Source organism: Saimiri boliviensis, chromosome 2 (assembly GCF_048565385.1).
Source record: "Saimiri boliviensis isolate mSaiBol1 chromosome 2, mSaiBol1.pri, whole genome shotgun sequence".
Lineage (NCBI taxonomy): Eukaryota > Metazoa > Chordata > Mammalia > Primates > Cebidae > Saimiri > Saimiri boliviensis.
In genome coordinates, this window is record NC_133450.1 from 77306515 (window position 1) to 77883230 (window position 576716).

The 576716-nt window shown below is 39.3% G+C and overlaps 4 protein-coding genes, 1 long non-coding RNA gene and 3 pseudogenes across 21 annotated transcripts in view; 4 read left to right on the top strand and 4 right to left on the bottom strand.

Moving 5' to 3' along the window:
- The first annotated feature begins 2128 nt into the window (after positions 1-2128).
- Positions 2129-140867, top strand: SHC4 (SHC adaptor protein 4). Its single transcript, XM_003928879.4, has 12 exons — positions 2129-3629; positions 42570-42640; positions 74115-74178; positions 81205-81324; positions 93331-93384; positions 97613-97664; positions 107986-108109; positions 109689-109860; positions 114300-114360; positions 122611-122784; positions 132732-132985; positions 138509-140867. The coding sequence occupies exons 1-12, from the start codon at positions 3045-3047 to the stop codon at positions 138662-138664; spliced, it is 1887 nt and encodes a 628-aa protein (XP_003928928.3). The 5' UTR covers positions 2129-3044; the 3' UTR covers positions 138665-140867.
- Positions 79874-80713, bottom strand: LOC101033478 (small ribosomal subunit protein eS1-like; annotated as a pseudogene).
- Positions 85988-87611, bottom strand: EID1 (EP300 interacting inhibitor of differentiation 1). The gene has a single exon (XM_003928880.4). It carries the CDS (start codon positions 87514-87516, stop codon positions 86941-86943), a length of 576 nt encoding a protein of 191 aa, XP_003928929.1. The 5' UTR covers positions 87517-87611; the 3' UTR covers positions 85988-86940.
- LOC101033787 (adenosine 5'-monophosphoramidase HINT1 pseudogene) lies at positions 119658-120220 on the top strand (annotated as a pseudogene).
- Positions 140868-141126: 259 nt separating the features above from the next.
- CEP152 (centrosomal protein 152) lies at positions 141127-245000 on the top strand. 15 transcript variants are annotated; one of them, XM_074393640.1, is made up of 32 exons: positions 141127-141284; positions 159532-159625; positions 168081-168184; positions 168403-168472; positions 168554-168832; positions 169940-170090; positions 172877-173017; positions 175299-175438; positions 177301-177501; positions 182570-182717; positions 184661-184752; positions 185549-185712; positions 196803-197007; positions 200813-200938; positions 201572-201681; positions 202436-202564; positions 202698-202830; positions 205365-205550; positions 206812-207093; positions 209354-209485; positions 213756-214406; positions 217446-217566; positions 221193-221360; positions 224940-225036; positions 225580-225683; positions 228115-228268; positions 228508-228611; positions 231681-233446; positions 233625-233671; positions 233756-233880; positions 237254-237323; positions 240622-245000. In XM_074393640.1, exons 1-28 carry the CDS (start codon positions 141271-141273, stop codon positions 232718-232720), a joined length of 5340 nt encoding a protein of 1779 aa, XP_074249741.1. In that variant the 5' UTR covers positions 141127-141270; the 3' UTR covers positions 232721-233446; positions 233625-233671; positions 233756-233880; positions 237254-237323; positions 240622-245000. The 15 variants fall into 15 exon arrangements, with proteins under 15 accessions (XP_074249741.1, XP_074249740.1, XP_074249738.1 ...); XM_074393639.1 differs by having other exon boundaries at positions 231681-233671; XM_074393637.1 differs by having other exon boundaries at positions 231681-233880.
- Positions 245001-302764: 57764 nt separating this feature from the next.
- LOC101037384 (kinesin-like protein KIF2A pseudogene) lies at positions 302765-312394 on the bottom strand (annotated as a pseudogene).
- A 39271-nt stretch (positions 312395-351665) lies between these two features.
- FBN1 (fibrillin 1) overlaps positions 351666-576716 on the top strand; it is a 239620-nt gene continuing 14569 nt past the window's right edge. Inside the window, exons 1-60 of one of the 3 annotated variants that reach the window (XM_074393650.1) lie at positions 351666-351817; positions 352441-352785; positions 390172-390254; positions 392081-392179; positions 400847-400942; positions 404675-404770; positions 462385-462582; positions 465797-465922; positions 473102-473227; positions 479020-479178; positions 483434-483613; positions 484829-484969; positions 486759-486878; positions 490224-490349; positions 491697-491819; positions 495231-495353; positions 496417-496569; positions 500987-501040; positions 502579-502704; positions 503753-503878; positions 504380-504499; positions 504705-504845; positions 505719-505769; positions 507319-507444; positions 509409-509636; positions 510971-511096; positions 511402-511530; positions 512362-512487; positions 512595-512720; positions 514222-514344; positions 515473-515598; positions 517764-517889; positions 524663-524785; positions 524931-525053; positions 526596-526721; positions 528546-528668; positions 530345-530467; positions 530772-530936; positions 532988-533056; positions 533153-533278; positions 534809-534931; positions 535540-535698; positions 538482-538553; positions 542004-542129; positions 545594-545716; positions 549390-549515; positions 551478-551594; positions 553176-553304; positions 553948-554067; positions 557078-557203; positions 561329-561478; positions 561855-561920; positions 562166-562282; positions 564363-564482; positions 566068-566190; positions 568224-568355; positions 571064-571189; positions 571762-571968; positions 573895-574020; positions 574252-574374. In XM_074393650.1, the coding sequence (XP_074249751.1) occupies positions 352622-352785; positions 390172-390254; positions 392081-392179; positions 400847-400942; positions 404675-404770; positions 462385-462582; positions 465797-465922; positions 473102-473227; positions 479020-479178; positions 483434-483613; positions 484829-484969; positions 486759-486878; positions 490224-490349; positions 491697-491819; positions 495231-495353; positions 496417-496569; positions 500987-501040; positions 502579-502704; positions 503753-503878; positions 504380-504499; positions 504705-504845; positions 505719-505769; positions 507319-507444; positions 509409-509636; positions 510971-511096; positions 511402-511530; positions 512362-512487; positions 512595-512720; positions 514222-514344; positions 515473-515598; positions 517764-517889; positions 524663-524785; positions 524931-525053; positions 526596-526721; positions 528546-528668; positions 530345-530467; positions 530772-530936; positions 532988-533056; positions 533153-533278; positions 534809-534931; positions 535540-535698; positions 538482-538553; positions 542004-542129; positions 545594-545716; positions 549390-549515; positions 551478-551594; positions 553176-553304; positions 553948-554067; positions 557078-557203; positions 561329-561478; positions 561855-561920; positions 562166-562282; positions 564363-564482; positions 566068-566190; positions 568224-568355; positions 571064-571189; positions 571762-571968; positions 573895-574020; positions 574252-574374 (7456 nt within the window). In that variant the 5' untranslated portion in view covers positions 351666-351817; positions 352441-352621. Of the gene's footprint in view, positions 351818-352440; positions 352786-354319; positions 357795-390171; positions 390255-392080; positions 392180-400846; positions 400943-404674; positions 404771-462384; positions 462583-465796; positions 465923-473101; positions 473228-479019; positions 479179-483433; positions 483614-484828; positions 484970-486758; positions 486879-490223; positions 490350-491696; positions 491820-495230; positions 495354-496416; positions 496570-500986; positions 501041-502578; positions 502705-503752; positions 503879-504379; positions 504500-504704; positions 504846-505718; positions 505770-507318; positions 507445-509408; positions 509637-510970; positions 511097-511401; positions 511531-512361; positions 512488-512594; positions 512721-514221; positions 514345-515472; positions 515599-517763; positions 517890-524662; positions 524786-524930; positions 525054-526595; positions 526722-528545; positions 528669-530344; positions 530468-530771; positions 530937-532987; positions 533057-533152; positions 533279-534808; positions 534932-535539; positions 535699-538481; positions 538554-542003; positions 542130-545593; positions 545717-549389; positions 549516-551477; positions 551595-553175; positions 553305-553947; positions 554068-557077; positions 557204-561328; positions 561479-561854; positions 561921-562165; positions 562283-564362; positions 564483-566067; positions 566191-568223; positions 568356-571063; positions 571190-571591; positions 571654-571761; positions 571969-573894; positions 574021-574251; positions 574375-576716 lie in introns of those variants that run through there. The other 2 variants (XM_074393651.1, XM_074393652.1) reach the window with 2 other exon arrangements.
- Positions 557954-576563, bottom strand: LOC141583602 (uncharacterized). The gene is made up of 3 exons (XR_012516267.1): positions 576098-576563; positions 573198-573346; positions 557954-558488 (listed from the first exon to the last, which is right to left on the bottom strand). It is a non-coding gene; the product is annotated as an uncharacterized LOC141583602 (long non-coding RNA).

Below are 576716 nucleotides of genomic sequence, written 5' to 3' on the forward strand. Positions count from 1 at the left end.
CCACAATTCGTTATAATAATTGGACCAGAATGCAGGTAAACTGTCAAGTGTTCCACAAATAGTAGCTCTTATTAATATTATTTTAATCATTACTAATTGAAGAGAATGTTCTAATGTCCTGGAAAAAGCAAACCATCTGCCTTGCCCACTCATCTACCTGGAATGAAAAGCAGCTCAATCAATGAGCCTTCTCTTGGGCTGCTAGGACTGAAACAGAAACCAGCTGGGCAGGCTCAGCCTAGAGGCTATTCCCCACTTCTCAGTTGCAGATCTGATTTCTTTCACCTGCATAAAAGTCTGTGACAGAGCTGCCTAAGAGAGCCAAGGTCTCTGGGGCTCCCAAGGACAGAGAAGAAGCCCACAATGGCCACGACTGCTTTCTTACCTTACCTAGTCCCATTTCCCAACCCCCAACCCTCCCAGGACTTACACCTTCTGAGGAATGTAGGCTGGTCTGAGCTCCTGGAGTCTAACCAACATGGTGCCTACCTAGATGAGCTGGTGCCCCTGGACAGCTCATCCTGCAGTCATGAGACCTCTGTAACGATTCCTATCAGCCAGGCCGGCCCCTGCCCTTCCCAGCCTTCTCCACGCCCACCTGACTTAAAAAAAAATGTTTTTTTTTTGGACAGTGTTGGCTTTCTTGGCATCTCCCACTTTGTGTTAATTTTTCTTTTTAATTCCTAGAATGATGTAAACTCTGTGCTGTGAGGGGTAAGAATATGAGCTTCATGGGGAGGCAGCTCTGGTTCCAATGGTGTTTTTTTCATACTGCCCAAATGATCTTAGTGAGATGGGCACTATATGGAGCATTGGGCCAGGACTTTACAGGGATGAGGATTATTCATAAGCCCTCAGAATGCCCTCATTAGATGGCTGCTGCCAACATATGAGGACATTCAGGCACAGAGAGGTAAAATAACTTTCTAAAGGCAGCATATGATGAAGTCATCACAACACAGCTGAAGCAAGGCGAGGACCCAGGAGAAGGCAAGAGAAATGAGAGGAAGAAAGCAGGTGAGGAATGGGGAGGAGTGAGAGATACAGAATCTTGCCTAGAGCCTGCCTCCTCAGCCCCAGAGAAGTGGGGTCCAACTGATTTAGCTACTTCCTTCAGTTTTGCCATGAAGAGATGTGGGGAGGGAAGAGGAGGTCAGAAAGGGCTGAAGGGAAGATTTATGAAGATGCAGCAAGGCCTTCCCAGGGAAAGAAACGTCCAAACAGGCTTGGCAGACAGGATGTGATAGTTGTGTTATTATGCCTGGGGGAGCAGGGAGCTTGGGAGGAAGATACTCTTTTCACTGGTCACTCTCAACCATTTAATTTAGAATCTGTGTTTGAATCACAAGGGAGCTCTGACTCCCAAAGTCATGAATACCCATGAGCCTAATGCAGCCTTGAGGTCAATAAGATAATGAAGGTGGCACCCTTGATTCCTTTGGTTGCTAGTTTGTCTTAATTTTTTAATTAATGAACAATTTCAGATGTCAGAGCCTTGAGCCACGGAGTAGTGCCATCTTTAGCTGAGAGTTCTTTTCCTATGTGTGATTTCCACCCCACCCTGACACCCCCACACCTCCAGTGTTTCAGCAGTTTCCTCTTCATTCCTGAAGAACCTGCATTTCCTCTTCCCAGCTCTGGTTTTGGCTTCCTGTGTGCTAAGCCTTTGCAGTTGTCATCATGTCTTCAGGATGCATTTGATAGGTACAGGAAGTTGCACCAGACGGAAGATGGAACCAACAATCAATAAAAAAAGAACTATGTTTCTAAGAAAAATGCATCATGGCTTCCCACAGGAGTTGTGAACCATATGTCCTAAAATCACTGGAACAATGGGTCTAATTTTTAGCTCTTCTGCTCTGCTCTCCCGGCCATCTCAGCAAGAAAGAAAATAGATCTTTTAACCTGCTGCTCCCCGGCTAATGATCTGTAGTAAAGATTGCCTTTCCTTTTAACTCATTCATCAGACACCACAAAATAAAATACGTCCCTCCTCTCCCACTAGCTTGATTTCTCTGGGCTACTAGTTTAGTATATTTATGGTGTATGAGTCATCAAGCTGCCTCCTGATTGGATAAAAACCAAGCACCTCTGAGACCGTCAGTCAATTACAGCTATTCTCAGCTTCATTCACAGATTTATTAGCTTGCACACACACACAGAAATTCAGTCGGCAAAGTTCATTCATAAAAATTTCAACACGCCGCCCATCATCCTGCACATCTCAGCTTTCGGCTGCAAATGGGCTTCTGAAAAAAAGCTCCGAGAGGAGTCCAGGAGGGAGGGAAGCTCTGAGCGAGGGTGGGCAGGCAGGGAGGGGATCTGAAGAACAGGACCCATCACAAGTCAGTGAAACAATGCGGAGGAGCAGCGCCCGTCAGTAGTACGCCTGGCTAGTGGCCCAGAACGGGATGCAAGACCAGATCTTCCAAGAGAGGGCAGCCTTTGGAATCAACGAACCCAGACAGAAGGGCCTGTGGCTCATAGACACTTTTTTTTTTTTTTTTTCCTTTTTAAATGAACAATCACTGGAACAAATAAAGGGTTAATAGGCCAGTCATTTGCCCCGCCCTGTGGGAGCCGAAGGGAGCAGGTTTGAAAGTTCCTGTGTGTAGAAGAGGAGGCTGGGGTGAGGGTGGGAGTGAGGGTGCCAAATATTTCTGCTCCGCTCCTGCAAGGCCAGTGATGCGGCGGCCCCCCCGGGCGGGTGCTGGGCTGGGCTCTGTGCCTCAGAGTTGGCCGTGAGCGACCCCCGCTGCCAGGAGCCCGAGTCTAGGCTCTCCGAACGAGGATTCCAAGGCGAGAACACTGGTGCCTCTGCCTGGGCCAGGGAGGGACTGAAATCAGAGCAGAGGAGGCGTTTCCCCCCTGGGCTGTCACCCTTAAGGGGCCGGGAGCCGACGTGGGCGAGCGCGAGAGCAGAGTTGGAGAGGTAGCTGCTGCGAGTTGCATCCGGCTTTGAGGCATTTGATGTCTGCACCGTTTATCTACCAGAAGACGACGCGATTTATGCAACAGTATCCTGTTTCAGCACTGCCAAGGCTATGCGAGAAAGCGGCCAGGACAGCCTGGCAGGACTCGTGCTGTATGTAGGACTCTTCGGGCACCCCGGGATGCTGCACAGGGCCAAGTACAGCCGCTTTCGGAACGAGTCAATCACGTCCTTGGACGAAGGTAGCCCCGGAGGCTCGGTCGGGAACAAGGGCTCCCCGCAGCCTCCCCACCCCACCCTGGCACCTCACCTGCCGGCTGAAGATGCCACCTTGCCGTCGCAGGAGAGCCCCACCCCACTGTGCACCTTGATCCCCCGCATGGCGAGCATGAAGCTGGCCAACCCGGCCACTTTGCTGAGTCTGAAAAACTTTTGCCTGGGCACCAAAGAGGTGCCTCGACTGAAGCTCCAGGAAAGCCGGGACCCAGGTTCCAGCAGCCCGTCATCCCCAGAAACCAGTCTAAGTGGGTCCGGGACTGCACCTCCACTGCAGCCGGACCTGGTGGGCCACAGGGCAACCGCCTTAACCCCTGATTCGTGTCCACTTCCTCGCCCTAGGGAGCCACCCCTTAGGAGCAGGCAGGACAGGCACTTTCTACAGCACCTGTTGGGGATGGGCATGAACTACTGTGTGAGGGTAAGTCCATTTTCCTCTCTGCATTCTTTCTAAGAATTTCTGTGGAAGGGGGCATCTCCTCTGCTCTCTGCAAGGGGCCTAACCTTAACCTGCCTGCTGGGTTCTGTGGTTTGGACAGGACATTATACAACTGGACCAAGGAGGAGGGGAGCTGGGTTTACAAATGGCCCTACAACTATCCGATTTGTACTGGAGTCAGGCAGCCTTTGGTTCAAGGACATGAACTGGTGCTAACTTGTAGGACGTGAACTTGCAGGTACTTGGCAGGTGTAGAGGCAAGTTTTGATAGAGTCAGCTGATGGCACCACTTCGTCCCCACTGGACCCAGTATTCTGGCCAAAAAGAGTCAAGGACTTCCATTCTGATCAGCGATTGAGACCTGGTAGGTTATACTGGCCTTTGTATTTTGGATGAATACACAAAGATTTCTGTGCCAGAGAAACACATGGTGTGTAAGGGACTTGAATTATTCTTTAAAAATTTATTTCAGAATTTAACAAACACTTCTCAAAACATGTCTGAGCCTCTAACCTTGCACTAGTAGCTAGTCTTAGCTCTCTGGTGGACATTTATTGCCTTTACTGCCTGTGCTGCAGCAATTAGGCCTCATCCATGGGCTATGTGCAAAATCAAGGTCCTTACTGGTCTTGTATTTGTCCTTGCTCAGTCAAGATTTGGGCAAATGAAGATTTGGCCTGTCCCCTTTTGGTGCTCACATTTCAATGAGAGACATCAATGAATACATGTGAAATACTAAGAGAATAATACTTAGCAATAGATACTAATATGAGAATGCTAAGGGAATTCAGAAAAAGGGGAAGATTATGTGGTCTGGGCTTCATTCACATGGGCCACCCTTGGGAAAAGATGAATCTTGGAAGAAATATCAGATCTAGGTTGGCAGAAAGCAGGAGATTCCTGGTAGGCCAAGAATAGAAGCAAAGTCACTGTGGTGGTTGCAAGGGAGCATCATACAGCTGGGCCTCATTGAAGAGGAAGGGGAATGCTGGATAGCAGTGGGTGACTGAGGGAGGAGTTGGCAGGTAGCACTCAAACAAGTATGAGTTGAATAAAGACAAGTAGAGATCACAGCTTGGGAGAAGGGAGTCGTCAACCAAAGCTCTCAAATGGCAAATTATGAGATTGAAAATACTCTGATTGGTATATGAGAATCCTCCTGGGTTTGTAGGACGTGACTTGCCGAAAGTAATTTTTAAAAGGCCAGACGGTTGATTTATTTGACATGGATTAAAGCAGGAAGAAATTAGAGACTTGGAGGCCAGTAAGAAAGGTACTCTGAGAGTTTAGGTATGAGGGGTGAGAACATGGATTAAGATGGAGAGGTGAGAAAGGAGGTGAATTGTAAGGCATTCTGTGAAAGAAGAATGAGAGAAGTCTCAACAACCCTGGGAGATAAATCAGATCATTTCATATCATAATACAAATAATAGAATAGTGAACATGTATTGAGCAGTGGGTAGATTGATTAGTGTGTTCCTGTTGTTATCAGAGTCATGAAAGATTATTGATGGAGGCTGTAAAGAGTGGAAAAAAACTTTCAAGTTGAAGTCTCAGAATGACATCAGTGATGCCAATGACTGAAACAGTAAATTAGGAAGTGGAAGTTTTAAGTTTGTTTTTGACATATTAAACTTAATGTAATGAACTCTAAATACTGATAGGTAGGCAGACAGTCCTATAAGACTAGCACTCAGGTGAGATGTCTGATCTGAAGGCATAAATTAGAGAGCTGACCCAATAACTGTATTATAAACAGACAGTTAGGATCTCAAGGAAGCCCAAATAATAAACATCAGAATAGTTACAGAGCGGACTTGGGCAGTCCTGGCAAATGGATAACTAAAACCTCTAAAGAAGATAAATGTCTGGAACATGCAGCTCCTGCCTCCTCCACAGTGGATGGTGCATAATGAAAATATTTTCATGTATCTAGTCAAAGTTCATGGGCATATTCTCATTTGTCAAGATTAGGTGTGTCCCAGGCCCTCAAGGGAAAATGAGTGACTCTCCAACCCTGGGCTCTCTGCACCGGCCTTACCATCACCTGCACATCCTCCAGCCTCCGCCTCACCTTTCCTTTTCTCTTGTGCCTCCTGCAACCTCCCCATACCTACACACCTGTACAATTTTAAATGTGAAAAGAGTTGCTGTGTGATCTCCAGTTTCCCTAGGGAGTGCCTCCTCTGGCGTTTTAGATTTTTAATGAGGGCACCATCTGTCTTTTCATGGTGTTAATCACTGACCCCAGAAAAAGTGCCGACCCCATGACCCAAATGAACCTCACAAGATTGCCAATATCCGTGACATCTAATACAAGCTAATGACATCTCTTATGAGGTCAAAATACATGAAAGAGCTTACTTTATTAATTTTTACAGAATCCTAACTTTGAAAGCTGGAAGAGACTCAGAAGTTATCAAGGTCAATTCCTTTATGGCGAAACCAAACCCAGATAAGTAGTTTTTAAAAGGCCAGGCAAGTGAGTTAAAAGCAGAGTGAGATCTGGAGCCCAAACCTCCTGTGTGCCTTTCTTATTTATCTTCACCACAGGTTTCCATCCTGTTCCTCAGAATTCTTTTGAGATGGGAACCAATTGTTAAAAATAAAATGCCAAGCTATTAATTTAAGTAAAAGATACCATACCAAATGGACCAAAGTTGTGAGCCCTGTATTGTCATCCGTAGGGAAGAGCACAAAAGAAAATTTAAATCAAACCTTGCCTGGTAATAATGGATTCAGAGGAGAGAACTGAGAAAGAGATGATCTTAATGGCTAGTTGACACAGGTCTGGTGGATTTAGGGCAAATTTTACAGGAAAAAAACCACCCCATATTCTATCTTCTTACCCATATCACGTGACTGCTCCCTTCTTGCCCCAACTTATTTGCTAATCCATTCATCCATTTATTCAACAAGTATGTATTATGAATCAATTATGCAGCAGGAACTGTTCTAGGCATTGGGCATCCATGAACAAAACGAATCAGTTCTAAGCATCAGTAAACAGGAGACCACATCTGAACCATTGTGAAATATTCTAGTGAATAGAGATAGGTTCAACTGAATACATGAAAAAATATACGATTTCAGATGGTAATAAGTGCTATGGAGAGCAATAAAGTGGGGTAAGTGAAAAAGGCAGGAGCTTGGGTGGGAATGGAAGGCCTTTCTTCTGGGTGAAAAAAAATGGGATTGTTATAGCTACTCTTTATTTTGTTTTCTTGCATCTTTTCTCTTTACAATAGGGACTATATTTTCCATCTGTGCTATGCTAGAATTGACGGTGGGTTTAACATTCTGTTTTTAAAAAATGCCTCTTTATTTGGTCTTATGGTGTAGAATCAATTACACAGCTGAAAATACTTGATGGATCCTGAGCACCTGTTTTTGAGTAACTTTCATTTAAGCTCAGACTTTGGACCCCCTGAAGGTTTCTCAGGGAAGGGGGCCTAGCAAACCATTCTTTGAAAGATAGCGAGACAGGAATAGGACAGGGAGATCCCACTCTCGGCAGAGTAGTGAGGTACACAAAGCACATTAAATGGTGTCAAATGTGACTTCATTCTCCCCATAAGACTAAGTTTCCTTTCTTTAGAGGCCTTTCCAAGTGCATTCATCCATCAGCAGACATTCAGTTAAGGGTCTCCCAGGTGCCCAGCATAGTGTGGAATGTGGAAAATCTACAACGTGACACCGTTCTCCTCTTTAAAATGAGGAATTGGCCTGTATGGTCTTGAAAGCCCCTCCCAGCACCAGCATTTAATGACTCCAGGGTTCCTTTCTCACCCGGGAGGTGTTTAAAATGTTAGTTTCCTTTCCAACTCTCAACTTGGCTCAAAGACTTAATCAAGCAGAGGCAAAGAAACCAACCCTGATGAGCTTTGGCAGTTAACTGCAGTGGCCCTCACCACAACCCCCACAGGTAGGCTGTGTTCTCCAGGTGAGGATGCTGAGAGCCCAAGTGTTTTTGATCCACAGGATACTTCACAACTAGTAAGCGGCAGACTGAGGACTCCTATCCATGTGTGTCTCACTCCAATGCTCCTCCTCTTCCCAACTTCTCACTTGCCTCCAAGTAAGACAGGCAGTCTCTGAAGTATGGGAATGGAGTAGCGTATGAAAGACCACACAGGGCAGGGCAGCCTCATCGTAGGACCAGCCCATGGAACTTGCCTTGTCATATGCATTTGCATGATTCCAGTCTCTTCACTTCAGTCCAGACAACTGTTTCCCAGATGGTATTCGTTTCCTAGGGCTGCTGAAAGAAGTACCACAGACTGAGTGGCTTACTACTGTAGAAATCAATTCTCTCACAATTCTTGAGGCTAGACATCTGAAATTGAGATATCACCCAAGTCACGCTGTCTCTAAAAGCCCTAGGGGAGGAATCCTAGAGCTTTTCCTGGTCCCTTCTAGCTTTTGGTGGTTGCCAGCAATTCTTGGTGCTGCTTGGCTTGTAGATGCAGCACTCACTCCAATCTCTGCTTCTGTCTTCAGATGCATTCTCTCTGTGTGTCCATTGCCAAAGCTCCCTCTTTTTTATAAAAGCATCAGTCACTGGATTAGGGCTCACTCTTACCTAGTATCATCTCATCTTCACTTGATTACATTTGCAAAGATCCTATTTCTAAAGGTCACACTCACAAGTTCTGAGGGTTCACTTGGACATATCTTTTTTGGTGGACATAATTCAACCCATGACAGCCCCCAAGAACATTTATTGCAATGTGTTTGCTCACAAAGAACTTGGGTATCAAGCTCATCATCTTTGTGTGCAAATATGAATTGGTGTTGAGTTTCTTTACTTCCTTTGTAAAGTATACTCTTACCATCCATCTTCTCCTGTCTAAGGTATCTTAACACTGAGCCAGTAAACTAGTATTTTCAATCATCTATTGTCTAGACTAGATGTCTACCTCAAGTACCTTTTCCATAGGAGAGTACAGGTCTAGGAGTTTGAAAACTTGTATTAAAGGAGTTTGGAAGCTCCTTTATTAAAGGAACGTATTAATGACACTAAGCTGTGTGACCTTGAGTGAGTCACTTAACCTCTCTGGGCCTCATTTTCTCATATTTAAAAGAAATTTCTGCCAGGCACAGTGGCTCACGCCTGTCATATCAGTACTTAGGGAGGCCGAGGCAGGTGGATCATTTGAGGTCAGGAGATCCAGACCAGCCTGGCCAACATAGTGAAACCCCATCTAAATTTTGTAAAAGTACAAAAATCAGCCAGGCATGGTTGCATGCACCTGAAGTCCCAGCTATTTGGGAGGTTGAGCTGGGAGGATCATTTGAACCCGGGAAGTGGAGGTTGCAGTGAGCTGAGATCATGCCACTATACTCCATCTGGGTGACAGAGTGAGACTGTCTCAAAAAAAGAAAGAAAAAAAAGAAGAAGTTAGAACAAAATGCTGCTTAAAATCCTGAGACTCCAGGTCTTCTTTCCTACCTGTCTGAAACCCCTTACTACTAGGGTCTCTTTTGGTTAGAAAGAGTTTCATTGAGGAAATAATGTTTATCCACTTTATGTTAGCAGAGAAGGGCAAGAATGTCCTTAAGGGATGCATTAACTTTTATTTTAGTACTCTCTTACTAACACTGAGCTGGCTTCACCAGTAACGCAGAAAGGCGGGTGTTACATAGTCATGGGTGGAGGCAGTAAGTTTTAGAGAGATGGAGGGTGGTAGAACAGCATCCAAGAGTAGGATTCCAGGGAGGGGTGAAGCGTGGGCTAGTTCGGGGGCAGGCCAGGGTGAAAAGAGGTGAGTGATAGTGGATGGGATTATGGGAACATGACATTGCTCACGTGTCTGGCCAGCTACGTCTGACTGGGCTTGGTGTCCAACAGGAGGACTGCAGGAACAACAGAAATGAAGCCATCTCTATTTCCTCTAGACAAAAGAACCAAGAGAAAAAGGCCTTGCCACCCATAATCTGGTAACTCTAACTTTGAAAGAAGGAGATTTGTAACTCCAGGAGACTCCTGGAGAGACAATCCTATGGTTTACATAATGAAGCCAGACCTGGGTGGTTCAGGCACCCACAGCGAAGGGACATGGTTTTCTGCCCCTGTAAATTTCCCTCTTTTCTAAGTTATTGGTGGTTGAGAGGGAGGTAGCATGTATTGGAGGAAAAAATTCAAGCTAAAACTGATGACCCAGCATGCAGGGTATTCTATTTTCCGTCCTATTTCTTTCTTGGAGTAGATGTGGAAGTAGATTCTGCTAAATCTTAGGGAAAGCCTGGCAAGTTTGACCTGTTCCTCATTCTTCTCTCTAGATCTTCACATATCCCTTGATTCATCCAGTGCTTCCCTACCCCTTAACTGCAAGGAAGACCTTAGAGATCAGGGAGTCCACACAGTTCATTCTGCAGTTGAGGAAACTAAGGCTCAGACATGTGAAGTGACTTGCCCCAAACCACGCATCTGCCAGTGGTGGAGCCCAGACAAGAGCCCCCAGTTCTGTGTACAGCTCTCTTTATTCTACCCCACCTTGCTTTGCCTTCCCCCACTTGTTGAACCAAATGTGCTACACCAAATGCCTCTACCTGATTAAAATGCTGGGTGTGCTTTTTAGAAAAATAATTACAGAAACTTTTTTTCTAATGGGAAAATTGTCTTAAAATAGCAGTGAGAAGAAAAAAGGGAGCGTGGAAGAGTGGTGAGGAGACCAAAGAACACTGGCTTGGCCAGTGTCAGCCTTTTGATTAAGGAGTTCCTCATGGGTGGCAGTGTGTCCATGCTGGACTAGGACATGTTAGCACATGCACAGACTGGCCCCCATTTCATTCATTTTCTACAACCCCAATGACCTTCAGGTCATTTCCCCAATATGGGTTCCTCTCATTTCCATGTTTATATTACTCTGAAACCAATACAGTGTTATCCTATGGAGGGACCTAACCAACCCTGGATCCCAGTATGGTAGTTCCATCACCAGGAGAGTGATCTAAATAAATGATGCACACAGGCTGCCCCACATCCCCCTCCTACCCTGCTTCACTCACTTACATCATCTGTCTGCACCTGACGGTGGCTAGGTTTGCACACTGCCCATGGCATCGGAATGTGAAGACATTTCTAACCCCTTTGTCTTTCATTTTCCATTTCAGAATATGTGGGAAAGAAGCTGATAATGTCCTCTTCCTGGGTAAACATACTGGGATGTCTTTCTTTTATGCAAGGGGACAAAGAGTACCGGGAGCTGCGTGAGACCCAAGAGAGAGATCCTGCCTTCTCAACTCAGGGAGCGCTTTCTTATTCTAACAATGTTGCAAAGAGTTTTTGAGGGTAGTAGAACTCTAGGATTAGTACAGACTGCTCCTATTTCATGAAGAGATTGCAGGTGAAAAGTTAATTTGTACATCAGTTCTTTGGGACATGAAATTTCCCAGAGAAATAAAAACTAAAACTTGATAAGCCTTCTCCTATGGTTAGGGAGAGGAAAAAATAACAAACTGTATGTAAAAAGCTTACCACAGAGCCTGTCTCATAGTAGGTCCCAAGTGGAGGGAGGAGGATGGCCTTTCAATAGTCTAGGGGTGCTCTGGGCCAAAAACTCAGGATAGACTAAACTTGGTTTTGGCATTTCCCCACATTCTTTTGGCATACTTTCTCCTGGCCGGCGGCGCCACCCTGGCAGAACTTTCTTCCCTGAATCTTGCCTGGTGCTGCTCACCAGGGAAGACCTGCCTTCTCTAAGGCTGCCTGTCTGCGAGTCAGCCCCCCTGCTCTTCCAGGGCAGCATGGCGGAAAGCCTCTGCATTTTGGACAGATGTTTATTTACTTCACTGACTCTTTATTATAGTTTTTGCCAAAAGTTTGGTGAGGGCCACATATATCAGTTAAAAATGCTTGTTAAAAAATGCAGATTCCCAGTCCCCATCTTGGACTTACTGGACCAGAATATCTGAGGCCAGGGCCTAGAAACTTGCATTTTTGGCAAACTCCCTATGTGATTCTGCAGCAGAGAAGATTTGGGAACCTCTGCTGAGTCCAGTCAGCACAACGGTTCTCAAATGGGGAGTATTTTGCCACTCAAGGGACGTGTGGTAATGTCTGGAGACATTTCAGATTGTCGTATCTGGGAGGGGAGGTGAGTGCTCCTGGCCTTGAGTGGCTAGAGGGCAGGATGCAGCTAAACAGCCTGCAAGGCCCAGGGCAGTTCCCACAACATAGCATGTCAGAAGTGCTGAGGCCGAGAAACCTTGAGCCAGTGGGATGAAGTGCATGATCCCAGGACGGATATTAGGAGGTAATATTAAATAGAAAAATAAACAACTGCTCTGTGGTTCCTGTAATTCTTTTTTTAAAAATATATATTTTATTGTATTTTAGGTTTTGGGGTACACGTGAAGAACATGCAGGATTGTTGCATAGGTACATACATGGCAATGGGGTTTCCTGCCTTTCTCCGCTTCACATATATCTGGCATTTCTCCCCATGTTATCCCTCCCCAACTCCCCACCCTCTGCTGTCCCTCCCCTAGTTCTTACCTTCCAGCTGCTTCTAAATTTTCTCATTTTCTTTTTCCCACTCCCACCTTTTTTTTTAGATGGAGTCTCACTCTGTCGCCCAGGCTGGAGTGTAGTGGCACAATCTCAGCTCACTGCAACCTCTGCTTCCCAGGTTCAAGCAATTCTCTTGCCTTAGCCTCCTGAGTAGCTGGGACTACAGCCACGCACCACCATGTGCAGCTAATGTTTGTATTTTTAATAGAGGCAGGGTTTCACCATGTTGGCCAGGATGGTCTCAATTTCTTGACCTCGTGATCTTCTGCCTTGGCCTCCCAAAGTGCTGGGATTACAGGCATGAGCCACTGCACCCGGCCCCCTTCTTTCCCCTCTTTTAAATCCACAGCTTCTCTAAAAATGATAGTTCACACCACTTTCCACCCAAACAATATTCCTGGGGCTTCTATATCAGGATCTCAAGTCATGGGATGAGGGTGGGCCATGTGAGCCATATGTTGCTGTGAGCCACTTGTACATCAAGGATGTCCACATTAGGACAGATTCTGCCTTAATGCAGGGGTAGTTGGGGCTAACTGGCATTGACCAGCTAGCTTAGTTTCTTTTTTAGTGGAGGGGGTCGGAAATATGAGATTTTATTATCATTTGTTTAGAAATATAGGAACACATCATCACATTCCCATTAACATAATAGCTATGATTTGTTGAGCTCTGTGTATGTTGCAGGAAGCTTGCAACAATTACCTCACAGTGACCCTGTGGAATGGGTAGATGGAGAGGAAACCGACACCAAGAGAGGCTCATTATCTGGCCTTGATGCTTATAAGTAGCAAGTGTCAGTACTGAAATGGGAGTCCAACATGTAAACTCCACTATTGTAGTTTGCTTTACACAGCGTTGTTGTTGTTTTTAAAACTTATTTTAAGTTCATAGGTAAACTTGTGTCTTGGGGGTTTGTTGTACAGATTATTTCATCACCTGGGTATTAGGCCTGGTACCCATTAGTTATTTTTCCTAATCCTCTTCTCTCTTCCACCCTCCACCCTCTGATAGGCCCCAGTGTGTGTTGTTCCCCTCTATATGTCCATAGGTATTCATCATTTGGCTCCCACTCATAAGTGAGAACATGCAATATTTGGTTTTCGGTTCCTGCGTCAGTTTGCTAAGGACAGTGGCCTCCAGCTCCATCCAAAGGACATGATCGTATTCTTTTTCATGGCTGCATAGTATTCATTGATATGTATGTACCACATTTGCTTTATCCAGTCTGTCACTGATGGTCATTTAAGTTGATTCCATGTCTTTGCTATTGTGAATAGTGTCGTAGTGAACACACACATGCATGTGTCTTTATAATATAATAATTCATATTCCTTTGATTATATACCTAGTAATAGGATTGCTGGGTTGAATGGTATTTCTGTCTTTAGATCTTTGAGGAATTGCCACACTGTCTTCCCCAGGGGTTGAACTAATTCACACTCCCACTAAGAGTATATAAGCATTCCTTTTTCTCTACAATCTCACCAGCATCTGTTTTTTTTTTTTTTTGACATTTTAATAACCGTTCTGACTGGTGTGAGATGGTATGTGGTTTTGATTTGAATTGCTCTAATGATCAGTGATGCTGAGCTTTTTTCATATAATAGTTGGCCACATAGATGCCTTCTTTTGAGAAGTGTCTGTTCATGTCCTTTACCCACTTTTTAATGGGGTTGTTTTTTTCTTGTAAATGTGTTTAAGTTCTTTATAGATGGGGAGTATTAGATCTTTGTTGGATGCATAATTTGCAAAAATTTTCTCCCATTCTGTAGGTTGTCTGTTTGCTCTGTTGATAGTTGCTTTTGCTGTGAAGACAGCTTTGTATCTTAATCATGGCATCCTACCATTACTTGTACCTTTAGTTCCACAGGGAAATGCATTAAGACTTTTAACAACAAAGTTACAAATAAATTTTAACAGCAGAAGCTGTCTTGAGATTGAAAACTTCCTCTAGTTAGAGGGGATGACATTCCAGAAGGCAAGAGACCTGAAAAACTCATGTACTTTAAAGATAACCCCAGAAATTGGATTTTTACCCTTAATATCATCAGAGAATAATTTATTATATATATGAATCATTTATTGGGAAGTGGTGAAATGCATAATTCAAACTTAATTTTTTTTAACCTAATGCCAATCCTGGCTCCTTGAAAGGCCATCATTCCTCCCATGTCCCTCTCAGCTTGGTTCCTTTAACCCTGGGCTCAGAACTCATCTGATACATTAGACTACAAAGTTCTGTTTCATGGTTAGTTAAGCTATCCAAGGTCACAGGGCTCAGCAGCAGCAGAGCAGACTAAATTCACATCTGCTTACTCCCAGGCCAGTGCTCTTTCCACTACATTATGTGAATGAGACAAAATTCTTGCATGAGGAGGTATAGTAGGAAAGCAAAGCAAAGGTGTCCACACAAATTACTGTAATATAGAGAAGGCTGTAATAAATGACACCAAAATGATACCAATGAAGGATTATGGGAGTTCAAAGAAGAAAGGGCACATCTTCAATTTGAGATGTTTAGAGACAGTTTCACTGCAGAAGAGGCATCTTACCTGAGTTTTAAGAAATGGGTACAGTTTCCATAGGCTGAGATGGAACGAGAACACCCAAGGCAAAGTGAAGACATGGAGGTGGGAAAGTAGGGATGTATTTAGAGAGCAGTGAGTGATTTGACTTGGTTGAACAGTGCAAGAGGTATATGTAGGAAATCAGAGAGAAAATAAGATGGATTCATACAACAAGGTTGTACAGTACCTGAAAAGTAGGGTTTTCAACAGAAAGCCACTAGATATTTTTTTAAATGGTGGAATGACAAATGCAGAGATATGCTTTAGGAAGATTACATGGGCTGCAATCCTCAAGAGGAAGTAAGAGGAGGGAGTCTGGTGAAAGGCAACCAGAAGAGAAGCAGAGTGATAACAAAGGCAGTGGCACTAGGAAGAGAGGGGAAAGAAGGGACACCTAAGGGAGGAAGAAGCCACCAGCTTCTCACCCCTTCAGAAATGGGTCACAGGCAAGAAAGTGAGGGGGCAGGAAGGATGGGGTTGGGGATGAGTCCCATTGTGCACGTGATGTGTTCAAGGTGACCCCAAAGCATCCAGGTGGAAATTCCCCAGCAAAAAAAATGGAATGGGATGGGATGGGATGGAATGGACAAGGCTGCCACAAGGAGAAGGTAGAGCAGGATTTAGGATTTAGGCATTCTATGGAAAGGTAGGAAGGGAGTGGGCAGAATAAGGAGCAGGATGGAGAGAGGCTAGGTAACCTAGGGAGAGGGTGGAGAGAGTTTCCAGGAGAGAGAGGTTGGTCAAAACCATGTCAAAACCTGTGGAGGGCTCAAGGAAGATGAGAACTGAGAAAGATGCACAGGGCTCGGTCTTTTATCTTCCTTCTCCTACCCTCCTCCAGGATATTAACTCCAGCCATCGCGACCCAAGCACACCATTGGATATCCCATACCTCCACCATCAACTCTGCCCACTCAGTGAATGGTGCCTCCCTGTTGTCCAAGTCAGAAGTCTGGGGACCATTCTAGACCACTCACTCTGTCTTGTCGCACGCAGCCTCCTCTTATCACAAACTGTAAATCCACCTTTATGACGTTCCTCACACACTCCCGTTTTCCTCCATCCCACTGCAGTTGCTAAGTGGGGGGCTCTAGTATGCAACATTTTAAAACTTATTTGATCACCTTCTTATGGAGCTAATATTCTGTGAAACAGGTTGGGAAACTCTGCTATCGTAGCTTTCATTTGGAACTGGGAGGTTAATAATCATAAGGTAGAAAGTGATATATGCAATAGAAAGTATATAATATATATAATAAATATGTGTAAAATAATTATAATTATACAATATAAAATGATATATAATTATACAATATTAAATAAACATATTATATGATATATTTAATATATAAATTATATATTATATGTTTGTTATGTGGTAATACATATATTCATATTAGTTATTAATAACGAAATATTTTAATATATTAATATTTTATTAATAATAAAGAAAAATATTTTTATTAATATTATATATAATATATAACCAATGTTATATATTATATATAATGTAATGTTAGATAATATACTAATATAACATTAAGTGTTATTAATATTAATATATTAGCTTATATGTTATTTCATATTTTGCATATTTTATATCATATATTAAAGCTATAATATATAATTTACATAATATATCATCTAAATTATAAATTATATATATAATTTATATTTATATAAATGTTATATTTAATATATATTTATATATAATTTATAATTTAAAACTTATAAAACTAGATATAAAATTTATAATTTAAAATTATTATAATATAATTTTTATATTATAATAATTTATATTTATAATTATATCTATTACTGTATAATTATATATTAATTTATAATTATATAATTATAAAATTGTATTACTTGATATATAATTTTATAAATATATGTATAATTTATAATTCATATACATTATAAAATTTTATATTATATAATTAATTATATAATATAAATTTTTATATTATAAAATTTTTAAATAAATTTTTATATTATATAATTTTTATTATATATTTATAAAATTTTTATTATAAATTTTTATATTATATAATTTATATTTTAATTATATCTATTAATGTATGCTTATCTATTAATTATATATATTATATATTATAATATATAATTACATATAGTTATGAACTTATATTACTTTATACATATAATTTTTTAAAGGTGTTCTAGGTGAGGGAACGTAGATAAGTAACTGTAAGTTATCCATAAGGGAGGGCACCAATCTTAGTCGGGCTAGAGTAAAGCCTGCTTGGTAAAGAATGGTGGGCAATAATGCTGAGATTTGAGCCAGTTATAACAAGTCTTAAGTATCCCCCTGAGAAGTTTAGGTGTCCAAGCAGAGGCGTGAGGATTTGCCCTGGTGAACAAAGTACCTGGAGGTTAGGAAGCCCATTATGAGGGAATTACAGCAATAGTCAAGGTGAGAAGTGTGTGTATCAGGGTCTTGACAGAGGCAATGACGTAAAAAGATAGAAATGTTGTGGAAGATAATTTGATAAAGAAGGAAAGGGGAGAGGGTAGGATTCAGTTCAGCCTGCCCAAGGTTTTGAGGTATGTGGTACAGGATAGGAGGTGGGGAGATGCCAGTGGAAGACACAGGACTACAGAAGGCAAGCAGTGTTGAGAGGGAACGGATGAGGTTCCATTCCCAACATGCTGAGTTCAGGGTGGCAGAGTCATCTAGATGAGAGGGAGGTGACCAGCAGGCAGGCAGAGTTAGGGAGACCATGTGGCCTGGTGTGTGTTTTGTGGGTCAAGCCAAGCAGTTGAGTGTACTTATCTGACAACCATCCTGTTAAGGCAGAGAGATTTTAGGTGGTGAATGCCATGTTTCTTAATATTATATCGTAGAAGGCATCTTCTCCGATACTGTTGAGACTTGTCATTACAGAATGAAAATAAAAATGTTACATATATACTTTTGACCCTTAAATTAAACTTACATAAATGTGGTATTGTGTTGTAGGGTCAAGGCTCTTTCTCTGAATTTTATAGATACAATGATTCATATCCCTTTTCATCCTTCTTGCATAAATTCTGCCTCATCCACATTCCTCATTTTAGTTTCTTTAAAGTGAGATGAACTCTTAGAGACATCTTCAAAAGAATCTGAAACTACAGAAGCAACTCCATTTTTTAAATGTCTTTTAAAGTAGTCTTATCTACTTATAATTTAATACTATTTTTAAAAGCATCTTGCGTTTCTCTTTCCAAAGCTATTGACTTATTTTCATAGAATGACTACCTTTTTAAAAAATCCAAATCCACTCTCATATATTCTCTCTCTCTCTCTCTCTCTGTGTGTGTGTGTGTGTATGTGTGTGCGTCTGTGTGTGTGTGTGTGTGTGTGAGTGTGTGTGTGTGATTTTTCTTTTTTGAGGCAAGGTCTCGCTCTGTTGCCAAGTCTGGGATACAGTGGTGCAATCTTGGCTCACTGCAGCCTCAACCTCCTGTGCTCAAGGCCATCCTTCCACCTAAGCCTCCCAAGTAGCTGGAACTCCAGGCACCCACCACCAGGCTTGGCTGATTTTTAAAATTTTTGTAGAGACTGGGCCTTGCTATGTTGCCTAGGTTGATCTCAAACTCCAGAGCTCAAGTGATTCTCCTGCCTTGGCCTCCCAAAGTGTTGGGATTACAGGCATGAGCCACCGCGCCCAGCCCAGTGTGTTTAACATCTACTTAAATTATGTGATTTCAGTAGGAATTACAATTGTGAAATACAGGCTCCATATACAGCAATTACAGTTGCACAAACACAGCATAATTCTTGGTAAGCCCGCAATTCAAATAGTCACAGCCAAAAGTTGTCAACTGGAGATCAGTCTGCAGAATTTTATGGTATTGAATTTTGTCAACAATTTAGCCACATGATTTGTTGATATGTCTCACAATGGGTTTCCTATTCTTGTCATCACATATACATGCTCTGTTGTATAGCTTTAATCAATGAGCCCATTTTACATTCAGCTGTTTTTCTACTAAACTTGACAAGAACAGCCTGCCCTTCAAGAACAGGGAGCATTTAACAATGCTGTTGTACTTACTCTCAAAATGGTTTCTCAGGGAAAATGATATATAGGGAGTGTCCCAGGGCAACCTAGAAATGAAAAACACAGCTAGGAATACAACAGATATCTTGACTACCCATGCAGAATCCTGTCCAAGACCATGTGTATTTATGAGATGAAACTGAATCAGCAAGTAGAAGGGTATCTCTGGGGATGCAGGTTTAAATTTAGAAACTCATCGATGGCCTTTCCCTTTATAAAGAAAGCCAAAACATGTGTGGTTTGAGTTTCTCCCACTGTTGTCAACATTTTCATCAGCTGAAATCTACGTGAGGATGCCTTGATTTTTGTTTTTCTTGATAACAACATGAATCTTCTAGAGGGCCCTTTGCATCTCCATAGTATTCTGTAAACATTAAACAAATTATAATAAAGGGTGTTACACAAGCAGGTGTATGCTTTTGCTCAAGAGCTTCTGTTTGTCATTTGGAAAAAAAATACATACCTTTCTCAGGTGTGATGACTAACTATCAGAAATACTCTAGCAAAAACCAAGATACTTTACCCAACAAAGTGGATATATTTTAAGCTCTTATTTACCCAATGCTTCTAGGGACTCAAAGGCCTCCAGGATCCTGGTGAATGAGATTGTTCTCTCACTTGTATTTTTAAAATAGAGAAGTCAGGACAAGGAAAAAAGGATGACAAGCAATAAGGAATGACTTTTTGAGGGGTAATTGCCACTATTAATAGCTTGTTTTGTATTCTTTCAGACTTTTTTCCTAATGTTGCATATTTGTATATATACACAAATATGATTGTTGACACAGATGAAAATTATAGTGTGCATTCTGGTCAGCAATGTGTGTGTGTGCTTTTTCTTTTTCTCTCTGTGGATCAGGGCATCCTTGCATGTCAGCACCTACTGATCCCTCAGTGGCAGGGGAGTATCTTGGAGAAGGGGTAAAACTTCTAGCCCTTGCTCTATTGAAACGCAACACCCAGAGGTGTTGGAGGACTCTGGCCAGAAGCTGGTATGTTTTCATGATGACTTTCTTTTGGCTTCTGAAATTATGTTAAATATAGTCATTTTGGCCACATTGAAGACATACTTGGAAATAGTTTTTGATTTAAATATATATATATATTGGAAATACTGACAGTTTGAAATAAAACACTAAAACTTTTCAGAGTAGTTCTAACTGAAGCCTCATCCCCTAGATTCCCCTAGCATACATATCGTATGTAGCACATAGCAGTTCACCCAGCCTAACTACATAGTGCTGGACTCTCGGGACCTGTCTAAGTTATTTCAAGTGTCTCTTTTCAACTCTTTCAAATGCAGAGGTGAGTTTTAAAATATGTTAATCCATCTGAAATAGATATCTGCTGTTCATGTAAAAAAACACAGAAACTCTTATTCAACACTAAATCTTGATTTTTTTTTTTTTTGAGACGGAGTTTCACCCTTGTTACCCAGGCTGGAGTGCAATGGCACGATCTCGGCTCACCGCAACCTCCGCCTCCTGGGCTCAGGCAATGCTCCTGCCTTAGCCTCCTGAGTAGCTGGAATTACAGGCACGCGCCACCATGCCCAGCTAATTTTTTGTATGTTTAGTAGAGACGGGGTTTCACCATGTTGACCAGGATGGTCTTGACCTCTTGACCTCGTAATCCACCCGCCTCGGCCTCCCAAAGTGCTGGGATTACAGGCTTGAGCCACCGCGCCCGGCTAAATCTTGATTTTTAAAAAATCTTTTATGACAAGCAACAATGAGTTGCAAAGTTCTGTGAAATAAAGGCTGAGACTACAAGCCGTATCACTGTGCCTGGTCCAACAATGGGAATGTTTTGGGGAGAGAATGTTCCAAATGCATTGCCCAGAGAGCAAGAAAGGTGATAAGCAAGGAGTGGGGAGCAGCCATCCAGTGAAAATCTCCACGTGAAACAAGTGAAAGAGATTCTGGCCGAAATGTGTGATAAATCTCCAAATTTCCCTTCAGAAAATATAAGAATCCAATTTTACAACTAGGCTATCACTTAAGAAAAGAAGGAGGAAGAGAAGGGGGAGAGGAAAGCGGGAGGAGATGGAGAGGAGGGAGAAGGAAGAAGGATGAGGAAGGACGTGGGCATTGCTATGGGAGGTCCCTCAGCCCTGGCAGGGAGTGAGTATTGATTCTGGAGGCCTCCAGGAAGCATAATGTGCATAGTCATGGGTAATATATTTATTTATGATTTATACCCTGCTGACTTCCAAAAAGGTTTGAGGTGGCTCACCTGCTAGTGAGTTAATGCTTCCTACACACACTGAGCAACTCTAAGCAAGTGAAAGAGCAGAAACTCTGTGAGTCATCACCCAACTGTTCAAGTGATAAGAGGGAGAAGGAAGCTGTTTCTTCTGAATAAGATTCCCACAGACATTGTCAGCACTCACCAGGAATAATCTTGACACAGTAAAGCTCATTTAGTTGACATCACCAGGCAGTCATTGACTTTTTCAGATAATTGAAGCTTCTCCCTTTAGATGTCAGGTTTGAGTTTCTCCCACTGTTGTCAACGTTTTTATCAGCTGAAATCTAAGTGAGATGCCTTGATTTTTGTTTTGTTTTACTGTTCTAAAAACATAATATTTTACATGGAAACCTCTGTATCATGAAGATTATATGCTTCTTTCTCTTCATAGACAGATGATACTGTTTGAAAAAAAATTGAAAGGTAAATGTCAGGGTTTTTTCTAGATCTGTGGTTTATTTTTATAACAGTTTTATTGAGCTATAATTCACATACTGTAAAATATACTCTTTAAGTGTACAATTGATTTATTTTCATATAGTCAGAAAATTGTGAAACCATCACCATTACCTAGTTTAAAAACATTTTCAGCATTCCAAAAAGAAATGCTGTAAAACATCAGCAGTCACTCCCTCTTCTTCCCCTCCAACCCCTGGCAGCCACTCATCTATTTCCTGTCTCTGTGGATTTGCCTTTTCTGGCTATTTCGTATAAATGGAATAATATAATATGTGGTCCTTTGTGTCTGGTTCCCATCACTGAGCACAGTGTTTTCAAGATTCATCATGTTGTAGCATGTGTCAGTTCTTCCTTTCTTTTTATTCCAGAATAATAGTCCATTGTATGGCTATACTGCATTTTGTTTATCCATTCACCAGTTACTGGACCTTTGGGTTGCTCCTACTTTTGGGCTATTATGAATAGTGCTGTAATGAACATTCATGGGTAAGTTTTTGTGCAGACATGTGTTTTCAACTCTCTTGGGTGTATACCCAGAAGTAGATACTGATTGAAATTCAATCTCTCTTTTTTTTTTTTTTTTCTGTTGGAAATGGAGCCTTCATTTTAACAGTCATGGAATGCAATGGTTGATTGCCCCTGAAGTCAGGGTTCCCAAATGGTTGAGCTTTTTGAACTTACCTGTCTCTATTTTTATACTTTTTCAGATTCACTTTGTTCAATCAGCAATCACTTTTTGCTTTTCAGAGTATGTTTCTGGGAGGGCCCAACATTTCAGTTTGCACTCTTGAGCTTTGGTGAGGACAACCTGTTGCAACTGTTACTGAAACCAAGGGTAAATGGGCTCTGAATGAAAGACTGGATGCTCCCCTAAGAGAAAAACATAAGGATAAACATTAGTGTTGACTTAGTAGTATTTTTAGATGTTTTTGGGTGCTTATTTTTGTATTCTTAGCCATGCTTAAGGACATTTGAAGTTGTTAGGTATAGTACTTTCAGTTAGATGGTATTGTATAAAGACTCTAACTTTCAGATAATGGGGATTAAAACGTCACCTTTGCTGACATATAAGAAAGTCTCTTTAAGAGCTGCTGAACTGATTCTAGTAAGAAACCTTTTCACAGAGCTTTCTTGTTAGGAAGCGGGTTGCAGAGGAACCCTGACTCCTAAGCTGCTGTCTGCAAAGCACAGTTTAAAAGTTCCCCTTATCACTTCAGATTAGATCATTACAAAACTCAAATAACCAGAGTTTAAACAAGATAGAAGTTTCCCTTTTTGTTCATGTTAGGTAAGTTGCCCAGAGCTTCAGTCATCAATAACCCAGGATCCTTCCAGCTTTCTGTTTGGCCATCCTTAACACATGGCTTCCATCTCTGGGCTCACTCAAGATTGCAACAAGGCTGCTGGAGCACCCAGCATCATACCCATTTTCCAAGCAGCAGGAAGAAGGAATGGCAAATACAAATGATGTACCTCCTGGCTGAGTCAGTCCCCTTTTAAATAGTTTTCCTTGAAGTCCTACCTGATAACATCCTCTAACATCTCCTTGGGATCCTGGCTTCCAGGGAAGCTGAGAAATGGCAGCTTTTAAGCTGGGCACTTTGGGGGTCTGTTGGTAAGGAAGAAAGAGGGGAAGGAAAATGAGCAAAAGATGTAAGTAGGGCACCTAGAGTCTCTGCCCTGGCTGCCTAGGCTCTCATGGTTTAAGATGGATGCAACAGAGGTGGACACCACATGGTATTGTACACAGAGCTGGACAGAAGCTTTGCAAGAGCGCATCCCTTTACCACTTGAAAGTTTCAAGGCTTAAATTGTTGAAAAATAGACATTTTTCCAATGAAGACATAAAAATGGCCAACAGCTATATAAAAAGGTGCTCAATAATACTAATCGTCAGGGAAATGCAAATCAAAACCATATGAGATATCATCTCAGACCTGTTAAGAGGGCTATTATTAACCGGGTGTGGTGGCTTACGCCTGAAATCCCAGCACTTAGGGAGGCTAAGGTAGGTGGATCACCTGAGGTCAGAGATTCGAGACCAGCCTGGCCAACATTGTGAAACCCCATCTCTACTAAAAATACAAAAATTAGCCAGGCGTGGTGGTGCATGTCTGTAGTTCCAGATACTCAGGAGGCTGAGGCAGGGGAATGCCTTGAACCTGGGAGGCAGAGGTTGCAGTGAGCCAAGATCACACCACTGCACTCCAGCCTGGGTGACAGAGAAAGACTCTGTCTCAAAAAAAAAAAAAAAAAAAAAAAAAAAACGGTGGGGGGCTATTATCAAAAAGACAAAAGACAGTAAGTGAAGCTGTGGAGAACAGGGAACTTTTGTACACTGTTGGTGGGAATGTAAATTGGCACAATCATTATGGAAAATAATACGGAGGTTCTTCAAAAAATTCAAAGTAGAACTGTCGTATGACCCAGCAATAGGATTGCTGGGTATATACCCAAAGAAAATGAAATCAGCATTTTATAGAGCTATCTGCACTCTCATGTTCATTGTAGCATTATTCACAATAGTCAAGATATAGAGACAATCAAAGTGTCCACTGATGGATGAATGGATAAATTGTGGTATATGTATGTAATGAAATATTATTCAGCCTTAAAAATGAAAGTAATCTTGTCATTTGTGACAACACGGATGAACTTAGAGAACGTTATTCTAAGTGAAATAAGCCAGATATACAAAGAAAAGTACTACATGATTTCACTTACATGTAGAATCTTTTAAAGGTGGAATATATAGAGGCAGAGAGTAGAACAGTGGTTACAAGGGCCAGAGATGGGGAGAGAATGGTGAGGTGCAGATCAAGGGGCATGAAGGTGCAGTTATGTAGGATGAATAGGTCTAGAGATCTAACATGCAGCGTGAGGACTGTTAGTAACATTGGATTGTAGACTGAAAATTTGCCAAGGGAGCAGATTTTGGGTGCTTTTACCCACACACATAAAGATTATTGAGAAGATTGTTTTTGGTAATGGTTGAATTGTCTAACTCAGTTCTTCAGTGAGGCTTTCTAGAGGATATGGGATTGCAGAAGAATGTTCAAGGAAGTGGTGCTATCAGTAGATGCTCTTTAGGTATTATGGGAATGGCTGGCTTAGAGCCAACATGGTGTGACCTACTCTAGGTTTCCACTGGTGTGCTCATGAATGTCATTGGTCAGGGGACTTCAGGTCAGTGGTTGAAGGTTTGGTGTGTAGTAACTGACTGGGCAAGGAAAGAAGCTGCCTAACTTCTATGAAAATCTCAACCCTGAACTAGACTTCTTATCAGCTATAACCAAGTAACTGCTATAACCACCTAACTTCTCCACCCCTAGACTCTTACTTCAGCATTCCTTTTTGATTGCTTACATCAATCTATGTATCCTCCTAGAAAGTTGTTACTTAATGCAATAACCAGAGAAAATAATTGATTATAATGAGACTTGCAAGCAATGTAAAAAATAATTGATTAATAATAACCAATAATTAATAATAATCCACTCATGCTAGTGGACTTTAAAGGAAAATAGAGATCTTCCTCATGCCCTTTCTTTCTCCTTAGCTAAAACTGCTGAGGTTTTTGGAAAAGAATCCAAGCAATAAAATAAACAACTTGAATCTAAGATCTATTTGCACTGCATCCTGAAGGTGATAAGTTATAGAAGGGCATTGAGTCTGATTCAAAAATCTATGTTTGATTTTAATAGGCACTTGATGTTTGTAAGTGAGTGAACAGCTTAGAAAATTTTATGCTTGTTTAGAGCTCTGTGCTGCTGAGTGATCTCGTTCAAGTCTCTTATGTGCTTTGAAAATAAAGGGATTGGGACAAATAGTGTCTTCCATCACACAGTTTTTATGAGTCTAGGGTTTTTGTTTTTTAAAAAAATACTAACAGGTCACCTAGTTCTAGCTCTGATGATGATGGCCCTGTGATGTAATCCTGAAGCAAACCCACAGTTACTGAAGTCACAGGATCCTTCTGCTGTCCATCTCATAGCATTGCCATTTACATAAAATTAGGCTCAATCCTGATTATTTATAAGAATATTAGTCAAATACTGCATGTCCTCATTTATAGATGAGAACGAAATAAGATATACACATGGGCATAGAGTTGGGACGATAGACACTGGAGATGCAGAAGGGTGGGAGGGTGTGGAGGAGGGGAAGGATGAACAATTCCCTAATGAATACAATGTAAACTGTTTGAGTGATAGTTACACTAAATGCCCAGACTTCACCACTACCCAGTATATCATGAAACAAAACTGCACTTGTACCCCTTAAATTAACATCGAAAGAAGATTCCCCAAAAGGTATCCAGACATATGAAAATGGCAACTGTATCTTCAACTTTATAAGTTTCTTGATTTGAGTGCTTGAGAGGATCTGATTCATGATTAAAATAATTTATTTGAATCAGGTCTTACTCATTTCACGGGTAATCTTCACTCCTGCCTCCCTGGGGACTGTGATCTCACCATCATTTCTCTTCCCTCCTGTTGCTGTCAACCTTTCTATCACACAAACATGCTCAGATTTGTTCCATTCTTAAAATAACAGCCTCCCCTAAGCTTATCTTTCCCCTCTTGTTAAAATATAAACTTCTCAAAATAAAAACTGAAGCACTGTGCTCACAGGTTCGCTACCTCATCTCCATACCAAATTTTACATCGCTTGCTACCTGGCTCCTACTTTGACTACTCCACTGATACTATTCCACAAAAGCCAACAGTTAAAACCAACAGTTGCCAAGCTCCCATGAACATTTTCCAGTTCCTTAGCCTACTGACCTTCTCCACTGCCCTGAATTCAGTCAACAACTTCTTCCTCCATGAGGCTCAATGTGCCCTTGACTGCTGCTATATCATACTCTCTGGTTCTGTTTGTACATCTCTGACTTTTGCTCTGTGTCTTTAGTGGACTGTTCTCTGCCTGCCCTTTATGCTGAGTGACATCAGGTAAACCATTTAATGTTTTATCTACAAAAAGCAGAGGAGTTGGAATGGATCATCTCTAAAATCCCTTCAAGCCCTAGTGGGCTTTTAGTCACATTATCGGGCGTCAGAATTTATTCCTCAAGCTACAGACAACTCTTGTGTTTCATGTGAAAAAAAGTATGAGAAATGATGAACATTTGAGCTGCATTTCTGCAAAGCCATATTGTTGACTGCTGCTTTTTCAAAGAAGTCATAAAAGCTGAAAACTAGTACAGCGTAACTCAGCAGTTTATCACCATGTGGGAGAGTGATTAATATGAGTCATGGTTTCAGTAAAATGAACGTTGACCATTCGTGTAGGATATCAGTGTGGTGACACAGAGGGAGGGTGATGTCAGTGAGGTTCTTTGCCCACATGGTCTCCAGACATGACCACACACTGGACATGTAAAGTCCTAGAGGGCTGGGAAGATTAAAACCACCATCGTACTGATGCTGCTACTAGGGACATCAACTTTGACCAGATATGGCAACTGATGACAAAAATTCTGACCTTTGAAACTGCCGAGTCAAAGGGAAAATGGACTAGAAGAAAGAATTTGATGGAGCTGCTGTTTGTCTACCTTGTGGCAGTACTTGCAGATGCTCTCATTTGTGAAAACACAGAGTTCCTCCAATAAATATTTAATTAAATCAAAACTCAAGGTCCTGGGTACTCAAAGCTGAGTCATATTTGTGTGATTTTAGGGTGTAGGATATGATTATTTAATTTTCTTGAGGTGCTCACAATTGAGAATGAAGGTCACAATACCCCAAAAATGTTCCATTGTAAGTGGATTATGTGTTGGCAGGAGAGACCTATAAACACAGTGTCATTATTAGGTCAGATCATATTCTCAACTTAACTAGACAAGAATACAAAATATATTTGGTAGGCTATTCACTAAGCCATTCTGCAAAGGCATTGCCTTGGTGATAGCAGCAACCATATTAAAACCATAACCAACTTGATGGTGGACATGTTGGGCTGCTGAAATAATCAACAAGGCCCTGTGCCATTTTCTTGAGCAGACACCCAGAGCACCTTGTTAGCGTCTGTTTCTGGGCTTATCCCTCTGCTGCCCCATGATGGGGTACACAGAACTGCTGCCTCTTGGCATCTCTGCCTAGGAGCCTTGGAACACCAGATGGGCTTCCAGTGGCAGGCCTAGTCATTAGATTAGCTTTCTCTGCACAGTTATTACCCTGGCTTTTTGCCTAACCTTTCAGAGCAAAGGACATCCAGCAAGACTCTCCTGGGAAGCAGATTAACTTCTGTGAGTCACTGCTCTTCCATCTCATTTATGATTCATGACCTGGGCTATATTTTTAGCTGTTATTTATTTGGGTCTGAGGGATGGGTGGAAGTGTAGTTGGGAAACTCATGAAAGAATAAGAAGAAATTGGCATCACGTCTGAGCCAGGGTGGCCTGAAACTTGGTTACAGTCCTCAGACATTCAGCATAGGGTATTGAGAGCCTACTATGTGTCACATATTGCGCTGGACTCAGAACAAAAGGGAAAATGAGAACCAGCTTCTGCCCTCCAAGAGCTCATTGAATTGTGTAGGCAGATGGTTAATTGGATGATTAATGTAATGTAGCCCCTGCTGATATCTCAGCCATATGCCTGGACATTAGTCATATTGAAGTATTTGGTATTTTTGGACCACCCCTTATTTTTGCCCTTACCTCCTGCACATGCTGTACCCATTGTCTGGAAATTCCTCCCTTACCACCTCTCATTGCCTGCTCTTCATAACTCACCCCAGCATCCCTTCCTCAGACCATTCTTTCCTGGTTCCCGGAGGCTGGCCTGGAGCCCCTCTGACATATTCCCACAGCCCCTTGCATCCCAGTGCTCATCACACTCCTATAAAGCACTGTTGATTAAGGTCCCTTCACAGTAATTAAGGCTTGTTTATCAGCTCCCCAAACTAAGGCAGGTAGAACTGAAAACAATCAGGAACAGCAGTATAGTCATCCCACTATAGTGACTACATATGCTGAGAACTTTGTATGTGCCCATCACTGTGCTTAGCACCACACATGCATGACCTGATTGGATCCTCACAATAACCCTATGGAACAGATATTATTGTTCTTGTGTTATAGATGAGGAAACCGAGGCTTGGAGAATTAAAGCTATTTGTCCAAGGTTTCACAGCCAGTACATGCAAGGCTGAGGTTCAGACTGAGGCCTTTCTGACTCCGAAAGCCCATGCTCCTAAACTCTATGCCATATTCCTTCTTCCCTTTCATGGTTATTGTATCAGCCAGGATAGGGCAGGTCATTCTATGCTAACAAGTAATTCCAGCATCTCAGTGGCTTAGACTTCTTGCGCATACCATGGTCCGTAGCACATTGGCTGGGGGTATCTGCTCTGTCATTCTCACTCAGCAACTTAGGCTAAGGGTGGCTGTCTGCGTCTCGCCAGCTGCAAGAGAAAAGAGATGTGACAAATCACTCCCACAGTGATATTGGCCAAATCAGGAGCTGTACCCAACTTCAAAAAGGCAGGAGAAGTGCAGTGCTACTGTGTGCTGGGAAGGTGAACAATTGGAAATATTTGTGGAACGGCACTAATGACTCCCACAATATAAAAGCAAGGAGTGAGGGAAATAGAAAAATAAAAATAATAGAGGATAAAGTGTTCAGAGGAATAAGGGCCTTCCAGGGAATAAGAAAAAGCTTGCTTTTTTAAAACATAGGTCTCTGGTTAAACGGCTTCTGGGATCAATTATTCAGTTGTTCTTCCTGTAAGTTGCATTGTTAAGGCGTCTTCTTTTCTGAATGAATTAATAGTTTGACACAACCTGGGATTTCGCTGCATCTATCAGGAGAGAGTAGTCGATTGCTATTACAAAAGCATTTTAATCTGAGTAGGGTCAGCTTTTGCAAGCCAGTATTCCAATTCTCATTTTCATTATGGAGAACCAGGCCCACCAGGTTAAAGACTTTCTCCAACAACAGGGAATAGCATTTCTGGTTTCCTAGGATTAAGCCTACATGGTGACAGAGATATTCAAAATTATTTAGGAGGCCTGGCTTCAGTGCCAACTCTTGCTCCTCCCTGCAGAAGACTTGGGTTAAAACTATTGGTTGCAACTTTTAGATCTCAATAACAACATTGAAGTTGAATATAAAATATAAGCCTTCAAGGAATTTCTGCAAAGAATATATTTGGAATATTTTGGTCAAAGAAATTTCATCTTTGTACAACGCAATTCCTGTTTTCAGAGAACGCAGAATGGCTGAAACGCTATAAAACTAAGCACAGTACTTACTGTCTTAGGTGTTGGATGCAGCAATCTTTTGTCAAGTCACTATAAGTTATTATATAATGTAAAACATTTTCTACATACAGCGGGTGTCTGGCCTTACCGCTCCTCTTTCTCTTCATAATATAGACAGATCTATATGTATATCATTTATATTTATATCTACCTATCCATGTATCAATGTGTGTGTGTGACTGTTATCTTTTATATATAATATATCCAGGGTATGAGTCCCCCCTAGATGGTAAACTTTTTTAGGTCAGGGTCAGAGAGATGAAATGTAACAGCAGCTTTAAACATCAAAAGATCTGGGTTCTTCTCCATTAATCAGCCCTGTGGCTCTTGCGCACAGGACTGAATCTCTGAGAATAAGTTTTTCCATCTGTAAAAAGGCTTCAGGGCCACGTGTGATGGCTCAGACCTGTAATTTCAGGTCTTTTGGATGCCAAGGTGGGAGGATCACTTGCAGCTGGAAGTTCAAGATCACTGGGCAATGTAGTGAGACCCCATCTCTACAAAAAATTAAATATAAAAAGGAGATCATCTACCTATTCAGGTCTCATTGCAGTTTCATTATGAGGCTCAAATGATATAATACTCTTGAAATTAAACAGAATATACATCTCTATTTGTGCAGAAGCACATGATCAATCACATAGCACAACTTTTCTGGCCATGTCCAGCAGCAGAAAGAGCCACTTGTGGCTCCCAACACATCGGGGCAAAGTTATTGCTAGAAGAAGTCATAGCTCTCCAATGCTATCAGTGTGCTTTTTGTGCTTTTTGCCACAGGGATGACCTCTAGATGGGTGACTTTGTCTGTACTCAAGTCTGTAGGCAGAGATGAAACCTCTCTTAGTTCAAAGAAATTCCCATGTATAAGGGATTTTCAATGGGAGTAGGACTATTGGAATGAGACACTGCATAGCTGCCTCATGGGATGCAGATGGTTGTCATACTTTCCTTGCCCACAGATGACCAGTACTTTTTTCAGAGAAATTGAAAAACTTCTCTGGACAATTGTAGGCAGCTCATTTCCCAGAGTGTTGGTCTATTCTCACATTGTTATAAAGAACTACCAGAGACTGGGTCATTATAAAGAAAAGAGATTTAATTGACTAAGTTCTGCAGGCTGTACAGGAGGCATGGCTAGGGAGGTCTCAGGAAACTTAACAATCATGGCGGAAGGCAAAGGTGAAGCAAGCACAATCTTCATGGCTCAGCTTCCTTTAGGGGGACTGGGAATAGAATCTTGGGGATGGAGACAATGGGGACCCTCCCCATCAGCTGGGGTGGAGTCCATTTAGCAGGGGAAGACATCAAATGAGAGGGACCGGGGCAAGTGAAAGGCCTTGCTCACTGCACAGCCCTGCCTTTTGACTTGGGCAGGAACCCTTGAGAAGGGAGATCTTCCTTTTCAAAGAGCAAATGGAACACACAACTTGCTTTTAGAAAGTTCCATTGTTGTAAGAACTAATGACTTAGAGGGTTGAAATTTCCTGGTTGCTGAATCCCCACTTGTGAATGACTGAATAAATCCAGGTTTTCAGGATTTTAAACTTGGAGCAGAAGGAGTAGCTTTCAGCAACAATAGATGTTTGTATTTTAAAAATGTATATTTAATTCAATCAACCAAAATATGTTTTCAGGGTCTATTATAATCTAGGTGTCAGGAATACAACACTCCTTGTTCTCTGCTACTAATCTTCTAGTAGAGGAGACAGATAGCAAGCCAACAAATACATAATATTTTCAGAAGTAAGTGCTCTGTAGAAAAGCAAATGTAAGAGGACAGAGAATGGTGAAGAAGGGAAGGTGTTAGCAGCTCTATGCTCCTTGATGCTGTAGATTATATATAATACAATATTATTATAGCATTCAAAGGTGCTATAAGATTTTTCCTAAGAAAAGTCACTCTTTGCCAAGACCACTTGCACCTCTTCCTTAAATGTGTGTTCCAAGCAGCCCATCTCTCTGTCTGTCTCACTGAGATTTTTCTAAAATTCCTCCCTATTCCAGGGCAGGAGATCCTCTACCCGCATTGCGCACCTGCTCAGATTTTCACTTGATTGGTATTATACTAAAAGGGGAAGGATTTTCCATTCCCTTCTTATATGACCTACATTCCAACTCAAACCTGGCACAAGGAGGGACTTTGCCTAGCTTAACTTTAGGATTATTTTAATTGGCAATATACCCCTTTAAGAAGAAACACAGTACAGATGATCCAGTTAGGATGAAGGTTATTTTGAGACTTCCTGAACATCATTTCGTGGCTAGGTCATTCAAATAAATCATTTAATTGCACTGTAAGAGGTGCTGGGCATAATGATGACTAAGACTCACTCCCTGCCCTTGAGAAGCCCATAGTCCAGCGGGAAGCATAGACATTGGAACAGATAAATTGCAGCACCACTGGGTGAGTGCAACCTAGGGGTGTGGCCAAGATGCTCTGGGAGCCCAAAGGAAGAGCAATGAACTCCGTCTCAAGGCTGGAGAATATTTCAAATGACTGTAGTAACTGCTGATGCCTCATTCACTTATTCATTATTCATCCATTCATACATATTTCCTGAATAGTTTATATCAAGGATCACATACTGCCTGCAGATATTGCTTGCTTGGACCTTTTGTTGTTGTTGCTTCTTGGTAATTGCTTTATTAGGATATAATTCACATACCATATAATTCACCCATTTAAAGTATGCAATTAAATTTTTTTTAGTATATTCACAGAGTTGTACAACTATGACCAATTACAGAACATTGTTATCAACCCCCAAAGAAACCTTGTACCTTTTAGAGGTCACACTCCATTCCCTAAAAACCACGTAGCCCTACTTTCTAGCTCTACAAATTTGTCTATTCTGGACATTTCACATAGATAGAATAAAATCAGTCTTTTGTGACTGTCTTTTTTCACTTAGAATAGTATTTTCAAAGTTCATTCATGCTGTAGCATGTAACAATACTTCATTGCTTTTTAATGCCCAATACTATTCCATTGCATGATATACCACCTTTTATTTGTCCATTCATGGACATTTGGGTGATTTCTACTTTTTGGCTCTTATGAATAATGCTGCTGAACATTTAAGTGCAAGTTTTTATGTGGACATATGCTTTCAATTTTATTGGATATCTATCTAGGAGTGGAATTGCTGGGTCATACAGATAATTCTATGTTTAACTGTTTGTGGTACTGCCAAGCCGTTTCTCCTAGTGGCTTTACCATTTGATATTCCCACCAGCAATGTATGATGGTTCTAATTTCTCCACATCTTTACCAACATTTATTTTCAGTTTGTTGGTTTGTGTTTTAGCCATCCCAGAGGATGTGAAGTGGTACCTCACTGTGGTTTTGATTTGCATTTCCCAATGGTAAATTATATTGAACATCTTTTCATGTGCTTATTGTCCATTTGTATGTATTTCTTAGAGAAATGTCTGTTCAGATCTTTTGCCCATTTTTAAATTGGGTTACTTGTCTTTTTATCATTGGGTTGTAAGAGTTCTTTATATATTCTAGATGCAAGTTTCTTAGGAGATATATAATTTGCAAATATTTTCTCCCATTTTGTGAGTGGTCTTTTCACTTTCTTCACAGTGTCATTTGAAGTACAAAAGAATTTAATTTTTATGAAGTCCAACCTATATATTTCTTTCTTTTGGTTGCTGGTGCTTTTGGCACAGTATCTAAGAAACTGTTGCCTATTCTGAGCTCCTGTAATTTATGCCTGTTTTCTTTAAAGAGTTTTACAGTTTTAGCTATTATATTTAGGTTTTGTAATCATTCTGAGTTTATGTTTTGCATATGGTATGAGATAGAGGTCCAACTTTTATATCCAATTTCTTCGGTGCCATTGGGTGAAAACAATGTCATTTTTCTATTGAATTGTTTTGGCACCTTTGTCAAAACTCAATTGACAGTAAATTCAGGGGTTTACTATTGGACTTGGTTCTATTCTACTGATCTATATGTCTATCATTATGCTAGTACCACATTGTCTTGATTGTGTAGCTGAGCAGTAGTTTTGAAATTGGGACATGCAAATTCTCTAACTTTGTTCTTTTTCATGATTGTGCTGATTATTTTGGGTCCTTTGAAATTACACATGAATTTTAGGATCAGTTTGTTAGTTTCTACAAAGAAGCCATCTGGGATTTTGATAGGAATTGTGTTGAAGGTTTAGATCAGCTGTTGGGAGCATTACCACCTTAATGTTATTAAGTCTTCTGATCCATGAACATGGGATGTTTTTTCCATTTATTTCACTTTTCTTAAATTTCTTTCAGCAATTTTTTTTAGTTTTCAAAGTGTAAGTTTATCCTATTAAATTTATTTATAAGTATTTTATTCTTTTTGATCACATATTGCAAATGAAATTGTTTTCTTAATTACATTTTGGATTTTTCATTGTGACTTGCTGGAATTAAAAGTAAGGAAAACTTACAAATAAAGTCTGATTTTTGACCTCCTTTTAAAAAAAAATCATAGGATCTGGTTTCCCAAATGGTAATGAAGGACTGGAATTACTGGTTTTGGCCCTGTTCTTTTTGTAGGACATGTGGTTCCAAGTTTACCCTAATCTAGCTACTTTCTTACATCTGGTTTACTTTACTCATTAATATCTTTATTATGAAGTACTGAGTTTTTGGCCTTCATGATTGTTCTTTAGGGAAATCTAAGTTAGATGAGATTAAATTTGAAAGAACAGTTAATATATTATCTAAATCTTTAATGTGATTGTTTTTACATATATAGCCCATTCTTTTTTTTCAAAGTTACCTCAAACCCATATCTTACTTGTCCATCTCAAGAATATTGTTGAGCCAGGCTTTTACACAGAGAATACAAAGAAGAAACAGACACCATTTCTGCTATAAAAGATATACAGACACATTGATTGAGAGGTAGTTCCATATTAGCAACAGAAGTTTTATTAAAGGTCTGCTAGAAGTTCATATAGAGTATAGAGGAGGGCCCAAAGAAGGTCAAGGCTGCAGGTAGGGATGGGGAAGAAGACTAGAGATCTCATAAAAGAAGTGACTTTTGGCCAGGCATGGTGGCTCACACCTGTAATCCCAACCATTTGGGAGGCCAAGGCAGGCAGATCACCTGAGGTCAGGAGTTCAAGACCAGCCTGACCAACATGGCAAAACCCCATTTCTCCTAAAAATGCAAAATTTAGCCGAGTGTGGTGGCAGGCGCATGTAATCCCAGCTAGTCAGGAGACTGAGGCAGGAGAATTACCTGGGCCTGGGAGGTGGAGGTTGCAGTGTGCCAAGATCACACCACTCCAGCCTGGGCAACAGAGTAAGCTTGTCTCAAAAAAAAAAAAAAAAAAAAAAGAGAAAGAAAGAAAGAAGGACTAGGTGTTGATCAGATGGACATGGATAAGAAGGACATTTCAAGAGGAAGAAGCAGAGGAAGGGCTTGTTCTAAATTTTGAAGTGTGATGAGTTCAGGTAAATTACTGTTAGTATGAAATGAGAGGGCAAAAGTGGGGAGAAAAGGCTGAAAAGTTCAGCAGGAGCCAAATCATGAGAGGCCCTGTCCATCCTACTAAGAAAGCTGGATCTTTTCCTAAAGACGGGGGTTTTCTCCAAAGTGTGATTCCTGGACAACTGGTAGTAGAAGGACCTGAGTGCTTATTAAAATGCAGTTTCATAGTCTTACTGGAGAAGAATATCTCAGAGCACAGGAATTTTATTTCTAAAATCTGACTTGTAAGTTTCCCTGGTGATTCTGAAGTTCTCTAAAGTTTGGGAAGCTGTGTTTTAAGGATGGGGGTCCTGTGAGTGTTTTAAGTGAGTATAATTGGGGGATAGGATGGAATGGTAACATGCCATGTATGTGTTTTACTAATGTGCTAGCTGCACTGGAAAAGACAGATTTAAAAGGTGGGACACCAGGAACCCCATCTTAGGGAGGGCTATATTCTAAAGTCAACAGTAGAGTAAAACTCAAAATACAGAATACACTGGGTCATCCTTGAAATCTCCAACACCCATGCATCGGGACCATCAAGTGTCAGAATCAACATCTTGTTCCTGTTTGCATTTACGGAGAGATATTCTTTCTCTGGGGCAGCGTACGTCTCCAAAAAATGCAAACAGAAACACAAGACATTATTTAACTCTCCATAAATTCAAATGTTCTTTCTCTGGGGCAGATAGTTACCCTACTCTCTGGCAAGTAGGATTGAAAGACTGAGGAGATGAACAAAGGGACTGATCTCTTGCTTTCTGCCTGCCAAATGGATACAGTTGAATTCATATGCATTGCCCATGAATATGATGTGAGACCACTGTATTGCAATTGAGAGACAGAATGTGCCTAAATTTGGATAGGAAATGCTGGGGGCAGTGTGCAGCATTCAGGGGAGAAGATAGGGAAGTTATGACAATGATAGGGAGATTGAAAGGATGGGGCTTGCCTCCTGATTGGTTGATGGATTTGAAAGAAAGTAAGAGTTGACTTTTCTAGTTTATGTAGTTAGGTAGCTAATGATACTATTGGTTGAGATCAGAAATGTAAGTAGAGGAATAATTTGGGTGTGTTGAATTTGAGATGCAATTAGCATATTCATATGCTGATACCTGTCTGAAGGTGGGAGAAAACCTGAGCTAAAAATGTGTGTGCCATGAGCATGAGGTAGTAATGGAAAGCAAAGGAGTGTACATGCTAGAGACTGATTTTTTTAGACTAGAGTAGAACCTGGGAATTAGAATTTTTAAAACTTCCCAAATTATTCTAATATGTAGTCAGCGTTGAGAACCACTGATACAGGGAAGAGAAGAAACTATTGTTATTTTAAAAAACGAACTAGTGAAGGAGACTGAGAAGGAATAGCTAAGAAAGATAAGGCACTGGATAAAATGTTCTCAGGAAAGCTAAAGAAGGGAGGTTCAGAGGAAAATTAAGGGGTTGAGTAAAGGTCAACAGCAGTAGGTGACCCCGTTAGGTGAGTAGGAAAACCAAAACCGTACACCAAAGGAACTTTGAGTAAGTAGTTGGTGTGCTCAGGCAGTTTCACTAGAGTGTTGAGGCCAGAAACTTTACTATTGTGAGTTGAGGCATGAGTGAAGGGAAGGAAGTGGAGACAGTGTTTCAGGCTGATGAAGGGAATGTCCTTGTCTCTTACTCCCCATTTTTTTTTTTTAATGGGAAAGACTAAAAGGATTTAAAGGTGGCAGAAATATCCTGCTGTGTCCTCCTGCCATTTTGGTGGCCTCTACCATTGTTGAACATTTATTCTATGAAGGTGAGACCCTCCTTACATCATAGTGGATTATATGCTGTTCTTCAGTGTTTGTTTTTAATTAATTAAACATTTATTTTTATTTAGAGACAGGGTCTTGCTGCATCCCCCAGGCTGGAGTGCAGTGGCATGATCTTAGCTGACTGCAGTGTCAGACTCCTGGGCTCAAACGATCCTCCTGCCTCAGCCTCCCAAGTAGCTGGGAAGTGTTTCTCTTCCTCAGCACTCTTATTATAAACTTATCAAGTGCAGGGCCTGTGCCTTAAACTTCTCTTGAACGATGTTCTCCTATACTCCTGGCCAAGAGGCAGGTATATTCTGAGAAAGGGAATAAAAAGAGATTTTACCCTACTTAATAAAACTGTGGTTCTTATAGAGGAAGTGGTGAGCTTTGCTTAGTTTTTTTTTCAAATCTCAGCTAATACTACATACTTATTTTAAAAAAGAAGTATGTTTACACTTATTTGTGTAAACAGTGCAAAAGTATAAAGTAAAAACCTATCTCTCTCCCACTTCCAGAGGTAGCTGCTGTTAGTTTCTTATTATCCTGCAGATCTTCTTTCTGAGGGCATAAGAATATATATATTTTTTTCTGTAGATAGTGTGCTTGCAGTCAGTCATCATTCTGTAAGAGTTAGGATGAGAATTCCCTTAAGTAGCTATCATTGCTTTTCTCTGAAAACCCCAGTCATTTCTTCTCTGCAGAGCAAAGCCCAACACACATAGGACCATAAATAGGTTGTTCACTTGCTCCCTGGGAGCAAGTGGTTGAAGCTCAGACAGTACAAAAATATTATGACTGCCTTGGGGCACGAAGGGAGGAAGCGAGCTGGGAGTTAGGTAAGCCTGTGTCGGGGGGCTGAATCGGCAGGTTGTCTGAGCACTGCTGAGTTGCGTTGCTTTCCCACCGTTGCTGTGTGGCTCTACATAAAGGTCTTCAGTGTCCTCTCCTCACCACAGGGTGGGGAATTAGGGAGTGTCCTCTGTCTCATGTGCCACCTCCTGCAGTTCCCAGAGCAGTTTGGATTCACATCCGCTGTTACCATTGTGGTCCCCTGTCTCGTCACTGTGTCACTGTGTTCCCGGGTAGACCAAAGGGCAGGTGAGTGGGAGGCAGCAGGAAAAGTCCTCTTTTCACTTTTTCTGTTATACAGGGTCCCAGCAGTGGACTGCAGACTCTAGAATAAACCCTGATTCAGTAGCAGTGAATAAATGAAACAGAGCCAGGCACTTCTCTTTAATAGGCTTCAATTTCCTCATCTCTTAAATAAAGTTAGTAACAATGACTAACCTCATAAAAAGAAAAGAAAAGTTATCTCTTTATAGTTGTCCTATGTGAATGGGGCCAGGATTCTTAAGAACAGAGACCATGTCTTATACAGATCTGCATTTAATAGACGAATGAGAAGTATTGTCATCTCCAGTTCATAGCTAACAAACTAAACTTCTCCTCTCTCGCCTTGATATCCAGCCACTATCTGCTTATGCAGTCGTCAGGCACCTACACAAAGAAGTGGACGGAGTATTTTTATGCACTACCCCCTACATGTTCCCCCACAGCGATGGTTTTTAAGTGAAATGGATTGTGTGAGTCAATGGGAAGGCCCACTCCATTCTTGTCTTTGGAGTAATTGTGGCAAAAATCAGTTGTGGCTTTCTCAACACAGATGCCCACAGTGGAAGGGGACTTGTCCTCATTGTCAATCATCTCAGGCCATGACTCATGTTTTTCCAGAAACTTCCGTTGTATCATAGTGAGGCTGGCAGGGATCACCTGTGCCATAGCTGATGGACAAGTGTATGAATCACAACAGAGGTTCACACAAAGGGAAGAAGATCCTGAAGCAATGCTTGCCTTAGTAGGAAGCAGATAATGTGGTTATAGCCATGAAGTATGATTAAGAATGAAGCATTAGAGGAGTTCCACTCACCCCCAAGACACTAAAAATTCCTCTCCTCATTGATAACCAAAAGGAATGGCAATTTATTTCATTGGACTGAGAATAGCCTTCACTTTGACACTCTCCTCAAGTGGGTCTCAAACTTGATCAGCCTTGGGTGTCCCTGTCCCAGTTGTCTCTGTTTGTCCTTTTGTCCCCTTCCTGTTCAGACATGTAACCTGCTCTCCTTTCCTTTTAAAGTTCCCGCTGTCAACTCTATCATCCAGGCTGTTCCCACCCACAGCGTATAGCCCGCCTGAGAAGTAGGGTACATTCTTGCCAGCTTCCCACTTCACTACAAAACCTCCTCCATCTAGGTTGTTTGTTGCCCCTCTCTAAAATGAAGAATAGCAAAAATAGCAAACATGAAGTACATTGCCGAGAATCCAGAAACCTTGCCAAGGCATCCTTCCGGCCTGTAGCACCTGAGTTTGAGTCCTTGGTGCTCCGGTACTCCTCATTTGTCCCCCAGGGTGGAGAGACCAGCCAAGCCTTCACCTCCCTCAGTCCCTCAGCTCCCCCAAGCCCCCACTCATTGTAAAGGTACAGCAGAGTTGAACAAAAGATGCTTTATTCATTCTTTCAACAAGTGTTTATTGCGTGTCCACCAGACTCCAGGAATTGTTGGAGGGACTATGGTGGTGGTTGTGGTCTTTACTCTTACGGTTCTTACAGCCAAAGGAATAAAAAGAGGTACTAGACAAGCAAACTAACAAGTCAACCAATCAGTGCTGAATAGAGGCTGAGATGAAGGGTAGCTGGAGGGGACCTCTGAGGCATGTCATTTGAATTGAAACCTGAAGGATGAGAAGGGGTCTGTCCTGCAGAACAGTGTAAGGAGAGCCAGGCGGAGGAAATGGCAAGGCAGGAAGGAGCTGGGGTGTATTTGTGGAGCAGAAAGGAGGCCCATATGGCAGCAGAATGTGTAAGGAGACAGTGATACTGATGAAGCTGAAGGGCCAGAAACCCCAGGGTCTAGGGATTTAGATTAATGAGTTTGTTTTGATCATAGACGCCAGGGGTTTCATATGGTGGAAGAACATGATCTGATACGCATTTGTGAAGAACCACTGTGGCGGAGGGTGAAAAATGTAGGTGCTTGGTCACCTTTTCAAAAAGTGTGCAGCGATAGGCCAGTTGGTATCACTTTGTCTTCAATTGGTGATTTACAGCTGAAGGGAAAGATGATAGCCACTTCTGCACCAACAAGGTTTCCTGAAGGTATTGGGGGGATCCAGACCTGCTCCCCAGCCTGTGTGGGGAATCCACTCTTTCCAGGGCCAAGAGTGCAGGAAATAGGGGAGTAAGAACTAGGTTCTGGGGTGGAAGAGGGCACTGGAAGGCACCGCAAGCCAAAGCAGTCAGTGAGTACATGTGGACAATCTTTTCACACCGCCTGGACGTGGAGCTTGGATGCTCGGAATCTCCTTTCTTTAAGATTCTGGGATGGGCTTTCTAACCTGCTTCCTAAATCTAGCTTTCTTCTCCTAATAAACCCTATGGTTGAAGAGAAATCTCTAGACACCACATCCTTAAGGTACCCAGGGCTTGGGAAGTTAAATGTAGTGGGGATGGAGTAAAATATCCAAAATGTTGCTTGTATCAATACTTGAGATTCCAAGAGGAGTGTGACTGAGTGTGACTAACAGGAGTCTGGATGAGACTGGCTGGGTGACTGTCGTGGCCAGCATGCTTTTCCTAGCACCAGGCTCCAGGCAGCACTTTGGCATGGAGGGGCTGTATCTGCACAGTCTGCTCAGAAATACTATTATATAGCAGGGCGTGGTGGCTCACACCTGTAATCCCAACACTTTGGGAGGCTGAGGTGGGTGGATTGCTTGAGGTGAGAAGTTCAAGACCAGCCTGGCCAACATGGTGTAACCCCATCCCTACTAAAAATAGAAAAATTAGCCAGGTGCAGTGGCATGCACCTGTAATCTCAGCTACTCAGGAGGCTGAGGCAGGAGAATTGCTTGAACTTGGGAGGCGGAGGTTGCAGTGAGTCAAGATCATGCCACTGCAGTCCAGCCTGGTCAACAGAGTGAGACTCCATCTCAGAAAAAAAAAAAAGATAAGAATAAAAGAAATACTATTATACAAGAAGTATCTGGGCAGGTGCCCTGTCCCCACCAGCTCTTGCTAACTTTTGACAGTGTTTTTGCCATTCCCAAGCACAGAGAGACTGGAAAGTCTTCAAAGGAAAGCTAAACAGGAAGCATATTATTTCCAAGGAGCCAACAGAACCACTTTCAAATTGGAATTCTTGGCTCTGGCACCATTTTTAAGGCAATTCTTAAAGAAGCACTCTCCCTCATCACCGGAGGCTCTGCTGGAAGGACTGAGTCTTATGGCCTCTTTTGGCAAAGCTGCAGAGGCTACTGAGTCTGTATCCCTAGGCTGAATTCCTCTCAGCACCCCAGAATCCAGTTTTCAGCTACCAGCTTGTTATTTCCTGGATACCCCACTAGTGCCTTAAGTCAACGGCTCCCAAACCAATTCATCATCTTCCCTTCTGCCTTTCCTGTTTCTGGTGATGGCATCGCTGTTCCCTCTGCTACCCTGGCTGGAAACTTCGGAGTGAGTCATCCTTGACTCATCCTTCTCTCTAATTCTCCATAGCAAATCAACTGCCGAGTGCTATGGTGTCTATTTCCATGATGTCACTTGAATCTATCCTGTCCTTCCTATTGCCACCATCCCTCCTGAGTGTGGGCTGTCATTACTTCCCTCTCCACAGGAGCATTCTAACTTATTCCCTGACTATTAACCCACCCTCACACTGCCGCTGACTTAAGCCTCCTCTGCCGCAGATCACATCGCATCATGCTGTTGCCAGCAGCCTGCTGTGGGTCCTCACTGCTCCACAGTAAACATAAACCATCTTTCCGCTTTCTAAATCACAATTCCTTTTGCAATACACGGTGTTCAAGCTAACCATACTAATCACTGATACGGCACATGACTTTTGTCCTTTCAGGAACTCCCTTAATATTTAAATCATCTGCAAATGATGATAAGATCTTCTGTTACTAAGTTCAGTATCCTATGCATTTATATACTTGTTCTATCTGCTTAGAAGATTTGACATTCCTGTATTATCTCACATTTATTTTTGCTTCCTCTAATATTCAGGCCTTTGTATATACCAACCATTGTTCTGAAAGCTTTATTTACATGTAGGAAATAAATAAACATGATTTAACTCTCCTAACAATACCGATTGTATCTCCATTTTACCAATGACAAAACTGTGATGCACAGAAGTTAACTTGCTGAAGTTCCATAACTAAGAAGGAGCAGAGCCAGGATGCAAATTCACATGATCGGGCCCCAGAACCCACGCTGTTAACCCCTGAACCCACATTTGTCTTTGTTACTTGTATTCCCTATATTACGGTTTGATTCGACTGGTGTTTTATAATTGAATTGAAGCTTTAGGCATGTGTCCATTAATAGTCAGAAATATCAATGGTAGGTGGAGTGTGCAAATGTAACTTGACAGCAGAAGCTGATTTTCGGTGCTTCTTGGGAAGTCACTGTGAAGCTGAGAGACAGCTTCATGGAATTTTTGTCCTACTTCTTTTTTTTTCTTCTTGTTCTAGTACATGGGCTGTATTGAAGTGCTGCAATCAATGAGGTCTCTGGATTTTGGAATGAGAACCCAAGTTACAAGGTAAGAAGCCAAAATTGGGAGTGGCTTTGAGGACTATAGTTTAAAGTCACAATAATTTCTCCCATAGGAATTTCATGCAAACTTTCAAAGTCATTATACAATTTTATTCATATAATGAGGATAGAAGTTTCACCCAGTGACCTTCAATGAGTGGCTTTATCTCATTGTGTGAAAGACTTCTCAACTGTGTGGCAGTGCATCTGTGTTTTGTGTGAGGACTAATAAGATGATAAAGTCTACAGAAATAGCTGGATTCTCAGGTACAAAAAGTATTTAAAATTATGCCTGGCAGGAAGCCATTACAGAAATCAGACCTGTCAAGCAGATGGCAGAAAATAAGACCAAGCAAGAACTTTGAACATCAGAAAGCCCAAGCTTTCCCCAAGCTCTTCCTGACATGAGAACCTGCTTACTCCTTGTCTGGGTCTCCCTTCTCTGTGTACCGTGAGCTGGATGGAACAGTGGAACCAGGGAAGCTTTACCCAGGGTGATCCAGGGAGCTAAGGGGAAGAAATCAGAATCCTTGTTACGTGAAGCTCAAGCTAGAAGCAGAAATAGAAGGCACGGTTCATTAAAGCCAAGGCCAAAGCAAGGATGGAAAGGAGTGAGTGCGGACTGGCAACCAGGAAAACTGTGAGGTGAGGGAGATGAGGTGAGAGGACTGGATCGATATGAAGGGTTCAGAATGAAGACTCGGGCATCTGTTGTATGTGGTGCCAAAGTGTGTCTCAGGGGCATGCCTCAGTACATCTGTGCTTGTAAGCCTCCTGTTCTGAAGGTGAATGTTTTCATGTAGAGAATAACTCTCTCTAATGCTCATCCCTTGAAATTCTGGGCCTACAAAAGTGTCCTGTGGTCTAAAAAATTTAGGAAAAGGAGCCACATCACTCTTTAGGAGAATATAGTATACAATAGTATATTGAAGACCTGAGTCTGGTGCAGTGGCTCATGCCTGTAATCCCAGCAACTCAGGAGGCTGAGGTGGGAGGATTACTTGAGGCCAGGAGTTTGAGACCATCCTGGGCAACATAGTAAGACCCCATCTATACATGAGTTAAAAAAAAAAAAAAAAGCCAGGCATGGTAGCACATGCCAGTAGCCCCAGCTACTCAGGAGGCTGAGGCTGGAGGATTACTTGAGCCTGGGAGTTCAAGGCTTCAGTGAGCTGTGATTGTGCCACTGCGCTCCTATATGGTGACAGCAAGACCCTAACTTAAAAAAAAAAAAAAAAAAAAAGACTGAGAAGTTCTGTGCTGTAGTTGAAAAAAACTTTACCTCAAGATTTTCCTTCTCTGTATGTATGTATGTATGTACGTATGTATTTATTTATTTATTTGAGATGGAGTCTTGATGTGTCACCCAGGCTGGAGTGCAGTGGCGCATTCTCGGCTCTCTGCAAACTCCGAATCCCTGAATCAAGTAATTCTCCTGCCTCAATCTCCCAAGTAGCTGGGATTACAGGCATGCACCACCATGCCCAGCTAATTTTTGCATTTTTAGTAGAGACGTGGTTTCGCCATGTTGGCCAGGATAGTCTCAATCTCCTGACCTTGTGATCTGCCCATCTAGGTCTCCCAAAGTCCTGGGATTACAGGAGTGAGCCACCATGCTCGGCCTATTTATTTATTTATTTTGAGACAGAGTCTTGCTCTGTTGCCCAGGCTGGAGTACAGTGGCATGATCTCAGCTCACTGCAAACTCCACCTTCCAGGTTGAAGTGATTCTCCTGTCTCAGCCTCCTGAGTAGCTGGGATTACAGGTGCCCGCCACAACACCTGGCTAATTTTCTATTTTTAGTAGAGATGGGGTTTCATTATGTTGGCCAGGCTGGTCTCAAACTCCTAACCGAGGTGATCCACCCACCTTGGCCTCCCAAAGTTCTGGAATTACAGGTGTGAGCCACCATACCTCGCCTTACCTCAGGGTCTTCTAAATTTATTGGCCCTAGGATTCTTTTCTTATTTAACAAATATGCATCCCAGGGTTCCATGAAATGTGCCTTAGGAAATGCTGATTTGGACTCTGCCTTATGACGTACTCAAATCTGTCTTTCCAAACCTCTCTCAACCTATCCTTGGCATTTCCTCTGGAGTCAAACATATGAAACATAATCCTGTTTTTTTTTTTTTTTTTTTTTTAACTCTTGGTACCTACCTCAGTCGCTGGCACATGGCAGAGGCTCAGTGGATATTTATTGAATAAATTCATGGTTCCACCTGATTACACTTCCAGTATTTGCAAACAGCTAAATTTCTTCTCTCCTTTAAATCTTTTCTTTCACATTCTCAGTGCCTTCAATTACTCTCCAAGTGACATGGTATCTATTTTCCAACCTGTTAGCCCTACTTTGGATGGACATATTTCAGGCTTTACTTCATTTTGATGATTCTTAATCTTGAGACAACCTTTCTTCCAATCCTAAGCAGGCTGCAGATGTAAGAAAGAGGGCTGATACCCCAGGTATGTACAGGAAAAATGAATTCCTACTGTCCTAATCTGAGAGCTATGGTCTGAATATGTCCCCACAAAATTTATATATTGAAACTTAATTCCTAGTGAAAGTATTAAGAAACAAGGCCCTTATGAGGTGATTAATTCATGGGCCAGAGCCCTCACAAGTGGCATTGGTGAGCTTATAAAAGAGGTACAAGGGAACTGTTTGCCCCTTCTACCATGTGAGGATGCAGCAAGAAACACCCATCTAGGAAGCAGTGTGAGCCTCCACCAGACATGAGATCTACTGGGGTCTGAACCTTGGCCTTCTCAGCCTCCAGAAATGTAAGAAACACATTTCTATTATTTATAAGTTACTCGGCCTGGGGTATTTTGTTATAGCAGTAGGAAGGGACTAAGACATTGAGGATGACTAAATTTCTGTTCATTCACCCATTCATTCATTGATTCATTCTGTTTCACTCTAATGTTATGGAGTGCCCATAAAGTACCTGAAACTGTTCAAATATTAAGGATCAAACAGTGAATAAGACAAAGCCTCTACCCTCATGGAATTTACATTGTAGTTGGGGAAACAGACTTTAGGAAAGGGAACAAATAAATAAGCAATATGCTTTCAGGTAGGAAGAAATACTTATTTGCTAAAACAGTAAGGCGGGGAAAGAGGATAGAGATTTAGGGAGTGTGTTTTTAAATTTATTTTAATTTCTAGTTATAAGATATTGCATGTTTACTTAGACCAGTTGGAAAGTACAGAAAAGTATAAAAGAGAAAATTACTCAGAATATCACCTAGAGAGTGTGTCTATTAACATTCTGTGTTTGAAATCCCTTTCCAATATATTTTTCTATACATGAGCTTACAAAGAATTTTACACAAAATCTGAACACTATTATATACTAAGTCTCACATATTGAGTAATTTCTTGTGGCTAAAAATTCTAAAGCATTTTTTTATCATGGTAAAATATACATAACAAGATTTACCATTTTAGTCATTTATAACTGCATAGTTCAGTGGCATTAAGCACATTCACATTGTTGTGCAACTATCATCACCATCCATTTGCAGAACTTTTTCATCTTCCCAAACTGAAACTCTGTACCCATTAAACAATAACTTCTGACCAGGCATGGTGGCTCATGCCTGTAATCCCAGCACTTTGGGAGGCCCAAGCGGGGGATCACTTGAGGTCGGGGGTTTGAGACTAGCCATACCAACACGGTGAAACCCTGTCTCTACTAAAAAAATATAAAATTAGCCAGGTGTGGTGGTACATGCCTGTAATCCCAGCTACTTACGAGGCTGAGGCAGGAGAATTGCATGAACCCAGGAGGTGGAGGTTGTTGCATTGAGTCGAGATTGCGCCATTGCACTCCAGCCTGGGCAACAAGAGCAAAACTCCAGCTGAAAAAAAAAAAAAATAACTTCCCATTCCCTCTTCCTCCCCAGCCCCTGCAACCACCATTCTACTTTCTGTCTCTATGAATTTGACTGGTCTAAGTACCTCATAAAAGTTGAAACATACAGTATTTGTCATTTTCTGTCTGACTTATTTCCTTGAACACAATGTCTTCAAGACTGATTCATTTTGTAGCTTGTCAGAATTTCATTCTTTTTTTTTTTTTTTTTTTTTTTTTGAGACGGAGTTTCGCTCTTGTTACCCAGGCTGGAGTGCAATGGCACGATCTCGGCTCACAGCAACCTCCGCCTCCTGGGTTCAGGCAATTCTCCTGCCTCAGCCTCCTGAGTAGCTGGGATTACAGGCGTGCGCCAGCATGCCCAGCTAATTTTTTGTATTTTTAGTAGAGACGGGGTTTCACCATGTTGACCAGGATGGTCTCAATCTCTTGACCTCGTGATCCAGGGGCCTCGGCCTCCCAAAGTGCTGAGATTACAGGCTTGAGCCACCGCGCCCGGCTGAATTTTATTCTTTTTTAAGGCTCAATACTACGCTATTGTATGTCTGCACTACATTTTGCGTATGCATCTATCAGTCAATAGGCATATGGGTTGTTTTTCTAAAAAAAATTTTTATTTGAGACCAGCTTGGCCAATATACTGAAACCCCATCTCTACTAAAAATACAAAAATTAGCTGGGCTTGGTGATAGGCACCTGTAGTCCCAGCTACTCCAGAGGCTAAGGCAGGAGAATCACTTGAATCCAGGAGATGGAGGTTGCAGTGAGCTGAGATCGCACCACTGCGCTCCAGCCTTGGCAGTAAGAGTGAGATTCTGTCTCAAAAAAATATATATATTTAATGACTGCCTAATATTCTCCTTTCTCCTCCTTCCCCTCCTCACCCTCTGCCTCTGCCTTCTCATCCTTCTCCCTCTCCTCCCCCTCCCCTTCCTCCTCTTCTACCCCCTCCTCCTCTCCCTCCTCCCCCTACCCTTCTCCTCCTCCTTCTTCCCCTCCTCCTTCTCCTGCTCCTCCTCCTCCTTCTTCTTCTTTCTCTTCTTCTTCTTGTTCATCGTCTTTTTCTTCTTCTTCTTCTTCTATATATAGAGACAGGGTCTTGTTATGTTGGCCAGGCTGGTCTTGAAATTCTGGGCTCAAGGGATTCTCCCACCTCAGCCTCCCAAAGTGCTAGGATTACAGGTGTGATCCACTGTGCCTCACCTCTTCTATTTTTCATCATTATAAGTAATGCTGTGATTAACATCATATATATAGATGTTTGTATATATGTTATGTGTGTGTATATATGTATGTATGTATGTGTGTGTGTGTGTGTGTGTGTGTGTGTATCTTGATTATATTTCCAAAGGACAAATTCTAGAATTAAGATCACTACTTCAAGCAATATAAGTGTTTTCAAGGCTTTTGATATGTATTGCTGGATAACTCTGCAGACTGTACTAATTGATAACCCCTTTTCCCAGCCATGTATCTATTTTTATCTACTTAAAAAACTTTGTAAACTTCTATATTTCCCTATTATTTTGTAAATAGTAAAAGGTGAACTTTCTTATTTTGCCTCTGCTATGAGGATTCAGTTTATGTCTAACGTACACACCCAGGTGAAGATGTCTGGTATGGTGTCTAGATACTGTTTCTTGTGGATGTGTCTATACATGATTCAGGCATGGCTGATTGTGTTCTGAGCAGAGTTATGGAAGCTTTTATTTTTAGATTTGGTGGTCAGGAAGTCCTCTTTAAGGAGCGAACATTTGAGCTAAGGCCTGAATAAAGTAAGGGACCCAATCATGAAAGTATCTGAGAGAAGAGAGCTGAAGGCAGAGGGAAAATAGCCATGGACATCATGGGTCCATTGTGGCAACATTTGGGCAGGGAGTGTGTGAAAATGTCAGAGAAGTCGGGATGGTGGCTCACACCTGTAGTCCCAGCACTTTGAGAGGCCAAGGGGAGAGAATCGCTTCAGCCTAGGAGTTCGAGACCAGCCTGAGCAACACAGTGAAATCCCCTGTCTACCAAAAATTAAAAAATTAGCTGCACATACTAGCTCAAGCCTGTAGTTCCAGATGCTCGGTAGGACAAGGTGGGAGGATCACTTGAACTTGGAAGGTCAGAGCTGCAATGAGTTGTGATCATACCACTGCACTCCAGCCTGGGTCACAGAGCAAGGCCCCATCTTAAAAAAAAAATTAAAATTAATTTTTAAAAGACTGTGATAGGATATGCACCTTCTCCCAAGAGTGGATGCGAAAACATTCAATAGTTGCCAACTCAGGAGAGGGAAAGGTTGACTGGAGGGAAGGATCAAGTTTTAAAATGTCCTGTGGTGTCAAGTGGTCCTACTTGAAGTCAGGAGATTCCAGCCACCAGTAGACTGAGGACCTATTCCAGGGTGGGTCTTGAAAGCAGTGAGGCTGATTTCCAAGTGCCAGGGCCAAATATCAATCCCTTGATTCAGAATCCTGTCCCTGTCATAGCTTCTTGAGCCATTTCCCTGGGGCTTTTTGAATTCGAAATGCTGTGACTTGTAATTACATGGGACCTGGGACCCCCTGACTCAAAAGGTAGAAGAAGAAACCCCATCAAGCAGAGCAGATTTAAAAAAAGAGAAGGTGGGCTGGGCATAGTGGCACACACCTGTAATCCCAGCACTTTGGGAGGCTGAGGTGGGCAGGTCACGAGGTCAATAGATTGAGACCATCCTGGCCAAAATGGAGAGACATCATCTCTACTAAAGATACAAAAATTAGCTGGCATGGTGATGCGTGCCTGTAGTTCCAGCCACTCGGGAGGCTGAGGCAGGAGAATCGCTTTAACCTTGGAAGCAGAGGTTGCAGTGAGCTGAGATCATGCCATTGTATTCCAGCCTGGTGACAGAGTGAGACTCTGTCTCAAGAAAAAAAAAAAAAAAAAGAGAGGGAGAAGATATAAAATGGATTATCTCTCACTTTAAAGAATTAGCAAAAAGCGAGGCTGGTAGTGGCTCACGCCTATAATCCCAGCACTTTGGGAGGCCGAGGCAGGCAGATCACCTGAGGTTGGGAGTTTGAAACCAACCTGACCAACATGGAGAAACCCCATCTCTACTAAAAATACAAAATTAGCTGGGCATGGTGGTACATGTCTGTAATCCCAGCTATTTGGGAGGCTGAGGTAGGAGAATCGCTTAAACCTGGGTGGCAGAGGTTGCAGTGAGCTGAGATTGCACCATTGCACTCCAGCCTGGGCAACAAGAGCGAAACTCCATTAAAAAAAAAAAAAAGAATTGGCAAAAATCAAAATTTGCTGAACAGGACAATTATCATTGCAGGATTCACCTGAATTCCTTTAAATGGTGAATTCCTTGTTGGCGTTTCAAATAAGGTTTGGTATAGAAAGAAATAAGTGACTTTCACATTTTTTTCTCAGGGGCTCCCATATTACTGAAAGAGAGGGAGATCTCTGAAACTCTTCTTTGAAACTCTAGGTCTTAAACTAAATCGGAATATGAGCTAAATGAAAAAATTTTATGAATGTAAGAAAATGGAAACAATTCAACACTAATGTTTAATGACAATATCTAAGATAATTGGTAAAAAAAAACAACTTCAGTAGTGGTTGAACATCAAAAACACATTGCAGTTAAAAGAAGAACGGATAATGACAAAAAAGGAAAAATTAAAAGAGAAGGAAGAAGAGTACTTGGGAAGCTGGGTAGGAAATAGAGGTTGTTGAGAAAGTGGTTCACATGGCCTTGAGAAACACACGTTATTGAATGAGCGAGTTTAAAGTCAAGGTGAGAGGATGTCCTACAGATACTGCCCTCAAATAAAATATTCCCATCCAGTTAACATATGGAGGAGTTGGGCAGGAGGGAGATGGATGGGATCTTTTGTTGTGATTTTCCAAAAAAAATTTCCATGGACCAAGTTAGGATTTCACCAGAAAAAACTGTATTTTGTGTGATCACAGCCATCTCTACATATTGACATGTCACCAAACATAAAATAATTCAGGTGTGAATGCTAACGAACTAGTATAAGTATTTACCACTACAAAGGCAAACAATTGGAGGCTGATGTCTCACCCACTATAAACATCTCACCATCTCTAGATTCCAAATAATCAGGAGACAGCAACATGAAAATCCTGGTAATAAAGGAGGAGCCATGATTAAGAGTCAGCCTTTGAAACAGAGAAGAAAGATGGAGCAGAATTCTTGTCTTTATGAGGGACCTTTCTGCCAAACATTTGAGGGCTGAATCCATGGACTTAGAATACAGAAAGTACTCAAATAAGAGCAGAGAAAAATAAAAGGGCAGGAAGCCATTGACTTTCTCAGCCATTCCCTGGATCTCACCTTTTTCAAAGCTCTCATCTTGCTTCCCTACCTTGACTACAGATTCAGTCCCTGGGGGAGCCACTTGAGTGGCTTTTACTGTTGTTCCTCCACTAATTCTCACCAGGCGTTCATCCCCTTGACTGATTCTGGACCAGATCTCAATTTTTATTAATAGAATATTCATGCAAAAAGGCAAAGGAGAAGGTTTTTACTGATAGTAAAGAGAAACAAGATCATTAGGGAAACAAAGGTTCCTAGCCACTCAAAATGTCTTCAAAATGTCCAGAACTGTATCAAAAGGAAACAAGAGAAGAGAGAAAGTGAAGATCATGCTAAGGATGATATTGCTACTTAGTCTCTCCTATAAAAAGATTCTCCTGGCTGGGTGTGGTGGCTCACACCTGTAAGGCCGAGTTGGGAGGCACTTTGGAAGGCCGAGTTCGGCAGATGACTTGAGGTCAGCAGTTCAAGACCAGCCTGGCCAACATAGTGAAACCTGGTCTCTACTAAAAATACAAAAAGTAGCCGAGAGTGCTGGTGAGTGCCTGTAGCCACAGCTACTCAAGAGGCTGAGGTGGGAGAATCGCTTGATCCCGGGAGGTGGACGTTGCAGTGAGCTGAGATCACACCACTGCACTCCAGCCTGGCGACAGAGTGAGACGCCATCTCAAAAAAAAATAGTTCTGCTTATGTTTTTAAAAACAAAGTTAAAGGAAATAACAACAACCAAACACGTGACCTAAATCAGGAAACTCACACACACACAAGAAATCAGGTCACTAAAACCTAAAGCTCAGCTTCCCTCCCTTGAGTAAGCATCCACATCAAGCAAAGAAGAAAAAAATATTCCTTCTCCTCTAAGGATGACTACTTCTTTGTGTCTAGGTGGGAGCCTGCCTCAAACACTGAAGGAGGAATAGACACATCAGGGTAAAGTAAGTGGAGCTGGTGGGACAGGGCTTGCCTTTCAACCCTGAAGAACAAAACTTTACATTTTGATCCCCAAGGAAATTGCAGAGGGAACATTAAGTTCATCACCACAGTACATAATTCACCCTGAAGGGCAGAGCACACCATTGGCAGGAGGGACCTCCAGATCACTGTTTTACTACTCTGTACTCTTCTGGTATTTAGTTCCTTACATGTGTAACTTGTATTCAGTTATAAAATCAGCCAGGCTCCCAGCACAGGATCTGTCAAAGGCAGGCTTAAGGGGCAACTAAGAAGCAGTGGCTTAGCCTCCTTTGTGTGATTGCCACCCCTGAGGGTCTGTGAAGGAAAATGGGGAACTGTTAAAGAATGGGTGGCAAGTGCTCCCTTTTGAGATCCCCGCTTTGGATTTTTTTTCTCTAGCTAATCTCTACCTGTTTCTTGTGGTGTATGCATCTCCTTCCAATGCTGCTGCAGACAGTAAGGAGGTTGTTTGGGTGATTTGGTACTAGCTAAAGCAGCAAGGAAACAGAGATCATCATTCAGAAGATATTGTAACTGGACTAATTTCCTGTGTATAATGTTATTGCTCCTGAGCAGTGATTCTGCAAATTTCATTCACTATCTTGAACATTTTGATTACTGTGTTTCAACAGGACATTAAAAGGAGTGACAAATGCCTTTAATGACAAATGCATACTTCTTTGTGTGTGTGTGTGTGTGTGTGTGTGTGTGAGAGAGAGAGAGAGAGAGAGAGAGAGAGAGAGGGAGAGCGAGCCAACATCAGCTGCAAAGCAGATTCAAGGTGTAGCTGAAGAATGCATGTGGTTTTCAAGAAATATGAACACTAGAAGGAAAGGCATATGAGGTAGCTAAATTAAGATTTGTTTGTTTGAAAACAGGCTGGCGTTTATCTACATTTTCTGAGGACTGTAGGAACAGGATTAGTTACAGCAATGCATGGATAAATGTGAGTATCTCTGCTAAACCTTCGAGTAGTTGAACAGCATATGCTATGTGGATTCTGGGTTGACCTGTTGCAGTTAGGAGTAGGATTGCAGCCACATGTCATGTGGAATAAAGACTACCAGAGAGGGCGATAAAAAGCCAAGTCTCTTAACTTAGTAAGCAAGGGAACACTCCCCAGTGAAGAAGTTTACTGAGAAAAGTGCTAAGGAGAAAAAAATCAGGAGTTTTAAAGTTCTAGTTTATGGTGATTATGCTAAGGATTGAAAACAAGCACTGTAGTAGCTAAGGCAGAACATCCATTGTTGGTTAAAACAGTTTGCATTGTTCATTGGTCAAGAAAGGGTGTTTAGACCCCCGTAATGGTCTGGTGTCCCAGGGTCAAGGTTCATGGTTTTTATCGGTTGATCACAACAATTAACCATGCAAAAAACATAACATCCTAAGTTGATCTCCTCTCAGCAAGCACTGGTGTCAATGGAAGGATGATTTCCTTTCACACACGCACAGATGTTAGGAAGCCTTTGCTGGATGTCTGGTGTTGTATATGTGAGTGTGCACACAGTGATCACCTCTTCTAGTTTCAGGTTTCACTGCTCTCCAATTTTGCCCAACTAAGATCTCACTTGTCAGATATTTGAGATGATTGAATTAGCCAACTAAATTCCTTTTGGAAGTCTTCAGAGATCTAGTGATTTTAAAAACAATCATTTCCAATCAGTTGAGAAGAGTTCTGATAACATGACAAAGTCAAATCCAGACAGAGAGGGTATGAAAGTCAACTGTACCTTTTTGCTCTGTCATTAGCACAATGTCTTTCACATAGCAGGCACATAGTCACTATTTGTTTGAATAAACAGGTGTAAGGTCAAGAAATATAGCTGCTAAGGCAATCCATGGAAGGGAGAAATATTTTCAAATCATATGTTTGATAAGGGATTAATATCCATAATATGTAAATAACTCCTATTACTCAACAAGAAAATAAAGAACCCTATTGAAAAAAATGGGCAGAGGACTTGAACAGATGTTTCTCTGAAGAAGATATACAATTATAAACACCTCCACCCCCATGCCACCTCCACTGAAATAGGCACTGGTATCCACAGCTGAGAGACCCACAGACAGTTTACATTACAGGACTCTGTGCAGACAACCCCAGGACCACCCCAGAGCCAGGTGGACTCCTGCGTGGCTAGACCCAGAAGAAAGACAACAATCATTACAGTTCAGCTTACAGGAAGCCACATCTATAGGAAAAGAAGGAGAGTACTACATCAAGGGAACACCCTGTGGGACAAAAGAATCTGAACAACAGCCTTTAGCCTTAGATCTTCCTTCTGACAGAGCCTACCCAAGTAAGTAGGAACTAGAAAACCAACCCTTGTAACATAGCAAAACGAGGCTCTTCAGCACCCCCCAAAAATCACACTAGTTCACCAGCAATGAATCCAAACCAAGAAGAAATCCATGATTTACCTGAAAAAAAAATTCAGGACATTAGTTATTAAGCTAATCAGGGAGGGAGGGACCAGAGAAGGGCAAAACCCAATGCAAGAAAATCCAAAAAATGATACAAGAAGTGAAGGGAAAAATATTCAAGGAAATAGATAGCTTAAAGAAAAAAAATTAAAAAATTCGGGAAACTTTGGACATACTTTTAGAAATGTGAAATGCTGTGGAATATGTCAACAATAGAATTGAACAAGTAGAAGAAAGAAACTCAGAGCTCGAAGACAAGAAAAAAGAGTAAGAAAATATGAACAAAGGCTCCAGGAAGTCTGGGATTATGTTAAATGACCAAACCTAAGAATAATCAGTGTTCCTGAGGAAGAAGAGAATTCCAAAAGCTTGGAAGACATATTTGGGGTAATAATCAAGGAAAACTTTCCTGGTCTTGCTGGAGACCTAGACATCTAAATACAAGAAGAGCAAAGAGCACCTGGGAAATTCATCACAAAAAGATCTTTGCCTAGGCACATTGTCATCAGGTTATCCAAAGTTAACACAAAGGAAAGAATCTTAAGAGCTGTGAGACAGAAGCAAATTAGATAATCTGGTCCTGAATGAATATTGGGTCAAAAACAAAATCAAGATGGAAATTAAAATTTTTTTTGAACTGAACACCAGTAATGACACAACCTATCAAAACCTCTGGGATACAGCTAAGTTGGTGCTAAGAGGAAAGGTCATATCCCTAAATGTGTACATTAAAAAGACTGAAAGAGCACAAACTGACACTCTAAGGTCACATCTCAAGGAACTAGAGGAACAAGAACAAACCAAACCCAAACCCAGCAGAAGAAAGGAAATAACCAAGATCAGAGCAGAACTAAATGAAATTGAAACAAACAAAAATGATACAAAAGACAAATGAAACAAGAAGCTGGTTCTTTGAAAAGATAGATAAAATTGATAGACCATTAGCAAGATTAGAAGAGAGAAAATCCAAATAACATCACTAAGAAATGAAACAGGAGTTAATTACAGCTGATACCGCTGAAATAGAAAAGATCATTCAAGGCCACTATGAACATCTTTATGCCCATAAACTAGAAAACCTAGAATAGATGAATAAATTCTTGGAAAAATACAACCCTCCTAGCTTAAATCAGGAAGAATTAGATACCCCAAATCAATTAATAACAAGCAGCAAGATTGAAATGGTAACTTAAAAATTGCCAACAGAAAAAACGTCCAGGACCAGATGGATTCACAGCAGAATTCTACCAGACATTCAAAGAAGAATTGGAACCAATCCTTTTGACATTATTCCATAAGATAGAGAAAGAAGCAAACCTCCTTAATTCATTCAATGAAGCCAGCATCACCCTACCAAAAGCAGAAAAGAAAAGGACATAACCCAAAAAGAAAACTATAGACCAATATCCCTGATGAATATAGATGCTAAAATCCTTAACAAAATAATAGCTAACCAAATCCAACAACATATCAAAAAGATAATCCATCAGGATCAAGTGGGTTTCATACCAGGGATGCAGGATTGTTTAACATGTGCAAGTCAATAAATGTGGCATACCACATAAACAGAATTAAAAACAAAAATCACACGATCACCTCAATAGATGCAGAAAAAGCATTTGACAAAATGCTTTATAATTAAAACTCTCAGCAAAATCGACCTACAAAGGACATACCTTAATGTAATAAAAGCCATCTATGACAAAACCACAGTCAACATAATACTGAATGGGGAAAGCTGGAAGCATTCCCTCTGAGAACTGTAACACGGATGCCCCCTCTCACCACTCCTCTTCAACATAGTACTGGAAGTCCTAGCCAGAGCAATCAGACAAGGGAAAGAAATAAATGGCATCCAAATCAGTAAAAAGGAAGTCAAACTGTCACTGTTTGCTAATGATATGATTGTTTACCTTGAAAATCCTAAAGACTCCTTCAGAAAGCTCCTAGAACTGATAAAAAAAAAATTCAGCAATGTTTCTGGATACACAGATCAGTAGCTCTTCTGTACACAAACAGTGACCAAGCAGAGAATAAATCAAGAAGTCAACCCTTTTACAATAGCTGCAAAAAAAAAAAAGAAAAGAAAAAGAAAAAGAAAAAAACCTTAAGAATATACCTAACAAAGGAGTCAAAAGACTTCTACAAGGAAAGCTACAAAACAATGCTGAAAGAAATCATAGTCAATGTGAACAAATGGAAACACATCCCATGCTCCTGGATAGGTAGAATCAATATTGTGAAAATGACCATACTGCCAAAAGCAATCTACAAATTTAATACAATCCCCATCAAAATACCACCATAATTTTTCACAGAATTAGAAAAATACAATTCTAAAATTCATATGGAACAAAAACAGAGCCTGCATAGCAAAAGCAAGGCTAAGCAAAAAGAACAAATCTGGAGGCATCACCTTACTTGATTTCAAACTATACTATAGGGTGATAGTTACCCTATAACAGTGTGGTGCTAGTACAAAAATAGGCACATAGACCAATGGAACAGAATAAACCCAGAAATAAACCCAAATACTTGCAGCCAATTGATCTTTGACAAAGCAAACAAAAACATAAAGAGGGGAAAGGACACCCTATTCAACAAATGGTGCTGGGATAATTGGCTAGACACGTGTAGGAGAATGAAAGTGGATTCTCATCTCTCACCTCATATAAAAATCAACTCAACATGGATTAAGGACTTAAACCTAAGACCCGAACCTATAAAAATTCTAGAAGATAACATTAGAAAATATCTTCTAGACATTGGCTTAGGCAAGGATTTCATGACTAAGAGCCCAAAAGCAAATCCAATAAAAACACAGATAAGTAGCTGGGACCTAATTAAAGAGCTTTTCCACAGCAAAAGGAACAGTCAGCAGAGTAAACAGACAACCCCAGTGTAGGAGAAAATCTTCATAATCTATATATCTGACAAAGGAATAATATCCAGAATCTACAATGAACTCAAACAGATCAGTAAGAAAAAAAGCAAACCATCCCATCGAAAAGTGTGCTAAGGACATGAATAGACAATTCGCAAAAGAAGATATACAAATGGCCAACAAACAGGAAAAATTTTCAGCATCACTAATGTTAAGGGAAATGCAAACCAGAACCACAATGCAATACCACCTCACTCCTTCAGGAATGGCCATAATCAAAAAAATCAAAAAAACAGATGTTGGCGTGGATGTGGTGAACAGGGAACATGTCTACACCGCTGGTGGAAATATAAACTAGTACAGCCACTATGAAAAACAGTGTGGAGATTCCTTAAACAACTAAAAGTAGAAGTATCATTTGATCCAGCAATCTCACTACTGGATATCTACCCAGAGTAAAGAAAACCATCATTTGAAAAAGATACTTGCACGCACATGTTTATAGCAGCATAATGCACAATTCACAACTGCAAAATCATGGAACCAACCCAAATACCCATCAATCAACGAGTGGATAAAGAAACTGTGGTATATATGTGATGGAATACTATGCAGTCATTAAAAAATGAATTAACACCATTTGCAGTGACCTGGAGGAGACTGGAGACTTATTCTAAGTGAAGTAACTCAGGAATGGAAAACCAAACATAGTATGTTCTCACTGATATGTGGGAGCTAAGCTATGAGGACACAAAGGCATAAGAAAGATGCAATGGACTTTGAGGACTTGGGGGAAAGAGCGAGAGGGGACAAGGGATAGAAGACTACAAATATGATATAGTGTATACTGCTCGGGTGATGGGTGCACCAAAATCTCACAAATCACCACTAAACACCTTACTCATGTAACCAAATACCACCTGTATCTCAATAACTTATGGAAAAAAAATAGCCTTAAAAAAAAAACAAAAATTAGTCGGGCATGGTGGAGCATGCCTGTAATCTCAGCTACTGGAAAGGCTGAGGGAAGAATCGCTTGAACCCAGGAGGCGGAGGCTGCAGTGAGCTGAGCTAGCGCCACTGCACTCCAGCCTGGGAGACCGAGCGCAACTCTGTCTCAAAAAAAAAAGAAAAAAAATGACACATCGCCATGACCATTATCATTGGTAAGGCCAATCCTCCGGGCCACATCTAATTCTTAATTTTTTTTTCTTTGCATTTCTTTTATGATTATGAAAAGTAAATCTGGCTTATTGTGGAAATTAAGTAGAACAAGATATTTAAAAAGCCAAATCACTGGAGATAACCAATAGTAACAGTTTGATGTATGGTTTTTCTAGTCACAGGTTTAAAAACTAAAGTGAGGTCCTATGGTGCATATTAATTTGTAACATGTTTTTGTCACTTGTGGGCACTTTTTCTACATCATTGAGTGTGAGCACTAATTGCTTAGGTCTGAACTTTAAGGTGGAAGGAATCATTTTAAGTTCATCTGCTTGCCCTAGGCATATTTACTTCTGGGTTTTAAGTAACAGAAAGTGATTGCCTAGTTAAGAAAGAAGGAGAATTCTTTGAAAGGATATTGGGGCAGCTCTGGAACCTGAGGAGCAGTAGACAGTCAAACTTATCAAGGACAGGGGCCAAGTCTCTTGAGGCCTTGGCAGCAGGAGTGTAGGGATGCCCCCATCTCTGGTTCTCTCTCAGTTCCGAATACTGATTCCCAGGAAATATGGCAATTAGGCCTGGACCAGTCATGTTCAACCAGGAAAGCACTGTATTGTGGCAATATGGTAGTTCCATGATAATCCTGTATATAGAAGGGGAGTGGGTAGGAAAAAGGGGATGAGATGGGGAAGCAGGAGCGGGGAAGAGTGGTGGGAAGTAGGGGAAGGACAAGGACAGGAAAAATCAGGTGGAAAAAGAAACTTGTAAAATGAAACGAGTAGATACAGTAAAAAATAGATTTCCACCTCAAAAGGAAAAGAAGACATTAGATCAATTTCTTTGGACTATTTAAATTATCCCTAAATATGCTCTACTAAAATCTAATATTTGCAAAATTGTTAATCAAATGTTTGATGTTATTATAGCAGAGTTAATTGTAGAACATAATTCAGCTGAGCTGTATTTTTATGTGGTGGTTAAACATTTCTAAACTTTGAGAGTCCATGTATAGGTACTGTATATATTTAGGCCCCTTTTATAGGACTTAGGGCATTGTTTTAGTGTTTTAGATATTTATAGAAGTATATAAAATAGTCTTAGTTTTTGCTCCATGACAAGCTGTTGGCAGTTTCTATATTTTATTTGCTGCGGAGTCTTTGGTCAGGAATGAAACTCCCAATTATAGCATCTTTTCCATGGAAAATATGATCTGCATTGTGAAGTGGTTTCTAAAAATATGTTGTGGCTAAACGGAGGGCCTGCTAATTTGTCCACATAAATCTATAGAAACATACAGATGTGCACATTGTTATTACACAAACAGCTCCTCAATCAGGCAATATACACACATTCACTAGCCTAAACAAGAATAGTTGTATATCTGTCCATGTTGAAGTATAGATGTTTATGGATGGCTTCAAGTGTTTGAAGAGAAACAAATTAATTCAGAGATTAAAACACATGAATGTTTAAGTCTGTGCATGTGTATTTTTAGCTCTGATTGCTGAATGAAATAGCTTTCTCCAGTGATTTCGTCCCAGGCCTTCTTTACCATTCAGAGTCAGATGAGAATATGTTCTAGTATCTCTGTTTTGTGGCCCCTATTTGCTTTCTTTAAGCCTGGCTTTCTAATTTTGCTTTTGATAGATACAGTGGCTAGCCTCCAATCTTCATCATTTTACAATGCAAGTAAGAATAGGCCTTTGCACCATTGTTCTGGGAAGCACAGAAGCTGCAGTTGAATGGCAGCCTCCTGAGAAAGCTCAGTGTGCCCTGGAGGGTGTCTGCCCTGGAAAGGATTGGGTTCTTTAAGGTCTTGTTTCAGTGGAGCAAACACAAGAGCTCCATCATCCATCATCTTTGGGCTTGAAGGTTTTCTTCAGAAGCCCAGTCCCTGGAGCTGGAAGGATTCAGAGCCACAGTTTCTGGGACATAGTTGGGTTGATAATTATTTGTTGAATAATGGAGAGGTTTCTAGGCTTCTCAGGCCTGGATCACAGATTTTGAAATGACCCCGGAGGTCTTGAAGTTTTCATGGTCACTGCTGGTTAGAGAAAAGCAGAAAAGACTAGAGAATCTAAAACAGGATCCAACGTGCTGAACCAGGCCAAATTCCAGAATGAGGAGCTCTTGGACAATTAGATCAGGTCCCTGGTTCAACAGCAGAGTGTTTGGCTTATGGGTGCCGTGTGTGTGTGTGTGTGTGTGTGTGTGTGTGTGTGTGTGTGTAGTGTTTAGAGAAAGGATCTCATGCTATAACCCAGGCTGGAGTACAGTGGCATGATCTAATCTCCTTATAGTCTCAAACTCCTGGGCTCAAGTGATCCTCCTGCCTTGGCCTCCCAAGTAGCTAGGACAGCAGTTATGCACTACCACATCTGGCTAATTAAAAAAATTATTTTGTGGAGACGAGGTCTTGCTATAGCGCCCAGGCTGGTCTCATATTCCTGGCCTTAAGCAATCCTCCCACCTCAGCCTCCCGAAGTGCTGAGATTATAGGTGTGTACCACTGTGCCCAGCCAGGCATATTTTTGAACAAAGGAATAAAAATAAATTCCGTAAAGATGCTCATTTGGATCAGACAGCCTTGAGGTCCACGAGTTGATTCGGATGAAGAGAAGGATTTCTCAATCGCGTGGAAGTGGATGAACCTTAGCCTCTTTCTAGTTAAAGAAATCAAACATGGTTTCAACTATTGGCAGGCTGTCGACATAACAGTTTATTAGTAGTTTATAGCTACTCTTAACAACTTTATCATCATAAAATTTAACATTTATAAAATAGATATTACTATTAACCCTGTTTTGTCCATAATAATATTGAGACTTAGAGAAATTTAAAAATTTACTGAGGTAATCTAGCAAGTCACTAGGTGGTAGAACTGGAAGCCAGATCTGTCTGCCTCTTGTCATTATGAGGCAACCAAAGTAGAATAATTTTAAGGAACAAATCTTGGAGAAGTGCTGAAAGCCAGACATGACGGAATAAGGAAATGTTTAATCCTCATGTTGGGATTTGGCCTGGGTTTAAAATGCCATATTCCCTGTTTGTGAGTTGTCTCTGAAGGGCTTCATAAAGACACGCATAAATCTGTAGGAGAAGATACTTCAGTATCCTTTTGTGGTTTCTAAGGAGAAAAAATGAGTTAGATAGTAGTTCTTAAACTTGAATATGCAAAGGCTTGTTGAAGCAGAGAATGTTAGCTGGGCTTGGTGGCATGCACCTGTAGTACTTCCACCTCAGCTACTTGGGAGGCTGAGGTGGGAGGATCACTTGAGCTCAGGAGTTTGAGGCTGTAGTGTGTGATGATCACCCACTTGTGAATAGCCACTGCACTCCAATCTGGGCAACACAATGAGACCCTCTATCTGAAACAAACAAACAAACAAACACAAATATTGGACCCCAACCCCAGAGTTTTTTATTCAATAATTTGCATGTCTAATGAGTTCCAGGTGATGCTAATGCTGCTGGTTCAGGGACTGCACTTGGAGACCTGCATGTGCAAGGGAAATCTATCCAGAGATTTGAAAATGAGGTCTCTGTATCATTTGGACTACAGATTACATGGAAGCTCCTTATTTCTGAGCAGGTGATTCCCCAGAAAATCCCCTGAAGTATCTGCAAGTTTTAAGTGTTATTTCTGTTTTTGCTTTTAAGAAAGGAAAATGGGAATATCAGGGTATATGAGAGCAGTGAGTTGTAACTCTGCTACATCCTAAATAGCTAGAAAAAAATGATGTAATTCCTTCTGGGAAGAGTGAGCTAGATGGGAAGCACCCAAACTCATCACAAAGTCATCTCATCTAGAGAAAGTCTTTTCATTGATAAAAAAGAGAGCTTTGTGGCCAAAGTAAATGCAGGACAATTGTTGCATCTCTCTACCTGTCAGGCAGATTTGTTCCATTTCCTGTTGGTATTCTCAGGAGGGAAGCTGAAAAATGCCTAATAGAGTAAGTGCACAGCTCTGTTCCCTTTAATTATATGTGATTGAGTTGTAGTTTCTGAGAGCTGCACTTACGCTAGGAAATGTGTACTGTAGTGTATGTCTGAACAATTAAAAAGTGGGTGTTTTTGATCCAGATTATCTGTGTCTCTTATGCGAAATTCTCTGAAAATGATTTTTTTCACTGCTGCCTGTGACAAAACAGATTCTTAAAAGATATCATCTAGTTGAGTGTATGCAAGTGTAAGGGGACATAACTCTGGCAGCAGCTGGTTAGCAGGGCTCAGGCTGGATATTGAAACAGGTTCTGAGATGGAGAGTTGAGTGCAAAAGATTTGCTGGGAAGGCTCTTGAAATCAACAGTCAAGGGAGTGAGGGAAGCAGGGGCTGGCAGAGGGAGAGGCTGAAAAGCGATGAAGTCACAGCAGACTCCACGGGCAGTTCTGGAGCTGTGATAGCCCTTCAGAGTTGCTCCATATTGAGGTACAGGAACTGGGCCTTGGAACCCCGTATTGACCGGTCAGGTCACCGGATGCCTACTGTTGCTGGGGAGGGGATGTAACATGGGAAAGGCAACTTTCCCAAGAGAGCACAGTTTCTGCGGAAGGAATTCAGCTATGCTCCATGAGAAGTGAGCACTCCAGCAAGTGGGGGAATGAGTACCTCTGTCCTGAAGGGGGATTTGATTTATATAGGGAGACAAGGGTTACACTTTGTTTTGATGACATAGAGCTATCTAACATTCATACATCGAATACACTGTATTTCCGAGGCAGCCTCCTAGGTGCCATGTGGTATCCAAAGAAAGCCAGACATGCATTCTGCCTTTATAGAAACTTGTGCCATTCATTACCATTACACATGATAGACATAATTTGATGTACTATATAACATATTAACTATAGCATTCCAGTTGTAACACACAGAATATTTTGCTGGGTACTAGGTATTGTACAAATTAGGTTAGACCCAGTTCTTTTTTTTTTTTTTTTTTTTTTTTTTAAGACAGGGTCTCACTTTATTGCCCAGGCTGGAGTGCAGTGGCACAATCTCAGCTAATTGCAGCCTTGACCTCCTGGGTTCAAGCAATCCTCCCACCTCCCCAAGTTGTTGGGTCTATAGGTGCAAGCAAACACACCCGGCTAACTTTTGTATTTTTTGTAGAGACAAGATTTTGCCCTGTTGCACAGGCTTCTCTTGAACTCCTGAGCTCAGGCAATCCACCTACTTCGGCCTCCCAAAGTGCTGGGATTACAGGCATGAGCCACTGGGCCTGGCCTAGACCCAGTTCTTAAAGTAGACAACCATTATAAGGATAAAGCAATAATAATGGCTAGCATTTACTGAGGTATTGTTCAAAGCATTATTCTTATTTGTACTTTTGATATTTAAGGAATTTGGCTTTAAAAACTTGTTCAAGGTGACAGAGATTATAAGAGACAGCTAAATTTTGAATTCTAGCTGTCTAACTGCAGAGTCTACTTAACTAGCTTTTCCTCACTTTCTATTATCATAAGGAAATAGTTATAGATAAATTAAAGCCATCAAATTTTAAGAGTTACTATAATTTTGCACTTTTGTTTATTTCTTCATTGCCTGCCCAAACACTTTGCACTGTACCATGCACATAGTATCACTTAAGGAAGATTAGATGATAATTAAAAGGGAAATAATTTGTTTCCCTCTGCCTCTACTGAGTGCCGTTAGAGGAAAAGAATGGAAAAACAATAATTTACAGTGTAAAAAGAGTTCCAAAATTCTTTCAATGACATAGGGAAAGACCCCTTTCTTATAATACCCAACTTCCTGTACCAAGAAACCAAACAAGACAAAGTTCAAAATAGGTATAAATAATCCTTGCAAAGGACTGCACTCTGATAAGCTGTGGACCATGCACAAGCTAATAGCTGACCACGACCCCAAAGCCTCTTACATTTGTTTCTGGTTTGCTTTACAGCAAGAGTCAGAGAACAACAGCCTGCAGGCCAAATCCCATCTGCTACCTGATTTTGATTTTGCCACCTTGTCAGCCAAGAATGGTTTTGACGTTTTTAAATGGTTGGAAAAAACACCCCAAAAGAATATTTTGTGACACATGAAAATTATATGGAATTCAAATTTCAGTGTCCATAAGCGTTACTGGCACACCAGCACACTCATTTGTTTATGTATTGCCTATGGCTGTTTTTCTAGTGAGAACAGCAGAATTGAGTAGCTGTAACAGAAACTGTATAACCTGCAAAGCCCAAAATATTTCCTACCTGGCCCTCTTCAGAAAAAGTTTGCCAACTGATGCTAGTGTGCTTCTCAACCCTAGTCGTGTTGAAAGTATTTGGGAGAGCTCTTAAAATCTCTGATCCCTAAGCCCCATCCTGTACCAATTAAGTCAGAATCTCTGGAGCTGAGACCCAGTCTTCAGTACTTGGTAAAATTCTTGATGGTATAGTCCAATGCACAGCCAAGGCTGAGAACTACTGCCCAGAGTGTTGAATACATTTGAGGGGCAAATGGATTATTAGAACTTGCTGCCTTCAGATAAGAGAGAGAATGCAGGCCACTCTCTCACCACTTGGGTGTGCAAAGGGTGATGCGAGCAAAGACATTCAGGACCTCCATGTGCTCTCTGGCAAAAGCCGTTCTTTCTCTTTTCTTTCATTCTTTCTTTTTCTTTTTTTTTTCTTGAGACGAAATCTCACTCTGTCGCTCAGGCTGGAGTGCAGTGACGCAATCTCAGCTTGCTGCAACCTCTGCCTCCGGGATTCAAGCAATTCTTCCACCTTAGCCTAGTAGCTAGGACTACAGGCACCTACCACAGCTCCCAACTACTTTTTGTATTTTTAGTAGAGACGGGGTTTCACCATGTTGGCCAGGTTGGCGTTGAACTCCTGACCTCAGGTTATCTGCTCACTTCGGACTTCCAAAGTGTTGGAATTACAGGCGTGAGCCACCATGCCCAGCCATGAAGCCCTGCTTCTTGAGGAAATGAGGATGGGGGAGGCAGAGGGGAGAGGAGAGGTTTATGCCAAATGGCTATCCCAGAATATAGAGTGACTACATTGAAAACAAAATTCCTCAGAATGAAGTATCATCAAACACACGTAAGGCAGTGTAACCTTCCCTATCTTAGCCTCTAGGATTAGGTGACCTAATTCCTTAACATGAACAATCTGGTCTATGCTATAGAGCACAGAAGCAGTTACTCTGTGCAGTGAGTCTAATAGAAGGTTTAATCAGATGTGTGGTTCATGAACTCTGTATCAGAATCACTTGTTTAACTGTAGATTCCTAGGCCTCACCCCAGAATCAAAACCTCTAGGAACAGTCCTAGAAATCTGTGTTTTAACCAGCACCCAGTTGATTCTTAAGAACTTCACAGTTTTATCACCACTTATCTAAATGGTGTACTCTCTACGGATGTGCAGGCTGAAGTTTTCCTACCGTTATTTGTCACGGTGGATTAACCAGCTAGGCCAGTTGTTCATTCCTTCCAGATGTCAACACACATTAAAAAAATGGACTTCCCAAATAAAATCTATAACATATGCCAAATGGCCTTTAAAAAAAAACAGAGTTATTTAAGAAAAAAACATGGTATAAGTAATATATTCATTACACCAATTACTGTTTTGTGCAATCTGTATGACAAACTGTTCTACTATTTACTTATTTATTTATTTAGATAGAGTGTTGCTCTGTCTCCCAGGCTGGAGTACAGTGGCACAATCTCAGCTCACAGCAACCTCTTCCTCCCTTTGTGCAATCCTCCTGCCTCAGCCTCCTGAGTACCTGGGATTACGGGTGCACACCACCACACCTAGCTAATTTTTGTATTTTTACTAGAGACTGGGTTTTGACACGTTGGCCAGGCCAGTCTTGAACTCGTGACCTCAAGTGATCTGCCTATCACCTGGCCAAACTGTTTTAAATATGTTTAAAATTCCAAGTATTTGCTGAAGAATTTTTGGAAGTAGGTATACATCATTTAGAGTGAACTTGAGTGAATAAAGTGAGTGACTAAATAAGATCTGTTTTTCGTTTTTTTTAAATGAGCTTTGGCTCTTAAGTGACCACATTATGCATCAATGCACTCTTTAACTCCAAAAGACACACCTTCATAATATTTTGAATATTTTGTCGAAAACAGAATTGTTTTAAAGAAGCCCAGTTTATCCTATAAGGAAGAAGAACAATCTTTTGAATTTACAAATTGCCATGTATTTTATATGAAACCAACTCTATTTATTATTGTCATTTCCTTAACCACTTATAAGGCCTATAAGCCATCAGTTTGTGGGTGTGGGTGTTTGAATTTTGAGATACATGATTGTATTACAGGAAATCACTGTGGGGACAGGAGAAAACCAGCACTTTAATACCGTGACCTCGTGAGATTTATAAGGGAGATGTGAATCTCCAGACAAGAGAGTCTTTCACCTCATTCCAGTGTGATTATTGGGTTTGCATTTGCATGAGAGCTAAAGGGCAGAATCACGAAGTTGACAGAAAACCCATTTCCTCTGGTTACTGAACTGGGTTGGATATCAAATGTTCTTTAGAATCAGATTTTAAATGTAATTCAGGTGAACAGAGTGGTTCACCTGAATTACATTTAAAATCTGATTCTAAAGTCAGTGTGGGGATAAACGCTGTGGGCAGTACTGAAAGGTTTTATTTGACCATCCTGGGACTTGAGGTGCCGGTTTCTAAAGTAAAAGGATGCACTTTATGAGCTGAGTCCACCCTCCTAGAGTGCACGGGTGATGCCCCTTGATAATAGCACAAAGAAAGTTTGAAGCTTTCCATTTCCAACTGGTCTATGGGCATTGACTGCATTCATTGTGTGCTTATCACCACAGAGGCAGGCTCCTGTTCTAAAGTGTCCTGTCTGAGGGTTTTCACAAATTCCTGGATGTCTTTAATTTCACTAAGCTGGGCAAAATTGAACACATAGATCACTGAGCCTTGCTATCCTGCAGGCAAAGATTTAAAAAAAGATGGTACTGGTTTCCCTAGAACAATCGGAACAGCGTAATACCACACAGATGTGCAGTCTGAATTACTCAAAGTCTCTGCATTCACAATAAGAAGGCAATCCGAGACATTCAGGATGCAACATGTCCCTTAGACTTTGTTAACTGATTTCTTTAAGGACTTACATTGGAGATGAAAGTAAAAAATGTCCTTTGGGAAATGCAGGTGAATTTGTTTTGACTGAGTAGTGTTGACTTTTTATTTTGGAAAGGTTCTTGCTGTGATTAAAATTTTATTCTCATTCCTATTTGAAGAGACAAAACTGACAAAATTTTTTCTCATTCCGATTGCAGGGACAATACTCCTTCACTGTGGATGTGACTGTAGGGGGGTGTGTGTGTGTGTGTGTGTGTGTGTGAGACGGTGGGGGATGTGGGGATCAGTGTGTGTGTGTGACGGTGGGGGATGTGGGGATCATTGTCTTTAATCATTCCAGCTAGGCCCCTTTGCCTGGTTTCATGTTGCACATTTTCTGGCTTTCCTATTGACTGAAGAGCTGCATCTTGATATTCACCAGAAAAAAATCTGCCCCACAGCCTCTCCTCCCATTAAATGCTCCCATTTGTCTTGGATTGCGATTCCAAACTTAAAAAAAAAAAAAAGTGTGTGTTTGTGTGTGTGTGTGTGTGTGTGTGTGTGTGTGTGTTGCGTGTTAGGTGACATTGCTTCCAGAGGAGCTTAACCGTTTAAGGGTTAAAGACACAGAAGAATTATAACTTAAGTGCTGTAGTGGCCAGGAGTTGGTGAAGAAAGGTGGCTTTGTTTGATGATTAGTTTGGATTCTGTTAAGACAGACAAAATATCTTTTTTTGGTCTTATGGCGTAGGCAGGGTTTTATATGCTTAAAAGCAAATCTTCAACGGCATTCTCATTCTCTTACATCAGCCCACTTCTCCCCTTCCCTCTCATGTGGCGAAACAATAAACAAAGTGGTCACTGTTGGTGCTCTGGGGCGTTTCTCTTTCTTTCCAATACAGGCTCCCAAGATGGAAATCTTTAGCCATTGAAACTCCAAAAATTCTGCTCCTCTAAGAGCAGACGCTTGCTGAGTGTTTGCTGGCTGGAGAAAGTCTCACAGCCACTTGGCTCCAAAAGGGTTCTGCAGGAGCACAGCTGCTTGGGCTGCAAGAATGGTGGGGCACCCTCAGCCCCAGGAGAAACCGCTCTCAACTCTGTTTTCTTTTTCTTTTTCCTCAGCATTTGTAAAGTTGGCCCAAGGGTGCGGCTGAGACTCCAGAAAACCACTGAAAGCGCTATTTGTTCTTGAAAATGTTACAGTTAATGTCTTGGTCCCAGTAGTAGGGGAAGAAAAGGTCTTTGTGAACAAGCAACAAAATGCAGGCATCTCTCTGCCTTACTTGCTGGGATTTCAGGAGGTTTGTTAACGCTGCTATCAGCAAGGCAAGCGGATTTTGAGAGGTTAAGTTAAAGCGATAATTCTTAACCTGGGATCTGTGATTTAGATTCTAAGAGGTCCGCAGAGTGTTTTGGGGAGCTTTGAGGTGAGGAGCGGACCTTCTCAAATGGAACAGAAAAGTTTGTACAGGCCGGGTATAGTGGCTCACATCTGTTATCCCAGCACTTTGGGAGGCCAAGGCAAAGTGGGCAGATCACCTGAGGTCAGGAGTTCAAGACCCACTTGGCCAATGTGGCGAAATCCCTATCTCTACTAAAAATACAAAAATTAGCCGGGCTTGGTGGCAGGCACCTGGGATCCCAGCTACTTGGGAGGCTGAGGCAGGAGAATCGCTTGAACCCTGAAGCCGGAGGTTGCAGTGAGCCAAGATTGTGCCATTGCACTCCAGCCTGGGTGACAGAGCGAGACTCCGTCTCAAAAAAGAAAAGAAGAAAGAAAAATCTGTACAAATAGATCTTTTATTGGAGAGAGGCATGGCTCATCTTAAAGTCTCCAATTAAAAAAAAAAATTAGCAACTACTACTGAGTCTTGCTCTGTTGCCCAGACTGCAGTACAGTGATGTGATCCTAGCTCACTGCAGCCTTGAACTCCCAGACTTAAGCCATCCTCCTGCCTCGGGCTCCTAGGTAGCTATGGCTACAGGTGTGCACTGCTATGCCTGGCAATTTAAAAACAAAATTCTTTTGTAGAGGCAAGTTCTCACTATGTTGTCCATCTGGTCTCAAAGTCCTGGCCTCAAGGGTTCTTCCTTGGCCTCCCAAAGTGGTGGGATTACAGGTGTGAGCCACTGTGCCTGGGTAATAATTACTGTTTAAAGCAACTTCCTCAGCAAAGTTTTCCCCTTTTTTTCTTTTGAGCAGAGTTTGGTACATCAACAGATTTTGGGGACTCTGTAAAACCTCACATGCCTCAAATGTACAGTTGAGTGAGTGTGTGAGTGCACACTCATGTGTGTTTGCCCACGTGGGCAGAGCCTGGCTCTGGATGCTCATTTCTTCCAGGAGGTGGCAGCCAGCGCATAGGCAGCAGAGGGCTAGGGAAGGGCAGAGGCATCCCGAGTAAACCTTTTCCAGAGTTGGCACCTAGCACTTTGTCCTTTTGCCTGGGTAGTTTACGTCAGCCACGCTGTTGTTTACTACTGACCAAAGAGCAGCCCTTCACTATGTTAGGGGAGTGAGCAAGGAAAGGACAGTCAGTATACTACTTCCCCTAGTCTCTAGAGCCTAGGACTCCCTCCTTTTTATCCATCTGGCAATATGGTTCCTCCCTGGTGCTTGTGAGTTTTGAAGTTAGAACTAGATATGCATTCTGTCTCTCCCATCAATTGCCTTATTTGGACACAGTTATTTAAATTCTTTGACCTTTAGTTTCCTCATTTGTAAAATAAGAGTAAAGTCCCTACCTTGGAATGTTCTTGTTCCTACTCATGAAATGATGTACGTAAGGTGCTCACCTCTGGCCCTGACCACAGAGAGTGCTCAGTGAATAGGGACTGGCCTGGAGCTGTGGCTCATGCCTCTAATCCTGGCACTTTGGGAGGCTGAGGTGGGAGTCTCACTTGAGCCCAGGAGTTCAAGACCAACCCAGCAACATAGGGAGACACTGTCTCTGCAAACAATAAAAAAGGAAAAGAAAAAATTAGCCAATTTTGGTGGTGCTTGCCGGTTGTAGTGGTCCTAGCTACATGGGAGGTTGAGGTAAGAGGATTGCTTGAGCTTACAGAGGTTGAGGCTGCAGTGAGCTATGATCGTACCACTGCACTCCAGCTTCGGCAACAGAGTGAGACCCCATCTCTACAAAAACAAAAAAATTAAATAAATAAACATAAATAGGGGCTGTTCTTTCATTGAAACTCAGGCTCCCTGTGACTGCAAGGTGTACCATTCTAAAAGGCTTTGCTAAACCTGTTCAAGATTTTTTTTATCTTTATGAAACTTTTGGGACTAGAAACAGGTAAGTCAACTAAAAAAACTGAAAAAGCAAACCTGAATTTAGTTTGCTTTTTCAAACAAAGATGGAGGAGTTAAAAGCTAAGCTGGAATGAGAGCAGAGAGAGAAGAACATCTGTTAGTATCTGTAGCATGAACATTTTCCCACTTCCCTATAGGTGTTACCTGTCCGTTGGGACATCTTTTTTTTTTTTTTTTTTTTTTTTTTTTTTTTTTTTTTTTTTTGAGATGGAGTTTCGCTCTTGTTACCCAGGCTGGAGTGCAATGGCGTGATCTCGGCTCACCGCAACCTCCGCCTCCTGGGCTCAGGCAATTCTCCTGACTCAGCCTCCTGAGTAGCTGGGATTACAGGCACGCGCCACCATGCCCAGCTAATTTTCTGTATTTTTAGTAGAGACGGGGTTTCACCATGTTGACCAGGATGGTCTCGATCTCTTGACCTCGTGATCCACCCGCCTCGGCCTCCCAAAGTGCTGGGATTACAGGCTTGAGCCACCGCGCCTGGCCTGTTGGGACATCTTTGATGTGCCTTCACATCTCAACACTTCTGCCTGACACTAGCAAAACTCCTGTTGAAGGAACTTAACTTTGCATTATTTTCAATATTTTAAAAGATTATTTATCCAATTAAGTGCACAATGAAAGTAAAACATAACATTGTTTACCTTGTAACAATGTAGAATCAGAAACAAAATAGCACCCCTCATAAAGAAAACCACCTAAAACCAAGCCAGAGTGTATAAGCTCTTTCTATATTACTATTTACAGATGATAATTTTATATAGCTGCTACCAATGTGAACGTACTGTTGCAACTTCTACTTTTTCATACTAATTAATATAGACTTCTTCATATTTCTGTACAGGTTTCTCCCCACCTTGTCAAAGGTTGTAATAAATTATTTAAACAAATTTTTTTTAGAGACAGGGTCTCACTCTGTCACCCAGGCTGGAGTGCGGTGGTACTGCAGGTTGAACTCCTGGGCTCAGCCAGTTCTCCCAAGTAGGTGGGACTACGAGCGTGTGCCACTACGCCCAGCTCATGCTCTGATAAATTTTGCCATTTGTCAACTTTTACCAAATTAACTCTGTAAATATTGTATTAATACTAAGGCCCCTGGCAATGAATAAATAAACCTAAAGCAGAATATTTCCCTCCCATCTTTTCCAACACTGGAAAAGAGTGAAGTGTCTTGTTTTTATTTTCAATTTTAAAATTATAACAAATGTGAATATTTTCCCATCTTAAAAAAGCAAATGATTTCTCTCTCCTTTTGTGTGAACTATCAGATCCAGGGGTCAACAAACTATGGCCCATGGGCCAAATCTGGTCACCACCGGTTTCTAGAAATAAAATTTTATTGAAACACAGCCACGTTCACTTGTCTATATATTGTCTAAGGCTGCTCTTTGCACTACAATGGCAGAGTTGAGTACTTGCAAAAGAGCAAAGTCTGAAGTATTTACCGTCTGGTACTTCACAGAAACAGTTTTCAGACTCTTATCTCTTAGTTCATATTCACTCTTGTTCTACCATATGTTATGCTCCAGTAATATCAAAGTACTTGTAATTCCCCTCATGTCATGATACTTTGTGTTTTGGTGTCTTCACCTATGTTCTTCCCTCTGTCTGGAATTTCCAGTGTCCTCTCTGCCAGGAAGCTTTAGCCTTTCAAAACCTCTTTGAGAGGCATTCATGCTATAAAGCATTCCCTTTAACTTAAATTCACTGCATTACTTGTTAGAAGATACAGATAATTGGTGTGAGAATCAAGAAAACAAATGTGTGGGAAAACAGTGTGAAAATTCAAGATGCTATATAAAACTAACAACTTCTAATAAGAAGTTATTATATTTGGCATAAAATTATTGTTATTATATTTTTATTATTGTTATTATATTTGGCGGCATCAATATCCACCTTTGTTTTTACTTCAATTTCACATCATGTATAGTCAACTTTTTAGACCAAAACACCCAAATCACTCTCATGAAGTAAAGGACCTGCCTTATCTCATCTTTATTAAATACTGTCAATAGAGTGGGGTGCCTGGAATAGCTATTTTGGCAGTATCAGTGCCAATTTGAATTAATTATATGAGTCTTACCAATTATTGAGTAATCATTAAAATGACTCAAAATGTAAATCAATCGACAAGCCAGAGAGCCCAGCCCTCTGTATTATCCTTCTATTTGACTCCCGAGAACAAAGCATAGGCTCCTAGAGAAACAATAAATATGAAATCCTGAGAATATATGCTAACCAAAGATCCATTCTATCCTTTGATTGCAGATAATTATGCAAAAATCAGACAAAATAATACCTTGAAGGAGAGTTTGATTTATATAGAAAAAATGATCTGAGCTAAAACGTGCATTATAAGTGCAAAATAATGCCTAGAATCTTTGAGAATTCTACTTACCTTTCAAAAGTTCTTCTAGAAGGACATTGCTCTGCACTACAACATATCATAGCTCTAGTTTTAAAAATGGGTCTGCCTTCCTCTCTCTGACCTCTCCCCACTTCCTTTGGGAATCTAAACCATAGAAAATGTTATCGTGAAATACAATATATCTAAAAACAATCATACAATGTTGCATGCATATGTGTGTTGGTGTGTGTGAGAGAATATACTTTATTAATTTAAACAATGATCTCTGGGGCATCCAGAAGAGATTTCCATTTGCCTTGTGAAAAGTTTAATATATGTGTTGAAAGCCACAAGGCTAAGGTTCAAGTTACACAGAGTGAAAGCTTGGGCAGTTATGAATGCTCAGAGTCCCAGAGACAAAAGCTTTTAGTTGTAACTGCATTTATGGAAAGGAGGGCGCCGATTCCTTCACCACTTCCATTAAGGAGCAACTACTTATTTTAGCTGTGCCTTTCTCTCAGGAAGTGCAATATATAGGAAGGGCAGAAAAGTAAGCAAAGGAGGAAATTTGATATTGATTTCTTCTGTGAAATTACATGAAAGCTCAATGGCTTGTAGCAGCAACCTAGTCAATAAAACTCCATTTGAGACCACCTTGAAATTCAACATTCTCCTGATCCTTTTAAACTTCCTCTAGTGTCAGGTTCTTTCTGTATTTAATTGTTTTTAGTTCTGAGATACAATGAAGCTTTTTATTCATAACATTGCAGAGATGATTTTGCTAAAGGTAAAACTGCGAAGTATTTCCAGACAACAAAGCCCTGCCCCTCCTTTTTGGCTAAAAATCAACAACACAAAAAACAAAATCTGAAAATCCACGGAAAAACAGAGGTGAAAAAAAGTGAAGAGTAGTAGAGCTACTTGTTGGCAGGCAATTGTTCAGTATTAGGGTGCTGCTAGGTCTTCCTGCAGAAGGAGTAAGTACAGCATTTCCTCCCGGGAGTCTGAGGATATCATTTGTGTCAGACTCAGTGTTATATATGTCTACTTTTTGGCCGTGATAATTTCTAACATTTCTTAAACACTTACTGTGTGAGGTAGTGTGCTGTCTTTATTGATATGGTTTCTGTTCTTTAGGGAAGCAATAAGTCGCCTGTGTGAAGCTGTCCCCGGGGCAAATGGAGCCATTAAAAAGCGAAAGGTAAATGTTGATGTGGTCTTCTTGTTTATGTCTCCCTCACTATGACAGAGATAGTATGAAAATCGCTGTTACTTCATCCCACCATATAACCCAAGGTCCCACCTGGCCTTTGTCATGTGACATGATATCAGAGCTGTACTTAAAGTTGCTCTTGACCCTCAACTCTTTTTGAGTTGCCTGACATTGTGATGTGGTGATATCTGGAGCTTCAGAGAGGAGAAAGCCCCTGGGCTTTAGCTCAGAAATATAGGGATACCAGACTTGGCTCTGACTGACCATTGAGTGTGGGATCTCATCTTGCTGAGACTCTGTTCTTATTTCCTGTGAAGTTACGGAGTTAAATGAAAGGACCAGTTTAGTACCTTCCGATTTCCACGTTTTATAATGTATGTGTTCTGCATTTTAACATTTAAGACTTTTTAGGCTTCCTGGCCTATTTTCGAGTATAAATGTGAATAGTGGTAAAGGTGAGGTAATAACGCGTGGGTAGAGTAGCTTTCTCTGTGGGAAGAAAGCAAAAGTTTTTATGTTAGACAGACTCGGATTGAAGCCCTGCCTCAGACACCTGCAAATGGTGGACTCTCGGACAAGTCACTTAACCTCTTGGATCCTTGGTTTTCTCATCTGTAAAATGGGAGAAAATAGCACTTACTTTATAAGATTATGTAGGAAATAAATGAAGTGATATCTACATACTACCTACCACAGTGTCTAGCATCTATTAAGCTTTCTATGCTAATGGGAGCTAGTATTATTGCTATTAAGCTATGAGCCCTAGTATATTTTGTTGGTTTGAAAAGTCCAAAGGGACAATGCAAAGCTCTTAAAACAACTATATAAATCATATAGAATTGCAAACTGTTGAAGAGAAGGGTTTTTTAAAGAGATCTTCTGGTATAACCTTTTCATTTTGCCAGCTACTAAACTGAGTAAGAGATAAGAGATGGTATTTGCCTGAGTCACTAGGATGATTAAGGTCAGAGCCAGCTGTAGAAGCCAGGTCTTCAGATTCCCAGCATAGGGCTCTATTTCTATACTGTTCTGCCCCATTTTTGGTTATCATTCTTCACTGTATTACATAGGACTGAACCCAGTATCACCCAGAGTGACTCAGAGGAACCACATGACATGAAACGTTCTGACAAATGGCCGTTAAATTCTATTAAGGACTCTCTATGACTAGTCTCTTTGACAGAACCCATGGTTTCAAAGTAATCTCTAGCCTCTTCCTGCTTCTCACAATTTCTGATGAGGATGCTTCAACTGGATGATTCCAACTAACAGGCAATATTTTCTCATTTAAGGAGCAGGGATTCCCCACCCCAAAATAAAACAGAGGAAACCTGGCTATCATCTATCCAGAAAGTACACTTGAAGAGAAAAACAGAAAAGCAGCTAGTTTCCTTCAACAGCTAGCATGTATTGAGTACTTAATATGTACCAGGGACTCTTTCCAGCATTTTACGCTTTTTAATTTTCTTTTCTCTCCACTTTATTATGGTAAAATATACATATCATAAAATTTACCATCTTAACATTTTTTTTTTTTTTTTTTTTTTTTTTAGAGACGGTTTTACTCTATCACCCAGGCTGGAGTACAGTGGCACAATCTCAGCTCACTGCAACCTCTGCCTCCCGGGTTCAAGCAGTTCTCATGCTTCAGCCTCCTGAGTAGCTGGAATTGCAATCACGTGCCACCATGCCTGGCTGATTTTTGTATTTTTAGTAGAGATGGGGTTTTGCCATGTTGGCCAGGCTGGTCTCTAACTCCTGGCCTTAAGTGATCTGACCACTTTGCCCTCCCAAAGTGCTGGGATTATAGGCGTGAGCCACTGCTCCCAGCCTCATCTTAATCTTCTTTTTTTTTTTTTTTTTTTTTTTTGAGACAGAGTCTTGCTCTGTCAGCAGGCTGGAGTGCAGTGGTGCGATCTTGGCTCACTGCAACCTCTACCTCCAGGGTTCAAGCAATTCTCCTGCCTCAGCCTCCTGAGTAGCTGGGACTAAAGGCATGCACCACCACGCCCAGCTAATTTTTGTATTTTTAGTAGAGACGGGGTTTCACCATGTTGGCCAGGATGGTTTCACCATGTTGGCCAGGATGGTTTCACCATGTTGGCCAGAATGGTTTCAATCTCTTGACCTCATGATCTGCCTGCCTCAGCCTCCCAAAGTTCTGGGATGATAGGTGTGAACCACTGTTCCCGGCCTCAACTTAACCATTTTTAAGTGTACAGTTCAGTGGAATTAAGTACGTTCATATTTTTGTGAAGCCATCACCATTTGCCATCTTTAGAACTCTTTGTCTTGCAAAAGTAAAACTCTACACGTTAAACATAACTCCCCGGTCCCCTATTTTCTCAGCCTCTGGCAACCACAATTCTATTTTCTGTCTAGATACCTAGAGTACTCAAAATCATAGATACAGAAATGACTGGCTTAATTCACTTAGCATAATGTCCTCAAGGTTCATCCATGTTATAACAGATGTCAGAATTTACTTCCTTTTTACAGCTGAATAACTTTGCATTGTATGTATACACTCATTTTGCTTATCCATCCATCTGTGGATGAACACTGGGTTGCTTCCACAGCTTAGCTATTATGAATATGCTGCTATGAACATGAGTTACAAATATCTTTTAGAGACCTTCCTTTCAATTCTTTCGGTTATATACCCAGAAGTAGAATTGCTGGATCATGTGGTTATTCGATTTTTAATTTTTTGAGGAACTGCCATACTGTTTTCTACAGCAGCTGCACTATTTTACATCCCCACCAATAATGCACAAGGGTTCTAATTTCTCCATACTCTCACCAAGCCTCTTTGCATTTTCCATTTCTTTATGATTTCATCTTGGTAGGTATTCTAGGAATTTTTCCATGTCATCTAGGTTCTCCAATTTGTCGACATACAGTTGTTCACAGTACTCTCTCATGATCCTTTTTATTTCTGTAGAATTGATAGTAATGTCCTCACTTTCATTTCTGATTTTAGTAATTTGAGTCTTTTCTCTTTTCTCTTTAGCCTTAGTTCATCTAGCTAAAGGTTTGTCAGTTTTGTTGATCTTTTTGAAGAACCAACTTTTGGTTTAATTAATTTTGTCTATTTTTCTATTCTTTATCTCTTTTGTCTCTGTTCTTAATCTTTATGATTTCTTTCCTTCTGCTAGTTTTTGGTTTTGTTTTTTTCTAGTTCCTTAAGTTACAATGTTAGGTTTTTGACTTGAGCTCTTTCTGCTTTTTTAATAAAAGTGTTTATATCTATGATTTTTCCTCTTAGCACTCACTGTTTTCACTGCGTCCCATAAGTTTTGATATGCTGTGTTTTTTATATTTGTTAATCATCACAGAAAACCTAGCCACAGGTCTTACTATTTACCCCATTTTACAGATGAGGAAACTCAGGCCCAGAGAGCTTAAGTAACTTGCTCAGTGACCCAGTAAGTGTGTAGAGGAGCTGGGTCAAGCCCAGGCAGTCTGGTTCCAGCATCTACACGCTTAATCACGATGTTTGCTTCTCTGCCAAGCATCTGCCCTAGGGTGAGGGAGCCAAAAACGATTTAGGGCCAATTGAATATAATCAGATCTTTGTTTGATTCCTGTAGGTCTGTCAGATACTGCATCATTAGCAGTTTGGAGTGCTAATGGATAAATGATTTATCCATTTATGTGATCTCCCATGAGTTTTGAAGTCTAAAGGTTAAGGAATAACTGAAAGAATTGGGGGTTCCTGAGAGACTGTGCAATATAGAGTACAAAGAGCTAGGGTGTTATATCAATACCAATACATTGACCCAGATACAGTAAATTAATATTTCCCTATCTTAATACTTTTCTCGTTTGTAAAATGTGGATAAGCACCTCTGCCAGGCCTGCCTCTACTCTTTAGTAAAAGTTGGTCAGTATCCCATCCCCAGCCTCCCTTTTCTTTTCCCTTCTCCTCTCAGTACCATAGTGAACTCTCCCAAGGCCAGGGTCTGCGGTTTCTCCACCATCTGTTTCTTGAAGGAGAAATCCTGTAGCAAAATTGCCAACATTCATTTTAAAAGTAGTAACTATAACCACTGCAGTTAGCACTTCAGTGCACACTGTGCATTTCCATATACTTTATTATTAATGCTAAGTTTGATTCTCCTAAGGCCTCCCATGGCTAGAGGTAGAAGAACAGAAGTGACTTAGCATTATTGCTCCTGTTTTGTAAATGAAGACATTGAGGGTGGTCTGGGGTTGTCTAAGGTCCCTTGACAAGTTAGGATCACACCTGGGACTTGAATCCCAGTTGCCTCACTGCCCATCCTGTATGCTTTCCACTCCTTTCTCTTCCATTAGTCTTTATTAGGACATTCTAATAAAGGCATGAAAGACTTTGTCTCCTATACAATAGATACATTTTGGGCATTTCTCATGAGATTAAGGTTATGGTGAGAACAAAATTAAGATGATTAACATAAAAGTTCTTTGCAGATAACAAAATGATTTTTTGACTATGAGATAGTATTATAATTTAATTTGTATTTCATAATAATATTTTTAAAACTAGCATGGAAAAGAAACTCTAGAGAAGCAAATGAGCGATTTGCTGTTAAATAAAATCACTGTGAGAAACAAAAAAATCCCTGAATTGTGTGGCTCACCTTGCCCAGAACTGTGTAAGAAGCAAAGAAAGTAGACCAAGAGTCAGCTTTATGATGTGGTGATAGCTGTGAGGTTTAGGGCTAAGCATTCCTCATATTTGCACTACATTTTAGAATGTACTTAGAATTAAAAATAAAACTATACATTAAATTTCAACAGTGTGTGCTTAACAGTTTGGTATGGTTCCAGAACGAATCAAATGAGAGTAATATAAAAGCAAAACTAGGAAAGAAACAAATTGTGTTTTCATTGATTGCCACAAAGTATTGATCCATATGCTGAGGAATCACTGATTTCCATCAACTGGCCCACTTTCCAGCAGAGGATTTCAAGACTTAATCCAAACATCCATCAAAGTATTTAAATCTCTCAGATTATTTCTTAGAATTTTTAATGTTAGAAAGGGCAAACATTGTTTAATAATAACAGCTCTCACGTACCCAGTCACATACGGTGCTAAATGTTCTCCAGTTATTATTTAATCTTCACAACAGCCCTTTTGAGGTGGCTACTGTTTTTACCCCCACTTTTTATATAAAAAGAAATTGAGGCTTATGAATGTTATTTGTCCAAGGTAATCAGTTGGTAACTGGCATTTCTGCCTGAGGAAATCTGCCAGGCCAACCTCTCACCCCTCTGTTGGTATCTCTTTCCCAACTTATCACCCCAATGCTTTTCTTTATAATTTCTGGGTACCCCCTACTCTCATGATTCTTCACCACACCCCCAGACCTCCTCTCCTTAAGAAATGCCTTGTCCAGAATTTTTGCTTTTATCAAAACATGTCCCTTTCCTCAGGATCTTTCTGTAAATTTCTATTAGTAAATTAAATCATCTTTATTAATGAATAAATGTGGAATGGGCTACCCCCTTCCTAGTAATATTTGTTCATTTTAATATTTGGGACCTTCTGAAAACAATGATTTCACCTAAAAGAGTGGCCAGTGGTAGAACTGCAGGCATCATGATTATCTGAAGGTTACAATTAGCCTGGAAGATAATACTTTTTTTTTTTTTTTTCACAAATAACTTTTTATTTGCCACTACTGTAAGTCTGAACTTTAAACAGATTCTTGGACTGGTGGTTCATATCCATCAGCTCGTTCAACTTTAGCACCTGTCTCATCTCCAGCGGCTTTTCCAGAACTACTGCCTTCACCATGAAGCTCCATGAGTTTTCCCAATTCAAACTTGGGCTTCTTCAGCATTTTTACTTTTCTAACGAAGACATCATGGAGAGGATAAATAGATTGGCAAGCCTTTTCTATGTCTTTCCAATGCTGTCTGGAATCAATTTATTGACCACTTCTTTCAAGTCATTTGTCTGCACCTCTCGGGTCATGATTTCCATCATCTTCTTCCGGATTTGGCGGACCTGTTGGTGCTGAGCATAAGAGGTCTTCCGTATCTGATTGTTGCGTTTTTTAGTAAAACCAACACAGAACAGACGAAGCAAGTAACCATCGGTAGTCTTGACATCAACATGAGCTTCAATCATTGTCTGCCATTTTTTGACCATGGAACACATTTTGTCACGGGTAAGATCCATGCCATGGAAGTTAGTCAGGCAGGCTTTTGCCCTGAACATCTTCAGTAATGAGCTTGAATATCCTAAATGCAACTTCATCATTCTGCAAATCAGCAAGACTAACTTCAAATACTCGGCCCTTGAGGCCATAGGATGCAATTTTGGTTCCTTGGGTCCTGGTGACTAGCGTCTTTCCAATATTTCTTATGTTGAACATAGCGGGTGCTTTCACATCATACCAATCTTTCTTAGAAAATGGATCAACCACTTTCTTCTTGGCTCCCTTTTTGCCGCCTTTCGTAAGGCGCTTGTTCTTGCCAACCGCCATGGTGCTGCTCAGAGAGCCAAAAGGGAGAAGATAATACTTTTTAACTCTGGCAAGGGAAAGATGAAGGAGGAACAGGCATGGCTTCAAAGAAGGAATCAGGTGCTTAATTAGAAAGTGTTCATCAGTGCCTTCTGTGGCCTTAGATTCAGTGGACTGTCAAATTTTTCTTTTTTTAGACTTGTAGTATTGCAAAGGACTCAAGAGTTCAGCTGGTCTAAACTCTCACAGGAATTTGTTTACATTAAAGCAAGAGCCCACTCCCAGCACTTGGGGTGAAAAGAAACTATGAGAAAGTTCTGAGGGCCTAAATTTCACTACTTAATAAAGAATTTGCTGCATTCTAATTATTTAAAAATTTAATTTAAAAAAACATTCCTTTTTATTTGATTTATGTAAAGTAAAATAGAGTGGAAGAGTTTGGACTTTGACTCATTTTTAACATTTAAAAAACATTCATTCTGTAACATTTCATTCTGTAACAAACTTCCTAACAGTGGTTTTGTTTTTGTTTTTGTTTTTTTTTTAATTTTTAAAGCCTCCAGTTAAGTTCCTATCAACGGTTCTTGGCAAAAGTAATCTTCAGTTTTCAGGAATGAATATAAAACTGACCATCTCAACATGCAGTCTCACACTGATGAATCTTGACAACCAACAGGTAAGATCACGAATCTCATTTATAGTTTAATGTATCATCTATTTTTCCAGAGAAGCCTGGGTATAATAAGGAGAACAAAGTTAAATACAGAGTATGCCTACAATTTAATAGAGCACAAGTGAAAAAAATCTGCCAAAGATTTATGCATAACAATCATTAGAACAGCAGCATTACTAACCCATCACTGGGGCACGTAACCACCTACATACGTACGCCTACCTAACTGGCTTTGAATGAAGAACTAAGGTGCAAAGAACATAGAAAATGTCATTTAGCAACTCACATCCTTGAATTGGTCATTGATATCTCCACCAACCCTCCCCTAATGGAAAGCAATTAATCCCAGTATCACAACTAACAGGCTGTGTGTTGGGCTAGGGTGCAGATGAGGGACCAAGGGGAAAGGTGATGTTGGGGTTAATGTTCTAGTAAACTGAAATTTAAGCAGAATATGTTTTCTTCCAATTCTTGTGGCTGAGCAGCTTTCTAAAATGTTATTATATAAAAGATAATATTTTCTTCCTTATTAATTTATGATACTGTGGTGTGCCTAATTTTTCATTGTGAACCTCATTTCTCACACAACAGTGTTGCTGAAGCAAATGTAGGAGATACATAGGCACTGGGCTAAATATGTACCTAAATCAGAACATTTTGTTTGGCTTGCTTTTAGTTTTTTAGACTAAATGCCTTCTATCAGGTTATATATGTATGTTAGCATCTAATTTTTCTCTGTCTAATATGTTGTGATTCAAGTTTCTTTACATGTAAGGTTTTACTGTATGGAGTGCTGTTGATCAAAGTTTAATGTGTACTTGGCAATAAGATGCTAAAAAGATTTAAGGTTACATATAGGTTGAAATGCTGGCTTTGCCACTTACTAACAAATGACCCTACCACTTGGCTTCAGTTTATCTCTTCAGCAAAATGAGGATTATGGTACTTATTTATAAGGTCTGAGATGCTGGATTTAACAGTAAGTATCTCATAGGGCTTTTCAGAAGATTAAATTAGATAATAGATGTAAATTATATAGCATGTGCCAGTCACATGATACCTATTATTATTTACTCAAATATTCTGAGAATTTTTCATATACTCAGTACTTAATAGGAAAATATTGTAAGATTATAAAATTATCAGTAACATAACAGGTTTTGAGGGCTGCTTTTTTTTCTAAATTAAAAAACAATAAAATATACTGTTTATGCAGCAGTATATAACACCTTAAAGGAAAATACTTAATATGAAACAGTTACAAATAAATTCTCATCCAGTTGGGTCCTGATTGATCTTCCAAGAGTGGTGATACCATTAGTATAATGAGAGCATAACATTTTGGGCTGCACTTGGAAGATGCAACACATGTGGGTGGTGAAACATTCATTCAGTCATTCTGACATTTTTGACTTAAAGACTTATGTAGATGCAAAATTTATTCTTAGTTTTCATTCACATGGACAGTACATGAAAGCTCAATGCTTTTAATTATGCGATCTAACTAAGTAGAGGAGCCCTTGAATTATCTCAGAATTTTATAAGGGAGGAATTGAGTAGGAAAAGCCAAAGCCATCAGAATGACAGCCTTTTGGGCAGAATCTAATCATCATTTTTTTAAATGATCCTGTGGGGTACCAGAAATGAATGAGGAATTTATGAAGAACGGAATTGTGGTGGAAGTGGTGGAGCAGAGTTTACTCTCAGCCTCTTTCCCCTTCAGTATCCCTTCTTTAAGGCTAAGTATTACTACCCACCCATAATCTTTCAGGCAAAACAGAGGTGAGGATAACGGGCGGTTTTCATTACCAATAGCAATAGTACTATGATGTGCCTTTGAGAATAATCCGTATCTTTTCTGCACTGGTGGCATGGAATGGGGTTGTATTCAGCCCACTGCCGGAATAGGGACCAAAGTTAAGATCTCATTTATCTCAGATCTAAGGGGTGATTTTTAATAACTATTTTGACCTTTTCTGCAGGCCTAGGAGAAATAGCAGGGGAGCATGGGGGAAAGATGTGCCACTGTAGAGGCCTCAACTCAAGAAGCTTTATGTCCCATGAGAAAGGCAACTAAAATGTTTAAGAAATGAAGGCAGCAAAGATGAGAGACCTTGTGGATACAGCACAAGAAAAGGATTAATTAAATCCTTAACGCTACCCCTGGAAGTTCTAAAATAAATACAAAGAAATACTAATGCCTTCCCCACCCCCACTTAACTTCTAAGATATACTTTGGACTGAAAACAAACAGGTTCAAGTCTATGGATATATTCATAGATGACAGCATTTATGGATCAGATAGTTCACACTCATCTTTGGTCACTAAGAACATCAAGAATATAACCATTCACTCCCAGAAAATATTTATAAACCTCCAGAGGTAGAAAATATTAAACATGCAATGCTTGCAATTTAAAAATATTACCGTATTTCAGGATGGGAAAATACAATTTTGCAAGGGTTTTATTTCCTTGTTTTAAAATTCAAGCGACATACTTTACTGACATACTTTAATACAGTATTTTGGGGTCTCAAGCAAAAATATCAGTCTCAGCAGCTCAAACTCCCATTAGTTCTTTACTCATTTCTATAACTCTAACAGGTACTGAATTCAGAAGGGTAATAGAGTTAAGGTAAAACAGGCAGAAAATTGAGACATCTTTTAGAATCTATAAGGAGAGACAAGTTCAAATATTTAGAAGCCAGGTAGGTAATGCAAACCGTGCACGCACAAAAAAAGAAAATGCTGCAGGCCCAAGGATAGATGTCAAAATGCTACCTGGCCTCTGTGTTGGGAAGACAACACCAGGGGACTTGGCAAACAGTCCCTTCCTTGTCTAAAGGTGAATCAGATTTTTTTTTTTTTTGCTATGTAGGTCTGGTGGTCAAAGGCTCCCAGATGTTTTACTTTAAAAACAAGTAAGAGGCCAGGTGTGGTGGCTCATGCCTGTAATCCCAGCTATGCGGGAGGCTGAGCAAGAGAACTGCTTGAACTTGGGAGGTGGAGGTTGCAATAAGCTGAGACTGAGCCACTGCACTCCAGCCTGGGCAACAAAGCAAGACTCCATCTCAAAATAAAATGGTAAAAATCTAGATTTTTAGGTGGTATCTCTGTACTGAGATGGTGGTCTCTTAAAATTTTAAGCATGAACCAAACAAAATAGATGGGTGGCCTGAATAGATATTCAACATGGGATATCTAATTTAACTGAACATTTGTAATACATAGGGATAAATCTGGAAAACTCTCCCTAATCACACTGCGTACTCAAAAGCTTCTTTAAATTCCTATCTTGCAAAACCAGCTAGAATTTCCGCAGAACTCCTGTCTCTACTTCCCTTAAATGACTGACACACACACACACTCTCTCTCTCCATTTAGTCCTCACAATTTGTAAGATACATCCAATTGCCTCTATTTCATTTTAGGATCTGAGCCACAGAGATTAATTTCCCAGTTACTGAGCTAAATATATAGTAGAACCCAAATTTTAAAGTAGTCTGGTTTGTCTGTGGCAACTGCATGTAAAAGAAATACAAATGATTTTATACCCCTAAAAGGGGTGTTAAAATGTTCGTTTTCTATTCTCAATAAATACAAATAAGTATTTACAATTTTCATTGTCTCTCAGCTATCTATTTTTGAGAGAGAAAAACAACCGAGTCAATTGCAGAGCCCAGGTTTTTCTTCCAAAGATTAGCCTTCGGATGCAACACGGAGTGTTTCCTACCCCACCTCTTGCGCCCTACTCAGTCCCAGAGACAAACAGAATCACAACCTTCTAGTTAGTAGACCTCAGATTTTTTTTCAAGGGTTTATCTTTCCCAGTAAAGGTAAATTTTGCTGGTAAAGATAAAGATCTGGAGGTAAATACAACCAGCCAGTTTATTGTGCACTAGCATACCCCCACCCACGCTAATTTACATCATGCATGCAATTAATTATCTGGCTACACTCATCTGACTGCTGCTACAGGCTGAGAAAGCAGTGGAAGAGATAGTAGGATTAAGAAGTTTAAGCATCAACATTTTACTTCCACGATCTCTCCCTCCCAACTTAGCTAGTGTCTGAGCAATTTTGATCATCTTTGTCACAGTCCTATCTTTTAACATATCTCTCTCCCCAAAAGATAGATGACTGTAAAATAAATTAGGCTCTGAGTTGTCCTGTTGCATTGGATATACGTTCTTTCTGCTACAATAAAGCAGAAGCATCTGGAAGCTTTTTACTGATCATAAAACCTGCTGATAAACTCATTTTGCTAAGCATAGCCTTCTGATGTAATTACTCTCCTAAAACTTCAGCATCTTAGTAAGGTAACCACAGCAACATACTCATTGATAGGGCAGGTTTTCCTAGACCAGCAAATTCTTATAGGTAAAAACTTAATTTACAAAGTTTAATTTCCAGAAATGAATTTGTCAATTAGATATCTTAAGCTAGATCATTTTCGCTTAATACTGATTAAGTTTAAATCAAGTGGTTGCAATAATACATACAATAAAAAGTAGTATACAGAGAAAGTATGTATACAATACAATTAGCCAAACAAAATACACAGAACAAGAAATTTTATTATCTCCAATGCTGGTGCATAACAAGTAACAAGCTTAAGAGGAGGAGACAGAGGGAAATTTCAGATACCAAGGTAATTTCTGGACAGGTTTAAAACCTCCAAGAGTTGATAGAATAACTGTTCATAAAGTCTTTTTAGATATAGGGCTTTTTACTTGATAACTTTTATTAACAGTTCTTACAGTATGAAGTTCAACTAAAGTCTTTCACCCGTCAAGTTAAAACAGCAAGCAAAACAAAATTTCTCTAGTATATAACAGCGTTAGAAATGCTTTTTCTTTGTACATTCACACACAATGTCTAGATTTGAAACTTTTAAATTAAGGATGTCTTAATTTTTGACTTTTAAAAATGGTCATGACAATGGATTTTCTTGATTTATAGATCACAGTGGCTTTATAAATGATCAAGATACGTGTACAAAGAAAATTTCAGATGCTTTTGGAAACACATCTTAAGACATATAGCACATGTGATATAAATTTGAGTTTACTCATCCTTTTGGGATAATGAAGACTACTCCATTTATCTTACATTGAAAATTTAGCCTTTGATAACTACGGCTTGAGTAGATCACAAAATAGAATTTTCCAAGTTTAAGCTTTCAGTCCAAATAACTCAAAGATATGTGTCCTAGTTGGATACATTTTTTTTCCTCATATAATTAGTATCAGTGGGCTCTTCTCTTGGGTTTGTCTTGGTCATGACTTATTCTGGCAAAACCATCTTTACAGCAAAACAAATATGAAAGATATTTTCCCCAATGCAAGGAAAACAATCTGGATCAATAACAAAGTCAAAGCCACTGGTGTTTTAGGACATTGTTGAGAACAGACTTCAACAGTCTCAACATCTTTTTTTCTTTAATGATTCTCTTCTTTTTTCACAACTGTGCAGTCACTATCCTATTGTCTTCTATTCTGAAAAACTTTTTTGAAGGTCAAGTTTTTCAATGGCACAGAACTATTTGGAATGAACCCAAAAGAGCGGAAAGTTGGGTCCCTCCTCAAGTAGTTTCCTCCTCTTTTAACAGCATATAACTACTCTCTATCAATAATCTCATCACAGCCGAGTTCTTCGGTCAGACGATTGACAACCATCAGTGAAAAAAGCTCTTCGATGAAAGCTAACTGATCAAACGGGGTCTTCTCATAATGCATCTGAAACCCGCCATCCAGGGCTGCTTCTCTTGCTCTGGTTGTTCTCAGAAACATCTTGTTGGCTTCTTCGAGAGCGGCTGATACTCGGTAGCCGGCACCACTAAGCTGCTCCTCTTCTGGATAGTCGTAGTCGTCCTCCCAGTCATCAAATTCCTCGCCCTCGTCCTCGCTCTCGAAGTCTGCGCCCGCCACCTGGCCTGGCTGCTCCCCAGCGTTGGGCCCGTTAGCAAGGCTCCGCTTCCCCTGTGGCGCCGCCATTGGCTGGGCCTCCTCCTCCTCCATTGGGCCTTCCTCTTCTAGCTGTGGCGGGGCCCCGTTGCGGGAGGGACGCAAGGATAGCTCCCGGCTCCCGCTGCCTACCTCCATCTGCGGAAGGTCACCTTCGCCAGGCATCACATCCATCTGCAGGTCACTGCTCTCTTCATACAGCTCGGACAGCTCGGCCATTTCCGACATTGTGCAAACCGCTCAACCTCTCGGAAAAAGCCTTCAGCGAGATAGAAACTGCGCGGCCGTGCGCTTGTGCGCGTGCGCAAAGGCTACGAGCTTGCGTAACCACGCGCGCAGGCGTAGTCGTCAGGTACCGCCTCCTGCTTGGCGCGCCGCTGCGATTGGAATAGCTCAATGTTTTTACCCGGGTGTTGGCGTCGCTTTTTGAGCTGGGTTTCCTTCGATTAGAGCTTCGAAACTAGGGATCCTGCTTACAAAAGCATTACGGTTTCTGTGTTGCTTAACTATACTGCTGCTTGTGATGCTGCATACTGGAAAATAACCTAACGTGGCTTTCGTAACACTTAATGCTCCTCCCCTCCCTTCTTCCCCCTCCCTTCTTCCTCCTCCCTTGGGCTATAAATTTGTGTGATGATGACTTCTAAATCTACATCTCCGAATCAGACAACATCCATAACCACAGATCAGCATGTTAAGAACTAACTCATTCTGTTGTTTTAGTGTGGTAAATTCACAAACAACAGATACATTGTACTTTAAGTTAGTGTGAAGAAATACTTGGTCCCATTTCTTTTCTCCTGAAAGATATCTTTCCACTGTTAACAATGCGGTGTGTATTCTTTAAATTCTTTTTATTTGCGTTTACATGTATCTTTATGTATTCATAGAAAAAATACTATTTTGTATGTTTTTTAAAAACACATTTTACCTATCTTCAACTTAAAAGCTGAATCTTTTAAGTTGTGTATACCTCTATGAATTATAGGTCTGTGTATACTAACATGATTCAAGCACTTTTCATTCATTCTGCTCTTTATTTCTATTATTATTACATTGTAGTATATAATGAAATAATTATACAGCTCCCCATAACGTAGAATCAGTGAGAGCCCTGAGCTGCTTTTCCTGCAACTGGACAGTCCCATCTGGGAGTAATGAGAGACAGTGACACCCGAGGTGTGTTGCTTATGTCCAGTCTATTCGGTAATCTCGTTTTGGTTGCTGCTACTGCAGAAAACCCTGCCTCACAAAGATAGAATGTTGGAAATGGAAGCTGGCTTTTCAGTACTTTTGTGGCAATCTCGGGATATTCCTCCTTTACTTTAATGAGAACGTATAGAATGAGGCCAGCATCATTCCTGATACCAAAAAAAAAAAAAAAAAAAAAAAAAAAAAAAAAAAAAAAAGCAAAAGAGAACGTATAGAGAGTTGAAGTCTCAAACATACTTTTAAGGCCTCTCATTTTCAGTATCAAGCAGTTGATCCTTTTCTACCATGGACAAAGTGGATTCACCTGGATTATTCACAAAAGGGTCACAGATCCATTCCATCTTTTGTGAATGGGAAGTGTGATGGTTAATACTGAGATTCAACTTGATTGGATTGAAGGATACAGGTATTGATCCTTGGTGTGTCTGTAAGGGTGTTTCCAAAGGAAATTAACATTTGAGTCAGTGGGCTGGGAAAGGCAGACCCACCCTCAAGCTGGGTGGGCACAATCTAATCAGCTGCCAGCTCGGTTAGAATATAAGCAGGCAGAAAAATGTGAAAAGAGAGACTGGCCGAGCCTCCCAGCCTACATCTTTCTCCCGTGCTGGATGCTTCCTGCCCTCACACCTCAGACTCCAAGTTCTTTAGTTTTGGAACTCAGACTGGCTCTCCTCACTCCTCAGCCTACGGATGGCCTATTGTGGGACCTTATGATAGTGTGAGCTAATACTTAATGAACTCTTCTTTTTATATATGTATATATCTAATCTATTAGTTCTGTCCCCTTAAAGAGCCCTGACTAATACAGGAAGTAATGTTCAAACTCTTTTGAAAGCTGAGATAGGTAATCATGCACCAGCTGGGAGAACGAAGGTCCTGGCTCAGTCTCTTTCAAAATCTGCTAATGTTTGAGACAGCAGAAATCCCAGTGTTCATTTGTCATCCACATGTTTTCAGTTTGGCTTCGAATGCAGCCACTTTATCTGCCAACTTGAACACAGTTGTCGTTCTTCCCTGAAGTGACAGAGTTCATTGAGCAGGCTATGTCATACAAGTCAGCAAGTTTTGTGACCCATTTGATGTCATGAAATGTGCTGTTAGTGGGACATATTTCTTCTGTTTTTCTCAAAAGAAGTCTCTGAAGCAGCTCTCTTAACTCAAAAACTGCGGCCAGTGATGTACCTTTAGAAAGCCATCTCACTTCTGTGTATAAGAGAAGACACATGTGCTCCGCATCCATCTCCTTACAGAGCTGTGCAAACAGATGTGAGTTAAGGGCATGTATAATGTGGTTGATAATTTTAATCACATACTGCAAAACCTTGTGAAGTTCAGGTGGCATTTTCCGGCTAGCCAGCATTTCCCTATGGTGATACAGTGCATAGACTCACATTCAGAAGCGGCCTCTTTGACCGGAGTAGTGAAACCAGAATGCCGTCCAGTCATGGCAGCTGCTCTACCTGTGCATATACCAACACAAAACGACTTGATTCCATTTCATGATACGTAATCATTCAAAGACTTGAATAGTTCTGCAGCTGTGGTGCTGGTTGGCAACAAAAGTGCATATAACATATCCTCATTCACATCTTGAAAAATATATCACACACGAAAAACCATGTTGCTTTGTTATCAGCATCGGTAGACTCATCAACCTGGATTGCATACCATGGTGACTCATTAATCCTCTCTAACAATTGTGCCTCATTATCCTGTAATATTTTATCAATTTGTCGAGTTGCGGTGCTAGCCAAAAGATAAACACTTGCTACCTTTTGAACTGCAGCCTATCCTAAAAGTTCATGACAAATGTCCTTAGCAGCAGGCAAGATCAACTCTTCACCAATAGCAAAGGGCTTCTTAGCTTTAGCAATGTGGTTAGCCACTAAGAATGACACTCTCAGTGTAGACAAATTGATGAAGTGGTGGCCTTCAGTAATTTCTTCTGTTCTTTGTTTTCACATTTTTTTCTTTTGAAAACCCCAAAGACTTATTATTAATGCAGGGTGCTTGGTCTCCATGTGACAAAGCAGTTTCATGGCTTTGCTGCATAGCCGCTTGTCACATATTATACAAAGTGAGCTTGGAGAATGTGAATCACCTGTTGCAATGGACCGGTATTGTAAGTAGGACTTCTGGTATTTTCTTTTAAATGCAGCTTTCTTTTTGTTGGCAATCTTAAAGTATTCTGCTGCCTCATCACTGGATCTTTCCCCATTTTCAGAGAAGCTCTCCTTTCTACTCATTTTGGCTAGGGTGAGTTTATGGGCTTACCAAAACTGTGACTGAGAAAGTGCAAGTGCAGGAAAGGGCATGGATGGAAGTGGTAAATAAAATAATGGTCAGGCCAGACACAAACTACAATAAATGTCAGATTCTGACTTAAAGCCTGCCCCCAGCTGCAGCTGTGCAACTGAAGTACATCAACTCACTTGCCACTATATAGTCTGCCACCAGATGCAGCTTAAGTGTCACTTGCTACTCACTGATAAAGTTTTGATATGAGTCTGCCAGCAATTGATTAATTATGGTCTCTGCGCCATCAAACCTCTCTGCTAATGTTAATCTATATTTGCAGCCACTCCCCAGCGCTGGCATCACCACCTCAGCTCTACCTCAGATCATCAAGCATTAGATTCAAATAAGCAGGCAACCTAGATCCCTCGTATACATAGTTCATGATAGGGTTCTTGCTCCTATGAGAGTCTAATGTCGCTGCTGATCTGACAGGAGGCAGAACTTAGACAGTAATGTCAGCAATGGGAAGCAGCAGTAAATACAGATGAAGTGTCTCTTACTTGCCTGCTGCTCACCTTGTGCTTTGCAGCCTGGTTCCTAAGAGGCCACAAACCAGTACTGGTCTGTGGCTCGGTGGTAGGGAGCTCTGGCTCTAGTTCACCTAACCATGGACACATAATTTCTGGCCGAACGCTGCTTGATGTCATATTTATCAAAAACTGAAAGTTCTTAAAAACATGAGTCTGTTCATAGACTTTTAATTCTTAATGAAATTTCTATAGTTTTATAATGTATCTTGCTGTTTGATCAGGAATATTTTGTCTTTGTTCCTTAAAAAATTGCCCTAACTCTTCTTGCACGTTTATTCTTTCATATGAATTTAGGAGCATCTTGAATATGATATTATAATAGGTCTTATTATCTGATAAGGGAATTCTTATCCGTTTGTTCTTTTAAAAATTGCTTTAGCTCTTCTTGCACATTTATTCTTCCATATGAATTTTAAAAGCAGCTTAAAAAGTTCTATAAATGCTATTGTTAGCATTTTTACTGAAATTGCCTGGAATTTAGAAATTAATCTGGGGGAGGATTGACACCTTTTTAATACCATATTCTCATCCATAAAAGTGATATATATCTTCTTGTTCAGGTCTTATTTATACTCTTCAGTGAAGTTTTCCAAAAAGTATTACATGATTCTTATTACTTTTTATACTGAAGTACTCTTACAAGTATAGCTTTCTCCCCCAAATACAGTGTCTGGTTGGCTATTGTTGATATATGGCAATGACATTGATCTTTATATGTTGACTTTGTTTTTACTGAAATATAAATGTAGACAAATGTACATATAATAAGTCCATAATACTTATCACAAAATGAACAGTTTTATAACCAATACTCAGATGAACAAACTCTAGCATCCCAGAAAACCATTTGCCCCTTCTTCCTGTGCTCTAGAAATAACCACGATTCTGATTTCAAATACAGTAATTTTGCCTGGTTTTGAACTTCATATAAATTAAACCATGCAGCATATATTCTTTGTGTTAGGCTTCTTTGGCTTAACAAGCAAGTTGTTGCTGTATAGTATGCCACCATTTGAATATTACAGTAGTTATCATTGGAATTGTTTCCTTAGGGCTGTTATGAACAGGGCAGTTATTATCTTTTTTTTGAGGAGAATATTTTTTGTTGCACATATTTACATAATTCTGTTAGATATACATCTAGAAATAGAATTGCTTGGTCATCTTATTAATCAGCTTTGGTAGATTCTGTCACACGATTCTGAAAACAGGATTAGTCAATAGCTGCATAGTTGGTGTCTTAATCAGCCTTCAAAATAGCATGACAAATACATGTCTGCAAATGGTCATTACACGGTGGTGTCCAAACAAGCAATCCTAGACCCTCAAATAAAAGACAATCTTCTTAGCTAATTAATGCAGTTTACTTGGCTAGTCTTGCTTCATATTAGAAGTCTAATGTTAGTGCGTTAATCAGTATACATTTAGTAGTGAATGACTGAAATCAAATTCAATCTAACTTATGCAAAAATAAACAAAAATATAAAGGAACAGGGTGAAATGTATTGGTTGAAGTGTTGGAACATATGTTACCAACAGACTTTTTTTTCTGTTTTTAGTTCTCAGTTCTGATTTTCATCAGAAACAAAGCTTCATATTCCAGCAGACCTTTCTCACATGGCAGCAGATTATGGTCCCCAGAAGCTTTGGCCTTACATAGTTGTTAATGGCAGAGAGAGATGCTTTCACTCCTATTACTCATTTCAGTTCTTCCCAAAAGACATTGATAGGCTCTGCTGTATCCAGAGAGATGTTATTTTCTGATTGGCTAGCCCTAGATAATGTTCCACCTGGGTGGTCAAGGGCAGTGAGATGGGCATGTCAAAATCACTGGAATCCCACAGTTTAAATGAGATTATTATAGGGTGTAAGTGGGGTAGTTTCCAAAAGGATGCTGATTAGGCAAAGACAAAAGAAACGAATGTATGTCTATTACTGTTAGACTGTATATAACTAGAAATAATGATTGATTTATATTAGCATCCATGTTTATGTTTTTCAGATTATTGCTAATCATCATATGCAGTCTATTTCATTTGCCTCTGGAGGAGATCCTGTAAGTATGGATTCACAAAAGTTCTTTTTATAAGAGTTAAAAGAACTTCTTGGCATTTGGGGCTAGATGATAAAATAAAAGTACTTTTACATAAACTATATTAGCCACTACAGTGCTTTTCCTAACATACTATTACAGTCTGTGAATAGCTACATGTAGCAGATAATAAAAAATTTGCTTTGGGCAAAATATTTCCTATCACTAAATTTTAAAATATTTGGATTAGTAGATGAGCAAACAGTCTTCCATTGTGTTATAAGCCATGGAGTTATCATCTAATAAGCTTCTTGTGGATAATATCTAGGTCATGAAAAGCAAGTATGTCATACATGTGTCCCTCAATCCTTCCTTAGAATTCTTCTCAATGCAGAGTTTCTAGCACACTCTACTAATCAACTGGACTTGTATATCGACTAAGGCAAATAAATCTAATCTGGAATGAGTCACCATGTTTGCAGAAACTCATAGGGGAACGGTGAACTGGGAAGAAAGAACTTGTAGTTCTTCTCTGCCAAGAAGAGGTCGTGTGGTACTCATTTCCCAGAAATTGTATAAGATTTCTCCAAGCCTAATTTGCAGACTGGAATATCATTCCTTGACTCCCTACTGCACCATTTCTGAACCAGAGAAAAAGGAGGGGGCCTTTGAAGTTAGGGAGCCTGCAACTGAGCAAGAAGCAATTCTGCTTAAATTGAGGGAGCAGAAGAATACTTTTGCCACTCTGTGACATTATGGGTCTTTTTAATGTACTCTTTCTTCTTCTAACCTTCTGTATGTTTTGATGAAAGGTTAGAAGAAGACAGAGTATGACTTTCATAATGGCTAAACATCAGTAATGTCAAGAAAACAAGGGGAACATATGCAGACCTTGTTCTTACTCAGAATGTATTACCTTTTCTGCAAAGCATTTTTTTTTTAAAAAGATTATATCTTCAGGAATGAACCAACAAAATTCAGTATAACAATTGATTTTTTTCTATCTACCACACTGAGTTCCCACTTCTAATTGAGGAATAAAATTTAGAGTTATAAATGATAGAACAATAACCTAGAAACTGAAGAAAGATATAGAGGATGCTAAAAACTAAATCTTGCAGCTAATACCATGATAGTTTTAAAATTTTTGCTAAATATTTAATGGGGGAGAAATAATTGTATATTCTAAAAGGAAGTAAAGTTCTGAAGTTACTCTGTAATCATTGCTTCATTTACGGGCATCTAAATTATTTAAGCAAGTTCTTCCACTTGTATATCAGTGTAACTTACCTGTATATAAAATATATGGCTAAATGCTATTTAAATTAGCCAGTTCTTAAAAACACTTCAATAAGTACTTGTCTTCACATTGGCTACCAATGACTCAAAGTATTTAAGCATGTCAAACTAAGACAACCTGCCTTCAGAACTTCTCTGAAGCATATCGCAGAAAAGCAGCCTTTACAGGATTTCAAATCCTTGTTTTTTAATTAATGGACACTCAATTTCTGCATTAGGCATTTCTACTTCCTCATCTTATAGCCTTGGGCATAATTATTTTCAAATAACTATTATCTATGCATTAGTTCCTTGATACTACCATTTAAAAGTACATCAAATATTAAGAGTTTTACCTTTTCCCCCAAGAAATTCCACAGATGCCCAATTGTGAATTCCCATTAGCAAACAAGAGACATACAATGTTTCTGGTGCTTAGCAGCTGCTATTTGAGCCCAAGAGCCTATCTGGACTCTTTTTCATCAAGCCTTGTAATCTGGCCTCAATAGCATACCAAGGATGGTGTCTGGCAGAGAGGGTCAACTGAATCCAGGCTGAAAAATGCCAGCACTGCCTTCTCTTCCTGGCTCAGTCATCCATGAAGGAACTCAAATACTTATTTATTTATTTATTTATTTGCTGGAGTGCAGTGTACGATCTCAGCTCACTACAACCTCTGCCAAATACTCTTCCTAAGAGATTTAAAGTAGTATTTATACAAGTAGTGTGAAAAATAATTTTTGGTGTTCACCCTAAATTTCCCAAGGGTTGCGATCGTGTTAGAATTGGTGTGCAAACTCTCATTTACTCAAGGCATGCCCTGAATGATTTCTATTATTGTTCTCCAGAATCTTAATTTTTTCATACTGTCTTCATTTGCCTTTAGTTCTTTAAACTGACCAAAGCGCTGTTCCTACTGAAAACAAACAGTAAATAATTTGTGGCCACTGTGGGAAAGTTTGTACCTGCTGCATTGAGAGCACTCCTGTGCTCTCTGAATTTGGCGAGAAAACCTGTTGAATCAAATTTAAAATAGAAATCTGGTGGTGGTGCTGTGGCTTAGTTGGTTAAAGTATCTGTCTAATAAAATAGAAATCTGGAGCCACCCTAAACATTGGCATTAGAAATCATCTCTGTGAAGTTTTACCATCAGGTCAGGGAGCCAGTATGATGTGATGCCAGGCTTTGGAGTCAAGTAGACTTGACTTATTTAAACTCCCTAAACTCCAGAGTCCTCATATGTAAATGGACGATAATCCCTATTGCTTGACAATGTTGTGGGAATTAAATGAAATGATGCATATTTGGTGTTAGCATAGTGCCTGGCACACAGTCACAGAAGTAACTACTACCACTATTACTAACACATGCCCATATTTGTTTTAGGATACTAACTGAGATAATTTACAGCTTCACGGCAAACTGGGTACAAGGGTAGGAAGATGACTTAAAAGTCCCTGTGGTCCAGCATAGTAATCTTTCTACAAGATTTCCTCTAAAATTCCAAAAATGATGAATATCCTTCTCATCTCCTGGCCTTTGCTTACCCTCATTTTTACTCTCTTTTCAAAAACAGTTAACTTGTTTTTTATCTGTCAGCCTTCAAAACAGTTGTTGGTAATGCCTCTACAGCTATATATACTTTCTCTAATTAAAAAATGCATTGTATGTAAAAAGTTATATCTATTTACACATATTTTCCCTTGCTATTTGTGCTTTACTTTTAGCATTCTGTAAATTCTCTCGAATGTTTACAGCTATAGAATTTTAGAACTGTACCAATGATGGAGACTGTTTTGAAGATGAGGAAACTCAGGTCTGAAGAGGTCTCACGGCCTCCTTCCCGTAACTGGACCTACCAGACAGCATGGTTGGCATCAGACCACCTCTTTACTTGAATAAGAGTGGCAGTGTCCCCAGCGATTGTGGCTTTTCTTCCAAATTCATATAAAAGAAAGCCCATAGATATGGCCTTATTTATTTAGAAGATATTTCAGAACTTTCTTCTTTTTGCATTAGGGAAATTTACTTAGGTGTATGTGTGTTTTTTTTAATAACCCAAGACAAGTTATGCTGACTCTGAGATCCGCTTCCTGTGTGATTCATTGTGAGTTATTAAGTGATTGTCCTTGAGGGTATTACAAATATGGGCTTTTATTTCCTGCCAGTTGATTGCATCTTCCCTCTAGAGAGTCATACTTCTAATCTGCAAATGGCATTGTCTATATTTTTTTCCTGAGAACTTAGATAACAAAAAGCATCTTTAATTATTCAAACCTTATCATTCATCAGCTTACTGTTTTCAATAAAAGCTGGAATTACCAAGTGGCATTTTGTTTGTTTGTTTTTACAAAATCAGCAGTGCATCTCTTTTGAACTTACTTTTTCAAGGGTTGTCTTTTTTAAAAAATGGTTTTTCTCTTCTGTATATTGATCAAATTAATTCCTTGTATTTTCACTTTATTGTTCCTTAAGTTAAATTGCACTGCACACAAGCAAGCTAACAACCGCAAAATCCAACATGTCTCTTTAGTCAACTTACTTTCTGATCTATGTGATACACGTTTGGACAACAGGAATCATGATGCCACATCTTAGTTTATGTCACCTTTGTGATTGCATAATCCCTGATAGTTCAACTTTCCATCCAGGACAGCCTCATAGCCCCTAGCCATTTTTAAAGAATTTGTGTCCTAACATATTCTGTATCTGCTTTTATTCTTAATGACAGTCTGCCTCTAAATTTTTAATTTTCAAATTATTTTCCCAAGGGACAGAGAACATGGACTCCATAATTGTTAAACTAGATAGTGTGTATTTGTTTATGTTCCCTTTTACAATGCTTTCCTTTTTTCTTTAAATACAAACATTTGTATTTAAGTCCTTGCCTCAGTATTATGTCCTAAATATATATGTATCTTTCAACAATACAATTCATCCATTTTAAATGCAGTTATTTTCCCTTTTTTTATAGGACACTACAGACTACGTTGCCTATGTAGCTAAAGATCCTGTTAATCAACGAGGTATGGAAAGCAACTTACAGATTGTTTAAAGAGCTGGTATATACCAACTTTAAAAAGCAAACAACAGTTATTTTTAATGTACAGAGTGATGAGTATCACTAGAGTGCTATACTGAATTCTAGAAATATTATGCAAATTTGAGTTGGAAATAAATAGCCCTGTTAGCAGAGCAAAGTAGAAAAGCTATGTAGATGACATTTAAATCATTTTAAAGATTCACAAACCAAAGGCTTATCTATCTGTGTACTCAAAAGAAAAGCTGTTTGGTTATGATGGGGCTGCCACATCCCCACTGGACAAATGAATTATGTGTAAGACCAAAGCCAGTGAGGAGTGAAATTATTGACCTGCACTGGCCTTGGTGGATGTGTGTGTTCTGAGTCTGTACCCTTGCTGTTCAAGAGCCTGTAATATCACTTTGAATGTTTGACTTCTTTTCATCATTTGGATTTCAGCTTAAATGCCTGTTCTTCAGAGACCTTCTTTGATAGCACCACCTGTCTCCAGTAGCATATCCTACCTTGCTGTATCACAACACTTATTTCTCTTTTCATTAACACTCCACATTTCTATTATAAGTTAGTGCAAAAATAACCACAGTTTGCCATTACTTTTAATGGCAAAATCTGCAATGACTTTTGTCCCAACCTAGTATTTTATTTACTCATATATTGCACGTGTTTATATGTTTAATGTGTCCCTTCTACTAGGCTAAAAGCTTCATGAGGGCAAGAACCTGTTTCTCTTACTCGCTGTTGTTCCCCAGCACTCATCAGGATGCCTAGCATATAGGTGATACCCAAAAACTATTTTATTGAATGACTCAGTGAATGGAAGGGTGATTTGATGGGAATTCCTGTTTCAGGATTTAGCAAGTTGACATGGTTAGTATTGCGTCTTATCCCTAATGCTGGGACATTCCGACTCTTCTTAGGGAGGAGTGTTAGGCTGGTTCTCCTCTTTAACTGGAACGTGTTAGTTGGGCCACATCCTCTGCTGCCCCAGGGATGGAGTTTGCCCCCATTTATTAAGTGAGCATGGAGTAGGACTTGAAAATTTAGAGAGCTTATAGCTATAAGACACCAAGCACATGGGATGCTGGGGAGTAAATAAGTAGAACGCCTTGGACTTCACAATGTAAAAACCTAAAAGGCATTGATAGGGCAGGTATGAGAGAGCTAATAAGTAGGAACTTAATCCCTTGGGCAGGTGGGTGGAGAGTACTGTTTACAAAGTAAAATTCGGACAGATTGGTTTGGCAGCAGGATGTAGTAGATGGATTTGGGGAGAAACTGAAGACAGGGATATCCATTTGGAAGCTATTGTGACTGTCAGAAATGAAATGACAAAGCCCAGCTGCTGGCACAGAGCCTGGCGCGTAGTAGATGCTCAGCAAATGTTTGCCAAAAGAATATGGCAGCCATACGATGAAAAGGAAGGAGCAGACGATAAACACTATGAAATACTCCATTAAAACGGACCCGCTCTACACTAAATAAGAGGAATGAATAATGGTCAAAGAGTGAGCAGGAGAGACAGGAACTAGTGAATGGGGCAGTGCGGATGTAGGAACAGGTTACAACAAAGTATACCAGAAAAGAGCAACTTCTTCTAATCGCTGCCTCAACTTCTCTAAATAATCACTGCTTGCTATTTCTGGGAAGTCCTCTGAACAACAATGCTTTTTATCTTAACATGGAAATGACAGGGTGAAAGAAAGAAAAAAATACATCAGGAAATCTAGATGTTTAGTAACTTTGCCATCAGTCACTGAATATCTCTGGGGATGTCATTGCTCTTAAGTAAATGATGGTGAAGAGTTCAAAGATTAATGTTGTTGCTAAGGGGAATGGCCAAGAAGGATTTCACTGTCCCTTTGCTGAAGTGAAGCAAGAGAGGCAGGGAAAATTATGATGCAGCACATTCACTTTGAAAGCCCTTGTTCTGGTGCCTGAGTCATTTGTCAGAGCTGAGCTGCTTGAAGAGGACCCCTGGAGATCTTGGCATGGGGATTTTTGAGAAGGCATTCATGAGAACTGTTGAGGGAGGTCCTGGATGGGAGGTGAAGGATAGAAGCAGTCCAGATCAAGGTTTCAGTTTTTTTTTTTTCTTTAGCTATCGGCCTGTGTATAGGAAATAAGATTGATGCTGGAGTCAAAAAGACTGGGTTGGAATCCTAATTATTTCATCATCTCATTGTATGACATTAGGCAGATTGTTTCACAACCTCAAACCTTGATTTCCCTATCTTTTAAGTGGGAATAATATGTCCTTCGACTGTTGGGACAAACAACTGAGATAACACACAGAAAACATAATTTTCTTTCCTCCCTCATTACGTCCTTTTTTCTATAGCAAAATGAGTGTGTCCAAGAAGATAACTTAGAAACATGGGGTGATTTTCTTGTATTTAAAAGTCTCTGTCACTTATTCCTTCTCTTTGGTCTCCTCCTCCCCTCTCTTATATAGCTTGGCTATAAAAATCTCTGTGAGAAGACACTGTGTTCTCAACATACCCGCTGCTTGCACACCCTCTAGTGCTAAATTTTTTCCCCCAATCTGAGCCCATGGACTGACAGTACCTGCAAAGAGGTGATGATACAGCTTTTGAATGCACAAATAATTATTTATGATTATGGAAGGAAAACCCCACCATGGTATCATCATTTAGTAGGAGGGAGAAACATAACCCATAAGATGTGCATGGAGAAGGATGGATGCCTAGAGAACAGTGCCTGAAACATAGTAGATGCTTGGGATTTGTGGAGTAAGTGAATAAAGGCACAGCTGAAAGAGCAGCATAATGTGAGAGCTTACAGCCAAGTGTTTGCAGGGTGTGCTAATGTGTAAAGGCAGGGTTGCAGAGAAAGGAAAGAGTAGAAGCAGGAATCCCACAGCTGAAAAGATAGGCTAGAGACAGATTGTGGAGGGCTTTGAATACTGGCCAGGCGGTCACTGGAGCCATGAGATATTTTGAGCTGTATAAAAATTATTATGGATTCTTCTATTCTGAAATTAATGATCATTTTTCTGGCAGTTGTGGCTTTAATAATGGTATTGGAACACCGAAAAGCTGTCTGGAATTATAGAGTTCCATTTAGAGGACATCTCATTAGTCCCAAGCAGCAGTGTAATGTTCTAAATGGCACTGGAGGAGGAAGGAAAAGTTTGAATCAAATTTGTGAACTAATGGTACTTGATGACTGTTTAGATATTTTGATTGATGAAGAAATAGCAATCAGATGTTCCTGAGGATTTAATGAGATACTGTATGCAATGCAAATATTGCAATACCTAGCTTATAGCACCTAGGCAATAAATGGTAGCTATTATTACTATTCTGTGTGATGTGGAGTGGTGTTGCCACTAAAGAAACAGAGATTCTTGTAAATACAAAAAGAAAAAACAAATAATCTGGTAAAAAAAATAGGCAAAGAAAAATAACTACCATTTATTGCATGCTAACTACGTGCCAGGCATTTTCAGTACTCCATCTGTATATTCCTCCTCACAACAATCCTAGGAGGAGTGAAAACATATCATTCCTTTTTTTTATAGGAGAAAACACTGGAGTTGAGAACAATAAGGTGGTTTTCCTAAGATCAGCCAGCCATAAGTGGATGGACAGATTCCAGGTCCTGAGCATACAAAAGAACATGACAAGGCACCAAGAAACATTTGAAAAATAAAAAAAGTCTAGTCTCACTAGCAATCAAAGACACGCAAATTATCATTAGACAGCGTATTTCATCTACAAATTCCAAACACTGAAAAAAGATAAGATGTGGTTTAGAGTAGTAATTATTCTTGAACACTGAGATAGTTTATATTCAAACATTTTAGAGAGCAATTTGATGATTTGCATCAGAAGTCTTAAAAATGTAAATGCCTTTGAACCGGTAGTTTTACTTCTGAGGAAATAATTAGGATGTGTACAAAGACTAAGCAAAATAGATCATTTCTGTATGTGATTTATTTTGTGAGACAAAATTAATTTAGTATTCATAAGTAGCAAATTAAATGAATTCATAGAATGTACTATAATGTAGCAATTAAAGCTAGTAGTAGAAAAATAAGTAATGACATGGGAAAAATATTCACAATGCTATTAATGAAAAAACATGTGATGAAAATTGTGTCCAGTATGATCCCAGGTGACTTTTCTGGGGTAGATACACATTATAAAAACATGGGAAAGACATATGCCAAAATGTTCCTAGTGGTTACTGAGATAACTACTGGATAGTGAGATTTTCTGTAATTTTTTATTCTTCTTGGTGCCTTTTTGTTGTATAAAACTCTTATAGTGAATATTTATTACATTTATAAAAAGGAAAAATGTCCTAACCCTTGAAAAAATGTTTTAAAATAGTAAAGTCAGAAAGATGATGTTATAAAATTAACTAGCAAGTTTGGTTTATCCGGGAGAAAATGGCAGACAAGAGAAAGCCAGGGAGTAGGGCTGGGGCTGGGGGTGTGGCTGGTGGGGAGGTGAAGGAAAGGAGGCCAGGCCTGCAGGTGCAGAAAAAACTGCAACTTCTTAGCAGAACCCAGACAGAAGAGGGCTAAGGAAGTGTGGGAGTGGGAGGAGCCACAGGAGACAGTGGCTTGCCTAAGGAGTAGTCAGGGTAGGGGAGGAAGTCAAGAAATGAGTATTACCTAACAAAGGGGAAGAGCAAGTTTCTTCTGAAGGAGACATCTCAGATGCTCACACACTAAAACGAGTTAAGGCGAATGAGGGTGGGAAGATGCTATTCCACCCAGCAATTAACAGGCCACTGGTCACCCTGGAAAGTTCAATTTCTGTGGACCTATAAAGGCTGGAGCCAGATTGCAGGGATGAGGAGGAGAGTATGGTTGACAGAAAGTGGACATGAGCAGAGGAGACTGAGTTTTATGCTGACAATCCTGAAGCTTCCCACTCTCCTATTTGCTTGATTTGCTTTTAGCATTGGTGCATTTAAATCAGAGCAGTGCCCACTTTTCCCATCATGGCTAGGACCTTTTAGTGAACTCTTCATTTTATCAAAGGCCTTTTCTGTAGAAAACGGAAGTTCCAGTAAGAATCTTTTGAGTTTACTTAGTGATGAATACAGCCTGCTCCTGTAATTGCTATAAATGAGGAAATCCACATTTTCTTATTCCATATGTGTGGCAATCCAGGAATGTTTTAATATTTTATTTGAATCTAGTCTGTGAAGAGGACTGGACTGCCTGATCTACCTGGATATACGAAGGCTATGCTTCTGGGTCTCTGAAGAAAGTTAAAAAAAAAAAACAAAACCCAAAGCCAGTAAAACCAACTTAAATGAACCCATTTATTTTTATTTATGTCTATGATTATAAAGCATGCTTACAACTGTCCTGGTGGTATTAGTTAGCTGTGAACTGACTGCTGGCTTGCCTCGGAGGTTTCTTCCTGAAGTATGGAGAACTCCCTACTTTGATCCCATAGCACCATCTGGTGGTTGACCTGAAAAGCTGAACTTTTGAAATCTCTAGTTTTCTAAGTGTAAAAGGAAAAGACAAACACACAAAAAACTATTAATTACAAAATATATAAAACTAGTAAAGAAGGGCCTGTTATCCTTTAAGAATAGTTTCAATCCTCTTGTTTATGACTGCCTATTTACATAACCAAATAAAAAAGACAGATGGATATGTATCTCAGGTTCTTTTGAATCTTAGTATAGTACTTGATACCCAGAGCTGGAAGTGTGAGCCCATTTGGCTACAGGTAGGATGAATAACATCCAGGCCTTCATCTGCTTCCAGACATGGAAAGCAAAGCTCAGACCTTGGTAAAAAAGTTATCATATCACTGAAAAGTCATCCTCTTTTTTGGGGACTTGGGTATTTTTATATGTAGGTGCTTGTCTTTCTTTTTTCCCTTTAGCTGAAAATTCGGCAATTCTTGGCCAAGCTTTTGGAGTTGGTTCTAATCCTGGGAAATGGGCATATTTATATGTGATTCAAGGCTCACCTCTATCCTGTCCCATGAGCAACCTAAAAAAGATCGTTTTCACAGAGCAACGTAGCATGTCTATGAGTGGCAACAATGGAACTGCCAGAGTATGTGTGCTTAGTCCCTGCAGGTGGTGGGGCTGGTCAGGACATCTGCAGGGGGTCAGTCTATTTGTCTGCTGTTGCACCTTGCCCGGAGACAGACAGGCACCGCTGGTTTTTCTTTTCTTTTTGTCTATTCTTCTCAAGCTGGGTGTGGTGGGGCATGCCTGTAGTCCCAGCTACTTGGGAGGCTGAAGCAGGAGGATCACTTGAGCCCAGGAGTTTGAGTCCAGCCTGAGCAACCTAGTGAGACACCTATCTCTAAAATAAATAAAGTAATACAATAGTAATAGGCTTGTACAAAGAAAAGCATAAAATTATGTTGATAGTGTCAACCTGTGAATAGGACCCAAACCTCAAAGTATCAGAATCAGAAAAGTTGAGATAAGTAAAAACATCCTAGAGGTATGCCAGAAACAGTAGAGGCTGGTTGGTGTGGTTGATTGATTCGTTCATTTCTGTGTACCCACATGCCGCCCTGCTTTTCAAAGAGTTTGAGCTACTGTGATAGAGGATGAGTAGGATTTCTCTAAAACAAAAAGAGACTTCAAAGATGACCCAGGCCATTGTCTTGGCAGATGGGGACCCTGCCATAAAGTGATTTATTCAAGGGCACACAAATAGTGGCATAATTTGAACTTGAACTCAGATCTGAATCTTTTCATGGAATTCTTTTAAACGCCCTATTCGCTCATCTCTCTCACTGGAAGTACAATTTAGCTTTTCTTAGTTCTCTATTTATTTATGCTTAAGTATCTTGCTTCTCTCATTATCTTTCTTTTTATCTCTCAATGTCTCTTCAACCCTAAAAAAAAAAATTGCCAAAATTGTTGTTTCCATTTTGATATGACTTTAGATTTTGACTTCATTTTCAAAATTAAAAAAAAAATTTTTTTGAGATGGAGTTTCACTCTTGTTACCCACGCTGGAGTGTAATGGCGCAATCTCAGCTCACTGCAACCTCCACCTCTTGAGTTCAAGCCATTTTCCTTTTTCAACCTCCCCAGTAGCTGGGATTACAGGTGTCCACCACCATGCCCAGCCAATTTTTTTTTTTTTTTTGTATTTTCAGTAGAGAAGGGATTTCACCATGTTGACCAGGATGGTCTTGAGCTCCTGACCTCAAGTGATCCACCCGCTTCAGCCTCCCAAAGTGCTGGTATCATAGGCATGAGCCACTGCACCTGCCTTAACATCATTTTTAATTTTTAATTGGACTGGGAATTTATGAGATTAAAAAAAAAGAATTACCTTTTCTTTAAAAAAAAAACCATGTTATTTATTTGGTTTGGTTGCTAGCATATTAGTGTTAGAAGATATTTTATCATTTAAGCCATATTTAATATTATGTAAGCTCTCTCTCTCTCTCTTTTTTTTTTTTTTTGAGACAGTGTCTTGCTGTGTTGCCTAGGCTGGAGTGGAGCAGCTATTCACAAGTGTGATCACAGTGCATTAGAGCCTGCAACCCCTGGGCTCAAGTGATCCTCCCTCCTCCGCCTCCCACGTATCTGGGAATAGTGAATTACCTTTTCTTATAATGTAACACAGCTTTTCTTGGCTCAACTGGAGGATACATCTTCCAGGGTACTTTTTACATCTCAGGATATGAGTCCTGACTAGCAAGGAGGAGACTGTTTTCGCAAATGACCAAAGCAATTATTTACATCACCTAGTGGCTATAAGAACATGTCCCACTGCAGAGACTCACTGCAATTCTCACTTCAGAAACCTCAAAGACAATTTCATGCAGTAGAACTATTGGTATGATTCAGAGAAATCAGTATTTATTCATTCAACAAATATTTTTAGAGCATTTTCTGTCTGTTGGTCACTATGTAAAGCTACTGTGGAGAAAAACATGGGAACAATATAAAATGGCAGTCTAAAGACAGACCAACTGTTTTCCTTTAGTAGAAAAGACATATATTTATAGATATTCTTAACTGGGTTTCAAAATTGGAATTAGCTCCTAAGTGTATTTCAGGATCCAACTTGTACTTTAAAGGGGCAACTTTATAAGAATGAAGATTTGACACCTTAGCATTGTTTGATTTAATAATACCACCACACCACCATCACACACACACAACACACACATACACACACACACACACACACACACACACAGAGAGAGAGAGAGAGAGAGAGAGAGCCCTACCTTTCAAAAGTGTTCAGATAAAATTTTTAAATAAAAGTCAAATGAATTTTTTTTTTTTTTTTTTTTTTGAGACGGAGTTTCGCTCTTGTTACCCAGGCTGGAGTGCAATGGCGCAATCTCGGCTCACTGCAACCTCCGCCTCCTGGGTTCAAGCAATTCTCCTGCCTCAGCCTCCTGAGTAGCTGGGATTACAGGCACGCGCCAACATGCCCAGCTAATTTTTTGTATTTTTAGTAGAGACGGGGTTTCACCATGTTGACCAGGATGGTCTCGATCTCTCGACCTTGTGATCCACCCGCCTCGGCCTCCCAAAGTGCTGGGATTACAGGCTTGAGCCACCGCGCCCGGCTCAAATGAATTTTTTAATGAGAATGTGTTAGACTCCTTGAGAGGATTATTAACATAAGGCTAAGAAACACTGTTACAGGTTCTGTTTTAGCTTACTGTTATCAGCTCTACAAATTCCATTAGATGTGAATGAATTGCATTTTATTTTATTTTTGAGACGGAGTTTTGCTCTTGTTACCCAGGCTGGAGTGCAATGGTGCGATCTCGGCTCACCGCAACCTCCGCCTCCTGGGTTCAGGCAATTCTCCTGCCTCAGCCTCCTGAGTAGCTGGGATTACAGGCACGTGCCACCATGCCCAGCTAATTTTTTTTTTTTTGTATTTTTAGTAGAGACGGGGTTTCACTATGTTGACCAGGATGGTCTTGATCTCTTGACCTCATGATCTACCTGCCTCGGCCTCCCAAAGTGCTGGGATTACAGGCTTGAGCCACCGCGCCCGGCCTGAATTGCCTTTTAATTCAAATAAATTTGAACTTTTTCTAAGACAACGCAAAGCATAAAATCACGCTTCCCAGTTAGCATAGTTAAACCAGTCCATAAAGACAGTGGTCTTTCCTCTCCTCAGATATTCCTTTTAGTAATGTGTTCCAGGTTTGTTTGCAAAATGCTGAGACCCAAGACACTTTCCCTGGTATTGAATCTGATTCTCCATGCACTCCTTTAAGCTCATTGCCTCTCCCCTGCTTTCCTGTTCTCAGAGAATAGCTGACAGATTTTACAACACTCTTGCCTGTATTAAACCGTTACTGGGCTTTTCCTTATCTCCCGATTCTTCAGGTTATCCCAGTGTTCCTTTGTAAAAATCCGTCATGAGACTTACTGCCTCTGTCTTTAAGCCATCTTTAGGACTCTTTCAAAGTCATCGTTAGGAAACGTCAATCAATTATATCTTCACAATGGAAGGCCATATTCTAACCAAGGCAGGCACGATGTTACGTGAGGTAGGGGGGATTAATTTACAGCCCCTAACCACAAGCTCGTCTTTTCAGTGGCAGCAGCATATTTGCTAACTCATTTGTGATAGTTGGTTGCCTGTCCCTGCCTCAACTTGTTTATTTTTTTGTACAAACTAGCCCCTTCCCAATGGCCGTGTCTCAGAAAAAGTATCTAATATAAACTCTCATATCTTCTGGTAACACCACCTTCACCCAGTGCTGCTTTTGATGCTTACTGGAGATAATTCTTTAGTGGGATTTCAAAGATGGGGATTGTCGTACTTTTCAGTGCTTTGTAGTAGCAATGACAGGGAAAACGGGTGGCTGGAGGAGGGGTATTTCGAAGCGCCTATCTTTACCAGCGCTCATTCCCCACTTTTGAAAGGGAGTTGGAAAGTTATATTTTTTCAGTCTTTCGTAACATACCATACAAAGATGAAACCTCAAACTTCACCCTCTCTGTAGATTACTGCCCTAATCATCTTCTATATTGAATTCAAGAGCTAGCAGTTAAACAATAGTCACATTATTAGTCAAATAAGTATACTTTTATAAAAATGTGGGTCCAAATCCCTGCCTTGAGCCCCAAATTTGTAAGTGTTTGATATATTGTGATGTAAGATTTGAATGTTTCTTCTCTGATTCATGTGAAAGGTTAAATATTCTTTATACTGTTTCGTGGCTGCAGAGAACTTATAGTCCTGCTCCTTTTTATTCAATTATCAGTTCATGTTTTTGAAGTACTTTGACTTTATGTAATCTTCTCTTTCTGAAAATTTATTATAATATTATTTTTTGTATGTCCTCTTATAGCCTGTCACATATTGGAATGCCAAAATGGAATGGCCCAAGATGTCATAAGTACCATAGGGCAGGCTTTTGAACTCCGGTTTAAACAGTACTTGAAAAATCCTTCTTTGAATACTTCTTGTGAAAGGTCAGCCAAGAGTTTTATAATAATTTGACAATATATGTATATGTGCATGTATCTGTATATATCTATTTATTTGTGTGTATGTGTGTGTGTATATAACATTAAGGTGGCATTTTAAAATGGACTAATGAAATTAATAATTTTTTTCTTGCAAAAAGACACAGTCTCAGTACAAAATAATATTTTCCTTCCATTCATATATATCCAGTTATTTCCCCTTGCTTTGTAACAAGATTAAGAGAGTAGATCCCTTCTCACTAAAAAGTAAGAAAAGATTAGCTCTGTTACTCTAGCACTGTAAAGAGCTTTGAATTAACTAATTGAAATCAAAATAATAAACATCAGTAAACTCAGATTTGTTTCAACCCCAGATCCTTTGCATAACAGCTTAAAAAAAACCAGCAAGAACAAAGAGCAAAATAAGAATCAAATGTCTATTGTAGGAATTCCTGTTAGTTGGTTTGCAGTGTAAATAGATAGGCTCCAGCTAAACTGTGGTTGGAGTGGAACATGACGGGACCCAAGGATCTGGTTGTTCTAAGGCACAGAAAGTCTGCAATGAAAGCTGATCACTTTCAGGCCTGTCAGACTCCACCAAGTGTGGAATGCAGTGATTCCTCTGGCTCACACAGTTCATGCTGGAGAAACAAAACTCTTGGGCACTTTAAAGTGCATTTTCCTCCAGTATGTCACTTTGTGTATCAACAAATAAGAGGTTTGGAGATCTCCCTTTATGAAGTGGTCTAGGGTAGCAAAGGAGAGGGGCTTACCAGGAAGCCTTGCTGTTGAATTTTTCCCAGGATAGCACTTATGTCTTAGTTCTATCATTTTATTGACATGTAATGAACCCAGCAAAACTGTGAGTTTTCAGTTGAAGCAGTTCAATCCAAATAGACTTGATTGATTTAGTCTTTTTTTTTTTTAAATAAGAAACTTTCTCTGATTCCAATTTGGAAGAAAAATCTGTTAGTCTGTTTATTTGTTTGTTTTGCATGTTTCAGTATTAAAAACAATTCCATGTTTATATAAATCTGCGCATTTGCCACATATGGTTCTAATATTTCTTTATTAATCCCATATACTCCTCCAGATCTGTACAGACAAGATAGCTGGCAATAGCTCTCTTATTTTTTTCATCTTGGTTTTATAAACTGGGACAAGCCCTCTACCCAAAGAACAATATTTAAATTTTCTCTGAGAAAATCATTTCCAAAATGGAACAATCAAAGTGTGCTGGAGATACTCAAGAATACTTTGTATTTTTATGATCTTATAACAAAAATGTCTTATATTTAGGGATTTCATATGCTGTTATTATCATTATTTTTATCACAGGAGGAGACATAAAAGCATCACCCTTGGCACTTTCTGTTTGCTTACCCCACTTTGTCTATGGAAAGCTAAACAACTCAGCCATCTGGTTGCTTCCATCCAGATGTTTAACATCATTTAAGCATAGCTATAAACTGAAAACATGAATGCAAAGCTTTTCAGGATGATTTGCTTGGTTCTGATCCCCTTGCATCCCTTACAGAATTTGAATTTTTGCCCAGCCTCTTGAGGATTATTTTTTCCTTCACAGTGAGGAGGTGCGTGTGGATAGCCAAGCTGAGGAGAGAGAAGATCATGAATATTATAATGAAATTCCAGGGAAGCAGCCACCAGTAGGTGGCGTTTCCGACGTGCGGATCAGAGTTCAAGCCACGGAACATATGGCTTACTGCCCCATACGGTGTGAAAAGTTGTGCTATTTGGTAAGTAATGTTTTATTGTTATTGGAACCAGCAATGCAATTCTGCCCTTATCACTAGAGCATTTACTTTGAGGATTTCCAAATGCTAGTTTTGAAAACGTCCAGTCTTCCTTAAATACAGAGCCAGAGAGTGATTAACTACAGAGGCTGCACTAGATCATTCTTACACCTAATTCCCCAACTGTAGCCTCAGCAGATGACCTCATATCTCACTTCACTGGGAAAACTGAGGCGATCCAACATGTTATCCTCAGCTTAACCCTTCCACAGCTCTAAGTCTGCCTCAGTTCTCCTGGCCTCTCTTCCTTAGCAAATATATCCAAAGCTAATCTTTTCCTTGTGCTTCTCATTCAACACCGCCCCCCACCCCCGTGACTCTATGCCCTAGTTCTGTCTATTTACCTCTGTCTCAATCTTCACTCCTTCTCTATTGTTCCTTCTGCCTGCAAAGAACTTGGACTCCCTCAACCCAACCTAATAATGTTCCACCTCCTTGTCATCTTCCTTTCACCCACCAGCTTCTAGAAAGCATTGTCCCTGTCTTTGCATTAACATCTGCTTTATACTGGAAGATCTGAACGCTGCTTGACAACTTGATGGAAGTTACTTTTACAATGGTCACTGGTAGTTTAATTGCTAATTCTATTTCTTTCTTCAGTATTATGCATCTGGTTTATAACATTTGACCCCTCTTCTTTTTTGTTGTTTTTATTTTTATAATTTCAACTTTTATTTTATTTTACTTTAGTTTTAGTTTTCTTTTTCCACCTTTTATTTTAGGCTCAAGGGGTACATGTGCAGGTTTGTTAACAAGGGTAAAAACAAAGGTAAATGCTGAGGTTTGAGATATGAATGATCACATTACCCAGGCAGTGAGTACAGTAACAGATAGCTTTTCAGCCTTTGCCCCATCTTTCCTTCCTTCTTTCAGTGGTCCCCAGTGTCTATTGTTACCATCTTTATGCCCAGGGGTACCCAATATTTAGCTTCTACTTATAAGTGAGAACATGTGGTATTTGGTTTTCTGTTCCTGTGTCAATTCACTTAGGATAATGACCTCCAGCAGCATCCGTGTGGCTGCAAAGGACCTGATTTCATTCTTTTTTTTTTTTTGGCTGCATAGTATTCCATGGTGTATATGTACCACATTTTATTTGTCCAATCCACCACTGACAGGCACTTAGGTGGATTCCATGTCTTTGCTATTGTGAATAGTGCTGTAATGAACATATGAGTGCATGTGTCTTTTTGGTTGAACAATTTATTTTCCTTTGGGTGTATACCCAGTAGTTGGGATTGCTGGGTCAAATGGTAGTGCAGTTTTAAGTTCTTTGAGAACTCTCCAAACTACTTTTCAGTGACTGGACTAGTTTACATTTCAACCAATAGTGTATGAGCATTCCCCTTTCTCTGCAGCCTCGCCAGCATCTGTATTTTTGACTTTTTTATGATAGTCATTCTGCCTGGTGTGAGATGGTATCTCATTGTGGTTTGCACTTCTCTGATAATTAGTGATGTTGAGCATCTTTTCATATGTTTGTTGGCTGCTTGTATGTCTTCTTTTGAGAAATGTCTGTTCATGAAATTTACCTGCTTTTAAATTTTTTAATGGGGTTGTTTTTTACTTGTTGAATTAAGTTTCTTGTAGATTATACATATTAGACCTTTTTGGTTGCATAGTTTGTGAATATTTTCTCCTATTCTTTAAAATTGTCTGTTTACTCTGTTGCTAGTGTCCTTTGCTGTGCTTGGAAATTCTTTAGATAGGCTGCCAAGTCTGACCTGCAGACTCTGGCCAAGCAACAGATGAAAGGAGTTTGCAGACTCAGGTGTTCTGCCTGTGAGAGTGCAGCTAGGGATTAAATATTTAATCCATCTCGTACATGGTGAAAAGTAAGGGCCCAGTTTCATTCTTCTACATATGGCTAGCCATGTATCCCAGCACCATTTATTGAATAGGGAGTGTTTTCCCTATTGCTTATTTTTGTTGATGTTGAAGATCAGATGGCTGCAAGTGTGCGGCTTTATTTCTGGGTTTTCTTTTATGTTCCATCAGTCTATATGTGTGTTTTTGTGCCAGTACCATGCTGTTTTGGTTACTGTAGTCTTATAGTGTAGTTTGGAGTCAGATAACGTGATGCCTCTGACTTTGTTTTGTTTGCTTAGAAGTGCTTTGGCTATTTGGGCTCTTTTTTTGGTTCCATATGAACCAACTGTTTTAGGATAGTTTTTTCTAATTCTGGGGAAAATGATGTTGGTGTTTTGTTGAGATAGCACTGGATCTGTAGATTGCTTTGGGTAGTATGGCCATTTTTATGATACTGATTCTTCCAATCCATGAGCATGGAATGCTTTTTCATTTGTGTCATATGTGATTTATTTCAGCAGTGTTTTGTTGTTCTCCTTGTAGAGGTTTTTAACCTCCTTGGTTAGCTATATTCCTGGGTATTTTATTTTATTTTATTTTATTTTTGTGGCTATAGTAAGTGGGATTCTGTTCTTGATTTGGCTCTCAGTTTGACTGTTATTGGTGTATAGATATGCTGCTAATTTTTGTACACTAATTTTGTATCCTGAAACTTTATTGCAGTTTATCAGTTCTAGGAGCCTTTTGGCAGAGTCTAGTGTTTTCTAGTTTTAGAATCATATAGTCAGTGAAGAAAGATAGACTTATTCTTTTTCTATTTGTATGTTTTTATATCTTTCTCTTGCCTGATTGCTCTGGCTAAGACTTCTGTCTCTTAATTTGTTTTATCTTTTTATATTTATTTATTCATTTATTTATTTGAGACAGAGTTTTACTCTGTCACCCAAGCTGGAGTGCAGTGGCATGATCTCGGCTCACTGCAACTTCTGCCTCCCAAGTTCAAGCAATTCTCCTGTCTAAGCCTCCCAAGTGACTGGGATTACAGGTGCGTGCCACCATGCTGATCTAATTTTTGTATTCTTAATAGAGATGAAGTTTTGCCATGTCAGCCAGGCTGGTCTCAAACTCCTGGCATCAAGTGTTCTGCCCACCTCAGTCTCCCAAAGTGCTGGGATTACAAGCCTGAGTCACCACGCCTAGCCCCACCTCTTATTTTTTGAGACCTCTTCTGTAAGCTTCCAAAATGTTTCCATCTTATCATTCTCTTTCTGCACTCTAGTTTCTGCTTTCCTTTCATTTTTTTCACATTTCCCAACATTTTATTATGAGTATTTTAAAACATGTAGACTGTTTGAAAGAATTATACGGTGAACACTTACATACTCACTATCTCAATTCTACAATTAACATTTTATTATATTTGCTTTGTTACATATGTAGCTGATTATCATCCATTGATCCATCTTATTTTTGATAGGTTTCAAAATAAATCATACCTTGTCTTTTTATGTTATCATTTATTTCATCTCCTCCCATAAAAACACAAGCCCTGCCTTACTACCGCATTAGCACTCTCCCAGGCTCTTCTGTTGGCCTTTATCTTTGCTTCTAGCTGTCCACCTGTGTATACACTTGCTCTACATTCTCTGTCTTCAGCTGTTTTGTATCTCTCTAGCTGTAATGCCACATTTTACTGCATTGCTTATTTATAGCATGGTTGAACTCAGCATTTTCTCCCTGACTTCAAATGTCATTTCTCTACTGATTTACTCATGTTTATTAATGGCATTGACAGTCTTTCGTTAATCTGCAATCTTCTGTTTTTCTCACACTTTGGGCCCATATCAGTTCAGTCTTAAGACGTAAGATTCTACCATGAAAAGATGTTTTGAGTCCATCCAAACTTTTCTGCTTCCACTGCCTCTGAGTCCTGGTCCTCACTTGCCTAGATGATTCTGAAAGACCCTTTCCTGACTCCAATCTCATTCCTTCAAACCCTCCTGCACAGTGCTGCCAAACTAATCTTTCTAAAGGTATTGCCCATCTCAAAAGCATCAGTGGATCCCTGCAGTATATTGCTGAAGAAAGCTGTATGTACAGGGATGATTGAAGCTCTTTGAAGGAGACTTTCAAGGTTGAGAAGTGAGCCTGGCACAAACCTGAGTAGAGCAGAGATCCAATCTACCAATTCAGAGTCAGAAAGAGGTTGGCTACCTGGCCAATGTTTATAGCAATGTCCTGAAAATCACTTTCTGGCCAAGACTTGGACTGAGTTCTGGAATGTGACTTCTCAAGCAGAAGCAGTAACGCTTAGGACACAGGACACTGGTAGCCTTTAGAACCGCACCCCCCAGCCTAATCAGAACCACCTCTGCAGCTCCAAAGTGATGAACTATGAGGAGTGTCCACTGTTCACCCAAAATATCAGTTTTCTTTTCTTATCTTTTAGACTTTCCTGTGTTGGAAAGTGAAGTTGTCTGCTATATTCTTCTGGGATTATTACTAGTATTTTCTTTTAAGTTTATGAATGTGTATGATGTTTGTAAACGTTTCATAATTTGTTGTTCATGCAGCCTGGAAACTCCAAGTGCAGCAGTGTATATGAGAACTGTATAGAACAAAGCAGGGGACTAGGTAGGTACAATGCCCTTCTCCATCTGCCACCCTCCTTATTCCTTTAAGGCCCATGGACATATGTGGCTCTTGCTCTTAAATACTTCATGGAAAAGTCAGGTATCTACCACTAAACACATAATCCTTTGGCTGTAGGCTTCTCAGAGAGGCCCAGAATGTTGCACGTGTGTCATTAGGAAGGCTTATAGTTGGTTCTCCCTTGCTCTTGTGTGATCTGCCATGCTGATGGTTTTGCTTTATTGGAGTCTTTTATTGCCTTGACATCATGAAAGCTCTTTATCTGGAAAGGTGCTTTCTCTGCTCAAAACCCAAGGGAGTTCCACTTCAAAGAAGACCAGGAGTAAGCTAATGTGAAAACTGATGCCTGTCAGATCCGTTAGGATTAAGATAAAACCTTTATTCTGGCTTGGCACAGGGAACAAAAGGATGTCTGAAATGTGAGAGTCTCAATTAAGAGTTTGTCCAGCCCATACTTGCCAGAGTATTACATGTTTTCTTGCTGCATGTGATCACTGATATTGGACAAAACTTTTCCACAATGTCAGCTATCAGATTGGAAATATATTTTAATTAAAACAAGTTATACTGTGAGTTCGTGATAACTCCTATTAGTTGTGGAGCATATTTATTTCTTCAGGAAGGAAAGTTTTGCAGTTTTAGACAGGGAGATGACTGAACTGTATAAATAATGCAGTGGAGAATAGATATGGATAACCATATTTAAGGACTCAAATAATTGGAACTTACCATCTACAAGATAGTCACTTACAAGGATACTTTTTTATTTCTTATGGAATTACACCAATGTAATCTGTTAATTTTATTATTTTTTATGTAGTGGGGGATACATGAAGATTTATTCTTTATAGTATAGGTATGATTACCACCTTCTTCCATCCTGTAAAAAGAGTAGTGAGCTAAGGCAGCATTTTATTTTAGTTTAGTTTAGTTTAATTTGTTTGTTTGTTTGTTTATTTATTTATTTATTTATTTTTGAGAAAGAGTCTCGCTCTGTGGCTCAGGCTGGAGTGCAATGGCACAATCTTGGCTCACTGCAACCTTAGCCTCCTGGGTTCAAGTGATTCTCCTGCCTCAGCCTCCTGAGTAGCTGAGATTACAGGCACCCACCCCCATGCCCAGCTAATTTTTAAATTTTTAGTAGAGACGGGGTTTTGTCATGTTGGTCAGGTTGGTTTCAAACTCCTGACCTCAAGTGATCTGCCTCCCAAAGTGTTGGGATTAGAGACATGAGCCATCACACTGGGCCTAAGGCAGTGTTTTAAATTCTGTAAAAACATGCCTTCTTTTGATAGAAATTAAAATTCCATGCCATTCTTTAAAGTTATTTAAAATTCCAAGCCAATCTTTAGTAATACGACTAAACAAATTAAATTAATGACAAGTATGAATTTCTTTTAAGATTCGTGCTCTCTGGCAGCCACATTTCCTTCCTCTCTTCTTTCCCTCATCTGGAGGTTCTTTTTTTTTTTTTTTTTTTTTTTTGAGACGGAGTTTCGCTCTTGTTACCCAGGCTGGAGTGCAATGGCGTGATCTCGGCTCACCGCAACCTCTGCCTCCTGGGTTCAGGCAATTCTTCTGCCTCAGCCTCCTGAGTAGCTGGGATTACAGGCACGTGCCACCATGCCCAGCTAATTTTTTGTATTTTTAGTAGAGATGGGGTTTCACCATGTTGACCAGGATGGTCTCGATCTCTTGACCTCGTGATACACCCGCCTCGACCTCCCAAAGTGCTGGGATTACAGGCGTGAGCCACCGCACCCGGTTTCCCTCATCTGGAGGTTCTTAACGTAAGGATTTAATAGTCAGGAATGTACCACATATGCCTTGTGGTATTGCACTATGTTCTCCCCTGTACTGAAGCTCACTTGGAAATACCTCCATGTCCTGTTTTATCTCAATCATATGTTCTTCATTTGTTCAACACTTCATTTAATGACTACTTATTGAGGACTTCCAACGGGTCAGGCACTGTGCTAGGTGCTAGAGCTGCGCCACAGCTGGCACTCTTGTAGTTTGCAGTTTAGCCAGGAAGGCACACCTTAAACAAATGCCTACAAACATGATGAGTATTTCAAAGCCCAAGATATTATGGGAACAAATAATGGGGAAACCTAACTTCATTTGGGGAGCTGTAGAGGTTCTCTCTAAGGAAGTGACAATCAAACCAAGGCCTGAAGGGTGAGTGGGAATTATCCAGGCACGGGGGCAGCAGTGGGGTGTAGGGGGTCGGGTAGGAAGTAGAAGTAGGAAAGGGATGCAGGGAGAGACGGGGAGGGAGCAGGGGAAAGAGAAAGGGAGAAAATGAATGGGCACCAGAACTAAGTGTGCCAGGACTAGTTCCCAGATCACTGGGACAGAGAGAGCTCAGGAGGAAAGAGAGAAAGATGCGTGTGGAACCTAAAATAGAGTCCTAAGGATCTTCAAAATTGTTAGTCCTGCCTAAATACCTCCCTTCCAAGCTTGTTTCCATCCTCTCCACTAAATGGTCAGCATAGCCACATCCCTCCTGTCCTCCATAACCCAACTTCTGAAGGGAACTCACTGAATGAAAGTTTAGAAACAGACATTTCTAGAATTTTGTTGAATGGGCTAAATCACAATACTACCACTAGAAAAAGAGGACATGGTTTCCCTTCTTCTTTTCTTCCTCCAAGAGTTCTCAGCTTGATTAATTAAAAAAAAATTTTAAAGCACCCTTCTCCAAAAACATAATTCATGAAGGAATGGATATAAAGGTATTTCAACCTTTATTCAAGATTTTTCTTTTTGTAAGTGTAGTCTTGTCATACAATCCAATTTATTGTTTCAGATTATCCTAGTTTTATTTCTTCTTTAAACCAACAAACAATACAGCCCCTTATTCTTACATACATATATATTTCCCTGAGCCACTTCAAGCAGATCCAAACACATGAACAGACTTTAATAAAAGATTATTTGGAGCCTGGGATATATTTTTATAGAATTAATCCTAGCCATGATGGTTAACTCTTAGACAAGTATACTGTATTCTATTATTCTGATTTGCCTATACTGGAGCTTAAGTGTATATTCTGTAATGACAGATAAAACAATAGAAAGTTCTATTGCATACTATCTTTCTTAATGGTGGCTCTAAGGTGATGATTGTTAACTGGGAACTTTTCAGACTCTTGAGGAGGTGAGATGGTGTTTGCAGTTGAGAAAAGTCCTCTACTTGGATATTTTGCTCCCCTGTAAATCACTGAATTGCATCATTGTTTCTATTAAGAAAAAGTGAGTTCTGAATTCCAGTGAGGTACTAGAATGCTAAGAGGACATCTCATCTCCCCAAACCTTAGCCACTAAGACCATGATGAGAAGGACTCAACCCATGTTCCAGGAGCCATGACAAGTGAGGTCCCTCCTACTGTGGCAGGAGGGAGTTTCCTACTACAGTGTCCTTTCATCCTTAGATACCTATGCATCAGGTAATCTTGTCTTGAGACCTGTTTGTGATTACTTGGGCATATGTTTTTAAAGTAATATGAAATTCTTGAACAATGAGCAAGTTAATAGCAGTTGCCGGAATAGCAAATACATAGTTTTTGCGACTTTTCCCAGAGATCCATATATAGGCATTTGAGAGATACCTATACAAATATTTTCAATAACCTCCCAAGACATTCGTTTATTCAAATATTGACTTCAAACTTGAATTCCAGTGTATTATGAATACTGCAATAGGCAGTATTTGATTGTTGAGTTAATTGTATTTATCACTAGACATAAAAAAAGATCCCTATCCTTCATACTTACAGAAAAATTCCCTTGTAGAAAACAATAATTAGCAAAATAGAATAATGTTTCCCTGACCTTCCAGTTAAAATGGAAAGTTGATATTTTTAATCAAAAAGACATTAAATTCCCATAAACCCTAAGAGCTTGCACTTTAAAATGTTGTTACTTTCAGTATACGTACTGTGTATATATTTATTTTCCTCTACAAATCTTCTCTTAGGAAAATTGGTTAGGTTCTCGAAGTGGTACTTGGCACAAGAACTTTTGGAAGGCATACTGGCTGGCATGTGTGTCTAAGCCCTCATGAACCATACACTTTAGTCTAGAATGATTTTCAATTAGGGTCTGGGGTGTGTGTTTTTTTTAAATTTAAGACAACATTACAAACTTAAATATGATGGCACATTTGGGAAAAAAAAGGGGAATGGCAGTTTCTTTTTTTCTTTTTTCAGGACTCTATTTTGCACTTAAGGATGGCAGTTTTCAAGAGATGCTGGATATAGACACTGATGCTTTTGGTGTCATCCTATGGGATGGTAAAATTGATGTGGTTAGCTTAGGCTAATGCTTTGTGAGGGGCAGATGTATTAGCACTCTGTGCTATGGGTTGATTTAGAGTCTTCAGAACATAGTGGGGTTCAATATGCTGACAAAGGAAGACTGGATAGACATGCTGTTATTTGTCCAATCAGCTGATAAACTTTTTTTTTTTTGAGTACCTGCTTCATCCCAAGCACCAAAGATGCAGAAGATATACAAATTAGATGGGATCTAGTCTTTCCTCGAGGACACTAGGAATTTGCAGTCTCAAGGGGGAAGACAGGCAAGTAGACAGACAGTTGCAGTATATTCTGAAGTGGAACCATTCCCCATCTTGGGGAGGGAAGGATTTAGGGGAAGGCTTCCTGAAAAAGATGGTTTCGGAGCAGAATCTTAAAGGACAAATAGGAATTAGATAAAGAAAAGGAGGGGGAAGATGTTGCAGTAAGAGATAAGCATCATATATGGAGGCCCAGCATCAATCACGAATATCTGATCCTCAGTGGGAACTAGTTACTGAATACCTGCTATAAGGCAGCCACTAGGCTCAGTTTCTCACTAACATTATTTCACTTAATCCTCACAACGGTATTTTAAGCTAGGCACCCACATTTTACAGATCTGAAAACTGAGTCAGAGAGGTTAATTAACCCATCCCAGACCACACAGATAGTAAGAGATACCACAGGGATTTGACCTGAGGTCCATATGAATTTAAAAGCTGACCTCTAGCCAGACCCAGTGGCTCACACCTGTAATCTCAGTGACTCTGGAGGCTGAGGTGGGAGGATCACGTTAATCTAGTAGGTAGATCCTTTGAGGCTGCAATAAGCTATGATGGCACTAATGTACTTAGGCCTGGGTGACAGGGTGAGATGTCGACTTAAACAAAACAAAAAACAAAAAACTGACGGCTCCATGGGTTCCTCCCTCCTTCCGAGCCTCTCCCTTGGCAGCTGTGTGAGAGAGAGGCCAAGATGGCAGATGAGATCACCAAGGCTCAGATTGCTCAGCCTGGTGGTGACATAATCTTTGGAAGATCATCCACAAGGAAATCCCAGCCAAAATCATTTTTGAGGATGAGTGGTATCTTGCTTTCCACAACATTTCCCATGAAGCACCAACACATTTCCTAGTGATACCCAAGAAACATATATTCCATATTTCTGCAGCAGAAGATGATGATGAAAGTCTTCTTGGACACTTAATGATTGCTGGCAAGAAATTTGCTGCTGATCTGGGACTGAATAAGGGTTATCGAGTGGTGGTGAATGAAGGTTTAGATGGTGGACAGTCTGTCTATCATGTTCATTTCCATGTTCCTTGAGGTTGGCAGATGCACTGGCCTCCGGGTTAAGCATATTTTGGGAATAATTTTCCCTTCTGTAGACAATGATTAAGTTAGGCAACTTCCAGTATTTTAAGCAGCACATTTATATTTGCCTGTGTATGGAGAAATTCCAGGAATCATTTTTAAACTGCTTACATAATAAAAGACATTGTTGCCTGGTGTATTGTCAAAAAACACTGACTTAGCCACTTTCTAGCGCTTTTGATTATATTCCACTTTCAGTAAATTTTTATGAGGAGACACTCCTACATAAATGGTTATTTAATAATGTGTACCTTGTATACACATGTGCTAATATATTATTATACATGTATCATAAAACACACAAATATAGGGAATTTTAAAGTTAGAGTAGATGATAAATAAACATGGTTTACAAAGACTTGCTAATTACAACAGCTGCATGCTATCATTAGACAATATCTCAAGGTCTACTATGCATTTAGAGCATTTACTGAAAAAGAAAATAGATATAATCTACATTTAATTCCTGATACATTTGAGGAGCCAAAGCTCTGATCTGATTAGATCATTCTTGTTCATAAGCTTGTAATGCAGCTAAGGAGGAGCTGGTACTAAAAGAATTATCCTTAATCCTTCATTTCTTTGCAGTAATCTTTTAGCCACTTTCCGTTTGTAAAAACAAGTTTTGTTTAAACTAGATAGTATAAATTATGAATCCACTTAACTAAGCAAATATAAACTGTCTTATATGTGACAAAATGTACAAAACAAATGAGGCACCCTGTCAACTCCTCCCTCTGTAGAAACCTCACTCCTATCTTAGGATATCCCACATACAGAGCATGACACATGACAAGATGACATGTAATATTTGACAGACAAGGAGTAAAGGAGAAGCAGATGGTAAGACTGCAGCCTTCTGACTGGCCTTTCCCTGCTTGGTGTATTTTTAGTTTCCATACTATGAGTTACAGTTATCATAGCATTATTCACTCTGATGTGAAATTCATTATGTGGTTTGTTCTTGAAAAGGTTTAATGACTAAAGCAATAGAAGCACTAATGTTATCTTATGGCAATGGAATGTCACTACTTCAGGTGCAACCTCTTGGTGATCCTGAGCACATCTTGCTAGCTATATGTTTAGCACATATTCTGATTAACTAAATAATAGAATAGAATACAACATAAATAATAAAATTAATTACTCTCATGATATAGACTTTGGAGGTTATATTAGTCTGTTTTTATGCTGCTAATAAAGACATACCCAAGACTGGGTAATTTATAAAGGAAGGAGGTTTAATGAATTCACAGTTCTACGTGGCTAGGGAGGCCTCACAATCATGGCAGAAGGCAAAGGAGAAGCAAAGGCACATCTCACGTGGCAGCAGGCAAGAGAGCTTGTGCAGGGGAATTCCCATTTATAAAACCATCAGATCTGAGACTCATTCACTACCAGGAGATGTAGGGAAAACTGTCCCCATGATTTAATTATCTCCACCTGGCCCTGCTCTTGACACATGGGGATTATTACAATTCAAGGTGAGATTTGGGTGACACACAGTTAAACCATATCAGAGGGCAAGTGCAAACTGCTGGGAAAGCAGAGATCTAGTCTGGTCTGGAAGGTCAGGGAAGGACTTCCTAAAGGAAGAGATGTTTAAGTTAACATCTGAAGAATGACAGTGATAAGGGAAGGGAGGGAAGAGCATGTTAATTAGAGGAGACAGCCTTTCAGTGTGAGATCACACTGCAAAAAGGCCAGTGTGACCCTGGACAGAGGCTGGGGAGGAGAGAGGTAGAAGGGTGGTTGGATAGACAGAGCAGGGCCTGCCTGCAGCTTGTTAAGGAGTGTGGGAAGCAATTGAAGAGATGTGGGGAACCTCTGAGAAAAATGACCAGATTCACTGTTTTAAAAAGACTATTTGGGCTACAATGTGTAGAACAGAATAGAAGGGGAGAGGACAGATTAAGAGCAGAGGAGGAGATAACCTGAGGGTTGAGTTATTTTCATTGAACAGGAGAATAAAACATCAGCAATTGGTGTGGGACTGAGCTTGGCAAGAGAAAACTTTGGGCATAGAGAGAAGCCAGACACTCTTAAGAATTTTATTGTATTCATTCATTCATTTATTATTTGTAAATTAATTTAGTTCACAGGAAATAGGGATTTTAAGTTAATCGGTTTTGAAAAGAAGTTTAAATATAGATATTCAAGGTTGATATGACATGTGTTTTCCTGACTCCTGGGCAACCCCTCTGAGGAGCGTTGAGTGCGGGTTTGTGCTCTTTACTGAAACAATCAGCCCTCTTGCTTCCATAGCTGGTCGGTCCTCTTTGCATCTTCTTGCTTGTCTTCTGTCTGCTCTTGACACAGTTGGTCATCTGGGGGCTGGGCTCAAGGGGGGAAATAAGCCCAGTGAGAAGGTGGCTTTTCCTCAAAGACTGGTGCTTATTTTGATTTTCCAGGTCAAACCTAAAAGTTAATGTTCAATCATTGTATAGGTTAGGGCATGGCCTTTAGGTTTCTATCAATTCTTGACTCAAACATGATTTTATTTACCATTTACAAAGAAAAAAACATAATGCGTTGATCACTACTAATCACTACAGGTAATGTCCATCCAAGAGGGGTGCAGTCCCAGCGAGATACCTCATTATTGAAGCACACATGCCGAGTGGATCTCTTCGACGACCCCTGCTACATTAATACACAGGCTCTTCAAAGTACGCTTGGCTCTGCTGGAAATCAGACCCAACCACTGGGCAGCCCGTGGCACTGTGGAAGTAAGTAGCTACTCACTGTCCATTTTCATTTCTCAGGGCTGTTGTAACAAATTGCCACAAACAGAAATTTATTCTCTCACAGTTCCGGAGGCCAGAAGTCCAAAACCAAAGCGTCAGCAGGGCTGGTTCCTTCCGGGACCTCTGGAGGAGAATCCATTTTATGCATCTCTCCTAGCCTCTGGTGGCTGCTGGAAATTTTTTTTTTTTTTTTTGAAACGGAGTGTTTCCCTCTTGTTGCCCAGGTTGGAGCGCAATGGCACAATCTCGGCTCACCATAACCTCCACCTTCCAGATTCAAGTAATTCTCCTGCTGCTGGCAATTCTTTATGTTCCTTGGCTTGTAGACACATCACTCTAATCTCTGCAACTGTCTTCATATTGACTGTCCCTGTGTTTCTGTTTCTTAGATCTCCCTCTCCTTCCTCTGTAGGACAACAGTCACTGGATTTAGGATGAGATCAGGTGATTGGATGAGATGAGACTAATCTCATTTCAAGATCCTTAATTTAATTACATCTGTAAAGATCCTTTTGCCAAATTAGGTCATGTTCACAGATGCCAGGGATTAGGACTTGAATTTATCTCCCTCTTCTTCTTCTTCTTCTTCTTTTTTTTTTTTTTTTTTTTTTGAGGCAGGGTCTCACTCTGTCACCTAGGCTTGATTACAGTGGCATGATCACAGGGCTCACTGCAACCTCTGCTTCTTGGGCTCAAGTGATCCTCTCATCTCAGCCTCCTGAGTAACTGGGACTACAGGCACCATGCCCAGCTAATTTTTGTATTTTCTGTAAAGACAGGGTATGATCATGTTGCCCAGGCTTGTCTTGAACTCCTGGGCTCCAACTATCTGCCTGCTTCGGTCTCCCAAAGCATTGGGATTACGGTACCACCATGCCACCGCTTTGAATTTATGTTTCTGAGGGCTACTACTTAACTAATTATACTATCTCAAATTTTAAGAAGGCCATTTTCTTGGTCTTATTTTTAGGGATTGAGTTTTCTTTCTTTGCCTCCATCCTTCACCACAGTTAATATCAGTTAGAACTTTGTGGAGTTGTTTTGGGTTTCAAGGTTCGGAAATGTTGATTTTGAATAATCCTTTCAAATACTTTAAATTTACTTCCAACTTTTGATTTCTGCTATGTACTTTTGCTGAAAGAAGGGCTGTCAAGGCCAGGAGGTAATTTTGAATTTGTTAATTTGTGTGAGTCACAATGGCTGCTGTTTCTGTTAGGGGTAGCATTAACTCTATTCATTTCAAAACCCCTTGATAAGTCATCTGTAAAGCACTAAAATAAGTTGGCTCCTTTCTTCACTCATGTAGTATGGGTAAAATACAATAAGACAAACATCTTTCCTGCCAAATTACTATCAGGGGTGAATGCATAAATAGGAACATAAATATAACAAGCCAAAAGCCTATAATCAACTGAAAAATAAATAAACAAAAAATGGTTTTCATAAAATATTGAAGCCTGTCGTGTTCAGAGATTGGCATGGTGTCAAATTTGATTTGCTCCAATGATGGCGAGCCAGTCACTGAGAAAATCCTTTTAATAGTCCAGGAGGTTTCTCCAGAACTGCCAAAGGCAGCTTTCCAGCTAGTGTGGCTACAATGGCAAGACAGAATTTAAAAGATTTTGTTGAGCCTGGATCTCAGCAGACTGCCTTAACTCTCTAGATGAAGAACCAAGGGATTTCCTTGCTAGCCAGGTGACAAGTGGTCCCTCTTTATGCTGACTTTCTTTCTTATTTTTTTTTTTTTGAGATGAAATCTTTTCTTGCCTCAGCCCCTGGATTATCTGCGACTACAGGCACATGCCACCATGCCTGGCTAATTTTTTTTTGTATTTTAGTAGAGATGGGATTTCACCATGTTGACCAGGCTGGTCTCAATCTCCTGATCTCGTGATCCACCTGTCTCGGCCTCCCAAAGTGCTGGGATTATAGGCGTGAGCCACCATGGCCGGCCTATGCTAAATTTCTAAGATCACTCCTGACACCCTATCCAACCAAGCTGGAAGCAGATGCTAAGATGAAGCTTGGCAGGCAGGATCTGTAAGAGGAGCAATATCAGGAAGCAATGGGAAAGAAGTAGGATTGGCTGGAGTGGGAGATAGGACTACAACGCAGGCCTGACAAAGCCTTGGCCAACTCCAAAAAGCCCAGTGTGGTCTGTCAGAGTTGTCTTACACTGGGCCCCAATGAATGGGCCTGTACAGCCCCATTTATCTCAGTCTTGGGATGTGGGCCACACCAGGAAGGTCGAACCCTGGGCAGCTGAGGCAGAGCCAGAGGGTTGGTCAGCTGCAGGCTAACTGCTAACCAACCCTTGGAGCAATGGTGCTTCCTTGAAGGGAGATCTGGGCAGTGCATCTCTGTGGCTACCACAGAGGGCATCTTACGTGACAGGTGATGAGATATGAAACAAATTCAGATTTTTGCTGTAAGCTTACTCAACTGTACAATGGGAAATGTCCTGTTGGGATAGGTAATGTTTGTTATGACTTTTTGGGGAAAACAAAACAAAACAAAAACAAAACACCTTTCTGGACCTTAGATTTTCTAAGAGTATATTCTTGATACCTTTTATTTCATGGACTTTTCAGAGCCACAACATATCATCAGAAAACTTACTTAGCAGGTGGCCCAAATTAAGGGATGTGGAGTGTTCTTTGATTCACAACTCCAGTTCCTTTATAATTAAGTCTTCAAAGTTAAAATTATTAATAATCCAAGCTAATGAACTTTGCCTGTTGTCACAGACAATTCAATAATATGAAATGGCAAAATTAATACATAACAAAATGCCTATCATTTGTTGAAAATAAAGTCCTTGTCCAAAATTGTAATGTCAAAATGTATTTTCTCTGACTCTAGGCTTTTCCCTCCATCTTTCTCTTTTTCCCTGCTTTGATGGAAACATATTTAATAATTTAGGCTTCTGGTACGATCTCCTGCTTTATTTCCTATTAGAATTTAATGTACCGTATTCCTTTTGGGCTCCTTGCTGCCCCCTTGAGGTTAAATTCAACATCGCTCCCTCCAAAACAAATAAAGCATAAATTACATTGATTTAATAACAGAATGGTAAAAAAATTTTGCAATCTCCCCATCTGACAAAGGGCTAATATCTGGAATCTGCAAAGAGCTAAAACAGATTTACAAGAAAAAAACAAACAAACCCATCCAAAAGTGGGCAAAGTATATGAACACTTTTCAAAAGAAGACATATATGAGGCCAACAAACATGAAAAAATGCTCATCATCACTGATTATTAGAGAAATGCAAATCAAAACTATGTTGAGATACCTCCTCATGCCAGTTAGAATGGCAACCATTAAAAAATCTGGAGACAACAGATGCTGGAGAGGATGTGGAGAAATAGGAACACTTTTACACTGTTGGTGGGAGTATAAATTAGGTCAACCATTGTGAAAGACAGTGTGGCACTTCCTCAAGGACCTACAAGTAGAAATTCCTTTTGACCCAGCAATCCCATTACTGGGTATATACCCAAAGGATTATAAATCGTTCTATTATAAAGACACATGCACTCATATGTTCATAGCAGCACTGTTTACAATAGCAAAGACCTGAAACCAACCCAAATGCCCATTGACAATAGATTGGACAGGAAAAATGTGACACATATACACCATGGAATACTATGCAACCATAAAAAAGGATGAGTTCATGTCCTTCATAGGGACATGGATGAATCTGGAAACTATCATTCACAGCAAACTAACACAAGAACAGAAAATCAAACACCACATGTTCTCACTCATAGGTGGGTGTTGAACAATGAGAACACATGGACACAGGGATGGGAGCATCACACACTGGGGTCTGTTTGTGGGTGGGGGGATGTCAGGGAAGGATAAAAATGGGGAGAAAAGCCAGATGTAGGTGACAGGGGGATGGAGGCAGCAAACCACATTGCCATGTGTGTACCTATGCAACAATCCTGCATGGTCTGCACATGTACCCCAGAACCTAAAGTACAATTTTAAAAAAAGGAAAAAGAAAATAAAATAAGAAAATTTAATAAAGAGATGGAGTGGGGATAGCTTTATATATGCTTTTTAATAAAATGTCTTAACTGCACCTTTAACCTTCCTCCCTCCATGGCTCCTTCTATTTCCTTTCTTCCTCCCTCAAAAATCCTGTTTAGCTTCTTTAGACAAACTTAGTCTCCCTTAGCCAGAAAAAAAAAAAAAGCTTTTGACAATTCAGTAAAACCAAACCAAACAAAACCAAATCCAGAGTTACTAACCTAATATCTCTCAGACAGACTCATGGGGCTCCTCAGTTTGTCCTGTCACACTACCAACAGAAAAAAGGCTCTGACACAGTCTGTTCTCACCAAACATGGCAGAGGATACCATGAGTTCTGATACTAGTATTTGTATTGATTTATTGTTAGTTTCTGTCTCAGTTGCCATAAGAAATACCACCCCCAACTGCTGTAGTGTTAAAGGGCTGACGTTTATTTATTTTACCTAACAGCTCAAAGATTGGGACCATGGGGTTAGTAGGGTAGCTTTGTCATTCTCAACATCTGGCTTCCATCTCTGGTCCAGAGTGGCTGCTTGGACCCTCAGCATCAGCCAGTGGGAAAGGAAAAAAGCAAGAGGAGTACATATGTATTTCTTTAAAGGACATGACCCAGAAGTGGCAGATATCCTTTATTTTCACCTGCCATTGGCAGATCATAGACCTGTGACCATACCTAGCTGCAAAGGCTAGAAAAATTACTCTAGCTGGTGCCCAGCTAAACTTAGGAGTTCCGTAATGTAATGAAAGGGAGAATAGATATTGGTAGACAACTGTCTCTGCCACAGTACACCTATCTGCCACTCAAATATTCATGAGATTTTCTTTTCACATAGAACATATTTGCCTTCTCCCCAAGGGAGACATTGCAAGTACCTTATACAATTACAGCATCTAAGATTAGATGAAGGTCCTTATTATCTGCCAGGTTGTCTGCCACCCTCCATACCGCACATTAGTGGGGGAATAGGAATAAGATAATTGCAGTAGAAACTCATATTCACAAAAGGGAGGAATGCAGCAGTGTGGGACAGCAGTCACTGGTCCACAGCAATGACCAAATCCTGCCAGGCTGGAGTTTCAAAGATGACATGAGCTGAAAGTAGAGAAAGCGATTTGTTTGGACCCCGGTTCAGCTTTGTGAAAGGACTCTCGATGTCCACTGCCATCTGTGGACCCACACGACGCCGTCTGGGTTGTTCCTACCATTATTCTCCCTGTGCACACTTAAAGTAGATGTTAGAGAATGTACCTTTCTTGGGGGCTTTGCCACTTTTACAGCTTATTTCCCACTGTGGTCACGAGAGATTAGAGTTTGCTTCAGGGGCCAAAAGCCATGGACAAAAAGGGATTGTGATTTCTTTGGCTTGTAATTTCCTGGAAAAGTTAGCAGGATTCATGCTCTTTGTTAGCTTACAAGGCAGTTCCGTATGAAGTTCTCCATAATGTTCCTTTATTGTCTTTTTATTGCCCAAAACATTCATAGTGATATCCCTTCTCTCTTTCCTGTTATTGGTAATTTTCTCCTTTTTACTTGATCAATCCTCTCTTTGGTTTATTATTTTTATTGATGTTTCCAAAGTGCCCAGGTCTCTGTTGTTTTTTGTTTCCATTTTATCTTTATTGTGTTTGCCTTCTACTTGCTTTGGATTAAATATTCTTTCTGTATCTAACATCTATTATATTTTTTCTATTGGCTTCATAGTTTTATTTTCATAATAAAATATTTATTCTCCTTGACCTTTATATATTATGTGAGCTTCGGGACGTAACTTAATTTTATCCACGTTTGTCAGTTTTCCAAACACTATTGATTAAGTAGTCTTCTCTTTTCCCTAATGCTACTTTCTATTATATCAAACTTTTGTATATATGTGAATTTGTTTCTGGGATCTTTATTATGTTTTTTCTATTAGGCCACTTGCCTTTTCTCAACCTGCCTCTTAATTACTATATACTAATTGCTATGGCTTTGTAACATGCCTAACAGATATTTAAGTCTTCCTTTACATTACAAATAATTTTCCTCTGGGTACTACCTCAACCTCTTTCTCATTTATGCTTCACATTTTATGTTAACATCTTTTTCTACCAAATTTTCAGACACTTTGTGTAGATGAACATATTTTTCCTCTCAATGCAAATGACTTTTTATTTTAGAATTTTCATACACCCAATAATCCATACTAATAAACAGTATACAGTCAATTATCATTATTCACAGATTCCATATTTGAGAATTAGCTTACTTGATAAACTTTAGTTGTAACTCCAAAATCAATACTCATGGTCCTTTTGTGTCATTTGCAGCCATGCCTAGGTCAACAAAAACTTTCAGTCACCCTACGTGCACATTCTCAGCTGACGTCAAACAAGACAACGCAGCCAGGCATGGTGGCTTACGCCTGTAATCCCAACACTTTGGGAGGCAGAGGCGGGCAGATCACCTGAGGTCAGGAGTTTGAGACCAGCCTGGCCAACATGGTGAAACCCCGTCTCTACTAAAAATAAAAAATTAGGCAGTGTGGTAGCTCACACCTGTAATCTCAGCTACTCAAGAGGTTGAGGCAGGAGAATCGCTTGAACCCAGGAGGCAGAGGTTTCAGTGAGCTGAGATCTCACCACTGCACTCTAGTCTGGGCAAGAGTGAGACTCGTCTCAAAAAACAAAAAAACAAAGAAACAAAAAAACAAAACAAAACAAGACAGGGCTCCGTTTTCTTGTTTTAGCTCTCAGTTATAATAATCCCCTTGTGTACTTGCTTATTTTACTCTTCTATTTTAGAAATTTGTCTATATAAACACATGACCTTCACTATTTTAAATTGCTCTGTAGATTTCTATTGTATGAGTGCATCATGATTTATGTAATCAGTCCCTTATTGATGGACATATCAATTTTTCCAGTGCTTTGCTAAAATAATTATTAATAGTATAAAAATTGTTTTACAGGTGCTTTTTAAAAATGGGATTCATCAGTGTGCCATCTTTACAGTTCATATTGGTTTCTTTGAAGGTCTTATTCGTTCTTTCTCATTGAGATTACTTTCAATTGTTTAATCCAGATTTTGCATGTTAGATTTTTTTCTCTTCCTTAAACTGTATTTCCCCTTTTAGAGGTTTGCCCATTCGATGGATTTGGGTGTGGATAACCATATCTATACTGTGCTTTCTTGAAGGTCTGATTCGAGCAATATTTCTTTAAGTGCTAATAGGAACTCCAAGTTGATATGATTACTTTCTTCCATCATTCCCATCACTTTTTTTTATGGTTTCAAGTAAATCTAGATTGGCCTTCCTTATTACTTCCTTAACATTCACTACTTCTTTTGAGAAAACATAATAATATCAATTCAACAATTTATTAAATATATATAAATTGTATATACATAACCATATTTCGATTATAATTATTATTGTCAAAGTCAACTTATGCATTAGAAAAGGAGCAAGATAATGGATAATGTACCACAGTGTTAAGAGCGGTTTTATTTAGTGATGAGAACATAGGTAATACATTTTCTTTGTTTTTTTCTTTCCTAGATTTTAAAAAGTTAACATGTTTAACTTTTAAAATTAAACAAATTGTCACCTATTCTGGCAGAATCAGATTTTCAGCCAGTGTTTGAATGATTGAAATCTCCCAGCAGAGTATCTTGTCCTTCTGCTAATTTGGGAAACTGTTAGGAAAACGTTGTCTATTTCCTCTGGTTGGCCCATAATCTGTTGCCTTTTTTCAAGATGATATAATGTCTGTTTTTCTATTGTTTCGTCATTGTCCAAAAGCTCTTCAACATAATCTCAGAATAAACCACAAGCCATCACACATGAAGACGTGTACACCCACATGCAACGTGTGCATGCATCCCTCCCACACTCACACACTTTTTCACACACACAAACACACACATAGCTACTCATTAGAAGTTATCCATTGTGCCTGAAAGCAGGCAGCACTAAGGCCAATTACAAGTATTATTCATCAAATCTGTATACATTTTGTCAGGCTATTTCTGGCAACAATAGAAAGATTTGATTGTAGAAGAGAATGTTTCCAGCCATCAGATTTAGATTCAAGATACTTTTTAAAAGATCTATTTGTGAATGCTGCATTATAACTGTGTGCAGAAAGAAGCCCTTAAGCAGGGACAAACTATAACGTATTAACAGGAGAATTGAATTACGTCTACAGAGCACTGGTTGCCCACACCAGTGACTTCATGGGATGATCATGTGTAAATTGTAAAACTCATAGTCAAGAGAATTTCTCATTTGCGAGACCCTTGCCTAAGGACACATAAACACTTCTTTGCGTTAATAAAGATAAAGACTAGTTTCTATGCAAAGGACCCTTTGTGTGTGTGTGTGTGTGTGTGTGTTTAAGTCTAGTTTCTATGGTTATTTTTCTGGTAAATTTGCCTTATTAAACATACAAGTTTTACCTGGTTTCAGACTTAAGAATCTTATGTTATTACTTCTGGAGATGCTGAAGGCTACCCCAAGTAAGATAGCCTTGCTACCTGCTAGGGATCTTTGTCGGTACTAAGTGGCTAGATTCTACTAAAAGAAGGATTTTCACATCCAAGGCGAGGGTCTTAGAGTTTGGTAATTAAGAATCTAGACTTTGGAGTTAGATGACCTTGTCCTGAATTTCAAATCTACAGCTATTAGCACTGTAACTTTAAATCCCTTAACCTTCCTTTTCGTTTGTTTGTTTGAGGCAGGGTATCCCTCTGTCACCCAGGCTGGAATGCAGTGGTGTGATCTTGGCTCACTGCAACTTCTGCCTCCTGGATTCAAGCCATTGTCTTGCTGCAGCCCCTTAAGCAGCTGGGACTACAGGAACATGCCACCATGCCTGGCAAATTTTTTTTTTTTTTTTTTTTTTTTTGCATTTTTTGTGGAGACAGAGTTTCACCATTTTCCCAGGCTTGTCTCAAACTCCTGAGCTCAGGTGATCCACCTGCCTCTGCCTCCCAAAGTGCTGGGTTAACAGGCATGAGCCACCCTGCCCGGCCACCTTTTCTAAGGATTCATTTCCTTGCCTCTCTAAGTTTGAGAGTTAAACAACATAATATATGTAAAGCATTTAGCAGTTCCAATCACACTTGATAAATGAGAACTACACAGTAACTATTATTACTATTATGAGTGTCAGTAATGCTATCAACTGCTAATTCGAGGTACCGTCTCATCCCCAGCACTCTCAACTCTGGACAACACTTACTAGACAGCACCTTGGGGAGCTGCCTCAGGCTATCTCTTCCTGATGATATATCTTCTTTTACCTCATCAACTGTTTTTGTGCAGACAGGTGAAAGACACAAACAACAAAGTGGTCATTTAGTAGGAATGCTGTGAGATTTAGCAAACCTTTGAAGTTTTGGGTCAGAAGACTGTCTAGACACACATTAATAATTTGGTTTTAAAAAGAGGGGACAAAAGCTAACTGCTAAAAAGTGGGGATGGCTTAAGGTTACATAGCTATTTTCGAAGAGTTTGGAAACATTGTAGAAAGTATTTGTAATCCAGGTACGGCATAAGCCTTTTTCTCTTTAACATGCAACCCCTAGGACATAAAGAGCCTCTCTCTGCAGTTATAAAAGCAGTTCTTATGGATCTGTTCCATTTCCCATCTGAAAGAAAAACTCCTGCACCTGGGCAAGGCTGCCCTGGTAACAGAAGCCAAAGGCAATGTTTGGATCTACCATTAAATTAAAGCCTGTTGGGAGTTCCGAAGAAAACAAAACCTTATTTGTTCCCCCAAACATCATTATGTAAACTGGCACACAGTAGGACCTCAGGTTATATTTGCTGAGTGAATAAATGAATGGATGGATGGATGAAGATGTAACTCGATAATGTGTCTCTTTGTGTTCTGACTTCAGAGGCACCAGAAACTGTTCAGCCGGGTGCTGCGGCCCAGCCTGCCAGCTCACATTCTTTGCCACACATTAAGCAGCAGCTGTGGAGTGAAGAATGCTACCATGGCAAGCTGAGCAGGAAGGCGGCAGAGAGCCTCTTGGTAAAGGATGGGGACTTTCTGGTTCGAGAGAGTGCAACATCCCCTGGCCAATATGTGCTGAGTGGACTACAGGGAGGCCAAGCAAAACATCTTCTCCTGGTGGATCCTGAAGGCAAGGTATCATTGACTTCTCATTAGAGGTTTCACAGGATGTTGTTCTATTAAGCATACCCTGAATGATTTCCAAAAACTGGTACTGAATAGTGTTCAAGGCTAAGTGTTTGCTTTTTCTGGAACCTTCCAGCTGGAACAGGACAGGCTAACTAGAGGGTGGTGGAGGGGTTAGAGTAGGAGGCCACCCTGGAGTATCAAGCAGAGGACAGCTTCTTTCTGCCTTTTTCATTTCAATTTCATGAATTAAATGAATACCTACTATATAGAAGTAAAGGAATTCACAGCTGACTGTTGTTCAGTATCACATACGTAGTCCTTGCTCTCAGGGTGCTGATAATTTCATAAAACAGGTGCTTAAATAAGTATAATATAAAGCTGAATGAGATAAGAATGGTTCAACAAAACATGATGGTGTTTCTCATAATAGAGAGGTCATTCTGGTTGAGACAAACTGAGAAGTCTTCTTATAGGGTCCATCATGTAAAGCAAACCTTGAAAGAAGGCAAAATTCCAAAAGGGGTGTTATAAGTAAAATTTTGATGCCACAAAAGAAATAGCACTCAAAGATAAATCCACTCAGCAAGGCAGTTTACTTGTATAGAAATGTGTGCCTCATGGATGGAGCCATGGCGAACGCACACTTAGGGACAAGGAAGGAAAAGGGGTACTTATTCCTGATAGAGTTTGCCCTGCTGCTGTGTCGTTCCCTTATTGGCTAGGGTTAGACAGCACAGGCTAACTAATCCTGATTGGCTATTTTAAAGAGAGCAGCAGTATGAGCTGGAGTGGCAGGGTGGCTGGTTTGGCAGGAAGGACGGTTAGGGCAGGTCAGAGCAGGTAGCCAGGTGTGACCTAGGTCAAACCAGGTGACTGAAGCAGGTGACCAGGGCAGGTGACTGAAGCAGGTGAGCGGGGTGAGTCAGGGTAGAGCCAGGGACAGGAGGAACAGATGTAAACTACTGATTAGAACTGGTGGAGAAGGTTGTTTACTGAAACTACTGGGAAGTTAAACTTTAAAATGGAGGGTAAAGAACTGAACATACTGACATACTGATTCTTTTTTTCTTTTTTTTTTGAGACGGAGTTTCACTCTTGTTACCCAGGCCGGAGTGCAATGGCACAATCTCGGCTCACCGCAACCTCCGCCTCCTGGATTCAGGCAATTCTCCTGCCTCAGCCTCCCAAGTAGCTGGAATTACAGGCATGCGCCACCATGCCCAGCTAATTTTTTGCATTTTTAGTAGAGACGGGGTTTCACCATGTTGACCAGGATGGTCTCGATCTCTTGACCTCGTGATCCACCCGCCTCGGCCTCCCAAAGTGCTGGGATTACAGGTGTAAGCCACCGCGCCTGGCCCATACTGATTCTTTAAAGAGAAATTTAGAACTCATCCTATCCAACAGGGGGATATTGGAGTATAGGGAAGGAACCATAGGAGCAGACAGAGTAATAGAATGGTATTAAGCCAGTAGAAGATGAATGGCAGTAGCAAACAATGCCTGTAGGCAGAAAATTATCCTGGGAAAGGTATGTTAGAGCCATCAGTATGGGGTAGAAATATAGACCAAAATGGCTAATTTGCCAGGCAGTGGGGAGACATTGGCAGTTTCGAGACAAATGATTCAATCAAAGCCCATGTGAGTGGTGAAATCAGCAAGATGGCAGAATAGGAAGTCCCAGCCCCAACAGAAACACAGAATTAACAACTCTGTAGTGACCAAAACACCTTTATGAGAACTACATAATTCAGTTAAAAAGTTGCAATACCCCAGGTGAGCATAGAGCTGAAAACAGTCATGTAGAAACAGGTAAGAAGAACAATTTCACTTTACCTGCATCAACTCCTTCCCCAAATCAGCATAGCCCAGTTGCACTAAAGAATTTCGTGTCTCATGACTTCTCCCTTGGGGGAATGGTGAAAGAGAAGAGTAGAGCTTGCTTGCCATGTTCTGGCTTTTCAGTGGGACTGGTTTCTGTCTCACTTCACACGGAGTGCTAATGGTACTACCATATTTTGGATGCTCAGGAGCCACTGAGAACAAAGAAGAGCACAGGGTAGCTTGCTACAGCTGGCAATCCTCAGTACAAATAGGAAAAAGTGCATGACTTGAAGGTTCTCCTTCAGAAGGGAGGAAGGGGAGTGAAGTGTGTGTCTAGAATTCCAGCCTTTTGGAGGGATGCCTGATGAACCAGTATCTGTCCTGCCACTTGGGGCACTGAAAGGAAGCAGGCACACCTTAGATGCCTGTGGCCATGGAGAACACAGGAGAGTGAGGTAGCTTGCTGCTGTAGAACCAGAGAACTTGCAGTGCCATAGATGTCAGAAGGAGCAAAAGATTACGACTTCCTGAAAAACTGGCAAGACTCTGTAATTGAAAAATTGAAGACACAGGCCCAGAAAAGTCACATCTTCCCACAGAAAGTTTTGGGAGACCCCCAGAATCTCTATTTGGGCTGGTTGGTGTGATTCTTCCTGTGTATGAAGCCAGCTTGTAAGAAAAGGAGACGTGGCTGTTTTTCAAATGCATAGATCCAAACACAAAGATGTGAAACTCAAAAAGAATCAGGGAAGCATGGCCCAAACCAACCAACCAACAAACAAACTCTCTAGAAACAGATCCTAAAGAAACAGAGGTATATGAATTAAGTGACAAAGAATTCAAAATAAGTATAATAAAGATGCTCTATGAACTCAATAACACCGTCCATGAATAAAGTGAGAATATCAACAGAGAGAGAAAAAATATAAAAAAAAGAGCCAGACAGAAATTTCGGAGCTGAAGAATGTAATAAATGAACTGAAAAATTCACTAGGGGGTTCAAGAAGAGACTTGATTGAGCAGCAGTAAAAAAAAATTAGCAAACTCAAAGACAGGTCATTTTAAATTCTTCAGAAAACGGAACAACAACAACAAAAATGAGGTTTGGAGCCATTTGAGAGCAAATTGGTGCTACTGTGTCCTTTCCTGTAAATTCCTGAATGTGTATTTCCTAAGAACAGAGATATTCTCAGCCAGGCTTGGTGGCTCATACCTGTAATCCTAATACTTTGGGAGGCCAAGGCAGGCGGATCACAAGGTCAAGAGATGGAGACTATCCTGGCCAATATGGTGAAATCCCATCTCTACTAAAAATACAAAAAAGTAGTTGGGCGTGGTGGTGCACACTTGCAGTCCCAGCTACTCGAGAGGCTGAGGCAGGAGGATTGCTTGAGGCAGAGGTTGCAGTAAGCCACGATCACACCACTGCACTCCAGCCTGGTGACAGAGCGAGACTCCATCTCAAAAACAAACAAACAAACAAACAGAACAGAGACATTCTTTTACATAGCCATAGTATAATGATCAAAATCAAGAAACTTAACATTTATACAACCCTGTTATCTAAGTCATAGTTCATATTAAAATTGTGTTAATTGTTCCAGTAATTATGCCTGATTTTAACATGCTGAAAACCAACATTTAGACAGAACTCAAAGAATCCCTTGTAGGAGAGCTAGCAGAAATACATAACGAGGTGCTGCCGAGTTGCATACCTTCCCTTTTCTGGATGGTTCCTAGCCACCCTCCAAACAGGAGCACATGTATAACCAGGCCACCAAGCTGGTGGAGCTACAATGGATAGTAATGTTATCTTCTGTCTATGCATTGGGTGCATAGGGTACTAGAAAGGAAATTCCACAGAAGGCATGGTGTAAGAAAATTGAACTTCTTTGCATGCGCAACGTAAGTTCCATGCAACAAATATCTGTGAATCAGCTACTATGAAGTCTGTGGGAAGGAGACATGAATGCCTATTAGAAAGGTCTGAGGAGGCTTCTTGGAGAAGGCAGGAATGCTGAGCCTCCAAAGACAGGTAGTGCTGCTGGGTTTTGGGGTACAGGGGAGCACTCAGGTCCCCTGAGGATGTTTTTCCAGTCTCTTGGTGTCTCACTCACCCAAGAATGGGAGAGGGGACCACAGCAGGTGTGCTCAAAAGAAAATATCAGATCCCAAAGAGTTTTGCAGAAAAGTGATTTATTTAGGCAGAGAGAAAGAGAGGAAAAAAGGAGAAGGGGAGAGAAACGGCTAGCTCTCACACTGAGTGAGAAGGAAAAGCCACTCTCACACCGGGTGAGAAGGGTTCCCAGAGGGGGAAACCAAGAAGGAAAGCTCCTCTCACACCAAGAGAGAGAATCCAGAAAGATGGAATCCAGGAGAGAGAAAGCAGCTTCCTCGAAGAGTGGAAGGGGACCCCAGAGGGGGGAATCCGTCCGGATGAGGTAGACAGGGACTTTTAACCTGGGAGGAATTCCCACCTTCTTCAAGCCCCCTGGCCAATGAAAAGAGTTCGTTTAAACGTCCGCTAGAGTTACTGACTTTTGATCTTTTCCTGCGCCTGTGAAAATTAAAACAAAGCCTGTTAAGTCTCCGGGATGGCGGGTGGTGGGGGTCGGGGTGGCGGGGGCGGCACTGGAAGTTCTTGCCCTTGAAACTACGCCCCCTTGTGGACCCGGGAAGAGAATACATTCCCTCAGTAGGAGGTAGGACTTCTCCAGAAGCGCCTGCTTCTGACAGAGACAAGGTGATATGGAAGCACTCTGCTTGACAGAAGATAATTACAATCCTGGGATTCATGCTTGTGTACAAACCAGTTAAATAGACAGTGACATGATATACCAAACAAGAATACTGCAAAGAGGCTGATTGCAAATTGGGATTGGGTGACAAGTGCATACCGTTTTCCTAACTTAGAGGAATGGTTGCTTTAAAATGGTAACAGAGAATCCGAAAATTGTTTACTAGGGAATACAGAGTTTAAAAGTACCTTTTCTTCCAGCACTTTGAGAGGCCGAGGTGGGCATTTGCCTGAGCTCAGGAGTTTGAGGTGAGCCTGGGGAACAGGGTGAAACGCCATCTCTACTAAAATACAAAAAATTAGCCAGGCATGGTGGCATATGCCTTTCATCCCAGCTACTCAGGAGGCTGAGGCACTAGAATTGCTTGAATCCAGGAGGCAGAGGTTGTAGTGAGTCGAGATCGTGCCACTACACTCCAGCCTGGGTGACAGAGTGAGACTCTGGTTTCCAAAAGAACAAAAAACAAAAAAGTGCCTTTTCTGACAGGCACTGTGGCTCATGCCTGTAATCCCACCACTTTGGGAGACTGAGGCAGGCAGATCATGAGGTCAAGAGATCGAGACCATCCTGGACAACATGGCGAAACCCCATCTCTACTAAATATACAAAAATCAGTTTGGCGTCGTGGCACATGTCTGTAGTCCCAGCTACTGGGGAGGCTGAGGCAGGAGAATTGCTTGAACCCAGGAGGCAGAGGTTGCAGTCAGCTGAGAGTGCACCACTACACTCTAGCCTGGCGACAGATCAAGACTCTGTCTCAAAAAAATAAAAATAATAAAAAAGTACCTTTTCTTTTTTCAGCAAAATATCTACTTTAAGGATAAATCTGGCATTTCCCCCCGACTGTTTATATCTTTCAGGAGACTGCCATAATTAAACCTAAATATATTTGTACTTCTTTTTCTAGGTGAGGACCAAGGATCACGTATTTGATAATGTTGGCCACCTTATCAGATACCATATGGATAACAGTTTGCCAATCATCTCTTCTGGAAGCGAAGTAAGCCTTAAACAACCAGTGAGAAAAGATAATAATCCAGGAGTTTTGCATTCCAACAAATGACAGTATTGAAGCACCATCACACTGATATTTGAAGAAATTCCATTTTGTATTGGACACAAAGATAATTTAAACTTTGTTTGTAGATAAAATAGAGCACAAACTGTGAAGTGCATGTTACCGAGACCGTCATGGACTAGGTCCTCTATAAAATGAAGAACTAACAAAATTTGGTTTTCAGAAATGAAAATCAGAAAAGAGGAAGAGGGTTGGTCATTTTAAAAGAAATTATATGTATGCACAAATGTCACTTTTTAAGGCCATATTGCATTGATAACAAGCTAAAAGCACAACTAAAATTTCACATGCTAACGACAACTTGAATGAACTGCTGGGGCAGTGGTATGTGCCTTTCAACTTGATAATTTGGGGACATTTTCATATTGGGGAGGTTAGTTCTAACTATCTTCATGTTCTACGACTACAGAACCATTTGCCAAAAAGAAAAGTTTTTCTTGCTACAAAAAATAAGAAGCAATTTTCTTGAGCCTTATTCACTTTATTACATTTTCTGTTTAGTAGCAGTTTTGACTGCAGTGTTAAAATAAATATGGCATTCAATTCAGACTGTGTGTATTGTCAGTGGAATCAAATCAAAAACCACTAACATGGCTGTCTGTTTCATTGATCTGTCCTATTTGCTGGTTAAAAGGATTGGGGCCCAAATTCTCTGGCCTAGCATTTCTCAGTGTTTGCTATTCAGACTGTTCAAATACAGCATGTGACAAGCTCAAGAGGCCAAATCTATCAGCCAATTCTGATTTCATTATATTCTCCCCATCTTCCTGCAAAAATTAAAAAAAAAAACAAAACTGTAGACATTTAAAAGATGACAAACAAAACAAGTATTCTTCATATTTGCTATTCAAATTGGTGTCTTTCTTTCTAAAAGTACAGAATTTATTTGAAATTATAGGAAAATTTCTTGATTGGCTGACACTGAATCATGGTCTCTCACCTACATATATGCTTAGCACTTTGTATAGATATGATCAGATAAAAATGCAGAAGGGAAAAAAACGTATCGAATGAAGCACTTGGAAAGATTTGCCACACGTAGAGCAACTGGTAAACTAACTGAGTAACTAAGCATGGTGTACGGAAAAGCATTAGGCTGGGGCTTATCAGTGTGACCTTGAGCAAGTTGCTAAATCTGTTTGGATTCCAGTTTCCTTGTCTATAAAGTGAGCTAAATGGGCTAGGTGAATTCGCAGGACCACTTCAGTCCTAACTTAGTATAAGTCTTTAAAAAGCACGTTTTTCATTTGTTAGAGGTCGTTATTGATAGCTGGTCTGTATAGTTAGGGTCAAAAATTAAGCTTTTCTTTTTTATCCTGTGTCCATACTCACAGAAAAAATGGCACACCTGAGATCAACATTCACCTCATTTAGACCCCAAACCATTCGGTCTAAAACACTGAAACTTCGGAATAATGTAGGCAATGATGGTAAAAGTGGATTTGGTTTGAGTAGTGTCCTTTTCTTGCCTGTGCAAGAAAAGCGTTTTGTTGTTGTTGTTGTTGTTGACTCTTGAGTTATATGGATATTGCCTTAACTCCATTTCATTCCAGCTATGTAGATAAAACTTAGTCTTTGTGACTGTGATGTTTGCCAAGTTTTAAATAAAACTTCTTTTGGATAGAAATCATCAGAAACCAAGCAAACTGAACTCTAATATTTTACAGGAAAGGCTTATGATTTTTATTCTACTGCCATTAATTTTTTAGATGGGTTTGTTTCCTCTCATACAACTAGAATTAACGTATTTTTCACCAGTTTTTCATATACCTTAGGTCTTGATCATTTGTCCTTATAAAGGGGATCAGCATGGGTATAGATAGTAGAAATGTATGGGTATTCTAACCACTTTTATCAGAGACAGGGCAGGGCTGTGGTCTCAGTCTAGCTGGGCAGAGTATTAACTTGGTAGCAAGAGTTCCTGATACAAATAGATACAGTGACTGTAAATGGTGTCAGCAGTACACATGGATAATCAGTATTTGACTGTAATTGTGTAGTAGTTAGATAAACAAATACTGCACTGAAAAATACCACAGACCCAGTTGAAACAAAAGGAAACAATAAAAGGAATGTCTGCATGCTATTTTAAACTCACATTCTTCATCTGTCTTAAAGTGGAAATCCATTTGCCTATAAATACCTGTAAATGACTTTCAAAAAATAAATGGTTATGGCTTTGTGACAACTGACAGAATATGTGTGATGTTTGGGATTTGGAAACTTTGTCATTTGTATATATCAGGGAAACACATTGGCTCACGCAAAGCAGGTAATTCCAGGTGAGTATAATAAAGGGACTATTTACAAAGGTGTGGGCAGAGTGAAGGAAATCAGGAGGGAAAATGCAGTACCCTGGGGCCAATAAAGTCAGAAAGGGAAAGAACAGCTAACAGAATCTGGAGAGGGAGTTATCTGCCTTTTAGGAGCTGCAGCCTGTAGTGGAGGAATGCAGTCAGCCCTGCTGACTCAACTAAGAGGCAGTAAGGGGCATTCATTACCCAACATTTTTCTGCTCCGCCTGTATATCTTCCACTGCGATTTTCCACTGGCCCAAGCAACCTGAAGACAGAGAACAAGGGTGCTCCTTGATGCAGTTCTGGAGGTAAGAACAGAAGGGGAAGGAAAAGGGTAGAGGGGGAGATCTGGAAGGGCAAATAAGTGGAGTATATCAAGCACAGAGGACTTTGGAGAGAGTCGAGCTTCTAAAAGCACTAGAGAGGGTTTGAGTTAGCCTGTAAGGCCAGTAAGTGAATACAGCTAATTTGCAGAGAAATAAGTACATATATTCAGGTAACCATAAATGAATTACAGCAAAAATGTCAGCTTATTATTATTATTAAAATTCAAACCATATTTTGAGGCATTGATTAATGCCTCAAAAGAACAACTTGAACTGCATTTCAACCTTACAGAGATAGTTTTAATCCTGCCTTCATGTTTCTTACAACTCCTACTAATTCTGCCATTTTATTACTTGTAATTATATATGGAAAAGTAATGAACCTGTCCCTGTTACCTTTTATGATTGGAATTATAGACCCACAATAATTATAATATGAAATCACTATGTCAAATATATGTGAAACATACCATCTGCATCTGTGTAAAATATTTAAATATCAACATATTATTGTCAAAAATGAGTTGTCTGTAGTTTGCCACAGTCTTACAAATGGGACAAATGATTTTAGTGAATGAAAGAGAATTTATCACTACAGACCCTGAAAACATCGAAGGAATAATAGGGGAATGCCATGTACAATTCTACACATATAAATTTGACAACAACTTAGATGAAATAGATCAGTTCCTAAAAAAGTACAAACTACCACAATTTAGCCAATATGAAATTGATCATTTGAATAACCTTATAACTATTAAGAAAATTGAATTCACAATTACCTCCCCCAAAAGAAATTCCAGGCTCAGATGTTTCATAGCAGAACTCTATCATTTCAAGAAATAACATTAATACTGTACTATACAATTGCTTCGAGAAAATTGAAGAGAAGGGAATACTTCTCATTCATTTTTGAAGGTAAAATTACTCTGGCATCAAAACTAGACAAAAACAGCACCAAAAAAGAAAAAGAAAGCTGATGAAATCTCTATGAATAAGATGCAAAAATCATTAATAAAATGTTACCAAGTATTATTCCCCAATATATAAAAAGAATTATGTGCCATAATATGACTAAGGTTGATTCCAGGAATAAAGGCTGGTTCAATGTTTGAAAATCAATCACCATATTAAGAATCTAAAGAGAAAAAAAAAACTGCATGATATCAATTGATGCAGAAAGTGCATTTGATACAATTCAACATCCATTTATGATAAAAATTCTTAGTAAAATAAGAATAAATAAGGATCATCTACAGAAGCCATGAGTAGTGGTTCACACCTGTAAACACCTGTACAGCACTTTGGGAGGCCAAGGCAGGCAACTGCTTGAGCTCAGGAGTTTGAGACCAACTTGGGTAGCATGGCACAACTCCATCTCCACAGAAATTTTTTTTTTTTTTTTTTTTTTTTTTTTTAGATGGAGTTTCGCTCTTGTTTCCCAGGCTGGAGTGCAATGGCGTGATCTCGGCTCACCGCAACCTCCGCCTCCTGGGTTCAGGCAATTCTCCTGCCTCAGCCTCCTGAGTAGCTAGGATTACAGGCACGCGCCACCATGCCCAGCTAATTTTTTGTATTTTTAGTAGAGATGGGGTTTCACCATGTTGACCAGGTTTTAAAAATTATCTGGGTGTGGTGTATGCACCTGTAGTCCCAGCTACTCAGGAAGCAGAGGTGGGAGGATCACTTGAGCCTAGGAGGCCAAGGCTTCAGTGAGCCATAGTTGTGCCTCTGCACACTATCCTGAGCAATGAAGTGAGACCCTGTCTCAAAAAAAAAATAAAATAAAATAAAACTTCAGCTAACTAACATTATACTTGAAGTCGTGACCTGAGTCATTTCCCCCTAAAATTAGGAGCAAGGCAGTGATACCTATTATCACTATTCTTGTCAACACAGTGCTGAAAGTTCTAGTCAGTGCAGTAAGACAGGAAAAGGAAATAAAAGGTATACAGATCAGAAAAGAAGAAATAAAACTGTCCCAATTTGCAGGTAACATGATTATGTGCAAAATTCCCTACAAAAATCCTTAAAATCTCCAAATCCAGATAACGACCAAAAAAGCCCTCCTAGAACTAAGTTTACCAAAGCTTAGAGGATACAAGACAAACATAGCAAATTAAATTGCATGTCTATATATTAACAATGAACATATAGACACAGATTAAAAATGCAATACTATTTACAGTTGACAAAAAGAATATGCATATAAACCTAAAAAATGTACAAAATGCACACTGAAAACTACAGAATGCTGATGAAAGAAATCAAAGAAGATCAAATAAATGGGGAGGCATACTGTGTTGATGGATCACAAAATTCAACATAAGAAAGATGTCAACTCTCCCCAAATTGATATACAGACCTCATGCAATTCCTGCCAAAATTTCAGCAAGATTTTTGTAGATATAGACATGATTTTTCTAGAATGTATGTGGAAAGGCAGAGGAACTAGAATAGCTAAAACAATTTTGAAAAAGAACAAGTGGGAGGAGTCATCTGATTTTAAGACATAGTATATCATTTTAAAGACTGTATTCATGTTGGTGGAAGAATAGATGCATAGGTTAATGGAACAAGATGGAGAACCCAGAAACAGACCACTCAAATATGTCCAACTGATTTTTGACAAAGATGCAAAGCAACTCAATAGATAAAGGCTAGTCATTTCAACAAACGGTGCTCACGATGGTTAATGTTGTCAACTTGATTAGATTGAAGGATGAAAACTATAGTTTCTGGGTGTGTCTGTGAGAGTGTTGCCAAAGGAGATTGATATTTTAGTCAGTGAATAGGGAAAGGCAGACCCACTCTCAATCTGGGTGGGCACTATCTAATTAGCTGCCAGGAGGCTAGAATAAAGCAAACAGAAGAAGGTGGAAGAACTTGACTTGTTGAGTTTTCTGGCCTTCATCTTTTCTCCCATGCTTCCTGCCCTCGAACACCAAACTTCAAGTTGAACTCTTGTACTTATACCAGTGGTTTGCCAGGGGCTCGCGGGCCTTTGGCCACAGACTGAAGGCTACAGTCAGCTTCCCTACTTTTGAGGTTTTGGGACTTGGACTGGCTTCTTTGCTGCTCAGCTTGCAGACAGCCGATTGTGGGACTTCACCTTGTGATTGTGTGAGTCAATTCTCCTAGTAAACTCCTCTTTATATATACATCTATTCTGTTCTGTCCCTTTAGAGAAACCTAATGCAGTGCTGGAATACTTTAGTATCTGTAGGCAAAAGAATGAACTTCACACTTTACACAAACCTTAACTCAAGTAGACTGTGGACATAAATGTAAGATGTAAAACTTTAACACTTTTAGGGAAAAAACCTAAGAGAAAATCTCTGGGACATAGGACTAAACAAAAAGTTACACTTAACATGATCCATAAAAGGAAACACTGGGCCGGGCGCGGTGGCTCAAGCCTGTAATCCCAGCACCTTGGGAGGCCGAGGCAGGTGGATCACGAGGTCAGGAGATCGAGACCATCCTGGCCAACAGAGTGAAATCCTGTCTCTACTAAAAATACAAAAAATTAGCTGGGTGCAGTGGCATGCCCCAGCTACTTGGGAGGCTGAGGCAGGAGAATCGCTTGAACTCAGGAGGCAGAGATTGCAGTGAGCTGAAATCGTGCCATTGCACTCCAACCTGGGCAACACAGCAAGACTGTGTCTCAAAAAAAGGAAACACTGGTACAGTGGTGGACTTCATCAGAATTACAGATTTTTGGCCAGGCGCATTTGTTCACACCTGTAATCCTAGCAATTTGGGAGGTTGAGGTGGGCAGATTGCCTGAGCTTGAGAGTTGGAGACCAGCCTGGGCAACATGGTGAAACCCCATCTCTCCTAAAAGTACAAAAAGTTAGCCAGGCCTGGTAGTGTACGCCTGTAATCCTAGCTACTTGGAAGGCTGAGGCAGGAGAATTGCTTGAACCTGGGAGGCGGAGGTTGCAGTGAGCCAAGATCGTACCACCGTACTCCAGACTGGGCAACAGAGCAAGACTATGTCTCAAAAAAAAAAATAATAATAATTACAGATTTTTGCTCTATGTAAAACTGTTGAGAGGATGAAGGATAAACCATAGGCTGAGAAAATATTTGCAAACCATGTATCTGACAAAGGACAAGTATCTAGAATGTAGTTTAAAACTCTCAAAACTAAACGGTTAGAAAAAATACAGTAGAGGCTGGGCATGGTGGTTCAGCCTGTAATCCCAGCACTTTGGGAGGCCAAGGCAGGCAGGTTATTTGAGGTCAGGAGTTCGAGACCAGTCTGGCCAACATGGTGAAACCCCATCTCTATTAAAAATACAAAAAGTTAGCCAGGGATGGTGGTGCATGCCTGTAATCCCAGCTACTCTGGAGACTGAGGCAGCAGAATCACTTGAACCCAGGAGGCAGAGGTTGCAATGAGCCAAGGTCACACCACTGCACTCCATCCTGGGCAACAGAGTGAGACTGTCAGAAAGAAAGAAAGAAAGACAGGGGAGAGAGAGAGAGAGAGAGAGAGAGAGAGAGAGAGAGAGAGAGAGAGAAGGGGGGGAAGAAAGAAGAATCAAAAAATACAATAGAAAACAGGCAAAAGACATGAACATAGATTTCACTGAAGAAGGTATACAGATGGCAAATAGGCACATAAAAATATGTTCAATATCATTTGCCAGTAAGAATATTAAAACCGTAATAAGATATCATCGTACACCTATCAGAATGGGTAAAATGAAAAATACCAATACCACCAAATGCTAGCCAGGAGACGAGAAAGTAGATCACACATACATTCCTGGTAGGGACATGAAACAGTACAGCCACTCGAGAAAAGTTCAGCTGTTTATTAAAAAACTGCACATGCAACTAATATCCAACCCAGCAGTAGCACTGCTGGGTATTGATCACACTCACAAAAATGAATCCTTATGTTCACACTAAAACTTGTACAGGAATGTTCACAACAGCTTTGTTCACAATAACCAAAAACTGGAGACAACCCAGATTTTTCCATGGGTGAATGATTAAACCAATTGTGGTATATCCATACCATGGAACGCTATTCAACAGTAAAAAGGAAGAAGCATTCAGAGACCCAACAACTCGGATGCATCTCCAGATAATCAGGAAGAGTGAAAAATGCCAGTCCCAAAAGGTTCTATGCTATATATATACACATATAAACATTTTTGAAAGAATAAAATTATAGAAATGAAGAACATGTTAGGGATTCCTATGGTCTGAATGTTTGTGTCCCCCTGACATTCATATGCTGAAACCTAATCATCAGTGTGATCATACTAGAAGGTGGGGCCTTTGGAAAGTAATTAGATGAATGCCCCTATAAAAGAGGCCTCAGAGAGCTCTCTTAGCATTTCCGTCATATGAGGATGCAGTAAGAAAGTGCCTTCTATGACCCAAGAAGTGGGCCCCCATCAGACACAAAATCTGCTGTGCCTTGATCTGGAACTTCCTACTCTCCAGAAGCAGAATTAAAAATTTTTCTGTTGTTTATAAGCCACCCACTTCATGGTACTTTGTTATAGCAATGCCAGCAGATTAAGACAGGGATTAAGGAGGGAGTTGGGAGGTGGGAGGGAAGTGGGTATAATTATAAGAGGAGAACAGGAGGGATCCTTTTGGTGGCAGAATTGTTTTGTATCTTGACTGCAATAATGTGGATATCCTGGTTATGATGTTTTATAAGATACTATTGGTGGAAACTGGGTAAAGCTTACAGATCTCATTTCTTGCATGTGAGTTTTTAATTTTCCCAAAATAAAAAAGTTTAATAAAGTTTAGGGGTAAAACCTGGATATGTCAAGAGATTTTAGGCAAATTTCTACTTTAACACTTCACAGTTCCACTGAAAACAGTATCTCCACAGAACGTGGTGGTAAGATCATCTTGGTAGTCCTGGGTCCCATCATGCTAAGACTAGGAGGGTCAATTGGAGGAGCTGCATGAGGTTACACTCTTGCAGGGCCTCAAGTGTAAATGTCTGATGCCATTTCTGGAGATAAGCTGATCAGATCAAAGGAAGGCAAACAAGGGTGATGTAGGAGATACAGTCATTGCTTTGTCCAGACACCCTGGAATCCCTCAAACCAGTTCTGTCTGCCCCTCCTCTGGCTTCTGTGTGTTTTGCTTCTGACGGCCTGGACTGTCACTGTTCATTCTGAGAACAGATGCAGGGTAGTGAAGCTGCTTTGGGTCACCAAGAACCAGAGGGGCCTGTGAGTTTACTCCTCGCACACTCACTCATACAAGAATGTGAAAGCTCAGTTCCTTTGCATCTGTTACACTCCAGAGCTCAGGATCAGGGTAGGGCTGGCACTTCTAAAATTCATACTTTCGTGTGGCCTCTTCTCCTAGCTTTACCCTTTTCTTTACCTCCTTCCTGGTTTCTTCTGGAAGCCCTTAAAATATCATCTGTATATGACTTTTCATCTGGGAATCCAACCTCAGATCAAATAACTTTCAACATGTATCCCAGTACTGGACTATTCTAAGTATTCAAATGCATTAAAATTTTTAATAAATATGAATTTATAAAATTTTATAAATGTTAATTATACATTTTCTTATGAATGACATTATATAATGCTATATTTTGTCAACATGCATTGAACACACTATGTAAACACTATGTTTCAAATCTGTACCAATTTTATAATCTGTTTTGGTACTTCTTTCTTTTTTAATCTACTGAATGTTTCAAGAAACAAAAATGGAATGGCATAAGCATCTTTTGCCATTTGGATGGTTCTTCATTTAATGTTCAAGTATAATTATCACAGCTTTGGATCTTTAAAAATGGTCAGTATCACTTCTGACAGCTTTTATTGGTTTCTGATTAAAAGCCTGTGTTTAAAAATCCTAAGCATTAAATCCAAGCTATTGGTGCTTACACTCTTTTGATCAAAGAAGCAAAAGCCCTAAGCCCTAACTTCCATCCAGCCCATCTCTTTCTTTGGCAGGGAAAAAAGAACTTGGTGACAACAGAGAACTGGAGAGGAAAAATAGAATTATTTACCTACTTTTAAGAGAGGAGTATGATCTCATTCATATAATTGTATATTCCTAAATACTGCCCTATTTTTCAAAAAACAAGCAATTTTTCACACTTGCCTTGATAAATATGTTATTTAAGCAAAAAAAAAGCCAGCATATTCCATAAAGTATAAGCAAATTTCAGAGGAATTACAAGTTGATTGCTTTAGTAATAAGAACTCAAACCTCTAAACGTGCATATTATATTATATTATATTATATTATATTGTATTGTATTGTATTATTTATTACAGACTCTTGCTCTGTCTCCCAGGCTGGAGTGCAGTGGCACAATCTTAGCTCACTGCAAATTCCACCTCCCAGGTTCAAACAATTCTCCTGCCTTGGTCTCCTGAGTAGCTGGGACTACGGGCATGCGCCACCACGCCTGGCTAGTTTTTATATTTTTGGTAGAGACAGGGTTTTGCCGTGTTGGCCAGGCTTATCTCAAACTTCTGACCTCAGGTGATCCACAGGACTCAGCCTCCCAAAGTGCTGGGATTACAGACGTGAGCCACCATGCCCTGCCCAAATATATATTATTTTAAAGTTGCTCTAGAAAAAGTGAAAATATTTAAAGTAGTTAACACTATACGGAGTTGGTTTAACCACACAACTCACAAAAAACTTACTTGATATTGATGAAGCCAAACAGACATAGTTAATACGTAAGTAGGAATAACAGCTTTTAAAGACCATGACTTCTTGCGGGAATGGTGCTATTAACAGCCTCCTTCCAAAACTGGGAATTCCAATTACCTTCTACTGTGCATGAGCAGGAACTGTGTAGTACTGCAGATCCAAATGATGAGTGACCATTCTTGATAAACCCAAATAATGCGCTCGTTTTCATTTACAAATTCTCAACATTAGTAACTTCCTGTATCTTACTTGGTGGATTTCTAGTTGTGTGTAAAAATAAAAACCTATATATTTGCAAACTATTTGCCTATGAAAATTGAAGAAGTGGCTTGGGCATTTGTATAATTTAATAGCCTATCAGAAAGACTCTTGAGGTTCACCAGTGTGCCACGGCCCTATTTGGAGAATCACTGGTCTAGACTTTTCAACTGTAATCACTAGAAATGTATCTCAGTCGTGCATGTTTGGTTGCCAAAAATGTAAGCCTACATTTGTTACCTTTCTAGGGCTACTGTAACTAGTACAACAAACAGCAGAAGTTGATTCTCTCACAGTTCCAGAAGCTAGAAGTCTGAAACCCAAGATATTGGCAGGGCCATGCTCTCTCCAAAGGCTCTTGGGAAAAATCCTTTCTTGTCTCTTCCAGCATCTGGTGGCCCCAGGTGTTCCTTGGCTTATGGTAATCTAACCCGAATCACCACTTTTACCTTAACATGGCTGTCTTCTCCCTGTGTGTCTCTTTGTGTCCTCTCTTTTTATAAAGACACCAGTCATTAGATGTAGGGCTGACAGCACTTTGGATAGCACTTCCATGATAGCATGGCTTTAACCTGATAGCTTTGACACCAAAACAGGAAAAAGGAGAAAGGATGGTTTAGCATTCTGGATTAAATCAGAATGAGCTCATATTAAACAATTTTATCAGCAAAAACCATATTTCCAAATAAAGTCATATTCTGAAATTTTGGGTAGACATGAAATTTTAGGGGACAGGATTCAACCTCTATAATGACCCAAGCCAGCTCAAGTCAAAAGGTTTTTAAGGTTCAGTTGTCACAGAATCCAAGGAAAAGCTAAACTGTCTGCTTTTCAAAGTGTAGGAACCAGACAGATCCAAGGCTTTCACTGCAAAAGCTCATGATCTTCAGTCTAGGGTGTACCAAGTATATGACACAGCCATGGAGGCAGCATACTTCCCATAAAATACAGACAAGTATGATAAAAGTCTGCTTCTCCTCTGTATGGCCACCACCTTGTTCAGTTTTGCGTATTCTTAGTTATCGGGGAAGGGAATAAGATTGGCCCAGGTTGGGTCCAGTATTCCTGCTCTGATTCAGTCAAGTCTGGCCAGGACTGTGGGTGATAGGATGGTGGTGGTGGTGAGGTCACAATGCCTGTGAGCAGGAGCAGATTCTGTGAGAAGGGGCTTGAGCAGAGCAGGCATTTTGACCCACATGTCAATAATAAATGATTCCAGCACAGTGCTTGGCACAAAGTAGGTGTTCCCAAAACACTGCTGGATGAATTATAAATAATGGTCTGATCCCGTTCCATCTCTAGCACTTCCTGTTTTTGTCCTGTTCTCATGAAGCCATATCTCTTGTGTAGACCCCTTGTTTGTCCTATTCCGCAAGCTCCTGTTGCCCTTGGCACACACTCACCCTTGTCTTTCTCTGCCATCCACTCCCAGAACACTTTCCTGGTTTTTCCTTGCTGCCTCAGACCCCCGTGTATACTCTAGTCCAGTAAGACGTAGTACGTGGAAAGACAATAATGTGTTTTCATACAATCTCATCTCATATTTTTTTTTTCTGCCCACAATCCTGAGAAGTAGGTATTATCATCCCTATTTTCAGATAAGGACTTTGATGCTTTGGAGGGTTAAATTGTTATGGACAATGCTAGTACTTAGGAGGGCTGGGACTTGAACTCGGATCTTCCTACTCTAAGTTCTGTGTTCTTTTGAGGAAAGAACTCCTTGATGATAGCACTTTGGATAGCACACCTGTGGTGGCATTGCTTTGACCTGACAGCTTTGACACCAAAAAGGAGGAAACAGGAGAAATGATGGTTTAGCTTTACCTTTAGAAACGCTGGTTAGTGGGAGGGACCCCATCTCATCAACAATGTGACATTTTCCCTTGAAATGTCTCACCCAGCTCACAGGCGTGCCCATTTAAAACAGGCAAAGCAAACATTGAGCCAACGTTTCACAAGTAATCTTTTGTCCGGCATTTGAGATCCTTGGCAGTTCTCCTTTCTTCCTCCACACTTGCCTTTGTTACCCCAGAATGCCTCTGTCTGCTTGTGTTTCTTTGCACATTAGATTCATTCCTTGTGCCTACTATTACCTGACCTCTGTAGAACGCCTTTCCTCTTCTCCCAGGCTTCAAGCTCTTCTATGGACTACCTCTTCCCTGCCTGCTTTTCCAGACTTACCTCTTAATGTAAGATTTTTGCACTTTTGCTGGTCTGGCCTTCAAATTGCATTCATGCCAGTCAGCTGGCCTGTTGAGCTGTCCCCTCCTCTTCTTCCTCAAACCTGCCTTGATAGATTCATCCTTAGGTGTTCACTTTCCCTAGAATTATTGCCTATTCTACTCTGATTACATTCAGTAAACATTATCTTTCTATGTAAGCATCTTGTAACTCAGAGCGTTGGTACCTTGAGTATAGGGGTCCTGCCCTCCACCTAGGTCAGGACTTAAACAGGATAGATGATCAAAGAAAATTTAGTTGAATATATCCATAGCTCCACCAAAAACCATTTTTAGAGGCATGGCTGGATGGGAGGTTGATTGAGTTTTTATTTTCCCTCTTTGTCCCATATATGCTAGTCTCACTAACATTTTGTATGTAGTAATAAGTTCTGCTCTGGGTTTGGAGATAAAGGACCCGGTTTCAAAATCTGTCTGCCTTGTATAAGCTGTGTAGCCTTCGACAAGTCACTTAATTTTTACCTAACTTTCTTCAGCTGGAAAATGGGGTAGGAATACCTGTCCTAGCCACCCCCCGCCCCACAGTGTTGTAGTGAGACCCAAATGAGATAACGCTTGTGAAAAAATTTACCCCTCTGTAAAGCACTGTGTGAGAGATTATAAACACTCCCTCCTCATGTGCCTCCCCGACACACCTTTTATGCTTTCATCCTTCTAAGAAGCAGTTGTTTGTGCATAGGGATCACCTGGCATTCTTGCGGTAGCACTCCATCACAACCCGCACAGGATGCAACGTGCAGCTTACCGCTCGATTCCAGCGGGATGTGAGAGTGGAAACTGCGTCTAGTTTTCCCTGAGACGCCTCGGCTCAGATTCAACAAATGCCACTTACTTGAATGCTTTTTATTTGCTTTTTCTGCTTCCCCCACGCCTAAATCTTTATCTATTTGTCCCTTTATTCATTTACTCATTTAACATAATTGTTTTGAGTGCCTACCAGGGTCATGAAACATGTAAGATTCCCAAGATAGTCACATTGTCCTGAGTGTAACAGACACACAAAAACTACTTATAGTAGATATAAGAACTATAATAGGATATACAGGATACACTTTATACAGAGGTAGGAAAGATCATTTCTGCGAAGTGAGGGAGTGTGTGTCATGAAAGGCTTCAAAGGAGGTGCTAGTCTATCTTGAAAACTGAGTAGGTGAAGAAGTAAGGTAGAGGCAATGCAGATGAAAGAAACAGCTTAAGAAAAAAATCGCCCTGGGAACCATTGTTAACTCAGCTTGTAAGATTAAATTACCTGTTGTTTGCCAAACCCCATACCAGTGTATGGGGTTACAGGGGTCAGTGTAGGCATCACGGGGGGTGGATGGTGAAGTAGCAAAGGAAAACTAGCCACATTATGAAGAGCTTGAACAGCCATTTTGCTCCACGCCAGTACATATGGAAAAGGGTTGAAAGGATATGTGAACCTGCCGCCACCAATGCCTTGATTATTCAATGGAACCCTTTCAACCAGAGAAGACAGATACAGTACTGGGCTTTACCGAGGGCTGGGTAGCGCTGTCTTTAGGGACAGGTTAATAATATACACCTAAGTGACAAGAACACTCACGCCCGAGGACATTAGACTAGTGAATAGACACGTGGAAAAATGTGTCACCTTATCAGTAATTATAAAGAAGCAAAAATGTAAAGAAAGCGGCACCTAGTAAGATAGAAGACAAAGCAAAACATCCACGGCTGTTAGGTAATGGGGAAGCAGGCGCCTTAGAAAACAGGAAGGGCGGCCGGGCGCGGTGGCTCAAGCCTGTAATCCCAGCACTTTGGGAGGCCGAGGCGGGTGGATCACGAGGTCAAGAGATCAAGACCATCCTGGTCAATATGGTGAAACCCCGTCTCTACTAAAAATACAAAAAATTAGCTGGGCATGGTGGCACGTGCCTGTAATCCCAGCTACTCGGGAGGCTGAGGCAGGAGAATCGCCTGAACCCAGGAGGCGGAGGTTGCGGTGAGCCGAGATCGCGCCATTGCACTCCAGCCTGGGTAACGAGAGCAAAACCCCGTCTCAAAAAAAAAAAAAAAAAAAAAAGGAAAAGAAAACAGGAAGGGCAAATGCAAAAACCTCTAAGGCAAGAGTTCGGTGGGGAGTCTACGGGATGCTTTGTGCTGAAGCGCAAGAGGCACGAGTCACCGCTGCGGTCTCCGGTACAAAAGGGGCGAGGGGTGCCCAGCGTTAAGGCGGTGCATCCGGGTCAAACGCGGCAGGAGAGGTGCTTCGGCGTCTCTAGGCAACCGATCAGCCCGCCCACTCCAGAGTAACCCACCCCCCCCCCCCCGTAATTGGCTCACGAATTCACCAATGGGCGCAAAGGGGCAGCTTCCCGCCACCTCTGGCGCCCGCTTTCAAACAGCCGTACTTTGCAACAGCAGGCGGACTTCTCAACCAAGCTTGAGGAAGGCGGAGACTTCTGCCTCCTCGCCCTGCCCCGAGCAGACACGGCTCCGCCCACCGGGCGAGCTTCTAGTCGGCGATTGGAGGACGCGACTGTTCCTTAAGGGCCTCCGCTCCATGGGTTCGGTTGTGACTAGGAAGGAGCCAGTGGACTAGAGCCAGGGTAAGGGGGTTTGCTAGCAGCTGGTCTTCCGCTAGGTCTACAGTTTCCTCGCGGTAACAGCCTCCGTGTCCTCGGGTGAGTTCTGATTCACGAGTGGGCTTGGAGCTGGGGTTAGAGGAGTTGCGGGGTCCTCGGGATCCTACCTGAGGCTTCCCGGGGGGCTGATCTGCCCCCTCCCCAAATCCCGCCGTGGTGGACTGCCCGCAGGCTGCAGGCTCAGCTTTTGCCTTTACCGCGTCGTTTAGACCTCTTCATTCCTCCAAGATTCTACTTAGAAGTGACATACAGGAAGCCCGCCGCGTCTCTTCTCCAGGCTGCTGGGGTCGCCCTGAGACCCTACCCTGCGGACCCTGCCTTTGTCACCCTGGCGTCACGCCTGGCTCACAGTGGGTGCTCTGTGCACGTGTGTTGACCTAGTGCAATTTGACGCTGGCACTCAAAGCCAGCTGAAGCCAAACAGTTCCTTAAGGTCATTCGGTCAGCCTGTGGTGGATGCCTATTGTGTATTAGCATTACTCGCTCTGCTCTCTGGGCAACTCGAATCAATTTGTCCAAACTGCTGTCATTAGCACTGATCACAAGATGTGTGATTATTTGTTTATATGTCTATTTTATTTCCCTCCATCATGTCCTGTTACACTTTGTCATCTTGAACAGTGCTTGGTAAATTGTCGAATCAATAGGCCGCCTCCACCAGGTGTTGCAAGTCTAAACCGGGCTACGTGCTCCGGCTATTTCCATTCTAGAAGGGCAGTTATGTCAGCAAGTAAGGAGAATTTCCCAACTAGTGCAATTCTTAGAAACCCCTTTTTTCGGGGCTTTACAACGCCTTCCGTATCGTAGTCATGTACTCGAGTCTATTGAAGCCTAGTATCACCATATACCTTCATAAGGTGTGGCAATCTATATGCACTCCCTAGGCAGGTGAATGCACTTAACTAAAGATAACTAAGAACAGCATAAGAAATACAGCCTGAAAGTGCAAAAAAGTGGCTAATTCTATGGGGGAACATGCTTGGGGAGGGCATCTTGAAGGAGGGTGACACTTTTGTTCCATGGAAGGTTGCATTATTTGAAGTGACATTTCTCATAGGTTGCACATTCACCTTTTGTCAAATATGCAGAATCCTCTTGATTCCCTTAACCTCTTCTGTAGCTAGCAGACTCCTATTCATCAGTAATAATGTCACGATAGTAATAAAACTAGAATGTATTGATTGGTATATAGTGCTAATTATTGTATCATCTTGTGACTCCTCAGAACCAATCTTTGATGTGGATACTGTTTTTACCCCCATTTCATTAACGTAGAAGCAGAAACAGTTTGCCCAAGATTGCACAGCTGATAAATAGAAGAGCCAGAACTGAGCCCAGGTTGCCTGAATGAGTGCCTTCGTTCTTACAGCCATATTGTGTCCTTCAAGATTTATTTCTAATCTAAAATCTGCTTTTTCTGTAAAACTTCTCTAAGCTATCCTTTCTTCTTGGGAAAAGTTAATTTGTGCTTTGTACTTTGATCTTCTACAGAATTTATTACAATATGTTATTGTAACTGTTAGTTTATCTCAGTGGCTGTCCAAGAGAGGATGAGCAGAGACAGCTTCCCATGGCTAGTACCATGTCTTAGATGCATCTAGGATATGATCTGATACACAGTAGTTATTCAATAAAATTTTATTGATATAATGAATGTATATAGATAACATTCCTATATCATATTCAGTCAACAGATATTTGTTGTGTGCCTACCATGTGCAAGGAGGCAGACACATTTTAATTCTGCCTTCAGGGTGCTTATAGTTTATTAGATGAGGCAAAAACAGTGCTACTTTTGCTTTGTAATCTTTTGTCCAACTGAACACCCATTGGTTTTGTTGCAAGGAGGGCAGAGAAAAAAACCGGGACAACAAAAGGAATGCTGGGTCAGAGCATCCATCTGAGTGTAACAGCAGGACATCCTTTTTATAGTCTTGTTAAGGGTTCAGAAAAAGTTATCTAGGAAGAACGTCTACCAGACTGCTATTGAAAAGGAAAACAAAACATACTGTACACTTCTTCTGCATCTCGATTTCTTAAGTGGTCAGCCTTGGGTCAATAGATATAGAAATATTTCATTATTTTTACTGTATTGTATTGACAAATTCACAGTATTAACAAATTAATTAAAAAATAATTTTACTAGTGCAAATGTTCATTTTCAATGTATTGATATTGATAGTTTTCAAGATGGTTTAGCAGTTCATATTTTCACCAGCAACTCATGAGTTACAAAAGACAAAATAGTCAACTACTGGGTGATAACAAATTTTTTTGTTCAATCTGGTGGTTTAAAATGGCATATTGTTGTTTAAATGATGTTTCTTTGAAACATCATGACCCGAAGCATCTTTTCAAGCTTATTGATTTATACTTTTTAAAATGTCAGTCGCCCAGTTTTACATTGGATTTTCTCATTTCTTTGTGAGAATTCTATATTGGGATTTTGTCATGTGCTTTGGAAATATTTTTCTCATTCTTATTTTTTCTGACATTGTTAGTCATGTATTTTTTCATACATAATACTTGTTAATGATTGTCTTTTGCCTTATACAAAATTTTATTTTTTGTGTGGTTAGGTTTCCATCACATTTTTCTTTATGGCTTTCGGTTTACTATCTTACTTTTTTTTTTAAGGCAGTCTCTTCTGTTGTTCTAAATATTGCAATAAAGTCTGAGGCAATTCTCCTGCCTCAGCCTCCTGAGTAGCTGGGATTACAGGCATGCAACACCATGCCTGAGCTAATTTTGTATTTTTAGTAGAGATGGGATTTCTCCATGTCAGTCAGTGATAATGAGCGGTGATTAATAAATTAAAGCATTAGCTTTTAAGTCTCATTTTAAGTATGTATTACCTTTTTAGTATATATATATATTTAACCACAGTAAGTTGATCACATTTCCCTTGATATCTGAAATTATTTCTTAAAGTCTCTTAAATTTTATTCTTCTCAAAGGGAAAACTTATTTATACCTTTTCTTCAGTGGGGGAGATCTTGGTCTTTTTAGGTATTTTTAGATGTCTTCTTTAATGACATGGTTTGGATTTAAAATAACATTAAAGATAAATACTTTTATCTTTTACATTTTATTTATTTTTGAGACAGAGTTTCACTCTTGTTGCCCAGACTGGAGTGCAATGGTGTGATCTCGGCTCACTGCAACCTCTGCCTCCTGGATTCAAGTGATTCTCCTTCCTCAGCCTCCTGAGTAGCTGGAATTACAGGCATACAGTACCATGCCCGGCTAATTCTGTATTTTTAGTAGAGATGGAGTTTCTCCATGTTGGTCAGGCTGGTCTGGAACTCCCAACCTCAGGTGATCCGCCTGCCTTGGCCTCCCAAAGCGCTGGCATTGCAGGCGTGAGCCACCACGCCAGGCCTTCTGTTTACTTTGAAAACAAAAAACACCTTGTAGAATTATTCTCTATCTGAGGAAAAGTAGCTCTCTATTTAAAATATTAAAGCTACATTTTTAGCAATAGGCTCTTATAAATCTTAATGTTCTTTTTCAATAATCAACATCAATTGATGGCAGGCTAATAAAGGATTGGAACAAACCTCTTTTCTTTAACTTAATGAAGGAGAAATTAACCCCAATTCCATATTTTGTCTTGTATTTATAGTTAAATGCAAGAGAGGTAGAAGACACAGAATTCAGAAATAGAAAGGATTATTTCTGCCTGGAGGATTCAAGAATGTCTTTAAGGTCCAGCTTAATTTAATCTCTTTTAAGGAGATGTGATTTAGTTGGGCTAGTATTTTCATTATCTATACGTAGTGTTCTGTAGACATGTCCACTTGCAGTAGTGGGAAAAAATCTAGAGACATGAGATTGTGTGTTTTCCCCTGACCGTTTCTCCTATGTTATAGGCTCTTTACCATACTTATATCTTTGTCTTATGTTGATACACAAAATGATAGTTGCAGATAGATTTATTTTCCTCGATATGCATGTCTCTTCCCCCTTGATCCCTGGCACAAGCGTAGAAAGGAGAAGGTGTGATCCGAGAAGCAGAGGCTGGAGGGTTTTAAGTTGATGTGAAGAGTCTGAGTTGATATAAGTTGAAGTGTAGGGACCAGAGAGGAAGGGATTAGAAGGTTGACTGCAAATTAGAGGATGGCTAAGCAACATAACTCGGTCTTTGAAATACAAAAACTTGAAGTCGGGGGATTTTCACCACTGAAGTTCATATGTGTGTTAATCTTTAATACCATATTTATGTCTTCTAGCTTTCACATTTTCTTTTCACATTTTAATATCTACAACATAGACGGTGTCCTAAAATTAGTGTTATGTCATAATTTTAGTGGCTGCATCTTGTTCCTGCTGCTACAAATAGAACTGCATCATAAGAATCAAAGAAATCTTAGATCTGATGAAATGGGATGTCGTCTGCTCTAGAGCTATTGGCTTCTATAAAAGTTTGTGTTCTTAACTGTTAAGACGAGGGCACTAAGTTCTTTATGGTAAAATGCATTTGGATTCCTGGGTCTCTGTGCTTCTGATTTGACTTCCAGCTGAATGATATTTTAGAGCTTGAAAGGTGTAGAGAATGAGTTGTGGCTCCGGCTCCAACCACGTGCGTTTCATTGGCATGAACAACAGTGGACGGAATAGAGGGCAGTGTGAGGCCAGGTAATTGATGACACCTGCCTAGTTTTTTGTTGGGATTGTTTGGAGCTTTGAAGTTCTGAGGAGTTTATGTGTAGTGTCAGGATCCCTAAGTATAATTTAAATCAGCAGCAGCTTTTTTGGCGGTAAGTAGTTGAAAACCCATTTCCTTCCTGCTGCTGCTTCTGCCGCAGCAGTGACTGCTCCCCAGGGAACTCTTGCTGTTGCTTTTGGAATTGGAAGTCCACAGTGGTGTAGCTTCACAGCCCTCTCTTCTGTTTTTCCTGAGTTTATTGCCAGAACCTGATTTTATCAAGCTTAAGAGTTGTGTGCTCTGCAGAATTTACTGGATTGTAAATGGTTTCTGGGTAGCAGTCATTCACTCATGATTTAGGGGCCCTTTTTTGTAAAGCATGATATTTGGATTTCTGGTATTCAAAAGAAAGCAATTAGGATACTACCTGTGCCATGTTTAATGTAGCACATCTGAAAGTTTGTTTGAGCTTAAAATTTTTACATCTGGCACATTTCTAGTTTATTATTGTCATCTTATTTTTCATATGGGCAAAAATCTTACTATTTTAACTTACACTTTCAGACCACTAGAAAGGTCTAGTGTTATTACCTATTTGCATTTTTTCTTTTCCTTGAGTTGCTGTCATACAGCTATTTTCTATGAATCACAATTATTTGTATTAGCCATAACTGAGTTACACATACTTTCTCCAAGTCTGTTTCTGTCTTTTGACTTTGTGTATGTATGGCATCTCTTATGTAGTTTGTTCTGGGGAGATTTTATGGGATATTCAGAAAGCAAACATCTTTCTCTTCCCACAGGAGGACCATGTCATTAGACTTTGGCAGTATGGCGCTACTGGCACAAGATGAGGATGAGGAATATGACAGAGAGGACTACGAAAGAGAAAAAGAGGTAAGGTGTTAAAAACTGACCCTAAACCCAATCTTTAACAAGTTTTATTTCCTGATCAAAATCTTGTGTCATTTTGAAGGGATTTGAAAGTTTTTTTTTTAAATGAAACAACCCTAAAATCTGCATGTTATTTAGACTAAAAAAGTGGATAAGTGGAATGTTTCTATTTTCGAGACAAGAATAAAGCACAACTGTGAATGATGCCATCAGATAAATGGTTAACATTTTCTTTTCCTTTAGGAGGTAATGGTTGCCTTTGGAAGTGGAAGGTTAGTTTCTAGGTGCTTGTAACATTGCCATGAACAAGTCTGACAAGGGTCTTTGCTTTGGGTAGTTTACATCCTAGTGGAGGCAGACAATAAACAAGTGAGGAAAATAATTTGAGTGAGTTATAGTTTATCATTGATAAATGACAGGGAAACACACCGGAGTGCTATGAAGGCAATTGGTAGGGGATTGCTGTAGAAGGGGTAGTGAGGGAAGGTCTCTAAGAGGAGGCAATATTTGAGCTGAGACTTGACTCATGAGAAGGAACCAGCCGTGCAGAAGCCTGAGGAAGATCTTTCTAGGACAAACACCAAGGAGTGTAAGCTGGGGAGTTGGGAAGAGACCCTGTGTTATCTGTAGAGCCGCCAGAAGGCCATGGTTATTGTTTATATACGAGCCAATGTTGGGTGGTGGATCACGGAAAGCCATGATAAGGTGTTTGTATTTTATTCAAAGAGCAATGGGAAGGCAGTAGAGGATTTTAAGCAAGGAAAAGTGATACCATATTTTTGAAGATCTTTGAGAAGTCTGTATGGTCAATAGATTATACAAGGAAATGAATAAAAGGGAGAGATCATATTATTTATATATAAAGTGTTTAGCAGAATTCTTGGCACATAGTAAATGTTCAGTAAATGGTAGCAATAGTAATAGTAGCAGTAGTAGTGTTATTGGTGGAAGTCAGTTTACTTGTTTTGGTTGTTTTTAGTTTAAGTCAAATTTCTTGATTGCCTATGATAAAAGGCTTCTTTTGTCCTGATACTGTTTCTTATATGACCCATTTTCTAATATGTAAAGAAATCTTTTTAAATCGCTATTGGAGACTGTTAGTATTAACAGGAAGCAAAGAATAGGGTCACTTGACTGATGCTCATGTAGCTGGCAGTAGAATTATGGTGGTGATAGAAAACTGGCAACTTGCTGGATTTGGTTCATAGGCAGGTATTGTTTGGTTGCAGAGTGCTTTTAAAACAATTGAATCCGTATTTGAAGATTGGAAAATTTTATGTAGCACTGCAGTCTCTGGCTTATCTAAAAACATCCAAAGCCCTGGCCACACCTGGCCTCTATTTGCACATGGCAGCAGGCAGGCTGGAGCTGAGCAGTGGCTCTCCTTCCCCAGCTGGCCACGGTCCCCACTGCTCACGCAGACATGGGCTTATGCACTCAGACCTGCCTGCTTCACTCTGGTAAATTCTCTGCCAGGTCCCTGAGGGCATTTGAGTTTATGACCCCGGTGAGAGTTTCTGGATTTTGGCAGGGCCCCTCACAACAATTGTTGTGGCAAGGATGGGAATGAGGATTTTCTGTTACTTGGAACCTGTTGCATGAGGTTTTCATGACTGCAATGGCTTGGATAGTTGCCTGGGGTTTAGCCACTGGGATTCTTGATAGGGTCAGTTTAAGAAATCATTACTGTAAAGAAGAAAAAAATATTTTGACAGGTGATTTTTCATTGGGAAAGATTTTAGAGAGATAGGTAGGGTATTAGGGGGAGCATACTGCCAGTGTATTGTGTGGTTAAAATTTTAAAAGAGATATTAGTTAAGGAGGTGATTAATTCTAGATACTGTAGAACAGGCGTCCCTACACTTTTTACACAGGGGGCCAGTTCACTGTCCCTCAGTCCGTTGGAGGGCCGCCACATACTGTGCTCCTCTCACTGACCACCAATGAAAGAGGTGCCCCTTCCTGAAGTGTGGCAGGGAGCCGGATAAATGGCCTCAGGGGGCCGCATGCAGCCCGCAGGCCACAGTTTGGGGACGCCTGCTGTAGAAAATAGCTATTTGGGATCACCTCTTTGACAGATTGTATGCTGGGATAGAGAATTTCAGTGGAAAAGTTGTTTTTAAAAGATCAAGTATCTAAGAATGAGTATTTCTAGCAGAGTGGAAGGATGTATAGCTAAATTGACTCTAATATCATGATTATGGTTAAATTTGTAAGAAACTTCACGTGAATAAAAATATTTTTATTTAAAAAAAAAAAAAAAAAAAAAAACTGCTGCAAGGGAAAGAGTGAGATTAGAGGCCAGAGAGGTTCAGACTTCAGTAACAAACTTCAGAACTTCACAAATCTTCAGTGTATATATACATTGTCACTGCAAATTAAAGTAATAAATTGGGTGGTGAAACCCAAGCTTGCATGCATATGCAGAAACCTTTATAACCATCTCAGTCTTCGTAACCCTGCAGTAGCCCAGGGTTCACAGCCTTAAGAGATTAAAGAAAAAAAGCTCTTTTTTTCCTGTCTACCTTGTTGGTATCTTTGGAACTGTGGCTTTGGGATTACGGCTAGGTTATAACTGTTAGCAGTGGGCTAATAATGCATGTTGCTTTCTCTACTTAGTGAATCACTTTGTGTTCAATTTGCTGACATAGGAGGAATGCCTTTATCCCTGATGATGCGCTATAAGGCTTACCAGGCATACCACATCTGACTCATAGTCTGCCCTGCTAAGGGTTTGTGAGAGCCTCTCTTGGTACATGGTTGGATAGTCCTGATTTTCACTGTCTGGGATGAAAGGCCAGTTGCTAATACAGCATGTTTTTCCAAGCTGTGTTTAATTTTGTTGTTTTGGTGCCAGTTGGGATTTTGTTCACATATGCCCATATCCTAGTGAATACACCATTCCAACCTTTATGCCGTCGTTATGAGCAGATTTACAATTACAATTTTGCCTTTTCCATTTCTGTTCTCTCCATTGTTTGCATTGAAGATGAAGTGGAGAAAGTGCCTTTAACATTCGGAAAAAGGAAAGCATTTAGTAAATAGGTGCTTCAATATTTAGAGAATATTTAGACCAGTGGAATCTTAAGCCACAGATCATCACTGATAGATCATCAGCATATTTTGCAAAACAAAAAAAACCAAGAATTTTGTAGAAAAGTCCTATAATCTATTTCTAAAGTGCTACAACTCTTAATGGTACATTAGTAAAAGTTGGCCCACTGGGGGTCAAGACATAAAGGCATAGCAGAGAGGTACATAAGCCACAGCTTCTCACAGTATTTCAGCTAAATCTCCATCTCTGAAAAATAGTCAGCAGAGCAGATTAGGGTGCAGATCAGTGAGGTCGATGACATCATAGAGATATGTATCTTGTCAGTTAATATCAGTTAATTGAGACACATTACTTCTGTTTCTGTGTTCCTGGAGCACATTACTTTCTTGTACCTTTTGAGAGCTGCTGATGGTAGTTGTCTTTCTTGTTAAGAAGGAGATCTGATCCAAAGCAGACTTTTCCTTATAAAGCTGTCCCAGAAAAGAATTCAGAAGCTCTTGTATTAACTCATTTATAATGTAACAATGTGACTTTGCAAAAATACTTTTCAGCTTAAGTCACTGTACCTTTTGATTTCACAGTTGGATATTACAGAGATAGAGTTTTCTTTTTTTTTTTGAGATTGAGTCTTGCTCTGTTGCCCATACTGGAATGCAATCACGTAATCTTGGCTCACTCCCCTTCCTGGGTTCAAGCAATTCTCCTGCCCCAGCCTCCTGAGTATCTGGGATTAGAGGCATGTGCCACCATGCCCAGCTAATTTTTTTTTTTTTTTTGTATTTTTAGTAGAGATGGGGTTTTACTACGTTGGCCAGGCTGGTCTTGAACTCCTGACCTCAGATGACCCACCTGCCTTGCCCTTCCAAAGTCCTGGGATTATAGGCATGAGCCACCGTGCCCAGCCCCAGATAAAGTTCTTTTTGTAATAGGAATGCTTGTTATAAGCCTTTTAGTTGTTGGGAAAGCCACAGCTTAAGGTAGAGTGTTATTTTGGACTCTCACAGTCAGCTGGAGTAGACATGTACTTTCTGCAATGTCACCAGAAGTAGCTCTGTGATTGTTGTTGGTTCACAGATAGTAAAATTCTCCATTTATGTATGTATGTATACTGGAGCTGGTGATTTGGGCCATAAATACTTGGTAATCTATGATATCAAGATAATATTTGCTGATGGTGGGTCATTTAGTGATAATGGGCCATTTAGAGATGACATATTTGAAAATGATCTTGAGTAGAAAGGTGAATGGCTTAAGTAGCAGGTGGCAGATAGAAACTTCACCTGGCAATACTGACTTGGTTTATATATTGATAGCTCTTTAATAGAATAATAAATCTTCATTTAGCTTGGCATCATGTATTTTAGAGGCAAGGTTTCCATTGCATTTCTTCTTCCACTTTGTAACTGCCTTGTTTGATGTAATTACAGAGCATTTTGATATTTTGTTTCCACTAGAGGGAGTTGTAAAGCTAGTATTTGTTTATATTTAGTGTGTATCCATGAAAGCATTATTTAATAATTCATATTTTAAAGTATCAGAATCTTTTTAGAAGTGCACTTATGAGGTCACCTGTTCAAAGGGAATGTGACCATTAGATATTCCATTTGCTACTCTTTCTCTTGGGAGAAGATTATTGTGTGGTTTGTAATTTGAGGCCTCTTGCCTCATGAATGTTGGGGATTACAGGCTCTGAAGATAATCTGTTTAGTTAATTTAAGCTGAAAATCCTAACGAAAGGTTTACGTGTTCTTTGTTTTACATTTACCCTTGAGTGTAGGCTTTTGTATGTTTTACATGGGTTATTGCAAAGTGTTTTGTTAACAGAGTTCTTTGAGTCAAATGCTCTCTTCTCTTTTCTTTTTAAGAAAGAAACGTGAAGTAGAAAGGGAGAGGAGTTTATAGAATGATTCTGAATTTATTTCAATTGAAGACTTAAGAGTGGCAAATTATCTTTTTTCTAGGGAAGTTATCTGTTAAATTTTTAAACTCAGTTAATACACAATAATATCCTATTGAGATTGCTGCTTGCAGCCAAAAATTCAATCTGATAAATTTTAAATTAATGAGTGGGATTAAATTTTATCATTTATAAGGATTGTTATTTCTGTTCTTGTATCTGTATTTGGAAGTTTGATGGATCTTTAATAAGGAAAATTTACAGTTTCTAAAAATCTCTATTTGGTAACATGCATAGCTAGATATGGCAATTTTGTGTTTTATTGCATAGGGTTCAGTGACCAAAATGCAATTTGACAGTGTATATGAGGAGGATACACTTTGATCCTGGGAAATGGAAACATTGGAGGTGGGATTTTGTTTCTGAACAGCCTTATTTAGGAGGATTTCACTTCATTAAGCTTTCCTCTGCCCTGAACTTAAAGAAGCCAGGGAATATGACCCAGCTATACCAACGAACTTGATGGATAAATTTTTTTTTTTTTTGATACAGAGTTTCGCTCTTGTTACCCAGGCTGGAGTGCAATGGCGCGATCTCGGCTCACCGCAACCTCCGCCTCCTGGGTTCAGGCAATTATCCTGCCTCAGCCTCCTGAGTAGCTGGGATTACAGGCACGTGCCACCATGCCCAGCTAATTTTTTGTATTTTTAGTAGAGACGGGGTTTCACCATGTTGACCCGGGTGGTCTCGATCTCTTGACCTCGTGATCCACCCGCCTCGGCCTCCCAAAGTGCTGGAATTACAGGCGTGAGCCACCGTGCCCGGCCTGGATAAATTTTTTGAAGAGGAATTTTATAATGGCATCTTTGGATGCCAATTTTGCGGTATTGCAAAGAAAGCTACAGTAACTGCTGAATTATTATGTAGTTTTTTTGTTTTTGTGCGGGAGGGGAAAAACGTACTCTTCAGATGTCCCTGTCAAGGTGCCCCTGAATTATAAAGTTATGAACTTGAACCTCCCTGAAGGTTTAGAAGAAAATATTCTTTCTGTTCAGGAGTCTTTACTTGATGTAAGTATAAAAGATTTGCTTTATTGTTCCTGGTGTAACATGTAGGGGTAGTCTTTTTCCTTAAAGCAGTGATGCATAATTATAGACAACAGATGGTACTACTTTTAAAAAACCTCATAGATGTGATTTTTTCCTTTAGTGCATTTGCTTCTTTATAGAATTGCTTTGCGATCTTTCATCTGAGGCATGTAGTATACAAAAATGTTGATGTAGTATACAAATATGTTGACGTGCTCTGTTTTGTTTTTTATGTTGTATCTTTTGTATTTCTTGTTTTTTATAACTCTCAGTCAACTCTGATATGGCTAATTCTCAAAATGATTTTTCAAGTACCTTGCATGTGCAGGTGAGCAATGAATGAGGGTCTTGTGTGTTAATGTTAGCATTAAACAGATTTAAAGATCAGGGTAATTTTTCAGTGGAGAAAATACCTTTCTTGTTGAATCTTGTTGAAAACAAATGGATTGAGAAAACCTTAAAAAAAAATCTATCCAGTGAATATCAGAAATATGGAGTGAGGAAGTAGTCCCACCCCGCCCCCGCCAACATATTCTTTTCCCATTTACAAATTTTATTTCACCAAAGCTCAGTTAAGAATTTGGGGCAACTTTGGGAGGCCAAGGCAGGTGGATCACGAGGTCAAGAGATCAAGACCATCCTTGCCAACACGGTGAAACCCTATCTCTACTAAAAATACAAAAAAATTAGCCGGGTGTGGTGGCACGCGCCTGTAGTCCCAGCTACTCGGGAGGCTGAGGCGGAAGAATCGCTTGAACCCAGTAGGCGGAGGTTGCAGTGAGCGGAGATTGCGCCACTACACTTCAGCCTGGCGACAGAGCAAGACTCCGTCTTAAAAAAAAAAAAAAAGAATTTGGGGCATTCCTTTCAGACCTTCCTTAAAATAGATTTATTTAACTTTTACTATACATATTTTGTTTAAGAAATTTTTTTTTTGGTCATTTTTTTTTTTTGAGACTGAGTTTTGCTCTTGTTACCAAGGCTGGAGTGCAATGGCGCGATCTCGGCTCACCGCAACCTCCGCCTCCCAGGTTCGGGCAATTCTCCTGCCTCAGCCTCCTGAGTAGCTGGGATTACAGGCACGCACCACCATGCCCAGCTAATTTTTTGTATTTTTAGTAGAGACGGAGTTTCACCATGTTGACCAGGATGGTCTCGATCTCTTGACCTCGTGATCCACCCGCCTCGGCCTCCCAAAGTGCTGGGATTACAGGCTTGAGCCACCGCGCCCGGCCTTTTGGTGATTCTTAACATAATACTCAGATATGATTTATGGTCACGTTCCATTTCTTTTGTATTAATGACAGGTAAAGTAGAAAAAAAAAAATAACCTGCTAGAGAGCAGGGAGCATCTCATTTTTTTTTCCCTGAACGGTTTTGCAGAGTATTTAGGGTCTTTAAAATCCACTTGCATAATGTCATGAGTTTGATTTATGTACTTTGGAGGGAGGTAGTCAAGTTGTTAATTAAACTGGTGCTTAGTTTCTTAAAGAGAAGTAATTAGAAACAGTTTCTCTAAAAAGTGTTTAGTAACATTTAGAAGTATTTGATCTTCTAATTGTTACATAATTTAAGACATATCTTATATTGGGATTTTAGGGTAATGTAATATTGGGTTTTGAAGAAAAACAATTGCAGATAGTTATTGAAATTCAACAGACTGGTGGATTTATACATTTTTTTTAATCACATTTGAAATTTGAGTAAATGAATTTTGTCTATCTAGTTTATATAATAAGAAACCAAATATTTAATGTCAGATTTAGTATTAGGCTTTTGTGTGTGCTATGTATAGAAAACAGTCTTCCAACTCTTCTTTTACTCAGATGTTGTATAAGAGCAGAGTATTGTGTATCTTTTCATCTTTGGAATTAGATGGCTTTCTACTAATTAGTGACTCCCCAGTGGGTTTCTACATTATCAGAGCATTTAAGGGCTTCTAGGCCACCTGCTACTGCTGCTGTTCTCATCACCTGGCCCGAGTACATCTGGCTACTCACATTCCCTGCGGGATGTCTAATTGTTAATTTCCCAAGCTATGATTACTGGTAAAACAGGATTCTGGGACTTAGTCTGCCCTGTGATAACATAATACATTGATTGTACCTTTATTATGATATGCTGTGTTTCCATCAAAAAAGTTTTAAATTCTGCTCTATGTGTATTTAAATCTGAGACCTTTGTTTAAAAAATAAAAAAAAGAAAACAGCCTTCTGATGTAAATCTTAAAATTATGCATTCTCCTTTCCCCAAGTGAAATGATGAATACAATTTGTGTGGAACTTAAGAAATTAGTTAAAAGAGGGAATTACGAACTTCTTTGGCTTCTACAGTCAAAAACCACTCGTTCCAAGGCAGCTTTGGTTTGGTGACTTGCGTTTCCGTTGGTATGATAATGATGCAGACCTTCTGACTCAGTTGCAGCAGTTACTCACAGACCTTCCCCATGACATGCTGGATGACGACCTCTCCTCTCCTGAGCTGGGTTATTCAGACTGCAGTGAGGATGGCACAGACAGAGAGTAAGCACCTGAAGTCACTTTCAATTGTATATTACAATTCTGTAAGTCTTTTTCTTTTGATGTAGCTTAATATTGTACATGATCATAAAGTTATAAATAGATTCTTAAAATTTGGGTTGAGGGTTGGCAGGAAAGACATTAAAATCTTGGGGTTCTTTGTGTTATCGATGTACAAATAAATGATACACGTTAAACTGAAAGTATTCCTTTTTCTCAAGACCACATCATCCTGAGCAATTAGAGATGAAGTGGAATGAGCAAGTGCTGCCCAAATCTCAAGGTATAAATGTAAGTATCTGGTGTGATGATGACACAGATAAGGGTGGGAATGGATCTTCCTGCTTTTGTTTTACTCTCGTTGTCTAATAGGACTATAATGAAATTCAGAATTTATATGCTGGAGAAAAATGTGGGAATGTCTGGGAAGAAAACAGAAGTAAAACTGAAGACCGACACCCTGTGTACCATCCCGGAGAAGGTGGAGATGAAGGCGGAAGTGGTTATAGTCCTCCAAGTAAATGTGAACAGACTGATTTATATCGCCTTCCTGAAAACTTTAGGCCATATACCAATGGTCAGAAACAGGAATTTAATAACCAACCAACCAATGTAATTAAATTTTCGGATCCCCAGTGGAACCACTTTCAGGTATTGTAAAAACTTGTGATATTTTTATGTGTTTAGGAAATGTATGTAAGTGCAGTGGTAAGATGATTTAACCACACGAAGTTGTGAGGGGGCACTTACTCAGGTTCATGGTGAATTTATCATGGTATTTTCTGTTTACAATCTAGTACAATGATGATCTTAAGTCAAAAGTTTAAAATTAAAGCTCTTTGGACACAGTTATTTAAACATTGAAAGTTAAGTTTGCCAAAAAATAACTGTCCTCATTTACTGCTGCTTCTACCACTGCCCTGTGCTTCAGTGAGAAGCTATGTTCAGGTTTCTTTGTAGTTCTTAGAGCAGTAATTCTATGGAGGTGACATTTAATTTTCTCGATTTTTCTGCTCACCACTCATAACAAATTTTAAGTTTAACACGTCAAAGCTGATATCTGTTTTGTTTGGTGATACAGTAGACAGGATGAATGTTAAGGAAAAAACAAAAACCATGTTTTTCCTGTGGGAGGGTTTAATGAAGTAAGACCTCAGGATATAGTTAGTTGCTTCTTAGAATTTCTCGATGGCAGCAAATACCTCAACAGCTAGTCTGTGTCATGCATTGACAGCATGGATTTTGGGGTGCTGTTAAGTGGTTATTTTCTCTTAATTCTCTCTCTGTGGGATGTTATTCAGCCCATAAGGGTTAGCAAATATTCTTTAGATATGAGGCCCTGTATTCCATGTTCATGTATTGAATACGTGCATTTTTATGTTCTCAAGATGTTGGCATAATCTAAATCAGTTGTATTAAAGTATTTGTATGTAGTCTTATTGGAATTCTTGAGTTTTATTTATAAAATTGGCTTCATTGTGTGCTCAAAAGTAGAATTTAGGTGTCTATATGTATTGCAGACTTTCAGTTAATAGTGTTAAATAATAATAAGTGCTACTTTTGAGCAGATATGTTTGTGTGTCTGTATGTGTGTGTGTATGTATATATACATATATACATATAAAAGTTTGTAACTAACAAAAGTAAGTTCTGTAACATAAAATTTAGGTGTCTAATTCAGATGATTTTGGAAGAAAAGCCGAAATCTTAATTGTCAATTTCTTCTGTCATCTATAATAGCAATTTGGTTCATCACAGGTTCCCAGTTGTCAAGGTTTGGAACCATGTAATAAAGTGACATATAAGCCGTATCAGTCTTCTGCCCCAAACAATGGCTCACCAGCCCCAGAGATAACAGGAAGTGACACATTTGAAGGCCTGCAACAACAATTTTTAGGAGCTAATGAGAGTAAGTGTCAAGTCTCTATTGATTTTTTAATACCACATAATTGGGGAAATTTGAGCAGTGAATATTTGAGCACATTCAAGCATTATATTTTGAGTATGACAATAGAATTGTGCTTGATATTTCAAAGAGCCTTATTTTTAGAGATATATACTAAAAGTATTTATGAAAAAACTGACATGAAGTCTAGGAGTTACTTTAAAATAATACATTGTTGCTGGGTAATGTTAGGTGGGAATACAGATGCGGCCGAACTGGCCATGAGTTTATAATTGTTGAATTTGGGAAATGGGTTTGTGGAGATTCATTGTACTATTCTCTTTACTTTCTTGTATATTTGAAATTTTCCAGAATGAAAAGCTAAAAGACATTTTCCCAACTGTATATTTTAGTCATTCTAGTTTGTTTTTTCTCCTCATTTGGATAGTGGTTAGTATCCTCGCCTATCATACAGGAGACTGGAGCTCATCTGAAATTTAAGAAAATTTAAAAAGACTTTTTATTAACTTCATTTATTTTTTTGACTGAAGCCTAATTTGGAAAATGAAACAGTTTTCACTCTCAGATTTCTTACTATATGGAAGTGTAATTTAATACATCATCGCTATAATCAACTTTTTTCTTTTGATTTTACAGTTTTTAGTGTAATAATTAGTCTACAATAATGTAAATTACTTTATATTCAGAATTACTTAGATCTATCAGGTTCAGTCATGGGACATTTGCCACATATTTTTGTACAGTGTGTATATAATAGGAAAATGAAAAAATGGCTTTACTGAATTACTCTTGTCACACTCTCTGGCATACTGAATAGCTTCTAATTATTGCGCATATTGAAGAGCCAGTATAATTCTAGAGCATGGCAACAAGTTTTTTTGTTTTATTTTTTGTTTCCCTTTAATTAGTAGGGAAATATTTGGGCTTACCTGGGCTATACCAAAGAGAAAACTGGACTTTTGGGTTGTAACTCCATGGTGTTGTTCCATCGTACACTGAGATAGCAGGGTACTTGCCGGGGAGGCTCAGAACTCATTTTCCCCTGAAGGCATCAACAGCAAATATGAGGGTGGCTTCTCTTTGTTTTTAAGTTTTTTTGTGGAATGAGGAAGTGGACAGTGTATATAACTGGTTTTAGGTCACAGCAGTGGCGTGACAGCTCCTTAGTGTTTACTCTTTCAGTTCCCTTGAAAAGTTATATTTATATCTCCTGGTCTTTCTGCATATAGAAACCTTTCCTCACCTTTCTAAACAATCCGCGCTCCTTCAAGTTGAGTTTGGTATACGTTTGTCTAAATTTGACATTTGGAAGTTAAATTACTTAATGGTAGTGCCAATTTAGTGATTATAGTTTCTTAGCAACAGTAGTTTTAAAAAAAGTTTGAAGACAGGTAGGGCTTAGAGACTATTTATTTCTGGGCTAGCTCTACTGTAAGACCTGTGAGGAGTTTGACTTGTATAAACTTTTCAGTCTTTAATTTTCTTTATTTAACCAGATCTCTGTTTTAAAAGAGGACTGAATTATTTAGTTAGCAAGTGGTTATAACTTAGTAAATGCATTTATTTCTGATTGTAAGCTTACAAAAACATTGTTCTTGTAGGAAGTGAAGAATATTTATCATTATGTAGTTGAAGCATTATCCTCCTACTCCTACCAATTCTTTCTTCATTTTTGTCTCTGACTCTTTTGAAAGTTGTCCTCAAATGACTGATTGTTTATTGTTTTTAAAAGAAGACTTCAAAATTCTTTTTTTTTTTTTTTGAGACGAAGTCTCGCACTGCTGTCCAGGCTGGAGTGCAATGGTGTGATCTTGGCTCACTGCAACCTCTGCCTCCTGGGTTCAAAAGATTCTCCTGCCTCAGCCTCCCAAGTAGCTAGGATTACAGGCATCTGCCACCACGCCCAGCTAATTTTTATATTTTTAGTAGAGACAGGGTTTCACCATTTTGGCCAGGCTGGTCTCGAATTCCTGCCCTCGTGATCTGCCCATGTTGGCCTCCCAAATTGCTGGGATTACAGGCCTTAGCCACCATGCCCAGCCCTTTTTTAAAAAATTCTGGATTTGAGGAGTACATTTGCAGGTTTGTTACATGGGTATATTAAATAATGCTGGGGTTTGACTTCTAGTGAACCCATCACCCAAATAGTGAACATAGTACCCAAAGGATTGTTTTTCAATCCTTCCCCTCCCTCCCTTTCTCCCCCAAATTTTTGATTAATCTATTCACTAGCTAATTAATTCAGCAGTTATGTGCTAGCATAAATATAAATATAATATTTTCCCCAATCCTGCCTAAAATAAAATATTATGAGGCTGTCTAGAAATTTTCTGTAAAAATGATTTTATAGAAGCTGATGTACTTGTTCTGTTATAAAGTTTCTGAGAGAATATTACTTTATTTCATAGCAGTTGTTATATACTAATTTTTAATTGGCTAAAACGGTAGTTAGTGATTCAGGGTTATAACCTAAACCAATGACTTTCAAACTTTTTTGACAGTGTCCCACTGCCAGAAACTATATTTTTTACATTGTGATGTGGTCTACAACATACATCTCTATGAACAAGTATATATAAATGAAACAAAAGTTTCACAAAATAAGACTGATTCTTAGTATATGATACACTCTGATATAGTTTCTCCTTTTAAATCCTAGTCACAATTCACTGAATTGATTTCACGATGCTCTAAAATGTTGTAGCCATAGTTTGAAAAACTCTGCTTTAAATCACTATCAGTTTATATTTTGGTATGTTTTTATCTAATAAATTGCCTTTAATTCCCAGAATCTGCAGAAAATATGCAGATTATTCAACTTCAGGTTCTTAACAAAGCAAAAGAGAGACAACTGGAGAACTTAGTTGAAAAGTTAAATGAAAGTGAACGTCAAATTCGGTATCTGAATCACCAGCTTCTGATAATAAAAGGTAAGATGCTGGTTGCTGTCATTTATGAGGTACAGTGGAGCTAGATATCTTATTTCCAGTAACCTCATATTAAATACAAAGCTTAGAGAGTTAAACCACTTGGTCAGAGGGTTCATAGTGAGTGATACATAGCAAAATAAAACCCAGGATTTCTGAGTGTTTGCCTTGGATTGCTTCTCTTTAGAATACTCTGTTTTGGATACCAGGTGTGGTGGCTCATGCCTGTAATCCTAGCACTTTGGGAGGCCAAGTGGGGCAGATCGCTTGAGGTCAGGAGTTTGAGACCAGCCTGGACAACATGGTGAAACCCTGTCTCTACTAAAAATACAAAAATTAGCCGGGCATGCTGGCAGGAGCCGGTAATTCCAGCTACTCAGGAGGCTGAGGCAGGAGAAGGAGCATTACCTGAACCAGGGAGGTGGAGGTTGCAGTTAGCCGAGAAAGCACCACTGCACTCCAGCCTGGGTGACAGAGCGAGACTCTGTCTCAAAACCAAACCACCAAAAACCACAAGGCACGTGTGTACCTATGTAATAAATCTGCACATTCTGCCAATGTACCTCAGAACTTAAAGTATAATTTTTTTTTTTTTTTTAAAAGGACACATTATTTTGGAGTCCTCATTTTTTCCTGTTTCTCTCTTAGGGCCTCGCCTAGGTTTTTAGAATCGTTGAACATTATTATTACTTTTGGGATGGAGTCTCGCTCTATCACCCAGGCTGGAGTGCAATGTCATGACCTCAGCTCACTGCAACCTCTGCCTTCTGGGTTCAAGTGATTCCCCTGCCTTGGCCTCCCGAGTAGCTGGGATTACAGGTGCCTGCCACTGCACCCGGCTAATTTTTGTATTTTTAGTAGGGACTGGGGATTTCACCATGTTGGCCAGGCTAGTCTTGAATTCTTGACCTCAGATGATCCACCTGCCTTGGCCCCCAAAATGCTGTGAGTCCAGTTGTGAGCCACTGTGCCCAGCCTGTTTATACTGATGGCATTCTGTCTTAAGAAAAAGTTGATTCCTTATGTCATTTCTCTAGATGAAGTATTCCAACTTTCAGAGTGATTTGTACTTAGTTTTCACTGCAGCGTTTTCTGGGGCTACAAATTACCATAAACGTTTTAATCCAAATAAGAGTTAGTGATTATGAAGTGCCATATCTGGAATAAACACATAGAGTAAATTCAGATTCCAATTATAATTGCTTACTCCTGTGCTTTCTGTAGTTTTGGTCCACATTGAACTTTCATTTGCAGAATGATTTTGTGACTGAACTCTAGCTCATTTCAAATGTAATTGATGGTGAAAATGTTTCTTTCTGCAATGCTTGTATAAAATTTATTTTGAGAGAAGAACTTGTGAGCTGTTATAGCAAAGTATGGGAAGAATTTAAGATTAGGTGAGTTTAACAGTTCAGTGTAAGTATGTGTGGGATAATTAGTCCTCAGATAACTTCTTTGATTAGCAGGAGTTTAAAATGGATGCAATAATTTTTTTTGTTTTTGTTGCCTATGCTGGAGTGCAATGGTGTGATCTTGGCACACTGCAACCTCTACCTCCTGGGTTCAAGCGATTCTCCTGCCTCAGTCTCCTGAGTAGCTGGGACTACAGGCGTGTGCTACCACACCCAGTTGATTTTTGTATTTTTAGTAGAGACGGGGTTTCGTCATGATGGCCAGGATGGTCTTGATCTCATGACCTCATGATCGGCCTGTCTTGGCCTCCCAAAGTGTTGGGATTACAGGTGTGAGCCATGGCCCCAAGCCTAATAATATTTTTAAAGAAAGTTTCTCTAAAAAAATTTTTTTGGTGTCATTTAGGTTTTTTTTTTTTTTTTTTTAATTTAAATTATTTATTTATTTGGGGCTGGGCAAGGTCGCCTTTAATCCCAGAACTTTGAGAGGCCAAGGTGGGTGGATCACTTGAGGTCAGGAGTTCGAGATCAGCCTGGCCAACATAGTGAAACCTCATCTTTACTAAAAATACGAAAATTACCTGGGAGTGGTGGTAGGTGCCTGTAATTCCAGCTATTTGGGAGACTGAGGTTGTAGTGAGCCTAGATTGTGCCACTACACTCCAGCCTGGGTGACAGAGCAAGACCCTTTCTTTAAATAAATACATAAATGTTTCGTTATTTGGTTTTCTCTAAATCAACTAAAGTTAATTTTTCTGAATTAAATTTAATTCAACAACATTAATATATGATACAGATGTGATATCTGATAGTTATCGTGACATTGGGGTCCCTCTACAGTAACATTTATATGAATATTTTTAATACCATAGATGAAAAGGATGGTTTGACTCTCAGCCTTCGAGAATCACAGCAACTCTTTCAGGATGGAAAAGAAAGAGAGATACAGCTAGAAGCTCAAATCAAAGCAATGGAGACTCAAATACAAGCATTAAAAGTCAATGAAGAACAGGTACCTATTTTAACTTATGTATGGTAAAAAAGTTAAAAAGTTTAGTTATTTAACAAAACTTTTTATAGGGCAGGACTAAATTTAGAAGAACTTTGAAGTTATTGACAAAGCATTAGAACGTAAATTTCCTGAGTGAAATAATTTCCTTCAGAAATGGTATCCTGAGAAGGCTTTTTTTTTTTTTTTTTTTTTTAAATTCTGCTGCTGCTTAATTTGGAGAACTGTTCTTTAGACTTGAGTTTAAAGTGGTGACACATTCACATTCTTTGATTAATGAGATAGCCATTTGATTTTTGGAAATAGTCACAAGTCATTGGTAGCTAAGCCTGGTGGTGGTTGGTTGATTTTTTCCGGGGGGGCGTGGTTAAAAGTGAAAGTGACTGTGAAATAATGAGCTTGGTTTTGGGTGAGACTTGTAGCTAAGTCTGAGGATGGTTTAATGAAAGAGTTTAAACAGTGTTGTCTTACATGTGGCTCCTCCTCATCCTTCAGGTCATAGCTAAAAATAGTCACCTTTTCAGAGGACTTTCCATTCACTTTATATGTGAGGTAGTTGGTAGCTCCATCCTCCAACTCATCTTCATCATGCCATGTTGTAGTGTTTAGAACCCTGCCTGGCACAAATTATCAGTGTTATTTAATGGATGGATCTCTTAGCAATGAAAGTATTATTGGAATAAATCGGCAGTCTCTGGGATAGGATGAAGAATATTTCTCTTTTGAAATTTTCATTATTGTATGTAATGTAGATTATTTTTAACTTTTTGAAAACCGATAGTTATTAGATTAAAAAGTTAAATTGCTTTTATGTAGTAAAAGGTTATAACTTTGTCATCTTTTTATGTTAGCAATTACTTTATAAAATAATAGCGTAGCATAAAAAAAGGAGCAGAATCATCAAATGTATTAGTTTCCTATTGCTGCTGTAGCAGATGACCACAAATTCAGTGGTTTAAAACAACACAAATTTATCTCACAGTTCTGGAGGTCAGAAGTCTGACATGGGTCTCAGTAGACTAAAATCAGGGTGTCAGCAAGGCTGCATTGCTTTCTGGAAGCTTTAGGGGAGAATTCATTTTCTCAGTATTTCCAGCTTCTAGAGGCTGCCTGTGTTCCTTGGTTTGTGGCCCATTTCTGTCTTCGAAGCCAGCAATGGCTGGTTGACTCTCCCTTGTTCTGACTTTTCTGTGTTAGTTTTCCTTATTTATGGACCCTGTGGTTACATTGGGTCCACCTGGATCATCTAGGATATTCACCTTATTTTAAGGCAATCTAATTAGCAATATTAATTCCATGTACAATCTTAATGTTCCCTTCCCGTGTAATATAACTTACACGTTTTGGGGATTAGGACATAGGTATTTCAGGAGGCTATGATCTTGCCTACAATATCAGCTGTGCAGTTACAGTTTTGAAAACTTTGTTTTTAGTAAGTGACCATTGGCAGTTTTCATCAGTCTTAGAAGCAACAGTTGTCATTTTTCTATGACCTAACAATTTGGATTACCCCACACTTTGGTCATAGAGTAATGCAAACAGCACTGAGGCCATCACAGCCCCAGCAGATTCCTTGCCTTAAAGTCACATCCATCATGCTGCGCAAAATCCTCTTTCACTCCCCGCAGGTAACTACCAAATGAATTTTTCTCAGAGAACACTGTTTCCAACAACTATGGGCCTGGAAGGTCCCAACTAGGGACATTTTAAGGAGCTTGAGCCATGATGAGTGGAGACCCCTTCTTCTTTACTCTCATTAAAGCATGCTTGAGTTTTAGTTTATAGTAAAAGAAGTTTATAGACAGCACAGAGTTAAAATACTCTGCAGGTATTTTAAACATGGATCTCCTGTGTGTATTTACTAGATGATCAAGAAGTCCAGAACAACTGAAATGGCTCTGGAAAGCTTGAAGCAGCAGCTGGTGGACCTGCATCATTCTGAATCACTTCAACGAGCTAGAGAACAGCATGAGAGCATTGTCATGGGCCTCACAAAGAAGTACGAAGAGCAAGTATTGTCCTTACAAAAGAATTTGGATGCCACAGTTGCCGCACTTAAAGAGCAGGTTGGGATGATTTCAAATGAGCAATTGTTATCAGCAAGTAAAGCTGGTTATGTTTTGTAACTGATATTTTATGGTTCATCATATAGAATTCTTGGATGTGTGTAGTTAATGTTAGATTGTATGTGACGTGAGTGAAACTTAAAAGCCAGTGAAATTTTAATCTGAGAATACATCCTAAAGGTATACTTTCGGAAACTACTTCTTATATGATTATTAGTACTTTATCAGTTTTCACAGTACTTGTTTTTTATTTGTAGAGTTATTTGTGCATATCGTTTATATGGTCCTAGAATAAATCCAGATCAAAACAAATGAGTGTGCGAGAGGCTGGCTGGAACTCGAGAGGTTTTCTTGGGAGCTTAACCAGTAGAAAGCCTCACTTGGGTCTCCCAGCAGTTGGTAATTCACCTATTGATACAATCTGTTGAGAAATGATACTTGGGAGAAGAGTTAATTTTGAGGACAGTATAATTTATGAAATAAAGAAGACAGTCTGATCTAGACTTTATGAGATTTGAAGCATGAGCATATTGCACAGTAAATTTTTATTATTTTTGCTCAAGGGGGAATAAACTGTTGTTAGCTAAATGTGAGTCGGGCTGAGTTTGCCTGTGCTCCATAACTCCAGGTAATCACTTAAGTGAATACAATTTCAGAAAGCATTTTTCTTAACACAGTTTCAAAATTGATTTAACCTAAGGGAAGAGGAGAAGAAAAATCAGATGTGAGGGTATGGAAAATTTCACCACACTTAAAATTCATGTTGATTTGGGTTATTTCTGACTTATATAGCTGCCTCTAAATTTTTCCATGCTTTTAGATAGAAATATTAAGATTGCATTACTGGCAATAATTATTTGTATATCATTTTGTTTTTTACATGTATTTATATGTGTTTTTATTAGATCTATTTCACTATACTTTATATAGAAAAAACATTGTAAATTTGATCAGTATGGAGGATATATAGGAGTAGGAAAAGATGAAGGCCAGGTACAGTGGCTCATGCCTGTAATCCCAGCACTTTGGGAGACTGGGGCAGGTGGATCACTTGAGCCCAGGAGTTCAAGACTAGCCTGGGAAAAATAGTGAAACCTTGTCTCTACAAAAAAATTAAAAATTAACTAGGTGTGGTAGCATACACTTCTAGTCCCAGCTACTTGGGAGGCTGAGATGGGAGGATTGCTTGAGCCCAGGAGGTCGGGCTGCAGTGAGCCATGATTGCACCACTGCAGCCTTGGTAATGGAGTGAGACTCTTTAAAAAAAAAAAAAACAAGAAAGTTGAAGTCTATACCAAATTATTGAAAAGTCTACTTTATAGAATATTTAAACAAATAGAATTTTAGATAAGTTTCATAAGTTTTTATTTCATTTTTAAGTTAATTTTGGTCAAACATAGGGTAGCATTAACGTTAGTTGGACGTGGACAGTAGCCCTTCTTGGATGACTAGAGAAGAGTGGATCCTGGGGGCCTTTCCATACTGGGTTGGAGGTCTCCATTCTCTGTTGACTTAAACACAGTTTCATTAGGGATGGGTTGGAAGGAAGTTGTAGTGTGTTCTATCCCTGTGCCCACTGCATTCTCTGTTGTCCACTCCCCCACCCCCTTCAATAGAAGACCTCTAAGGCTAAAGTCAGAACAGATTCTTTTTTTTTTTTTTTTTTTTTTTTTTTTTGAGACGGAGTTTCGCTGTTGTTACCCAGGCTGGAGTGCAATGGCGCAATCTCAGCTCACCGCAACCTCCGCCTCCTGGGTTCAGGCAATTCTCCTGCCTCAGCCTCCTGAATAGCTGGGATTACAGGCACGCGCCACCATGTCCAGCTAATTTTTTGTATTTTTAGTAGAGACAGGGTTTTACCACGTTGACCAGAATGGTCTCGATCTGTTGACCTCGTGATTCACCCGCCTCGGCCTCCCAAGGTGCTGGGATTACAGGCTTGAGCCACCGCGCCGGGCCCAGAACAGATTCTTGATTCTGTGCTGGGTGGGTGTCAGACTCCTGAACCCATAACTTGAAGGTGCTAAGATCTTTTCCCACTGTTGCATTCTTTGCCTATTTTTACTTTGTTTCATTATTATTAAACAGAGCATGGCTGATGTTAGGCTTAGCATGTAATTACATAGCTGCTTTGCAAAGTGGTGATTCCAAAGTGCCTAATAGAAGCCCAGACCTCAGCATCATGCCACACATCCGTGTTACACACCTACACACATATCGTCTGAATCTAAAATTAAAAACAAAATATATTTTGTTTTTAAACTAGTATATTTTGAGAAATACACTAGTATATTTTGAGATTAAAACTAGTATATTTTGAGAAATACATGGATTGTAAAATTATTCGTGTTTTTCTTAGGATACCAGCTTTTCTGAGTAGAAAAGATTATATGCATTCACAACATATTATAACAGTTCTTTTTTATGGGGCTGATTTTCCCTTGAGTTTTTTTCATGAGCTATAAAAGATGAAAGAAATGGGCTTCTTGGAGCTCACAATGTTCCTCCAATGTCATAATTCTCTCCTAGTTAACTATCTCCTGGACTCTCTCCAGCAAACTGACTTTTACCTCTTCCTAGTCATGGAAGTGTCATGTTAAGATCTCTCATTATCTCGTTGCTGGTATATTACTTTTCTTCATTCCGTCTCCTTGAAATCTTCAGCTTTCGGTGAAGTCATAGACTTTGTTTTCTATGTCATCACCTTCTACCTTTTCTTTAATATTCTATTTAAAGACTCTACTTGGAACACTTTCTGTTGGCTTAGAGACTCCCACAGACTTCTCTGTGTGTGGTCTAGTCCTCATTTTCCTGTGCACTAGAACCTTGTTCAGTTCTTTTTCCTCCCACAGATTCAGCTGTTATCTCTATCATATCTCTCTCTTTCTCTCTCTCTCTCTCCTTTTCTTTTTTTTTTTTTTTTTTTTTGTCTCGTTCTGTTGCCTAGGCTGGAGTTCAGTGGTCATATCTTTATCATCTTTATCATTACACTTGTCTCAGTCTTGAAAAATGTCTACCCATGTCAGTCTTGAACTACTCAAGCTAATCATGGCAAAGATTGAGCTACTCATCTTGTTTTGATTTTTGGTATTAAAACTTTATAGGTTTATTAGTATAATCTGTTTTTCTGAACTTGTCAACAGGAAACACCATGATTTAATTGATTGTTACATATAATCAAATTATTGGCAGAGTCTGCCTTTTCTTTACAATTCTTTGTTTAGACCAAGTCTCACTGTGCTGCCCAGGCTGGAGTGCAGGGGCCCAATCTCAGCTCGCTGCAACCTCCGCCTCCTGGGTTCAAGCAATTCTCCTGCCTCAGACTCCTGAGTAGCTAGGATTACAGGCACGTGCCACCATGCCCCGCTAATTTTTGTATTTTTAGTAGAGACGGGGTTTTACCGTGTTGACCAGGCTGCTCTCAAATTCTTGCCCTCAGGTGATCCTCCTGCCTCAGCCTCCCAAAGTGCTGGGATTACGGGCATGAGCCACCATGCCCAGTCTACAGTTTTTTTAAATATATGTCCACCTTTTCTTTAACTTTGTTTGCTAGTTCCCAGTCCCTTGTAAACACGATTATGACCTTCCCAGGATAAAATATTAGCTGTCTCTCCACCCCTTCTTGCTGTCATTACTGTCATTCTGTCATTAATATGAGCTCATTCATTGTGTTTGCCACATTACTTTGGCACTTTAGAACCAGGTTTCTCAAGCTGGCCTGGAATTAGCAGCAGTGTGCCAGGAGGTTTGCAGTGCCGAATAAACATGGACCAGTTTCCAGAAGCTTCATTTTGCTCAAAAATTTAGTGGAAAAAATTTAAAGCAAACACAGCTTCATTATGAAATAGAATACAAAATTCACATGAATTTTTAAGTTAAAATAGGAGACTTCAGAGTCTCTTTGCTTCAAGGAACTTCTGTGTCAGTGCTCTTATGGGATGTACCTTGTGTTCGTATCCTGAAGGTATTATTGGGCTTTAGGTTACACTACAGATCAGGCAGCAGAAGTCTAAGGGTTTTTCTCTACTTCAAAGCCCTTTCTCAGTATTATTCTTATTTCTTATTTTCTTTGGGTTTTCTTGGGTAATTTCAATTATTTAACTTAATTCACTCCCCTGCCTCTCCCATGCTCTGCCATCTGCCTGGGATTCAGCCTGTGTAGCCTTTTTTGAAAGAGGGGTGATGATTTCGACAGTGTATTTGTTCTACCTGGACTCAGGACTCCCATGGTTCATTACACCCAAACACATTTTCTTTTGTTAGAAACTTGAGTATATTGCATACACACTCTATATTTTGTGCAACTGTATATAGTTATGCATATGCACATACACTTTTACCCTTTCTTTGTCATTTATTTTTCAAGTGTTTATTGTAGCACTTGATGTGTCTAAGGCACTGCAGAAGCACCTTCAAGGGGGCTATTAAGAGAAATAAGACATTTAAAAGGTAGAGAAAGATAAGAGAGAAACAGATCAAGTTTAAAAGAAGTTCAGAAGAGGGAAAGATTATTTTTGGCTGCTCTTAATGGAATGAACTTTTGGCTGCTTAGAATACAGTGAGTTTTCATGTGGTTATCTATATCCTTACTGTTTTGGGATACAAATTGCATGATTCAAAACAGTCTAGCTACATATAGATATAGATATAGATATAGATATATGTATATATATATGTATGTGTGTGTGTGTACATATAAATACAGACATACAGACTTATACAGACAGTATAAAATACATATAGGAATGTAATACATTTTCTTTGGCATGAATAAAATCTAATTTTTGAATAACATTATTTTGTGAATATAGAGTCGAAGGAGACTTTAGAAAGCATCTAATTCAACCTTTATTAGCATAATTACAAAAGAAGAAACAGACTGGAGAATTGAAGCCTTACCCAAGCTCTCGACTCCGAGTTCTGTGCACTTAACCTTGTAGCAGAGGTGATGCTGCCATATGATGCACTTGTATTTCACATAAAATCCAATTAGGTATCATAATTTTTAGTTTAATCTTTATTAAAATCCTTCATGAAAATGACTTGCTGAACTTTTTTTTCAATTTAGGAAGACATTTGCTCTCATTTGAAAGATCACGTGAAACAACTGGAAAGGAATCAAGAAGCAATCAAGTTAGAAAAGACCGAGATCATTAATAGGTTGACAAGAAGTCTAGAGGAGAGTCAAAAGCAGTGTGCCCATTTGTTGCAGTCCGGTAGGTGTCTGGCAGGGCCACTGTCTCCCCACAGAAAGAATATAGTAGGATCCATGAATTGTAAAAATCCAGAAGGGACAGAAAACACAATCAGTGATACGTTTGTTAAAAACAATATATATATATAAAGGTTTAGTTTGGGTTTTTTTTTTTGTTGTCTTTTTTTTTTTTTTTTTTTTTTGAGACAGAGTCTCGCTCTGTCTCCACGCTGGAGTGCAGTGGCGCAATCTCGGCTCACTAAAACCTTTGCCTCCTGGGTTCAAGCGATTCTCCTGCCTCAGTCTCCCGAGTAGCTGGGATTACAGGCATGCACCACTGCGCCCAGCTAATTTTTGTAATTTTAGTAGATACGGGGTTTCACCATGTTGGCCGGGATGGTCTTGATCTCTTGACCTTGTTATCCACCTGCTTCGGCCTCCCAAAGTGCTGGGATTATAGGTGTGAGCCACTGTACCTGGCCGGTTTGTTTTTATTAAATAATTTGGAAGCGAGAGACCAGTATAAAGTACCAAATAAAAATAACCATAATTCTACTGAGATAATTATTGTTAGTGTTTGAATGTATTTCCTTCAAATGATATGTACACACATAGACAATGTCCTGCTTCTTTGTGTAATGCATTTCTGAAAACATACTAAAGCTGAATGTGCAAAAATTGAACAATGAAATACGTTCTAAGTTAATTTCTATGCCTGAAAACTAAAAATGACTGTAAAATCCCATTATATTTTGCTTTTTAAGGCCCAATATTTGATCATATAGTTCTATCCTTTGTATAACTTCTTTCACATTGTTCCCCTCATAATGGAATAGTGATTTACCTGGTCGGTTGAGGCCAGAGAATTACATTTTTGTCATGCTTAAGGTTTCTAATATGGTCTCCATGGTACTAAGTTTAAGACATATGCTTCCTATCATTTTAGTTTTAGCAGTTGTTTTCTTACTAATTTTTATGAAATGATATTAGAGCAAAGCAATACAATGATCACGTTTGTACAAACACTGCTATACAGACAAAACTTCCCTGTTTACTGGTGAGTAGCTCACATTGTGAAAATAGGTCAACAGTTATCTGTAAACTGGTATATGAAAGTCACACTTTGGGATATGAAAGGTAATTTAGACTGGTGGTACAATATGTGAAAGGGTGGGTTATTCAAAAGATGAAAGTACTAAAGTAGAAGACTGCCTAAATATATGTGTATATACGTCTTGGTAGGGAGCAAAATTTGGATTATGCTTTATTAAGGGCCCCTCCCTGTTTAGTTTTGTAGCCTTTGTTTTCACTTGGCATTGCTTGGTGAGCCTTTTTCCTGGCCATTAAATGCTTTGAAAATATTTTCTTTATGCTATCATTGCTTCACTTAATCATTTCCCAGATGGTCATTTTCTTTTGAAACCTAATAACGTCCCTTTTAAAATGGCAACAGTGCCCCCACCACCTTGCCCAGTACATTTAAAATATTAGGTTTCTAAAGTTTCAGAATTATAACCTAATATACTTCATTTACACGTGGAGGTGGAGATGCTGGATAGAAAAGCATTTAGAAAGAAGGTAAAGGCATCACGATGTAGTTTTCTTATTGCAGGTTAGAAATGGGTTCCAAAGAATTTTTTTCTTTGGCTTTCCATGAGTTGGAGTGTTATGCTCCTATTAAAGGACTTCAGGAATGTTAAGGTCTGTAGATGTGGCTGATTTGATTCATAAAAAGGTCAAGGTAGCCCATGCCTTGAACTGCCCAAGGTCATATGGGATGCCATAGTAAATCTTGGAAATGTCTGGCTCAGACCTATGCCTTCTGGGTCCCACAGGTTCTGTGTGTGCTTCTGAAGAGACAGTGGTAATGAAGCAGAGCCTCAGTGGATTCAAGTCTTCTGTAGATCTTAAGTAATTTGTCCCCTTACAGTTCTTCAGTATATCCTATGGTTCTTCCCTCTCCAGGGTCAGTACAAGAGGCAGCTCAGCTACAGTTCCAGCTGCAGCAAGCACAGAAGGCACATGCAATGAGTGAAAACATGAACAAGGCTTTACAAGTGAGTGTTGCCACTTGGAATAGATTCTGTGGGTATCTGAATTAGGCAATAGTTACATCACCTTTTGAATCCTGAGTTTCTCTGTATAATAGAGGTAGTTGGACCACCTTCAAACCAGCCGATGGGAGTTGTTCACCATCTCCTTCATGCAGCTGGCATGAAGTTAAATCCAGGTCTAATTGCAGAACCAAGGCCATGCCCTTCCTGCCATTCTGCCTGCCACCTCCTTCAAGTGGCATCTCTTTTCATCTTTGGGTGTATCCCAGAGATCAGTTCATTTATGGGGGTGGGGAAAGTTGAATTTGCTGCAATTCTTTCATATCCTCCTCCAGTACTCTTACATTTTCCACTGGATGGGGAGGAAAATATTGGAGAAGAGTTCCATTATTACCTCCACCAAAAGAGGTATTTTGCGTTTTCACCACTGACAGGCTAAACTACAGCACATTCTTGGCAAACCAGCATCCTTTGTCCTGTACTCTAGTAAGCCAGAAAGTCCCGCCGTCAGCATTTCAGCCCAAGAAACATACCACTTTCCATGGAGGACAAAATCTAAGGGACAGAGGTGTGTGAGGAAATGCTTATGCTTGTTTTTTCATTCATTTATTCATTCAGGTTTTACTTGAAAACCTGATATGTGCTGGCCTTTATAAAGTATGATGTACACTACTAATATATTTGAAGAAGTTTTTTTTTGCCTTCTATGGATCATTAAAGCAAATTTTGAAGTATAGATAGAATGATTTTTTCATATGGGAAAATAATGAAAATTATTTTTAATAATTTTATATTGTAGGAAGAATTAACAGAACTAAAAGATGAAATTTCTCTCTATGAGTCTGCTGCAAAACTAGGAATACATCCAAGTGACTCAGATGGAGAATTAAATACAGAACTCACTGAATCATATGTGAATTTGGGTATTAAAAAGGTCAACTGGAAAAGATCCAAAGTTAACAGGTATGGAAAAAATATTTTCATTACCTATAAAAGAACCAACAATAATACTGATGACGCATGGTATCTGTTTTAAGGTGAGGGCATATTATTTTTATATGTTAATACTGTATATTGAATGCAGATACCTTGCATTTATCAGTGGTATATGAAAAATAAACATTAACGTTTCCCATGACCCTTACTATGACCTTACTTTTAAAGTAGACATTCTGTCTTTTATACTACCGCTTAATACAGATATTTTAGCAATCTCATAGAAGGAAGCGTTTTATCACTCCTGCCAGGGACTGACAGGGGAGGGAGTAGTAGTGGTGGTAGGAGAATTAAACACAACTTTAGAAGAACTTGCTAAGTGGAAGGTGCTGTCTGAGGCTCAGGGAGTAGAGTACAAAAGATGAGATAGGAACTGTCCTTCCCACAGGGAGCTTACATGTTTTCTGGTCAGGGAGAAGGAAACATTCTTGGAAATAACTAAGTGCTATGCAATCAATGTTATGTTTGATGTATAGAAGTGGGATTTGTATATTTCTTTAACTGGTTTTGGATAGGGAAGAGACATATGGTGTTTGGAAGACATTGTATTTAGGCTAAGGAAAGATTTTTGGATGCGTTTGGCCTTTACCACCGCCATTTTGTTTATAGTTTAAGACTGAGTTTGCCATCATTATTGAATTATAGTTTCCTGAGAGTGTTTAATACATGTTGTATTTCAGGTATTACACAACTAAATACAAATATATAAATGTCCTGAAAAGTTTGCTCTACAGTAAGTTTTAGAAGTTACGTATTTGGAGACTGTGATCCCATTTTAAGAACAGTAAGATGAGATTCAGCAAATTGAAATCTGAAGTGATCGGGTGATACTGTGAAAGAAGATACTATTTTAGTTTACTAAGTCTCCATTTATCTGGAGGTCTGTCTTCAGAGACTCTCACTCTGCAAATCACAGCTCTACTATCTAGAGGGAAGCAAAGAAGAAAATATCAGAACTAGATTATATGATGTATTTAGTAGGGGCCACCTCCAAGTTCTTATCCCAGGACCATATTGACTTAGATTTATTTGTACCCCATGAATTTCCTAATTTCCTGATTGACCACCTGATTTCCTAATTGACCGCAGAGGGCTAGGGCAAGGGTTGGGAAAGACACCGTCTGTGCTTCAGCAAGGCAGCTCAGCCTTAGCAAGGAGAGAACTATGGAAACCTACCAGGCTGGAGTTGCTGAGCATCACAGCAAATAGCTTTACACATTTCCATATGTTTGAGCTACATTAGAATGTCCACAGTTATGATCCCAAGCTGTCAAACAAAGGCTTCCACTTTGGTTAGTAAATTAAAGCAAAAAAGGAAGTGCATTATATCTTTTTCAGACATATTTATATAAAATGTTAATATAGTCATCTAGAAAATTCACTGCTGTGAATGCCTCATTCCCTGCTAATGCCAGATTAATTCTAAGGGGTTAGTGGAAAGAGCATGGGCTTTAGATCCAAACTGTTTTGAATAATTTGCCATTTTATTACTAGCTTTATGAGCTTGGACAAATTTCTTAGCTTTTCTGAGCCTGTTTTCTTATCAGGTTTAGTATCCCTTGGTTGTTAAACTGAGGATTAAAATAATGAATATAAAGGGCCTCATGTAACATGTTCTAACATATATTAGGCAGTTGAAAAATGATAGCTGTTGCTATTATTATTCATTAGATGGTTGATTAAAATATATCATTGATCATATTTTATAAGTCACATGAATTTTATATTAATTCAACACATACTTTGTAAAATGTTCTTGATCCTCAACCTTGTCAAAAACATCAAATCCAATATTATCATGTGAGAGGTGGAAGAACCAGAGTGAACTCCTTTACTCATTAAGGCAGACAATTAGTAGCAGAAGCAGTATTTGAGCCCAAGTACTGCTCTCCTGAGAAAGGCTCAGTTATCTGTTCATATTTACATGTGGTTAGTCAAACAATTTCGCCTTAAACTTCATTCTTCATGTCTTTTATTTTTGAGGATTAAAGATGTAGCTCATGCCAAAAAATATTTTTCTCTAATTTGTTACTAGTTTTAGTTGGTGTTATAATTGGTCTGAGAATTGGATAAGTAATACATTAGGTATTTTTATCTTTTCAAATAGTTACTTCTTCATGATGTATATTAAAATATATTCTGTCACATTTGTGCTTTGTATTAGTGCTCATAGCCAAAATCCTGTACTCATCTTAAAGCACATTCCTACAGATAATAAACCTGAGACAACACATCATTATTAATAGTAAAAGGAATGATGGATGCATTCAGTGGGAAAGTGAAGAATAAAACATAGTGTGATTAGTCTTTGCGCTCAGCAAAAAGACATCCAATGAAGCACAAGATAAAAAAAGAAAAATTTTGCCTGTAGTCATCCCACCCACCAGCAGTTTAATAGATGATATTTTGGTTTCTTGGAAAACTAAAAGCAGTTATACTCAGATCAGATTTAAAGGAGATAAAGGAGAGATGAGATTACCTCTGGTTTACTGTGTTTCCTAGAATAAAAGGAGGGAATCATTTTCCTGCGTTGGGAATTTTAGTTCTTTGTTGACTTGAGCTGCTTTCAAATCACTGACCCAAATATTGGTGGCTACAAGCTTTTATTACCAGCCACCTCCTCCCTCAAGCTACTGCCTAGTAAATTTTAAGGGTTTAGCCTCAATGTTCTATTTTACATTCATGGAATTTGAGTAGCTAAATCTGCATGCAACTTGCAGACAGCTTCCTCTCTCCCTTATTATAGTTGGCTGCTAAGCTCAAATAATAAACATTTAACAAGTGGAATGCCTTTTCCCTTTGGTCTTCTCAGCAGGCTTCATAAGGGACTACAGTTTATTTGGATTTAGGAGAACTGACTTCCATAGGGCTCAGTAGTGAGCCTTTTTCAGGATTGGTCACCACCACTGATTATTTTCCTCTTTGAGGAAAGAAGAGAAAATTATTTTAGCAAGCACTTTCTCCGTCTCTCTGACTTGGCTCCCTTTAGGAGTACAGGATGTGCTGTTTCAGTGGTCAGCATTCAGTAAGAAAAGAAATTGGGGATGCATAATTTGTTAACTGAGCAAAATATCATTCTCCTTAAGGTTGGTTCACCATGTCTTATAGCACAGGAAGTTATGTCCTAAAATATTTTATATTTCTTATATAATTATGTTTCTATTTCTTACAATTATTTGTATTTTCTACTTAATGGAAATAGAAGTAGTTTAAATGATATACAGACAGACTACTTACACAATGTATATTACATATACAAAAGTTGCATAATGTATTGCAAAAAGTTCCTTTTATAACATTAAAAAGCCTAATAGTTTATTCATTTTCTCTCTCTACACACACACACGCACACACACATACACACACACACAGACATACACATACTTCTAAGATTTTATTTTGAATCATTCAAAACTGAAGAACAGTAAACATTTTAACTCATGCTATTATTTTTGTTTCTAATAAAGTCTTTTTAAAAAATATTTTTAGAAGTTTTACAGAAAAATTTATATTATACAGTTTGTATATACGATATACTGCATCCATTTTCTACTACTAATATCTTACATTAGTATAGTTCATTTGTTATAATTAATGAGCCAATATTGATATATTATTATTAATTAACATCCAGGGTTTATTTACATGTCTTTGGTTTTTATTTAACATACTTTTTCTGGGATCCCATCCAGGCTACCACATTACATTTAGGAGTCATGCTTCCTTAGATTTCTCTTAACTTTATTTGTTTTGATGACCTTGACAGTTGTAAGGAATATTGGTCAAGTATTTTGTAGGAAGGCTCTCTACTGGAATATGATGTTTTCCTCATGGGTTTTGTGGTGGAAGACCACAGAGACCTTCATCACATCATCTTAAGAGTAGATACTGTCAACTCTTTATTTCTTTTCAAAGGTAAACTCATCCTCCATTTATCAAAAAATTAGAAAATACAGACTAAAAAGAAAGAAAATAGAAATTACCAATCTCACCTTACTTGCCATGAAGAAAACCACTATGATATTTCAGTATAAAACTTCCACATCATCTATTTTGTATGTTTCTAAAAAATAAAATAATATTGATAATACTTCTTTATGGTGTCATTTTACTAGTATATTCTGAAATCTTTGCATATCAGTGAATATTTTTCTATATAAATTTTAATGAATATATAGATGAATGAACCAGTTTAGTTACTAAAACACTTTAAAATTTTTATTATAAATAATGCAATATCATTGTTATAATATCCTTGAAGTCTTTATTCACATCTTAGATTATTTCCTAAAGATGTAGAATAATTTTCTTGCTAAAGGGTGTGTACTTATTTGAGGATTTTGATGTGTACTACTAACCAGCCCTAAAGTTTGTTATTACCCATGTCCTGAGCCTGTCCCCATTTTGCTATAACCTAGCCAGTATTGAGAGTTATCACTTTTCCTGTTTATAATTTTTGTATAGTTAGATCTGTCACCCTTTTCCTTTATGGTTTCTTGATATTTAAAAATAAGTTTTCTCTCTAGTGCTTCCTGTAGTTTTATATAAAGAAGAGTGCATGGAACATAAGTATACAGCTTAAGGAATTACTTTAAAGCGAATATTCATGGAACCATCACCCAGGTCAAGAAAGAAATATTGCCACGAGCTATACATATTCTTTCCTATTGTAACCTTGAGGCTATTACTATCTTATCTGTTAGGGCAATCATTTTCTGTTTTTCTGTTTCCCTTAGGCTTTTAATACCCAATTATTCACACGTAAGCACTACAGATTATTAGATTTGCCTTCATATAAAGGGAACTCATACATTAGGTGTTTGGGTTTTCTTCTGTCTCTCTTTTTTTTTTTACAGTTTTATTGAGATATTATTTTATATACCATAAAAGCCACCCACTTAAAGTGGTTTTCAGTATATTCACAGAACTGTGCAGTCATCACCACACCTAATTTGAGAGCATTTCAACATCCCTCAAAAGAAACTCCATGCCTATTACCAGTCATTCACATTACCTCTTCCTGCCTCCACAGCTCCATACAACTAATCTACTTCCTATCTCTATGGATTTGACTGCTCTGTGCATTTCACATAAATGGAATCATATATGATCTTCTGTGATTGGCTTCTTTCACTTAACATAATGTTTACAATGATCATGCATGTCGTAGCATGTATCGGTACTTTATTCCATCTTAGCCAAATAATATTCCTTTGTATGGATATACCACATTTTGTTTATCCATTTTTCAGTTGATGGATATTTATTTGGATTGTTTCTACTTTTTGGCTGTTATGAGTAATGCTGCTGTGAATTTTTGTGTGGACATCTCTTAGAGAAATATACCTGTCATATCTATATATATATTTTTCCTACTCCTGTCCATAGAAGTAGAATTGCTGGGTCATATGGTAATTCTGCTTATCATTTTGAGGAACCATTAAACTCTTTCCCCTAATGTCCTCACCATTTTACATTCTCATCAGGAATGTGTAACAGTTCAAGTTTTTCTATATCCTCACCAATACTTATGTTTCATCTTAAAAAAAATTATGCCCCTTCTAATGGATATGAAATGGTATCTCACTGTGGTTTTGACTTGCCAATGATGTGGTTTTGATTTGATGACTAATGATTTAAACATCTTTGCATGTGTTTCTTGGCCATTTGTGTATCTTCTTTTGAGAAGTGGCTATTCATGTCATTTGCCCATTTTTGATGGGATTGTTTTTCTCTTGCTGATTTGTTTGAGGTCCTGCTAGATTCTGGATATTAGCCTTTTGTTGGAAGCTTTGGCTTATATTTTCATTGTATTATCTATATGGAATTACTGTTCTTGTTAGAATTTTCCTGATTATTCTAGCTTATTTATGTTTATGTTTCCAAATGGATTTCATGATTAACATTTTCTGCTCCAGGAAAAATTTTTGATAATACTTTTATTAGGATCACATTAAATATATATATTTCAATAGGGACAATGGACATTTTTATGGTGTTGAATTTTCTTATCCAAGAATATAGCATATCTTTGCATTTGCTTAAACTATTTTGTGTCTTTCAAGAGTGTTTTGGAATTTTTCATATTGTAATTTTTGTGCTTTTTTTTTTTTTTTTTTGAGACAGAGTCTCACTCTCTTGCCCAGGCTGGAGTGCAGTGGTACAGTCTTGGCCCACTGCAACCTCTCCCTCCCACGTTCAAACAATTCTTGTGTCTCAGCCTCCCAAGTAGCTGGGACTGCAGGCACACGCCACCATGCCTGGCTAATTTTTGGGGTTTTGCCATGTTGGCCAGCCTGGTCTTGAACTCCTTACCTCAAGTGATCCACCTGACTCGGCTACCCAAAGTGTTGGGATTACAGATGTGGCCCTCCATGCCCGGCCAGGTTTTGTGCAATTGTTATAAAATTGATCCTTACAGATTTAATTTTTGCAAAGTAAATGGGGCATTCTTTTCCATTGCTCTAACTTGGTAATATTTGTGTAGATTTCTGTAGTTTATGTTATAATCTGTTGTCTTCCTAATTCTTACATTGTTTCTGATAGTTTTTCCATTATATTTTTGGGTTTTTAAAATTTTTAGATATATTATCTGCTAATGGACATTTTACCTCTCGCTTTCCATTTATGCTGTAAGATACTTTCTCTTCATAGTTACATTAGAGGAGCAGTATTTAGATACCAGTAGTATGCATGCTCTTTTCCAAAGTGACTACTATTTTGCAGTCTCAGCAGGAATATATAAAAGTTCAAATTGTTCCACATCATTGTTTAAGTGTGGTAGGCAGTGTCAATCTTTTTAAATTGTACCACTTCTCGTTTGTGTGTAGTGATATCTCATAGTGATTTTAATTTGTATTTACATAATTACTGGTGATGTTAAACATCTACTGATGCCCTTTGCTTTCTTTTCTCTTTTTTTCTTTCTCTGATATGCTGAGTTACCATTTGTATATATTGGTCAAGTGTCATGGTGAAATGATTTGCCCCTTTTTTTTTTTGAATTATTATGTTCAGTTAGTTTCTTAGTATGACATGAGCTAAGGATTAATGTTCATTCTTTTCAGTACCCATATCCAGTTGCTCTAACACCATTTCTCAGAAATTTTTTTCTTTTCTTGTTGAATTGCCTTAATGTTTTTGTTGATAATTAATTGACCATACATGTGTGGGGCTATTTCTGTACTCTCCATTCTGTTCTGTTGATTTTTTAAAAAAATTTTTTGCTAGTACTAAGCAATCTTGATACTATAGCTTTATAGTAAGTCTTGGAAAGGATTGCATAACTATCCCGTTATCCTCCAATTTTGTTGTTTTCAAACCTGTTATGGCTATACTAAGTCCTTTGCATTGCAAACTAAATTTTACAATTAGCCTGTCAATTTCCACTAAAATGTCTGATGAAAGTTATTGGCCTATTTAGGGAGCACTGACATGAATGCTCCCTTAATAAATTGAGTTTTCCAATTTCTGAATGTGTATGCTCTCCATTTATTTAGGTCTTTAATTATTCTTGTAAAGTTTTGTGATTTTTTTTAAAAAGTAATTTTTAGAAAATGTTTTTATTTTTATTTTAGATAATTACTGTTGCAATGCTGGATTTTGTTTTTCTTTCTGAAAACAGTATCTCACTGTGTTCTTCCATCTGGAGTATAGTAAATATTCACAGGCACGATTATAGAACACTATGTCCTTGAACTCCAAGGCTCAAGTGGTCCCCCTGCGTCATCCTCCTGAGTAGCTGTGACTACAGGCACATCCCACAGCGTTAGGCTGGATAATGTTTTCACTATAGAGATTCCCCTGCAATAGACATAATTTCCCTTTATCCTGAAGAATTTTCTTTACCATTTCTTCTCAAGCATCTCCGCTGCTGATAGAGTGTTAAATTTTATGAAAATATACTTGTATTTGATTATACAATTCTTGACCAGTTGTTCTTCTATTTCAGCACATTAAGCTATGTTGGTCCATTCTCTTTGGACTCAATGTCTGAGAAGCAATTCATTGTTATTTGAATTACTGTTTCTGTCAGTAATGTATAGTTTTTTTCTTGCTGTTTTAAGAATTTTTTTCTTTATATTTAGTTTTTGGCACTTTGATTATGACATGTTTAGGTGTGTTTTTCTTTTAGTTTATCTCATTTGGGGTTCTCTGAGTTTCTTGAATATGTAAATTTATTATGTCTTTTATGAAATTTGTGAAAATGACAGCCATGAATTTCCTTAAATATCTTTTCTGTCCCTGTGTCTTTGTTCTCTCCTTTTGGGTCTCCAGTTACATGTATGTTAGAGTTTTTGATATTATAATACAGTTTCCTGAGGCTCTATTCATTTTTTTCTATAGTTTTTCTCTTTTTATTTTTGATAATTGCTACTGGACTAATTTCAAGTTTACTTTTTTTTTTTTGGTCATCTCTAGTGAGCCTATCTAGTGAAGTTGTTGTGTGTGTGTGTGTATTTTGTTTTTCAACTTTTTAAATTTAATAACATTTCTATTTTGTTTTTGTATCACTTTTATTTCTCTGCTGAGAATTCCTGTTTTTTCATTCACTTCAAGTATGTTTTTCTTTACTTAATAAAGCAGAGCTATAATAGCTACTTTAAACTTCTAAAACTCTTTTTGTGATAGTTCCAGCATTTGGACCATTTGTTGATTGTCTTTTTTTTTTTTTGAGACGGAGTTTCGGTCTTGTTACCCAGGATGGAGTGCAATGGCGTGATCTCGGCTCACCGCAACCTCCACCTCCTGGGTTCAGGCAATTCTCCTGCCTCAGCCTCCTGAGTAGCTGGGATTACAGGCACACGCCACCATGCCCAGCTAATTTTTTGTATTTTTTTTTAGTAGAGACGGGGTTTCACCATGTCGACCAGGATGGTCTCGATCTCTTGACCTCGTGATCCACCTGCCTTGGCCTCCCAAAGTGCTGGGATTACAGGTTTGAGCCACCGCGCCCGGCTGTTGATTGTCTTTTAAGAATTGGTTACATTTTTCTGGTTCGTTGCATGTCAAGTAATATTATATTGTATACTAGACACCGTGAATTTTTATGGATGTTTTAAAGCTCAGTTCCATTCTCCAAGCCTTTGCCACATTGGTTTGAATCTAACCTGTATATGCACACCTCAAGGGTTAGTCATTGTGAATCTTCAATATGTGGTTTAAATTTCAGTTAAGCTTTTCAAATCTTTGATATGCTGGTTTGAGGGTTGTCCTGTACATGCATAGTTCAGGACTTAGAGTGAGGCTTTTACAATTTTATACACAGAATTCAGGATTCATTTCTCTTGTTCTCTTCTCTCCAGGAGTCTTCCTACACTTTGTTTTTATCACTCGGCTTCAGAAATCTGACATTGGTGTGATGTATGCTGGTTTCCTTTGTGTTTCTTCCACTTGAGATTCACCAAACTTCTGGGTTTTGTGGGGTTTTCATTTTCATCAAATTAGGAAAAATTTGGCCATTTTTTCAAGTATGTTTTCAATCTTCTCCTCTTCTGGTACTTCAGTTACACATGTTCGAAAATGTAATATGTTCTGTGTATTTCTGTTTCAGTCTTTTTTTTCTCTGTTTTTAACTTTATAGTTTTATTGCTAGATCTGGATGTTCACTAATCTGTTCTTCTGCAGTTTTAAATATGCTGTTAATCCCATCCAATATACTTTACATTTCAGATATTTTTTTTCTGTAAGTTTAATTTGGGTTTTTTCCATATCCTCCATTTTTCTCCTCATGTTTGTATCTTCCTTAACCTTCTAGTACATGTGAAATATATTAATTCTATTGTCCGTGTCATTGATGGGTTAGTTTCTATTGATTGTTTTTCTCCTGAAATAGTTTATATTTTTTTCCTATTTCTTTGTATGCCTGATAAATTTTGATTGAATGCTAGACATTTTGAATTTTGTTTTGGATGCTTGATATTTTAAAAAATACCATTGTACTTTTTTCCTGTGACACACAAGTTACTTGGAATTAGATAGATCCTTTCAGGGCTTTCTTTGTAGGCTTTAATAGATCAGGTTTAGAAAAGGCTTTAATCTGGGGCTCATTTAGCCCTACTACTAAGGTAGTATTTGATGCCCTGTAAATTAGGAGGTCTTTGCAGTATGGCTTATTGAAACACAGCATATTCCCAGCTTTATTCACTGTGTTCTTTCCCTAGCCACACACACACATACAGATCTCCAGAGCTCTTTTTCTGTGCAGCTACTTTTTCCTCTGTATTTCTCCCCTTCATATTCTAGCCACCCTGGCCTCCCCAGACTGAATTCTTTCTCTGCAACTCAGTGAGATAACTGGACTCTGTTTGGTTGTCATCTCTCTGTGCTATGGCCTGGACACTCTCCAGGCAGAAAGCTCGGGTAATCTTAGAGCTCACTTCATTTGTTTTCCTTTTCTTGGGAATCACTGTCCTGTGCTGCCTGTTGTCCAGTGATTGAATACTGTTATTTTATCTACTTTATTTGGTTTGCTAGTTTTTTAAGGAGGAAGATAAAGCTAGTCTTGTTAATTAATTAGGTAAAGGAAGCAGATAATCTCATCCCAATCTTTAAATTTAATAAAACTAAAATTGGGTTTAAATTAGTATGGTTTTATTTTTATGTTTTTCTAGTTACTCAGATATTCACCCAGACTTGTGTTTTAGTAAGTTGAGAAAAATAACAGAAATTGTTGGTTAAGATGACTAGTGTTTCATATTCTTTTCTTCCTTAATATTCATGTTGTTTCTTTGTAGTCATAAAGGCCATGTAGATACAGCATGCACTTTTCCAAGAACACAAATGTAAATTAAGTCAAAGTTCACATTTCTAAGCTACTTACCATGAGACAGCAGGACTAAGCTTGAGAAAGTTCTTCCTATGAATGAATGTATTTCTGTATATGGAGACATGGCAAAGGTGATAATCCTTGTGTATGATAACATTTAAAATTGTTCTGAAATACTAGTATATAATTCTATAGGCAAGAAACATGTTCACCACTGTGGTCAGTGCTTTTGAGGAATAACCATCTTTATTACTTGATTTAATCTTAAAAATCACAATTTCTCTGTTAGCATTGTGCAACAAGAATACCCAAATGAAGAGCTTTCAAAAGATGAGTTCATTCTGAAGTTAAAGGCAGAAGTACAGCGTTTGCTGGGTAGCAACTCAGTGAAGCGTCGTCTGGTGACTCAGTTACAAAATGATCTCAAAGACTGTCAGAAGAAAATTGAAGATCTCCAACAAGTGAAGAAGGATGAAAAAATCATCAAGGTTGAGGTTTGTAAAGCCTGTAGAGTTAAGAAGCCACTTTTAAAAGACTCAATAAAGAGAACTTTTATGCTTTTTTATTTTTTATTTTTTTGAGACAGGGCCTCATTCTGTCTCCCAGGCTGGAGGGCAGCCTCAATCTCCCAGGCTAAAGCAATGCTCCCACCTCAGCCTCCCGAGTAGCTGGGACCACAGGCACATGCCAGTATGCCTGGCTAATTTTTAAATTTTTTTGTAGAGACAGGGTCCCATGGTGCTTTTGTAGAGATAGGCTGGTCTCAAACTTCTGGGCTCAAGCAATCCTCCTACCTTAACCTTTCAAGGTGTTGGATTACAGGTGTGAACCATCATATCTAACCCTTTTACACTTTTTAAAATTAATAAATCTTTGACTTTCAGGGTATTATTTGACATTTTTGGAACTAAAGTTTAAAAAAGGAAATGCCCTGTAAAGGGATACTCACAGTCCCTGACTTGGGTTGGTTTGACTTACTATTTTTAGACTTTACAGTGGTGGGAATGTTATATGCATTCAGTAGAAACCATGCTTCGAGTACCTGTAAAACAGCTGTTTTTCACTTCCAGTACAGTGTTCAGTAAATTCTATGAAATATTCAACAGTTTATTGTAAAAGAAGCTTTGCATTAGATGACATTGCCCAACTGTAGGCTACTATAAGTGTTCTGAGTATGTTTAAGGTAGGCCAGGCTAAGCTATGATTTTAATAGGTTAGATACATTAAATGCATTTTTGACTGAATGATATTTTCAACTTATAATGGGTTTATTAGGAGATAAACAATGGGTTTATTAGGAGATAAGGGTTTATCGTGTATATGGAGACATGGCAAAGGTGATAATCTTTGGTTTATTAGGAGATAAACCCATTGTAAGTTGAAAAGCATCTGTATGTTTATTATTTATTATTATTAGGAGACAAACCCATTGTAAGTTGAAAAGCATCTGTATGTTTTTTCTGGTTACTCTTGGCACCTAGTAAATGAGATACCAATTAGGTAAAATTCCTTTACCATAAATAAAAGGAAGTATTCTCTGTAACAAGGCATCTTCATTTCTTTAAGATTGGCTTTGGCCGGGCGCGGTGGCTCAAGCCTGTAATCCCAGCACTTTGGGAGGCCGAGGCGGGTGGATCACGAGGTCGAGAGATCGAGACCAACCTGGTCAACATGGTGAAACCCCGTCTCTACTAAAAATACAAAAAATTAGCTGGGCATGGTGGTGCGTGCCTATAATCCCAGCTACTCAGGAGGCTGAGGCAGGAGAATTGCCTGAACCCAGGAGGCGGAGGTTGCGGTGAGCCGAGATCGCGCCATTGCACTCCAGCCTGGGTAGCAGGAGCGAAACTCCGTCTCAAAAAAAAAAAAAAGATTGGCTTTTACCAACAGTGCTCTAAAATCTAGTTAAAATAAATCCTCCATAGAAATCCTTTAGCATTTTGTCTATGAGATTTTCCTGGCCTATGTTCTTATAACAAAAGTCATTCCATATGAGGACATTAATTATATAGTGATGGTGGTACAGATATTATATCGTTGTGGTGGTACAGATGAAAAAGGCACAAAATCTGGCTATAGCAGTCATTGAAATCCACCTCTGTATTCTTCAGTTAGGAAAATGAAGCTGGGGCACTTTGTGACACTTTTGAATTTATAGAGCCCATTTTAGACAAACTGAAACTAAACACATGGCTAATAAGTAAGTCAAAGATATTTCCACAAGATCATGCTATCACAGAGGTCTTTAGGACTGCTCTGCTTTATAGGTGCCCTTTTTACCCTTCCATATTTCACAAATCCTTATCCATCTATACTCCCCATAGAAAATAATACATAAAAGACCTAATAACTAAGAAAAGGAAAAGAAGAGGGAAAGGAATGTGGGCAGTGTACTCCTTTCCTCCTGGGTGGAGATAACCGTCGACCTCCTTCTTTTGTACTTTAAACTAGGAGTTGTGTTCATGAAAACAGTTCTGCTACAGTATGTATGTTCTACTGTGCTAATTATTGTGAAATTTTAATTGTGGCTAATTTCTATTTTGGAAAGAATAGTGTTTTTACTATCAAAATCCTTCCCAGCCTGATGCCCTCTTCTGAGTGACTATATTTGATGACTGAAACATATTTTAATGTTAACAACAAATGAGATCAAACCCCTCCCCCCGCAACATTAACATCTTTCAATCAAGCTGTTTTCATTGTTGCCCTTTAAAAGGATGGAAATGAAAGCTTCTTTCTCAATTTGTATTAGGACATTAGAGTTTATTAGTTGAAGCATTTTGGTGGGAGTGCTCTAAGATTTAGGAGAATAGAAACCTGATTTTGAGTCTGAACCTTAGCTCAGGTATCTTGGTGCTTTCTTTTTCTGTATTAAAGTTGCTAATGGCATTTGCTGATCAGATACACTTTATCATGTGTAGCAGTTGAGAGTGGTCATGCATTGTGCTGTTTTTTAGCCTTTCCCTTTCTTTTTGTAGTCTGGTTGATCCATAGAGTGAAGGAAGAACTATCTCATCTTTGAATATTCTTTTTGTCCAGCAACTCTATTGCCATAGAATTCTTGGTAGTCTACATCTAAACTTTGTTATTTCTGAAAGTTACTTGAGCCTTGGGCTCAAGTGATCTGCCTGCCTCCACCTTCCAAAGTGTTAGGATTACAGGGGTGAGCCACTGTGTTGTAGCAAAGAGCTCAGAGTCCAGGTAAATAAACCAACAAGTGAAATGGATTGTGTATCTATTTTAAATCTTTGTAACCCCCATCAACCAATAAAGAACTCAGAAAAGTAGATACGGAAAACAGTAAGAAAAATATACCAAGTTATAAAAACAGATATATCTGGGAAGATGGAAAAAAAATGGACAATGAAGGTATCTAGGAGGTTGCACTTTGGTGGTAACACAGATTCAAATGAAAGCTATTGTTAGATATTATTTTCCCATCAAAGATACTTATTTAAAGATAATCACTGCCATTGGAGGTGAAGAGAGATGGGCAGACCCATGTACTACCTGACAGTATACATTTGTATGGCATTTCTGGAAAGCAATTTGCCAAAGTCTATCATGAGTCTTAAAAGTGGTATTTATTGAATAAAATAGATGTCCATGAGTTAATGCTGGCATAAATGAATACATACAGAAATAGGATAAATGCTTGATCTTAGTAGGAGAACACAGGATATTTGCATCATCTTAAAAGTATCCTATAAGATACTTATCACTTATTATAAGACAAAAAATGGTAACTTTACAATGGAGATAACTGGCAGAGCATGCCTTCAATTGATTATTACCAGTGGTGAGACATAGTGATATTACGTGTCTCCTGCAAAGAGCACTTATCAGTTCTTGACATGCATGCCAAAGATGCATAAGCTGGTTTTAATAAACTCAAAAACTCTGAATTAGGGACATCCTACAAAATAACAGGTTAGTATTCTTAGAAAACGTCATGGGTTTGAAAGATTGAGGAGCTGTCCTAGATTGGAGGAGATTAATGAAACATGACAACTAAATGCCATTCAGAATCATGGATTTGATCTTGGACCAGAAAACATATTTGGGGTAAATTGGAGACATTTGTATAAGGTCTGTAGATTACTTGATAGTATTGCATCTATGTGAATTTGTTAGTTTTTTTTTTTTATCATTGTGCTGTAGTTATATTGGGGGAAGACGAGTAAAAGCTATATGGAGATTAATTGTACTGTTTGCAGTTTCTCTAAGTATGGAATTATTTCAGAGTGAATACTCTGAAATTTTTAAGATGTGAAAAACTTTTGACTTTTTAACATTCAGACTAAAACAGATACCTCAGAAAAACCAATGAATCAATTATGGCCTGAGTCTTCTACTCCTGATACTGTCAGAGATGATATTATGCTGCTTAAAAATGAAATTCAAGTTTTACAACAACAAAATCAGGTAATTAAAAATATTTTTTATATTTTATGAGAATTTTCATTTCCTTTGTAAATACAAAGGATATAATAGAGTTTTTGCAAATATAGAGGCAATGTGAATTAGTAGACAAGTATATTAGTAGGTGTTGGTGAGTTCCAGTTATTTCCCTTTGCTAGTGATTATTGGTTAGTAGATTCATTGGAAGGTAAGTTAATGTAGTTCCAGTTTTCTTTCTCTCTGGTAGCATGGCTGACAGAGGTATTCTTTCTTCTTTAGCCAGCTCTTGACCCAGAAGTAAAACTTTGCTTTTTTACATGGTTGCTGAAGATTACTGAATTCTGAGAATTATTTTAAGGCATCAGGTAGCCAGTACTTCTCTGGTTATATATTTTCATTTTATGTATTTCAAAGTAAATACAAAATTTAAACATTTAGTCCTGTCAAAAAAAAACGATTTGTCAAATAAATAAATCTATGTTTTTATCAAAGCGTGAAGAGACTTTTTCTTTTGTAGAATTATAAAAATAATATGTCGTATATTGTTATAGGGCAGAGATAAAGCACAGAAAATATTTAAAAATGAGATAAAACTAGTCAATGAAAATGATGTTTATTTTCTCCTGAGTCCTTTATATTATTTTCTTTTGTGTCTAGGAACTTAAAGAAACTGAAGAAAAACTGAGAAATACAAATCAAGACTTATGTAATCAAATGAGACAAATGGTACAAGATTTTGATCATGATAAACAAGAAGCTGTGGATAGGTAAGGTCTGTATAGGTGCCTGACAACTGTCTCCTGGTAACCCTTCCCCTCTTAAGTCCCTGCCCTTCCCCCCGTTGACAAAAAGATTCAGAATGATTGATTGAATTCTACCCTGTTGAGATCTTGGATTGGCAGAGATGAGTCCCTGGCTTTTGAAATAAGAATTTGGAATACATTTTCCATAGAAACAATGTTATGTAGTGGGTTGGGTTCTATATTATCATTGAAGCTGTAGTTCGCTGAAATATTATAGCTTAGTGTTTTTTTAAAATACTAGTCTGGGAAACTATTCTTTATAAAGAAAACAGTCCGTGAGAGGGAATATGTCTTCCAAATACCAAATCATAAACTTGGAAACAGACTTCTGGAACATAACTTACTTGTGAGTTGGGGACTGCTGGTATTTGTATTTAATATAGATGACTTGAAATTTTGGAGGCACACCCTCAATTATTTCAATTAATTTTTTATAAGTAAAAGTCCCCAACATAGGTTACTATCTCTGTTTGAAGGACTGGCATTCTCACATCCAAGTTTCTAATTTTTCTCTAGAAACATTTGAATAAAGAAAATTTTGAAGATTCTATTAAGATAGTTGGTTATTAATTATTACCACTTTCAGTTCAGGAAAAGTAATCTGACCTCAATTATAATTTGCATTAGAGGGAAGAGGTGAAGAGGAAGGAAGGAAGCCAATTCATTTTGGTGTTAGTAGTGAGGCTGGGCACTGCCTTTGATTCTGCTCTGTTTCCAGGTGTGAGAGGACTTACCAGCAGCACCATGAAGCCATGAAAACTCAAATACGTGAAAGCCTATTAGCAAAGCATGCTTTGGAGAAGCAGCAGCTCTTTGAGGTTTATGAGAGAACTCACTTGCAACTGAGGTGAGAATAAAGAGTTTAGCTGCCTTTTAGGCTGTAGAGACTACATACTTCTATTCCGTAATTTAGAGGAAAATTGTTGTGCAGCCCTTGTATTTTTTTGTGGTCATTTAGTTGCTGCTTTTGTGTATCCAAGGTCTGAGTTGGATAAGGTGAATAAGGAGATGACTGCCGTGCAGGAATGTTACCTAGAAGTATGCAGAGAGAAGGATAATCTAGAATCGACTCTCAGGAAGACCGTTGAAAAGGAGCAGCAGGCTCAGGAGAAGGTACAGTGCAAGTTCAGTGCTGACTGCTCAGGACACCCTGTATTGTCCTGTGAGCACTGCACAGAGCATTCCTTCAGAGCCCTTTTCCTCGGGTCCATTTCTCTCTCACTATCTCATTGTAATTTTATTCTTCTGGGGAGAAGAGTAGGAATTTGAATGTGGGTCTCATGATAGGGAAAGTGATGATATGGAGGATATGGACAGCAAGTTTAGTGTCTTTATATGACCTCCTTCAGGGAAGCTGGAGGGGCTAGAGTAGATTCTCTAACTCTGCCTGATTCTTCTGAGTGACGCTTGGTGAGTGTCCAGGAGTCAGATCACATGTAAACAGTCATACCTCCTCTTTTCTTCCCTGTCGTGGCCTGGAGCCTCACCCAGACACAGGCCTAACTGCCCTTCACACTTTGGACCAGTGGCAAACCATAGTTTGAAAGCTATCTGCCTCAAGATTAGAAAATATTTTTAAATGCTTGAATAAATGTTCTATACAGAGATTTTTGAATAAGTTATGTTAAAGCAAGCTGTTACTATCACAGAAAAAGCACAGTAAAGAGCAGGTGAGGAATTCAGTTTATTATTTTGATTATTGTTGAATAGATTAATATGGTGAAAAACGTGCCACGTATACATATCATCTAGTGGAAAAAGAACTTCTAAAGGGAACTGTTTTAGGTAGGTATGGTAGTATAAAAGTGAGAAAGGGCCTGGTGTGGTGGCTCACGCCTGTAATTCCAGCACTTTGGGAGGCCGAGGCAGGTGGATCACGTCGTCGAGATCGAGACCATCTTGGCTAACATGGTGAAACCCCGTCTCTACTAAAAATACAAAAATTAGCTGGGCGTGGTGGAGAGCGCCTGTAGCCCGAGCTACTCGGGAGGCTGAGGCAGGAGAATTACTTGAACCCAGGAGGCGGAGGTTGCAGTGAGCCGAGATCACGCCACTGCCCAGCCTGGCGCCTGATGACGGAGCGAGACTCTGTCTCAAAAAAAAAAAAAAAAAAGTGAGAAAGGATCTTAACCTTGAAATTGAGGACTTAGCTTTCAGTAATGTTTTAAAAATTAAAATAGGGAAATCTCGCATATGATTATTTGTATAGGCAAGAACATAGAGCAATTTTCTCAAAGGGGTCATTTTTTCAGGAATATTTTCTGATACTTTTAATAGAATCAATTTGACTATAAACTTTGACCAGCCTGGACAACAGGGCGAAACTCCGTCTCTACTAAAAATACAAAAATTAGCCAGGCATGGTTACATACATCTATAATCCCAGCTACCCAGGACGCTGAGGCAGGAGAATCACTGGAATCCAGGGGGAAGAGGCTGCTGTGAGCCGAGATTGTGCCACTGCACTCCACCCTGGACTATAGAGCAAGAATCCATCTCAAAAAAGAAAAATTTTTGATCTCATATAATTGGTCATTTGCAATTCATAGCTGCTACTGAGTGATATTTTGGCTTGTGTTTGTACACAAGTGCAAGAAGAAAAGTTAAACTGCTATTTGGCCCTTCAAAAAAATAAACCTAGAGGTTAAATTTTTTTTCTTTAGAAATTTAAAATTGTTATGCAGTAAAATTGACTTCCTCCTGCCACTGGGTATATAGTTCTATAAACTTTTAACACATTTATAGGTTTATCACGATACAGATCAGTTTTATCACCCTAAAACTCTCCCTTTGCTATCCCTCTGTGGTTACTCTCCTCCCCCTACCTCACCCCGCCCTAAAAAGGCCAGTGTACTGAAAACATTAGAAGTTTAATTTCTTCCCTCTTTGGGAATTCATTGGTTTTTTACTGTAGAATTATATAAGCCCTTAGTAGTATAGCCAGTCAGAACTGAAACATTTTTATATTTAGGAGACTATCTAATCTTCTCATGTTCTTTAGAAGTAGGCAAAAATATACTCCCCCCCCCCCCACCCTTTTTTTTTTAAGGGAAATGTTTCACATACACGATGGGAAAATCTTATTAAATTCTAGAACAAGTGAGGGCACTTTTGGGGTAGCTCTTCTTGACAGAACGCAAGCCATTTTACTGCAGCTTAGCTTTAGGTAGCGAACTTAATCTGGATATAGAATTGAGGAGTCAGGTAACACCAAGACTTAAAGGGTGTATTTTTATGTTTCACGCAGTTTTCTGAAACACTTGCTGAGTCAGGTTGTAGGTTAGGTAGGAACTCAGTTCCAAGTTTTAAAGCTTTTATTAGCACACAGAGCTTTCCTCACATGTTAACCTGGCTCATTCAGAGAAAGGGTGAAAAAAGTCTTATAGATAGAACCGTTGAGGTTGGATAGTAATCAGTGAAGGTCATGAATTTGCAGACAAGGCAAAGATGATCCACATTTTCATTCATAATGCCATTCCTTTACACATTAAGGCTTATTTATACAATTGTAATATGAGTTAGATAGGTGATTTTTAGAAGTTAGAGGGATTTTTTTGGCTATCCAAGCCATGTACAACAAGTTGATATGTTTTAACTTGGAGACTGTGAACTGTGTAGAGAGATACTTATTTGAATTTTGTTTAAAGAGACAGCTATTGGAGGAAAGAGAAGAATATGTAAGCAAACTGCAGGTGGAACTTGAAGAAAAGTACCAAGATACACTTATGATGGAAAAGAGCAAGTGGCTGAAAGATCAAGAAGCTGATATTAAACAGCAAGTTGAAAATGAAGTGATCTCAGCCAAAGCACATTGGGATAAGGAACAGAAAGAGGTGTGGATTAAAATTTCTTTCTGTTTACCACATTTTAAAAATGTAGTACTAACTACAAAAGACAATTCTTCCTGAACAGATAAGTAATTTTTATTCACTAGGCACTACTAATCATCCACTTTACCTTTCGGAATTGAGCTATTAGTAGTTACTACACCAGTTTTTTTGTTTTTTTGTTTGTTTGTTTGTTTTTTGTTTTTTTTTTTAAGAATTTAGCTACCTCTTGACTTTTCACCCCAATTCAGGATATAACAAGTTTTATAGACACTGCTTTGATTCCTCAAAATGAAACCATGATCTGATTTCATATTGTGAAATGATCATAACTCTAGACTAATATCTATAACAAATAAATAATGCATATCGTGGATTAAAAGAAGTAATGGGCAGTCTCAGAAACACATAATTTATTACCCCAAGCCCAGCTAATGTTTATATTTTTAGTAGAGATGGGGTTTTGCCATGTTGGCAGGCTGATATTGAACGCCTAACCTTGAGTGATTCTCCCACCTCACCCTCCTGAAGTGCTGGGATTACAGGTATGAGTCACTCCACCTGGCCTCAACCAGATTCTTCTATCTACAAAATTGTTATTAATTACTATTGATCTCGTAGCCAGGGAAACATTTGGAGAGCCTCAGATATCCAGGTGGTAAACAGAAAAAGGGAAAAGCAAATTATGCTGTTTCATAGTTTTGCCAAGACTGTGTTTAGTTCAATTGCACTGAGAAAAATCGTTAAGACGTTCTTCCAGTAATACTACCTCCCTTTTAAATGTAGCCTGCTTAGTAAAATTTTGCATTATAACGAATAAGATTCTAAGGTTTTCAAGTGAGTAAAACTGTTTTTTAGATTTTTCAGTTTTCAGTTCGTTAATTAGGTTTACTCAGTCCTTTGTGGATAGCATGGTGTTGATGGCAAAACACATTAACTGTAAAATTTTTTTTTAATTCTGCCGTCTTTGTAGTGGCAATATGAAAGATTCCAGAAGGTCGCATATTGAGAGCAAGATAGTCTGACTTTTTACAACATACTTAAATCTTTCATGTGAGTTTTGTCATGTAGTCAAGTTCAAAGAGTAAGTCCCAAGTTTTACTTGAGAGTGTATTTTCATTGACTAAATTTCTAAACCTTTTATAATTACTACAACAATATCTAGTTGGTTTTCAAACACAGCTGTGGTTGCTTTTCTGGCTAGCTTTTAATTCTAGTTTCTACTTATTTGAATATTTTTCTCTGATGATTTTTCTTCTGAAAACAGATCAAAGAAAAACTCACTCAACAGCTTGAAAAGGAGTGGCAGTCTAAGCTGGATCAAACTATAAAGGCAATGAAAAAGAAGACCTCAGATTGCGGCAGCCAAACTGACCAAGTAACCACCAGTGATGTTATTTCCAAGAAGGAGATGGCAATCATGATAGAGGAGCAGAAGCGCACAATCCAGCAAAACTTAGAACAAGAGAAGGACATAGCCATCAAGGAGGCTGTGAAGAAACTGGAAATGGAATCGGAACTAAAATATTGTGAAAATATTACCAAACAGGTAATAGGCAGGTTTATTCTAGTGACTTTATTGGAATTGCCTGTCTCTTAGTGAAAACCCATGAAATGCTACCATTGTACTCATTCATAATTTTATAAAGATTTTTTGAATTTCTAGGATAGAAAATCTGTCATATTTCTAAATTTTTCTTTATGCTATTTCTGTCATAAAACTGTCACCCCTCGGTTTTCCTGTATATTCTTTCCGTTTGCAACATATTTGCTTCTTTGAGATTAGTCTAAGCATTAAGATGCCTGAGATTGAAGAGGGTGCTTTTACGTCTGAATGAATCACAGCTTAATTATGAATCTTTATATCTAATTTTATAGATAACATTCCACTAAGGTGGTTATAGATAAGTAAGCCCAAGCACATAACATATATAACAACATTTGTGCTGAGACTTGATGCAGTTGGAGCTGCAGGCATGCCCTTAGATGGAACTCTGTCCATCATTCCCATCAGCTGCCTAAAAGTGGTGCCAATACCTTTCCTTTGAAGCACTCACAAAACTAGCTTTTAACTGACACAAGTTACTTGATGTGAAAGAAAGGTCATACTGAGAAAAGTACAGCCTACTGTAACAGAATAAAGATGAATTTTCTGTTATATCTGTCTTATCTATTACAGTGAGTCTCAAAATGTTTGGTCCCAGTACTCCTTTACAATTTTAAAAATTGGGGACTCTAAAGAACTTCTGTTTGTTTGGGTTATATTTACAGTATTGTAAAATTAATCTGAGAAATGTTTCAAAAACAAGAATACCCAAGCACACATTCCATTGACTGTCAGAACAGTGACATGATCACAGCGTGTAGCTTTTGGAGAACTGCGCTGTTTGATGCATGAGAGAACAGCAATAACAAAACAGATAGTGTCTTATTTTGGAAAAAGTTTTGGCCTCACAGACCTACCTGACAGGGTTTCTAGCCTCAAAGAGTTCCCTGGTCTTTGATACATCTATTATGTATTTTTATTTAAATTTTATTACTTATTATAAACCCTTAAACAAAATAGCTCTCAATGTAAACGTTTTGAAAATACACTCTGCTTTTGATAAATACTTGAAATTCCGTTTATTTGTAACATTGTTCTCCATGATTATACAGGGCACCCTTGAAGTCTAGAAATATAGGCAAATATATGTAATGGTAGCAAGGATATCTTCAATCAGTTAGTTTACCGAAATGTTTACTGAAGGGTTTCAACAGAGTTAAGAAAATGTTTCACAGACAAAAAGGTGCTGCTTTGGTATTTACAAAATTATTAATCTTAAATAGCATAATACAGCAGAAAGGAAATGTTTCATAATAACTTTTTTAAATAGACAAATTTCTGTAGGCGCTTTATCTTTTCACCATTTCTTAACTCCTTAGAGTTTGTACATAGAGTTTACATATTGACATATTTAGCACTTTCATAGAGTTTACATATTGACATATTTAGCACTTTCATGAGAAATACAGCTTCTTTTATCAACCCTGCTTTTGTGTACATGTGTATATATACATATACATATATACATATATACATATACATATATACATATATATACATATATATACATATACATATATACATATATATATTCACACACACACACACATACACAGACACATATATCTGCATATCTATGTGTATTTGAAAATAAAGGAATAAGGAAAAATTATTTAACAAATAATCTTCTGGTAACTGGTGGCAGATTTACAACCAGATCACCGTCATAATTAATCAAGCCTTAATTTTTTGCCTTTAGAGCTATCACCCTCATTCTTTAGGACAAACTCATTCTCCACAGTAGGAAAGTTTGCAGGCATAGGGCTCTAAACTGTATCAGTGCACGCACGCATACACACGTGTAGAGCATGAGGAGCAAGGAGGGTCGTGGTGGTGAGTGGAGTCATTAGACAGCAGTTGGCACCAAGCAGCCCTCCAGCAGGCCTTCTCCTTTTTCCCAGGATAAATAGGAGTTGTTGGAAATGGTAATTGGTATAACACTTTCTAAGATAGCTCAAGTCATCAAACAGTCACAGATTCTCACTTCCCGTGTGACATGTATATGGGATGCTATGAGATGTTTACAACAAAAGGTTTAGAATCCACTGTCTGGGATAGGTAAGATACTTGAAGTCAGTTTAACTTTATTACGGTTGTGATATATAGTGTAAAATACACATGAAATCATAATTGCTGTTGGAAAATGGGGTCTTTTTGAAATTTTATACTCCACTTTACCTCTTTCTCTTGCAATGTCCTACAGGTAGAAATAGCTGTGCAAAATGCTCGTCAGCGATGGCTGGGAGAACTACCTGAGCTTGCAGAGTATCAAGCACTACTGAGGGCACAACACAAGAGTTGGGAAGAACAGCATGAGATCTCTGTGAACAAACGGGTAAGAGCTCTTATGCAAAGAAACTTCAGGAGACCATCTTGCCTGATCCTGTCTCTTAGCTCAGTCCTGGGAATTTGTACCTAACTCAGAGAATTGTTGAAGGATTAAACATGATGGTACATGTTAAGCCTATAACTGAAAGCAGAGCAAGTGTTCTTGTCATCATCAGGTTGTTCTGAGAGAGATGATGTATCTTCCTAACTGTGAGGATAACTTAGAAACTATTTAATAACTTCCATTCTCTCTTGCCCTATCTTTAGGTGAAACTGAGAACAGGTATATATTTGTTTATTGTTAGCTATACAGTAACCTTTCACATGCTTAAAGATTGTTTTCTCCGCTGTGTCTTATAATATTCTTGTTAGTAAATAGCCAATTCTTCTTTCCAGAAATGTCATGTTCCTTAACTGGAAAATACAGATAATCATAACCATGTGTGCTTTTCCACTTAATTTACTGGTCTAAACCAATTCTAATCAAAACGCCAACAAACTAAACGTAGTTTTGAAGTTGACAAAATAATTCTATAAAATTTATTTGGAAAAATAAAAGAACTAGAAATTTTTTTAATGTTCTGGAATAACTATAGTTATTATAGCCCTAACATATAATGGAATATATTGGAAAGCAACAACTCAGATTATATCGAGTCACAAAAATAGAATTCTTTTTAATTTAGTGCAATACAGAATTCAGAGGTAGGCCCTACTATAAATAAAAGCTTAATAATTTGTTTTAAAACAAGAGAATGAGGAATTATAATAAGTAGTCTTATGATAGCCAGGTAACACTTTGGAAAAATTAAGTTTACGCAACGTTTATCACAAACTCGAGGTTAATGAAGGAGTTAAACATTTTTAAATAAAATATACAAAAATTAAAGGAAAATTGAAGATTTCAGATTTGTACATAATAACTCAGTTTCACAGCAATATATCCAATAGCAAAGATAAAGTAATAGGTTGAAATACGTTTTGCTGGCCGGGAGTGGTGGCTTATGCCTGTAATCCTAGCACTTTGGGAGGCTGAGGCAGGTGAATCACGAGGTCAGGAATTCGAGATGAGACTGATCAACATGGTGAAACTCCGTCTCTACTAAAAATACAAAAATTAGCCAGGCATGGTGGTACACGCCTGTAATCCCAGCTACTCAGGAGGCTGAGGCAGGAGAATCACTTGAACCTGGGAGGTGGAGGTAGAGGTTGCAGTGGGCCGAGATCGTGCCACTGCACTTCAGCCTGGATGAGAGAGCAAGACTCTGTCTAAAAAAAAAATATATATATATATAGATAGATAGATAGATAGATAGATAGATATAGGTATGTTTTGTTTTTGTAGTAAAATTAAGGGGAAAATAAAATAAGAAAAATTGATAAAATATGAGAAATGTTAATACAAATATATGATAAAGAGCTCATACAAATTTACAAGAAAAACATGAGTCTGGATAAACATGCCAAAGCTATGAGTGGCTAATCTTCATGAGAAATCCAAATATCAAAAGTTAGAGGAAAAACATTCACGCCTACCAGTATTAGGGAAATGTGAACTAAAACCACCTGAAGACACTGTTTTATGCTAGGTGTATAAATCCTCTCTTCTGAACTGTAACCCATATCATAGAATATATAGCAGCATTAAGCATTTGCTTCCCTCCTCGTGTTACAACCATGTTGGAAAACAATGTGTGTAACAAATTGTGAAAGATTCATATCTGGCATTTGGCATATTGTTCTACAAATTAAGGAATAATTCTTAATTTCGTAAGTTATATGGTAGTACATGAGTGTTCATTACATTATTCTCTAACTTTTTAGTATGTCTGCAATATTTTAAAAGGAAATTTAAGAGGGAGAGAGAAAACAATATGATTGTGAGGATATGTGTCTCAGAGCTCAGAAGTCAAGAAGAATAATAAAGTTCGGTAAAATAAAGAAAATAAAACAGGCCAAGAGGTATTTTTGTAAGAACATAGAAGGCCTGGATGTTTGTGAATGCAGAAATATAGAAATGAGAGAACAGTGTTTTTGTTACTTCTCAAACTTGAGCAGGCCTGAGAATCCTTTGCAGGGTTTGCTAAAGCATAGCTACCTAGGCTTTCCTCCTAGAGGTAATGATACAGTAGGTCTGGAGAGAGTGTCCCGAGAATTTGCTTTTTTTTTTTTTTTTTTTTTTGAGATGGAGCCTGCTCTGTTGCCCAAGTTGGAGTGTAGTGCCGTGATCTCTGCTCACTGCAACCTCTGCCTCCTGGGTTCAAGCGATTCTCCTGCCTCAGCCTCCCATGTAGCTGGAATTATGGGTGCCTGCCACCTCACCCGGGTAATTTTTGTATTTTTAGTAAAGAGGGGGTTTCACCATGTTGGCCAGGCTGGTCTTGAACTCCTGACCTCAGGTGATAATTTCATCTCGGCCTCCCAAAGTGCTGGGATTACACGTGAGTCACCGCACCTGGCCTGAATTTGCATTTCTAAGAGGCTCCCAGATAATGTGATACTGCTGGTCTTTGGACTACACTTGGATCTAAGTAGCACTATTATAGATAATTACATTAGTCACATAATGTTAGCAGGTTGTGCATCCTTCCTCCAAACCAAAAGAGGTCCTGAAAGGGCCAGTTCCATAGCATTGGCTATAGAGTAGTTATTTTAAGATTAGAGTGATTAGTTGAGATCTGTGACAATGTAAAGCCAGTTTCCAGAATTCAGAAGTAGTTAAGTTGGTTCAGCGGTTCCCAAACTTTGCTGTACGCTGGAATAACTTGAGGATCTTTGTTGTCTGACCCCTACCCTTAAACTTACCTTTGTTTTGTATGGGCTTTGGCCGGGACATCAGGATGTTTAAAAGCTCCTCAGGTGATTCTAATGTACAGCAAAGTTTGGGAACCACTTGAGTTGATGAATGCTGTCTAATTCTCTTTGTAAAACCTCACATGAGGAAATGCACACTTTGGAAAGGTTTGGCATGTCATCCAAATTCTGTGGGATCCATCACCTCTACCCAAGTCACTTGGGAATGACTTCCAGGCATCCATTGCAACATAACCTGTTTTCTCTAAAAACACTGTGTCAACATGTTTCAAATCACTACTGAATTATTCTGCTGATAGGAAAGGAATTTTGCAGTGAATTCTTTTGTAAAGCTCACCTTAGATGCTGGGTTTCTTTAGCAGAAAACTTTTTAAGTAGATACTCTATCTCGTCATCCCAGCCATATATATAGTATTGATTAATGGTAACCACCACTGTCTAGGCCAAGACTTTGGAGATGCCCAGTTCTGTCTTTTGACACTGTTGTGTCCTTGTGCCTTCTTTAAATTCAGTTAGGGAATATTAAAAGTCATTATCTACTCTAATACTTTATATAGGTGAAGATGTTAGTGCCAATGAGATTAAGTGACTTTTCCAAGGTCATGCATCCAAAAGTAATAACTACGTAACATTTATTGAGTCCTTACTATCTGCCAGGCTCTGGGCTACGTACTTGAAATGGATTATGTCCTTATGTCATTTAACCCTAAAGGACGCTATCAAATTGGCATTGTCATTATTCTCTGTTTATAGATGAGGAAATTGAGGCTCAAAGAAGTTGAGGGATGGGCCTTCAAGTTTGACAGCTTTTAAGTTATTCCAGCAGTTTGTCTGCAGAGTCTGTTCTCTTAAGCTCCTGCGCCAGGCTGCCTCTGCAAATCAGTGTCAGGATTGGAGCTGGGGCCCAGGTTTTTTGATTTCCCTATTACTTTTTGGTTATGTACTGTTGTTTTCTGTGACCCACTAGTTCTATTATTCTGTCATGCAAACATATTAGACTAATGAAAAATGGCTTCTCTGTAGTATTGTCCTTTAATGAACTGTTCTAGCCACTGAAAGTGCATTAAAATACAGTTACATTTATGAGCAAGTAATTATGCAGGGATGTGCTATATTCCTAAGTAATAGTAAAAATTAAGAGTTCGCTTTTGCTTTAGGTAAAATATACTTAATTTGTTGGGGTACAGATAAAATTTGAGACTATGTATTAAAACTAGTATGAAATTTTTTCTCACATTAGTTTTGGCTAATTATATAATTATATATGAGTGTGTATACATACACATAAACACATATTTAAGTATAGTGTAAGTATAGGTTTTAGAATAATATCTAAAATCACTTTTCCTTTTAATTTTGATTTTAAATTTCTGAGCTTCAGAGGTTAACCCAAATAGTTAATTTTTTTGTGGATGAGGAGAATCATAAAGACTTTTAAAATTTATGTTTGTTATGTTCTTTAGATATTATTTGCTGTTTCTGAAGCTAAAGAGAAATGGAAAAGTGAGCTTGAAAATAGGAAGAAAAATATACTTCCTGGAAAGGAATTGGAAGAGAAGTTTCATTCTCTTCAGAGGGAACTCGAGTTAAAGAACGAAGAAGTCCCTGTGGTCATCAGGGCTGAGTTAGCTAAGGCTCGAAGTGAATGGAACAAAGAAAAGCAGGAAGAAATCCACAGAATCCAAGAACAAAATGAACAAGATTACCGGCAATTTTTAGATGATCACCGAAATAAAATTAATGAGGTGCTTGCGGCAGCTAAAGAAGACTTTATGAAACAAAAAACTGAACTACTTCTTCAGAAGGAGACAGAATTACAAACATGTCTAGACCAGAGTCGTAGAGAATGGACTATGCAGGAAGCCAAGCGGATCCAACTGGAAGTCTGTCAGTATGAGGAAGACACCCTAACTGTACTTGAGTTTCTTTTAAGGGATACCCAAAAGGAGCACGTCAATGATTCTGAGGACACGCAGCTTTTGGAAATCCTGTCGACTTGTTCTTCAAAATGGATGTCTGTGCAGTATTTTGAAAAACTAAAGGCCTGCATACAGAAAGCATTTCAAGGTACACTTTCTCTGCTTACAGAAAACATCGACCCAGAATGGGAAAAGGTATGTTCCTGAGAGTGAGAGGAGATATTGAACACCAAGAATGATTATGGAAATTGTATCTAGCATTTTTTCCTTTCTTCATTTTAAAGTTTAGTAGATGTAAGTTTTATGTTTTTGTCAGTGGTTTAAAAAATTTTTTGTAGCGATTCCAAAGGTTTGCATATTTAGTTGCCAAACTTCGCTACTTCATAGTGTCACAAATACAAGCTTTTCGCCTCTTCATGTCTTAAAATGTGGTGTGTGTGTGTGTGTGTGTGTGTGTGTGTGTGTGTGTGTGTACGTGCACGCGCTATTTGTTTTAAGGGTCTGAGATTTCAGAAACTGAGTAATTTTTATTCCAAATTTTGTTTTCTGGGCCTGAGAACTTCAATAAATACGCATAATGATAAGAGTTTGGAAGCCTATTTGTTGCCCTCATGAAATTTATGTCTCATTTACGCAAAAAATGCCAACCAAATACAGAATGTTTATACAGAAACGATAAATATCGCTCACTTGCATAAAACTTTGTATTAATTATATTCTTTTCGTTATATAAGGACTCTCTGAGATTAGCTTTTAATTTGTGTGAAAGATTCAATAAAACCAAAGCCTTGCTACCTTATGACCAAAGAAACTAGGTATGCATAAAGATCCAGAATGATATTCTAAGCATGGCAATTAGCCATTTTCAACATTTGGAATTAGGGACAGGAAAAAAATGCCAGTATCATAAGGTTGGTCTGATAGAACAGTTGAGACATAAGAGTTAAGATCCATCAAGATAGTGTGCTTAAAGAGTTTCAAGGCCAAGACTGAGCATTTGCTGTTAATACCTACTTGGGAGAGTTATAAAGCAGGAAAAATAATCTGAGTTTCAATTCCTTATTTGTTGATTACTAGATTCTTACATTGGGTAATCACACAGTTGCTCACCCGAGAAAGAAAATAAAAATCCCTGGCCTAATTCCTTGGGTTTGAATAGGATATGCATGACACAGCTTAGCCTTGCTGCATCCTGCATTCAAACCAGTATAGAATTTTAGAACTAGAGGGACCCGAAAGATCAGTTCTTTATCCTACTTCACCCCAGTTGATATTTTTATCCTTGACCTCACAAAGATGTTGCTACTGAGTAGTTGCCTTCAATGTAAAAATCACTGGGCAAGATCACTTTCCATGAATACTGCTTAACACTTTATTGAGATTTTTTAGAGAAATTAAAAAATTTGGAGAAAATAGATAATTAAAATAAAATTATCTATAGCAGATTTGAGATGAGAGGTAATAGGAAAATTATGTTGACATGCTTTCAAGTTTGCTTTCCCGAAGAGGCAGTTTCTGTTATATAAGTCAAGAAACTATGACACCTTTTTCCTACCATTCATATATACATATGAAATCAACCCTGGAGTCTTTTTACAGAGCTTATAATTGTGTAAGCTGTATAAGATCATATGTGTGACTTAATGTGGCTTACAAGTCTATGGAGACAGACTCACATAATCTGGCTAAGAATTTAGACATTTATAGCTTTTGTTGGGTGGGCCAGATTCCATTCCTGAGAAAAGGATGGCTTTGAGATGCCTAATCTGGAATTTGTCATAGGAGTAATACTTGACCTTCTGCCATTTTCGAGCTAATTCCACTCAGCACCTTGAGGTAAAGCTATGATTATAAAGCTGTGATTTTAAATTTGTTATGTGGGTGCTGTAAATGTGAGGGACTATAATGTATAATTTATTAAATCTCTGGCTTAAGAAATTGTTCATGGAAATTAAAACAGAAAAAATAGTTTCTTAATATATAAAAACAAATATTAAAATAAGACAAACGTTTTTTTTTAATGGAGAGGATGCAATGAATGAAAAATATAGCTGTCGAGAAAATGAATGCCATATCAAAATATATTTATAGTAGTTCAAAACAGATAAATGAAACAAAATTTTCAAGCAAACTTAAGGATGTGTGTTGTCTCTTTTACCATTGAAGTCAAGTGAAAACTAAGACAAGTTGCTGTTATCCTACCTTTTCTGTCCTCAGGACTTTTCTTCTCCAGTTTTGCATAGTAACTGGAAACATTGACTGCATTTTGATTCAGCTTTTCTTACTTCTTTGGCCTCAAAACCATAGCTTCTTGATTGCCTCTTCTCTATCAGTTATTGCTGAACTCTGCTTCCGTTAGACATTGTGAGTAGGTTTCCTGACAATTAAATGGTTTCTCATAATCAAAATCAAGGCCTCTAGAATCAAGCATACATGTTTTAAATAATCAAACAAGACTGCTTTCTCAATACCACCTATTCTCTTCTTTCTGAATTGGCAGTTATCTAAAATCTGAAAACATTGCTCTAAAAATCCACTGGTTTAGTAGCTGTATTGCCTGTGACAAGGACTAGAACACAAAAAGCATTCCATAAATATTAGTGAAGAAATAGTCTTCTGCAGGATGTTTAATTTAGCTAAGCCTCAATTTCTGTCTTAACTTTGGCATTCAGCAGGCCTTCCTGATAAATTTACTGCATATGTTGAAGTTGTTAGAAGCATATGAAGTAATATATAAATTTAAAATAATTTTTTTACTATTATTTTCAATTCATGGGAGGCAGAGGGTTGGTATTATACCTGCTAATTAACTTGTAGTAGTGAAACTGCTAATTTGTAGCAGTAAAATTTGCTGTAGTAAAAACATTCTAGATTTTCAAGAACAATTCTGATTTTATATTGTCTTTCATGTGGTTTAATCATGTAAGCCATTAAAAAGTCTCAAATACATATATATAAATGTGCAAATCATATCTTCTGTCTGTCTCATGGCCAGCTCACCAGTCACCTGTCAGAAAATGTTCTAATTTGGAAAATATTATCATAGGAGGCTAGTCTCTAGTACAGTGACAGTACTTAAGTTAACACCTTAAGAAAAATATTGGTGATAGATAGTTCAGGCAAGATTTTTTTCAGGTAGTGTTTTTCTCTTTGTATTGTTAATATTAGCATTTTAAATATACAATTTCATACAGATTTTTACTAAGCATTAACTCTGAAGATCATTTGTTTCAGAGAAATGTGGCCGAGCTAGCTAAGGATTCTGCCAGCCGGGGCACTGGCCAAGGAGACCCTGGACCTACTGCTGGACACCATGCTCAGCCCTTGGCCTTACAACAAACAGAAGCAGAAGTTGGTAATTGGATTTTGTTCCCATCAGTCTTTGTAGCATCTGTAATCACCCTTCTGAAGGGTTGCTTTGAGGATAAAAGGAGGTCATAGATGTGAACAAATGGGTAATACTATTCTGACATAATGTCTCCTCTTCCTTGATTTCATTTTGTATTTAGAGAACAGGGTTGATTTAGGCTCTCTTCTATTTATGGTTTTCCCTCCATTCACAAGTGATTCTTATTACAAGCAGAATTATCAGAGTTTTGATAGAACAGTCATGATTTTATTCCCTGACTACTGAGAAATCAAGAATTTCACATAAGAGAATTGCCAAGTAATAGAGACTTTTTCATTCAAGTTACTGAAATTTATTTCAATCACTTCTTAATGGAAATCTTTCTGAAATGCATGAGATGTTTTCAGATTGATTTTTGAGTTGTTTGAGGGCATGGGCAGGGTTTTTAATCTCTTTGTTTTCAACGCGTGGCAGAGCGATGAATTAATAGTTTAACTTTTCCTTAATGACTCAGACTTTTTGTCACAACAAAAGAATTATTGTACTGCACTAGAGCACCTTGTACTCAGAGCTTACTGAGGAGTCTAGGACTTATATTGCCTATTCAGTGAGATTTCTGAGCTAGAAATTCGCAAATCCTTTACTGGCTCCCCTCCCTTTTAGCCTGTTGGCCCCTTGCAGGCTGCTCCTTTCCTCCCCACACAACTACACAGCACCCTCTCTCTGCTGCTTATTTGCTGTTTCCATTGTGACCTGGAAAATAACGAATAATTGCCAGGGCCAATCATGCCCACTAAGCAAATAACCTCAGTTTCCACACACGTCTAATTCAGTAGGCAGTTACCAGAATCTTAGAGAATCTCTGCCTATATCATCTCTGCCTTTCTCATTGTTCACAAACCCCCTTTTTTAGGTGGCTGAGAATATGTGATTGCCATTTCAGTGGATGGTAATATTACCTTAATTTGTATTTTGCATTGTACTTATTATTTTACATTATATTTGGAATAGCTTGAGAATTCCTTTTTAATCTGTGAAATGGGTAGAAATAAGTTTTGGATGTGTTACTTAGCTTTAGGAAGTCCTATAAATATAGAAGAAGTTAGTTTGGGCCAAAGACAAATCAGACTATAAAGATACTTTTCTTTCTTTAGTCTTTCTTTTTCCTTAGAAACAAACACATTGAAAAATTCATTAGAAAGAAATAATACGAAACATGTATTGTGATAAAGTCCTTTAAAATCCTACCTCCAGAGAGTACCACTGTTGACTGTTTAGTTATATTCTTCTAATATCTTGTTATTTAAAGTACTTTAAACATTAATTATGAAATACTTAGTTCATTCAAGTATTATATGTATGCATCTGTAAGTTATGAAGCCTAACAACCAGGAACCTATTATTCCGCTTCAAGCACAGAGAACATCACCAGTGCTGTTGACCACAGTTCAATCCCCACAACTTCTTCCCAGTCTGAGCTAACAAATATTCTGATTGTTAAAAATTATGCTCTTAGTTTTAAAAAATATTTTCATTACGTGTATGTACCCTCAAAAAGTTGTTGCCTTTTTATGTTTTTAACATTATAAAAATGGTTTAATACTCATTATATTCTGTGTAACTTGCTTTTTTCCCATTTAACAGCATGCTAGTAAGATTTGTCTATGTTGATGCAATAGCTCTAGTTCATTCATTTTCATAACTATGTAGTATTTCATGGTATGAATATACTATAGCTGATTTATCTGCTCTCTTGTCAATGGCATTTGCATGGTTTCCAATTTTACAACAGTATCCAGATGAAAAATATAAATACAGTGTATGGTACCAATGTAAGGCTTCATCAGTCCTTTAATGCTTATGAAACTAAGATGTCAGGAGAGAGCTAAGAATAATTTTGCTGGATCAGTAACTTTACAGTAACATTTTGTATATTGGCCTCAGCCTATGCCAACTTGTATTACTGCTTTATTATATCATTTATATTAGTAATCTACTTTTTAATCAGTTTTGTCTATTTTAATTTTATAAATTATATATATTACTAAGGACAACAGCTATTATTTATTGTGTGCTTGCTCTATGGCAGGGACTGTGCCAAACATATACATTTATGTCTCTTAAAAGTTTTACATCATTTTTAAAATTTGGAAATAATTTCAGACTTACAGAAAAATAACAAAATAGTTGCAAAGAACATTCATATACCCTTAATGAGATACACCTATTGTTAACATTTTAACTCCGTATGTATATATATGTATGTGAATATTCCGTTTTTTTACGAACCATTTGAGGATAAGTAATATATACATTGTGACCTTTTATGGCTAAGTACTTCAGACTATACTTTTCAGGAATAGGAATATTTTCTTGTGTAACCTTAGTAAATTTAACATTAAAGGTATGTATTAATCCACTGTTTGTGTTCTAATTTTGTCAATTGACTAAATAATGTCTTACAGCATTTTTTTCTTCTCCAGGACAGAGATTTGTTTAGGGTCAGGTGCTATATTTAGTCACATATCTTTAATCACCTTTAATCTAGAACATTTCCACTGCCTCTTTGTCTTTTATGACATTGACATTTTTGAGAAATACTCTTTGCTTCCCCTTTCCCCTTTTTTTTTAACAGAACTTTTCTCATTTTGGGTTTGTCTGCTGTGTCTTCATGATTAGATTCAGGTTGTGCTTTCTTGGCTGGAGCACTGCATGGGTAATATGCTGTCACATCTGAAAGCCCGTGGTGTCTGTTTGTCTTTTATTGGTGAGGTGAATTTTCATTACCTGGTGAAAATGTTGTCTAAATTTCTTCACTGTGTAATACTGTGTTTTTTTTTTTTTTCCACCCTTGCAACTGATAAGCAATCTGTGGGGAGACACTTTTAAAACCTTGCAGGTATCTTCTCATAAAAACCTTCTCTTAGATTTGACAACCATTGATGATTCTTGCTTGATCCAGTCTTTAACTTCCTCCCTCTACTTACCCCAGTTGGCACTCAGCATGTTGTTTTAATCAAGAATCCTCCCATCTCATTTGCCTGTGTATTTATCTGTCCATCCATCCATCTACCTACCTGCTTACCAACTCACCTATCAACTTACCATTCATAAAATTATTGATGATTCATAAATTCCTATTTTTAATACTTTATAATTCATTACTATATTTAGTGCTCAAATTGTCCCAGCTTCAGCTAGTGGAGCTCCTTCAAACTGGCTCCTATGTCCTTGTGACATGTCTGTATTTTTGAGTATTTTATTACTTTCTGGCATAGCAAGATATTTCAGTCTTATTTTGTGTATAACCTCTCCCAGTACTGGAGTCATTTCTTGAATACCCTTGACTCCTATTAGTAGGAAATGGTATTCAGTACCAATATTCAGAGCAATAGGTTTTATGGCTGTTTTAAAAGTAGATGGTGGTATCCAGTAGTACCTCAGACAAGAAACATGCTCCAAGTCACACAGTCTAAGTAGTAGGAACAGTATGTAAATGTCTATCTTAAGCATGACACTCTTTCAGTCATGCCGTAGCCTTTAGTCATGAGTCATCGGCTTTTCTTTTTTTCTTTATTGGTAGTTCTTAGTCTAAACCGATATAAAAGTTTTCTGTTATTTAATTTTTGCAGATAAGAAAAAGATCCTTGAAATTAAGGATTTATGCTGTGGACACTGCTTCCAAGAACTTGCAAAGGCAAAGCAGGAATGTCAAGATCTGAAAGGAAAACTGGAGAAATGCTGTAGGCATCTTCAGCATTTAGAAAGGAAGCACAAAGCTGTAGTGGAAAACATTGGAGGTTAGCATTTAAAGTAGCACTGCTACCAATATAAATCTCTTTGATCCTTGTTGAAATGTTCAAATGTGACATTTTAGCTAATGTGTGCACTGATCCTCTTTTGGGATTAATGTAAACTAATTTGGATCTTATTTTTGCTAATCAAATTATTATTACAAAATTCAAAAGAGGAAGACTTCAGCTCTGATTAAAAAGGTCACATTCCTCTGTTCCTTTCCTGATTGAACAGATATTGAGGGCCCAGTATGCTTCAAGCAGGCTTCTAAGCACTGGGGATGCAGCAGTGAATAAATGGCACAGAATTCCAGTTGTGATGGAGATGTGTTCCCTTCCTTCAAGAAGTTTTTGTTTGAGTGAGGAGATCTAAAAAACAGATTAACGAATAATTAAACATTGAGTGCTGTTGGCAGTGTGTACTTAGGAAAAAGGACTGTTAATTCTACCTCTTATTAAAGTTAAGAAAGGTTTGACTAAGCCTTGAAAAATAGAGGTGTTTGCCAACGAGAACAGCATTTGAGATAGAGGGAAAGGGCATGAACAAGGGCGTGAGGGTCTGGACTGGCCTTTGTCTAGTCCTTTCATCACAATGCTGTGAGGGCATTTGGAAGGGTATCTTCTACCATTTCCCATTGCCCCTCTGAAGAAGGGAGGTTTGGAGGCTTAGATGGCTGCTCCCTCTTATCTTTCACCATTGCTTATAGCCTATATGCTATACTCTTTACATCTGAAATGTTTTCAATTCCTGACTGGTCATATTTCTTTTACTGCTGTACCTTCGTTGCATATGATGTTTGTATTTTGGCCTGTACATTATCCCAACATTTACTTTTTAGTCTTAACTCTTGTCCTTTAGGATTCAACTCAGAAGATGCTTCATCTGCAAAGCCCTCCTTGATTTTCCCTAGTCTGGGTGAAGTGGGCTGCTCTTGTGTGGTCCCGTAGCACTTGACTCTTCCTCTGTTATCACCATTAACATTCTGTATTTTAATTGTTTGGTCACTTGTCCGACACCTTCTCCAAATTCCGAATTTTCTCAGGAGAAGGAATATGCCGCATCTTGTTCATCCTAATACCCATGATGCCTACTACATACCAGATAATAAATTTTTAAATGGACAAAAACCAAAATGCCAGGGTCCCAAATAATGATGTCATTCAGAAAAGACCAGCTTAATAAGTATATTTTCTACGTCCACTTCTGTCTCTTGCCTGGACACTGGCAATAATCTCCTGACTCACTCTGCTTCTAGTCTAGCCCCTCTAATCCATTCTCCATGGGGTAGCTGGAGCAATCTTTTTACAAAGTGAATTGAAACATGACACTCTTGTTTAAAACTCTTCAGTGGCTTGCTGCGGCCCTCAGTATGAGACACAAAAACACTCAGTTTAATGGGGTTTAAAAAGATCTTGAGCCAGTACCTGTCAGCCCCTCCAGCCTTGTCTTTTCCCAGCTCTCGTAATTTCTCTCAGTAGAGCCCCTGGATTTCACTGTCTTCTGTCTTCACCAGAACATCCTGATCTCATTTGCTAACTCCTACTCATCTTTTCCCCAGTACATGACTTCCTCAGGGAGGTGTTCCTAACCACTGCAGACCTGTTTAGTCCTCCTATTATACACTCCCATAGTTCCTATGCTTTTTATAGCATTCACCATCCTTGTAATTGTTTGCTGTCTGTACTTCCCTTGGGAGTGCAGACTTTATAGCAATAAGGATCAAGTCGTGTTCCAGCACTTGGCAGAGTGCCTGGCATCATCATAGCACGACTCAAGAAATACTGTTGACTAAGAGAAGCCACCTACTACCATCGACTGCTTATTACTAAGGCACTTATTACTCTTATTACTAAGAGATAAGCAATAATTATTTTAAGGCTGGAAGGGGTTTTAAGAATTTTGAGATGAAAAAATTAACAACTGCAATTCCTTTTGTGATTACTTAGCTCTTTAGTAGAGGACAGGAGAGGACATGAGTTATTTGTCCAACTGTAGATATATTTACAACATAGCTATGGTAAAATAGGATGAAAACCAAGACAATTTGTTTTACATAATACAGGGCAGTTGGATATGATTATTATTTACAAATAATATTTAGCACCATACATTGTGATCATATAATAGTTATTCTACACATTGCTTTTTGAAGCTGATGTCTTCTAAAACTCATAAGATTTGCAAATAATCAAAGTTGGTACTTAAAATCTGACTCTGGGCCGGGCGCGGTGGCTCAAGCCTGTAATCCCAGCACTTTGGGAGGCCGAGGCGGGTGGATCACAAGGTCGAAAGATCGAGACCAACCTGGTCAACATGGTGAAACCCCGTCTCTACTAAAAATACAAAAAATTAGCTGGGCATGGTGGCGCGTGCCTGTAATCCTAGCTACTCAGGAGGCTGAGGCAGGAGAATTGCCTGAACCCAGGAGGCGGAGGTTGCGGTGAGCCGAGATCGCGCCATTGCACTCCAGCCTGGCTAACAAGAGCGAAACTCCGTCTCAAAAAAAAAAAAAAAACAAAAAAAAACAAAAAAAAAAAACAAACAAAAAAAAATCTGACTCTGACCCTTTGTATTAACTCATTGTTTTAAGTCCATAGTTTAATTGAATTTTTTTCTTAATGTAAATCTGTTAGGTGATTATATCTATTAGGTGATTACATTAGGTGATTATAGATTGTTTCTTTGTTGCTTACATTCCATTTTTCCACTCTCTTGGTAGTGTTTATTGGGAAATAGTTGGAGTGGCAGTGAGTTGTTGAACAAAAAAGTTATATGCATAATCAGGGGGAACAGAGTAATTTCGTTCCCCAACGTACGGGTGTGTTGAGGGGATGGCATCATAGGAAACATCAGATGCCATGTTCACCTTTATTGAATATTGGTGTTTCCGGGTCTTGTATAGGTGTTGTACATAGTTGTTTTATTTCTGTTATAATCTGTAAGTTAACTAATACTACCACCATTTTACATGTGAAGAAACTCAGATTCAGAAAGGTTAATTTTCCCTAGGCTTATCTACTATGTAAGCAGCAGAGTTAGAATGTAAACTGTTGTCTCTGACTCTGAAATTCCCGTCCTTTCCTTCATACTGCATGGCCTTTCTCAGTCTCCTCATCCTCTTTTTAAAAGTTCAAAGAATTGAAAATCTTACATTATTTCTGAAAAAGGTACCTATTTAAGGTTAATTTCTTTTTTGTTTTATATTGAGGTGCATGTTCAGTGTTCATTTATATGAGCATAAACCGTCTACCAGAATCCACAGGGAACATGACATTAGAAAACCTGGTAGGTTTCTACAGAGCTTCGGGACAGTTGGAAAACAAAACACAGGCATTTGAAACAGCTGAAACCCAACTCCAGGACAGTGTAACCCAAAGCAAGAAGAAGATGGGATATAGATTTTAAGTGCTGAGAAAACAGAGCAAAGGAATGGTCTGACTAGGGTTTCTGAAGAAATGAACATTGCAGGAGAGCAATTGGAAATAATGCAGTCTCCACTATAAACATTTGTATTGGAACTTAAGGGTAAAGAAGGCTAAAAAAAAAATTTAACTGTCTAATATACTATAAACTTCTTGTTATAGAAGAGAATAATAAAGTTGTTGAAGAATTAATAGACGAAAACAACGACATGAAGAATAAATTGGAAGAACTGCAAACACTTTGTAAAACACCACCAAGGTATACTTTTACTGTTTTAAAGTACTATTTTAAAGAAATCTAAGTACAAGTATCTTTAAATTTTTTTAGGTATCAATTATTTTTTTGTTATACAGCAAAAAAGGATAAAAAGGAAGAAAATCTCTCAAAGTCTTATTCCCGGAAGGTACCCTCTAGTAATATTTTGTCACATGTAAGTCTCTTTGTACACACACTCCATGTGTACAGTGTGTTTTTTAACTGAGAATATAAGGTATTTTGTAACTTTTTATTAACTTAATGTTACATAAGCATTTCCCTGTGTTATCAGATATTCTGCTACATGTTTTTCAATACCTGCATAAATTTTCATGTGGGCTTATCATTCTTTATTGAAGCACCATAACATTTATGTTGTTTCCATTTTTCTCCTATTTTAAGTAACTGTATAGTGGAGATTCTTGTATATGAGATTTTTAGCACTTCTCAGTTAATTTTATTAGAGTATATGATACATAGATATTTTTCAAATGAAATCTTTCACTTACCATTTCTGTTTTTGTCATCTTGATTCTTTTTTTTTAGGTCATTTTCAGCAGGGGCCATTGAAAATGCTTGCCTGCCATACAGTGGGGGAGCCTTGGAAGAACTTCGTGGGCAGTACATTAAAGCTGTAAAAAAAATTAAACGTAAGTCCCTAAGAGATTCCTAAGATTTGAAGAATGGCTTGAGCCATTTTTTTTAAATTGTCGCTGTTAAATGTAAACTCAGAGTTTACCAGCAGTAGTACTTTCAGAGAATTTTCCAAATTACTGTTTTCTTCAATCTTAGAAATGATTATTGACACCTTTTCAAAATTACATAATCATTGATCATTTTGCCCAAATAGTATCTTTTGGCAGTGACATGAGGATAGTCTTAGGTTTATATTGTTGATTTTCTTGTTTCTTTTTGGACACTGGTATTACTGAAAGTTTAATCTTACAACTTAAATAATTTGTAGTAAAGAAAAGGTCTCATGGGTTTTTAATGAGCAGTTAACCATTACTTCCTACCATAAACTTTTTTTTTTTTTTTTTTTGAGACCGAGTCTTGCTCTGTCGCCCAGGCTGGAGTGCAGTGGCACGATCTCGGCTCACTGCAACCCCCTCCTTGTGGGTTCGAGGGATTCTCCTTCCTTTGCCTCCCGAGTATCTGGGATTACAGATGTGCGCCACCACGCCCAGCTAATTTTTGTATTTTTAGTAGAGACGGGGTTTCATCATATTGACCAGGTTGTTCTCAAACTCCCAACTATAGGTGATCCATCCGCCTCAGCCTCCCAAAGTGCTGGGATTACAGGCATGAGCCACCATGCCTGGCCTCCTCCATAAACTTTTAAGGACTTTGGAGATGGATCTAGTTAGCAATTGTTCTGTTGTTTCTGATTATTATTTCTCATAGCTATAAATTTATCAAGTTCTTAGTGGTGCCAGCATATCCTGTAGAGTATTCTCCTGGTGTGTGTTTTCCCTGTTTTGAATACTTCCTGGTTTTTAATTATAAAATTGCATAGAATGGATATATATCCCAAAACAGTAACTAGTGTTTATATAGAATTAAAATTACATTTCTTTTTTTTTTTTTTTTGAGACAGAGTTTCGCTCTTGTTACGCAGGCTGGAGTGCAATGGCGCGATCTCGGCTCACCGCAACCTCCGCCTCCCGGGTTCAGGCAATTCTCCTGCCTCAGCCTCCTGAGTAGCTGGGATTACAGGCACGCGCCACCATGCCCAGCTAATTTTCTGTATTTTTAGTAGAGACGGGGTTTCACCATGTTGACCAGGATGGTCTCGATCTCTTGACATCGTGATCCACCCACCTCGGCCTCCCAAAGTGCTGGGATTACAGGCTTGAGCCACCACGCCCGGCCCAATTACATTTCTTTTTAACAAAAAGAGCAGGAAAAGTCTGAAGTTTCACCTATAATTGGTAGATTCAGATTCACATATAGATGTTCTGCAAAGCTCATTCAGTATTAATAAGGGAATTTGCTTCTCTGTTGTTAATGTTGCTAACAAAGGGCATGTTGCTACAAGCAAAGCAACTTTTTGTGAATAATGTATTAATAGGGAAGTGGAATTTTAAGTATTTTTTCATCTTAACATGATAACTTGTATGTATGTATGTATATTATGTTTTATTTTTTAGAAAGTTGGTTGGTTGGTTTTGTGTTGACAAGTACTCCATTTCATTTTCCATTTCAAATAATGAAAAATAGTCTCCCAGTTAATATTTTTGCATAGAACCTCTAATTTTCAGATTCTTACTGACATTGAGAGAGAGATTCCTGTATGAATTGGTATTCTTAATATAACAGAGATGGTGAAATTCTAGATGTAGGATGTAGTCTTGGATTTATTTAGAAAACAAAAAGCCTTAGATAATAGTAGTCCTCATCAAGGCTATATTGACTTTAAAAAAAATATTAAAAACCTTGAAAGCTGTGAGCTATGTTTATCTGTAAATTTCAGAGGCCAACTATAAGTCCCATCACTCTCCTCGTAGTCTCATTTTGTACATATCTCTCATGGATTGTAATATTATATTTACTTAGATGCTCAAAAAGTACTGCTGAAAAAATTGTCAATAAATATTGAAACCAAAATTTTCAGAGCACAAGAGAAGAATATGAGTCTCTCCAGCTCACATTGCCTCCTTTTCTTCTTTGTGTTTGCTTTTTCCTTTCTTTTTGCTTAACTGTTTCTCTTTATTTTATTTTTCTTTTCTTAACTAGACATAATGTACAACTGAAATACCTATGATTCTGTGCCTCAGATTTACAGTATTTTCTTCGCTAATTGTTTTAGAATATGACAGAATTTAGCTGGGGAATATGCCATGTTTCCTTACTATATGTAGCTGTCATCATTCCAAAAGAACTTATAGATTACTTCTCATTTGAATCTACCAAAATGATGATCTAAAATATTCCATTTTAATGACTGTGGAAAGTATAATGTTTAAACTATACTTAAAATCACTTCATCTACCAGAAAATTGATCTGAAGTCTGCCCCTCTTGTTTCTGAAAAAGTGCTAATAAACATGCATTCTGCGGGCATTTTCTCACTGCACTATAGGTGACATGCTTCGTTATATTCAGGAGAGTAAGGAACGTGCCGCAGAAATGGTAAAAGCAGAGGTACTGCGAGAACGTCAAGAAACCGCTAGAAAGATGCGCAAATATTATTTGATTTGCCTCCAACAGATTTTGCAGGATGATGGAAAAGAAGGGTGAGTTCAGTCTGAACAGTGTGTCCTGAGATTAACCAGGACAGCATGTTGTCATTTTTAAAGCATTTTCCTTAACCACTAAATTAACTATTTCTACGTGATCAGCCATAGGGAGTTAAGAGAGGTTTATGACTGTGCTACCAAATGTTGGCAAAGCCAATAGGAAAACAGACACTGGGGCTAAGGCAACTCAATTTTTCCTTAAAACTATATTTTTAATATTCTGGAATTCCCCACAGGGCTGAGAAAAAGATTATGAATGCTGCTAGCAAACTTGCTACAATGGCAAAATTGCTGGAAACACCTATTTCTAGTAAGTCCCACAGCAAAACTACACAGTCAGGTATGTCAAAGTAAGTCACCAAATGGTTTTCCTATCTCTTCTTTTTTGGTTATTTAATATTTTCAGTATGAAGAAGGCAGGGAAGATAAGGAGTAAGTTAATTTATGAGGTTGTATAGTTTTACTTAAACTGCAAGTTTACAGAAAAAGAGTGTACAGTTTCCAATTCAAGTAGGCAAACTGAGCAGGACCATCAGCTTCCAGTTGCTGCTTCCATCCTTAGAAATGGTAGAAAAGATTTTCAACAGCAAATAAGAATGAGAAAAAGAGGAAATTATAACTAGGTTTTAAAAGGTTGCAATAGGACAGACATGATGGCTCACACATGTAATCCCAGTACTTTGGGAGGCTGACGTGGGAGGATCTCTTGATCCCAGGAATTTGAGTTTGCAGTGAGCCCTGATTGCGCCACTGTACTCCAGCCTGGTTGACAGAGTGAGACCCTGTCTCAAAAAAAAAAAAAAAAAAAAAAGTTGCAGTGGATAGACCAGAAGTGACAAGAAATCCCTGAGAGAAAGAAGACAGTATAGGATGGGAGATGGAAATCTCAGTTCAAAACTACTAAGAGATGACAACTGCAAGTAGGAGCAATATCAAAACTGTTCCACATGTGAGGGTGGTACGTTCCAGGAGAAGCAGAGGGCCTAGGGGATATCAATGGAGTAATTAGTTGATGTTCTAGACCAGGCGTCCCCAAACTTTTTACACAGGGGGCCAGTTCACTGTCCCTCAGACCATTGGAGGGCCACCACATACTGTGCTCCTCTCACTGACCACCAATGAAAGAGGTGCCCCTTCCTGTAGTGTGGCAGGGGGCCAGATAAATGGCCTCAGGGGGCTGCATGCGGCCCACGGGCCATAGTTTGGGGACACTTGTGAATCTAGACCAACAGCAACCAGGTGGGGTTAGTCCTCTCTTTATTTCTCTTTCTCCCCTTCCTCCTCCAACCTCAATATTGAGCTGGGCAACAACAACAGGAACAAAGAATCTGGGAGCAGGGCAGTGCTCCAGGTGGCTAGCTATATCAAGCAGGAACTGGGAGTCCACATGCCCAGAGTCTCAGCTATTAGATCTTTCTACTCTGTAGCTCATTCCCTCTACCCCGACTCTCAACACCTTTAAGCAGGAGCACAAACAATTACGTTATCCAGGATATCTAAAAGATAAGCATTTAACCAAGAATCAGTATATATTTATAGAAAACCATAACTACACACACAGAGACACCACACTAATGGCAAGAAAGAAAAAATCCAATAGAACTTACATTTCAGAAAATAGAATTAATAGAACAAACAACAGGACCTGAGAATGTTAAAAAGCACAGTATTCTAACATGTAAAAGGATATGGTAGAAGAAATGAATATTTGCTAAGAATTTTACTATTTTTATGGAAAGAATATAGATACTAATAACACTGGTCATTGCTAGAAAAATACAGGTTTTAAGTATGTCTGTTAAAATTTAAGAGTAGCTGGGCTTAGTAGCTCTTGCCTATAATCCCAGCACCTTGGGAGGCTGAGGTGGGAGGATTGCTTGAGCCCAGGAGTTCAAGACTACCCTGGGCAACATAGTGAGACATTGTTGCTACAAAAATTTTTTTAAATTTTTTAAATGGGGCACTCTGGTGTTGAGAGGATCACTTGAGCCTGGGAGGTCAAGGCTGCAGTGAGCTATGATCACATCACTGTACTCCAACCTGGGAAACAGAGCAGACTCTGTCTCAAAAAAAAAAAAAAACAAAAAAAAAAAAACAAAACAATTTAAGAGTAACCAACAAAGACAAAGAACATATAACTTTAAAACTGGTAAAGGAAAACCTTGTAAAGAAACATTTTTAATCTAACAAAATCAGGCAAGAGGAAAAAAAACTAGAAAGCATGGGTAAGTAGGACATAATAGTAGTTTGAAACATCAGCAATCATACTAAATGTAAATAGGTTAAACTCAGTTATGAAAAGACCACAACTTTCAAATAGGGGTTTTTAAAAATACGGACATTTGCTATTTTTACAAGAAGAACATTTAAATTACAAATCAGGGGATGGAGAATGATATACCAAGCAAATGCAATGTTGGTATTAGATAAATTATTGAGATAAATAAAAGATAAGCTAAATTACAGTTAGCATTGAAAGGGACAAAGGTCATAGTTTGTAACGATAATGGAGTAGTCTCTGGAGAAACTATTACTTTTTTCTTTCTATATATAATAACACAGCTTTAAAGCAAGAGCTGATAGAAAAACATGAAAGAAATGGGTAAATTCTCAATCACACTGGGAGATTTTTAACATATGAATGGGGATGTGGCGCTTTTGAACCTCTGTAAAACTTGAAGCTGAGATTGTTCAGGAGTCTGTGAGTGTGATGTTGGTAGACATTCCTCATGTAGAAGCATAAAGATTATTTGTATAAAGTTTGGAATGGTGATGTGAACCATGGGTATGAAAAGGCAGTAGCATATAACAAGAAAGTAATTTTCTGGATCTGGGGCAACAGTGTACAAATAATGTCCCCAGTAAAGAAGCAAATCCTTTTCATAGACTCTAGAAACCAAGGCATGCCACTCTGAGATATAACACCTCTAATTCCATGCTATGTGGCTGCTTTATCTTTGATCAAATTTAGTGTCTTAGCTAATTAAAGCAGAAAGTCTATTTAGCTGTTCTTGAAGTGTATGTGTAGATATTGGGTGAGTTGGGTTCTTTGAGCAAGCTTGTCAGAAACTCCATTCTTGACATCAGTACAGAATTGAAAACATTGTGACTGGATCTTGAAATGCTATAACATCTGTTGCAGAAAATGATAGGTCAGGTGGATAGGCATAATAATAATATATTGGATTTTGGTAACAGAATTACCAAGCTTTAGTGGATATATGTAAAAGAATATTTTTAAATGTCTGGCATTGATGTATTTTCTTTAAGAATGATTATTGCATGTAAGTATTCTTTGGGAATACATAAAACATAATTTTTTATTCTTTTTAAATGTTTTGACTCAAGGATGAATCTTCCCTTTAAATATTAACTTTCTCTTAATTTTGTGTTTCCTTGCACATAATAGCTTTGCCCCTAACTTCAGAGATCCTGATTGGAGTTGAAAAATCAAAAAGAAATGATGTGCATCAGAAAATACCATGTTGTAATGAAAGCAAATCAAACAGTCTAAACACCATCACCAGAAGTGTGTGCGAACAAGTTCCCAAGAGGAGGGCTGCTTGTAACTTACAAAGGCTGTTAGAGAACTCAGAGCATGGGAGCAGAAAGCGTGTGGGATCCAAAGAGTTACATTCAGAATTCCAGTTTGGGGATAGTAGTTGCAAGCACCTAAACAGTTTGCCAAGGAAAGCTTCTCAAGAGTTTGTTCCTTGTGAAGGTGAAGGAGGCTTTGGTTTGCACAAGAAGAAAGACCTACTCACTGATAATGGTTCTGAATCACTTCGGCATTCAGCTGCATACCCCTTTCTTGGAACTTTGGGAAATAAACCCTCTCTTAGATGTACCCCTAGTCCTTCTGAATCAGGATGCATGAATATAATCTTTCATGATTGTAATGAAAGACTTGGTTTAAAAGTACGTACATGCAGTCTACCAATGGAAAGTGAAAATGTGGCATCTGAGAAAAGTCAAGCGTTGGGTGTTCAGGAACCTCCAGTAAGAGATGGAGGGGACCTTAGCGACTCCTTGGACTGGCCTTCCAGCAGTGCAGCTTTGCACTTTGACAGTCATCAAGCGTCATTTGCATGTACTAGGCCACAAGGAACTTTGGAAATACCAACTGAATCTGTTAATTCTAAACAATTTTCACCATCCAGTTGTCTTTCAGACACAGAGAATAGTAATATGATTTGTCAAACAATGAAGTGTAAGTGTGATCAAACTCCATACCTGTCAGAAGAAACCAAGTATTTGCAGCCAGGAGAGATCAGTGTGACTCATCGACATTCATCTCATCATAAGGCTAATACATTAAAGTCAGATTTCAAAAAACTGAGCAGTACATTACCATCTTCAGTGTGTCAGCAGTCTTCAAGAAAATTAATCGTTCCGCTATCTAGCCAACAAGATAGTGGCTTTGATAGCCCATTTGTTAATCTAGACTAATTGTGGTACAGTATTTAAGAAGAGTCGTTAATATATTAAAAAGTAAACAGAAAGAGAAGACTTCATACTGAAAAACACAATTGTGAGCCCTGCCTCTTTTGAGATGTTTTAATAACATCTGTTATACGAGTAAAACATTCTTCTGAAATTACTTGAGATATTTATGTTGCCTTAATATTCCAAAGGCCGGATGGTGTATGTATAATCTGCTTTTGTGTGGTGCATTTTTGCTTGCTAAACCATCTATTTTTATACTCATAAACTGACTCACTCTGCAGTGTTAAATTATTTAAATAAACTTGCTATGATCTGTAGAATGTTATGAATTATTTTGTAGTTCAGAATATGGAAATGTCATATCAGCATCATGTTTGAAATCGACCCAGAGGAAACATAAATTTTGATTTGTGGGTATTATCAGCCAGATTTAGTTTTTTAAATTAGTCATATTTAATGAGGCTATAAACTTATTCTAAACTTTCCTAGAAATATCTATTCAAAGTTTTGATCTTTGTTTTCAGTTAGAGAAAAGAGGTTTTCCAGGGTTGACTACAAAATACATTACTGTGTCTTGGTTTTATTACTGAAATATTAGTCTGAATTTTTTTCAGTTCATATTTGCATTATTTCAGATCACCTGTGACATCCAAGAGCTTTGTCTCTTTTATGGCTTCACATTTGTTCTTTCATCTGAAATACTACCTTTTGAAAAATTGAGTAAGTTTTGTCATGTAGCAAAAAATGTAAAACTATTAGATTTTTACATTTCATTTATAGTGCAGAACTGGCTAACTAATTAATGCTCTAGGTTAAAGGTTGTAATTCTAAACTGAAGAATACATGAAGAAATGAATGACTACCTAAATAGCATTGTTTCTAGGTGAATTCTTTTTCAGATTCCTAGAGATGAGAATGAACATTTAGGTGTTTGCAAGTGCTTCCTGAAAACAGGTAACTAGTTTTCTCTCACATCTCCCACTAGAACCATATTATGGATTGTATTTGGGCATTAATCCAGTGTATTTTTCCACCCAGAACCAGATAACTTAGGTGGTGATGGGGTAGATGGCAAGATGCATCCTCCTCTCCCTGATAACCATCTCTAAAAGCAAGAACTTAGAAGGAAAACTTCTTGGGCTTGGGAAGCTCTGTCACCAGAGGTAAATAAGCCTAAAATTGGCACTGGATTTCAGTGCTTGAATTAACATACAGCTATAGTAAGGAACAAACCATCTTGTCAAAGTCTCGCTTGTATTCCTGAAGACTCAATGCCCCTTCTTCAACAGACTGTCATCTCTCTAAAAAACTCGAAAACCAGCCAAATTTATGCTCCCTATGGATCTAGTTGGCGCTTGATTGTTTTAAGCCCAGGTTTTTACTAAACTTAGAATCTAGGCTCATTGCTCACCTACCTTTTCCACTTAGTTCAAAATCTATGTCAGTTATTGAATCTCTCAACATTAAGATGGAAATTGGTAGTCTTCTTGCTTTCTGCTCCTTTTATGGTATCCTTAAATCTTTTTTGAAACTCATAATCTCAATAGGATTACGTTACTTTATGTCATACATCCTGTATCCAATTGGTTGGAGATAGGGTGTGGGATAGGGTATATGACATAACATAACTTGATCCTATTAAGTAAGCCCATAAAGAAGCCAGTCCTATCCAATTGGTTGGATATAGGGTGTATGACATAAAGTAACCTTCTTCTATTATGATAAATTGATCAATCAAAGGTATCAACTTATCAGTTTGCAAAATGAAGGCACTACACAGCCAGATTATGACTAGTAATATACGTTAGTCTGAAAGGTGATGGCAGAATCGAAGAGAGGAAGCAGCCCTCCCTATAGATACCATGATCACATAAATCTCACTTTGTCATGATATGTAGTCCTTTTTAACAATGCTGGATTTTTATGTGCTAATGTTCTGTTAAAGATTTTCATGTGTATATTCATGAGGGGTATTGGTCTCTTGTTTTCTCATGCTCTCTGTATTGCTTTTGTAAAAGAGTAATACCAGTCCCACAGGATACATTGGAAAGTGTTCCCTTGCCTGTTTTCTGAAATAATTCGTTTAGGATTCGTATTATTTCTTCTTTATATATTGGGTAGAGTTTACTAGCTGAAGGCTTGTGGCCTGGGCTTGTGGTGGGTGTGGTGCAGGAGTGTGGATTTTAAGTAACTTATTTTCTTGTTATAGAGCTATTCATAATTTCCATTTTTTCTTTAATCAGTTTTGATAGTTTTTTGTTTTTGAGGAATTTGGCTATTTTATCTAAATTGTCTAATTTGTTGACACAGGTGACTGTAGGTATTCTCATAATCCTTTAATTTCACTAGGCTTGACAATGATGTCCCCCATTCATTCCTGATTTTGGTATTCTGTGTCATCTCATTTTTTTCTTAGTCTGTCTAAAGGTTTATCAGGTTTGTTGATTTTTTTCCCTCAAGGAACTTTTTTTGGTTTCTTCTCTTTTCTCTTGTTTTTCTGTTTCCAATTTCATTAGTTTTTCCCTCTGATTTTATTTTCTTCCTTCTCCTTGCTTTATGTATAATTAACTCTTCATTATTTATTCTTGAAGTAGTTTATTGATATGAAACTGTTCTCAATTGATATAGATATTTAAAGCACTGAATTTCTCTGAGCACTGTTTTAGGTTGTGCCTCATATTTTGATATGTTGTATTGTTGTTTTCATTTAGTTCAAAATATTTTCAAATTTCCCTTGTGATTCTTGTTTTGACCCAAAGATTATTTAGAAGTATGTTACTTTATTTCTAAGAATTAGAGATTTTCCAAATTTCTTTGTTATTTTTATTTGTTGTTGGTGAATATACTTTGAATGATTTCAGACCTTTTAAATTTTTTGATACTTGTTCTGTGGCCTGGCATATGGCCTATCCTGGAATGTTTCACATGCACCTGAAAAGAATAGATACTCTGCTCTTTTCTGATGCAGTGTTCAAAATGTTAGTTTTGTTTTAAATATTGTTTTTAAATATCCCTATTTGTCTCTACTATCTTTTTTGTTTTAAAGTCCATTTTGTCTATAATTACTACAGCCACTCCAGCTCTCCAAGGATTACTGTTTGCATGACATGGCTTTTTTTTTTTAATTTATAAATTCAGTCAGAGAAGCTTTGGAGTGTTGGGTCCATTAAAATTTACTATAATTTTGTTGGGTTTGCATCTTCAATTTTGCCATTTGGTTACTGTATATCTTTTGTTATTGGATTGCTCTTCGTCTTCTTCTACATTCAACAAATATTTATAAGGGTACCATTTTAATTTTTTTAAACTATTTTTGAGCTATTTTCTAAGTGGTGTCTGTTGTTAAGAGCTATTTTCTAAGTTAACTTATTACAGCTTACTTAAGATGAATATTGACTAACTTCTGGTAAAAAAAAGTTAGTAACTTCTAGTAAAAAAGCTAAACTTTGCCCCAGTTTAGTTTCATTTCCTTGCTCCTCCTCTGTGCTATTATATTTTATATGTGTGTGTGTGTGTATTGCAGTGTTATAATTATTGCTCTATAATTTTTTTCTTTTGAGATGGAGTTTTGCTCTCGTTGCCCACTCTGGAGTGCAGTGGCGTGATCTTGGCTCACCGCAACCCCCGCCTCCTGGGTTCAAGAGATTCTCCTGCCTCAGCCTCCTGAGTAGCTGGGATTACACGCATGTGCTACCATGTCCAGCTAATTTTGTATTTTTAGTAGAGATGGGGTTTCTCCATGTTGGTCACACTGGTCTCTAACTCCCGACCTCAGATGATCTACCCTTCTTGGCCCCCCAAAGTGTTGGGATTACACATTGAGCCACCGTATCTGGCCCATTATTTCTTCAATTATTTTTTTCTGCCCTTGTTTCCTCTTTCTGGGGCTTTCATGTATATTAATATGCTTACCATTGTGTCACAGGTCTTTGAGGCATTGGGCATTCTTCTTAAATTGTTTTTCATATTGGTATTGGATAATTCTGACTATGGATAATTCTGACCTATCTGTAAGTTTCCTGATCCTTCTGCTATCTCAATTCTGTTGTCTAGCCTATCTAGGAATTTTCATTTCTGACTCTAGAATTTTCATTTGGCTTTTAATAGATGCATAATAGTTGTACATATTTTGGGGATACATGTATTTTGATATATGAATGCAATGTGTAATGATTGACCAGGGTACCTGAGACATCTATCACCCTAAACACTCACCCTTTCTTTATATTGGGAACATTCCAATTTCTTTCCTCCAGCAATTTTGAACTTTACAACAAATTATTGTTAATTATCGTTATCCTTGTATACTAGGGTGGTTGGTTAATGGTTAATGGATACAAAAATATTATATTTTTCCTTCTTTTGAGACAGTGTATTACTCTGCCTCCCAGGCTGGAGTACAGTGGTGCAGTTATGGCTCACTGCAACCTTGAACTCCTGAGCTTAAGTGATCCTCCCACCTCAGCCTCCCAAGTAGCCAGGACTACAGGTGTATGCCACTATGCCTGGCTAATTATTATTAATTTTTAATTTTAGGTAAGGGATCTTCACCATGTTGCCCAAGCTGATCTTGAACTTCTGGCCTCCCAAAGTGCTGGGATTACAGGTATGAGCCACCAGGCCTGGCCACATTTGGCTCTTTAATAGTCGCTTATTTAAAATAGCTACAAAGCAGCTATTATAAATATGTTTTAAAAATTAAAGATGTTTAAAGAATTAAAAACATTACTTTTTTAAATGAGATTCATCATTGATCATGTATTCTTTTTCTTCATTCTAAAAAATAATGGGATATGTGTGCAGAACGTACAGGTTGGTTATATAGGTATACGTGTGCCATGGTGGTTTGCTGCACTTATTGACCCATTCCCTCCCTTTACCCCCAACCCCCCAACAGGACCTGGTCTATGTTATTCCCCTCTCTATGTTTATGTGTTCTCAATGTTCAACTGCCACTTATGAGTGAGAACATATAATGTCTGGTTTTCTGTTCCTGTGTTAGTTTGCTGAGGATGATGGCTTCCCGCTTCATCCATGTCCCTACAAAGGACATGATCTCATTCCTTTTTATGGCTGCATAGTATTCCATGGTATATATGTGCCACATTTTCTTTATCCTGTCTATCATTGATGGGTATTTGGGTTGGTTCCATGTCTTTGCTGTTGTAAGTAGTGCTGCAATAAATATACATGTGCATGTGTCCTTACAGAATGATTATAGTCCTTTGGGTATATACCCAGTAATGAGATTGCTGGGTCAAATAGTATTTCTGATTCTAGATCCTTGAGGAGTCACTACGCTGTTGTACACAGTGGTTGAACTAATTTACACTCCCACCAATGGTATAAAAGCTTTCCTGTTTCTCCTTGGCCTCACCAGCAACTATTGTTTCCTTTTTAATAATCACCATTCTAACTGGGGTGAGATGGTATCTCATTGTGGTTTTGATTTGCATTTCTCTGATGATCAGTGACATTCAGCTTTTTTTCATATGTTTATTGGCCACATAAATGTCTTCTTTTGAGAAGTGTCTGTTCATATCCTTTGCCCACTTTTTGATAGGGTTGTTTGTTTCTTGTAAATATGTTTAAGTTCCTTGTGAATTCTGGATATTAGCCCTTTGTCAGATGGGTAGATTGCAAAAATTTTCTCCAATTCTCTAGGTTGCCTATTCACTCTAATGATGGTTTCTTTTGCTGTGCAGAAGCTCTTTAGTTTAATTAGATCCCATTTGTTAATTTTGGCTTTTGTTGCCATTGCTTTTGGTGTTTTTGTCATGAAGTCTTTGCCCAAGCCTGTGTCCTGAATGGTATCGCCTTGGTTTTCTGCTAGGGTGTTTATGATTTTGGGTTTTACATTTAAGTATTTAATCTGTCTTGAGTTAATTTTTGTATAAGGTGTAAGGAAGGGGTCCAGTTTCAGTTTTCTGCATGTGGCTAGCCAGTTTTCCCAGCACAATTTACTGAATAGGACATCCTTTCTCCAATGTGTGCTTTTGTCAGAAAAAAAAAAAATGACTATTTTAAAATAGCAACTATACAGCTTTTTTCTTTATTATAAATCAGACTTTGTTTCTTTACATGATCCATAACTTTGTTGAAAACTGGAGATTTTATGTAACATATTGTAGCAACTCTGGATATGGTATTTGTTCCCCTGATGTTGTTATTGCTGGTTTATTATTGTTGTTGTGTTGTTTCATTATTTGCTTAGACTTCATCTGCAAAGTCTCTCTTCTGTGGTGTGTGCCTGCTGATTTCTCCACCCTTGTAGTTTGCATTTCTAGTTTTTAACTGGTCATCTTAGGGGATCTCCCTGCATCTGTATTGCTTAATGATCATTCAGTTATTGGTTAAAGGTTTTCAAAAACCTTGAGTCAGTAGGTCTTCTATCCTCTGCTGACGTGTCTGTGCATTCAATGTTCAGGCAATTTCCAGTCTTCCTCCACTTTGACTTTACTCTGAGCACACCTCCAGGTCTTCCTGCTCATGTGCACATCCTCCTTGTTAGTTCAGAGATATGTGTGGGGGTTGGCCCTCTTAGGTTTTCCCTAGTATATGCACACAGCCTCCCACTCCAGCAGAGATGTATTTAGAGCTTAGTTATCTCCTCATTTCTAGGCTTTCTCCCTGTTAATTTTAAAATTAGTCTGCCAGTATCTTACCCAAAATGGGACTGCAATCTCAGGCCAGCAGAGCTGTGTATCTTCCCTGTTTTTGTCCCTCTAACTTTACTGTTCCTAACTTACCCTACTACTGGGCACGGGCTCCTTTCCCTCTACTCCAGATCCAGTGAGACCACTGTGGCAGAGAAGCTGCTAATGTTCACTGCCATTCCTGTGCTGTGAGCACTACTCTCACTGATCAAGCTGGGGAGGGGAAGGGGAGCAGCCCCTGGTAAGAACGCCTCAGAGTCTCACTCATCTTCCAAAGTTCAGCAGCTTCTCAGTTTTGGTTGTTTACCTTTGGTTGATTTTTAGAGCCCTGAGATGGTTGTTTTTGTTCTTTTTCCAGTTTTGAATTTTGTTGTTGTTGTGGGGTGGGGGGGACCTATTCACTCCACCATCCCCAGAAATTTCCTTATTTTTATATATTTTGTTAAGTGCCAGAATAATCTCTTTTCTGTGTATTTACTAATTTTTTATTTTCCCCAACTTTTTATATTGAAAATCTTCATAATGTATAGAAAATGCTGTATACCCTGCATTTAGATTTATCACGTTTACTTTCTACAGTTTACATTTGTCTGTAAACATACACACATATGCGTGTATATAGTATATATGTGTATATGAAAACATTTTCCTTAACCATGAAGATTATTTGCAGACACCCTGAGTATTCCTTCCTAAATACTTCAGCATACATTTTCTAAGAACGAAAACATTTTATTTCTTAAATACAATTGTCACATTTAGGAAACTGAATATTGATAAATATAGACATATTTATGTGTGTTTGTGTGTGTGTGTGTGTATATATATACATATATACACACACTAAATATATATATATACACACTCCTAAATTAAAAATTTTAAAGTGTGTGTGTGTGTATGTACACACACACTTTAACATTTTAAATTTAGGAGACTGGGTCTTGCTCTGTCACCTAGGCTGGAGGGCAGTTGCTCAAATCATTGCGACTCAACTGACCCTTCAACTATGGGTTCAAATTACCCTCCCTACTCAGCCTCTTGAGTAGCTGGGACTACAGGTACGTGCTACTGCACTTGGCTAATTTTTAGATTTTTTGTAGACACAGGGCTCTAGCAATCCTTCCACCTAGCCTACCCAAGTGTTGAGATTATAGGCATGAGCCACTGTGCCCACCCAACATACATACATTCTCTAAATTCGAATTGTTCTAATTGTCACAATAATATGTTGTAATTTTTTTTTAGATCTTTGCTGTTTACCTTCAAGCTGAGGACTTACCACTTTTCTTCAGTTATGAAAAATGCTCAGCCGATAGCTATTCGTTAAACAAATATTTATGAGATGTCAACAGCTGATTGTTAATGTTCTAGGGTGACACAGTGCTTATCAAAACACGTGAGTTTCTACTTTCACGGTTCACACTCTCGCCAGGAGACATAGTAAGTACACATAACTTACGTAGTATGTTAGAAGTTGGAAAGTGCTGTGGAGAAAATAAGGGGAGGTAAGGGTAAAAAGAGGAGTAAAGAGGGAGTGATCACAATTTTAGATGGAGTAGTGAGGGCTGGTCACGCTGAGATGGTAACATTTGGGTAAAGATTAGGAGGAAGCAACTCTAACTCTTCCACCATTCCTTCTGTTTCCTACTTTTGGAACTCCTCTTAGACATAGTCATGTCTTTGTTTTTCTTCATTGTTCTTTTGTATACTTTTATTTTTCTGTGTTCCTTTGTGGAAGTACTTTTTCACTGGAAGTACTATCTTCCAGTTTGCTAATTCTGTCTGCTTATTTAATTTATTGAGTTTTGAAATTTCACTTCTAGGATTTCTAGTTAGTGTTTTTACGCCTACACTTTTTGTAAAATTTCTACCTGAGTAATCTTGTTTTCTAATAGATTCTATTTATTTATATTTTTAAAGACTAAAAAATTTTTAGTTACTTCTAGAGTGATTTATTATGTCACTTGAGAGGAAGTTCATATCTGAATTGTTGCTTTTTTTTTTTTTTTGCCTTACACAGAATTAGTTTTCCCCATATATATGTAATTTTGGCTTACCGTCTAGCAGTGAAGATTTTTTTTCTTTTTCTGAGTTCTCTTCCACCACTCTATTTCTTTTGGTTGCCTCCATATAGGCTTTTGGGTCCCCAGTCCAAGATTGGGTCTTACATAGGTGGTTTCTTATCTACTAGGGCTATTCTAAAGCTACCCACTGAGCCACCAGGAAGCTTGACCCAGTTTCTGGCTGCAAAGCTCTGCCTTTAACCTCTAGGCTCTCTAGATACATAACTTTAATATAAATTGTGGCCTTTGGTAGAGAGTGTAGCTTTTTCAGCCTCTCTGAGGTAAGGAACCCCAACCTGGACTACTACTTTAGACAGAAAGCTTGTCCTTTGTCCCCTTCCTCAAGTTGGATGCTTTTAGTCCTTGTTATTCTGCAGAAAGTCCTACCCATCTTTACTATTCTTTTTTCTTTTTTTTTTTTTTTGAGACCGTTTCACTATGTCACCCAGGCTGAAGTGCAGTGGTGTGATCTCGGCTCACTGCAACCTCCGCCTCCCGGGTTCAAGCAATTCTCCTGCCTCAGCCGCCCAAGTAGCTGGGACTACAGGCACATGCCACCATACCCAGCTAATTTTTGTGTTTTTAGTAGAGACAGTGTTTCACCATATTAGCCAGGCTGGTCTTGAACTCCTGACCTCAAGTGATCTGCCTCCCAAAATGCTAGGATGAAAGGCAGAAGTCACAGTGCCAGGCCTACCTTTATTACTTTTAGATCCAAAACAGATGGTACCTTACTTTTCAAGTCCTTAGGGACGTTTTATTTTTTAAATGTCTTTTATCTCTCTATATTTTTTCCATTGTGTTATATATTGGTAGATGTTGGGTCCTTCCAAAATATAAACTTACAATGCTGTCAAGGATCTAAAGTCTGCTTTGCCATTAGCCCTGTGACTTAGCTATTTTTGTAGCCTGTCTGGGCCTCAGTGTCTATTATTAAGGTTTAGGCACATGATTACCTAAAGATTCAGGTAAACCAGATTTAAGCATGTGTGAAGAATAGGGAGGTGGGTAAATTGAGGTTAGATCATGGATGATCTTGGATGTCAAAGTCAAAGAATTAGAAATTTGGTTCATGGAAAGTTGTTGAAGTTTTGGTAGCATGAGAGAGAAAATTGAAGCCATATTGTAGGAGGACTTGGAGGAACAGGAGAAATAGGCAAGGAGCCAGGAGGACAAGGTCCAAGGACAGACAGGCAGTAATAAGGCCAGAGCCAGGGTAAATGTGATGGAAATGAAGAGGTGACAAGGTCAAGACTATGACAGCCCCATGCTTACCAGGACCTACTGAGAAATACCAGGAGGGATATAGAGTCTGGGTATCTGGGAAGATTACTGTGCTATCAACAGTACTGGAGAATCAAGACAGGGTGGACTGAAGGGACCATACCCTCCCTTGAGTACTGAGGTACTCAGTCCTTTGGTGGACACACAGTCATGAGAACAACTGATTTACAGATACTAACTTGATGGTAAGCATTGTGCCAGGCACTTCACTAACTCCTTTAATCCTCACAACAGCTTTTTGAGTGAGGATCTGTATAAGCACTTTTTGGTTGGCTAAAATCTTAGAGGAGTTAAGTAATTTGCTCATGGTTAACACAAGCGTACACCTGGCAAAGCCAAAAGTTATGCCCAAGTATTTTTTTTAAAAAAATAAGCTGCTCATTTGAGAACAGGTTTAGGTTTTCCAAAAATTTGCAAAGATAGTACAGAGTCTGTATACCTCTCACCCAGATTCCTGTTGTTAATGTCTTACATCACTATGGTAACTTTTTCACAACTAAGGAAGTAACATTACATTTAAATCTTTTTTTTTTTTCTTGTGACGCTAGAGCTCATGGCTTTAATTTCTATACTGTCTTTATTTGGTTTGGCTTACAGGTGAGCTGGAATTTATTTTAAAGGGAAAAGTCCTTTTTCCTCTCCTTCCACTTCTCCCCCATGCTTTCAAGAAGGAAAATGAGTTCATCAGGCTCCTCCACGTGTGAAATCAGCTTAACTTGCTTTCTCAGCAGGATTTAGACAAGCAATAGATCTTACTCTTTATCAGGGGTTTATAGAATATGACATTATGTGAAGATTATGCTGCAGCTAGAAATTAACCAATACAACTGGAAAGCCTGTGATATAACAAAACCATCTTTGGTAATTTTAAAATTCAACCAGTAATAGTTCATTTTAAAGGAAAAAAGACATTTAGAAATTTCCTAGTAGTAAACATGCCATTTTTAAATCTCTTAATATAATTGTAACAGCTTTTCCCCTTAAGGACTAGAACACGAAATTAATTAGAAATCAAAATGGTAAAACATCATTATAGAAACTTCTTTATTTTCAAAAGTAAAATAAATGAATTGGCTTCTTCCACAAAGGTCAGCAATAATATGGAAACTATGAGAACACATTAAATCTTGTGATCTTAAAAATGTTGTCTGATGAGTAAATTAAGTAAAGTCAACCAAACTTTTTGGTTCAGGGGTAGCCATTGTCTGAAATATTTCCTCATTTCGATTTCACAGTTTTATCAATCATGTTGTATATAGAATGCACTGGATGAAATTCTGCTTCATATATTTCCCTGACCCCATGCTCTTACAAAAATAAACTCTTTCCCTAGGAACAGTTAATAAACAGTGAAACACCCTATTTCAGCCTATTCAACAAAGGTTGCAATATCCTATTTGGGTAAGTGCATAGGGTGAACTAAGTTTATGTATTATCACAATGACCCTGTAGATGTTCATGATTTCATTGGCTACCAGTTAGTTTTCCTGGAAAAGTTTTTGAAAATGTTGTCCAGTGTCACAGTCTACTACCCAAGGTCTTCAGGCTTATTTATTAAACACAACAATGGACCTGTTATCATACTAATCTTTGTAAATACAGTTTTTCAAACTAGGTTTTATTATCCTCATTCTATAGATGAGAAAGGAGGGAAGGGACTTTGTAAAGAGTTTCATTATGTGGCTGAACAGGAGTCCAAGGAAGCCATAGAGTTATGCAAGGTGGATATGAACTCACTTGTTACTAAGCATTGTCTACAAATAAGAGCAACATTGTCAGGCCTCCAAGCTTCGCCATTATAGCCTTGGTGACCTGCACGTACACCTCCTGGTGGTCTCCAGGAGCCAGAAAATCTGAAGTAACTGGATGGCCACAAAGAGAAGTGAAACAACCAGCTCCTGCCTCAACTGACTGCTCTCCCCCTGCAACATTCCACCACTGTTCCTGCTCAGCCTTGCAGAATTTTCCCCTAGACATTAGGTTTCTCAAGTCCCCCACCCCTGTAACTATGTAATTTACCACACCCTCCCCTCTACTTGCAACCCATAACCCTCACCCTTACGACCATGCCTGTTTATAATAGATAACCCCTACCTTTGTGACCATGCATCCTGTGATGCCCTTCCCCTCCCTAAAATTGATTACCACCTTTAATTAACCATTTGCCTCAACCTATGGAGCCAGTGCCCTTTCCTGCTCTCCTTACCTAACTCCTTTTTTGGACTTGGCCCACTTGCACCCAAGCGTGAAATAAAACAGCTTCATTGTCCACACAAAGCCTGCCTGGTGGTCAATTTACGTGAGCAACGTGCCTAACATTTGGTGCCGAAACCGGGGATGGAGGAATCTCCTCTGGGAGACTAAACCCCCGTCCTTGCTCTCCTTGTGTTCCCTCCATGAAGAGACCTACCTACTACCTAGGCTCATCAGACCAGCCCACAGACCCACTCACCATCCTCAGATCAGGTAAGCAGTTTGCCTCAACTCTTATCTTTAGCCCTTCTCACTACCTGTCAGGTTCCCTCTCCTTTCAGTTTCATTTTCCTCTCCCTTTAAGCAGAGACAAGAAAAACAGGACTTTCCATGAGGTTCATGACCAGAAAAAATCCTGCGTGGGTCACGGACCCGGGAGGACAATGTTCCCTCAGTGACTGATTATTGCGGAGACATCTGCTCTGGTCACTCATGCGTACTTGTAGGTGCCAGATCAACATGGCAGATGCCCCCTTTGACCGATTCATCCCTTGCAGTTGTAAGTGATGAATCAATGCAGGAGACACCCCCTTTGACTGATTTCACCCCAGATACCGACCAAGGTTTAGTCTGGGATGCATGCTAAACTCCTTGGTTGTGCACTCACTTTCCTTGTCTTCGCTGCTCTTCTTAAACTATGGGCAACCTCCCGCCCTCCATTCCTCCCTCCTCTCCCTTAGCCTGCATTCTCAAAAACCTCAAACCTCTCTGGCTATCACCTGACCTAAAACCTAAGCCTCTTATTTTCTTCCGCAATACTGCTTGGCCACCATATAAATTGGACAATGATTCTAAATGGTCAGAAAACAGCACTTAAAATTTTTCCATTCTGTGAGACCCAGACAATTTTTGTCAACAAGTGGGCAAATGGTCTGACATTCCTACATCCAGGCATTTCTTTCTACACTCCAATCCCTCCCTAATCTCTGTTCTCTCTCTTCCATCTGCTCCTCCTACCTCCACCAGTAATTCAGAATCCTCCTTGTCCATCAACCCCTCTGACCTTTCTCCTCCCCACCTGTTTGAACCAGACCCTAATCCGGGCCCTAACCACGGAGCCACCCAGAGCCTCCCTCCGCCTCCTCTGCCCACAACTCACCTCTTTATGTCTCTCCTGTCACCTCCCCACCCATTCAGGCTTGCAATTTAGTCCCATGGCTAACTCCTCTCCCCCTGCCAAACAATTCCCCCTTTGAGAGGTGGCTGGAGCCTAAGGCATAGTTAGGGCGCATGTTCCTTTCTCTTTATCTGACCTTTCCCAAATCAACCAATAGTTAGGCTCCTTTTCATCAAATCCTCCAATACTTAACCCAATCTTATAATCTCACCTGGAGTAACTTAAGTGTCATCCTGATTTCTACTCTCACCCCTGAAAAACGTTTATCACCCAATCAACCCCTAACATTTAAAAAGCTACAGAAATAAAAATCTGGCCCTCAAACCCCAAAACAGGAATTAATCAACCTTGCCTTCAGGATGTACAAAAATAGGGAAGAAGCTGCCCAGCGACAGCACATCTGAGAACTGTAAATACTTGCCTCTGCTGTAAGATAAACCCCAGCTACACTACTGGCTCACAGACTTCAAAATGCCCAGACTACAGTGTCCAGCCACCCCTCCCAGACCTTGCTTAAAGTGTCAGAAACCTGACCACTGGGCCAAGGAATGCCTGTAGCCCAGGATTCCTCCTAAGCCCTACCCTATCTGTGCGGGGCCCCACTGGAAATGGGACTGTCCAACTCACATCGCTGCTTCTTGGCTTGGTGGCTAAAGACTGACACTGCCTGAGCATCTCAGAGGCATCCTGACCATCACAGATGCCGAGCTTCAGGTAACTCTCACGGCGGAGGGTAAGCCCATCCCCTTCTTAATCAACACGGGGGCCACCCACTCCATGCTAACCTGTCTCCTTGGTCTCCAAAGCTGTTGTGGGCATTGATGGCAAGGCCTCCAGACTTCTCAAAACTCCCCAAGTCTAGTGTCAATTAGGCCAGCACTCCTTTCCACATTCTTTCCTAATCATCCCCTTATCCAGTTCCCCTGTTAGACCAAGATATCCTAAGAAAATCGTCTGCCTCCGTAACTATTCCTGGGCTACAGCCACACTTCATTGCCACCCACCTCACTGAACCTGTACCTCCCTCAATAGTTCCCCTACCTTAACCCTAGGGTGTGGGACACCATCTCCCCATCCATACTGCAGTGCCAAACCCGTATACTCTCCCAGCTTCTCTAAAACTCACCCAAATTCCTCAGGAAACTTAAATGCCTTGCTCCTGTCTATCTGGCCACTTCACCCTCTTCCTCCATTCTGTGTACTAAAACATTTCCTGGTTCCACCCCCAGCTGCCACTCTTTACTCTCTTCTAAAGTAAATAAATAACTTTCTTTTCCGAGGTACCCCATGTAACTTCTCTACCTATTCCTTCTGCTCACTTGGCTGCCCCACGCAATTGCACCTATTATTTTCACTACCTTTACAAAACGCTTAACCCATTCTTTGCTAAACCAGTGCAACCTAACCCTTTTCCTTATACACTGCTGAAATTCAGGGTTGTGCAGTTGGAGTCCTTACACAAGAGCCAGATCCACGTCCTGTTGCCTTCCTCTCTAAACAACTTGACCTCACTGTCCTAGGTTGGCCCTCATGCCTACATGTGGCAGCCTTCACTGCTCTACTCCTTGAGGCTTTCAAAATCGCAGGCTATGCCTCACTCACTCTGTACAGCTCTCATAATCTTCAGGCTTTAGTATCCTCTTCGCATCTTCCATATCTGTTATCTATCTCACTTCTTATCCAACTCTATTCACTCTTTATTGAAACTCCCACTGTGACTACGGTACACAGCCACAATTTTAATCTGGCCTCTCATCTAATACCAAACATAAATGCAAATCCCACACCACACGACTGTGTCTCCCTAATCCACACTGCCGTCTCCCCTTTTCCCCACATCTCCTGTTCCAGACTCTGATCACACATGGTTTATTGATGGCAGCTCTTCAAAATCTAACCAGTCCTCTCCAGGAAAAGCTGGCTATGCTGTTGTCTCCCACACTTCTATCGTTGAAGCTGCCATCTTTCCCCATCGACTACTTCTCAACAAGCCGAATCAATAGCACTCACAAGTGCCCTCACCCTGGCAAAAGGGCTAAAAGTCAACATCCACACCGACTCCAAATACGCTTTTCACATCCTCCATCACCACACTGTCATCTGGGCAGAAAGGGGCTTTCTCAGTACACAAGGATCCTCCATAATCAATGTTTCTTTGGTAAAAGCTCTCCTTAAAGTTGCCCTTCTGCCAGTTAAGGCTGGAGTCATCCACTGTGAAGGATACCGGAGAACTCCAGATCCCATTGCCCAAGGAAATGCTTATGCCGATGAACGTACCAACGTGCCCCCAGCAGACAATGTTTTTCTTTTTCGTCATTTACTCCTACTTACTCTTCTGAATCCTTAACTTACCAGTCACTTCCCACTCAAGGCAACTGGTTTCTGAATCAGGGAAAACGTCTTGCCTCACAAGCCCGCTCTATCCTCTCTTCGTTTCATAGCCACTTTCATGTAGGCTATAAGCCTTTGGCCCCTCTCTCAGAACCTCTCATCTCCTTCCCTTCAGGGAAGTCCATTCTTAAAACAATTATACCTCAGTGCTCCATTTGTCACTCTACCAACCCCCAGGGATTCTTAAGACCTCTTCTCTTTCCTACTCACCAAGGGTGGGGATTTATCCCCATGCAAGACTGGCAAATTGACTTGACTCATATGCCCCATGTCAGAAAATTCAAATATTTTCTTGTATGGGTGGATACCTTTACAGAGTGGATTAAAGGCGTCCCTACTGGAACAGAAAAGGCCACTACTGTTATTTATTGTCCATTAAATGATACATTCCCTCATTTGACCTGCCTGCTTCCATACAATCTGACAGTGGCCCCAGTTTCATTAGCCAAATCACCCAAGCAGTCTCTCAGGCCCTTAGCATTCAATGGAATCTCCACGCCCCTTAAGTCATCAGGAAAAGCAGAAAAAGCTAATGACCTTCTAAAAACATACCCTTCAACTAAAGAAGGACTGGGTGTCCCTTTTACCTATGTTAATATGCCTGTGGGAGCGTATTCATTTTGCTTTACTGACAAACCCTCTATCACTACTAATAACTTCAAAAATATTAACAGTCATTATTTAGATCGGCACCTTTCCTGTGTCTCACTCCATCCTTGGCTACCCTTTTCCCTGTTCTTCGGATTCCCCTCCTAGCCGTGCTTCATGCTTACTCATACCTGGCCCTACACATGTTAGTAGCAGACTATTTGTTGATACTATGCACTTCGTCAGACATTATGAAAATCAAACCACCCCCACTACACAGTTACCCCATCCATCTCCCTTTCAACCTCTGATGGCTGTTGTCCTTGCTGTACCTTTAGGGGTTTGGGTATCTGACTCCTCTTTCAAGGCTCCCTCCCACCTTTTCATACCACATTTTCAATTCTGCCTTGCCCCAGGTTTCTTTTTCTTATGTGGCTCCTCCACCTATGTGTGTTTACCTACTAACTGGACAGGTACCTGGGCCTTAGTCTTTCTTATTCCTAGATCCAATTTGCCAATGGTAATGAACAACTGCCTGTCCCCCCAATGACACCTACACAACAAAAAAGAGGGTATCCAGCTAATTCCGTTACTCGTGGGAATAGGGCTTGCAGCCTTCACTGTAGGCCTTGGGACTGGCATAGCAGGGTCACCACCTTTGTCACAACATTTCGCAGTCTCTACTGATTACTCTGCTAGCATTACAGACATGTATAGTACCTTGTCCATCCTACAGGCTCACAGCAACTCTTTAGCTGCAGTTGTTTCTAAATGAGCAATGCTGCTTTTACTTAAACCAGTCTGGCCTAGTTTATGATAATATCAAAAGGCTCAAAGACAGGGCCCAAAAATTTGCTAACCAGGCAAATAACTATGCCGAACCCGCCTGGCTGTTTTCCAGCTGGATCACGTGTCTTTTTCCAGTCATTACTCCCCTAATACCCATCTCCCTTCTCCTCTTATTCGGACCTTGCATTTTCTAATTAATCTCTCAATTCCTATAAAACTGTATCCAGGTTATCACCAATCTCTCTGTACAGCAAATGCTACTGTTAACAATCCCACAGTATCACCCCCTATACCAGGACCTCTCAGCTGCTTAAGAAAAGATACCTTGCCAGCCCTCCCCATTCATTTGTGAGTCTTATCCCCAGTCCTGTTTCCTAGCCTTTACTCTTCTACAGTCAACGAGAAACACCAATCAATCGCTCATGAATTCCAGGCAATGCCTGGCTAATGTCAAGATGCAGCGTGACACCTCTCCAGAATCCACACATGCCTTTCAATCCAAGTCTTCTGGGACCACCCCTTTCAACTTTGGCCCAAGGCTTCATCACCACCTCCCTTAAAGCTATTATGCTTAAAGGAACTGGTACCTTGCTAAATATATAAAGAGATGCCCTAAGCCAAAGCCTTAACTAAACACAAAACTACAAAAATCAAAGGCTTTTCTTTTTAGGTGTCTGCATAGCCTCCCCTTCATGCTTGAGAAAGCCTTGAGAAACATCACTCCTACTACTCCCTCCTCTAACTTTTTTCTTTATACATATATAAGAAGATGGGAATGTCAGGTTTCCAAGTTCAAGCCTGGCCCTTATAGCCTTGGTGACCTGCACGTACACCTCCTGGTGGTCTCCAGGAGCTACAAAGTCTGAAGTAACTGGATGGCCACAAAGAAAATGAAACAACTAGCTCCTGCCTCAGTTGACTGCTCTCCCCCTGCAGCATTCAACCATTGTTCCTGCTAAGCCTTGCAAAATTTCCCCCTAGACATTAGGTTTCTCAAGTCCCCCACCCCTGTAACTATGTAATTTTCCACACCCTCCCCTCTACTTGCAACCCATAACCCTCACCCTTATGACCATGCCTGTCTGTAATAGATAACCCCTACTCTTGTGACCATGCATTCTGTGATGCCCATCCCCTCCCTAAAATTGGTTACCACCTTTAATTGACCATTTGCCTCAACCTATATAACCAGTGCCCTTTCCTACTCCCGTTGCCTAAGACATGGCCCATTTGTACCCAAGCCCGAAATAAGACGGCCTCATTGCCCACACAAAGCCTGCCTGGTGGTCTCTATACGCGAGGGACATGCCTGACAAACATTATATCTCCAGCATCAATATGGCATTGCTAGCAAACATATGTAGATCCCATTGTTATCATTAATAAGAGACCTTTACACTAAAAATGTGCCTGTTGCTACACTGTTACTACACTTGTGTTGCCTGTTAAAATGGGATCAGACCTGTACTGAATAGCTCAGATCTAGTTAGTACAAAGCAGACTTCTCGGGTAGAAGAGGTGGTGACTAGGATCAAATTTTGGCATCAGATATGTTGCAAATCTTTATTCCATCACCTGCTAATGAGCCTGGATTCTACATCTGGAAAATGGGAATATATAGCGGGCACTGTTGGTTATCTACTTAAGATTATTACCTACGTCTTCCTTGTTGGCAGACCAAGGGGGGCATAGCTGTTCCTTCCCTTCATGACTCAGTTTCAACTCTGTTGCTGACTTGTGTTTGGCCTGAGTAATCCCAGTGGCCTCAGTTCCTGTTACAGTGACTGGTTTAGGGATGGGTATATGACTCAGTTCTGGACAATGTGACATAAGGGAGAGGCTGCAGTTTCTTTCTAAAAAGTATTTTCTTCCACACTGGAAAAAACTGACTTACAATGACAAATGTGCAACTTCTAGATTAGTGGTAAGACCCACTTATTATGTTACTGTGTCTGATTATGACACCTGGATTTGCTGCAACCGTCTTGCAACGCCCTCTTCCAAAAGAATAGCTGTTACTGTTATTTACAGAAACGTAAAAGGCCTCAGGCACCTGGGAAGGACTAGCCCCACACATCATGCGTAGGTAAACTCTTTGCTGACCTCCTATAAACAAGGACATGTCAATTGTTACTTTAGGTCTACAGTCTAAGTCTAGCTCCTAAAACTAAAGCCTGTTTGATTCCACACTGATTATATTGATTACAAACTTACCTTCCCTGGGGCAGAACATGGACAAGACAACATCAGTCATCTCCTTCACCTACCAGAGACAACTGCGTAATTAATTCATTCTTTTCTCCCTTTTTTCTCTTCAAGTATTCATCTTATCTCTGCAAAATGTAGATTTACTGGGCACTAACTAAAGTCTCAAGAGAAATGTAACCATTCGCCTTACCTGCCCCTCTTCCTGCATGCTGTCGTCTGTTGAAGGAAATATATAAATTCTAAAACTTCTAAAAACCTTTTCAGAAAAGCAGCCACAGTGTCACAGATGTGACAATGATACGGTAGTGCTTTTAGTTTTTTCAAGCCCCTAAATTTGGTGTGAAATCTCCCCCACTAAACACTTGTCATTTCTTCTATGTTGTTTAGTACTCAATAAAAATTGCACATGGATGAATCAATCTACATCAATATAGAACAACACAAATTTGTCTCCCCAGAATGCTGGCAGGTAGAGAAACACCTAAAACCAAGTTTTAAGAAAGGCACATTTTTTTCTTCCCTTCAGATCAAAATAGATTTGGCCCATTCCTCCAAAAAGTAAGCAATATTCCCATCTAGAGAGAGAAAAAATACCTCAACTACTGAAAGCAAGTGATCGCCCTCAAGTCACTTCCTAAATAAAAACTGTAGGAAGTTTACTTTCTAAGCCCTCTTCCTTGGAGCAAATCAGATTATTTACATGTATTTGCCTGCTCTGAAGAAAAAACACTTAAACACCAAAAAAAAACTCTGTACCTGCTCAAAGTCAAAATACCAACAAAGAAGCCTCCTTAGGATAAATGAAAAGTTTTGTTCTTTTCAGAAGAAATCTTGAAAGATTTTAGAGCAAAATATATATGGGTATAAGTACTGCTATGGACATCATAAGGTTTTTTAAAAAGACTTCAAAAAATAAAGATGTTTTGGCTTTAGTCCCTCCGAGCAATTAACATGTTGCTATAGCTGACAAAATTTGTGGCCAAACAAGAACCTGCTAGTCGAAAAATTTGGAATCCTCTAGCCTCCCAGCTCTGCCTAAGATCAAAGCCAAACATCTGCTCTCCTCCCCCTTCCCTAGCCATCAGGCTGTTTAGAGGAGTAGGGTCAGTTGTCTTCCAGAGAGGATGCAAAGGTAAGTGGCAGAGGCGCCAAAGCCCAGTCAGTGTCAGGCTCAGCTTTCATGACGTGCCCTGTGATGGATGCTCAGAGTTCAGAACACCCAGCTGGCCAGAGAGAGGCTTTTGGAAACAACAGAGGATTGACGTTCTTCAGTACTCATTTTCCAGCAAGGACAAGTATCTGATTATATAATAGAGAAGTTATGCCTTCTGGCACCCAAAGAACTGACCTACAATGACAAATGTGCAACTTATTAAGCAAATTCCATTGAGCCTGCAACACATACTAGTCGTTTCCTCAAGACACGTAGTTGCTTTACCACCAAGAACCCTTTCCTCAATCGTTCCAGCTGGCAAAACTCACTGTCATTTGGATCGATTGCTTTGTAATCACACAAAGCTTCTCCGTGGGTTTTTCAATATTAAAATAAGTTGATCTGCTCTGATTTCCCATTGCTGCCACGATTCTAGAGACCATAGATAATTGTTTAAGCCCAAATCCATAAGGCGAGTTTCTCCTGGCGAAAAACCAGGGAAAGAGTCCTTCCGTGATGTATCTTGTATATGCTGGCTCCTCTGGGGTGGGTGCAACTTTGCTTGCTTAATCAGGATGCACACCCTTAGCAGAGATGCCTGGTTTTGATTTAAATGGGTACAAAATGTGTTCCCTTTGTTCCGGAGCTCTGACTAAAGCTAATACAGAAACCTTGGCTCTATATGATATTGGGGTTTCTCCTTTTTCCACAAAGCACATAGGATGGGCGGTCATGGCAGTGGAGAGCAGGATCATTGCAGTGCATTAAGTTAACTGGCACAAATCATCTGTGTGCTGAGGAGGAACAGAATCGTGTGTGGAATTACCTTTCTGGGGAGTGTTGCATCACACTGTCATCACAGACCAAGCTTTGGAGAGGCAAAGGAAAGGCTAGCAGAGGCTGTCTTCTCTATGCGTTTTACTTACACCCAAAGTCACATCGCAGGTGCAGCAGAGAAAATGATCAGCATATATGGTGACAATTCATAAGCGAGTCCACATTTTAAACATTATTAAGATATAAAAAGCCTCTTTCCCAGCTCTGGTCCCGGGTGCCTAATTTTCCACCCTTGAAGCAGAATTTGTTAATCAGAGTCTATTTACATGAGGATAAATGAATAAACATGCCTTATTTTACATAAATGTTAGCATAGTATACCTACTGTTCTGTACCTTGCTTATGTCAAAAAATTTAAAGCAAGCATATGAATAACAAATTGTTATGTTTTTTAGTACTAAAAAATGAAGACCTGAAAATAGTGAAAACTGGATCAAAAAAAAGATTAGCCACTTACACATGGGGTGGCACTCCACAGATCATTTATAACTGAAGTGTGAGGCAACATGTTAGTGGAAACCTGTTAGGGGACATGGGCATAGAATGTCACCAAGGCTGCCTCTCTCCTCCTCTCTCCATCTTTTGATTCTAGGGTCTCTGTACGTCATTCTGATAACACACTACTTCTTTTATTAGGCTAACGGAGAGTCTCAGAACTGACATCCTGAAAAGAAAGAACCCCTTTCTTTCAGCAATTACATATACAATTTTAGAGAAAGACTCTGGTTGCTTTTTGAGTCTTGTGCCCACCCCTATCTAGACCAAATTAGACTCAAATTAGGATATCCTATTATTCAAATCCTCTAGAATTGGGTTTCTGTCTCTTCTGTTTCATATATTGAGACTTGGGAAAAGTTGCATAAAGAGCTCCAGATCACACAGTTGAAATAGACTAATTAATCTAGGATTTAAACTCTTGTCAACTGACTCTCAAGTTAATGATATCCACTCTTTATCATTCTGAAACTACTAGGAAAGTAAGAAATGTAGACACCCTCCAGAAATACAAATTAATCAGTGTGTTTGCCTGGATTGTCCTGATGCCAAGCCTTGTAAGCTGACTCTCCAATGGAGCCTTAGAAGGAGCCACCTTCCTTCTCCTGCCCATGTACCCTCTTCGCCTTCCCTGAAAATGTCTCTCCCTGAGAACAAGAACCAGGGCCCAGATCATCTTAAAAAACTTTGAAGAGGAGATCTATTTACTATGTTAAAATTGTATTTCTTTAGAGTGCAAGTAGTAAACCAATAGGCCAGGGTATTTAATAATCTTAATGTGAGGGAACCCCCACCTAATGATTCTTTCCTTCAGCTTTTGGAGTGAGAACTTGGAACAAAGACAGCATTCTGCAGTCTCTTTAAATATTGAACTACTCAACGATCAGGAACACTGCAATTGCTTTTGCCTTTCAGTAAGAATTAGTTCTCTGAAGGAAGCTTCTCTTCTGAATTAAGGTTTAGGGAATCCTTTTGGTCACAGTAACTTAGTTATAAATAAAAAGAAAACTAGACATGTAATGGGCATATTTATTGTTTTAAGGAACTGCTCTTGTTCTATTAGTGAGTGGCTTTTAAGAATAAAAAGACTCCTTAACCTTAGGGTTGGGGCTTTATTCCCCAGAGGACAAGACTTCCACATGGAATTGGTGATTCCCTCCCATATTTGGGTTTTAAAGCAATTAAGTGAGATTTATCAGAAACAATAGATATAAGGCAACAGTTGCAAATATAATTTATACAAGATACCCAACTTAAGTTGTGGTATGTTCTCACTTAATGTTTTACTCCCCTCTAGTGGATTTTTATATAGCACATGATACCCTGAGTATTGTATAGGATAGCAGATTTTAAAGGAAAAAAAATAATTTTACAATGTGTTTAAAGCATGTTCCTCTTTAGCAGAATTTCCATATGTCTATATAATTTCAGAGATTTAAAAAACACACACACAAAAACAAAACAAACAAAAAAAAAACGTTGGTTGGGTGCAGTGGCTCACGCCTGTAATCCCAATACTTTGGGAGGCTGAGGCAGGCAGATCATGAGGTCAGGAGTTTGAGACCAGCCTAGCCAATATTATGAAACCCTGTCTCTACTAAAAATACAAAAATTAGCTACGAGTGGTGGTGGGTGCCTGTAGTCCCACCTACTTGGGAGGCTGAGGCAGGAGATTCACTTGAACCTGGGAGGCAGAGGTTGCAGTGAGCCAAGATAGTGCCACTGCACTCCAGCCTGGGCGACAGAGCAAGATTCCATCTCAAATAAAAAATAAATAAATAAATAAAAAATAAAGAGCCGTTAGCTTCTTTACCTGCAAAATGGGGAAAGTGAACTAATACCCAGAAAGATAACTCACCCTAGATGACATAAGTATAAACCTGATTCCCATGGTGGTCGAAAGCCTACACTCACCCAGTCAGATGCTCATCAGTGGAGGATAGACTTATGCCTGGAGGAGCTTGGAAATCAAATTCAGTAAGTATATTATGGGTTGTTGGTATTCTAGGAGGAGAGGAGTTTGCATTGGAAAGGGAAGGATAAGTGTTAACAGGGACAGGTAAACATGAAAGTGTTGACTGGGTAAACTCTGGGTTGCTTTCCTTTTTGCTACTGCTGATCACTGCAGCACCTGCTTAGAGGTGTCCTTTGGCTTGGAGATCTCCCTATTCTACAATCTGAATTCCTACTGTGTAATTCTTAGTTCTGTTTCATTCTTCTAAAATTTTCCCAGTCATTCTCCAAAGAATTTCTACTTCCCTCCACTCTCCTAAATAAAGTTCATTCTTTTGTATGAAGAGTTTTCATTTGTAATATCATATATATATATATATATATATATATATATATATATATAGTGGTAAAGTATTAAAAAATGATGGTTCACTTTAGGAATGTCTGACTAAATTTCAGCTAGATTGGGCCTCCCACAGATAACAACTATAAACTCTGGGCAAAATAAAAAACAAAAATCTACCTGGAGGCAATAGAACCTAAACAAAATTAAGTTTATTCTGGAGGGAGGTTGGCATTTTGTAGAAGGAAATGGTAAAGGGTAGATTTCCTGTGTTTTAACAGCTCTTAGCCTAAAGGCAGACCACAGTTGGCAACACGGGGTAGCTGAAATGCACACAGGAAATTGGGAGTCTTTCTGGTTTAAGGAATCAGAGCATAGAGTTCAAGGCAATTGAAGCTACTGGAAAGTGAAGGTGGAATCCTAGCAATCATAAAACCAGGAAAGGGAACCAAAACCTGCTCAAATGTTTGTTGATCTGTGAGTTCTTCATGGATGGACCAGATTCCAAGTGGCTTCCTTTAGAGTAAAATAACTAAACTGAGATTTGGGTTATTGCCCAAGAGAGAAGAGTTTACAATTTTAGTCTAACTAAGTCACTTGTCTGTTAAAACAAAACAAAATAAAAAGTAATACTCTTTGGTGGAATATAACCAAATCTAGAGAGCCTTCTCACATAATTTTCACAATGTCTAGGATATAATCCAAAATTACTCAACATAAGAGAAACAACAAAAAATGTAATTTATTCTCAAGGAAAATAATAGTCGACACAGACCAAACCTGAGATGATCCAGCTGTTGAAAGTAGCAGGCAAGAATTTTGAAGTAGCTGTTTTACACATGCACAATGATGTAAAAGGAAATATGCTTACAATGAATGAAAAAATAGGAAATCAGCAAAAAAATAAACCATGAAAACCAAATAGAAATTCTTAAATTAAAACTTAAATTATCTGAGACATAACATTCACCATGGGCTTAATGGCAGAAGGAAATGACAGAGGAAAGAGCCACTGAACTTGAAAATAGAATCAATTGTATTACCTAATATGCCATAGGGTGGTCAAATAGACTTAAAGAAAGCAAGAAAGCATCAAGACTTTGTGGTACAAAGCAAAAGGTTTAACATAGGTCTAATAAGAGGCCCAGAGGAGAGGAGACAAAGAAAACTGAAGAAACATTTTAAGAGTTAATGAACAAAATTTCCCCAATTTTTATACAAATTATAAATTTACAGTTTAAAAAAAGCTCAGCAAACTCCAAGTCATAGTATTACCAAAGTGCTGAAAACCAAAGACAATGAGAAATTTCTGAAAGAGAAAAACAGAGAAAAACAGCAAACTATGAGGAACAATGATTTGAATGATCACTGAAGTCTCATCAGAAACAATGGGACCAGAAAACAATTAACCAACATCTTTAAAGAGTTGTAGAAAAAAAAATATATATCCTTCAAAAAGGAAAGGAAAGGAATGGAAAAGGAGAAGGGAGAAGGGAAGGGAAGGGAAGGAAAGGTGAGCATCAGAACTGGTAAATAGAAAATATTTTTTCTCTGTTTCTTTAAAACATATTTAACAGTTTTAGGCAAAAATTGTAACAGTGTCTCATATGTTTATAATTTATATAAGTTTAATGCATATGACAATTATAGCCTAAAATAAGGGATGGAAGTAGCTGATAAGTGGACTATATGGTTGTAAGGGTTCTACAATTTACATGAAGTGAGAGAGTAATATTATATCTTGATTGCAGTTTGGGTTACACAGATGTATGCAATTGTCAAAACTCAATAAATGTATAGGGCAGGTTTGTACATTTTACTCAGGTTTTACATTTATTTCAGGTTTGTAAATTTTACCTCAAAAGAAAAGTGCTATAGACAATGTTGAACTCTACATATTAATAATACTGAAAATATTGAACTCTAAAATGCATGCTGAAACATTTAGAGAGAAGCATATGGTTATCTGCTATTTATTTTAAAATACTGAAAAAAAATAAGAGGGATTGATGTGGATGGAAGGATGGGTACACATGTGATAAACCAAGTGTAGTAAAATGTTATATATTCTAGATGGTAGGTATACAATTGTTCACTGACAGATTATTTTAACTTTGCCATATGTCAGAAAATGTCTATAATAAGGCTGGGCATGGTGGCTCCTGCCTATAATCTCAGCACTTTGGGAGGCTGAGGCCAGAGGATTGCCATGTCTCTTCCAAAAATAAAAATTAGTCAGGTGTGGTGGCACATGCCTGTGATCTCAGCTACTTGGGAGGCTGAGGTGGGAGGATCTCTTGAGCCTGGGGGACAGAGGTTACATTGTGTGGAGATCATGCCACTGCACTCCAGCCAGGGTGACAAGAGTGAGAATTTGTCTCAAAAAAAACCAAAAATAATAATTCTATAATAAAATGCCAGCAATGTGAAGTTAAACTGCATTTATAAAGATTTATAGTAATATTTTCCCCCCAACATAATATTGATATTTATTATTGGTTCTAGGAAGACTTTAACATGACATGAGGACACACTTTTCAAATCCAACTGTAAAAATAAACAAGGGTTTTTGAAATGTTTTCAATACAGAAATTACTAAAAAGAGGAAACTCCCAAAATGTTATCATTCATCAGTGCTACTTTTTGTATTTTGGTGAACTGCTTTTCAGTATTTTAAAATATGAATATATAATCTCTTTCATCATGGTGATTTTACTATGACATTAGATATTTTTCTAAAATGTAACTTTTTGTTTTGTTTTGTTTGAGACAGCGTCTCACTTTGTGGCTCAGGCTGGAGTGCAGCGGTGTGATCACACCTCACTGTAGCCTCCCTCTTTTTCATGGCTTAATTGTCTACAGACGTTACACTATTTGAACTGAATGAAAAGATAAAAAAAAAGTTAACCTCTTATTTGACATATAAATTGTTTTCAGCCTTTCACATACATGTTCACATAAAAAGAGGTCATAAAACAAGAACAGAAAACTAGAAGGAAATCAGACTTCTCACTTGCAACAAATAAACTTAGAAAACAGTGGAACCGTGCTTTAAAATTTTTGATGGAAAAAGAGTTTCAATTCATAATACAGTACTCAGTCTGCCAATTTAATAATAATGCAATGCCTTTAAAAATTGACTCTTTCCAGGCATAGTAGCTCACACCTGTAATCCCAGCACACTGGGAGGCTAAGGCGGGCAAATCACTTGAGCCCAGGAGTTCCTGACCAAGCTAGGCGACATGGTGAAACCTCATCTCTACAAAAAATACAAAAATTTGCTGGGTGTGATAGAGTGCGTCTGTATTCCCAGCTACTCGTGAGACTGAAACAGGAGGATCACTTGAGCCCAGGAGGTCAAGGCTGCAGTGAGCCATGATCATGCCACTGCACTCCAGCCTGGGTGACGGAGCAAGACCCTGTCTCTATTTAACAATAACAATAAAAATTACTCTTTTTTAGAAAACTATTTTGGGATGTGCTTTCCCAGAACAAGTTGGCTAACAAAGAAAGTGGAAGACACAGGATCCAGGAAACAAGGATGGAATGCAACACAATGGAAAAGGAAGGGAATTCCCAAGAGAAAAAGGAAATTCCCAGGATGGTTCTGACAGGACGTTCCAGCAGAACAGTGGTTATAGAATGCAGCCCATCTAGCACCATGGAAAAGAATGGAGATACTCATGAAAGAGAGTTCTTGAAGAAAAAATGAAATGTATGGAATATCCAGTGAATTTGAAGTTGAAAGAATAGATTTAGTTCTGTTGGGAAACTGCGGATGAAATGATGAGAGGATGATGAAATGATAAAATGATGATGGATGAAGTTTTCTCAACTTAAAAAAAAGTTGAGAAAAACTAAAAGACAGTATTTTTTCCAGAGAAAACAAAGAGTTGTACATGGCAATAAATATTATCATTGTATACGATAGGCTTATCCTTAAAGATATGTATTTTATCATAATGTAAACATGTTACGCTCTTTAAAAAAGAATAATAACGGTATATTGAGATTATCAGAAAAGTGTATGTGTATGGGGAGAAGCAGAGCATGTAAAAGCAAAATCCTTATTTTCCATAGTTAAATAGATAACATCTAAAATGAAAAAATATTAAGAAAAATGAGTATAAAGATATTATTTAGAGGCCAGGCATGGTGGCTCACACCTGTAATCCCAGCACTTTGGGAGGCTGAGGCAGGAGGACTGCTTGAGCTCATGAGTTTGAGACCAGCCTGGGCAGCATGGCAAACCCTGTCTCTACAAAAAATACAAAAATTAGGCAGGCATGGTGGCACATGCCTACAGTTCCAGCTGCTCAGGAGGCTGAGTGGGAAGATGGCTTGAGCCCAAGAGGCTGAGGCTGCAATGAGGCAAGATGGTGCCACTGCACTCCAGCCTGGGCAACTGAGCCAGAACTTACCTCAAAAACAACAACAAGAACACGTTAATTAGAGATTTGGACTAACAAGCATGTTCTCACTTGTAAATGGTAAATGATGAGAACACATGGACACACAGAGGGGAATAACACACACCGGGGCCTGGGAGGGTGGAGGGTTGGAGGAGGGAGAGGATCAGGAAAACTAACTAATGGGCAGTAGGCTTAATACCTGGGTGATGAAATAATGTGTACAACAAGCCCCCATGACACAAGTTTATCTATGTAACAAACCTGCACTTGAACCCCTGAAATTAAAAGTTTTTTTTTTTTTTTTTTTTTTTTTTTTTTAAGACATTTGGAGGCAAACCCTAGAAAACAGCCAAAGGAATTGAAAGTTGCCCTGGGAGACAACACATTGCTGTCCTGGGGGATGAGAACTGGGACTAGAAAAAGCTAGGCTAGAATTTTGCTGTTTTTCATTATATCTGTTTTTTATTAGAATTTTTAAAAACTCTCAATGGGAGAAGTGTATGTATTCCGCCAATCCAAGCTAAGGCACTTCCAGGTTGCAAAAACCCCTGAGTAGGGCTTGCAAAGCTTAACCACATCATCCTGAAACTCCACATAGCTGCCCTGTGTGGTTATACAATAGCTTTTAGCAGGCAGAGTCACCTAGACCTGACAATCTGGGTTCTGGGTAGAATTTTTTACACTATCATCATGAGACCCATCCCGTGACACTGCCCACAGACTGTAAGATAATGACTAATTAACTCAGATGTACAGATGAATTGCTATGAAAGAATGACTGATTGGAAGGCATGCTAGCCATTTAAAGATTGGGAGTGACTGAGAGGGTTGCCCTGGGACTACCACATTCCTCCTGGTGGAGAAATTTAAACAGAAGCTAGATAAAGGCTTCAGGAGGATGTTGCGGAGACTTTTAGATTAGGGATAGGACTGGCATAGATGGCTCTGAAGTCCCTCCACCTTGAGAGTCTATGAAAGATTTTCTTCTTCAGGCCTTGCTTAGAATTGCTACAAGTTAGTATTTAGGGCAAGGATTAGAACCCAGGAGGAGGCGTCAATTATCTCTTTACCTCTTTGAGTTTTTCTTACAGCACTGAATACACTCAATATATTCCCACTGCCTTTCAAATGTTTCTAGTGTGTTTGAAAAGCATGTGTATTATCCATTGTTGGCAATCTATGTTCCATATGTGATTATTTGATTAAACTTGACAAATGGGTTGTTCAAATTTTAATTTCTTGCCTGTTCAATCGGTCAGTTAAGAAGTATGTGAAACTCAATTTCTCCTTGTAGTTATCTCAATTTTTCTTCATATATTTTGAGCCTATCTTATGTTCATATACATTTAGAATTCTTTTTTCCTGCTTTATTAAAACTTTTGAAAACTATGTAGTGACCTTTATTATCTTCAAGAATATTTACCCTTTCATTTAAAATTAATACAGCTATGCCAGAGTTTTTGATTAGTATTTTCCTGGTATATTTTTTCCATCCTTCTACTTTCAACCTTTCTGTGTCATGCTCATACCTTCCTTCTGTGGTATTTTCTTTTTCTGATGTACTTACTTGAGAAGTTCCCTCACCACTCTCAGCAATAGACAGATAATCTAGACAGAAAATGAGCAAACAAACAGACTTAAACTGCACCACAGACCAAATGGACCTAACAGTCATCTATAACACATGGTGGAGAATACACATTCTTCTGAAATGCATATGGAACATTCTCCAGGACAGAAGATGTTAGGTCACAAAACAAGTCTTTACAAATTTAAGAGGCTAGACATCATACTGAGCATATTTCATGGACAAGATTGTATACATTGGAAATCAACAAGAAGAAAAACTTCTGAAACTTTACAAATATCTAGAAATTAAACAATTTGCTTCTAACCGGTGGGTAATGAAGAAGATAAAACGGAAATTTAAAAATTTCTTGAGACAAATGAGAATGGAAACACATCACACCAGAACCTATGGGACACAGCAAAAGCAGTTCTGAGAGAAAGTTTATAGCAATAAATTCCTACATCAAAAAAAGGAAACATTATTAACAAACAATGTAATATGCACCTGAAGGAACCAGAAAAGCAAGAACAAACTCAATCTAAAATTGGTTGAGAAAGAAAGTAATAAAGATAGGATAATATAAAATAGGAGATAACATGAGATAACATAAGAACATAAGATAGGAGAAAGAAAGCAATAAAGCTCAGAGCAGAAATAAACAAAATAGAGACTTAAAAAAAAATTCAAAAGGTCACTGAAACAAATATTTGAGTTCTTTTTTGAAAAGATAAACAAAATCAATAAACCTTTAGCTAGACTCAGACAAAAAAAGAGAAGACTTAAGTTAGTAGAATCAGAGATGAAAAAGGAGACATTACAACTGATGTCATAGAAGTACAAAAAAGCGAATGACAGAGTCTTGGCAGAAAATTAAAGAAAAATTAAAAAAAAAAATACAAAACATCAGCTGAGTGCAGTGGCTCATGCCTGCAATCTCATCTCAGCATTTTGGAAGGCAGAGGCAGGAAGATCACTTGAGCCCAGGAGTTGAAGACCAGCCTGGACAACATGGTGAGACACCCCCACTCCATCTCTACAAAAAGTTCAAAAACTAGCCAGGCATGGTGGCACGTGCCTGTAGTCCTAGCTACTCTGGAGGTTAAAGCAAGAGGATACCTTAAGCCCAGGAGTTCCAAGCTGCAGTAAGCTATGATCACACCACTCTACTCTAGCCTGGGTGACAGAGTGAGACCCTTTCTCTCAAAAAAAAAAAAAATTGTTTTAAGACTACAAAAGATCATAAGAGACATCCCCCCCTCCTCATTTTGCCATGGCTTTATAAAAATCGAAGATCGTAAGTGACTATTAGGAACAACTATATGGTAACAAATTTGACAACATGGGAGAAACAGATAAATTTCTGGAAACATAAAACCATCAAGATTAAATAAAGAAGAAATAGAAAATCTAAACAGACCAATAATAAGTGAGGAAATCAAATCAGTAATAAAAACTCTACCATTAAATAAAAGCCCAGGATCTGATGGCTTTGCTGCTGAGTTCTAAAAAATGTTTAAAGAATAAATCAATCCTCCTCAAATATTCCAGAAAATTAAAGAGGAGGGAATACTTCCAAACTCATCTGACAATGCCAGCATTATTCTGATTCCAAAACCGGACTAGAACATAACAGAAAAAGAGAAAACTACAAGCCATAGCCCTGATAAACACAAATGCAAAAATTCCCAAGATACTAGCAAACTGAATTCAACAGCACATTAAAAGGATCATTCACTATGATCAAGTGGGATTCATCCCAGAGATACAAGGATAGTTCAACACATGCAAATCAATGAATGAAATGTACCACATTAACAGAAAGAAGGAAAAAACCATATGATAATTTTTTTTTTTTTTTTTTTTTGAGACAGAGTTTCGCTCTTGTTTCCCAGGCTGGAGTGCAATGGCACAATCTTGGCTCACCACAACCTCCACTTCCCGGGTTCAAGCGATTCTCCTGCCTCAGCCTCCCGAGTAGCTGGGACTACAGGCATGCACCACCATGCTCAGCTAATTTTCTAATTTTAGTAGAAATGGGGTTTCTCCAAGTTGATCAGGCTGGTCTTGAACTCCCGACCTCAGGAGATCAGCCTTCCTCGGCCTTCCAAAGTGCTGGGATTACAGGCGTGAGCCACCACACTCGGCCCATATGATCATTTTACCAGCTACAGGAAAAGCATTTGACAAAATTCAACATCTTCTCATGATAAAACCTTTCAGCAAATTAGGTATAGTTAGTATGTACCTGAACACAATAAAGGCCACATATGACAAACCCACAACTAACATCCTACTGAATGGAGCAAAGCTGAAAGCTTTTCATCTAACATCATGAAAAAGACATGGATACTCACTTTTGTCACTTCTTTTTGACATAGCACTTAAAGTCCTAGCCAGAGCAATTATACAAGAGAAAGAAATAAAAGAAATGAACACTGGAAAAGAAGTCAAGTTGTCTCTGTTTGTGGACAACATAATTTTATACATAGAGAGCCCTAAAGACTCCACTAAAAAAGTACTAAAACTAATTAACAAATTCAATAAAATTGCAGGATACAAAACTAACATAGAAAGATCAGTAGTATTTCTATACACTAATAGTGACAAATCTGCAAAAGAAATCAAGAAAATAATTCTATTTACCATAGTTACCAATAAATAAGATACTTAGGAATAAACTTAACAAAGGTGAAAGATCTCTACACCAAAAACTATAAAACAGTTATGAAAGACATTGTAAAAGGCACAAACAAATGGAAAGATATCCTGTGTTTATCAATTGGAAGAATAAATATTGTTAAAATGGACACACTACCCAAAGCAATCTACAGATTTAATAAAAGCTATCAAAGTACGAATGAAATTATTTACAGAAATAGAAGAAACAATGCTAAAAGTCAAATGAAACGACAAAAGATATCAAATAGCTGAAGCAAGCCTGAGCAAAAAGAACAAAGCTGCAGGCACCACACCTCCTCAGTGTAAAACAAACAAAGCTATAGAAACTAAAACAGCATGGTACTGGCATAAAAACAGACATATAAATCAATGGAACAGCATAGAGAGCCCCAAAATAAATTGATACACCTACAGCCAACTGACTTTTAATGAAGGTACTGAAACATCCCCCAGTGTTTTGGCACCTTTGGGGAATAGGCAATCTTTCCAATAACTGATGATGGGGAAATTGGATATTCACATACAGAAGAATGAGACTAGACCCTTACTTCTCATCATATGCAAAAATCAACTCAAAACAGATTAAGTACTTAAATGTAAAGTTGAAACTCTGAATTTTCTAGAAGAAAACATAGGGAAAATGCTTCATGACATTGAACTAGATGAAGATTTTTAAAATAAGACCAAAAATGACAGTTAAAAGCAACAAAAGAAAAAGAAATAGGCAAAGAGGTTTACATCAAACTAAAAAGCTTTTGCACAGCAAAGAAATAAATAGAGTGAAGAGACAACCTATGGGATGAGAGAAAATATTTGCAAACTATACATCTGACAAGGAGTCAATATCCAGAACAAATAATAAACTTAACAGCAAGACAAAGTAAAAATCCAGATAAACAATGAACCAAAGACCTGAATAGACATTTCCCAAAAGAAGATATACAAATGGCTAACAAGTATATGAAAAAATGTTCAACATCACTAATCACCAGAGAAATATAAATCAAAACCATGAGATACCACTTCACTCCAGTTAGAATGTCTATTATAAAAAAGACAAAAGAAAACAAGTCATGGCAATCATGTGGAGAAAAGTACAAACTTACACACTGATGGTGGGATTATGTATTAGTACAGCACTTATGAAAAACAATATGGAGTTTCCTCTTTAAAAAAATAGAGCAACTGCATAATTCAGAAATTCCGCTACTGAATATATACCCAAAGAAAACTAAATCAGTATATCAAGAAAATATATGCACTGCCATTGTTTATTGCAGCACTATTTATAATAGCCAAGATGTGGAATCAACCTAAATGTCCAACAAAGAATGAATGAGTAAAGAAAATGTTGTATATAGAGACTTCTGCCAGGATGGCTGAATAGGAACAGCTCCAGTCCTCAGTTCCCAGCGAGAGCGATCCAGAAGGCGAGTGATCACTACATTTTCAACTGAGGTACCAGGTTTGATGCAGCCCAAGGAGGGCAATCTGAAGCAGAGTAGAGTGTTGACTCACCCAAGAAGTGCAAGGGGCCAGAGAACTCCCTCTCCTAGCCAAGGGAAGCCATTAGAAACTTTTCCAGACATTCTGGCACTCTGGCTCAGATGCCACACTTTTCCCATGATATTCACAACCTGCAGAGCAGGAGATTCCCTCTGGTGCCTACAACACCAGCACCCCAGGTTTCCAGCACAAAACTGGGTCACCATTTTTGCCAAAGCAGTTTTTTTATTCTCATACCACAGTGGCACTTGGAATGCCAGAGAGAAAGGTGCTGAAAAAGGGCAATGAAGCCAGAGAGCCAAGTGGTCTGGCTTGGAGGGTCCCATCCCCATAAAGACCAGCAAGCTATGATTCACTGGCTTGAAATTCTCACAGCCAGCACAGCCGTCTGAGCTCTAACTGGGACTTTTGAGCTCAGTGGGGGAGGGCCATCCACTATTGCTGAGGCTCAGGTAGGCAGTTTTAACCTCCCTTGGGTAAACAAAGTCACTGGAAAGTTTACACAGCAACTGGACAGAGCCCACGGCAGCTCAGCAAGACCTCTGCAGGCATAATGTCACTAGACTCCCTTCTTACTGGGCAGGGCATCTCTGAAAAAAGGCAGCAGCCCATCAGGGACTTACAAATAAGTCCCCACCTTCCTGAGACAGAGCACCTGGAAAAGGGGGTGGTGGTGGGTTCTGCTTTAGCAGACTTAATTTTCCCTGCACAGCAGCTCTGAAGGGAGCAATGGATTCCCCCAGCACAGTGCTTGAGCTCTGATAAGGGACAGACTGCCTCCTCTACTGGCTCCCTGACCCCCATTTATCCTAAAAGACACCTCATACAGGAGAGCTCTTTCTGGCTGACATCTAGCAGGTACCCTTCTGGGACGAAGCTGCCAGAGGAAGGAACAAGCAGCAGGGTCTGGAGTGGACCTCTAGCAAACTCCAGCAGACCTGCAGCCGAGGGGCCTATTAGAAGGAAAACTAACAGAAAGAAATAGCTTTAACATCAACAGAAAGGACATCTGCTCAGAGACCCCATCCAAAAGCCACCAATTTCAAAGACTAAAGGTAGATAAATCCATCAAGACGGGAAGAAACCAGTGCAAAAAGGCTGAAATTGCCAAAAACCAGAATGCCTCTTCTCCTCCAAGGAATCACAACTCCTTACCAGCAAGGGAACAAAACTGGATGGAAAATAAGTTTGACGAATTGACAGAAGCAGGCTTCAGAAGGTGGATGATAACAAACTTCTCCAAGCTAAAGGAGCATGTTCTAACCCAATGCAAGGAAACTAAGAACCTTGAAAAAGTTAGATGAAATGCTAACTAAAATAACCAGCATCAAGATGATCATAAATGACTTGATGGAGCTGAAAAACAGCATGGAACTTCATGAAGCATACACAACTTTCAATAATTGAATCAATCAAGCCAAAGAAAGGATACCAGAGATTGAAGATCAACTCAATGAAATAAAGCTAGAAGACAAGATTAGAGGAAAAAGGGGTAAAAAGAAATGAACAAAGCCTCCAAGAAATATGGGATTATATAAAAAGACAAAATCTATGTTTGATCAGTGTACCTCAAAGTGATGGGGAGAATGAAACCAACTTGGAAAACACTCTTCGGGATATTATCCCGGAGAACACCCCCAAGCTAGCAAGGCAGAGCAACATTCAAATTCACGAACTACAGAGAACATCACAAAGATATTCCTCAAGAAGAGCAACCTCAAGGCACAAAATCATCAGATTTGCCAGGGATGAAATGAAGGAAAAAATGCTGAGGGCAGCCAGAGAGAAAGGTCGGGTTACTCGCAAAGGGAAGCCCATCGGACTCACAGTGGATCTATTTACAGAAACCCTACAAGCCAGAAGAGAGTGGGGGCCAATATTCAGCATCCTTAAAGAAAAGAATTTTCAACTTAGAATTTCATACCTAAGCTTCATAAGTGAAGGAGAAAACCTTTACAGACAAGCAACTGCTGAGATATATAAACTACCATCAGAGATTACCACAAATACCTCTATGCAAATAAACCAGCAAATCTAGAAGAAATTGATAAATTCCTTGACATATATACCCTCCCAAAGCTAAACCTGAAAGAAGTTGAATCCCTGAACAGACCAATAACAGTGTCTGAAATTGAGGCAACAATTAATAGCCTACCAACCAAAACAAGTCCAGGTCCAGATGGGTTCATAGCTGAATGCCACTAAAGGTACAAAGAGGAGCTGGTACCATTCCTTCTGAGGCTATTCCAAACAATACAAAAAGAGGGAACCCTCCCTAACTCATTTTATAAGACCAACATCATCCTGATACCAAAACCTGGCAGAGATACAACCAAAAAGGAAAATTTCAGGCCCATATCCATGATGAACATTGATATGAAAATCCTCAATAAAATACTGGCAAACCAAATCCAACAGAACACCAAAAAGTTTGCCCATCACGATCAAGTCAGCTTCATTCCTAGGATACAAGACTGGTTGAACATATGCAAATATATAAACATAATCCATCACATAAACAGAACCAATGCTAAAAACCACGATTATCTCAATAGATGCAGAGAGGGCCTTTGACAAAATTCAACACGCCTTCATGCTAAAAACTCCCAATAAACTAGATATCAATGGAATGTATCTCAAAGTAGTAAGAGCTATTTATGACAAACCCACAGCCAATATCATACTGAATGGGCAAAAACTAGAAGCATTCCCTTTGAAAACTGGCACAAGACAAGGATGCCCTCTCTAACCACTCCTATTTAACATAGTCTTGGAAGTTGTGGCCAGGGCAATCAGGCAAGGAAAAGAAATAAAGGATATTCAATTAGGAAAAGAGGAAGTCAAATTCTCTATTTGCAGATGACACGATTGTATATTTAGAAGAATCTACCATCTCAGCCCCAAATCTCCCTAGGCTGATAAGCAACTTTAGCAAAGTCTCAGGATACAAAATCAATGTGCAAAAGTCACAAGCATTCTATACACCAATAATAGACAAACAGAGAGCCAAATCATGAGTGAACTCCCATTCACAATTGCTGCAAAGAGAAATACCTAGGAATATAACTAACAAGGGATGTGAAGGAACTCTTCAAGGAGAACTACAAACCACTGCTCAAGGAAATAACCAAGGACACAAACTGATGGAAAAACATTCCATTCTCATGGTTAGGAAGAATGAATAATGTGAAAAAGGCCATACTGCCCAAAGCAATGAACAGATTTAATGCTATCCCCATCAAGCTACCATTGACTTTCTTCAAAGAATTGGAAAAAAAAACACGTTAAAATTCATATGAAACAAAAAAAGAGCCCACATAGCCAAGACATTCCTAAGGAAAAAGAAAAAATAAAGCTGAAGGCACCACACTACCTGACTTCAAACTATATTACAAGGCTACAATAATCCAAACAGCATGGTTCTGGTACCAAAACCGAGATATAGACCAATGGAACAGAACAGAGGCCTCAGAAATAATGCCACACATCTACAATCATCTGATCTTTGACAAACCTGACAAAAACAAGCAATGGAGAAAGGAATCCCTATTTAATAAATGGTGTTAGAAAAACTGGCTAGCCACGTGCAGAAAGCTGAAACTGGACCCCTTCCTTACACTAAAATTAACTCCAGATGGATTAAAGATTTAAACATAAGAGCTAACACCATAAAAACCCTAGAAGAAAACCTAGGCAATACCATTCAGGACACGGGTATGGGCAAGTACTTCATGACTAAAATACCAAAAGCAATGGCAACAAAAGCCAAAATAGACAAATGGGATCTAATTAAACTAAAGAGTTTCTGCACAGCAAAAGGCACTATCATCAGACTGGACAGGCAACCTATAGAATGGTAGAACATTTTTGCAATCTACATGACAAAGGGCTAATATCCAGAATCTGCAAAGAACTTAAATAAATTTACAAGAAAAAAACAACCCCATCAAAAAGTGGGCAAAGAATATGAACAGACACTTTTCAAAAGAAGACATTTCTGCAGCCAACAAACATGAAAAAAAATCTCATCATCACTTGTCATTAGATAAATGCAAATCAAAATCACATTGAAATACCATCTCATGCCAGTTAGAATGGCAATAATTAAAAAATCTGCAGATGACAGAGCTGGAGAGGATGTGGAGAAATAGGACCACTTCTATACTGTTGGTGGGAGTGTAAGTTAGTTCAACCATCATGGAAGACAGTGTGGTGATTGCTCAAGGATCTAGAAATAGAAATACCATTTGATCCAGCAATCCCATTACTGGGTATATGCCCAAAGGATTATAAATCATTCTGTTATAAAGACACATGCACAGGTATGTTTATTGCAGCACTGTTCACAACAGCAAAGACCTGGAACCAACCCAAATGCCCATCAATGATAGACTGGATAAGGAAAATGTGGCACATATACACCATGGAATACTATACAGCCATAAAAATGTATAAGTTCATATCCTTTGCAGGGACATGGATGAAGCTGGAAACCATCATTCTCACCAAACTGACACAAGATCAGAAAACCAAGCACCACATGTTGTCACTCACAAGTGGATGTTGAACAATGAGAACACATGTTCACAGGGAGGGGAACATCACACAATGCAGCATGTCCAGGGTGGGAGGGTGTGGGAGGGATAGCAGAGGGTAGAAGGATTGGGGATGGATAGCATTAGGAGAAATACCTAATGTAGATGATGAGGTGATGGATGCAGCAAACCACCATGGCACGTGTATACCTATGTAACAAACCTGCCCGTTCTGCACATGTACCCCAGAACTTAAAGTATAATGAATAATCTCCCCGGAAAAGAAAATGTTTTATATTTAAAACAATGAAATACTCCTCAGGCATGAAAAAAGAATGAAATTCTATCATTTATGACAACATGGATGAACCTGGAGGACATAATGAAATAAGCCAGATACAGAAAGACAAATACCACATAGTATCACCCATGTTGAATCTAAAATAAAAATTTAATATAGAAGTAGAGAAAACAGTGGTTAGGAGAGACTGGGGGTAGGGGGACAAGAAGGGGAGAATGGTGAGAGGTCGATCAATGGGTACAAAGTTACAATCAGACAGGGGAAATGAGATCTGATATTCTATTGCACAGTAAGGTGACTGGTTATTACTAAGGTATTGCGTATTACCAGAAGATATGTTATTGAATATTCTTAGCGCAAAGAAATGATAAATTCATGAGGATGGATATGCTACTAATAACTACCTGGATTTGATCATTGTACAATATATACATATATTGAAATATCAAATTGTGTCTCTTAACTATGTATAATTACAATGTCAATTTAAACACAAAAATAAAAATCCAAAAAAATTAGAAGTTTTTCCAAAGAAAACATATGTTAGAAGTCAATTTCTTCAGTTTGTCTGAAAATTTTTTTTAATTTATTTTTTACTTCACTCTTAAAAGATAACTCTTCAGGGTATAGGTTTATAAGTTGGTGATTATTTTCTTTCAGTGCTTTGATGCATTATTGCATTGTCCTGCTTTTATTGTTGAGAAATCAGCCTTTGGTCTAAACATTCCTTTGAAAGTAAAGTAATCTGTTCTTTTTACTCTCTGGTGACTCACTCTTCTTTCCTTCCTTACTTCCTTTTCTTTTCTTTCTTCTTGGAGGGAGAGTACTTTTAAGATAATTTCTTTAACTTGATGTTGTATATTCTCACTACAATGCATTTAGGTTAAGATTTGTTTGCATTTATGCTGCTTGAGATTCACTGGGGTTCTTGAATCTGACGATTCTGAGAAACTTTCAGCTATAATCTCTTCAAAATATTGCCTCTCCTCATTACCTCCTGCAACTCTCATTAGATGTAGTTCAAGCTTCTCAAATCATGCTCTATGGCTTTTGATTTCTATTTCAAATGTTCTATTTCTCTATCTCTTGAATGGCACTCTAGTTAATTCCTTCAGTCCTGTTATTCACTATACAAAGTCTTTTTTCAGCAGTGTCAAATGTGCTGTTTAAGCTGTCATTGAATTTCTAGTTTCTAAATATTTAACATAATTTCAAAAAATGATTTCTATTTTTGATAACTCATTCCTTGCCATGTTTTTGATAGCTCTCATTTTTTCTTTATACCAAACAGTTACATTAGTTTTTAATTGTTCTAATATACCCAGTCTTTGTGAGTATAATTCTGTAGTCTATTATTTTGTCTATCACTAACTCGTGATTTTTTTTTTTTTTTTAAGTATGGTGATGTTTTTTGTTTAACTTTTAAGTTCAGGATACAAGTTTATGTTTGTTACACAGGTAAACTCGTGTTATGGGGGTTTGTTATACAGATTATTTCATTACTCAGGCATTAAGCCTAGTACCCATTAATTATTTTTTCTGATCCTCTCTCTTCCCACTCTTTGTCCTCTGAAAGGCCCCAGTGTGTGTTCCCCCTATGTGTCCGTGTGTTCTCAGGTGATGTTTTTTTGAATGAGATCACAAGTACCTTGGAACTTTATCCTTAGAAATTCACTGAAGCCTAGGTTTAATCAAGATACATTTCTCTGCAAAGAACTGTGCTCACTTCTGTGACATATCTAGAGGCCTTTCCAACCTGAGAATGCTTTAAATGCATTGTGTGTGTGTGTCCCATAGAATTTCAACTCTAGACTATGATTTAGGTTAGGAATTTTAGGGCATTTAATTTCTTTCTACCCGAGGCAAGTCTCATAATGTTCCTCTATGAGGCATTTGTTTCTTTGTTCTGTATTTTGTATACTAAGTTATATACTAAGAGCGTTACCTTTCAAGGGTCTCACTTTATGTAGGGTTCTTGACCTGACTCACCTTGTATGGGACCTGTGCTTTTTCTCCTATCCCCTTTTTTTCACAGACCACCAGGGCTTCAGTGCTTTCTCACACTCTCAATTCATGCTTTCTTGTGATTTGAGGTCTCTGAGGATTTTCCTTTTTTTTTTTTTGTTTTGCCATGTCAACTACTTGTTTGATGATTGTGACTTTAATGAATATATGTGTGTATATACATATAAATATATTTTAATATTTTAAAGTACATTGTACCAGGATTTTTACTTAGTTTAGCATATTGAAGAAAACAGAAATGTCTTGCTTTCTTTCATTCTTGATTTCTTTTTTATTCTCTCCCTCCTTCTCTCCTCTTCTCTATTGTCTTTTTCTTTCTCATTATTTCCCTTTTCTTGTCATTCCATTTTTCTTTTCACATACCCTTGATATTTTTTTTTCTCTTTCTCATTCTTATTATTCTTGTTTTATCTTTCTTTGTCTTTATTTCATTTTCTTTTCTTTCCTTTTCTATCATTTATGCCATTTTTTTAACGAAAAGCCCCCAAAATAGTTTTTAGTTTAATACAGATTAATGTTTTAATAATCTCCTTTTATAAAATTAATTTGGCTATCACTAATTAGGACAATGAGGTTCTATGTCCTTGGAATGAAGTACTATTTATTGACTATAATGCTTTTCATATAATAAGTGCTCAATAAATGTTTTTGTTTTTGAATGAAACTTTATTAAATATTCCAACTCTGCTATGGTGAGCACACTGTGAGATCTAAATGTTGCCAAGTAGACTGTACCTGTGACTCAGTCAAGCCTAACCCAGACTGACAGAGAAATTGATGGAATGTTAATTGATAGCAGCTGGATGACTGGCATGAGCACAGCCACAGGAAAGGGCCAAGGATCTCTCAGTAAATATAAAACTTACATTTATCAAAGACCCCAGAGGCTTTTTAATGAGAATGACCTCTGGTTAAAATTAGAGTGAAAGGGAAATAAAGATAGTAATTTGGGGACTTTGAGTTCTAGCATATTTTCCACTTAATAGTCACTGACTTAGAAAATGAAACTCATGGAATTCTCATAATAGTACTGACTTGACTTTAATGATCCCAAAACCCCAGTAGGTGGGTTCATGATTTGTTGGTTAGTAACATTGGAAAATATACTAAGTGGAGAAAACAGGAATAAGTCCCCAAATTTAAAATATTATCATCAGTATTTTGGCTGATAGAAAACAGGTTGTGGTTACTGAATTTGCCTCTTTGAGTGGGTTGAGCAGGGGGTGGCTTATTCATTGGATTCAAAAACAACTCTAGATGGATTTGAGGGGAATAAAACGGGAGTATTGTGGATCACAAGCTGGCTGTACATCAGTAACGACCTCCCATTATATGAAAAATTCTAGGTTAACAGTGGAATAAATGACAAGGCTAACCCTATCATAGGTCCTAGGATGTGTTCTGGCGGGGACCCTGCAGGACAATCTCCTTTTGGGACTTGAGAATTCCCCAGAGAAATTAGTGATCACCTTGTCCAGTAAATGAGGTCTCTGGTTTCTATAAAACTGGCTGATGCAACTTGATTGTAATATACTAGTTTGACTTCAGGTATGTTCAAAATATTAAAACCTGACAGTGTTTATATCCTGATGAGTTGTTTTATCTATTTGCCTTCCCCAATACATAGCTTTATTTCTGTAGCATTTTAAAGCAAATTCCTGAAATTACTGCATTTTATCTGTAAATACTTTAGAATACTGGCTACCTCTAAGAAGGATCAAGGTTATATCTGGTTGGTCCAATAGAGGATGCCACAAGACGTGAACCTGGTCCATGATACTTTCCCTCATCTGCTGATGCTAACGTATGCACAGTGATTTCTTTATCTGTGCCAGGAACATTTTAAGTGCTTCACATTTTTTAACACCCCTGATAAACTTGGAGGGAGTCTATTTTCTTGGGGTCCCACAGGCTATCAGAACAACTCTGCCTACATATCCATCAATATCTGCTCCACTCTAAAAAGTGCTGGGAACTGCAACTCTTTGGATCTGTTTGGCTAGGGTTTCTCTTTTTTTCATTCCCACTGTGACTTGGAGGATGAAGGTGACTTACTGCTTGTGTCTTACCTATACATGAAAAGTTTGTTTCTCTGGACAAAAGATCATTCATTAAGAAGACAAAGATCTGTTTTCATTCTTGGAACCTGAAAGGTACTTCTTTAGCAGATTCCTATTTGAAGACATTTTTAATTTTTTTTTTAACCATTAAACAGTGTGTACTTCAGTTGTGGGCTCTGCTTCTCTGGGATGATTATGAAGAAATGGAAGAAGACATGTCGAATATACGAACTTACTTTGGAATTAACCAGCTGGCTTTCCTTTGAAGGTGCAAGGAAAGTAGACCAATAGCGTACATTACTATACCCACCTACTAGAAATAGTTACCTACTATGCTAATCTTTTAGCTTGAAATATTTTAGACTGGAAAAGAAGTATTTTCCAACCTTGTAATCCAAGAAAGTTTGACCACTGGTTTTTTGACTCAAAAACAACTTGAGAGTTATGTGGACATTTTTAAGAGAACAGATGAAGAAATGGCATAGTATTTTAATTATTTTATAGTTAAAAATTATGAAGATAAAGTCTGGTCTCAGAATTCCGGTGTACAAAGGAAGACCTTTTCATTAGGAACAAGCCTTGAGCAGGAATCAAGCTGCAGGAAAGACAGCCCTGTGCTGCCTTTCTAGAGGGCAGGGACAATGTGGGGGACTCTGTATTCTGACAGGTACCAAAATCATACACTACCACAATTCAGATAACTTTAAAATAAATTTTCATGTCTGACAGATACACTTTTTTGCCAAGATACTTCCTGGCTATTATTGTGTACTTATCCAGATGAAAAATTTTATTCATTAAAATTTTTAATGGTGTTTGAATTCCACAGAATTTATTATTAATCAATTACAACTGACAATTTGCATTGTTGAATTTTCAATTTGAGACACAATACATTTGTCCTCTTAATTTTTTGTTTTTTAGACAATTTTCTGTTGTATTGCTTTTGTTTTCTTTATATTACTCCTACATATTCCTTAAGTTTATTTGTAAGTAATGTAAATTTTTTCTTGTTTTCTACATTGTAATTTCTAGTGGACTAATACTGATACTATAAGAAACCTATTGGCTGGGCATGGTGGCTCCAGCCTGTGATCCCAGCACTTTCAGGCTGAGGTGAGCAGATCACTTGAGGCCAGGATTTTGAGACCAGCCTGGTCAGCATGGTAAAACCCTATCTCTACCAAAAATATACAAATTAGCCAGGTGTGGTGATGCGTGCCTGTAATTCCAGCTACTCAGGAGGCCGAGGCAGGAGAACTACTTGAACCTGAGAGGTGAAGGTTGCAGGAAGCTGAGATCATGCCACTGTACTCCAGCCTAGGTGACAAAGCAAGGCCCTGTCTCCAAAAAAACAAACAAACCAAAAAACCAAACCAAACCCACCTATTGATTTTTATGTATTAGTAGAATAGTGGTCGCTTATTAGTTTTAAAGTTTTAATAGTGTTTCAGTTGTTTTTCTTGGTGTCTGGAAAGGCAGTTATCAGCAATAAATAATAATTTTTGTGTTTTTTTTTCCAAAACATATATTCTTTGTTCTGTTAGCATACATGATTGTATTGGCTAGCATACATGATGTATCCAGAGTGATATTAAATCATATGGTAAACAGGATTCATTCTTGCTTTATATCTGATTGAAAGGGGAATACCTTTGCAGCAGTATTCTCAAAGTTTGTGAATATACTGTTTAAAAGAAAGTAGTCAAATATATTTTGGAAACACATATTAATATGTTAAAGGTTCTGAAATAAATGTCGTAAAGAGATTTGTTTACATGTGATTTTATTATTACCATTTCCTAAACGTACTTAATAATTTAATAATAAATCATGAATCCATCCCCCCTCCCTTTTTTTTGAGACAGGGTCCTTGTCTGTTGCTCACACTGTAGTGCAGTGGTGTGATTATAGCTCACTGCAGCCTTGACCTCCCAGGCTCAAGTAATCTGCCATCTCAGTCTCCTGAGTAGTTGGGAGACAGGAATGTACCATCGTGCTTGGGTTATTTTTTATTTTTTGTAGAGACAGGATCTTACTATGCTGTCCAGGCTGGTCTCAAACTCCTGGGCTCACGTGATCCTCCTGCTTCAGTTTCCCAAGTTGCTGGGATTATAAGCGTGAGTCACTGTACCCAGTTCCCTCTTGTTTTTTTTTTCCTTTTTTTTTTGCAAAATAACTATAACCTTACCTAACCAATACTCTACATGTTGAAATATGCTATTGGATATTGGTTAGAAACAATTTTTAAGACCATTTTACATAAATTTATTTGATTCTTATTTTGTTAGTAAATGCTAAACTTTACCAAACGAATTTTTAGTCATCAAGATGATTGAAGGGTCTTTTCTTTGACCAATGTGATGAATTATATTAATAGATTTTTTGATACTAAACAATTTCTGAATGTTTAAAAGAAATCATTCCATGACCATGGAGTTTTATTTCTTTAGTATTCTTCCGTATTTCATTTGCTAATATTTTATTTAAGATTTTTAGGTCTACAGATCTGAATAATAGCAGACAGGCACTAGTGATCTAGATACAAGTAGCTTGATAACTCTTTCTAATTACGTTACCAAAAGTAAGGAGACATTGGTACCTAAATCCAAAGTACTAGGTTATATTCAAGTTATATTCTTGAAATATGTAAATATCCCACTTGATATTTTTGCTATTATTCCTATCTTTTCCAACAAAAGACTTGATATGAATTTTCATCAGAAAATGAAAGAATTTCAGTTATCTTCACTATCAATTACATAATTATGTATTTTAAATCCTTGACATACAAAAATTACATATTTTATCCAATTTTACTAGGTTTTAAAATTAAAGATTAAGAGAAGAGAAGGGAATTACTAATGGTTTGTTAATCAGCTGTGGCAAACCATGACTGTCAAATGATGACTTAAAGAAGTAAAAATGTTCTGGAAGAAATAAGTGTATTATGTAACAGTAAGTCCTCACTAGATTCTGAAAGAAACAGAAAATAAAATTATTCTGCTTTCTTTTTTGGAAGAAACACTTGTTTACACATTCACAGGGGAAACCACAGGGGACCTAGTAGCGTATCTGCTTGGCAAGTTGGCGTCTGAGATTCGTATAGCTACCTCCTCCCGTTATGTGATAGGATGCCTAGATCCCTTAATAACTGCCAGTGTCAATTTTATATTGTCTTGTTTTTTTCTTGCTATATATCTATGAATATGAAAAAAGATGCCAACACATTTCAGCGAAATCCTATGTATGTGGTTAAAAAAAAAAAAAAAGCAAAGCCCAAAGGGCTGAATCTAGGCATTTACTTAATAATAATTACATATATCATGGCCATTTTGGAAACATATTTGATTGCAGGTTCAACTTGGATAGGATTATTAGTGCATGTAATTATAACTTACATGTCAATGAGCATAAATAAGTAACCAATAACTTGTGAACTTCTGTTGCTGATTGTATCTGTTAAGGTTTAAGTGCAAATAACAGAAATCACCGGGTAGCAAAAGACCCTGTTCCTCCTCAGTCCCCACAGATCACTTTTAATATTTCTGTATGTCCTTCCCCCATTTTCTGTAGGTCTTTGCTTTTAACCACCCACACCTCACCAGAGGACTGCCCTCAGGTTCCTCGAGCTACTTTGTCTGCAAGCACAGGGCATCCCCTGCTCCTCACAGTATGGTTTATAGCTAGTGACAGACGGTGTGAGGATTTGAAAGCCCAACTGTCTTGCCTCAATTTAAGACCACCTCTGAGCTGTAATTTCCCCTCCAGAGCATTTCTGAGGGATCTGGCTGAGATGGAACTCTGCCTAAAATTGTGCCTTCACTTGACTTTTTCCCTTTCCTAGTCCCACTTCCCCTCATCTCCTGAGTGGTTTTTCCTGGAGGCACTTCCTTAATCAATCATCGGAACATAAATCTTCATCTCAGAGTCTGCTTCCAGGAAAACTGACCCAAGACACAGCATAAGTTTTTTTTTTTTTTTTTTTTTTTTTTTTTTTTTTTTTTTTTTTTTTTTAGAAGAAAGGGATCAAATGCAGGGAATTGAGTGCTTTTAAAATCATTGGAAGGGAGCAGGAATCAGAGGCCACCATTAAGTTTAAAAATATCTGGCCATAATCAGAGGGCCAGCGTATTAGTCCATTCTCATGCTGCTATAAAGATATACTCAAGACTGAGTAATCTATAAAGGAAACATATTTAATTTACTGTCAGTTCCACATGACTGGGGAGGCCTCAGGCAACTTACAATCATAGTGGAAGGTAAAAGGGAACCAAGTACCTGTTAGGGACAAGCTACTTCAGAAAAGCCCCTCCATGCAAGCTGACCGTGCCCCTCCGCACCCCCCTTCCAACTCTGACCGCTCTGCAGCTACATTCCTGAACCCCTATTTAGGTGCTACAATTAAGCAAAGACTGATTACAGCCATCTGGGCAGCTCAGGGAAGGACAGGGAAAACAAATGTAATTGCTGATTTACACATACCTGTAAAATCCTGTTTTTTCAAAACTGCCACCACAAAAGTCACACAATGATGTATTGTAAGTCTGTCACAAGTTAACAAACTATCTCTGTGCCTGTTACAAGTTAATAGACTATCTCAGTCCTGAAACTCCCTTATGCCCCTCTCACCCCATATAATAAATCCTTATTTTGTAATCTGGGGCCGCCTCCTCTGATTGTTATGGGGCAGCCTGGTAGGTTAATAAAACTTGTTTACCTCACTTCGGGTCTAGTCTCCTTTCTCTGGGCTAAACTTACATATTGGTGCCTAAACCGGGGATGGGGTAGGCTCTGACAGGTGCCCTTAGACGGCTGGTGCCAGCACTCTCTTTCGTGTGCATTCTTTCTCTCTCCCCCTCTCCCTCCGTCTTCTATCACTTCTCTCCAGGCCATCCTCCCCTTCTCGAACCTGTGGAAGACCTGCTGAGAATCTCCCAGACTCTCCCATTGCTGGAAACCTCATCCACCATCAGAGCCGTGGTGAATAAGAGAGATGCTTGCCGTTTACCTGGAAGCTCTGACCATCTCTGCATCCCTGAAAGACCCAGTGCTGAGCCAAGGGCTTCCCCTCTGGTCCCCAGGTCTCTGGTTCCTCTGTTTCAGGGATGCCTAACTTGGCACCTACCTCCTCTATTCCAGACAAGGCCCTTGGGACAGGGGACGCCCTCTCCCACCATCCTTGTCATCCACAGTTTCTTCTTCCTCTACCTCCCTCCCTCATCTGCTCTGGGAGTCTCTCAGTCCCCCCTTCCAAAACCTCCCCTTTAGGTGTCTCCTGCATAATCTCAATGGTCTCAGCCTCCGTTCAAAGGTCCATCCTAAGAGGCTTATTTTTTACTGTAATACTGCTTGGCCTCAATACAAATTAGACAATCGCTCCCAATGGCCCAAAAATGGCACTTTTAATTTCAATATACTTTAAAACTTAGATAACTTTTGTCATTGCAATGGGAAATAGTCTGAGATTCCTTATGTTCAGGCTTTCTTCACCCTCTGTAGTTATCCTTCCCTGTCAGTCCTGCTCCTGTTCTACTTTCCAAATTCTCCTCACTCACTCCAAACCCGACTCTCCCCAGCCCCAGCCGATGACTCTTCTTCCTTTGACCCCGCCAAATTTCCTCCTCCTCAATCGCATCACGACCCCCCAACCAGAGCATCACGGTTCCCCCACCAGAGCACCACGGTCCCCCACCAGAGCACCATGGTCCCCCACCAGAGCATCATGATTCCCCACCAGAGCATCATGGGCTCCCCCACCAGAGCACCACGGTCCCCCCATTAGAGCATCACAATTCCCCAGCAGAGCATCATGGTCCTCCCACCAGAGCATCACGGTCTCCAACCAGAGCATCATGATTCCCCCACCAGAGCACCATGGTCCCCCTGCCAGAGCATCACAGTCCCCCACCAGAGTAGCATGATCCTCCATCATATGCCCCCGTTCCAGCCCTACCCTTTTCCCCACCCTCTCCAACCACCCTGCTTCTGACTCTGAGTCTTCCTCATCTCCTCCCCTTACCCATTCCTGAGACCAACATGCCCAGCAATCAGCTCCCTTGTTTCCCCTCTGGGAGGTACCAAGAGCTGAAGGAATCATCTGTGTCCACATCCCCTTCTCCCTCTCCAATCTCTCCTAGATTGAAAAACATCTTGAGTCCTCCTCTGATCCCGATACTTGTATCAAATAATTTAAATATATCTCACCCAGTCTTATGAACTCACTTGGCATGATCTCTGTATTATCCACTCTTTTACCTTCCTTCCAGAAGAGAAGAAAAGAGTGTGGCTCCCAGCCCAGGCATATGCAGACAATCTTCATCGGCAAGATCCTACTAAGCTTGTAGGAGACACTGCTGTCCCCCGGGAAAAGCCTTCCTTGGGGACAGACCTCAGCCGGGCATCCCGTAACCATACGGCTCCTTGCCTTACTGCAGGCCTTAACAAAGCTGCCCATAAGGCCTTAAGACATTTCCCAAAAAGTAGATGAAAATTTTGCCCAATTCCTTTCCCACCTTACAGAGGCTCTACAAAAGTAGACCCATGTTGACCCTGCCTCCTGAGAAGGAACTATTGTTCTTAATACCCATTTTATCTCCCAATCTGCTCCTGACATCCAGTGCAAACTTAAAAAGGCTAAAGATGGCCCTCAAATCCCACAACATGACCTCTTTAACCTGGCTTTCAAAGTCTCCAATAACAGGGATGAGCAAAGTAAATTAGATAAAGCCCAAAGAGATCGTGCTAAATACCAGCTTCCAGCCGCGGCTATCCGTCAGCCTAGCCATAGTACCCAAGGGCACAAAAGACCCGAGAGCAGTGGCCCTCCGAGGCATTGTTTTAAGTGAGGCAAAGGTGGCCACTGGGTGCGGGCATGTCTTAACCCACGAGTACTGAAAAGTCCACGCCATCTGCCAGCAGACAGGCCACTGGAAGTCTGACTGTCCTCTCAACAATCAGACAGAAAAGCCTGCACCTCAGAGCCACCACCCCTTCAGCAACACAAAAGGTGAAGAATCGCTTGCACTCCCACAGCTCCTTGGCCTAGCCGCTGAAGACTGAGGCGGCCCAGGGTCCCCAGCCCCATCTGCCATCACGGCCTCAGAGCCCAGGGTAACTCTATTAGATAAGCCCATCTCTTTTTTAATCAATACAGTGGCCACCTACTCGGCTTTGCCTGAATTCTCAGGTCCCACTCATCCCCCTCGGGCCTTAGCTGTGGGAGTTGACTGACTCATCTCGTGCCCATGCACCACCAGACCTTTTCCTTCTTGCCTGTTTGACACTGTTTTCTCACACTCTTTCCTTAACGCGCCTCGTTGCCCTACCCCCATCTCAGGCGGAGACCTCCTCACCAAATTCAAAGTTCCATCACCTTCTTCTGCTCCCCACAACTAGATTCTCTCCTGCTCCTCTCTGCCACCATGCCAGTCCTCTACCCCTCCACGCAATATCCACTCCCCGCTTCTCTTGCTAATCCAACAGCGTAGGATATCACTACCCCTTCACTAGCAGATCGCCATGATCCCATCAAAATCCAGCTAAAAGACCTCTCCAAATTTCCTAAAGTCTCGAAGTATCCCATTTCATTAACGCATCTAAAAGGCTTACAACCCATGGTAAACAGACTCCTTTTGGCAAGGCCATCTTAGGCAGACTCATTCTGCATACGGTATTCCCATACTCCCTTTGTAAAGGCCAACGGCTCATATTGGCTAGTCCAAGATCTCCGGGCTATCAGTCAGGCAGTTCTTCCCATCCATCCAGTAGTTCCCAACCCCTATATGCCCCTTTCCCTCTTCCCTCCAGACATAACCCATTACACTGTAATAGACCATTCCTCTTCACCCTGACTCCCAAAATCTTTTGGCTTTCACATGGATTGACCCTCTCGAAAGGACTCTCAGACCCACACTATTGCCCTTCTAAACTTTCTTGCTAGTAAAGGATATAGGCTTTCCCCCACCAAAGTACAACTCTGTACTCCAACAGTGATGTACTTAGTCCAGCTCTCCGCCGGGGCCCGAGCCATAACCCCAGCATGGGCAGCACTGAAAGACAGCCCGCCCCCCACCCCTCCCACCTCTAAGGTGAAATTCTTTCTTTCTTAGAGCTAGCAGGCTTCTTCAGAATATGAATTCCCAACTTTGCCCTCCTAGTCCATGAAGCAGCTAAAAGCCCTCTCAATGAGCCCCCAAATCCTTCACACTCCATAATCCCTAACTTCCACCAACTTAAAGCTGCCCTCCTAACCGCTCCTGCTCTATCTCTGCCTGACATCTCTCAGTCCTTCATTCTCCACACGCCGAAAACCATGAAATAGCCCTTTGGTGTCCTTGGCCAACAAAAAGGAAGTCCTCCTTTCTGTGCTCCCATAGCTTACCTACCTAAACAACTAGACAACACTGCCGGAGGGTGGCTGACCTGCCTCAGAGCCCTAGCAGCAGCCGCCACCCTAGCCTGAGAAAGCAAGAAACTGACATTCAGTCAAGACACCACAGTCCGCAGCCCACATAATCCATAAAATCTCCTCTCCTCCCCAGCACTAAGCACACTTTCTCCTTGTATCCAACTGTCTCCTCACCCTCTTTCTTAAAACACCCTGAGTTCTGCCTCTGCAAAAGTGCTCCCCTCAATCCTGCATCTCTGCTTTCAGTATCTTCCTCCTCCCCTACCCGTGATTGCACTGAAATCCTTGATCACCTACAGCTTCATTTCCCTAATATCTCCCCTGAACCTCTCCCCATCCTGATGACCAGTTATTTATAGATAGCGCCTCTTCCAAGTCAGTCAACTCCCATGAAGTCGCTGGGTATGCAGTCATCTCTCTCAACTGAGTAATTAAAGCTAATCCCCTACCCCCAGGGACCTCCTCCCAAAAGGCAGAACTTACAGCTCTCACCAGGGCCCTAACCCTCTCCAAAGGCAAACCAGTCAGCATTTTTACCAATTCCAAATATGCCTGTCACAAGAGAGAGGATTTCTTACTGCCAAAGGAACCCCCATCGCTAACGGCCCCTTATTAACCAACTCCTCCAAGCTACAAATCTCCCGGTTAAAGCAGGACTCATACACTGTTGAGGACATCAAACAGGGTCAAATGAAACCTCAAGGGGAAACAGAAAGGCCGACAAGGCAGCCAAAAAGTCCCCCTTTTCTTCTGCCCCTGCCCCTCTCCTCATTATCCCCACAATCCAACCCCAATATTCCTCCACTGAAAGAGCTTCACTGCTACAACAAAAAGCCACCTCCCCATACAACCTCTCTCAACTCCTTCCCCCAGATACAAACTCCAATTCTTCCTCAAGTTCCTCTTTTAGTAGCCCTACTGCCTCTGCTCCCTCAGGTCCCTTCTCACTTCTACAAGGCTCGAAAGATCTCTCAGTCTCACTCCCTCCTTGTTACTGCGCTCCAGCTCTACACTTGCTTCCCGTTGCTGGACCTGTTGTTCCTTTTCCTCTGCCTACTCAGCTACGCTAATTTCTCAGCCCTGGGACCATGTTCCCATTCGCTGTTCATACACTGTCCAAAAGGCGCTGCCTTTGTAGATAGAGCCCTCACCCTTGCTGGGAACTATCCCACTGCCCTCGCTAACAGCTACCAAACTTCTCTTCACATACACTACCAATTACAACAGCACAAAACTCCCTCACCCAGCCACCCAAGGTCCCATAACCCTCCACACCGCAAAACTTGGCCAAGCCCCCTTATGTGTCACCTCTTCCAAAGGACACATACGTTTAGGCACCATCCCTCCCTCTGCCTGTGGCTCTACTCAAATCGTCTCTCAGCCAGTGTTCCCATACCTCACTCCGAGTAGATTATTTGGTTTCCCCTGAAGCTAATAGCCTCTTTACGCAGCCACCCGCCCCATTACCTCATCTCCTGCCTCTCAAACATGAAAACTCCTTTCCCAGACAGGAGTTCTCAAAGGGGTCTCTCTCCTCCTCACTCTGGGTTACTGAAGCTGAACCAAGTCCCTGCAAACAAAAAACCTACACACTTTAGCACCTATTTGTTCATGTCTGATTGCATGAACACCACAGGCATCTTCTTCCTCTGCGGAATCACAACCTACTTCTGTCTCTCTACCAACTTGACAGGTACTTGCACCCTCGTCTACCTTACCCCCAACATTGACCTTGTCTCTCCAAACCAAGAACTCCCTGTCCCTGCTACATTACACACTAAAGAGCAATGCAGTACCATTTATTGAATAAATGGTATTGGATAAACTGGCTAGCCATATTCAGAAATCTAAAACTGGATCCGGTCCTTACATATGACATTAAAATTAACTCCAGATGGATTAAAGATTTAAACATAAGACCTAACACCATAAAAACCCTAGAAGAAAACTAGGCAATACCATTCAGGGCATAGGCGTAGGCAAGGACTTCATGACTAAAATACCAAAAGCAATGGTAGCAAAAGTCAAAATAGACAAATGGAATCTAATTAAACGCAAGAGCTTCTGCACAGCAAAGGAAACAATCATTATAGTGAACGGGCAACCAACAGAATGAGAAAAAATTTTTGCAATCTACCCATCTGACAAAGGGCTGGTATCGAGAATCTACAAAGAACTTAAACAAGTTTACAAGAAAAAAAACAAACAACCCCATCAAAAAGTGGGCAAGGGATATTAACAGACATTTCTGGAAAGACATTTATGCAGCCAACAAACATATGAAAAAATGCTCATCATCACTGGTCCTTAGAGAAATGCAAATCAAAACCACATTGAGATACCATCTCATGCCAATTAGAATGGAGATCTTTAAAAATAAGGAGATAATAGATGCTGGAGAGGATGTGGAGAAATAGCAATGCTTTTACACTGTTGGTGGGAATGTAAATTAGTTCAACCATTGTGGAAGACAGTGTGGTGATTCCTCAAGGACCCAGAAATAGAAATTCCATTTGACCCAGCAATCCCATTACTAGGTAAATATCCAAACAATTAGAAATCATTCTATTATAAAGACACATGCACACGTATGTTTATTACAGCACTGTTCACAACAGCAAAGACCTGGAACCAACCCAAATGCCCATCAATGATAGACTGAACAGGGAAAATGTGGCACATATACACCATGGAATATTATGCAGCCATAAAAAAGGATAAGTTCATGTCCTTTGCAGGGACGTGGATAAAGCTGGAAACAATCATTCTCAGCAAACTGACACAAGAACAGAAAACCAAACACCACATGTGGTCACTCATAAGTGGGTGTTGAACAATGAGAACACAAGGACACAGGGAGGGGAACATCATGCACTGGGGCCTGTCAGGGGGTCAGGGACTAGAGGAGGGATAGCAGGGTGTGGGGGGATAGCATTAGGAGACATACCTAATGTAGATGACGGGTGGTGGATGCAGCAAACCACCATGGCATGTGTATACCTATGTAACAAACCTGCCCGTTCTGCACATGTACCCCAGAACTTAAAGTATAATAAATAAATAAAAGCAAAATACAGTTCATTTTCTTATTAATAACCCTTGGAGTCACAACTAGTGTCAGGTTAAAAGCAAGAAGCCTAGGAACCTTATTATCATATTTCCAGTCACTCTCCCAAGACTTCCAATCGAAACTAGAAGAAATAACAGACTTTATCATTCACCTCCAAGACCGACTAGACTCTTCAGCAGCAGTCACCCTTCAAAAGGGCAAAGGCCTAAATCTCCTCACTGCTAAAAAGGAGGTCTGTGCCTCTTTTTAAATAAACAGTGCTGTTTCTACCTCAGTGAATCTGGGTTAGTGCAAAATGCTGTCAAAAACCTCAAAGACCAAGCACAAAAATTTTAAGACAGTCATTCTACCTGGCTCCAGTGGTTTTGCAACTCCTGGGCACCCTGGCTACTGCCCGTCCTAGGTCCTGCCATAACCCTTTTCCTCCTCCCAGCATTTGGCCCCTGACTCTTACAACCCCTCACCCAGTTTTTACAGGACTGTATTAAAGCTTTCACCCATGGGACAATACAAGATATGATGCTGCTCCAAGAATACTAACAGCTCCAGGAACAACAATCCCTACCATCTAGCCCCCGCCAAATGTTGCCCTTATCCAGCAAGAAGCAGCCAGATGATAAGGACGCCCCTCCTCTATTACCTATGAAAAGGCTGGAATATTAGGGACAAGCTGCCTCAGAAAACCCCCTCCACGCCAGCTGACCCCACTCCCCACTCTGATTGCTCTGCAGCTGCATTCCTGAACTCCTATCTAGGTGCTACAATTAAGCAAAGCCTGATTACAGCCATCTGGGCAGCCCCCGGGAGGACAGGGAAAACAAATCTTTGTTATCCATACTTGTAAATTCCTGTTTTACACATACCTGTAAAATGCTGTTTTTTTAAAACTGCGGCCACAGAAGTACCTGTTACCAGCTGATAGACTATCTCAGTCCTGAAACTCCCTTATGCCCCTCTCACCCCTTAAAAACCCCTTGTTTTGTAAGCTCGGGGCTGCCTCCTCTAATTGTTATGGGGCAGCCCTGCAGGTTAATAAAACTTGCTTACCTGACTTTGGGTCTAGTCTCCTTTCTCTCAGTTAAACTTCCAGTACCTTCATCACAGTGGCAGAAAAGAGGAGAGAAGGGAAGAGCCCCTTACTATAAAACCATCAGATCTCCTGAGAACTCATCACGAGAACAGCATGGGGGAACCACCCCCATGATCCAATCACCTCCCACCAGGTCTCTCCCTAGACACGTGGGGATAATGGGGGTTACAATTCAAGATGAGATTTGGATGTGGACACAGCCAAACCATATCAGCTGGGAAGCTGCTGCCAGCACGGGCACAACTACCTCTCAGTAGCCAAAGGTGGTGATTAGACGGCAGAACATAGTGCCTGACCACTATCTCGTAGAAACTATGTCTTTAAGACCTTAATTCCAGCTATAACCTCCTAGAATCTACAGTAAGGCTGCATCTGACTCAGTTTCAACTTCTTCATCTTGCAAGTGCCGATAACTTTCTATTTCCAGTGTAGAACCCAGCTGCAAGGGAGTATGGGAAAAGTAGTTTTTACTTTCCAGTCTCTGCAGCTTAGGAAGACACGCTAGAAAGAAATGGAAATGGAAGCTGGTTGCCAATTGATCATAATCACCGCACTAGGGGTAAGAAAAAAGGAATTAACGTGTATTCACTTCAGGGACCTTGTGTATGATGGTTTTTTGCCTGGAACATGTGTCTGCTACCCTCAATTCCTACTCTATCCCAAAGCTGGCTAATTGATATTTATCTTTAGTTTTAGATGAGTGTTTCTCAAACTGCAGATATCACTAATCAAAGGGCCATAAAATCAGTATAGTAGTATTTACCAGCAAGATAGAAAATAATTATAGGACATAGATCATATTTCTAGTGTAAGTCATGGTCAAAAGGCTTGAAAAATATTCCCTTGAATGTAACTCCTCGATTCCCTGGTATTTTAAGTCTGAGTGTGATGCCTTTCTTGGAAACACTGTAATTTACTCATTACAGTTCTTATCACACACACCTTTGTGTGTGTATGTGTGTGTGTGTGTTTGGGTGTGTTAAATGTCTGTGCTCTTCGTTAGACTCCAGCTCCCAGAGGTCAGGTACTGTGCTTATCTTGCTATCTGTTACCTTGGCACCAGGTCTGTCACAGGTTTTTATACTTTTTTTTACCTATCTCTTGAATGAATAAAGGAGAAAAGGACTGTTACAAACTTTTGTATCACTTAGCCATTCTTGAGATTAAGAAGTAGACTTAGGGTTCAAAGAAGACTTTGAACAACTGAATAAGCTAGAGATAAGATTAGTGTATAGAAGCCCTGACAAAAGCCCAGCACAGATCAATCAGGTAATATAGAACATCATGGAACCCACAAGGGAGAAACTCTAACCGGCCAGCATGGAAACCGCTCCCTCCCCTAGTCTCACTGCAAAGGCTTGTTGCCTGCTTATTAGCACTGGGAAATCGGAAACATGCAGGAAACTCATTCCAAACACGTACATGTATTTCATTGAATAGAGATTTCATTTGAGTGTGGGTTCAGTTTTTCTCGACAAGTCTTTATGCAATTCTCAGTAAGCCTTTAATAGATGAATTCCTTAATGATAATTATGTGTAGATTCCTTTGCTGACACACTTACCTGACCAGAGAGTGAAGAATCTCATAAAGCCAGTAAATAGGCCCTTACCTGTTAGACTATTCTGTTTGGGAGGTGTGTATATAAGTGCTGTGTTATTTTGTGAAATGTACTCATGGCTAATTGAGTAATAGTAATAAAATGTATTTAAAAATAAGTTAATAAACCCAGCAGAATTCTTATAACAACTCTGGAAGATTTTAGACACTTTCAGTAGATCAGAAAGCTCAGACACAGGGAATGTAAGTAACTAATTTGCTCAAGATAATAGAGGTAGTGCACAGCAGTGACGACTCAAACCCAGATCTGTCTCATTCCCGAGCTATGCTCTCAACCACTCTGGCAGAGCAAGTGGTGACTAATTGTCTAATCCTTTTCTAGCCCTTAATTATTGCTTTCTGCTTCTTTGTGGCCTGAAATTTATTTTAATTTTTCCTGAGGTCGATGGCCCATGACATAAGATTCCACATTCATATCCTAAAATTGCAAAAATTGTGTGGAAGGCCAATAAAAACTTCCCCTCAGATTGCAATCATTTGGAAACATTTCCTTCGCCGTCTTGAGTTTGCATTTATGATTGGCGTGCATAAGCATTCCTAGTTACTCTGCTTGTTCATTTATTTAAAAAAATGTATTCAGTACTTACTACGTCACAGGCAGAGTTCTAGACATTGGGGATATTGACAAAGTCCCTGCTCTCACAGAGTTTTCATTCTTGTTGGGAAAATAGACAGCTAAATTTAAATTAGAAATAGGTAACATAAAAAGCAGTCATAACTACAATAAAAAGCAATGTCAGGAGACAATGACAGCTGTTTATATGTGTGAATGTGTAATATTTATTTTTTAGAGTAGTCGAGGAAGGTTTTTATGATAAGGTGGCTGTATTCACGCATTTTTGCACTGCTAAAAAGAATTACCTGAGACTGGGTAATTTATGAAGAAAAGAAGTTTAATTGCCTACAGTTCTCCAGGCTTAATAGGAAGAGTTCTCAGGAAACTTACAATTATGGCAGAAGGGGAAGGGGAAGCAGGCACCTTCTTCACATGGTGGCAGGAGATAGACAGCAAGTGGGGAAGTGCCACCCACTTTAAAACCATCAGATCTCGTAAGAACTCACTCGCTCACTGTCATGAGAACAGCATGGAGGAAATCTGCCCCTACGATCCAATCACCGCCAACCAGGTTTTCCCCCCAACCTTGGGAATTACTATCCAACATGAGATTTGGGTGGGGATGCAGAGCCAAACCATATCAGTGGCATTTGAACAAGGACCTGAAAAAAGTGAGGGAGAAGAGTCCTGTGGGTATGTGGAGCAGCAATTTCCAGGCAGAGGGACCAGCAAGGGTAAAAGTCCCAGGGCAGAAGTGCTCTTGGTTTGTTTGAGAAGCAGCAAGGAGGCCTGTGTGGCAACAGTGAAGTGAGTGAAGGAGAAACTGGTAGAGGTGAGATCGGGGCAAGGTGGTGTAGGGTCTTCTAGGCCCTGCTAAAGACTTTAGTTTTATTCAGAGTGAGACCTTACATTTATTCATGAGAAGTAATATGCTCTAAGTTACTTTTCAGAAGGATCATTCCAGCTGCTGGGAGAAGAATCCGATGCAGGGAAGCAAAGATGGGAGGTGGGAGCCAGACCTGAGGGGAGACTATGGCAGTTCCCTTGGATTGTCATGGCTTGGATTAGTAATGGAGGCACTGGAGGAAAGATGCTGTCATCTACATATAGTTTGAAGATAAGCTTATAGGAATTTCTTACGTATTTCTGTGATATTAGATAAAGAAAGAAATCAATAATGACCAAGATGCTTGCCCTGAAACTCTTGGAGAATGAAGCTGTCATTTACTGAGAAGAGGAAGACTATGAAATGGGCAATCCTTTTTTTCCAGGGGCAGGGGAGGGTAACAGTGAAATCAAGTGTTTGGTGTTGTTCATATATTAACTTTGAAATGTCTATTGCTGTCCAAAAGGAACTTTAGAGATGCAGTTCTGGTGAGTGAACGGGGCTGGAGAAATTTCAGCTGGGAGTTGTGAGGATAGAAATGAGGCTGAGTGAGATCATCTGGAAAGCAAATATAAATAGAGAAAGATGAGATTCTAAGATTGAGCTCTTGATACCACTGTCAGAAAGATGAGGACGAACCAGCCAATATTTCTGAGGAGTAGGCGGTGATGGAAGAGAAAACCCAGAAACTGTAGCATCCTGAAAACCAAGGGAAGAAAGTGTTTCATAAGGACTGAGAGATTGAGTAGAATGGTTTGGATGACTAAGGACTGACCTTTGGATTCAACAACACTAAAATTGTTGACAACTTTGATAAGAGCTATTTATGGGACTAGTGGCATTGAGAGAATGAGAGGAGGGCTGGAGATGGCAGGTGGAGATCACTCTGGGAGTTTTCCAGAAATATGGGCTAGAAAAAGATACTGATAGAGACTTTAATTTGCTTTTGAAACATAAAAAATGTTTGCTTGTGGCTGGGAGCAGTGGCTCATGCCTGTAATCCCAGCACTTTGGGAGGCCAAGGTGGGCAGATCACAAGGTCAAGAGATGGAGACCATCCTGGCCAACATGGTGAAACTCCGTTTCTACTAAAAATACAAAAATTAGCTGGGAGTGGTGGCGCACACCTGTGGTCCCAGCCACATGGGAGGCTGAGGCAGAAGAATCGCTTGAACCCAGGCGGTGGAGGTTGCAGTGAGCCGAGATTGCACCACTGCACTCCAGCCTGGGGGACAAGAGCAAAACTCTATCTAAAAAAAAAAAAAGTTTGCTTGTTAATGGTATTTATCTAGTAGAGAGAAGAAAATTAGTCTTATATACAAGTATGAATTGTCTACCTTTAAAAAAGTTTTTTTTTAGAGAAGGGGTCTCACTCTGTCATCCAGGCTGGAGTGCAGTGACATGGTCATAGCTCACTGTAACCTCAAACTCCTGAGCTCAAGGAATCCTCCTACCTCAGCATTGAGTAGACGTGATTACAAGCAGGCAGCACCACGTTCAGGTAATTTAAAACATTTTTTTAGAGATGGGATCTTACTATGTTACCCAGGCTGGTTTTGAATTCCTGACCTCAAGTGACTCTCCCACCTTGGCATCCCAAAGCGCTGAAATTACAGGTATAAGCCACCCACCTGGCCACTGTTTTTTAAATTTTACTTTTTGTAGTAACTCATAGCTGTTAACAATTATGGGGTATTTATGACTTGGTTCTTTCTCTAGCTTGAGGAGAACATATCATTCCAAGTTATTTTAGTCTGATTAGGGCTTTGAGACATACAGATAGCTTAAATTTATATTCTTAGCTTAGTTATTCAGCATCTGTTTGACCTGAGAGATTTTTAATGACCATAAACTTTTTTACCCTTCTAACCATAAAATTATCCATTTCTATCTATCATTTCACATTGTAGCCTTAAAAAGTAACAAAGAAATATCGATTTAAGGAATTTTTTTTTTGTGGAGACAGAGTCTTGATCTGTCACCCAGGCTGGAGTACAGTTGGGTGATCTCCGTTCACCGCAACCTCTGCCTCCTGAGTTCAAGCGATTCTCCTGCCTCAGTCTCCTAAGTAGCTGGGATTATAGGAACCTAACACCATTTCTGGCTAATTTTTCAGTAGAGACAAAGTTTCGACATGTTGGCCAGGCTGGTCTCAAACTCGATTTCAGGTAAATTTTAAAGATATATGTATACTAAAAATCATCTTGCTCCTTTTTCTAGTTATAAAAGGATGTTTTTCTCTTTAATACAAGTGTTTTGTTTTTCTCTATCATGAGATATTTAGCGATAAATGTCCACCGACTGAATTCCTGAATCTGTATACAACTGATATCCTTGCCAACAGTGAATGCAAGACTTCCAGGTCACTTGCAAACCAGCCTCTTTTAAAAGATCCGTATCATTGTCTTTTCTGAAAATGTATTTAAAAGCCATGTTTAATCAGAACCTAAAGCAGCTTGCTTTTCTATTGAAAGAAAATTAACATTTCTTAATAATGTTAGTGGGTTGTGATAAGGATTCACTATCCCCACTGTTTTTCATTAATGGCCAAGTTTCTGATTGTGGCATAGAGCCAAGTGCTGTGTTTTTTAACATTCAACTATTTTCTCTATATTTCAGGAAATATGAAATGTGTGTCCCATCCAGTAAAACATGGTGCCACCACCATGGAGTCTGCTTCATTTGAACTTTTAATTTTTTCTTTTCAGAGTGTTATGATTTTATCTTTCTTGCTCAATGTAAGGCAGAATGAGTAGTTCTTTTGAGTCTACTTACTCTAATATTACATTTCCCAAACTAAATTCCATCTTAACAATGCACAGTTCTAGATTTAAATATGATGTAAAAACTCTACTCTCTTTGTATGCTGATTTAATGTCTCTCCTGTGTTAAAAGCAAGATTGAAAATGAACATGCAGGCTGGGCGTGGTGGCTCAAGCCTGTAATCCCAGCACTTTGGGAGGCTGAGGCGGGTGGATCACGAGGTCGAGAGATTGAGACCATCCTGTCAACATGGTGAAACCCCGTCTCTACTAAAAATACAAAAAATTAGCTGGGCATGGTGGCACGTGCCTGTAATCCCAGCTACTCAGGAGGCTGAGGCAGGAGAATTGCCTGAGCCCAGGAGGCGGAGGTTGCGGTGAGCCGAGATCGTGCCATTGCACTCCAGCCTGGGTAACAAGAGCGAAACTCCGTCTCAAAAAAACAAAATGAAACAAAAAAAAGAAAAAAAAAAAAGAAAAAAAAGAAAATGAACATGCAGATGGACACAGCCAAAGAATTAATGAGCTTGAAGATATGGCAACAGAAACTTCCCAAAGTGAAATGCAAAACAAACAAACAAAAAGAATAATGCAAAAGCCAATACACTTTTTATTTTAAATTATACTTTAAGTTCTGGGTTATATGTACAGAACATGCAGGTTTGTTACATAGGTATACACATGCCATGGTGGTTTGCTGCATCCATCACCCCGTCTTCTACATTAGGTATTTCTCCTAATGCTATCCCTCTCCTAGCCCCCGATACCTTGCTAACCCTCCCCTAGCCTCTCACCCCCTTACAGGTCCCAGTGTGTGATGTTCCCCTCCCTGTGTCCTTGTGTTCTCATTGTTCAACACCCACTTATAAATGAGAACATGTGGTGTTTGATTTTCTGTTTTTCTGTCAATTTGGTGAGAATGATGATTTCCAGCTTCAGCCATGAGGACATGAACTCATCCTTTTTTATGACTGCATAGTATTCCGTGGTGTATATGTGCCGCATTTTCTTTATCCAGTCTATTGCTGATGGGCATGTGGGTTGGTTCCAAGTCTTTGCTATTGTGAACAGTGCTGCAATAAACATACATGTGCATGTGTGACCATAATAGAATGATTTATAATCTCTTGGGTATATACCCAATAATGGGATTGCTGAGTCAAATGGTATTTCTATTTCTAAATCCTTGAGGAATCACCACACTGTCTTCCACAATGGTTGAGCTAATTTACACTCCAAGCGTTCCTGTTTCTCTAAATCCTCTCCAGCATCTGTTGTCTCCAGAATTTTTAATGATTGCCATTCAAACTGGCATGAGATGGTATCTCAATGTGGTTTTGATTTGCATTTCTCTAAGGACCAGTGATGATGAGCATTTTTTCATGTTTGTTGGCTGCAGAAAATCTTCTTTTGAGAAGTGTCTGCTCATATCCTTCTCCCACTTTTTGATGGGGTTGTTGGATTTTTCTTGTAAATTTGTTTAAGTTATTTGTAGATTCTGGATATTAGCCCTTTGTCAGATGGGTAGATTGCAAAATTTTTTTCTCATTCTGTTGGTTGCCAGTTCACTATAATGATAGTTTCTTTTGCTGTGCAGAAGCTGTTAAGTTTAATTAGATCCCATTTGTCTATTTTGGCTTTTGTTGTCATTGCTTTTGGTGTTTTAGTCATGAAGTCCTTGTCAATGCCGATGTCCTGAATGATATTGCCTAAATTTTCTTCTAGGGTTTTTATGGTGTTAGGTCTTATGTTTAAATCTTTAATCCATCTGTAGTTAATTTTTCTATAAGGTTTAAGGAAGGGATCCAGTTTCAGCTTTTTGCATATGGCTGGCCAGTTTTTCTAACACTATTTATTAAATAGGGAATCCTTTCTCCATTGCTTGTTTTTGTCAGGTTTGTCAAAGATCAGATGGTTGTCTATGTGTGGCATTACTTCTGAGGCCTCTGTTCTGTTCTATTGGTCTGTATCTTTGTTTTGGTACCAGTACCATGCTGTTTTGATTACTGTAGCCTTGTAGTATAGTTTGAAGTCAGGTAGTGTGATGCCTCCAGCTTTGTTTTGTTTTCTTAGAATTGACTTGGCTATGTGGGCTCTTTCTTGGCTTCATATGAAGTTTAAGGTGTTTTTTTCCAATTCTGTGAAGAAATTCAATGGTAGCTTGATGGGGATAGCATTAAATCTATAAATTACTTTGGGTGGTATGGCCACGTTCATGATATTCATTCTTCCTAACCATGAGCATGGAATGTTTTCCATCTGTGTCCTCTCTTGTTTCCTTGAGCAGTGGTTTGTAGTTCTCCTTGAAGAGGTCCTTCACATCCCTTGTTAGTTGTACTCCTAGGTATTTTATTTGCTTTGTAGCAATTGGGAATGGGAGTTTACTCATGATTTGGCTGTGCTTATCAGTTTAATGAGATTTTGGGCTGAGACAGTGGGGTCTTCTAAATACACAATCATGTCATCTGCAAATAGAGACAATTTGACTTCCTCTTTTCCTTCCTCTTTTTCTCGACTGATTGCCCTGGCCATAACTTCTAAGACTATGTTAAATAGGAGTGGTGAGAGAGGGCATCCTTGTCTTGTGCCAATTTTCAAAGAAAATGCTTCCAGTTTTTGCCCATTCAGTATGATATTGGCTGTGGGTTTGTCATAAATAGCTCTTATTATTTTGAGATATGTTCCACTGATACCTAGTTTATTGAGAGTTTTTAGCACAAAGGGCTGTTGAATTTTGTTGAAGGCCTTCTCTGCATCTATTATCATGTGGTTTTTGTCTTTGGTTCTGTTTATGTAATGAATTACGTTTATAGATTTGCATATGTTAAACCAGGCTTTCATTCCAGAGATGAAGCCAACTTGATCGTGATTGATAAGCTTTTTGATGTTCTGTTGGATTTGGTTTGCCAGTATTTTATTGAGGATTTTCACATCTATATACATCAGGGATATAGACCTGAAATTTTCTTTTTCAGTTGTGTCACTGCCAAGTTTTAGTATCATGATGATGTCGGTCTCATAACATGAGTTAGGAAGGATTCCTTCTTTTTGTATTGTTTGGAATAGTTTCAGAAGAAATGGTACCAGCTTCCCTTTGTACTTCTGGTAGAATTCTGCTGTGGACCCATCTGATCCTAGACACTTTTTGTTGGTAGGCTATTAATTGCTGCCTCAATTTCAGACATTGTTTTTGGTCTATTCAGGAATTTTACTTCTTCCTGGTTTAGTCTTGGGAGTGTGTTAGTGTCCAGGATTTTATCTATTTCTTCTAGATTTACTGGTTTATTTGCATGGAGGTGTTTGTAGTAATCTCTGATGGTAGTTTGTATTTCTTTGGGATCAGTGGTGATATCCCCTATAAACTTTTTTTATTGCATCTATTTGATTCTTCTCTCTTTTTTATTAGTCTGGCTAGGGGTCTATCTATTTTGTTGATCTTTTCAAAAAACCAGCTCCTGGATTTATTGATTTTTTTTGAGTTTTTTTTTTTTTTAATGTGTTTGCATGTCCTTCAGTTCTGCTCTGATGTTAGTTATTTCTCACCTTCTGCTAGTTTTTGAATTTGTTTGATTTTTCTACTCTAGTTCTTTTAATTGTGACGTTAGGGTGTCAATTTTAGTTATTTTCTCACTTCTCATGTGGGCATTTAGTGCTGTAAATTTCCCTATACATGCTGCTTTAAATGTGTCCCAGAGATTCTGGTACATTGTGTCTTCATTCTCACTGGTTTCGAAGAACATTTTTATTTCTGCCTTCATTTCATTATGTATCCGGTAGTCATTAAGGAGCAGATTGTTCAGTTTCCATGTAGTTGTGCAGTTTTGAGTGAGTTTCTTAATGCTGAGTTCTACTTTGATTGCACTGTGGTCTGAGAGACTGTTAAGATTTCCATTTTTTGCATTTGCTGAGAAGTGTTTTACTTCCAATTACGTGGTCAGTAAGTGTGTTGCAGTGCTGAGAAAACTGTATATTCTGTTGATTTAAAGTGGAGAGTTCTGTGGTCCAGATCTGAGTTCATGTCCTGGATATCCTTGCTAATATTCTGTCTCATTGATCTGTCTAATATGGACAGTGGGGTGTTAAAGTCTCCCATTATTATTGTGTGGGAGGCTAAGTCTCTTTATAGTTCATTAAGAACTTACTTTATGTATCTGGGTGCTTCTGTATTGGGTGCATACATATTTAGGATAGTTAGTTCTTCTTGTTACTTTGATCCCTTTACTGTCATGTAATGCTCTTCTTTGTCTCCTGAGTTTTGTTGGTTTAAAGTCTGTTTTATCAGAGACTACGATTGCCATCCTTGCTTTTTTTTTGCTCTCCATTTGCTTGGTAAATCTTCCTCCATCCTTTATTTTGAGCCTATGTGTGTCCTTGCATGTGAGATGGGTCTCCTGAATACAGCACACTGATGGGTCTTGACTTTTTCATCCAATTTGCCAGTCTGTGTCTTTTGATTGGGGCATTTAGATCATTGAAATTTAATATTAATATTTTAATATGTGTATTTGATGCTGCCATTTTGATGCTAGCTGGTTGTTTTGCCCATTATTAGTTGATGCAGTTTCTTCGTTGTGTCGATGGTCTTTACAATTTGCTATGTTTTTGCGGTGGCTGGTACTGGTTATTCCTTTCCATGCTTAGTGCTTCCTTCAGGAGCTCTTGTAAGGCAGGCCTAGTGGTGACGAAATCTCTCAGCAGTTTCTCGTCCATAAAATATTTTATTTCTCCTTTGCTTATAATGCTTAGTTTGGCTGAATATGAAATTCTGGGTTGAAAATTCTTTTCTTTAAGGGTGTGGAATATTGGCCTCTACTCTCTTCTGGCTTGTAGGGCTTCTACTGAGAGATCCACTGTGACTCTGACGGGCTTCCCTTTATGAGTAACCCAACCTTTCACTCTGGCTGTCCTTAACATTTTTTTCTTCATTTCAAACCTGGTGAATCTGACAATTATGTGTCTTGGTGTTGCTCTTCTCAAGGAATATCTTTGTGGTGGTCTCTGTATTTCCTGAATTTGAATGTTGGCCTGCCTTGCTAGGTTGGGGATGTTCTCCTGTATAATATACTGAAAGTGTTTTCCAACTTGGTTTCATTCTCCCCATCACTTTCAGGTACACTGCTCAAACATATTTTTGTTTTTTTCACATAATCTCGTATTTCTTATAGGCTTTGTTCATTTCTTTTCACTCTTTTTTCTCTAATATTGCCTTCTCGCTTTATTTCATTGAGTTGATCATCAGTCTTTTATATCCTTTCCTCCGCTTGATCAATTCGGCTGTTGAAACTTGTGTATGTTTCATGAAGTTCTTGTGCTGTGTTTTTCAGCTTCATCAAGTCATTTATGTTCTTCACTATGCTGGTTATACTAGTTAGCATTTTGTTTAACTTTTTTTCAAGGTTGTCACCTTCTTTGCATTGGGTTAGAACATAGTCCTTTAGCTCAGAGAAGCTTGTTATTACCCACCTTCTGAAGCCTGCTTCTGTCCAAATTCTCCATCCAGTTTTGTTCCTCTGCTGGTGAGGAGTTGTGATCTCTTGGAGAAGAAGAGTCATTCTGGTTTTTGGAGATTTCAGCCTTTTTGCACTGGTTCCTTCTCATCTTCGTGGATTTACCTTTGGACTTTGAAGGTGATGACTTTTGGATGGGGTTTCTCTGCAGACATCCTTTCTGTTGATGTTCAAACTTTTTTTCTGTTTGTTAGTTTTCCTTTAACAGTCAGGCCCCTCTGCTGCAGATCTGCTGGAGTTTGCTGGAGGTCCACTACAGACACTGTTTGCCTGGGAATCACCTGCTAGAGCTACAGAACAGCAAAGATTGCTGCTTGTTTCTTCCTCTGGTAGCTTTGTCCCAGAAGGGCATCCACCAGATTCCAGCCAGAGTTCTCCTCTATGAGATGTCTCCCAGTCAGGATACACAAGGGTCAGGGGGTCACTTGAGGAGTCAGTCTGTCTCTTATTAGAGCTCGAGTGTTGTGCTGGGAGATCCATTGCTCCTTTCAGAGATGATGTGCAGGGATGTTTAAATCTGCTGAAGCTGAACCCCCCAACCATCCCTTTTCCCAGGTGCTCTGTCCTAGGAAGCTGGGGGCTTTATTTATAAGTCCCTGACGGGCTGCTGCCTTTTTTCAGAGATGCCCTGCCCAGCAGGAAGGGAGTCTAGGGACAGTCTGCCTGCAGAGGCCCCACCCAGTTGCTGTGTAAACTTCCCAGGGACTCTGTTTACACAGGCAAATTTAAAACGGCCAGTGGAAGCCTCAGCAATGGTGGACACCCCTCCCCCTACCAAGCTGGAATATCTCAGGTCTAGCTAAGACTGCCATGCTGGCTGCGAGAATTTCAAGCCAGTGGATCTTAGGTTGCTGGTCTTTGTTGGGGTGGGACCCACACAGCCAGATCACTTGTCTCTCTGGCTTCAGCCCCCTTTTTCAGGGGAATGAGTGGCTCTGTCTCGCTGGCATTCTGGGTGCCACTCAGTTGGAAATGTGGAGATCACTCACCCATTGCTCACACTGGGAACTGCGGACTGGAGCTGTTTCTATTTGGCTATTTTGATAGACATCCAAGCCAATACATTTTTAAAGGACCAGGATAAAACCAACTAACCAAAAAATAAACAAAATAACCCAAACATAATAGAACATCTGATATCTGTGGGACAATATCACAAGGTGTGTATACGTGCCATCAGGAATACCAGAAGAGCACCAAACCACAGGTTCAGAAGCTCAGAAAATAACAAGCAGATAAATAACAAAAGGCTACACTTACACATATTATAGTCAAACTGTGACAAAGAGAAAATCTGGCAAGAAGCCAGAGCAAAAAGAGAGAGAGAGAAAAAATACAAACACCTCACCCACAGAGGAACAAGGGTAGAAATTACAAAGGCTTCTCCTCAGAAATTATGCAACAAGAACATGAAAAGTGATGAAAGAAAAAAATCCCCACCAAATGGGAGTTTCTTTTATTTTTTAACTTACAGTTTTTGTGGGTACATAGTAGGTTTATATATTTATGGTGTGTTTGGGATATTTTGATATAGGCACACAATGTGTAATAATCATATCTGGATGAATGGGTTATTCACCACCTCAAGCATTTATCCTTTGTGTTACAAACAATCCAATTATACTCTTTAGTTACTTTTAAATTTACAATTAAATTATTACACCACTATGTTATGCTATCAAATACTAGATCTTACCCATTCTTTTTAAACTATTTTTTGTACCCATTAACCATCTTCACTTCCCTCCCACCACTCCCCAACGGCCCTTCCCAGCCTCTGGTAAACATCAGTCTACTCTCTATCTCCATTAGTTTAATTGTTAAAATTTTTAGTTTCAACAAATAAATGAGAGCATGAGAAGTTTGTCTTTCTGTGCCTGGCTTATTTCACTTAACATAATGACCTCCAGTTTCATCCATGTTGTTGCAAATAATGGTATCTCATTCTTTTTCATGGATGAATAGTACTCCATTGTAAATATGTATCACATTTTCTTTGTCCATTCATGTGTTGACAGACAGTCAGATTGCCTCCAAATCTTGGCTATTGTGAAACGTGAGACTGCAGATATCACTTTGATATACTGATTTTCTTTCTTTTGTGTATACACCTACCAGTGGGATTGCTGGATCATGTGGTAGCTCTATTTTTCATTCTTTTTTTTTTTTTTTCCAGAATTTCATTACTTTTTATTATATACCAGCTAGTTTATATTTTAGCTCTTTATAAAGAAAATGCTAAGAAAAACTATAATCACATGTTATGTGGTTTTAAAATCATAATTCCAGATTTCTTTATATATAACATGGAACGGTGCAGTAGCTATATCCCGTGTAACAGACTTTAGTTCAGTTCAATGATGTGGCACACCCTGCAAAATTAACTAGTCACACACACAAAAAGTCTCAAATACACACAAAGGTAATTTACGATAACAAGGAATGTAATTTTTCTTGGCTGTGCTTCAGAAATGTAGGGTCAGTAGCCTTAGTCAAGGCACAAAGCAGGAAAAGGTGAGCACAGCTGTCCCTAGGAGTGGGCAAGGTATGTACAATCACTGATGAGGTATTCATGCATGCAAAGGATTTAAAACTGCTCAGTCTCACTGCAAAAACTGAACCGAGTTAAAAAGAAATGCTGTAGCTTCCCCCTACTATCTGGCTCTGGATGGAGTCTGCAGTCCTACTTCATCATATAGAAAATAAAATTGACAAGGATCTCCAAAAGTAAATCACTATTTGTGTAAATGAAACAAAATGCTTTATTAATCCCAGTTCTTGGTTGTGCCTCCTGGACTAGAAGCATTTTGTGGAAAAAAGAGTGTTTCACAAAATTGAAATGTAATTCAGGTGAAAGACAAAACATTTTCCACAGATACTTAAAATTTCAAACTTTCAAATGGCCCTTACAGCTGAACTGTTGTATGTTACAATAGTGAGGGTTCTGGGCATCCTTTAGCAGCAAATGCTGGTTTAAAGGGCACAGGGTCTCTTCGGTTGATTTGCTTGCTGGCTTGTTCTTCTTCTCGTAGAGTTGCGCAGAAAGATTTCACTTTATCCTGCAGCTCACTTAAAATGTCTGTTTTTTGCTGAAGAATGGCTTCAAGTTGTGTGGCGTATGAATTGACCTCATAGTCTACTTCTTCAGTCATATCTAGGAGAGGCTTTTCATCTTCTAACCATCAAACTGATTCCTGGAATGCTGCTCTATGATCTTCTACAACTTGTTCTTCCATTTCTACTATTTGTGAGACCACTTCATGGAAAGCTAACAGTTGTGGAGAAACTTCTTCATTTTGTTCAAATAAGTTTTAGATAATCTCTCTTAGGGGAACTCCCCACATCCCACTGTGTCTCTAAGTCATCAATCCGGTTTGGTGGATTGGCTGAACATCACCAGCAGCAGTTGGATCTACAGTCAATTCTTTGACCCTATTTGCATATCTTAATGTATTAAGAGTGTTTTCACAGGATGCAAATCCTGGAAAGATTGTGGCGATCAGGCAGATATGAGAGTTTTCACCTGTGAAAGAATCTTATTTGCACAGAAAGCAGCATGAAGTTTACTTCTACCTAAGGCTGTGATGCACTCCTTGAGTGCTAAAAGGCTTTTATTAATTTCAGCACCTTCAAGCCTTGTTTGCCTGTCTGCACTGGAAGTATCAGCTCCTCTTTCATTTTCAGCCAAATCAATGAGGAAAAATTTTCCTGTAGTTTTCCTTTCCTTTTAAGAATAATCTGAAAAAAAAAAAAAAGAATAATCTGAAACACTGTATGGATCTGAGATGAATGTGCATTTGCAGATGTTTCACTGGGTGTTCTGTGACTGTTGCCTGCGTCAATGAGTTTCATGACATCTTCAACACATTTGACCTCCCGTTCCTGTAATCCTGCCACTTGAACCTGCTGTTTTCCACCTTCTAGAAGTTTTAATTTTGTTTTCCTATTTAGCAAGTCAAACAGCTTTCCACTATAAATTTCAAAGAAGGTCGCATATACTGAAGTTCTAGCTTTTTATAGTTTGCCTTCTTTAGCATTAAAAAGATATCCGGAGATGCTAATGCATAAATTCCTTTAGAATAATCTTGGCTCTTTCCTGAAAAGTCACCACCCACAATTTTTCACTGGAGATTTTCCACTTCCAATCTGCCCATAAGCAAAGCATGTAGCCATTCCCCTTTCAAACATAGTTTCCACTAGTGGTTTAGCAGTAACCTTGTAAACCATTTCATTAGGAGCTGAGTAATCAAAGGCATAATCAAAACGAAATGTTTGGTTTTCTAAGTACCTTTTTAAAGTTACCTTTTGTTTTGGTTCATGTACCATCACAACATATTTGCTAGGAATTGTGATTACATCAAGATCTTTTATTTGAGTTTCTTTTTTTCTTTTCTTTCTTTCTTTCTTTTTTTTTTTTGAAAAGGAGTCTTGCTCTGTCGCCAGGATGAACTGCAGTGGTGCAATCTCCACTCACTGCAACCTCCGCCTCCTGGGTTCAAGTGATTCTTCCGCCTCAGCTTCCCGGGTAGCTGGGACCACAGGCGCGTGTCACCACGCCCGGCTAATGTTTTTGTATTTTTAGTAGTGACAGGGTTTCACCGTGTTGGCCAGGACAGTCTTGATTTCTTGACCTCGTGATCCACCCGCCTCGGCCTCCCAAAGTGCTGGAATTACAGGCGTGAGCCACCGCGCCCCGCCGAGTTTCTTTTTTCTTGAGTGGTCATTTCCTTACACACACACACGTATCCTATGTACATCAATATGTCTGCTGTTGTTAATGGTCTATAATCCAAACTTCCTCTAAAGTCTCTGATTATACACATAATTTCATAATTTGTGATTGTAGCATCAACATCCTGGGCTCTTTTTTCTCTAAATTCTTGCTGTTGCAGTCTCCTTTTAGTCTCATTTTTCTTCCAGTTTTTCTACCTCTTTTACACAATTAGATTTTCTACATGCATTCTGTTGTGCAGAGAAAGTCCGTTCAGGAAATTGACTGGGTTATGTGTGTGAAGAACCAACCACTCTTACTTCTTGGAGGAGGGTCATCCTTAATAGAACCCACAGTCCATCGATTCTTTACAATTTTGTTTACTTTGGCTGAGCATGCTGGAGGTGGAGGTGTTTCTGGACTGGGTTTAATTTCTTCATTAGGATCAAGGTCAGGGTTAAGTGAAAAGATGCTCTCCAGGTCAATCTCTTTGCCTTTTGCATCTCCATTTCCTATCCATTCAACAGTTACACTTTCATTATCTTCATTTAAAGATGTTACCATTGTCTGATGTATTTGGCCATCGCTGCGCTTGATCCCCACATAAATTCCAATCTGGGTCTTGCTGAAGTCGGCCGTTGCCGTCACCTCATCTGGAGCAGCAGCAGTGGGCCCAAGGAGGAGAATGGGAGGGTAGAAAAGGAGGCGGCAGGGTAGGTGTCCCTTTTTAACTCTTTCAGGAACCTCCAGACTACTCTCCGTAGTGATTATACTAATTTATATCCCCACCAACAGTGTATGAGTTTCCCCTATCTCCACATCCTCACCAGCATTGATTATTATCTGTCTTTGGATAAAAGCCATTTTAATTGGGGTAAGATAGTATCTCATTATAATTTTGATTTGCATTTCTCTGATGATCAATGATGTCAAGCACCTTTTCATATAACTGTTTGCCATTTGTATGTCTTCTTTTGAGAAATGTCCAGTCAGATCTTTTGCCCATGTTTAATTAGCTTATTAGATTTTTTTTTTCCTGTAGATTTGTTTGTACTACTCATATATTCTGGTTATAAATCCCTTGTGAGATGGATAGTTTGCAGATATGTTCTCCCATTCAGTGGGTTGTCTTTTCACTTCGTTAATTGTTTCCTTCACCGTGCAAAAGCTTTTTAAGTTGATGTGATCCCATTTGTCGGTTTTTGCTTCAGTTGCCTGTGCTTATGGGGTATTATTGAAGAAATCTTTGCCCAGTCCAATGTCCTAGTTTGTCTAATGTTTTCTTATAGTAGTTTCATAATATGCGGTCTTAGATTTAATTCTTTAGTCCATTTTGGTTTTATTTTTGGATCGGGCCAGAGATAGGAGAGTCCAGTTTCATCCTTCTGCATGTGGATATTCAGTTTTTCTAGCACCATTTATTGAAGAGATGGTCCTTTCCACAATGTATGTTCTTGGCAACTTTGTCAAAAATGAATTCATTGTAGATGTGCTGATTTGTTGCTGAGTTCTGTATTCTGCTGCATTAGTCTATGTGTCTGTTTTTAAGCCAGTACCATGCTGTTTTGGTTACTACAACATGGTGATGTAATTTGAAGTCAGGTAATATGATTCCTCCACTTTTGTTCTTTTTGCTTAGGATAGCTTTGGCTATTCTAGGTCTTTTGTGGTGTCATAAAAATTTTATAACTTTTTTGTTTTTGTGAGGAACGTCATTGGTATTTTGATAGAGATCGCATTGAATCTTTAGGTAGTATGGACATTTTAATGATGATTCTTCTAATCCATGAACATGGAATATCTTTCCATTTTTTTATGTCCTCTTTAATTTCTTTGGTCAAATTTTATAGTTTTCATTGTAGAGATTTTTCACTTCTTTGGTTAATTCCTAGCTATTTAATTTTATTTGTTGTCATTGTAAATGGGATTAGTTTCTCTATTTCTTTTTCAGATTGTTCGCTCTTGACATATAGAAATCCTACTGATTTTTGTATGTTGATTTTGTATCCTACAACTTTAATAAATTTGTTTATCAGTTCTAATGGTTTTTTTTTGGTAGAGACTTTAGGTTTTCCCAAATATGATCATATCATCTGCAAACAAGGACAATTTGACTTCTCTCTTTCTAATCTGGATATCCTCTATTTCTTTCTCTTGTCTGATTGCTCCAGGTAGATTTTCTAATTTATGGGCATATAATTGCTCATAGAAGCCTCTAATGATCCCTCGAATTTCTGTGGTATTGGTTGTAATGTCTCCTTTTTCATCTCTTTTTTTTTTTTTTTTTTTTTTTGAGACGGAGTTTTTTTTGCTCTTGTTACCCAGGCTGGAGTGCAATGGCACGATCTCGGCTCACCGCAACCTCCGCCTCCCGGGTTCAGGCAATTCTCCTGCCTCAGCCTCCCGAGTAGCTGGGATTACAGGCACGCACCACCATGCCCAGCTAATTTTTTGTATTTTTAGTAGAGACGGGGTTTCACCATGTTGACCAGGATGGTCTCGATCTCTTGACCTCGTGATCCACCCACCTCAGCCTCCCAAAGTGCTGGGATTACAGGCTTGAGCCACTGTACCTGGCCTTCCTTTTTCATCTCTTATTTAATTATTCTTTTAAAGACAGAATCTGACTCTGTTGCCCAGGCTGAAATGCAATGGCAGGGTTTTAACTCACTGCAACCTCTGCCTCCCAGAGTCAAGCAATTCTCATGCCTCAGCCTCCTGAGTAGCTGGAACTACAGGTGTGTGCCACCACCCCTGGCTAATTTTTATGTTTTTAGTAGAGACAGAGTTTCAACATGTTGGCCAAGCTGGTCTTGAACTCCTGAGCTCAGGTGATCCACCTGCCTCAGTTTCCCAAAGTGCTGGGATTGCAGATGTGAGCCACTGTGCCTAGCTTGACTTAATTTATTTGGTTCTTCTCTCTCTTTTTTTTTAGCTACTCTGATTAAAGTTTTGTCAATTTTGTTTATCTTTTTTAAAAAACTAACTTTTTGTTTCATTGATCTTTTGTTTTCTTCATTTAATTTCATTTATTTCTGCTCTGGTCTTTATTATTTAATTTCTTTCTATAACTTTGAGCTTATTTGTGCTTGCTTTTCTAGTTCTTGAAGATGCAGTTAGGTGGGATTTTTTATTGTTTGTTTTTTTTTGTTTGAAAATTTTATCTTTTTTTGATGTAGACCCTTACAGCTATAAACTTCCCTCCTGGTACTGCTTTTGCCGTACCCCATAGGTTTTGGTATGTTGTGTTTCCATTATCATTTGTTTCAAAATATTTTTCGATTTTCTTCTTAATCTCTTCAGTGACCCACTGGTCACTCAAGAGCATATTGTTTAATTTCCATGTTTGTATAGTTTCCAAAGTTCCTCTCGTTATTGATTTGTAGGTTTATTATATTGTGGTCAGAGAAGATACTTGATATTATTTCAATTTTGTGAATGATTTAAGACTTGTTTTGTGGTGAACATATGGTCTATTCTTGAAAATTAGCTATGTCCCCAGGAGAATGCGTATTCTGCAGCTTTTGGGTGAAATGTTCTGTAAATACCTATTAGATCCATTTGGTCTATAGTGCAGATTGAGACTGATGTTTCTTTGTTGAACTTCTGTCTGGATGATCTATCCAATGCTGAAGTTGGACGGTTGAAGTCTTTAGCTGTTATTGTATTGGGGCCTTTCTTTCTCTTTAGCTCTAAAAATATTTGCTTTAAAAATCTAGGTGCTCCAGTGTTGGGTGCGTGTATATTTACAATAGTTAACATTCTCTTGCTGAGTGACTCATTTATTATTCTGTCTCTTTTTATAGTTTTTGTCTTGAAGTCTATTTGTCTTATATAAGTATAGCTACTCCAGTTTTTTTGTTTCCATTGGCATAGAGCATCTTTTCCCTCCCTTTATTTTCAGTCTATGTGTGTCTTTATAGGTGAAGTGTGATTCTTGTAGGCAACACATCACTGGGTCTTTTTTTCATCCATTCGACCACTCTATGTCTTTCCACTAGAGGTTTAGTCTATTTGTATTCAATATTGTCACTGACAAATAGGGACTTACTCTTGTCATTTTATTGTTAGTTTTCTGATTGTTGTGTGGTCATGTCTTCTTTTCTTTCTTCTTTTCTTCCTTTTAGTGGAGGTGATTTTTCTCTAGTAGTATGTTTTAATTACTTGATTTTTATCTTTTGTGAATCATTGTATGTTTTTAGATTTGAGGCTACCATGAGGCTTGTGAATAATATCTTATAAACTGATATTTTAAACTGATGACAACTCAAAACTGAATGCATAAACAAACAAAAGAAAATCTAATAAAAACTCTGTACTTTACCTTTGTCCCCTAGCTTTTAAACTTTTTGTTGTTTCTATTTATATCTTATAGTACTGTCCATGTCTTAAAAAGTTGTTGTAGTCATTCTTTTTGATTGGTTCATCTTTTCATCATTCTACTCAAGGTATAAGTAGTTTACACAAAACAATTACAGTTTTATAACATTCTCTGTTTTTCTGAGTACAGGAAGTGCTCAACTTATGACCACGGTCGGGACCGCGGAATGGTTGTAACATGATTTGGTCGTAAGTTGAGTAGGCTATATGTACAGTTGAAATGGTGCACGTGGAGATGGTAGTGCTGCTAGAAGCTGGTCCTCACTGTCGTACGCCCAGCTGGGCAACGTTTGTGCTGCCAGACGTGGAGCAGTCGTGGCTAGCGATTGTGGTCATAAAGTTGAATGGTCGTAAGTTGCATAGGTCGTAAGTTGATCAATACCTGTATTCACTGTTCTGAGTTTTGTACCTTCAGATGATTTCTTTTTTTTTTGTTTTGTTTTTGTTTTTTTTTGAGACAGAGTCTCGCTCCATCTCCAGGCACTGGGCTGGAGGGCAGTGGTGCAATCTCGGCTCACTGCAACCTCCACCTCCCAGGTTCAAGCAATTCTCCTGCCTCAGCCTCATGAGTAGCTGGAACTACAGGGGTGTGCAACCAGGCCCAGCTAATTTTTGTATATATATATATATTTTTTTTTTTTTTAGTAGAGCCGGGGTTTCACCATGTTGGCCAGGATGGTCTCAATCTCTTGACCTTGTGATCCGCCTGCCTTGGCCTCCCAAAGTGCTGGGATTACAGGCGTGAGCCACCACACCTGGCCCCTGCAGATGATTTCTTATTGTTCTTTAGCATCCTTTTCTTTCTGATGGAAGAACTCACTTTAGCATTTCTTATAGGACAGGTCTGGTGTTGATGAAATCTCTCAGCTTTTGTTTGTCTAGGAAAGTCTTTATTTATCACTCATGTTTGAAGGATGTTTTTGCCAGATAAGCGATTCTAGAATAAAAGTTTTTTCCCTTCAGCACTTTAAATATGTCATGCCACTCTCTCCTGGCCTCTAAAGGTTCCACTGAAAAGTCTGCTGTGAGGCATATTGGAGCTCCATTGTATGTTATTTGTTTCTTTTCTTTTGCTGCTTTTAAGATCCTTTCTTTATCCTTCACCTTTGGGAGTATGATTATTAAATGCCTTGAGGTAGTCTTCTTTTGGTTAAATCTTCTTGGTATTCTACAGCCTTCTTGTACTTGAATATTGATATGTTTCTCTAGATGTGAGAAGTTCTTTGTTATTATCCCCTTAAATAAACTTTCTAACCCCCACCTCCTTTTTAAGGCCAATAACTCTTAGCTTTGCCCTTTTGAAGCTATTTTCTAGATCCTGTAGGTGTGCTTCATTCTTTTCTCTTTTGTCTCCTCTGACTGTGTATTTTCAAACAGCCTATCTTCAAGCTCACTAATTCTTCTGTCTGATCAGTTCTGTTATTAGAATACTCTGGGCCAGGTGCAGTGGCTCACACCTGTAATCTCAGCACTTTGGGAGGCTGAAGTGGGTGAGTCACCTGAGTTCAGGAGTTCGAGACTAGCCTGGACAACGTGGTGAAACCCTGTCTCTACTAAAAATATAAAAATTATTTTTAATATTTTATATTAAAATATAAATGATAGATGCCTGTAATCCTAGCTATTCAGGAGGCTGAGGCAGGATAATCACTTGAACCTGGGAGGCAGAGGTTGCAGTGAGCTGAGGTCATGCCTCTGCACTTCAGCCTGGGTGACAAGAGCAAAACTCTGTCTCAGAGAGAGAGAGAGAGAGAGAGAGACCGATATGCATTCTTTGATATGTCAGTTGCATTTTTCAATCCCAGAATTTCTGTTTTATTCTCTTTAATTATGTCAATTTCTTTGTTAAATTTATCTGATAGGATTCCAAATTTCTTTGGTTTTATCTTGGATTTCTTTGAGTTTTCTCAAAACAGCTATTTTGAATTCTCTGTTTGAAAGGTCACGTATCTCTGTATCTCCAGGATTGGCCTCTGGTGCCTATGTAGTTTGTTTGGTGAGCTCATATTTTCCTGGATGGTCTTGATGTTTGTGAATGTGTCATTGGTATTTGGGCATTGAATAGTTAGGTATTTATTGCAGTCTTCATAGTCTGGACTTGTTTGTACTTGTTCTTCTTAGGAAGACTTTCCAGCTATTCAAAGAGACTTGGATGTTGTGATCTAAGTTTTTGGTCACTGCAGCCATATCTGCATTAAAGGGCATCCCAAGCTAAGTAATGGTGAGGTTCTTGTAGACCAGTAGAGGTACGGCCTTAGTGGTCTTCAATAAGATCCAAAAGAACTGTCTGGATTATCAGGCAAATACTCTTGTTCTCTTCCCTTCATTTCTCCTAAAAACACAAAGTCTCCCTGTTTGTGCTGAGCTGCCTGGAGCTGGGGGAGGGGTGACAAAAGGACTCCTATGGCCACCACCACTGGGACTGTGCTGGGTCAGACCTGAAGCTGGCACAACACTGGGTCTCGCCCAAGACCCACTGTAGCCACTACCTGGCTAGTGCTTATGTTTGCTCAATGTGCTAGGGCTCTACCGTCTGGAGGTGGCTAAGCCAAAAAGTCTTGTGTGTTTCCCTTCAGGGTGGTAAGTTCCCCTGGGTCCTGGCAAGTCCAGAGATGCTGTCCTGGAGCCACGTCCTGGAGTCAGAGATCTTAGAAATTTGCCTGGTGCTCTATTCTACTGCAGCTAAGCTTGCACCAAAACCATAAGACGAAGGCATTTCCACTCTTCTTTCCACTTTCCCCAGGCAGAGGACTCTCCCCCTGTGTCTACCATCCCCACAGGTTCCTGGGGGAGTACTACAGGGTACCACCAATATTCACTTAAGGCCCACAGCTTCTTCAGTCAGCTTGTGGTGAATGCTTCCAGGTCTAGGACTCGCGCTTCATGGCAATGGGCTCCTCTCTGGTCCAGGAGCACCAGAAATGATATCTAAGAGCCGAGGCCTGGAATTGGGGATCCCAAGAGCCTGCTTGGTACTCTCCCCACTATGGTACCTAAGCTGCAAGACAAAGTCTCCTATATTCTTCCCTCTTTTGTTCTCAAGCAGAAGGAGTCTCTCCTCATAGGCACCACAGCTGTGAACATGCTGGGTAACACCTGAAACTAGCGCATCTCAGAGTCTCACCCAAGGCCCATGGCATGTACTACCTGGTTACCACTGCTAGGTATTCAGGACCGAAGGGTTCTTTAGTTAGCAGGTGATAAATCCTGCCAGAACTGCATCCTTCCTTTCAAGGCAGTGGGTTTTCTTTTGGCTCAGGATATGTCTAGAAATACTGTCTGGGAGCTAGGGTCTGGAATAGGGGCCTCACGACTCTGCCTGGTGCTCTATCTTTCTGTTGCTAAGGTGATATTCAAGATGCAAGACAAAGTCCTTTTCACTTTTCCCTCTCCTCTCCTCGGGCAGAAGGGAGCGGCTACTTTCATCGTGGTGAGCTTCCCTGTGTGGGGTTAGAGCAGGGGCCATGCAAGTACTCTGTTAGCTACCCCAGCTGGTATGTCACTAGGTTGCATAACCCCCAAGTCCACTGGCTTCAAGTCCAGCACAGTGCTAGGAGTTACCTGGGATTTGCAGTCCTTGTGGCCTCGATTGCCTTTCATATTTATCCAGGATCCCATAGCACTTTAGCCTGTGGTGCTGAGAGTTGCTGAAACTCGAGTTCCAGCTGCTGGGATGGGTGATTCCCTTCTGGTTAGGACTGGTCTAAATGTTCTCTCTATGGTTCCCAGCTGAGTTCTGCCTGGTGTTGGCAGCACTGAGTTCCCATGCAAAATCCCGCAATCACTGTGCTCTCCTTCCCACAAGTGTACAGATTCTCTCTCTGTGCCACGTGGCCATTACTGAAGAACTGGGGAGGGGTGGCATTGGCAATTCAGGGTGGTCTTTCCTACCATCTTCAGTGCCTCTTTGAGTGATAGGAAGTAAAAACCAGGTCTGTGATCACTCACCTGATTTTTGGGTCTTATGAAGGTTTTTTTGGTGTGCAGACAATTGTTAAATTTGGTGTTCCTGTGGGGAGGATGATTGGTGGAGGCTTCTATTCAGCCGTCTCGGTCAACCTCTATTTAGAGATTTATATCTAGTGAAATTATCCTTTACCAGTGGAGGAGCAATAAAGACTTTCTCAGGGAAACAAAACCTGAGGGAATTCCTTGCCAGCAGACCATCCTACAAGAAGTGTTAAAGGATGTTCTTTAGGGGGAAGGAAATTGATGTAGTCAGAAAGGTGAATCTACGTAAAGAAAGGAAAACATCAGAGAACGAATAAGTAAAAGTAAATTTAAATCTTTTATTTTTCTTAGTTTTAATTGATCTAAAGCAAGCTGTTCACTTAAATTAATTATTGTGGCAATGTAGTGGGTGACTATATCTAATGGGTAAGTGAAATAAAGAACAGCAATGTCCTAAGTGACAGCAGGAGGAATTGGGACCCTTACTACGTTTGGAAGTGCCATAGTGATTTTTTGAATGTGGACTTAGTGTATTGCAAACTCTAGGTCAACCATTTAATTTTTTCAAAAAAGAACTCTAGTTGATATGTTAAGAGAAGATAAAATGGAATTACATAAAATGTTTGTTAATACCAGAGAAGGCAGAAGAAAGTGGGAACAAAGAACAAATACAATACAAAGCAGTTATAATCATGATACATAAATTTGCATTATATGTTTTTGGTTAAAGTGGGATTGTTTAGAACTGAGGCATGCCACTGCCTGTTTTAACTGACTTTTTTCAATAGCATTCAGTGCTCACTTCCAAACAGGTCAGGAACACAGCATCTGCTCTGTTTGTGGGACCTGAAGAAACCACAGTGCCCTCAGCCTGGGGTTCCTTTGCCCATTCCTGGGACTCTTTCTCTGTTGCCATCTTCTTTGTGAAATTGACTTACCTGGAACCCACAGAACATTAGACTGGAGGCAAATGCTGGACCAACTTAGGGAGAGAGTTTTTCCTGCCAGACAGCCTGTACTGACTGTTCAGTCTCATTCTTCTGCCCCATAGAGCCCTCAGGAAAGATGTCTCACTAGGAATTTTCTGATAAGTTAGTGTACATGGCAACAATGATAAACTCTTGGGGAAATAAGCATATTATTTATATCCAGGAATTCCATGACACCATCAATTCATGCAAATTACAAGCGAGTTCTGGCTCCCTGTTCCCCCTCCCCAGGAATAATCTAATTGTCAGGTGCACTTATCAAATGTTAGTTTTGCCAGAAGGCATATATCATAAAGCTTCATGACTTGGCTATTGATGGCACTCACTGGATGAATAAAGTCAATTTAATGTAACGTTAAGGGCTGTCACCTTCGAAAGATCTCCATGCTTTTTCTTATCAAGGATATTCTTTTCATGATAATATCAGATGCTAATTGGCAGGTGATTTACTCACATATTAGTTTGTTACTGAATTGAGTCCATTCTATACACTCTATATAAAATTAGCATTCAAGTTAATCACAAAAATATGCTTTTTTAGTATAGTCACAAACCACACAATGACGCTTCAAAGATGAACCATATACACCTCATTGGTCCCATAAGATTATAATAGAGCTGAAAAATTCCTATGCCTATTTACGTCATAGCCATCACAACATTGTAGTGCAATGTGTTATTCATGTGTTTGTGAGGATGCTGGTATAAACATATCTACATTTACTACCAGTCATAGAGTACCATATACAGTTATATATAGTACATAATAATAGTGATAATAAATGACTGTGGTGCCAGTTTGTATATTTATCATATTTTTGTCATTATGATACCAGTTTGTATATTTAGTACATTTTTTTCATTATTTTAAAGCTTATTCTTTATACTGATTTTTTTAAAGTTACATGTAGAACAGCCTCAGGGATATCTTCAGGAGGCATTCCAAAAGCAGGCGTTGTTATTATCACAGGAGATGACAGCTTCATGCCTGTTAGTGCCCTTGAAAAACTTCCAGTGGGACAAGATATGGAGGTGGAAGACAGTGAAATTGATGATCCTGAACTTGTGTAGGTCTGGGTTAATGTGTGTGTTTGTATTTTCATTTTTAACAAAAAAGTTTAAAAAGTGAAAAAAAAAAGAAAAATAGAAAAACCTTACAGAAGAAGGATATAAAGAAAGAAAACATTTTTGTACAGCTGTACGATGTCTTTGCAGTTTATGTTATGTTAGTACAAGAGTCAAAAAGTTAAATTAAAAATTAAAAAGTAATTTAAGGCCTGGCACGGTGACTTACCCCTGTAATCTCAGCACTTTGGGAGGCCCAGGCAGGTGAATCATGAGGTCAGGAGTTCGAGACCAACCTGGCCAACATGGTGAAACCCTGTCTCCAGTAAAAATGCAAAAATTAGCCAGGCGTGGTGATGGGCTTCTGTAATCCCAGCTACTTGAAAGGCTAAGGCAGGAGAATTCTTGAACCCAGGAGGCAGAGGCTGCAGTGAGCCGAGACCACGCCATTACACTCCTTTCTGGGTAAAGAGTGAGACTCTTCTCAAAAATAAATAAATAAATAAAATAATTTAAAATTAAAAAGTATGTAAAGTAAAAAAGTTACAGTAAATTAGTATTTATTATTGAAACCTTATTTATGTTTATTACTGAAAAAAGACAATTTTGAAGATAAATGTAGTGTAACGTAGGTGTATAGTGTTGATGACGTCTGCAGTAGTACACGGTCATGTCCTGGCCTTCACAATCACCTACCACTCACTCAATCACCCAGAGCAACTGCCAGTCCTATAAACTCCATTTGTGTTAAGTGCCCAATACAGCTATACCACTGTTTAGCTTTTATTCTGCATTTTACTGTACCTTAACATTTTACTGTACAGCAAGCATGTCACTGCAGTAAATACTGTAGTTAATTGTAACACAATGGTATAGGTAATTGAAACCATTGTGTTACAGTTACCTACAGTATTTACTGCAGTGACATGCTTGCTGTACAGGTTTGTAGCCTAGGAGCAATAGGGTAGACCAGATAGCCTAGGTGTGTAGTAGGCTATGCTATCTGGCTTCGAGTAAGTACACTCTATGATGTTCACACTGCATCACAGAAATTGCCTAACCACAATTTCTCAGAATGTATTCCTGTCATTAAGCTATATGTGACTGTAATGAAAATCAGTTGCCGAGGACCATGACATGCTGAGTGACAAAAGATCCAGTTTCACCATTCAGTTTTTCTTGGGGATTCCAACAATGTCAGTCAGGCAAAAAATAGTCTCTGCCTTTATTTTCTACATTCAACAGATACTGATCGTTTCATTTTCCTTCGGAGGTTTGTCAAATATTTATCACTGTAAATTATCATTATAAATTACTATAACTTCTAGTCTTCCAAAAGATATTTAAATATATCCCATATTTTTATATGCCCAGATGCTTTCATACAATTAGACTACCATTTCCTAAACTAGTGGTTCGTGGTCGTTGAAAGTTTGCCACAAACTTTCTTGTTGGAACATTGAGAAGTATATTAGAATAAGTTTGATAGAATTTTAAAATACTAATATACACAATAAGTTTTCAAAGAAAGGCATTTTTTAAATACTTGGACAGTTTTATAGGACACTCACTCAAAGTCTTTGCATGATGAATTTAGCAGTGAACAGGCAGCGATTAATTTTTAAAATGTAATTTCTTTTATTTATTCTTTCACAACTTATAATTCAAAAGGACATGTCACATTTTATTAACCTCTTTGGTGGTATACTACAGTTTTAGTGGTTCAAATAGAGAAAGAGATCATATGTTCTTTCCCATCATGACGTATGTGATATTAAATTCTCAGCACTTTGTTTCCTCTGTGTCTGCTGGCTATTTCCTGAACGTCTGCAGGACCTGCCTTGAATCTGTGAGTTTATTTGTTAGTTGCAAGGCATTTTGCTTTCTGGTCTTTTGAAGTTAAATTTCAGTGACTTGTGAGAAGCTCTCTTGGACCGCAATTTCCCCTGCTTGAGTGCGACGCATTTCTTTAGGAACCTGCCACAAGTGCTTTCCCAGCCCTTGTCTCCCTTTACCTTGGATATCATAGGGATTCTCTCACATGTGCCATGCTTCCACTTGCACCTGTTTCTGGCAGGCCAGACAGGGAGTTGCAGGAGTGAGTGAACTCTCAGGAGGCATCCAGATGATCCTGCAAACCTCTCAACACCTGCCTGTGGAAGGAGTCCACGGGTCCCACAGAGTAACAGCATGACATCGCATCGTCTTCAGCTGCCTGTTCCACCTTCTAGTCTTGTGAATCCTTAGAGAGTGAGACGTTCAAGGCAGCCTTTCTTTCCTCGACAAATAGATTGTCTTTCAGTATGAAGAGTTAGTAAGGGTTTCTTGCTTCTTGCCTTTTACAGTTATTTACATCCTTGCAGTTATTGAAGTTCTCTTTATAAAAGTCCTCAATCTCATCTTTGGTATCTTCTTTATCTGTGTTGTATTTCCTATTCTTGATTGCCTATTTCTATGATCAGTTTTTAGTTCACGTTTCCAAAGGAAACCATGATCATGTATTTACACTCTTAACACACAGAGAAAATTACCCTAGTAACCTTGTTTGTGTTGTGTTTGCTTTTGTGCATAAGGCAATCACCAGTCTTGGAGGGACTGAGCTTAAAGATAAGACTTCAAGCCTTAAGAAAAACTGAATATTCTTGTTTATTAGATGAGACAGAGAGATTCTTAAGACAGATAAAATACTTAGAGTAGGAATCCAGGAGGGAAAAGATTATTGACGAAGAAGCTGGAAATTGAAAGTATGACAAGAAATTGGTGAAAAGGAAAGACATTCTTTTTTTTTTTTTGAGACGGAGTCTCGCTCTGTTGCCAGGCGCCAGGCTGGAGTGCAATGGCGCAATCTTGTCTCACTTCAACCTCCACCTCCTGGGTTCAAGCAATTCTCCTGCCTTAGCCTCCCAAGTAGCTGGGACTACAGGTACGCGCCACCACGCCCAGCTAATTTTTGTATTTTTAGTAGAGACGGGATTTCACCACATTGGCCAGGATAGTCTCCATCTCTAGACTTCGTGATCCACCTGCCTCGGCCTCCCAAAGTGCTGGGATTACAGGCGTGAGCCACCACGCCTGGCCAAGGAAAGATGTTCTTTAAGCTGTATAAGATTCAAGAGGTTGGGTCTGTAGTGAGAACATTTAGAAATAAAGCAGTAACATCCACTTCTTGCTCCCAAACATTAAGGAGGCTTTTCAAGTGTGGGTGGATTATGGAAACCTATTATCCCAGCCTGAGGAGGAAGGAACACATCCATAGCAGGGTCTCCTTATTGAGAAGAAAGGAGGCAGCCACAGAGAGCCACGTTTGGTGTGTAGGGAAGAAAGCATTTCTCATAGATTCTGCTCCCAAGACAAGACAACTAATGCTATCCCAACTTGCTGCTACCCACGTCTGCAGGTTCACTGGAATGAATTACATTGCCTTGGGAAACACGGGCTGTTTATGTAGAAGTTGCAGTCCTGACAAGGAAGCCAAAGGGCGCATAGCAGAAATTCGTGAGCTTTGGAGTCAGAAAGAACTGGGTCCCAATCCCAAGAGTGTTGCTCACAAGCAGTGTGATTTAGGACAAGTTACTCAGCCTTCCTAAACTGTAGTATTTGTATTTCTAAAATAGGACTGTCGGCTTCTCAAGGACATGTTAAGGTGTCTAGAACAGAATTTTGCACATATAAGCCACTTATATAAATACGTTTTTGAAAGCTCCAAATATCTTTAATTCAGCTTTATTTAAAGAGGCCCATGTGGTGTTCTTTAATTAACACACTTTAGAGACCAAGAAGCAACACACTCTAAAAACACATCAAAGCACTAGGTTACAGCCATTGTTTACGCAGGTAAAAGACAGCAGATACTTACATACTAATTATCTTAACATTTAAGTGTATGTTTTGTCATTGTCCAGTTTCTGTGTAAATCCGTTTGCAAAAAATATTGTAAAGTTTGTTTTAATTCTTGTAAGGATTATTGAATTGTGATTATAAATGCTTGTTATGGGAAACTACATTCGTTAAAATGTATATGTGGAAAACGACTTCAAATGACAACTACATCATAAGACACGAATTTCACGCCTAATATAGTTAAAATTAACCCTTTCACTATGTTTTGACTGATTTATTGTACAAATTAACTCAACCCATATACAAGATCTCTAAGACTGCCTTAGGATTATAAACATATCTAAAGGGATTTTCCTTTGAACAACTTACCTTACACATCAAAATATGAGTGGCTAAAATAGATGACTTTAAAATACAATACAGAAACTCAGTTTTCCCCGACATATTTAAATATCTGTCCTAATCCACTCGATTCTGCAACTTATTCCCTATTCTTTGAACATTCATATTCCAAATAGTCCACAATCTGGTGAGACCTTGAATATTCTAAATAACATATTTCGATAGAGGAAGACAGCTCTGCCTTTCCTCACTATGTACTTGCTTTCAAGGAGTTATAACCTACCTGGCAGATATGTTTGTGAGCCTAGGAGAGCCATTCTAACTTAGCTGAGTGTGGGAGGACAAGGCGGAGCCTTTGTTTCGATTCTCTGCAGCCATAGCCATTCTCCTGCACATGAAAGTTTTCATTATCTATGGGTTTGCTGCTAACTGTTTTGATAGGAATTTTCTATGTTTTGTGTGTGTGTGTGTGTGTGTGTGTGTATTCATGTATATGAGAGGAGAGAGGATGATTAGTAGGCAAGGCAAAATGGTCATAATTGGTAAATCTAGAGTATATGAATGTTCTTTGTACTCTTACAATTTTTTGAACATCTAAAATTATTTCAAAATATAAGGTTAAAAATAAAAAAGAAACACACCCCAGATTCCATGTCTAAGAATCCCCCCAATACCTCATGCTACCTGGAGGGCTGCTTGGCACAGGGAAGCCATGAGAAGGATAGTCTGCCTGGCCTCCTGTGTCAGCGCTGGCTCGCAGCTCTGACTGTGCAGTGGTGCACCTAGACGGTGCATGGAATGAGGAGCTGGAGACCCAGAAAGGGTGGAAGCCAGGAAGAGATGGCTGAACAAGTAAGGCATGCTTTGTCTCTGGTTAAAAAAAAAAAAAAAGGTTGGGAGACATATCTAGGCTTCCTGACCTTAAGTCTATGAGGATAATAATTGACTAGAAAGGTCCAACAAAGACAAATAGGACTCTCCAATCCAACTTCAAATCCCGGTGAAGTTTTTCACCGAGAAAGAATTAGGTGGGAACACACACACACACACACACATACACACACACACACACACACACGCACACACACGCACGCACACACACGCAGAGCACATTTATACACAGAGATAGAGAATCTGTATGTGTGTGTTTGTGCATATGTGTTGTGACAAGGGTGGCTGGACCATTTTTCCACTTTTCCTTTACAAACTATCTTCTTGGCTCATAGTCCCAACATTCACTTTTCCTCCTATCCCCTCTCACCCCATGTCCCCAGAGCTAGGAAACTTCCCAGTGGAATGAGCCATACTAGGAAGTCGACAGAAGAAAGAGAACATAGTAACAGAAGAGAGGATTCATTGTTATCCCTAACATGGACCATTTCCTTGTGGTTTTTTGATGTTGCGTAACTGTATCTTTTTGCAGCCCTTAGGAAGACAAGGCTCAGTGGGGTGGTGAATACTGGTCTAAGTGCCTAGGGGGCTGACCTCCTACTACTAACTTAGTGAATCCTTGCCTTGGGTCTTTGTTATTTTGTCTTTCTAGGCTTCCTCCTGATCTTTCCCAGTTTTCTCATATTTCATGAATAACATGTGACTCATAGCTGGCCCTCTGGAGACTTTGAGGAGCATTTTATAATAACTGTGCCTCATTGGTCACCCCTGTGAAATCGGTTGAGGGCTTTGAACTATTGAATCATTTGTTTTTATATTGGGCCACCTAAGAGGGTGTTGGCTACACTAATATGTGACGCTTTTCTTTCCCGTGTGGTGTCTGGCTCCTAACTTCTTGTGATACCTCAGAGTATATCCCCCTAAAATTTGTTTTGACCACCCAACTGCCAGCTAGAACCAAGATTTTGATATCCTGGGTGGCAAGATTTAATAAGTAGGTTTTACTAATTCCTAGATAATGAAACTTAAAATAAATCTCAGATGCATTAGAATGTGTCATGTGTTATTTTAGGCATGCAAGCTATGAAATAATGGCAATAATGATGTGTTTAAAACCACTAAATCATGTAGCTGGCTGAAAATGTTCCGTAAAATAGAGTGAGAGTAATAACTGTAGGTCAAATTGAATTCTGGAAGTTGACCACACAGGGACCAGGAAGGCTTTAGGACATGAACATGCTCTGAGGCAGAAGTCATTTGAATGGAATTTCCTGAGGTTCACAGAAAATGTACGTAGTTCATAAAACAAAGATAGTGTGAAGATCCAGATATTCAACAATTGATGCAGAGTTCAAACAGGACAGGATACTAAGACAGTCCTGCCATAAATCATTCAGTGTTCCACAAGTTCTGTGTGTAAAGGAATCTGGGAGGCACTGAGGCTTTCACAGTTGATTTGTTCTAAGTTGTTTTAATGCACAGCATCTCATTCAGTCTCATGAACCCTAGTGAGGTAGGTGGAGCTCTTCAACTGAAAGATGAAGAAATTGAAACTTGGGCAGAGCCTCTCAACTTTAATGGGCATATGGAGCAATTGGAGCTTCCATTAAAATGCAGATTCTGTTACAGTGGATCTAGAGTAAAGCTTGAAAATTTGCATTTCTAACAAGTTTCCAGGTGATACTGATGTGGCTGTGTGTTATAAGATCTTAGAGAACATAAATGATTTCCATTGGCCTGGCCAAGAAAAATGGAAGTTTCAAAGCATGGTAGAGAAATAAATGGCTATTACATATTTGCTAAGTAAGTACTCCAATGCTATTAGCTAATAACTTTTTAAAACTGGGGCACACTTCTATAATAGAATTTACCATGATGAATTATATCTTACTGATACGATTAGCTTCCTTGAGTAGCCTGTAGGTTCCTTGAGGAAGAGTAAGAGGAGCGGTGGTGGTAAGGAGGTGAGCTGGTGATAGTCATGACCAAGAGGATCCTGAGAATGGCTACAATTTATTGAGCACTTACCTGTGTCAGGCATTGGATTAAGTCTTTTACCTAACTGCCCTTGATCTTTATAACAGCCCCATGATATATCTTTATCCCTAATTTACAAAAGAGATATTGAAGGGCTAGAGAAGAAGCAACTTAGAACTGGTCTTAAACCAGGTTTGTTTCATTCAAGACAGGGGCCATAGCTTACTGGTGTTCATTTTTTTTACCACTGTCATGGAACTGGAGAGAATTGGCTTTTGTTTCTGTGAAATGGGAAGCTTGGCCCAAGAAGAGTCTGTGCTTCCTAAGAATTATCCCAACAGTTGAATGGCTGCCCTGATGGAGTGGGCATCCTGCTTCCAGGGATTCTTGAACTAGGTGGGCTATTGGGCTACCCCGTGGTTTTAAATCTACATTTTACAGAGTTGCTTCAGAGGTGACCCTTAACTGGGGTAAAGAATAGACCTGGAAGGCAGACTCTGCACTCTCCTCTGCTTTTACCAGAGTAACACTTCTTTATTTACATATTAGAGTTGTGTTTGAGCAAAGTTTTCTGATGCTATAAACACGTTCCAAGCCTTCAGACTACATGATCTCTAAGATCTTGTCTAAGATTAACGTTGCATGATTTGGCCAAGGTTTCATGGCAGAACATGGACTAGAGTTGGGTCAACTGGCTCTTTCTTCTAACCTATGAGGTCCTGAAGCCTGGACCTAGTACTTCCTTCCTTAGACAGTGCATTGACACAGTCATTGCTCTGAGGCTCAGTAGTTTAGGGAAAATAACTGAGAATAGGATGATCTTGGTACAGTTTCTTTACTAATTATCTGTGAAACCTTGAGCAGTCATTTATTTATCCATCAAATCGCTGACTCACTATAGACCAGGCACTATTGTGCACTGGGAATATGATCGTGAACAAGACAGGAGCACTGACTCTCATCAAAGTCACATTTAAAGGAGTAATACAAAAAACAAAAAATAGATACAGATATATGGGGCTGTTATAAAGATCAAGGGCAGTTAGGTAAAAGATAATTCTACTAATATGTTGTACAACACACAAAATAAAATAAAACCAAGAATGCAATAGTGATTGGTGGGTTTGTGGGCCACTTGAGACAGGGCAATCATCTCCTCTTGTCATTTTGGCTGATACCTGAAGGAGGACTGTCCATGTAGTGACCTGGGGTTGCGGACGAGGAAGACATTTGAGGGTGAGGCAGCAGCAAACACAAAGTCATGACATGAGAATGAATTTGATACTTTGAGGACAGAATATTCCAGTGTAGTGGGAAAACTGTAGCTAGAAGGAAAGTTCCTCTAAGAATGACTGGGGAGGTAGACCAGGACATACATACTGGCTTTACTTCGAGTGGCACCATTATGAGGATAAGATGAGCAGTGGAATTGAGAACCCTGGAAAGAGAATGTATCTTGGGCTGCTGCAGAGGCTCATAAACAGCCACCTACTTCTCCACTTTCCAGCAGGATAGAACATCTAAACAAAAACAGAAAATGAAACAAAACAAAGCAATCCAGTATCTCTTCCCAGTTGGATCCTTTCTTGTGGTGTTATCTGACCTGTATTCAGTGGGAAGAAGCAGAAATGCTCAGAACTTCTGAGGTGTCCCTCCCCCTTGGTTTTCTTTCTTTCTTTCTTTCTTTTTTTTTTAATGGAGTCTCACTCTGTCGCCAGGCTGGAGTGCAGTAGCACAATCTCAGCTCATTGCAACGTCCAACTCCCTGGTTCAAGCTGATTCTCCTGCCTCAGCTTCCCCGAGCAGCTGGAATTACAGGCACATGCCACCATGCCTAGCTAATTTTTGTATTTTTTTTTTCAGTAGAGACAGGGTTTCACCATGTTGGCCAGGATGGTCTCAGTCTCCTGACTCGTGATCCGCCCTCCTCAGACTCCCAAAGTGCTGGGATTACAGGCGTCAGCCATGGCGCCCAGCTCTCCCCTTTGGTTTTTACAGCTTGCGCAAGCACTGAGAACATCTCCTAAGAGGGAAAGATTGGCTTCCACGTGTTTCTGCTGTTTCCTCCTTCTGCTTTGTTTTGGCAAAGAGTTCATGTCAGTAAAAAGGGCATTCTATCAGGGGATGTGGGCTCCAGTTACGGATCTGCTGCTAACTAGCTGGGTGACCTTGGGAAGTCATGAGTACAAAAGACCTTAGGGAAATTATTCATTTTCCTACTTCATGTCCAGATTAGGAAATGAGATTCTGAGAGGTCAACCTCAACCCAAGGTCATTTGTTGTGTGGAGAGCTGGGTGTAGAACCTGAGGTCTCATTATTATTTCTAGTGCAGCGTTCTCACTGCTCACCTGGGTCTCAGATACTGCGGCTGTAAAATGTAGCAACCGTGTCGGCTCAGGTTCTCATCAGTGCACAGTTGTGCTTTGTCCAGCCAGCACAGGGCTGTAAAGTCCTTCAACGCCAGCCCTTGGGGTGGTTCATCAAGTATCCTGGTTGACACAGACCCCATCACTCCCATGTAACCCATCTGTGTCATCTGCCCAGCCTGTCTACATGAGCTTAGGTCTCTGGACCAGAAGACGTGTTAGGTCGCTTCTAACCTTCAAAGTCACTGATCCCGAATCTTCTCCTTTCAGATTTTTAGAGAGCAGATAGGATTCTTGATGGGAAAAGAGAACCTTTTGGACTAACTTTGTCCCCTTCTGGCAGAAACATATCCCTCAAATCAGAGGGGAGTAAGAAATCACAAAAGTTTAGTCATCAAACCAGAGAGGCCAAAGTCTGACTAAAGACAGCCTCAGCTTATTAAGTATAACTTGTAGAAAACCACCCAGCAAGATAAAGAGGATAAACCCTTTCGGGATTAGGAATAAAGGGCCTCTTAGAGTTTGAACAGCACCCTTTCAGGGAGACCCTAGCATCACACACGGCAAAAGTATGTGAGACAGGAACACCATGTTTCTGGGATGGCAGTGTCCCAGTGGACTCCAGCTGAAGCTCAGTGCTGGGAGGAGCAATGTTGGCTGCAGATACTGGGTTGGCCTTGACTGAAACAATGACTATGCATGCTTCAGGGAATTTTACTAAGAATGAGATCACCCTGGCGGTGCTGGGCTTTCTTCACGTAGCATGTTATCTATAATGGAAGAGTTAGAAAAGGCAATGATTTTAAATATCCCAGGGAGCCTTCACCCTGCTCCACAAAGCACAAGTTCTTCTCCAACTCTGCTATATCCCTCCCTATAGAACATTCGCCTCCGTCCAGGGGGATTTTGCCTCATGTCTTTCTGTGGTAGAAATGTTAATTGCTGTATAGTGTGCTCTATCAAAGGACCTGTAGGGCCTGAGTGAAGAAACATCAATTCCATTATACCTATATTCCTCATCTATTCATTCATTTATTTATTCATTCATTCAACCAATATTTATTGAGTGGCTACTATATACTGGACATTATTCAAGTGCTTGGAATACATGAATGAATACATTTTTAAATCTTGCCTTCATGGAGCTTACATTCTATCTATGTAAGAGGTGGGCTATTCTGGATAGATATCAAAGAGATTTGAAGTTTTACGATCATCTTCTTAGCTATTTGGCAGCCTTTTCAATGGCATTTTTAAGACATACTAAGGGTCTAATACACTTTACTTTCATTCACTTTTCTTCTTACATGCACAATAACTTTGAGGAGCAAAAACATAATTTTTCGGTTTCTGTGGCTCTTTTTCTTCCTGCAATCCTTCAATCATTAGAGAGCCTCAGGCTTAATTATTACAACATCGGTTCCTACCCTAGATTTCTGAATGCCAAAATGAGCTTTCTAAACCCCTGGTTTATTTCTAGAGTTTCAAGACACTCTTGGATGTCTATGTGAAAACTCAAGATGTGTAAAAATGAACTGCTCTCTCCACAACCATATATCTGTCCTAGTTTTAATATCAATGTTGTCATTATCAGCTTTTTTTCTCTTGTTTTTTTTTTTTTAATGTTCCATTTGAACCCTTGTCCTCAGTCACTTGTCGTGACTGATAGTCAGCTAATCTGTTGACTTCTTTCATCTCACTGCCTCCCTCAGATCCTTTCCAGCTCATTCTTGGATCACTGCATCATCAGCCTCCCAGGGAAGGCTCTTCTACCTCAGGATCCCCTGTTCCAATCTATCCTGTATGTGGACCAGGGTGAATGTTCCTTTCATCCCAACCATTGCTTCCACCCCACCACTGGCTGCTTGTATCTAACATAAAGCCCTTGCCTGCTTTCTGAGGCGCTTCATGGTGTGATTCACCTATACCAACCGATCCAACAGCTCTTCCCGTTTTTCTCAAAATGGTCTCTCTGCTCCTAATATTAAGGCGGGTCTCTTAATGTCCCTCAAATGCATAAAGCTCATTTCATTTGTGTTCACGCTTTTCCTCCTCAGCCTGGGCAACATTATCTTTTTCATTTAGTGCAAATAGGTCACATACCGCTTAATTGCCACAGAATTCTCGTGCTACCTCCTCCACAGAACTCCCTTCCCATGAGCTTTGATGGGGCTTCAGTTGCATCATATTGTTCAGCAAGCAATTTCATCAGTCCTTAAGGATTTGATGTATTCATCATATCTCGCCAAATGAAACCTAAGCTCCTTGGGCCAGGAGCTATAGACTATACTATAGTTTATATATATAATATATAGTAATATATATAGTTTATATATAATATATAGTAATTACTATATACTATATTAGTAGTTACTATATATTAGTAATTACTACATACTATATATTACTATTTTGTACTACACTATACCATATTCTACTATACTACATTAATCTACTATTTTGTACTGCTTTGGGTTTTTTGGTCCATTGTGATTGTATTTAGGTAAACTCTTCCCTCATCCCATATCACACCATCAAATATGAACTTATTTCATTTCATCATCCCCTCACAACTCCACTGTGTCAAAGATAAATAAAAATAGATTTTTCTTGAGGCAAATATATACAGTATATTATTAACCATGTTTATCCCATCTTTCAGAATACATATTTATGTACACCAATATATTATACATTTTTAGATACAAGGTTTATTCTGGTGTTCTTGGCCACATTTTTTTTTCAGAAAGCAGTTTTATTACTTCTTCTGTGTAAGAATAGCAACATATAATTCACTGGCAATGTATACCTAATTTAAGTCATAATCAAATTTAGGTTGAACTGATGTCGAATACAAATTGTTCTTGGCCACATTTTTTATATTCATTTAAAACTGTTAATTAAGAGCCTGGCTCTTTTTTTTTTTTTTAATTCCTAGTGATCTGACCTCAAAGGAGAATAATTTGAATAGACGATTAGAGAGGTTCATTTATCTTCAATAAAGGTGTTTTTCTGCAGAGAGCTAAGGTTTGACAGACATTTACTTTTTTAAAAAGTCATTTTATGCCTGTCAACATGGAAAATAATTTGCCCAGAAGAAATGAGAATATGGTTGTTTTTCCTTTAGCCATATATGCAACTTCAATACAATGAGCTAAAAATCTGTTCCTTTCAGAATATAAATTAACTGTCAAAAACCTACATTCCCAAATGATTATGTGCTGCACATTTCTCTCTTAATTAATACAAACTATGGATTGTATAGCATTACCTCATATAGGTAATCATTGCGTGTCACGCGATATCCCACTAGATATTATCATGAGTGTCCCACTAGATAACAAAGCCATTCAAGTCTAATTAATTTGCTTTACAAACTGTTTCTAGTTTTTGTCCCCAAATACACAAACATTAGAAATCAGAAGTCAGTCTAATATTTGAATACCCATGGCTGGGTGCAGTGGCTTACACCTGTAATCCCAGCACTTTGAGAGACCAACGCAGTTAGATGGCTGGAGGCCAGGAGCTCCAGACCAGCCTGGCCAATATGGTGAAACCCTGCCTCTAGCAAAAATACAAAAATCAGTTGGGTGTGCCTGTAGTCCCAGGAACCTGGGAGGCAAAGGTGGCAGTGAGCTGAAAGCGTGCCACTGCAGCCTGGGCAACAGAGGGAGAGTCCCTCACAAAATAAATAAAATAAAATAAAATAAAATTTTAACTTGTTATTCTTTGGTTATCTGTGCCTTTACTTTTAATTTATATACTTCGTGCTTCTTAACATCAGCTTGGAACAATTTAATAAATGGTACAAAAGGCATTGTTTTCCATATGGAACAAACTCCTGAATTATATGTGGGTCAGTTACCATTTAAATTCATCATTAGTTTTCCCAGTTTAAAGACTCTATCTTGCTTCACTGCAGAACAAAAGTTATACTCCTTTTGATTCAGGAGAAACCTAAGAGAAAACCCTACAGGAGAGAAGCAAGCTGATTATCTTTACAGATCTAATGGGCATATTGAGATTTCTAGCCATTTGGGATCTGCATTATTCACAGGGAGATCAGGCCAGAACTTGGCAGGGCACAGAAGAAAAGTGCACGACGTGGCTTGGCCTCCATTGTCTTTTCAGTGTAACGTGCTTATATTCAGAGTTCAAACTACAGAGAACACAAATGACTTATGCATGTACCACAGTCATCTGGGCCAAGCCTGCTAGAAAGTTACTGTCTCTGGGTTCAGGAAGCCCTCAGCCTTCCCAGAAGAAAGCAAAGGAAAGGAAAACAAGGAAGAGTTCAACAACTTGGGTTGTAATTTCTACACTTTTATGACAAATTCTTGTGATGTTTACTCATTTTTTCCAGTTTTTTCCAGAAAAGGCTATATCACTGCCTCCCAGGGTTTTGTAAGTAATGCGGACACATTTTTGTAGCAGCTGTCATTGAACAATATTTACTTTTCTCCTAGTTTTCATAATGAAGTTAGAATTCATAGAAGAGGGACATATGAAATATTTTATCTGTGGTTTTGAGACCATATTGAGGCAGCTGCAATAAAGAAAATGGGTGAAGAATTTTCATTAACTCACTAAACTTAAGTTTTCCCAAACTGGACTCATTATCTTTCTAGAATATTACCCTGAGTTCCCCGAACACCAAATTCCTTCCTTTTGCTCTCTCCAACCTTATCTCCTTTCTTTTTACCTAATCTGAAGTGTGAATTATTTTGCCTAGCATGGGACATAGAATAACTATAGAACAATGCTTTGCAAAGAACAGGCAGTCAACAAATTGTTCCATAATAAAAGAAGGTCACTTGTAATTTTAATTTGCATGCTTAGGAAAGATAAATTTCAGTAAATCATTTTTCTTCTGCACTTTAAAATAATGTTTACTTCTTTCGAATGCATAACTTTTGTGGTAAGTTACATATAATATAATGAGAAAATAAAAACCACCTATAATCTTCTCATCACAATGAAAATATTTTGATGTATCTTTTTGTATGTTTCTTTTGATATATATTTCATATGTATTATTTGTTTCCTGTTTCTTTTTTATTTACCATTGTATCTTGCGCATTTTCCCAAATCATTAATATTTTTCCAAGACATAATATTTTGATAGGAATGTCATACAACTATATTACCATGTATTTATTGCCTTCCTGTTAGTCAAAGAGATTATTTCTAATATTTCAATACAATAAATAATACTGCTGGGAATATCTGTATATAAAATCTTGTTTGTAGTTCTGATTGGTTTCTGGAATTAAAAGTAAAGGTATATTGGCATTTTAAGACATTTTTATTGTGGACAATTTAAAGCATAAAGAAAAGTGACAAGGCCGGGCCTGGTGGCTCACACCTGTAATCCTAGCACTTTGGGAGGCCAAGGCGAGTGGATTACGAGGTCAGGAGTTTGAGACCAGCCTGACCAACATGGTGAAACCTCGTCTCTACTAAAAATACAGGCGTGGTGGCACACTCCTGTAATTCCAGCTACTCGGGAGGCTGAGGCAGGAGAATTGCCTGAACCTGGGAGGCGGAGGTTGCAGTGAGCCAAGATTGTGCCACTGCACTCCAGCCTGGGCAACAGAGTGAGACTTCATCTCAAAAAAAAAAAAAAAAAAAAAAAAAAAAAAAAAAAGAAAGAAAAAAAAAAAAGAAAGAAAAAGAAAAGAAAAGGGGCAAAATAGCAAAGTGTACCCCATGCACCCATCACTCAGCTCCAACAGTGATCAATTTGGGCAAACTCACTTTTCTCCACTACCACCCACATCCCTACAGAATAACCTGGGTTATTCTGAAGCAGGTACCAGGTGTCTGGCCACGGCACGCTGGAAGTCATCCTTGACTTCTTTCCCTGGTCCCATATATCCAATCCACCAGCACGTTCCACTGCTTGTTTTTGTTTGTTCGTTTTTGTTTTTAATCTCCATGGTATACACTGATGTTGTCCTGCCCTCCATGTGCATGGGTGTTACTCTAGTGTAGGCACCATCGTCTCTCACCTGGACCACTCCAAGAGCCTCCTAATTGGTTTTCCTGCTTCTCTTGCCCAGCTGTCTTAAAGTAAAGATCTAAGATTTCTAATAGTGACTTTAAGACAATTTCCCATAACAATTTGTAACAAATTCATCTTCCCTAATTCTTAAATTTTCTGTTGATCTTACTTTTTTCAAAAGAATTACAAAAAATATCCAATATGTTTCAAAGAAGTTATTCTTAGTGCAACATCAACAAATAATTTCTCTGTGTGTGTGTGTGTGTATGTAGTGTGTGTGTGTGTGTGTGTGTGTGTGTGTCTTCCTCCCTTTCTCTCTATCTAGAGATATAGAGATGGAGAGAGAAAGTGAGAGGCATACATGTAGGCATATATCTATACATTTATCTATACCTAGATCTATATTATGAGCACAGTTGGATGGTTGAGGGATAGTTCTGCCTGGAGAGAAGTTAAATTAAATGACTTATTAAGCTTCCTTCTAGGTATCAAATTTTCGGAGGCTATGAGACCTCTTGATATAATATAAATTTCAAGGTAAAAATTAAACAAGAAGAAGCTTATTGCTTTTGAAGACATGGTGAAGAAACAATATTAAAGTGAACGATAATAATGTTTGCGTAATTACTGAATAAAACATGTAGATTTATGTCTTGTTTATCTTGTGGTTATTGAGCCACTGTTGTCATGGAAAATGTTGGGGGACTAGGATGTGATCATTTATAAATGATAGAAATTTGGACATTTGACTATGCTGGCCCCTCTAATTAGAAGATTCAGTTTCTATCACTTTGATAATTTAGAGTTCAGACTCATGTCAGACAGCCCTGATCTTCCTTTCTCACCTATGTGGCAACCGGCTCTATACAGACACCTTCTAGCTCCTGCAGGTGCAGGCTAACAGCCTCGCAAGGCCATCAACACTAGGGTGGTCCCATGGCTACTTCGAGTGCCTTTCACATGCTGCGCAGAGACTGCCCATGAAATCCCACGCTAAGCTTGTGTTTGCATGACTTGGGTGCATCAATGAATTCATGCTTTCTGGGGCAACACTTCAATAGATAAACGTTCCTTCCTTTGTATTTCTGGATAGACAGTGCTGAGAAGTATTTCTTAAGGATATCGGTCTACTTGCTAACTCATTCTGTACTGGCACTTCCTCTCTCCCTGCACTGGGCTCCCCATCCTCCTGTTGTAGGCAGCTCCAAAATGATCCCCAATGTCTGGGCTCATGATATTCACGCCCTTGAATAATTCCTTCCCTTCTTGTGTGAGCTGGACCTAGTCACCTCTTCTAAAAACAGAATACCATGGCCGGGCGCGGTGGCTCAAGCTTGTAATCCCAGCACTTTGGGAGGCCGAGGCGGGTGGATCACGAGGTCAAGAGATCGAGACCATCCTGGTCAACATGGTGAAACCCCATCTCTACTAAAAATACAAAAAAATTAGCTGGGCATGGTGGCACGTGCCTGTAATCCCAGCTACTCGGGAGGCTGAGGCAGGAGAATTGCCTGAGCCCAGGAGGCGGAGGTTGCGGTGAGCCGAGATCGCGCCATTGCACTCCAGCCTGGGTAACAAGAGCGAAACTCCGTCTCAAAAAAAAAAAAAAAAAACCAGAATACCATTCAGAAACACTGATAGAATGCCACTTCTGAGAATAGGTTATGAAAACACTGGCATTCATCTTGCTTTCACAAAGTCCTTGTTCTCAGGAAAGTCAGCTGCCATTTTGTGAGTATCCCTGAGAAAAGGCACATATGGCAAGGAACTGACGCTATTAACAGCCAGTGAGAATGTGAACACTGCCAACGTCTACATGAGTGAGGTGGGGAGCAGATGCCCCAGTCCAGCCTTGAGATGACTGTGGTCCCAGCAGACCTTTGACTGCAGCCCTGGGAGAGACCCCAGCTGAGAGGCGCTCAGCTAAGTAGCTCCTGGATTCCTGACCCACAGAAACTATGAGATACTTGCATGTGTGTTGTTTTAAGTGGCTAAGTTTTGGAATGTAATGTGGCATTTATTATGCAGTAATAGATAACTAATACACTCTACACCCTTCACACCTGCCCGCTGGGACCACATTCCCTGGTAAAGTGCTCACATGTAGGTTTTTCATCTGGAGCATGCTTGTCTTAGTTATTTGTTCATAAGCTCATTCTCTGTGTTAGATGCAAGCCTCTTTTTAAACATTTGTTTGGCCTGGAAGACTGCATTTTTTGTTTTCATGCATTCCCCTCTTTTTTCAGCTCAGGATTTCTTTCCTCAGGGGTGCTTTCAGCTGATGCTTCTGTACCAGTTTTCCTCATTTTTGTCTTAGGAACCCTTTTAAGTTTCGGGCATGCCTCTGCGTTTCCTACTCTACCTGACTGTTATCTTCTCTCTCTTCACATCCCCGCTTTGTGTCATGAAATAGATTCTCATGTTGATTTTTCACATTTCTCATTCAGTTTTCAACTAAGTTATTTTCACTCCAGCTCCAGATGATAGGAATTTCTAGAGTTGATAAAGATATCTTTTCTGAAATATCCTTAGCTGCTTATTAAGTTTTATATTGCCCTTTGGTGAAAAATTTATTTTTGAGATATCGGTGATTGCGGTAATAGCCTAGAACAGTGGGGAATGCAGGTGAGGAGCAAATTAACTCAGAACCTGGGGTGTGGTAATGACCTGGGGACAATATGGAGAGTGCGAAAGGGAGCTGTAGACTTGGTTTGCTAACAAGCCAGCACGTTAGGATCAGCTTACCTGTTTCCCTTGAGATAACACCATGAGAAATGTAAGCTGGACAAAATCATCTTATATGTTTTCCTGAGGCTGTAGGTTGCCTTTGTGGGATGGTCTGTTTCATTCAAAGCTACTCTTTCTTTTTTTTCTTTTACTTTTTCTTTTTCTTTTTTTTTTTTTTTTTTGAGACGGAGTCTTGCTCTGTCACCAGGCTGGAGTGCAATGGCGCAATCTGGGCTCACTGCAACCTCCGCCTCCTGGGTTTAAGATATTCTTCCGCCTCACCCTCCAGAGTAGCTGGGACCACAGGCATCTCTATTTTCAGTAGAGACGGGGTTTCACCGAGTTGGCCAGGATGGTCTCAATCTCTTGACCTCATGATCTACCCACTTCGGTCTCCCTAAGTGCTGGGATTACAGGCGTGAGCCACTGCCTCAAACCTACTCTTGACATTTATTTGAGTTAGGTTTCATTCTTATCAGAATAATGAGAGGCCACACCACCGTGACTGATTTCAAGTTTCACTCTCCCCAAAGAATGACCTTGGAAATAAGCAAGTGATGTCTTCATTTCACATGTGGGAAAAACTGGTTCACAGAGAAATGGAGTAATTTATCCAAGATGGGAAATCGGGGGGAGGACAGAGCAGAGAATTTTCTAACTTTCTACTATTTGTAGAAACTATTTTAACAATGATGCTGTTTTAGAATCAGGTGTTTGTGAAAGTTTTGAAAGTTGAAAGGAGGACTGACATTCAGTGAAGTCCTTAACATTTCTCTTCCACATGTCCAGTTTTCCATTTCCATGGAATTTGCCTGCTTCTCTCTTTTTCCAACTCTCCCTACCTGTGATGTTTCAACCAAGGATCGCTTGTCAAATCTGACCTCAGCAAAGAACTGAAACTGTGCCCTAATACAAGAAAAGCATTTATGAATGCTTAATGTGTTACTTCCCTCCAAAAATTATTATGAATAAGTGAATCTCTAACTGTAAAATTTGGGGACTCCAAAAGCTGGGAAAAGGGTTGGAGAACTGAGGTGAAGAGCAGGGAAGGAAGTTGAGAAAAACTTCCTTTTCTTGATCCTTGTTGCTCACCACGTAACAACGTCCTCTTACTTTTCCTGTTGTGGGAAAGTGACTTGCAGTACCTAGCAAGGTGCACCTAGGTAGAGGACAACAGGAATAGTTACCCTACTTGCTCAGGCCTACATTTTCACACATGAAATATGGTTTCTTTTTCATGTTTATTTACTCATTGGTCCTCAGGAAGACTGATAGAGCTGGGGTGAAAAGAAAGGCACATTATGTTCTGATATCTTTCAGATATAGAAATCTTAAAGTGCAGTTAATTTCTTGTCCATATTCAGCTGCTGGATTGCATACATCTCATCACCAGCAACCTGTACAGAATGGCCAAGGAATGGATATGTGGCTTTGGGAGCAAAAATTGTCCTTGGAGATTTGTGCTATATTCCCTGGAATTTCAGGACCTTGTTGCTCTTGAAAGTTGCAGTTTCATGCTGGCAGCTGGACCAGTCCTGTACAATTCAATAAACCAATTCAACAAAACGAATTGATTTCTTCAGGGTGTGGTTATCTCATTATGGTTTTAATTTGCATTTTCCTGATAACTAATAATGTTGAACATATTTCCATATGCCATCTATTTATCTTTTTATGCAAAATTTAAGTATTTTTTACATTTTTCTAAAATTGGTTTATTTTCTAAAATTTAAAGTTTATCTTTCTAAAATTGGTTTATTTTCTTATTGTGTTATAAGAATCTTTATGTATTCTGATATAAGTCCTATGTCATATATATATATATATATATATATATACACATATATATAATAGCCAATTCTTTTTTTTTTTTTTTTTTTAGGCAGAGTCTCTTACTCTGTTGCTCAGCCACTAGTGTGATCATAGCTCACTGCAGCTTCAATCTCCTGGGCTCAAACGATTCTCCTGCTTCAGTTTCCCGAGCAGCTGAGACTACAGGTACATGTGGCCACATCTGCCTAATTGTTTATGTATTTATTTATTTTTTTGTAGAGATAAGGTTTCACTATGTTGCCCAGGTTGGTCTTGAATTCCTGGCCTCAAACGATCCTCCTGCCTCAGTCTCCCATGTTTCCTTATTGCTTCTCTCAGATATTCCACATAGGGATAGTCCACATAGGGAACCCAGATCATCAACAAGTACACATACACACAAACACACACACAAAAAAACCCATCTCCTTCACCAAAGAATGGGGAAAAGAGTGGCCTAACACCAAAACACAATTTTTTGGCAAATTCTAAATTTGCCAAACTCTGTTTAAATACCAATGGAAAAATCGCAGCCTCCTCCTCCAGCCCACAAAGACAGACTTGAGTGCTCTGATTACCCAACTGAGTGGTGTCAGCAGGGCTAAGGTGGCAGCTGATCATTCCTTCTCTACCTAATAAAAGGGAAAGGTGCTCTGATTTCCTGGAAGTGAAGGGTGTTTGGACTCTTATGCCAGAGTATCATCTACAAGGTCCTGTGGTAAAGTGGTGCTCCATGCTCACCAGAAGCAATAAGAAATAACAAGGCAGTTGGAGGCAACTCTAGTCACCACCAGGTTACAAGGGGAGATAGACAAATCCACAATTATAGCTGGAGACTTCAATACCCTACTTTCAGCAGTTGATAGAATTAAAAGATATAAAATTGTTTTGGCTATTCTAGTTCCTTTATATTTTCCCCATAAAATTTGAATCGGTTTTTAAATTTCTGCATAAATGTGTACTGGGATTTTAATTGAGATTATGTTTATCTATAGGCTGTGAATCTATAGGCTAATTTAGGAAGAATTTATTTCTTAACAACGTTGAGCTTTTTGATCTATAAACTATTACATCTTTCCATTTATTTAGATCTTCTTTAATTTCTTTTAGGAATATTTTATAATTCTTATTCTATGAGTCTTACATATGTTTTATTAAATTTATTTCTAAGTATTTCAAATTTAAAGTGACTTTTTTTAGAATGAATATGCCTTTATTTGGCCTTCATTTTCGGGGCTATTTTTGCCGGGTAGAGAATTTGGGGGTGACAATGTTTGTTTGCTTGTTTCCACACTCTAAAGATATTATTCCACTGTTTCCTTGCCTCTTTGTTTCCGATCAGAAGTCAATATTAGTTTGCATAATTTTTCTCGTGTATGTAATGGCTCATTTCTTTGGCTCCTTTCAAGATTTTTTCCTCTCTCTCTCTCTCTCTCTCTCTCTCTCTCTCTCTCTCTCTGTCTCTCATTCTCCTGCCCCCCACCCCCGTGTGTGTATATGTGTGTGTGTGTTTTAGCAGCTTAAACATAGTCTTGTTTATATTGATTCTTCCCCAGTTTGCTGAACATCCTCAATCAGTAAATATATTGAACATTTTTGATCATAGTTATTCAACAACTATGCTTTCTGCTCTCTTTCTCTTCTTCTGTAACTTTAAATGCATGTACGATAGATGTTTTGATATGGTCTCAGAAGTCCTTGAAACTCTGTTAATTTGTTTTTAGTCTTTTATCTTTTTTCTGTGTCCTTTATATTGGATAATTACTACTGAATGATATTCAAGCTCCCTGAATCTTTTCAATATGATCTCAGTTCTACTGTTGAGTTCATCCAATATATTTTTAATTTCAGCTATTATAAATTCTAGAATTTCTCATTTGTTCTTTTTTATACTTTCTGTTTCAGTGCTATTTCTCTGTCTGAATGAAAATATGCCCATTCTCTGTGAGCATATTTTCCTTTACTTCATTCATCACAATTATTTTTATTTTTTATTTTTTTTTGACTTTTGGATTCAGAAGGTACACATGTAGGTTTGTATCTGGGTATATGACATGATGCTGAGGTTTTAAGTATGAATGATCCCATCACCCAGGTGCTGAGCATAGTATCTAATAGTTTTTTACTTCTTCCTCTGCCCCTCCCTCCCTCCTCTGGTAGTTTCCAGTGTCTATAGTGGCCATCTTTATTTCCATGAGTACCCAATGTTTAGCTCCCACTTACAAGTGAGAAAATGTGGTATTTGGTTTTCCAATACTTAAGATAATGGCCTCCAACTGCATCCACGCTGTGGCAAAGGGCATGATTTCATTCTTTTTTATGGCTGTGTAGTGTTCCATGGTGTATATGTATCACATTTTCTTTATCAGAATTATAATACCTGCCTTAAAAATTCTTTTCTGACAATTCTAGTATCTGGGTCATCTTGGATTTTATATCTTTTTGTTGTCTTTTCTCCTGAAAATTGCTCACATTTTATCATTTCTTTGTATTTTGAATGCTAGGAGTCATATCCTGGAGATTATGAATGTTTAGTAGTGAAGACTCTAGATTTTGTTGTACTCCTTCAAATAGAGTTGTGATTTGGTTTCATTTTTTTTAATGGGCAATTAACTTTATTGTATTCAAAGTTATTAGTACAACAGACTACGAACGCTGTCTCTTGGACAGTAGCTCAAACTGCAGTTCAGTTCTTACAGCCTTTGCTGGATCGGATGCAGTCTGCCCACCTATGAATATTTGCAGGCCAGGTAGACATTTGAAAGCATGCACACACAAATTTGTTTTTCCCCATCTTTGGTTCTCTCCCTTTTGAGATTCTCACTTTACTTTCCATCAGCTGGGTTGCCCTGAACTCTATACTCTGCTCCTTCCGTCCAGAAAGACTGTGGATTTTCTCTCAAAGTTTTAGTCACCCTGTACTGTGCTGGCTGCAGCCTGTCTTCAGACCAAAAATAATGAGAAATAGAAAACTCACCCTGCTCCATTTCTTACCTCTGGGTATCAGGTCCTCTCCAGAATCTGCCTGCCCCTTCACTTTATTATCTAGTCCTTTAGATAATTATGTTGTCGTAACTATTGTTTGATTTTTATATTTTTTCCAGTTTATTGTTATTTGTAGAAGGGTTCATCTAGCAGGAACCTACTTAGCCAGACTAAAAGTGAAATACCAAAAGGTATTGTTTTTACAATGTTCTTTTAAAAATCTATTTCACTTGTTTTTGCTAATATAGAGAATAATAATGGACTTTTGTATAACGACCTTGTGTCCTATGTCATTGTCGAATTTGCTTTCTGGTTCTAGTCGCCTTTTTGTCCATTGTTAGTGTACTCCATACAAATAGCTGTTTGGTCTGTGGCGGTTTGTCTTCCCCCTCTCCAATATATTTGCCTTTCCTTTCCTTTTCTTGCCTGATAACATTGGCTGCAACATCCAGTACAGTGTTAAACTCAGTGGCAGTATCAGAGATTCTTCCCTTCTTCCCAACTAAAGACATTTGATCTTTCACCATTGAAAGTGATGCTACTGTTGTTTCTCCATGCATGTTCTTTATCAGGACGCTTCCTTTTATTCCTAGTTGCTGAAAGTTTTCTTTACAATTTCGTGTTTAATTTTCTCAAATGCTTTCTCCATATTTTGTTTTCTCTTTTAATCTGTTAGTATGGTGAATTACATTGATTTTTGAATATTAAAAAAAAAAACTCTTTGATGCCTAGGATAAACTCTGTTTGTTCATGATGCATTTTCCTTTCTATATGTTGCTGATTCTCATTTGCTAAAAGTTGAAGATTATTGCCCCCATATTTTTGAAGATTATTGCCCCCATTTCTGAGGACTTATTGAGCTATACTTTCTTTTCCTGTAATGCCTTTGTTTGGTTTTTATCAAAATAATGGCAGCCTAATAAAATGATTGGGAAGTATTTGTTCTGCTTCTGTTTTCTGGATAAGTTTTTGTAGGAATGTTACTACAACCTCCATAAATGTTCGATAAAATATATCAGTGAAGTTATTTGTACTTGGTATTTTCCTTGTGGAGATATTTTAAATTATGAGTTTATTATCTTTACCGGTGTCTTTAGCCTGTTTCTATTCCTATGCTTCAGTTTGGTAATTTATGTCTTTCAAGACATTTTTGTATTTCATTTAATTTTCCAAATTTATTGGCACAAAGTCGTTCTTAATATTTCCTTGACCTTGTAATGTCTGTGGAACTTTTAACAATGTCTTGTCTTTTATTTCTGAAATGAGTCATTTTTCTTCTATCTTTTCATCTTGAAGAGTGTTAAACTTACATTATCCATAACAGACTTTCAGGAATGTCGGAAATATTGGGCCACACCCTAGAAGAGGGCATCCCCTTGAGCTGGCAGTTTTCTGAGGCCAAGGGCGATGCTCAAGGAGGGACACAGCTGTGGGCTGTCAGCAGTTAACATTCCCGGCCACGGGCTGGGTGCATCTGCACAGAAGAGGAGAGCTTGGCAGAGAACAGCATCATCCGCTTTATAAGGGAAAACACGTTTTGAATGGAAGATAAAGTTTGAGCAAAAGCAGGGTATTAAATAGAAAGAGATTTGCAGTGACAATATGGACTTTGGCTTGGTAAGGGCCAGGGGCAGAGAAATAAATGTGAAAAGGGCCCAAAACGGTGCTGAGCAACCTGGATTCCCTGGATCCGTAGGGGCCTCGGGAGAGAGTAAAATGTATCCTAGAAACAAGGACAAGTCAGCCTAGCTAACGGTGTCCATGTTATGTATTTACGTTGATTATCTCATGCTGACAGACACTCAGACTAATGAAAGTGAATATTTATTTTTGTTCAATAAATATGAAATATACTTCTTGGTTCCTGATCAAGAGAGTAATTCTAATGTATTCTCAAATCTTAAGTCAAGAGCTGAATATTTAGCTCTGGAAATGTAAATTTATCATTGTGTATTTTACACAGGTTTGAAACAAAAAAATTATCTCTTAGAAAAAAAAATCTTGCCAAACTTTCTTTCATTGATAATCGAGTGTCTACATGCGCTAATAATATCTATTATTAACAAATTATCCAGACATGAATGTTTTACATGAATGTAGTTTCTTTATCACCTCCCAAAATTCTGACTATCATTCCAAATGGAGACATGTAGGTCTTTATTTCTCCTAGTGTTTGCCAGGAGCAGAGTCTGTTTCTGATATTTACAGGGTGTCCCTCCTTTCCTCTTTAATTACACAAGATTCCTACCCTTCTTGCCGTGAGAATCTGTTTCCAAGAATATATCTGAAACTCAAAGAACAAATGCTGGCTATCAAGAGGGTTATCCCTTACAGGTCAATGTGCAGGTTTATTAGGAATTGAAAGTCTAAACTATAGGAAAATGCAATTTTAATTAGCTGATAAATTTAATTCCTTACAGATGCTCACAAGTCTGAATCCCAAGTCTCTTCAAAGCTGCTGCATCTCCTTTACTGACTGGCAAAATTACTCCAAAACCTGTGCCTTCTGGCTGCTTCGCCTGGGTTGGGCTGCCTTCAGCACTGCCCCATGTAACAAACACCAAGCTCACCATCTTGTCTCTTCCCCATTCTCGTCTTTCTCCTCCTCGCTTCCTTAGCTCTGTTCATTCTCTGCCCAACCAATTTCAAGTCTCAGTATTATCTTTGGCTGGCCCCTCTCCATCGCTTTTCATATGCAATCATTCATTCAGCTTTAATGATTCTATCATGAAATGACACTACAATTTTCTATTCATTTTCATGTATTCTGTCACATCTTTGGAACACACGTTCATCACCAAGACCCAGCTGCCGCCTTAGCCTCCTGATCTCCTTTCTTAAAAGATTTCTGTTTTTCAGTTCTTGCATGGTGACAAAAAAATTAATTTTCTAAATGGTGTCATTCCCATGCTTCACATTCTGTAACAATGTGTATTTCATCACAGTCCTCAATCTTCCGGTCCCAATCCACTTTCTAATCTTCTCTCTCTCTTATTCTTCCATATACAGTCCACCCAGTTTGTGTCCATTTTCCTAAGCAGGTTGTATACTTTCCCATCTTTGGCCTTTCGCTGTACAAGAGTTTCTCCTCCAACATGACTGTTTACCTGTAAAAGATTTTTCCCAAGTTTTTAACTCTCAGTTTATCTCCTCTTTTCTCCATGAAAACTTTTCTGGCCACGGTGGCATAGAGGTTTCTTCCTCTCCTCTGAACATCTAGAACTCCCACTCCCTGTCAGCTTAGTATTTATTACCTTAAATTGTTAGTTTCCCTTTTTTTTTTTTCTTTTTTGGTGTACAGGGTTAAAAATATACTAGACATTAACTGTAATCCTGTGATCCTGTGTTCCCTTTCAACAGAAAGCGAATCCCAGGCTGAGCCTTTTCTTCAGTGGAGCAAATGGAAGAAGCTGAGAGAAGGGGAAAGAACTCTACCTAATAAAGGGCTGGTGGGCCTGGAGGGTAGACTAAAGAATCTTAAGAAAGAGGTCCGGGCAGAGAGGAGGAGGCCATGGCAAGTACAGGTGTAGGGGCGGGTTTGAAAAAGATGGGAAAGTTAAGGTCAGAGGGAGACATAGTGTTTCTATAGGAAAGAGAGAAAATCGTGCTGTGCGTGCTGTGGCACAATCTTCCCTCATATCTCGTGGAGAGTACTTCAGTAATGACTCAATGTTACTTTTTACTGAAGATCATATGAGATGTTTTTTCGTTAAGTCAGATTCTGTTTCTTTGTGATATGACACTGTATGGAGATGGGCTTTCAGGTGAGAACAACGGGCTAACTCTGTAAACACACATACCCCCACACCCACCCACCCACACCCACACTCACCCACCCACACACACACACACACACACACACACACTTTACACTTCTCAGTTTTCCGGGTAGTGCCAAGCTGTACCGAGTAGAAGGAGCTTGCTTGCTAAGCTGGATGTTTGTCTTTGGTGTTCTTAGACCTTTGTGCCCGTCTTTACCCAATTCCCATAGACCTGTCACAGTCTCCAGTGGTTCTCCCACTGAGATTCATATATTCCAGGGCCTATGCAAGGAGATCAGTTAGGGTTTGGGAAGAAAATTTTTAAAAAATATGCACAAGCACCTGTACACACACAAAATCATCCTTTAAAGTTTCTTCTTTTTTGGATATGTTTTACAATGTACATGCAAAGTAGAATTGCCAAATAATAAACAGTGCTTTGCAATGACAGCATTAGAATTGTAAATATCATTCGAGAGGGTCTAATTAATGGATTTACATATCTTTTTACATTTTAGGGAACTGAACGCTTTAAAAATACAGATTCCTAGACTCCACCTCAGTCCTACTGAGTCAGCATTGGGTGACTGTTAGGGACAGGAATCTGAAGTTTAACAAGCTCCTGGGTTTATTCTGAAACAGCTCACTCATGGCTCTGCTTTTCACTGAAATCTAAGTCCTTCATTTTCCTATGAGGAAAAAGAGGACCCTAGAAGTAAAGTGACTTTCTGAGGCCACTGCAGATGGGTAGCAAAGCCCAGACAGGACCATAGTCTTCTGTCTTTGAATTCCATGCTTGTTCCATCCATATTTATGTAGTTGATTTTCAAACTCTGGGCAGAGTTTTCTAGCATTTTCTAGACTCTTCCTTCTCCTATTCTATCACTCTGGACACTTCCCCAATTTTTTTTTAAATCTGTGGAAAGATATCCAATATGATTTCATGAATATCGTTGCTAGCAGAATCATGCAGACATTCAGAAATTTCAAGCTATAGCACAAATAGCTTGAGTTCCAAATGGAACTCACAGGGAACACATTTTAAGACTACGAAATCATACCAATTGTCATTTAAAAATACAAAAGCATTTGAGCTTTTGTAGATGAGAGAAACTTGAAGGACCTTTGATAAACCCTTTTTCCAGCATAGATGAATGAGAACATAGTGGTCCTAATAATTAAAATAGAGAATTTAGGGGAAGAAACAAATTTAGGGAGCTGGCTGACATTTTAGTCATCTATTTCTGTTTTTTTTTTTTTTTTAATTTTTGAGATGGAGTATTGCTCTGTTGCCCAGGCTGGAGGGCAGCGGCACAATCTCTGCTCACTGCAACCTCCACCTCCCAGGTTCAAGCGATTCTCCTGCCTCAGCCTCCCAAGTAGATAGGATTACAGGTGTGCATCACCATGCCCAACTAATTTTTATATTGTTAGTAGAGGCGGGGTTACACCATTTTGGCCAAGCTGGTCTTGAACACCTGACCTCAAGCAATCCACCTGCCTTAGCCTCCCAAAATGCCGGATTTACAGGCATGAGCCACCATGCCTGGCAGTTACCTATTTCTGTGTAACATATAACCTCAACATTTAGTGGTTTCAAACACTACACATTTATTATCTCATTGTTTCTGTGTCACAAATGAGGCATTGCTTAGCTAGATGCCTCAGGCTGAACGTTTCTCCCAGATGAATCAAGGTGTTAGCCAGGGTTGCAGTCTCACCTGAAGACTTCCAAGCTTGCTTGTGTATTTGTTATTAATAGCAGAATTCAATTCAGCAAGGGCAGTTTGGACCGCTGGCCTCAGTCTGTCACTGGCTGTTGGCAGGAGGCCTTTGTCAGTTCCTTGCATAGGACTTCTCTGCAGGGCAGCTCACAGTGTGACAGCTGGCTTCCATCAGGGTGGGCAGGCAGGAGGACAAGCAAGGACAAGCAAGATGGGCTCCTGAGTCTTTGTGTAACTTCATATTGGAGGTGAGTTCCCATGGCCTCTGCCATACTCTACCTGCTAGGAGAGAGTCACTAGGTCCAGGCCATGCTCCAGGGGAGGGGATTACCCCTAGGCATGAGTACCCAGAATAGGGATCTTTGCAGGCCTTTATAGAGGCTGCTACCACAGCTGAGTCTGAACGCCTGTGGGAGGACTAGGTGGAGGCACCAGCAGGAACTTGGACATCTGAATTTGAAGCTCTAGGGAGATGTCTGGGCTGGAGATTCAGATTTGGGAGTTAGTATGTTAGGAGAGAGGAGTGAAATCATGGGAATGGATCAAGTCAGCCAGGAAAAAAATATTTTTTTAGATATCCGTAACTACTAGTATGTACTAATTACTAACTTTTTAGAGAAAATTCAGATCTAGAGTAAAAACAAAAGCAGATGTAGGAAAACAGAAAAGTCACTAACCAAAGCTACGTGTTACTCATAGCTTAATAAAGCTTTCAGATTGGCCATGAATATATGGGTTAGGGCAGGTGGAATTTTTTGGTATCATTAGAATATTAATATCCTGAAGAAAATGGGCATTATTTACAAAATTTATTTAAAGTAGATGACGAAATGAAACGTGGAAAGTCTCCAGATGAAGAAAACTAAGGTCTAGTTTGCCTTTCATCAGATTTAAACCAAAGATCAGATGGATCTCAGTGTTTTCAACACGTTTTGGGTTATGGCTATATATAATATGGCTATATATAATATGATTAATTGTGGTCATTTAAAGACTGATTCCTACAGGCCCACAATACCCCTCCTCTTCATGAACATGTAGCCCAGGGTGTGTCACAGAGACCTTGGAGAGCTGGAAGTATGTCACTGTGAAGGATGGTGACACACCCCGCATGTCCCCTTTGGCCCATGATCTTTCCTCCCTCTGTGCCTTGGACTCATGCTCATCACTTCCGCCTGGAATGTTCTCCCCATGTAGCCAAATCCTACCCTCCCTTCAAGGCGATCCTCAAATCCCATTTCTTCCATTAAGTCTTCTGACTGGACCACCCCACCCCACCCTACCTCTCTCCTCTGTGGGTCCCTGTCTTGGTGCCAGCCACTTTGGAGAGTCACGCCCAAGCCAGCTTCTGTGTTTGCCTATTTCTTTAACTCCAGAAGTTGATAAACTGTGGCTGCATGGAGCAAATCTGCCCGCACCCCGTTTCTATATGGCCTGCAGGCTATGAGTAGTTATTGCACTTTTAAATTGTTGAAAATGATCAAAAGAAGATTTCATTACACATGAAAATTATACGAAATTCAAGTTTCAGTGTCCATAGACAGATTTTAATTTTTATCAGTAAAATGCTTGTAGAAATTTGTTTTCTTTTGCTTTATGGTTCATGAAGCTTAAACTATTTGCTATCTGTCTGTCACTTTATAGAAATTTGCTGACCTCTGCTATGAGCATTCATTTTCTCCCTTCTGAGAGAGAGCAGGATGCAGGACTGGCACATTTTGGTGGCTTCTGTAGCATCTCCCACAGTCTGCAGCCCAAGGCTGGTGTTTGGTAACACTTGTTGAATGGAGCTAAGAGAGAGTGTTTTTAATTTGTGATGGATACAATGTTATGTCCTTTCCTGCTGTCCAGGCCTCTTCTTTATTCGCCTCTGCTGTTGGGCTGGTATCTGTTATGTCTGGTAGAAAAAATGACAGGGAATACCAGGGTGGGTCACAGAACTCATGGAAAACACAAGTGAAATGAAGTCCGGGAACCAGAGCTTTTGTTTTGGGTGGAGAGCAACTGTTTGCTTTGGGGGATTGAGGTAATGAAAGTTATTTCAATAACATAATTCAACAGTTGTACATGCTTTCTGCCAGAAAGATGGCTAGGCAGACCTCACCCAGGGACCCCCTCAACAAAATGCAAAGGTTAAACACTCAAATGCCAAACAAACTGCCCTCTCTGTTCAGCAGAAGATAAAACTATACATCCACCACGGTCACAGCTATGTAAAAGGCACCATATGGAAAAAGACAAAAGACAAAATGAGAAAAAACAAAGTGGTTGGGATCATGAAAAAATACTTTAAAAGTCTATAAGTAGTTAAAGTATTTCTGATAAATTTTCTGAAAAATGATGCAAATGAAAACAATTCTCATTTTTTTTCCAGCACATTCCCTCCCAAGTGGGAGAAATGAGACAACTGAGGCACAATGAGGCAATATGACACACCAAGGTTCTGTCAATTGCTGAAAAGGTTTGGGCCTTTCTTTAACCCAGAGAATGATGAGGAAGAATGGCATGAGGTTTTACAGTTGACATCACATCACCATGTAGAAAACAAGAGCATTCAACAAATATTTATGGAGCACCCGTTTTGTAAAAGGAATTGTGCTATATTATGAGGGAACTAGAAACTGAAGCAGAGAGGCAGAGCTATTGACTATGGCAGCTCTCTTGATTCTTTCATTTCCTGGGGTGATTTTGGTGATCATGGAATCCTGCATGGCTCTTGTAGCATGGAATAAATGAGGTTCTCCAGTAAGATGCAATATAGATTCAGGTAGCAGTGAAATTCAAGGGATGAAATCTTAGCTTCCCAGAAGACACAAGAGAGGGATTGTGGATACTGGAATGACTTCAGTTTGCATCAAGCCTAGATCTTGACTGAGATTTTGTGGCCACAGATGAGGTGGCAGTGATGACATGAAAAGTTTCCTTGATTTGTCAAAGGCATGGTTTTCATTGCAGCTCTGCCTCCCCTCTTGGTTTTATGAATTTGAACGAGTTTCTTAACTCTTCTGAATGTGAGTTCATGCATCTCTAATATTGAGAAAAAATGATTTTCTATTATAAGATTTCAATTATTTATCTATTCCTACATAATAGACCACTCTAATAACTAAGCAGATTAAAACAACAATGACATATTTATTCTATGGGTTAACTGGGCAGTTGTGTTTTATCTGCTGGGCTCACACATGTGACTGCATTTAGTTGGTGGCTGGGGAAAAGTCTTGATGTAGCTGGGAGACTTGCGGCTGTCTCTCACCACATGGTCTTTCATCCTGGACTCCTTGAAGGACTAACCATCTCAGGGAAACATCTAATAGGGTAAAAGAAGAAGCTGCAAGATTTCTTAAGGCCTAGGCTTGGAAGTCATACAGTGTTACTTTCATGATATTCTACAGGTGAAAGAAAAATATAAAACCAGCTCGGATTCAGAGAGTTGAGAAACAGACTCTACTTGGTGGAAGAAGATAAGAAATACCGTGGCTATGTTTTTTCAATCTACCAAAAGTTGTGGTAAAGATTCAATGTGATTACGCATGTGAGCATATTATTTTTCTCTATATACATAAGTAGGTATAGGTTCTGGTAGCTGTGACATATACATTATGTTTTTATAACTACAAAGTTCTACAACACTCAGCAAGAGTCAGAAGCCAGCTTTTGAAGATAGAGTTGGTTGTATTATGAGCGATCTATTTGCCACCATCAATGGCAGGAACTGGGGTTACAAAAAAGTCTATTTAGCTGTTTATGAAGTCATGACTTAGTTTGCAAAGGAAGACCTAGAAGCTGATTTTAGACTATGCTTCTTCCAAGTAAAGCTTGAAAATGCTTTATTTCAGTAAGCTTTAAACATCCTTGAAAATTCTTGAGATGGTGTATCTCATCTGGATTTTTTTTTCTCCCTAACAACCATTAATGCCCTTCAATTTTTGGTGCATGACCAAATTAGTGTTTCTCCCATCGTTTATAGATTAACTCCTTTCCCATGGCATGGAGTCTTGTTGGGACTGTCCATCAAGATACTCCATCATCCTTTGGCCAGGATCGTGCCCAAGTTCCCTAAACAGCTGCATCAAAAGGACCTTATCCTTTGAATCTGAACTCTAAAAGAGGTGACAAAAGGACCAAAATGGTTGGAATTGATTTACTCACACGGCATCACCCTGGAGAGGTTCTCTGCTTACCATTATTCCAGAACCGCACTACTCCTCATTTTATCCCTAAGTCAAGTTCAAGAGCCACTCATAACTTGATAATAATTTAAAAAGTGGTTTTTTTTTGCTTTAATTTGCAATAACTAGTTTTCTTGCTTGTAGACAAAGAACCTTTGCTGACACAGATATTTATACAGGAGGTATAAAATGATGAGTGGCTTGAAGCTAAAAATGCCACAAGATTTCAACTGATCAAACAGCAGACAAAAGATTTGTGTTTTGTCATAGTTTTCAGGATACTAGCAAGTTTCCTTGAATAAGGAATGCAACCTTGTCTTTCATGGATCTATCATGCACCCAGGGAGAGTAAGTACAATGGCCACAGGAAATACACATATATATACACATATATACACATACACATATATATACATATATACATATATATACATACACATATATACACACACATATATACACATACACATATATATGCACACACACATACATACACATATACACATATATATACATATACACATATTTTCTGTAGCCATTGTATTTACTCTCCCTAGGTGCATGATAGCTCCTTAAAGACAAGGTTGCATTCCATATATATATATATATACACACACACACATATACATATATATACACATATACATATATATACACATACACACAGACATACATATATATTTAGGTTGATGCAAAAGTAATTGTGGTTTTGCCAGTACTTTTAAATGGCAAACACTGAAATTACTTTAGCACCAACCTAATAATTCAGCGTTTAACAACACAAGAAATATCCCCAATGGTAAGTGCCTGATGTGGTGCTTGGCATATAGTGGCATACTATAATCATGTATTAAAATTAATGAACTATTAAGTGAATGATTCGGCTAATAAGTGCAGTGATGTTAGAACAAGAGAGATGGGCATGAGCTAAAACACCTAGGAACAAGAAGGAATTTGAGCAGGGTTTCTTAGGGTGAATAGAATTCTTTGAAATAAAGAGATGGAACCAAAGAATTCTAGCTCGTGGACTTAACTTGCAAAGAGTGCAAAACCAATTTAAGAAGAAAAAAGATCTGTGATAGGTTTAAGGGGAGATAGGCCCTCAATCATCGGGCATCAAGAAAATCTTATTGCAAAGACACAGACTTTTATTATTCGTTACTGAATTTTGTCATAAGTAGCATCCTACTCTAATATATGTTGATTGCCTAAATAGTGGGAATATTTCTTATATATTTAAAAATGCATTTACCTTTAAGTAATCAAGTTACCCCTATCTCCCCTTCTCCTGTAGATCTTCCACCATTGTGGGTAGAATATGAGACTTATTGCTCAAGGAAGAGAACATATGGCTTGGAGCTGCCATTCAGTGTGAAGAGAGAGTCTTTACTGGAGAAAGAGGCCAATGAATAAAGAGGTTGCAAGGAAAAGCAAGGGCCAGATAAAAGCATTTAATTCAAATCCCTTCCTTGGAGGTGAAAGGTTGGAAGGTGGTTTAAGGTTGAGTTAGAAGTAATGGAAATGTCCAGATGTGCTGGAAGAGGGGACTTGCAGGGCACCAGGATTTGCCCTTTACTTCTTGGGCAGAAGCCTTAGGAAAGGCTTGTGTTTGGTTGCTGCTGTCCAACATGTCACTGAGTGTAAGATTCTGGGAGAGAGGGCACAGCGTGTCTTGCATGCTGCTAACAAGGAAAAAATGCAGTCTTCAGATTCCCCCATGGGTGCAGAGCAGCCCAGAAAACTGGTGGGCAGGACAAGGGTTCCTGGATGTCCAACAGCCCTGCTCTCTCCTGATCCATGGTGAATTCTCCTTTTCCCAGTGTGAATTCCTTCCTTACCTCTCCCTAACTGGGGAGCTTTAAAAAATATCCATGTGCAGGATCCATTACAGACTACTCAAATCAGAAACTCTGGGCATTGGGGCCTGTGTCAGATTTTTTTTTTTTTTTTTTTTTTTGAGACAGTTTTGCTCTGTTGCCCAGACTGTAGTGCAGTAGCGCAATCTCTGCTCACTGCAACCTCCACCTCTCAGGTTCAAGCGATTCTAGTGCCTCAGCCTCCTTAGTAGCTAGATTTACAGGCATGCACCACCCCACCTGGCTAATTTTTGTATTTTTAGTAGAGATGGGGTTTTGCCATGTTGGCTGGGCTGGTCTTGAACTACTGGCCTCAAGTGATCTACCCTCCTTGGCCTCCCAAAGTACTGGGATTACGTGCTCAGGCATGAGCCACCATGCCCGTTCTGGTATTAGATTTTTTTTTTTTAAAGAGTCTCATTATTTTACTGCATAGCCAGGGTTGACAACCGCTATCCTAGGTAGAGTCTAGTAATGTTTTAGGCTTAAGTGAAATATCACTTCCTCAGCGACCCCTTTCCTGCTCAGTCCTAGCCTAGGTCAAGTCCCCTTGTTATATATCCTCCAAGCAAGCTCCCAGTACTTACCCTTTTTGGCACTTAACTATTGGGTCATTATTTGTTGCAAGTCTGCCTTTCCTTGCTGACTATCTGCTTTGTGAGGGGAGACACCTTGCTGCCTTGTTCACTAAATTGTTGAAGTCAGCCTTGTTCAAATTGTTGAACCTGCCTTGTTCAAACTGTTGGAAGTCTGGTTCAACAACACACTAAGTGGTACACAGTTCGTGCTCAGTAAACACATCCTGAACGATCTCCTTTACTCAGCCAGGAGTGTGTAACCAAGGCTCCCATTCATGAAACTGCTAAGAGACCTTTTACAGGTAAGACCTTAAAGTAGACCACATACATACCTACAGGACTATAGCTTTAGATCAGCTCATAGTTCCCACAGTTTTACTGTTTCATGTATCATAACAGTTCAGCATGTCCATCATCACATTACAAACCTGTGTGGTGGACACTATGAGTCCCATCTTACGATGGGAAAGAAATTGAACAACTTGCCCAGTTCTCTCCACCCTACTCTCTGGGCCCCTTTACAAATGATTACAAATAAGGAAAATCCCCTTCAACAGGATGCATTCCCAGGGTACCTGTTTGTGCTGAGCTCTTATTTCTGGCTTGCCGGCTGGCTGGTGGCTGCTTGCGGGGATTTTCTGGGGGTCTCCAGTTACAGCAGCCAGGACCCAGTGCGCGACTTCCGGCCTTCCTAAACCGTTACAGGGTGCAGGCATCATCGGGCATTATTTATATAAGGATGCCACAAATACGATACCTTTCAAAGCCACTAAATTCACTGTGCCGTGCATACTTGGGGAGAGGCAGCTGTGTGTGTGCGGGGGCGGGGGGCGGGGGGCGGGGGGGGAAGGATGTTAAGTAGAGTCCTCCAGATGAACCCCAATCTTAACCTGGGCTGGGCAAGAGGGCCATCCCTTGACCACTCCCATCCTAAATCCTAGGTTCCAACTTTTACAGGCCCCTGGATTGGACTCCGACTTAGAGAGAGCAACCTGGATTCAGGCCTGGCTGGTTTGAATTGAACCTCGGAAGAGCCACGTCTGGAGTGGGCTCTCGACACCCCGGGCAAGAGGGCGCGGCGGAGCCCTCTCCTCGGTCGGCACAGCAGCCCCTGCCGCGGTCCCGGCCTGCGACGCGCCCTGCCTTAGCCTCCCAGCCTCCGGCGTCTGCTGAGTGTCCGGCGGGAGAGGCGCAGGGAACGCGCTACCCGGAGGCGCGGGCAGCGGGCACTGGTCTCCTCTCAGGCCAGGGCCTCCGGGGCAGCCGTCTCCAGCGCGCATTCTTGGTGCAGGTGGCACGGCTTTCCGCTCCGGCAGGGCTTCCGCGATCACTGGAGAGGCAAATCTCAGATCTAGACCTTCCAACTGCCGAAACCGGCTAAAACCGCTACTCCACCTCTTCCCATTTCTCTCCTCCCCACCTCAAGGCAAAAAGTCCCAGGCCGGGGAGGACCTGATCACCTCTGCCTCCTCCCACTGCGCTAATCCTGCGGGCGAGAGGCCCCGCGCCGAGGCGGTGGCTGGCAAAGGGGAGTGGAAAGGGAGGATGGATGGGGCCGGGGGGTGGGGTGGTGATGAGGGGGATAAAGGAGGGGGTGTCATTTTCTTTTTCTTTCTTTTTTTTAAACAAGTATTTCTCTCGCGAGAAACCGCTGCGCGGACGATACTTGAAGAGGTGGGGAAAGGAGGGGGCCGCGGGAGCCGCTGCAGAGACTGTGGGTGCCACAAGCGGACAGGCGGCCACAGCTGGGACAGCTGCGAGCGGAGCTGAGCGGAGCGGTGGCTGCAGCGGCCAGGACCGGGAGCAGTCGCCGCCGCCTCCTCGGGAGTCGGAGCCGCCGCTTCTCCAGTGGGTGCAGCCGGGGTCCCGACGGGGGTCGGTCGGCCACCGGGGCTGGAGCTGCGGCCACGGAGGCTTTTGCGTTTGCGCCGCGCGGAGGGCAGGGACGGGGACTGGGGTGAGGGGCTGTCCCGGAACGTCCACAGCTGGCGCTGGCCCTCCCCTGCCTGACAGCTTCCTGGCCCGGGGCTCTTGGTGCCGGGCTCCGCGTCAGATGTTCGGAGGGCGGTGGCAGCGCCCGGAGTCGGCGGGGACGGCGCGGCGGGCTTCCAGCCCGGCGGAGAGGGCAGGCTGAAGAGTGGGGTGTTCAGAGCGCGCATCGCGCGCAATTCGTGCCACTGGAAAAATAAACCCAGAGAGCTCGCCCTGGGCTTAGGACCGCTGGGGACATGGGTACTTTGCGCTGCGCTCTTCTGGCGACGCCAGCGAGGCCGAGGGATCGGCTGGAGTTGCTGCCGCTGGGGGCCTGGGGTTTCCAGCCAGCTGTGGACCAAACGGTCTTCCCTTACCCAAATTAACTGCGCCACGCGCAGGCGGCGCACGGGTTGGGCTCGGGAATGGGGACCGCGAGGCTTCAGCATCCCGATGCCCTGAAAATCTCCCCGCCTCGGGGATTTGTCTCTGTGTTGCAGCTGGCAGGGGCCGCCTGAAGTGGGAGCAGCGCCTGGAGAAGGCGGGAGGAGCCCGGCCCGGGGGACGGGCGGCAGGAGAGCGGGACCCCGGTGGCGCGGTGCGCTTCAGGGCGCAGCGGCGGCCGCAGACCGAGCCCTGGGCGCAGCAGGAGGCGGCGGGAGCCGGCGGCGGCTCGGCATCATGCGGCGAGGGGGCCTGCTGGAGATCATCCTGGGATTTACCGTGCTTTTAGCGTCCTACACGAGCCACGGGGCGGACGCCAATTTGGAGGCTGGGAACGTGAAGGAAACCAGAGCCAGCCGGGCCAAGAGAAGAGGAGGCGGAGGACACGACGCACTTAAAGGGTAGAGAAACGGCCCCCTCCTTTGGTGTGGGTCTCTGCTTCCCCGTCTCCCTAGTTTCAAGATCCAGAACAACTGTCGGGGTGATTCTCCCTGTGGAAGGCTCCTTGGCAAGATCTCTTGGGGGCACCTTAGAGGTGCTAGGGTTGCTTAGTCCTCACCCCGTTTGTAGCCAACCTACCTTGCTCCTTCTCCCAAAGATTTCTGCCCCAAAGGAGAGGACACGATTAAAAGGAACCTTGGGCCATTGTTGAGGCAGACTTTGGGAGGCAAAAAGGGTTCCTTGAGGAAGAAGGGGCGGAGTTGCGAGTGGGAGAAGAGGAGAAACCCATTCCTTTTCCTGCAATACCAATTCTGGTTGTGTCTAGAGGAAAGTCCTTTCCTTGGGGCCATCTTGGTAGATGCTGTATTTAAAAGTGGGCAAGGAAAGGAAGGGATTCCCGTGACAGTCAGAGGAGAAATCAAACAGTACTTGACTCTCCAGTAAATTATGCTTGTTAAAATTAAAATTGGGTTTTCTGGGCAATGCTTCGTTTCAGATGTCTACACTGGAAGCAGAATAGGGCAAGTGGTTCTGAGAACTGTTTTTTTGGGCTTGTGTGGGGCTATTTCACTGCAACAGCAGTGCTGCTGTGTCTGGCCTCATCGAGATATTTTTAACCAGTGGTGTTTGTACATGCAATTGATCATTTCACTGGTTTCCCATGCCCCCTATTATAGATGTTTCAGCTGGAAAAATTTAAATTAGGCAGGTTGACTAAGGGTTGTCAGTTTCCTGTATTGAAGGACAGTGAGAATACATTTCCTTAAAGGCTTTTCAGATTGAAAGAGAAATTCTTCTGCAGTTGTTTAAGTTAAAGCCTCCATCGAAACAGCAGGATGGATTGTAAATGGTCCCTTTTATCTTCTTAGAGGAGCCTGTTAAACAAACCCAGACAGTATATATAGGGAGGTTTTATGTTAAATTCTTACTGTTATCACTGATACCCTTTTTCTGAGTGGTTCTGTAGCTTTATTATATGGCTCTGGGTCACTAAGTGATGGTGTCCAATTGGATATGTGGCTGATCATTTCACTTATTCTTTTTTGTTGTTGTTATGGAGTGTTATAGTCATGTATATGCAGTAAAATTTGTGTTTGTATGACCCAGGTATGAGAAGAAAAAGTGCAATAAACTGAACAGACCAGTTTTTGAGTCCTAGTCTGGAGTAGGGACAAGATGATTGTAAGAGCCAAGCGCTTAGACTGTGATAAAATAGCACAGAAAATAGTTACGATTAATTCGGTTGCATCTTGGCCTTTGTGGAAAATAAACCCAGAATTCCGATAATGTTGGAAGGAAATTTGCTTATCATAGCCTGACTGTCATCAGACAGCAGATGTCTGTTGCCTTGTGTGCAAGGCACATGGCAAGTTCAATAAGTAGACTGAAGCTCTGATTCCCCTATGTTCTCAAGAAGACCTCATTTAGTCCAGGGTTCTTCCTTCAAAAACATATTTCTCTTACATAATATTACCTTAATATTTATTCTGGTAACATTGCTCCTATGTACAAAAGAAGTGGGGGGTTAATTCTGTGGCTGAAGATCTGCAGAGAGGTGTGAGGCCTGGTCAGACATTTGTCTCATTTCTCTGGGCTGTCACCAAATAGTGTGTTCCCTGGGAGGCACAGACCGAATGTGAAAAAAGAAAGTAAGCTTTACTTCGTTGCTTAACAGGATGCCACACTTATACTCACACTAGTGCTTTTTCTGTGGAGTTTTACATTTGTTTGTGATTATAGAGAGATAACTCTCTGTGCTCCTCACAATACTGGATCATTAACACAATCCTTATCCTATTGCAAACTATTTATAAAGCCTTCCTAAAAGCAGGATAGTAATAGAATTGTAATTATGTGTGCTCCTAATTCTCATTTAACTATAAGATTTTATAGGCCAGGTGCGGTGGCTCACATCTATAATCCCAGCACTTTGGGAGGCTGAGGTCGGGAGTTCGAGACCAGCCTGATCAATATGGAGAAACCCCACCTCTACTAAAAATACAAAATTAGTCAGGCATGGTGGCGCATACCTGTAATCGCAGCTACTTGGAGGCAGAGGCAGGATAATTACTTGAGCCCGGGAGGCAGAGGTTGAGGTGAGCCGAGATTGCGCCACTGCACTCCAACCTGGGCAATAAGAGTGAAACTCCATCTCAAAAAAAAAAAAAGATTTTATAATAAGTGATACACACACACACACACACACACACACACACACACACGGTGATGAAAATAATAATTTAAAAATATATACAATTAAAAGTATTTCCCTGCCGCCTTTCAGAGACCATTTTCTTGTGTATTTTTCTATAAATCTTATAGGCATATGTATACATGTACAAATACACACATAAATATATATGTATACATACACACATACGTATGTGTGTGTAACCTTTTTAATACATGAAATATACTGTTCATGCACTTTATGAACTTTTCATTCACTTTTTACATATTTTTAATTCCTCTGTCTGTTAACTCATATGGATTTACATCATGCATTTTCTTTCTTTTCCTTTTTTCTTTTTTTTTTTTTTTTTTTTTTTTGAGACATGGTCTTGCTCTGTTGCCCAGGCTGGAGTGCAGTGGCGCAGTCTCGGCTTACTGCCTCCACCTTCTGGGCTCAAGTGATTCTCCTGTCTCAGCCTCCAGAGTAGTTGGGATTACAGGTGCGCATGCCACCAAGCTCGGCTGTTTTGTATATTTAGTAGAGACAGGGTTTCGCCCTGTTGGCCAGGATGGTTTCAGACTCCTTTCCTCAAGTTATCCGCCCACCTTGGCCTCTCCAAGTGCTGGTATTACAGGCGTGAGCCTCCGCACCCAACCCCATTTTCTTGCACAGAATCTCATTATGTGACTGGAACAGTTCCCTAGTGATGGCTCTTTAGATTACATGAAGTCTTTTGCTATTACCGACATTCTTCTACATACCCGTGTTTACATACACGTGTTTATATGTGGTATGGATTAGTAAAAGTAGAATTGCTGGATTAAAGGCTTTCCCATAGATTTTAAGCAAACACCAATTCTCATGTTAAATTTGAATAACATTTAAAATTTATTCCCTCTGCTTATTGCCATTACAGTCTCATAGGAATAAATTCTTTAACAGTGCCCTGCTGTATAAATCATCAGAAAAAGCAGCTATGTGTTACATTTTTCCAGTTATTGCTTAAAATTTCTGTTTTTGCCTGTTAAAATATTACCTGCTTCAGAACTAACCTCTTTGACTATGGTGAAATCTGTTTACCATTCTGATTGGAAATGCACAGTTTATGAAGTGAAAGTGATTTGTAACCCCCAAGTCTGCCTGATGCCCAGTTGGTGGCAGCAACTTTCAGCACCTCACTAATCTTTCCTCTAGTTAAAAGGTGCTTTACACTCATCAGTATCTGCTGTGCACTGGTTCCATCTCCCCAGCAAATACTACCTTCTTGTTTTTCTCTAATGTGGCAGGTGACTACAAAATCTGCCTTGGTAGTCTTCTTAAAACACATATATATTCCTTGTCAACTCCGTCTCTTCCTGGATTAGAAACCTGCCTTATTTTCCCCTCATGGGATGTGTAGTCCCAGATTGTCTTCCTCTCCTCCCATCCTGTTGCAGGTGTTCTTTTTTTTTTTTCTTCTCTTCCCACTGGGCAGCAAAAGTTGTTCCACAGTGGAAATTTAGGCATCCTCAAATTTCTTCCCAGCTTTTGCTGTGTTTTCTTAGAGTAAATTGCCAATTTCTGTTTTTACAGGAAATCTTTATTTTTTTTTTAATGGAATCAGTGTGGTCCCCATCCACTCTGCAAAAATTATGTTTTTCTCTGTTTTCAAATGAGAATTGTTCAAGTTTCAAAACTCTGTGAAACAATAAATGTATAGTAGTTTTCTTTTGCTTGGGCATTGCTTGACGTGTGAAATAGCTTTATGAAAAACAATAAAATCCTAACGTTATTTGTTTGAATTTCAATTCATAGGAATTTTTCTCAGCTAAATTCTAAACTATAATTAGGCAAAAAGTGTGGGAGATAGTCCAGAAAAAAAATGCCCAACACTACTTGAATAGCAGTAGTTATGCACCATTTATTTGTGATTGCCTTTTTGCTTTAGCTCCCAAGTAAGGAAATATTACTGTTTCCTGTCAAAGGGAAAAGTTCTTTCCGGTGAGATCTCCTTTCCCAGCCCTTGGATAAGATGGATTGAGACTTCTGTCCTTGTTGCATGGTTTATAGGTACATGAGACCCGTTCTTTTTGACACAGTTTTTCTCCTTGTGCATGATTCCTTTTGGTCTTTGTTTATTTGTTTATTTTTTTCCAGAGGTCTTGATGCCAGAAAAATACACATGGAACAGTTCATACACTGGGTAGATTATGTGATGGCAAACTCCAAGGGATTAATTACATAGAAGTCTGTTATTAAAATAAAGAACTGTAATAGGGAATACAGAAAAAGTTCTGTAGACTTTATAAGGTTCATTTTACTTTATAAAGGGGACTTTAAGACTTCATCTGAAGTCAGATGGGCTAATAATTAAATATGGGAAAGATTCCTGCAGTGGTATGGTTTACATTTATTGAAAAGATTATGCTAAAATATTGGGACACAATTTTTTTTAAAAAAAGGATGTAGTATTCTTAAACAGAAGATTTCAGCAATTCCACACGTGAGACAAGAAGGTAGAGACAAAATATTTATTTATGTGACTCATTTCATAACATTTAGGACATAGAAGTGGTTAATAAAAATGTGTAAGTTTGTAAAACAAATTAATTAAAACATACATCAACCTATGGTGAAATGAGATGACAGCTGTGGAAATGGAGTACAGACTTCCCTTCAACCTTATTTGGAATTTTAAAGAATTCTAAAATGTTCCTCTATTGTCTTGTGTAGCACATACTTAAAAAATTATAGTATTATACTGATGACTGTAATCAAGCAAAATGCTAAAAAATTATTAAAGTATTCATGTACTAATTTGTTGACTTTTTGTTACAATAAGCCAAACAATCAGCCTAACCACTTTGGGAGTTTTAGCTTTATTTTCAATGTGAAAAAAAGATTTTTAAAAATATTTTCTTGAAAGAGAAATAATTTTTTTTTTAACAATTTCCTTGTTTTTAAACATGAACACAGCAAATGGGCCTGCTTAAGCAACTTAGAATTTTTCCCATGAGATTCTTTGAAAAAACTGACATCAATAATATATCAGGCCTGAGTTATGTGGCCTAACTCAGGCACATAATTTAGTGTTTCATGGTTGTTCTAGTTGATTTTTCTTATTAGACTGTTACATCATCAAAGGCAAGAATCCTTTGTAAGCATTTTACCACTAACTTATCATTAAGTGGTGTTTCAGAAAGTTCATTAATTCAAGAAGGCTTGATTGAATGCCAGCTTGAGTTTAGTTCTGTGGAAGGCCAGATACATACATTCCATAACCTTGGGGGCTCTTCAGGAACCATGAGTGCACAGAACAGTAGCATCCCTGGAAAGGGAGTCGGTATTAAGTCTAAACAAATTCATGCCAACTATTGCAGCCGTGGTAGGTGACATTTAGGTAACATCTGTATGCTAAGCACTGTTCTTAGTGTTTTGCATATGATAATTCATTTAATGCTCACAGCCACCAGTCTACTAGCTGGGTCCTTTCTTAAGCCTCCCTTCGCAGATATAAGAGCAGAGGTATGCAGAGGTTAAGTTAGAAAGACGAAATCTTAATGTTAACTTTTCTTTCTCCATTAATTTTAGTTATGGTTTTGGTTTTTCTTTCCACTGGACAAAAATGCAGGCCGAAAACATTGGTAAAATTCCACTTAAAATTCCTAATATTCTTTCATGCTAGTTCACACAAATCCTAAGTATGGTTAATCACATAGTATTATTTAGTCCAACAAGAAACTTTCTGAAAACGCTATTAATAAAACAGAAAGAACTGCAGGATGTCAGAGCCACTGGGACTTTGGACAGCATGTGCATTATATTTTAATATTAGACCTTGACTTGTATGAGGATGGTAGGTAACCATTGCAGGCAGCCTCCCGGGCGTTGTCTGGGCTTCTGAACTGGAGGCATTGCTCTTTATGTTTAGAACCCTCTTACTGTCATGTCCCCTGTGAGCAATTTGTCTCTGAATAGAGTTGTAAGACGTATTTGTCTCCCCAGTGGAAATTGGTATGTGTCCTATGAGTTATTTAATTGTTTTTTTTTTCTTTTCATTTTTTTTTTACCTTGGTTAGTATGTGTCTTAAATCCTGACCAGTCCTATGAGTTATTTGTTTTTTTCTTTTCATTTTTTACCTTGGTTGCCTGTAAGCTCAGCCCAACTTTTTACGTTAAATTGCAGCCATAATTATAAAAAAAGTTCTGATGTTTCACTTAGGGTTGTACTTTGCAAATACTAATTCCTTTAAGACATGTCATTTATGAGGAAGATTAAACTTATTTATTCATTTAACAGAGGAAGAAACAAGGGATGCAGAGTTTCAATAATTACTCCAGGGGCAGAAACTAGTCAGTGGCAGAGTTGGGAAATCTGGCTTCGTAGTTGGAGCTCTTACTCCTAATATTTTACTGCTTTTCAGTTATAATAAATTTTGTAGCTGGTACATTTTTTTCTTTCATACTCTTTATACCTTCATTTCCCAAGAATCCCCTCCCATCATTGCTATGTGGGAAGACTCGACATTTATTGAAGGCAGATGCTGTTACAAGCTAAGGGAAGCATCATTGTGGGAATGGGATTGATCAGAAGTGACTTCACAGTGAAAATCTGTTAGGGCTGGGCGTGGTGGTTCATGCATGTAATCCCAATGCTTTGGGAGGCTGAGGCAGGAGGATCGCTTGAGCCCAGGAGGTCGAGGCTTCAGTGAGCTTTGATCATACCACTGCACTCCAACCTGGGCAACAGAGCAAGATCCTGTCTCAAAAAAAAAAAAAAAAAAAAAAAAAAGTTTATCAGCAGTTGACAAACCAAAGACCAAGCTCCCTGTTTTTGAAAATAGAGTTTTACTGAAACAAATCCATGCCTGTTTATTTACTTATTAGGTATGGCTGCTTTCTCCCTGTAGCAGCAGAGTGGTGTAGTTGCAGCAGAGACAGTGTCATCCACAAAACTGAAACATTTGCTTTTTGGTCCTTTACAGAAAAGTTTAACAACCACTGATCTATGTCATAAAAAGTGACTGTCTCCTAGGACTGATAACTCTTTAAAGGCAGAGATCTTGGCTGTTTTATTTCTCTCTAGGAACATCTAGTAAGTGGGTGTGTGGCACGTGTTCAATAGAATAGTTTTTGATGGTTGAGCTCTGAGCAGTATTGATGAGCTGATTGACTGGATATGATTAATTATATAAACTAGAACTTGGAGGAAGAATAGCCGAGAAATAAAGAAAAGACTTGAGTGAGGAATGCATCAAGGGAAAGGGATATGAAGTGTCTGAGGTCTTAGGACACTGAGTGCAGTTGAGCACGGTTGGCATGGCATGATTCCAAGTGACGTGGTCTATAGTGTAGTCTGTGAAAGGAGTGCCTCCTGTAGCTGTGCAGTTTGCATGCTTGAGCAAACTTGTGAGCCCATACACAGGTAGTGATGTTGTTAGGGAAAAGAGAGGGACTAGTGGAAACATAAATGTCACCGATTGTTGTGAAAGGCAAGATGGGGAGCTAGTAGATGATTTGAAGACAGGAACAAGATCAGATCTTTGCCGTCGGGCAGAGATGTGAAAGGTAGATGATTCAGAGAGGAGAGAGAGTAAAGACCGGGAGATTTGAATTTGGGAGGCTAATATAGGAGTCATAGTGAGAGTCCATGATGGTCCGAGCAAAGGCATGGAAGGGGTGAAGAAAGAATAGGCTCAGCTGATTCTAGAATTAACGCAGGTAGTACTTGACCAGTTAGTTGTGAAAGACAGAGGGAAGGAGGACCTAGAATGCTCCCACCTCTGTATGTATTCGAACTTACCATCCACGAAATCACTGTAGCATCGTAAAGAGAAACTAAAGGGAAGCAAGATCATGCCTAGGCTCTCTACTGCCATGAAACAAGGTATTTTCATTTGTGAGTGTTTTGGTTATTTTATTGCTATGTAACAAATTGCCCAGACTTAGTGGCTTAAAGCAACAATTTTATTATTTCTCATGATTCTGTGGCTCAGGAATTTAGACAGGACACAGTGGGGAATCTTGTCTGTGTGCCCCACAATGTCAGTTGGGCTGGAACAGGCAGTATGACTTCTTCACATATGCATCTGGTTCTGTGACCAGGCACTGAGCCTGCAACCCTTTTTACTTGGGTGTGGTTTATCTAAATGGACCAACTGAAGAGGGGAATAAAGGAAGCAAACAGCCACTTGTCTGGCTCTGCTGGGGGCCTTCCAAGTTTTAAAGCTCTTTCTTAGGTAGCCTCCTGCCTGAACCTGCCCAGTAATAGAGCCACTGAATGTGTTTTTTTTTTTTCAAATGGTGAGCCTGAGCCCCAGATGCAGCAACTAGGCCTTGCTCAGGATGTGTCTGTTGGGGTGAGATCTTGAACAGCCTCTTGACTTGGTCACCTGTGTTAATCCCACGTATTGACTGTAGGCTAACTCAAGGGGCTGGGGGCTGGCTGTCTGGACTCACATGAACTCGTATGTCCTTGATGTTGGCTGGATTTCTTGATTCTCCTTCCTATAATCTTAGGTTGTCCCCTTTCTATACATGGCCTCTCTACGTGATGTTTCCAGCAGCATAGCCAGACTTTTTCCATGGCAGAGCAGGATGTCTCAAGAGCACAAAAGTGAGAACTACCAGACTTTCTTCAAACATAGCCTGGAATCGCATGACCTGGAATTCCATCCAAGTCATCGGCCTCTCCCAGATTCAAGGGCATGGACTATTAAGACCTACCTTTGGATGTGAGGCACGTGTTTGCCGGGTGGTGAGGAAGTGGAGCCATCTTTGGTGGCCAGCTACCACTGTGAGGCAATAGATCTTTGAGAAGGCTAATCAGATATTTTAAGTTTTAATTGTAACTTGATCAAGTTTGATTGGCTTAGTTTTCCACTGAGGATACCTCATTGTATTTTGCTGCTGTGACTTCAGAATGAAAAAGCTCCATAAATAGTATGTTTGCATGTTCTGTTAGATTAATGTTAAGGGTATTGCTCTTAGTTTGTCCATAGTTCTGCATTTAAAGAACTCACAACTTTCAGGAATAAGATCAAAGTTCCTAATGAACCAGTACATTTTGTTTTATTCGAATACGAGAATTTCAAAACATCTAACCTTTTTCCATTAGCTTTAAAGAAAATTGTCTTTTAAGACTGCACATAAATTTAATGTGCAATTACTCTAATATTAACTTTTCTATGTTTTAACTTTTTTCTTTATGCAATTTTATTTTTAATTTCTATTTATAGCCTCAAATGTATGTATCTGTTGGTGTAATCCACCTCAATTTTTTAAAATGAGGGGTTATAACTAATAAGTACAAATAAGTTGCAGTTGCTAATAGAATTGGTGTTGTAATGAGCTGAACTGTATTATTTTTGTTATAAGTGGAGTAGCCACATCGTCAATAGAATAAAATTGGATTAGGAATATAGTCAAGTTTGCCTCGTGAGTATTTTATACTCTATCAAATCCTGGTTTTAAATTTCTTGTGATTACTATACTTTTTCAACTTAAGTGACTTTTTTTGGTTGAGTTACCACTGAGTCTATTTATTCAGCTCCCTCAGAGTGGAAGTGAGAAAGCAAAAATCCCTATCTCCACCATTCCCAGCTGGAGATGTATTCCAGACACCAAGCAGGCTCAGAGTAGAAGAACTGCTCCATTAAACAAGTGGTTTGGTTCAACATTTTGAAGAGTTATGAATTCCTAGACCATCAGTCATACTTACATTCAAATGTAAGTATCTAAACACATCTAATTCCAAATATAGTACAAACATTTTATGATGTTGGTACTGGGAGACAGAATTTATGTCTGCCCTACAGACGCATTGTCTGCTGTCAAGTTTCATGGTTTTGAACTGAAGTATGGTAAGATCTTTATTTTTTATTTTTATTTTTACTTTTGAGACAGAGTCTTACTCTGTCGCCAGGCACCAGGCTGGAGTGCAGTGGCGTGATCTCAGCTCACTGCAACCTCCGCCTCCTGGGTTCAAGCAATTCTCCTGCCTTAACTTCCTGAGTAGCTGGGACTGCAAGTGTGCACCACCACACCCAGCTAATTTTTGTATTTTTAGTAGAGACGGGGGTTTCACTATGTTGGCCAGGATGGTCTCGATCTCGTGACCTCGTGATTCACCCGCCTCGGCCTCCCAAAGTGCTGAGATTACAGGCATGAGCCACCGCACTGGTGGTAAGATCTGTATTAATAAAGACAGTACATTCCAGAGGCAGGGTTTCGTTTTGTGTTTTTTTCTCTTATTTTGATTTCTTCTCCTCCTTACTCTTCCTTTTCTGTTTCTCCTTCTTCTTTGCTGTCCTTTACTTTTCTTGTTTTTCTTCATCATCACTGTCTCATCTTCTTTTTGTTTAATTTTAAAACAAATTTTATTTTATCTTAAGGTCTGAATTGCATGTGCAAGATGTGCAGGTTTGTTATGTAGGTCAATGTGTACCGTGATCGTTTGCTGTGCCTTTCAATCCATCACCAAGACATTAGGCCCCACATGTATTAGCTATTGATCTTGATGCTCTCCCCACCGACCCCAAAAGGCCCAAGGGTTTGTTGTTCCCCACCCCAGTCCATGTGTTCTCGTCGTTCAGCTCTCACTTTTAAGTGAGAATATTCAGTGTTTGGTTTTTGATTCTGGGTTAGTTTGCTGAGGATAACAACTTCAAGTTCAACTATGTCTCTGCAAAGAGCATGATCTCATTCATTTTTATGGCTACATAGTATTCTATGGTGTTTATATACCACATTTTCTTTATCCCATCTTATCATTGATGGACATCTGGATTGATTCCATATCTTTACTGTTGTGAATAGTGCTGCAGTGAACATACAAATGCACGTATCTTTATACAGAATGCTTTATATTCCAGCACAACATCATTTTAAATCAGTTTTAGCATTAAAAAGCACACAATTTGGGGAAATATTAATAATGGAAAAACCCAAATTCTGCCAAAATATGTTTAAGATTTATTCTGAACTGATATGCTGACTGTGGCCCTGGGTAACACAATCACAAGAGATCCTGCGAATGTTTTGTGAGACAGTGACATCACAGTTTGGTTTTATGCATTTCCAATGGACAGAAATTGTAGGGAAAATCATAAATCAATATGAGGAAGGCATACATTGGGTTAGCCTGAAAGTGGGCCATCAAAAAGGACGGGCTAACAAGTTATAGGTGGGTTTTAGGGATTCTTTTTTTAAAAATTGTACTTTAGGTTCTGGGGTACATGTACAGATCATGCAGGATTGTTGCGTAAGTACACACATGGCAATGTGGTTTGCTGCCTCCATCCCCCTGTCACCTATACTGGCATTTCTCCCCATGTTATCCCTCCCCAACCTCCCCACCCCGACACTGTCCCTCCCTTGGCAACCCCCCAGCAGATCCCAGTGTGTGATGCTCCCATCCCTGTGTCCATGTGTTCTCATTGTTCAACACCTGCCTGTGAGTGAGAACATGCTGTGTTTGATTTTCTGTTCTTGTGTCAGTTTGCTGAGAATGATGATTTCCAGGTTCATCCATGTTCCTACAAAGGAAACGAACTCATCGTTTTTTATGGCTGCATAATATTCCATGGTGTATATGTGCCACATTTTCCTTGTCCAGTCTATCATCGATGGGCATTTGGGTTGGTTCCAGGTATTGGCTATTGTAAACAGTGCCGCTATGAACATACATATGCATGTCATAATAGAATGATTTATAATCCTTTGGATATATACCCAAAGGATTTGGGTATATATCCAAAGGATTATAAATCATTCTATTATGACATGCGAATACCCAAAGGTATTTGCTATTATGACATGCAATACCCAAAGGTATTGCTGGGTCAAATGGCACTTCTATTTCTAGGTCCTTGAGGAATTGCCACACTGTCTTCCACAAAGGTTGAAATAGTTTATCCTCTCACCAACAGTGTAAAAGTGTTCTTATTTCTCCACATCCTCTCCAGCATCTGTTGTCTCCAGATTTTTTACTGATCACCTTTCTAACTGGCATGAGGTGGTATCTCAGTGTGGTTTTGATTTGCATTTCTCTAATGACCAGCGATGCTGTGTATTTTTTCATATGTTTGTTGGCCTCATGTATGTCTTCTTTTGTAAAGTGTCTGTTCATATCCTTCTCCTACTTTTTGATGGTTTTTTTTTTCTTGTAAATCTGTTTTAGTTCTTTGTAGATTCTGGATATTAACACTTTGTCAGATAGGTAGATTGCAAACATTTTTTCCCATTCTGTTGGTTGCCAGTTCACTCTAATGATTGTTTCTTTTGCTGTACAAGAGCTCTGGAGTTTAATTAGATCCCATTTGTCTATTTTGGCTTTTGTTGCCAATGCTTTTGGTGTGTTAGTCATGAAGTCCTTGCCTATGCCTGTGTCCTGAATGGTTTTGCCTAGGTCTTCTGGGGTTTTTATGGTGTTAGGTCTTATGTTTAAGTCTTTAATCTATCTGGAGTTAATTTTATTGTAAGGTGTCAGGAAGGGGTCCAGTTTCTGCTTTCTGCACATAGCTAGCCAGTTTTCCCAACACCATTTATTAAACAGGGAATCCTTTCCCCATTACTTGTTTTTGTCAGGTTTGTCAAAGATCAGATGGTTGTAGATGTGTGGCATTGCCTCCAAGGCCTTTGTTCTGTTGCATTGGTCTATATCTCAGTTTTGGTACCAGAACCATCTGTTTTGATTATTGTAGCTTTGTAGAATAGTTTGAAATCAGGTAGCGTGATGCCTCCAGCTTTGTTCTTTTTGCTTAGGATTGTCTTGGCTATGCAGGCTCTCTTTTGGTTCCATATGAAGTTTAAGGTGGTTTTTTCCAGTTCTGTGAAGGTCATTGGTAGCTTGATGGGGTTAGCATTGAATCTGTAAATTACTTAGGGCAATATGGCCATTTTCACGATGTTGATTCTTCCTAACCATGAGCATGGAATGTTTCTCCATTTGTTTGTGTCCTCTCTTATTTTGTTGAGCAGTGATTTGTAGTTCTTCTTGGAGAGGTTCTTTACATCCTTTGTTAGTTGTATTCCTAGGTATTTTATTCTCTTTGTAGCAATCGTGAAATGGAGTTTGCTCATGATTTGGCTCTCTGTTAGTCTGTTATTGGTATATGGGAATGCTTGTGATTTCTGCACATTGATCCTGAGACTTTGCTGAAGTTGCTTATCAGTTTAAGGGTATTTTGGACTGAGATGATAGGGTCTTCTAAATATACAATCATGTCGGCTACAAATAGAGACAATTTGACTTCCTCTTTTCCTAATTGAATACCCCCTTTTTTTTCTTGTCTAATTGCTCTGGCTAGAACTTCCAATACTACACTGAATAGCAATGGTGACAGAGGTCATCCTTGTTTAGTGCCAGATTTCAAAGGGAATGCTTCCATTTTTTTCCATTCAGTATGATATTGGCTGTAGGTCTGTCATAAAGAGATTTTATTATTTTGAGATATGTTCCTTCGATACCTAGTTTATTGAGATTTTTTAGCATAAAGCACTGTTGAATTTTGTTGAAGGCCTTCTCTGTATCTATTGAGATAATCATGTGGTTTTTGTCTTTGGGTCTGTTTATGTGGTGGATTACGTTTATAGACTTGCGTATGTTGAACCAAGCCTTGCATCCCCGGGATGAAGCCTACTTGATCGTGATGGATAAGCTTTTTGATGTGCTGTTGCAATCAGTTTACTAGTATTTTATCGAATATTTTTGCATCTATATTCATCATGTGTAGTGGCCTGAAGTTTTCTTTTTTTGTTGAGTCTCTGCTGGGTTTTGGTATCAGGATGATGTTGGTCTCATAAAGTGATTTGGGATGGATTCCCTCTTTTTCTATTGTTTGGAATAGTTTCAGAAAGAATAGTACACCTCCTCTTTGTACCTCTGGTAGAATTCAGCTGTGAACCCATCTGGACCTGGGCTTTTTTTGGGTGGTAGGCTCTTAATTGCTGCCTCAACTTCAGCCCTTGTTATTGGTCTGTTCAAGGTTTCAACTTCTTCCTGGTTTATGCTTGGGAGGGTGCAAGTATCCAGGAATTTATCCACTTCTTCCAGGTTTACTGGTTTATGTGCATAGAGTTGTTTGTAGTAATCTCTGATTGTAGTTTATATTTTCTGTGGAGTCAGTAGTGATATCCCCTTTATCGTTTTTTATTACATCTGTTTGATTCTTCTCCCTTTTCTTTTTTATTAATCTGGCTAGTGGTCTATTTTGTTGATCTTTTCAAAAAACCAGCTCCTGGATTTATTGATTTTTTGAAGAATTTTTTTTGTGTCTCTCTCTCCTTCAGTTCTGCTCTGATCTTAGTTATTTCTTGTCTTGTGCTAGTTTTTGAGTTTTTTTTTGATCTTGCTCCTCTAGCTCTTTCAATTTTGATGATACGGTGTCAATTTTAGATCTTTCCTCACTTCTCTGGTGGGCATTTATTGCTATAAATTTCCCTCTAGACACTGGTTTAAATGTGTCCCAGAGATTCTGGTATGTTGTGTCTTCGTTCTCATTGGTTTCGAAGAACATCTTTATTTCTGCCTTCATTTCATTGTTTATCCAGTTGTTCAGTTTCCATGAAGCTGTGTGGTTCTGAGTTAGTTTCTTAATTCTGAGTTCTAATTTGATTGCACTGTGGTCTGAGAGACTGTTTGTTATGATTTCTGTTCTTTTGCATTTGCTGAGGAGTGATTTACTTCCAAATATACGGACAATTTTAGAGTAGGTGCAATGCGGTGCTAAGAAGAATGTATATTCTGTGGATTTGTGGTGGAGATGTCTTTAGATGTCTATTAGGTCCACTTGGTCCAGATCTGAGTTCACATCCTGGATATCCTTGTTAATTATCTGTTTCATTGGTCTAATATTGACAGTGGAGTGTTAAAGTCTCCCACTATTATTGTATGGGAGTCTAAGTCTCTTTGTAGGTTGTTAAGAACTTGCTTATGTACCTGGATGCTCCTGTATTGGATGGGTATATATTTAGGATTTTTTTTTTTTTTTGAGACAGAATTTCACTCTTGTTACCCAGGCTGGAGTGCAATGGCGCAATCTTGGCTCACCGCAACCTCTGCCTCCTGGGTTCAGGCAATTCTCCTGCCTCAGCCTCCTGAGTATCTGGGATTACAGGCACTCACCACCATGCCCAGCTAATTTTTTTGTATTTTTAGTAGAGATGGGGTTTCACCATGTTGACCAGGATGGTCTCGTGATCCACCCGCCTTGGCCTCCCAAAGTGCTGGGATTACAGGCTTGAGCCACCGGGCCCGGCCATATTTAAGATTGTTAACACTTCTTGATGCATTGATCCTTTTACCATTAGGTAATGCCCTTCTTTGGCTCTTTTGATATTTGTTGGTTTAAAGTCTATTTTTATCAGAGACTAGGATTACAACTCCTGCTTTTTTTTGCTCTCCATTTGCTTGATAAATCTTACTCCATCCCTTTATTTTTAGCCTATGTCTGGTCTTGCATGTGAGATGGGTTGCCTGAATACAGCACACTGATGGGTTTTGAGTTTTTATGTAATTTGCCAGTCTGTGTCTTTTGATTGGGGCATTTAGTCCTATTTACATTTAACGTTATTATTGTGATGTGTGCATTTGATACTGCCATTTGATGCTAGCTGTATGTTTTGCCCTTTAGTTGACACATTTTCTTCATTGTGTCAATATTCTTTACCATTTGGTACCTTTTTGGAGTGGCTGGTACTGGTTGTTCCTTTCCTTGTTTAGTGCTTCTTTCAGGAACTCTTGTAAGGCAGGACTGGTGATGATGAAATCTCTTAGCAATTGCTTGTCCATAAGTGATTTTCTTTCTCCTTCACTTATGAAACTTAGTTTGGCTGGATATGAAATTCTAGGTTGAACTTTCTTTTCTTTAAGGATGTTGAATATTGGCCCCCACTTTCTTCTGGCTTGTAGGGCTTCTGCTGAGAGATCTGGTGTGAGTCTGATGGGCTTCCCTTCGTGGGTAACCCGACCTTTCTCTCTGGCTGCTCTTAGTGTTTTTTCCCTTCATTTCAACCCTGGTGAATCTGACAATTATGTGCCTTGGGGTTGCTGTTCTTGAGGAATATCTTTGTGGTGTTTTCTGTATTTCCTGGATTTGAATGTTGGCCTGCCTTGCTAGGTTGGGGAAGTTTTCCTGGATAATATCCTGAAGAGTATTTTCCAGCTTGGATTCATTCTCTCTGTCACATTCAGGTACACCTGTTAAACATAGATTAGGTCTTTTCACATAATACATAATCCCTTTTTCTTGGAGGCTTTGTTCATTTCTTTTCACTCTGTTTTCTCTATTCTTGCCTTCTTATTTTATTTCATGGAGTTGATCTTCAATCTCTGATATCCTTTCTTCTGTTTGGTCAATTTGGTTATTGAAACTTGTGTATGCTTTGCGAAGTTCTCGTGATGTGTTTTTCAGCTCCATGAAGTCGTTTATATTCTTCTCTAAGCTGTTTATTCTAGTTACATCTCATCTAACCTTTTTTCTAGGTTCTTAGTTTCTTTGCATTGGGTTAGCACATGTTATTTTAGCTCTGGGAAGTTTGTTATTACCCACCTTCTGAAGCCTGTTTCTGTCAATTCATCAGATTCATTCTCCATCCATCTTTGATCCCTAGCTGGTGAGGAGTTGTGATCCTTTGGAGGAGGAGAGGCATTCTGGTTTTTGGTGTTTTCATCATTTTTGCACTGGTTTCTTCCCATCTTAGTGGTTTTATCTACCTATGGTCTTCATAGTTGGTGACTTTTGGATGGGGTCTCTGAGTGGATGTCCTTTTTGTTGATGTTGAAGCTACATCTTTCTGTTTCTTAGTTTTCCTTCTAACAGGACCCTCTGCTGCAGGACCACTGGAGGTCCACTCCAGACCTTGCTCACCTGGGGATCACCCGCAGAGGCTGCAGAAAAGCAATGGTTTCCACTGGTTTCTTCCTCTGCTATCCTCATCCCAGAAGGGTACCCGCCAGATGTTGGCCTGAGCTCTCCTTTATGAGGTGTCTCTTTGGGTATACGGGGTCAGGGGGCTGTTTGAGGAGACAGTCTGTTCCTTATAGGAGCTCAAGTGCTGTCCTGGGAGCTCCATTGTTCCATGCAGAGCTGCTGGACAGGTACCTTTAAGTCTGCTGCAGCTGATCTCATAACCGCCTCTTTTCCCAGGTGCTCTGACCTAGGAAGATCGGCTTTATTTATAAGTTCCTGATGTGCTGTTGCTCCTTTTTTCATAGATGCCCTGCCCTGCACAGAGTAGTCACAGTCTGCCAGCAGAGGTATTGCTGAGCTGCCGCAGGCTCTGCCCAGCTGCTGTGTGAACTGCCTCGGTAGTGGGGGATGTCCTTCCTTCCACTGAGCTGGACTGTCCTGGGTCCAGCTGCACTTGCTGCGAAACTCTCAATCCTGAGTGTTTCAGATTGCTTGTTTTGTGGGGGTGGTACCTGCCGAGCCAGATCGCCTGGCTCCCTGTCTCAGCCCCCTCCCTTTCAGTTGAATGGGCTGCTCTGTCTCCCAGGTGTTCCAGGAGCCAGTCGAAACAGCCGCCCAGATTTGTGTGAGTTTCTGTGCGCCAACCCGGCACCGGTTTAAACCGCTGTGCTGAAAACTCATGGCGCTTTTCGGCCCAGGAATCTCCTGGTCTGTGGGCAGTGAAAACTTGTTTGGAAGTGTGGTGTTCACTCACCCTCTGTGCTGTTCTCAGTGGGAACTGCACTCCAGAGCTGTTCCTATTTGACCATCTTGGATCCTCCTTCCTAATCTTCTTTTTGTAAGTAATTTCATAAGCTGTGCCGCAAGTAAAATAGGGAAAATAGGAACATCAGATGAGAGTTAAAACCTTAAGAAAAGTAAACAAGGTCTAGGTAAAATATAAAATGTTTACCTGGGAACTTTAGGGTGTTCAAAAAGAAAAACAGGGTTAAGGTTTTTGTTAGTGGAGGGAAGGAGAAACCCTGAGGGAGGCAGGAGGAGAGGTTCTGGAGTGAAGTGTCTTGCCAGCCAGTGGACCTAGGCTGGACCGAAGATACGCTGGGTTTTGACAGATATTGGTGATGACCCCTTCCCTCCCGGCAGCATTGGGACCAGGCAACCTGTGGCCTTAATCAGGCTCTTTAGGGGACAGAGAGCTTTTGGAGGAGAGTCAGGGCATAAAAAAAAAGACACCTGGATGCCGGAAAGGATTCCTGTGAAAACAGTTACAGGAATGCCGTGGAAAAGCAGGTTAATACATTGTCTGCTATGCACTGTGTATATGGTAGTACGTAAAGTTTGATGCATTCCCTTTCCTGTAAATAATGGTTTATCGTGTATCATTTCCCCTGTTCATTCAGTGCTAATTTGCAGGATTGTGTAATCAGACCCTAGTAGGTTTGTGCCTTTGATGAACAACTTTTAAAGGATCTTATTTTTAAATGCTTTTATTTTTGCAATTTAAATTATGGCTCATATCTTTTTCCATAGCCAGAGCACTCATCTTTATAAAACTTCATGTTACATATGAGTTATAGTAGGACAGATTTTAGAAACATATAAATGCTAAAACTGAGGCCCAGAGTAGGTCCAGGAACAAGTGCTCAAGGTGCTTATTTTCCTCTCTGGTTCGTACATGTGAAAGCTGAGTCACGTGGTGGTGGGAGCTGACCTAAGAAGCGTGTGGTTGGGTTTGTGTTCATACCCTCACGGGGTTGACTGGTATCTGCAATTTCTCCGCTGTGCAGAGAACCAAACCTTATCAATCCTGGATGTTTTTATTTCTCTCATTTATTAGACCTTAGGCAGTGTGATTAGTCTCTTAGTGATCAGCCCTGAAGGGGCGATGCTGTAGCAGAGTTTTAGGTCCTCTGTCAATGGGAACCTCCACATTAAAAGGGATTGGATGGGGTGGGACTTTTTGAGGGAGGTATTTGTCAGTGAGGGTATCAGTCAGGTGTTTGGAAAAAGAGAAATAGTCTTCTCTGGGAGTCTGAAGCATGACTCGTCCCCCCGCCCTCCACCACACATATACTCACACTTCTGATTGGAAGTCAAGGAGTCAAATGACCTGTGATCAACTAAGGCAGTTCTGGGTCTGTGATTAAACTTGGTCTATTGTTGTATAACTTGCTGGCTCAGTTATCCAAACTATGCATTTAGACTTCATGTAACAAACATGCTAAATAAGAAAAAGTTCTTGAATTCTTGTATTTTCTCCCACATCATCTCTCCTAATAATATTGTAAAACATCTGCCTACTCTAAGCAGCAACTACGTTTTGAGCATTAGCTGTGTTTGAGTAGGACCCAACGCTTAATTTTCAGAATGAATACCCTCTCTTGGGCTTGTTGATATTATTATCTTTTCTCCAATGATTTGAGGCAGAACTGCCATTTGGAATATCTTTCTCTCCCTTTACTGATGGGGTTAATGTCTGAGGGGATGTAGGCAAGTGCTTTTCAGTGAAGGACTGGATGTGCAGCCTTTAAGTTAGCAAATAGTTTTTTAATCTTTCATGGACTGCTGGTGCTTCACACCCCAGAGTTGAGGCCACTGACCTCAAGTTTGCGAATTTTATATCCCATTACCACCCTGTGAGCTCTGTACTCCCCAGGGCCACATAGTAGATGTTTTAGCTGGAATCTGAGAAAGTGTCTGAACATTTCCTGAAGAGTTGGCTAGGAATGTTTGGCAGTTTGGTCATAAAAACCCAGAGCTAGAGGCTGGGGTGTATGTTTTAATCACCTCACACTGTTTCCTGTTTGAGCCTGGTTGTGGGTAGTGGGGTAGACTGGTATTGATTGTGGGACCATATTTTAAAGGACCAAAGAGTCATTTTCAGTGATCGCTAATAATCATTGGCCACACTTTCAGGGAGCTTTGCAAGTGTAGAAATAGACATGCTTTGGGTCAAATTCTGGCTCTACCACCTACTACGGGGAAACCTCAGTTGAGTGATTTGACCTCTCGGAGCCTAAGTTTCTTCACCTGTAAATGCGATTAAATTACTCATCTTTCTGCATTGTCCTGAGATTTAATGGGATGGTACATTTCAAGTTCCTAGTACTGTGCCTGACCTGTTGAGCTACGATGATGAGAATGATTATAATACTGTTACAGATAAGGAAAATGAGGCATAGTCATCCAAAGAGGCTGTTTTTTTTATGGCTAACGCAAAAAGTTAGGTAATTATTCCTATTTGGATACCACATTCTCTACTTTCTCGTTGTAGAAATGATTATATTCAGAAACAGGAGGCAAATCTGAACTTTAAAATATTCAAAAGTATAATTTTAATGGAAACATACTGTATCTGTGGAGATCTGGTTATACTTGAAGGCAGTTTGGGGATAAGTTTTTATTTTTAAATGTTCTCTTTCCCTAAACTGTGTTGTCTTTATTGGGAAATAAACTTACTAAATATTATTCCAACTCTTCAAAAAAAGTTTGCATTGTTTAACTGGCAGATCTGTCATAGGCCTTGCCTCCTTCCTGATTAACAATTTTTTTTTTTTTTTTAAAAAGAGACTTTGTGAAAAGAATGTAAATTTTAGTAAATGGAAGGATCTGGTTGAAAACCATTCTCTTTGGCAGCAGTGCAGAGATACCCTGGGAGTTAGGATTGTTTCATGGCAAGGTGGTGGGCCATTCTTGAAATGTGCTTTAATTGCCTCTGTTGGAGTAAGGATTTGGTTGTGACCGGGTAGCCCAGATGACAACCCGCAATTCTTAGCCACACTGCGTTTCAACTCATAATCCCAGAGGTAAAGAGATTCTGCATATCAAATCTCATGGAGAACACCTTTCACTGTCACATACCTTTCACTGTTGCCAAAGAAACAGGGCGCTCCAGCTGGTCAGGACTGAGCCTGAGCCATGTGTTAGTCCTGCCCGAACCAGTGGAACGGGCTCCTCTTAGGAAAGAAGAGTTTGATTAGCAGAGATGGGGAAGGGATGCTGGGTGGGTACACACAACATGTCTGCACTCACAGTGAGAAAGCGCCCTTTTCCATAGACTCAGTATTCCCTCCACTCACTTTGCTATCACTGTCATCTCTGGGTGCTTTGTGGGCAGGCCTCGCTTGCATGATTGGGGACAGGCTGACTCAGATTGGCAGCCCCTGAGACGAGCCACTTTCTAGTTGAGCATTCCCTTCCTTTGGCTTCATGTCTTGCAGCAACGTAATACTCATTTACTGCAGAGAGATTCTTATTTGTTGCTTTTCTTCTTCTGTGCCCTCTTTCTCTTGAGAAATTGAAAATCTTTCTATTTTTAAATTTTCTTTTAATGATTTCCATTTTGATTTTAATGAGAGTTGACTTTCAGAGAGATCTTAAACTATTGAACATCCGTGAGAGTGGAACAAAACATACATTATCTTAATTCAGGCATAGCTTTGATAGAGTTCCTATACCCTGCTCCATACATGGCAGCTCTGGTTAACTGATTGGCAGTTTACTCTAAGATGTTCCAGTGGCTTCATATTCATTCACAGCCTATAAAAATAAGAGTGTTTTAAATAAGGAATGGTTTAAACAGATAATATTTTTCTGTCTGCTGTTGAAGATGTTCAAATTATTTAATGTCTCACATCCCCTGGGGGTAAATCACATCATTACCAACAGAAAGTTTATAAAAAAGTAAGAATGTAAAATCAAACAAATAAATACCGGGTACTTTCTGTGCTTTGCTAACTTCCTGGGGGAAAAAATAAACCTCAAATAAAATAAACTTTTCTTTTTAAAGTTTTGAAAACCTTTCAGGTATTTTACAAAGATATGCAAACCGCTTTTTCTCTTTTTGCTTGTAAGCAGTTCTAACTTAATCTGGACGTTATTGAACTTTGACAGAAGACTGCAGGATCTAATTTGACCGCAGACTGACTCATCTGCTCATTTGCATTTAGGACCTTCCTTGAAAATAGGTCGTTTGACACACATTCTCACACACTGAAAGGTCAGGATTCTTTGCCAAATGATTTCCTCCCTTCGTTTCATATTTCCCGTGACCATAGGAATTCTTCCATTTATGCACAGAAAAAACCAAATTTAACCTTTTTATGGACCTGATACAAATAAACCCCCTCCCTCAAGACACATCTTTTGTTAACTGACGGGTTTATGTTTGTCATAAAGAAAGCTAAAACGTCTTTATGAGAATGGATCATGTCAAATAAGACCTGTGATGCCTAAGAGGATCCATCCCCTGGACTGACAGGTTAATTGTTTGCACAGGTGTAGTGAAGTCATTTGTTCTTGGATTCCTCATCTAGTGAACTTTAACCTTATTTAGTAGCTGGATACTTAGTAGAAACACTTTGGTTAGTTCTTGCCACTGATTCAGGATGGTACACAGGTTGGGATTGCACTGTTATGATCCCTTAATGGGGGTCCCCACCCTCTCAAGAATGTTGAGCTGCAAAATGGATAAAGGTGGTTCTTCAAGTGAACGAAAACAGAAAACAAACTATCAAGAAGGATACAGTGGTGGTCCAGCTTCGACATTTATCGATTAACAGTCCATCTTGTTTTATCTACTTCTTCTCTTCCCCATTGCATTTATTTTGAAGTAAATCCCTGAAAAACCATTTTACTTATAAACATTTCAATGTGTGTCCTAGAAGATAAGGGCCCTTTAAGAAACATAAACACAATAATATTATTCTGATTTAACATGAACATTAATTTTCCAATATTATCAAATATTCAGTGAATATTTAAATATTTCTAATTAGGTTATACATGTTGTTTATTTTTGGCAGTTTATTCGCATCAGGATCCAAAAAAGTCCACATTTTGTAGCTGGTTGATCTGTCTCAAATATTTTTGAATAGATTGTCTGCCTGTCAGTTTTTCCTTGTAATTATGTATTGAAGAAATTGGTTTCTGTCCTCTCCAGGAGTGCTTCTTTAGACTTCTGTTACTGGTACATGATGAGATGAGAAGCTGGGGCCAGGGTTAAGCACATTATTTAGTTCAGTTGATATTTTATTCCTAGGGAGACTTTCTCAATGAAGGAAACAGTGAGATAGTTTAGATTCTAGCTTAAGCTCCTTATCTCATATAGACTCTATGTCTGGTTTATAGACCAGCAGTGGCCAGTCCTTGGACCACACATGGCTTTCGCTGCTGGAGAGTTTCTTGCAGTCCAGTGATGACTGCATTCCAGCTGTGTAGTCTTAGCAAGTTTCTCAATTCCCTGTATTTATTGTGAATTGCTAGTTAGAGCTAGATGCTTGATTCAACTCAATTAACTTTTTGTCAAGAAAATGTTATAAGTTGGTACGTGTCCTTCCATTAGGAGGGACATCATTAGTGCTAGCTTCCCTTGTTGTGATATTAGCAGCCTTGATACTCATTTTCTAGGTCTATTTATTAGGGTGGCAGAATGGGGATATTCAAATCCTGTCATTTCCTATTGACTTATTAATGCTGTAAAGTTTTACTCCTAGTTTTGAATTTATGCTCAATATTTCACAGCCAGTAATGTTTGCAATATGCTGGGTCTGATTTTTCTTATTCACAACTTGGTTGTAGAAAAATTATTAATATCTAACAGTAAGAATTGGCTACTATTAACTATGAAATTGTGGGAAATTTACACAGGAGCCTGGCATTTGAAAGGGCAGACAGAGAAGAAAATAATTCCGCAATCCATTTATCCCATAATGTTTTGTGAGTGTCAAGATGGAAGCACTGAGTGTTTTTATTTTAAAATAAGAAGTTTCAGGCAAGAACCTTATGACAAGTTGGTAAGATTGTAGACTACGGGAGGAAAGAAGAAGATATTTACAGAGATTTTAACTCTCAGAACTGAATTTTTGTACCCTGATTTTGGCATTGCTTTCTCAGAGATTTATTGTTTCCAAGAAATTGGAACAAGTACAGCCTTAGTGATTCAAATGAAAGATTCTGAAAACCACTGGTACACCCAGTGATTTTCCTGTGGGGAAAGGAAGGTAGGGACAAGAGCTGCCCCAGGACCTCCTCCCCAGCTGTTTGTGGGGCTGTTGTGTGTGTGTGTGTGTGTGTGTGTGTGTGTGTGCATGTGTGCCAGGCATATCACCTGTGTGTTTCATGTCAGTGAAACACGTCCGTCATTCTCTAAGGCCTCCTGTATTTCTACCTGATAGAAAACTCCTGGGTGGGATAACAGGCTTTTGGAACTGCTTTTTAGTTAGTGGATGCTGCTACAGCTACAGAGATTTGGAATCCCTTTAGGTATGTGAGGTGGATGTCTATCTTTCTGATTTGACGTCACCATCACCACCTCAGAAGTTGTCATGTTGAAGCTTTGTGCTGGCAATCAGCACCTGCTCTGCTTAGCTATAGCTTGAAACACAAATCCTGTCACATCTGCCCCGGAGCTGGAAGGGGACTGAGAGGACAGTGCTGGCATCACTTACACTGAGAGGGAAATCTTTCGGGTTGGATCTCAGGGAAGAGCTGTGCTGGCCATTGGAATGGGGAGAGTCACCACTTTCTCTGTGTAACGGACAGCATCCCAGCAGCCTCTGAATTAAGTCACAGAGACGTGAAATTGGAGGGTTTTTTTTTTTAGAAGATCATCTGGGTCACCCCAGGCCTTCGAGCAGCTCATTGTCTTCCTAAGCCAGGCCAGACATTGGCCTGCGTGTCCTGATGGTTTTGCTTAGAGTTACTTTTCAAAAGACAAGCCACACTCATGTTGAAGTGTGTGTACTAACACATTCCAGTGCTAGCTCTGAGTGGCTTTTGAATTATCCACAGGTTGAATCTTTATTGCGCTCGCTACACACCCACTCCCTCAAACATTGAGCAAGTTAAGAGCTGACTAATGTTTTTACCAGGGGTGCAGGACAGAATATTCATTCTCTATTGAAAAATGCAGAAACTATTTAAGAAACAGAAGTGCCAATCTATAGGAGGGAATGTTCCTAAAATGTGTTCTCTTTAGATTGTTTTCCTTTTCTAATACACTTCCCAAGCTCTGTTTTATTTCTTTCTTTTGCAAACCTAGTAAAAAAAAAAGTGAGAGCACAAAAAAATGATACACAAATTAGTTTATACAAAAAAGAGAATACATTCTCTTCAGAGTATTTATGGAAACATCTTTCTAATCTCTAATGTAAAAATCTTTAACACTAACCTTGGAATGTTTTATTAATAAATTCTTTTGGTTTTTAATTAGGGACTTTTAGAAACTTGAAATCTGTCAGGGATTTATTTACTTAGTTTTGTTCCTGAGCAACAGTATTGTCCCTGCTTTGATGGAAGGGTTAGACAGAGAAATGTTTTAAAGATCCGTGGCCTGCTGACTGCTATGAAATAGGGTTTGAGCTGTAAGAGCTCTGCAGCTTTTGTAACTATAAATGTTTCTGAATGATGCAACTGAAGCATAGAAGAATTTCACTCTTGTACCCCATGTATTTCACTTATGGGTAATTATTGTTATGTGTTTGATTTTTTTCATTTTCATTTTCTAAAATTAAAAAGGGTGTTGTTTTGGAGTGCAGTGGCGTGATTGCGGCTCACTCTAGCCTTAACCTCCTGGGCTCAAGGGATACTCCCACCTCAGCCTTCCAAGTAGCTGGAAAGCTACAGGTGCATGCCACCAGCCTGGCTAATTTTAAACTATTTTTGTAGATATGGGGTCTCGCTATGTTACCCAGGCTGGATCTTTTTAAGGCTTAATTTCTTATAAACATATCTGCTTTAAAAATAAACTAAATACCGAAAACTTTGACAGAATTCTCATTAACTTATGTTGTCTTAGTGGTAAATGAAACTCTAGCCCTTCATTTACCACTTAAGATTCAAGTATTGTGTAAGGTGCTGGGATTGCAAAGATAAATGTGAACTTGCTATCTTTAAGGAACTTGCAAAAAAAAATGGCAATTTCCAGTTTTAGGAGAGATGAAATGCTTGCATAATTTTGTTATGAGATTGAAGCCACTAAATAGGGTTCAAAACGGATTTGTTTCCTTGCTTCACATGTGTCACTCGTGCTAGAAATAGCTCACTGAAGTCTATCTGTGAGCTAGTCCAGGATACTGATTTTATGTTATAGTTGCTAATGGGGTGGGATCTTCTGGTCTTTGAAATAAATCAGGTGCATCGAGGATGAGAACATTCACTTACTCTCCAGGTTTTAAGTCTCTGATTCATGGACTTGTGGATGTTCTGTGTTGGTCCTGAGAGTCTCACGCAGGGGTCTGGGAGGGTGTCAAGCCTGGGCCGGGACAGCTCTGACTCTGGCCACCCTCTCAGGACTGTGTGGAGTTGCCTGAGTTTAAGGTGTTCAGTTCTCACAGATCACCAGGCAGCTTACTAAGCTGAGGATGGTGGGTTTGAGTGGCCAAGTTTTCTTCTGGTTGCCTGCCGTGGAATGTGCTTTCCCATAGAAACAACATTTTAAGTTGTGGTCAAGTTCCCAGACCAGCCCACAATAGCCTATTCAGCTGATAATGCAGCTGTTTGACTGGTCTGGAGACCAAACCACCACCTATTAACATTGTTTCTATTGGACAGGCCATTGCAAGTTCTAAATATTAATATAGAGAAGAAATTTTGGAGCTCTACCTGTTTGTCAGTTAGAGGCTGACAGCATTCGGAATTCAAGTATCAAATCACCCTGCACTCTAGCTTCCTGAAAGACCTCATTCTTTCTTTTTCCTAAGTCTGACCCCATTGGCTGGTTTTCCTGTCTCTTCCTGGGGCTGCCAGTACTTTCAGAAGATATTATCTCCCTGGACAGAGCTCTTGCTTTGAGAATTTCTGGGAAGTGGCAAGAATTATGGTTGCAGTCCCCAGTTCCTTCTGCGGGTGGTAACAAGGCCTGGATGGCGCAGCGGCTTCCACGAGCTCCAACCCCAGCCCTGCCTCTGGTCTGCCCCTCTATGTGCAGGCTCAGATCCCCTCACCACTTGTTTTGGGTTTTCAGTTATTTCTATAGTTTTGTTCACTCTTTGGAAAAGTACAGTGTGGCTTCAGCTTGAATAAATGGAATGAATGTCGCAGTCAAAGAAAAGCTCTTGGTAGACCTTAACCTCACTGGTAAAGTCCAGGGTCGCAGAGTTCTGGGAAGCAGTTCTTTAGAGGGCCCACGTGTTCTCATCATGTCATTGGTCATATCCTCTCAGATGCTTCAGAAGCACACATTTGAGATAAGCTGGATTTTCTGTTTGGAAGCAACCCTTCCTCATCCTTAGAGGGTCAAATAGTTTAAACTTCATGAAGCAATTCACCTCTCTCTATGTGGGAGGTGGGAGCAACTTTTACCCAACCAACCAGGCACGTGATGTCAATAGGCCAGATACAGATGCCTTTCCTCAGAGAAGCAGATCCAGTACACATTAGGGCAACAAGTTATTCAAATCATTGCCTTCAGAGCTTTGAGGAGCCCACTCTGGTGGTATAGTTTTCTGAGCAGACTTTGTGTTCTTAGTAGTGCTTAGTCCAGAGTTCCAGAAGCATGAAGCGAAGAGTGCTTCAGAGGCGTCAGGACTTGCTCCTCACAGCTGTGTACTTTAAACATGTGCTTCTGGTCCATGGTTCAATTGTCTAGTTTCCTGTTAGAGTGCATCCCATGGCTTTTTGAGCTTTAAATTCTTAAAAAAGAAACAAAAACATACACACATCACCTATAAAAGATTCCAGTAGGTTTTAAATTCGCTGTCGGTCTAAAACGATGTCCCAGATCCAAAGAACTGCCTTTCTAGCTGTTTCCTAATTTTCTTAGGCTGTGTGTGTGTGTGTGTGTGTGTGTGTGTGTGTGTGTGTGTATGTGTGTGTGTGTGAGAGAGAGAGAGAGAGAAGAGAGAGAGAGATAGATAGATAGAGAGAGAGAGAGAGAGAGAGAATGTGTGTGTTGGGGAGGAGGGTGCATGTGTGCCTGTCCTTGAAAGGTGACAGTATTTTTGGATCTTAAGTTCTTGGGCTGTTGCTTTTGATCAACACAAAATCTCCACAAAGAGTTAAGGGTACAAGTGAATGCAGTGGTTGATGAGACACCTTCTGTGTGCTGCCTGTGCTGTGAGTTACTCCATTTAGAAGTGGGAAAAGCCTTTGTCCAAGCAGCACATCCAGAGACCTTTCAAGGTCACTCTGTGGATTTTGTCATGATTGTATGTAGGAACTGGCCACATAAGGCTGGCCCCATTTATGGCCTTGATCAGTTGCGGCAATCTGCCATCATAAAATACATGCCAACTTGTGAGTTGAAAATCTTCATTTAGTTGCTTGTGGGATTTTTTTCCTCTTTTGCCAAAGAAATAAATAGAATCAAATGTTTGCATATGTGTGTTGTTTGTCTACATTGATTTTGTATTTTCTCAAAGGAAAATATTGATTCCTGAGTTATAAACATGTGTAACTTCACTGATCAGAATAAATTAATGATTGGTCTGGCAGTGAAATAATCAAGGCACAAAACCACCATCCATTTCTGTTTAGCTGCCCATAATAGCTTTTCAAAGACATGTTAAATAGTCTTCCTTTAAATAGATAAATTTATAAGAAATAATTCTCTCTATTGCACAGTTTTTAATGTTGGTGATATCATTCATCTGGCCTACTTTAAGCACTGAGGAGGTGATATTAATCTTTGGTAACTGTACTTCGTACTTACTAGGGCCTTCAGTCAATGTTATCTTGTGTGCTTCTAAATAGACCCCAGGATGCTCTAGGCATAATAGACATTGTTTCTGTCCTTGAAGAACAATTTATTAACCTGGGAGAAGAGAAGGTGGATTGGGCTTCAGGGATGAGATCTCGACATATAATTATTTAAAATATGTAACTACAGAATAGCCTATGTAGGTTTTGAAGCTATGTCTGGAATTGTGTTTGTAGTGTGAAAGATGGATGAGTTTCATCAGGGAACACTAAGGGTGGAGATGGAACTACACATTTAAATGGGAAGATGGAAGAGCTAATATGAAAATGGAGGAAGTGTCTGGTTTTAGTGTGTGTGTCAGATATGGCAGTGCGTGCGTGAGTGAAGGCTGAAATGGTGAAAAAGAGGAGCTGAGTAGGAGGGTGGAAGTTGGAGTATAGGAAAATCTAAGAGTGGAGAGGTAGATTAGGCCTACCTGGTAGATATCCGAAGTTAATAGTGAGATGTTTAACATTGTAGAGGGTGAAGGTCCATCTTTGGGTTGTAGGGGAACAAAATAAGCATGGTGAATATGAAAAGATACTTAGCCATATTGTCCTAATGCAGTAGAGAGAAACTGGGAAGCCAGGAAAAAAGAACCTGATATTAGTCCAACAATGAAATCACCAGGATTTGGACAAGGGATTTGCTAATGGAGTTGGAGAATTTAGGAGGAATTTCATCAGTGGGATGAAATAAAACTAGTGACTCCCCTTAGCAACGGGGAAACATCAAGTCATAGCTCAGATAGTCGTCTTCTAAGCTTACCCTGCATGCTGTGGCTAAAGGCCTTTGTTTGGCCTCCTTGAGTTTCCCGGGCAGTCCCTGATGTTAGTGCTTTGTCTGTTGTGTAGACACCCTGTGTGTGTGTGCCTGTATTCCTAGACTGTAACAGCCTCAAGAGCAAAGACTGTGTCTTAGTCACGTTTTAAATATAGCTCCTTTATTTATGATTGCATTGGGACAGAATTATTATTTTACCTTAAAATAAACTTTTCACTTTAGAATGGTTTTAGAGTTACAGAAAAATTGAGAGAGTTCCCGTATACTCTGGACAGTTTTCTCTGTTGTTAGCATCTCATACTAGCATGGTATATTTTTTGCAATTAATGAACCAATATTGATACATAGTTAGTGATTAAAGTCCATTCCTTATTCAAATATTTTGAGTTTTTACTTAATGTCCTTTTTATGTTCAGAATCCCATCTAGGGTGCCACACTGCATTTAGTAATCATGTTTTCTTAGACATGACTTAGTTACCACAGGTCTCAGACTTCCCTTGTTTTTAATGACCTTGACAGTTTTTAGGATGGCTGGTCAGATATTTTATAGATGGCCCTTAGTGGGATTCTTTGATATTTTTGTCATGATGACACTGGGATTATGGGTTTTTGGGAAACAGACCAGAGAGGTAAGGTTCCATTTTTATCACATAATATTGGGTTTATAGGATCAGCATGCTTTGTCATTGTTGCTGTAACCCTTCCTAGCCTGGCTGAGACAGGATTTTCTACTTCTTTCCCCCGTCCCCCGCCTCTCTACTATATTCTCTGGAAGCCAGTCAATATGTGTAGCTCACATATAAGGAGTGGGGAATTATGCTTCATCTTTTTGAAGGGAGACCATCTACGAAATTATTTAGAAGTCTAAAGCACAGATTTGTCTCCTCTCTCCCTTTTATTTATTTCTTCAATCATTTATTTATCAGCATGGACTTAGGGCTATTAATTTTTTACTTGGGGGTTTTAATCTGTTGATGCTTCTGTTATTCTGTTGCTCCAAAAGCGTTCTAGCTTTGGCCATTTGGGCTTCTTTCATTTGGCCCCTGTGCCCCTTGCCGTGTTCCCCTCATTGTGGATGTTTGTTTAGCACTTCCTTATACTTTCTGTCACTGCAAGATACTACAGGTTCAGCTTGTCTATTTCTTGCCCAGCCCTAGAATCATCTCCCAGGAGCCCTGATTCCTTTTATTGACGAACAGTATTAACAACCAAGATCTAGGCATTTGGCATGCTCATCTTAGTTAATTGTATTTCTTATCAGACACAGTGCCTAGCACGTAATAGGCTCTTATTAAATGTTGCTGAACAGCTTTGTGCTTGTGGGCAAGGTGATTGGTCCTGGTGCACCCTGTTGTGCACCCAGCAGTGAACTTACTGGCTACACAGGAACAGGAGCCATTGATCTTGCATGTATTGAGTTTGAGGTGGTAACGAAACGTTTAATTCTAAATGTCCTGAAAACAGAACTAAACAGAGAAGAAAAGAGAGAGGAAGAAAGGGAAATAGGGGAGGGAAGACGAGGGAGACGATGGGAGATGAGAAGGAGGGAGAGAGAAGCAGATGGATCACGGCTTGGGAGGGAAAAGGGAAGGCGTCACTAGTCTACTGAGGATGGAGAAGGCAAGAAGGGGATGAGTTCTTGAAAACTGGCATAAAAACTATGATTCATTCTGCTCCTTTTCAGATTACTTTAATCTAAAAAAGAATCCCAAACTGTACAAAGTACAGTCGGCTGGCTTGCATCTTCAAAGGAGAAAGCCAGAATTTCCTGTGTCCCGGGCAGTGTTGACCCAGACCGTCCAGAAAAGAGTCTCGGGGTCTAGAGCAGCGGTCTTCAACCTTTTTGGCACCAGTGACTGGTTTTGTGGAAGATAACTTTTCCACAGATCAGGGGTGCCAGGGGAATGGTTTCAGGATGATTCAAGCTCATTACGTTTATTGTGCACTTTATTTCTGTTATTATTACGTTGTAACATATTATGAAATAATTATACAATTCACCGCAATGTAGAATCAGGGAGCTCTGAGCCTGTTTTCCTACGACTAGAGGATCGCATCTGGGGGTGATGGGAGACAGTGACAGATCATCAGGGATTAGATTCTCATAAGAGCATGCAGCCTGGATCCCTCGCATGCATGGTTCACGATAGGGTTTGTGCTCCTATGAGAATCTAATGCTGTCCCTGATCTGACAGGAGGCAGAGTTCAGGTGGTAATGCCAGTGATGGAGAGTGACTATAAATACAGATGAAGCTTCACTTGCTTGCCTGCCACTTACCCCCTGCTGTGTGGCTCAGTTCCTCACAGGCCATGGACGTGTACTGGTCCATGGCCCGGGATTTGGGGACCCCTGGTCTAGAGAGCCAAGCTGAAGCTTGGGGAGGCCATGGAAGCTGTTCTCATTACCAGGGTGTGAAGTTTTGTTGTCCACGTTGCATTGTGACTGGCAGATGGACTGAATATATGGTATTCATATCACTACTGGGAGACTTGACCTCTGACTTCAGTGAAGAGGGCCAGAATAAAGGCACTAAAATAAAGTAGGGGAGCACTTTCAAAGTTTGTCAGAGTGGTATGGGCCCCTTCATCAGATAGTACTCATGATGTTTTTTCTTTTTTTATCTTGATAACAAAATTGTTGAGGATCAAATAAAATCATGATGTGAAGTTCGCAATATAGGCAGCTCATTTGTGTATTGTCATTGTTTCATGATCTATCATATTTTTTATAGTGGAAATAATTTTAACCTTGGAACAGTGGGATGTTAAGATATTAACATGGGACATGTTAATGGGCAGTTGAGTGTCCTTTGTTGTGTGAGGGCATATACCTTTTGTTGCTCCTCCAGATTTATACTTAAGGTGCTAAATTATACTTTTTTCCCTTAAAGGTTAAAAAAAGAGCCATTAATAGAGTAGGGTCAGCCTCATTAGCCCTTACCTATCGCTTAGTGTTCTCCTTGCCCAAGAGCTTAATCACTTAACATGTATGTTGAGAAACTAACATATATGAGATAAGAGCCTCCTGACCTTTTTTTTTTTTTTTTTAATTACCTTAACCTTTTCTGGAAAGGATTTTGCACTTTGTACAGGAAGCAGAAAGGCTATCTTGTTGTAAGACACCAAACTTGCAGAAGTGGGCTCTGCCTAAGGAATGTGGACACAGTGCAGACAGCTTGCACGGAGGCCAAGTCTCGCGATGATGTGGTCAGACATGGTAGAGCGCAGTGGTTTGCTTCATTGAGAGAGGCTTTTGCCAGTCCACATGATTTCTGAGGGCTGTGTCTGACTGAATCCAAATATCAAACCTGCTGAGACTCACCCATTGTCCAGGGTGTTTGGAGTTAGGTTCTCGCAGAAAACCATATTCAAAGTTACTGGTAAGAAAAGTTACAGATGGACTTAGCTGTTTTTTTTTAAAAAAATGTAACATACAGTTGTGAAGTGGAATAAAAGATATTTTCCCTCTTTCCACTATAGACTATGGAATACAGTTAAAAAACAGTTTATGCTGGCCGGGCACGGTAGCTCAAGCCTGTAATCCCAGCACTTTGGGAGGCAGAGGCGGGCAGATCATGAGGTCAAGAGATCGAGACCATCCTGGCCATGGTGAAACCCCGTCTCTACTAAAAATACAAAAATTAGCTGGACGTGGTGGCACCTGCCTGTGGTCCTAGCTATTCAGGAGCCTGAGGCAGAAGAATCGCTTGAACCCAGGAGGCGGAGGTTGCAGTGAGCTGAGATTGCACCACTGCACTCCAGCCTGGTGACAGAGCAAGACTCTGTCTCAAAAACAAAACAAAACAACAACAACAAGACAGTTTATGCTTTATCCTTGGTATATTGATGGACATTCTGTGATTTGTATTACATTTGTCACTATGAATGCTGCTGATGTCATCTTGTCCTCTAAGTACACGCTTGTCTTAGCATAGGGTTCAGAGAGTGTACTCTAGAGTTGGACTTCTTCAGTTCAAATCTCCATTACACATATCGAAGCTATGAGAGGCCAGGTTTTTAACCTTCTTAAGCCATAGTGTTTTTTTTTTTTTTAAGCGTTAAACATATAACAATAAAAATTACCTCAAAGAGTTGCTATGAGGATGAAATAAAGTAACGTATCTTTAGCACTTAGCAAAAAGTTCTTTCCCCTTTGAATTTGAATCTTTTAAACTTGTTGAATGTTATTGCTACCTGCACAGAGCTTTAACTCTGACTTTGTGTGTTTGTGTTAGAGCGATGGGGCTTGGTAGGGATGACTGACGAAGTGAAAAGAGAAAGAGGTATGGATGCTATAGTTTCATTGACCAAAAAGAGTAACTTTATTAAAAATTTACCTTCTGTACAAGCATTTTGTATTGAAACTTCAGAATGAAATCTTTTATTGCAGAAATAATCCAGAATGTCTCCTTTAGAGTTTATGTGTTGTAGTTCTTTCCAGCTTCAATAAGACACTCATTTATTTCCAGAATTAGAGTTGCTTTTTTCTGTGTGTAAGTAGAACAGATGTCACACAGCTTGTTTGAACGAGTTCTATTAGTTTGCAGTTTCTCAAGACCAAAGCAGCAGAGTAGAAATCTTAAATGTTTCTAATACTTTGCATTGAGCTACATCACATAGCATTTAGAATGATTTAAGAAAGAATGGCAACACAATTAAAACAATCATTGTCATTTGAAAATATTGGTTGAAACAACTGAAATTAAATAACATATTACTTGTAAATGATAAAGTTTTAAAACTCATAGAGTCAGAGCATACAAATAAAGTAAGTCCAATACAAAATTATAAAGAAGGTTAAGGAATTCAGTGAAATGAAAATATGATGTATAATTAAAGGGAATTATGAATGAATGAAACAGGAAGTATCTTGTTTCAAAGATAAGTTGTTCATACTTTGAAAGTAGAGTTATTGCTTTAAGTGAAAGACAGTGATGGAAATAGAAGAGCATATAGTTTTAAATGAATGGTTGCAGATGAATATTAGGTAGGAAAGTAAAAGAACTGCCCCTCTGCTTCCCCAGGTTCTCATCTCTTAAGGTACCTAGGTTGAAACTTTTCTGTTTTTCGTTCTTCTCAGTCATCTCGCTAACACTGTCTACCATGTTTGTACCTCTGTATCTAGATTTAAATGGTACTCACTGGTTTCTTGCTTTGAAAGATGAGAACTTAGCTCACTAAAGTATCTCTACCCTTTTTCTGTCTTCTTCACAGCTTTAAAAAATAGTTGTAGTATAACTTTTATGTATAGGTTATTTTTAAACACAATGTCATGTATTTAAGACTCTTTTTCTAGGATGAGCTGCTTTATTGACTGCCACACCTTTCCTCCCAAATTGCTTCCCAAGTTATGTCATCTGTACCATTGCTTTTACACTTGGGAAGGTTTAGAGCATGTACATTTCTTTTGTAACTCTAGTAAATTGTAAAATCTTCCATGTTTTAGCTGTAGATTGATTCTAAACATTTTTAAAAAGAATGTTTATATTAGCATGCTTAATACCTTGGAAAATCTTTAGAATATTTGGCTTTGTAGAACTGAAATAATCATTCTGGACCCTGTGTTTCTTAGCCTCTTCATCTTGTACATGTGTTACTACATAAATACATTCATTTTTGCCAAACACGATGTCTGTGACACATTATGTCAGACAATGTATGATTGTAGTTAAACACACACACACACACACACACACACACACACACACACACACACAAACATTGTTATGTCAACCACAGGGCACCCTGCAAAGGCTCAGGGGTGCTCTGACACTATTCCAGGGTTTGGTAGGGATTGGACTGTCTCCAGCAGAGCTGTTCTAATGAACTGTTGCTGGAGAAGGTTTGAGGTGGTTGACTTTGGCCTGGATTGTCAATTTCAGATTGAGAGAACTTTTATAAGAGTTTGGAAGATTTGAGTGTTCCCCTCTACTCCGGCTCTGTACCCTGACTTCCTCTCTCATTTCCTTTTCCAAGAATTTGAATTTCCCCAGGAACTTCTGGACACCCTGAAGTTTCAGGCATTACTTTGTCATGGAGGACAAAGGGTTGAGAGCCTTTGACTTAAAATTCTCAATAACATCTTTCTCTCTTCCTTTATTCCTTATGGTTCCATTGGCCGAGTAACTTAGGTCAGAAGATGATTCCATCAGGATGGTAATGCTGCATTGCATTTTCATAGTCTTTTTCATATACGAAGCTTTCATGCCTGTTATTTGACATACATACATCCATGATGTACACAAGGCAGACATTTCATCATGCCATTGTACACAGCAATAAACAGAGCTCACACAGGCTTTAACATCATGCACATATTTCACCTCTATTCAATCATTTTCTCTCTAGTCTCAGAGAAGGCCTGGGCTGCTGGGTATGGAGTCAGGGCCCTTTCCTTGGCCCCTCCAGGTTTCTTCCTAATTCCCTTTCTGACTCATTAGGCAGTGTGAAGTATGTATGGTGCCCTGCAGGTGTTCCAGTTTTTCTGGAGCAACAGATGGAGTCAGGGACAGAGCAGAGACCTTACGTTGGTTCCCAATCCTGCATGAGGTTGAAGTAGTGAGTTCAGAGGGAATGTGGGAGGGCTCTGTACTGTTTCATATGGTCGACATATACAAAGAGAATGTGGGAGTGCACCCTAGCTGAAAATACATTTTAACTATACAGTTGTTTTTAAAGGCTTTGGGGGTTACAGTGTTTATACCAGCAAGCTTCGGAATTGTTCCTAGTTTGTGAAATTGATTGCAAAACATGTGACCTTCCTTATCAGCCCCTGATCTCCAGCAACTAGCATCAATGGTTAGGCCCTCACGATATGGCAAAATAGAACTAATGGTTGCTTTTAGGCCTGTGTGTATTATATCCTCTGTCTTAGTTTCCAGTGTAGAAGTCACTGGATCTTTACTCAGTTGTTTCCTGAAGTTGTTAAATGTGGATTATCTGGATTCTGAATGGAGTTTCTACTCCAAGATGTGATGCACTGTCTGTAAACAAGAAACCCAGAGTGACACTGATTTTACTTTTTTGTAACTGCTGGTATCAAGTGTGTTTTCAAACTTTTTTTGTGGGACAGAGTCTCACTCTGTCATCCAGGCTGTAGTGTAGTGGTGTGATCTTAGCTCACTGCAGCCTCTGCCTCCTGGGTTCAAGCAATTCTCCTGCCTCAGCCTGCCAAGTAGCTGGGTCTACAGGTGCGTGCCACCATGCCCAGCTAATTTTTGTATTCACCATGTTGGCCAAGATGACAGGCATGAGCCACCACATCCGGACTGTTTCCAAACTTTTGCTAAATAAATATTTACATGTTTTGGCCTTTATTTTTTCTGACTCATGTCAGAGTTTGCATTCCTATAGTTTTAGTGAAAGGAAGAATATGTAACATTATAGAAGTGAGATGGGCCATAGGGGGGAAAAAATGGTTTCAAAGAGTAGAAATGTAAAGTCTTATGTGCATTAGATTTTATTACAACCTTTCTTAACCGTATTGGTAAGAAATTTATTGTTTGATTTAAGTTTATTGTCTAATTTAAGACTTGTATGACATCGTGAATTGTGATAGAACGTGCTACATCCTGTATCTCTGGTTTTTATTTCCCTGATGGGCCACATGCATAAGTGGTATTAAGGGATGTCCCTGTTGATATCACTATGTAAGTGTCCCAAACTACTGGAACCCAGCATTGAGTCTCATGAGTTTTTTATCTGTCTGCCAGGATTCATCCTGTTTTTATAACTAAGGGATTTTTTTCCTTTTTATTTCGTCATTTCTTCATCTTCTTCTTTTCTTCTTTTAAGTATGGAATTCTTCTGTTTTTGTTTTAGACCCAATGTCTGTGGATCACGTTACAATGCCTACTGTTGCCCTGGTTGGAAAACCTTACCTGGCGGAAATCAGTGTATTGTCCGTAAGTAAATGACCTGTCATTCTGCGTGTCCTTCTTTTGTTGTGTTGGTTGCATGGGGAGCCTTAAAATTTGGCCCTTTGTAACTCTACCATGAATTTGTTTAAGTAGAGCCTTCTGGCTTTAAGATTGCTCTACTTTTTCTGAATCCAGGTTGGGAAATAGATCAACTTGGTCAAAACCCTGTCAAAGTTTAGTCACAGCGATACTTTGCTCCAGGTTGTATATCATTTACATATGATGGGCCTGGCGATATAGACTATGTAATCAGTTTGATAGGAGTTTGAATGAAAGGGTATTATTGCTGATTTTCTGATTGTAATTTCTAACTTTGTTGGCCACCCATGGGCCTACTCAAACTGTGTACATTAAATTTGGATGATTGAGGGGCCAAGAGCAGACCTAACTCTTAGACAAAAGGGAAAGGGAAGAGAGACAGCACCAGAGGAAGATCAGTGGAAAGACTAAGAAAGATCTCAGATGATAACAGAGGTTCCTCTATTGATTTCTGCTGGTGAGGCAAATGTCCAGATTTCTCCAGTATCCCACAAATGTTGAGTGACAAATCACATGCCAGGTAAGGTGTTATTTGATGGAGACACCAAAGTCACATTTAGTCATGATATGTGTCTTTCATGGAGCTTTCACAGTTGTTGTATCTATGAAATAATGTTCAGTTTTCAGGAAACTCCATTGGTATAATGGGAAATTTAGAGCTGAAGGGACATTAAAGAATCATTAGTTCACCTTCACACTTGGCTGAGAGTGGTCAGTGGAGAAGAATAGGCTATAGTACACAATGTTTACTTTGTGAACTGAAAAAGTTTAACTCTTTCTCAATTCTTGGTTTTGACCAGAAAGCATCTCCGTTATTTGACATGTTACGGTTTAAGACCAAAACTAAATCACTAAAAGAGAAATATACTGGTATTTGCATTTTCTCAATGAACTTTTCAATAGAACCCTTTCCTAGCTTTCCCTAGAGTTCTCCGATGTCTTCAGGTATTTAAATAAATGTTTGTAGAATCCTTTGATAGCTTATTTCTTGTCATTTCCAGGCTCCATGCTAAGCTCTTTGGATGTTTGAATGCACTTTCTGTCAAGTGTACTCTTTTAGCTTTGCACATCACATTTGCACTTGCAAGGTTGTGCAGGAGCTTGAAAGGATCATATCTATGGTGACAAAAAGTAGTGACCAAGTCCTAGGCTGCTGATAAATATTAATCATGTGCCATTCAAACTTACTGTTTTGGCCACTAGCAGAGCATTTGGTACCAGCATGATATTAGTCTCTGGGTGGTATGAAAATGTTAATATTTCTCTAAAGGATGAATGGCTTCCTGACTGTAGAATCAGCATTCTGACAGTAGATTCCAGCATTCTGCTCTCAGACTGTTGATGTCATTCAGAACAGGATGAAAATGTAAACATTAAACATTTGCAATAAAATTGGCTTCAAGAGTAATGATGTAATTTTTATATCATTAAATCTGAAAGTCAATATAGTCATGTATTTCCTATGATAATATAAATATGTATGGATGCAGCATTTTTATTTGTTTGGTTTTCTTTTCATAGCCTGTCCTGGCTTTTGATAGATCGAGTGCTGCAGACTAAGCAGAGAGGTTGGGAACCACTATTATCGGATAAATGAGTTGTGGATTTTAAAGCCAGAAAATGAGTACCCCTGTGGCTTGAGGTCATATAAGTCATGATAGCAAAGTTGGTGAGGGACCTGAGAACCCAGGTTTCCTCATTTGAGGATCGGTCTCCTATAACTAATCGTGCTCAGAAGCCATGTGCTAACAGACCTCTGGTTTTATTCACAGCCATTTGCCGGCATTCCTGTGGGGATGGATTTTGTTCGAGGCCAAATATGTGCACTTGCCCGTCTGGTCAGATAGCTCCTTCCTGTGGCTCCAGATCCAGTGAGTCTAACATGTCATTATATATAATATTATTTTATGTGGTTACACCCCATTTTCTCCTAAATTTGATTTTGGCTTTTCTCTTTCCTGCAATACATTTTTTCACTAGAACATCTGCCTTCTCTGTTCTGCCCAAAATACTTGGAAAGGCTTTCCTTCATCTGGCCTCTCATTTCCCTTCTTTACTCTTTATAGGAAAATTACCTATGGGCCATAGTTACTATGAATAGTATAAAGCTTATGGCCTTTTATGTAGGTATCGCCTTATTCATCTTTGTATCTCCAATGTAAACACCATAAAAGGTGCTCAGTGAAATGGCTGTTTAATGAACATTTTTGGCTCAAGAAATCTAGGCATTCTTCCTTGTGGTACTGAAATCTGAATCTGATTAAAAACTTATTTAAGACTCAAGACCCCTGCTTTACAAGAAGAAAATGTGAGAAGTCGTTATGAAGGTTTCTGGGGTGATTTATAATGAAGCATAAACCTATTTTTTCTTTCAGAATTTTGCCACATTCTGTGATGCCAGATGAATATCCACAGTTCATTCTTCAGAGCTTTTGTTTGCTTGTTCCACTGTTTTTCTTTTGGGGGTTTGGGCAAGTGAGTCATAATTGGTTGTTTAAAAAGTTGAAGTTTTTGTTTGTATAAACAGCCCCTCAAAACTTCGACCGTCCCCATGACAAAAAACTTAGGTCCCCTTTCCATTTCTTTTTATCTGGTGAGAAAATGCAACCCCCCACCCCCGCACCGTGTGTTCTATTTTGACAAAGTTTCAAAGAAAAACATTGTGGGATAAATTCATTCTCTTTTGTTTACTGCGAGCAGAGACTTTCGTGTGTCAAGGTTCATTACCCATTAAGAGTCCTACCATGTGAGTGCGTCTCTCAAAGCAGATTAACAGGTTAGGGCGAGTTGTCCTGTGTAGCACTCTTGGTGCCCTCTTGCCTCCCCTGCCTTCATGGATGAACACAGGAGACTCTGCCTGAGAGCTTTGTATACTTTTCTGGCCAGCGAGCATGCCAGGTCTGCATGCAGGGCAAGCTGGAAGTGCTGGGGATCAGTGGACCTAGAAGCAACTTTTAACCAACAGATGCAGAGTGGTTGGATAAGTGCCTCAGCTTCCTTGCTTCTCAGTTTGTAACGATGAGGCTCACTCTGCACTGTCTCCTGAAGTTCCCTAGTGGGACTGAGCCCTCATCATTCACAGTGATAATAGATTTGATAATGTACTTTATTAGCTTCCTTCTCTTTTTGTCTCACTTTCCCGCTCTCCTACCAGTGTTTCTGAGAATTACTTTCAGAACAAACTCCTCCATTTAAATTATCATCTCAGAATCTGCTTCTGGTGGAGCCCCAAAAATAATAGCCACCTTTTACTAAATACAGCCTGTTAAAATTGGGACAGACATTCCCTTATGGGCCGGGACTCTTGCTTATTGCACTGAATGTAGTATAGTCTTACTTGATCTCAGTTTGGTTTCGAATGCGCATCTTCCAAGTAACAGCAGGTTCATTCTACATGGCAAGGGCCGCTGAACTGGAGGAATAGAATGAGGCAGAGAAGCCAGCTGGCAGCATACCTGGGAACATGTTGGGCATCTTCTTCTCTATAAGGGTGGCTTCCGGCCTGCCACTGAGGCCTAAACATCTCAGGGTTAGAAACAACAATGCAGTTAAAAAGTTGGGAATAGACGCCATCTCTCAGATTGGTCCCGAACCAACTAACAACACTGTACTCCTCTGGGGGCAGAAATATAGCCAGATGGCAAAACTGGGTATGAAGCTGAGAAGGTCTTCAATGATAGTGTGACTGATAATGACTTATCTATTGAGCAGAAATCATGAGATGTGGAGACAGGATATTAACAAGACCACAGGGAAAAGCCATGGGCCTGGCAGAATCCAAGCTAACTGTGGGGTGTGAGGAGTATAGGAGTAAGGTCCTGAGGCCAGATTTAGTTGGGAGACTAAAATCCAAAACTGTGGGTGCTGCTTTCTGAGGGTATTTCAGTGATATCTGTGGTACCTGGACATGGGACAAAGTCCCCAAGTAGCTTATGGATGAGGGTAGTGTAAGGAGAAGGCTCTGGTTTCTCCAGGATCTTTGCAGGTATTTGAAATCTTTAAAATTGTTGGCTTTTGTCTAAATGATGTGCAGAATTAAAGATTGCAAAATATTAAGCGCAGCTAGGGACGATCAGACTTCATTTCTCCTCTTTTGGAGTGATGTTCTAGGGAAGAGCTGTGCCATTCCATAGAACGTCCTGATCACTTTGCCAACTTCCCTGCTAAAAGAAGGACAATTCTACGCAGTGAAACGTTTGCATTCACTTCACATAGTTCTACCGGAAAGGGTCATTTTAGATCACTGCACCAATTTTTCCTAAGAAAAATTTTATACTGGCTATGTGATAGGGATCAAGGGGGTCTGGGCAAGTTGTGGGACTTCAGAGAGCCTGAATTTTCCCACTTAAATATGAACAGAATGGAAGGAGTGTTGTTCTTTCAAGTGGTTTTTGACTTGAGGGTCATGTAACTCTGAGAATAGAAAATGATCTCTTAGTGACCTGAATGAGAGATTGCATTTCCAGAAGGTTCAAAGTATCTGCCAGTGATTCTCCTGGACAACAGGAAGTTGTGACTTCCCTTAGTGCTGGTGGAACTCTTGACACTCGTCATTCAGCACCAAAAGCATGATTAGCTAGACAAGGTCAAAACAGTAGTTTTTCTAGACTTTAATTCCAGCCCTCTTTTGGACTGTTCTTTGCTGTGTCAGTCTCTGAGGTTAGAAATGGATTTTGAGCAATCCTAATTGTAATATAGAGCTATTATGGTTTACTGACACATGAATTGACTCATTCTTCTTGTATGTGTATACATACACACAGATCTATATTAGCTTGTAACACTGGGATTAATAAACTCTATAACTTTACATGCATATTAGTTAGTTTGGGCTGCTATAATAAAATACTATAGACTGCGTAATTTATAAACAATAAAAATGTATTTTTTAGCCGTTCTAGAGGCTGGGAAGTCCAAGATCAAGAGGCCAGCAGATTGCCTGTCTGGCGAAGGCCTGTTCCTCCCAGATGGTGACTTCTGTGTGTCCTCACATGGTGGAAGGGGCAAACAGGTCTCCCAGGCCTTTTTTTTATAAGGCTACTAATCCTTTCATGAGGGCTCTCCCTGCATGACTTAATCACCTCCCCAAAGGCCCCACTGCTCCATACTCTCCCATTAGGGACTAAGTTTCAACATATGAATTTTGTGGCAACAAAAACATTTAGACAATAACATATGTACATATATATTCATATATGTACGTGTATGCACAATAAGCACATCTTTTTTATGTGCTTATTGCCATCGGTGTATCTTCTTCAGTGAAAGGTCTCTTTATGTCTTTTGTCCAGATTCTTAGTTTTAATTAAATTTTTTTTTTGAGATGGGGTATCACTCTGTCACCTAGGTTGGAGTACAGTGGTGCGATCTTGGCTCACTGCAACCTCCGCCTCCCAGGCTCAATTGATCCTCCCACCTCAGCCTCCTGAGTAGCTGAGACTACAGGGGTGCACTGTCATGCCCCACTAAGTTTTTTGTATTTTTGATAGAGACAGGGTTTTGCCACGTTGCCCAGACTGATCTCAAACTCCTGAGTTCAAGCAATCCTCATGCCTTGGCCTCTCAAAGTGTTGGGAATCTAGGCAAGAGCCACCACGCCTGGCCTCTTTTGTCCAGATACTAATTGAATTGTTTACTATTTCATCACTGAGTTTTGAGAAATCTTTATATACTCAAAATACTAGCTTTTTGTCAGATATGTGATTTGCAGGCATTTTATCACACTCATAGCTTGCTTTTTAATATTTTTAATGGGATCTTTCATAGAGCAGATGTTTTCAAATTTAAGTCTAATGTATCAATTTTGCCCTTGATTGGATCATGTCAAGTCTAGGAATGCTTTGTCTACTCCTAGATTCTGAAGATTTTCTCCAACTTTTTTCTAATAGTTTCATAGTTTTATTTTTATTTACTTACTCTTTGAGACAGAGTCTTGCTCTGTTGCCCAGGATGGGTAGACAGATTTCTCCCGCCTTATCCTTTTTTGTTTTAGCTATTCCAGTTCTTTTCTGTAAAAACTGTAGATTAATCTTGTCTATATTTACAAAACCTTTTAGGATTTTGATAGAAATTGTGTCAAACCTGTATATCAATTTGAGGCTTCTTATACTTGGATCAAACCCCTTATACTTCGAGCACGTTTTCTCATTTAATTCACTTCAATTCAATGAGAGTTTGGGGCATTTGTACTCCCAACACTAATCTGAGCTCTAAGGGTGTAAGAAGGCCAGCAGAACCAGTTTGGAGCAGTGTGTCAGCAAGTTTGAGGGAGTGTGGTGTAACCAAATCCTGAAAGTCGGGGGACGTTCAGAGGAAGGGAAGGTGGTACTATAGCTAGTCTGGATGAAGTCCTCCTTCGAAAAGCTTTTCTGGGAAGTGTGGGATTTATATGAACTGGGAGGAGAGGCATGCATGGAATCTACTCAGACTTGTCCTTGGAAATGGTTGAATTCTTTGCTTCCTAGTCTGCCCTTTATGGAAGCACCTTTATCACTGCTGTCATTTAACTTGGAGCTTTTCCAGCTTGGCTAGATTTTTTTTGAGAATTTTAGTGAAGTTTCCCTTCCAAGCTGTGGGTCTTTAGGCATCCCCAGACACCTATTTACTTAAGGGAAATGTCTTTGCTGTTATCTTTCTAAATGAACATTGTTTTTGTCCTGCAGTGACTCTGATTGTCGCCGTGGACTGTTGTCTCAGGTGTAGAGTCCAGAAGTTAGTCTAGCTGTTTAATTTGTCTGTCTGTGCTTTTCCTAGTGCCGAAATTAAAATCACATGTTCACCATACAAATGCTTATGTGCAAATTGCTCTCAGTGTTCTTTCTGCCAGTTGTGCCTGCCAAGATGATGGCAGGTCTTTAGAATCGTTCCAAACCTAATGCATCCCAAAGAAAATCATTACCTGAGGTATTTGGATCCAAGTGCCAGCCCTGCCTCTCTCTCATTCACATTGTTCTCTTCTGATGAATCATTTAACAACTAATCTGTACTGGGCTGTAATCTAAAGAAAATTCTTATGTTCTTCCTGGCGAATGCTATCAAATGAAAGACGTTGAGGAAGTCACTTTTGAATGACTAAAATGACGGACTGACGTCTGATATGAACACTTAATTAATTTGGGATCTTTTATGGATGTAGGGAAGTGGCAACATTTTCTGTTAGCTCTGGGATATTGAGCCTTACATGAAACCCTTTAAGGCTGTCTGCTCACCTTCAAGGGCAGGTCCTCACTGTGGCTCTAGGACTCTCGGGGTTCACTGCATGTGGCAGGATCGGTGCACTCTGATTCTCCTGGTATTTTCAATTTCTGGTAAAATTGTAACGGAGATTGAGTTTAATAATATCTTCTGACTTGGGGTATTAGTGTATCCAGAAAAGAATATAGCATCATTATAGGTATAGGAGGAACCCCTAGTTTTCATTTGGCTTTTTTAAGAGATGTAGAACTTGGTCTCTTCATTATGACACATCTGAAACTCTTGTTCAAATCAGAGCAAATGTAGAATATGCATCAATGGCAGGACTCAATACAAAGTAAAACCAATTTAGGTGTATATTCTTTGTAAACTGTTTCCTCTAGTTCCTTTATTTCCCCCACAGAAATCCTGAGCTATTACTCCCACCTTTATCAGAATGCTTTTTCCCCCTGAAGATCTAAGACTCACAACAAATACAAAGTTGCCCATGATAAATATGGTGGCAGAGCAGGTGATTCAGAGCATATTATCTATGCTGACCCTGCTTCCTCCCGGCTTCTCCCAAGGATTCATGCATGATTCCTTGGTTTGTGTGGGTCACTGGGCTCACCATGTTTTCTTGTTTCACAGGTCTGAATGACCGCTTTTATTTTTTAAAGAAGAAAGAATATTTTATGCTGCTAAAGGTTTGCCTGAAAGACAGGGTTAAAAAATATATATCAGGGAGGATTTTATTATATTGCATTTAAATGTAAACTTATCATTCTTGCCAGCAAGAAGAATTCATTCTGATTTTCAACTTGAACAAATAATGTAAAGCCACTATTTAAACTACTGTTAGCTTTTTTATCTCAAAGTAGTTAAATGGCTTTGTTGCTCATGTGGGAATGGAAATTAGCTCTTGGCAGGGACTGCTTAATTGAAATCAGTTTGAAGGCTGAGTTCCTATGCTGCTTGACAGATGACATCATTTCCTGTGCTTTTCCCAATCTTCACTGTTTTTCTAAGATACGATGAAGCTAAGTTTAACTTCCAATTTTAAAGCAACTATACACCTTTTCCTGACCTACTTAGAATATTATTCAAAGTTTTCACTAAATCATTTTTCTTTGTATACTACTTGTAGATAGCTTTTTAGTTAAAAAAGCATTTTGGCTGAGATGTTTTAATAGAATCATAAGAGCCTAAAATAACTATTTTAATCAGTTTCCGAGGTTGTTTGATTTTTAATGCTCCAACAAAGGAGTTATTTCTGCTTTTATACATGCGGAAACAAAGATAAAAATATTTTTAATAGCAGCCCTCTTAGTAGGGCTGTAAAAGTGCTTAGGACACAATGGACAACTTCTAAGTCTCAGTTTGGTCGTTGGGTATAGCTTTTGACGTCAGTATCAGGCAGCATGAGTTAAGTAAATAAAAATTTAGCATAGTTTTATACAGTACTTACATATAAGCAAAGTGCTACTCTAGGGACTTAAGGGGATATTGCATAGTTAATTCTCATGATATTTCCCACTCGTGAGAAGTTTTTAAACAAATGGGGTGGGGAGAAAGAATGAAAAATGGGCTGGATTATGTAATATATGCTTCAAAAGAGAAGTATAAAGTTATTGGAAAGGAGAGAGGGCTCATCGCATTCTGTTTGGGAGTTATCAGAAAAGATCAAGGGAAAAAAGCAGTATTTGAAATGGGTCTTGGAGATAGGATTTCAAGTTTTGGGAAGAACTGTGTGCATATTGTGTTGGGTTTAGGAGTTAGGGGCAAAGAGACAGGAGGCAGGTTAGAGAGGGGGTTCTACAGAGGTAAAAGGAAAAGGAAAGTGCTAGGTGTTTTGCATGACACACAGTAGGCACTCAGAAATATTTGTTGAGTGCATGAATGACTGATAAGTAGATCAGGAGATGGAGTCATAGGACAAATTAGGAATGTGCCCAGGAGCCCTGAAAGACACCAGGGGCCATGTTGAGGAGGCTGTGAATGCTGAGAGATGGAGGTGGCTCTAGTTCAATAGAAACAGGCCTTTGATGGTGTTTCAGTGTGTGGCATGTTCTTGTGGCATGTCCTTGAAAAGGCATTTAACTTTCAACTCGACTTCTTCATGCTGTGAAAGGGTATAGTAGATACAGCGTTCTGCATTTTCCTTCCCTGTTGTCAGGCTGAGATTTGTGTAGCTCCTCATAAAAATTGTCCCTTTCTCCTGAAGTCAAGTCGCCACTTTTCAATACTGTGGCTGAGGATTCCTAACGAGGGATAATGAACAGGGTGGCTGTGGGTGGAATCTTCTGTTTGTTCTGGAGAGATTTGGCCTCTGTGCTTCAGGAAGAGTGAGCATAAACAGCAGATTTCTGCTTTTGTGTAGAAAGGAGATATTCTCTTCTTAGCTAAAAGTATTAAACATTTTTTCCCTGGGAATTTACTCCCGCAACTTGGAAGACCAGACAGAATAAGCCGAGCCTCCAATGCCCAGTCCTGGCCTCTATGTGTAGGCAGATATCAACAAGGATGAATGAATAATTCAGTCAGTCCTTAGACTAGGAAGTAGCCTAGGATTTTGGAAGTGCTGGTAGCATACCTAAATTACTGACCTAGAGAAAGCCTGAACACTGGAGAAATGAGAGCACATGCCTGCGCTGTTGTTACTTCTCACTTCGGAGCCCGTGGCTGTCTTTTACTCCAGCCTCTTCAAGTGTCTCATTTTCTGGGGTCTAAGGCTGTCAGCCCATGGTCTTTCTACTCTGGGCCCTGAAGTGTACACTCCTGTAGGTGAAAATGGGGGTCTTACTTAGTTTGGGGTTAAAGTTTAAAGAAGCACCTCAGACAAATCCAGCTGTCCCTGTCATCAGGCAGTCTTGTTATTAAATGCCTTTCTAGGTATTTTCTTTTTTCTCTACTCTGCCTCTAAAATTTCTTTTAACAAAATTTTGTGGAAATTGCTACTCTTAACTGTTCCCTTGCGCCACCTACCTGGGATGCTAAATCTTTTCCCGGGAAAATTATTGCCGTCATAATCTCATCTCACATGATTACTCAAGGCAATACTTTCTTGTTGGTATAAATTACAGAAATGACATTGATTTGTAAGTTCTGTTAAATTAAGAAAGTCATTTAGCACTATTTAAGTGAATGCCAAAGAAACAATTACATTGCATGGTAAATGAGTTTATACACACAACTAATACTATGTTTAGCATTCTCAATTAGGTCTCAATTACTGGGTAACACTGGATGAATCCTGATAAACTGTTTGATTTTCTCTTTAAATAACTACAAATCAGTTCCTGTGAGCTGCTGTTGCAATCTATGCATTAAGTTGCAAAAGTGAATTTTTCTTCCTTTTTTTCAAGTTCAACACTGCAGTATTCGCTGTATGAATGGAGGTAGCTGCAGTGACGATCACTGTCTATGCCAGAAAGGATACATAGGGACTCACTGCGGACAACGTAAGTACACCATAGTTATACATATTCTAGATGTTAACCTGTTTGTAGAGAAGGAGAATAAAGAAATAAGTGCTGATATTCTTTGATTACCTGGGACACAGCATTTTTACAAGTGCCTAGTGACCTTTACAGATGAACAAATCACTTACTCAAAACACTTACTACCAAATTTCCAATTAGAATGCTGGCAACAGGTGGTTTAATTCATTTTCCTCTTATTTACCTTTACTTCCCTGCTTGCCTGATCTTGATTTCTAGTCACCACTAGAGGAGCAGAATTCTTGTTCATTCCAGGCGGATACCTTCCACTCTATTGCCGAACTTCAACAATTGGATTTTCAGGAAGCATCTCCAATAAAATGTTTCAAAATTCAGCCCCATCATTTTCTCTAAACATGTCCTTTCTCTTCATTAATAGTGTACACATCCTTCTCATTTCTCAATCTGGATTCTGCTGCTGCAGTACTTATTATGTAGTGTTCAGTTTGGTGGTTCATTTGTACACACCATTTACTGTGTCTGCTTTCCACCAGTCCCTGTGCTTTGCAGAAGGTGAACATTCTTTATAAAAAGCTTATTTTTTTGTTACTTTAAGATGAACATATATACCCTACGGAAAATTTGTAAAAGTTTAAAACTATAAAAAGTAAAATTATTCATGATTTCATCATTCCAGATACTATCTTCTAGACTTGTAATGCATATTTGGTACATGAGTTCTTACTGTATATGTAGTTTTTCATATCACTTTTTCACTTAATATTTTATTCAAAGTATACTCATGTCATTACACATTTTAAAATACACTTTAATGGTTGCTTCATACTTTATTACATGGACATTTTACTGTTTATGTAATACATTCTTAATGGTGAGCATTATTCAGGGTGCTTCTAATTTTTGCTTTTGGTGCTTCTAATTCTTCCCTTTTTAAGATTAATTATGTTATTATAAATAAACAAAAATGTGTAGAATTCCCTAGTGACCATTTGTATTAGTTTGTTTTCGTGCTGCTGATAAAGACATACCCAAGACTGGGCAATTTACAAAAAGAAAGAGGTTTTTTGGACTTAGAGTTTCACATGGCTGGGGAGCCTTCACAATCACGGGGGAAGGCAAGGAGCAACAAGTCACGTCTCATATGGAGGGCAGCAGGCAAAAAGACCTTGTGTAGGACAACTCCCCCTTATAATAACCATCATCTTGTGAGCCTTACTATCCTGAGACCAGCATGAGAAAGAGCGCCCATGATTCAGTCACCTCCAACTAAGTCCCTCCCACAACACATGAGAATTCAAGATGAGATTCAGTTGGCGACACAGCCAAACCATATTACCATCCATACACTGCAGTCGGAGAAGAATATTGATTGAGTTCTGTGTATGTGTAGCCCAGTGTGGAGAAGGGAGAGGCCGGACAGGCTCACCAGTGTGGGTGATTCTTGGGCTGGGTGTTGAGGGATGGGTAGGAGTTTACCTCTCAGGTGATGGGGAATGGACCTTTTGGGCAGATGGTAGAGCATGAACATAGCACCAGCACAAGACACAGCATGGCATATGGGACATAGCAAGTGCTTTGGTATTGCCGGAGCTTAAGTGCACAGGGGAGTGATGGGAACAGATGTAAAGGATGTCATGGGCCAGGTTTTGATGCCTTTATACATACTATGTTTTCTTCCAAAGTAAGGCCAGGAAAGAGGAGTGAGACTGCAACAAAGAAAACACACTAACAGCATCAACAACATGGTCTTTTGAGTTACTCTGTGCTTACTGTGTGCTAGGCACATTTTAAAACTCTATGTGTGTTAACTCATTTAATACGAAAATAACCCTTTGTGTTAGAGGGCGTGAATGTTGCCCTGTAGCAGATGAGGGAGCTGGACCACAGGGACTTCAGTAGTTCTTTGAAGGTAATATAGATGGTAATCAGCAGAGTTGGGGTTGGAACCTAAGCAGTCTGTCTCCATAGCCCGCATGTTTACTGCTGTGAAATATCAACCTTAGTACCCTTCACTTACGAAGGTTTACAGTGAGAAAGATCACAGTGTGGAAGTGCAGCTGGAGGGGGACAAAGCAGGAGCAGAAAGACAAGTCCTAACCAAGGCTGTGGCTTTGGAGAAGGCAAGATGGGGCTGGATCTAGAGGCATTCCAGGAGAATCAGAGGGGCTGCTGGGCATGTCTCCTGCTCCCCTTGGTGCTTCCTGAGAGCCCAAAGCCCAACACACAAGTGCTTAATTAACACTGGCAGAATTAGAAAACTTTCCCTAAACTTCAGCTTCCTCGTCTATAAACTGAGAGGGTTGACTTAGGCAAGCTCAAAATTTCTTTTCTGTTTAAAAGCTCTTCATTCTCCTTAACTATAAATCAAGAGACAAAGAAGACAATTAATTTACATAAACCTCTCTGATTATATGATGAGCAGTGGACTCCTACCATAATTTTTGGCTAAAAAGGGTTGTGTCAGTTCAGGTCCTTTTATGCCAAGAAAATAACAAGACAGAATTAGACATAAAAGAGATTTATTGGGAAAAAGTCCTGTGAAGAATAAAGGAGAGAGGAAGCCGAAGTAGGAGGGAATGGTCTTTAGACCATGATGACCGTTTGACCCTGTACAAGGAGGGAGGGAAAGAAGGACAGTTGATAGAAGGAACTTCAGTCTGTAGTGCAGCTTCCAAAAAGCCTTGGCCAGGCTGATGGAGAACCCAGAGCAAAAAGTGTCCATCAGAGAGTTCCATGATGGGTGGAAATGGCCAGGCTGCAGTATCCTAATGCTGTGTTCAGTCGTTGGCCATGAGCATGCCCTTGACATGAACACCACAGCAGATTTGAAGGTACAGCAGCTGGAAGCTGTCTGCCAGCTAAACTCCTTTCAGGAGATTCTCTTGAGGGGTAGTATTAGTGACTCAACTTCATAACCGCTGTGGGGTAATGTATGGAAAAATGTATAGAAAATATATAAGGAGGAAGGAATTTGAATGGAGGTTTTGGGGGAGCCTCATGGAGCAGTGAGATTTCAGCTGAGCTTTGAAGAGTGCGTGAGGCTGCCATATTTGGCAGAGAAGAGCCTACCACTGATGATGAAGATGCCTAGAAAGAGGCCATGCATGTGCGAGTTACAGGAAATTGTACAAAGAGGAGTTGTTTAGCACATGAACTTTCAAGTCCTATTTTAATGTCTCTTCTAGAAAGCAAAATAGCCTGCCCTCAAACATCTCTAGACTTCATTGCACCAATAGTTTTCATAGGTTCTGTTATAACTCTCAACTGGATTTTCATTATGGTACCTAAATTACTGAAGATCATTATTAGTCTTTTGTTGTTTGAAATTAATTGTGCAATTTAACACGCTATATTTCTGAAAGGGTGACATCAGAGGAGTTGATCTTTCCGCTCATGGGAGCCCTGTTGAAATTAAACATAAACCGTAAGCAAAAGAGTGTTTGCTGACACACAGTTCCTGTCCAGTGACATCTCTTAGAAATTGTTTTCGATGTAGAACTGAAAGCATTGCTCTGATGCTTCACGGAATAGACAGTCAGCATTAACACAGATACAAACTCATCTATTCTGACTGAGGAACATCTGAGGATCTGTAACTGTAGAGTGATGGTTCAAAACAAACACCAGGGTGACTTTAGGTATTTTATTGTTGTCCTTCCAGGGGACCACAAGTGTTACTTCATTAGCATTTATTTTTGGGTAAAGCTTCTCAACTCTCCCCTTATTTTACAGCTGTTTGTGAAAGTGGCTGTCTCAATGGAGGAAGGTGTGTGGCCCCCAATCGATGTGCATGCACTTACGGCTTTACTGGACCCCAGTGTGAAAGAGGTAATGGTTTTTAAAATCTTTTTCATAAAGACATGCCGATACCTAAAGCTGTTATTAATTTGTACAGACATTGGGTTTACATGGCTACTTCATGAGTTTTGCTGAGTTTTGAGGGGATTTCTGAACTGCCATTGGGAAGGTCCCTAGGATGACAAGACAGTAGATCTGAATCTATGCATGATATTCAGCAATGTTTGCCAGTGAGAGTTTACCTAAATTCCGTTATTTGCTGATTTGGTGGCACTCAGTTTTGAGCATATACATAATTACCAGGTGGCATCAGCATAAAAAGAAGAGAGCTTTCTGTAGGGGTAAGGATTAAGCTCTTTATTATGCTATGAATTAGAGAAGTGATCTCAAACAAAACGTATGTATGGAAAGGGAGAAGTTCTGTATGAAAAGTGCACCTAAAGATCTGTTGGAACTGTTGGGGGCTGTAGAGGTGTACAAGCTCAGTATTCAAAACTCACCATAGATATGTTGAGTGTCTGCTGAGAAACTGTTTTGTGTAGATGGTTTATTTAGTACTCATTCCAGTCTACTAGTGTGTGTAGAATCATCCTTACTTTTGCATATGAGAAGACCAAGGCACAAAGAGGTCCAGGGATGTCCCCAAGGCCACATACATGATAAACCTTTAATTTGAATGTGTGTTTTGTCTCTTCAAGTCTAACACTTACTGCTACTCTTAATTAAAAGAAGCATTCTACCTGATTTGCCTACCTAAAAATGCAAATATGATATTGAGCTATATGCGGATATGTAATATTCTTAAATTTTTTCCCTGAACTTTGGTCTTATTAATCATCTTGTCTCTACATTTATAGTTTTTTTCTCATCATCCCTACTTTTATAATGAAAGTTTAGAAGATTTATGTTACATAAAACTGTAATTGAAATTTTGCATGAACTTTTAAACTGCAATAATCTCTTTTAGTCAAAGTTGTATAGAGATCTAATCCTAGGATGGAAAGTAAAGATTCAGTAGCAGATGTTGAATGTGTCATTTAAAACATATACCAGAGGGAAACAAAGAGCAGAGAGTGGTTTGTGAGAAATTGTTTATTTTCCGTCTGTTTTTATAAGTTTATCTAAATTTAGTTATTTGCTAATAAGGCAATAATATCCATTTTAGCAAGAAACTCCGGGGTGATTATTTTGATTACTAGATAAATTGTATTGTATCTCTATTGATAGGGTCACTGCATGGTATTGATGCGTGATGCATAATAAACCTTTATATTGCATGCTGATACCCTTTAGGAGTCCCTCCTTAAACTGCTTCTCTTTACATCTTGCACAGATTTTTTTTATTGGCTAATAATTATTTATAATGGTCCAGAGTACTAAAAACTATTTCTACTAGGTAGTATCCTTCTGTGTCCTTACTACTTAATCAGTGAAGCTGTAGGAGATTAAAATTGTTAATGTGTAGCTTGTGGAGTAGAATGTGGAAATAACTTCTCAGATGATAATGCTGGGCTTAATTTGTTTTAGAAAAATCACTAATAAGATGAAGTTACAGGGCATTTTACCTGTAACATTTTACCTGTAACCATTTTAACAAAGTGGTTGAAGATTTGCTGCAAAGACTATTGATGCTTATACTTCAGATATTGATGATAATACAGTCTAAAATAAAGGGCAGGATATTGAACCATTCCATAGTGATTTCTTCAAGGATTTGATCTTTGCCCAAGATTAAGAAATGTCCTGAATGGGTTAAATTACTAAGCTACTAATCAAAACTGGCATATTACTCAGAGGTTTCTCCAAGTTTTTGGGGTGTCTTCAGCTGCTCCCCTTCAGGAAAAAGAACTATCCTGAAAGCTGCACTAAGTTGTAAATATTTGATGACTCCATAGAATTTTCCCAGTGGTGATTTTCAAAATCAGATTCATCCCCAAGTGGCAGATTTTCAGGCATTTGTGGTAGTGGAGATTGGGGAGCAGAAGAGAGACTTAGTCATTACCCACTGCCTGTTCTACCCATGGGTACAGTCCCAGAGCTTCAATAGGAGAAGGAAAACATGAGTGTCTTTCCCACACCACACAGGGGAAGGGAGTCCTTTTTATGTCAGATTTCTTTTTCCATTTATGGAGTCTTCACTGTTTTCTGCTCTTATGAAAGTCATCTGCTTGCCTCTTTAAAGAATTAGAGGCAGTAGATCCTCTTACTTAGATGTATGTTTGTGCTTTCAAGAGTGACGAATAAAAACGTGGCACTGAGTCAGGACAGATCCATCCTGAAGTGTAGAAAAGTATTCAGTGTGATTTCTGATGGTGGGTTAGTATACTTATTGAGGTACTTATTACTGGATAAGTACCTCCATTGATTGTATTCTGTTTTAATTGGGATGTGATGTTTTATTTTTAAAAATCAACACCCAGGAGGCCTTTATTACTTTCCTTTCTCCCTTCATCTACATTTTTCCTTAGTACTCTCTCCACATCTCTTTTTATACCATTTACCACATTATATCAAAACAGCAAGTTTCTGATCTCCCTCACTAGAGCATAAGTTTTCAGAAACAACTACAGTTTCATCATCTTCTTAATTCCAGCCTTACTGCTTGATGCACAGTACATGACCCATAGATATTGAACTGGATTCATTTAATAGCATCAGAAAACCTGGAGATATAATGATCGGATACGAACAAGTATCTCCTGGAAATAATTGCGGTTAGCCAACAGTCCTGAATATTGGTTTCATTGGTTTCATGTTAAACAGCTGATCACAGTGTTGATACCTAATTGAATTTGGCTCCATCTTTCAGAAGAATGATCTTTCAGGGCCACACGACTGTCATTTTTCAGTCAGCAGGGATGCAAAAAGAAAGTATATTTTGATCAAAACTAAGTGGCAATAAAAACACAAACAAAAACCTCTTGTCATGATGTAACGCACACATAAGGGAACATTTAGAATGTCAGTTATAAGTACTTTTCAGGATAAAGATCTTTGTTCCTGGGAGATCTTGGAACTTTTATACATTAATAACTACCTCAGAGACCCACTGTGAGTGTGAAATACACCTTTGGGGGTCATACTGGCAGGATTTGTATCACATTAAGCCAGTAAGTAAATCTTAATCATCCTTGAACATAGTATTTTGGTTTGTGATGGAGAGGAGCAGCAGATCCATGCTTGCATTATGAATCATAACAGTCATATAACAATGTAATAAGATTATAAAGCAAATTTGTCTTACTTGCAGCTTTTTGCCATTAAGATAAGTTTGTTAAAAAAAAAAAAAAGTCTTCGCTAGCCAGCTTCATTCCCAATGCGCAGGTAGCAATGATATATTTTACCATTGCCATTACCATTGTTTCTCTACACCCAGAGGACAAAAAAACAAAAACAAAACAAAACAAAAAAAAAACAGAAACCTGTGGCTTATTTGGCCTGCAATGTCTACTTTTAAAAGGCTGAATAGGAATATCCTTAAGTACATCTTCTAGTCTGTCATAGTCCCCAGCACTGCCTATTGTCAGATCTTGCTCAAGTTTATTCATTTAGCTTACGTACTAGCCCTTGGAGGCATTCAAGTTTGCCACCTCCTGCTGCTTTCTCTGTCAAAGATTGCATCTCTTTATTTTTTTTAACCCAGAGTTTTAAAAGTTTTTCCTTCTGGCACTTTTTTTTGGGTAAGTTTACATTTGTGGTTTTTCTTGTCGCCTCCTACCCCCGCCCTTTGCCTTCTCTCTGCTTGAGCCTTGAGCAACTGGTAGAACTTAATCATTGTCTTAGCTCAGTGGTACTGTATGTTAGCATTCGTTATCAGATTATTGAAGTGAGGTCAGTGCCTGTTTTGGCAATGACAAATCAAGCTAGTTGTATATTGCCATAGTTACTGCTAACAAAAAAACTGTGTGGAATCTCTTTGTCTTGCCATTTTGCCTCAGAATGCACATTTAAAATCTTGTTAAATGCTCTTGTATTAAACACAGTGAATCATATGAGTGGATGAGACTTCTCAGGGTCAGGACAAAAAGGAGAAGAATGATGAAGAGAGACCTGAACGTGGGGGGTGGAGTGTGATGATGAATAGGCTTAGGGAGAAGAGAAACGAAGAGACACAAAACATGAAGAGGAGCAAGAGAACCAGGAGATCGCTGAGCAAAAAAACAAAAAGAAGTTCAAGAAATAACTTGGCAATTGGTAGACTCATCAAAGGACTGAGAATGAGAATCATAAAGGGGCCATTGGACCTAAGAACAGCTGACATGTACTGAGTACTGAGTACTTTCAGAGTGCCAGGCAGTATGCTGAGCTTTTCACTTTGATGACTTGCAACAACCTTATGAGAAAATTCCTATAGTAAGCCCCATTTTATAGTGGAATAAGCAGAGGCAAAGAGAGATCAAGTGCCCTGTCCAAGAAGGAACAGCTTAAAAGTGGTGAAATAAAGGCCTGATCGTAGACATTCTGGCTCCTAAGCCTGTGCACACAACCACTGTGTAGTACTTGAACTTCACTGGAAGGGGCCACTCATAACACTGAAGACTTTTCTGAGGAATGGTAAGAAGAAACATAGAACATGAATTTTAGAGTGGAGTTCATAGATAAACAGCCAAAAGAAATCTTGCATATTCTTGGATATTTCTAATGTAGAGTTTTTTAAATATTGTTCTGTTTGATTGATTTCAGTATACAGATATGCCCTTGGAAAGAGAGAGATTCCTGTGTGTTTACAGGACTTATAAATGTGCTCCAAAGGACTGAACCAACATGCCTGGAAGTAGGCATACAGAATGAAGATTGTCCTTTAGTGTAGTTATCATGGAAAATTGAATAGTTTTATATATAATGTTTATTATATAATGTTGCAAGTGCTCAAAATGTATTTGGAACCCTTTTTTGGAGTTGCCTTTACGGAATCAGCAACATATGCAAATCAGTATGTGATTTTCCCCCCCTTTTGAGGAGGTATTTGAGTTTTTAGAAATAGCCTACAATAATTTACTGTTAATTCTAGTGACTACAGTGGATAATCACCCATTTTAGCTGTTTGAGATCAAAAGCAGACTTAGATTTAAAAAACAGCAAAAATAATTTTCTCATGTGGTTCATAAAGCACATGGAATTGGTTTAATGTTTTAATGTCAAACTTTATGTGAGCCAGAGTATGAAGCCTTTTGGAAGCATAAATAGCAAGAAGTTTTCTCTCATTACTCCACTTGAAGCTCTTCATCATGTATCCTTAGAATATGAGCATGCACACGGATTCTTCTAAATCCTGATGCATTTGTTCTGTGTTAAATTCCTACCCAAATCTAAACTGTGAAAACAATACTTGGATTTCTGCCAACTTATAAAAGTCTGTTGGCTGTCATGCTGGCTATCAGTAGATAAAGTATGGGGAAAGCATTGTCGAACTGATAGCTTTAAGGAAAAGAAACAATTGGGGCCAAAGTAGAGTAGAATAAAAATGAGAGGATGGAAATAATCCTTAGTTCATTAGATAAGCAGAACAGTTGAAAGTGAACAGCTCTTTGTGCATGTACTTGGTTCCTAGGGAATTACAGTCCTAATGAAGCTGGAAAAGTTTTTTGTGTGTTTGTTTGGACAATAATGAAACAGAATAGAACAAACACAGCTAAGTTGATTGTAATTCCACCTTATTCTTATATATGCAGTTGACATTTGAGAAACTTATCCTCACCCCTTGTTTCTCGGATGATATAAAAATGATTTTGCACAGATATTTTCCTAATGATTTTATTGAGTGACTTTCAAAAATATTGCATTAAGCAATTGATAAACACATATAATGTAAATCCAAAAAGGCAGCATCTATATTGTATCTAATGAATGGAAAGGACTAACATGTAATTATCTAAACGTATAGTAATCAGATAGTCTGTTTTGGAAACATCTGCTTCAAAAAAGAAAGTAAAAACATTACCTTATCTCAAGACCTGTTTAGAGAGCTTTATGGAATCAGGAGCTGATTTTCCTGTGCTTTTTTTCTCCTGGTGTTTTTCAGGAAGATATTAATAAAAAATAGATTCATTATTTTTTTCTGTGTGGAAGTAAGTTTTACAGAGCTGCATTTCTGACCCCAATTTTACATAATTTTAAGTTGCAGATGGCTATCACTGAAGTTCCCAGGGTAATTAACTCTCATTCTCCATGTGCCTTTGGAAGGCAGAGCTCTGTGAACTATGTATATTTTCTTCTTTCCAAAAGCAAAAACAAAACAAAACAAAAAAAAAAACAAAACAAAACAAAAAAACACAAAAAACAAAAAGCAAAGCAAAACCAATAAACTGTCATTACTAAACTATACTGAAAGCCTGTATGAACCTCGCTTTTGTTATTTAGTTTCAATGCAAAGTAACAGTATGTAGATAGCAGAGGCAAAATGCCCTAAATGTTACTGTGCATCTAAAGTGGTATGGCAACATTTGTGGCAGCTGGTGGATCATTGAATAAACTGGATTTTCCTAGAATAGTTCCAGGAACTGCATCTGTTGACACAGACATTCGTTTTGTGGCTGGGTAACTGTAGCACTGAGGGCACACATGCTGCGTTGCCTTGCAGGCTGCACATGCCTGATATGAACAAGCAGCGCAGATGGGATGCAACCAGAAAGCAGCTTGATTTTCATCTCCCACTCATCGTCCCTCTCGGCCCACTTTGTAGGCTAGTACTTCTCTTGCTGGGAGATGAAATCATCTGATCTGTTTTATACTTTCTGCCCTGTAAGTCCCTTCATGGGGGCAGAGGCATCTGTGTTCTGACTGTTGCTTCCATTTTCTTCCTCAGTCCCTGGGCACCCAGGGGTACCTCTAGCCTCTTGAGTTCTCTTTACTGCTCCAAGCAGCCATCTGGGAAAGGACCTAGGCTCAGTCCATATCAGCTCTCCTTTTGGTGGCCCATAGCTTGATGGCAGAAAACATTCATGCATTTTTTCTGCCACGATGAATTGCTGGAGTGCAGACTACTGACACATTAGTAAATGCTCATTGGAAGCATTGTCCAAGCATCTAGACAGCTAGTTTCAGAGCATCTGACAGTCCCAAGTCCACAGTGTCCTCCATACTTCTGGGATAAAAATCATGTAATCTGAGCAGTGTCCCTGAAGTCTCTCTCATGACTTGGCATCATAATGTGGCTCTCCATCCTTTCCCAGGAAGAGCTAGTAACCACCTAGCCCTCTCCTGAGTAACCCGCTTCCCGTCACTTACTACTTTGGACATTTGAATACTTTGAATATGCATAAAGGTTTAAGAGGTCGTCATCACCTGCTTTGCAAATTATGCATCAGAGTATCACAGTTGACTTAGAATGTGGCATCTGTTCTCTTGGTGTTTCAATGAAATCTTGATTCTAACATTCCCTTGTGTTTTCAAAGCTAATCATTTAATACAACTGCTAAATTTAGTATTATGATTTCATCTTCAAAAACAGTTTTTTACACTTTATTTTTTAGCTCTCATGAGCTTATTAAAAAGTGAAACAAATTTTTATAACTTGGTAGCCACATTTAATATTTGAATCATTTTTTGGTCTTGGATTTTCAAACAATAAACAGCATTGACCAATAGAAATATAATGTGAGTCACATATATAATTTTAACTTTTCTTGTAGCCACATGAAAAGTAAAAGGAAACAGGTGAAATCAATTTTAATTATATATTTTATTTAACCCAATATATTCAAAAGTTTTATGTCAATAGATACTTAGTATTAGAAATTATCTATGAGATATATTCTCTTTTTCATTCTAAGTCTTTGAAATCTAATGCATATATAGAGGAAACCATGATACTCAGCACATCTCAGTTTGGCCAGCTAATATCCACATATGGCTACCATCTTGGACAGTAGAACTCTAGAACTTTGCTTTCAGTAATATACACCCAAACTTTACCAAAGGTGTCTACTAGTTTCCAGTTTTTCTTCTTCTCCTTCCTTCTGCTACTTCTCCAACTCTTCAGAAAGTAGCGTCTTAGAAAATCAAAAAGAGGAGGAGGCATTGAGACTTGAAAAGTAAACCATTAAAAAAAAAAAAAAAAAAAAAAAAAAAAAAGAACTAAGGGCCTCAGAGCTGAGCCTAATTTCTCAAGTTCTGTCTTGGTAGAATTTCGATCAAATATAAGTGATAAGCTCAATCTCTTGCAGTCATGTCAATTAGATATAACAACTACAACATATATTTAATAAAGGTTTGACAGTAAGCAAGGCATGATGATAGAATCATGAGAGGAATGTATAGCTCTTGTCATGAGGGCCTTACATTAATTTTTGGGAAAACAGACATGCATACTGTATGGGAAAGTTAAATAACCAAGTAGAGCCAGAATTTAGCTAGGCAGAGGAGTTAAGGGAAAGCATGATGGGTAAAGGGAAGAGATAGTACACAGATTTAGAGGCTCAAATTGACCTGGGAAAAGGGAGGACCCTGCTATGTCAGCTTTCATGGTACTGGAGCCCTTCTATGGGAGAAGCAGCAAAGGCACAACGTCAACTCACATAACTCCAAAGAAGGGAAGGTCTGTTGCAAGTCTCTCTGTGATGCCCTTCCGTTCTATTGGACTGAAGCAGGATATTGGGATTAAAAAAACATCTCCCTTTGTAAGTATAAATTAGTGGGAAGACTGGTCTTATTTCTGAAACTGTTTTCACATAATCTCATAGGTGGCATTCAGGAGACCCTTACCAATTTTATATGCCCAACTGAGAGCACTTCAGAACACTTACTGTTTATGTTCCCAGTAGTTATGGTCTCTAGAGAGTCTGTGTTGTTTTTGGTTTGTGAACATATATTGAACAAATACATGGGGCTTCATAGTCCCTACGATGTGCCAAAGTACTTTTTGTAGAACATCAATCCCATGAGAGGTTCCGTGAAATGAAGTTGCCATGGTCCATATCATTTTTGGAAATTCCATCCCATGTTTTCTTCTTGAGGAGGCATCGGGCATGTTAGCTCTTGGGAGTCCTACAGGAAGGAAGCTGTTTTTACTTAGTTTAACTCGGCATCTCCAAGCCCATGAATTTTGGAATTTCTCCTTTCCCATTTCTTTTCCCTTAACACCTTTAATGTCTTTATCTTGAAGATCTGGATTCTTATTATTTTGACAGTCATTTTGAAAGTCATTTGACAGCTACATGACAATGTTTTCACATTCTAGATCAGAGTTTTGAATCCATATATGTCCTCATTTTAAAGATGAATATTTATCTAAATGTCTAGATGTTTTTGGAGGAAGATCTTCTTTATTTAATCATTCACTTTTTGGGTTCCTAAGAGGATTCATTTGACCATAAATTTAAGCACAACTTGAGACACCCATTCTTTGGGGTTTGGTTCTCAAATACTTTAAAGAATTACCTAGGAAAGCTGGACTATCCCATTCAATAACGATAACTTCGTAGTTTTTAATGGCTTGATGTGGTCAGTATGCATGCCATCCTGGTTCTTAGCCACTGGGGGTACTACTTCTAGAACTAGGAGTATCAGATATTCTTAGAGCTAACGCTCCTTTTTCTAGACTGGTTAGATCCTTTTCTTTCAAGGACAAGTCTCATTCTCTCACCAATCATTTCCTGACCTTAGGAAGCCAGCCCCTAAATCCCCACCTCAACCTGCCCCTTCAGTTTCCATGCAACTTTGCTGATAAGACCTTCTGGACTTCACCCACATTTCACTTGCTCGGAGAATCTACTAAATTTTTGATTTTTGCCATTCACTTTAAGGATCACATCAGACATTTTAGCATTTTTATTCCTCCAATGAATTCTTGTTTTACTTGCATTTTATTACATTTTAAACTGATTAAGTGACCCAGTGTTTGTCTTTGGGGAAACAGACTCATGATTTTGTAATATTTACTAAGAGGTAAGGAATGAGCATATTCACCTTGTCAAAAAAACTTCTTTTTCCATGTATATTTATTAATTTTTGTGTTGAAATACTTCTACTGCATAAAACCATCTAGAATTCTGTTTCATGACTTCAGGAAACCTTATCAGCAAGTTGTAATAATTAAGTTTCCCTAAAAACATTTTATTTACTAAATGAAATGTAAAGAATCTATTAATTTTAAAATACAAAATAATTATATAGGTATTCTTTCAGTGTTTTCTTTAAAAAGTAAATTTGGTTTTTTAGCCCTGTAATCTGGGAATTATACAATTTGCTAATCTGCTCTGGGGACTACTAAAATAGAGGTTTATATATAGTTTCTCACTCAGACTATGGAGCTCCCCATAGGCCAAAGACTAAAAATTAGATTTGCTACTCCTTCCTATGTCACTGCCAAGCTTAGAGCTGTGAAGAGAGTATTTATTAATTTGTCTATTTACATAATTTAACTGTGGGCTCTTGAAGTCGATGAGAGGGAGTGTTCAAATGTTAAATACATCTGTTTAATCCAACGTTTTAAGAAAAGATATTCTGGACCATAATATTTATAAATCTATGTGTATGTTATATTGAAATAGGAGTGTGGATGTTTATAACTGAAATGTGAAGGAAGTGAATGCATGAAAAAAGTGTTTTTCAACTTTCCTATCATATTCCCTCAATGATAATCTTCTGTCTCTGAACTGTTTCAGAAGAGCTTTATAGTAAACAACAGATTGAGATATTTGTTTTCTTAGGAAATAAAGAATGTTCTGATGTTTCAGTTTGTAAGCTGGGCCCATTTCTATCTCTGTCCTTAGAGAACCCTTATCCTCTTGCCTGCCCTCTCCTAGGGGGCACTGTTAACCTTTACCGTTGTGGGCACTGGACCAGGCTGAAAGAGAAGCCTTGCATGGAAGCAACTTTTATCCAAATTGAAAAAAATGTTTTTATGACCATACATTAGCTCTTCAGGAACCATGTGTTTCCCAAAGTCCCAATGGAAAGGTGCATATTCTGTTAGATATTCCAATGATACGTTCTTTAAACTAAGACTCGTGAATATTAAAAGGCCAAAGTGAAGCCAGAAGTAAATTTTGACTCATTCTTAATATAATCATTTGAAACCTTCACTTGAAAACTGGAGAATATTTTGGAACTTTCTCATTATACTATGGGGAAGATAAAAGCAGAGGCATCCACAATATCGTAATGATATAAAACTGGCTTTGGAAAGTAGTATGTAATAGAATTCAAATTGTTCTTGAAGGAAAACAACCCGAAAACACCATTGAAAATTCTTTATTTTATTTTTTTTTTTCAGACAGCACAATTTGGAGTGGGATTGGGCTATTTCTTTTCAGACCTTATTTAGGCCTCATTTCTTTCTACAGAGTTCCCCCCATTGCCAAGCAGAACAAGCTATCACAAAACCAAACAAAAGGCAGCGCCTAGAAGGCATCCCATCCCTTGACGGAGCCAACTGGGAGTGTACCCAGGACCTTCCTGTTCCCATGACTCCTGGGGTTGTTATTCTTTACTTTTTATGAATGAGAAAAAATGATAGTGAAATTATTTTCAGAACTAAATCATGTCTCAAAGGAGTCTTCATTCCAACTTGTCAATATCTGACAATCATTTTAATGTTTTCATTTAACATGTCTAATTAGGAGGAGTTGTGTTTTTCTAATTGTCTAGCCGTTTCTAGAAAACTGATCATGAACTCACGCTCTTGAGGATAAATCCTGCGACTTGTTGGATTGGTGGCCTTGAGCAAGTTACTGCATGTCTCTCAGCCACAGTTCCCTGAACTATATACATAGTATATACCTAGGAAGATTGTTGGGAAGATTGAGATAATCCACAAAGTACTTAGCACAGGATCTGGCACATAATACATGTATAAGAAATGTTAGTTATTTAAAATTCACATAAAAGTGAGAGTAATCTTGGTTGACAAGTATCATTTCATTAACAGTATTATGAAATTTTCATATATCACTGAAATTAGACCTAAACCTGGAGGCCTCATTGTGACCATTTTTTCCACTTAGAAGTTTCGTTATTTTGCTGGAACAGCGTATTTTTTGGATCCCCTATTCAGATGAAGCCCAACATTCTTAAGCTGGATCTAATATCAACCATGTGCTTTTCTTTAGTACACATTCAACTGTTGCAATTGTAACGAAGGCTAAAACTACAATAATGCAAATAGTAAGGAAAGGAGAAAATGAAGGGGTAAGTGAAAACTATTTCTATGAGATGTAATGGTGACTGTGGTTGTGAATCATTTGTTCTCCCATTGACTAACCAAAAGTTACTGAAAGATTTGCTTACTTTTACTGACATATGTACAGGTACAGAAGGGAAAATGAACTGTCTCTTCAGAAAAGGCCAATAATGAAATATAAGAGACACTTAGCTATTTTAGAAATGTGGCACTGTAAAATCAGTGAGAGGTAACAGACACTTATCCATCAGTAAAATAAACTAAACACCTCTGTAAAGTACATATTCAGTTTCCAGGTGATGTTAAGACCTTAAGTCTACAAATATGGCCGGTCAGATTGGATAGGAGTGAGGATGCTTCTACTCACAGAACCACATACAATTCTTCTTTTGTTGCAAAGGACTAAAAGTGTTAGTCCCAGAGGACTAAATTTAGAAACCAAAACATTTGGGTATTTTAAACCCACAGATTTCAAGCTGTCCTCATGAGTGTTCAGTTTTGTTAAATCTATCTGTAAAAAAGGTATGATGGTAAGCTGAAAAGAAATTGTTCTAAGACAAAGAGAGGAGATATGAGTTTATCTATCATGCATGAGTATTTCTCAGGCACTATGCTAATGACTGGAGATATGTAATAATGAATGAAATACATGCATCCCACCTTCTGGAGTCACGTTCTAGTGGGGAGACTGAAGCAGTGGTCAGAAACATATGTGTAGCAAGCATGGCGGCACATTGAGAGGTATGCAGTGATGCTGTGATTCCCACACTGGGGAACAAGAGCTCTGTATGTTTTTCTATAGCACGTTAGAAGTCTGATGGCTCAGGTTGACCATGAGACTGTTCACAAAGGAGCCTCTGGAATACTGACTTCATTAAGGCGGGAGAGCTCTTCTTACAGGTTTCCAATGCCCTTCAAAGTCAGAGGGATCTTGAGTCTTTTACTGCTTATATTGCTTTTCCTGTAATCCTTGTGCTCACACAGGGACTCTGATCCCTAGCTTTCCCCTAGAAACATTAGTGAACTGGAACTCAAGTGTCCAAAAAAATGTAAGTACACCACAAAAATGGTTTGTTTAGGCGTCAGGCATTTTGAGATAATGCATGCTTTTGAATGGATGCCTGCAGTCTTGTCTCTGGGGAACGCCTTTGGATGTCATGCAATCCTGGCTTCAATAAATCATTTGCTATTTGGACAAGTCGTGGCCACTATGTCAGTCACTAGATACATTTGTAATGGTTTACGTGAACAATAACAACAGCCACCTAGCAACACAGTGTTTGGTCATGTCGTTTTTCTAATACCACATGTGGTTTTGTGAGCTTTAGAAGAATAAATTCTCATTGCATCTAATAGATCGTGAAAATTAAACAGCAAATATTGTCGGAGGCCTATTGTGTACAATAGGTGAAATCATACTGCGTGGTGTAAGAATGAAACATGGGTCTTTGCTAGTTTATTAGTACTTTTCTACTCCACATAGGAGAGACTTATTTCTGTTCTGTTGAACATATTACCTGTAATGTCTGACACCCAGTAGCTCGGCAAGTATTTGTTGACTGGAAAAAATGAACAAATGAGAAGTTTTTAAGTATGGTTTACTTACTGAATTTCCTGTAATACAAAAAAGAAGCGACGGATCTATCATCTGTACTTTTAGCCAAGAGTTTTTCCCTCAGCCTTTTAAAACCATGACACAACACTGGCAGGCAGAGCAAGTGAATTCTGTGAAGTGTTAATAGCTCAGAGATGCCAGATTTATGTGATCCCTTCCATTTATGCAACACTTGTGAACATATACCACCTTAGTCAGTCCTTGGGACAACCCCTCACGTTTTATAGCGAAGAGTGAGATTGAAGGAAACCTCTGTGATTCCTCTAAGGCAGGTGCCTAGGAATGAGACCTGTGTCTTCTCAGTCAGCCCAGATTATGGGGCATCTATATGCTCCAAAATGTATTGGCTTGCTTTTAGAGCTCACTGTGGTCTCTAGCATTACTTTTTGCTGTTATTAACTGTCTTAATTTTATCTCTATCTTTGTTTTTTCCTCTCATTTTATATACCCTTTTGATTTCCAGTCAGACTGCTGACACTTTGCTGTTTCTGTTCTCTGTGTCTCTTAGTCACTCCATCAGTTTTAAAAATTCTAAATTTGAGGGAACTAGGCAATATTTAGAATTAATTTTGTCGAGGAGAACTTGTCTTTCATTGTAAATGGACATTATGCGGTGAGAACACTTAGCTGGAATTGAGCTGTGAATAGAATCAGAAGACAATCTGGTTTTGTCGCAGGCTGAGAACACACAGGCACAAAGAATCTGGATGTGTGAATGAATGAACTGCTACTGCATCATGCTGTCCAGGACATCCTTCTGTTGTAATTCCTGTGAAAGTAGACCAGGCATATTGTATATTGGAGTGTGTATTTAAGGAAGGGTTCATAACTGGTTTTCTTTTATGACCACTTTGTTTTCTTGATGCATGTATCAGGAGATTTGCAGTTTCTGTCATATAAAAGCTACTGGAAATTTAGAATTGTCTCCTCTGAGAGCATAAGCCCCATGAGAAGAGGGAATGTTGACTGTCTAACCACAATGTCTAGAAAATGTCTGACACAGAGTAGATCCTCAGTAAATATTTGCTGAATTAAATAATGGATCTGGCATATACATAGCTTATCACTTTTGGCAATAGAACATGGGTTGATGGTGTAGTGAATGATTTACTGGTGCATTGCTGTGATGGTGTTCTGAGAGCACCCTGCCTCAGTTATTCAATGACAGCAAGCTCAAGTCACAACAGAGTTGGTGTTTGGCTCTTGTCTGCCCCACTGTACAAGTGCATGCAGTCGTAGTCTGTTTTGGTGGGTAGTTTCCTACCCCTCTGGCTCGCTGTACTAGATTATGAAATTATAACTGGCTTTCATTTATAGGACAGAATAGTAACTGTAACTTATCTGTGGCTGAAAATAGGGAGATAAGAATGAAAATAATTAAAATGGATCACTCTGGGTAGCCTGAAGTCACATGGATTAATGTGCTATGAGTTTTTTTCCCCCGAGAAATGTTTGGTCACAAGGACATTTGATTTTCAGAAGAAATTCAAATTTGAGTGTGTGGCTTTTGGCATAGTCTATCATCACTGGAATGGTCTAAAGTAGATTTTGTTTCTTTTTTTCCCATGCCTTCCTGTGGGTGCTCAGAACCACCCAGTCTCTTGACTGTAGGGTTATCTGCCATCTGTAGACTGAGCATTATCTTGCAAAGTCACATGGAGAAACCAGTTTATGGAGTGCACTTGGAGCAGTAGATAATACTTGGCTGAAGCATCCCAGAAAGCGTAAAAAGCTAATGTCAGAGGGATGTAATGTAGAGTTTCCAGGGAGAGGTGGAGAAAGAGACTGATTGATTGATCTCCAAAGGGCAGGGGCTCTATCGTGTTTCATAGTGCTAGGAAACTGCAAACTTTTAACAGGTTTTTCAGTTGCCCCAAGAAATACAAATGTCAGCTTTGTCCCTCCGTCAGGGACGAATGGTCCTAGTGCATGCGTGATGAGTGTACATTCTTCTTTGATAGTGCCATGGTGTGGGTAGGGATGAGGATCTGTTGGTTCAGGAGCAACTGGAAAAATTGGACAAGGAAGGAAAAGAAAATGAAAATAAGAGGTTGGCTTGAGAAATACCAAGAAGGGTAGAAATTTCAAGCTTTTTCTTTTAACTTCAGTAACTAGAAGAGAGAAAGAAGGAGAATGAAACAGAAATGTCTGACTCTGTCCTTCAATTTTGAAACATTTTTTTGTAACACTCCACTGACTCTTGTTTCTTCAGGAAGTTAATTTTTTAAGTCCTGTTGGGTTGCTAAAAAGCTGTGGACCCTACCACACTGAGGTCAGTTCAGATGAATTGAATCTAAGTGTTCATGGGTTTGATTAAATATGTAAGAGGGATGTATTATTAAGAGCACTTCTCAGGACATATGAGCTTGGAAGAGCCTGATTTATAACTTAGGGGCTTTTTCACTTTGTAAAGGGATGGAACATAGAGTGTTCCTTTCCAGACTGATGTGGACTGAGATAAGATTTATAGATTAGTGAAAGAAGTCCACGTCTCAGTCAAAAGATTTCCAGAAATGTTCTCCTCATTATTCTTCAGAGGCCTGAGCTGTTCCAGATGTCCATAGGTTTCAGAAAGGTAGCTTCTGGGGAGTTGAGCCTTTCTGAAAGATGAAAATATCAACTCTCTTCCTTCTTTCTTTTTTAGGATGGTAGTAGAGCTATATATTCAACTGCATGTTGAAATTGTAATAGAAGAAAAAGAATGGGCATTATTCAAATTAAGCAGTAGGCCAAACAGGAATTATATAACTGTTTTGCTTCACAGATAGACTTGCTCCTAAATTCAGTTGATATGGAATTTTTAAGAATTTATTTTTGTTTTTTGGTCAGGAAATGATCTATTGCAAGCATGCAGGGAAAATTTATTTTCTGCTTGAATTGCTACATCCAGATATTTATCATGACATGCAAGCAAGAGTCAGTGCTCCTGGTGAAATCTCTGTGCCTCACATTGCATTTGCCCTGCCTGCCCTTCTTTCAAAGCTGTGCTCATCACTTTGGTGTATTGTCACTGAAAGCATCTGCGAGCTTTAATAAGTTGGAGATGCATTTCTACAGCTGACATTTTTCACTTAAAAATAAATCATAGGATGCGCTTTGGAGAGCACTCGCCTGTGAGTGAAAGGGTATGTCAAGCCACAGACACTTCTAGTGGATCCAATTCACAGTATTGCCACACAGCCTGAAAAAATAACATTAGTACCAGCAAAACTATCATCAATAACATTCAGTCACTATCCCTGTGGACAGGCTTGGAAACAGCCATGTGGATGTAGCTATTTTGTTCTGCTTACCACGGAGATTTTATTTTTTCTTTCCTATTTCTCCCTTTTAATGAATGTACTAAAACTGAATTTGCACTATTTGCCAACCTTAAGAAGGTGTGATTTAAAAATATATTTTCTTCTCAAATACATGAACTAGTAGCATCACTTTCAATTCCCTACTCCCATTCTCTGTCCAAAAATACGTATGTCAGTCTTCCATTTTTTTTGTAGCTCGGATGTAAAAGGTGGTTGGTTGGTATAAAGATAAATATTACTTTAGTAACAAGTGCATAGTAACAACTTGGTTTCTTTTTGAATTGTTAAGCTGCACAAGTCAATCAATTGGTGCCCGCTGAAGACTGCTTTTACAACAAGACGTATGTTACAAATATAGCTAATCTTAGCAGCATATGCCACCTGAGACCTCATGGGAAGGGGGTGCAAATAGGATGATCATGGCGTATTAGCCAGGTCACTTCCTAGCTTACATTAATTCATGCATAATGGAGTGTCACCAACACATGAAACGTAAAAGTAGAAATGGCACTGCTGGGTAATCCCAAGCCATTGACTAAAGAAACTTCAGGGAAGGAAGGGCAATGAGCATTCTTTGAACCACTTAATTCAAGAAATAACAGGCTTTGTTTATTTAAGAGGCCAGTCTGTCTGTTTCCTGATCGCATTCTTATTGTGAAAATGCCAGAGCATATTACAGTGGATAAAATGAGAGGAAAAAAAGGGCGATTTCAGTGGGGCAGTGAAGAGTGGTGGTAGATGTTTGAATGCCCCCACTTGGAATTAATCTGTGGTTTATAAACCTGAAATACTTTTTAATTTTGAAAACTGGGTTTCTGACTCAAATTATGCAAGAGAAAATGTTATTTGGCTTGAGAAAGGAAAACTTTGGTTCATGTAAATATGTGCCCTGATGCCTTTATCGTGGGGGAATTGTAATTAGGGATTCAGAATCTTGAGAAGACGATTGTGACCTAGTTATTTCTGTACTGCGAGTGCTCATAGGAGGTACTGGCTAGGCCTGAAAATAAGGAATTAAGAGATTCCAGCTGGGATGTGATGAAAGCATTTTTGGGAATCTCTGTATCTTGGCTGGACCACATGGGTTATAACTTGGAGAGACCTAAACGAGTAGTGGTAAATGACAGATTTATAGTCCAATTGATGTTGGGCATCAGAAAAAAAGGCTGAGGTTAAAAAAAATGACTTGAGAATTATGAGTTCTGAAGGAATTGCTATTGGAAGGGATGCTAACGCAGGAAAGCATGAATTCCTTACATGAGGGCAATAAAAATAATAAAATTTGATGCTGAGGCATTGAATGGGAAACACAGTAGCTTGTCCCTCATGGAGAACCATCCTGCAAGACCCCTTATCTACCTTCCCTGCTGTTCTCTGTGGTTCTCCACAGCATATCCTCCATCTAACATACAGCATGTCTTCTGTCTGACCTAGCTCTTCCACTGCATTGTTAAACTCCATGAGGGCAGACATTTTGTTTGCCACTGCTCTCACCAACCCCTGCACTTTGTTGTATCCTTGGCTACTAGAGTGGTGTGTGACACTTAGTAGGCTCTTGATAAAAATTGTTGAATGAATGAATGACCGATTGTACCAATGGTGAGATTTTAAGCCAAAAATTCATTTTAGTCCCTGTCTTCCCTGCATCTATCTCTCCCTCTCTCCTACCTTCCCTTCATTTGTCCAGCAAGCACTCGATGTGCCAAGGTGCAAAGACTAATAAAACGAGATTCCTGCGCTCCAGCTTATGGTCTGCTGGGATCAACCCATGGGTCAATGAGGGAGTGCAGTACAGAGTGATAACGCTATGATAGACCTATGCACAAGGGGAGATCAGAGTATAGGGAAAAAACATTTAAGCAGGCTGAGAGGTCAAGGACAGTTTATTTTCTAGATAATTAAGAATTGGAAAATTAAGGATTTACAAAGCCTCAAAGGAAATGTAAGAGTTGGTGAAAAATGAAACGACTTGGAAGTAAGGATAAGACCTGGAAGAAGACGACTTCATTGTGGGGGAAACTGCAGGTAGTTCACTGCGAAGGGAGGGAGATGATGTGAGCAGATGGAGTTTGGAGGTAAGTTAAATGGAGAGTCATTTCAAAATCATCGGCTTTCCAAGGTGTTTTGTTGTGTTCACTGAGAGTCAACAATACTAAGACTTCATAATACTTCAGACAAGCAGGTGAGACCACTCCATGTGAGTTTTGGTCCTCTTGCTCATCTGTTTCCCAGTTTCCTATTTACCCCTTCCCAGCTTGATATCTCAGGCTAAGAAGTAAGCGGACTTTCTGTTTCTGTTATCTTACTTTAGGATAATGGTTTCCAGTTCCTCCAACCATGATGCTGCAAAACACAAGATTTCATTCTTTTTTATGGTAGAGTAGTATTCCATGGTGTGTGTGTGTGTGTGTGTGTGTGTGTGTGTGTGTGTGTGACATTTTCTTTATCCAGCCGTCCATTGATGAATCCTCAGGTTGATTATATATCTTTGCTATTGTGAATAGTACTTTATGAAAATATGAGTACAGGTGTCTTTTTAATATAATGATTTATTTTCCTTTGCTTAGATATTGCTGGATTGAATGGTAGTTTTATTTTTAGTTCTTTGAGAAATCTCTGTACTATTTTCCTAGAGGTTGGACAGAGCCAAATAGAACACGTTTTCACTTATAAGTGTGAGCTAAACAGTGGGCATACTTGGACAGACAGAGTGGAATAATGGACATTGGGAGACTAGAAAAGGTGAGAAGGTAGAAGGAGGATGAAATTTGAAAAGTCACCTATTGGGTACAATGCTCACAATTCAGATAATGAGTACACTAAAAGCCCAGAGTTTCCCACTATGCGATATATACATGTAAGAAACCTGCACTTGTACCCCCTACATTCATACATACATATATTCATATGTAAATACATAAAGAATTAAGAGGAGCTCTAAAGCTAGTTTACCGTTTCCTTTCCAGAACATTATTTGGAGTGTGGGGACTTTTTCTTTAACATTTAATAACCAATTGCAAGATTATAAAGTCCGTTCTAGAACAATGGCTCTTTCAGCTTCATTTTGTTATCTGTCACTGTGGGTAAAGGTTATCTCTGAAAGAATACTCCTGTTTTTCATATTATTTACTTGAATTTATACTTCATGTCACACATGAGCTGTTTTCTATCTCTGATCTGCAAATGTTCCCTTCTGGAACTCGTTTTTATGTTTAACCTATAGGAATGCCTAACTGTTGAGTAAAGTGGTACTTCTGTGTTATTTTCATCTAATATAACCTCAGAATCTTAGTAGATCTTAGTATTAACATCTTTATATGTGATGGAGTCATCATCAATATTTGTTCTTTTAAATTGACATTTAAAATTAAATGAACAAAACAACAGTGATTTTCTTAAAATTGGATGCTATTTTGTGTCATACTTGAGTTTACAAATGGAAGCCTCCTGATTGTCTTGGTCTGATGTCACATGGAAGCTACAGCATACTCTTGATTTTTTTCTACGTTCCTAAACATCTTATTGACATTTCTTGGAGTCTTTTCTAGCTCATTGCGTTTATACTGGCTGGTTTTATAGTGATAAGAAGAAGGAGAACTGTTTAGGATGTAGATGTATCTGTACGTGGTGCCTGCACGAAGTAGGTGCTTAAGATGATTTTTTGAATGGGCAAGTAAGAATTATATTTTCAAAACATACATCCGATCATTAGCCACTTCCCACTGCCTTTAGGAAAAAGTCCAGACTCCTTTGTCAGAGCCATCAGGCCATTTACAACCTGGAACCAGCAGACCTTTTCAGCCTTATCTCTTGCTGTCACAAACCACAATCCACAATCTACAGGATATGTTTGTAGTGCCATGCTTTACCCATGCTGTTCCTTCCATCAGACGCAGTCTTACTGATTCGTCAGATGAGAATGCTTCCGTTAGCCATATGCAGAAGAATGACCTCTCTATTTCCAAAACATTGTTTGTACTTGCATGATAATCAGACTGGTTCATTTCACTGTCTATACTTATCTCCCCAAGTAGGTCGTACACTCAAAACAGAGGCTCTGTCTTACTTACATTTGTATCTTTAGGGTCTAATATTGTGCCACTGACCATTGCAAGGACTCAGGAATGTGCTGTGAATGAATAAACAGAGTGATTAGGCCGGTGCCATAGCCTGAGTATTACGCAGCTTCATGGCCTCTGCTCCACACCATGAGGACAGGACCCGTGCAGTCAGGACAATGCTAAAGAGGCCTAACCCTCAGCCAGGGCTCTGCAAGGCTGCACCAAGACTGGGTTTAATCTGGGACTGCGCATTCGGCCACAGTCAGTAGAGCAGTGACCATCACTAGCTTCCAAAAGCCGTGGGGTCCTGGCCTGTCTGCCCAGCCCACCCTCTTCAGAGAAGAGTCCTTTGATGGTGCTGCCCAGGGTTTCTTAATAGCAGATACTTTCCTGGGAGAGCAGGATCAGACAAAGCCTGGGTCTAGTTCTGATGGTTCCTTTAATTGTCTGCCAAGTATCTGGTTAAAGGGAACATGACAGACTTCAAGGGACTGATGCGAATCCAAGATCTCCTTGCTGGGCTGCAAATCATTCATTGAGAGCTATGCCTTAGGAGGGTAATACAGATTTTTTTCTTATTTTACATTTGCTGAAGCTTATTTAATCTTTAACTGCCCATTCATTTAGCTTTGTAAGACCTATCTGTTTTAGAATAATCATAGTTATTATTACCTTAAAATTTAGTCGTTGTCCTTTTTAATTTTTATGACATTATAAGTCATATCATTTAATTTATAATTTATTGTATTCTGTTATGATGTGAGATCATAGTGATGGTTAGTACAAAAATGTGATAGATGTCATTCAATGCACCGTTTTAAGATTAATGTGCATCATCATATAAGTTATAGATATGAAGTTCCAATGTGTAATTTGAGTTGTGTTGTGTATTCTGGGCCATAATCATCACGTAACTCAGCTTGTGTGTATATAAATCCATATGTAAAAATACAGACTTCTGAAAACAATTTGAGATAATCCCAAAAGACAGATCTCAAAGAAAGAGTTCTTTTTTAGTTGAAACGCCTTCTTAGCCTCCTGTTTTCGGATAATGCTCAAACTCTTTAGTGGACCAGACAAAGCCTCCTGTGAGCTGGTCTTTCCCACCTCACTGGCTCATCCCTAGCAGGTACCATTCATTTGTCTTCAGAACCATGCCCACATCCGCCGTTTGTCCCCCTTTTTCACATTTAGCAGACATTCACAACTAGTCTGCTTTTCTCTGTTCAGAGCCGTTCGCCTCTTTTCAAAAACATTTTAAATGCAAAAAAGTGCAGGAGCTAATACGACAACCATATTCACACTGTCCACCTGGTATTACCAAATGTTAACATTTTATGAGTTTTAAATAAATGAACCAGAGCATCTCACATAAAGCTTATGTCTCTTTTTTCCTTTCTAGTCCCTTTTCCATTCCTCTCTCCAGAGACGACTGCCATCATGAATTTGTGCTATAGTTTTTAATCTTAACTCTTTGCTGTTTATATGATCTCATGGCCCTTTATAACTGTGTAGATTTTACTTGCACACTTTCTCGCCAAGATTTTTTTTTAAATGCCGTTTTAGCCAATCTAGTACTGAACCTCAGGAGCTCTTCGCTTCCTATTGTTTGAGGGGTCTTTGTTTGTTTCACAAGCCAATTAAATTTTGCTTATTTCTTAAAATTTTTTCTGATATTTCTGTTCTGGAGCTTCTTCAGTGATTTTGTGACGGTCCTGGAAAATTTAAATTTAATTATTTTTATTGAAAACTTGGTTGGCCTTTTCCTTTTCTGACCTCCTCTTTCCCCAACAAATGCAGAGATCGGTAATACATACTTTCTTTTTACAGAAAGCACATGACTTTTTTATTAGCTTGGTAGTTTCACCAATGAGAATCTTTCATTTATAAGATTCAGAATTTTTCTCAAAGACCTTTTAAAATTTCAATCCTTTATTTAAGCAATCCTAATATCAAAGTAATCCATATTCATAATACACAATGTTAAAAGTATCTTTTTAAAAAGTTAGAAAAGTGCAGAGAAGTTGGAAAAACTCATGGACCCCCGGGCAACTGCTATTAATATTTAATATGCTCATTTAAGAAAAATTGAGAGGTAGCAAAGGAACTACCTATCATACTAATATAATCACAGTTAATATTTGCTTGACTATTTTTCCTTCTAGTGTCTATTTTTCTTTACCTCGTAATTTTCTTTGTAATCATGATATAAATTCAGTTTGTATTAAATGTTTGTCCACACATAAACATCTTAAAATACTATGTAACACCGTGTTTTCTTTTTTTAAGCATTCGAGCTCTACCCTTAGCTTTAATTTTTTTTCTATGATATCATTATGTGTAACATCTTTGAACATGGAGTATTTTCCATATTTAGAATGGAGTGGAATTGTTGGGGCATGGTTACAGGCACTTTAAAGTCCTTTGTACATGTTACTAATGTGTTCACATGTGCACCTGCAGGTCTAAGTTTTGGTTTTACCTTATTCTTGCCAACATAGGGATTTTTTAAATAATAAAAAAGGAAAGAAAAATCCTTGCTTATTCCCAACAGTAGACATTAACTCTTTATAGAAATAGGTTCTTAAATCTTTTAAAATCTTTTTTACTTTAAATATTTTTCCAGGTATTTAAATTTTTATTAACATACACATATTTTTATTTTCATTTTATGTGTGGACCTTTTCCTCGTGCTTTGTCTATGGCTTTTAAGATTAGAGAGTCCTCGTGCTTCCAAAGATTTAATAGATATTTTATTCATGTTCTTCCAGTTTTTTATTGGTTCAAATTTTAAATATGTTTGATGCTTTAATCTAATTTGAATTTGTTGTCAGCATAAGGCAGATCTACCAGGGTACCATTGTTCTGCCATACCTAGTTTAAACCAGTGATAAATGCTGTCATTGGTGGATAGATGAATTCCGGGATTCCTTTCACATTTTGCACCTGACTCTTTGTAGGACTGTTATTTAAATCAGACTGATGGGTGTGGCTAAAATGTTGGACCAGCCTTGGACTTCTCATACCCACGCTGACTTGTGGCTCAGTGGGAATCTAGCATTTGTCCCTGAAGGTGCATTGCCCTTGGTTTCTAAGTATCCTCCGGATAGTTTATACTAGATCTTTGGCCTTTCTCTGGGGCTTGTGATCTCTGCTTTCCAGCAAACAATGTACCTTCACTATGTGTCAACAAATAATTTTCCTTCGGCCCTGGAAGCCCTGTAACACAAGCTCCTTCATCCACAGGCAGAATCCTTTCCGATCACCTTTCCTCTTGGATCTGCTCACCTGTCCCCTGCGGCTTGGCCAGCAGATGCTGGTTTGCCTGGCCTGGTCAGCACATTCACACCAGCTTTCTCTCCTTAGCTGGCTGAAACGCTTGCTTTTTTAGCTGTATGACTGCAGAATAAATAAGAGCAATAACATTGCTCTTTTGTCTCAAATAAATGAGTATGGGGCAAATGATTCAATCAATAACTGAGCAAGAATCGACTTTTCTAGTTTCAATGTAGTGAGCACCCTATCACCTAAAGTATTCAACAAAGACAGAAAAACATTTTAAGAAATGTTAGATAGGAGTCATGAATGTCATGAGGATGATTGTGTCAATAATCTTCTCACCCTAAGGTTCTGAAGTTACATGAGTATCTAATTTCCTACTGGCACTTTTTTTTCCCAACATTTATAGTAGCAGAGGCACAAAACAATTTTTTGCATATTTATGTATGTGTGTACATACTTTCATTCATCTCTTCATGAAAATGTAAGTAATGTGACAGATTTATGTAAAGAACGTTATTTGTTAGAATGTGATGTTAATGAGGTCATGATTACAGGTTTGATCCTTAGATAGGCCAACTTTGTTAAGTCCTAGGATTCGTTTGGAAAAAATGGCTTCTAAAAAACAGGAAAAATATGATTGGAAAACAGGTTAAGTGTCTGTCTCAGGTGGTTAGGTATATAAAGCTTACTTAAAGTGAGTGCAACAAACCAAAACCAAAACAAACAGAAGGAGCAGCAAGTCCGCACAGCTGAGACAGAAGTAGAATATCTAACTGTAGACTTGTAGATTGTGTTAGTTGAAATTGTGCACATCTTTTTAGGTAAATATAAGAATTGGTCAGTCAATTGATTTTTTTAAAAAAAAAAGCATCATGGAGGTATAATTTGCATACCATAAAATTCACTCATTTAAGCATATAATTCAATTTAATTCAAATTTTAGTAAATCTAGAATTATGCAACCATTACCACAATCTAGTTTCAGAACATTTCTGTCATCCCCCAAAAGCTTTCTTACATCTATTGGCAAAAAAAATCCTTGCTCTCTCTCGTAGCCCTAGGCAACTACTAATATACTTTCTGTCTCTGTAGATATGCCTTTTCTGGACTTTTCAAATAAATGGAATCTTATAATACACATTATGTTATATTTGGCTTTTTTCAGTTGGCATAGTGTTGTAGCATGTCGTTTGTTTGTTTTCATTGCTGTGTGTCATTCCATTGTATGGATATACCATATTTTCTTCACACATTCACCAACCAATAGACATTTTGATGGTTTCTAGTATGGGGCTATTATGAATAATACTGCTGTGAACATTCATGTACAAGTCTTTGGCCATATGTATTTCTTTCTCTTGGGTGGATGTTTAGGTGTGGAATTGCTGGATTATATGCCAAGTTTATGTTGACTTTTTTGAGAAACTGCCTAATTATTTTCCAAGGTAGCTGTAACCATTTTACATTCACATTAACAATGAGTGAGGGTTCTAGTTTCTCCACATTCCCACAACTGCATGTTACTGTCTGTCTTTTTCATTATAGCCATTCTAGTGGATGTGAAATTATGTCTTCTGGTTTTCATTTTTATTTCCTTAATGATTAATGATGTCAAGCATCTTTTCATGTGCCTATTCATGTATCTTCTTTGGTAACATGTTTACTCAACTTTCTTGCCAGTTTTAAAAATTGGGTTGTTTATCTTCTTATCATTGAGTTATAAGAGTTCCTTGTAGTTTTTAATGCAAGTTCTTTATCAGGTATTACAAATATTTGCTCCTAGTCTGTAACTTGTCTTTTTAATGTCCATAATGGTGCATTTTGAAGTATAAACATTTTTAATTTTGATGATGGCTAATTTATCAGCCTTTTTCTTTTACAAATTGTGTTTCTGGTATTTTATCTAAGAACTCTTTGCCTAACCCAAGATGTTAAAATTTTTCTTATGTTTTCTTCTCGAAGTTGCATAGTTTTAGCTCTTATATTTAAGCCTACAATCCATTTTGAATTAGTTATTGTATATGGTATGAGGTGAGGGTCAATTGTTTAATGTGTACATATCCATATCCAATGTTCCTAGTACTATTTGTTGAAAAGATCATCTTTTCTTATTGAATGTCCTTGACACTTTTGCTGAAAATCAGTTAGCCATAACTAGAAGGGTTTATTTCTGGCCTTTCTAATTTGTTTCATTGATCTGATCTGTATTCTTATTCTAGTAGCATAGTCTCTTGATTACTATTACTTTGTAGTAAGTTTTGAAGTCCTCCAACTTTATTCTTCTTATTCTTAATTGTTTTGGCTATTCTGGTTCCTTTGCATTTCTATATATATTTTAACTTCAGCTTGTCAATTTCCACAAAACATTCCATTGGAATTTTGATAAAGATTGCCTTTAATCTACAGATCAGTTTGTGAAGAAATGTTAACAATATTGATTTTTTCATTCTGTGAACATGGAATGCCTCTTCACTTATTTAAAGATTTTTCAACTTATCTCAGCAATGTTTTGTAGTTTTCAGTGGGCAAATCATGCATTTTTGTCATTAAATTCATTACTATAAATTACATTCCTTTTGATCTAATTGTGAATTGAATTACTTTGTAATTTAATTTTCTGATTGTTCATTGTTAGTGTATAGAAATATGACTGCTCTTAGTTTACTGATTTTGTATTCTGTGACTTTTCTGGGCTTATTTATTTTCTTTGGTAGATTCCTTAGTATTTTCTATATACAGGATTATACTGTCTTGGAATAAAGTTAGTTTTACTTCTTTCTTTCCAATCTGTATACTTCTAATTTTTTTTCTTTGCATCATTGCACTGGTTAGAACCCCAAGAACAATGTTCAGTAGAAGTAACAAGAACTGATATCCTTATCTTGCTCCTGATCTTAGAAATAAAGCATTTGTTATTTCACCATTACATATCATGTTAGCTGTAGGTTTTTGTAGGTACCCTTTAGCAGGTTGAGGCAGTTTCCTTCTATTTATATTTTGTTGAGAGTTTTATTTTGAATGGATATTGGATTTTGGCAAATGCTTTGTGTACATCTATTGAGATGATCATGTGGTTTTCATCTGTTATTCTATTAATATGGTGTATTACATTAATAGATTTTCAGATGTTAAACTGAACTTGCATTCCTAAGACAAATTCCACTTGGTCATGGTGGACAATTCTTATTCTTTTTATGTATTGTTGGATTCAGTGTGATAGCTCTGTGTTGAGGCTTTTTCTGTCTCTGTTCATAGGGAATATTGGTCTATAGTTTTCTTTTCATGTCTTCATCTGGTTTTGGTATCAGGGTAATCCTGACTCAGAAAAGTTGAAAAGTGAGCCAGTTGATGTTTTTTTTCAACTGGTATCAGTTAGGGGGAAGGATGGATGGTACAAAACAGTGTTTATCTGTAATGAAATTTCATTTAAAAATAATTTCTTGTGAATTGATACTTCAAAAATATAATAAATATGTATTACTAGAAAAAAATATACAAAAATATACAGATACAAGCCCCACTGGTAAAATATATTCAGCCTATATTAAATTACTTCATGAAATTGATACAGATGTTCCTGAAGTTTTACTCTTAATTTCTGTGCTTACCTCGTCACAGACTGGACACAAACAGTTCTCACAAATCTTTGAAACAGCCTTTGGTAGCACTGCTGTAAACCCATGCTTTTCAAACTTTAATGTGCATAGAAATCACCTGGGGATCCTGTTCAAGGGCAGATGCCAATTTGGCAGGTCTGGCGCAGGGCCTGAGTCTCTGCATTTCCATCAGGCTACCAGGTGATGGTGATGTGGCCACTCCTGGGCCACAGGTCACATTTTCATTGCCAAGGCTGTGAAAAACAATGCAGACAGCAACATAAGTGTGATTTTTAAATAACCCTGTCATAAATTGCTTTGGGACATATTTTGGTTTTTCCAAGATTGTTGGATTGTTGCTCAACAGTCAGGATTCTCTAGATATCAGTTGTTTTTCTTGGCCTCTGACCTTTCTGAGTCTCCAGCTGTTCCTCTGCAAATCCAGGGGGTTGAATGAGAAGATCTCTGAAGTCCTTTCCAGATCTCACAGACTGTGATTTTAAGCATCCATGTCAAAGGAGAATAATAGCTACATTTGCATTTTCTTTTTATATAAACCTAATAAAATATGAACCCAAAGTTTGATGTTATAGCAGTTCTTAACATAATGCTAGAAAAAAAAAAAAAACAGTAAACATGCTTTACCAAATTTTGGATGATCCAGAAAGATTAGTGACAATATTCAAAAATTTTTTTCATGTTGAAGTCTCTGAAGAAAAAGGGTGGGGGTCTTGTTTAACATTATAGCTGGAAATCCAATTTAAAAAAATAATTGACTTGCCTAAACTGTGGAGAGACAAGTAAAATAGGTGTTTGTATTATGAAATTCAAGTTGTCACAAAATAGCTGAAATGCTTCAATTTCAGCCAAGTTGAAATGATCTCATTTTCCTTTATATTTCATTTTATTTACCGAGATACTTGAAACTTTTCCCCCTGTTGCTTAAAAGCAAATGAAAAGGGTGGTAAATCAGTGGTAGAAATGTGTTGTCAAAACCTCCAGGGGCTGTATCCTCAGCCTTCAGCACATATTAGTGTGATTCTGCTATTCTTACTACAGATGATTACAGCAAACTGCAATGAAGGGTGGAGGCATTTGGTCGGCCTCCAAAGAAAGTGACTAATAATTGACCTAATGTACAGAGTACATGAATAACATATTCTTAGGGTAAGAAAAAAATTCTGGTTTACAGGGTGTGTAAGAGTTCATATTTCTTTTTCAATTCTTTACAAAGATTTAAAATACTCAGCTGCTCTATTAAATTTTTAATTCCTCAGGCTGAAATGCAAATCATGCATTAGATGCCACTATTCAATTCATTTTAAGAACAGACTCTTGCCCCAGGAGTTTATTAAAATAGTTTAGAATTATGAAGAGAAAGAATATCAGTTTTGTTTCATTTCAGTTTGTGGTGCCCTTATTCTGTAAAACAGCTTTTTAGTTTTAGTTTTGAGTAATTGTTTCCCTGGGTACAGACGCTGGAAGTCAACAAAATATATGAGTTTTTATTTGCTGAGATTAGTGGAAATTTAGCGTTTTCTTTTTATCACATTGAACATCATTTAAATAATATACTTAACTATATTTCTGTTATTCTTGGCATGACATTTTACTTGGTGGGTTTCCTTTTATTCATTTAGTAATAATGGGGTCAGCTTGGAAGGCCTTTTATTTTTAATTAACTAACACATGATTGTGTTATGTGTTAAGACACGTTCATTAATGTTAGGAAGAACCCAGATGAAAATGTTTACAGTGATTCTTTCTGGGTGGTAGGATTATAGTTGAATTTCATTTTCTGTTTTCTAAGTTTGTTGTGACTTTTGAATGTTCTACAAAGTCCACATAGTTGTTTTAAATTAGAAAAACCACAAATATAAAATTAATAAAAGCTTGGAATTTCTAGCTTTATTTCTCTTGAGAGAAAGGGAACTTTTCATATGTGTATTTAATATATGTGATGCATTTACTATATGCCAGGCACTTTGCTGGGTCTGGGGAGGGAGAGGGGGAGCCTCAAGGGGAGACAGCCGTTTCCCTTGAGCTCGGTTCTGCTTCATTATCTGACCAAGATATGATGGGTAGGGAGCAATAAATAAATAAGTGAAATTCCCAGTGAATTATTGCCATCTGTAAAGTGGTAATCATTTTATGCTTCTCACCTGAAGTCTTAAAGAGGCTGAATTGTATGTAAGGTACTTGGTCCAAGACTTGGTAGGCAGGGAAGTTGTCTTGATTACTGTGCTTTGTACATTCACGGTGATGAGGAACACATTACCTCTGCAGTTAGGCCATTCTGTTTAGAGAGGCTGGGGAGAAGGTGAGACCTGACACCCAGGTGAAATTCATCTCTGAGATACTTCCCCCATTTCTGCAGTTGTTCTCCATGTCGCATCCTTTTAAATACCAACCACTAGAAGTTTGACCTATTAACTTAATTCTTTCCAAGACAAGTTTCTGTGGGGACCTTTCTCTGAGAATGCAATTCTAGTTTTATCATGAAGAATAGTGAGAAACTGGTATTTATTATATAGTTATACAACTATAAATATTTATTTCATCGATATGTGAGGGCCACCTGGGGTTTTTGCTTTTTGATTAATTAAATTAGTTTTATATTATTAATAGAAAATAAGCATTTGAGAAGGCAAAGATATAACTAGACAAAAAGAAATAAAACGTCCTGAATCACTGAAAGAAGTTTAGAGAAAGACATTGAGTCCAGAAACTTGAACTTAATTCTCCGCAAAGTGTCTTTTCTGTGACCCCCACAACAAAGCACACATAAAACCTCATTGGCTTTGTATCACAGAAATGCTTCCCTGTCCCAGCAGATGATTCTAATAAGTTTGTTTTATTGATCTGGTTGCAAGGGCTGCTGTCCAACAAATAATCCTATACAATAAAAAGCCTTCTCGGGTGACTGCTGAATAATCAGGGTGGTGTTGGTGTCTGTGTGATGATGAGGATGATGGGTGAGCAAAGTTCAGCTAATCGCAGGGTTATTGTTCTATGGGGAGGCAGCCACAGCGTCACTCTTGAGCTTTCTGCATGCCTGCCTCCCATACCAAACATTACAGCCTTCCCCAAAAACTTCCAGACCACCCACTGGAACAATATAGTATATAAAAGGATCCAGATGCTTGGAGAGAGAAAGGGTGAAGTGTAGAGCATGCATGATACCTTCTTGTTGGCCCTTCTAGATTTTGAGCACTGTTTTTACATAGCTGGCTCACCAAAGAGATCAAACTCCATCTCCGAACCTCGTTTTGAGAGCATTTTTGGAAATGTATCAGGATTAAAATGTATCACAAGAAGTCTGCAATTTTAAGATTGTTCTGAATTCAGGGGTGTCTGTGCCTCTATGGCACTGCACGTCTCTTCAGTGTTCCCCAGAAAACAAGGGGAAACAAATCGTCCTAGGATGTGCACACACGTGGAGCTCTAAAGCTAGACAGGAGTGAGGAATAGAGGGAAGAGCAGAGAGCGTCATATAACAGAGTGATAGCCACGAGGAAAGAGTACCAAATGCATGGCAAGCGCCCATTTGCGGAATGGCACAGGAGAGCAGGCTAAATACAGGTAACTTACACTTGAAGCCTTAATTGCTTGGAAATTTAATAACTATTTTATTTTATGCATGTGTCTATTTGGAACTTAGGCTACTTGGTAGCTTTGCAGTTGTTTACCTGGTGAAATGTGGCTTTTCAATCTATTTGTTCAAAACAGATTTAATAGATAGGACTTTTTTCCCTCCTCCCTCCCTGCTTCCTGCAGGACAGCTAATTTACAAGAAGCAGTCTTCTTATGTCATATGAGACTTACTAATTAATTTATTTACCTAATTCCTTCCTTTTTATCTCACTTTCCTGCCCAGTGTTGCTCCCCAAGTTTCTATCACATCACCATTAAATATTTAACTAAAACACATATTCTCTCTCTCTCTCTCTCTCTCTCTCTCTCTCCCTCCCTCCCTCCCTCCCTCTGTTTCTCTTTCTCTCTCTCTCCCTCTCTCTGGTTTTCTCCCATGATGATAAAACTTAGTTCATCAAGAAGTTCTGGACAGGACTATGAGGAAACTATCTTGGTTCATTCGGTTATTCATCTGTTCATTCGTCTCTCATGTATTTAGTGAGGACGTGGTCTGTCCTAAGGACTGTAGTGCGTATAATCCTGCTCTAAAGGACTTTACACAGAGATTAAAAACATCTTCATTTGGTACAATCCCTTCGTTTAAATAAAAGACCAATGAAAATTAGATTTAAAATGTTTCATTACAAATTTTAGAGTCTTCCAAACTATTGATTAAAACAGTACATAAATGTTTCCCTTTAAGTTTAAATGAAGTCAGAAAGCTTGTGTGGGCCATTCTTGCCTGATTTAGACTGGAAGACCCCAGCTGCAGGGAAGATACTTCCCCCAAACCATGGGCAGAGCTTTCCTGCCAGCGAGCAGGTTGGCATGCCAGTGTTTGAGTGGCAGGCAGTCCATCAGTTGGCATCACCACCTAGTGCAATCTCTAAAAATAGCAGTCTTTATCCTTGAAAAAGAAAATACTTTGGTTTTAAAAATGTTTCTGTTTTTAATGAATCCAAGACTTGGGTTAGTTTAAAGGCACTCACATTTCTCTTCGCTGATAGCAAAACCTAAAACGTTCATGCCCATGCACAAAGGACTGTTCCATTTGGAGCTCTCTTACATTGACTCAATTTCCCATTTGTACAACGTGGCCACCATTGGGCAACAAAATAAATTACTTACAGCAAAGAAAAACTGCAGGTTACTGTATTATATGTTCTTTCAGAATATGTGAAGTTTCCCTGATGTAGATCTGTCTCAGTAATCCATGGCCTCTTTATGGCCTGCTGTCTGCCAAAATTACTGAAGATCCCAGCATCACAGCATGGACCTGTGAAGATGAAATTTACGGCATTCTGGCCCAATCTCTGCTTTTCGTAGGAGGTTCTATGGAGTTGTGGTAAATTGAGCTAACTAACCAGGAGTCACAGAGCTAATTGATGGTAGTCCAGGCTTGACTCCATTCTTCTAACATCCGGTCCAATGTTTCCCAAAATGTAATCTACTGACAACTTACGTCATGATGGCCAGGGTTACTCAGCAAAAATGATTCCTAGTCCCCAACAGAACCAAAGTTATTGAGGGTTCAGTCCAAGGATTTGCATTTTAATAAGTTTTTCAGTGGTTCTTATGGACACTAAAATTTGGGCTTTTACCAAGCAGCCTTAAGACCCCATTTCCAGGGAAAGCCATGTGCTAAATAGTTCTTCCAGAATGCTTACCCAAGAGAATGACTTGCCTTCATATTTGCTCTGCTATGTATATTGACATTATAAACCACTTCAAGATGAGCTTTAAGGCTGAGTAAAAGCATACTCTAAATTAGGAGCTGAAATCTTTAATTTAGAGATTTTTTTTTCCCACAGTGTGAGAGTAGGGAAATTTTCATTTGAAGGTGTTGATTTAGTGGATCAATTGAAAATTGTCGATAAAGTCTAAAAAGATAAATATGATTCTTTAAAATTTTGAATTGAGTGTAAGGGAGCTTGAGTTGATACTTAATATGTTCAGTTTACTTGTCCTTTCATAAAAACCTTGCAGGATGAATGCTGAGGTTGCTAATAAAGTTTTTACCTGTTTGGCCATAGGATCTGGGCAGAGGGAAGTTATGGCAAGACTTTTCAGTGAATATTTTCTATGCTTCTTGATTTTTGAACCCTTTGAATATATTGCCTATTCACCAATTTTAAAATAATACAAATGTTTAAAGCATCAACGTTTATTGTAGGGCTTTAGTGATTGCTTTAGGTGATTGCTTTGACTCTGCCCAGGCTACACAAACACGTACTACAGAATCTAGTCCCTGTAGCAGAAGGTAATGAACATTTCCAAAGGGCAGAGCCAGGAAGGGAAAGAATGCAGATGCTGCTAGTTTTAAGGAAATCACTAATTGGCGTGAAAAGATAAGTCATTGTGTTTTTGCACTTATACCCATTACTTTAAAGCCCCTCCCTGATAGACCACTCATCACTATAGTTTTGGGTGACTTGGGGCAAATCACTCAACCCTCTTGAGACTTTGTTTTCTGGTCTGTAATAATAATGATGAAAACTCCCTGCATTTCAGTTGGCTGACCATTTCTGAATACATTATTTACCTTTCACAACAACTCTGAGGGTTGGAGAGTGTGGCGCGATCCCTATTGTTCAGATGAGGAAATTATGGCCCAGAGAGGTTATATGGTTTAGAGAGGGTCACACAGGGGTGGGACGTCTAACTCCCAGTACTGGGCTCTTTCCACTGTGACATGCAGGGCACATGGATTAGGTAATTGCCAGGGCCTCTTCTGGCATCCAAGTCCTTGAGCATATGAGTGATCTGGGGCTCCATCAACTTTTGTTGAAGTCTTTTGGAAAAATCCAAAGGAAATTGAAGCTATGAGTCTGCAGTTTTAGAAGTTCGCATTGTAATTAGAGTATCAAAACGTGCTCATATGAAGACAACCAAGGAATACATATAAAGCCAATACATACCAAATTATGCAAATTACAAATATACCAGACCTCGTATCACATAGCACAAACTCTGCACCTAACTACCAAGGGGATGGGGAATCCCGGTTCTCAGAGAATAACATTTGACTCTCATCCTCTCCTAAATAATACTAGCAGCTGCTCTTTGAGCACCCAGTATTTGTTATGTATTATCACATTTAATCCTTACCACAATCCTGAGAACGTATTATTATCCCAATTTTATGGGATAAGGAAAGGAGACTTAGAGATTGAGTGATTTGAACAAGGCTTGTAGGTGGTATAGCCCATCACAAAGGAGGATCCTAATTAATTTTTTTATTGCTATCTCCTACTGGAAAGTTAGGCTCCTTTCTTGGTTTAAGGTATGTGCAGTGTGTCTCACGCCTGTCTCATCTTCATCTCTGACAATACATGTAGCATGGTTTCAGATAAATGCATGTTGAAGAGAAAACCTAACACACCTCTGCCAATACCCAGGGCAAGCCTGATTTCATGCAGTGGCAACTTGAGTCGCCTTTAGTGGGCCCATGAGCAAAGGAGGCCCATGAATTCTGCCTTCTTGCCTCAAAACTCTTTATTGCATGAGCCTGGCTTCTCCTGCGTAGCATCTGTTACTTCGTTTTGACTTCCACATGTGCTGAGTAGAAATAGACAAACTTAACTCTTGCAGATAATAGATGACTGAAAGCAGATGATGGGCACACAAAACAGGCTTTGTCTCCATAGGATTTTGTTGGTAAAATACTTTGTCTTTCTCTTCAATATATTTTTTTCATTATTTTGCTGCTGCTTAGATATGAAAACTTTCCTCTGTTATCCTAATCTGATATGCCATCATCTCTTCCAACCTTTTTCCTGATGCCAGAGCGAATCTATTCTGCCGTTGAATGCTGTAAAACCTCTTGGCAGTTGTTAACAAGCCTTAGCATTTACTCAGTCATTCTGGGAAGAGAGGGGAATTTACATTGTTTCCTTAGTTCACATAGACACAGGCGAGGTAAGCAGCCCGGCTGGGTTGGCAGAGGTTTTTGAGGATTGTAAAAACTGTGCTTTGCTCTGGACCCTGGCTCCTCACAGAGGTCTGCCTGCTTGTCCTTGGTCTGTGTCCTCGGCAGGCCTTTCACTTGAGTCAGACTCCTCTAATGAGAGAGTTCTTGGGTTTCAGTCTGGGGGAACCCAGCCTCCTCCCGCCAGGCTTCCTGGAGAGCTCTCTGCTGATGCTGAAAGTGCCTGGAGCCTTGAGGATTGGATCAAGCTTTCTTTCGAAGGGGTCTCAAAATTCCTTAGACATAATATATTTGTGGCTACAATTTGTTAAGAAAGGAACGAGTCTATAATAGCCAATAAACTGTCAAAGAAGCACATACCTAAGATAGAGAAAGTGGTTTGCTGCACACAACTCTCTCAATCCTTTTTCTAGTGCTCTGCATTCAGTGTTTACACTAACTTTTAGTAGCAGCTGATTTCTAAGAAGACTTCTGGCTTCTGCTGTTTGCATTGACCAAAACCCTTGGGGCATGTGTTGAGTGAGGGAATGCCTTTTTATTCACCTGCTTCCTAGTCTGAACTTTCAGATACTCACCACTTCTTGTTCCCAGTGTGAATTCAGAGTTGAAACAGCTTTCTTTGTGGGAAATCAGGTAAGCGAGATTTCTCTACAAGGATGCAGATCTGAATGCATGTCCAGTGCTCCATAGCTCACTGACTTAAGCTCTAACCAGAAAGTCAGAACTATGCAGCACCTGTGGATATTCCACCAATACTTCAAAAACTGTCATGGAATTGTAAACATTAATTATCAGAAAAAGGGACCCAGTCATCTCATTCCGCAGGATTTGCTTCTTTGAAAACATTTAATATCCATTCTGACTAAATTTTCTCTCTGAATATGATCCTTCTGCTATTCATATATTTCTGTTGTTCTGTTGGTATATGCTGTAGCCAGGTATTTTGCTGGTTGATGTGATAATTTTTGGCTTTTTTATAATTCTACCCAACTTCTTAGGTATAGAATTTCCAAAGCTAGTTGTCAATGTGCCAAAACAGCCTTTATTTAACCAAATAACTCTGCTTTGCTTGACTGGGCTATAAATAACTTAGATTATTTATGCTTCCCTTCACCATACTTGGGGGAGTACCTGTTCAGAAGGGTTTTATATCCTGGCTTGGAATAGGTCTAATCATTGAAACCCTCTCACCTGGAATTACCAAGATCTAAAACTAAACCTCATGCTAATAATGTTGAAGTTGAAATGGTGTTCAAAATGATACCCAAGTGTGTATAATGTTTTACATGCTGAACTATCTTGTTTAGACAAACTGGAAGAAGATATTCAGGGATAGGAAATGGCTGAAGGAAACAAAGGTGTGTGCAGAGAAATATCTGAGATGTGTTGCAGGATCAAAGATTGAACAGTTTATATACAACAAGGAGAACTCAAACAGGGAAATGGGGTTGGTAGCTTGGCTTGGCTGAGAGGACTTGGAGTGCATATTATTATTGATGCTTCCCTTGTTTAAGAGGTTTTAAAAAATGGGAAACCATATTTGAATGGGAGTGAGGAAACCACTCTAACTTAGCCACATAGGAGAAGCCTAGTTATTCAGACTTGAAGCCTCAGTCTTGGCAAATTCATGCCCTGATGATGGCTTAATTACATTTCAGGCATAGTCTTTAAGGTGAGTGTTAAGTTTTTATTTTTAAGTGAGAATCTTGCAGATGCAAGCATATCAACTGATAGGCAGTGTCTTAGGGCCCTACACAAACAGCCAAGTATGCTCAGAGCACCCTACCGTGTAAAAGATGCCACGGAGGAACTCTCAGTGATCCTTTCCTTCAACCTTTGTCTCATGATTTTCTCTTCCCTCCCACAACCTGGACCTATCTTGCCTTTTCAATGAATATTTGGCATGAACTTCATTCACTCAACTTTGTCGCTGACACACCCGTTGTACTGACGGAATCCTGGCTTGAATGGCGCTTGCTCAGCTGTGCTTTAGACAAACCCTTCTGGCTGACCTGGTTTAAACCTGGCTTTCTTGACGCCATCCTTGGCGTGTTCCAAGGTGAAAAAGGACTCTGCTGCCCCTTCTGTTGCTCCTTTGCAGCGGAAACCAGTTGCCACTTGGCACCAGGGTGTATCAGGCCTGCATCCAGAGTAGTAACATGATTTAGTGAAAATAGTACTAGACCAGGAGGGAACTTGAGCCCTAGTGCTGGTCTGATTTTTAGTGACTGTGTGACCGTGGGCAAATCATTGCACCGCCACAACTTCAGCTTTTTCATTTGTAAAGTGACCAAATGTTCTCCAAAAACCTTTCTGATCCTGAAAGTCAGGCATTCACCTAAGGTTACCAAATTCTTGAATGAATAGAAATCTGGGTTCTTTTTCTTTCCGTAAACTGCACTGCCTCTTTCCACAAAACAGGGGCCATCTCTGTATAGTTTTGTAGTGTGCACTCAACTGCCCTCTCAATCTTGGGCTCAGGTACCTCAAAGCCTTTCCTTCACCTTCACCGTTCACTATGAAGAAGGGCATTCTCAAAGTCTGTAAGTGGGCCAGGTGATTCTGGATGTTTTATATTACTTTAAGAAGCTTTTTCTTTAATTAAATCACTCAGTTTTCAGCACCTCTCTGGGTGATGCTTTTAAAAATATTACTGATAAAAAAATACGTTCTTGAGACAATTACAGGTATTTCACATGTAATATTGCACTTAAATCTTAACAACCTTAAATTATCTCCACTTGACACATGAGGGGTTTGAGGCTCACTAAGATTAAACAATGGCACAGGGCTAATAATGAGCAGGGTCGGAATTTAGGTGAGAACCTTCTGTGTCTACAGCCTGAATTCAACTATGGCAGTACCTTCAGTATGAGAAGTAGCTGCCATTGCTGTAAGAATACCTGGCGTTCTGTGCAAGAGATCTCAGGGAACCCTTTTTGTTAGGTTTCAAAGAAAATTATTTCTAACTGCATTTCAGATGCTTGGAATTTATGCTGTGCCAAGCACTTTTCCACTTAATTCTAAATCCGTGGGTATTTCAAGGGGAATTTAACCCATATGGTTCTGATTCACTTGTACTTAACTCATCAAAGAGGATTGTTTAGTAAACCTTAGCCTCTTCCTATGAACACTTTCGAGCTCATATTTGGCTTGCATAGGCTAGATTTCAAATCTGCCATGGTTGAAGCTTGATTTTAAATCCTTCTTTCCAACCACTATTTTGTGCTGTTTCATCCTGTGAATGCATAGAAACTGAAGGTGAGTCATGAAGGCTCTTCCAAAACTTTACCAGGATTCCAGTGATGTAAAGAGAGAGTCACTAACCTTTGAGGTTAGTGAGGTTTGTTGCACTCACCTACAACCTTACCCTGTTACGTGGTTGAATTGTGCATGGATGTGATCTATGAGGCTAAGAAATTAAAATCATAGATGTTGTATTTTCCCCTAGGATGGTGTACAGAAGAATTGTCTTAGAAATAAAAGGTATTTGTGGAGGTTAGGCATATTATTTGGAAAAGACTTTTAGCATAGTTTTTTGTTTGGGAGACATTAGAGTCATTTATATAGCCAGTGGAAAATTTCTTTCAGAGACTCCATTAGAAATGTAGAGGGCAAAAGCCTGTTTATTATCTTTGCATTTAGATGAGTTGGGTACATTCAGTTCTGATAACCTGCTGAGTTGGAGAATTAATTAACTTGTCTAATTAACTTCACATGAGCTCATTTAAGGAATGTGTGTAATTGTTGATAGTTGTGCATGGCCCAGAGGAAGCAAGAACAATTTTTATATCTAGTTAACAGTTTGGTTTAAGAAAGATGTATTGAGTGTCTTCTATTCCAGGAAGTTGGGGGTAGAAGATAAGAGTTCAGAGATAAATAAGACTCTCTCCTCCTAGGGACCCTACCTATCATTTGGCAGGTTATAACCGTATGCTTCTCTTTGTACCATGGCCAAATGGTATGACTGGCAAATAGTCAATGTGTGGACACCGTGGGAGCTCAGAAGATGAAGATGTTCATTTTGATTTATGAAGCTGTACAGGCTTTTCCTAAAATGCAGTGTTTAAGTAAGTTTGGTCTTGAAGGATGAGAAGGCTTTTGAAGGCAGGGTCGGGGGTGAGACAGCCAGACATGCTCTTGGGTAACACGGACAATGCCAAATAGTCTTCACAGATTTCTGTTTGTAGACCTGGGGTGGTGTGAGTCTGCGGAGGTGAATCAGAGCGTTAGTCGCTCATGCTGGGCGAAAGGGGGTTGTGCACAGTCCTCGATAATGAGCAGCTGGGATTAACATGACAGCCTTTTACTGAGCACAGATTTTCAGTGCTGGGACAGTTTATCCTTGGATCAAGAAAGAAACCCGGAAAGGGACAAGGAAGAGAACAAGATGTGAAGGAAGAGTAGTGAGATTTACACATTATCATTGCACGCCATCTTTAAATAGGACATACTACGTAACACTTAAACATGCCCTTATGTTTGCATAGCATACAAATAATGGCTTCTTCAAGAAACCAATCAAATGATGCATGTTGGGTATGACAGTTTTTTTCTTTTAAAAGTTTCATTGTCATAGACTGGAAAAGAGGGTCCAATCAGACAGAATATTAGATATTTTAAGTATTTCTCTTGTACAGTTTCCAGAAACGCCCTATTGTCATTCCTATTTATAATGAAGAAAACTGTGGATCAGAAAATAATTTGCCCATGGTCACATAGGCGTATAAGGCGGTTCCATTTCAGTTTGCAGATACAATGTGTATAGCTTATCTTTTCTATTTATCATACTTTTTCAAGTCACTGTATGACACATTTACAGAATATATGCCATGATGTTTTAGTTACAAACCTAATTTAAAAATGAATACCGCTCAACCTAAGCACAAGCTCATGGCCGATACCCATTTGGGATTCCCTGTCCCATCTCCTTCCTGCTTCTCCACAGGGAGGTAACCTCTGCCGTAGATTTTATTACATATATTTTTCAGCTGACACCAGCATTGCTTCTATGATATCGTGGTTTATGGTGAATATATTTACAGAAACAAAAGTGGGATAATTTCCATTTCTTGCAAATAACACTCTAACACTGCACTGAGAGTTTACATATAGTTCAAGATTTAGGAGTATGAGAACAAGGCCCCTGAAACTGATTTGAACATTGTTTCAATCTTGACTGCTGTGATTTAATCCTGGGGAGCAAGAAGGAAAAAAATGAGACCCAAGGGAAGGCATGAAGTAACCAACACGGCCTGATCTGGGATTGGAGAGGTCTAAATTCTCGTCCCATCTGCCACAAATTTGTTCTGTGACATTGGGAAAATAACTTCGCCTCTCTGTGTTTTGATTTACCATTGTGTAAATTGTAGCGTCATTTTGAGGAAGGCAAAGTAGTGGGGAAAGCACAGCTTTTAGAATCAGAAACACCAAAAGCTGAATTCTCATTCTGCCACTTACTCTTTATATAACTTTGGGCAAATTTCTTACTTTGAGCCTCAGTTTCCTCCTTTACAAAATGGAGCAACGTCTTCCTCAGAGAATTGTTGTTAGAATTAAGTGGGACAACATGTCTCCCTTATAGCCAGCACCATGCTCCATAAATGCTCACTTTCTTTTTCTTCTTCTATAAGTTTCCTTCCAATTTTAAAACGAGAGATTCCAATGCTCATCTTATACATAAACGACTGAAGCACAACCAGCTCATAATTATGGAATTTCCTGTATTAAAGGGCTCAACATTTCTCTCAAATCAGACTTGTCATCAGAAGACTTTCCAAGGTCTGGATGAATCTTTTCAAATTAACAACAACATCTGGAGTTTTTAAAAAGTGGTTCCTCTCACACTCACAGAGTAGAGAAAAAGGAGTAAAAAGTATCACATAAGTTCATTTACCACCCTGTTTCTCCCCTTCCCTGATTAAAACAATAGAGTATAAAGCGGAGACTGTTTTCATTGTTTCATAAGCCATCTGTTTGCATAAAGTGTCAGTATTGCTACCCTACTTAAAGGTTGAATAATGTCACTGTGAATGCAATACTTACCTTTCAGTGTCTCCTGGGAACCTACCTAGGCAGTTACATAGTTCTTTACTTTTTTCTCAATCCATTCTTATTGATGTACTGTTTGAAATTGGCCACTGTTTGGGAATAGCTCCAGAATTCCATTATTTCCATATGTCTACTCTATCTGTTTATATTTTTATGATTGTTATGGTAACCAATCAAATATGTAATATTTGGGAACTGAGGGGAGGGGATGGTGGTCTTTACTTTCAATTGAGGGTAGTATATAGGGCATATCACATTCAAAATATCTCAATTATTAAAAAATAGAATACAGACAGAGGGTCATCTAACAGAGATATTAGTGAGCTTATTTTAAAAAATAGAATGTATTTTATAAATGAGAACTGGCAGCAACTCTTATGATGCTAATGATGCATATCACCATTTTTTTTATTTAATTGGAAAAATATATGTACATCAGAGAACAGTGGATTAATGGAGATTATCAGAGTCGAGTCATGTCCCAACAGTAGATACTTTACTAGGTTTCGAGGAAGGAAAATTAAGTTGATTTGGGGAATATGAGCTTATGAAGGAATATCTGGAATTCTCATTTGCATTTGGGTAAAATTTGTTTATGTGCTTGACCTACTTTGCTCAATCCTTTTGCTCTTAATTTTTAAAATACATGCAACATAAAAATTCCTGAAATCTAATATCTTATGCTTGGATTATTCACTCACATGTATGTCAAATGACAACACAGTTTGTGCACTTGGTGTCTCAGTTAGAAATGAATTTGGATGCAAGTGATATAAAACCCAACCACAGTGGCTCAAACAATTAGGGGTAAGTTTTTCTTATGTCAGAAATGAATTTGGAGATATGTGGCAGTTGATGGTGATTCCACTGCTCAAAAATGTCATCAGGCCAATCCAGTGGCTCACGCCTGTAATCCCAGCACTTTGGGAGGCCAAGGTGGGAGGATCACTTGAGCCTAGGACTTTAAGACCAGCCCAGGCAAAATAGGGAGCTCCCATCCCTACAAAAAAGTTAAAATATGTCCAGGCATGGTGACATGTGCCGGTAGTCTCAGCTATTTGGGAGGCTGAGGTAGGAGGATCGCTTGAGCCCAGGAGGTCGAAGATACAGTGTGCTTTGATCCCACCACTGCACTCCGGCCTGAGCAACAGAGTGAGACTGGGTCTCAAAAAAAAGTCATTGAGAACTGAGGTTCTTCTTTCTTTGTGCTTTACAAAGCCACAACGAGCTATCATCTAACACCAGTCAGAATGGCTACTATTAAAAAGTCAAAAAATAACAGATGCTGCTGAGGTTGTGGAGAAAAAGGAAGGTTTATACATTGTTGTTGGGAGTTTAATTATTGTTCAGCCATTGAGGAAGGTGGTATGGTGATTCCTCAAAGACCTAAAGATAGAAATACCATTTGACCTAGCAATAACACTGCTGGGTATATACCCAAAGGAATATAAATCATTCTATTTTAAAGACACGTGCATGTGTATGCTCATTGCAGCACTATTCACAGTAGCAAAGACATAGAGTCAACCTAAATGTCCACCAGTGTGGCCAGAAAAAGAAAATGTGGTTTATATATGCCATGGAATACTATACAGCCATAAAAAGGAACAAGATCGTGTCCTTTGCAGGGACATGGATGGAGCTGGGGGCCATTATCCTTAGCAAACTATTACAGGAAGAGAAACCAAATGCTACATATTTTCATTTATAAGTGGGAGCTAAATGATGAGAATACATGAACACATAGAGGGGAACACACACTGGGCCTTTGGGAGGGACGGTGGGAGAAGGGAGAGGATCAGGGAAAACAACTAATAGGAACTAGGTTTAATACCTGGGTGATGAAATAATCTGCACAACAAACCCTTGTAACACAAGTTTACCTATGTAACAAACCTGCACTTGTAACCCTGAACTTTAAAGTTAAAACAAAACAAAACAAAAGAGCAAGGTCTTCATGAATCCAGGCTTGGACTTCATCTGCATGTTGCCTTTATCTTTGCTCTGTATTGCAAATTGCAACTACTGTGTATAACAGAAGGCCAGGCAAGAGAGTAGAGAGAACTTAGAACAAATCTCTTAGCTCTTCAGAATGGATTAAAAGGTGTGTCTTGCAGATTGCGGGTCATTGATGTCATTTGTTTTTAAGAATAGCAGGGTGTATTGGTTATCTGTAGCCATGGTATGTGCAGGAGGAGAGGAAAAATAGAACCAGGGATTATGGTAGGTATTTTACATACTCGTTTACTACTCATACAACCCTGGGAAGCAGAGAAAACTGACTCAAAGGGTAACTTTGCTCACTGCCACATTGATAATCAGCATTCCAGAATTCACATCAAGCGGGATAGATTCATGGAATTATAAGTGGTTAATTATATCTTGAGCAAAGGGAATGAATAGTTCAAAAGATTAAGGATTTAGACTAACTTAAAGATATGTCATTTTGCATCCTCATTCATTCATTCATTCATAAATTCTTGAGTGCTTATTATGGGCCCCTGGGGATATTTTAGGCCGTGGAGATGCAAAGTTTAAAGAGATAAAATATATATCCTTAAGGCTCACGATCTGATGAAAGACAATCATGTAAGTCAGTGATTGCCATGGAGTTTAATTAGTGCCAGAGAGAAGGGAAGGAGTAAGTAGTCAGGAGAGACTTTCAAAGCAGAGGAATTTGCTGGAAAAATAGAGAGAGGAAAGGATTCCAGGCAGAGGAGATGGCATTTGTAAAGCATGTGGATGCGAGACAGCACCATGTGGTGAGGAACTGCAGTTCACTCAGTATCAGTGGAGGGGCACAACACCTAGGGAAGAGGCCAGAAAGGAAGCCAAGCAGGGAGCATTTCAGAGCCTGTTAGGGTCTAACTGTAGTTAAGTTGACTCCAGCACGATCAAGGGAAACGAGAGTCTGCACTAAAGCAGTGGCCATTGGATTTCAGCAGAAGGGCGATAAAGAAGCTGTGGAGGTGGTAAATTTGACAAGGTTTGCGGGTGATTAAGTGGAGGGGGTGGTAAGGGATACTCTGTGGTCCCCCCTCCCCTGAGTCTGTGGCTCTGTGACGTGGGCTGTGGTGCTACCTTTTCCCAAAATAAGAAGTGTGGGAGGAGCAAGTCTAATGGCAAAGCAAGCTTTGGTCAGACATCTTTCTACACACTCTGCCCTTCCTGCGCTGTGGAAACAATCTTCTCTTTCTAGCCCGGCTGCAGCCTTTCTGGCTCAAGCCAGCTGAAAGGCCACAAGGGCGTCTGAATGGTTCATGACTTGACCACTTAAATGCTATCAGAGAATGGTGTGTCTAACTCGAGGCCCACAGCAAATTGGTTGCTGAGCTGAGACTGGCGTGCAGCCTCCTCACTTTTAGGCTTATTGTCTTTCGGCTCTAGCTCTGCACTGTCTTCTGCCTAAATGGGCGAGGTAACATCATCGACAAATGCCTGTTGCCATCTGGGGAAAATTAACTAGCACAGTACGTGTTACTAAAAGTTAGCTATCAATTTATACAGGGCAGTGATGACTTTTATGCAGGGTTATGTTTCTCTGTGGCTCCCTGTGGAATTACAAGTAAAGGAAGGGGAAGGCTGGAGTTGTTTTTGGTTTGTGCTTGTGTCACTAACTAGGAGGGTGGTTTTTTCTTTTCTTTGAGAATGAAAATATAAAACTCTAGTAAATCAGAATAAGTTGTTTAAGTAATGCCACATTCTTATTAGATAGTGCGGCGGATGGGGGTGTGTGTGTTAAATTATTTTTAAATAGTGCAGGGGTTTATTACCTTTTTTGAGCCATGGACACTTGAAAGAAAGCGTTCTTCTTCCAAAAAGGTACAAATGAATGCACTGTAATGGGTCCATGTCCGTTGGTTGCAAGTAACGGAAACTAGCTTAAGCAGAAGGGGGAATTTGCTATAAGAAACCTGGGAACTGAGCGGGTCGAATCTCTGGTGCCTTTTGGCCAAATCCTGTGGCATATGCACTGATCTTGTATAGAAAATATAATTCTACTACAATTTCTACATAAATGAAACTGTAACTTCCCCACTTTAGAATGAAACTCCATTCATTTGAAGTCAGCGTTTCCCAGTGGCCACACTCAAGTTTTATGCTTGAATAAATTCTCTATTTAATCATTAAAAAAAAAAAGAAAGAAAGAAACCTGGGATATCCAAGGTTGTAAGAAACCCAACAGCAGGTGCGGTAGCAGGGCTTTACCCAGGGCTGGAAGCAAAAACCAAATGCTTTCTTCAACTCTTTCTGGAGCCACGTGGTCTCTGTCCCTGCCCCATACAAGTGGACTGCTCTGTGCTTCATGTACATGCCACCTCCCTGCTCCCAAGGTAGTATCATCACCTGAGGTCTAGCCAGCTGCAGAGGTGAGCACCAGTGCCCCTCAATCCCAGTTCCAGATTTCTGGGAGAGAATATGTGATTGCTCACTTAATTGTGTTTAGATTTATCAAACTTGTACATGTGATATATGTATAGTTTCAGGGCACCTTTAGAACTGCCAAATCCCAATTGTGGTCTTCAAGTTAAGAGCCCCGGACTAGAGAAGTCTGAATGCCCATAGACCAGCAGCACTAACTTTTAGCCGTGCAACTACTGCAGAAAGTTAAAAATACCTTTAATAGAAGGCAGTCGTATGAGCATAGTTCGTAAGAACACTTGCTCTGTGCAGGAGTTGTGAATTTTGAATATTAGTAGTGAAATCCCAGGATGGTGAATGTGATGTATATTAAATTATTGCACTTTCCAAGGTCATTGATATTATATTCCTAACTTTTACCCTTAAAGGTTTGGAAAATTCCATTTTAATTATTGTTAGCATGCTTCGTAAATATCCAAGGGAATACAACATAGACCTGTTAATACATCCAGAGAGCTAAAACCTGGCTCAAGCTGTTTTTTCTTCCACAGTTGGAGAAAATTGTGGTGTTTGGCTTCCCTCTTGGGGCATTTTAAACCACTTTTAATGCTGTCTCTTATTATTTTCTAACCATATACACTTTCCACACGTATCTAACTAGCTGCCTGAGATGAAACCCCAGAGTCTGGCCAAGCTGATGTAAATCTCTAGTAAGCAGTAAGAGGGAACAGAGTAATACAGTGTCCTGTCAGTGTTCAGAAGTACACGATTTAATAGTTTGTAGACCTTACAGTCTCAGGAGCAACTTTAAATCTTTTTTCTAGTTTTATAGAATGGAAATTTCTAAGGCATACACCATTGGCTCTACTGAGCAAAACTTAGCTAGAATGAGAGGATAGCATTAAGGTTTAATTCTTCATATCATGTACCTGGGGTGACCGGAAAATAACTGTTAATTCCAAAGAGCAAGGTGAATATTTGTGTAATTGCTAGCCTATAAAACAGCTGTCACTCACCAGTGGCTCAGAACATCAAAATCCTTATGTTTCCAGTGAAGTTGCCAAGAGGCCCCGTGATTCTCCGTGGTGTTCTCACTCCACTTAGCAGGTCTGAAAAATGGATGACCAGAAAATTAAGAGTGAAAACCCAGTTCTAGGGTCTGCTGTCTTAGTTTTTGGTGTCTAAACATAGGGGTCATCTGTTGTATTTGATACAGGAGCATGTACCGATTTTTGTCAGGAATCTTCTTCTGTTGATGAATTAAATCTACATAATTGGGTTTTGATGCTGCTGCCTCTCCCACCACCTCAGCGTCCATGTCTGTCTTTTGCTCGGATCACTCACGTGTTCTGAGTAATGCTAATACTTTCTTCCAACTTGTCTTTCTTCAGCTGAGTTCAGCGCCAGACTCGGAGCTGGAAACAGGCTCAGGAATTTTTCATTCATCAGACATTTTCTTCCAAAGAAAAGTTCTGAGAAGAGGAAGGCCAGCTTGACACTGTGTTTGCATACTTCTGTGACGTGTGTGTGTGTGTGTGTGTGTGTGTGTGTGTGTGTGTGTCAGAGAGAGAGAAAGAGAGAAGATATACGAACAACCTGTATATCACGTATCTATTAACACATGCATATTTGATAAAAAGCCAATTCTAGAAATAACTTTTGCCAACTGATGTATCAAAACAATCTCACTGCCGTTTATCTGTCTTGATATTACAGAAAGTTCATATTTATAGGAGGCATTTCTCAGCTGTGGTTAATAATGGCTGAACTTTTGTCCCTGCTTTAAGTTTTCCACCAGATCTCTCAGAATGGATGCGATCGTGGAATGTGAATGTGGTGTGTCTCCATTTCCTGGAGAATGAACTCAGGCCTGGCAGCTAGAATGCTAGTGGTCTTGGATTCCCATGCCCTGTCATTTACGAAAGGGGCAGAGGAGTTCCTCTGGAGGAAATCCCACCCACCACGCCAGGATTCCATCACATATTATTGGTCTGGGCCGTGGGTACTTCATACTTGGTTTTTGGTGAAAATTCATCAAATGTGTTTGAAGAAAGAACCTCAACCGTGATGTTTATACATAAATATCTGAATATGATAGTAGTAAATGCTTGCTCACAAAAAGGAAGGGGAGGAAAATACATTTATAAAAAAGTGAAAACACGCAAGTCAGGATATAATTACATTATACACAGGTTTTGCTTTTGTTCGTTTTGATAACATTAAGATTTGCAGATAACATTTTATTCAGGGATAGACTCATTAATTCAAATCCCCTGTTCTACACCACGTACCGTATTGTGAACATGGGAAGCACTTGTTAACAGATTGCAAGTATTTACAGTCTTGGCTTCCCCAGTTTCCCCATTTCAGCAAATGGCCGTTTATTCAGTGATGGAAGCCAGAAGCCTGGGAGCCTTTTGGTTTTGCTTACGCTTCCCATCTGCTCCATCCCTAAGTGCTTTGGTTCTTCTGCCCAGGGACATCCCCTGCCTGCTGGCCGTCCACCCTTCCTATGCCAGCACCCTTGCCAAGCCCTCACCAGCTTTCACCTGAAATCCCTCAGCCTCCCTGAAAACCTTTTCATTTCCACTCCTGAGCCTTTAAAGGAGCACACTTCTCAAATAACAGTGTTTTCAGTGGCTTTTTCTTGAATTTGGAGCCAGATCCAAACTTTTCATCATACCCTGAGATGTCCCGCATAATCCAGTCCCTGCCGAAGGATCCAGCCTTCTGGTATGCCCTTTCCCCTTTGCGCCCAAAGGTCTGGTCACAGCAGCTTCCTTTTAATCCTAGAGAAGCCAGGCTATTTGCCAGCCCAGAGTCACTGTTCTTTCTGTCTCCTGTACTTAGAAAGCACTTAGATTTTGCACAGCTGACTTATGCTCATCTCTAGGCCTCCATTTAAATGTCGCCTCCTCAGAGAAGTCTTTCCTGATAAGCTTTACCAAGGTAGGTGTACCCAATTCTTCTCTATGACAGTGGCATGCTTGTTGCTCTTGTAACTAAGTTACAACCTCAAATCTAAAATTATTTTAATGTGTTGATCTATTTATTCACTACCTCCTCCACAAGATTGCAAACTCCATGTGAACAGAGGTTGGGTGCTGTGCTGCTCACTGATACAGTGTAGTGGCTCGATAAGTATTTGTTGAATGCATATGGAAAGCCATGAGGCCTTCAACCTGAGCATTGAAGTCAAAGTGTTTAATTTTATGCTGTGGAATTTCTTTTCTTTCTTTCTTTCTTTTTTTTTTTTTTTTTTTTTTTTTTTGATATACAGCGGTGGTGCTATCACGGCTCACTACATCAAGCGATCCTTGCACCTCAGCCTCCTAAGTAGCTGGGAGTACAGGCACTCACTACTACACCCAGCTACATTATTTTGTAAAGATGGGGTTTTGCCATGTTGCCCAGGCTTGTCTTGAACTCCTGGGCTCAAGTGATCCACCTGCCTTGGCCTCCCAAAATGCTGGGATTATAAGTGTGAACCAGCATGTCGGCTAGAATGTTCTTTTTATTGTGTTAAAGTACACATAAGATTAAAATTTACCATTTTAACCATTTCTATGTTTACAGTTCAGTGGCATTAAGTACATTCACATTTTGGTGCACTTGTCACCCCCATCCATCTCCAGAACCTTTTCATGTTCCCACAGTGCAACTTTCCACTCCTCCCTCCCCTAAATCCCTGGCAACCACCAATTGAACTGCTGTCTATGAATCTGATTGCTCTGGGTGCCTCATATTAGTGAGATTTGCAATCAATTGATATTTTAAGTCAATTTATTTTTATTGCCTCTTTACATAGGCCTTTACCCTCCATATATGCAATGTTCAATGTTGAAATTGGCCTGCTACAGAAAATCTCATTTATAATAATAATTTAATGATAAAACATTCTATTAGGGTTTTTCATGAACTTTTTTCACCTTTTGTGGAAGTTATTTTTGGAAAATAAACAATATTACAAGGTACTTTTATGATATACAGGTTAATGTAAGAATATGTTGCCCCTGACAATTTTTATGTTTAATCATAAGGCCCTTTCCTCTTGGGCTATTACTCTTGTTTTTGGATTGGAGAGAATATTTTATGCTTCATACAAGCTGTTTTAAAAGGGAGTAAATCAGAGCCAATTGGTTCTTTAAAGTGGAATTTGCAGACCATTAACAATGAAAGTATTCTCTATGATTTTTTTTATCTTGATGGTAAATATATCACCCAAACCATGGTTTGACTTTACCAGTTCCCCTAGTCTTTCTTTCTAGTGAAAGTAGTTTAGAGATAATGTTGCGGGAAGATGAAAGTCAGTCATGACTTGTAGGATTTATAGTAAAGGAACAAATTAATGTCAGGTAAATGATTATTTTAAAATGAGGCCTTCTCTTATTCTGAACAAGATTTCTTACTGTTTTATTCATCATGGAACAGAATAAAATGTGGTAACAATTTGCTGTAGTTGAATTGCTGCCACACATAATTGGGTCCCACAGAACTATGGCCTGGATTTTGGTGAATTGCTTAGTCTGCATGTTAGATTAAAAGGTGTACAACAAATCACCTTGTTTCTGCAGTTTTGAATGATACTTACATTTAGGTTCATAGTGGTAATACTTTTTACTTATGAAATAAAGAAATTAAAAATCAGGGAAAATATTAACATAGAAATACTTTTGTTTTTATTCCTGTCTGGTTTATTTCTGAAGAGCTTTTTGAAAACATTTAGTTACAATTAAGTCATACCTCAGATGCAGCTCCTTAAAGATAAACATTTTGCATAATATTGTTTAGTAAATTTTGCCAAAAGTCGTATTCTTTTTTTTTTTGAGATAGAGTCTTGCTATGTCGCCAGGCACCAGGCTGGAGTGCAGTGGCACAGTCTTCGCTCACTGCAACCTCTGCTTCCCGGGTTCAAGCAATTCTCCTGCTCCAGCCTCCCGAGTAGCTGGGACTACAGGTGTGCGCCACCACGCCCAGCTAATTTGTATGTCTTTTAGTAGAGGCGGGGTTTCACCATGTTGGCCAGGATGGTCTCGATCTCTTGATATCGTGATCTGCCTGCCTTGGCCTCCCAAAGTGCTGGGATTATAGGCGTGAGCCACAGCACCCAGCCTCGTTTAATAACACTCTGTAGACCATGTTAAATAGGTAATCTTGGCTGCAGTATTTTGTCTAAATGCGTGGATTGGAAAGCATATTCAAGCCTTATTGTATATTTTTTTAATGCCATGTAGCTTGGATAAGATGGGAGAAGGAACACTGCATAGTAAAAGTAGGCCTGAAAGAAATTTCTTTCCCCTGACATTTTATTATAAAAAATTTCAAACCTACATTAAAGTTGAAGGACTAATATACAGTATACACATATACCTTCCACTTATATTGAATAATTGTTCTCACTTTTATATACATAATAGCTCGCTATATGTTTGTACACATATGTATGTATATATGTGTATGTAGAAAATGTAAAATTAAAATGCATATTTATTATTTACTTTGAATTATTTGAAAATTAAGTTGCATATATCATGACACTTCACCTCTAAGCACTAAGGACATTCTTGTATATAACCACAATACCATTATCATGCCTAGAAAAGCAGCAATTCTGCAGTATCATGTAATATCTAGTCCACATAAGATTTCTGAAATTGTCTCTTTTAGAAACAGTATCCACTTGAGTTTTGATTATTATGATTTTTACTCTAAAATAATCTCTGTACGTTTTTTGGTGAAGAGAAAATCATTTGCTTTTGGAAAAGTTCAGGACAATTGCCTTAGAAAATAACCACACATTCTGAGTCTTCTGCTTGTTTCTTTGTGGTATAGTTTACCTTGTTCCTCTGTTCCTGTATTCCCTTCAGCTAGAAGTTAGGTGTGGAAGTTCGATTACATTAAGCCTTGACTATTTTTGACAAGAAACTTCATAGATAATGTGCACTACTTTATATTTTATCAAATCCGGAGTCCTGGAAGGATTTCAGATGGTCTCTCTGATAGTGCAATTCTGAAATAAATTAAGAGTTGACTTTTGGTGTTACTGATGCTGAATAGATATTGTATTTGGGCCCCAATTGGAGAATCCTCCTGAATTCCACTCAGATGCAAGCTACAACAGTGGGTAGAGGCTGGATGTGGGAGTTCCTGATGGTGGCATGAGGTCATGTGTATCAATGTGCTTTGTAAAGCTAGAAGGAAAGAGACTGGAAATAGAAATTCTATTAACTATTAGGACACTGCAGTAGTGGATGATCAGCCTTCCTAAATGTTGACTTTGTTGTTTGCTTTGGTGAGCTGGTGGTCAGTATAATTAACTATAATATAATTAGTAAAGAACATAATAAAGTGCCTCATAATCAGTGCAGCACTCTGGAAATGAATCGTATTTTGCCATGATGAGAATGTCAGACCTAGTTGAGAAATACTGGGTTATGTTGAGCAGCAGCGATCCCAGTTTATGGCCTGTCTTATTTTTCTAAGGTTAGATCTTCAGATAAGTAGTTGTTATCTTGCAGACATCTCCAATTAATCATGGAACATGAGCATTCTTCATCAAAGGAAAAGAGAGAGAGAGAGAGAGGAAAAAAAATACACGCATACACACACACACACACACACACACACACACACAGACACACACACACACACACACAACTTAGAACCCTAGAGGGCAAAATCACCTTGGGGAGCTTTCACAAGATGTGGATGCCTGGGCCCATGCCACATCTACTGAATCGGGTTCCATGGGGAAAACGGGGAGAGGACAGGGTGGGGCCCAGGCATCAGCATTTTGCAAAAGCTCCCCAAGTGATTCTGTTATGTCCTAAGGTTAAGAATGATTGTAGTAAGAAGACGTAATGACAGTTATAAGTCTGATTACGATAATGGAACTTCTTAACTTTAATTTTCCTTAGACTAAGCGTTCTCTGAACTCCTTTCTCAGAAAGTTGCACTGAAATTCCACACATTAGGAAACTAATGTTTCCCAGGCCAATGTACCTTGGAGAAATAAGTGTGCTGTGACCCTCTATGTCATGGATAAATTGATATCTCATTCTTTTGTTTGTCATTTTTATGAAAAGAAGGATTTAAAATAATTGGAGCCTAGTGCCCAAAATTATATCCTTGTGCCTTCCCTGCAGTTTGTGGTTTAGTGACTGGGCGGGAGGGACAAGAATTCATTGTATCACAGAATCTTCTTTCCCTGTAAATGATGCATTTGCTTCAGGGTGAAGTCTGATTACAAATGAAAGTGAAATAATGCTGTAGACCACAGCATTCTGAGCTGCAGAGCTGGGCATGAGCTGAGGATCAGAGGCTGCATACACACGTTGGTCAGAGCCCAAGCCTTGAGGCCAAATCTAATGGGACTGGAGAGCAATCCTTGAGCTAACCACTCAGAATGGGAACACGTAGATGCAGAATTTCCCATGAACCAGCCACACTGGAGTAAGCCAGTTAAAAACAATTAGAATCGCACTTTAATTTTGGAAAGCCTTGGCCTGTTGGCTTAGTTCATGAAGGTCTTATAAGGAAGTGATTGTAGAGCAATTTGCAAATAGAAAGCATTTCTAATACTATATTTTAGTTGCATTAGGAATAGTGATTTACACCGAAGCCAGGAATGAGTCAGACGTTACACAAGCATTGAATTAGGCATACTCCCTGTCTAATCCTGGGACTATCTGAAAAAAAAAAAAAATTAGAGTATGTAAATTTAGCTTAATACCATGTAAGTGCTATGGGAATAATTGTGAATAATTGGATTATTAGTAAGGAATTGAGAGTGTGGGCAGATTCCTTTCTGCGGTTGGAGTATTGGACTAAAAACAGCATAACCTTGGCAATCGAAATGAAGTACAGGACAAAAAGCACATGCCGCCAAATCGGAATGACATTTGAAAACCATGTTAATACAGTATTTACCTTCCAAGAGATTTTTAGATCCAAATTTATTTCATCCAGATTATGCCTCTCCCTCTGCAATTAGCAATTTTTATTTAAAATACAAATCTACAGATATATTTTTATCCACTTTTCTAATCTGTACTGTCAAATAAGCCAGTTCTAATTTGTTTCCAAAATAACTTTGTCTGTAGTGATAAGTATCTCACACAGAAATGTACTAAGTCTGTAGTTTCTATTCTACATACTTAAAGTGTTTGCCAAATATATAGTATTCTTAATAAATTGGATCCCTGTGGACTGTTGGGATGCCTAATGTATGCTGTCAGAATTAACAACTATCATCTCGATGCTATGTATTTCGTATTGAAATAAGAATAAGTTACTGACCCTGGAAAAGTCTTAAGGGATATTTTTTTAAAATGAATATCTATCAATGAGGAATTCACATCTGAAATTATGAATCAATGTCAGACAGAACTGAATCAGATTTGTTTTACCATTTTGTAGTGTGTCTGGATTTTGCTGGTGTCACTCACAAAACACCATATTTGCATCTATCCTGAACCTTTGCAGTCCTCATGTATAAAATAATTCCATAGAGTATTTTGGGAAAAAGAGGTGGAAAAACAAATCTCAGCAGTGTTGAAGAGAGGATTATAAATTAAAATTCATGTTGCATTATGGTTTTTAAAAAGGATTGAAAGTGGCAAGCTAACATGAATCTGTTTGATTAAAGCATTTGCTCTTGTCTCAGTAAATTAACAGAAAAGAAACAAGCCTAAATTCTCTTTCTTTTTTACCTAACATAAAGTTTTATTTATTTTTTAAATAAAAGATTATACTGCTGTGATTTTTCTAGTCTCAGATGTAGGATATATATATATATATATATATATATATATATATATATATATAGTGTCATAAAAATCTTGTTGGCTGTTGAATGAATTAAACATTTTTTATTCTGAAAAGGATTCATTGTAATGTACACTGAATGTTGTGTGTAATAATGAAGAATTAGAGGCAATTTAAATGATAGAAAATTATTGAACACATTCTGTTATAACTTGATAGAAAGTTATGCAGCAATTAAAATCACATTGTGGAACAGTGTTTATTACATGGGAAAAAGCTTTGGCATTGTTAAGTGAAGAAAATCCAGCAAGATTCAATAGTATACTTTTAGTATAATCCTTATTTTATGATTAAAAAATAAAACACACACATGGATACACACAAAAACTTATGTATGATAATATAATCAATATGTTATCACAGGTTTCTTTAGGTATAATTACATTTATTTGCATGCTACTGCCTTTTCCCGACTGTCTAAAGTAATTAATTTTTGAATGAAAATACATGATAAAATGTTGAAATAGAAAGGAAATACCAAATAGCAAAGATGTATTTGTTAAATGCCTATACGTATTATTTGGGAGAATTGAGCCAAAAAAGTGAAGATGACTTCTTGCATTTTAAAGAGATTTTGTTACAAATTACTGCAGTGCTGAGTGACTTTTTCTTCATCAAAAGAACAAAATGAGGGCTTTTATTCAACAGCTTAGTATTTAATATTTGTTTCTATTTTTGTTTGCATTCAATATCTGTGGAAGAAGATAGCAGATTTTGAATAAATCTGACATACAATGTAAACTATTAAAATATACCTAGAATATGACTATAGAAAACAAAAAAGGCACTAGAATAAGAAGTACTTAAACAAAGTTAAAAAAAAAAAAAAAAGAAGAAGTGATAAACACAGAAAGTGTCAGGAGAACGGGCTGGGAAGTTGCAGTTGGGGGCCAGATCATGCAGAGAAGAGGGATGCAAAGGTCTCAGGCTTGTCTTTTGGAAGGGGGAGTCTGGTTGCATGTAGATATCACCCACGCAATTTTTGGCCTGTTTGCATATCACCTGTACTAGTAATTACTTAACTTTTTTTTAAATCAAATTAAAAGATTTTCAATTCATCATCCTCATAACAAACGTATCTGTGAAATCATGAGTCTGATATATTTATGCTTTTCATAATACACATTAAAATTAATATATGACTACTAAAATCTAAAATCACCTCACATTCTGTGAGTAGGACGTACAGCACACTTCTGTAAACACTGGCATGGAGGGAGGGAGTTGGGGAGCTGGGGACTGGGCATTTGGACCATCCTGTCTGTCTCTCCAGTGGTACCATAGCTAGGGTATGGTAATCCTCTTTATATACGTGACTGGCATGGAGTGTGTTTTGTTTTTGGAATTCTTCAGAAGGTTGATCTTACAGCATGGGCATCAGAGCAGTGCTGTTTCCAAAACACCATTGAGCAGAGGTGGTTCATTGCAGATAGCAGAGGAGAGGGAGGAAGAGCACCTAGTGATGGAGTCAGACTTCCAAGGGAGGGGTTGGAGTGGAGATGCAAGAAAAAGAAAGCAAGAGAAAATGCACAGCATAGAGGGATACCAGCAGATGAGATTCAGCTATTGCCAAAACATTGTCACGATCCAGAATGTTCACGCTTGCTGGTACTGTCATGAAAAGTTTTCCCTTTTTCTTTAGCAAATAGCATGTTTGCTGTGACCTGTGAGCTACTTCAGGAAAGAAGAAAATAATGAAAACATCCCAGTAGTTTCATTAGCACAGCCAGTGATTTTCATAAAACTGTTGCATTCTCAGGTGAAAGGAACTTACTGGGGTCACTGAGTCCATTTTTAGACTCACAGGAACCATTCTACCTAAACGCTTCTGAAAATGACCTGGAAGCATGCAAATGTCTGGTAGTGGATAGGAGCCCGTGAGTCCCACCCCACCCCAGCCTCTCAACTGTCAAGGCCATTGTAGATCCACAGAAATGGGTATTATGGCCCTGATTTCTCTCACAACCTGTGAGGACAACCTGGCTTTTGGTCCTCTGTGCTCACCACATCTTCATCTTTCTTGTTTGTTGTTGGCTTTCTCTGTGTAGGGGCGTGGGGGGGTGGGGGGGGAGGGAAGAGGCAGATCTTTTAATTGGCGGTAGGACTGCTCTGATTGGAAATTCTCTTGTGGCCTTAGCTTATCCCTGTTTTGCTTTAAGGTGGTCCTTTTGCCTAGGGGTTACAATGATTTCAGACCAGTGTCCTCACTCTTTATATTAAATACCTAATGTATTTTGCATGGACAAACTTTTAAATTCTTGTTTGTTTGTTTACTTGTTTGTATTTGAAATAAGATGATCCCAACTCACAAAAGGATAAAAAAGTAAAAGATACAACCATTTCTTTTGTTGAAGAAACTCCCAGGAAGAAGGTGCCATGACTTGCCTCACTACAAGCTTCAAAATTCTTTGCTTTCTCAGCCCTAAATAACAATAGACTAGAAGCTCTGTGGTGGCAGGGATTTGGCATCTTTTAGTCACTGAGGCATCTGTATCAGGCATAGGGGCTGATTAAGTGCAGGCACCGATAGGTTTTCTTAAGTAATGAGTGAATAATAATATTACTGTGTTAAATTTGTACAGCAATTCACAGTTGTAAAGAGTTTTCCATGAGCTCATCTAATCTTCACGATGCTGTTTTCAAAGTGGATAAAAACTGATGTTTTCATCTCCATTTTGTAGGTTAGGGAATTGGATTCAGAAGTAGAATGGTCTATCCAAGGCCTTACACAGAGGCAGTGATGCATGATTCTATCCCTGAAATTCATTTCTCAATTTGGAGTCAAGCAAGATGGGGCACAGCTGTTCCTCTGCATGATGGTTTCTGCTTTTCTGGATTTTCATCAGATTTTTATTCTTTATTTTCAGATTACAGGACAGGCCCATGTTTTACTGTGGTCAGCAACCAGATGTGCCAGGGACAACTCAGCGGGATTGTCTGCACAAAAACGCTCTGCTGTGCCACAGTCGGCCGAGCCTGGGGCCACCCCTGTGAGATGTGTCCTGCCCAGCCTCACCCCTGCCGCCGTGGCTTTATTCCAAATATCCGCACAGGAGCTTGTCAAGGTAAACCCAGGCTGATGGAATTATTAATGGATTAATCTTATTTGCTCTGGAGAGCCATTCTCCAATGAAGTTGAAGAGAATGGAAAAGTAGTGTCAGCTACATAACTTGACAATTTCGCTGACTGCATGATATCCAACTAAGGCGTTAGGAACGTGGCTCTCGAGAGGGCAGCTGAAGTCTTAGTGGATGTTTTCCTGCCAACGCTTCTCCCTCTCTGACCCCAGAGGTGTTTGCACGTACCTCTGACTCCCGGGGTGGTGTGATTCTGTTTACAGCAATGCTGTGCATTATGGCAATGCTTTGTAGAAACACAAAGCAAGATTTGTGAACAAGGTAGTTTATGTTTTTCTTCATTTGAAACTGTTAGAGTTCCTCTCTCTCATGGGTTGGCTTAATTGATCTGAAGAAAATTGTTTCTCTCGATATTTTACATGCTACATTATGCATATTTTACAAGTCCGGAATAAATTAGGATTTGTTTCACAGTTTTAAATATCCCCAGATGTCGCCTGCTAGCTGCTTCTCCTGCCTCCCGTAGAAGCCCTTACTCTGTTTTTGGCTTTTACTCCTGTTCTTCCAGCTGTACAAATTCTTTTATTGTCTGGATGTCTGGCAGGAAGCAGGAGGAAGTGAACAGAGGCAGCTCCACACTAAACTGATGGGAATAAAAGCTCTGAGGCTGTATCTGTTTCCTTTAGACAGCCTCGGGGCTTTTTATAGCAAGTTGCAATATTTTCAGAAAATTCAGGATTTGCTTTTCTGAAGCAAATAGATAAAACTTTGCCTTTGTTTTATATGTCAATTCTAAGGGTAATATGTAATAAAACAGAACTTGAGCTTAGTCACACAGTTCTGTGGGTCGCCATTAAATTCCACTTCAGTAAATTCCACTTCTGATATTGTCATTCCTGGCTTCCAGCTCCCATGTACAACATACAGCTCCTTTGGATGCCCTTAAATGTATCCCTCTGAATGTCAGGAGAAGAAATAAGTCACTCTGAAACTCGAGAATTATCAAGAGATGGATTGTAGTATTTTATAAAATTAAAAGTTTAGTTGTTCTTTGGTGCCTTCTTATTTTTCCCATTTTTAGAAAGCCCCAGTGAGTTTTGAAGAATTTGCTGGTCTTGGGATTACAAAGTTAACCAATACCCATGAACCCATTGACAGTGACCAGAGAGCTAGACTTCCTAACTCTGCTGTCTAAAATCCAAGGAAAAAAAAAGTTTTTTACAAGGAAAGTTTTGCAATCCTATAGGATCACAATGACAGTTATATTGCCATGTTGAGAGTGAAATTCTCATGGTTGGTTGTGTTTTTTTTCTAAGCGATTCTGCCACCAGGTTGTGGCTCTCACTCCTTGCTGTCCTTGGGTCAGATGTCGAGGGGCTGTGGGCAAACGGGTTTGTAAAGGAGCTTATTCTGTCTTCAGTCCTGGAGTATCCAGCCAGTGGAGAATTGCCTCATCTGTATTTTCTTTTGGCCAAAAATCGTGATCAACAAGACAGCTAGTTCTACCTACATGTAAAAATCTTGATTTTTGAAAACATTTAATAAATAACATTCAGCATATCAAGAGAATGGAAAATTCTTGTCTAAGGCATAACTGAAATCATCTAGAAGACATAATCTAATGATTTTCCACATCTAATCATTTATTTGTGGGTTATTTTATTTGAAACAGTAAGTGATACTTTTATAATAAACTGAAGCGTTGTTTCTTTAATATCCCTTTTACTGCATGGGGACTTTTCTCAGGAACACAGGTTGAGATCTTATAAACAGCAATTGCTTTTCTTCTTTACCCAATGAAGAGTGAAACTAAAGAGCACACGAGGCTTCCAGGTTTCAAAAAGAATACATCAGACTGTCTTCTTGGGGATTCTTTATTAAATCAGACTTTTCTGTGTTATGAACAAAGAGATGGAGAGAATGTACATGTACTTTTACAGTCTTTATAACAGAACATACTGAGCCTGAGATGACTAATTTTGCTCCTGGAAGGTTAATATTTGGGCTTACACATAAGACCCCAAGTCAGTCTTCAGGTGCTGTTATATAACAGTGAAGGAAATGGACAAAGTCCCTATTTTCTGGAAGCTTATAGTAAAGACAATCAATTTGTTTAACAAAACAAACAGGCACCTATTAGGTGAGTGGATTATTAGTCCTTTAAAAAAAAAAACAAACAGGGAAAGAAGGATGAATAGAGCCAGGGGCCAGGTGTTGCTCTTGGACTATCAAGGGAAGGGCTGGCACCTAAAGTGGCATTGGAACAGAGGCCTGGAGGATCAGACAGCGTGGGCCACGCAGCTCTCTGGAGGAAAAATATTCCAGGCAGAGGGGCAGCCATTACAGAGCTCTGTGGCAGGTGCATCCTTGGCATATTTGAGGAATCCATTGTGGTGGGAGAGGAGTGACAGGGGTAGGAGGGTGGAAAATGGGTAAAAGAGCAGAGGAGTCATATAGAAGATCCTAGGATGTAGCTAGGGAAAGACATGCGTGTTGAGCTAGGGAAAGACATGATCTCACTGACCTTCTCAAAGGTGCCTTCTGGCAGCCACTCTGCCAGCAAGGTAAGTCTGCAGCAGCTGAAACTGCACACTCACCTAACGATCTCTCTCACTTCTTGGCCCAATTTTCTGAGTTGTTTAATTTTTACTGTGCAAGACACTTCTCCAGGATGTGAAGTGAACATTTTCCACTTCATTTGCGTAAAAACATTAGCTGTCTCATGTAGTCTGAGTGACCTTCAATAAATTCCGTTTTAACTAAATCATTCAGTGTAACTCAAAGATAGTTTCATTGTAGAAATGTGTTGCATTTTGATTTGCAAGATTTCTTCGATAACTCTGATCATTACTACCAATCTGGAGATAAAAATGAGGCCGTGAATAGTAGCCTTTTAAATGGATCCTTCTACTTTGCCGCATATGTGATAAAACCCACAAAGTTAGTACGAACACTCTCCTCTGTATTAGGAAACACGGGAGGTGGGAAAACGGAAATACTTGTGACTTCTTATAGAACATCATTAATCAAACTGTGTATTTTACATAATGCGATTGTGAGACATAGTTCCTCTAATCATATTCCAAATATTGTGATGGGCAAATAACTCATCGATATAATTGTGGACAAACGATCACATTTTATTTGCAATGAATTTTACATGAGTTTGTTTTTCTCTCTCTGTCTCCTGCAATCTGACAGATGTGGATGAATGCCAGGCCATCCCCGGGCTCTGTCAAGGAGGAAATTGCATTAATACTGTTGGGTCTTTTGAGTGCAAATGCCCTGCTGGACACAAATTTAATGAAGTGTCACAAAAATGTGAAGGTAAGAAATCTTGTGTTTTGCAGTTGTAGTGGGGGCAGTCACAACTCAACATTAGTAAGAAGCTTGTTTGCAAATTATTCCTAAGTCCTTCTGTCTTTGTCGTCCCTGTAAATGTGTAAATGTAATATTTTTAACAGTAATAATATGCCTTGTGCTATTGGGCCAGAAAAACCCCGCAGCTTTTTCCACTTTTATAGACCCAAAACAAGAGGTCCATCTGAATCAAATTAAATATTAAAAACATGAAATATTTTTGAACCAACGTTTGGTTTAAAATGTTCAAGACACATGTTTTTGCATAGTTCTAGAGACATGAATTTAAATTTGGTCATTAGATATCATTCAGAATAATATATCTTCCGATGGTTTTCTAGTTAAAAGATAAGTTTGATTTTGTGTGTGGGGAGGCAGATTGATCTATTTGTGCTCCTAGTACATGTTCATGATTTTCTTTTCTGGGGGATGATAAATGCATATCAAATGAAAAGCTTTTAATGTTAGTCAAACAGAAAAGTAATTTGAGATGAATTTTTATATTTGCATTAGTTTATAGATGGAACTTCGACAAATATATTTAGAGGATGTGTTTATATTCACCACTACTGCTATTTGCTGAAATGAGGCCTGACTTCCAACTACGGTCATCATTTCTTCGTGAGAGGGGAGCGTCTAGAAAATAAGTGGGCAGCATTGGACTCTCTTTCTTTGATGAGTGCATGTAACTTACATATAGGAATATCTGACAGTAGTGTAGCAGCATCCTCAGGGCTACACCTCTCATCATGATCAGAAGAGAAGACTTTTTCCTTCATTGTCAACTCACCCCACCTTGAGGTTTCATGTAGACGAATGCATTTTTATTGAGAACAGATGCTGTTGTATTTATTCCCCTAGACTCTAGCAGTGAGTTCATTTTAAGTTATTTGTCGGGGCTGGATAATTAACCATGTTGGTTGCCACTGTATATCAGATGAGCAAAAGACAGCTTTACACTTAAGGTGCAGTTCATAATATACATGTAAAGCATTTAATATCTGCTTGCCCCGAAGCTGAATAACCTCTGATAGAACTACCTTTATGAGTTGCAGTTGTTTTTAGGTTATAAATCATCATTGAATTTATAATTGATGTTGCATTCTTGAACACGTTATACATAGTTATTTGGGGTAGTTGTGAAAAAAAAAATGGTTCTTTCTAAAGTAAGCCTTCTTAAGAAAACATTTTAAGTTTCAAAGAACAAACGGGTTGACTCTTGATAGGCCAATGTATTTTAGAAGTTGTACTGTAGATGTAAGTTTGAAGCAGAGAATGTTGACACTGAAAGGGGCAAAGAACTCAGCTAGTTCTAGACTCTAACATTATATATTAAGGAATGGTGTCTTGGGTGTGTTAAGTGCCCTGCCTGGGGCCATTCAGACAAGACAGTGCTCAAATTTACCTCTTAAACTCACACTCTGGTGCTCATTGAGCCATATTATGTTGTCTTCTTTCCTAGATGAAACTTATTACCTCTGCTTTAACAACTATATTTCCTAGTGTCTGGAGCTATTTAAAATATTCTGGCATAGATTTTCAGGTTATATATATATATATGACATTAACTTAAACCATTAAAGTTTATCACATGCAAAACCCACATCAGTGATAGGTTATATTTTACCTTTTAGGCTTTTTCAGTTTAATATGTTCAGCTTCAGAATATCTAGTCAGCTTCAAGATTGAGGGGAATACAGTCCTTATGATGTATCCAGTCTGGGTTTTTTTTTTTTTTTTTTTTTTCCCTGAAATTATGATGGCTTCCAGCCTGAACTAGAATTGATTTTTTTTTTTTTTTTTTTTTTTGTCTCTTGCTTTTCACTCAGACAAGTCAATTAACAATTAGGAGTGGTCTGTGGATGTGGACCAGACAAAAGTTTCTGATTTAATGCTCAGACTGAAAGAAAAATGATTCGAATCTTTTTATTTATGCTAAGAAGCCAATTATGGTGGTGTATCCAGTGGACCAAAAATTCAGTCTGAGAATTACTGAATCCTTTTCCACACACACAGAAATTTTCCAGCTACATATTAAAGTCAGTAGCAAGATAAAAACGGACTATTTTGTCTAGATTTTTTTTCCTTTACCATCTACTGTTAGATTAAATTTAGATAATGTTTTTTTTTTTTTCCCTTGTTTTCCTTGTAGTATCAGTGCAAAATTGATACTAGAAAAGAATGTCCTGTTAGTGCTGTACATTCTCTGGCCTGGAGACTGGTGTGAGCAGGGTTGGCCTGTCTTACTCTGGGAGGAAAGCAGTCAGGAAGTCCCCTGAGAACTCTTGGCCAGCTGGGTTCACTTCTTCAGCATCCTCGCTCCTTCCAGTTACAGTGCCTCGCTGTGGAAAGGGCATAACTCTGCGCGTCGGCTGGTGTCTAGATGGTCAATAGAGGGAAACCAGGAAGTCTGACCTATAACCACTGAACAGATAATATGTGCCCTAGAAAGATGATCAGCATAACCATGGGGTTCTGTGCCCTTGTGAAAATGTTCTGGTACCTTTTCCATTGCTTTGAGTGGTTTTTTTAAAGGTATCTTCCTTTTGACTTGGAAGGAAGGGATTGGGTAGTTTTATAGAATTTTTTCAACGAACACCAATTCAATCAAATTGGCTATAGCAAATTCGTAAGATGCTAACACTCACTCTCTCAGATCTGAGAATGGTATTATTCAAGTTGCTTTCCATGAGATCTTTCTTTTGCAGAATTCTCACTTCCTCCCAAAAATGTCCTTTTCCCCAAAACTTAAAAAAAAAAAAAAAAAAAAAAAAAGTCATGGAAAAGTTTTATATAAATACATACAATTGGGTGACATTTCAAATGTAAATTAACAAGCTGAAGGGATTAAATAACAATTACTAAATTTTCATATATTTAAGAAGAAAAAAACAGATTTATAGCTGTGATTTGAGAAAAAAGGAGACCGAGTTCATGCCCACCTTCTTTGTTGATCTTTCCGATGACTGCAGAGTATACACGCTGAAAGAACAGATGAGCCCCTTTCTTTGGAAACCAAGTCTATATTTGCATAGGTTACTATGGGAGGAAATTGAGACATAAAAAGTATAATTAAGGGATTAAGTTTTATTTCTGGAAGAAGTCTGTTGGATTCCTAATTAACCACTAATATTTTGGGATTTAGATTATCGTCAGCCCAGCCTTTAGCAATTATAATAGCACTGCATGATGCACAGGACCTTTTTAAGAATGTAGCCTTTAAATCCATGCACTCCGTAATATGTGAGCCAAAAACCTCAGGACTTCCCTTTTCCAAAATAATGGCATATTTATCTCATGGCTACTTACTGTTAGGGGCTCTTATCCTCTCAGGAGCTAAGGAGAATTCCTGGGGTGGCTTAACCCAATGCCACAAATGGGGCTCCATCCTCTTCATCTGGTTGCAAGCCCTTGACTTTGACTATGCAAGGTAACTGGCTCTCTCTATACAATTAGTTGAAAAAAAAATCTGTGGTGAAGGTGAAAGAGCCCTGGAAATAAGGCAAGCCTGGCCGCCATCTTTGATGCCCCCAGTCAAGTCCCTAATCCTTTGTGTGATCTTACGGATATCTGAGTTACTTACCAACTCTGAGTTACTTCAACTTTCAAATTAGGGGGTTGAACAAGATGATATATGAGGGTTCTTTACAGTTCCAGAAACCAGACTCCATTTTCAAGTTGTGACAGCAGACGCAGCATGAACAAAAGCTGGCATACGTGGTGTGTCTATAAAATAGTATGGCTGATGTTTTTCTCAACATGACTCGAAGAGTCAGCTTGTTTAGTTTTTAGTGATACATTTTACACTAGGTTGAGTTTGTACAATCAAAGTTAAGCTCACAAGCTCAGTGGCATTCATGATAATTAGTGTGTCACATGTTACTTTGAAACAGCTGCCACAGTTTTTAGTTGGTTTCTCTCATCGTATTAGTATCTAGACAGTCAGGATCAGGCTAACTGTCCGGATTGGGTTTCCCTCGTCAAGTCTACAATCTTGGATGGAGCTTCTAGACAGCCAAGTAATAGATGGTGATGCTGGTCCCAAACAGACACCAAGCTCCATGCATCTGCCCTCCACACGTTTTCCTCCCGTTCTGCCAGAGAAGCCCTAGCATAAAGGGGCCCAAGGATGGGAAGAATGCTCTGGGAGAATAGATGAGACCGAAGGATGAGAAAGACCATAAACAAAGGACGGGCGGCGAACAGGAAAGGAAGAGAGCTGCCATTTATGTCTCTTCTTAGGGCGACAGCAAGAAGCCAGTGGGGTCACGGACAGCTGTCATGGGACAGCTACTCCCCAGCAGCTCTGCCTTCTTTCCTGCCTCCAGGAAGCCTGGAGAAGTGTCCAGAGCATGGAAATAGCTCTTCCTGGCCAAGCCCCACTTCCTACCATGCCTCCCACCTGGTTTAGTTTTATGGCTGGCATTTGACACAGCCTGATTTATAGAACCTCTGAGAAAGTCACTGTTCCCAAATTCTCTCATAACTTGGGATGCCTAAAATTCTATTAAAAGGAGATGAACACAGAGGGGTAAGAATTTGGAGGAATAATAAATTCATATGAACAAGTTTCAGAGTGTAAGTGATACCAATTCAGAGTGTGAGTGATTCTTATTCTCACCTTTGCCATCAGGAACTTTCCACCACAGCCTGGTAATAGAACTCTTGCTTTTATTTGCTACGAAGCCATGGCACTGAGAAGCAAGGTGGTTTAGGAAAGTGGAGAGGCACTAGACGCCTGAAGGCAGAAGGGTGTGTCGCTGAGAAGGGGACATATTAAGGGGAATTTGAAGTCACTTAAGCGCCTTCAAATGTAATGATTTGCCCCAGTCCCATTTAATCTTAATCTATGTGAACTCTGGGAGATGTGCACTATGACATATTTCCTGACCTGCTGACTTTTGCAGGTATGTACCTAGGTGGAAACTTCTCACATCCGCCCCAAAAACCTCTGCCACTCGGAGACTTGAGTTTAGCCTCACTTTGTAAATGATGAGTCTCTTTGCTCTTATTTCACTTTTGATTCATGTCAGAAAACCTCAGTGTAATGCAAGAGGTATATCTGGGCACCAGAGGTATAGAATCAGGCCCATGATCCTACCCACATTGTAAGGATTAGGTGATTGGGCACTGCCCTTCTTCTTCTCTAAAAGCATTTCAACTGTGCCTGGCACTCAGCATGTGCAAACTCTCATCATCATTGTTGTTGTTGTTTTTATCTTTGATAAAGGGCTCAAATCTCACCCAGACAGCATGGAAAAAATTTTAATACCACATTATCTCCTCGTGTGATCTTTGGCAGGTGTTATGGGACTCAGATATTAACTTTTAGGGACACTTTGAAAATGGTACATTCTTCTTAACACCTTTGCATTATAATTATACCTTCCTCTATGCTTAAAGGAGGCGTTGAATCCTGTAGGCTCTTTGATATACTTGCTTTTTATTTGTTTGTGTTAAGTAGTAGTTTGGCTACCTTGAGATATTATGTGGGTATCCTTAGGTTTTGTCTCCTTTTGGCAGTTTCTCTACCTGACCCTTTCACAGACTCTCCTGAAATTTATATCTGTCAGAATAGAATATGCACCTTTACCGTTACACAGTTTTGCAATGACAATGCTGTTTATGTTAGCATTGACTCTAATATAAGCAGGGAAATATTGTTTGGTTTAGCCTCTAGCCTAGCATGGAAGAATGGTGATTTTGCTTTTAAAAAGGTTAAACTGCATGTAAACACCGTCATTGCTGCCTTTTTGACTAACAGGGTGAACTTGAGTCAGAAGATACTTGAAGCTGTTTCTTAGAATTCTGTTTTGTTTTATAAATGAAGACTGTGCTTAGCCTGTAGAATAACTGTTCTTATTGGGAGTCCTAAGCCTTTCCCAGTTTTAATGGGGTCAGCCTGGCCATTGCAATACTCCCAGGAGGCCTGGGTCAAATGTCACTTCTCCCAAGGTCAGTGCAGAAAGCTCTATTGGTCTTAGAGATGAGGCCATGCGTATTCCCTGTCCCGTGAGTTTACTTCTAGCCTAAGAAGGAAGCTCTCAATGTTTGTCTCTTCTTCTGTTGGTGCTATATATGTTGACATTTGTCAGTACATGGGTCAGGCTATTGAAAATCTCTCCATGAAGGAAATGGTCAGATATTTGTTTTAAGGGAATTTTACTGCTTCCTTGATGGAGATCAGTGGCATCAGGCCCTGAGGGCTAACCCCAGCTTTGGCCTCCGTAGCATTCAGGTTGTTTATTAGAAGATGTCCTTGGGATCAACACCTGCAGAAGAGAAGGAGAAGAGGCAAGAGCATGCAGAGAAGGCAGGCTGGGGTGCAGCCCACTGACAGCCTCCACTGGCCCCAGAAAGAATTGGGGAATTGGAGTGGCCTTCAGGGTTGTCTCCCATTGGGACAGGATGGACCAGACTTTGATCCTCTACAATAGCTTATTGGGTGTGGGGTGCCTGGGAAGGGTGTGACCTCGGGGGAGGTGGTTCTCTGAGACCCAGGTAATCTTGGAAAGGGCTGAGAGCCAAAGATCACCTGTTGACAGTATTCCCAGCCTCAGGGGCAGCAAGTCCTTCTTTTAAGGGGGTCTGGTTAGAGTACCCAGTGTCCATGACAGTTCATTCACCAACCACAGAAGACCATCATAATGGTAGTTTGGATGCCACTGAGAACACCAAGTTGGCTAAGTTGGGGTCAGCACTCAGACCACAGGGTCTCCTGTGTAGGATTCCGGTGTCTGCTCTGTGGAAAATAGGTTGAAAAGCAATCCAAGAAGTGATGCAAAATACAAAATAATTAGTAGGGGAATTTAACTTAATGCAAAACATGGAAACAAAAGGAAAAAAATTTTAATAAATGCCATTTGTAACATTAGCATGCTAAAGTTACTTGCTGAAACAATAGTACACAGTTTTAGATTTTAAAGGGGGGTGATTTCATTTTCCCCTAATCTGTTGAATTTGGTAAATCTTTTTGGTAAGTCAGTGTTGAGAAAAGCATTATCTACCTTTGAATTGACTGTTCTTGATGCAGCTTTTACTTTTTAAAGGGACACGATTTGACTAGTGTTAACATCTGAATCCTTGTAATGGCGAACAGTTTTATATTGTATTCCACAAATGCTCAGACTCTTTTTTATGTTCCAGATATTGATGAATGCAGCACAATTCCTGGAATCTGTGATGGGGGCGAATGTACAAACACAGTCAGCAGTTACTTTTGCAAATGTCCCCCTGGTTTTTACACCTCTCCAGATGGTACCAGATGCATAGGTAGGTTTAATTACAAACATCATGCATGGTTTGTATAAGCCAGTTCTATAACAAACAACTTGTTAGACAGGCTTGTTAAGGGGCACATATGATTTATCAGTTAAGGTAAAATGTTCACTTTTGGAAAAGTGTTTTAACAGTTGAGTGCCCTCTTAAAGAACAGAGGCACCTTGCAGTCTTTATTGGGGATGTTTTCCCTCCCATAAAAGAGGGATGATCCTGGAGACCTTACAGATATCTTCAGTTTATTAATTAATGTTGCAGTCATGTAGCATGAAACCTTGAAGTCATCCCAGATGTCTCTCTCTTTTTACCCCCACCTTCAGCCATTCCCCGGAACCTATGTTAATTTGGCCTGAAATTTTTCAATAATCTCTTAATTGGTCTCCCTGCTTCTTGGCTTCTCCACAATCCGTCTTGTCAGATTTATCTTCCTAAAACAGTGCTTTGATTAAATAAAACTCTTGCTCAAACCCTCGGTAGTTTTCCATTAGGACTTAGAAATTAGTGGTTTTCAGTCTGTGTTCAGTGGATCCTTCAGGTGTTTCAAAGCCCTCCAGGGCTGCAGGGATTGGGGAGGAGACAGAGAAAAGGGAGAGGGCTGAGTAGAAAGAGCTCTTGTCCCCCCACACCCCTACACACATTCTAGGCATAGCAATTTCACTCTATCTCCTGTGTTAGGTTTTTGTGTCAGATATCAATTAAATAAGGTGTTCTGTTGCTTAAAAAATAGGTTTGACTGGGTGTGGTGGTTCACGCCTGTAATCCCAGCACTTTGGGAGGCCAGGGCAGGTGGATCACAAGGTCAAGAAGATCGAGACCATCCAGGCCAACATGGTGAAACCCCATCTCTAGTAAAAATACAAAAATTAGCCAGGCATGGTGGCAGTTGCCTATAATCCCAGCTACTTGGGAGGCTGAGGCAGGAGAATCGCTTGAACCTGGGAGGTGGAGGTTGCAGTAAGCCAAGTTTTTGCCACTGTACTCTAGCCTGGGTGATAGAATGAGACTTCATCTCAAAAAAAAAAAAAAAAAAAAAAAGATTTGACAGCTGCTGGATTTAGCAATTAAGACTTCCTTCAAAGTATGGTGTTCTATATTAAAATCCAAGTTCCAGAGTGCACAGTCTGATATTAGGGGCTTCAATCTAGGAGAGCCTCAAACTACATGAAAAACATTAAAATATCTTTTTTTTTTTTTTTTTTTGAGACGGAGTTTCACTCTTGTTACCCAGGCTGGAGTGCAATGGCGCGATCTCGGCTCACCGCAACCTCCGCCTCCTGGGTTCAAGCAATTCTCCTGCCTCAGCCTCCTGAGTAGCTGGCACTATAGGCGCGCACCACCATGCCCGGCTAATTTTTTGTATTTTTAGTAGAGACGGGGTTTCACCATGTTGACCAGGATGGTCTCGATCTCTCAACCTCGTGATCCACCCGCCTCGGCCTCCCAAAGTGCTGGGATTACAGGCTTGAGCCACCGCGCCCGGCCAAAATATCTTTATATATCAGATGGTTTGCATTTTAAAAGTTCTTTTCTTTTTATCAAATATATCCATACTAACTTTTTACAAAGGAGGAAGGGAAGGGAACTAAGATTTGTGGATCACTTCCTGGGTATGAGGTATTTCATGTAAATTATCTAACATAATGTTCATTTCACAGCAGTCTTGTAGATGGGAAGCAGCTTAGATTGAGAGAGGTTAGATAAACAATGGTACCGTTGTTTAAGTGGGTAGTAAGAAAGGGATCTGGGATTCTCGACCTGAGTGCACAGCCTAGACTACCCTCATTGCCTCCTACCCCACAAACCTGGATGCAGCCCATCCTTTCTTGCCAGACCCCTAGGCAAGACCCGTTTCTTCTTTGGAACTCTGTTGTTCCCATGATTAGCAACTTGTCATACACAGTGATCCAAGTGACGCTTCTGCCTTCCCCAGTGCTCCTTTTCCCCTCAATGGTAAGCAACGGAGACCCTCAAAATTATCCCTAGTGATGAGAAAATGCACATAGTCCCTAACTTATAAGCAGATCCAAGGCTTGTTTACAAGATGGTTGTATGGAATTAGTTAATCTCACCAATAGGAAACCCCCGATGTAGATAGTGGCATGCAGTATCTTCCGCACACATTTCTTCTAACCATAAAATTCCAGCTGTCACCTTCTGCCACCACATTCCGAGACTCTCAGACCTCCAAGCCCCTGAGCTCCCTTTGTGTTCTAAGCTCTCATAGTATTATTTGTTGTTCTGTGATCTTCCTGTGGCATTTGTAATATTTCTGTAGGGTTGTCTTTTTATATTATGGTTTTCTCTGTCTTCAACTCCTAGGAGTCATAAAGATATCCTTTCCCTAGTTCAGGCATCACAACTCCTAGCTCCTGGTTGTGGTTGTGCACAACCATGTTCATGACAGGTTAGGAGAGGGCTAGTGACAGGCTAGGATGACCTGCAAATATCTATTTAACCGATAATATATTTGCTTTGATATAGTGTGATTTCTGGGTCTTGAGAATAGGGACCAAGTGATTCAAAGGGGGAGAAAAGAGTGAGATTTCCTCCTCCTTTTCTGTCACCGGGCAAGGTAGCTCACACCTGTAATCCCAGCACTTTGGGAGGCTGAGGCCCACAGATTACGAGGTCAAGAGATAGAGACCATTCTGGCCAACATGGTGAAACACCTTCTCTACTAAAAACACAAAATTAGCTGGGCCCACATGGTGGTGGTACATGCCTATAGTCTCAGCTACTCAGGGGGCTGAGGCAGGAGAATTGCTTGAACCCAGGAGGCAGAGGTTACAGTGAGCCAAGATCATGCCACTGCACTCCAATATGGCGACAGAGTGAGACTCTGTCCCAAAAAAAGAAAAGGAAGATGTCTGTGGTTCCTTCTGTCTCCCTTTATGTTCTCCAGATCCTGACATTCTTCTCTCCTTTGCTTTTCTCCTGAAGGTCTTCAAATTATTCTACAGCCACTCCTTACCCTCTGTGCAAAGTGACATACCAGGACCACAGTTCCCACCACTTGGTGTGGCGCTGCTGCCTCACACAGTGGAAACCTTCAGGCTGGTGTGCCCTGGGGTCAGTTACTCCAGATGGTTTCTGATTTTCAGTGTTTTCCTTCCTTTACTTATGAGCCTGCAGATTTGCATTAAAATGATGTTATTTAAATGTATATTTTTAACAAAGGTACTTCTTCAGCAAAAAAAAAAAAAAAAAGAAATTTAAAAAATGATTATTATCTGTGCAGGTACCATTTGTAAATCAGGGACTGCCAGTAACCCAAACTTGATGTGTAATATTTTTAGCCCCAACAATCACCCTTTGATCAAGAGTTTGTGACCCATTGATTTAACATCTAAGTCAGCCAGATGGGCAATAACATAATATCATAGTTAATTTGCAAAATAATAGGCATTAGCCCATTAAGCTTTTGTCATTGGCAACGTAGGCCCTAGTTTTGCTCTGAAAGATAGCCCATGCTGAAAATTATATGTACGAATTCCATAATTCGGTCAAGTGTTTACACTGGGTTTTGACCACTGAATTCATTTGAAGCTGGGATATAAGCCAGTTTTGAATATCTCTTCCCATTCTCAACAGTCTTTGGTTTCCATGCCCCAAATATTTACGAATTCCCAAGTATATAAGTATTAGTGGTTTTAAGGCATTACAAATTAGTATGTAGGAAGTTCAATTTCTCTGCCCTCTTGACAGGGAGGTGCCACCTGAGGCTTCACAGAGCATGCTTGTCTACACTCCCTCTCCAGCCGTTTATCCTGAACTGGGCTGGAATAAAACTGGTTCTTCCTCTTTGGTGAAACTATTAGTCTGACCAGAGGTACAGGAATTGGAACCACAAAAAAAAAATTCTGGAAAGCACATTTATACTGGCTGGTGGTTTTAAGTACTTTTCGGAAATAATCTTGTATCCTTTAAAACTGACCCATAATTTTCTTTTATGGTTTGTCTAGGTTTGTTTTAGCCTTCTTTACTTGATGTTGATAATTCAAATGATTATAAATTAGCCTTGTTTTTATTTTATTTTATTTTGTTAATTTATTGAAACCTCGAGACTTGAAGGCTCTGTGTTCTTAAGAATGATGTAGATGATAACAATTACAGGTATGACCCTTTCTGAGCAACCTTGATATTTAATATTCAGACTTACAGGAAACCCAGCGATGGAGTTTTGGCTATGAAGGAGCTTTGCTTTCCAAAAGAATTTAACACTTATATTCCTTTAAATCAGTGGTCCCCAACCTTTTTGGCACAAGGGACTGGTTTTGTGGAAGACAATTTTTCCTTGGACTGGGAGGAGGGAATGGTTTCAGGATGATTCAAGCACGTTACATTTATTGTGCGCTTCACTTCTATTATTATTAAATTGTAATATATAATGAAATAATTATACAACTCACCATAATGGAGAATCAGTGGGAGCCCTGAACTTGTTTTCCTGCAATTAGGTGGTCCCATCTGAGGGTGTTGGAGGACACTGACAGATCATTAGGCATTAGATTCTCATAGGGAACAGGCAACCTAGAACCCTTGCATGGGCAGTTCACAATAGGGTTTAACCTCCTGTGAGAATCTAGTGCTGCCACTGATCTGACAGAGGTGGAGCTCAGGTGGTAATGTGACTGGGGGGTGGCTATAAATACAGATGAAGCTTCACTCATTGGCCCGCTGCTCACCCACTGCTGTGTGGCCCAGTTCCTAACACGCCACACATCAGAACCAGAGGCTGGGATACCTAGAGGTTGAAAAACCCTGCTTTAAATAACAAGCATCTTGTATTATTTGCTTTTTAAAATATAATTTTATGTGACCTCTATAGAGATGTAGTTTACTTGAAAAGAGGTACACCCTCGGCACATGTCAGGCAGGCAAAAGTGTTTTGCATTTTGCTACCTGCCTTCTCTGTTTCATGGTAATGTCTCAAAGGGTTATGGAGCAGTTAGGTTTTCCTGTGTCACAAACTCTTTTGGTGACCCTGAGTTGCACTGCAGCATGTCAAGTGTTGTCATGACAGTCAGACGTGATGTAACCCAGTAAAAGTGATATGGAAACGTGTCTTACTGTGGTGCTTTGAGAAGACACCTTTCTGCCAGAAACAAAAACAAAAAAATCCTTCTAGAGCTATTGTATCCATAGGACTAAGAACTTGGAATCATATGCATTTTGAACTTATAAATATATAGTGCCTTATAAAATCTGTTAGGCCCCAAGACAAAAGGAAATCTTGATTAACAAGCATTGGATCTAAGTGCAAAGTGGCTTATTTTTAAAAGAAAAAAAAAACTTATGTCTGACTCACAGTTGCAGACTGAAAAAATAAGACCTTCTAGAACTATAGACTAAATGCTGTTTTAAAATAGATTTACATAAATATTTTCCTAAAATGGCTCGAATTAAATAGTTTGAAACCAAGGACAACCCAGTCTCTCTTCAGCATACAGGCGTGTCTCTACAAATAATTAACTGTCACTGCCAGTGATTTTCTTAGTCTCTCTTTTCCTATGGCACACATGGTTTTAATCATTCGTTCCCACCTTGGGTATGGAATGTGGGACTTGAGCCAAGTGCACCAGCACACAGGGGTAAAAGGTGTGAGACGAGGGATTTCTGACCCAGCGCTGTTCCTGTGCAGCACTCACAGCCTCCCGTCCTGGGGGCAGAGGTGTGAGTTAATCCTGCTGTAGTCCTAGTGTGAAGTGCGGGGCTGCTGGGGCAGGGGAGTGTCGTACAAGTCTGATCTCAGTGATGTGTGTGTATATGTGTTTCTTTGTCCTCAGATGTTCGCCCAGGATACTGTTACACAGCCCTGGCAAATGGGCACTGCTCTAACCAGCTGCCACAGTCCATAACCAAGATGCAATGCTGCTGTGATGCCGGCAGATGCTGGTCTCCAGGGGTCACTGTCGTCCCTGAGATGTGTCCTATCAGAGCAACTGGTAAGAGCCCTTCCTTCCAGTTATCTGCAGAATATCCCATCCCAGCCCTCACAAGCCCAATGGCAATGTGCATGATGCAGGTATAATGGAAACCTGGGTAAATGAATAGATTCCAGAAAATATAAGAGATGACATTCAGGGAAATTTCCCCAGATAACGAACAGGGGAAAAAACCAAGATCTGTACAAAGAGTACCGTTTCCAGGTACTGATTTTTACTTCTCTGGCTTATTACTACTAAACAGAAACATTTTTGGGAAGTACTTATTCTCATTTTAGTGCTTAATGGCTCTCATGTAGTACTCAAAAGCTCAGTAGGGTAAAACTCAGCTCTCTCAGAATTTTTTAGGTAAGTTATTCAGGAGACACATTTCCTTTTTTCCTGACGTTGGACTCTTTCCTTGCTGTGAAACCCTGCACTTTTTTTTTTCCTCCGCAGTATCTATTTATCTGTCCATTGTTTTGTTTCCGTTAGAAGCTTATTTGCTCTCGTCCGGACTGTTCCAGTAGCCTCCTAACTCGTCTCTGAAATCCGCAGTTGCCATGCACCTTTCCCACAGTTTGAGTCAGTGAAGTTCAGTTTAAAAAGTTGTGTCTAGGGAAGGAAAAGGAGACACCTTTTGACTCATTGAGTGTATTTTAAAGCACCATGCCATACATAATGAATACGTACAATTTTTATTCTTTAGTTAAAAAATATATAACTAAAAATATATAAATACAATACACTTTTGTTAGTCCAGAAAGATGTCCAAAAATTTTCCCCCAGGAGGAACTCAGGCAATATTCAGTGGCCAAGTCACTCCATTTGTTGCAAAGAACATTTGCTAGTTAGCACAGCATTTAGAGTCCCCAAATCTGATCCCAGTTTATCTTTTAATTCTTGTTCTTTGCAGTAGCTTAAATTATATGATTGAGTTTTTGTTGCACTGAGCATTTCTAAATTCAAGTTGACTTTTTTTCTAAAACTTCTTGCCAGTTCAGGTTCTTTCTCCCTACTCCTGCCACTCTTGCCTGTTATATATCCTCTTGTCTTGTTAAGGATCTGCTGAAATATGACCTGACCCATGAATGTCCCTAGGTAGCCACAGCTGGAAATGCTCCCTTCTCCCTTGTGCTCACCTGGCCCTGGCTGGTACTGTCACTGCGGCATGAGTCCCATATGTGTGTTCACATATTCTCTTTTACTGGTTGATAAATCTCAATAGGAAATGTCATTCATCATTGTAGTCCCATATTTCTCATGCTTTTTACACTTCAACAGTATTTAGCAAAACCTTACTTATAGGAGGCATTCAAATAGACAGAGCAACTTATTAGGTAACATCTTTCCCACCACTGAGCAATTTCAAAACATCACTGTGTACACAATGAATATATACAATTTTTCTTTGTCAATTAAAAATGATAAATAAATAAATACATAGATGAAGGTTACCTTCTTTTGTCCAGTAGGGGACCATTTAGTAGATCACTGTTTAAAAGCACATGACTTCCTACTAAGACATGGCTTAGGTACGAGGAGAATGGCTTTTAAAAAGCATATGTTAACTTAGGAATCAGCAGCTTTGATGTGGATTCCTTCCTGTGTTGAGGCTTTGACTAGAGAAGAGAACAAGAGCAGTTTTCGGTGCCTGCAACTTTGGGACAGTTGGAGCAGAAGGCTAGGTTCCTGTGTGTGTGGCTTTGCAGGGAGCTGCTCTCCCAGGTGTACAACGGAGAGACGCACAGCCCTGAGAGGGGAAAGCAGGTGTACAAAGCACAATAATCTGCAGCAGGTTTTTGTTTGTCCAAATGTTCCAGTACCAGTGCTGCAGAGATCTGGGCCCTTACAGAGAGAGAAGCAGGAAGGATTTTAGATTGGTCAGCTTTCTGCTCTTTAAAAAAATAAAACAATCATCATGGGTTAAGTAGAGAAAGTAAAGCTAGATATCAGCTGAACAAAATTAGCCCCACGTTGGTGATCCTAAATGTAAAGGAGCAATGCGAAAATTATGAATCTGTAAAAAAATAAGAAGAAATATAGAATTCAGTCTGATAACACTTTTTTCCTAGAGAGGTTGAGATGAATTTAATGGCATTCTTAAAGTAAAATACTCACCTAATTAGCAGAAATGCTGATAAGCTATCCAATTTCTTTTACACAAATTTAAAAAGTCTTTTAAAAAAAGGCTGAATTGGTACCTACAAATACTTGGAAGCAAAGTGAGTTCCTTAATATAATTGTCATTCAATTAAATCCAACACACAGTTAAAGAATTCCTGTTATGTGCAATTCGCAGGGCAAGGCTGAGAGTGGCAACTAGTCATGAATTAGAGATGATCCCTGACTTCAAACATACACAGTCTTAGTGGTGGGAATTTGGTGAAAGCAGGTTCCCAGGAAATGATTAATATAGCACATACAGATGATAAATCTATAGGAAGAGTCATTATTGGTTGACAAACAGGATTGTGACATCGGTCACAGTCAGGGAAGCATGAACAACTTGGAATTCCTTTACAAATACATTCAAGTATGACAGTATCTCTGTGATTTGAAATTCCAGGTAAGTCATAATTAAATTGCTGTAATGGAATTCTCTGAAAACATAAATTTGACCTGAGCTGGAAATGTCAAATACGATTGAAGAAATTTTAGAAATGGAACAGAAAGTACCAGCAGGGTTCATGGTAGCTAGGCATATTTAACCTCATGTAAATTGGCAGAATATCCCATGAGGTTGAAGCGTGAATGCATTTCAGTAATAACTGCCTTAAAATAAGTTACATTTTAGTCTATAAGGAAAAGAAAAATATTAGTCTAATTTCTATTAATGGCTAAAACTAACACAGAAGATATCCATGAGAAAATCACTGTGCAACTGTGAAAATAAAATTACCAACATCCTAGCAAGAGAGGAAAAAAATGAAATTTAAAAGTCACATAGGTTATTTATAGATGGTAGCTATGATAAAACATAGTTATTTGTAGGCAGCATGAAAATGAATAAAACAAATACACTCTTGGAAACCTGGATAGTGTATACTGTTTAAAAACACCGTTTTGGAAGCCCAAACAGGTGTGTCAGAAACCTAAAGGTGATTTAGTTTGATAAAGACCTGATGCTGTGAAAGATAGTGATCATCCTAAAAATATAGAATCACAGGGAAGCAGATGATGAAGTCAAGATGTCCTCACTTAGAGGGTCACTGTGCAGTATTAATACCAGACCCTCCGCCCCTCAGTATTTCTCCTCCCATGTGGGCCACTTCTCTACTATACTGCTTTCTTTCACGAATCAGTATTCTTCAGGGTCCTGACTTTGTACTCCCTTCTCTTCCCCTTCCGTGTCTCTCTTACATGAGCTAATCCATCCCCATGGCTTTGAATATGCCCTCTCTGTACTGATGACTCTAAAACATACATCTAGTCTTGATTCCTCTAGGCTTCACACTGTCTTTTACAACTGCGATATGATGGCTCCACTTGGATGTCTGATATCTCAAAACTCATATGTTCAAAATGGAACTTGGCTTCTACCCACCAAACCTGCTACCACTATGATTTTTCCCATCCAGGCAAGGGCACTGACATTCACCCAATTGCTCAACCAGAAAACTAGGAGGCATTCTTGACTTCTTGTCCCCTGAGCTCTGACAGTTGTTACTTCACTGAGCACGCTGCGTTTGTGTCTAAAGTGTGCTTTAGATTTGTCCACTACTGTGCAGCTCAGTCACTGCCTCCGTCGTCCAGACATCATCATCTCCCCTCGGTCTTCTGCAACAGCCTTGCCTACCCCCAGTAACGTTCTTCAGATGTTGTAATTGTAGGCGTGACCTTCTGAAAATGGTCATCTGATCATGTCCCACCCCTGTTGAAGACATCCAGTGGTTTTGCACTGTGCATAAAATAAAATCCAATTTTTTTAATGTATTCTGTAGAGCCCTGTGGGATCCACAGGTGGGACTGCATGGAGAAAGTAGTATTCTATGTATTCCATGAGGTGAATTTTGATACAGATAAAGACTCCTAGGTTTTGGGAAGGACCTGGTTTTCAATTATTGTTCCAGAGTGGTTGCTGCTCTAGGTATTAAAAACAGGAATGCAGTCAGTTGGTTCTTTTTCTTTTCTCCAATTGGCCTGTGAGTGCTGAGGATCAATTTTATTCCAAAATATCTTTAAAAAAATAAGGATGACTTCTATGGACCTATGATGATAAGCTACAGCTCAGCTGTTATGTTTTGCTTTGTTGTTGTTGTTGTTGTTTTTTTAGAGGATTTCAACAAGCTGTGCTCTGTTCCTATGGTTATTCCTGGGAGACCAGAATATCCTCCCCCACCCCTTGGCCCCATTCCTCCAGTTCTCCCTGTTCCTCCTGGCTTTCCTTCTGGACCTCAAATTCCGGTCCCTCGACCACCAGTGGAATATCCGTATCCATCTCGGGAACCACCAAGTAAGAATTCAAAAGTCTTTTAGTTATTTTTCTTGCATTGTTCTCTTTAACATTTTTTATTGTTTGTTTATGCTGCTTGAGTCATTAAATAGGTTTATAAATTGTTATATTGATTTTTGGTTTATGTGTTACCTATATCCATATCATCTATATATCTCAATTTTTCTATTGCATAGAGAAAAACGGGAGGCTTCCTATTCTCCAGAGATTAATGTCTTTTTGGTTTTCATTTGTTTGATTGTTGTTGTTGTTGTTTTTTGAGACAGAGTTTTGCTGTTACCCAGGCTGGAAAGCAGTGGCATGGTCTCGGCTCACTGCAACCTCTGCCTCCCAGGTTCAAGCAATTCTCCTGCCTCAGCCTCCTGAGTAGCTGGGACTACAGGCGCCTGCCAACACACCCTGCTAATTTTTTGTATTTTTTTTTTTTTTTTTTTTTTTTTTTTTTTTTTTTTTTTTTAGTAGAGACAGAGTTTCACCATGTTGGCCAGGCTAGTCTCAAACTACTGACCTCATGATCCACCTCGGCCTCCCAAAGTGCTGGGATTACAGGTGTGAGCCACTGCACCCAGTCTAACATCCTTTTGTTATCAGTGTTTTCAGGCAACTATGGGAGAGTTATGGACAACAGTTCAATCCAATTCACAGAAAGGATTAATAGTGGAGGTATAAAATTATACTTTAGGTCAGGCGTCCTCAGACTATGGCCCGCAGACCGCATGCAGTCCCCTGAGGCCATTTATCCGGCCCCCCGCTGCACTTTAGGAAGGGGCACCTCTTTCATTGGTGGTCAGTGAGAGGAGCACAGTATGTGGTGGCCCTCCAACAGTCTGAGGGACAGTGAACTGGCCCCTGTGTAAAAAGTTTGGGGACGCCTGCTTTAGGTTATAGAGCTTGCAAGGCAGTTTTATAAGTAGTTCAATACCAGTGTCTCTCTGCCTTTGTTATTTCTGCAAACTAGAGGTTTGAGAATGAGGTGATGAAGGGGGCAGGGAAAAGCAGGCTGCACCTGGGTTGCAAGCCACCCTGTGCACACAGGGCAATGTGATCTCTGTTGGCTGGGTGGAATTATGCTCTGTTGTTGCCAGATGACCTTTGCCCAGAGAGTGCTGTCCTCTTTCCTTTCTGATTCAACATCTTGTTCATTGTTGTCAGATTAAGTACTGATGGACGGTACCATAGTTAAAATAATTTTAATGGGACTTAATGTTCTTCTAGGGGTGCTGCCAGTCAACGTCACTGACTACTGCCAGTTGGTCCGTTATCTCTGTCAAAATGGACGCTGCATTCCAACTCCTGGGAGTTACCGGTGTGAGTGCAACAAAGGGTTCCAGCTGGACCTCCGTGGAGAGTGCATTGGTACGTGATCCATCCTAGGCTGGCACCAAGGGGCTGCTCCAATTCTCTTCCTTGACTCTGCTGGTTCTATTGCTCCTGTAACAAATGGCCCTAAACTTGGTGGCTTAGTACAATACAAACTTGTATTATCTTTCAGCTCTGTAGGCTGGTAGTCCAACACAAGTCTTACTGGGCTAACATCCAGGTGTTGGGAGAGCTGTGCTCATTTTGGAGGCTCTTGGGAGGAATCCATCTCCTTGCCTTTTTCAGCTACTAGCAGCTGCCTGCATTTTAGCTCATAGCCCCTTCCTCCATCTTCAAAGCCAGCAGCTTTGCATCTTCGAATCTCTCTCTCTCTCTCTCTCTCTCTCTCTCTCTCTCTCTCTCTCTCTCTCTTCTCTCTCTCTCTTTCTCTCTCTCTCTCTCTCTGGCTCTCTCTTGCAATTCTCTCTTCCACATTTAAAGATATTTGTGACTGCATTTGGCCACCTGTATAATCCAGGAGACTCTCTCCGTCTCAAGGTCACTGATTAGCAACCTTAATTCCATCTACAACTTTAATTCGCCTTTGCCGTATGAACATACCCATAGGTTCTGCTGATTAGGGCATGCACGTATTCAGGAGGTCATTATTCTGCCTATTAAAATTACTTTTAACTTCCGTTGTAAAATACATTCAACTCATTGCTGGTAACTCCAATTTAAGACACCCTACTAAAAGCCTAACCATTCAAATAAAGCATTAAAAATAGCCCCGTATTATGGAATTTTGCACATTATACTAGTCTAAATGGGTAGCTTACCAGTCTCTTAGACTAGTTATTTTAAATGGAAGAAAGAAACTTTAAATTGCTAATAAGGCATTTAAGCTGGTGAAGGGAGGAAGTGTAATACAAGAATAATCAATTTGTTGGATGAGATAAGACTTCAGTTTCTATCAATTTATTTTTAAAAATAAGTTCACCTCTTAGTTCTGTTATGAAATCTAGTTATATAATTATAAATTTATGATTGGTCAAAAATGAATAGTTCTTACTTTCCCAAATGATTTAATTTTCTGGTGATATCAACACCCCTTCTAGAGGTCATTCAGATCCCAGTAGAAGTGGGAACATCTAACTCAGGATTGGGGAATGTGAGGTCAGACTTGTGTCTGCCACTAAGAAGATGTCGTAGGTGGGTTATGTTTGCTAAATTTTAGCTTCCTCCTGTTCACAAGTAGGGGCATATAAACCAGTTTATCTCTAAGTATACTGATAATTCTAAGTGACTGTAACACTAGTGTGAGCCTGTGTATTGAGCACATCAGGAGATGGGGTATACTCTATGGTGATTGAGAACTGCCCTTTAAACAACAGTTACTTTATGTTTTGTTCTAACATTTTAGTGGAACTCAGCAGGGAATGCTTGGATATGGTTAGGCCTTCTTTTTTTTGAGGCGGGGGGTGGGTGGAACAGAGCTTGAAGAGATACTTGGAGTCCCATCCAGAAGCCACTTCTGAAATGTTAGTTTGTTTGGCTCCCTTAGACCAGACTCAAGGAAGAGAAATGGTTATTAGCTCAGAGTGTTGAGTTGCTACATGTTTGGAATTTTTCTCTGCAAAATGACACATGAAAATAATATACTTTAACTGCTCAACCAGACTTCAAGTGGCTAATGACATATTGTAGTGGAAAGAAAAAAGATCCTTTTATTATGTTATTTATTTCTTAAAAGGAAAATGTTTTACAGGTATAAAAGGAAGCAGTCTTAGAATTATGAGGTATTATTGCTATCTAATTTTGCACTTAAATACATTGTGCTTTGCAGATGTCGATGAATGTGAGAAAAACCCCTGCGCTGGTGGCGAGTGTATTAACAACCAGGGTTCGTATACCTGTCAGTGCCGAGCTGGATATCAGAGCACACTCACACGGACAGAATGCCGAGGTATGGTCCTGGCGTCGAGTGTGGGATGTATATGCTAACTGGGGGTTGGTGTCAGAGGAGTTCCATGGAGTTTAAATAACCCATGTCAGAAGAAACTGATATAGTCGCATGGCTTTTTTGAACTTAATTTCACCTATTTTCATTCTGAAAGGCAATGTCATACAATCTGGCAAGCATTGAAATAATTTTAAAAGATGCCTCTATGCCTGCAGGAAAATCTTATTTTTAGTACTGTTGTCTCACCACTGTTATTGCCTCTTAAGTTTTCATCTGAGAAGTAGAGAGTGGGATTGTCCTTTGTGACACAGCATCTGAGGAAACTTTCAGTTGAAATTATGTTCCATTAATTTCTTAATGGAAAGTTCTAAAAATTAAGGATGTCACTCAGAGCCCTTGCTGCTTTTTAGTGTGGTCAGCAGCAGCATCACCTAGAGCTGCTTGGAAATACAGAATCTCGGGCTCCACTACTGATGTGCTGTGGCAGAATCTGTATTTTCACAAGATCCCTTAGTGATCTAGATGTACATTGAAGTTTGAGAAGCACTGCTATAAATGTCCCCTCATAAAAATTTTCCATCAGGTTTGTTTATTAACTAATTTGTTAAGCCACCCAATATGTCTTTTATTAAGTAACTGTTATATACTAAGTTTCTAAAGCAGAAATAAATAAGATACAATGATCACTGTCAGGGAACCCCAACATCTATCTCCATCTCTATCTCTAAATTTAGCACAAAATGAACTGTATCATTAATTCAGTAAAGACAGGAGAAAAAACGGGCGAACACTCTGTTAAAATTAAATAAAAGGGCCCATCAATGATAGACTGGAAAAGGAGAATGTGGTACATGTACAACATGGGATACTATGCAGCCATAAAAGAGAATGAGACCATGTCCTTTGCAGGGACGTGGATGGAGCTGGAGGTTATTATACTTAGTAAACTAACATTGGAACAGAAAACCAGGTACCACATGTTCTCACTTTTAAGTAGGAGCTAAATGATGACACATGGACATATAGAGGGGACCAGGACACACCGGGGCCTGGGAGGGTGGAGGGTTGGAGGAGGGAGAGGATCAGGAAAACTAACTAATGGGCAGTAGGCTTAATACCTGGGTGATGAAATAATGTGTACAACAAACCCCCATGACACAAGTTTACATATGAAACAAACCTGCACATGGATCCCTGACCTTAAAGATTTTTAAAAAGTCAAATATAAGGAAAGATAGGGAAGTTTATATCACTTTAGAAAATTGGTAGCCATTGGCGAGAGTTAATTTTATTTGCCTCTTTTAGCAAAAGCTCTTCCTCAGTTGAAGACGTATAGAAGTTTTAATTCTTATCAGTGAACTGGTTTCAAAAATTTTTGAATCTGGTTGTCACGTAGGGATTTCTTGCCATCAGGGTATTTTAGTGCACTACATATAAATGATCATTTTGAGCAGAAAAACTGGAACAAGGCCTTTGAACTTGCTATCATTTCTATTAATGAATTATAAATATGGATACGTTGAACATTCGAGAACCTTCTGAATATAATGACTATTGTTTAAAATAATTAACATGTACAAATACATACTAGACATTTTGCAATAATAGAAAATAAAATGAAATAAATGTCCAGAGACTGCACTGTTAAATAAGCAAAGAGAAGTAGTTATTGAGAGCACTCAGCTGGGGGCACGGGCCAGCCAGTAGAAATGCGTCTGTGATTATCATCAATCTGAGACTTAGTACTGGAAACGGAGGATGACCTGAATGCTTTAAACACTGACTTACTTTAAGACGTAGCGCTAAGGTTACCCAGAAAATAAGAAGTTGAGAACGTGCTCGCATTATTTTGTGGATAACAGTTGCCACAGAATGGTCCAAAGACTGTGCACATAGCTGGGAAGTATGAGGAGCTAAACAGAAGGGGACAGAAGGATGGGTAGAGGTGAATTTAGAATGGCAAGCTTTAAATTTGTCTTAAAAGGCAGTGGGGAACCCCATGACACTCTGAAATCAATGAGGAGAGAAAAAGATGAACTCTTTATCATGTTTATTTTAACCTTGAGCCTCAAAAAATTATAGGATCCTTTAAAAAAAAAAAGTCTGCTCCTGAATATGTGGTTTTTACCATTTTTTTGGAGTGTGGACCAAGTCTGATTTTTAGCAAGGATTAAGAAATAAATGAGAGAGAAAAAAGATCATAGGTTGTTGGCACAAAGATCAGACAGAAGAAAAGCCCAGACTGCCTCAGCTCGTCCAATGACTTGTGTGGAAACCACACCAGGATCTGCCCAGAAAGAAAGTGCATCTGAGGGCCAACCACAAGACGCCTTGCAGAAGCAGGGTAGACAGTCCGAGTAACTGACGTGCCATGAACGCACGTGCTCGTTGTTCAGGGGATGTTTGGGGCACTTAGGCAAATGTGACCTCAACTCTGCATAGCTAGGAGTGCTTGCATCTGACTCCACGTAGTTTCCTGGTCCCTGTCTTCTGGGAATGGGCCCTGGAAGCTACTGTATGCCTGAGTAGACAAAGCAGTTTGTGTTCATCCTCTTTGATGTTCATCCAGGTTTGTAGCCTCTTTAAACTGAGAGAAACAGATAATCCAGGGTACCAGGCTGTCCATTTTGGGTTTATTATTAATCTTTAAATGAGAAATCAGAAACAGGTTGTTTGAGTTATTGTTATTTTAACACTTCCATGTCAAGCTCTACTGTGTACTTTGGCATAATATTAACCGCAATAGAAAAAAGAGAAAAATGCCCTCACAGAATCAATATTTTATTTGGTGGATAGAATACTCATAAAAATTTTTTTAAAAAAGACTAAGAATCTATCAGCAATAACCCTGCACATAAACCAGAATTGCCATAAGAAAGATGGACATTTTAGAGGTGTGATTGGTGGCTTTCAGGCAGAATTAAGGTGATTGTTGAAAAAAAATAGCATTTGTTGTATTGTTCTGAGATAGCTATAAAATGTCTTTTAAAATTATGTGTTTAAAGACGCCAGCCAAATTTCAGTATAAATAATGATTTATACTGGTTAAATAAATGTGGTTGGAAAATGGTGAAGAAGAAATCTATTTTGTTTACAGACTTCAGATTTTAGGAGTCTTATTAGAAATTAGAGTTAGGTTATATTATACAGGTTTTTTTTAATCATGTCTTTTCAACTCTGATAATTCTAAATACCAATTATTTGATAATCAATTTATGTTGGAGAATATTAGTAAATAATTAAAACCAAAGGCTAAGATCATGAGTTTGTAGATGGAGGAAGGGGGAAATAAAGTAATTTTAACTCCCCTAAATAAAGCTATTTCTTCTTTTTAAACTTGGATTTTAGACATTGATGAATGTTTACAGAATGGCCGGATCTGCAATAATGGGCGCTGCATCAACACAGATGGCAGTTTTCATTGCGTGTGTAATGCAGGCTTTCACGTTACACGAGATGGGAAGAACTGTGAAGGTAATGAGAGCATGCTAATGTTAGTCCTCTTCTTCCATTGCACTTTCAATATCAGGGTGTTTTATGAGACGAAATAATGAGTGAACTGTCAAAGTATCAGATATGTTTTACGTAATTCATCTGGGAGGGAAGCCTAATTTTCCACAATACTCATTTCTTAATTTACGTATGTGTGAATCAAATAATATTTTAGTATGCTAGGAGAGCTTGTCGTTTAAAGATCCCTGGTGATGATGAAACTTTTTGGCACAATATCATACTTCCTAATCTTATACAATCAGAATTAGTACATTTTTTAAAAAAAGGACAAACCTAAGTCCATGTATTACCTATCCATTTATAATCTTTTTCCCTAAAGTGTCTGCCTACTAATAAAGTGCTACTAATCAATATCTGAAATATATATAAAAATATATATATAATGTAAAATACATACTACATATATTTTCTATATGTATATATTATGTATATATGTATTCCTAAATATACATGGAAACTATATGTAATATGTAGAAGATACATATTTAAATATAAGTAATAGATATCTAAAATATATATTGCATATCTCTAAAATAAATACATATTATATATGTCTAAAGTAGATATATATATATGTGAAATATGTATGTATAATAAATTACTTCGATTTTTCTAAAGCCTATAAGTGAAAACACACTGTGTCTAGAAGAGGAAGTGCCTCCCATGACAACTTTACTATGAAATAAAATAACATAGTGATGAATTTAAAGAACCATCTCCAATGATCAAGGGATCTTAAAGGTTCGCTGGCACAGCTATAATCCATATTTGAGTCATGTATTTTAAAAGTCCACTTTTTACCTGACCCTATTTAAAATTGCTTTAAACTACAAGTTATCTTCTAGTTTTTATCTGAAAAAGAATTGAGATATAGCCTAAACACATTTCAAATTCCATTAATCTTAGTTTTGACTTACATTCATTGTCAGAGCATTAGAACATGAATCTGTGAAATAAACATACCCACTAGGCTATTAGCACATTTTTCAGTTTGTAAACTATCGTTCCTGAAAAGGAAGCTGATAACTTTTATGGAGTCAAATTTTATTTATTTTATAAAAAGATAAAACTGTAAATCTAGCCTTATAGTTTGAATGCACATGCCAGAACTCAAGAACTTGAGATACATATTTCATATGTTCCATCTTCTCCTTCCTTAGATGATACTATTTGGATGAAAATGAGCCTTAGGCTGTAATAACAAAAAAGAAAGAAATATGAAGAAACATAATGATTTTCATCCAGATTGGTTTCCTTCATAAACTTACTCTTCTGGTCATAAGATAATGCATGTTTTGTATTTTTCAGATATGGATGAATGCAGCATAAGGAACATGTGCCTTAATGGAATGTGTATCAATGAAGATGGCAGTTTTAAATGTATTTGCAAACCTGGATTCCAGCTGGCATCAGATGGGCGTTATTGCAAAGGTTTGTACCGTAAACCCCTAGATCATGTTCCTCACTTGCCTTTTCTCCTCTTTACGTTGTTTAGAGGTACCACCTTTCTTTCCTGATTTTCCTTATTTAAAGTACCTTGAATTCTGGCTTAGGAAACCTGACTGAAACTCCTTAAATTCAGCCTTCAAAGAGCTACAGTTTATGCCCAGAAGACTGCTGTTATTTCAGAAAGGGTATTTGAGGTCTTCTCAAAGGAGTCAAAAGCTACATAGCAAATAAATAATCCAAACTGCCCGTTGGTCTTCCAACAGATGTACGCATTGTTCTAAAGAAGCTGAGTGCTACCTCTTCTTTCCCATTAGGGAATAATAGTAGTTAAGAGTTCTTGATGCCTGTCATTTGCCACCTCTTACATCTTTACTTGGACAGAATAGTGTAGACTGTTATTTGCTGTGATCTCTTCTTCGTAACTTCCTCCAGGCATCTTAAGACATGGAAAATTTTTTTTAAGGATAATTTATTTAGGCCTTATCAAATTACATAAGCAAGAAGGGAAACAGGATTAAGCAGAATAAATAAACAAACCAAGAACCATTGTTTAGTTTGGTAAATCATTTTGAAATGATCTTATTGCTCCAGGTATTGAAGCAAAAATGAGGATTTTTATTTTTTTTTTGCTGTTGAGAATTGGGGTCCTAAGAAAAGTTACTGGTGAGAAATTTGTGCTTAGTGTTTCCTGTGTTATGTAGGAATCAGTGATTATTGCCCTTGGTCCAGGATCTGAGTTGGAACCAGACTGCTTAATGAACCTCATACTCAAATCAGGTCCAGAAAATCTGCTAAAATGCTGCACTTAGAGAAACTATGCACTTCTGGGCATAGTTTCAGATACAGAAGTGTAGAGGGTCAAGCTGTTGAAGGTAGAGAAAGCAGGATCAAGTCCTAAGGTGCCTCTTCTCTGCGTGCCCCTAGTGGACAGCTTTGGTAAACGTGTTATGGAAGAAAGCCTTGTATTAAATCCTTGGCAAGATGTGCATTTTCTCCAGGCTTAAAAGAACTTCCAGCCCTTGGTTGTTTACCTACATTCTCTATGACCTTCACATCAGTGGCTCTTAATATTGTGCAAATCTGTCTTCCCAGCTAGAGAAAACAGTTGGGTGTTTCAAATTTGAAGTAGGAAGGTGGTTTCTGTACTTTTGAGCCCTGTGCTGGGAGGAACTTACATGAGAAGACAGGATTAACACATAGAAATATTCTACAGTGTAAAATAGCATAAAACAAAGTGCCAAATTGTACAAATTTAGAACTGTACAAGTAAAAAATAAAAGGGAAGAGAACGATTGCTGGAATATTTGGAATTAGGCTTCCAAAAAAAATAATAGAAAGAAATATGAAAGCCCCTTTGTGAGCAGACCTAGGGGAATGCATACTCTTCTTGTTGATACACAGAACACACTCAGATTCACTTTCAGTGTCTCCAGGGTCCTGCTGACCCAGGCAACAGCCTCTCAGCATGAAGTATGGCCAGTAAATAATGCTATGACCTCATAAGTGAAACCAGGTTTGGCAACCATTGGCAACCAGTGAAATAATATCCTATCAATACATTGGTTGTCCTATTAATTTGAAAGTGCTGATGTGATGATTTGGATGGTTTGTTCTGACTTTAGCATTCTGGCTTAAAGATATGAGAGAGAGAGAGAGAGAGAGAGAGAGACAGAGCTCCATAGCTCTATATTATTACCAATGTCTTCTTTTTTCTAGATTATAGAGTACGCGCACTGTCATAAGACTAAAGGACAAAAAAAGAAAGAAATTCATCACATGCATACGGAATTTCTTCCTTTTTATAATTTTCTCTTTATGTCATGGGCTAAGATTTTCTCTTAGTGCTGAGCACTTAATTCTGAGCCCACAAAGATGTGACTGTTCAAAGCTGAATCAACAGTGCTACTTCAATCTCTACAGTTAATTCATCTGATTAACAACACGGCTTCTCTGTTAACTCTGAAAGTTGAGGCCACTCACTTTGACCAAGGTTACCTCCCTTTGGATCTACTTTACATCTTCATTCTCATTAGAAACCCTTTGTGTTACCGATCAGATTGTAGTCTCCACATTTTACTGTGTGTCACAATTTGAACAAAAAGGTGAGCAGAGTAAACAATTTGAGTTCCCGTATTTAAATATAACTGCGGTTTTAAATACAATCTGTACACAGAACCTTGGACCACCTGAATATATTTTGTGCCAAACAACGCAAGCTAAGTAAAACATGAAGGTGTTTTACTCTCAATTTGCCTTTTTAAGGTCAGGAGAAAGTTAATAGTCACACACTAGTTGTATATTGTGAAAGGAGTTGTTATAAAATCATTTGCTTTTTTCTTTTTGAGACACAGTCTCACTCTGTTTCCCAGGCTGGATGGAGTGCAGTGGTATCATCTCCGCTCACTACAATGTCTGCCTTCTGGGTTCAAGCAATTCTTGTGCCTCAGCCTCCTGAGTAGCTGGGACTGCAGGCATGGGCCATCATGCCCAGCTGATTTTTTATTTTCAGTAGAGATGGGGTTTTGCCATGTTGGCCAGGCTGGTCTTGAACGCCTGGTCTCAAGTGATCTGACCACCTTAGGCTCCCAAAGTGCTGGGATTCCAGGCATGAACCACTGCACCTGGCCTAAAATCATTTGCTTCTAAGTGTTGTGTGTTTTCCAAACCACTATTTTGATACCTTTTATACTTCCCTATATTAAGTGGGAAAAAACCTCTGCAATTATTATTAGTATGTGTCCAATAAAGTCTTTTACCAGACTTCCTTAAGTGTACACATAAAATAACATAAAGTGTTTGTAAAGTTTAAGAAAAAATTCTCTTTGCTGAGTTTCGATTGCTTACAGTGCTGTTACTGGCCGAGAATGGTCATCAGAATCATCTGTATTCATTTTCCGTCCTTTTTTTATGATGTTCCATCAATGCTTTAGTTGTATATCCTTTAATTTTAGGTGAATTGTCTTAGAGAGCTCAGGCATGGGTGATAGTAGAAGGGATGCCAGTCTGGGTGATGAATACCAAAAGGAAAATCTTCCTGTAGTTTATCATTACCCTAGAATTCTGAAAGAGTTACCCTGGTTATGTATTACACAAAACTCTTTGTCTTTCAGCAGCCGTTGTTCTTCTTCCTCCAAGTCTGTTTTTGCTTTTGTGATTATTTTACAAAAATCTCTTGGGAGAATATATTAAAGTTGCTTTTTATGGAAAATAAGCTCTAACAGTTGACTTTCTTTCAAAGGAAAATGAGAATACCATCTCACTGAACTTTCGTTGCTGATGCTGCCTATTAGTTCCTATCTTCCCCATTTTCAAGTATTAAAACATGATTGTCAACATGTTATAATCTTAGATACTTGACACTTCATCTTTAATAAGTGTCTTTCTCTGCCACAGACATTAACGAGTGCGAAACCCCTGGGATCTGCATGAATGGGCGTTGTGTCAACACTGACGGCTCCTACAGATGTGAATGCTTTCCGGGACTGGCTGTGGGTCTGGATGGACGTGTGTGTGTTGGTAAGAAAACATCATGGCTAGACTTATGAGAGAGATTCACCCTCTGTCAATCAATAAAGCCCACTAGTAAACAAATGCTCTCTACTGTAGCAGACAAGATATAAAAAATATTTGCAGAGCAACAAACCAACAGGGTCAGTTCTCTTCTTGTGTAAATTGAACATTAATTTGAAGAATAGAAAGATGAGGTAAGTGAAAAGCAAGGAATCCCCACCTATCCTTCCCTCTTTTCTTCTCTAATCCCATAGCTGTGTTCAGTTTTCTGCATTCCTCCTTTGTTGAGATTGGTCATTTAAATTGGCGTGCATATGCTATTATCTCACAATGAACATTTTAATCGAGAATTAATGTCTATGGTCAGTATAGAATGCAAAGGAGAATATGGATAATCCAGAAACCTGTATGATAATTGTTTCATGAGGCCGCATAAAAAGTATGAGACTTGTTGAAAAATGGATACAAATTTTATCCAGATTATTGCTAAGAAAGGTACTTAGTAAACGATTTGAATCGACATAGCTGGAAATTCTCTTCCTGCTGGTAAAGATAACACTGCTTAGTTGACCAACATCTACAGATTTATATAATGACCCTTTTACGGATTAAACATTCTCCTTTTCGGAAAGCATACCTAATTCAGGCATTCAATAATTGCATGTTTATTTTGGGATAGGCCACCTTTTTAATAAAGGTCTTCTTTAGCAGGAGGTGAGATTCAACATTCATCCATCATTAATTCAGCATTAAGTGCCTGCTCTGCACATGCCTCAGACAGACAAAATAAATGAGATATAATTTCAGCATTGAAGGGCCTCACATTTTGGTAAACTTTGATAGTTCCTAGAAAACTGAAATAATCTGGCCATTGGTTTCCAATGCTTAGAAGCTGAACATGTTTTGTTTTCTGTTTTTGTTTTTCTTCATATGGAACCCTAATATCACAGGCCTTCCCTGTGAGTTCCACCAGGGATGATAGATAAATAAAGCCCTCTTCAACTTTGATTTGGGGGGTTGTCATCTGTTTGAAGTGACAGTGTAATGACAGATGCTTCTTTCTGTTTAGACACACACATGCGGAGCACATGCTATGGTGGATACAAAAGAGGCCAATGTATCAAACCTTTGTTTGGTGCTGTCACTAAATCTGAGTGCTGTTGTGCCAGCACTGAGTATGCCTTTGGGGAACCTTGCCAGCCGTGTCCTGCACAGAATTCAGGTACGTGGTATCGTGGAGATGCCCTTGTACCGCCAGCCTTCTGCCACTATCTGAAGTCTTTGAGTTTGTGGAATTCACAGGGAAAGATGACATTTTGCTCTCCAGGTGGGCCATGTGCCTTCCTGAGGCCTTCGCAGAGGCTAGCCAGTGTCTAGTCACAGGTACTTATCCAGGCCTTACAATCATTTGGAATAGGCATTGCATTTGTGCCTCCCATATAAACTCCCCTACCTCAGTAGTTCTCAAGCCCTTTTCAATACATGCACCTTGCCTTGTTTTCTAAAGTTGTTTCATGATGTTTGCATTTTGTAGAAACTATTATAAAAGCAGAATTTTACACAGCATGAAAGTAAGTGACTGTCATATTACTTGACTATTTCCAATAGTTTTCCAAAAGACCATTTATAAATTTTGTTTACATGTCACATATTTATTTTGGTGTGGTTTTCTTACATGATTCTATTTAACTTTAGAGAAAAAAAGTGTTTTTCTGCAGTTGAGGTGACATGACCTAATGAAAAGAGAACTGGATAGCAAGTCAGAATTCTGTTCCTCTTTCAAAAATCAGAAATAAGCAAAATACACAAATAACTAATTAAGTAATTTGGCAGCCAAATTACTTAATTAGTTATTTGTGTATTTTGCTTATTTCTGATTTTTTTCAACTGCTTTTCAAAAGGATTTGAGGTGGTTTATGTTAATAAACATAATTATAAAATAGAATAATCCAGAAAATGTATCCTTAGACTTCTCATCTACAAAATGAGTTGCCTTAGATAATCCAGAAAGTTCTGTCCAGTTGTAAATTATTTCTATTTATAAAGCAAGAATAGTTTACTGAAATTAAAACAACCTACTGCCAGTTATTTAAACATGATTTTAAGGTAGCTTGGCAGTGGAACCTAATGTCCTGAAGTAAAGTTAGACCTAATATTGAAAATATGTAGCTCTGATTGGTAGTTTACATATAGGATTTAGTCAGTTTATTTCTGCCCTAAATGAAACAAATTAAAGAGTAAATTTATAATTGTAAAAGATTTGTTATTTAAAAAATGATAGTATTTGACATTAACAGTTAGAAATTAAAATATATTATGAAAAGTTAGAGAAAGTTAAATGGAAGACTTTAAAAGAAATGAGAGTTTGAGCATGGTGGCTCACGCCTATAATCCCAGCACTTTGAGAGGCCAAGGCAGGTGGATTACTTGAGATCAGGAGTTCAAGACCAACCTGGCTGACATGGTGAAATCTCATGTCTACTAAAAACAACACACACACACACACGCACACACACATACACACAAATTGCCAAGTGTGGTGGTGCATGCCTGTAATGCCAGCTACTCAGGAGGCTGAGGCAGGAGGATTGCTTGAATCCAGGAGGTGGAGGTTTCAGTGAGCCAAGATAGCACCGCTGCTCTCCAGCCTGGGCGACAGAGTGAGACTTTGTGTTGATAAGAAAGAAAAAAGAAATGAGGGATGCCAACTTAAAGAAAGAAAACTTTGCTCTGGCTAATGACTTCACCCAATAAATAACATAGAAATTACCATTTCATGTATGATCACCAAGCGGGTCAATATGTGTTTATAATACTTTGATTATATACAAATATTCTATCAGACACTTTCCTATAACTTTATAGTTGTATGTTATTAATATCATTCTTTTGTGTGTTACTTTAACTTTTCAAAGTACTTTTCTTACCTAATTTGAATGTACAATACAGACAAGTGTCATGAAAGCTGGCACACAAGAGTACAGGTGACTTGTTCACATGTCAAATGATTGGAGGAGCCAAGACTTAGAATCCAGGAACCTTAGTGCACATAGTTATTTGCCTTTACATTTTCCTCTGGACCAAGTGCATTTCCAAAGAGTTGTTAAGCTCCATAGGTTAATTATGTGGGTTTATAAAAAGGTGATCAAAAGACCAGATTTCTTTAAGCAGTTGTCTTAGTCCAGTTTGTGTTGCAGTAGCAGAATACCATTGACTGAGTAATTTTATAAAGAAAATACATTTATTTCTCACAGTTCTGGAGCCTGGGAAGTCCAATATCAAGGTACCAGCGTCTGAGGAGTGCCTTCTTGCCAAGTTACTTCTTGGCTGACAGTGGAAGGGCAACAGAGCATGCAGGAGTGAGAGAAAGCTAGAGAGGACTGAATTTGTTTTTATAACAAAGTCACTCTCATGATAACTCACTCCCATGATAATGACATTAATCCATTCACGAGGGTAGAGCCCTCCTGACCTAATCACCTCTTATTAGGCCTCACCTCCCAGTACTGTTGCATTGGGGCTTAAGTTTCCAGCACATGATCTTTGGAGGATGCATTCAAACCATAGCAGCAATAACTTAAAGAGAGTTAAATGGGAGACCCAATTCCACTAACTTCCGTTTTATATTTTAAGGAATTTACCCAGAAAAGGTCCACACATGGTAGTAGTTTCATTTATTTGGGTTCTCCACCTCTTTGGTCATGAACCATCTGCATGTAGGATATCCCTCATTTCAAGAATGGGGATGGGTGGCAGTTTAACATACTGAAAATATTCAGTCAGTTGAGTGAGAGACTCCAAATATACAAAATCTAAAGTTCATCTTTGTGGTCTGCAAGTCAGGCAAGCTACATATGAAGCTGTTTCTCACTGGTTGCTGGAGCTGCTTCACATTGCTCAGCAAGCCCTCTTGTGTCCTCAGACTATTGACAATGACATTTCACAGAAATGGATCAGTGAAAGCCACAGGAGTATAATGGGTCAGTTAAACCCACAGGAGTGTAATTGGCCAGTTAAACCCATAGGAGTGTAATTCTGGGGAATTTTCTCACGGATCCCTCATACCACTGTCTCCATGGCACTACACTGAGATATCTCATCAATATCTACCCCTTATTCAGGGCCTGAGCTGTGCACAGTGCATGTGAAATCATTAAACATGTCATGTTAATTCTGTACAGTCACCAGGTGAAATGGGAATTATTCCAAATTTATGGGAGAAGAAAATAAGAGAGGAAAAGGACTGCTTCCCAAACTCCCAGCAGTAAGCATTGTCATCGGTATTAAAAATTCATGCTTATTTGAACTCACTACAGGAAATGGTCTAGTACCAGATCCTGCCCAAATGGAAAACAATGGTGACAATAATTTGCCTCTTCAATAGGCCAAGCATCAGCAAAGTTGTCATGATCTCTAAACGTGCTTTTTATGAAACTGGCGTGATTTTGGATTTTCTTGTTTTATTACTTACAGTATTTCATGAGTGTTTTCATTTTTTGCTGATATAACGGAATAAAAAGGATGAATTTCTTTTTGATCTCAGACCTGGCTTTCAAACATACCTTTCCATTTGTTCCTTTTTTGGCCCCTTCTAAGATGATTTGAAAATTAAATCATCGCTGCTTTCTCAGATTAATGTTTGTTAGAAGACACGGTGATTTTTGTTTGTATAACTCATTTGCGTCCACTGTAATCAGGGATGCAATTCTCTGGCCTGCAGAAGATAGGAACTATTTGCTTCAGCTGTGAGGTGCAGTCAACCTCTACAATAAGCCCCAGCCCTGGTGATTTCTCCCTCCACTTAAGCACAGATGATTTACATTTGATCATGAGACTGTGTTTGCCAGAAACCATTGGCGGCTAAGGGGACGACACTAGTTTCCTTTCCTTGGATAGTGTGATTCCAGTTAGTTCTACATTCACTGTTATGTTAATATTGTTGGAATTCTATGTAAAACATTGTATTAATTTTAAGAAATAGAAATTTGATTCTATCTCAAATTTGGGGACATATTCTTTATACCTCAGTTTCTTCAGAAAGATCTCACAGGTTTAATTTTAAGCAATAATTTCTCTATGAATATATCAGAGAATTAATCCAGTGTCCTGATAAATATTAACTCTAAAACTACACTTAAATGCAAGAGTAGGTATTCTGTTGCTGCTCTTGTGAGGGGAGTCTAGAGAATTTGCAGAGAGAAATGAAAAAATGTTAAGAACTGATTGTACTGGAAAAAAAAAAAAAAGCTAGCACTGAGAAAATTATTCCCAAGATGGTGGGAGAAAGTTTTATTAACAGTTAAGCAACCACATTTTAACAGGCACGTTTCACTGTAAGTGTAAAGTGTTCCCTGGTGAACAAAATCAAGTAATAGGAAAAACACCTTTTCCAAAAGGGCTTTGCGCAAGGAATTGCTGTAACTTGCCTGTATCCTTAAAAGTTGTTTTCCTCGATGATGTGTAGACTTTAAAATGGGAGCCTAGTGTAAAGGTGACTCCCTGGCGAGATACCTCCTTTTCCGTTACCACTTAATTTTGGTTCTACTTACTTTGGAGGAAATGATGTGTGCAAAACCAACAGCAGGATCAACCTGTTGTGCAAACAAGGGAATCATTTACTGTCTGTTAATTTATTGCAGCGGAATATCAGGCACTCTGCAGCAGTGGGCCGGGGATGACGTCTGCAGGCAGTGGTAAGGATTCCTTTCCAAATTTACTACCTTCAGCATGTGCAGAGGCAGCATCAGCTTTCCTGTGGGTTTTCAGTTGATCCCCTTACAGTAGTCTGGCCTGACTCCCTCTCTGGCCATCACTGTGCCCTGTATCTGGGATGCTCAGAAGTTTTCAGTGGCAGAGCAGCCAGGGCACTGCGGGCTCTAGGATTTCTGGGTGTAGCTGTGGGGCTTGGCCCCTGAAGGGATCAGGTGCTCTCCCAGTGTGGTTGATGGGTGCCCGTAGATGAGATATAATGGCTTTCGTTGCTCATGCTTGAAAAGGGGCAGCCTGACTCTCCTTGGATCTTCCACTATCAAGTACGACTCAGGATGAGGGGCTGATTGAAGCATTCTCCATCTGCATTCTGAAGGATTCTTAACTGTTATGTGCTCAGTATTGTAAGACAGCAATAGGGAGCAGTGACAGCAATTAACTGAGTCTGAAGAGAATAAAATACTTAACTAGAGAAATACTGGTGAGAATTGGAACAAGTGTGAAAATAGGTGACAAGAAAGAGGAAGAGATTATTTTATTAATACAAAGCTATGCAGTTTGATTCAGGGAGATCTGAAAGACCATGGACTGGCTGAATTGATTGTCCGTTCATTAAGCGTGATTAGTTTCATCATTGTGTGTGATTGAAAATGGGGAGGGACCATTCAGAGGAGGAAAGGGGAGAGGTAAGAAAACTTATAATAAATAAGGAGTTAGTGGGGAATAAGTAAGTTGTGATAGGGACTTAGAAAAACAAAAAAAGTCAACCTAATTTATACAAGAGTCAGGCACCAGGATTCGAGACTATCCATTCACTGGTTGTCATTCTGCCCCTGCCTTGGTGATGAGATCCCCCCCACCTCCTCAGTTGTGAGAGTGTAGAAAAGGGAGGGCCCCACCTCAGGTTGGCAGAGTAGCAGAGGCTTTTTCAGAGCGTGTGGTGTTGGTGCTGGCTTTTGACCTGTAAATAGGCCTGTTCCAAGCATTCCTGACGGTGAAGAGGGCATTCTATGTTCACAGAAGAGTGAGAAGTTTGGGATAAGTAAACAAGGAATTTATATTTCAGTTTAATCTTAAGGATATTGTTGAGCCTGTGAATATTTGAACCACGAGAATTACATAATCACCTTGTTTTTAGGGTGGTAAGAATGGTTGCAGCGTGGAGAGTAGATGGAAGAAAGAGGAGCTGGCGGCGGGGAGACCAGTTGGGGGGACTTGGGGTCTGCTGTTGATCCTCTTTTCCATCTTGGTGCTTGGACTAGGAGAAGCTCAGGAGGTCTCCATCAACTTGATTAAGGATTGGTTATCTCAGCTGGTAGTTGGAGAAAATATCTTACAGTGAGAGAAAGGGATCGATTCCCAATGAAATTGATTTTTTTCCCCTTCCAGTAGGTTCTAAGGTCATTACATTTATTGTAGCATTTTAACAGTTTTTATTGTAGTTTTTATTGTAGTGTTTTAACAGTTTCAGTCAATGTTTATTATATAATGTTAATTGATTTGGAACTTTTTTGTGGTGCAGATATAAATGAATGTGCACTAGATCCTGATATCTGCCCAAATGGAATCTGTGAAAACCTTCGTGGAACCTATAAATGTATATGCAATTCAGGATATGAAGTGGATTCAACTGGGAAAAACTGTGTTGGTAAGAAGTTTCACCTGTTTTCGGAAGCATTTCCTGTATAATGCATTCCTTCTTTCATTGCTGGGAGAAAACTGCCTTTGAGTAGTTTCGAGGACTGGGCAAGTGGACACTTTATACTTTGTATGTCAGCACAGCATATGCGTGTCTTTAGTAACAAAAATTTACATCACTGATTCTTGACAATTTATGAATAAGGATGTATCAGATTCACTCCTTGAAATGATTCCCTCCTTAAAATAATGATGTATCAGATTTCACTCCTTTAAAGAGAAGCTCCTCAGATGTATAGAATGCAGAGATTCAGAGCCATTCTCGTGTAACTACAAAGTCAACCTTGTTTTTACTGAGAGAGAAGCAGCTCTTCTCCCAACCATTTATTAGACTTAATCAGCCAAAACATAGCTTGTTTTCAGAAAAAGCTGCTCTCTGTTAAGTTAAACCTTTAAAGTTGGGTTTTGCTTCAGACAGTCATATTATTCAGCTAAAAGCAAGGAGTTTTCCTGAACTCCCTGAATAATGAATCTAAATTCCCCATGACAATTATGAACTATACAGATTACTTTATGCTTTATAATCCTAACTGGAGACAATTTGAATTATTATAAGGAAGAAACACCCATTCTGGAAGTAATACGTATCAAAGATGGACCACATTTTCTAAATATGTATTTAGTTCCTTAAATCAATAAGGTTAATCCTTTTACTTCTGACAAAATGAATTAAATTACATAAACTTATAAATTTAATTGTATAACTGTATAAAGATTAATGATTTCCAGCAAATCTGTATATTCTTCCTGCTAAAGAAATAAGTGAACTAAATAGCCTATTGACTTTGGGCTTTGTAGATACTTAGTTTAGATGACCAGGTCAAGCCTCTGTTTTCCTAAAATGAGATAACTTAGGTAAAAGCAAGTGGTACAGGAGTTTGGCCTTTTTCCTTGAATTGATCTTATCATTATGACTTTAAAGATCTAATGTAAAAGAGCAAAGGAGTTACAGGCAAAGTTTGGGCCTTTTTAAGTGTTTATTTTCATTGACTTTCCAGATATTAATGAATGTGTACTGAACAGTCTCCTTTGTGACAATGGACAGTGTAGAAATACTCCTGGAAGTTTTGTCTGCACCTGCCCCAAGGGATTTATCTACAAACCTGACCTAAAAACATGTGAAGGTAAACCATATTTCTGTTCTTATGCTATGTACTTTGCTATCTTTTGGAATGCCATTAGAAAATCATAAGACTAAATTAGGGTCCCCTGTATTTTAGACAGTTACACCAATTTAGTTGAAATTCTGTGGTTCTAAATGGCACTATGTATTTTCTTAGCCAGTTAGGATATTTATTTGCAATTGGCATTTTAATTGCCATCATTTAATAGATAAATAAAATGTTATGTATCTGCTATTTGAGCTATTAATTCAGAAATCACATATATATTTACAGATTTTCTGAATAAAAAGATTCAGCCAAGTGCTGTATTCTATAGAGATGTACTATTTTACATTATAGAGTTACTGTTTTGGCATTTCATCTAGCATAGGGAAAAATGATTTAGGCCAGCTTTACTATGTGGGATGAAGGATCTCTAGTAGCAATTGAGGCCAAAGTTGAAGTACTCTTTTAGGCCCAAGACTAGATTTTAGCAGTAATGCAGACCTGTTTTCATTTCAGACATTGATGAATGCGAATCAAGTCCTTGCATTAATGGAGTCTGCAAGAACAGCCCAGGCTCTTTTATTTGTGAATGTTCTTCTGAAAGTACTTTGGATCCAACAAAAACCATCTGCATAGGTATTTATCTTTCTGAGAATGATTTTTCTGTGTTTATCAATGTTGTTATACATAATGTCAGCTTGTCCTGCAAAAGAGTTTAAGTATGGATGAACAACATTAAAAACTTCCTTCTTCCTTGTTTCAAATGCTGTTTTTTCCTATAATTCCAAGGTGTATGTTTGAATTTTTATATAGATTCTATTAAATATTCCCTCATCTGCAGAAACCATCAAGGGCACTTGCTGGCAGACTGTCACCATCGATGGGCGGTGTGAGATCAACATCAATGGAGCCACCTTAAAGTCCCAGTGCTGCTCCTCCCTCGGTGCTGCATGGGGGAGTCCGTGCACCCCATGCCAAGTTGGTAAGAGAAACCCATGCTGCAGTACCTATATCATTCTACTAGTCTCTCCACAATAAAGGGACACATAATACTTCATTTATCTAGACTCACATGAGAATTTTGAAATATTTAATCCTGATGACCCCAAACATATTGCTGACTGGGAAATAAGAAGTGTCAAATTTTATGTGATTTTATTAATTAATTATCTTCTATCCTCACATTGTAAGGTGGTTAGTTTGTTTGTGTTGCTTCCCTGGAGCACCAGTTCCTACCGGCTCTCTTGGGAACTTGGTGGTAAGGGGTTCCAAGCTTTTTATAGGTACAGATTCTCTTTCAAAAAGCTAATTGATGTAAAGAAACCAGTATTCCTAACTAAACTTCGCAAGGATTGCTGGTGAATGTCTAAATCTATTGAGAATTTGAGGTTTGAGAGCCTTGCTCATGGTTTTGGAACTGATTGAATGTTTTGATATATAAATGTATAAATTTATGTGAATGCTGGAGGGCATGAGATCTCCAAATTCTAGACTGTGTTTTCCCTATTCATGTTACAGTAATTCTATAGTGTGATTCCTATGTTCAGGTTAACAGCAAGAGAGAAATCTACCTTCAGTTTCCCTCTTAGATATCACTTTAATATGATCTATAGGGTATCCCAGTATCTTTTGGAATATCTTAGTGGAATTGATCTTTATTTGAGGAGACATTTTTTTATTATTCTTCCTCACCTATGCAATCTCAGAAACACTTTTTGTTATCTCATACTTATTTATAGCAACATAATCTATTTCAAGTTCTAGGTCATGTTTTTCATGCTATGTTATAACTGCAAAGTTTGGAGATTGTCATCTCAAATTTGCTTTCTGTTTTGTTTTTTGCTTTTTCTTACAGATCCCATATGTGGTAAAGGGTACTCAAGGATTAAAGGAACACAGTGTGAAGGTATTTCTGATTACTTATAAACCATACATTTTTGTGTGCATGATGATTGTTTGTGTTAACTTGGACTGGATAAAGCTGTCACGTAACTTCACTAGGGAGAAATATGCAACAGAGGAAAAAAAAATGAGAACTACAAAACAGAACAGCTGTTAATTTCACACATATATATATGGTATTGCCAGTGTCAGACCGCTAAGTCCAAAGGTGGATGGCTCAAAATGTTTTAGGTTGATCATAGTTGAGAGAGACTGCACTTTCAAAATGCTGTCAGGAAGAGACAAACAGGAAGTTTTTGATGAAGCTGTAAAATTTACATTTCTTCATTGTCCGGGCATTTTGTTTGTTTGTTTGTTTCGCAGTCGTGGATGATTTAGAAGGACACATTCTGTTTTCTCTTTGTTGGAAGTCTACATGGAGTTTTTTCAGTTTGCTATGATTCTTTCTCATGGAGTTTCAGATAGACATAGGTCATGGTGACTAACACAACCTGACATGACACAGCAGCTGAAAAATTTTAAAAACAGCAATTAGTCCCATATGTGGGATGAAATGAAGTTTTTTCCCTGTTAAAACAAAGAGGCACACTACAACCCCCACCCAAGGTCTTGCTTTCCAAATGATGACTGAATTCTTTGGCCTTTCTCTGATCCAGACCCGCTGTTAATAACTTATCTGACCTCAGCAGCATATTTTGTTGTACAAGTGGCCAAAACAAAAAACCCAGAAAGGTAGATTTCACCCTCTGCCTGTTGATCTCTCTTACAAGGAAAGATTCAGAATACTTTTTCAATGTTTCTGGTGTGGAAAGTTACTTCTTCTAAATAGAGACACAGTGCGTATGAGTTTCTTAAATAATGCCCCCTACCCTACTTTTTTTTGGCATTAGTAGGTTAAGTGCCTTTCTTTTGATTAACTTGGTGATGAATATTTTTCCAAATTAAGTGCAGAGACCATATTGCTCTACATTAAGCAAACTGGAAAGGACTGGTACATTTGAGAGAGATTGGGTTAATGATGAATGAATGAACATGAGTATCTTTTAATTCTCCTCAACCCAACCTGGGACCAAAGCATTGGCAGAACAGCCCGAGACCATTGCTGAGTTAGAATCGATTGCACATTTTCTAGTGATTTCTCAGCACTTCTTAAAAGAGAGCCTTCACTGGCCACACATACTCCTTGCTGGGATATTTTTCTATGCTGACCTTCAGCTATTTCTTCTTTTTTAGTTTGAAAGACCAGGATTTTGCTTCTCTACTTATTTCTAGACATCTGGTCTCACCAGAGCTGTTTCCAAGAACTCATACCAGCTACCTGTCTCTGCAACTTAAAAGTTATTCCCTGAAACCAATGGAGAATCTTTGGTAATAGGTGGACTCATTCTGGTTCCTATTCAGACACCCTAGAAATTCTACAGGAACTATTTGTAGGCAAACTAGTTTTATGAACTTATCAGGTTCAAAATGGAGATTAATTATGATTCCATGAGTGGAATAAGGTGAAATGATACTATAAAGATATATTAACTTTGTTCTCTTTTTCTTTTTAGATATTGATGAATGTGAAGTATTCCCAGGAGTGTGCAAAAATGGCCTGTGTGTTAACACTAGGGGGTCATTCAAGTGTGAGTGTCCCAATGGAATGACTTTGGATGCCACAGGAAGGATCTGTCTAGGTAAATACTGAGCTCATTATTTTTCTAATAATAATTTATTAAAGATTATTAAAAATGCAATTAACAAGATACAGCTGAGCACTTAGCTTCAGGTACAAACACACACTTCAAAATTCAGCATGTCCAATAGGGTCCATGGCTGCCCCTTTGACAAACAGTCTTTCAAATTAGTAAGGAGCAGCTGTAGTTTCTGTTGATATGCAACTCTTCTTTAAATCACCAGTATCACAGTTATGATTCCAGAGCTCTTAAATCGGCCCCATATGCCATGAACTATAACATACAAGGTGAGTGGTGGAGAGAAGAACAACATTTGCACATATTTGGAAACTGTAGCCCGTGTCTTCTAAGCATATCCTGACATTGTCCAGAAGTGACAGGTCCTTGCAGAAACACCGGTGGACATCATCAAGAGTAAAGATGCCACTCCCTTGAGAAGTGAACCTGAGAGACCCCAGGGCAGGTGTCACTGCTAATCATAGTGGGATACTCTGCCAACTGCTAGAGTGTAGGTGGGATCCTCAAGCCAAATTATCTCACCCCAGCTCTAAGTCCTTAGAACTCTTAAGTCCTAATCCCTATGGGCTCATGATAGCAGCAAGTTTGAGATCCCACAGTCATGCATATGAGGTCTGGCAGTCTTATTCTGGTGTTACTACTGTGGCTTCTGCCTGCCTAGAATATATCCCCTGGGTCACTGGTTTCTGAGGCCATGACTGTGGAAATGATGCTTACCTGTCCTGAGCATCTGAAACCACATTACTCTGAAGTGCATGCTCAGTGAAGACTTCCGTAGGTAGTTGAAAGAGTGGTATACAGTGAAGGATTTTGCTCACTTACAAATTAGAATTAACAAATCTTTAAGTATTGAACTTTATGGTTTATAGCTTAAACAAATAATATGGAGTAGAAATGGGAATTCAGAACCAAAAGTAGTTTTGTAACTAAGGATGTCAGTTAATGCTATTCTGAGTCTTAGTTTATTTGTTTAGGAGGAATCAGCATTTAATGAGAATTTTTTAGGTTCTTCAGTTGAAAGATGCTTCAGTGTTTAATTTAGAGTTCATTTAAAAAAATCCATCTTAGTAGAGGCAGCCTGAATATAAAGCTGCCCAGAAGACTTCAAAAACTTTCTAACATTAGAGGAAGCCAGGGCGGTTAGATAAATTGTTAATGACCCCGTTGTGAAGAAGAAAGAGAAGGAAAACACATCTCACGTTTTAATTCATTACATTTCATTATTTTTAGATGCATAATCTCATCTGAGCTTCACAGAACCTTCTGTGAGATGAGTACAAGATCCTGTAACTGATGTGGAAATTCAGGTTTAGAAGTAGTGATTTATTGAAGACCATCCACTGAGTTACAGAACAGGACCAAAATCCAGGTCTTCTGACCTCTGCTCTGCTCTGCTTTCTCCTTTTTCATCATCCCATGAATTTGGGTTTGAGGTTGGAAGTGTCACACATGTATACTGAAGAATGTGCCCATAAGCACAAGTGGAGGTGAAAGAAATATTTGAGAAGAGTGAATGGGTTTTCTTTGCATTTTTCTCTTTAATCTCAAGATACTCCAACAATAAAAAGTACAGTTGGCTTTTAGCTGTAGAGGACATGCCAAGACATCATGGCCTGCGTGCGTCGGTCATAGGTATTTTTGTACAGGAGCAAACATCCCCTGAAAGAGCATTGTGGGATCTCTCAGAATACCATTCCTTATGTAGAGTTACAGAAAACGCCTAACGTTGAAAGGGAACTTCTCAGAAATAAGAGGTACAAACATGGGCTGACAAAGAGAAGAGAGTTTTTATTAGGCAAGGAGCCTGGGGTATTTCTTTTTAATTCCAGTCAATAAGTATATAGCAAATGATTGTGTGTGCAGTACTTTGCCTAAGGGAGTGTTGACAGTTGGGGGCAGTGACAGCAGTGTGGCTGTGTCTCACCTCCCTCTGTTCCCGCTGACAGACATCCGCCTGGAAACCTGCTACCTGAGGTATGAGGACGAGGAGTGCACCCTGCCTATTGCTGGCCGCCACCGCATGGACGCCTGCTGCTGCTCTGTCGGGGCAGCCTGGGGTACTGAGGAATGCGAGGAGTGTCCCATGAGAAATACCCCTGAGTATGAGGAGCTGTGTCCCAGAGGACCCGGATTTGCCACAAAAGAAATTACAAATGGAAAACCTTTCTTCAAAGGTACAATGTTAAGTTTTCCATAGCCCATTACTTTCCTTTTTAGACCAACAGGATGCATTTTCATGATCTCAGTGTTATATTTGATCATCCCAGCATAGACTTTTTGCTTTCTGAATTATGTAATTATCTTTGTTTAGAAAAATATGCACTTTTTTTTTTTTTAAAACTGTTTGGTTCAGGAAGTCCTGAGAGTTACAATTGTTCTGTATGGAGAGATTTCTAGATGGCCCTCTTAAATGTGGATTACGTAAATTCAAAGGAACTTGAATAATTTTGCTTCCAAAGGCTATGATAATTCATTGCTGAAGAAGGACTTGATGTTCTGGAGATTTAATCTCCCAGTTCTGTCTCACATGTAGAAATGACCTTGCATATTTCTTGAGTGTTGTGTCTTGTTTTGGAAAGGCCCCTGTTGTGGGAAACTCAGGTCACATTTTACATGTATGCAGAGTTTTCTAGTATACAAGAAGCTCTTAAAATTATATTAATAAGATCTTGGGCTGGACACAGTGGCTCACACCTATAATCCCAGCACTTTGGGAGGCCAACGTGGGCAGATTACTTCAGTTCAGGAGTTCGAGACCAGCCTGGGCCACATGGTGACATGGTGAAACCCTGTGTCTACCAAAAAAAAAAAAAAAAAAAGGCTAGGCATGGTGGCACACACCTGAGTAGCTGAAGCACAAGAATTGCTTGAACCTAGAAAGCAGAGGTTGCAGTGAGCCAAGATCATGCCCCACTTCACTTTAGCCTGGATGACAGAGCAAATCCTGTCTCAAAAAAGACAGAAAGAAATCTCAAGGTATATAACATTGAGAAAATACTTTTTAGTTGTACAAATTATTTGCAATAATTTAAATTATAAAATATATCTTTCAAATTTTCATATTTTTGGTATATCCAAAAAAGCACCAAACAGTATTAAGTAATATCTCATTCTGCCTCACAGTCAATTGATAGCTGTAGGATAATATATTCTAATAACCTTCTTTGTGCTTTAAATATAGATACTGGTGGTTTAGAATATGTTATCTATTCATTCAGCAAGTAGTGGTTAAGTATTCACTGTGTATCAGGTCGTGTGCTGGGCCCTAGAAGTCTGAGCAGACACATTCTTTGCTTCTTTAACAATGCTTTAAGAAATGTAGAAATTTAAAAGGCTAGAAATGTTTACAAAGTCATATATCATGGATCATCACACATTCTTTGAAATGTGAATTGCCAAGACCGTAAATCAAGAACTTCTAACCTTCAGGATTTAAAATGGTGGGCACTGAGACCTCCTGACTGGTTGCTCATAAATTTTTTCCCCCCACATCTTCTTATTCTTGAAGATATCAATGAGTGCAAGATGATACCCAGCCTCTGCACCCACGGCAAGTGCAGAAACACCATCGGCAGCTTTAAGTGCAGATGTGACAGCGGCTTTGCTCTTGATTCTGAAGAAAGGAACTGCACAGGTCAGTGAATGAGCCTCAAGGGCCAGGAGAGGGGATGTCCTTTAGACCTCTTTTTAAATTAAATTAAATTTTTATTTATTATATTTAAGTTCTGGGCTACATGTGCAGAATGTACAGGTTTATTACGTAGGTATATACATGCCCTGGTGGTTTGCTGCACCCATCCCCCCATCATCTACCCACCCCTTGCTATGCTTTCCCTAGCATCCCCCACCCCTGACAGGCCCCAAACCTCTTTAACACGTTGCCGCAAGAATTAAGGCTGTCCTGAGGCTCACTGGCTGCCACCTGCTGTTTTTGTGCAGACATTGACGAATGCCGCATATCTCCTGACCTCTGTGGCAGAGGCCAGTGTGTGAACACCCCCGGGGACTTTGAATGCAAATGTGACGAAGGCTATGAAAGTGGGTTCATGATGATGAAAAACTGCATGGGTAAGTGTGAGATCATTTGATCAACACAGAAAGGAGGATTCCGAGAAGCTTTGATGGCTCATAGCCTATGACCTGCCGCCCCAGTGCACTGGGCTCCAGACCAGTGAGTTAGGAATCAGTCTGCAGCAGAGGGAGACGGAGGTAGAATGAGGGAGTTCATGCTGTGGGTTTGTGGGTGACAGTGGACACCAGAGGTGGGTCCTTGAGAAGTGAGTTGAACACCTGGAATGGATCGCCAGGGGGAAGACAGAACAATTGAAACAGAATGTGGAGTAGAGGTCCCTATACAGGATTTCTGTCCAACACTTCTAGAAAAGGCGGCTGATAAGCTGGTTGTCTTCCGTCTGGTTTCCTAGAAACAAAGTTTGAAATGGAGAGTCTGGCAAAAGTGACATTTCTTTCTGTGAGCAAATTCTCTCAGAGCGTACCTGTCAGGAAGTGAGGAAAGCAGGGTAGTGCAGGAGAAGAAAATAAATCAAGAGTATGGCTGTATTTTGGCTTTAGTCTAATCCTGCAGGGTGCTCTCGTATATGAATGGCACCAAAAGTTGTCCCACCTTGAGACAAAGAATGTGTATTGCCTTGTCTCAGGTCAACATTTTATACTCCCATGTCAGTTCAATCAATTATTGACCATGAGTGGTCCCTAGCATGGGCGAGGGGTATGATCTCTCACCTCCCAGCCGTTTCTGAGTGAGATAGAAAAGGGAGACTGTGAGCCCTTATTAGCCAGGACACCCAGAAACGGGTGGGGAAGGTGCTCTCGTCTGGTAGAGGAGGTGAGGCCACCACTGCCACCACCACCACCAACATAGTCATTTCCATTTTGCAGATATCGATGAGTGTCAGAGAGATCCTCTCCTATGCCGAGGTGGTGTTTGCCACAACACAGAGGGAAGTTACCGCTGTGAATGTCCGCCTGGCCATCAGCTGTCCCCCAACATCTCCGCGTGTATCGGTAAGGAGGAAGACATTCGCACCAGTCACTTGTGATTATTTGTTGAACGACATCGCTGCCAGAGTCAGAAGCTTATGTTTGGGTGTTTGTTCTTCTTTTCCCGACAGACATCAATGAGTGTGAGCTGAGTGCACACCTGTGTCCCAATGGCCGCTGTGTGAACCTCATAGGGAAGTATCAGTGTACCTGCAACCCTGGCTACCATTCAACTCCCGACAGGCTATTTTGTGTTGGTAAGTTCTGTCTTTTATTTTGTTTCATCTCTTCCTAAAACACTCGATGTACTCCAAGTTTTGTTTTCGTCACTGCTTTTACTTATCTTTCCTGGTTCCCTGCAGTATTCTTTTTATAGTGGCTCACAATCTTTGGATCTCATCTCCATTATCTCTAAAGAACCAGTTAAATGAAGAATGTGGGATGTTTTAGCTCTAATAAGCATAATTTGACCCATGCCGTTTGGATAGGGAACAGTAGTAGGTGCTTGTTTAGGCACATGCATACCGATGCTCATTAACAAATGGTAGCTAGCCACCTGAAATAAGCTAAACACAGTGAGCACTGTGGAAAAGACAAAAATGCTGAGGTGAAATCTCTGCTCTTATGTGGTTTAGATAAGCTAGAAGATTTCAAAGACTTAACTGTTGGAAAGAAGACCATGGAATGTTCATATCTTACACTGCAGTAGAGGCTATGCCTGGCACTCCTTAAAAATGGGTTTTTGTGGGACAAGAATTTTGCTTTGTGGTCAGCCCTCTGTAGGTTTAGTCGTGCTGTGAAGAGTGGCACAGACAGCCCTGTGGCTTTATTGTGCCCCAAGTCAAAGTGAAACTTTGTAGAAACTGCCAGTTTTTGCCTGGTTTGGGGTGTACACCATGTGGAACTGCCAAGTCTCACATGGTTTCTACCCAAAACCATAAATCAGCCCAAATTTTTCTGAAACCTGGCCCAGGACAACTGAGAACTTCAACTCAGGTTCTTGAAAAGGATTGGAACCTCAGCCAATCAAACTGAATTTCAAGTTTATTAGTGAATCTGTGGCCAAGAGAATTTCATCCACGTGCCCATTATCATAACTGAGATGTGTTCTCCTAGCACCCAATACTTCTCCTGCATTGCAAATGGCACATCATGCATGGTGTAATTAATTGTTCATCTGTCTTTTGGCCTCAGTGTAATCATTTTGAAGGCATGGATTGTGTCTGTCCCATTCACTATTAGATCCTAATCTCTAGCACATAGTAGGTAGGTAGTTTGTTGAAGGAGTCGAACAGTGACTTCAGTTGCCCTCGAATGCTTTTTCCCCTTTATTTGACCTATGCCTGGAAACTTTAAAAATGTGCCATATTCATAAACATAGAGGGAGGTTTGCTCATTTTTGTGATGCTATAACAGAATACCTGAAACTGAGTAATTTATAATGAGCAGAAATTATTAATTCACAATTCTGGAGGATGGGAAATCCAATTTCAAGGTGCCAATATTTTGCATGGTCCTTCTTCCTACATTATCCCATCGCAGAAAGCACGAGGCTGAAAGAGAGCAAGAGGGGGCTGAACTTGCTCTTTGATAACAGCACCAATCCCGTGAGGGTAGAGCCCTCATAGGCTGATTATTTCTTTTAAAGGTCCTGCCTCTTAAATAGTGTTACAATGGCAATTAAATTTCAACATGAGTATTGGAGGGGACAGACATCCAAACCATATGAGAAGGTAATATGATTTTCATTTCTCTTAGACATTGATGAATGCAGCATAATGAACGGTGGTTGTGAAACCTTCTGCACAAACTCCGAAGGCAGCTATGAATGTAGCTGTCAGCCGGGATTTGCGCTAATGCCTGACCAGAGATCGTGCACCGGTGAGTAGGTTCTAGACTCATGTTCATTCTTTTAATAGGTTCCCAAGTAAAGTGGTTTAGGACCCAGGTTTTGGAGTTGAGCAGTATTGAGTTTAAACACTTGTTTGTCATATATTTTAACTGTATCCTTGATCAACATACTTAGTATTAGAATCCTCATCTATAAAATGGGAGTTCAAATTGCCTGTGTAAAATAGTATTTACAGAACTTACCACAGTACCTGGCACAGCATAAATGGAATATAAAATATGTTTTCCTTCACTGACCAGACTTTTGAAGAGTTTGATGTTTTGGCCTAATTCAGAGCTACTCCAGGTGTATTCCTTGAACCCTCAGCAACAGCATAACCTGAGAACTTATTAAAAAATGTATCTCAGGCCCATTCCAGCTACAGAATCAGAAACTACTGGGGTCAATCCCAGTAATTTGTGTTTTCATAAGCTCTCCAAATGATTTGGATGCATGCTAAAGTTTGAGAACCGGTGGTCTAATTTATACTTCCTTTTTTTTTTTTTTTTTTGGTCACCCTGGGCTGTGAGAGATGAGAGCTAGGTAGAGGTGAGAAACAAAGTGGGTAATAACACAGGCTTTGATTTGGGCTTGGCTTAAGAAGAGAATTTGGATTTAGGAGCCAGAATTATTTTATGTGACTTAGGAAAAATGTCCCTAAAAAAACTCTACCATAAATTTGGCTATAAAAATTGTTGAAAATAAATATTATTACTAAGAGCATCTAAGTAGCTATAGTTATTTCAAGTAATTCTTTAAAATATTGCTAAAACAGGTGATAGACTTCAGGCATTTATGATTTGACAATAAGGAAAATAAGATTTATAGTAATTTTTGAATGATAAATGAGATAAAGATTTTAATTAAATGATAAGACTTTTAAGCAGGTGTGGACTTTGCCTTTGAGCAGTGTATTATAAATCTTGAAAATGATTTTTTTTCCTTTTTTTACCAAGGATAACCTGATGGGCTAATTTATGTAAAGCTTTATTTGGATTTGAGAGTTAATAGTCTTTGCTAGTAGGCTGAGTTTATTTGACTTGGGTCAGTTAATATTTTTTCACTGAATAACGGAACCAATATGAACAACCTGTGGTTGTTGGTTTTATTCTTTGCAGACATCGATGAGTGTGAAGATAATCCCAATATCTGTGATGGTGGTCAGTGTACAAATATCCCTGGAGAGTACAGGTGCTTGTGTTACGATGGATTCATGGCATCTGAAGACATGAAAACTTGTGTAGGTAAGCAAAGAAGATGGAATTTTTCATCTTGTCTGGTTCATAAGCACTGTTAAATTACATAAAGTTAGTTTGGGTCATTAAGATAAAGATTCCATAGGACAAGTAAGGATAGGTTAGGGGCACAGTACACAAAGAGAGCTTTCTTGTGGCTATTAAGTGGTGCTCTTGTCACGTATGTTATGTGGACTGAGCTGACCATTCATCAACTCCAGATGGACATTTCTTTTATGTCTATCCATTACTTTTGCCCACTTAACTCTCTTTGTGCTATGACTAGAATGTACGGTTTTTAAATGCCTGGCTAAAGGCAGACAAAATCTACCTCTGACAAGAATGCAGTAAACTTTAGAATTGATCCATTTGTTTGGTATAGTTTCTATTGTTATGCCTTCAAATTTGATCAACTTTTCTTCTACGATATCTAATCTGCCTTCCCTCACATACAGAGTATTTTTCATCTCAGATGTTATAGTTTTCATCTCTAAAAGTTTGACCTGGGTATTTTTTTTATATCTTATGTGTCTCTGCATAAGTTCAATCATTCCTCTAGCTCAGGCATCCCCAAACTACGGCCCAGGGGCCGCATGTGGCCCCCTGAGGCCATTTATCCGGCCCCCTGCCGCTCTTCAGGAAGGGGCACCTCTTTCATTGATGGTCAGTGAGAGGAGCACAGTATGTGGCAGCCCTCCAACGGTCTGAGGGACAGTGAACTGGCCCCCTGTGTAAAAAGTTTGGGGACACCTGCCTAGCTGTTTGAACACAAGGAATGCAGTTATAATGACATTTAGTGTCTTTGTCTCTGTGTCATCTCTGTTAGTACTGGGTTATTTGAATAAATTCTTTCATTTTGGGTAATATTTTCTTGCTTCATTGATTGACTGGTAATTTTTGATTCAATGCCAGATATTGTAAATTTTCTCTTACTGAAAGCTGGATATTTTTGTATTCCTACAAATATTTTTGAACTCTGTTCTGAAATATGGTTAAATTACTTGGAAACACTTATCCCTTTCAAAGTCTTGCTTTTAAGCTTTTAAGCTACAGTTAGTCTAGGGGTTATTTTGCTCTGTTAGAGAGGTAAGACCCTTCTGGATATTCTACCTGATTCCCTGTGAATTATGAGGTTTTCCAGTCTGACTGGTGGGAATGGGCACAATGCCAGACCACCGGTGAACTTTCAGGATTGTTTCCCTCTCATTTCCTTGGGCAATGCTTTTCCCAGCCTTGAGTAGTTTTTTTCCTTACACGACTGTGCTGGTCACTATTCCTCTGAATACTTGAGGACGACTCTTGGCATATATCTGGCATTGTTTTCTTCTGCGTAGCTCTCCCCTGTCCTTTTTCTGCTCTGTGACCCCCTAACTACTTCAGCCTTCCAGGATGCTCAGATTCATCTCCTCAACTCAAGGACACTGCCGGGTTCCATCTGGTACCCCCTCCTTATGCCATAGGGTTATTCAGCAATCTGGGGCAATTGTAGAATTCACCTAGTTTGTTTTCTTTCTTTAAGGGATCACTGTCTTTTGTTGCCTAATGTTCAATATCTAGAAACCATTTTTTTTACTTTTGTCCATTTTTTTGTTTTTTTCATGTGAGAATGTAATTTTAATCTTTGTTATTCTATCTTGGCCAGAAGCAAGAGTCTAGTATTGATTATATTTAAATTTGCATCACATTTATCTTCTGAAAGCCTTTACTGAAAATTTTTGAAGTCTTAGAAATTAAAATAAATGTCATAAAAAATAATTTTTAATTTGGAAAAGAAGTCTTTATTTACTCTAAGATAAACAGTTAATCTATCCTTTCTTTCAAAATATGGAAACTAAATTGTTAGCATCATTCAGACTGAATTAAAATTTTCATCTTGCAACAGAGTATGCTGTGAAAAAGTTTTCTAGACTGTCATATAAATGACTCTAGACTCAGCCTGGAGTCCACCTGTTTATTTGATTACCTGGCCTGCTGCTTATTGGCCAGATGAAAGCCAGTCTGAATGATACGCTTGCAATATGAAGAGCAAGTATAAATTTAAAGTTTAACATTGTTTTTCTGAGTAAAAGCATTTTATCTTTTCTAATTTGTTTGTCATAGTTATTTTATCTCAGAGGGAAAGTATTCAATGATATCAAATAGTTACCTGTATTCATAATACCTATGTTTTACAGATGTCAATGAGTGTGACCTGAATCCAAATATCTGCCTAAGTGGAACCTGTGAAAACACAAAAGGCTCCTTTATCTGCCACTGTGATTTGGGCTACTCTGGCAAGAAAGGAAAAACTGGCTGTACAGGTGTGTTTATTCAAGTGGAACAATAAAATATTAAGTAGTTAAGCTATTATTTTCATAACTATAGATTGATACATGTTTTAAAACTACATTTTAACTATATTATAAAGCATTTTGCATAACATTTTTCATTAATTTAGCTTCCACTTCTTTGAAATTTATCATCATTTATATTGGATCCAAGTTGAAGGTTTTTTCTTGACCTATGGGGAAAAAAAGGTGTATTGAATAAATTAACACTGTAAAAAACATATTTATAAGGGGTTAAAAATTACATTTTCATATCAAATTAGTGAACATGCTAATTACCAAATACTTACAGCCCTTTACTAAAGCAAGCCTTTTCCAGTAACCATCTTTGCCAACACTTCATTTAAGGTTTTATAACGGGAATTGCTCTTCAAAGGAACACATTCTACAATTCATATTTTTCATCAATTCCCACTAGTCTTCCAGTGCCTTAAATAGGAACACTTCTGATGTATTAAGTTGTGTTAGTCCAAATAAGTCTTTATTCTTGGGACTTAGCAAATCTTATGAAGTGATAATGGAACCTTTTGCAATCTTGTCTATTACCAATAGCACATGAGAAAATGTTTTCACAATATTTGTAGGAGACGATCCCATTAAATGCCAAATGAAGAAGTTACTCTGTGATAATGACATTGTGTTTAGTTTATGAGTATTTCATTGGTATATTCAAATATGAGGCAATGACATTAAATCCACGGAATGTTATAATAAAGTTTTACTCTAGTTACTTATATTAATTTAACAGATTATGGCACATAATTTAAAACATAATGGAAACCATGGTGAGCTTGAATTAGGTAACCAAATAATTTCTTTATAAATAATAGTCTGTAATTCCAAAACCTGGTTTGGTAAGCTCTTATGATTTAAAACAAACATTAAAATATTTGCAGATTGGCAATGTGGCAAATGTGCAGATCTTCCACTTAATTATATCAACATATTTCTAGAAAACACCAAAATATATTTATGATTATTTCTAACTGGCCAATAATGCTATTTCAAATTTATTGAAATGTAGGATAATGGCAATAATATTATTGTTGGTTTAAAAATAACAGATGCTAGCCAAAGTATGAGAAGAAGCTTGAAGCTGGAATGTTTTCATTTTCACTGTGTTACTCCTTACATGAAGCCTGGCTAGGGGTCCATTCTGATAAATGGCACAGTGTTTAAACTCTCAGCTCCCCATATGACCTCTCGGGTACAAATGGTGCTTAGCTTTGTATGTCTATGGTTCAAGCTGTATTTTTAGCTTCCAGTATAGATACAGGACTTGGTAAAAGATGATGGTCTGGCAGTAGTGAAAAGAAAGGTAAGATAGTTTTACCTAATAGAGGGTAATACCATTGTTTGTCTAAGATAAGTACATTGAAATTCAACCCAGAGGCAGGGATGCTTACGAAAGGAGAAGTTAATCTCATGGGACAGCCTTCATTCCCTATAACAAAGAGGTCTCTAGAATTCAGTGCTCCAAATTCTAGCTAACTGGGGCATGTGCAGGCTGATTATTTTAGGCCTTACCATGAAGAAAGCTTAAATTTTCATGTTATGTTAATACAGTTTTAGGTAAATGAGATATAATGTTATATAATGAGATATATTTATAATATATATTATATAAATAATATATATAATGATGATATATATGATATAATATCATATATATGATATAATATATATGATAAAATAGATATGATATAATATATATATGATATATGATATGATATATATAATATATATAATGAGATATAATGAGATATAACGCTGTTGGTGCAGTGCTGGTCAATAAATAAAAGCTATTGTCAAATTAAACATAGACACAATGTCTAGAGACCATTTTAATGAAAGCCATGGCTTCTAATTTATATATCTATTGTCCATTTTTTTTTTTTGGTTGTTTCATTTGAGAATGTAACAGTCTAGCAAAAATTTTATACTATTGTTTACTGATTCATTTTTCAAATCAGCTTAAAGAAGGAAATTCTTACTCTTAATATTGAAAGGCTTCTTTATCGTAGTTGAATTTGCACAGATAGTAAGACTATGGTGACAGAGAGCTGTGCATTACAGTTGCGTGAGCTCAGTTTACATTAGGAACAGAAGCCTTTTAGTCAGTCACATGAATGCAGATTTGAAATCAAAGGAGCACTCGATCCTTTCTTCAAATACTTTTCATAGATTTGAAGTCAAGGAAACATTCGAGCTCTTCCACCAGTTTTAAAAATTGGAGCCTAAAATGATTTTCTAATTTGATAAAATCCAGCTAGCACTGTAGGAAGACTTGAGATTTGTGACCCTTTGATACCAGAGTAACATGGCATGTGATACTCTCATCTGAAGGAGTAGTACCCTGAATTGCATTCTTAGTTATTCCACTCGTTCATGATCTTCAACAGATCACCAGGGTGCTCTGCAGTTGCTCGAATGTTCTCCTTGAGTAAGTAGCAACCCTGACCTATGGAAGGGCATCACATTTAATTGGAAATGGCTTAACCAAACGGAAAGTGTGGTATACTTGAAAATGTGTTTTTAAAAATCTGGGATAAAAAATTTTTAAATCCCCTGTCACTGAGGCTCTTTTAGCTTTAAAATTTGTGTCATTCACAACTTAGAACACCATCAGATTACCTTGGTGATGGCTTTGTTTATAATGTTCCAGGCAGCTAATGTAAGTAGAGATAGGTATCTTGCCTAACTGGATAAGCAAGCAGACAAAAGGAATATGTCTACTTATTTATTTATTTGTTTGTTTAGATAGATGATTGTTTAAGGAAAAGAATTATGAAAATATGTATGCTGTTTCTTAAGTAGAAATTTGGTTTCATGAGAACTAAGAAAAAGTCCTCTGGGCTTCATTACAGTTTTGTCTAAATATTTCAGCTCCCTGTCATTACTGATTGTTTCCATTTTAACAAATAAACATGTTTTTCCCCAATCACTTTAGCAATGTTCAGAATCCACCCACTGACTTACATTCCCAACCCACACAGATGGTAAGGGTTTCTTTTTACTCCTTAAGCTTTGTTCAGATTGTGGGTTTTGCCAAGGGGAATGTTCCATTTAATGGAGAGAGAACACATTTGCTTGAAACCTAAAACACAGCTCTTCTATCCTTGGCTTAAGTGAGCTGGGTTACAATTTTTCAATGACCCAGTGTAAGGCTTCTGTTGCTTGTTCTACATAATTAAGGCCTTGCTAGGTGTCATCTTAGATGGGTGGTCTGGCTTTCACAAGCTAATTTTAAGACCCTACCTCCCATCACATGCTTACTTAGTTAATGAATAAAGTGAGCATACCATTAAGTGAAATTAAATCAGACATGCTTTCAGTTAAAATGGCAGGATTTCTGGGTAATTCCAGATTGCAAACTAGCTGGTTCCTTTCGCAAGAGAAATGTTTCTGATGGGTCTTGGTCCATAGGAGAGAATCATATATTTCAACCACCAACAGTCAGTGAGAATTTGTGTTCATTTCCTTCCAGTTTCTTATCACTGCTAATTTTCCTCGACTGGCTGTCAGCCTGTGAAAACTCCATGGGTGTTCAGTTAATAATGTTGGCTCAAATTTGGATCCAAATTAAGAAATCCAAGTAGCCTTCACATTTGGCCTCTCCATTCACAGTAATACCCTCTTCCTCAATGCCTAATAAAGGAGTTTCTGCAGTGCATGGCTCTGCCAGGTCAGGATCCAGGAGACGGATGCCCAGATGGCGGGGAAGGCAGGTGTTTGTGTGGGTGATCCAGCCTTTCCCTGAGTGACTGTAACAGGAGGCCACAGCAGCCCCAAGCAAAAGCCTGTACTTGGATGACAGACTTGAGTGGGACATACCCAGATCCTGTGAGAAGGGTCTGTTCACACCACACACTTGCCCTTCAAGAGAGCTCTGCCAGAGGACCTTTGAGTCTTTGTGACAAAGGTTTGGTGGGGTTAAGAAGGTTGCAGCATCAGCCTTAAATTTGAATTTTTTTGCTTTTCTTGGCTTCTGCTATTCTTAATCTTAAAAATGAATTTTCTGTTTGCAGAGAACTTGTTCAGGAAAGAACATTTTTACAGAAAGAGATGTTCTTGGCAAATATGTACTGTGTTTCCTTTATATTATTGAAGAGTGTTTCAATGTGGCATTTTTGTTTGCTTGTTTTCCTTATGGCTCAGTTTCCCCTTCTGTTTGCTTTTATGATGAATTAAGTCTACCATGGAAACAATTAATGACTAACAGTTGGTACATGCATGCACACACAACCACATGCAAAAACCTTGTATTTGGAGATGCTTTATGACCACTAAGTCTTTCTAATTTATTTGTTACATACTGAGAGTGTAAAGCATTGAGATAATAACTTATACAAATACTCACAAAATGGAGAATTGAATATTGGCTCTTGAGTTACCCCAAAGTCCATAATACACAGCCTCTTGTAAAGATGGTTTCTTTTCACCTTGAAAACATTATAAAACTGAAAACATTTTGTTAAATTATAAATTTCTATTAGCATATTATTGATGACTTTTAAAGGAGACTCTCCTTTAAAAAGAAATGATAATTTTATTAATTGTTAGATTAAATATGGAAGGTAAAAGCCATATGAAAATGATAATACTCTTATAAAATATGAGTAGCTTTGGTTATTAGAAAATTGGAAAAAAAGATTACAGAATTACTAGATTAATGGGTTGTGGTCATCTCTGAAAATTATACTGAGTAAAGATATTAGTGAATATTTCTATAAGTCAGTTAATATTCATCAATATTTTGGGAGCTCCATAAAGCAAGACTTAGAATAAAATCCCGATATGACTAAAGAAATGAGCTCAGCTAGGCAGCTGTGGGCCAAGGAAAGGAGTGCCATTCAGCAGATGGGGAAACTGAGTTCCAGGATATCCTGGCTCTGCCCCTCACTGTATGTGGGGCCCAACTTCTGTGTCCTCTTCTGAGAAACGGAAGATTGGGAGAATGGAATTTCTATTTCTTTCCACTTAGAAAATTCCTCAATTCTATAATATCTGGAGGCTTTGATACTTAAGCAATTGAAGCTCTTTGTATCCACATAAGATGATCATGACAAATATGGGAGAGAAATTTATGCAGGACTCCACAAAAGTGGTGATTTGTTTCATTATCCCTGAGGGGAGCAATTCATTATCTGAGGCAGAAGGAAGTTTGGACAGCCCTGCTTGGGAGCACTAGTGCTAGTTCTGTTAGGTCAGGTATGGGAAGACGTACATTCTTGAATTCCTTTGCCTACTTAGCACTGTTATTCCTGAATTGGCCTGCCTTCTCATTTCCTTGGAATGTGCCATACTCTCCTTTAGCTGGTTAAAGCTCCCAGTCACAGTCTAAAACTGTGTGCCTCCCTTGACCTGCTGTAATAACTTGATTAGGTCTGTGTGGCTGCTAAGGTTACACTGAAATCCACCCATACAATGTGTCATCATTGAAAGGATATTCTTCCAGACATGCTGCTTCATTTTTATCATCATTAGTGATATCATAAAGTTCTTTTGTAGGAGCAATCTGTTATTTCATTTTGTGTTTGCTCTAGAAGTTATAAAGAAGTCAAAGAGCTCAGGACCATTCAGAGCTTCAGATGGAACACTTGGCAAATGGCATGTTTGCAAACACTTTCAAATCATTTAATTGGGCTTCTTAAGTAAACAAAAAGGCAAATAGGAGTTAGTTGCCCAGTTTCTTTTTCATGCCACTATTCAAGTGTTCACTGGAAATTCTTGCAGTGTTTTGTATGTCAAAATGTTTCTTCTTGACCTAAGATTGGTGTTAGATATTAGCTTCCATATGGAGTACCATATTTATGAGTTCTTGTTCTTAGTTAATGACAAAGTTGATTATGAGGGTAACCCATTATAGAATGGACTTATTTCAGGAAATTTTCACTTAATACTTTATATTCTTTTCTGTAACATGTTTATATTAGAGAGTCTATCTTGGCTAAAGTTGACAATGGAATTTTGGAGAATAGAGCGTTTTGGAGAATTTGGAGTCTTTTAGTAATGTGACCCTAATCTGGTACTCGTTACATTCTGACAAAGTCTCCATTGGACAACTTGAGTTTTATGTGAAATATACATAAGAAGCCTGGGCTCTCCAATGTGGTAGGACTCTAAGAAGCTAGGGAAAGGATGGCTTACATACTGCCTTAAGGAACATTTTCTGCAAATGCTTAAATTAGCAATACCTAAAGTAAAGCTTTTATAGAAATAAAGCATAATTAAATAACAGTGACTTAAGTTTAAGAATAAAAACATTTTATATATAAAATATAGGGCAAAAAATTTCTAATATGGCAACAAACTTGTATTTTTTGTTTGTACAAGATATGAAAATAATACACATCATTACTCCATAGTTGACTTATTAAAAATACTAGCAAAAGAAAATAAATGACCATGAGTATTATATTAAAACCATGGAAAATTAAGAAACTCATTTTTTGTTGTCTTCAGCTATAAAAAGTCACTTTGCAGTAACTGGAAACTTATGTTAAAATACGGAAAATAATTAGAGTTAATAATAGCTAGTACAATCATACTGTTATATCTTTATAAATTGACATTTAAAGCTGTTCCATGTATGTAGAGTTTACATATGGCTGCAAAACCAATCTATACTATACCATGGGAAGTTTGAAGGCAAGCCAACTTTTGAATATTACTAAGTTATTTTAAAAACCAAAAGACATTTGTGCTAAGCCTTTTTCTGAATCACTCACTGCTTATTTTTGCAGACATCAATGAATGTGAAATTGGAGCACACAACTGTGGCAGACATGCTGTGTGTACCAACACAGCAGGAAGCTTCAAATGTAGCTGCAGTCCTGGGTGGATTGGAGATGGCATTAAGTGCTCTGGTGAGTAGGAAAGTAACAGAGATTGCTTATCAAGGACTGCGTAGATTACATGTGTGAAAATATTCATTCTATAAAGTTATTTCGAGAATTATTGATTTTAAATGCCACACTTTCTGTTAATAATGATATAACCTTTTTCCATAAGATCTGGATGAATGTTCCAATGGAACTCATATGTGCAGCCAGCATGCAGACTGCAAGAATACCATGGGATCTTACCGCTGTCTGTGCAAGGAAGGATACACGGGCGATGGCTTCACTTGTATAGGTATGTTCACGTTGGAAACAACTATGTCAACGCCAGCCAGAGAAGCAAGGCTTTCCATATTTCTCAGGCTAGCAATTTGTTTTGAAGACTGGGTCAGTTGATAGAAAAGATTCATCATTTGGCACTAGAGCTCTGTGGAAAGTGAAAAATTGGAACCAATTCAATTAGGGAGACCTCAAATGCTTCTAGATAGATAAATAGATAGATAGACAGACAGACAGACAGACAGATATGTTTAGATGCCATTACCACATAGTTTACAGGGATCTGTGGTTTAATACAAAATGATACCAAAAAAGTCATAGTGTTCTCCACCTCAAGTCAGCTAGGCCTTATAATAGTTAAAATTGGCCTATGTATCATTATGTAACTAGATATAAAGATGTCATTAGTTTAAACAAATCATACTGCCTTTTATATGCCTTAGCCTTTATATTTTTGTGCCTATTTCTCACCAACGACTTCCTTTCTGTAACAACACATGGGTTAGCTTGCTGTAGAAAGCTATGTAAGGAGAAGGGATTAGATGTTCTAGATTAGGAGAACAGTATATATTTTTCTCCAACAGGCCATCGTCATCATTCCATATTGGTATAAGTAAAAATTTCAAACCTGCTAAGGAATTCATTCACTTCTAATTTTGCAATAATATATTAATAAAATTTTCTTCTTGTCTCTAATTAATGATCATAGAAGTAACAGAAACTCTTACCCACATTTAAACATACAAGATTAGACTTGTCATTGCCTAACTTATACACATACTTACATGTGCATAGACAGAACTTTTTATATCATAGCTTTGGAATTAAATAGTAAGATCCATTACTCATTGGCCATTAGGTCGTATAGCTTCCCCTTAACTTAAAACATAAATTTATTTTCAGAAGTTTGTTCATAAGAAGTCATTTAAGCACAGAAGAAGCTAAGGCCCATTAGGTGATTTACCTGGAATTTTTTTTTAATTCCCTGAAAGTTTTATCTCAGGTGAAATCATTGTTGCCCAACTTATTGATGCTTTATCATCAAAAATCTCCCATTGTTTTGAGAACATATTCAAATTCCGTGCATTAGGCATGTATGATTTATGTGTCTGATATTTAAATGCCTGTGATTATTAAGAAAACCAGGGAGAGATTCAGCAGATGGAATTTTTCTTGTCCCCTATGGTTGCCATTCTTTGGCACTTTTGGTGCCCATCTAAGCTAAACCTGGAACTTGAGAAATAAGTACAAACATGACGTGTCCTTTCCTGTCATGTATGCCCTCCATGTGGATGACCCTTCTTCAACAGGCCTTAGTTTGCATGATCCCTTTGGCTTACTCATTTTACATCATTGAGGATAAATTATTCGGGATTCTGAATCAGCCCCATGTAAATTGCATATTCAATATTAGCCTTCCTACGAGAAAAATGAATGAGCTTAAATGTGTCAAATTGAAGTTATGCCAAAACATTGCTGCACTGGAAAGTAGTTAGACCTGAGGAATTAGAAAGCCCCTAACTGAGGAAGAGTAATGTGTGTTTCTTTTTGCCTGTAGACCTTGATGAGTGCTCCGAGAATCTGAATCTCTGTGGCAATGGCCAGTGCCTCAATGCCCCAGGAGGATACCGCTGTGAATGCGACATGGGCTTCGTGCCCAGTGCTGACGGGAAAGCCTGTGAAGGTAACTGATGGGGAAGCCGATGGGACCCTTGCTGGGCGTGATGAGATTAGGTTATTTAAACATTCCTGATGCCTTTTTTTTTTTTTTTAACTGAGGTGTGTTTTAGCTTCATGTCTAAGCTGGTCAGTTTAGTTTGTAGAGGGGTTAGGTTTCCAGCTGACCATTTCTCTTGGTGCACAGAAAGCCTCAGCTGACTGGCCACAAGCTGCACCTCTAGGCTTGGCTGTATGGTCTGCAAGGGTATGCCCATTGGTCAGGGAGGGTAGCCAAGTGTGCTTAACCCAGTGCAACCCATTTACCCCTATTGAGGGGGAAAGGGCTCAAAGGGCAGGTTCCCTGACGATGTCCTGTTGTGGGATTATCATTAAATATGGAAACACAGGTTGTACTCTCCACTATATTTGGTTTCTAGAAATAAAGGCTTTAAAATAACGGCAGAGCAAATAGTCTTGTCCATACATAGAATGGTGTGTCTCACATTTGCTCTAAATATCTGACATATATAACATGTTGAAGAAGAATTCTGCAAATTCTTCAATAGAATTTGAAGAATTTGCAGAACTGTCCCATGTTATATATCTTAGATCCCATGAGTATACCCTTGGGATAATGCCATATGGCATAGTATCTCTCAGCTGTAGGCTCTGTCATTCTGATAATTGTTGGTCAGACAGGAAGAGTCCTAGGAACCTTTAGCTAAGGCTGGATCCCATTAGGAAACACAAGATTCTTCTGTTTACCAATATTTGTCAAATTTAAGCACATTCTCCTTCATTGAAAAGAAGATTTCAGTAGAAATAAACAAATGATAACGATTGTCAGTAGAAGTTTAAACAAGACCCTGATTAATGTATTAGTGAGTAGTTCCTTGTTAACAAGACATGAACTCAAAATCAGTCATTAGCTATGACATGTGTACTAATTCCCTCATGTATTTTTATGTAAATACTTTTCTTTGTTATGGAACCATTGGGTGTTCTTTATACAGTTTGTATTAAATATGCAGAGTTTGATATAAAACTCTTTGGAGGCAAGAAACCAGATTATGCTCTTGATCATGTGCCTAATGCGTTGTTTACTTCTGTTACTCCAAATATCCAAGCAAAACAGGTACTGTGCCATCTCTGGCAGCATAAATAGTCACAGTGAAAGTTTTGCTTCTCTTATTGCTATAAGGGAAGGTTTTGCTTGTTTGTTTGTTCTTAATATAAATTATGGCTGGCAGAGTGGTCATGGCTATTGAAAGCCAGACTCAAGCCTGAAAATGTGCTCACGTGTCATCTGCACAACAAGAATATTGACATGAGGCAGAGACGAGGCCTGGAAGAAGCAAGTGTGGTATTCCAATCTTCATCAACAAAAGCAAACACACACCATAGGACTAGGGAGGCTGGGGATTATGCAACCAATTATGACAGTTACCAAAAAGACATTGTGGCTTGTAAAATGTTAATTCACAACAAAAACCGTGACTGTATATTGAAAACAATCAAAGAATTTAGTGTAAGGTGGCTTGCTTGGCTCTTACTTTACAGAAGTGATGTGAACCTACATGGAACACTACAAATGACATATGTATCTATAAAAGGCTCAGCCCACTGCTTCGCATTTGATAGGGACTGAGGAAAGGTAACCTCCCACCTACGAGACTTCCTCGTGCATGACAAATCGCCTCAAAGTCTATAGGAGAAGTGCCTAGACTGGTGTTAGGTAGTCTGCATTTTCTTAATATTTATAGTAGTTGCCTAATTATATTTGGGAGTTTTGGTTGTTTTTTTTTTTAAATATAAATTAACTTATTTCCTTTTTCCTCCCTCCCCTAAGATATCGATGAGTGCTCCCTTCCGAACATCTGTGTCTTTGGAACTTGCCACAACCTCCCTGGCCTCTTCCGCTGTGAGTGTGAGATAGGCTATGAACTGGACAGGAGCGGCGGGAACTGCACAGGTAAGACCTCTGCTCGCATCAAAATCAGCTCCCTGGTGTTTCGGGGAACCCAACTATTAGAAACCCCCGGGACTATACAAGAGCAGTCACAGAGGACAAGAAAAGCAAGGGGGAAATGTTAAGAATCACAGAAACAGTTTCTCAGACCTGGAACTGATGGGAGGTGAGGATACAGAGGAAAGAGTCGAAGACAATTGAAGGAGCAAAGTTTGTAGCCTTGAAATTGAGTTTGTGGCTACACAGGAATGTTCTAGGGATGCTCCAGCTGTGTACCTTTCCAGCCATTTCCTTTTTCTACTTGGGCACATTTTTGGAGAGTTTCCTTTTGAAGATCATGCCCTGGGATCATGGTTTTCCTCCTTGTTTTTGTTGTTGCAATACCCACCCCACTCCTTCTCACCTCTGCCCTGCCCGTTGGTCACCAGAGTACCTGGTACACAGAGCTCAGCCATTTTCTTGTTGAGCCAGGGACCCTCAGGGAACATTAGAAAAAGTTTAGAAAAGCTACAGGCACCCAGCAGACTGCCACGTGGTTCTCTCTGGCACTAAGACTTTGAAAGCCATTTACATTTCCCCTTCCTAATTCACCCCTCTGTTCAAGGATATTGAAGAAACAACTTCTGTTCTGTATGAATTCAAATTTCAGGAAAAATCTGGTCCTTTCAACCACCTAAACAAACCATGACTCAGGGGCTCTCCAGATCATGACCACCACCAGCACCCTGCAAACGCTCTGGATGGAGTATTCCTCTCCAGCCACACATTCTTCCCTTGCTTTTTCTTAAAACTTCTATGAACCAGGCCCGGTCTCTTGCATGCCTCAGGAAGTCACCCCTCCATAGCCTCTCCTGAGTGGCTCAGATGACTATCAGCATCATTTTGTCTAACCTTCTTTCTGTTAGTTTGGTCCTGTCCATCCAAATGCACATGTAATTTGAACAAAAATGTCATCTGCAGTGCCACCCGCAGGAGGGTTGCCGGATTTAAGGGGAGGATCAAGGCAAAGGAGTCATCCCTCTTCTCCAGCCGTTCGTCTGTTCTTGCGTATTTCATGAGCGTTCAAAACAGACAAAAGGGATTGTATGGAGTGGAATTTGCCAAAACCCATGTCCTAAATATCTGGAATTCTGTACATAGTTTTGGAATAGAAACTGAAAGGGAAATACTCCACTCAGCATCGATGATGGGAGAGAGACTCCTTGCCGACTTCAGGGAACACGCTAAGCCTCACGCGTGTGTGTCGGGGGAAGCAGCAAGAGCTGCTGCTCCTGAGGCTTTCCTGGGACATCTTGCTCCAATTTGATGAAATAACAAGCCACATATGCTCAATATATTTTCTTAAAACCTGTGTCTGAATTTCTGGTTGACCGAGGTCACAATCATGTTCTGCCTTCATGTACCTTGACTGGAATACTTTTCCTAGTTACAACGTTGTGTTTTATCCTGATGACAAATTTGAATGGTAAATGTGTTGTGGGGGAAGAAGACCAAAAACTATGACATATTTCCTTCCTGAGGGGTTTTATTTCTGAAGTGGATGACAGCATTTCTAGATGTTGTTATAACTAGCAGCTTTAAAATCCTTGTTGGGAACTCTAGATTGGGCCCTGTTCTTTTATGGTGACGTCTGCCTGCACTGGCTCAGGTGATAACTCCTGCTTGCTGTTTGCTTTTAGATGTTAATGAATGCCTGGATCCAACCACGTGCATCAGTGGGAACTGTATCAACACTCCAGGCAGCTATACCTGTGACTGCCCACCTGATTTTGAGCTGAATCCAACTCGAGTTGGCTGTGTGGGTAAGACCTTAAAAACTTTTCAGGGAAGCATACTGTTTATTATTTTGAAAATAGCCCTAAACCTTCCATTCTCAAAGTTTGCAAAATGAGTGATATACAGAAATTTAAACATTTCCCAACTCTGCTTTATATTCAGGTGTCTTTTCCATAGGAAAATTCTCAGTACTGTATGATATTCATGGGCACTTTTTAATTTCTTAGTAAAAGTAAATGATGGTTTTTTAATAGTTCCTGAAGTGGGTTTGAATTTTCAACCCTGGTAGAATCTTCCTGACTCGCTTTTGTGTTTGTATATGGTAAATAGATACCCGCTCTGGAAATTGCTATTTGGATATTCGACCTCGAGGAGACAATGGAGATACAGCCTGCAGCAATGAAATTGGAGTTGGTGTTTCCAAAGCTTCCTGTTGCTGTTCTCTGGGTAAAGCCTGGGGTACTCCTTGTGAGATGTGCCCCGCTGTGAACACATGTAAGTGGACAACCTCCTATTTAGTATTATTTCAACTCCAGCCAGTTCTCCTTTCTAGATCAGAAGATAAACCTTTTTTACTCTTAGATCAGACTGAAGATCAGTCCTCTCAGCCCTGTGGAGGGCACCTTATTCCCAATTCAAGAGTCAGAAAGTATTTCTGGTTGGCTCGCACTGAAAGATCAGGTGGGGCAGGTAACATCTCACTTCTGCGTGAGTGAGAAGCAGATAGCATTACTTTAAAGATTTTCCGGACTAGGTTACTTAAACCATGTTGCTTCCCTTCCAGGGACACACTGATTATCTCTCCTCTTCTCAGCTATTGACTAGTTTTGAAAGCTCTAGGTCAGACTCGGTGTCCCTGGGTTTGAAGAGAAGCAATTAGTTAAGCAACTACGAAATGGAAGATGATTTCATTCTTACGGTGTGGCTTGAAAGAGAGCTTTAGCATGTGATTTTAAGGACATAGATACTATGTCTCCTAAAGATATAAAAGGCTTGTTATTTTTCCAAGTGGGTCCTGTATTATAATTCAGAATCAGATATAGCTTCTTTGGCAAAAGTCAGTGGCTACTGCCTATAGCCTATATTGGGATTGATAGGGATTCTTCTTTTGCTGAAGGATTATTTATTCAATTCTTCTAAAAATATTGGTTGAGTACCTAAAGTGTGTACTCTGGATGTGCAAAGATGAATTAGACTAGATTCTGCCCTTCAGAAGAATACAGCATAGTTGGCAAATTATGACCTAAACGTAAGTGCTATAATTCAAAATAGGTCTCAGAAAGAAAAGAAAGAGCAGACACAGTGCTGTGTTGGTACAAACAGCACACCTGGTGCAAATTAGGACTCCACTACTTGTCACCCATGTAACCCTGGGCAAGTTCCTTAGCATTCATAGAATACCTCATAGGATTAAATGAAACCACTTGTGCAGAGTACCCAGCAGAGGAGTGTGTGCTCAGCCGGCTCCTCCTCCTCTCTTCTCTTCAGAAAGGGAGGTCAGTTCTGCTTGGGAGAGGGTTGGGACTTGGCACGTTTTCTAATTGAGGCTTCAAAAAGGTTGTGACGTGAAAGAAGAAAAAAGTGTGGATGATTGGAGAAACGGGAGAACAAGTAAAAGAGGAGGACAGTTCATTTCAGTGGTGTCGAAGGGGGCAAACTAAGACGCTTTGTAGATTAATGATGAGTAGCAAAGCAATAGATATGCACCCCATGCCAGATCTGAACCAGAGTGAGAACTACAGCATGTACATACAGGCATGTGTGCCTATAATTTCAGGAAGCCAGGACAGGGATTAGCAGATCTGGAAACACCATGATGATCGTGAAAGAACTGATCGTATAGATCAGTTCACTGGGAAGATGCAGCAGGTTACAGACATGCTTATTGACACGTTCCTCTGCGTATCCCTGTGCTGGCACATGGCACTGAAGTAAATGTTTCTAGGTAAAATACTTGGATGAAAGAATTAATGGGGGAACCCAAGGACACTGTAGAAAGTTCTTTTTGGAAACCAGGAGAATCAATACTGCCATCCATAGAAACAGAGGTGCAAGAAAGGTCTTTAGTCATGAAGGAGAGAATTGGGATAAGAATCAACAGAGAACAGCTTTTTCTAAGAAAGTGTTTTGGAAATAGGCCAATTAAGATTATTAAGGGAAGCTGTAATTCCCAGAAAGTAAGGCTGAACAGAACATAAAAATGAAGATGAAGTTTTTCAGAAAATCAAAAGGGAAAGAAAATCTTTAAAAAAAAAAGAACAGTGATGAAGATAGGGATAAAATAGTCTGCATGGGTGTAAGAACAGGGGAATGGTGAGAGTTCAAGCACTAAGGACAGTGGCCTTGCACTGGGGACACATCATAAAAACCACTGGAGAATGGCAAGTGTCCACAAAGGTGTTAACTTACTGCAGACAGGCAGAGTAATAACTAAAGATGCCTGAACATGAATAGTTTCAGGTGGATATGTCAGTATTTCTCTAGAGGTTACTACTTCTAAAAATTTTAGATTCAGAGCAACTCAACTTGAATTTTTGTTTCAATAGCTGAGTACAAAATTCTTTGTCCTGGAGGGGAAGGTTTTCGACCAAATCCTATCACCGTTATATTGGAAGGTAATTGTGTTTGTTTTGTCTTAAAACGCACGCAATTTGAATTTCTTTGGGTTTGGTTACAATGCTGAAGGAATGCTTTTGTTTTGCTTTTGATAGATATTGATGAGTGCCAGGAGCTACCAGGGCTGTGCCAAGGGGGGAAATGTATCAACACCTTCGGGAGTTTCCAGTGCCGCTGTCCAACCGGCTACTACCTGAATGAAGATACGCGAGTGTGTGATGGTAAATGGCCCTTGTAGGATGATAAAGTTTTTCAGATATCAAGAACTAACCTGCAAAACCAGAATATGGTTACCAGGAAAACAGAATTTAGCTGTATAGCACAGTGGTCTAAACACAAGCATAGCCAGGTAAATATGTCACACGTGGCAGTTTGGAATAATGTTACTCAAAATATGTCATTTCTGGTAAGTCCTAAATCTCTCTCTTTTCCTGAGAAAAATAGACTCTTGTTCTGCTGGACCATAGCCTCATTTATGCTTACAAAAGAGTTTTCTATGCTCTTCAGAAAAGCCATTTTTCATGAGAATGGCACAGGTCCCATTTCAGTGCTGCTTCTCTATTGGGGGAGTTCTGGGCCCTCTTCTTGTCATCCATGCTCATGCATTCAAATGAGCTTCTCCTAGAAGGCGGCCCTTTGGCTTCATGCTGTGAGTGGTCGCCCTTGTTCACCCTGTGCTTCTGGAAAGGTGGAGAATATTAACCACTTCTAGGTTTGAGAGCACTCAGCCATGAGCCAGGGTGGGAGAGGTGGTTTTCATCTACACGCAGGAATCACATCACTGTTTAGGAAAGAGACCTCCTTGTGCTCTGCATAGGAAATGGCTCTTAGGGCTCTTTAAGTGGCTTATTAGGTCACCCAGACGATGGCAAGGTCATTGAGTATTACATTGAACATCACATTATATATGGCACAGCTCTAAGACCCATGGAGTTAAAGAAGATTAGAATCAACTCCTTTGTTTGGAAATGAGGAGAGGATGTGAAATATGCTCCATGCTGCCTTACCAGTGCAGATTCATGAAGCCAGCTGTTCATGGCTTCCAGATATTGTATACCCTATCGTAGATTTGGTGAACATATGAAGTGTACTTGTTTTCCTAAGGGATGTTTGAGATTTTAATTTCTCCAAGATTCTGTCTCTGCCTACCTTTAAGGATGTTATAGAGTCATTTATTAGGAGACTCATTATTATCTTTGATATGCCTTCATGTCAGAAGGCAAGAGTTCCTTTTATTTTTTGTTTTTTGTTTGTTTTGAGATGGAGTCTCACTCTGCTGCCCAGGCTGGAGTGCAGTGGCACGATCTTGGCTCACTGCAGCCTTTGCATCCAGGGTTCAGGCAATTCTCCTGCCTCAGCCTCCTGAGTAGAGTAGCTGGGACTAGAGGTGTGCACCACTACGCCTGGCTAATTTTTGTGTTTTTAGTAGAGATGGAGTTTCACCATGTTGGCCAGGTGTATCTAGAACTCCTGCCCTCAAGTGATTCACCCACCTTGGCCTCCCAATGTGCTGGGATGACAGGCATGAGCCACCATGCTCAGCCAAGAGTTCCTTTTCTAAAACCTTTCCTTAAAAGGCACACATTTGCAGAGAGAGGACACAGATGAATGAAATGCCTATTTTTATCTTATTTCAAAATGCCCTGTAGATTTTCTCCTCTGTTGTCAACATTCATATTGGCATTCGGTATCAGGCCATTCCAAAATGTGAAGTTCTCATATTCATATACCACTTTCTCTTTGGATTACAGATGTGAATGAATGTGAGACTCCCGGAATCTGTGGTCCAGGGACATGTTACAACACCGTTGGCAACTACACCTGTATTTGTCCTCCAGATTACATGCAAGTGAATGGGGGAAATAATTGCATGGGTAAGTCCAAGCTTTTCTCAGTAATGCCCGTTTGGTTTCCATCCACAAAGAATAAGAGAGCTTAGGTGATGTTACTCATCAGACGGAGGGCTGACATCTCTTCACTGTCTTGGTAGGAGCCTCCTCCCCTGTAAACCATAACTTGGCATTTTTTCACTAGCATGGGTGGGTGGTTGGGAGTTTTCTCTAAAATGCAATGTTGGAAAATCCCAAACAACAGTTAATAGTACTTCTTTTGTTTGACTTTTGGGTGTATCTTTGTACAATTATATTTACAGCACTGACCTACAGTATTAAAACAGCATGAGTCGGAAATGAGAAACTTACTGCCAAATGGCAGGAAAGAATTGTTACTAGGAGACTAGGCAGAGAGTGATTTAAAGTTTATTAGTGCTACGGCTACATAGTGACTTAGTTCTGTGGCATGAGTTATCAGGGAATACATTTCTCAAAGTCCTTTTTCTTGTGGTAGCATGTTTGCCCTTATCAAAGTCAAGCTACAATACCCCTCAGATGAACCTTGCTCATTGAGTATCCACTTAGAAATTTGTTGTGATTTCCCACATGGCCTCACCAGTCCTCCAATTCTTTTTTTGCCTCCTGCCTAGATATGAGAAGAAGTTTGTGCTACAGAAACTACTATGCTGACAACCAGACCTGTGATGGAGAACTGTTATTCAACATGACCAAGAAGATGTGCTGTTGTTCCTACAACATCGGCCGGGCCTGGAATAAGCCCTGTGAGCAGTGTCCCATCCCAAGTACAGGTGAGTTTTAGTTTCACCATTGCCAAAAATACAGGTTGAAAAATTACCTATAAATTGTTGGGGAAATCAGTCTTAGCGAAGGAAGCAACGTTTGCATTGTTTATCTTTACAGGGAAGAAAATGGCTCACAAAGGCAAATATTTAAATTCACAGTTGATGCTGGTCATTCTAGCCAAACATTGAGTCACAGAATGTTTTCTAATTTATACCCTAATACGTAACCAGACTTGTAAACTCAGCATATCACAAAATTATAAACTATAAACAATGTTCTCATTGTTGCTGAAGTCTTACGTAACTAAAAGACTGGAAACGTTAGACAAACCGATGTGACAATAAGAGAAACGTAATTCCTTTTGTTTTTCTTATTTAAAGCTAAATTTGTTCCAAACAGAATTAAAGGCAGCCTACAAAGATGTAAATGTAAAGAAATAAGCATAAGGCAAATGGCAAACAAGAATAAGAAAGGTAGAGGCGGGGGCAGGACTGATACACACAATCCCAGCTGGGAATTCCTACACACTTGTCTCAAATAAGCGGTAAGTTTAGCCCCAAACTTTCTAGCGGCTCCCATGAAAAGGGAGATGTGATCAAGTACAAAATTCTCAATGACTATAAAGAAAACTCAAAAGCAAAGTGCAACTTTTTTTTCATATTGAGATCCAAGATAAATTTTTTCTTATATTCTCATAAAGAAACTAAATGTTATTTGTCTCTCTTAAAAAAAAAAAAAAAGGCTAATTTACAGCCTTTGTGTAAATGAAGTGAAGGCATTAGTGTATTGTTCTTATATGGTATATACATGATGACATCATTTGCCAAGATTATGATTTGGGTTATTTGAAATTATTATGCAAGGTTTATTAATTAACCCAAATTGTTATTTGGGTTAATTGAAATTATTATGAAATTTTATTGATTAGGGTGTGCTATAAAGGGAATCCTACCCTATTTTCCACAGTGATATGTAAAATATTAAATCTGTTGTTTGGTACTACCTGACATTGCATGCAACAGAAAATTCTTTTTTAGTAAAATATATTATTATTCCATCCAATGTTTATACCAGAAATAATATAATAACCACCACTTAGAATTCCTAATTTACCTCCACCCTGTAAAATGTTTCTAGGCCAGGGCTTGGCAAAACACAATCCATGGGCCAAATCCATCCCACCACCTACTTTTGAATGGCCTGCAAGCTAAAAATGATTTCTACATTTTAAATGGCTGGAAAAAATCTGGAGAATCGTATCTTATAAAATGAAAGTTACATGAGCTTCAGAGTTTGTTGCCCATAAATAAAACTCGATTAGAACACAGCCACACTAATTTATTTTCATATTGTCTACTGCTGCTTTCATGGCAGCGTTAAATCGTTTTGACTGTACAGCCTCTAAATCCTGAGATATTTACTCTCTGTCCTGTTATTAAAAAGTTTTCTGACCCTTGATATTGAACAATGGTCTTTAAAACTTTAGATGATACTTACTACTTGCCTGTTGGTACAATATCTAGAGCTTATATGTACTTGGTGTGAATTTACGTGTAAAAGTCTATGTGTATATGTATGTGTGTATTTGTTTTCAATTATATTGAAAAATGCGCTTATTATTTTCCTGAATTGTTCTAATATAAAATATACACAAAATTATTTTTTTTTAAGATTAGATTTTCCAAAGATAGATAGAAGTCCTAGCATTCTCTTTTTTATCCTAATGGATTATTGCATATTCCTCTGAAGACCACTTTGGAAACCCTCAATATAGACTAACATTTACTTTCAGAAATGATTGCCTGAGTTTTCAATATCTGTATTCTCTTATGTAAAATGCAAGATTTCTTCTTGACGTTGGATATTCACCAAATCTAGTCATGGCTTTTCATTAGCTGTGAAATCTGTACATATTTTAGGAGTCCCTATAATTTCTTTGGATGGCCAACGTCAGCTGGCATTATGGTGTTAGAAGTGAACACTCTTAGATTAAGAAAACAAAAGGAGAATAACATGCTATATTTTGATTAAAATGCTTCCAGAAATCTTTTACTGATTCTCACTGCATGTGACCAATAAGGCGGTGGCCATCTTAGCTTAGATTGATACCATACCTTACCAGCTACAGTTATGATCTACAATCTCACAGTTAGAAGGGACTGCTGATAGATTTTAGTTCATCCTTTATTATCTGTTAAATTTGATTTATTCAAGTGAGAGGAAGACAGAGAGAGACAAAAGGAGAGAAGGGGAGGGAGAGAACTGGACAGAGCTGTACCAAATGAAATCCAGCTCAAAAAACTGCAAAAAAAAAAAAATGGTGAAGGTTGATTGACCCAAATTAGTAGATTTGACATCAGGGACATGGCTGGATTTGCTATGGTCTCCCATAACCTACTGAGAAAATGGCTTTTGTACGTGTTCCTCAAACCCCAGCTCTCTTAATGCAGGCTAGAGAGAGGCACTTTTTCCAGTCCCTGAGTTCAGAGCTGAACATCATCTATGTTGAAATCCAAACTCCCACAGGCACACTCAAGTGAATGAGTGGCATGTGACCTGGAGATCTCTACTTCTCCTTCATTATCACGTCAACATGAGATTATTTTTTTCTTACTATTTGTCTTACAGGCAAGATTATATCTGTAGGAATTTTTAGATTTACTTTTTATTTTAAATTCTTCAAATTACAGACAAATAACCTTTCAAGAATGCTTACAAAATAATTTTTTTCAGTTCAGTTGTTGCTCTTCTCTGATCCTCCCATCCCACCTTTGTTTCATCTCTGCAGATGAATTTGCTACACTGTGTGGAAGTCAAAGGCCAGGCTTTGTCATCGACATTTATACTGGTTTACCTGTTGGTGAGTCATGACGGCACTGTCAGAACTGTCTGGGTTTTTGTTGCCTTTGTGTTAGCAAGAGGAGTACACCATTAGTTTCCCAGTCCCTGTTTTTTTAAGAAGAAAAAAAAATGTGAAACAATGCCTTTAACTTTATTGAAACACTGATTCTTAGTTTGAAACAAACTGTGCAAACACCCTGTGCAGCTCCACCTAATTGGCAGCAGCATTTGTTGTTCATGATTAAGGGGACTGGAAAGCTTTTCACAAAATCACCATCAAGCATAGTTAAACCAACCTTCAGCATCAACAAGAGGAGCGATTCTGGGAGTCGGGCCCGTTGACATTTGATTTAACTGTAATTCCCAATCCTTCCTTCTGACTAAGGCTTTTCACACCAATCCGTACATGTAGATTGTTTACCTAAAGCCTTTTCGTGGATCAATTTTATCTTACATGGAATCTTCTCAGGTCATCTGCTTTGAGAATGTCAGATGTGAAATGAAAATCTTTTCAGTCTGAGGCCCCGCCTGGTAACTGAAGCAGAGAACACAACATCGGTAGAGATGCTTGTGCAACATTCAGAAGTACTGCACAGCACTCGGCCAATGCAGGCAATGCCCTTGTGGTTTGAAACCAAATAACACAAAAGTAGATGGAAAGCTGTTGCATTTTCTGAGTTTTTCCCTGGTGTGATTTATATGCATCCTTAGATGCCCTCTTAAGTCTTCACAGTTGTGTCTAGTAGCAAACATCACCACTTGCTTTCTTCCACCTTATTCATAATAAGTAAACTAAAATCCGCATCAGCCTTTCCAGTGACCTTGTTTAAGAAAACAAGAGTCTGGTCCAGCAATCAGCCTGGCTCCCTTAGTGCCAAATCCATATGGCTCCACGGTCTCGTCAACATCCAAAGAAACTTCATGGTTTGGCAAGAAAAACTGCTAAATGACATTGGCATGGAACACCTGGCCCTAGCTGCTTTGTTTTTCCCCTTCCCAAAACAGATCTTTTAATCTCCCTAGGATCTGTGATCGGAAGATAAGTGGTCTGTAATGGTAATGGTTCTCCATGGACCGACCAGGCATGTACCCCAGCAAGACTACCCTCCAAGGTTGGCAGTAAGCAAAGACTAAAAACGACATTAGCGTCGTCCACTAGGAGAGCTGGATAGGCTTCAAACACCATCTAGTCCAAACGCCTTGCTTCATGTTTGAGGACACAGAGGCCCAGAGAGGAGAAGGGACTCATCCAAGGCCACCCAGCTAACTAATAACAGAGCTGGGACCAGAAGACAGTCCTGACTCACGGCTTAGTTTGCTTCTAACTCTTAAAAACTGGAAATCGGATATTTAGCTCTATGGTTATTGTTACCAAATTCCACATGACAAAATATTTAGATGATGAAGAACTTTGTTTTGTTTAAGCTTTATACTCTCCTTTTGGAAGATCTTATGATTCTTGGCATGTGGAGTCCATTTGTATAGGGTTAAAACTATAGCATGTTTATTAATCTTGTCTTAAAATATAAACTTCTCCAAGCCGAAGTTCAAATAAAATCCCGACAAGAAAAAAATATATAATTTTTTATATATGCTTTTGCTATTTTACACCTAACAATGGCTAGAAATTTGACTCAGCCTGTTATTGTTAAGCTTGATCATAATATATCACTTATATTTAAAACAAATGAATTTGAATATATTTCATGTTTAACCCACACTGAATGAATGGCATCTGAATTTGTTTTGTTTATGATACACGGTTGTGATGTAACTTTACGTGGCCTTTTCATGACATGAATGACGAAGGTGTGAAAGAGCTAAAGACATAATGGCCTGTATTCAAAATGGCAATGTGCCCTTTGAGATTCTAAGCCATTTCTTGTCATTAAATAGGTCAATTTTGCCTTCACACAAAATCAAGTCCTTTTTTAAAAAGGATCTAAAATAAACCTATGACCACAAATTTCTCCTTTATAACAGATTGGTTTTAGAGTGTGGTTCCTCTAAAATTGCAGCAGCTCTTGTAGGCTCCACTTCGGTCCATGATCGTCTTCTCACAAAGTATGTACCTTTCAGAGGCTCCTGACTATAATAAGTAAACAAAGTATCTCAACAACAGTTATAGGAACTAGTGAATTGGGAGACTTTCTGTTGTAGACCATATCTCCCAGCTTTACATATCTCCCAGCTGAGGTGTTTCACCTGCCAAGGGGCTGAAGGAAGGGCTCTCCAGGATAACAGAGGTGTTGATGACAGTTCTGTGAAGATTGTATTAGGGCAATGTAGGAAATCACCCTAATACAGTCTTCCCTGGTATGATAAGGGAGGCAGGATTGTCTGTTAACTGAGTCCTGGTGTCAGATCCTGACTCTGCCTCTCATTGGCTGCTTGGTCTTTGGCCGGTTATATCCTCAGGTTATATCACTTGCATCATCTCTTGGGATAGTCAGAGTACCAAGACCATCTCATAGGGTGGCTGTGATAATTCAGCAGATAAATATAGGCTAAATGCTTGAGAAACATACCAGTCATGCAGCAAATGAGATTCTGTTAATATTAATACTGTTACCATTATTATTACTATTACTACTCTTACCCTAGAGGGCACTTCAGTGGTCAGGAGTTCAGAGGAGGTAAGACAGAGATGGGATCACTCCAGGCTGGCAAGGTGCCCACAGCCTCTCTCCACAGCTGGCCAGCCCTGCCTTAGCAGCCTGGGTCCTGGCCATGTTCTCACTCTTGGTCCTGTTTTGCTGCTCACCAATACACTGCCAGACACTTGCTTTCAACTGAACACATTTGAATTGAGCATTTACTACCTGTCATGTAGAGTGCTCAGCAACTGTAACACAGTGATACAGCAGCCAGGCCCAGCTCCCAGCCTTAGGAAGCTCACAGTCTAATATGACAGTTCCTCCTTGCTGCTGACCTTGTCTTCATTGTCAGCCTTGCCCCAGCTGTCATCCCCACACCTGACTTACCTCCTTTCTAAAGCCACATGAAGTAGGAAGGGGGCATTTAACTTGAATTTGAAGGATGAGAGTTCCATATACCATGCACTCCTCTGTGGTTCTTTACCAGCTCACCTTTTCATTTTCCCTAAATAAAGGTCCACTTGGGTAGAGAGGCTGTTTACTCTTGGCTGTCCCTTCTATTCTGTTCATCGAATGTATCCACATACAAAGGTGCCTCCTACAAAATTGACATTCTGAAACAAAACTCAAAAGATAGATGTTCAATCCAGTTAGACTCATATGCCTTGAAAGTGGTTTAGTTATCTAAATTTGCTATTCATTAATGTCCCCTATTGCCATCACCACCACCCCAACACACACACACACACACACACTCACACACACTCACACTCACACTCACTCACACACATACAAGCACTTTCCATCTTGTCTTACTGTGCATGGGGATCATGTGCTGTCTTGTCACTCACGAATGACCACTCTGTCTCTAGATATTGATGAGTGCCGGGAGATCCCTGGGGTCTGTGAAAATGGTGTGTGTATCAACATGGTTGGCAGCTTCCGATGTGAATGTCCAGTGGGATTCTTCTACAATGACAAGTTGTTGGTTTGTGAAGGTAAGTGGCATTGTGGCTTTACCATATCCGGAAAAGAGCTAACTGATGAGCTACTTAATAATACACACTTGGCAAATTTCACAACACTGAAATTTCAGAAATGTGTTAAGCTCTAGAAATAGTGAAGGACATGGTGTGGAACAACATTAAGTTTCATGCAAGAAAAAAAATTCCCTAACTTCCAGTGAAAAAACCAGGAGGCACATACATTCCCAGCCCCCCTCCCCTAACACACAATGTATTACTATTAGATTTCCCAGCTGATATGAACAAGCTTTGAGTTCCTGGGTGTGTCAAATAGATCGCTTTGTTTCACATTGCTTGAAAATCAGCGTGAGTGGACAGTCATCCTAGTTGACTCTCAGAATCACTTCTCTTCCAGATGGAGACTTTGCAACTCCCAAGTGAAAACAAGGTTAATGCAAATATTCCAAATGCATGGGAGAATTCCAAATAGCAAGAACAGCAAATTTGATTTTATATGAAGAATGTTGGCATGCACATGTACTTTTTTCATTTTCAAATTACCTCCTGTTGCCATGTATATGTACTGTGATTCGGAGCATTCCTTATAGCACTTCATATTTTTTCCTACATCTGGGAAAGATAGTTCTTTTACATTTTAGCAAAAGGGACATTACTGGTTATTAAATATACCGTGTGCCCCAGGATAGTTGGAATAATTTTCTATTTAATACTTAAACTTAGTTTCTCTAGCAGAGTTTTATTCATGTTAGATAGGGTTATTACCCCTTAGAGCATGTATTATGGCACATATGTCAATATTTTAATGTTTAAAAAAAACTTTTTTGTCTACACTGAAGACAACTTGTATACCAAGAATAAAGTTACAGTCCTAACCACATACTTGTTAAGTTCCTCTCACCAGGCTTTCAGTTACTGTGGCCAAGTGGGCACATGTCCCTTACTCTGCCTGCTGTGTGGGTTAGTGAGAATGGGGTGATAGCCATTCATAGCCTTCCTAAGGAGATAGCCAGTTCAGACCTTGGCCCCAGTCCCTGGGCTTTGGGAAGCCATCAAGGATCACGTACCTGGAGAGGAAGCATGAATGTGGGAGAGGGAATCCACGACAGATGATCTCACAGTGCTCGAGTTGGCTGCCTCCTTCACAGCTGCACTTACCCCCTCTCAAACATGCTCAGCATGCCTGCCACCTGCTGTGGCATCTTCCTCCCCTCCTTTCCCCTCAGAATTAGCTTTGATGATTACTGTACCCAGGTACCTTTTAACTACTTAGATTTGCTGAAGCAGCAGCCCTTGGCCAGAACCCATAGGCAAGACCACCCATGACGACCAAGTCAACTTAGACCTTGCTAGATCCATGAGATTAAAAACATAACAAGTGTACTAATGCAAGGCATTTGGCTGGTGAGTGAGGCAGTGCTGGGTCCCTTGTAACCCAAGGCAGGCCCACTTCTACTCTTGTGTCTGTTGCCCAGAAAGGCACAATCCACCCACCTTAGACAGGAACCGCCACTGACTGACTAAGAGTCCCGACGGTTTTCCATCACAGAACCACGTCCAAGAGACATCGGCTGATATATTTGCCACCCCCTTGTAGAACTTCTTTGGCCGAGCCAACTTTTGTGTAAAAGCCCAGAACTGGTACTAAGGACCAACCCTCACCTGTGTAACAGGCCATCCCCTGTACTGGACTAGTCTGAATTAGATTGTTCCACTGGAGCAGGGAAGAGGGAAACATGTATTTTGCCCCATGGCGTAGTCTGGACTTGCAGTAACTGTTGTAATGCCATGATTTTGAACTATATTAGGTATCTGGGTTGTTTTTTTTTTTTTTTTTAAAGTAAACAACCCCTAAGCAAAGTCAAAGCTCTGGAGCACACAATATCCATTATCTAAAATCTTTTCTGTTTTAATGAGAGTTGGTTTGTTTTCAGTATGATAGCTCCCATGTTAGGTTTTCTTGATTTGACTGCCTTGTGGCAGTCATTTGAACAGGCGTCTCCACAGCCCTGTACCTGAAGGCACTCTATAGACCAGGAGCAGCTGCATCAGCTTCGAGCTTATTAGAAATTCAGAATCTTGGACATGCCAAGTCAGAATCTGCCTTTTAGCAAGATCCCAAGTGATTCATGTGGACTTTAAAATTGGAGATGTTCTGCTCTTGCAGCCTTTCAGACAATAGCACCCTTAATGAATCATAAAATCCAGAGCTTTGAGGAAATTCAAGGCTTCCTAGGAGATTAATCTATACCCATGTCAAGTGCTGGCCCTAGCAGCCAAGTTCCATGACTTTTTATTAGACATGAACATCATTAGAGTTCATATGTGGTCATAAATCAAGCACTTGCATTTATAAATATTTCTGAAGTGGGAAAGTTTAGATAATGGGCTTTCAGTCTTCCTTTCTCTCTTTTTTAAAAAAATAGACTTTATTTTCTAGTATAGTTTTATATTCACGGCAATATTGAGAAGGCACAGGAATTTATCATATATTCCCTACCCCTCCACAGGCACAGCGTCCCCCACTATCAATAACCCCCACCAGAGTGGTGCATTTGTTACAATTGAATCTCCGTTGATATCATTGTCACCCAGAGTCCACTCCGATGATTTACATTAGAGGTCACTGCTGGTGTTGTATATCCTGTGGGTTTAGAAAAATTTATGACATGTGTCTGCCATTCCATAACTACTCATAGAATAATTTCACTGCCCAAAAAATTATCTGTGCTTCTCCTGTTTATCCCCTACTCTCTGCTAACCCCTGGCAACCATTGATTTTTTTTTTTACCGTCTCCATAGTTTTGCCTTTTCCAGAAGGTTATATAGTTGGAATCATACATTATGAAGCCTTTCCAGATTGGTTTCTGATTCACTTAGTAATATGCATTTAATTTCTTTCTTTTTCTTTTTTTGACACAGAGTTTTGCTCTTGTTGCCCAGGCTGGAGTGCAATGGTGCAATCTTGGCTCACTGCAACCTCTACCTTCCAGGCTCAAGCTATTCTCCTGCCTCAGCTTCCCAAGTCACTGGGATTACAGGCTCCTGCCACCATGCCCAGCTAATTTTGTATTTTTACTAGAGACGGGATTTCACCACATTGGTCAGGTTGGTCTCGAACTGCTGACCTCAGGTGATCCACCTGCCTTGGCCTCCCAAAGTGCTAGGATTACAGGTGTGAGCCCAGCCACATTTAATTTTCTTCCATGCCTTTTAATGGCTTGATAGCTCATTTCTTTTTAGTGCTAAGTAACATCCCATTGTCTGAATATACCACAGTTTATTTATTCATTCACCTATTGAAGGACGTCTGGGTTGCTTCCAAATTCTGGCAATGAATAAAGCTGCTGTACACATCTATGTTGTCTTTTCGATAGAAAAGATCAAAATAAAATATAAATTCGTTTTCATGTTAGAGGCTTTGTTGACTGGACATCAGATTCTGTTCTCCTTCGAATTCAGTTCTCTTCTGCTCGTAGATATTGATGAGTGTCAGAACGGCCCAGTGTGCCAGCGCAATGCCGAATGCATCAACACTGCGGGCAGCTACCGCTGCGACTGTAAGCCCGGCTACCGCTTCACTTCCACGGGACAGTGCAATGGTATGTAGCGCCCCGCAGGCTACACGTGCCCACCCATGAGTTTGTCTTCATGAAGCTTCAGGTATCTGGGTTTCTTTTCAGATAGTTAAGCTGAAGAAAATGTGAGTTAAGATTTAGATTACTGAACTCTAATAACTAAATTGGAAAAAGGGATATTGTCAAAATGGCTAAACACTTAGCTTTTTAATCCTCTGTCTAGAGGAGCTATTTTCAAACAGGAAGTAAATCATTTGCATAAATAGATTTCATATTTGCCTGTCTGCTGCCCTGCCTGCAGACACTCACCACTACACGTTACACACACACACACACACACACACACACACACACAATCATGCATACATACACTCCCCTAAGCAACATTTAGGACCAAATTTTTTTTTCTCCCACAGAATCCCTCTCAGAAAGGTGAGGTTTTCACCATTTTGGCTACATACCCCAAATCTAAACAGTGAAGCTCTCCTGAGCTGAGTCAGATTAATCTGCATAAACAGAACAAAACCATCGCTTTTCTTCCCAATCATCTTACAGGGAAAGAATCACTCACTGAAGGCTGCAAACGTCAACAACTTTTATTAGCTGTTTATTACCATGTCCCCTAGAGGTTAGATTTTTTGTTGTTCACTTTTGTCAGGGATGTGATAGAAATAAGAAGCGTGGTGGATTATCAAACTCAGTGCATGTTGAAGTGATTCAGCATCTGGTGGTATCTTGTAGCCAGTGATATAAAAATTTGAAAGACTGGTGTTTCATCCCAGAAGCAAAATAATTCCTCAGAATGATTTTCCTGTAAGTTTTTAAGTAATTCTGAACCATTGTGTATTTAGAAAAAAATCAGCGTATATTTAGCAAAGCAAATCATTGTATCTTAGGAAGAATGTGTTATTTTGCTCATGGTTCATTTCACAGGGGGTTTCCTGGATATTTTATGTATTTGTGAATGAAACAACACAGGGGAATGTGGTCAGATTTTTTTCTTGGATTTCCTTACCTACCAGTGATTAAGTGGTAGGAAGTGCACTGTTCTCTTTAGGGCATTTTGCATTGTTTTATGAGACCTTGGTGGGAAGAGGGTGTAATAGCCAAACAAAAAATCACATTGAGAATCAAGACTTGTTTTGTTGAGTTCAAAGGAACATGTGTAAGTATTTAGCATTTTGTCAACAGAGCTGTTGCTATCCATGTATTAATACAGGACAGGAAAAGTGGGGACGTCTCTGATATGAACCACAATACCCTAGTGAAACCTGGCATAATTACCACTTCCCTGCATTTTGCTCGTAATTTATATTTCTTTAGAAATGGATGAAGTAATTCCAGTCAAAATAAAGAATTGCTGATAATATAGAATGAGTCATTTCATACCATTTCACACTCAGGTAAGAAGTGGGACAGAGCTATTACTAGATCAAGATAAGACATTCAGCCATAACCTGCTGGGGCTGAAGCCCTTTACTGTTTTCTTGTAGAAGACTAACATACATTAAATGCACCCAGCTGTTAAGTGTTGTGTATATTTGCAGCCAAAAGCTTGATTTCCTTTATTCACTGAAAACCTCAGAAGGAAGGGAATGAACTTGAGTTTTGCAGCCATTCAGCCAGATAGGTTGAAGACTTCATTCTAGAAATGTCTTTATTTATGTCCTACTTTTAAAATATCTTTAGATGCTATTCTACACTTGGCATTTTTTCCAGGCATGCTGCAAAGTACTCCTTTTTGCCTCTGTTTAAAATGAAAATAACTAAAACTTTCTCTTCATCACGAGATCTTTATTTTAATTAATAAGCACATTATTTCAAACCTCAAATCACAGCTGGCCATAGCACCCACATCATTGCTGAGAGACCTGAGAGAACAATTAGATATCTGAGCTCAGGATGCTAGTCTGATAGCAGGAACTGGATAGTTAGAGCAAATGCAACCCCCTTCTGAAATGCCTTGCCCACCTAAAGACTGGTAACAGTTTCTTCCCAGCTACTTCCTCATGGTGACTTCTGTCTGCTGACTGGGTTTCTTTCCACAGTAGCCTGTTCAAACCTCCTATCCCAACCTCAAATATGATTTTCTAAGGGTTCAAATTCTGGTGCTTATAGGAACCTACATATCTGCTCTAGTTTTACCATTATAACTCCAAAATGCTCTCCATATTTCATTTTTCATATGAAAAATGAAGATGGCCTTATTTAAACCATCATGAAATAGGGCAGTAGATGAAAAGAAATTCCTAATTAGGGATCCCTTCCTAATACGATCCTTAAGACTCCCCATTACCTTGTGGAACCCAGACATAAGACTGACCTTGTCCCCTTCATATTTCCAGATCCAGTACTACCTGAAAGTGCCAAAGTTTTGGGCCAGCTGTGGTAGGACCTCAGATACATTCCTCAAGATCAAAAATCAGTTTCCTCTTCCTATACTGGGAAACAGTTTGCTCACTTTAAATTTATTTTCTCAAATGGGAATAATCATAATTCATTAAATAGCATTTCTGCATAGGCTAGCAGTAGTTCCTAAGCTGCTGTATTCCAATTTCCCTTCATATTGATATACTCAACTTCACTTGGAACTTTTAAATGGTTTGGTGATTGATCTACTAAATACGAGTAGTCATAAAAATGGCAACCTGAACACATGAAATGGAGGAGATATTCATTATTCTGGGATAGACAGGGTTGCTCTGTGCTGCAAAAAGTGTCCATTCATGATTACTATGTTCTGAGTAGACAAGGCAGGCAAACAGCAAGTCTGGAGTATTCAACTAAGAGCAGAATGCCGTCTACCCTACAGCATCTGCAGCAAAGATGGCACTCCATTTGCTTTCTTCTGTGCAAAATCAGAATGGCACAGTGCTCTTCAAAGCACATTTACTCTAAACATAGAACTTAAAAAAATTAGAGACATAAGTAGGCATATAATTATGTCACTTGTGAATTCATGCATTAAATTCTGCCCCTCCGATAATCAGATTTCAGGAAAGCAACAAAGATTCAGTTGATTATAAACATAATTTAGAGCTTAAAGACTGGCAGAAGCAAGATGCGAAGGCTTCCTTTTGAATGGATGAGAATAAAAAGAGAGTGTTCAGGTTGTTACGTGCTAAGAGGAGCCCTGTATGTACGTGAATACTTGGTGAAGATGGAATAAAAAGTTACAGGAACAAGGCAAAACAAAGAGATGCAACTTGAACAGGGTGCTATGTGGGTTGTCCATCAAGAAAAACTTAATCTTAGCCATGGGATTTTACTTTGATATAAATTTCCAAAGGAAACCATGAACTATCCATGACTTGAGGCACCAAATCTTAACTAGACAAAATACTTCCATTAATTCCACAGTCTGTGGTGCTGTGTAGGCAGATAATCAAACAGAAAATCCTCCCAGCTTGAATTGTTTTCCCCATTTTACCTCTAAGTTATAAATATTCATCTTTTAGAATATGTTTTGATTACTTCCCCTTGTTTTTTTATTGTGTCATATATTGTTAACATACTCTGAATATGCCTGGTAAATGAGAGTAAGTTTTAATCCATTTTGATGCCAAAAAAAAAAAAAATGTCTGTCACATTAACTTGGTTTAGAGCTAGGATTACTCCTGAGAACAATAGCTAGAAGTAAGTTATTCAATTATGGTGTGTCTTCTGAGTTCTCACTTCAGATGCTTTTTATTTACAGATCGTAATGAATGTCAAGAAATCCCCAACATATGCAGTCACGGGCAGTGCATTGACACGGTTGGAAGTTTTTATTGCCTTTGCCACACTGGTTTTAAAACAAATGCTGACCAAACCATGTGCTTGGGTAAGTATGCAATTATTATTATGTTTTTTCATATGTTACTGAAAACTTCATTTGATCTAAATATGGATAAAATTTAATACTAAGCCTTTTAGTAGTAGTTTTGCTATCTACAAAATAAAAACATGGGCAGGTATGCAGCAGTGATATCCTATTTAATCTTTGGCAATCTGAACATGATAAACTTCTTCCTTGTTCATTTGCCTGTCAATTAAGAAAACCTTGACTAAGGGATAAATTGAAAAAGACATTAATACAAAAAATTATTTTTTATTAATGTTAATAGACTGATTCGTATGTAATGTTGTTGTAGACTTCCTTTTGAGTTCAGCTTTTGAGTGTGAGATGAGCATTTTTTCCAGAGGGGTTTGGCTGTAGTGTGTACCAGATCCTCAAAGGCAAATTTATATATTTTACAAAGGCAAAGAAAAGTTACTCATTTTTCTAGAGGAAAAGAGCTCAGGATTTTTAATCTCTTCTGATTTCTCTAGTGTCAGGATGTTGATTTAGAAAACTTCTGTGTATAATTATTCCTCTTCTCCTTTTCCTTCCTTTCTTTTTCTACTTTAAAGCAATACCATTAAGTCTTTTGGGGACATTAAGAACATGAATTAGATTCATGGCTGAAAGAACAATTAATATAGTAATGTTTAAAGTCCTTGACTTTGGCTGTAAATGGGTTCATCCATTTGGGAATGTTCTCATAAAGTTGTATCTTCTCCAGAGTGATGACATGTTTTAAATGACAGGAGCATTGACAGCCCTGCTCATTACTGGGCAGGTAACCTGTGCAAAAACCGTGATGACCCTGCCCAACTTTCTTTCTACTTCTCTCATCTGAATTTTCTGGAACCTCCTCACATAGAACCTCCCCTACCAAAGACCTTCACCAGTTTGGCTAAGAATGAATCAAGGCAGCAATTCTTGATTGCTAGCAATGACTCAACTGGGTGTAGTCTTCAGCCACACACACACAGACACATTAGAGTCCCTTTGGGTTGGCAATAGCTTCCTGATTCAGGGATCATGGATAATTTATCTTCATGTCCAGAATGTGAAAAGAAAGGAAATTCCAGCTCTCTTCATTACATTCTGCTATTCTCTGTTGTTACCTTCCTGTCTCTCTCTCTCTCCCTTCATCCTTGTCCCTCCTCATGGTGCCTCATTCTTTCAAACCAGCAGTTACAACTTTCTTTCATTAAATATTTTGCTTACATCCTCCTTAATATAATGTGCACCTACTCTTTATAAGAAATATGCCAGCTTCTGTGATAAGATACAAGGAGATATATAGCCTTATAAAACTGTCAGAGAAAAGTACAGACCAATCAAAAGATGAACAAGAATGCAAGCATGTATGAGAAGAACAAAGTAAGTGCCATCCCGTTGGGGTAGTTTAGAAGAGAGAGAGAAGTCATCATTGGTGGAAGTGGTCCTGTGTTTTTAGCGGCGTAGGGAAAAGGAAAAGTTGTCTGAAATGACAGGTGAGCTGGAAAGCTGAGTTATTTTGTTGCTGATTGTGGGGTAAGGCCAGGTGAGTCACTGCTTTTTGGTAAATTGGAGTGAGAATCTTAAAGGTTGAAGTTTGCCAAAGGTGAAAACACCTCGAGACCCAGATGCACACAGAGTTTTTTCCATTTTCAAGTGAAAATATTTGAGAAAAGCGGCAAGGGTGGAGAATTCTAGAAGTAAATAGAATAAAATAATTCTTGTTCAGGTCTCATGTCCTTAGCTTGCCTCCTTTCACTGGCCAGCCAAGGAAATCGTTTATTCCCAAGGTTTAGAGTTTGCCTCTGCGTGGTTTCTTGCAGGGATGACTGCTGCTGGAGCGGATACCAACATCAAGAAGTTCTCAGCCTAGAGATGAGGCTTTCGGAACCCTAAAATGCTCTTTAGCCACTGCAACCATGTAACCACTTTTTGTATTTATAATTATGTTTTTTTTATGGCTTTTCTTCCTACTAGACATAAATGAATGTGAAAGAGATGCCTGTGGGAACGGAACTTGCCGGAACACAATTGGTTCCTTCAACTGCCGCTGCAATCATGGTTTCATCCTGTCTCACAACAATGACTGCATAGGTGCGTGCGCAAAATTGTGCATCAGCAAAGGAAGTCAGTTTTATATATGTTCTTTGTAATTAGCATCGTCTCTAGTGCTCTAGCTGTCTTTCAAAAATATATGCTATCTTATGCATAACAATTGGTAACAGGACTTGTCTCTCCTTATCCTTGAGGGATACTTTCTGAGACCCCCTGCGGATGCCTGAAACCACAGATAGTACTGAACCCTTTATATATCATGTTTTTTTTCTATACATACATACCTAGACTAAAGTTTAATTTATAAATTAGGCATGGTAAGAGATTAACATCAATAACTAATAAGAAAATAGAACAATTATAAGAATATATTATAAAAGTTATGTGAATGCATTTTCTTGCTCTCAATCTCTCTCTCTCTCTCTCAACATATTTTATTGTGCTATACTCAGCTGTTTTGGGATCACTGTTGACCTTGGGTAACGGAATCCCCAGAAAGCAAAACCATAGATAAGGGGGAACCACTGTAACTATATCCATTACTTTTACTAAAATGCTCATTAGCAGCTATAATAATTTTTACACTTTGCTGCAAATCAAATTAATATTTAAATTTTTATACTTTGCTGTAAAAAATTAATTTACAGCAAAGTATAAAAATTATAGCTGCTAATGAGTGTTACAGTATACTTTGCTGTAAATTAAATATATTTAAAAATAAATGGAATGAGATTCTTAAAAATTTTTAGCTGGACTTGGTTGGGCGCGGTGGCTCAAGCCTGTAATCCCAGCACTTTGGGAGGCCGAGGCGGGTGGATCACAAGGTCGAGAGATCGAGACCAACCTGGTCAACATGGTGAAACCCCGTCTCTACTAAAAATACAAAAAATTAGCTGGGCATGGTGGCGCGTGCCTATAATCCCAGCTACTCAGGAGGCTGAGGCAGGAGAATTGCCTGAACCCAGGAGGCGGAGGTTGCGGTGAGCCGAGATCGCGCCATTGCACTCCAGCCTGGGTAACAAGAGCAAAACTCCGTTTCAAAAAAAAAAAAAAAATTTTTAAATATACAAAAGTGATTCTTTGTATAGAATTATATGATTCAGGAATATGAACCTTCTGGTCTAGATGTTTTGCTGCAGCCTCTCTTAAATAAATCATGGAATCTACAAAATCTCCCTTCTAAAACATATTTAAAACCCAAATTTTTAAATTTTATTGTACTATAGGCTAATTTAAATATTTCTAATTGCAAGAATACAAAATAATGCCCCCAGCTGTATTGTGTACTAGGATTTTATTTTTTAAATCTAAAAAATTTTTAAATCTAAAACAAAAATAAAATCTTAAGGAAAATCAAGGTAAAACAGATATGAAATGTAAATGTAAATTGTCATGTAAATTTAAATATAATAATGTAATCTTATTGTTAAATGTGCATAGGTGCTTAAAGCCAGTTCTGTTGCTGCCAACTAGATCTTCATTGGAATTTCTTGTTTGGCTAAGCCAAGAAAGGCCACTAGAATTCAGAAAAAAGTATCTTTTCCTTTAAAAGTTTTGATTATTGCTGGGATTATGACATCTTTGGAATATATTAAGGGATTGTTGGGGTTTTTTCTGCAGATGTTGATGAATGTGCAAGTGGAAACGGGAATCTTTGCAGAAATGGCCAATGCATTAATACAGTTGGCTCTTTCCAGTGTCAGTGCAATGATGGCTATGAGGTGGCTCCAGATGGGAGGACCTGTGTGGGTAAGTACAGGGCTTGGAAAGACCTGGAAAGAATGCTTCCAGAGACCAATCAGTGAATCATGCAGTCTGTATTCTAATGCTGCTTTCTGGAAACCTGGAGGAAAAGTCAAAATAGAATTATATTAATCCTCCCTATAAAGGCTTTGTTTTTATTTAAACATATATACATGTAAGTGTGTGTGTGTGTGTGTGTGTGTGTCTGTGTGTGTATAATCACTTTTTCCTTTATTTTTAAAATTAATCTATTGTACTCACAGAGAATACTGTTAAACAGTAAAATTGTTAAATTGCTCTGTAAGCAATTATGATTTCCCTTCTTATGTTTTTTTCTTTAAAATACTTTTGTAAGCTCTCATATATTTTGGGTATCCTTAAAATCTTTATATACTCACTCTGACATGCTACAATTTTCTGGAAATATTTAATTTGTGGCAGGTAAAATAAAATATGGTGTTATTCTGTATACTTTTGAAAGCTGGTAAAGCTTGTTTTTATTGTCACTTATTTTTCTTCATGGTGGAATTTTATGAACTTTAATTTGCTTTCTGTATTTCTTTGATTTATTCTAGTTTGTTTTTCAATTTTAATTGTTTGATGGAAGTCATGCCAGTGGGAACCTCTTCTTTTTCCCTTTTCTTTGCAGATATCAATGAATGTCTTCTAGAACCAGGAAAATGTGCACCAGGTACCTGTCAAAACTTGGATGGGTCCTACAGATGCATTTGTCCACCTGGATACAGTCTGCAAAATGACAAGTGCGAAGGTAGGAAAGCTATCAATGTTAGCAAATGAGGAGTATCGGGAACCTCACCAGACTTACCAAAATGAGAGTTTTTGTGATGATGTCTTCATTTTGGAATACTTTATCAGAAACAAATCCAAGGGCGTAGGGCATGACATTGTCTCATCCTTCTGGCAAGACAGGAAGCACTAATTCTTATGCTAATCTCTAATGAAGTTGTTTTGCTCTGTGCATATGACCGATCATACGATCCTGAGTCTTTTTCACTGTGCTTTTACACAGTTGGTAAGAATGCTGTGTCCCACTTCTGTTAGATTTTTTTTTTTTTTAAATGGCAATCCTTTGCGACTAAAAAAGCTCCTGATTCCAGTTAAAATCTTTAAATGACCACATTCAAGGTTGGATGAATGTAGTTATATCATTTGTCTATTTTGTTTTTACCTATAGAGCAGTGGAAATGTGTTATTTGAAATAAATTCTCAGCAAGTTTTATAGTATTTCTTTTTTTAAAAAATAGAGATAGGATCTTACTCTGTCACCAGGTTGGAGTAGAGTGGCACAAGCATAGCTCACTGTAACCTTGAACTTCTGTTCAGGTGACCCTCCTGTCTCAGCCTCTGGAGTAGCTGGGACTACAGGCATGTGCCACCATACCTGGCTGATTTTTTTACTTCTTTGTAGACATGGGGCCTCTCTATGTTGCCAGGCTGGTCTCAAACTCCTGGCTTCAAATGATCCTCACTCCTTAGTCTCCAAAGGGCATTCCTTTAAGTTCAACAAATATGTCATAGCATTAAGTGAAGAATATTAATTGCTAGAATTTCATAAATAAGTAAGGTTGAAAGGATTTTCAAGAAGTCACCTAGTTCACGCCCCTGACTTTAAAAAGGTCTGCATCTAATCCACAATGGGAATGTTCTCTATTTTTAATATCATCAGTTAGAAATTTTATTATATATCCAATTTAAATAACCAAGTGGTGATATTTTAAATGGAAACACCTTACTGAAATTGTCTAGATGCAAATTTTTAAGCATGTTATTTTACTTTTATTAAAAATTTACTCTATTATCAGTGCATAAGTTCCCTAAAATGGACAGAATTAAGATAAAAAGAAAGAAAAATGACTGCACAGTCAGTCAATGAATGTGCCTATTCTACAATATTTGGCCCTATCCCAATAAGTTGGCACATAGAGGCTAATATCTACCATAACAGAAATGGTCATAGTAATAATAATTAAAAACAACCCCCCAAAATTGAGCATTTCTACAAATGTTAACTTTTCTATTAAGAAAAGGTTGAGTATGGGGGTGGAAGGAGTGTCAGAATGGAGTAATTCAATCATCAGTAGTAGCTCAGATTCATTAATAAACCACAGGGAACATGACACAGGTGTAAATGCAACCCAATAACCTGGCATGATGAAGCAGCTGATTTTGCATTGCACAGAAAGAAAATCACTTGGCATTGCACATTTGTAGAATATATATTGTGTGGTATTTACAAAAGTAAATCAAGATTAGAGTTAATTTCTCAACTTTTCCTTAGTTGGGCCTCTTGGGAACGAATTGTATAATGCAAACACATTTTGGTGTGGGTAGAAACCTTTGCACAAATGTGAAAATAAAGAGCCCCAGGATACAAGGATATTTGATGTTTCGTTGAAAAAAAAAAAAAATCCCATAAAAGTAGCATGGCTTGGCCAGGTGCGGTGGGTGGCTCACACTTGTAATCCCAGCACTTTGGGAGACCAGAGTGGGCAGATCACAAGGTCAGGAGTTCGAGACCAGCTTGACCAACTTGGTGAGACCCTATCTCTAGTAAAAATACAAAAATTAGCCAGGCGTAGTGGTGCATGCCTGTAATCCCAACTACTCAGGAGGCTGAGGCGGGAGAATCACTTCAACCTGGGAAGCAAAGGTTGTAGTGAGCTGAGATCACACCATTGCACTTGATCCTGGGCAACAGAGGGAGACTCTGTCCCAATAATAATAATAATAATAATTATTATTATTATTATTATTAAAAGTAGCATGGCTCAAAATTAAGACTTAACACTTTGTTCACTACAAATTCCTGCTGAAAGTCAGGAGGAAAGATGAGTGAGTTTGAGTTTGGAGTAAAGTGGACATACTTTTTCCATAGGTAGAGTAATCATATTGACCAAACCAAGCCAATTCTGAAAGTAGAAAAGGGCACTATTAACAATAAAGTCAGGCCAACTGCCATAAGCTGGGGCTGTCTCACGCAAACTAGGACATATGGTTACTCAAGCCATTCAAACTTGATGTTGGCTACTCTTAACTATCCCTGTACAGGAGCTAAGATGTATAATATACTAAAGAAAACATGCCACAATCCTAAGTGTACCAGTTTCCTATTATCTATATGATGCAAGAAAAAGCCTGTACAAGAAAGCTGTTTTTCTGTCTTTAGAGAGATTGACCCACAGATCAGTTAGGAGCCTCATCGTCTCTGATATCTGTAGTTTGCACTTCACAGGATTATATTTACTGTCATGAGTCTTGCTGTTCTTGTAAAATTCAGTTTCAGGGCTCTTGCATGGGGTATTGGGAAGAGTTCTGTGGATGGTTGGAGGGGAATCAATTTGGTTCCAAGGCCTAGATCTCACATTGAGTAACTCATTATCAATGTGCTTAAAGTCTCAGAACAATGGTGCAGTATGACTCAACAGTTTCGTGCTTCTTTCCTGGCCTAGGGTGGTATTAAATAACTCTAACTTTTCTAGTTAGCTAGGCAACTCAGTCTGGATGAGAGAGGTTTGTCACTGCACCCCTTAGAAGGCAGTTGCACATTCTATTTTTATGTCAATAATTGTCAAAACTAATTTTTTAAAAGTCATGACAACCTAGAAGTGCAGTCCACAGCATTATGGTACAGAAAAATACCTTCATTATTGTAAGAGTCTGGAAACTCGGTTGCCCATTGTACATCCACGTTGTGTATTTGGTACCTGATGGTGTCTCCATCATGTTTTGACTTTGTTTGACTCATGTGATTCTTTTAGATATTGATGAGTGTGTTGAAGAGCCAGAAATTTGTGCCCTGGGCACATGCAGTAACACTGAAGGCAGCTTCAAATGTCTGTGTCCAGAAGGATTTTCCTTGTCCTCCACTGGAAGAAGGTGCCAAGGTAAGTGTCTTTGAAGACTTCGGGGTTTCATTGCTCCATGTTAATTTGTTGTGGTCTCATTTTTCAAACATGGCAAAGCTCTGTTTCTTTGTGAACGAGAAGATGCAGAGTTTTTAGGTCTAATGATAACCATATGTCAGAAGGTTCATTTTCACGTTTAAGGTTAAAAACTCATCCATCAAGTTACGGTTGCTTATACAACTGTACTGACACTTAAACCTCTCTCTCCCACTGAGAACACAAATGCTGATAGGCCCATCAGTGACAAAGCACCTTGAGCCACTGAAACAGCAAAGCCTGGGGGAAGCTGAGCTACATATCCCCTACCTCTGAAGAGATAAGCTGAAAAATATGGGTTCAAACTTAGACTTGAGACTGAAAAACTGCAAATTAACCCATCTGCTTCTAGGATGTGGTACCCATCCCTTATATCACAAATTCTCCAAGAAAACAAAAATAAATTTAAACTGACTAGGATTCTTGCTGGGCCATGGTCCATTTTTAGGAATAATACTTGTCAACTGTTTCAGTAAAGATTTTCAAGGGTTTGTCAGCTGACTTTCCCAATTCAAACAGAAATGAAAAGGATCCTGAGCTTCAGCATAACACAGCGTGTGCTTACGTCAGCAAACTGTTTAGACTTTTCTAAACAGTGCAATTGTGTATGGTTGTCTACATACACAAGCGATTTTCATGAATTCTAGTGGAGGGAGATGAAACAAACACATGTATTTCTCTTTTTTTCACCTGTATCTTCTGTTGTTTGGTTGTTACTGTTGTTTTGGTGTTGAGTTGGGGTTTTCTGGTTGTGGTTTTTTTTTTTTTTCATGGTTTTTTGTTTTTGCTTTCACATTACCAAATATGGAAGAGGCACTTGGTATCATTTAAGATTCCAAATATTGGGTTTAGGGTCCCAGCCCTGCCATATGTAGCCTAGGGCAAGGTATTTAATCTTTTGGAAGCTCAATTTCCTCATTTTAAGCAATATCTGCCCAACCAGTCTTACTGAATATGTGAGAAAGCTTTGCTAGTTTCTGAGTCCTTTGTAGACTCTTGTTGTTATTCTAATGGTCTGAGTAACTTTTTACTTTTCGACTAATTATTTTGGAAGTAAGAAGGAGAGCAGGTTGGGAATTCTCCAGTTGATTTCAGGTTGTTGGTAGTTGTCAGTGGTCTGCGTGGATTTCAGGGTGCTGCTTCATTCGAACAAATATTCTGTGTGGTTCAGACCAGCCGGATAAATTCTAACTCTTACTCCCTTGTTTTTGTGTGCCTTTGGCTCGGCCTGAAATTGGAAAGAAAGCAGTGAGAAACCAGGTGTGAATCTGCCGATGTGGCAGGCCAGAGGAAACTCCTAGGCTATTAATTCAATTTGCACTGGCCCATCACAGAGCAAGCTAGCACTGCAGGAAGAATCAGCCCAGCTGTGAGCAGCCCAGCCACATGCTCAGCTCCAGGAGGCAGAGCCAGAACTGAGGAATGCAAGCAGGGAAAGTGACTTTTGTAGCTCTGATGAAATTTCGAGGTCATTAAGGGCTATTTGCGGATGGACTGGTAAACAGGCATCCCAGCGAGCCCTCGTTAAAATATGTGGGCGAGTACAGCTCTCTTTCCCAACGTGAGGCTCCTTTGATTAATAAACCAATCTAGAGAGTCACCACAAGCTAAAGTAAACCTCTTACAGAGCACAGATTTTGCTAGAGCCAGGTCATTGAGAGCTGCGTTTTTCTTTTAAGATGACAAATTAGGAGTCAGACTTCTATCACCCATGAACTGAGAAAATTCCACAGAACTATGGATAATGTTTTTTTTTTTTTTTTTTTTTTTTTTTTTTTTTTTTTTTTTTTTTGAGACGGAGTTTCGCTCTTGTTACCCAGGCTGGAGTGCAATGGCGCGATCTCGGCTCACTGCAACCTCCGCCTCCTGGGTTCAGGCAATTCTCCTGCCTCAGCCTCCTGAGTAGCTGGGATTACAGGCACACGCCACCATGCCCAGCTGATTTTTTGTATTTTTAGTAGAGACAGGGTTTCACCATGTCGACCAGGATGGTCTCGAACTCTCGACCTCGTGATCCACCCGCCTCGGCCTCCCAAAGTGCTGGGATTACAGGCTTGAGCCACCGCGCCCGGCGGATAATGTTTTTTAAAAAATGAATGTCATGGGAGTCTGGTGGACAGATCCTGCCACTAAAGTTCACAGGTGTAATTGAGCCACTCCCACTTGAAAAGTTCAGTGAAGGGAATTTGCCGCTTAGGCTGACTCAAAACTTCATGCGTTTGAGTCTCTGTCTAATGCCAAGATTTCTTCTTTCAGGGTGGAGTGGAGTGGTGTAGGGGAGATAGAACTGGGGTCTGGGATGAGGTCAGCGATTAAAGGAAAAGAGAATGAGAATTTTAACACACCAATATTAGAATATACATATTTAAAGAAACACTACAAACGGAAAGACAAAGCAGAGACTTAAGTTTTCATATATGTGTTGAGACGTTTTTGTGAGTAGTCACTGAATTATATCTTAAGGTAGTCGGAGGCATAAATAATAAAAAGACCGATAAATACAAAACATTATATGTGACAAAGAACTTGAAGAATAAAAGAGATCCAAAGGTGTTCTCCAAGGAATGAGAATTTGTTCCATCTTGAAGTTTCTCAGCAAAGCAAATATTTGGGTGGCAGAGATGCTGCAGGACAAGAACTGACTTTTATTGCTTTTGATCTTCAGAAGGATAATCATTGAAAGGTGCTTGCCAAGTCTTAGCCACAACAGATGGGGATGTGGAATAGAAATAGGAGAGATTATTTGGATGAGTTGGTAGCCATGAAAGACTGAGCAACTTCACTGGGGAGGCTACCTGAACTTGATTAACTAATATGATTGATTAATGATTGATTGATTGATTGATTTAAAACTTTAGTTCATGCAAACCTTTTCTTTATCATCTCTGGCACTCTGTTATTCCTACATTGTCGTCTTTGTCATGAAATAAAATTGTTTTGACAGAAGTGCTTAGGTGGTTATGATAGTATGCTTTCTAGGGTGAAAAACAGTGATGGAAGTGAGTGAAAAAGACAGAGGTGGTCAGATATAAAGAAAGAAGAATAGTACAATATGGGTTTGAAAGCATTTCTTTTGAATCTGAAGATTGTGGCCTCTGTGTAATGAGAGGAGTTTTGCGAGGCTTTGAGAAGTCAAGTTTGAGGAAAAACATATTCCATACCTCTGGATGAGCTCACTCTCATTTAGAGTCACCCAGTTTGTTCTGTAAGAAATGGAAAAGCCCGCTTCCAAAATTGTGTCAAGCAGTGTTGGAGAATTTTGTAGGCAGTAGATCCTATCTTTTTTTGGGGGGAGTCATCAAGCAATAATCAATATTGAAATAGATTCTTTCAAAGACAGACTTCTCCCACCCATCCACAGCCCTGCCCTCCTCTTTCTCTGTGTTGAGCTAAAAAAGCTTCTTTTAAAAATTTAACATTGACACAGCTCTGTGTATGTATGTGTGTTTGTGTGTGTAAAATCTGCAAAAAGTCCCACTTGGATTTTGTAGCCAGCATCTCTAAAAGTATCTGCTTCAGTGACCAACCCTTGTGTTGTATATTTGCCCATCTACAAAGTTGCCACTTCTGTATTTGCTCTGTGCCTGTGATCTGGGATTTTATTTTGGTTCCAGAGTTTAGGGGACACAGAATAAACAACAAAGTGTGATATCACAGTACATATTATAACTAAGAGTGTTCTCTTACCCTAGTGTGCTCACTAAGCATGATCTTGCAAACAGAGCTCTCAATGAAGGAATCTTTCAAATGATTCCATCTGTGGATTTTCCAATCCTGAAGTCACTGACAGGTGTCAGTTTTGAAAACTGCCAGTTTGGGATTTTATTGGATTCAAAGCAGGTAACTTTGAAATAGTGACTAAAATGAGTAACACATTTAAGGTTATGGGGTTGTTCATCAGATCTCACTATACAAAAGATGCCCATTAATTTAACAATCTCAGCTCAGTTGCTATTATAATCACATAAGGAGAACACATATAATATAGTGGGTTGTTCTTTATTCATTATCGTACAATAAAGACTCAGTAGGAAAGCAATTGAAGGTTGTCATAAATTTATGCTGCAGATTTGCGAATGAGCTACTGTTACGCAAAGTTTGAAGGAGGAAAGTGTTCATCACCCAAATCCAGAAATCACTCCAAGCAGGAATGCTGCTGTGCATTGAAGGGAGAAGGCTGGGGAGACCCCTGCGAACTGTGCCCCACTGAACCTGATGGTATGTCTGTCATCTGCATTTCTCTTTGGGCCATCCAAAGTGCAGACTGGCCACGCTATAAGTAAGATAGTAGGCCTTAAAGACAGTAAGACCGTTTAATTTAATTGTAAGTCTAATTAGAATGTTCATTAAAATTATTTTATCTCAGGAGCTCGGTAGTAATTTTCTTTTTAATTAAGTCATGAATCATCGAAGCCCAAGGAGTAGGCACAACATCTTAGGGAGTCTTGTTAACTTCCTCTGTTTTCTGGGCTTGTATTGTCCGTCGTTTATCAGTATGCACAGCATGTGGCAATTTGGCTGCCTCAAAATGCTTACGGAGAAGCTGGTAATGAATTGCTATTGTTGTATCTATTAATGAGTGTCTCCACCACAGAGGCCTTCCGCCAGATCTGTCCTTATGGAAGTGGGATCATCGTGGGACCTGATGATTCAGCAGTTGGTCAGTTGCCTGTGCTGGATTCTCAGCATTTCTCAGTATTCTCAATCAGCTTCTTCTTCAGTTATTCTTATTTCTCTCCATCTATCTTGGAAAATGAAGTGTTACTGTTTTATCACTTGATTATATATTAATATTATTGCATTATAATAGTAGATATTCTATTGATTAAACACTGAAATGATCATAGTTTATCTTTGTGTTTCCAAAATACCTTGTTATTCACTATTTTTTTTTTCTTGCTTAAGATATGGATGAATGCAAAGAACCCGATGTCTGTAAACATGGACAGTGCATCAATACAGATGGCTCCTATCGCTGCGAATGTCCCTTTGGTTATATTCTAGCAGGGAATGAATGTGTGGGTGAGTAATAAGTTCTCTTCCATTGGAATTTTACAAATTAGAAATTAAGCTATACAGCATTCACTGTGTAGCCATGAATATAGGTACCAAGATGGCACTGAAGTAAGTTTTATCCATCCACTGATGTATCATTCATTTAAAATACTAGTGAGCCACCATCAGGAGCCAGGCACTGTGCAGGCTCTGGAGCTGCAGCACTGAACCAAGAAGACAAGTTCCTTCCTTGCATGGGCCTTACAGTTTAATGGGGAAGGCAGACACTTGACATGTCATAAGAAATAGAAAAGACATCATAATGAAAGTCTTGGTGAAAATTTTAAAAAAATTGTTAATGGTCATAGTCTCATTCCATTACTAAATAAGAATTTTATCTGGATTCTTTACATTTAGTAACATGAAAGTTATATCCCCAGTATACAGTCTTCTTGTAACTGTTTTTAAAATGTCAAATAATGGCTCCAATAGCTGGCCTTTGACCCTTAATCAACACTAACTTAAGTTAAATCCAAGTATGATATTTAGTTATGTAAGAACAGCAAAGCAATTCAGTATAACCTAATTAATACTAGCACAAATGCTGAGAATGTGTCTGTGTGAGTTAGGAAGTACTCTTTCCATACAAGAAATCAGGTCATGAAGATTTCAGCTCCAGTTCTGGCTGTGGGAGTTTAAGCAAGATTTTTAGCTTTTTTAGGCCTTAGAGAGTAATTTGCAGGTAAAATAACATTTCTAATTACCTTTGTAGCTCTAAAGATCAGTGATACTGGGATTTTTTATTACCTTGAAAGAGAAATAATATTCTTGATAGTGCATTGTGATTTAATATGACAGTAAAGCAAAAGCAAATTTTCAATGTTTTCTTCTTGGACTCTTCAGTTCATGCTAATATGTGCATACGAAATAAGCCTCTTCACCTAGGAGCGCCCACCTTAGGCTCTTGCCTCCCCTTTTGACTTAAGAACCTCAGCAGAAGATACAACCCTTGACAAGAGCCACTACTCTTCTGTGCCTTAGATAGCTCAAATGTCAATGTTATTTCTCAAAATTATTTCTTTGCCAAGGGGTGATATTCTCCCCAAAGGATGTGTCAGAATAAGAACAGTGAGTATTGTAAGTGGATGGGTTAGAAGGCGTGTGTGTCTGTGTCTGTCTGTCTTTGGTAAGACTTGTTCTCTCTGCTTGTGTTTTAGAGTGATCATAACCTAAATATACATTTTCTAGACATTCCTCTGCCTAATTTAAACCATCTGGGTTCAAGAGAATCAACAAAATCTACTTGAATCTTGATTTTATTCAATGTATTAATTTTACTTAACCTCTGGTCTTTTGTTTAAGTTTAGTCTCTTATTTTATATCTGGCAAAAATCCATCATGTTTAAGGCTTCTTGGGGAGTGATGTAATGTAAGGCCAAACTGGAGATGTATTTCTAGTTTTAAACAAGCTGAAACTTTTGATGGGTTGTAGGAGGCTTTTTTTTTTTAACCCTTAGAGCATCTGCTCCAAGTAGAAGATTTAGCTTATAATGTGGGAGACTGGGGAAACCCGGGGAGAAGAGCACTGTAAGGGCTAGATGTCCAGGCACCTCCATCCTCACTGTCATTGTCACTGAGCAAGCCAAATTTCAAGGCTGTAAATCTGAGATAATAAGACATGCACACCCCTTTGTTGCAAGAACAGAATGAAAATTAAACATTATATACATTAAGCTGGGCATAGTGGCTCATACCTGTAATCCCAGCACTTTGGGAGGCTGAGGTGGGTGGATTGCTTGAAGTCAGGAGTTTGAGACCAGCCTGGCCAACATGGCAAAACCCCATGTCTATTAAAAATAACAAAAATTACCTGGACGTGGTGGTGTGCACTTCTAATTCCATCTACTCAGGAGGCTGAGGCATGAGAATTGCTTGAACCTGAGAGGCAGGGGTTACAGTGAGCCAAGATCATGCCTCTCCACTCCATCCTGGATGATGGTGGTGAGACTCTGTCTCAAAAAAAAAAAATTACAGTTCAAAATACTCTGATAGGATGAAAGGTATTATCTCAGTTCATGGTGTTTTGGACGTACTTGGTTGCTTACAGATACTGATGAATGTTCCGTGGGCAATCCTTGTGGAAATGGAACCTGCAAGAATGTGATTGGAGGTTTCGAATGCACCTGTGAGGAGGGATTTGAGCCGGGCCCAATGATGACATGTGAAGGTACGTCTCTTAAACGAGAACAGTTGATTACATGTACTGATCATGGGAACAGTTAGTTGATTACAAGTCTTAATATTAAATACTACTGAGGGTGTATGTAATAAAGATCATCTAGGCCTGATGGGCCATTTGATCATTCTTCTTTTGTGGCCTCTTCTCTGCAGGGAAAGGGAGATATACAAGAAAGATGTGGCTGTGTGTTCATGGCGCATGCATCTACACTGTATCTCAGAGAGTTCTTGTTGGTGTCTCCCTGCTAGTTATATTTAGATGCCCCTGTGTTGTTTACTACCTTCTTTCTTATTCTCACTTTCCTCTTCTGTTTGTCTCTCATGCTCCCTTTTTCTTTTTTTCTCTTCTGTTTCTAGAAGCACTGCACACTGAGATAAGCACCAACATCCTGTGGCCATCTGGAGGCAGTCACAGCAAAAGCGGGTGCCTATACTATATAAGCATCTGAAAAGTGTCCATCCGTAAGCCTGGTAGAATGTATAGGAAGAAGAAAAGGGGAGGAAGTGTCTAGAGCAGTGGCTCTCAAACGGTGGTTCCCAAGAGCAGCTGTATCGGCATCACCTGGGAACTTACTAGAAATGGACATTTTCAGGTCTCATCCAAGACCTCCTAAATCAGAAACTCGGAGAGTAGGGTGGGGCTCAGCAGCCTTCTAGGTGATCTGATATACTCTCAAGTAGGGATTCACTGGCCTAAGGAAAGAATGAAGGAGAAGTAAAGGCAGAGAATAAAGTTGGTGCAAAGAGTTCTTCCGCAGATATGACCCATCCATGCCCATTGTCAGAGCTGTGGTAAATCTGTAAATGTTGTGACTAAGTCATGATCTGGGCTCTCACTCATGTTCTCAGTCAGCACTGGGCTTCGGGAGCAACATGATAGTTGAGATGGTCTATTTTAACCCTGCTTTTCCAAAACACATTCTGATGGTTCCAAACTCCGCATTCCACAGAAATAACTTTTTTTTTTTTTCCATTAACGGTAAACTCATTCTCATCTATTTAAGGTTTCAACATGGACATCTGTGTAAACCAAGTGTCTCCGTCAGTATAAAATGATCTGTAACACTATTTGCTTGGGCAGAAGAACTGCTGTTATTTCACAGGAGCCTCTTTGTTTCGGGGGAGAGAGGTGGTGTAAAAATATTGGAGGAGTTGGTTTCTGTTCTGCCCACAGTTGTTTTGGCGGAATGGGAGAAAACGGATTCCCGTGACATATCACTGTAGGGAGTGGCAAATGGTCAACCTGAGCTTTCCAAGCCAGAATTTCAGAAAAGTCCCTCATATGTAGAGTGGCCTGTAGTTTCCCATCCACTTAAATAATCATTAATAATTATACCAGGATAAGAAACATAAACTAGGACTGTGCTTGGAGAACCAGGGTGGATGGTCACTCTACTTATACAACTATGAAATAATCAACCCTTTTGTAATTGCCTGGAAATAGACCTCTTTATGCATCCACATTTATGACAATGAAGCATTGCAACTGTTGATGAAAGTTTGAGTTTTAGTTCAATTGATAGGTTTCCTTTTGTTCCTGTCCATGATCCCTTATTTTCTTTCTTCTGTTGCAGATATAAATGAATGTGCCCAGAATCCTCTGCTCTGTGCCTTCCGATGTGTGAACACTTACGGATCATATGAATGCAAATGTCCTGTGGGATATGTTCTCAGAGAAGACCGTAGGATGTGCAAAGGTGAGTCATCGTGTTCAAGGTCATCTAAGCCAGGAAACTCAAACTGTGAGGGGAGATGTCCCTCAGAGCTTCCGTTAGTAGGGGAGGGCTGGGAATTGGGGAATATAAATAGTCCATGGGACAATATGGGGGTCGTCACTGCCATGTTTTCCCCTAAATCGTAGCTGGAAGCATCATCAAGCCAAGCTGACTGCACTGCAGATCCTTTATTAGGTCTCACTGTGCATTGCATACTCACAACATGCTGGTGTTTCTGCAGGATGTGGGAATATAAAGAAAAAGACATTGCCCCACATTCAAAAAACCCAATATGAAGAAACAGATAGATACAAATAAGGTATCATAATACAGTGTGATAAATGCTATGGTGGTTTTACACACACACACACACACACACACACACACACACACACACTGCTCTGAGAACACCAAAGGATAGTCTAAGAATGAGGTAACACATGAAATCTACTTTAGCTAAACCATCTCCATTAAAAATATCTCCTGAACACCTGCAATTTCCTAAGCACTGATCTAGGCTCTATTTAACAAACTTCAGTAATCATAGAGTTTGCCCTTGAAGAGCTCTGATTTGCTCCTCTCAAGGTCTTAAATGAACAAACACCTGTTCTCTCAAGATGATGTAAATACAATTTTGCTTAATGGTGAGGAGATTTCTTAATGAAAGGTCCTAATCATATGCAGAATAAAATTTCAAATTTCTCACCTCAGACTATGTAAAAGGGAAAGAAAGAAATGCAATGGGACAGAAAGTAAAGACTGAGGAAAGTCCAACCAAATCCAGAAAAGGAAATGGAGGGAAGAACCAGTAGAGAATAAGATATCTGCAGATGTTTGGCTTTTTATTAAAAGTATAAAAACCAAAGCTTTTATTACGTAATAGTCATTCTACTATGGTATCCTATTAACATTATCATATAAAAATCATATTGGCCAGGCGTGGTAGCGCACACCTATAATCCCAGCAGTTTGGGAGGCCAAGGTTGGTGGATTACCTGAGGTCAAGTGTTCGAGACCAGCCTGGCCAACATGGTGAAACCCTGTCTCTACTAAAAATACAAAAATTAGTTGGGCATGATGGCGCATTCTTGTAATCCCAGTTACTCAGGAGGCTGAGGCAGGAGAATAGTTTGAATGCAGGAGGCGGAGGTTGTAGTGAGTCACGATGGTGCCAATACACTCCTGCCTGGATGATGGAGTAAGACTTCATCTCAAAAAATAATACTATATTGTGTTATTATAATTATTGCATACTGTAAGCTTTGATTTGTTACTCTATTATATGATTGTAGTAGTTATAATTATTGCATTATATATTGTGATTATGATGCTGCTATAATTGTTATATTAAGATATATCCATTATATTATAATTACATGAGGCTCTTTAGTTAAATTAGTCAAAAAGAATTAGAAATTATGCTTCAACAAAGGAGTATAAAAAGTAAAGAAAGGGACGGGCAGACATGGTGGGTCATATCTGTAATCCCAGCACTTTGGGAGGACGAGGTGAGTGGAACACTTGAGGCCAGGAGTTTGAGACGAGCCTGGAAAATATGGTGAAACCCTGTCTCTACTGAAAATACAGAAAAAAAAAATTAGCCAGGCTTGGTGGTATATGCCTGTAATCTCAGATACTGGGGACACTGAGGTATGAGCATCACTTGAATCCGGGAGGCAGAGGTTGAAGTGAGCCAGGATTGGCCACTGCACTTCTGCCTGGGCAACAGAGAGAGACTCCATCTCAAAAATAAATCAAAATTAAAAGAAGAGAAAAGGCATGATTAAATCCGTGCTTCTTGAAGAGGTTGTCAATTGATTAGGGAGCAATTTCTTCAAGTTCAAAAGCAGTTAGAAGATTCCATTCTTTAGAGATCATACTCAACACAGCAGAAGGAAATACAGCCAATACTGAAATATATGAAAACTGGTTACTTACTAATATTTTGTGTTTAAAAGTCAGGCAGATAGATGCATTTTTTTTTTGACAAATTTGTAATTGTACATTTTTTACAGACGAGGATGAGTGTGAGGAGGGAAAACATGACTGCACTGAAAAACAAATGGAATGCAAGAACCTCATTGGCACATACATGTGCATCTGTGGACCTGGGTATCAGCGGAGACCTGATGGGGAAGGCTGTGTAGGTAAGAGGATCCCTGTGGAAGGAGCTTTGAGTGTGCCAGAAGTGATGGTGGGCAGAAGGAACCTGGGCTCTGAGTTCTTGTGACACTGTGATACTTGTGACACCTCATGTCAAGACTCTCCACAGCAGTGTCCTTGCCTCTTGATCATTTGTGAATTCCAGGAGCCCAGTCATTCTCCCTCTCAACTGGCCTTTCTCTCTGCTTTCTTGACCCGTTTGCTGCCAGGATTTGAACTGCATGCCTTCTCTCTCTTCGCCTTCTTTACTTTCCATAATTGTTGTTAATTGGGGGGTCAATTCTCTCCATCACATTGGAATGCCTCCCTGTTGATTTAACTTTGCTACCAGGACCCTGACATTGAGTATACATTGAGTATAAATGTCAGGGTCCTGGTAGCAAATAATCCTGGTTCATACCTCTAAACCATGATTATCTCAAAACCACTGGGATCTACCTCCAGAAAATCTGGTCAGTAGCATCCAGGCACTGGTATTTTTTTTAAAGCTCTCAGCTGAGTCTAATGTGCATCCAATATTGAGAACTTCAGCTGTAGACCAGGAGTTGGCAACTACTAGAGCCTACAGGCCAGTTCCAGCCTGCCAGCCCACTGAATTTTTTTTATAAATAAAGTTTTATTAAACATAGATATAACCATTAGTTTGCATATTGTCCATGGCTGCTTTCATGCCACAGTGGCAGAACCAAGTAGTTCCAACAGAGATCATATGATCATATGTCTGCTTAGACAGTAATTACAGGAGAAAATTAAGATATTCTCACATGCATTCTCTTTCCTTTTAAAAATAAGTGGTGTTATAAAGATGCATTTTATGTTGTCAGTGAAGAAGATTAAGAAACCCATTGCGGCTGGGCACGGTGGCTCAAGCCTGTAATCCCAGCACTTTGGGAGGCTGAGGCGGGTGGATCACGAGGTCAAGAGATTGAGACCGTCCTGGTCAACATAGTGAAACACCGTCTCTACTAAAAAAAATACAAAAAATTAGCTGGTCATGGTGGCACATGCCTGTAATCCCAGCTACTCAGGAGGCTGAGGCAGGAGAATTGCCTAAACCCAGGAGGCGGAGGTTGCCGTGAGCCGAGATCGTGCCATTGCACTCCAGCCTGGGTAACAAGAGCGAAACTCCGTCTAAAAAAAAAAAAGAATCCCATTGCCCTTTCACTCTGTACAATGCAGATTGAAGAAATAATTAAAGACTCTAAAAGCGCAGAGAAAGAAAATACGTAGATTATCACGCACTGGATCCTCCTGGCTCAGTGATTCTCAACCTCAGCTTTGGAAAGCTTTGGAAACACTTGGGAAGCTCCAGTCCAACCTCAGATATTCTGATTGAATTGGTCTGTGGCTGGCTTGGACATTGGGGTTTTGAACCTGTTTTACATTGTTCTGATGTCACCTTCCAACTTTCTGCCTCTCCTAGTAAGAGCTCCAGCTCAGGGACCCTGAACTATTCTCCAAAGATGGGAAGCACTTAGCAAATTATTTACGATCTCTCTAAATAACCATCAGATAATTCTAACAATCTGTACATATTTTAATGTTTTTTTAAACCTGCAAAACTGAATCGTGGTTTATGATTTAATATTATTGAAATACTACAATCAACACAACTTATATTGACTCTGGATTAATGTAGACAAACCCCCAGATCAGCATTAACCATTACATACATGATTCTAATGTGTATTAAAATATTTCTTTCATATGCTGATATTCACATTTTTCCCTCCTTCACTGGAAATAACCCTTTGGGGGACCTAATATGAAAAGATTTAATTTTTACTAAGTGAAAAATGTAATTGTGCATAAAATGCTACCATCTATGTTTAAGCATATAAAATGCTATCAGTTATGCTTTTAAAAGAGCAGAAGTGCACACACACACATGCATTACGTATGTGCTTGCTTTTATATGCATAATCCATCTCTGGAATGATACATTAGAAATTGGCCTCAGCGGCCGGGCGCGGTGGCTCAAGCCTGTAATCCCAGCACTTTGGGTGGCCGAGACGGGTGGATCACGAGGTCAGGAGATCGAGACCATTCTGGTCAACATGGTGAAACCCCGTCTCTACTAAAAATACTAAAAATTAGCTGGGCATGGTGGCGTGTGCCTGTAATCCCAGCTACTCGGGAGGCTGAGGCAGGAGAATTGCCTGAACCCAGGAGGCGGAGGTTGCGTTGAGCCGAGATCGCGCCATTGCACTCCAGCCTGGGCAACAAGAGCGAAACTCCGTCTCAAAAAAAAAAAAAAAAAAAAGAAAAAGAAATTGGCCTCAGCACGGGTTGCTTTTCAGAAGGGAAGTTTGGTGTCTGGGAAGTAGGGAACAAAGCGGGTAAGGTTTTGCTGAATCCCCTTTCGTCCCTTTTTCATTTTGAACCACGTGAAGAGATAAGCTATTTACAAACTATATAGGAAAGAAGGAAGAGAATCTATTCTTCTCTGAAAGATTCAGATAACTCTTTGTTTTCAGTCCTTCAGTGAAAGCAAACAGTTATGAATGAATGAAGTCCCCTTTATACCTTTTAAATTTTGAGCCATGTGAACAGATCAGTGATTCAAAAACTAAGAAGGAAGGATGACAGAGAGGGAAGGAGGGAACAAAGGGAGGGAGGAGGAAGGAACTCCATCCTCTGTAAAATAGTCAATGACTCTGCTTGGTTTTGGTCCTCCCACAAAATCAAACAGATGAGAATGAATGTCAGACGAAGCCAGGGATCTGTGAGAACGGGCGCTGTCTTAACACCCGTGGAAGCTACACCTGTGAGTGTAATGATGGGTTCACCGCCAGCCCCAACCAGGACGAGTGCCTTGGTGAGTACAGTCAGCAGCGCGCTTTCCTAACCTCTGCCTCCACACTAGGATGCTGGAAACCCAGACCTCTTATTTGAAATACAAGAAAATGTCAAAATCTGAGGAAGGATGAAAAATGTTCATATTTTGGAGATGCCGTAGTGACTGTGATTGTCCATTGGGCTTAGCACCACCCTGCAGCTAAATTCTTCCTTTGCTAATTGGATCCTGAATCACTTGTTTGGAATTTCTTGGCTGGCTTTGAAGCCCTTGGTGATCGCAATCCATTTCCATATGTTTCTCTGCCCCTCTCTCTGTAAGCATGGCTATTCCCCTGTATTTCCGGGAGCAGAGAGAGTTATAAGCTTGTCTAGGCCAATGTCTTTCTGCCTACTTACTGAATGTCTTCTTTGTTTTCCTCAGACGTCATCCTTTCTCTTTCACTGCTGTCTCCAGCTTTCCCCTCTTGCTCCTTCTCACCCAGGGTAAAGTGTTACATCCTTTTTGGTTTTTATATCTGACGAAATTTTTAATACCTTGTTTTGCTCTTAAAATTTCCTAACATCCCCTTTGCCATATAATGTCCCTTCCAGACAATCGGGAAGGGTACTGCTTCACAGAGGTGCTACAAAACATGTGTCAGATCGGCTCCAGCAACAGGAATCCCGTCACCAAATCTGAATGCTGCTGTGATGGAGGGAGAGGCTGGGGTCCCCACTGTGAGATCTGCCCTTTCCAGGGGACAGTGGCTTTCAAGAAACTTTGTCCCCATGGCCGAGGATTCATGACCAATGGAGCAGGTACTTCATTATGGTACAAAAACACTTGCAGGGAATCTGTGTGTGTGTGTGTGTGTGTGTGTGAAAAACGGATGAAAATACAGAATCTGCAGTATGTGCCTAGGTTGAGTTGCACAGCTGAGCCCAACAAAAATTCTTCAGTATGGAGTTTTAGACATTTGAGGCCATGCTGCCAAAGTGCCCTCGGTCTACTTGATTAACCTGTGTGTGCCTAGGACCCAGGGAGTCTTCAACTTCTTAAACAGAAGTTATAGTAAAGTCAATTGGTTACTATAATTTTTTAGATGAACTTTGAAATAAGTGATCATTAAATGCCCAAACCAGTCTACCAAGATGTAGAACTTCTAAAAGTGGCCCAGCGTGAAGGAAGTATAAACCATGCTGATATCTTGGCAATTAAACACAATTGCATCTGGAAAAGCACAAGCTACTGAACTAGAGAAGGATGAAGAGAGTGTCAAACTGTCTGAGGCAACTCGAGAGATTTCTAGGCCTGACACTAATGTGATTCTGATGTTTATCAACAGTAACTATAACTGGTTTTTAGTTCATAAAAGGACTGAGTTTGAGAGAGCTTTTTTGAGCTCCTTGGGAGGGAATTGGAACTGTAGGGGAAGAAGGAGGTTACGAGGATTTCTGTTTACATTGGAAAGATGTGACTGAAGGCAGAATAATGGAATTGGATGTGATTTTTTAAAAAAACATATCTAGAAAGCTAGAAAGATAAGATGGAGGGACCAAAAGCAATTTGTGATTCTTTAGAGGCTGTTAACGATCAGATGGTTGAAAAGCTCATTTCTGGAGACCAGTAAGAAGTGCTGAATTGTACTTCAGAGTAGAGTTGTAAAGGTCAGATACACCCAGCTGTTGGTATAAAATGGTGATTTGGCAGTCAAGGGTGGATAACCCATGTGGAAACTGCTTGTACTGGCACTTTGCCAAGCAGTAAGGAGGTAGATGGGTCAAGATGCGGAGAACAGTGGCTTTAATGCTCAACAGTACATATGACCCAATCTTTGTCTCTGTGGTAGAGCCATGAGTAAGGGTCTCCCTTCCTTCGCAGGCGGCAAAAGCCCAGCACTGTCATCTACCCCAGAGCCCTGATTGGTTTTCCCCCTCACCAGAAGACAGAAGTTCATCTCATTTCCCCAGTATTAGGTCATTTGAACTTTTTCAGGATTAACTCCAAACACAACAAAAATAATGTAAAAAAACAAAACAAAACTCACTTCTTATTTTGAGCATGCACTATTGTGGGGGAAAGGGAGTCTCCTCCTCCGAAGGATGTGCTTCTGGGATTCATTTATGAGGTATCAGCAGGAGGCAAGCTTGATGGCATGTGATGACACACAAAGCCAAGTATGTCGAGACGGGCTCCCTGTTTTGTGGACCCAGAAGAGAAAACAAGATACATTTAGAAGACCAATTGTTGTTTTTAAAGATTTTCTGTAGCTGAGTTATTTTATCAATTACAGTCTAAGGAAGTTATTTGTTTGCCTTTCTATATAGCTACCATTACATATCAAATTTATGCTGTCATCCCACTGGTTTAATTTCTTAGGCCCCTAAGATAGTAACCCAATGTATTAGTATTTACACTGAAGTGACCCCCTACAAATTAATGTTGTCAGTTTTATGATGTATTTATCTTATATATTTATCTTATTTATATATTTATTTATATATTTATCTCTTATATTTATCTTATATATATTTTTATATTATATATATTTTATGTTTTATATTTTATATATTATATATATTTTATATTTATATATTTATATATCCTAGATAAATATAAGATAAATATATAAATATCTTATTTATATATCTTATTTTATATATATATCTTATGTATCTTATTTATATATCTTATTTTATATATCTTATTTATATATTTATCTTATTATATTTTTTATATTACAGATATCGATGAATGCAAGGTTATCCATGATGTTTGCCGGAATGGGGAATGTGTCAATGACAGAGGATCATATCATTGCATTTGTAAAACTGGGTACACTCCAGATATCACTGGGACTTCCTGTGTAGGTAACTGTCTATTTCTAATGGCTTATCCTCAAGTAGAAACTTTAGATTATGGAATAAAATAAAATAAAACCCCCAAGCTAAAAATCTTAAAAGTCTATGGGACTATCAAAGTCTACGCAGAGTTTACTTTTTCTTTCCCTAGAACTAAAATTCTTTGTTAGACCCTGTGGAAACTGAGCATGTAGACATTATTTTTAGATGCACGATCACACTGTATTTCTTTGATCATAGATCTGAATGAGTGCAACCAGGCTCCCAAACCCTGCAATTTTATCTGCAAAAACACAGAAGGGAGTTACCAGTGTTCATGCCCGAAGGGCTACATTCTGCAAGAGGATGGAAGGAGCTGCAAAGGTAAGGTAGAATTTACCATTGCCCCTCACCTAGCACCTGACACACGGCCGCATTCCTCTGCTTCTGTGGACTCCACAGGCAAGCCGAAAGACCTGCTCTACAGGCAGGAGGTGCTTCCCCTGGTGTTAATGCCTCCATGGGACTCACCTCCTATGCTGGAGGGAGAAAGGCCATGGAGATTGTGGAGGACCAGTGGGAGCAGCCATCCTCGCTGCATGCCCCCTGGGTATCCATGGCAGCCGTCCATGAGGGTCTCAGAGAGAGCAGGGCCAGCTCTCAAAGGCTCTGGTGGGGCAGATTCTTACTTGGTGACTTCCTCTCTGCTTTCTGGTTTTTCTATTCATTCTATACAGCCATATAGTTCAGGTTTCCAGGAAAGTCCTGCCTCAGAATAATCAGTGCCATGATCCTAGAGGACACTGTGCCTAGTTAATTAGATGCTATGTCCAGATTTTCGTTCTGCAGAAAAAGTCCACTCTTGCCTTCTAGGAGCTTCCCTGAAACATGAGTATCACACAGAATTAATAACTAGCAAAGCTCTGGGCAAAAATCCCTTCTCAACCAGAAGTTACCCTTTGCAAAATTTTTTGGTGTAAATTGACTCCTGTAAACATCTTCCTCTCCATTCCTAAGAACGATATATGTCGTGAATGGCACCGGTGAGTTATACTTAATGATAATTTGGGAAATGAGAGATTTGGAGAAGAAAAGGCAGACCAAGTGGTAGAGCAAGAGATAGCATGTCATGCCATGAAACTTTGAAGGAAATTTCTAGAAACGTACAGAAGGAAGGAAGGTATTTTTTCCTCATATAGCTTAAATTCTTCCACTTACTTGGCATGTATAACTAAAGATCAAATGAATGATGTAGCTATGTGTACCACTGAAACTGAGAAAGGCTAGACGGGTAGAGTGTGGGACCAGCACACCACCCCCAGAGATGGGTGGGATCCAGATTGGAGAAGAGGAGAGGAGAGAAGTGGAGAGCAGCGAGAAGTTGGGCTCTCGACCTCTTTCCTGTGTCTGCTGAAAAGGAGAGTTAAGAGGCAGAGGGGATGATGTCACGGGCAACTGCCGGAGGCCTTCCTGTGCAGCACGTCTAATCCTCTAGTTTTGGGAGAGGAAGTTGAGAGACCTACTTACACATTTTGACCATCATAAATGAACAGTTGATCATAGCTTTGTGGAACTTATTTTACATCTGGGGTCACTCTGAGTTCTACGCAATGTGAAGCTGTCACTCAGAGCCATAAATGTATTCATATAACTGAAGAACCAAATTCAAGGGAAAAATCTCTCTCATTGTATATATTATCTGTAACAAACAAAACAAATTTGTAGCTTTTTTTAAATAACCTCTGGGGACAGAAAATGCTCAAGTTTCTAGCAATTAAAAGGTGAAAAATGAAAATGCATCAATAACAGAGCAACATATCCACTCGCAACTTGTCCCTTTTCCTATTTTTTCTTCCACTTACTTAGTTTATATTACTAAATATCAAATGAATGGTGCAGATAAGTACACCATGGACACTGAGAAGGAAGAGACCAGAAGGGTGGCCCTGGGAGGAGTGTGGGAGCAGCACATCCCCATTGAGCGATGGGTAGGATGCAGGTTAGAGGAGAGAAGGAAGAGGAGGAAGGGCATTCTCGGAGGCAAGAACAGCCAGTGTTGCTGTTCTTCATGTGTTGTTAGAGGAAATCACTGAGTCATCTTCCTCACCTGTTGCAGATGAGCTTCGGCAAATGTGCAGTGATGCTCCAGCGAAGCTCCTTGGGCCGTATACAGGAAAAGCCAGTCCACAGGCTCTGAGAAAGCTGAACAGAGAGTACATATCAGTCAAGCTGTCAGCAGTGCAAAGAATAGGACAGGCTGCATTAAGAGAAGCTGGCACTAGGACAAGTCTGGAGAGGGTCTCTCAGTGTAGGTCCACTCCAGATGTTACTCTAGCCAGGAACTGGCCCTGTGGAATGGAAGCAGTCACTGGCAAAGCCAGCACTGGCAAAGCTAGCTCCAACACAGTTGTGCAGATGGTGGGGGTATAGTGGTTGAATTTATGATAAAATAAGGTCACTAATGTTTATTCCTGAATATGCAGCAATTGTAAAATTATTAAAATTCAGCTAGAAGCTAGACAGAATGTTTTATCTCTTGGTATTTTGAATAACATTGGAGTTGAGAATGCAGCAAGAAGTTGCGGCAGTGAGGAAAGAGGCCTGGTCAAAGCAGGAGGTTTTAGGGAGATGTGCAAAATAATGTTGGATGAACACCGGAGGCAGTTGTTTGTTTTTTGAGACAAAGTTTCACTCTGTCACACAGGCTGAAGTGCAGTGGCCCGATC

Coding starts and splice junctions, on each gene's coding strand:
- EID1 (XM_003928880.4), bottom strand. CDS start 87,516: ATGTCGGAAATGGCCGAGCTGTCCGAGCTGTATGAAGAGAGCAGTGAC.
- CEP152 (XM_074393637.1), top strand. Junction 205,551..206,811: donor GGGATAAGGAACAGAAAGAG/GTGTGGATTAAA, acceptor TTCTGAAAACAG/ATCAAAGAAAAACTCACTCA. Junction 214,407..217,445: donor TCGACCCAGAATGGGAAAAG/GTATGTTCCTGA, acceptor CATTTGTTTCAG/AGAAATGTGGCCGAGCTAGC.
- SHC4 (XM_003928879.4), top strand. CDS start 3,045: ATGCGAGAAAGCGGCCAGGACAGCCTGGCAGGACTCGTGCTGTATGTA. Junction 42,641..74,114: donor ATGAGAACCCAAGTTACAAG/GTAAGAAGCCAA, acceptor TCTGTTCTTTAG/GGAAGCAATAAGTCGCCTGT. Junction 74,179..81,204: donor GAGCCATTAAAAAGCGAAAG/GTAAATGTTGAT, acceptor TAATTTTTAAAG/CCTCCAGTTAAGTTCCTATC.